Source organism: Ceratotherium simum, chromosome 7 (assembly GCF_057802395.1).
Source record: "Ceratotherium simum simum isolate JZ-2026a chromosome 7, ASM5780239v1, whole genome shotgun sequence".
Lineage (NCBI taxonomy): Eukaryota > Metazoa > Chordata > Mammalia > Perissodactyla > Rhinocerotidae > Ceratotherium > Ceratotherium simum.
The window spans coordinates 70,352,906-70,929,621 of record NC_141906.1 but is presented as its reverse complement, the minus strand read 5'-3'; the positions used below and the strand labels follow the sequence as shown (position 1 = coordinate 70,929,621).

At 46.2% G+C, this 576,716-nt stretch overlaps 6 protein-coding genes and 1 pseudogene across 11 annotated transcripts in view; 2 read left to right on the top strand and 5 right to left on the bottom strand.

The window, feature by feature from the left end:
• GRIK4 (glutamate ionotropic receptor kainate type subunit 4) overlaps window positions 1–6,227 on the bottom strand; it is a 292,256-nt gene extending 286,029 nt beyond the window's left edge. The window contains exon 1 of the mRNA XM_014785032.2: window positions 6,132–6,227. Within this exon, the coding sequence (XP_014640518.2) occupies window positions 6,132–6,213 (82 nt within the window). The 5' untranslated portion in view covers window positions 6,214–6,227. The remainder of the gene's footprint in view (window positions 1–6,131) is intronic.
• Window positions 6,228–135,934: 129,707 nt separating this feature from the next.
• LOC101406535 (ubiquitin-like FUBI-ribosomal protein eS30 fusion protein pseudogene) lies at window positions 135,935–136,333 on the top strand (annotated as a pseudogene).
• Window positions 136,334–150,337: 14,004 nt separating this feature from the next.
• Window positions 150,338–285,755, bottom strand: ARHGEF12 (Rho guanine nucleotide exchange factor 12). 5 transcript variants are annotated; one of them, XM_014785033.2, is made up of 41 exons: window positions 285,571–285,755; window positions 223,509–223,532; window positions 222,155–222,240; window positions 220,479–220,535; window positions 209,386–209,484; window positions 208,641–208,690; window positions 206,320–206,377; window positions 203,849–204,027; window positions 202,540–202,617; window positions 202,228–202,347; window positions 200,475–200,615; window positions 195,653–195,727; window positions 192,912–193,004; window positions 191,274–191,384; window positions 190,877–190,975; window positions 187,918–187,960; window positions 187,508–187,613; window positions 186,946–187,083; window positions 186,414–186,446; window positions 185,980–186,094; window positions 185,213–185,318; window positions 183,595–183,807; window positions 178,924–179,056; window positions 178,584–178,619; window positions 177,818–177,972; window positions 176,681–176,827; window positions 175,531–175,616; window positions 172,496–172,621; window positions 170,392–170,506; window positions 168,948–169,048; window positions 164,978–165,055; window positions 163,497–163,572; window positions 162,797–162,964; window positions 161,930–162,017; window positions 161,371–161,457; window positions 161,156–161,235; window positions 160,628–160,861; window positions 157,596–158,066; window positions 156,429–156,745; window positions 154,939–155,008; window positions 150,338–154,346 (listed from the first exon to the last, which is right to left on the bottom strand). In XM_014785033.2, the coding sequence occupies exons 1-41, from the start codon at window positions 285,600–285,602 to the stop codon at window positions 154,336–154,338; spliced, it is 4,635 nt and encodes a 1,544-aa protein (XP_014640519.1). In that variant the 5' UTR covers window positions 285,603–285,755; the 3' UTR covers window positions 150,338–154,335. The 5 variants fall into 5 exon arrangements, with proteins under 5 accessions (XP_014640519.1, XP_087289948.1, XP_087289947.1 ...); XM_087433822.1 differs by lacking the exon at window positions 186,946–187,083; XM_087433821.1 differs by lacking the exon at window positions 195,653–195,727.
• A 3,398-nt stretch (window positions 285,756–289,153) lies between these two features.
• On the bottom strand, window positions 289,154–296,450 carry TLCD5 (TLC domain containing 5). Of its 2 annotated transcripts, XM_014785038.2 has the most exons (3): window positions 296,291–296,450; window positions 294,063–294,262; window positions 289,154–292,435 (listed from the first exon to the last, which is right to left on the bottom strand). In XM_014785038.2, exons 2-3 carry the CDS (start codon window positions 294,259–294,261, stop codon window positions 291,897–291,899), a joined length of 738 nt encoding a protein of 245 aa, XP_014640524.1. In that variant the 5' UTR covers window position 294,262; window positions 296,291–296,450; the 3' UTR covers window positions 289,154–291,896. The 2 variants fall into 2 exon arrangements, with proteins under 2 accessions (XP_014640524.1, XP_014640523.1); XM_014785037.2 differs by lacking the exon at window positions 296,291–296,450 and having other exon boundaries at window positions 294,063–296,241.
• A 5,870-nt stretch (window positions 296,451–302,320) lies between these two features.
• On the bottom strand, window positions 302,321–379,656 carry POU2F3 (POU class 2 homeobox 3). Its single transcript, XM_004427207.3, has 13 exons — window positions 379,589–379,656; window positions 372,771–372,839; window positions 347,835–347,869; window positions 321,875–321,979; window positions 320,493–320,595; window positions 317,849–317,931; window positions 315,329–315,511; window positions 314,773–314,914; window positions 313,009–313,145; window positions 311,358–311,519; window positions 305,834–305,900; window positions 304,567–304,702; window positions 302,321–303,606 (listed from the first exon to the last, which is right to left on the bottom strand). Exons 1-13 carry the CDS (start codon window positions 379,614–379,616, stop codon window positions 303,567–303,569), a joined length of 1,290 nt encoding a protein of 429 aa, XP_004427264.1. The 5' UTR covers window positions 379,617–379,656; the 3' UTR covers window positions 302,321–303,566.
• An 8,893-nt stretch (window positions 379,657–388,549) lies between these two features.
• On the bottom strand, window positions 388,550–407,149 carry OAF (out at first homolog). The gene is made up of 4 exons (XM_004427471.3): window positions 406,479–407,149; window positions 391,874–392,008; window positions 390,744–390,924; window positions 388,550–389,551 (listed from the first exon to the last, which is right to left on the bottom strand). The coding sequence occupies exons 1-4, from the start codon at window positions 406,713–406,715 to the stop codon at window positions 389,286–389,288; spliced, it is 819 nt and encodes a 272-aa protein (XP_004427528.3). The 5' UTR covers window positions 406,716–407,149; the 3' UTR covers window positions 388,550–389,285.
• Window positions 407,150–481,961: 74,812 nt separating this feature from the next.
• TRIM29 (tripartite motif containing 29) lies at window positions 481,962–509,817 on the top strand. Its single transcript, XM_004427208.3, has 9 exons — window positions 481,962–482,847; window positions 491,772–491,867; window positions 492,676–492,909; window positions 494,362–494,560; window positions 497,186–497,287; window positions 499,929–500,021; window positions 502,588–502,683; window positions 505,690–505,766; window positions 508,666–509,817. Exons 1-9 carry the CDS (start codon window positions 482,044–482,046, stop codon window positions 508,726–508,728), a joined length of 1,764 nt encoding a protein of 587 aa, XP_004427265.1. The 5' UTR covers window positions 481,962–482,043; the 3' UTR covers window positions 508,729–509,817.
• Window positions 509,818–576,716: the final 66,899 nt, after the last annotated feature.

Here is a 576,716-nt window from a genome sequence, read left to right as displayed (position 1 = left end):
CTTCTGTAAACACAGAGCTGGAGACAGGTTTTTGAAATTCTGACAACATCTTTCCATGGCTGTTCTCCTGACACCACATGCATCTCTGCCAGGCAGGGCTTCATGGAGCAGGGCAGCAGACACTGCCAGTCCATCACATGTGAGGAGGGGCAAAACAAGAGCCCAGGGGAAACCAGGCCACTGTAGCACAAATGAACACTGGCAGCCACAGACCAAACTCATTTGGAAATCAGCTCTATTATCAAGGACTTTTAGTTAGGGAATAACAGCCCCATCCCTTCTCTAGGATACCCCAGTTTCCTCCCAGAGATCAATCATGGCACGTTTGGAGACATAAAGTTTGTTGCCATTACTTGCCTGTTCTCTAGCTCGGCCTGATTTCCTGAGGTGTTAGGCATTAGCACAATGGCCCCTGGTGGCTTTTAGTCCTCATGCATCAATAATGTACTATCAACAGGCTCTTCAGGACTCTGCCACCATGCTGTCTTCTGACTCTACTCGGTTCACCCCTTTGCCCCTGCCTGGAAGATGTCCTCTCCCCTCTTCCCTTTGAGGCTACCACTCCCTTCCATATGAGCTTGGGCAAGTCACAAACTGTGAACTTCAGGCTCCTCTTCCATAAGAGGAGCTTACTTCTACCTGCCTCACAGGTTGTTGGAAAATTGAATTAACACGTGCATAAGAACACGTGCAAACCACGCCACAAATGTCACCAGGCAGTTGGGAGTCAGGAGTCCTGGCACTACCAAAGAGACCTTTTACCAACTTGCTTTGCCTTACTGAGACCCCAGTTTTTCTCTTCTGTAAAATGGAGCATCTAGGTCTAATTCATCCCTCACTTCTTAGCAGAAGAGACTATGGCCTAAGACTTTAGTTCACAAATAGGTTCTGGAAAAGTTGAGACAGAAGTTAAATGTCTTGAAAGCATCCTGTGTGATGCTCCTGGAAGAAGACCAAGCCACAGGGGAAGACAGATGATGACATCGTGGATGAGTGACTCCACACAGCACACTGGCCTGGATGCCTGTCTATCTGCAGTTAAGCCTCCCTCACGCCCCCTGAAGATGTGCTGGTGGCAGGGGTGGGGCAGGGAGGAGAGGACAGACAGCTTTGAGCAGACACACACACAGACCTTTTTCTGGTAAAATATTTACTTTCCTAATTACATATTTTCTACACTTATTAAATAAAATTGGTTGGCATTTTTGAGCACTGATCAATATCCGGGGGAAGAGAAATTTGAAAACTGACCGATTAGCTCAAGATTCAAAACTTGCCATTAGATAATTCATCTAGCAAACACTTACTAAGCACGACTATAGGCCAGGCACTGTGCTAGACCCAGGAAGAAGAATAAGAAAGACAGACTCTCTAAGATGTTCACCAGGGGAGAGATCTGTGTCCCAGAAACCTTTCTATACTCCCTCTCTAGATGACAGATGAAGGAGAAAGTCATCAATTTCTATTTGTCACTAACGTGAGAGACCAATTGATTGCTTATATGGGTGTCTCAACCTGGAAAAGAGATGAAAACTTACGTGCTGATCAAAATTTCATAAATCACGTCACATGGTAGCATTATTAAGGGGAGCCCACCACTCAAAAACCCCCATGGTGAATCCTCTGCAGGCACAGAATTCAGGTGGTGTATTTGGATCAGCATGTCAGATATATTTAATACACAGCAGAACAGGATAAGAAACCAGTGTTTTTTATTCTTACCCCTTGCCTCCCCTAATTCTCTTATTATCTTCATCTTTATCACATTTGAATGTTCTGTATTTAAGAGTCTCTCTACAGGACTTGTAGCTCATTGGGGAAACCAACTAAGTAAAAAATGATAGTTGTAAAGCACTCGGGGGTCCTAGTAAGGCCGAATGTCAAATAAATCCAAGCTCTTGCTGCTTCACCACATGGGGAAACCTTAAACAAGAAAGAGATTCAATTGCTGCAACAACCTGTTGATGGGTCTAGTGCCACCCAGGCTGATGAGGACTTCTGCACCACCAGGGATAAGCCTCTCAGATCCCAGGCCTCAGTTTCCTCATCTGTCAGATGGGCTTTGTCTGCACCCTTAGGAAATTATTTGGAGGTAAAAGAATCAAAGAAAAGTAAGAGACTATAAAGAAATAATTATTCCATCTTTCAATTCCTTTACCAGACAGAACACAATCTATTTAATGTGACTGCCGTGATAACAGGATATCCCAGATGTCTCCAGGGGTGCGTGAGCTGAAAGCAGAAAGAGGCAGCTTTGGAGACAGACAGGTTCAAATTTCAGTATCTGTGACCTTAGACGAGTTAAACTCTCTCAGCCTCATAAACAGCACTCTATAAATACTTGTTGAGTGAATTAATGAATGAATAATGGAATCAGTGTATTTACCATCATAGCCAAAACTTGCATTAGAACCCATTCAGGATCTTCAGCCCGTTCCTGTTCTTTCCTTTAAGTAAGACAGGTAGATGGACACTTCTTCCTCCTTCTCTCTCTCTTCTATCTCCTCCAATAAGTCTACCTCTGTAAGCAGAGGTAAGACCAGAAGAAAGAACTTTAAAACAATGATACCAAACACATTCTTGGGGAACGAGGTCTTGCGAAGGCCATGGATTCATCCACCCATCATACTCATTGCGTTTGAGCGACATGCTTGCGCATGTAGGGCCCTGCGGGAGCGGGCTGCTCTCCCATGGAAATCCGAGCCTGGCAGGAAAATGCCATAATAATGAGAGCACAGCCTGGTAAGTGCTGGAACAGGCGTTAAGTACCAGGGCAATGGGAGAAAGGTAAGAAAAGGATGATTTCTCCCTGGGAGGACAGGGTGATGTTGGGGAAGGCCTTTGCAGAGGAAGAGCTGTTCAAGCCAATGATGCTTGTAGCGGAGGAGGAGGAGTTTTCCAGGCAGAGAAGATAGAATGAGAGAAAGAGCTCTACAGACACAGGATGGGATGAGTAAAGCCTGGAGTAAACCTCCTGGTATATTTGGGTAACAGTGAAGGGTTCAGTGGGGCTGAAATAAGGGGCCAGGGAAGGAGTAACAGGAGGCAGGCTGGAAAATACTTCACTGGGCTGACAAACACTTATTGAGTTTCGAACGTATTCCGGGCAAGGGTAATGTTTGCAAACGTCAGAGACAGGATGGCAGAAAACTACAAGAGATGACCACCTCCACATACTGTTGAAGGTGATTCTGCTTCCCCAGTGGCTAAGGGAGCCCATCGGTGGGCAGCGAGGAGAGCACTGCAAGAGGAGTCAAGGATCCAGGCTCTGGTGCTGACTGCCACCAGGCCGGCCACCTACTTGCTATGTGACATTGGCCAAATCACTGCCCCCTTTGGGCCTCCTTCCTCATCTGTGAAATGAGCAGGCTTGAAAATGGGATCCTTAGAATCCTTTATGGCTCTAAGATCTTATGATGATCCCTTTAAGTAATGGAGGGCTGTAGAGATGTAGAGATGGGGTGGGGGCTTCTCAGAGCATTTATTAACTTGTGGCTCCCACAGTCATCACTCAGAGGACCCAGAGAGACAGAAGCAAAATCAAAAGACATTTTCAGAAGACAGATGACTGAAGGGGGCTGACATATGTGTGAGAGTTTGGGGAATTTATGCGGGCAGCCTCACAGTCATAAATAAAATCCCTTTCTCTTACCCAAAACCTCATTCGGGGGTAAGCACCAGACACTGTAACAGAAAATTTGGCTGTATCTCCCGCCCCGCGCCTCACTTGAATGAAAAACAGCAGTCCCAAGGCAGGGTAATGGGTTCGGCCGCCTCTTTGCAAACATCCATATTGTCACCAACGAACAAGTAGAGTTGAGGATGCAGCTGGCGGGGCAATTTATCTCTGAGATTCCCGGTCCCTTCGTGCAGCCTCACTCTCACAGCCATCTATCCTGAGGCTGGGGGGTTGGGAGAAACCCCAGAAAAACACAAATTCAGGGAGAAATAACCCCCAGGAAGGGAGGAGGAGCAGCAGCCCCCGCTTCCCCGTGAGCCTCTGGAGGACTCGGGAGACCCCAGCACCATCAACGCTGGCCCAGCCCATCTGTGTGCAAGGTTGCCTGCTGCTCAGCACAGCTCCTTGTGTTTTCTCGACCTAATTCTCTTCCCACCCCTGCCCTACTCCACATCCCCTCTGGAGTCTATGTAATTAGCACCTTTCCATCCAGAAGGAGCAGGAGACTTTTGAAAAACTCCTGGCTCCCAGGATAACCAAGGAGACAGGAACACGGGTCCTGGCATTGCTGTTTTGGTTCTCCTTTTCTTTTCTTTCTCTTTATTGGCTTAACTGCTTCCGGCGCTCTGCAGGAGATCAGGCCCGGTTTGACCTTGCCAGCGAGCAGGGCGCCTGGCTGGAACCCCACTGGAAGCGACCTGGCCTGAACCAAAACTGAGGGCCAGCAGAATCTCGACAGAACTAGGCAAGCAATGCTCCAAGAGTGGGTGAGGGAGCATGAGGGGTCCCTTTGAAGCTCTATTGTCAGTGTAGCAGCCAAGAGAGGGATGTGTCAGCGCCACTTTCGGCTTCCTTCCCGGAGAACAAGTGTCAAGAGAGCCAGGCTGCAAGGCGCTGCTGATTCTGGCTCAATCCCTTTCCGCTTCCCATTAGCAACAAATGGGCAGTGATGGGTTACCGCTTTATCCACTTCTTTCGAGGGGGAGAAAACCTCGCGGCAAATGCTGAATAACTGTAGGCATCTTATAAATTAAGCATCTTAAGGATATGAACCGTTTTGCATTGCTGCTAAGCAGAATTAAATTAGGTTTTGAAGTTTCAGGAGAAATGAATGGGGAAGGGGAAGGGACGATTTTGTTTTTCATTCCATTTTTTAAAGCATGCAGAGTGGTAAGCCGAGGGCAGGGTGAGGGGGAGAACAGAGTCACCTGTCCCTGTTTCTGATTCCAATCAGCTGCCGCTGGATATACAGAGGGAAACGTGCCCCCCAAGGGAACACAATGCAGCTGGGAGACCTGCAGCCCGGCCTCTGGCCTGTGATGCCTGACCTAGCCAGGCGCTCAGCCCACTCTGGCCTCCTGACCACCACGAGCATGCCAATCTCTAGGACCTTAGGACCCGTCCTGATCGCAACTGGAGGGAATGAGGAGCTTTAAGCCAATTCCCTGGGACTCAGCATCATGACATCTTCGTTCTAAACCAGGCTCTAACCCTTTCAGGTGCAGGTTTAGGATCTAGGCTCCTGCCTTGTTCATAGTATCCACTCTCCCCCTCCCCACCCTAGTCTGGGAAGAAGAGCCTCAGGTGGGTACCTGTCTGAATAACCTGCTGGTGTTTGACCCTCTGGGGCTACTGCCTAGCCTTGCCCTGAGGGTCCTGCTGTTGGACAGGCCTTCTTGTGACCAACAACCCACTGCCTGGATTTCTCACTACTATGCCCCACCCATCTATCCACATTGACCCCCTTCCTCTATACACATGCAGACACCCCCGATCCCCAACACCCCATGTCTGTCCTGGGCCATCAGATGACCACACAGTGTCTGCTGGACTAGACCGTTTCCTTGTCCCTGCAGCTGGGGCTGTGTCCCCATGACTCAGATCAGCGGGGCCTCAGCCTGCAGTTAACGAGCCTCGCTCAGTCCTGGTGGGGAAGAGGTACTTGATTTCCCAGGCACCCCTGGACCCCAGGTGTAGACAAGCCTCCCTCCTGGCATGGGGGTGTCAATGGGACAGGTAGCCATGTTGCCTGCCCATGCCTAGAGTGGGCACCCCCACGGCAACAAGGACAAGGGACAGAGCAGTCAGAACACATGTCACTGAAGTTGCCCTGCCCTCCCTCTCCAGACCAGGCCAGGGCAAGCAGACCCCACATCAAGGGCCCTGCCAAGCAGCCAGGCCATGGTCACCAAGATCCATTCCCACCCTCCTTCACCTAACAGCTGGCCCTTAATGTGCTAGGCTGAGTCAGCCACAACTTCAATAGGGACTTATCAGCATCTTTATTCTCGTCACAAGGGGAGCTGGCAGATCGGAGCTCTGAGCCTGTCAGCTGCCCCACCACCACCACCCCTGGTCCAGCCAAACTCAGGGAAGGCATATGTCCCCTGTGGACACCTGGGGTATCCAGAGAGCTGGGCTGCCTCCTGGATGCCATATGAGCAGCACTTACCGATCCTCAGTGAGTGTGGGCTGCAGGCGACCATCACGAGCCACGCGGGAAGCAGCACCAAAGGCGCCGAGACGCGGGGCATCTTCTATAAATCCTCATGGAGCCCTCTGCTGGCCTGGGCATGACATAACTCTGCGAGAGAGTGGTGGGAGCACGTGAGTCCTATGCCCCTGCTAGGGAGCCACCCATCCAGCCCAGGGACCGAGCTACCACCCAGAGAGCCTCTACGGGGAGGGCCAGCAATCCCTCCACGGAGCTGCTGGCAGTGCCCGTGGGAGAGCTCCAGGCCGGCGCCAGGCCTCTGTCCTTCCTCCCTGTGCTCAGGCTCACAGAAGGCTCAGGTTCCAACTCCATCCCCCTCATCAAACGGGGGCAGGCTGGTGTAACTGTGATTGAATGATTCATGGGGCTCCACGTTTTAAAAGTCTCTAATTGGGAATGAAAACCTTCATCTGCCCTTAAGGAACAGGAGCCATGGGTGAGCAGAAGAGGAAGAGGGGGAAGTTATGCCATTGCCCCGGACACACAGCACGAACTGCTCCCTGGGGAGCAGTGTGGGGGAGGCACTGGGTTCGAGTCCAGCTCTGCCACATGCCAGCTTGGGTGGCCTTCGTGAAGGCTTCTCTCAGTCACTCAGCTCAGTTTCCTCACAGGTAAACCTGGCATAACAAGACCTGCCTGGTGGAGCTGAAGTGAGGACTAAGATGACATAGAAGACGCTGCCATGCTCGGAACCTGGCCTAAGGGAGGGGCTATTCAAACGTCAGTTACTCCCCGGCCCAGATGGAGAGGTCCTTTGCCAGCCAACACTGAGCGCAGAAGCACACATCCCAGGCCATCAGCTGTTTCCACATCTGCTCCTGCCCCCTCCTGAAAACTGACCCCTCCCCACTCTTCCTCCACCAATCCCTCTCCCTCCTGCGGTGGGCCGCTGATGTCAAAGCCAGACCTTGGAGGGGGCTGCCTCCCCCTAAGGCAGCATGGGCGTTGTCCCCTCCCTGAGACCTCTCCGACACTCTGAGACCAGAGTGCATAGGCTGCCAGCTCCACCCCGTCACTCGTCACGTCACTCGGTGGGCTGGTAAGCACCCGCATATGCTAATCCCAGGTCACCCTTAGTTAGAAGAGAAGTATTAAAATGATTCCTCCTCCCACCCCCTAGACAGACAAGCCGATAATAAGAACAGGCAAAAGATCAGAACAGAGACTTTACTAACTGTATCCCAAGGGCTATAAACATTTGAAAAGGTGCTCAGCTTCATTGGGCATCAGGAAAATGCAATTGTAAACCACAATAAGATACCACTATACTCAGAATGACAAAAAAAAAAGACAGTATCAAGTGTCGGCAAGGATGTGGAGCAACTAGAACTCTCGTACAGGGTTAGTGGGAGTGTAAATGGATATAACTGTTTTGAAAACTGGTCTACTAGAGCTTTACACATACGCTAACGACCCAGCAACTCCACAATGGGCATATATCCAATAGAAATGCGTGTACATGCTCACCAAAGATGTACTAGAATGTTCAAAGCAGCACTCTTTGGATTTCCCCAGACTAGAAACTACCCAGATGTCCAGCAGCAGGATGGAAAAATACCGTGCATATTCACACAATGGAATGAAAATAAAAATGAAAAATCAACAGCTACACACAACTGTATGGATGAATCTCATAAACTTGACGATGAGCGAAAGAAACCAGGCAAATAGAGTAGGGACAGTATGACTCTATCCATATAAAGTACAAAAACAGACAAAACTATTCTGTGCTGTTAGAAGTCCAGTTAGTGGTTACCCTTGGGAGTGGGTCGTGACTGGAAGGGGACATGTGGGGTCTTCTGGGGGTGCTGGTGATGACCTGTTTCTTACTCTGGGTGCTGGTTACACAAGTGTATTCCAGTTGTGAAAACTCCCTGAGCTGTCTACTTGTGATTAGGTTCACTTTTCTGTATGTGTGCTATGCTTCAGTAAAAGTTTCGTCTAATGACATCCCCCACCTCCCCTCACGCCCTCCACGTTCCAGCCATACCCAATGCCTTGCAGCTTCCTGTGTACACCGTGCTCCCTTTGCCTGAAGCATGCTCCTCTCCCCGACCCCTGCCACTTGCCAGAATCAGGCACCTCTCTAGGCGCCATCACAGCAACGGATAGCGGCTCTGACAGCAGCACTTTTTGCTCTGTTGCTGCTCATTTATGTGTCTACACCTGAGATCAGTGACTGATTCCAGTTTACTGTCGTGTCCCCAGTGTCGACTTACACACAAGAGGTGCACAGTACATATTCATTCAATGGATGGGAGGCCTCAAGCAATTGCCTGCTATAGGGGGTCAGAGGAAAATATAAGGTAAAGGATCGGGGTGAAGACAACTCTGCTGTTGGCCAATCAGGCCCAGAACCCTTGTCCTTGAATTCATGGGTGCTGGGCGGGGACAGATGACAGCAAACACAGTCCCCAGGGAAGCTTGACATTCTTACTCGTGGTGGAAAAAGTCGATTGTTCATTGATTGTCTGTCTCCCCACCGGAATGCAAGCTCAACAGAGGTGGGACAGGAGGCAGAAATCTTGTCTGTCTGTCTCCCCAGGGTCCAGAACAGTGCCTGGCATATATCATAGCCTCAATAAATATTTGTTGAGTGGATAAATGAATGAAATGTCAAAGCGGAAAGAACTGTAAAAATCTGGTTAGGTTATATAAAAGTAATACTAAATATAATCATTCATGTCAAATGCCTTCCATTTATGCCCGATCAGCACACTGCATGATAATTATTATGCAGACCACTAAATAGGTGTCAGATTAGCCTGCGTAAATTTTATTTGATGACAGAACTACGCTCAGTTCTTGCAGACTGATTTTTGTCGTTCATGGCCACGAAGCCTGGCTGACCACATGTAAGGACAAGGAAGGCTGAGGTACTGGGCTGCTCTTGGGCCTCAGCTGTGTGATCCTGGGGATAATGATGAGAAATAATCTCCTCCCACACCATACAGGAATAAAAAGAACCATCATGTTAAATGTTTGTAAGGCTCAATGGTTTGCAAGTTTCTTTCCATAGTCTTTATCTTATTTAATCCACAGAACAAGCTCAATTACCAATGAGCAAGCTGAGCTCAAGAAAGGTGAAGTGCATAGCTCAAGGTCACACAGCTGTTAGGAGGCAAAGCCAGGGCTAGCCAGGTCTCTGACTCCACTGGCTTTTCTTCTATAGTCTAACTGTTTGCATATGAGAGCAGAAAGATGAAGCTTTCAGATTCTTTATAAAAACACAAAAATTTGAGGTCACATCTTCATTTTAATGTTTAGATGAATCTGGTCTTAGATCCTTACAGTGAAGCTGTCATTAACTAAAAATATTTTAATAATTTAGGGATAAAAAAGAAATTATCCTGGAGTTACAGCACCAAGACCCTTTTCCCACTAACATGGTCCCTCTCTGGGGAGTTTCACTCCACGCACGGTTTACTACCATCTGCATGGTGTGGCTTCCAGATCAGCATCTCAAGCCCAGAACACTTGCTCTTACACAGCTGCCTCCTGAAATCTCCATCTACCTGGATGTCACACAGCACTTCAGACACACCTGAAGAGGAGGTATTCTCTTCATCCTAAAGAGAAGGTATTCTCTCCACGGCTCCCTCCATCTGCTTCTCCTCCTACATTCTCCTTCTTAGTAGGTGGCACCACAATCCACTAGTCACCCAAGCCAGAAAGCTGAGAGTCACCCTAGATTTCTCCTTCCCTACACCCTCACATCTAATCAGTCACCAAGTCCTGCCAGCTCTGCCTCCTAAACACCATAACCTCTCCATTGCCACTGACCCTCCTCAGCCCAGATGTCTGTCAGCAATTACCCAGACCTCTGCAATAGCAGCCTTCTCGGTCTCCCTGCCTCTGGTCTTTCCCTCTCCAGCTAGTTCTCCACTCAGCAGCCAGAGGCTCTTCCTAAAATGCAGACTGGATAATGACACACCCAGGCCCCAAAGTCTCCTGTAGCTCTCCATAGCATTGGGGATCGAGGACAAACTCTTCACGCCAACAGATAAGCCCTTCATGATGTGGCTCCTGCTCACCTGTCCGTCCCACCCACTCCACTGCACCTGACACCCAAGTAGAGCTCACCCCCCAACCTCCCTCAGTATGCCACCCTCTGCATGTGCATGGAATGTAGTCTCATTCCCTGATGGCCTGGAAACTGTTTTCTCCAGGTTCACTGCATCACCTCCCCTTGGAGGCTTTCTATGATCTCTTTCCATATGCCACCACCACACCCGGAACATTCTTCATTAGGGCACACATCCTGCTTACAACAATGCTGTCTGTCTCCCCACAGAACCATCAGCTGTGATGGCAGGTGCTGTGGCAAGCACCTAGCACACTCTCTGACACATAGTAGGTACTCTATGAATATTGGCTGAATGAATAAATGAACAGATGATGTCAAAAAGGCATTTTCTGAGTTTATACCAACGTGAAATAAATTCCCAGTTTGGCTTGTGAATTTTGTACATTCACTGTGGTGAAAACAAACTTAAGCAGACATAATGCTGTGGATCCAGCAAGGGGCGATCACAGCAATATATGCTGAGAAGGGAGGGAAGCAAACACTTACTGTCCTCTTCTGGGCTTGGGACTTGGACCGATGGTCACAGCTAAGAACACGGGTCTGAGTCCTGCACTGCTATTTACTAGCTGTACACCTTGGGCAAGTTAGTTAACTTCTCCAAACGTCAATTTCTTCCTTTGTAATATGGGGATGACAAAGTACCCTCATAGAATTGTTAAGATGAGTAATTAAAAGATGCTTGTCCTGTGCTGCTCAAAGTAAGCCCTCGATAAATATTAACTATTCATGCCCATTACACTAACTCTATAAGATAACACTGCATGCCCATTTCACAGATGTGGAAGCTGAGGCTCAGAGAGGCTCAGTAACCTAAGCAAGGTCATGCAACTAAAGCAGCAGTGCTGGGGTTCAAATTCAAGGGCGTCTAATCATATGCAACTGCAAATCTCATGCTCTTCTTTGACTAGAGTTGAAGGGAGGTGCTGACAGAATTTAAGTCCAAAGTGGGTATACAAGTATGGCTTCCAATTTCCAAGGGTCCCTGACAGACCCCACCAAAAGAGCTGGGCCTCAACCCCGTACCTTAGATACCTCAGAAGGTGGAGAGTATAAAAACAGAACTTTCCTGTGCAATTGAGGATGCTGTTCTTGACACCTAGCACAGCCATGCTGATCACAATGTGTGCAGAGTTCGGGCCCAACCTGGAAGCCAGGCTGGAGCTGGCTGTGGGCCTCATTAAGGGAATACTCTGGAGCAGCCACACCTCATTGGGAATATGGGAATATCAATGCCTACCTCACAAGGTGATGAGCACCAGGAGAGCAGGGAACACGTCGGAATTTTCCACCTGTGTCCCCAGTGCCTAGCACACGCTGGCACATAGTAGGCACTCAAAAAATATCTGTTGAAATAATGAAAGAATCCAATCAGATCACGCACGTGCAAAAGGTTCTGTCGGCATGAAGCATATACTCGTGAGTTACATTCAGAGTTCTTGCCGGTGAGGAACTTACAATCCAGGTCCAATTTCACCCCCTGTATGAGCTCTTCTCCTCTGAACCTCCCGCCCTCACTGTCTGCAGCGGCCGGCAGCATCTGACCACACAGCCCAGTGCGCGCCTCAAGGAGGCGCTGTGGATCACTGGCCTGGAAGTCGAGGCTTCGGAGGTTTCTCCTGGGCTTTACCATTTACCTGCCCAGGATGTTTTCCCACCTAAACATCAAAAATCAGACATCTCCACTTCTTCCAGAAGGGGAATTTAATTTCCATTTTTTCAGAATCTCAAGACTGGTCAGCTTCCTCAACTAGAAGATCCTGTAATGTCTCTAAATGTCTCTGACCCCCTCTTCCGTGCTTGTATTTTGAATGGAAGCTCCACCAGGGCAGGGCTTCTTCACTGCTACACCTCCTACACCCAGAACAGTGCCTGGTGCGATGCAGCTAGGAATAAACATGGACAAATGCATGAATGAATGAGTGCATGAATGAATGGTTAACTTTGCACTTATTATATGCCCTCTCTAACTAGACTATAAGCTCAGGAAGGCAGGGGAACATCTCTTTCGGGCACATAACCTCCTGACACACTTGCTGCGGTGCCTCTACAGAGTAGAAGCTCAGTCAAGTTTGCTGATTCCCGGGCCGGCCCTGTGGCTTGGTGGTTAAGTGCGCGCGCTGCGATGCTGGTGGCCTGGGTTCGGATCCCGGGTGCGCATCGAGGCACCACTTCTCCGTTCATCCTGAGGCCGAGTCCCACATACAGCAACTAGAAGGATGTGCAGCTGCGACATACAACTATCCACTGGGGCTTTGGGGGGAAAAATAAAATAAATAAAATCTTTAAAAAAAAAAAAAAAAAAAGTTTGCTGATTCCCGACCAGCACTGGTTAACACACACAGACGGGCACAGCCTGCCGACCGCTCACCGCATCAGGCGGTGAACACACCGCCTGGACTCCTGGGCCCAGTTGTGCTAAATGGCCTCTCCTCTCCTGACTTGTCAGCAGTCCCTCCACTGGTCTCTCTCCCATCCTCACAGGGCTATTACATCATTAATCATGATTTTCCAGGGTGGGTCAGAGAGGAGTCTGACAGCCACCAGACAACGTTTGGCGGCGAGGAGGACAGAGGAAATCAGAGGGGCTGCCAGATTAATTACAGGTTTTCTCTCGGCTGTGGGCAACAAGATCTTGATTACTCCTCATGACGCTCCAGGGTCCTCAAGACAAATGGACGGGGGGCTTCTCTGCTGTTCTGACGTCTCCAGCTGGGAGAAACTCCAGCAGCAGCCAGAAGCGTGGACGGAGTGTACAGGGTGGTGGGGTGGCCAGGGAAAGGGAGTGGTGCCACGCCAGGCCCTGTGGCCTCCTTGAAGAATCAACCTTTGTGACCTGATACAGTTGGGCAACATGAGTAAGCCTCCTGTCTCCCCAGTAACTAGTAGCGTGATGCCAAGACATAGGCCCTGTCCTGGGAGGCAGGGACCTGGGAGGTCACCAGCTCTGGGAGACATCTCTTTGAGCCTCACTTTCTCATTCTGTAAAATGAGAGAATTAGACTAGATGATCTCTCAGGTTCTTTTAAGCTCTGAAATTCTGGGAACTGTACTTTATGACAACAAATAGTATTTACTGAATATTTACTTACCACATGCAAAGTACTATTTCAGACTCATTGCTCCTCAGGAGAGTCCTGTGAGGCAGACTCTCATTCTCCCCACTTGGAGACATGTAACCCAAAGGTGGAGAGGTTGAGTTAGACTTGCCAAGGTCACTCAGCTGGTCAGTGGAGGAACCAGGCCATCAGCTCCAGGACCCTGTTCTTACCCACTGCTCTCTACACTTGCCCTATGTATCCCAGAAGCTGGCACACAGTCGGTACTTAAGGAATGTTAGAATGTGATTATAATGATTATCATGATGTTGAAGAAGACAAGCGAAATGCAAGTGGATCTAGGGCCCATCTGTACATTTTGGCAAATCAGCAGAGCAAGCAACAGAAGAAAGAGTCTGGGAGTGTCCTTTGGCAAAATGACCTGTCCAGGTGTGCTCAACTTTTAAGATTTACCATCAGGAGATGCTCCCAGGAGTTTGTGATAAGTTACAATATGGCAGGTTAGCCGGGGTGGCTTGGCATCGGCTTGGGAGCTGGACCAGGTCTGACTCATCAGGATGAACTGAAGAGCAGCGGCTGGCCCAGCCCTGGCCTGACTTCAGGGGAGGATATCCAGGGAGCACAGCAACTGCAAGGACCTGCTAGCACTCAGGACACATGATCAGGGAAGCTGGTCCCAATTCCTGGGCACTAAAGAGGAAAACGTGAGGAATCTCCAGTCTTTTTTCCCTTACCTCCCTGAAATCCTGTAGATTTCAGGCTGAAGCCCTCCATCCACCTCTAAACAATGTCCCCTCCCAGGGGCCAGAGCAAGACGTCCCTGGCTTCCAATTCCAGCTGCCACTATGCGTCCTCAAGCTGGTTACTTAACCTCTGAGAGCTTTATTTCCACAACTATAAACCGTGGGTGACGAGGCCTCCCTTGAAAAGCTGTTCCAAGAGATTTTAAGTGTAATGCAATTAGTTAATGTGAATGTCCTTTCTTTCCTCTCTCTACCCCCACTCAAGGCTTCCTTCCAGCCCTTGTCCACAGGCACCCTGGACAGCATCCACATCGTCTCCCAAGAAGACGGCCTCGCACAGCTCTTGCTAGTATTAATCCACAGTCCTTTCACCTCCAAAATGCTGCTCCAAGTCAACCCCATCCCAGAAGCTTTCCCTGAGGAATTCAGTCCTCCTTCTTCACTCAGACTCAGCCTGGCATAGGAGAAAAACCAGGGATTGAAGGTGGAGAGCTGTGTGACCTTGGACCCGTCTCTTACCCTCTCAGGGCTTCCATTTCCTCTTCGGTAAAATGGGGACATTACACTCCCACCGTCTACCTTACAGGGTCGCTAAGAGCATCCATGAGATAACGGGTGGATAATTACTTTGCAGATGGGCGAAGTGCTTTCTAAGCAAAATGGTGTTTGTTGTTCCTTTACCCTACGCTGGCCAAAGCACAGAAGTATACTTAATACGGCTACATGATTTGTACTTTATTCATTCAACAAATATTTCTATTGAGTGTCTACTGTGTGGCAGGCAGTGTCCAGGCCCTGGGATACAGTCCCTGTCCTTGTGGGGCTTACAGGCTAGGGAGGAGATATTAACCCCGTATCCAGGTAGTTGGAGGCCATAATTACAGATGGTGAAGGAAAAGTACAGGAGGCTATAGAGGGTACGGCATGGGGACCTCATGTGGCAGGTAGGGAAGGCTTCCCTGAGGACAAAATGGTTGAGTTGGCCAGGTCCTTTGAAGGGGGCAGGGGTGAGCCGGGAGAAGGAGATCCCAGACAGAAGAGACAACACGGACGAGATCCAGAGGCCTCTGGTGGGATGCAGTATGGTGAGTTTTGAAAATGGCATGGAGTCCATGAGACTGGGAAGCCAAGAGCGTCTTCTCTGTGTATCTGCTGTGTTTATGTCCAGACTCTGTCATTAGGAGTCCCCAGTCTCTCTCTGTCCCTAGGCCCAGGATAAGGCTCTGCACCTAAACTAATTACCCCCATGAACCTCGTACTGGACCCAGCATCCTCCACAGACAAGGTGAGGTGGCCACAGCATCCAAATCTGCTTTCCACAGCAAAGGAGGTGGTTAGAGGTGAGAAGATGGAGAGTTAATCACTGGTCGCAGCCAGCCGGCTGAGGCAGGGATGGGAAGAGGACCACAGAGTCAGATATGAAGGGCTACGGATGGTGAAAAATGTCCCTGGCATTTATCTGAGGCCACCAGTCTGGGCCCTGAGGGAGCCAAGCTCCTAGCAAAGACCACGTGAGCCGAGGCTTTGAAATAAAATAGCCCAGTGCTGGAGCTGTTTCTAACACATTCAGAGCAGAGAGACCTCGCAGGAGTGTCCACAGAGGAATAGAGAGTGAGCAGGGGGGAAAGTGCAGAGAGAAACTGCTTTTAAGGACAGCATTTTAACTACTTCCAGATAAACACAGCCCTCCCTCCCCTGCTCGGGCTCTGTCCATGAGTGTGGGAGGAGAGGGGCTGTCGTGGAGAAGCTTGTCTGTGCCTTGGAATGAGGCTGTGTACATGGCAACCTTCCGTGAAGAGATCTGGGGAGGGCTGGGCTACGCAGCCTGGAGAAGAGGAGGATGGTGGTGAGAGGTGTGTGATGGGGGAGGGAGACACATCAGAACGTAACCATCTGAAGCCAGGGATGGGTTATTATAGATTCACGGATGATGGTACGCAGACAATCTCCAGCTGCACTGAGGTCAAAGCCAGAGGAAAGTGCTCTCACTGATGTGAGCGATAGAGAAGCAAGTCCTGACCCAAGAGCTGCCAGGGCAGACATGGAGCTCCTGTCCCTTGGCCCAGCGTCACCACACCCAAGTGGAGACCTCACTGTGTCTGTCCTGTCCAGGGTCATTTCACGTACACATTGGCCTTTTCTGTGTCTCAGACACCACCGACAGAAAGTAAGACCCTGTCTTTTTTTTTAAGTCCTAGCCAGAGCAGGTGAGAAGGCAGCTATCCCTAGGTGCATGCAATCCTGGGGGAAGCCCAGGACCAGCCCCCTCAGCACTTCTGGCCCCCTCAGCACTCCTAGGAGGGCAGGGGTGGGGGGTGGTAAGGAGGATAGGAAAAACAGATATTGTAAAATAAAAGTCCACAACAAAATAAGCAGTGTCCCCTTCAAAATGCAAAGCAACGTACTTCTACTGGTGTCATCCAAGCTTGGCACAATCTCTGGGAATTGCCTGAGAGCACACGCAGGGTCCATTCCACCCCTTCCTGCCATGCAGCTCCATTCACTGAGGGAAGGCCTGGCACCGGGCTCTGTGAGGAGCAGAGAACAGACACTGCTGCTGGCCAACTGACCCTGGAGAGAGGGTTCTAGAACTGTAGTCAGGGGTAGGAAGGAGACTTGCTTTTCATTCTAAAGTGTTCTCTACTGTTTGCATTTTAAACTAAGAGGTTGGATTGCTTTTTCAATTAAAAAATCTAGTTAATAATTTAAAAAACAATAAAGAATCCCGGCTTTCTCAACAACTGGCTCCAAGATCTGGGCACGTTACTGAACCCCCTGAGCCTGGGTCCGCTCCTCAGTATAGTGAAGCTAATAACACCTCAGGTTCAAGTGCTCAGTGACTGCTGGGCCTGCCAAGGTCCCTCACAGCCTCTCTGGACACTCGTCCCTGGCCCAGGTCCTCTGGCTGCCAGGAGAGCCTGAGCCGAGCTGCTGCTCAAAGCTGACCCTGGAGTGTGCTCCAGGGCCACACAGTCTAACCCCACACCCACTCCTCTCTTGCTCCCTCCACAGCTACCGCCCCCCTGAGTACCTGTGGCCACAGTACTTACCTCTGAGCACCCCCTACCTCCCACCAGCCAGCTCTGGATCTCAGACCTTGGGCTAGAGGAAGGCCCTCCCTCGGAAGAAGGGACCCTGGAGGGGACCGCAATGTTCAGGTAGTCTCTGAGGGGGTCAGGGATGCAGAGGGCACCCTCTCCAGGAGCAGCCCTGGGTTTCTGCATTTGTCACAGGCCATGGAAGAGAGTGTAGCTCTCACCCAGCCTGTCAAAGCCCATCACTTTTCCCCTACTGCGGCCTGGAGACACCACAGAAACCACAGGCAGAGCCAGGCGAGTCTGCGGGTTGAAGTCCAGGGGCTGAAGGCTTTACACCTCCCCTTGCACAGTCTCAGGGCCACCTTGGGGAAATACTTGACTTCCTTAGTTCAGCAAGGGGTTGTCCCTGCACTCAACACCCTCCCCCCGCAACAGGGACCTTGGTGAAGGGGCACATAACCCACAGAGCCCAGCTTCAGCTGCCAGAAGGGGAGAGAAAGGCTATAGGTGCTGCACCTCCGCCAACGGGGCTGCCACTTGGGTGGAGCCGGGCACACCTCCCCGCTCCTGGCAACTCCACAGCACTGCGCCAGCGTCCCCATACACTCTGGGCCCGTCCAGCTCTGTGCTGGGCACTAATGGGCTGTCAGAGCTCTCAGACATGCTGTCTGCCCTCGAGGAGCTTCCTGGAAAAGTGTGATGTCCTTGTGTGAACAGTAAAAGGAAAGCAACACACCCGTGAACTCCTGACGCGTGACAGTGACGAGGCAGCACTCACAGGCAGGGCAGCCTTTGTCACCAGATGAGGAAGAAGAGCTGGGAAGACAGAGCCAGAAAGGCATCCCTGGGCCCGGGCAGCTGGAGCGAGATTCTTGGAAGACGTGGGCCACACGCTGAGCCCTGAGGTACGTGCTGCGTAGGAAGAGACCTCCCAGGTACGCGCTGGGAAAAGCTAGAGGTGTTGGAAGGACAGGGACTGAACCAACGTGGCAGGAGCACGTTGTGTCTGAGCGGCTGAGAGAGAGAGAAGTGTTGGGGTCAGATTCAAGAAGGCCTTGAGTGCTGAGGTTAAGGAGCCTGGACTTTATCCTCCAGGCAATAAAAAGCCATTGAAAGTTTCTGGGTAAGCGAGGGCCAGGACTGGAGCTGTGCTTTAAAGAACTTGACGTGACCAAGGTGTGCCAGATGGCCTGGAGAGCAGAAAGGCGGGTTAATGGGCACCTGGCCACGGGTGAGGGGACTGCAATTGAGGGGGAAGCCGTCCCTGAAGGGAACTGACCCCATACTGCCTGAACAGTAGATTTGCCCATAAGCTGGAAAGTTTCTGAGCCACCAAGCATTGGGCAGTTTTTACTTTGTGGATCTCCAAGGAAAGCAGAGCCCCAGGCAGCTCCAGAGCCAGCCTCAGCAGGACATGGACATCAAACGTGTGACCAAGCCTGGATGGGGCCCAGCCCACACACTGGGCTCTAATGGGAGTCACTCTGCAGAAGAGTCTTGACTTGGAGTCAGGAGGCCTGTGTTCATACCTGCCTTTGCCACCTGCTCCCTGCACGACTGTGGTCAGGTCCTCAAATCTCTCTGCCCCTTAGTTTCCCATAAAATGGAAGACAACGCTACTTGCCCTATCAACTCACAGGGTTGTTTCAAAGATCAAAGGGGATGTTATATGTCCAAAAATGTTTTAATAACACGCGATCAGAAAGTTAGGAAAGTTTTTTTCCTAAGTCAGATCTCTGTGGTTGGTTAGTTCTTACCTCCTCCACCCCCACCCCAACATTTCACTCCCTGTCTTTTGTTCTAGAATATATGTCTGACTCCCTATCTCTCACATTTATTGAACAGATGAATGATCTATCTTTGTTTTCTATAAAACACCTAGGACAATGTTTTCCACCTAATTGGAGCTCAATAAGTGTATGATTGATTAATTAATAAAAGTGAACTTATAGCGGATGTTTTAAATCTACTCATCATCCCCCCACTCAGTGACTCATCTTAATATCAATGCCAGCAAAAACATAATGAGGACAGCAAGTTGGAGATCTCTCCCCTGCCCCCACCTCCATTCACAAAACTTCACCTAATTCATCCCAGAGGAAGGCAGTGTAAGGCAGTGGTTAGCAGCACAAGTTTTGCATCTGCAATGGACAGAGCTCCCTGAGTCTCGGCTCTGCTACTTACTAGCTATGATCTTGGGCAAATGATTAACCTTACGAAACCTCAGTTTCCCCATCCACAAAATGGAGAAAGTGTTAGATATTCACAAGATTGCTTTCAAAGATTAGCTGCGATCTTAGCAGTATGGCTGCAAATAGAAAGTGCACAATGCTTGCACTGTTGTTGAGATTATTGAGAGCTGTTATTGTGATTACTGCTATTATTGTCCAGAGCCAAATCACCGTGATTTGGGGGGATTGGTATTTGGGTACAGATTTCTCATTAGTGAGGGGGATTGTGAGTGCTCTGTGACTGCCAATAAATTCAGCTTCTCATTGTTTTCAAGTAGAGACAACAGATCAAGATGAGCTTTGAAATACCTCGATCCCCAAAGCCAACCTAACATCCTGCTCTTGAGTGGCATCTGGGGCTGGGGGCACTGAGCAGATCGGTCACCCTTATAGTGCTAACCCAGCATTAATGGTGCAAGTGAATTGCAGACAAGGCCCACCTGCTGTGCTCAGCAACAAAACCCGGCAGGAGGGTAATTGCCTGGAACTTGAGCACAGGGGCACACAGCAGGCATGGAGCACATTAAACAAGGGAAGAGTAACTTCCCCACACTTTCCTTCCCCACATCAACCCAAGGAGAAGCCAGCAGGCAAGGGGACATGAACGCAGGCGCCAGATGGGGAACACTGCAGAACCACAGAAGAAAGGCTCTTCCAGACGACCACAGCGGGCCATCCACCCCAGCACCTCCACAGATCTGAGAGGAAGAGAGAACATCTGGGTGGGCTCCATGCAGCCTGTGTTAACACATGACCTTGGGTGCCAAGGATGCCCAGCGTCACCGTGGGCCCTGGCCAGGTGCTCTACCCCACAGGAAGGCAGCCTCCTTGATGTTAACCCCCAACATGAGTAATCAGGGAGAGATAATGGGCTCACCCAGGCTGATGTAGACAGTGGTGACATGAAGACCATTCATTTGTTCATCTATACACTCAGTAAGCATTTATTAGGCATCATGCAAGTGGAAAGAAAGCTGATATGACACAAGACATTCTTTCAAGGGGGAGACAGGCACAGACATCAGTCACCAGATGCAGGCTGGGAAGTGCAGTCACACAGCCAAGGCACAAGGCAGTGATGGCACTATGCAGAGCGCTCTCGGTGCTACTCAGGCATGGTTAGGTGAGCTTTACAGAAAGAGATATTGATGCTTGTCTTGGAGGATGGAGATGCGCGCGCACGCGCACACACACACACCACATACCATATACTACATACCACACGTGCATATACATACACATATATCCTCATGTTTTAGGCATCTAAAAGGGAGACATTAAGCCCAGGGCTCTCATCTCCACCATGTTCTTAACATGCTCTGAGACCAAAAGGAAAAGGACAAACTCAGGCACAGAGAAGAAAGCAATCACGCCTTCAGCTGTCTTTGTTGTCTACTGCAGGCAAGAAAAGGGAACGCCTTCACCTTCTCCTTTCTACTAGGAAGGTTTGCCGATGACCTGAGAAGTAACTTTACAGCCAGGACTTTCCTCCTGGCCTGGCTGCAAGAACGGCCTTCCTCTTCCTCGTCCTGAGAGATCAGACCATGAAAAGGGGCAGTGACATTTCAGGAAGCCATCAGAGTAGCAGGCAAGTGCATCAGCTAGGGAAGGCTGAGTTCCAATCCCAGCTCTGTCATTGACTCGCTGTGATCAAAACATTAACCTCTGCACCTCTGTCGCCTCATCTATAAAATAGTGATAGGTACTATTTTAGGGCTGATAGGGCTGTTGGCAGTTTTAAATGAGAAATGAGTAGAAAGTTCTTTGTTCAGTGCCTGGCACATAGTTAGGTCCTCAATAAATATATTCTCAATATAATTCACAATGGCACCACATTCCTCCTACCCGGAAGCAAACAGTTCTACTGATTTTGATCCACATATTTAATGCAGCAAAGAGCATTTTCATCAGCACTATTTCATTCATTCAACAAGGATTTACTAGCACCTAAGGTCTTGGAGGCATAAGGTCTCGCACAAAAACACAGTATCCTTGTCCTTGAAGCATTTATGAATAATAAAAAAACCGACCTGCGTCTTGCAGAACTGTACACACGTGTATATACACAAATGCACACACACGTTTGTGTGCACACATACACATGGAGCCTCTGCCCCCGGAAACTTGTGGTCTATATTTAAAGCACTATTATCTACATTGTTTGACTTGATAGTTATTAAAGTCTAGGCAGTAGGTGGCACAGGAATGACTATACTCTGTTTTCTGGAAGAGGAAACTGAGGCTCAGAGAAAATAAATGTCTTGTCCAAAGACCAGGGGAAACGTGTACTGGGAACTAACATTATTGGGACCCGCTGTGCACCAGGCGTGTGCAGATGGGTCAGCTGCTTCCATATGGTTTCTTTGTCAAGTCCCCCAACAACCCTACGAGGACGAGTCGGAGCCCTCCTGCAGAGTAATTTGCCAAGGATCACAAAGCTAATAAGCAACGGGCCAGGAGGCAAACAGTTTTGTCTGACTCAGATCTGCCAGCTTCTCCTGTGGGAAAAGCGTAGATTTAATAAATGGCACTGTTCTGATAAATTGCAGGCCATTTGGCAGCAGGCCCAGCATCCTGTGCTCCAACCTTTAACACATACCAGTGGCGGGCCTACTATGCACCAGGCATCGGGCTCTGACAGGTAACACCAGGTTCTCGTGCTTCCTCGAGCACCACCCTGGGGCCTGTGCATGGGTTCTGCCCTTTGCCTCAAATACTCTTCCCCCAGAAGAGCCGGCACACGCCCTCCCCGTCTTCCAGGCCTTGACTTAAGTTTCCAAGTCTCAGGAGGCCTTTACCCTCCTCACCCTGCTTTCCTTCCTTTCTTTCCATAGCACCTATCACCTCCTAGCTTATTATATCATTTACTTCTTTATATGCCCCTACACACTTGCTAAGTGTAAGCTCCCTGAGAAGAGAGATTTTGTCTATTTTGTTCTTTATGTGTCCAAAGCACCTGGAACAACACCTGCCATACAGTAGGTGCTCAATAAATGTGCTGAATATGAGAAACATGTGAACGCTAAATGCGTACCCAGATTAAACACTCACAGTGCTGACTCAGGCTATGGGCATTCTGTGGAGGGGAGTTTCCCATTTCTGCTGGGGAAGGGCAGCCTCAGGAGCATGTAGATCCAATACCTTCCTATTGATTACTGTGACAGTTCAGAGACAGAGGCAGCATTAGAAGCTTCCTATTTGCAATGTTCTGACAGCCAACAAGATGAGGTGAGAAGAAGGACATCAGAGAATTTCAAAGCATTCTTGTCCTGGAAACAAGGAGACCCCAAGGCCACTGCTGGCCGTGACAGAGGGCAGGGAGCCCAGCTCTGCATATCAGCACATCCTGAAGGGACTGGATCCTGAGACGGAGCTGGGCGCGAGTGGCTCCTCACAGCCTGGAAAGTCAAGACAGCCAGAAGAGCGAACCCTTGGTGCCAAAGACGGATCCCAGGATCTCAGAGCTGCAAGGCGCCTTGGAGACCACCTAGCACAGGCTCCTCACCTCACACACCTGAAAATGAGGCTCAGAGAGGGAAAATGACTTAACCGAGGTCAAGAGTTTGTGCCAGAGCAGAGCCTAAAACTCGAGTCTCCTGAGTGCTGGGTCAACACCCGTTTCATGGTAATACCCACTCATTAAAATTTTTTTTTTATTACTGTCTTCCACAAACCAGCTCTGTACTAAATAGCGGGGATACAAGACAACATGCAAGACGGATAAACACACTGGTGAGCCATCAAATTCAAATACAAAGTGCATGGTGTGATCATACAGGAAGTGTTTCCTGGTTGCCATGGGAACACTGGGAAGGAGCACCCAAGCCAGGCTTGGGGGGTCAGGGAGGACTCCTTAGTGAAAGAACATTTAAATTAAAACCAAAAGAATGAGTTGGAGTCAGGCAGCGGGAAGGGGGAGGAAACAGCACAAACATGGTCAGAAGGGAAGAGGAAACAGGGATCTCTGGAGATCTGACAGGACAGAGAGAGAGAGAGAGAGAGAGAGCACTAGACGATGCCAGGAGGGAGACAGGACCCGGTCATCAAGGCTTTGGCAGCCATGCAAGGAAGTCTGAATTTTATTCTAATGGTAATGTGAGCCATTGAGGGTTTTAAGTGAAGGGGTTATGTAATCAGAATTACTTACAGAAAGATCACCCTGTCTGCAATTCGAAAGTAGTCTTAGAGAGGTTAAGTCTAGAATCAGGGAGGTCAGTTGGCTAGGCACTGAAGAAGTCCTGGCAAGAGACAGGGTGACTTGAACTAAGGCAGAAGACGTGGAGGGAGAGGCGGGTTTGCATTTGAGACATCTTAGGAGGGAGAGTTGACAGGATCTGGTGATAGATGTGGATCATGAAGAAATGGGAAATAAGGGTGACTTTCAGGCTTCTAGACTGAGCAACCGTGTAGTCGTTGGTGACAGTCCTTACTGACACAGAGACCACCAGAGGAGAGACCGGGGTGGGGGTAACTTCCCTGCCAGGGAGAACAGAGAAAGGAAAAAGCAGGAGAAAAGAATGCTGAGCCCAGAGATGACAAGAGCACCTGTGGGGTGTGCATCTAGCAAGATGAAGAGAATAACCAGCAGGCCCTTGGAATGCTTCCATCCAGAGCTCAGAGGGTTCCAGGCCTGAGCTCCAAGTTCCCCTTTCCACCTCTGTCCATGGTGCTGTGGATTCAGCTGTGCCTTTGGGCAGGTGTGCTTCATAGACTGAGACTTCCTTCCCAGGGCTGACTCTTTGCTCTTCTAAGGTTAACAGGCCACCTTGGATAGGGATGATGTTAATAAAGGCACAGAAAGTTACTTCTAATTCCTGAAAAAGACAGGCTTCTGCTAATCACACCACTTTGGAAGACATAATTGAGAGGCAGCAGAGCATGGCAATGAAGAACATAGACTTTGGGGACAAATTCCAGCTCCACCAACTAGCTGTGTGATCTCATACAGGTTATTTAACTTCTCTGTGCCTTGTTTCCCTCATTTGGAAAATAGGGTTAAAAATAAGTGCCTCTTCATAGAGTTGTGAGGGTTAAATGAGTTAATATTTGTTAAAGAGCTTAGAAGAGCGTCTGGCACATAATCAGGACTACCTAATTGTTAAATTAATAAAAATGCATGCATAAGATGGGCCACCACTAGGAACAAGACAAGTTGGGGTAGGGGAAACACGGTTCTGTAGGCAAAGGGGCCCAGGAGAAAGAAGGAACATTCTGCAGTGTGGCTTTAAGCACTCTGGCACGCTTCACTAGGAAAAAACCTGGGCTGAGCCACATGAATAGATTAAACCAGCTTCAGCCTCAGATCACTCCAAGAAATAATTATTCTGAGTGTGGATCTTCTTTAAGAAGTAATGTTTACTTCAGAAACACAGCAATTGCACCCCAAATGGCTTTGATGTATGTGGCATTTGATCAGCCTCCGTTATAATAGGGGAGGTAGTCCTGTTTTATGTATCAGGCTCTCTCGAAAGCACTGAAATTTACAGCACATTTGTTATGAGGCTCAGCAAAAGGTGTACGAATAAAGAATAACCTGCTCAATCAACACTGTTCAGCTGGAGAGCCCGGGAAGCTACTCACTCTGCCTGTGAGAGGGATTTGCTGAGCGCCAGGGGAAAAAGAAAAACCATCCCGCCAGGGCACCCTGACATTGCATTCCAACAGGCTCATGTTCCTGCTTCCACTTTGTCACTTGCTAGTGAAAACAATACAGCCCAAACACGAGGACGCTCACTTCGCCCGAGAGCACGGTTCCCCGCCTGTCTGGCTCTCCCCCTTGCCTAGCTTCTGGAAAGGAGAGGAAAAAGATATATTCATGTGTCTCCCCTCGCTATTGCCTCCTCGCTTTCTCTTCCCTTCCTTCCTGCATCTGCTCTTTCTCTTCTATTCTTCATGAGTCCTCCCTCCCAGCTGGCTACCAAATGCCTATGTCCAGGGAGGCCTATGGCATCGAGGTCCTCAGAGACACAAAGGGGCAGAAGCTCATTTTGCATCCCCTTGGTCTCTGGGGGCACTCAGCGAAACCCCCAGACATCTGCCTGCCAGACACCTCTGACCACGGTCCTGGACTCCAGCCCCATTCTCAGGGACACCCAGGACCCAGGTGGAGCCCAGAACCCAGAGAGCAACACTCTCTCTAGGGAGGAATCCTAGTTATCCCCAAGGCTCCCCAAGACAGCCTCCCCAAGCTGCTTTTCTTAGGTATCAATATCAGCCCCAGATAAAACTATGATGTAGTTAAGATCTGTTCATTCATTCATTCAACCAATGCTTTTGAGCACCTACTTAGTGCCAGAAATAGGTGTAGGAGCTGAAAATATCACTGTTTGACATTCCTGCCCTCCTGGAGTGCTACAGAGTGTCTTGGGGAGCCAAGAAAGGGGCACCCACTCCTCTGGGGATGGAGGTCAGAGGCGGGTTTCCAGGAGAACCCCATCTTACCTGAGACATAAAAGAGAAATAAGAAAGATATGTCCAAGAATATTCAAGGCGTCACTATTCATGAGAGTCAAAAACCAGACATCCAAATGTCCATCAACCATAGAATCGATACATTGTGATATGAAATCTATTCATACAATGGAACACGGCAATGAAAACGAACTAACTATAACAAACTGGATGAATCCACAAACAGAATATTGAACAAAAGACACATACCGTACGATTCCATGTTCATACAGTTCAAAAAGAGGCAGAACTTATCTACGGCACTGGGGGTCGGGACAGTGGATACAGTGGGGGGGGGTCATAGTGATTGGCTGGGGGTGTAGAGGGACAGCTGGGTGCTGTTTCTCAACCGGTTGCTGGATATAAAGGTGTGTTCACTTTATAAAAATTCAAAGCTGTACACTGATGATTTGTGCACTTTTTGGTACGTTTGATAGACTTCCATGAAAAAGTTGACATTAAAATTTTTTTGAGACAAATAAGAGACAACTGGCCAGGCAGGGGTCCCACATGTCTTCGACGCCATTGGCTCCCCTCCTTCGCTCTCTCTCCATCAGCACCAGTGACCATATGCCCTTTCCAACCTTCATCATACCCCTCTCACTCTGTGCTCACACAGGAAAGCATCGAATTAATTAATTCACACTGAATTGTCCAGGACCAATAGCAGTTCAACAGTATTACTTCCTTTTTAATAAAGTGGAATTGCTTTAACTCCATATAGTAACTATTACCAGGCAGTGCGAGAGGTAAGTGGTGGGTGGCGGGCACCGCCCTAACACCCTTCAGTGCCCCCCATGCTACTGCATAACCCGGAGGCCCTGCCACATGCTGGGCTTCTTGCTTCTTCCTAGAGAATGAGCAATGGGCCCCCATAGTGGGGACCTTGGGGTCAGCCCCAAGGTAAGTGGGGAGTGAACGGCAGAATTGTACAAATGCTCTGGGCAGAGGAGAGTTGGTGAATAATGTGTGTGCGCCCAAGCAAGGCTTGCCAGGGAATCTGCAATCATACACCACCAAAGAACAAACAGACTTGACCAACGCTCTCAATTTACAATGCAGATTTAGTGGACTTTGAGCAGCTCTACCGTGTTTCCAAGAATTATTCAAATATTCTCCCCCCTTCTGAGGAGGTGGGGAATTGCTAGGTCTGTAACCCCACAGCCAGATGATCTCTGAGAAAAAATCAAGGCAGGCAGAGCAGGAACCAGACACCTCGTGGGGACCATGACATGAGACACCCGCAGGGATACCTGGCCACACTGGGCCGCCCTGGGCTGCCTTCCCATCTTCTCAGTCCTGAAAGGGGGTAAGAGGACAGGAAACAAACCCTTGGCTGCTCCAGAGCCCCTGGTCTTACTGGTCCATTTTCTCCCAGGCTTTGCTCCTCGGCTGTCAAGGCTGAGCTCAACTGAGCACGGGGGGACACTGCATCTCCCTTCCCCAGGCAGCAAGAGATGAACGGCCGCTCAGCCCAGCCAGCTGCTCCAGCAAGCGGGCTGGTCGTGCGCTTGGTGGCTCCGTGAGCTGGGCAGGGAGATTGGCAGGGAGGAGGGAGAGAGAAACCCCCAGCAGGGCGGAATCACCCTTCTGCCTGCAAGGGTCTCATGAGAGCTCGGAGATGAAACTCTCACTGTCACCTGACTCTGCTCCCTGTCTCTTTTCACTTCCCAAACACACTCTCTCTGGATCAGTGGGTTTTCCAGACATAGCAACAGGTCCCCCGTCTGACAGACTCAACCCTGAAGGGGTCCCCAGGGGAACAGAGACTCTCTCTGAAGTGCCTCTGGGAGAAGGCAGGCTGGCAGGCTGGGAGACTCCCGTGTCTGGGAGGGCTCTTTCCAGAAAGGCCAGGGCAGGGCCCTGCACACAGGCCCTGCAGCTGGCTAACCAGGGCAGGACCCTTGGGGGAGGAGGGGACTCTGCATTAGCGGTGGGGGCCTTTCCAGGCTGCTTCCGCTGCAACAGGGAAGCAGCAGCAAATGGTGGGGAGGAGGGGCTTTGGTCTGAATCCCAGCTCCACCTTCCACGAGCTGTGGGACCTCAGGCGTGGCCCTTACTTGTCATGTTCAATGACTAATAGTCTAGCAACCTTAGAGTGACAAAGAGAGAGTGCCATCAAACACAGGGCACCAGAGTCTACCTCTTGCCATTTATTAGGTGGCTAACAACACGTCAGGCACCAGGCCAAGGACTTTACATACATTATCACTCTTAATCGGCGCACACATGGAAAGGTAGGTCTAAAGAGCCCCATTTTAGAGACAGGGTTCAGAATGGTGCAACTGCTGTCCTAACGTTACACAGCTTGCAGGTGGAAGCACCAGGATTTGAACCTATGTTTGGGCGCCTCCACGGTCTGCACTGCTAACCACTATGCTATCCCTCCCCAACCTCCACATGCTCAGAGATATTCAGTTCATAAGCAAAGAGGTTTGCAGGGGTCTTTTTGCACATCTCATGGGTAGATGTTCTGCAAGTGGGGCCCTTCTGTCAAAAAATCTCCATGCCCAGCTATGCTTGCTTTCTGCCTCTGCTCGGTCCCCCCAGCAAACACCAAGGCAGCAGAGAGAAGAGAGAGGCTCACATATCCTCTCCCAGCACCCCCACCACTTAGGGGCTGTCTAAAAATGCTGACACAGCCCATCCCCTTTGACTTAGGGAATGTATCATTTTCATTTCCTTCTTCCTTGAAAAAGCCAAATCAGTACCGTTTTAACACTGAGAATTTATCTTTATTAATAAACAATAAAAATTCAAAGCTTCTCAGGTCCCTAATCGAACACCATCAACGGCAGGTGTAGCAGCCTAACTTCAGACGCAGCATAATGTGCTGGAAACTTCTAAGCCAAAGGATTTTAAGATAGATGCATGCACGCACACACATATGCTCACGTGTAGAGAAAGGAGCTGGGGCCATTCCAGACAGAGGGATCGCTGTCTGCAGGGAGCCCTTTTTATCACAGGAAACAGTCCTCTCTGCTCCTTATCGAGAAGGGCTAGGATTCCTATGAGGCCTGGCCCTTGGAGTAACTGTGTCTCTGATTTAGAGAGCTGTAAAAACTTGACATGGCTTCAAATATTTAAGCACTTTAAATACGCCGATAATGATAATTACCTTGCTCAAGACATTTCATCTTAAATGAAGCTCCAGGCCAAGAAGACTCTGAAAACATTGTCACCGAACAGACAATGCTCTTGGTTGACTCCAATCCTCCACATTGTGCTGGTGGCCCTGTGAGCAGCTGTCGCCCAAGGCAAAGGGCACTGAACTTAGAGCCAGATGACGGAGGCGCCACCATCTGATTGTGTCCTCAGGTGAGCCAGGTGACTTCTAAGTCATCTCATCTGTAAAATGAGGATGACGGTATGGCCAGCCTGCCTTACAGGTTATGTGTGAGGGTGAAGGAAACCATGTGTGAACTCCAAGTGGGTTACAGATGTGAGCAGTTCACAAGGCATGAGCACCACCTTCCCCGACCCAGGTGTCCCTCGGCAGCAATACTGGCAGATAATCAAGCGCACTCCAGGCCCCCTCTTCTAAGCACACAGAATGAACGTGCCCAGGTTCCTTGGAGAAAGGCTTGCTCACTGTGAACACACAGAGGCCTCTGGGGGCTGCCGGTGGTAGTGCAGGGGGCTGCAGGGGACTCTGGGAGTCTAGAACCATCAGTTCAGTTGGTGCTTCTCCACCCCACCCCCAGGGCCCACTGGGCAGTGTGACTTGAGCACCATTCCCGAAAGAGCAAAGTTTTCAGCAAAATAAACCGGGGGCAGGCAGAAGAGGGAGCAGTGGGCTGGGGAAAAGTGGGACAAGTTTTAGACCTTTATTTTTCCCAGCCTGGAGCTGACCTGGAGGTAGGAGTGGCCGGCATAGTGAAGCCCTAGGAGATGAGCTTGGAGTTCTAAGTGGTTTCAGGATCCAAGAGGGGGTGCTACAGCTTGAGGATATGGGTGAAGATAAAGAAAGGAGATGAGGAGAAGGGGAAGGGAGCAATGAGGCATTGAAGCCCCACTATGAGCTGGTCCTTTACATACTTTATCTCAATTAATCCTGATAAATCTCTGAGGTGGGTTCTGCCATTCCTGTTTTTCCAGATGAGGAAGTTTGGGGAGGTTAAGGAGCATGGCCCGCCTGCTGCACGACCTGATTGTGCTAGACTGCAACTGGGGGCCGCCTGATTTCAAAGCGCATGTCCTCATCCCCACACCCCTGCAACCTCCAAGGCCAGGACTCCGGGCAGATGTGTCCGCCTGCCTCCTACAAGCTCAGCTCTCTCCTAGGAGCTCGGGGATAAAGAGGAAGACAAGAGCTTTCAGCATAATTGGAGAGACAAGCCCAAGACTCGCAAGGCAATCATAACAATCGGCCCTAAATTATGAGAAAATTAGGAGTTCAAGGAAAGAATCATCTTCAAACTCTCCTTCATGACATCAGCCAGGAAGATCTCTCCTGACCTCATGGCCGCCAGAGGCCTCTGCCCTCTCTCTCTTCTCTGGCCATGAGGCTGCTGAACTTACCAGGCTCATCACATCTCCTCTTGCACCCTCAGAGGCTCCCATCAGACTCGGAGGCCTGGCCCTGGATGGCACATCCACGCACGCTGTGCATGGATGCCTGAGGGGTCGCATCCGCAGCCTGGCTACTCAGAGCATGGCCCGTGGACAGCGCAGCGGCATCACCAGGGAGCTTGTGAGAAATGCAGAACCTCTGCCCCGCCTCAGACTCCTACCTTCTGACAAGGTCTCCAAGTGATTCACACACAGATTCAAGTTTGAGGAGTGCTCTGGAACCCCCACCAGCCACATCACCAACATTGTCAGAACTGAAAGGACGATGACAATGACAATAAAAGCACACATGACAAGTGACATGTTCTGGGTGCTATCTATGAGCTGAACACTGTACTATGTGCTTTATGTGCATCTCTATTACTTCTCACAAAACCTCTGAGAGGCTGAGGCTGTGATTATTCCCATTCTGCATACAGGAGAACTGATGCTGAGAGAGATTACTAGCTCATAAACGACAAAGCTGGGACCCAGGCCCAGGACTGCCCAAAGCTATAGCCCATGCACGTTCTTATCTGCTCAACCAGAGTGCTTCTCCAAAAGCTCCGAGGTCAGCTGGGCACACTTTCTCATTTCACAGAGAAGAAATAGGTCCAGTGAGAGGAGGGCCCTTGCCCAAGATCCCACAGCCAGGACTCCAGAACCCTGGTCAGTATACCGTACTGCCCTTCCTCAGTAGCCAGTGGTGGGCACAAATGCAGCTGGAGTAATCTTAAAGGAGGCAAAGCTATTTAAATCATTAGCTCATTTTTGCTCAAAACAATATGAACACACGGACTGTATCAGAACCTCTCTCCCAAGAGAGTTTCTCCCTTACCTGAAGCTCCTGAGACAGGGTCCCAGCCACCCAGAGCCCAGCCCAATGCCCTTGGAAGAGGAGTCAGGAGCCAGCTTGTCAGGAGCCGGATGTCACATTTTCCTTGCAGCACAGGGAAGGCTGGAGACGCCTGCTAGCTCAGAACCACCAGCAGAAGTATCGCTTCAAAGCCTGGACTGCCGCCTCCTCCCAGCGGGCTGCCAGGAGCACGCGCAACCCAAAGAGATTCTGATTCACTGTTCTTCAAGCATGTTTCGATTTGTTTCAGAAACACGCTCAGGATGACACCACAAAGCGGTCAGGCGGTCTTTTGTCTGAGCTAAAGAGCAAGCCACTGGAGGCCTGACTTGTCGACTCCCGAGGGCTCAGCTCCTGCACCTGGGCTGGAGGGCCTTCTGCTCACCCCATGGGCTGACGGGGGAGAGGCCAAGAGGGATCACTCTGCAGGGAGAGAGAAAACCCTCCCAGCCACTTCAGCTGCAGAAAGGGCTCAGTGGGGCTCCTAGACCCGGGCTGGGAAGGTCCACTCCCTGCTCTGGGCCCACGGTGGCCCTGCCACGAGCACAGTCGCCAGGCGCCTTTCTTCCCCTGGCTCGGCACTCTGCACTGCAGCTTTGCCGGTCCAACTGCGGGCTCGGTGATATTGGATTAACACTAGGACAGCCAGGACAGGCTCAATTAGCACAGAGGCCTCTGGCCTGGTGCAGACAAAATGTCAGGCCCTGGAGGGGATGGGCGGGCGCTGCCTCTGAGGGCATGGCATCCTCCTCTCCCAGCAAAAGGCCAGCTCCCCAGCCGCCCAGCATGGAAGGACACTGGGAGGAAAAGGTGGCTGGAGCTGTCAATACAAACAGCAGAGGCCTGGCAGGGGAACCTGCCTCGGGGGACAGTTGGAGCAGAGCAGGAGGGAAGCAGGGTTTAGTTCACACCTGCTTGAGACAGGGGATTGGCCAGAGGCCTGACTACACAACCAGGTGCACCTGTGGCCTGGAGAGACGATTCAGGGAGGCCTGGAGGGCACGAGGGTGACAGAGGAGCAGCAGCTGGAAGGCAGAGGTCAGGGAGCAGCATGAGCAGTAGTGGACAAACAGGGGCTACCATTTTGTGAAGGCATCTGTGCTCTGCAGCAAGCTCGGCCCTATGTGGTTTTTATTTTATCTCATTTAATCCTCAGATACCTTATGAAGTAGCTACTGTTATTGTCCCCATTTTTCAAATAAAGCTCAGATAGGAAGGTGACTTGTCCAACCAAGGCTGCATGGATACTCAGTGGTATAGACAGGATTCAAACTCAGATCATCAACCACTGCCCTGCACCAGTTTTGTTCTCACCATGTGCTTCCCTTCACCTGCCCCATCTCTCCAAATCCTCCTTCTCCTCCCAGGCCCAGCTCTGGGCCACCTCCTCCATGTTGCCCTCCTGGACTCCACCAGCCTTTACCAAGCTCCACCAAGTCGGAATGGCTACGCCACTCCCATCAGTGCCTGCATGGTTGCTTTTACTGCCTTGTTCAGTGGTTATTCATCTTCCTGACTAGAGTGTGAGTTCCTAAGAGGGCAGGAGATACGTTCTTCACACTCAGTGTCCTAGCCCAGCATACAGCATACACGGCTTGCACAATAAATATTTAAGAAAGGAAAGAAGGGAGGGAGGGAAGAAGGATGGATCTTTCTCTGAAACCCTCTTTACTTCACATTTATTTTTCATGGTACAGAAAAAAACAGAGAGAACTGACCCTGGGTTTCTCACCCTCTCTGGAGAAGTCTTCAACTCCGAGAGCTGATGAGACTGCCAAGGCCTCAGGACCCCAGGTCCCAGGGAACAGCCTTCCTCAGGCCTCTTTGAAGCTGAGCTCCACTCTCCTCCTCCATTCCTCCGTGAAACGGATCAGAACCCCAGGGATACAGCTGACGGCTTTATATCAGCGTGGGCTTTCACCTCCACAAGCCCCTCTCTGCCCAGACCCGCGCTGTCAGGGGACCCTCGGAGCACAGTTCCTGGCTTCGGGGAACCTACAACCTCCAAGGGGTGCTCCTACTCAGAGGGCATGTGGTGGTCCGAGAGGCCCAGGGAACGCCGAACAAACAGATTGTCAAGAGTCAGACTCCTTACTTCCACCAAGGGAAAGGGCGGCTGAGAGGCAGTTAGTGGTGTCGGGGGTGGCTGGGGTCTCCCGGTGCCATGGGCTGAAGATATATTTCTGGGGCAAAATCAATGACTCCTCCAAGCAGGGAAGAAGACAGCACTCAAATCCATGGCCTGGGCCAGAGATGTCAGACGAAGGGCCGATGATGAGGACCGACTCAACCTGCCTCCACTTCCCAGCTTGCCAAGCCTCTGAGCATCTCATCACATTTGAGCCACCGCTCCATGGACCATGCCCTCCTCCTCAGCGTTCCGTCAGCACCCCTGTCACACACTGCCTCCTCTCCCCTGAGGCTGAATACTGATATAGCCCTTTGCACTTTTCAAAGCACTTTCACCACCTTGGCCTCTTACCATCTCCACCATGAGCATTCTCAGGCCCACTTTACAGATAAGGAGACTGAGGCTCAGGGCAATTAAGGGGCACAGCCAAGTGTTGGCAGGACCCTGACATGAGCTCAGGAGTTTTCTCTAGAGTGTGCCTCGACATTTATTCTTCAGGGAACATGTTATTACCTGAAGAATGATTTCATGCTGGATTTGGGGAGCATGCAGCCAAATGGTGGCGGCTCTTGAGGGCCCTTCTCTGCTTGTCTGGCTCAGCTGCTCCAGCCAAGACTGAGCCAGGCCCTCGTGCACAGCCCCAGCAGGTGCCCCAAAGCCACAAGCTCGTGCTACCTGTGGCTCCATGGCCAAGGCGACAGACTACAGCCATGCTGACAGCTTTGCTCCAGCAGTGCCTGCCCCTCAGGACAGGCGGCCTCTCTCCCCAGGAGGTGACTCAGTCTTCAGGAGCTGCCACATAGCTGTGTGCAGAGGATCACTAAAGGAGGGACAAGGCCTGTTACACAAAGCAAGCAGGAGGTGGGGACGGGGGGAGGAGGCTCGGTGCGGCTCATCCTGCAGGTCTCATTCCACATCCCGGCCTGGGGTGTTCCGGGAGGCACAGGGTTGAGTAGGGAAGGGGATGAGAGAAGGAGAGCTCCTCCAGAACTGGAAGGAACTAGCAGAGCCCTGCCCGTCCCACTACAGAAAGGCACATGGAAACAGGTGAAGTGCCCACGTTCATGGAGACAGCACCAGGCAGAGCCGGCACTAGAACCCAGGTTTATGACTCCCCGTCTGGTGCTCTCCCCGCCCCATGCTGTGCAGCTTCACCTTCAGGGAAGACCAGAGTGACGGCTCCCATCTAAAGTCAGTTTTGTGAGTAAATGGTAAGTGTTGTAGTTTCTTATGAATAAAGAAGTGGCTTAACTTGGGGTCCATAATGTTCATTCATCAACCAATTACCAGTGAACATTAGTGAAATACCTACTGGGTGCTATCCCTGGGAATTCAACACTAAATAAAGTGGACTACTGATAGAGACGGACACTGACCCATACAACCCCAGGGGCACCCCTAGTATCGGCCTGGGGGCTCCCAAGACAAGATCCACCAGGCCTTCTCCCAGGTGCCACTGACTGGCGTGCCCAAGGCCTCGGGCAGTGGGAGAGACCCTCGAGCCTCCAGGTGTCAGCTGGCACGTCAGGAACTGGTGTGCTGACCCTCAGTGTTTACCACTGCGAGGCTCGGCTCTCTGTCAGTCACATCAGGCAGACGCTTCTTCACAGGAGACCATAAGGCAAACGTTCTAGTCTGTTTTGCCCCACAAAGTTCTGGCTATGTTACTCTACCACCCTTCTGATGAGCCCTGAACAAGCAGGAATGGAAAAGCAAGAGGGTTTCTAGACGGTGTGGGTCCAGAGCAGTGAATGGACAGCAGCTTTGGAGTCCTTGAGACTTGATCCAAATGTGACTTCAGACAGAGGGATGGACTGAGTGAATTCTGGGGGTCTCTAGGGGCCTAGCGGTCCCTGGGAAAAGCCTGGATCAAGGTGGGCTTGAGAACTGAGCGCACCTAGAAGTAGTGTTGGTCTGGCAGGGGGAAGATGGCAAGGCTACAGGATAAAGGGTGTGAGAACCACCACCCTTTGCAGCCTGGAGATGGCACACCTCTTGAGCAGCTTGCCTCCCTGTGCACAGAAAAGACGCCTCTCTCTCTTCCAACGGCAGAGGAGACTCAGCTTCCTTCCAAGAAAGCGTCTGTGCCAAATCAATTGCAGCAGGTAAAATGTTTAAGTTCTTCCTGGTGTCTAACTGAGATAACTTAAACCCATTTTCCATTCCCGGGTCTTCATTCCCCTGGTGGCAGAGTCTTGCCTCATCTGTTACCAGCACACAGGGCAGGGGGCAGGGAATTGAAGCCCCCGTTTCGTGGGCTGCCAGCAGCCCTCTAGATCAATAGCAGCTGTAAAGACTCAAAGAAATACACATACATAATATTTTTATGTGATTCCCCAAATGAATTCTTTTTTAATGCATCTTTTTTTGGGGACACTTTGAGATAATTAAAGTCTTCATCAAATCATCCTGGAGATCTCTTTCCATGAAAAGCCTTTAATTTCATCCTCCTTAATGTAATTCTATCTCGGCAGACGAACTTGGCCTTTTATATTTCTCCAAATATTGTATCAGGGCCCTTAATCAGAGGTAGAAGCCAAGCGGAAGAGGGATTGGGCAGTCTCCATCCATCAGAGCTGAGGGTGGGGCGGGGGGTGGCCATCATCGACACCTCCGCACGCCCCCATATGCCACTATCTCCACCCACTGAGGACTCGTTCCTCCAACACATGGCTTCCACCTGGAAGTGCTGATTCACCCAACCATCCGCCCACCCTCCCAACAAACACAGTTTCTACCATTCCCTGGCACCCTGTCTGGAACTGGGGAAGAGAAGAACAGAATACACAAGCCAGACAGGACTTCTGTCCACTGGAACCCCGACCAACATGTTTCCTCTCCTGGACAGATGGAGCTGTCCCTATTAAAAGGGGAGACAGAAAGATCTAAAGAGAAAGAGGAGATGAAGAGCTGACAATCAGCATTCCCAATGTTAATAAGAGGCAGCACACTGAATTCCTACACTAAAAGGAAGCACCCAGTCTGTTAGTAATTTGCCCATTGCTTCTGCACCTCGGGGCCCTTTCTCCCTCAGCCTCCCTGGCTCTTCTTTCCCTCCCTCTGCTCTTTCCTCTGTCTCTCCTTCCCTAGCCAGCTGCTCCTTTGCCATTCCCTTCTTTGTTACCTTTCCTCTCCATGTCCCTCTTTCCCAACTGCCTGGGCTGACCACACTATGAAATTACAATCTATTTTTAAATATTGTTTAGCACGTAGTTGCATGATTGCTAGTCCTTCATTTTAATACTGGGTGCATTTCATCTTTTCTAGGTCTGTCTTCGATCCCCACCACTGCCCTCGCCGCCAGATAACCAGATACATAAAGTTGTCTTTATTTCGGTGTGGCTTTCCGAGTTTTCTTTCTGGGGCAGCAGGTGGGGAGAGAGGCTGGAGGGTAGGAGGTGAGGAGGGAGCTGTGTCATAGTTCTGGAAGGAAGAAATGAGGATCTGCACTAATGGATAAGAGGGAAGGACTGAGCTGAGAGGAATTCCCAAGGCACTCCAGAAGTGCCACACTCTGGGGAGGGTGAGAGAGCCAGTGTCTGGCAGTCTGGGATGATGTCCTGGGAAGGACTTCACCCAGTTTGCTGTCCTCTCTCTGTGTCAGCTGGTTCCAGGGAGGCTGACGAGAGAACAAGGATTCTGGAAGCCGAGGTGGCCAGCACAGAGAGGTGGACAGGCCAAGCCCTCCAGGAGCACCTGCAGAGCCTGGGTGTGGGACAAGGAGAAGACTGAGGGGGATGGGGCAGCCACCAGAGACAAAGTCTGATAGAGCCCGGCCTGGGGCCCAGCCTTCGCACCTGGTCACAGGTGAGGGGCTGCAATGGAGGCAACCACACTGCCCCAGGTTTCCTGTCCCATATTTCCGTCCCCACGTTGAAGGCCACAGACAGAACTGGGCAGCCAGCACTTGCCCTCTCTGTTGGTGTTGCATCCTAAGAACCTCCAAGGGGGCTCCAGGAGCCCTGATGCAAGGCTGAAGCAGCACACTGAGAAGATGTTTGGATTTCGGCACAATTATTGCGATAACAATTTAATCATTTAAAAACACTATCTTGTGTTGCTCTAATGAAGAGAGAGGCTCTTTTCCATATTGTTTGTGCCATCTGTGAGCAATTTTCACATTAGCCTCTTGGAATGGCAAAGCGGAGGCCCGACAGTGATGTAGAGGGGCAGAGCAGGGAGAGGCGAGGAGAGGAGGGGACCACAGGGGAGGAAAGGGACAGAAAGAAGGCAGGGCACCAGGGTGGGGTGGGGGCCGGGAAGTGCAGCCTTCTGCATGCAGACCCTGTCCTGGGACATGGGAGAGCCAGTGGATGGAGATGTGGCCCTGCCTTTGGGGTATTTCACATTCAGATAGGAAGGAAGTCCCCAAATTTGTGAGGAGGGTAAGGAAGGCAGAAGAGCCCAGCACAGTGGTTTTCAAACTGTGGGTTCCAATCCGTAAGTAGGTCCCTGAAACCAATTTGGCAGACGCAATCAGTACTTTGTTTAAAGAAATAGAATACAGTGGACAATATCAGAGTGAAATACCATTCACAACTGAAAGAAATCAGGGCAACTTGGAGAAATTCCAAGTCAGGGGCAAGGAATATACAAGGTGAGCCTGTGACACCTTGTGCCACAGAGCAAGGACTTGGTCCTAGACTAATGGGGTCATGTCTAATGAGCAAGGGGCTGACTTGAAGGGGCTCCCACCAGCCAACAATGGGACAATTTCAGCTTTAAAAAGAACAGTGAAGATAACTGATGGGAATACACTGAAAACGTAAAATTTCATGAGTCCATAATTGCAGTGGGTTAAAAGGTGGTCCCCCAAGATACAGGTCTTCAGAACCTGTGAATATTAGCTAATATGGCAAAAGACATGATTAAGTTAAAGGCTTTGAGAGGAGGAGCTTATCTTGGACTGTCAGGTGGGCCCTGGGTAATCACATGTGTCCCCACTAGATAGACACACAGAGTGGCCAGCCCCATGGCCTAGTAGTTAAGTTTGGCACGCTCTCCTTCAGTGGCCTGGGTTCAGTTCCCAGGCACGGACCTACACCACTCGTCAGCGGCCATGCTGTAGCATGGCCGCAACCCACACACAAAATAGAGGAAGATGACTAGCAACAGATGTCAGCTCAGGGTGAATCTTTCTGAGCAATAAATAAATAAATAAAAAGATAGACACACAGAGGAGAGAAGGGGGCAACGTGACCATGAGCCTGGAGTGATATGGCCACAGGCCAAGGATGGTCTGAAGCCAACAGAAACTGGAAAAGGCACAGAAGGATTCTTCCCTAGAGCCTCTGGAAGGAGCAAGGCTCTGTCAACACCCTGATTTCAGACTTACGGCCTCCAGAACTGTGATAGAATCAACTTCTGCTGTTTTAAGCTGCTCAGTTTATGGTCATCTGTTATGGCAGCCACAGGAAACTAATACAATCATCATACCCAGAAAGAGAAAGACAAAAGCAATGAAAATAGGAACGGTCAGAGCACATGGCACATAGTATTTCAGTTTGATATACATATATCTGTAGGTGATCTGGGTTGGGCTCTGAAATGTATTTCTTGCTGTGGGTCATGGTCAAGAAAGATTGAAAAACTCTGGCCCAGTGGTTGAGGGCATGGGCTTTAGAATCAAACAGCCCAGACAGGCAATTCACTTCTACCTCCTACAGGCTATGTGGCCTGGGGGAAGTCACTCACTCTCTCTAATCCTCTTGTTCTGTCTGCAAAATGGGAGTGTTGTGAGGATTCAATGAAATAATGCACTTGCCATGGAGTCTAACACATACTACATCCTCAAGGAATGCTAGTTTTTGCATATCTGTTGTTATAGTTAATAATAATAATAATAAAAGACACACATGAAGATGAACACAGCTATCCCCCATGCCCATGTTAACTGCTGCAAAGACTCTTTGTCCTGTCGCTCCAGCTGAGAAGCCTCTAGGGATGGCAGAACTGCAGTGTGTCAGAACTGACCAAAATCATGCAATCAAGCCCTTCGCTTCAGAGAGGGGGAAACTGAGGCCCAAAGAAAAACAATGACTTGGCCAAGGTTACATAGTTAGTACATGATCAAGATGGGAGTAGAACCCAGTCTTCAAAGTCCCAGTCGGAGGCAAAGGCATGCTAACCCCAACTCCTATAACCTCTCATTTGTCCCCAGGACACCATGGCCACCATTCCTGCTGGTCTCCTTCCAGCCCAGGCCTTCGTCCCACTACCAGGGTTCCAGGGATGCCTCCTTTGTGACCACCCTACAGGAAATCCCTTAGGTGCAACGCCCATTGATTATCCAGGAGCGGATTTTTGCACCAATGAGCTTTCCTTGCACTAAACAAGCTCACAACATCCTGTGATTACCTGTTCAAATGATTCCAATATTTCTCGTTGACAGCTCCAAGTGCCTGAGCCCCTGATCGTGTCTAGCAGGAGGGCCTGCCAGCCTCCAAGCAGCCAGCTGATCAGAGACAAGAAAATGGACTTCGAGAAAGGCCTAACTGGGGAGAGCATCCTCAGGATCACCCTCCAGGCTCACCACACCTGCCCCAACAACTTTCCCGACCTCATCTGGGACTCAGGGCCATCGTGTTCCTTTCCTAGCTGACACAGGCTTTGGGCTGGGCAGTCTGTGTACACTGCTCCATGGCATCTCTCAGCCAAAGAGAACTGAGCCAATCTGCGGAAACGGGGACAAGGTTAGATGAGTCAGGCAGACTTGGGTTGAAATTAGAGCTTTTTCCTTCACTAGCTGTGTGATCTTGGGTAAGTGACTTAACTGTTCTGGGAGCTTCATCAGTAAAGAAGGGTAGCGATGTCTACTTCACTGGACTGTTGGAAGGACTCAATGAGACCATGTTTGTGAAGGGCTTAGCACGGTGCCTGGCACAACACCTGCGCCCAATAAACGGGGCTGGTGGAGTGGAAGAAAGAGCAGGGGCAGGGGTGGCAGTGGCAGTAAGAGCACCACGACACCTGACGCGGTTGGAGCTAAAGAGATGTTTACGAAGTAAACTGAACCAGAAATTTTCCACAGGGCTGTGAATATCTGCATTCAAAGCTTTCCCCATCCATGAACCATTACTCTTTTTAATCATCTAATCATCCAACAACTATTTCTTACACACTGTCATAAACTGAATGTTCGTGTCCCACAAATTGATGTGTTGAAATCCTAACCCCCAATGTGACGGTATTAGGAGGTGGGGCCTTTGGAGGTGATCAGGTCATGAGGGTGGAGCCCTCGTGATGGGATTAGTGACCTTATCAAAGAGACCCCAGAGAGTTCCCTTGCTCCTTCTGCCATGTGAGGTTATAGTGAAAGGACGGTTATACCAAATCTGCTGGTGCCTTATCTTGGACTTCCAGCCTCCAGAACTGTGAGAAATAAATGTCTGCTGTTTATAAGCCACCCAGTCTGTGGTATTTGTTATAGCAGCCCAAATGGACTGAGACCAGCACCTCGTAGGTGTCAGGTGCTAAGCCAGGCCCTGGGAATGAGATGGAGACCAAGGCAGATGGGGCCTTGCTCTCACAGAGCTTATTGTTGTTCTAAACCTCAACCCTTTGCAGGGGTAAAAGACCATTTTGAGAATCTGATTGGAAGTTTCAGACTCTTCCCCGTAAAAACACACATCACATATGCATAACATTTTGCCAACATTCAAGAGGCTCTCTGTCCTACATGAAACTTCTGTTCCAGCCACACTTGCCCACTACCACTCCTGGAACCCTCCTGACTGGTCCAGCAGAGGCCGAGAGGAGCCTTTCAGGAACCCCAGACCAAAAGCCCAGTAAGCAGTGCTGGATGCAGAGGGGCTCCCAGAATCACCTGCACAGGGAATCACAGTGCATCCCAGGCTTGCTCAGGGCACGGGAAACTCACTGGCTCACAGCCTGATGCAGAGGGTTGTCTGGTAAAATCTCAGCAGTACGTGCCCACGGCTGAAATCTGTCTGCCCCCTCAAGGCCCTGACCTGGCTTCACACGCGGGCCTTTGGTTTCCAACCACCCTTGGGTGGGGTTTGGTGCCCCATACATACCCATCACCAGTCCTTCTACTGCCCACCCAGGGCTCTGCCTCCCTTCCTGCACATGGGCCAGAGCTGCCCACTGTTCCCAGGCACATGGTACAGATGGAGCCCCACACGACCCTGCCATCAGGCCTTTGCTCATACAGTTTCCCTAGAGAGAAACCCCACCCTCTTCCTCCCCCTCCCCCTGGTGAGTCCTCTGGGGAAGTTTCAACTATATCCCAGTCCCTGGCACTCTCTCCTCTTCTGTATTCATCTTCCATCAATGTCAGCAACATTTGCACACATCCTGTCTCTGCCCATGGGGTCTAAGCCCCTTGAGGGAGGGGTCTCTGTCTGAGTCACCTTGGAATCCCCTAGAGCTTTAAACAGTGCCTGGTACACAGTAGGTGCTCAGTAGACGTTGCTTTCTTCTCCGGGAAAACAGGCCAGGGAGGGCTGGGGTGAGGACAGGTGGAGAGGCTGGGGAAGAGGCTTGGCAGTCTAGCTGAGCCCAGCGCCCTCGGGCTAAGGCACTGGAGGGCCAACCTCCTCTTCCGTCCACCCTAGCTGAACAGCTTAGGGCCAAATCCTCTGGACCAAAGTAGCCAGCTTCCATCTGATGAGAGAGAGAGCTAATAATGGCTCCTGGAGGGACATGTCTGTCACAGGCTATTTGAAAGAATGATCTAACAGGCTCTTCCTCAGGACACCCCCATGAAAGCTCTGTTCTTCTGTTCTCCATTGCTGTTTTTATGACTGAGCTCTGGCTAAGCTGCACCCAGGGATCCCTTAGTGAAGGGATTATTGACCCAGAAGCCCATAGGGTATAATCCATCATGGCTAGTCCATTCCACCGGCCTCTCTGCTCCTGGGGCTGGCCCAGACTCCAGTGGCTCAAATCTGGCCGTGTCCACAGCCTTCTCCCCACCCCACCATGCCCAGATCTCCATATTCCTCCCTTTGCCCCCATGGAGATCGAAGGCCAGCAATTTTTGAAAGCTCCTAGGACAGGCAGGGTCCAAGATCTCTGGGACTGTTCTAAGGATGCCGGGTGTGGAACTGTCAACCGGCAGACAGCTAGCTGGGACCCAAGGGAGATCCAGTCTGAAATCAGCTGTTAACCCTCTGCCCTCTCTGTAACCCAATTACATCCTGCTTCTCCCGACTCCTGGGATTTGGAGACCAGAAGGGATACTAGAATCCATTACTTAGCACTAAGGCCCAGAGAAGAGAAGTACAAGGACACACAAGCAATTAGTGGGACTTAAATCAAGATCTCCCACTCCAGGGCTCTTCAGCTGCACAATTAAAATGAAAACTGAGCACCCAGTTAAAGAGGACGCTGGGGGTCCCCAGCCCATGAGCTACAGTCACGGAGCCTGGTGGCAAAGTCACCGTACCAGGCCCTGGGAGCAGGGAGAGTACCAGCCAGGCCCAATAGGTAGAATGTGTCACTGAGAGGTCTCCAAGGGCTTCCTGAGACAAAGAGTGACAAGCAGGAGCTGGCATGGCTGGGTTTCCTGGAATCGAGGAGAGACTGGGCCCAGGCAGTTGCCAGGCATGCCTGACAGAGATAAATTCATCAACAGGCCAGAGGCTGGGACAGTCTTCAGAGTCTGATTTATAGGCAGCTCCCATCCATCCAGGCCCAGGTACCGATCAATCCATAATCCAGGGGAGTAATTAACAGACTGTTAGATGGATTCAATCTCATTTGGGTGTCTTTATACACAGGAGGCCCACAGAAGCCCACCCAACCTGTTCAGCACTTTGCGAAATGCCAATTGGCATGAGCAAGCTTCCTAAAGAGCACATGAGGCCTGATTTGAGTCCCAAAGCTGCCTCTTACAAGCTGTGAACTGGGGCAAATCACTTAACCACGCTTCACCTCAGTTGCCTCAAATTAAGAATGGAAAATAAGAATAACAATACCTATTTCGTGGAATATCAAAAGAACTAAGATGAGATTTGCAGGAAAAGCACCTAGGATGGTGCCTGGCATGCAGGAAACCCTCAATAAATGATTATTTGTTTGTAGTTTTAATAAATCATATCATTGCCAGGCTCTTCAAGAAATAAAAATTGTAGAAATGCTCCTAAACCTAGGGGGTAGCTAGCATCTATGTGTAAGTGGGCTACGGTCACAGAAGCTGCCCTTAGCCCAGGTGTGGTCTGCAGGTCGGTTCAGAGCGGCCAGGAGAAGCCGTGGTGCCGTGCCCACCTCCCCTCACACTCGCCCATCTGAGGGCGTCCAGCCACAGGCACCTGCGGCTCCCCTGAGAACTGTCTGGTCTCTGGAGCCCACACAGCCCACGTACACAGGCAGGCTCCAAGTGCCACAATCTTGGGTCAGTGGCCAACAAGACACCTTGCCCTCAGATGCTCTGCACCCTCTCCCACAGTCCCTAGAGCGATTGGGTGCCAGTTGCCCACAACCTACTCTATTGCCAGCAACCTACTTGATTGTCTTCTTTCCCTTTGCTGTCTTGCTTCTTAGGCAAATGATTGCTTCCTCGTATCACCTCCCAAGTAATGACTTGCACTTACATCTTCATCCCAGGTCTGCTTCTGGGGGAGCAAGCCTAACACAGGGTGTCAGCCAGGCACCACAGCGAGGGCCTGTCCTCATCGCCACACAGAGGGAAGGAGAAAGGAAGGAAGAGGGAGGCTACCTGCATGTGGGTGGAGCCTACTTATGGAGAGGAAGGAACACAGGAGAGGGGTGAACCGATTGATAACTTAAGACCAAAACTAAACTCCCGGGAGGAACCCGATTGTCCGCCGCTGAGTCAAAGCAGAAGAGAGTGGCTCTGAGTTCACAGACTCCTCCATTCCAGGCTACAGCAGGGCTGGCAATCTTGCCAGAAGGATTTATCAGGCCAATTTTTAAATGCTCAGGCATCCTGAGCCAATGAGCAGGGCAGCATGCAGAAAGCTTTCTCTGTGTCACGCTCTTATTTAAATCCTTCCCTTGGACCACACACATGTGCATTCAGAATTTAGGAGCTTCCCTGCCCCAGAAACTGGGGTCATCTTCCAACCAAGGATAGAATCACAGAATTTCTGAGGTGGAAAGACACAGAGGTCATGTCCTCCAAGTCTTGTCTGATACATTAATCCCTACCCATAGTTTCTGCAGCACCCTCGAGGGAAGCATAAGCAATGTGTGCACACACATAGACACACACACACACAAACATGTGTGCACACACTTATGCACACACACGCACTCTCCCTCTCTCTCTGTGCTGCCCTGCACTCCTGGTCAATTTCCCCAATGCTGTTTGCCTTGTATATTCTATTCACACATCAGCCCTACACAGATTAAGAGGATTAGCTGTTATCGAGAGCTTTGTCTCTCCAAAGCTCTTACCAACATTAGCTAATTAAACAGACACAGTTCTCTTTCCCTCAGCTGTAGTGTGTAGAAAGCATAGGACATGAATTGACAAGACCCAGGTTCTAGTCCCAGGTGGGGAGACAAGTCTCCTTGTACAAAATGCAGAGAAATAGTTGTTATGATACCCCAAGCAAGAAATGAAGACACAGAGGGTGTAAGTAACTTACCCAAGGTCAGTCAGCTGGCTAGTAAGTGGCTGAGCTCGGCTATACACTAGGTCTCTCCAACTCCACAAGCCAAGCTCTCTTAATCACCACCATATACAGACAGTAGTTATTACCCCCATCATTTTCACACTCCAAGATGACATGGCAGAGACCAACCCTTCCGGCCTCGAATGCCTACTTATCCCAGCACCCCTATCACTCCCACCTGGAGCTCTGCAGTCACTTCTTTTCCCCCTGTGCTCCCTGCCCCCTGCCCACAGCCCCTGGCTCAGGACTCCGCACCCAGTGGATGCTCACAGCCACAGCGTGGCCTCTGCCTGGCCTAGAACAAGCAGAAAGACCCTCTCTTTCTCTCACAGATATCCCAGGGAAAGCCCCAAAGCCAGCTACCATCCACCACAAGCAGCTCAATTAACCAAGTCGTTAATGAGGGCTGCATTTACAACTTCTATCATCAAGTCTAATAATTCCCTTTAACTGAGATCTTTTGCCTTCTTTAAAGTAATCAGTGCCTGTCGGGAAATGATCAGAACAACTCTTAGGATTCCCCCCCATCATAGTGAATCCCACATGCCGTATGTCTCATCACGGGGACTTAGGCTCAGGCATCTCCTTCAAATGCTGTCACTCCTTAACAAAGCTAATAAGACTTCTTTTTTTTTGCTTCAAAAGTCGTAACAGGATAGAGAATTTGAGGAAATCAATCAGTAATTAATTATCCATTAAACATTATTTGCCCAGTACTGTAAGGACACAGAAGTAGTTAATAAGATCCTTGCTTTCTGGGGGCTTAGAACTCTGGATGAGTAGAAACGCTAGCATACCAAATAATAAGGCAACAGCTGAATAGGCTCCTGCACTAGGAATATAGTAAGAAATCATTCATTCACTCATTCATTCATGAAATAGAATGTAGACTCTACCAGTAGTAGTGCCTACTACAGGCAGACACCCTGATAGTTGACAGTGGCAAGAGGTGTCCAATAGGGATGGGTATGGGGTGTATCCCTGAAGATCCTGGAGGAAATGGGCTATCTAAGCAAGTGACTATAGGACAAGGAGAAATGACAAGAGTGTCAGGAGAAGAATGAACCTAGTGTTCTGGGAGGAGTTCAGAAAAGACGGGATGAGCAGGGAAGGCTTTGTGGAAGCAGCAGGACTCCAGTGGCAATTGGGCCTGTAAGGAGGAGCTGGGTCACGGGCTCCCATCACTCGGAGGGATGCTCTCTGTGCAGCACAAAGGAACTTATGATTCACCTTGGAAAATGAGAAGCTAGTATGTTCACGTCCACTCTCCTGTCCCTTCTGGGCATGCTGCTCCTGAGGGACAGCGTCCTCCACCATCTGGTCCCCTGCTGACCCCAAGTCCCTGCACTGCCGTGCTCCCCGCCCTCTGCTCCCAGCTCCCTGGGCCAGCCCTGAGACAGGTGAGAGAGTTCACTGGCAGGAACCATGATGCCAGAAAGCTGTCCTTCCACCCACCACTCACACAGCAACAACTTGTCATCTGAGGCTTCAGGGGCTGGGAACCAGGAGTGCTGCACACAAGAACAAACAATCTCATCTCTGAGTATATATTTTGTCTTCATTACGCCACTGTGAAGGTGTTAATATACAACTTACAACATATTAATCACCCCTCTAACTTCCAAATGCTAAATGCATCATTAACATTCATGTTTTCTTCAATTACTTGGCTGTTCTGGGGGAGGGGAGAGAGTCAGCTCCTCATTAAATCCATCTCCTGTGGACAGCTCAGGGATCGTAAAAGGCAGCCCGTGCCTCCACCTGTGCTGTGTAGAGCGGAACTTCCCGCTCCCAGCCTTCAGCGAGGCTGCCGGGCCCCAGTGCAGGCTGGCCATAAAAACGCAACTGAGGCCAAGAAATGAGAGTGAGAAAACAACAGGGAGAGGAGAAGGCAGGGGGGAGGGAAGGGGGAGGGACATAGGGAGGAATCATATTCACACCAAAGGATCCCAGAGACCAATTAGTCTACCAGCCTCATTTTATAAATGAGAACACTGTGGCTCAGAGAGGTAAGTGATGTGCCCAAGATCACAGAGCAGGTTAGTGGAGAGACCAGAGGAAAGAGTGGATAGAAAAACTGAGTGCAGAAGAAAATAAGGTGAAAAAAGGAAAAACTGGCAGAAAGCAGGTCAGTAAAGATACAAAGCGGGCGAGAAAGAAAAAGCAGAGAGGGAGGGACAAAGCATGTGTTAGAAAGTGGGGAAAATCTGAAACAGATGCAAGCCCAGAGTTGTCTTCAACTTCACCTCCAACCGCTCAGCACCCAGATCCCGGAGGCAGGAGAGGGTTGGGCAAGGGGGTGTAATATCTCTGATAAGGGACAAATAGACTGGACTGAAGCAGGAGGGAGGAGCTGGGGAGCCTCTGCCCCGGGCCTCCAAAATGTAGCCAGACTAAATATGACACATAATTAAAATGTCATTACCCCACAATGGTGCTATCCAAACTTCACTTGGAAATTGTTACAGGCGCTGGTGGCTACAAAATCAATTTGCTATTGTGTTTCAGCAAATCGGATTCAATAATCTCCCTGCCAGTGGGTCGCAGACCAGCCCTGAATTGAGGAGGAGAGAGAAAAGGCTGCTGCTGGCAGGTCACTTTTGTCCACGGGCTGCCATCCAGCCAGGCCTGTCCACCTTGAGGTGGAAGCATCCAAGGTCAACACACACTAGCGATTCCAGAAGGGTGAGCCTGGGGGGCTCCAAGCCCAGTGAGCAGAGAAGCAGGGCAGGAGGCAGCAGGGTCAGCTTCGGGGGGCACCATCTTGGGCCCTCCAAAGACACAGGCCCTGAAGGTTGTTCTGACCATCGTTAAAACCCACACAGGTCATCACAACCTAGGCAGGCTTTGAAATGATCAGCCGCCTGAGTCTCACAACTTAGGAGGTGGGCGAGGTGGGCATCATCGCTTCCTCTCTGCAATGAGCAAAAAGCCTCAGAGAGGTTAGGAGCATGGCCAAGGTCACCCTCTCAGGTAGGGGGAGGGTAAAGACTGTGTGTGTTAATGACGACAGCATTCAGCCCTGGAATGTGCACGCGCATGCATGTGCACACACGATACAGTAGTCTGTAAGATCCCAGCAGACTGTGACCAGAGGGGCTGGGCCTGGGAGCCACTGCAGTGGGCCCCCTTAGCCTAGCGACTAGGAGCCCTATCCAGTCTTCCCTGCAAGCTGCTGCCCATCTGTCTCTCCTTTTCTAAGCCCACTGCTACACTCCAGGCCAGGACCTGGGATGCCTGCAGCCTCCTTGCTGCCTCTCCTCTCTCCGATCTTGTACATCAGTTCCAGAAGAATCTTCTAAAATGCCACGCTGACCTTGACACTTCCTTGCTCATAAACTTCATACAGCTGCCTCTGCTCTCTAGCTTCTCCTCCCACCACTCAACAAAAATGCCCCCCCAACGGCCCCATGACCTCCTCACTGCCTGACAGGTACTCTTCCTTCCTCACTTTACTGGACCTCTCTCAGCAGCCTCTGTCATCTCCAACCACTTCCTTCCTGGAAACTGCCTCCCTGGGTGTCTGTGGTCTCATCTGCTGCGCTAGTCCTTCCACCTCTCTACTTGCTCCTTGGTTGACTTCCGAGCTTTCTTTGTTAGCTTGCTCCATACATCCTCATGTTCCCCAGCTCTTTCCTCCATCACCTGCTCATCGTACCCCTTATGTGACTATAAGTGACTTAATCTGAGCCCACAGCTTTGGCTGCATCTCTATCCAAATGAAGCCCAACTCTGTGTCTCAAGCCTACATCCATCACCTGAATTCCAGGTCCCATCAATCGGTTGCTTGCTGGATGTTTCCACATGACACCCCAAACTCAACATGTCCAAGCTGAATTAGTCATCCCCCTTTCTGCCCCCAAATGGCTACTCCTCCCAAATTCTCTCTTTCTGATGGCATCACCACCCAACCAGTTGTCCTGGGAATCATCCTCGACTTTCCCATCTCCCTTACCCACTGTATAGATTCCAACAGTGCCCTGCCCGTATCCCCTTGGCAAGTGCCATCCTTGTACTGCAAGCACCTGAGACCCTTCCTGAGGGCTTTCCCTTGCAGACACAGTGCTGGGGAGTCAAACACGGATGCAACCCTTAGCCAATGACATATAGGAACTGGAGGATGAGTACCCCAGCTTCCCAGCCCTCAGGTGGGACACCTTGGAGCCACGTTCCCCACTGTCTCTGCGAGACCCCGACAGGACTGAGCCCATGTGTCCAAGCTGTAACCTGCTCTTTAAGCTCCTTGCATTGGCTTCCTTCTCTTCCCTGTCTCACTTTGCCATTGGTGTTTCTTGAGGTCACCCCCCAAATAAACCTCTTACAACATAAATCTTATTCTCAGGGTCTCCTTTTGGGGGAACCTAAGTGCCCAACAATCCTGGATCAGTCACCACTATCCAGTTCACTTCCTAAATGTCTCCTGAAGTCACGTCCTCCTCCTCCCCCCGGTTCCAGCCCTCATCACTTCTCACCTGGACTACAGGAGCAGCCTCCTGACTGGCTTCCCTGCCCCTGGTTTTGTTCTGCTCCAAACCATCCCCAATTACATATTTGATCATGGCATCCCCTCACTTAAAACCCTTCAGTGGACCCCCACTGTCTACAGGATACAGCCTGAATTCCTTTATCCTCGTGGCTTCAAAGGTCATCTGTGATCTGCCCTCACCTCCTGTCCACACTCAAGTCCCATCAGGCTCCTCTCTGAACCCTATAACCCCAGCCATACTGAGTAGCTCCCAGCTCCAGAACAGGCTGCCTCCCTCCTCCATGGCACACCTCCTTCTGCCATCTTCACACTTACTCTTAGCCAAAAACTGAGCTCAAGGGTCACTCCTTCTAAGAAGTCCTTCCTGCTGCCCCCTCACTTCTACATGTCCCAATGGGAGAGCTGCCTACCTTCCTCTCCATGCTCACAGTTCCTATGACAGGCTTCTTTCCAGATCTCTGTGGTACTCTAGTGCTCTGAATGACATATATACCTTCCTCTTTGAAGGCAAGGAAATAGTTTATCATCTTCAAGTCCCCAGGACCTAGCTCAGTACCTGACACTTAGTAGGTGCTCGTTAAATGTCAGTTGAAAGCATGAGAGCTGGGACGGAGGGAAAGAACGAGCACACTCGCAGCCCCTCTCCCCCGGCTCTGCCACTGGCTTAGCCACTGTCTGACATGGGATCTGGAGATGTCTGGCAGAGACCTCACCCTTCCACAAATGTTTATAGTGCTATGTAAATAACTCTCCCTGGGATGATAGATGTGGCCTTTCTGCCCTGGGCCCGTGATGGTCCATGCCAAGTGGGCTGTCACTGCGGCTGCTCAAGTGAGACACTGAGGAATGTGGTCTGCGGTGGAGCGGTGGGGGAGGGGATATCATAAAACACTGTTCGAGGACAAATCTGGGCCCCGTGCCATGAAAAATGTGAGTGTGTCCTTGACTTTGGTGGCAAATGAGGCATGAAAACATATCAAAATGTGATATTCAATATATGGATGTATTTAATATTTTATGAGACTGGAAATCGGTTACCGAAGGTTTGAATGATAAATCAAGCATCCAGCAGATGAACTTTCTCAAGTGTCTGCACCTGGTATGTGCAATACCCCTGGAAGAAAGGAGAGAAGAAAGAGAGGAAAACAGGGCAAGAATGAAGGGCCTAGAGACTCTGGAAGGCGAGATCCAGAGACAACCCCCGCTCCCTGGACATACCTCTTTGAAGCCTCCTCACCTTCGTACATTCTGTCCTGGCTGCCTACAAGCCTTCTGTACCTTGCCTGCCTAAAAAAACTCAGTTCATCCTGCAAAATCCAGCAACTTCCTTTGGAATTCTCTTTAAGCAGCTCCCCTTGGCCCTTGTACCCTCTCGCCCCAAACCCACAGAAAGTTGGGCGCGTGCTGTCTGTGCACAGTGTAGCCTGGAGTTCGTTCTATATGCTGAAGCAGTGGGGGTTTACACACCTGCTTCCCTACCTCACGCTAAGCTCTCTGAGGATCAAGACCAGGTCTCCCTCACTTCAATCCCCTTCAGAGCCTGGAACGACCCTGACACAGAGTAGACTCTCAATACACACGGAACTTGAACTGAAAGAGAGCAAGCTCTTGTATCAAGAATCATGAAGAGCAGACAGCTCTGGAGAACCACTCTGGCCCAGATGCTAAGCTAGGAACTTATTAATGGTTTTCACTTTGCTCTTTTACATAAATATCACCAAGACCCTGTGCTCTAAGTAGTATTTGTCATATTTAACTGATGAGGAAAATGAGACTCAGAGAGATTTTGTCACCTGTGCCGAATACTATTCTGTGTGCTCCTGGAGAACAGGAGACCTGCCACCCTCCTGCTGTAAGCCCAGACCAGCGCCTGGCATGTGGTAGGGCTTCGAATATTCGTTGCATGAATGAGTGTTGATTCCCAGCCTCCCTCAAATACTCATTTTGATGTTTAACAGCCCTCACTGACAAATAACATGCTCATCTATCCCAGGGGTCCCCAAACTTGGTTGGTCATCAGTATCACTTGGGGAGTTTTTAAAAATTCAGAGTTCTGGACCCCATTCCTGGCTGTTCCAATTAAGTCTGAGGTGGGGACTGGCCATATGATTTTTTTTCTTATTAAAGCTCCCTGGTTGATTCTGACAATGAGGCAGATTTGGGAACCACCAATGTGGCCTCTAAACCCCTCATCTGCATCTTGACTATGTTTTCTCCAGCTCAGACTTTCAGGCTAACGGAGTCCAGCTGGCCCCTTCCTGGGATGGGAGCTCTTTCTGCGTATTATCACCTCCCCTCCAACTTCTTTTTCTTGTGAAATCCTCCCATATCCTCATTTGTCTTCAGGTCACAGCTAACACTGCTTGGTGATGACCATGAGCCTCTCCTGCCACATTCTGACTCCCTAGGTCTGGGCATAAACCAGTCAGGGCTGTACTCAGCCCCATTCTGAAACCTGCTCGGCAGAACAGTCACTCTTCCCCAATGATGCTCCCCTTCCTGACCAAGATGAAAGTGACCTCTATTTACTTCATCTCTTCCTGAGACAGGAAAAGAAGGGGCATATTCAAGCAGGCACCACCAGCTAAGCCAGGCTCCTCAACCTCGGCACTTCTGACATCAGAGCTGGATAACTGTTGTGGGGACCGTCCTGTGCACTGTAAGATGTATAGCAGCATCCCTGGCCTCTGCCCACTCGATGCCAGTAGCACCGCCTCCACTTGTGACAACCGAAAACGTTTCCAGACATTGCCAAATGTCCCCAGGGGGCAAGACCGCTCCCCAGTTGAGAACCAGGGAGCTAAGCCATCAAGGAGCATTGAACTTGAAAGACAAAGGATTTGTCTTTGAATCCCAGCTCTGGCCCTACCCTCCCTGCACGCATTCTTTATATTCAAACTGGGGTCAGTGACATCCCCCCATGCAGGGTTGTCGTGCCAAGTAAATGAGATTGAAACCGACATGGGTGAACATGCCTGGAACAAATTGGAGAGACTTTTCGAGCAAGGGTTGGAATCAGATGCCTATAGGCAGTGGTGTGCAGGTAAACCAGCTCTCATACAATAAACAACTAAGTAAATGAAATAAAAAGCTCTGATTTGTAGTGTTTACTGATTTCTACGGTGTGAGTACACTCAAAATGGCCCATTTCAAGCTACCAACCTGATGTTATTGAATGTGGAACTGGGGAGAGATGTGCGGAATCCTTCTCTGGAGCCAGCCAACCCAATAAAGTGTGACGTCATCAGGCATGTGGCAGGAGGGACAGGTGGGTCTGTGGCCCCAGCGGAAAATGCCTGCCCTGCCCAAAGGCATTCAAAGTCATCTCAAAGCAACAGCATTTCTGGACAAAGCATGTCTGCTAGCAGGACACAGCCCACCCACTTATCAGCTCAGCTAGGAGATTCCCCTATGAAAATCACTCCTCAGGCTTCTTCCTCCTTCTCCTCTGCCTTAGGCCTCTACTATTTGAGCTGGCATTGACCACCACGGACATCTTCTAGTATTAACAAGATACTAATGAAAACACAGTCAGGAGAGTAAGGAGAGGCAGATACCTCACTCTCAGCCAGGCCCTCGACCAGGACAATGGGCTCTGGGTTCAGATAGTTCTGTGCTCAAGCCTCTTTCTGCAGGACTGAAGCAGCCTCCTTCACTTCTCTAGGCTTTTATTTTCTCATCTGCAAAATGGGCTACCAATGCCCCCCCCCAGCCCCCTCCAAAGGGCTGTGATGAGGCTGGCCTGAGTGAATGGCTGTAAGATGCCAAGTCGGCTCCTTCCTTCCTCTTCAGGCAGGTCCCAACACAGCCATCCACCTATTCCCAGAAAGGGCCTTGTGGTCCCTTAACGGGGCTGCCAGGCCTGTGAGGAGCCAGCGGGGTAGTGATTAATTCCTAAAGAGTTCTATTTTATCCACTAAATGGAGACTAGCCCCAGGAAGCAAAAACTCCTATCAGTTGAGAATACCCAAAGGATATTTTCAGCACCCTCATCACTTCATAGAAACCACAAGTGGGGGATTCAGGGCTTGCCAAAGGTAACAAAGAAAGAGGAGGGACCCATCCCAGTGCAGTTGGCCCCCGTGGGCTTCCGATCAATCCAGAAGGTGGAACAAGTTGGAAATTTAAGGAGCGGGATGAAAGAGAAGGATGAGAGCGGAAGGAAGATGGCCCCAGGGTACCTGGCTGGTGATTGAGCAGGTTGGAGGGACCCAGGCAGAATCAAAGCCCAGGATCAAGGGCCCAGAGGGCGAGAGTTCCATTTCAGTCCTCCAGGCCTGCAGCAGTCGGGGTAACACGCTAAGCGCTAAGCTCGGGGCTCCTCATTTAAAGAGAACGGCAACCCTTAGCCCCCACTGTAGCATAAAACAAAATAGAGAATCTCGCTGGCTTTTGATCGTGGATGCTGCTCTTTTTCCATCTCATTAACTCTGGACAAGGAACGCACGGTACAGCTTCAGCTTTGCTCCCGTTCCCTTCTGAGTCAGTGTTGCCCCAAACTCACAGTCGCTTTGCTTTTTACTTTCCACTCTCCCACACGTTAAGCCTGTTTATTCCTTATTTATTTTGCTCATCTCAGCCCTTTACTTCTGGGAGTGAGTCCAACAACAACAACAACAAAGAACACCACACATACGATCCATTAAGAGACAAGCTGCTTGCAAATCGCCAGCAAATGAGAAAAAGCCCCCCCTCCTCACTATTGTCCCCCTCCCCTTAAACACGGGGATTTGATCTTTAAACAGAAAGCCACTAATGTGCTGTGTGGTTTGAATCCAGTCACTTGCCGTGTCCGGGCCCGAGGTTCTTCCTGTCGACAGCGAGGGAGCTAGACTAGTCCTCAAGAGTGCTTAATCTGTTTTAGGGTCGCAGACCTCTTTGAGAAGGTGAAGAAGGCTACAGATGTAGCCCCTCCAATTTCACTTTCTATACATATACAAAATGTTGCCTGTAGTGTCAGGGGCTCCTAGGGACCCTCATGGGAGGGGTCCCCGGACCCCCAAATGGGAGGAGGAGCAAAACGAAAACGGACATCCCTCCTCAGCCCTCTGGTTCCAGGAACAGACAAGAACCATGAGGGCGTTCCTGGGAGGCCCCGAGAATGGAAACCCCAGCGTCCCTGAGTTAACCCGAGGCACTGCTTCTGCAAGGCTGACATCCAGGCAGCCAAAGCTGATGTGACATTTGTTTAATGTGAAGACAAACACTTTACCTTTTTTTTAAGACAGAGGGGAAAAAACACCACCCTCATAAAACCTTTTCCTCTCTTGCTTTAATGGGCCCCATACAGGCTGACGGCGCGCAAGGAGTCAGCCGCGCTGAAGAACCAGCAGGCTGGGTTGGGCAGGGCTGGGTGCCCCCATGGTGAGAGGAGCAGCTTCAGGAAGTCCTTCTTCTGAGGGCAAATGTTGCAGCCTTTGGTGACACAGCCTTCAGGGCCCCCACACCGAGGGTCTCACCTCCTCCTTGCCCCCTCCCACCATGGCAACTGGAGCGACGTGCTGCATTTCCACCTGAACCCGAGCTGCCAGCACCACCCTCCCCGGAACCTTCTGCCACCTGCATGGTGGTCAAAGGGTGAGTTCCCTCCTAGAGCACAGCTGCTGTGCTCTAGGCTATGTTCTGATGCCAAGGCAGGAAAGAATAAAACCAAAACCAGCCACGAATTTTAAGCAGCTCCCAAAGCCTTTCACCTTCGGACCACGGGCCTTGGGGCCTGGCTGTGATTGACTTGCTCCCAGAGTGAGTCCCCAGAGACGGCTGAGCTGGGGAAAGGCCCAAGGTGTTTCTACTTCTCCCCATGAGAAGGGGAGTTTCAGAGAAACCCTGAACTGAGGCCCGAGGGCTCCACCCCATAGGACCCAAGGCAGGCTGCCCTGAAACTGGTTTCCACGACCCTCCGGTTACAGCAGTGTCTACTCAGAAAACAGGCCACCATGGCCTGGAAGCACAGGAGAGAGGCTGGAGGGACAGGAGTGTAGAATCTGAGATAAAGCTGGCCAGATATACAGACTCAACTACCCCACGGGTTCTTCTGAACCTCTCCCTCCTTCAAAGAGCCTACAACTCGCTGGTCTGCACTTCCCAAATCATGGGGAAAAAATATGTGAAGTTCATATGGAGAAACCAAAGCGTGCCGGGAGCCCTAGAGACGGGGTGAGGCATGGGGCACAGAGCTGCTCTCTCCTTCATCCCTGCAGTTACAAGTCGTGGAGCAGGGACAGGCCCCACCACCAGGTCCAAACATGTACTCCCAGGCTTCGGAAGCATCTGCTCCAGAGAAATAAAAATAATGAAAGATAATGGTTGGTTAGGAGAACGTGGATAAATTATCAAAAGGAGGTTTTGTTTTCTCATTCTCTGCATATTAAAAAACAGCAACAAGAAAAATACAAAAATGAAATATCTGTCTGCAATAGCCTCGGTGACATCCTTTCCAGATGTAGAGGATCAATTAGGCCCCCTCTCCAAGTCCTTAGTTAACAGGACTGGGAATCGTGAAATGGCCTTCTGAAGAACGCTACCCTTTGCGGTAGACTGCAAAATGACCATAAGGTCTTCCCCTCTCTGGATGCACGCCCTTGGTAATGGGACTACCTAGCCCCTCCCACCAAGAGAAGGAGTCTATTCTGCACCCCTTGAATCTGGACTTGGACATGTGCATCAGGGCTTCCCTCTTCTGCTACTAGGAACCTTCTACTAGCACGCAAATGAGTCAAGATAGACAGCGTTCACACCAGCAGAGTTATCTACAAAGAGGAAAGACGGATATTTACGTGGACATCTACGTCGACATCTACATATGAAACACAGGCCTGGACTAGCCTCCTGGAGGATGAGAGACCATCTGGTTCTTGCTCCAACTGACATTGAGTGAGGCCACCCAGACCTTCCAACCCCAGTCGAGCTAGTCCAAACCAAAAGAACCATTTTAGCTCACAGAGAGCCGTGAAAAACAATAAACTTTGTTGTTTTAAGCCACTAAGTCTGGGGGATGTTCATTATGCTGCAGAAGTTAACCACTACACTCTCTTTGCCATTCACTCTCAAGGAAAAGAACTGGTTGGCTCCTCAGGGGCTGGACAGACTGGACCAAGCAGGCTAGGAAAGTGTCCTGGGGCAAAAGGGGAAAGACCATGGCCACAGCACCAGAAGGCTGAATTCAAACCACTCTTCTGCTACCTGCTGGCTGTGTGTGACCTTGGCAAAATGCTGAATAACTCTCTGAGCCTCAGCTGCCTCATCTGCACAATGGGGACAGCAAGCCATTGCATAACATTGTCGTGAGAAGGAAACAAGAGAATGGATGGGAAAACCTGACAGGCAGCAAGTGTGCAATAATCCTTGTCTCTTTCTTTATTCAGCCAGATTAGATGGTCAAGGTGTCTTCCACTTTCATTGCAAAAGAGTAGAAAGTACAGGAAGGGTCCCAAGAGGGAGCCACTCTCCCTGACCCCAGACCAGCCCAAACTGCAGGGCCACACAAGGGCAGGAGGGAAAGTCTGTTGCTAACACAGCCACTCGGATCTGTCTCCGAGGCACTTGGTTTTTAATCTCTCTGAGGAAAGAGACGTTTCATCCAACATTCACCGCATCAGCAACTCTGTAAGTCAAATGTAGAAAACACAATGTCTTGATTCATTCCATCAAGTGGTAATTAGGGCCCGGAACAGGAATCTTTGTCGGCAGGCACTCTGGCTCCTAAAAGCCAAGCAGGTTTCTAATTGGGCTAGCGAACGACTTTGCGGGGATCTCACAGAGGCTGCTCAGGAAGGACTCATCCAGAGTCACAATTTCCCTTTTCCTTTCACACCCTTAGAGAAAAAATTAGAATGCTGCACTGTATTCGGAAATTAGACAAAGTGGGAGCCGCGCTAAATAGGCAAAACACACACAGCCCACAACCTGGAGGACCCCTGCAGATCCTTTAATGTAAAAATGTTGGCAAGGCACTCAGCTGAGGCAGCCAAGTAAGACGGAGAGGCAATTTTATTTTTGTTGTTTAAAAAGAAGCAGCTAAAGCAATTGTCTTTACGTTACACGGAGACGCTGCCTCCCACCGCTGGGCTCAGCTGAGGGAGCTGGGGCTCGGGCAGAGAGCAGGGGCAGGTCAACACCTGTTGGGTAGAGTCAGCCAAGAAGGGGAAGAGGAAGGAGAGGGAACTGGCAATTACCGGGCTCCCACGGTGCATGGGGTCCTGGGAAAGGTGCTTTGCATGCATTCATTATCCCACTGAGTCCTCCTGAGAACCCTACTGGGGAAGCATCATCACCCCATCACAGTGGGAAGGGACATGCCCCCATCACCCAGCAGGCAAAGAGCAGAACCAGATTGGAACCCTGGAGGAAAGATGTCAACCTGCCAAGGTGAGTGGAGACAACCAGGCAACCAGGGCCCCAGGGAACAAAGCTACCTGAGGCTGGCCTGGTGTGAGGCTAGCCTGGTCTGAGGCTAGCCTGGTGTGAGGCTGGTGTTTCCCAGCTCTCTGAGTAGCCGCTGACTAAGCCCGGGGTCCTAAGGCCCCTGTATTTACACATAAAGCAGCACCAGATGAGGTGAGAATTGGACGGAACACAAGTCTAGCTGCTGTAGCCCCTTCGCAGACCCTCCCCCTCGATAAACATACCCTCCCTTACCTCCCCAGCCTGGCCCCTTCTTCCGTATATTTTAGATACAGATACACCTATATAGTCAGCCCTCCATATCCATGGGTTCCATGTCAGTGGATTCGACCAACCGCAGATCAAAAGGCCTATGATGGTTGTGTCTGTACTGAACATGTAAAGACTTTTTTCTTGTCATTATTCCCTTAACAATATAGTGTAACAACTATTTTTATAGCATTTACGTTGTATTAGGTATTATGAGTAATCTAGAGATGATTTAAAGTATACAGGAGGATGTTCGTAGGTTATATGCAAATACTATGCCATTTTATATAAGGGACTTGAGCATCTGTGGATTTTGGTATCTGTAGGGGTCCTAGAACCAATCCCTTGTAGATACCAAGGGAGGACTGTATAGATATAGACACAGACTTAGGCTCATAGATATGGATATCCATCCTTCCTCTTTGGAAATAACTTTGCTGGCTTGACCCCTACTCTATCCTTCCTCCAACTTCCCCTTGGAAGCTCTCACTAACACCCCATATCCTACTTCCCAGGCAGAATTCATGCTTCCCTCACCTGTGTTCCCACAGCCTCCTTTCTCACACTCATCCCATTGTATGATATTTACTGGTTGATAGGCCTGTCTCCCTTTCTAGAATGTGAGAATGGAGACAATTTCTTATTCATCTTTGTATCCCCAACAGTCAGCACAATGTTTGACATATAGTGGGCACTCTAAAATATTAGTCAAGGAATTGATTCAACAAGTAATTTTTGAGTACTAGTATGAGCTGGGTGTTAGGGATACAGTGATAAAGAAGGCATTGCCTCAAGGAGCTCAGAGTCTAGGGAAGTCAGACAACTGGGGACCTAACACTTGGCATTTAGTCTGGGAAGTGCTTTGGTGGGTGAGAACAGGGCACATGATCTGGGGAGGGAGGCCCTAGGAAGGGATGGCATCTCAGCCGAGACCTATGGAAGATGGGAGGTGTCTGGATGAAGAAGGAAGAGCTGTTCCAGGCAAACTGAGCTGCATATGCAAAGGTCCAGAGGTGAAAGAGACTAAGGAATGTTCTAGAAACTATAATACCATAGGTCAGTATGACTACAGTATAAGTGTGAGATGTCACTGAGTAGCAGATCATAAAGGTGGGAAGATGAGCACAGATCAGATCGTTCCTCCATTCATGCAATCAGTCAGCAAATAGGAGGCGAGCACCTTCTCTCTGTGATGTACTGTGTAAGGTGACTGGGCTGAGATGGTGAACTCTGCCCTTATGGATCTTACACTCTAGAGGGGGAGGAACAAGTAAACAGAAGAAATCATTTCAAAATGTGCGAGGGGCCATGAATGAAACTAACAAGAAGTAGAGACAAAGAAATGATAGGGGCAGGGAAACCTTTATGTGGAGCAATCTGGGGCTTACGGATGGACAAGCACTGGCCAGGTTAAAAGCAGGTGGAGATGCTCCAAACAGAGGGAACAGTATGTGCAAACCTCCTGATGCAGGAAAGAGGGTGGTGTGTCCAAGGGCTGAAAGGTCAATGAGGGTGCAACACAGCGAGTGACAGGTAGGATATCCGTTAGGATGGGTTCAGCTGCAAGCAACAGAAAACCTTCCTAAGAGTGACTGGAAATGTAAAGACATTTATTACCCCATTTAAGAGGAGGTTGTTAAGTCAGGGTGCATTCTGCTGCTCAATCGTGTCTTTAAGGCCCTGCTTCTCCCATCTTCCATCCTCACTGTGTGGGCAGTTCTCCCCTCGTGGTGCCCAGGCACCACATCCTCACCCACCAACACCTGGAAAGCAGGAAGGAAGACGTGGAGGCATCTCCCCCTTTCACATAACTCTTTCATGAGGGCAGTGTCTCTCTCCCAGAAGTCACCAGTACACATTCTCTTAAGTCCCATGGCACAGAACCAGCACATGCCCAACCTTAAACCAATCACTGGCAATGGAGTCACGGCATTACCATGATTAGCTTAGATTAACCATGGTCACCTTCTGTGGATGGGAGAAGGACTCACCTTCCCTGAAAATGTCACCATCTCTTTCATTGAAAAAAACCCTACCTGAACAAAATTGGGGTTCTGCCACAATGGAAGATGGGAGGAAATGGCTGTAAGAGGAGGGCAACCAATCAATGAGAGGGTACAAGACGAGGATGGAGAATTAAATAGGTCAGATCATACAGAGCCTTACGAGGCACAGCAAGGAGTGAGGATTTTCTTCTAAGGATAAGGAATAACCACTGAAGGGTTTTAAGCAGAGACGTAACATGAAAAAATTTATGTTCTTAAAATGCTGAGCTGTGTGAAGAACAGGAAGCAAGAGTGGAAGGAAAGAGACCAATTAGGAGGCTACCGTCCTAGGTGAGGAAAGGGATGATGGCGGCCAGGACTGGAGGGTGGCTGAGCAGATAGAGAGACGGGTATAAACCTGAGACACGTGTTGGAAGCCAACTGGCAGGACTTAGTGGGATATGGAATGTGGAAGGTAAGAGAAAGGAGCAATCAGGGATGACTCTCATGATTTTGGCTTGCAAACTGGTGAACAAGGGTGCCATTTACTGAGATGGGGGAAGATTTAGGGAGATGCAGATTTGGGAAGAGAAATCAAGAGTTTGTTTGTTTGTTTGTTTTATGTCTGGGAAATCAGTAGGACATTCAAATGAAAAAGTCAAGCAGGCAGATGGAATTGTAAGACCAGAGCTCAAGAGAAAAATCTGCAAGTCATCACTCTATAGATTTAAAGCTCGGCAATGGGTGAGCTCACCTAATGAGAGTGTGTAGATAGAGAAGAAGGCCTGGCCTTCTTCCAATATTACTTAAGAGTAATACTTACATCCAATACTCACTCAAGAATAAAGGAGTAATAAACATGAGGGGAAGCAGGGAGCCAGTGTGTGAAGGAGGAGGGCAGTGTGTGAAGCCTAGAAAAAGGGTCTCCAAGGAGGAGAAGGTGAGGAATGCTGCTGAGAAGCCAAGATGAGGACAGCAAAGTGCTCACGGGACTCGGCAACACAGAAGCTACTGGTGACCTCCACAAGCTGTGAAGTGGCGTGGTGGGGACGGACGCCAGATTGAAGCGGGCAGGAGAGTGACTGGGAGGTGAAGAAGTGGAGGCAGTGTGTGCCGACAATTCTCCTGAGTTGTTTGGCCAGGAAAGGGAGCAGAGATGGAGCAGGAGCCAAAAGAGAAGGTACAACTTCAGGTAGCTTTTTCAATGATGATAGACAAGAGACCACGTCCACACACTGCTGGGGAGGATCCCAGGGTGGGCTCCTTGAGAAGGTGAGGGGCTGTGACCCAGGGCACACGCAGAAGGACTGGCCCTTGGAGTTTCAGGAGGGATGGATCTGAGCGCCACTACAGGCGGGCTTGCAGATCTGGGGGTGGCAAGACGAGGGAGCTCCAGTCTGATGCCTTCCATTTCCTCCGTGAAGCCTGAGGTGAGACGCTGAGCTTAGAACAAGGGTGTGGGAGGTGAGGTGGGAGATCTGAAGTGAGAGAAGGTGACAAATGGGAGCCTTGGGGAGTGGAAAGCGAGTCTACTAGAGAAACATCACAGGATGAAAAATCTTAAAAGGCTGTTGAATTGAACTCTGATTTTCAGTACGGCCATCTCGCCCAGCCCTAGGGAATGCAGTGCTGAGTGGAGCAGGGATCAGTCAGGAAACTGGCTCAGAAGGCTCAGCGCCTGTTCTCAGGGTTCATCAATAAACACAGGTACATTTCTGCAGGGGTCCTCGACCACCATCTCTAAAAGGGTGTGCGTGGCCATGTTTTGGTGGATCAGACTGCATTTCCCCACCAGATTACATACAATTTCTGTGATTCTTCATCTTCATTTCTGAAGGATCTATATATAATTGGCACTAGTTGGTAAGCTTGAACATAAAGTTTTCCTGTCCCTAAAGTTTCTCTGTCAAGTCCTTAACGACGTGTAAACCCCTTAAACAAACCAAAAGAGGAACCTAGCAGCAAATCCTTCTGTAAAGTGACATTTCTTTGGAATGCAAATGGTTCGACCTAGTGGTTTTCCTAAAGAGAGGCCCACCTGCGTTCTGGAGCTTTGTGGCCAGAGCAAGCACAGGTGGTTTGTACTGACATCTTTTATTTCCTAGGACATTGACACACATCTGCTCAAATTAATTACTCTTCCAAGATCTCTCCCGACTCATTTGATGGGAACAAGAGTTCCTGTGCTGATGCGAATACAGAGAGGAGGGGGGATGCTAGAAGAGGAGGCCTGGAGCAGGCAGTGTGCAACTTATCAAAATGGAAGCATCAGCACTTCACTTCCATCCAAAATGTTTGTCAATGAGCATGAATCCAGAGGCAAATGCACACCAGGGCTGCCTGGAACAAAGACAGAGAGAAGAAAGTTGTTGAGATGGTCCTGACCAGGGGCACCTCTGAGAAGAGGTGGTGGTGGAGGGAGGAGGGAGAGGCAAGGAGATGGAAGGAGGCAGAAAGTAGGTGGGGTGCACAGTGAGTATATCCACAGTTAACCCTTTCAACACGCTTTTAAGTTAAACTTCTGACATGAGTAGCGCTATGGCTACAATGAGAAGAAACCAAGAGGAAGACTATGAAACTGAGATCAAGCTATATAGAGAAGGTGGCCACAGGATGGTGCCTCATGAGGCACTAGCTCCCCTGCCAACCAGTACACAGCCATGCCGAGGCCCACCTATGGCTGGATCTCCCAGTAGGGTGACTTGCCTCAGTTTACCCCTTCAGTGGAGAAGGAAGTAGGTTAAGAAGCCAGATCTCCTGTGATTTAACCACTGAACACACCACCTCTTGGCAATAACCATCACAATTTGTGAGTGTCTCAGGCCTTAGGTCAGGGTCAGCCCACAGAAACCCAGGGAAGGGAGGGAGCTGAGGATTAGTTAAGTCAAATCCCTTAATTCCTCGACATCTTCATTTAACTCACTTGTAAAGTAGAGATAGTGATACCCATCTCAGGGGTTGCTGGGAGAATCAACAATGTGACTAAATCACATAGCATGGCGCCTGATGCTCCACAGAAGAAAGGTTAGCCAGGACCTGGAGGAAGGGACCCTGAGGCAGAGGCTGCCTCTGAGGGCCCATCAGACCACCAGGGCCTAAAATCCCCACTGACATGGGTCACTGAGTCATACATGAGTCACCATACGGTCAGCCTTGGGATTCCCAAAAAGAGGCCCGAGTCCAAATCAGGGGAATGAGCAAAGTATATTAATGCGTCCACTTATTCACTCTACAATTGAGTTGAGTGCCAGTTACACTTCAGGCACCGTGCGCAGCCTAGAAAAACAACAATGAAGGAGATGACAGGACAGGTGGCACCTGGATATTAAGGTACAGGGCCTCATCTCTAAGGATTTGTCTGGGGCCGCAGAACCAGGCCACCAGGCTGATACACACAGCCTAGTGCTCATTCTGGGTAAAGTGGCAGAGCCTGCATGATTTCCTTCTATTTCCCTGGGAAAGACAAAGTCTGAGGCTGTGACGAAATGTTCTGTCCAGGCAGGATGAACTCAAGATCCCGGGTGCAGGGAGGGGCCTCCTGGGGCCAGCTGAAAGGAAGCAGAGGCAAGGGTCATCGGCAGGCCCTGGGGTGGGGCTGAAACACTAAAGAGAAAGAAGAAAAAGCCAATAGGAATTGATCCTTCATGGAAGAAAAAGGCAATGAGACCTCCCAGACTCTGACCTTGACTTTCAGGATAGACATGCCCTTAATTGGCAGGATGCATTGGTTAGAAGACCAGAGTCCCAGAGCTGACTCTGCCCTCCTTGGCCACACGACCCTGCGACCCTTACCTCCCTCTCTGCCTCAGGAGTTTGGGTAGAATGACCTTTGAGGCCCCTTCCTGCTCTGGCCTTCTAGAGTGAAGGAGAGAGAAGCCTTTACATGTGAAATGCCAGCCACCCAAGCAGGGCTGTGTGTGTCCCTCTGGCCTTTTTGGCTATCAATACCTTTTAAATATACATTAAAAGAGACAAATGGGTTCTGCCCTGCTGAGGACGGTGGTTATTGTGGACAGAGGGGCAGGGCAGGCAGGGGGTAGTGAGAGGCCCGAGGGGATTCACCTCCACAGGAGGGTCATGTTTTGTTTTCTGAGGTCCCCCTGTGAGCAGGGAATACAAACAGAGAATGCTCCCAAAGCAAACCGCATTAGGCTCAATGCCTTTGTGCATTTTTCAAACATTCTGAGCCCTGTCCTTCTCCAGCCACTGCACCTAATTCAAGAGGCTCGACTGGCAGAATGACACGGGTACCCAGCACAGACGAGGTTCCAGGGCTGAGTCAATAGGAGTTCCTGAGACTCTCTTGGGCCAAAAGCAGGTGTCTCCAATCCATCAAGCCCTCCCTAGAAAGGTCTTGACCACTTAGATGGTGGTAGGATTTGACCTCTGCTAGGAAGAAGCCAGGCACTGCATACCTATAGCCTGCAAACTGTTTTGTTCAGACCAGGCAAGGAGTTAAAATTAGGTAGTGCAGTGGTTCTCAAAATGTGGCCCCCAGACCAGCAGCATCAGCATCACCTGAAAACTTGCTAGAAATGCAGATTCTTGGGCCTCTACTGAATCAGAAACTCTAGGGATGGGACGCAGCAATCTGTGTTTTTACAAGCCCTCCAGGTGATTTGGACACCTGGTAAAGTTTGAGAGCCACTGAGGTAGTGTAACTAGGTAGGCGCCATTCTTGGGACCAATACAAGCTGTTTAATAACTCCTGTCCTCAGCTTGACCTGCTTGGTGCTTTCATGTGACCAGCCAGCTGGGCCCCATGCTGCATCTGACGTTTGTGACCCTTGGCAGAGAAGGTAGTTGCATCCTGAGCATAAGCTCCTGATGACCAGATGTCCATCGACAGATGAATGGATAAACAAAATGTGGTGTATACATACAGTGGAATATTATTCAGCCTTAAAAAGGAAAGATCTTGAAGCATGATGCTAAGTGAAATAAGCCCAACACAAAAGAGCAAATATTATATGATTCCACTTATATGAGGTAGCTAGAGTAGTCAGATTCATAGAGGCAGAAAGCAGAATGGTGGCTACCAGGGGCTGAGGGGAGAGGGAAATGGGGAATTAGTGTTTAATGGGTAGAGCTTCAGTTTGGGAGGATGAAAAAGTTCTGGAGATGGACGGTGGTCATGGTCACACAGCCATGTGAATGTACTTAATGCTCCTGAACAGTACACTTAAAAATGGTTAAAAATGGGGGCTGGCCCCACGGCCTAGTGGTTAAGTACAGTGCGCTCCACTTCAGTGGTCTGGGTTTGGTTCCCAGGTGTGGACCTACACCACTTGTTAGTGGCCATGCTGTGGCAGCAACCCACATACAAAATAGAGGAAGATGGGCACAGATGTTAGCTCAGGGTGAATCTTCCTCAAGCAAAAAGAGGAAGCTTGGCAACAGGTGTTAGCTCAGGGCAAATCTTCCTCAGCAAAAAAAAAACAAGGTTACAATGGAAAATGACAAATTTTATGTTATGTACAGTTTACTACAATTTTAAAAAAAGAACAACAAAAAAACCTCCTTGTGAGAGTTTGCTGAGACCACAGCCTCTCTGAATCATCTACTTATAAAAGGCTCCCCATGACTTCCAGAAGAGTGTCCTAACTTTCTTTTTTTTAATTTTTTTGTTGTGGTAAAAAACACATATCATAAAACCTACCATCTTAACTATTTTAAGTGTACAGTTCAGTAGTGTTGGCGTATTTACACTGCTGAGAAATAGATCTCCAGACCTTTTTCATCTTGCAGAACTGAAACTCTATACTCATTAAACAACAACTGCCTTTTGCCTCCTATCCCCAGCCCCTGGTAACCACCATTCTATTTTCTATATCTCTGAACCTGACTACTTTATATACCTCACCTAAGTGGAGTCATATAATCTTTACCCGTTCGTGACTGGCTCGTTTCACTTAGCAGAACGTCCTCAAGGCTCATTCATGTTGTAGCTTGTGACAGGATTTCCTTCATCTTTAAGGTTGACTAATATTCCACTGTATGTATACAGCACATTTTGCTTAACCATTCATCCATTAATAGACATTTGGGTTGCCTCCACCTCTTGCCCATTGTGAATAGTGCTGCTATGAACACGGGTGTGCAAATATGCCTTCAGACCCCACTTTCAATTCTTTTTGGATATATACTCAGAAGTACGATTGCTGGATCACATGGTAGTTCTATTTTTAATTTTTTGAGAAGTTGCCATACTGTTTTCCATAGTGGTTACACCATTTTACAATCCCACCAACAGTGTCCAAGAGTTCCAGTTTCACGTCCCTGTCAAAATCTGTTATTTCTATTTTTTTGATAGTAGCCATCATAATGGGTGTGAGGTGATATCTCATTGTGGTTTTGATTTGCATTTCTCTGATGATTAGTGATATCAACCATCTTCTCATATGCTTATTGGCCATTTGTATAGCATTGGAGAAATGTCTATTCAAGTCATTTTCCCTTTTTTTTTTTTTTTCGGTGAGGAAGATCAGCCCTGAGCTAACATCTGCCAATCCTCCTCTTTTTTTGCTGAGGAAGACTGGCCCTGGGCTAACATCCGTGCCCATCTTCCTCCACTTTATATGGGACGCCGCCACAGCATGGCTTGACAAGCGGTGCGTTGGTGCATGCCCGGGATCCGAACCCTGGGCCACCGCAGCAGAGCACACGTATTTAACCACTATGCCACCGGGCTGGCCCCCTTTTTCCCATTTTTAAATTGACTTATTTGACTTTTTGTTGTTAAGTTGTAGTCCCAACTTTTTTAACTTGAAACCTAAGGCTCTTCCAGACTTGGCCCAGCCAACTTTTTCACTCTTATCTCTGACCATCCCCTACACCAGCAGTTCTCAACCGGGGGTGATTTTGCCACCAGGAGGTGTTTGGCAAGTCTAGAGACATGTTTGATTGTCACATCTTGGGGGCTGGAGAGGACTGCTACTGGCATCTAGCAGGTAGAGAACAGGGATGCTGCTACATACCCTACAATGCCAGGACAGCCCCCACAACAGAGAATTATCTGGTCCAAAATGTTAAGAACTCTGTCCTACACTATTCCCTAACACCAAACTCTTCCATTCATTATTCCAAACACTTTGCCCTTGGTTTACACCCTTGACCTTCTGGAATGCTTCCCTGGCCACCACGCATCACTGATGGGCAAATCCCACTCCTGCTATAAGGCTTTCCCAACCAATATGGCTCACGGTAACTCCCTGCCCTCTGAAAACTTACTCAAGAATTAGCCAGTAAGAACTCGTATTATGCCTGCTGCCTCCCCCTCCCAGTGAGACCCTTCAGGACCCAATTCCCTATCTCCCTCTGTGCTTGCACACAGTAGGACCAGATATGTGCTTGTTGACTGGCTGCCAAGCAGTAAGAAAGGGAGTTGACTGCAGGGTGGTCACCTCATGCTAACACTCCAACACCAGGAACACCGTGCTCCAAGAGGCTTCCGCCCCAAAAGACCCCGAATCCCGGCACTGAGAAACCTGAGGACCAGAAGCATGCTGAGAGCCCCACCTAAGCTATTTCACCTCCCTCTGGATTCTGAGTGTCGCCAAGTCCAGCCACACACCAGCAGAGACAGGTGCTCTGGACGTCTCTGTCTTGCTCACCTCCAGACGCCTGCCCTCCTGAGTCTGCGCAGCGTGGTCTGTGTGCCGCAGCTCACTATCTAGGGCGATAAATTGAATTCATGAATACCATTTGGCAAATCCCAGCAGCCAAATGACTGACAGCAGTTTTCATACCGAGCCCTGCAGGGCTGGAACAATTACGCCGTATCAGTTTGAAATGAGAAAGATCTCTCAATAATGCAGCCAGTTGCTCCAGCAGCCGCATCCTTGTCCAACAGGCCCTGCTCCTCCCACTCAACTTAAAAGGCAGCTCTCCAGCCTCCTGGTGCCTGCTGCCTGCCCGTGAAGACTCACCCAGCACCAGAGCCGACCAGCACCTGGCCAGGTGATCCAGCAGGCCCAAGATGCCACAACAGTAGGCAGACCTGCCCATCTGAGCCACAGCCAGGCCAGCCTTGCAAACAGGATCTAGGATGAATGGGCTGGGCTTGAAAATCAGTCTCGAAGAGTTCTTGACTTGCTCACTATACAAGTTACTGGCCCAAGCACCTTAACCACCCATTTCTACTTAGATACCCATCCTGGAGTGATCAAGGTAATAAGAACTACATATGTCTGATGCTGTGCTAGGCAATCCACATACACCATCCCATTAGATATCATTTTCCCTACTTTGGGTGTCAGAGACTTTAAGTAACTTCTCCCAGGTGACACAGGCAATAAATGGCAGAGCTAGGATTCATACCTTGGGCCATGTGATCCAAAGCCCATGCTCTTCTCCCCACATGACATTATAAGAATCCTTTTTCCATTTCAAAATGGCTCCACGGTCCCTCCAACCACTCATACCCGGCCTCCGCTGCCTCCCCCGGAGGCCTCTCACCCCTGATTGTCAGTGTCGTTACATTAGGTTTCTTTTCACTCCAATTCCCATTATATCATCTCAGCCAAGCATTATAAAGGAGCCCCATCATAAACATGAGATTGATTACAAGCAGAGACTGTTGCGTCTAATAAATAAGCATGCGTAATGTATACAGAAGGAGAAACAGACACCTCTATATTTTCAGTTTTGTAAAGACAAATTGCCTCGATTGTTTAATCAATAAAAATGCCTTTCTAACTCCTACTATTATTACCAAGCAATTTCAGACAGAGCGGAAAAGAAGCATCCCATCTGTATTCCTGTCAGGACAGACAGGGTCTGAATAGGCCGATGGATGAAGGACAGACCCAACGCCAGTCCACTGAAGGCCTGTGTCTGTACCCTCCTCGCTGCCATGCCTGGGCAGAGGAGGAAGTAGCAGGTGTCTTGATCTCAGTTGCATATCAGGTTGGGGGGGCCAAGGCACAGGGAGATTCATCTAAACTGTGAGGTTTGATCTAATCAGGGGATTCCTTGGGACAAACATACCCCACAGGTCAGAGGAAGGGCAGCCTTGCTGATGGGGCAGAGGGAGGGGAAATGAAGAGAGGAGGGTGCTCACCCTAAATGTCTTACTGTCACCTCCAACTTTCCATCCCTCCAACCACTGCCAAGTTCAGACGCTCGGCATGTCACAATGAACAAGCACCTCCTCGCTGGCCTTCTTGCCTCCTGCCTCATGCCTCTAACTCTCACGGTGGCCCTGGTCATCTACCTCAAACAAACATCTGAGGGAGGAAGGAATGGTCACTCCCTCACAGAAAGCTTGTCAGTGATTCCCCCAATGTCTACACGAGAAAGTCCACACTCCTCTCTCTAAATAAAGGCTCCTCCTGAACTGGCTTTGTCTTCTTTCGGACTCACCTTCTATCTTCCTACCCATGTACCTTTCCTCCGACTGCTCCAAACTCTGTAGTTTGCTGAACACCCTGCACCTCATGCTCCTAAGCCTGTGCACATTCTGATCCTTCCCCTGAAATGCCATTCCCCAGATCCTCTCTTGGCAAATTCCTACTCTCCCTTTAAGACCCACTCACATGACCTCCTGTAAGGCCCTTCCCTGCTCCCGCCCTATACTCCCGCCCTAGAGCTCTGCCACACCCGCCTCAGAGCTCTATTGCTGCATTCTAAGTGTCAGCTCACCTGCCTGTCTCTATGTGCTAAGGACTTATAAAGTATCTATCTCCAGCCCTTACCTCTGTCCTGAACCTCAGACTCAGATGTCCAGCTGTCTCCTTGCCAAATGCTCTTATGCCTCATAGGCATCTCCAAAACATACCTCTGAACTCCCAACTCCCAAACTTGTTCTCCCCAAGGGTCCTCAACTTAGAAAATGGCACCCTGATCCAGCCAGTTGCTTGACCAAAACTCACAGTCACCCTTATTTCCTCTTTTTCCCTCATGTTCCACATCCAAAAACGAGTCCTATCAATACTATGTCAAAAACATATCTAACACAAAAGTAATTCAGTAGAGGAAGGATATATTTTCAACAAATGGTGCTGCAACAATTGGATATCCATTTGCAAAAATAAAAAAAAAAAAACAAGAACCTTAACCCATACCTCTCACCATATAGAAAAATACCTCAAAATGGATCATAGACTGAACTATAAAATCTAAAATTGTAAAACTTCCAGAAGAAAACATAGGACAAACTATTTGTGACCTTGGATTAGGCAATGAGTACTTAGATACAATACCAAAAGCATGAAACATAAAAGAAAAAATTGATAAATTAGACTTTATCAAAATTAAGAACTGCTGCTTCTCAAAAATCACTGTCAAGAGAATGAAAAGAATCCAAAAGATTTGAAAGCAGGGTCTCAAAGAGGTATTTTTACACTCAGTTTTATAGAAGCATTATTCACAACAGCCAAATAGTGGAAGCAATCCACACATCCATGAGCAGATGAATGGATAAACAAAATGTGGTCTATCCATATAATGGAATATTATTCAGCCTTAAAAAGGAAGGAATTTCTGACCCATGCTGCAACATGAATGAACCTCAAGGACATCATGATAAGTGAAATACCAGTTACAAAACGATAAATACTATATGATTCCACTTAATAAGTAGTCAAAGTCATAGAGACAGAAAGTAGAATGGTGGTTGCCAGGGATTGGAAAGTTGTTATTTAATGGGTACAGAATTTTAGTTTTGAAAGATGAAAAGAGTTCTAGAGATTGGTTGCACAATAATGTGCATGTACTTAATGCTCCTGGATGGTACACTTAAAAATGGTTAACATGGTAAAAATTATGCTATGTGTATTTCACTACAATTAAAAAAAAAGAAACTACAAAATGTAGACCATTACAATATGATTCTCAAAGAGGACGTCTTCTGGAACCATTCTCTGAATGACAATAGAGGAGTGGTCTGTGATAAAAAATTATATATGCTTTAGTCTTTGTTCTATTTTCATAAATATACTTGGTCTTGTGATTTAAAAAAAAGAGAGAGTGAAAAAGAAAGAGAGAATGAAAGACATACCACAGACTGGGAGAAAATACTTGCAAATCACATATCTGATAAAGGACTTGTATCCAGCATATATTTTAAAAACTCTCAAAACTCAGTAATAAAAAAACTAACAAGAAATACAAAAATGTACAAAAGACTTAGATACTTCACCCAACAGACTGCAAACAAGCAGGTGAAAAGATACTTACATCATTATTCATTATGAAAATGCAAATTAAAACCACAATGAGATACCACTACATATCCACTAGAATGAAGAAAAAAAATTTTTTTAATTTTTTTGAAAAAGGACAATACCAAGTGCTGGTGAGGATTCAGAGCAACTGGAACTCTCCTATGTTGCTAGTGGGAATGCAGAATGGTACAGCCACTCTCGAACACAGGTTGGCAGTTTCTTACCAGATGACCCAGCAATCCCACTCCTAGGTATTTACCCAAGTGAAACGAAATATGTTCACAAGGTAAAAGCCTGTACTCAAATGTTTATAGCAGCTTTGTTTGCAATTGCCAAAAACTGAAAACAACCCAAATGCCCTTCAAGTGTTCAGTGAATATACAAACTGGTATTTCCATAGAATGACATACCACCCAGCAGTAAAGAGAAGTGAATTGCTGACTTATGCAGCAACATGGACTACTCTCAAATGCATGATGCTAAGGGAAAGAATGCATCGTGCTAAGACTCTAAAAGCTACATACTGTAGGATTCCATTTATATGACTTTTTAGAAAAGACAAACCTATAGGGACAAAAAACAGATCAGTGGTCTGCAGGGGTGGAACATAGGGGAGGGATTGACAGAGGGGCACAGGGGAATTTGGAGGTGACGGAATGTTCCATATCTTGACTGTGGCAGTGGTTACACACTGTATGTGTTTGTCAAAGCTCACAGAACTTTACACTAAACAGGGTGAATTTTACTGTATGTATAGTGTATCTTAACAAAAAAAATGCAAGTACACTTATCTGGACCTGCCCAGCAGGCATCTGTTGTTGCCAGGGCCTCTCTCTGTCCAACCCTCCATCAGCTCTCACCCAGCCTACTGCTACCCGTTGCTTCACTTTTCCTCCCCTATAATTTATTCTTAAAGAGCAGTCAGAATTACTTTTTCAAATATAAATCTGATTATGTCACTCCCCTGCTTAAAACTCCTCCAGTGTCTTCTCATCTCCTTTTAGAATAAAATCTTGGCGCTCTGGCCTCACCGCACACCCCTCCCCCTTGTCCGCCATGAGCCAGCCACTCTGGCCATCTTTCTGTCTCTCGAGGACACCAAGCATCCCCATCTGGGGGATTTTGCTCCTGCCTAGTTCCCCTCACCTGAAGGCTCTGCCCTGACCACCGTGTGGCTGGCTCCTCCTTATCCTTCAGGTCTGAGTGGACATGTCACCTCCTCAGAGAGGGGCCTCCTCAGTTGGCCCCACCTCATCATTCTGTAGGCCCACACCTCATCCGTCCCAGGGTTTTCATTTTGTCACAGCACTCATTACATCCTGATAATTCTAATTTACCACTGGTCCCCGCTCCACTAGAGCGCCATCATGCCAGACTTACTCACTTCTAAATCCTCAGTGCCAGGGCAGGTCATGGCATACAGTGGGTGCTCAATATATGCTGCTTGGACTGACATCTTTAGTGATGAGTCTGCCTCCAAGCCTTCCTGGGCATTCATGGTGGGGGGGGCGTCCCTCAGACATGGGGAAAGTACAGCACTGCCTGCAGGATCTCCCCCCTCGTCCCCACTCTGGGGGGAGTACTTAACCTGGAACCTCCAACAGCCAGTTAGTGGCAGAGCCAGGGCTCAAACCCAGCCACCTGTGGGGCTGGAGGCATTAGCAACCCTCTCCACCTCCCACTGTGGAGATAGAGTATCTGTGGAGATGGGTCAAGCTGGGGCCACGAAAGAAAGGAAGGAAGGAATATACAGCAAGACAGTACCAGGATCCGCCAGCCGGCTCAGCCCAGCCCTCAGCCCGGCCCACCTCCCCGCTTCCAGGGCTGAGGGGCAGCTACTGAGCGGTTCTCGGGATTCAGAATCGGATTACACCAAGTGGTACTGAGAGCCACTCATGTGTCTGGCGCTGCGCTAGGCACCCCTTTTACAGAAGGGAGGGAAGGTGGCTAACGTCGGCTTCCTGGGTGCCTGGTAAGTCCCAGAAGCTCTAGGTTTGTTGTCTCATTAACTCCAAGGACAACCCTGTGAGGTTGGCAATAGCATCTTCATTTTTATGTGACCTCAGAGAGGTCATGCCTGTTGTAAGTGGCAGGGCCTTTTGGAGTCCATGTCTAGAGCTGGTTCCATCTGTGCCTGCGGGCAGCTCTAAACCCCATGCTCTCTCCGGTTTCTTGGGAAGCATTAATCTAGCATGTTCTCAGCCCAAGAGCAGAGGAGCAGACCAGAAAGCCCAGAGGATCCTGCTGCTGTCGTAACGTCAGGCGTCCCCTTTGTTACCCCTGGGCTGTGCCCACCTCTATCCCCCCAAATTCTCATTTCCCATCTCCTGTGGGTGTAGACTCACAGCTGAGTTCAACTTCAACCAAAGTCCCAGCACAGGAGAAGACTGTTGGTGCCCTTCTATCTCCCTGCCCCCTGGCCCTGTTTCTCTCCTTTTCTCTGTCCCCATCTCCCTGTCTGCCCTGTCTCTCTCCCTTTGTCAGTCTCTCTGTCCCTGTTGCTTCATCTCATACATGCACGTGACACACACATGCACACACGCACTGCTGCCACCCCTTTTCCAATCACTTCCTTCAGCCGTTCAACTCACTCTGCCGAAAGGACAGGACTGACAGACCAAGGCTCTGGAAAACCGCTGCAGGGGATCAAGGAGATCAAAAGGATGTCTGGGCTGCGGTTGTGGTCCCCAGGGCTGGAGTCTGTGCACTGTACAGGGGCTGGCGGCAACCTGGAACCCGCTCCAGCATCACCACTCCTCGTGAAGCTCTCAGCCTTGCTAAATACCCACCTGGCGGCTGCAGCTGCACACCTGGCCGCCAGGAGGGAGCGACTCTGTCCAGCAGATACTCTGGGCCAGCTCAGCTGCAGCCCAGTGATGTGGTTGGGGAGGGCTGGACAGAGGAGGGCAGTGACTGGCATAATTTCATGTCTGGTCTTTCCTACCCGGCAGGCAAAATGACTCTGTGACTCCCTGGCTCTCTAAATTAGTTGCATTTTACAATCCCCCTGTCTGGCCGGAAATGTCTCATTAAATCTTAATGATCTGCCTTCCAAGAAACGCCCCAGGCCCTCTGTCCCCTGGATGACACCTAGCCCCAGAAAAGCAGGGTTGGATGCTGGTGGAGGGCAGAGAAAGATGAACTCCCAAGAGATGGTACCCGGAATGGGCTCCCATCCATTTTGCATTGGGCAACTGTCTTCAGAACCTGAAGCAAGAAAGTCCTTCTAAGTCAAGAGATCTCCATCATCCCATTCTGCACTTCCCACAGGACCCCGTCCCTTCCCACTCTCCTCTCAGGCCACAGCCTACTCAGCCACTCTGAATCCCACCTGGCTCTCCTCCAACCCAGGCATTTCCTTACGTCTCTAGGCTACAGAAACCACCAGGCTCCAAGTCCACAAGACGCAGAATTCAGGACAGACTGTACCTTGCCCCACTTCTCCACGCATACAGCCAAGGCTAGGACAGGAATCTCTCTTTGAAAGAAAGATGCCACACGACCTTCAGGACTATTCAAATATTAACTACCTGGATAAACAGTTTCTCCTACATTCTCATTATCACCTCCCTTGCTGATGCTAAAGTGCAATATTTCTCTTTTATATCCAGTGTAGAAGATGCTTCTGGTGACTCCTGGGGAGAGGGAAGAAATGACAAGAAAGAAGGGAGAGCAGACTTAGGGGAAGAGGGAGTGGAATCCTTTCAGCTCCCACCCCAACATGGGCAGTCTAGACACCTGGCAGGAGCTAAGATGAGACCTTGAGCAGAAGGCTGGAGGTCACCTAGAAGCAAACAATAGCCAGCCTTATCCCTGGCCCAGCACAGGCTGGTGGTCACAGAGGGACCTTGGGAACACAGCCTCATGATGACCTATCCAGTTCCAAGAGCTTCTTGTACAACCTGGGCCTTGTCACCACTTGGGCCTGCCTCTCCAGAGGCATTGCCACTTGCCCTGGCCAGACTGGCTGTCCATGTCCATCAGAGCTGTAAGCAAGGGGGGGCCAGCCCCGTGGCTTAGCGGTTAAGTGCGCGCACTCCGCTACTGGTGGCCCAGGTTCGGATCCCGGGCGTGCACCGACGCACCGCTTCTCCGGCCATGCTGAGGCGGCATCCCACATACAGCAACTAGAAGGATGTGCAGCTATGACATACAACTATCTACTGGGGCTTTGGGGAGAAAAAGGGAAAAAAAGGAGGAGGATTGGCAATAGATGTTAGCTCAGAGCTGGTCTTCCTCAGCAAAAAAGAGGAGGATTGGCATGGATGTTAGCTCAGGGCTGATCTTCCTCACAAAAAAAAAAAGAGCTGTAAGCAAGGTTCCTTTTCATGGACCTTGCATTAAACCCTGTACATTCTTGGCTGGACTCTTTCCTTCCCTTCTTCATTCTCTCTCATCTCATGTAACCTTTGGTCTCCACCTGCCCAGGTCATGAGAAAGCTAAGCACAGGTGTGTGATCCTTCCCTGCTTCCTATACCACCCCTGGCCAGTCAAAACTCTCACCAAGTCAAGAGCACCTGCCTCTCCACACTCCCACGCCTCCCCTGGGAGAGTAGCAGAAAGGAAGGCCCCAGTCCTCCTGAAGTCCAGCCTCGCCCAGCAGAGAACACAAGTCTATTACCAACCACCATTATTGCAACCCATTTTAAAGTTATTATCATGGATTCTTAAGATGTCAACAATGAGGAATCCTATTGTCCCACTACTTAATACAGCAATCTCCCAGAAATAATAGGAGTTGTAACTATAATTCCAAACTCACCCCTCGACCACTGGAATCAACTAATTAAACAACAATCAGCCAGCACTGGGCTTTCATGGGGAAGACGGACTATTCCTTTTTATAGCTGCAATTAGGCGACACATTCAATAATCAGAATGAAATGCAAATTTGCCCAGGAGCCCAGTAAATTATGGCCATTCATACTTTGTTTTCCTATGGTGGCCTCCTAGAAGATAAAAGGCTGCATATTCCAGCTGCAGCAGGATGCCCTCCGGACCGCCTATGAGCCGCTCTTCAGAGATCCCAACAGCTTTCTGCTGCTCGGTTCATAAGCGCCAGGTGAGGGTGGAGGATGCTGGATGCCCACATCTAGTTCTGCCAACATCTGTAGGGGTGCCCAGCAGGAGGTCTGAGTGGCTTGTGTTTCTGGAGGGAGAATGGTGGAGAACAAGGCAAGAGTAGGAATTGTGTATACAATTATGCCTGGGTCCGTGTAGGAGGCAGACGCCCCAAACACACGCTCACACTCTCAGGAGCACACGCCATTCAGAAAACCCTCTGCATTTCCTATCAAAATGTCCAGGGGTAGGGAGGGAAGGAGGGCTTGGAAGCTGGCGGGGAGACCCACATGCCAGAGGGAAGTGATGCAGACAAGTTTCATGAGGAGCCACTGAATAAGGTGTGAAAATTAAACAAGGTAAAAGGCAGTGGTTGGGAGAGGGGAGGAGAGGTGTGAGACAATAAAGGGAAAGATACCAGCACAAGGCGCCTGCCACGGGCTGAGTGGAAAACCTGCGTTCTTCAGAATTTGCAAAAATGATCATGTCCTCAAAGGGAGGGAGCAAAGGATCCCAGCACTAACATCCATATTCAAATCATCCCCTCTGGTCTGCCTGAGGGATGGCAGCACAGCAGGGCCCTCTGAAGTGGAAAAGGCTGAGCATGTGCCCCTGCACCCCTTCCTAGAACTCAGAGAGGGCAAAGCAGGAGTTATTTACCAAAAGCACAGAGAGCTTTAGGAGAAATTCAAGTGAAGAAGTTTCTTTGCAGAAGATGCTGGAAACTCCTCGAGGTCATAGACCCCTTCCCTATCACTCATTATAGACACACACACACAGTAGGTGCTCGTTAAACAGAGATGCCTGGTGCTGGGACACCTCTCTGCTCAGTATGCACTGGGGGGAGACCCAGAAAAAAAGGCTCCCCTGGGGCCGGCCCTGTGGCTTAGCAGTTAAGTGTGCGCGCTCCGCTGCTGGCGGCTCGGGTTCGGATCCCGGGCGTGCACCGACGCACCGCTTCTCCAGCCATGCTGAGGCCGCGTCCCACATACAGCAACTAGAAGGATGTGCAACTATGACATACGACTATCTACTGGGGCTTTGGGGGGGAAAAAAAGGAGGAGGATTGGCAATAGATGTTAGCTCAGAGCTGGTCTTCCTCAGCAAAAAGAAGAGGATTAGCACGGATGTTAGCTCAGGGCTGATCTTCCTCACAAAAAAAAAAAAAAAAGGCTCCCCTCCCTGCAGTTTGACAGATGGAGTGCTTCAGTGGAGAGCAAGTGATGCTCTCAGAACTCGCTCATTCATTCAAAACATTTATTGAGCATCTACTCCACACCACCTGCATGCCAGGCACCAGGGGTCAATACGAGCGAGACAGGCAGAGCCCCTGCCCTGACAGAGCTTACAGTCCTAGAAGAGGGATGAGGGAACAAACAGCCAGGAAGAGCGAGAAAGGCAGTGATGGGGAGGTGGAGGGTGTTATGGCCTTCCCAAAGGAAGAGACATTCCAACTGAGACCTAAGAACGCAGAGGAGTAAGCCAGGTGCCGCCATTTCCTCATCTGTAAAATGGGAGTAATAAGAATACCGGCCTCATAGGGTTGTTTGAGAATTAAATGAGATAATCTATGCAAGGTGTTCCAATAGGCCCTGGTGCATAGCACACTCTGTTTAAGTGCTTTCTATTGCTACTAATTATTATCATCCCTCCATCATTTCCTCTTTGGGAGAAACCTATAACCATGGAGGTCCATCCTGCCCAATGACTTAAGCTTGGCTGCCTACTCCCAGCACTGTTCCCTGCCCATTCAGGCATAATCTCACAGCACGGCCCACTGCTCAATTCAACCAGCATTTACAGAGCCCCTACCACACACCTGGCACGTGCAGGGAATGTTTGGAATAGGGAAGATGTGCGTGACTTGTTCTTAAGAAGCTTATCATAAGGCTGGAGAGAAGATACACAACAAAGCACTCAGTCTCACACTGCATAGTCTCCTGGAGGCACTGGTGTTGGTCTGGAGGTTAGAAGATTTGTCAGGAGATGTTCTCAGGGCTGTAAGGCCCTCCCAAGGTAGCAGCTCCCAAACTACGAGCCAGTGGATATGAGTCAGCAGGAGCCCCAAAGCCTTGCCACCAGCCGTGCTTCAGCCACCTTCTGTCTGGGCCTCTAAGGTGTGGAGGAGCCAGAGTGAGAGCATGGGCTTAGCTGTCACCTCCAGATATAAGGGACTAGGAGAGAGTCCTGAGCCCCAAGCCCTGGACCTGATTCAGGCCCATCCACATACTGTCCATGGTGGCCAGGACCAGGGCCTGCTGACTCCAAGTCCAGCCTCACCTGCTCCTCTGCCCACTCCTAGTTTGCTCTCTTGTATACCTGCTCATGACCATTCTGAATCCCAAATGCTCCAATTCCAACTTTCCATCCTCATATGCACCTCCACCTGCCACCCAAGGAGACAAGATTTGAGTTGACCTCAAAGAACTCACAGCTGGAGGTGAAGAAAGCTGAGCCCCAAGTCTTTAGCAGCTGTGGGGTGGCATGGGAGGGGGTGGCTGTGCAGCGTGGCCTGGACTAATTCAGTGACACCCTGTTTTCTGCTTAACTTCTCCCAGCAGCAAATTGCCAAGGCCTTTTACATCATGCCCCAGCCCTTGGAAACCGTGCAGAGTCTGATTGAGCACCCTTAGAAGCTGGTTCAAGGCGAAATTCTCACACACATGAGTACAGATTTATCCCCTGATGACAATGGCGGGATTAACTTTATTGATCAGGCATCGCCATCATCAACAACAAACATTTATGGGCTCTCACTCTGAGCATACTGCCTGTCCTTCAGCCCAAGCCACGGACACCAAGGACTCCATACGGAGTGGGCAAAACCAACTGGGTTCATGGCCTTGAGGTAATTACAACCTACAAGAGGTCACTTTGCTTTAAATACACTTTAAATACCTCAAACTAAAAGACGCTGAGATTTTATAATACCAGAGCCTAGAACTTTATTAGATCAATAAAAGTCTACTGAATGAATGAATGAATGAATGGGTAAATAGCATACAGTCACCTTCTATGGCTTTGAGCCTGATTATCTAATTTATGGATTATTGAGGCCTCTTGCTTTTCCATCTTCTTGCAGGATATTTAATGGCCTTACTTGGGTCATTTCACTGCTAATTTGTACCTCAATCAGAAGCAAAAGGAGGGAGCAGAGGAAATGAAAAGGGGAAAGACACAAATCAATCAGCGTTGTTCCTTCAGCAGCTCAGGGAAAGATTTTTGTGGATAAGAAAGACTGAAACTAATGGCTAAAGCAGGGCTTGGGAATTATCTGTGGGTTTTATTTATGCATGACTTCTGGCATGAATTGCCATCTTGCTTCCATTCTGCCTGGAAAACTTCCCAAGAAAGGCAATGCTTTAGCAGGGGACTAAAGGAGGGGCGGGGGAGAAGGAACCTGGTGAGGAGGAGGCAGCCTCCTCAAAGCAGGCTGGGCAGGTCCTCCCAGAGACAGCCTGTGAAGGAGACGGGCTGCCTGGCCTGTCTGCCATCTCAACATGCTTGCACCTACCGATTACAAGGGACGTCAGAGGAACCCCATGTTCTCCCCACTACTCCTACACCCACTTGATTCAGGCTGAATTTTTCCAGGCAAAGGCCATCAGGCGTATTGTAGAGGGGATCCCTCCACTGACCTCCTGCCACTTCAAAGGGGCATGAGCAGGGTTGTGCGACAGGCCAAGGGGGAAGGCAGTGATGGCCTCGATCCCTGTAAACCACGTTTCCCACCACCAAGTAGAGCGGCCACCCAGAAAAGTGTAAAACGCCCAGGTCACCTCACAGACCTGGGGGTTTCCTCCTGGGCCACCATGCCCTGGACGGGCCAGGCAAAGGTGCAGAGAGAGAGATATCAACAATGGGGCTACTAGGGAGGAAGGGGAGGAGACGTGAGGTATGTGTGTGAGGCCTGATGGGTAAGCGGTGGTAGGGGCCAGGGAGCACTGGTCCTGGTCATGGTAGGAGGAGTAAGGATCGTAGTTGAGATGGAAGAAGAGCATCAGACCTGAGCCAGCAGATCTGGGTTCAGGTCACAGCTCTGCCACTTACTAGTGTGACATGTACAAGGGCCCTGCCACCAACCAGCCTTCCTAAAAATCAAAATCCTTCAGCAAGATGAAGGAATAAGAAAAAGGACCACGTGGGCTACAGAAAACAGGAGATCCTACCCAGGGGAGAGGAGACTGCTGTGCAGAAAGTACCAGCCCAGAGTGTGCAGCACCACACCACAGACCGTCACCACCACACCCTCGGCCATTGCACATCTTTTGAACCTGAGAAAACTCCTGGAGAATGTGCTCCATCTGGGGCTGGGCCCATGGTGTAGTGGTTAAGTGTGCACGCTCCACTGCTGGCGGCCCGGGTTCAGATCCCAGGCACACACCGACGTACCGCTTGTCAGGCCATGCTGTGGCGGCGTCCCATATAAAGTGGAGGAAGATGGGCACGGATGTTAGCCCAGGGCCAGTCTTCGTCAGCAAAAAAAAAACGAGGAGGATTGGCATGGATGTTAGCTCAGGGCTGATCTTCCTCTCACACACAAAAAAAGAATGTGCTCCATCAAAACAATGGAGCAAACCAAAAAGGAGGAAGAAGAAAGATCCTAGAAATAGGGAATGTAAATCACAGAAAGGCAAAGGGAATTCCCGGGAGCAGAGCAGAGGCTATCCCAGGATAACAGCTAGCTGTGCCCTGAGCCTAAGAGCAAGCCATCCAGACAGAACAGAGGTGTCCAGGAGCAAAGTCTCCAAGAAACGTGTTGGAACCAGTTGATTGCCTGATGAGACTGACCTTGAAGAAAATTATTCCAAGAGGTAAGTACAAAGAAAATTAAAGCAAAAAAAATTAAGCAAAAAACAAGGCAGTTATTAACTTCAAGAGAAAACAAAAAGAAACATTACCATAATATAACAGTGAGTTGTGAATAATATTTAAATAGGCATAACAATGTAAATTCTGAATATTTATTTAACTAAAATTTAAATACACTATATAGGGGGTAAGAGTCAGAGGGATGGCAGTGTAAGAGAACTAAAACCTCATTAACATAAATGGAAAGTCAATAAATAATATAATCAATGCATTAAATTATAACCATACATACATACTATTTAGAACTATGGAGACATGTAAATGTCAGAAGAAACAGCTAAAAAGTTGAAAGCCATTGCGTGTAAGAAGAGAGGCTGGGGATGGTTAGGGAGGTGCAGGGCAGAGACATGCTGTCTATTGTTATAAGCCTTTTAATAGTATTTGACTTACCAACTATGAGCAATTATTACAATTAGTTATTTTTTGTTTCTTTACTGTGGTAAAATACACAAAACATAAAATTTACCATCTTAACCATTTTTAAGTGCACAGTTCAGTAGTGTTAAGTATAATCACATCGTTGTATACAAGGAGCTTTACAAATCCTCAAACCATGACCCTTCATGGTTGGCAGTGGACAGAGGCTTTCCAGGGAGGCAGAGCAGCAGGCTCTTTCTACCCTGACCCTGTCACCTAAGCTTCATCACTCATTATTGCTGACACCAACAGGGTGGTCTCAGGAGCAGAGGCCATCTCTTTCAAATAATGCTTTGCTATGGACACGAGTCCTTTGCCTTAATCCCAGGAAGCACAACTAATGAGACTAGGATGATTAAATAAGACTTTTCTGACAGCCTGGAAATACAAAGGGGAAGGAACAGGAACCTTGTATGGTTAGAGCCTTTCCAGGGCTCCCAGTTCACCCTTCCCAGATCCTGCCCGCCTGTGCGGAGAGAAGACCATGCCCTACGCCCAGCCTCCTCCAAGTCTGTACTCACAAGAGTGGGCCCAGAGTTTCTCCTCCACCACCTTGGGGTCCTCCTGGCCACTCCTGTTCCCTGGCTAACGAGGCTCCTCTTCTCCCAGTGACTGACACTGTGAGGCATGACCCTTTAGAGAAGCCCACACCTCCTCCTCACATCAGAATTCAACACAAAATCCCTGACATTCACAAGGGGACATTCACACAGAGAAACAGGAGGATGAGATGGGGGGAGCCTCTTGATCTTGGACAAAGCAGAAAACATCTCAAAGCCTCAGTTTTCTCATCTGTAAAATGGGGAGGATAATATCTTCCAATCCCAGGGTGGTTATCAGGATCAAGTCAGACAATGGATAGAAAGCAGCACTGTAAACTAGAAAGGCCCTTACAAGTGTGAATTATTATTGTTAATAATACTTGTTTTAAATTAGTGGATTAAAGAGATCTTTGAGTGGCAGGAGACCAGCGCACGGACATTAAAAACCTCCCCCATGGGTGGCCCTTTCCCATGCTAACCATAGGTGTAGCCTGATTGGTTTATTATCTAACTTGCAGCGGTGCCAACTGCCCCGCCTGGCGCTGCAGACTCCCCGGGCACAGACCTTGGTGCCTCAGGCAAATGGCTCCAAACACCTGTGCCACTTCACCTTCACAAAATAAAATCGCTCACTAATGCTCCTCGGCTCCTTTCATTTGAATGGCAACAGCCGTTGTTCTTATTGGATTGTAGATGAATCACTTGGAAAATATTTTTGGGCACATTATAGAGGCAATAACATAAAAGTACCCGGAAAATGGTTCTGTTTTGTTTTCCACTTTGCAAACCCAAACCAGAGCCTGAGGTTGTATTACATATTTTTGTCTTCTTTTTTTAACAGAAGAAGTTTGCTCATTTCCTCTCCAGGCTGGGAAAAGGGACACATTAATCACTCCTGAGTGGGGAGAGAAACCCCTCAGAGGGTGGGGCTCAGGCTTTGGCAGGAAGAATCTGAGCAAGAGGAGAGGTGAGACTTCAATGCCAGCCTTCAAATCTAGGAGGGACTGGGAAGAAGGTGGTGTACATCTCTGTCTCAACTGAGGACAGAACAGAAGAAAACGGCAGCAGTAAGAACTGAAGCTGGATAGCAGGAGGAACGGTCTTAGCGTAAGGAAGTGAGCGATATTTGATTGCGTGCCCTGAAGAGGTTGTAAAGTCTTTGTCAGAGATTTTATGTGGCTAGATAACTGTCTTTATGGGATGTTTTTGGCCCATACCTGCCTTGGGGCAAGTGTAGGGACAGACAGCTTTTGAAAAGCCCAACAGTGTGACATGCTAGTTGAAATGAGATAACCACTCACTACCTAGGGCCAGGGGCAAGTACCTTGGAAGGGAACGTGGGCTTCCCAGTCTGCCTTGGGACGTCCCTCCCTGTCATGGAGACCATCATTTCATCACTCAGGAAGCACTGACTACTCTCTGCAGCCTCTCTTACAGTCCTGACACTCAAGGTTTTCAAATATGTGTCCATTCTACATCCTTAGCTCCGCTAACTCTAACACAGAAATCCTCTCTCCAGCCCCTCTCCCACGGCCGGGAGCTTTTTGAGCCTTAATTTCCATATCCAGCGCATCAAAAACACTGAAGTGGTAAGAACAAAGACAAAGTCCTGTGACGTGTCCCTAGAAACTCCCTCCTAGTTGACATCAACCCAGTAATTGCTCAACCAGTTATGAATTCACTTAACTGTACTATCTCCCATTCAGAAAACTGAACCTAAAACGTCAAAACTACGGAGACAGTAAAAAGATCAGTGGTTGTCAGGGGTGTGGAGGGAGAAGAGATGAATAGGCAGAGCACTGAGAATCTTTAGGGCAGTGAAAAAACTATGATATTATAACGATGGATATATGTCATTATACGTTTGTCCAAACCCACTGAATGTACAACACCAACAGTGACCCCTTAGGTAAACCAAGGACTTCAGGTGGTTACAATGTGTCGACGGAGGTTCATCCTCGGTAACAAATATAGGACTCTGGTGAGTGATGTTGATAATGGAGGAGGCTAAGCATGTGTGGGAACAGGGGGTACATGGGAAATCTCTGTACCTTCCTCTCAATTTTATAATAAATCTAAAACTGCTTTTAAAAAAATAAAGTCTTTAAAAAAAACTGAACGTAAAGTCAAAAGAGGGTTTGCATAACGTGGAAAGAGTCTGTGATGTATATGCTAAGCACCTTCTTTATTCCAACTCTAGAGGGTCCAAACACCACCAGATGTTGGCCCAACTTAGTCCACAGATCAGCTCGCAATCATCTTACATAGACCCTATTTAAATACAGTGCACATTTATCTGACATCCAAGGCCTTACTCAGTAGGAAGGAATGTGAGGTCTGGTCTCCTTTCTCAGTCACTCCTGGCTGGATGATAACCCTGTATCAGTTGCTTAACATCTCTGGGCCCCAATCACTTCCTCTGAAAAGCAGAGTAAATAATATCTTACTTAGATCAGAAGATTTCTTGAAATCCCTTACAGCTGAAGAGCTACAATTCCTCACTAAATGGCTTCTACAAATGAAGACTGTTTTTCCTTTTCATTTGTCAAATAAAATCTGAGGCCTAAGGTAATAGGCAAAGCATGGGCTTTGGAGTTTGAAGCACCAAAGTCTGATTCCAGGCTGCCGTTTACCAGACCTTGGCTATATGACTTAACCTCTCCGGGCCTGGCTCAGATCTCTATCGTCAAAATCACCATGGCTATGGCACCAGAGCTAATGCATAGCAAACCCAGTGCCACCTCCCTTCCCGCTTAAGTACCGAGATCACCCCCCCAAGCCCAGAATGCCACGCCGCTCAGCTCTTTCTCCTGGATTTCCTCAACTGCCTTTTACTCCCTTTAGGAAAAGATGGCTTTGTCCATTCCCTAACAATTAATGTGCTATTAGTTAAATTTTCTCCCGTGGCCAGATATTACCTCTGAACTATAAGTGGAAAGACTGAGATGTAGGAAAGAACCAGGGAGGCAGGAGTAGATAATGAGACAAAGCCTTAAGCCAGACCCTGTGTTCTGCTCTGGTCTCATTAGCCAGTGAAGGCTGCCCTGGGTTGGAGGCCTTCTTTCCCTACCTGTCCCTCCCCACTCGGCTGTTCTCTGTTGTACCTCTTACAATATTGGATCTGTTAAATGCTTTATATTCCGTTTGCCAACTCAGGGATGATTCAGAACAAGATTGGGTTATTACAAATTCAGGAGGCACTACACACGCGGCTGTCATGTTTCAGTTACCCTTTCTCTCCATTTAATAAAATTTGCCACACTAATACAAAGCCATCTTTTATCGTTTTCCCTGCAGTTGTAACAACTTGTCCAGCTCCCTCCTGCTAATTAGAGGAGATGATGCAGCAGCTCATTGGAAAGCCAGTTTCCAGGGAGGCTGTCAACATCTTTGCAGCCACTTAGCCCTGGTTCTTTTGGTCCCTTAGCCGCCCGCTCCTCCACGATACGAGCCCTAATGAGGTCAGCAGCTGGGGGCGACATGGCAGGCAAAGCCCTGCTTGGCGGCGGCCGGGGCACCTCCGCCCGCTGGCAGGAGAACAGCACAGCACTCCCCCGGGCGGGGTGACGTGGGCTCCGCAGTCCGTCCTCCCACGGCTGCCCCAGGATCACTGCCTCGGCCCTGATCTGTGTGACAGCCTCCCCAGCAAAGGGTCCCCAAGAGAATCACCGGGATTGGGAGGTGGGCGGTCAGGCAGGACCTCTCGCCCCGCCCCCGCCCCCGCCCAGGGGTAGAGCAGATTCACCGGAAAAGGGGAGGAGGTGGGAGGAGAGAGAAAGAGGAGCTATAAACAGAGAGCTGCCCTTGTGCAAAGTCCTGAGATGGGTCCAGAGCAGCCCGCTTCCGGAAGGCCCACGCTTTGTTCGTCATCCCACTCGGGAGCCCTTAGGGAGCGAGGCAGGGAGAAGGACTTCCGCGCCCGTCCCCATCTGTCCAGCTAATTACCTGCTACAGCAGCCTGGTGCAGCAGCCCGGCCGCTGCCCTTTAAAAAGGAGGCGCGGGCGAGCGGGCGCATTATCATTCCGTGCGCAGGCTGCCTCTCCTCGCGGGGCGGGCAAGCGCGACAGACTGGCTGCGGGAAGCCCAGGGACTGGGGGCTGGGGCACCCCAGGGCAGGGAGTCGGCCCCGTCCGTGTGGGGGAGGGGGCCTCCCCCAGGAGACACCTGTCTCCTCTCTGCGTCCTAAGACCCTTGCCAACCGTGCGCTTCGACCCCACGCCTCGCGCAACGTCGAGGGATCCGAGCAGGCAGGGCCAAGGGCAACGCCGGGGCGGGGCGGCCCCTGCAGCCCCTGGGCTCGGCCCGCCCCCCTGATTAGCTTGCGGCGGCCGTCGCCCCCTCTGGTCTTCCCGCGTCGCGGCCCAGATTCCCGGGCCCTCCTCCGGCGCGAGCACGCTAATAAGTTTACAAATGGAAGCCGGTGGCGCCGGCTGCAATAAAAGGCAGAAGCTCCGCTCCGGCGCTTCAATGAGAGCATTTTCCCCGGTAACAAGGGGCTGGATTCAGCTGCCTGGTGCTGTCTGAGCAGGGCGAGTTGCCAGAGTAACGAAGGCCTAGCGCACACGTGGTGAGAGGGAGCGGGGCGGGGGCTCCGGGCTCGCTGCTGCCGCCGACGACGACATCCACGTCCAGGCCCTGGAGCCCTTCCTCAGGCCATCGATCCATTCCTCCCGAACGTCGCCTCCCCCCACCCCAACTTCCCACTGCGCAAGTTCTCTCACGATCCTGCCCTCACCAAACCCCAGCCTTTAAAAGGCTCTCTGGGAGCGTGTATTAAATGCATGAGACACACCGGGAGCGCCTACACCGTGAGGGACGGATAACATGCCAGGCCGTCCTGCACGGCGTGGCTGTGCTCGTGGCAGGCCTGGGAGGCATAGCCGACACTTGGCACAAACAGCGGGAAAGCGAGCGGATGGGGACTCACGAGGCCTCTGTGTGAACAAGAGGTGGGCTTTTCTGAAGCTCCCGGCTGGGTGGAGAGGAATTCAGAGCTGCATGAGCGGGATGCCACATCTAATTTCCTTGGATGGAGGAGGACCAAAGGACAGAGTTCCAGAAGTGCTGGAGCTGGTAAGCCGAGGGAGGAACCCAGCTGGGTGGTGAACAGAGCCCACTCAGCCCACCCATGACGGCAGGACAGCTGCTGTTGCTCTCTGCCGCCCTCCGCCTGGCTTGGCCCGAGACTGAACTTAGCTTTTGATCCTCAGTTTTCAAAAGTTCACATTTTACTCCAGAAAGTAAAGGTGGCCGTCCACCTGCTTTCCTCCCAGGGACCTAAAAATGTAGGGATTTTCTTATCTCCCTTTACAAGCTTCTTGGGCACTGGGTTCACCCAGGCCCCAGAAGTTGTTCCCTAGAGCCCAGAGAAGCTGGAGTGTGGGGGAACCTGGACTCACCCCCCAGGATCCCACAGCTCATCTCCTGAAGCTAGGCCGAGGGCCTCAGGGCAGCTGCCTTCCCAATGGCCATATGCTAGTAACCTAGGAGAACTAGGTCCAAAAGCAGCACTTACTGGCCAAGCAATCCCTAGGCCACACGGGAAAAAGGCCAATAATAGACACTGTCCATATGTCCAATTCAGAGAGAGTCTATCTTCTGTGTAACTGACAAAGAAGGGGAGGGGGGAAGATGGGGTGGGAGCTGGGAGGATTCTCCAGCCCAGTTACTGGGAGCTGGGCCAGCTGGGTCCCTGCCTGCATGACTGACATCTCAATAGTCACATCCCACAGCCCCGTGGTGATGATGCATCTACTTCATCCTCATAAGGCCAGAATGGGGCTGTGTCCATGGTGAGGATCCCCACCGCCACCAAGCAGGTGGGCCACACATATTTGGGGTCTAGCTGCCCATTCTGGTCCCCCAGACCTGGCTCCTCCCTTCTCCACAAATGACCCCACCCCCACCCCGTCCAATCAGCACGGAGTCCTGTCAATTCTACCCTCTAGGTAGTCTCTCAAATTTGTCCATTTCCAGACCTTAGTTGAAGCCACATACATTTCACACTAATATCTGCAGCAGCCCTGTGGTTTTACTGCCTATCCACCTGCCCAGAGGATCTCAACCTATTCGCTTTTGTATGAATCCCCGCAGTGCCTTTAGCCTGATGGACAAGGGCCTTCCTGATCTGATCTCGGCCACCTCTCTGGCTTCTCTCTCCCCTTGTGGCTTGGCTCCAGCCTGCTTGCCGTTAGCCAAACACAAGTCTTCCCCCTGTGCTGCCCCCTCTGTGTGGCGTAGGAGACCTTTCTATATGTGAGACCCTCTCACAGTTTTCTCCTTTGCTGGGGCAGGGGCTGCCTACAAGGACCTCTGGGCTGGCCCAGAATAGGCTCCTCCCTTCCCGTGTGGCTCTCCAGCAGCGCAAGGAACTAATGGGACTGCCCTGCTCAGCAGCACCCCTACTTCCTCTGAGGTGGGGGGGGGGCGGGGGGGGCTGAGCTGGTGGGCAGGCAGGAAGGCCCAAGTAGGAGGGAAAGGAGAGAGAGGAAGGCATGCAGCCCAGCCAGGGCAGCCCAGATGCAGATCTAGGGCACAAGCGGGAAACCTCCACCGAGACCTTCTGAACTTCAGTCTGCTGAGCTGGTGCCGACCGCCTGCAGCAACCACCCCTCTCCTGACCACACTTAGCCCAGGGCCCGCTCCTGTCCTGCTCCAAAGCTGCTGCTCCGGCTGGGAGCCCTTCGCTCCCCCCAGCCTCACCCTGAGACCACACACCAGGGGGCGGGATGGCTTGCTCCCTCCCCTCCGTAGCTGGTTTGCAATGTTAATTTCTCACCTTCCTAAGCAGACAAGATTTATGGCACACTTGACAGAAATATTTAATTTTCCAAATGTCTATTATTCAAAGGCTGTGGAAATCTCCAGCTCTAATATTTCTGCATTAATATCCATCTAGAGCTGAGGCCAAATAGAGATATTCCCAGAGGCATGGAAGGGGGAAGGAGGAGGATGAAATCCTGGGTGGAAAGGGGGGGCCCCTAGAAAAACCCCCACAAAGCTCATAGCATCCCCATCACTCTTCCCGCCCAATCAGACATCTGAACTTCTTTATTACTGTTATTAACACCACTGAGTGTTTATGATGTGCCAGGTATGGTGCAAAGCAATTTTAACAGCCAGGATCTCATTTAATCCTCACAACCCTACCAGGTAGCCCCTATAATTATCCCATTTTTTAAACTATGAAACTGAGGCACAGAGTAATCTAAGATCACCCAACTAGTAAATGGAGGAGCTGAAATTAGAACCCCGATTTTACTAACTCTGACCCACTATCAAACTGTCTCTTTTATATACATGACTCTTTCTTCCTAGTGGTATAACTACGCTATATTCAATTAATTCCCTGTCTCATTAAGTAGATTCATTGATAAATTCAATGTGTATATGTGTGTGGATCCTTGCTAGACGTGGAGCACTGCTGTGGGGACAGCATAACAAATGTGAGGGGAGGTCCCTTGTCTACCTCCATCTGAAAATCTGTTTGGAAAACTCGGCACATATGCAAACAATGCAGCACCAATACAGCACAACGTGCTGCCACCGGGCCTGGGCCTCAATTCCGCTGAGACAGAGAAGGAAACAAAAAGGACTCAGAACTAACAAGAGACCTCTGGGCCCCACTGTAAGCCTGATGCTGAGAGAGTGTATTCACACGCAGAGCAGAACAGAGAAGGGGGGAAAGGGGGCAGGCAGGCCGGCAAAGGGAAGAAGAGGCAACTGATAAAGCAGGAGAGAGGAGAGAATCATAACCTATGGATAAAGAACCCAAGAGGGTCAGCGGTCTTGGGCCACTTGATGTGGGGAAAACAGAATCTTCTACTAGCTTCTGGAGAGTCATTCCTTAGTACACTGGGTAGGAGCTAATGTTTATAATAATGACCCTGAGTAATGAAATAAATGATCAGGGGCTGGCCCTGTGGCGTAGTGGTTAAGTTTGACACGCTCTGCTTCAGCGGCCCGGGTTTGCAGGTTTGGGTCCTAGGTGCAGACCTACACTACTTGTCAGCCATGCTGTGGCAGCAACCCACATACAAAATAGAGGAAGATTGGCACAGATGTTAGCTCAGGGCGAGTCTTCCTCAAGCACAAAGAGGAAGATTGACAACAGATGTTAGCTTAGGGCCAATCTTCCTCAGCAAAAAAAAAAAAAATCAAATTGTGTTCTGCTATATGTACTGTTTAAGAAAGCATGCATATTAGTCATCCTTTTTGGATGCCCATTTGGATGGAAATTATTAAATTGGCTAAAATATTTTTTTAAAGTTTTGGTGCTTAAAGAAGTAAGTTCTCTTCTCTACCTAATTCTGTAATGAAGCACCACAGCCAGTCAGGACTGGGAGTTCCTGGTGGACAGGAGGATTTTGTCTGACCCTCTCTGCTCAGGGCCCAGCACAGGTAGGCACCCAACCAAAGATGACCATCACAGGGTGCTGGCGCCCACGTGCCTCGTTCCTGCACGTCCCAGAAGGTAGGGGAAGCTTTTGGAGGCTGGTCTCCTCCAAAGCCAGGGTCCTGGGAAGCCCAGGACCTGACCTCGCCAGCTCCCAGGAGGCCAAGCTTAGAGCAGAATTGCCAACACCCAGCCTAAGGGGGCCTTTGCTATCCCATGGGGGTCACCTCTCCCAGACTTCTCTAGAAGGAGTCCCAATCTAAGCTGTCAGCAGATAATAGAGGGGGTTTCTCCCTCTCCCTTTGCGTAGCATTTGGCTCTAGTCAGCTGCTGCCTGGAAAGGTGACAGAGGAGAAAACAAAGCAAAAAGGTGAGGGTCCATCCCCATCACCACAGTGAGGCCTTATCAAGGATCTCAGAAGTCTTTGTAAAACCAAACACTCACAGGTAATGAGCCAGAGAAAGAAAAAAAGTAAGACAAGAGAGAGACCAACCTATGAAACCCACACCATGTATGGATGGTGAAAACTTCTGCCCACTTTCTTCTATGTGAACCTAAAGTGTCCCCAGAACCCATCTCTTTCCCCTCTAGCAACTAAATACATTTAAGTGTCACTCGTATATAAGCTTGTTAATTTTTAATCATTTATGTGGTGTACAAATGCCACGACATCAGCATGGCTGAACCAAAAACACCCATGGGGTTTTTAACTGACTTCATATGGAGAAAAAAGAACTAACATTTATAGAGCACTGACTATAATACAGACACTTCACATAGCCTTATCTCATTTAACTGCATAACAGCCCTCTAAGACAGAGATCATTTCTATTTTACACATAAGAAAACTGAGGTTCAGAGAGGTTAAGTAACTTGCTCAGAGTTGCACAGCTAGTAAATGTCAAATTCTGTTTCAGGCCCATGTGACCCAGACTCCAAGTACCACCAATGACGCCTTCTAGATGTTATCACCAGCAAAAAAGAGCAGAGAGAGGCCTCTCAGGTGGCAACTCTGGGGACAAGGAAGATCCCTTCTGACTTCAGACAAGAATGCTCCTCCCTTTTGGCCTAAGCCTGGCTGGCATTTCAGGAGCTGACTTACATGATGAATGGGCTCGGGGCACACACGAGATGTAATATGTCTTGATTTAGCGAAGCGCTTGATAGGTCGCCTGATGAAATTTTACTTGCAAAATTAATTCAGATTGCCTTGGCTGGGTGCTCCTGTCACCCAGGCAGCAGAGAGGCTGGGAAACTGTAAACAACTGGTCAAGAGACGAGGCTGGTGATGGTAGGAGCACGGTGCCAGAGGCAGGGGACTCCAACAGCAAGAGGTACTGTCTTCTTTCCCCCAAGCTCCTGGCGAGAGACTGCAGGGAGATGGAGGGGACGTCGTGCGGCCCGGGACAGTCCCTGCACAGGGAAGAGGGCTCTTTCTCCGACAGTCGGAAGGTGCTGGCCAGGTAGAGGCTAGGGAGGGGAAAATGACCTCCTACCACTCCTTCCAATCCCCGAGTTCTCTGCGGTCATAACCGACAGCTCAGAAACGCACTGACAGAGCCACAGGAGAAAAACAGTCAGCCCCGAGTCCCTGAATGCTGTCATCCAGTGGCTCCAGGAAGAAGCCCACTGTCTGGGAGTCAGGGTGATCTAAGCCTCAGTCAGGCCAACTTTGCAGCGTCGGTTCCTTCTGTGGGCAGGAGGCAGCCTGGATGGGGTCAGCTCCAGTGGGATGTCAGCTCCCACAGGAAGGGGAGGTCCACTGGGAGGCTAGGGACCTAGGGAAGGGTGGTGGGACAGAGGGGAGGGAGAGTGACTAATGAAGAGGAATCAGAGGCCTGATGCACAGAGTTGAGCTAAACTGACACGGAGCCGGAACGTGACTGCCATTCACAATTAAGGAAGGAGCAGAAAGGAGATGAATTACTGTAATTATAACCTATGGAGCACAGTAAAAGAAAAAAAGAGTGTCCTCTTGTGTGTATATGCAGTAGATGAGAGGAGGGTGCAAGTTTTTGGTCCTCCTAAAGCACGGGGTCGGGGTGAAGCCTGTACCAAAGGCAGACGATCCCCGGATACTGAGGAAGTCAGCAGGAACCGAGGGACTTAGGGAGAGTGGGTGGGGTGAAAGAAAACCAGGCAGAGCCATAAGAAAGCAGGCACCCAAGAAATCTCGATCCTCGCCTCTCTGTGGATTTGGCAGGAGGTAAGTGCAATCAACCAGGGTGGGGGGTGGAGGGTGGGTGGGTGCAGCCTCCTGGATGCACCCGGTGTTATCCTTGCGAAATGACTCGATCTGCCTTGCATTTTAAAAGGTTTACTCTGGCTGTGATATGAAGAATAGACTGTGGGGAGTTGAAGAGAGGATGGTGGTTTGGACTAGGACGGTGGTAGTTAGCAGAAGGTGAAAAGTGGTTAGATTTGGGATATATTTTGAGGGTAGAACAAACAGGATTGTTGAGGAATTGAATATGGGGTGTGAGATAAAGAGAAGAGTCGTGAAAGAATGAATGAATAAATGAATGCCTCAGCCTGACTGCATTATTACGTCGACCCTGTGGCAATGACCCTTCCTTCTCCCAGGCTCACCCCCACTCCCCGCCTACCTTCTCTTCTTCAATTTAAATCTTGAACTAGACCTACCCCTTTATCCGACAATTTACTTTAATCCAAGTTAAACAGCCCTCTGTGTGCTGGCATAGAAACCTAACCACCACCTGAAAATGTATTTCTACCAGAAGAACTGGTTTCAAGTAGCCAGCGGCAAATTTATAAACAAACAGCTAGAAATACGACATGTACATAAGTGGGAAGTACCTGTATAAATGTCGTCATTGCCTAAACCATCAAATCCAAGGCAAAGCAATTTCTGTTGCCCCCGACTAACGGCCCCAGCCTGGCCCTGACGTTCGCGATGAGCAGGGGCATCGATGATGACAGTGGGAAGAAGCCCCAAGATCTCTCATGATGACAGAGCGTTTGGGGACGGAGGTAAACGGAACTTGCAGACATGAGGCCACTCACGGCTTTCCGAAGAGATTGAAAGGTCCGGATAGAGGACAGACCTTCTCTCTGCCCCTCCTCCCACCTCACCACCTAGGCCCTGGACACTTCTCAGTTCTATTTGCCAAGTAAGAAACTGCCTGGAAGTGGGTAGGTCGGGAAAGGCAGGTGGACCATGAGCAAGAAGGATGCCCGCTGTGTGCATCTGGCAGCAGCCTCAGCCCCAAGAGTTCTACTGAGGGAAGATGAGAGAGTCTGTGAGTGTGGCCTGGGCAAATCCGGTACTTAAGCAGATTCGAGTAGAAAGCGTTCTTAGCAACCTCGATGCAAATCAGACATCCAGAAACAAAAGCCAGACCTCTGACTGCTGTGTCAGCTGCAGAGATGCATTTCCACTTCTCGCCTGCCCCCTGCCTCACTGTGGCTTCTGGTTCACCACCCAGTAATGAGAGCTCCCAGACCTAATGAATAAACAGAAAGCCGATGGCTGGGCTTTGCATTTGGAATCCCAGCCAGTGAAAAAGACGAGAAACACGGGCTTTCTGGGGCTTAACGGCTCCATTTGCAGGAGTTAAGCATGAAGTCGTCGTAAAGATGGGTAGATAGCACAGGGCGTCTGCACTTTGACCCAAGGGTGCAAGGCCTGGAGGAGGTCTGGGCAGCAACTTGCGGTCTGGGGCTGCAGAGAGCCTTCTTAGGTCTCCCAGGAGCGGCAGCAACCGCCTCACGCTGTGGACTTCCATGTACCCCCCTTCCAGGATGCTTGCCTTGCAACGTGGTTGCAGTCTCCCCCTCCCCACCTCCTCCCGTGCCGTCCTCACCACACCCCCCAAGCAAAGCAGACATTCCTCATTTGAAAGGAGGAGAAAAGAGGCACAGGGGCATCCTGGGCTCAGTCACAGGAGACTGGAAAGGAAGAGGAAGCCAGACCACCCCCTTGACTTTATGCTGCACATCAGTTTGGGAGCGGGGAAAGAAACTTGGAGAAAAACAAATCCTAAGTGGAGGCAGGAGCCCATGCAGGGGCTGCAAGGCTGAGAGAGACTGTTGTCTAGCACAGACCCCTGAGCACCACCCTGACACTAAGAGAGATGGCAGAACGAGTGAGGCAGGCAAAGGCTTTCATGGCAAAGAATAAATAATTGCCACCGCTGACTATCCAGGGCTGTTTAGAGCATAGCCTGTCTCTGCCAGTGAGATCCTGGCTTAAAAACACACCATCTACAGATACTTTTGCTAGTCTCATTGGGCCCGACCCTAGTTTTTTAACATCAGATACTCATTCACCTTTCTTTCATTCGTGGAGCCTAACGGGTCGTATTGCATGGGGCTATTCCAGATAGTGGGCTGGGGGGCTGGGGGTGGAACCCGTGACATTCTTCTTAGTGTAAGTGTCCCACATCCAGCCCAATCATGTCTGCACCTCCCTCCAAAGTGGCTTCTCTGTTTTAAAGCCTGACCTTGACACTGTGGCCTGGACCTTCCTTAGTCCTCCCCCACCCCTCTGGCATTGGGGGTGCATAGTCTACCTTATTAGGGAGGGAGACATCTCGGGCACAAGTGACCTAAGGGCAGGCAATTTTCAGTTGCTCAGCTTGTTCAGATTCAACAGTCCCACAAGCCTCACTCCCAGCCAGTTCCCTGACCCCTTTTAACTTCTCCTTCCCTCTCTAGGCCCAGAGGGTTGTCTCACTCACAGCTCCGGGCTCTGAGGAAGCCAAGTGCTGTTTCCTGGTTCCAAATATAAGCCCTGAGTTCAGGTCATAACTTTTTTTCCCTACAGCCTCTTGGAAAATTAACTGATTTCTCCAGACCCGGGTCAAGTTCCCTCACTTTCAAACACTGTGAATCCCTCTGACCCCACTGTTTCCACTTCCTCCCTTCCCCCTCTCCCTCATCCCCCATGACCTCTCCTCACCAGTGGCCTCCAAATGAACAATTCCAGCCTCCCAGGACTTCTTGGAAACATGTGACACGGTTGGCTACCCCTACTCTTCCTTCTTCTTGGTTTCCATGGTACCGCTTCTCCTGCTGTTCCCCCCTAGTCTCCCCGGAAGGCTCCTCCCCTCACCCCTTAAATGTTGACTCAAAGGGTTTGGTCACTGGCCCTCTTCTTTCTCACTCCACACTCTCCCTGGACCATCTCCTCTAAACCCTTCACCTGCTGCCTGTTAGCTGATGATCCCAAATCTTTACTTCCAGCATCTTTTCTATCTAGGAAGTTCTTGAACATGCATAATCATAGCTCATTTTAATCTCTCCCTTGCAAATTACCTCCAGTACTTTGCCCATGCGTCCCTCCTTCTACTTACCTGGCTAAATCCCAAGTCCACCTGAACCCAACTATCCATCTTCTCCACGCCTGCCCCTCAGCAACTGAACATTTCTGGAGAAAACCACAGAGCCAGATTGACTACTTGCACTTTAATTTTATAACCACAGGCTTCAAACAGGCACTCAGCATTGCCCTGTAATCCTCCTACGGATCCTGGTAAAGTTGTCCCCCTGCTCTCCCAGACTGCTACCGTACGCCTTCCTCTTACCTCAGCCTCCCCGCACTCGTAGCCATTGCCTTATCCGGTAGTCCATGGAGAACACAAGTAAACAGGAGCCCCTTAGCTTCCCACCACCACCCGACCGACTGACCTCTACGTTCTCGTATTCTCTGTCGTCCCTCCATTTATGGGGAGAGGAGTGTCCCTGTTCCCATCAGAGGCCAACCATTTGCTATCCAACCCTTCACTTTCTCAAGGTCTTCATTCTGGAAGTTATTCCCCCCGCCATGACATTCTTCATAAATAATTGATAAATTATCAGCTTATCCCCCTCTATCACATCATTCCCATCATTGTGCACACATGCTCCGCCATCTCCCATCTTTGATAATAAAATGCCCTCACTGAGCCTGCATTCCCCGCACCACTGCTCCATTTATCTGATCCTGTTCACAGCACACCTCAGAGAAATTTCTGTGCTCATTCCTCTATTCCTCCCCTCCCATTCACTCTTCAGTCACCCCAGTGTGGGTGCCCACCATGCAGACGCTCTGTATTCTTCTCTTATGTGGCCCCCTCGGCACCCCTGGACACAGTGACCTCCCCCGCCTTTCTCCCTTCCTGACGCTCGCTCCTCCCTGCAATGCTGTGATGCCACGCTGGCCTCCTCTCTCTCTGCCACTCTGTCTGCATTTCCATTGCTGGCCTCTCACCTCTGACTCTAATAATGGCACACTCCAGGACTGTGTCCTCAGCCCTCGTCTCCTCAATATCTATATTTTCTCGCTATGTTACTTTTGCTTTCCTCTTCATCACTGATGACTCCCAAATGACATATATCTCTAACCCTGACCTTTCACCTGGGCGACAGGCTGATAGCCAACTGTGACTCGCTATCTCTACTTCGGTGTCTGATCAGCATCTCAAACTCAGCCTGCTCAAAAGAGAACTCCCACCACCACCCCCAATCCATCTACACCTCAAACCCTCACAACCTCAGCATCACTCAACAGCCCATCCTCCTCCCGGTCACTCCAGATCCCGCCAGTCCCTCCACAGCAGTCCTGTTGAATCTACACCAAAATACCCCATGACTGTGGGCATCTGCCCACTCCACTGCCACCACCGAGTTTAAGCCACTTCTTCTCCCACCTGAGCGACTGCGCCAGCCTCCTGAGTGGTCTCCCGCTTCCCTCCTGCCCCTCCACAGTCCACTCTCTCGCGGCAGCCAGAGTGATCTTTGTAAAATGTAAATCAGATCATGTCACTCCTCGGCTCCAAATCCTTTAATGGCTTTTCATTGCACTTAGAACCAAATCCACTGCAAGTGACAGAAAGCTCAACTCAAACTGGCTTAAATGATAAAAACTAATTTATTGAGAGCAAAATGGCTGACGCTGTTGCAGCCCTCATATCTTCACACCTCAGCATCCAGGGGAGCCTTTTCTAAATGCCACAGACGGGCCGTGTAGGCTCACAGAGCCCTGGCCATTCAGGAGGCAGCTCTCTCCGCTTAGAGATTTCCCTTGTCTTCCCTCGTGTCAGCAGCGGCCGCCTCTCCCAGCTCCTCCCCTGCACCCCAGCTCCACCAGCTGCTCACCAGCCACCCTCCTCAGCCTCTGCTCTTTCTGGTCCTGGCAGTGTTCTGTTGTACGTAACCCTTCCAGGCTCGGGTGGGGGTGCTCGCTGTGCCTCTCCTATCCTCTCCACCCCTTTTAGAGGAAAGGGGCCTTTAAGCACAGGCTCCTGCAGCTCCCCATGAAGGTACCACTCCTTGGTTGTTACACTTTGTGTCTGAGCACATCTACTGTCTAAAAGTACCCCGTGGAGGCATGTTTCTTCTGATAAGAAATAGACAAGAAACAGAGCATCCTTCAGGGCCCCGGGGCCCATGGCTGCCTGGGATGAAGAAGCAGGGAAGAGGGAAGACCTGGCCGTGTACCACGTACAGTGCCCAGGCCTGTCTCAGGCTGTGCCCCAACCCCTGCATGTCCGAGAGGCAGTGTATGGTCACAGGTTCTCGCGGGGAACAGGTGCCCCTGACCAGAGGTGCTCTCCCATGCAAGAGAGCCCTTTCACCCCTGCATTCTGCCACCTCTGCAGACTTCTGATGAATTACTCAGCCTCGCAGGGCTTCAGTGTCCTGTCTGTAAAGTGAAGGGGCTGGGAGAGTGATCTTAGGGTCTCTTCTGGCTCTAATATGCAATGCTTCCCTGGCCAGAATGTTAGTTTGGGGTTGTATTTGCCCACAAAGTGCCTGGCCCCCAAAAAAGTTTGCTGATGCATTACATAGGGGTCTTGGGGCTGGAGTGGGTGGCCCAAGGACGAGCCTCTGCTCTCGGGCATTTGCTCTGGAGCTCTCCTGCAGGTGGCCAGACTCTCCCCTCCCCACCTGTCTGTCCTCCACGTGACATCAGAGTGATCTTCCTGAGGCGTCAATAGGATCCCATCACTCTCTCTCTTAGAACCCACTGCTGAGAAAAGAAAGTCAAACCCCCCCAGCAAGGCACTCAGGAACCAGCTCGCCTCTGGCCTCATCTCCTCTCACTCCTGCGAGCCTGACGTCCAGCCAAGCGAGACGCCCAGCCCTTCTCTGCTCACCCCTCCTTTCCAGACACCATGCCTCCACTCGGTGTTCCCTCTGCTTGGAATCCCGTTGCCTTTGTGCCTCATGTCTCCACCTCGTCCAATTCTACTGAATAATAAAGGCTCTGCTCCCATGTGCTCTGTGCATCCTTGCCCACCCCCACCCCCTAATCAGAATTAAAGGCCCGTCCTCTGGACATCCGTGTAGTGGGTCCTCTTCTACACTCCTACCACAGCCAGCAGGTATAACACGACACGATCAGGAAGCCCCTGGGTGCCGGGCAGGGGAGGGGAGAGAGCGTGGGCCTTGGAGGCCTGCAGACCTGAGCTACCATCAGGCTTAGTCACCTACTGCCACCAGGTAGAGGGTGATGACTCATGCAGAGACTTTGAGCAGGATGCCTATGCATGCATAGCCCCAGTGTCCTTCCCCCCAAGTCAGCACCCTCGAAGCCCCACGTGTGCACACCCACAGGAACCCTCGGGAGTCACTCTGACGTAAGACCAAGCAGCCCTGCTCACCCTGGCAGGCGCCCAGCAGCAGGAGGCTGCAGAGCCCCTCGCACCCAGCACATTTATCCCGCTAATGAGAAGTTCCTTGAAGCTCTAACAAGGCTCTCTCCACCGAGCAGGTTCAGTAACAGATTCTTATAAAAAATAAATTTAGCACATTAAACCCAGATTTCAGCACATTAGTGGACCCATGGGGAGGGGCCTGAATTTACCAAATACCAGGCAGTTGCTGTCTTTTAATTAAAAAATAATAATGAGGAGCTCATGTAATTTCTGGTCTCTCCCTAAGAAAGATTTTCTGATTTCCCATGTAAGATGTGTCAGTGGAAAAACCCGGTGTTTATGTCAGGACAAAAACCATCTCTGTGTGGCTGGAAACAGGAGGAAATCTTCCCTGCTTGGTCTCACCAGCTCCAAACCCCCACCCCCGACACCTTCTGCCTCCACTTCTCTGATTACTGCCCTGAAAGCTTGTGCGACACTTGATGTCCGTGTGGCATCTGGTCACCGCTGACCAGAGTCTGACTGAGCCCCGCTCCACCTCACCACATTATTCATTCATCTGTCTGTCCCTCCAGCCGTCCAGCCACCTGTTGAGGTCACTGTGTGCTAGGAGCTAGACATGCAAAGATGCCTGAGGCGAGGTCTCTGACCTGTGGGAGCTCACAGTCTAGACACAAAGAGAGACGTCAAAACAAAGGAGCACATTTGCCAAGGGCCACAGTGGAGGCAGGCCCAGGTGTTCTGGGGCCAGAAGAGGGGACTGTTTCTAGGAAAGGCTTCCAGGCGAGGCTTCACGGAGGAGATGATCACTGAGCTGGCTCTTGCGGATGAGTGGGGGAGAGGGAGGGAAGGGATTCAAGTAGATGGGACTACCCATGCAAAGGAACTGGGGCATGCCAGACCCAAGCATGCAGAGGGAATGCTGCCAGAGGCCCAGGCGCAGGGTGCAGGGCAGGCACCCGGGGCTCTGCAGGCGAGAGGTTGAAGCGGGACAGCCAGGCAGTGCTCAGCCCCCTTGCCGTTCTGAAGCTGCGCTCCGTCCCAGAACCCGGTGGGATTAGATCTCTCTAATCAAGGTCGTATTTGCTTCCTCTAGCAAGATTCTGAATCGTCTTCTTGTATTTCTGTTTTTTGCCCAGTTCATGGAGGCCTGAAGCCCCCAACAAATTCCATCCTTACTTCTAGTAGCCACATAGTGGGGAGGGGACTGTGGGAGGTGGGGGATGGGGCTCTGTGACTCAGAAAGGGAGGTGAAACACTGACTCATGATTAACAGTGGCGCCGAGGCAGGAGCAGGTCCCAGGCCCCTCCACGTGCACCGTATGTGTATATGCCGTGGACTCCATCCCTCACCTTCTACATTCTGTGTGACACGGCTCCCAAGGGGACATGCTGTGCCAGCCCCTCTCAAGGTGCTGGACTTCACCGCAGTCCCCTTCCTCTGAGCGGATCTCTTGGGAGAAGGAACCAGGCTATTGGAATGGCAGGTACAGAAGCCATACACCCCCAGCCTGGCAGGAAACAGGCAGGCACTTCCCTCAGAAGCCCTTCGCCATTCCAGAGAGAATTATTCCAAACTGTCCAGTCTGCTCTCTCGTGGCTCACCCGCTCCCCATCCCCTCGCCCTCCTTGGAAAATGCCCTGATCACTTCTCTGGACCAGATCTAGTTTTAGCCCATTGTCCTTGAGGTGCTGTCCTGAGAAATGCATGAGCAAACCCACGTCACCTGGGGAAGAGCCAATTAAACAGGAATGGGCACGCTGATGCTGTAAGGGGCCGTTTCCAGGGACAGCTCCTGTCTCCTCTGCACACCGGCTCCCGGGGGGACCTGCAGCCCCAAGGGACCCCGTTAGAAACACACAACTGCTGTGCCTCAGGGTCAGCCCCTGGACCAACCCACGAAGACCCAGGACTCTTGGTCACCGGCCTCAGGGGCACCAAGGGGAGAAACTGCGGGTACCCAGGCCACGCTGGGAACACCAGACTGCAAAGCAGAGCCCACGGGAGACATGTGAGGCAATCCAGCTCAGAGCCAGTCTCCTTGCTGAGGAGGGAAGGATGTAGCTCATCTCTACAGGCACGAGTGTCAACTGAGTGAAGTTCTCATGACGCAGTGCGGTTCAGTGATTTTCGATAACTCTTCCTCCGTCTTCATAAAGCCTGAGTTAAAGAAGCTCTAGGTGTTTTTATCTAAAGATTCCTGAAACTGGTGGTCCCTACCTGACAATTATAATTGAGATTTCTGAAGTTCCAAGTAGGTAAAACCCAATAAGCAGTTTCAACTCTTTCCTTTCAAAATTCATTGCTATTGCTAGTTCACACAAGAAAGACGGAGTTAAGAGCCTGGGCCCTATAGTCAAACTGTGTATATTAAAATCTCATCATTTCCTGGCTGTGTGACCTTCACCAAGTTACTTAACCTTTCTGTTTTCCTCACACACAAGAAAGGGTTAATAAAATAGTGTCATAAAGCCCTTAGAATAGTGCTTACTACACAGCAATGTCAGTTATTTTTATTGTTAATAATATTACTATACATGACAGGATTATGGATGATTCTGCCCTCTTTCATTTGCCTTACTGTATTTTTAAACTCTCTTCAATGAGCATATATCATCATTTTTTATAAGAAAAAAATTATCTTAGGAAAATAACCTTCAATTAAATTAATTTAATATAGTTTCAGCCAAAAGAACATTGTAAAGACTAGAGATAAGGTGGTTTTGAGTGAGCAGAGCTCCATTTCTGGAGACTACATAACACAGAAGTGCTCGCGGTCCCTTTTAGCAACACTCCCATCTTTTTCCCCCAACTGTGACTGAGGAATCATAACCCCCCAGGGAGCAGAGGCAGCTGGCCGGCCACCCCGCCACGCCAGGCCCGGACCTTCTCTGGTTCGCTCACACCTCTGAGGCTCCTTGACGACTCCCCCAACACAGGAGACTGCGATGCCCTGGCCTCACAGCCGGACCACTGCAGCCGAGTTCTGACCCTGCCACTGACTAGCTGTGTGGCTCTGGGACAACTGTGCAACCTCTCTGCCTCAGTTTCCCCATTCACAAATCAGAGAAAACAGGAACCCTCCAGCATAGGATTGTTGAGACGCCTCAGGCGCCATGCCTGGCACCGTGCTGGGGGCCCCGGTTGTGCTTAACAAGCCTCAGGTCCTCTTCCCCCAGTTCCTCACAGTTTCCTCTTTAGGGCCCCTTGGTGAAATGGCCAGATATGGCTGCCACGATGACCTCTCTGTTGACAATTCCCACCCCTCTATTTCCGGCCCAGACCTCTCTCCCCTCCTTTAGGAGCAGAGCTCTGATGACCCACAGCACGTCTCCCTTCCTTGTCCCCCTGGTAACGCAAATTCACCTGTTCCAAACCCAAGGAAATACAACTGGGGGAAGGGGGGCAGGGAGGGACACAGCCTCCTGATAGCAGTGCTGCAATTTTTCCAACTTCCAAGTCTAAAACAAAGGGTATTTTTCTTGATACCTACCTGTTGTGGTGCTTTTGGTTAAAAGGGCTTATTCAGGTCAATTTAACAGATTTTATTGTATGTTTACCCAAAAGGCTTATTCACAAATGCTAGGACGGCCCCCGCCCCCAAGAAGTACCTAGCCTTCTGGGTGAAATAGACAGAAGATTAAATAATTTCAACACCGAGTGACAGGTGCTCCCATAAACCTGTTCAAGGTTTGATGGTGGCTCACAGGAGAGGGCACTCGGCTCTGCCCAGAGAGGAGGGGTCAGCGAAGGCTTGAGCTGGGTCTTGGAGGAAGAGTAGGAGTTCGGCAGGCAGACCAGCAGGCAAAGACAGAGAGAGCAGCGCTGGCCAAGGCCCTGAAATTTGACCTAGCACAGCGCGTTCAGGAAGCTGCACCTGAATCCCATGCCTGGACCCCAGGCCGTGGGGGAGGTGATAAAATATGCTGGAGAGGTGGACCCGGGCAGGTTGGGGAGGGCCTTATACAGCAGACCAGCAAGTGGTTCTTTGTAGTTTTGAGGCCACAGTTGTTTCTGAGAATCTGATGAGCGCTATTGACCTATTACCTCAAAATGCATAGATACACAATTTTGCATACAACTCCAGGGGCTTCCCACCCCTGAACCCTATCAATGCCCTTGCGTGTTTATGAACCCCATCTTATAAACCCCAGGTGAGCGTCCTCGGGAAGAAACCTGGTATGTGACCGCGCCCCTTTGCTCAGACCCTGCCCTCTGGTTTGGATTAATCCTCCCTAAAAGCATCATGGCACACTTGCTCCCATTCAAGTCGCCTGCCAAGGCCTGTGAGACTCTCGGTGATCTCTCCCCAGAGGCCTGGAAGAGCCTCTGACAAACGCGGGGTTACCAGGTGAGCACCCTTCTTGTCACGTACACAGGTGCTCACAAAGCCCAGGCCGGCCCATCCCAGGAAACACTCCATTCTTGTCCCCATCCATCCCACCCTTCGATTTCTGTCACTGGTTTCTCTACCTGTGACCAAGCCCAGCCTCAGCCCCAAGGTAACTCAATTATTTCACAATTGCCTTTGGTGGGCAACCTTGAGAAGGCCTTTGAAAGCCGAGCAGGTCAGAGCTGCTGGTCCCATCACCTGGCTGCCTCCTTAGCCCTCAGGGACCACCGCTAAACCATCCCAGCACACGCTCCCTTTGCAGAAACCCACTGTCTGGCCCCAGTGGAGGTGTTCTGCTTACGTGTTTGGTGACCCTGTTCAGCTGGGAGAAGCTGACATGGCTTTAAATATTTAACCACTTTAAATACGTTGGTAATGATAATAACTTGGCTGATGGCAGTTCAAATTAAGCTCCAGATCAAATAAGATTTGCTGAACCTCAAACACTTCCAATTAACTCCCTGGCCAGCTTCCCCCACAACAGATGGCCACAAGGGGCAGCTGTGTATCCTGGGCAGAGCACTGGACTTGGAGTCCATCTGCAAAGAGGGGCAAACAGTGCTTATTCCCATTGTGTTGTCATGAGAAGCAAATGAGATCGTGTTTGCAAAAGTGCTTCCTGGGGTGACCTATTATTAAGTGGATACAAACATAAGGGGATTATTATCACTGTTGGTTAAAGATGCTCCCAGCTCATCCGCAGGGGTCCCCCCTATGATTTGCCAGGCCTCTTACCCAGAATCTCTTTAGGACAGTGGGGATGTGGGGACACAGGCCCACGACTGCCCCACAGGCCCCCAGAAGCCACCCAACACCAGCAAGGGGGCTATACTCTCCTTTCACAGGAGATGGTCCCTCTGAGGGCACCTTCTCCTAAGCAGACGGTTCCCTGTGGTACCTCCTACCCCAGGGAGCCCCCCTCCAGCTACAGCCTGGACTGAGCGCTTCTCATCTGCTCTGGCAGTGGCTTTGGCCTTGGGGATACCTGAGGGCTTTCAGGGCAGGTAGTCAATGCCTCTCTCCTTCCCTTGCACAGAATTTCCCAGCCCAGAGAGTAAGGAGAGGAGAAACCTCTAACCTGGCCCCTGGCCCAGTGAGGACACTGGCCTTCTCTCTGACACCTCCCTTGGGAAGACCCCAGCCCACCCTGGGATACAGGCAGAGCCCTGAGCCCCCAGCCTGGCATCAACAGAGTCGTCCTGTGGACTGACTTGTCAATGGATTACATCGACTTGCCAATGGAGAAATCCAACCCTCTTCTTCCTCCTGACTTCCTCCCTCTCTGGGGTGAGCCAGGTGGTTGACCAGGAGGGCTGCCAGTTTAAACATCTCAGACAAGCAGCAAACCCCAGCACCTGACCCATCTCTGCCCTTCAGAAGGAGAAGGGACCTGAGGCAGTCTGCCCAACCGGCCCTAAGCACGGAAGCCAATGATAATGGCTAATGCAATACACACAATTTCATTACTCATGTGAAAATTGATTCTATCTCATAGAGAAAGGAAAGGAAAATCTGCTTGGAATGTTAAATCCCAAGGATGTGGAATGGTTAGAGGTACTTGCGCTGGGAGAGCGGGCCTTTTACAACACAGACCTCATGGAGAGGGAATCAGATAGACATCTGCTTGGTAAGACCAGGGTGGGGGTGGGGTCAGGGGTGGGCGGTGTCACCTGGAAATTTTCTACTTCCCTGAACAAGCACCTGCCTGTAACCAACTACTGTGCTCCATTCTTTCTTCCCAGGAGAAGACACCATCTCCAGAAACAGCCCCCCTGCCCCCAGCCGCTGCTGCTGCCCTGGTGCCAAACCTCTCTGGGAAACAGACCCATCCCAGAGGCGGGCACACCTCTGGAGGGATGTGTGGAGCTTCAGAGACTGGGAGCTGTGCTGGACACCAAGCTTCTTCACGTCTCTAAAGACTTCCATCCTCATTAGAGCTGTGTGATATATGAAAGTCTGGGGCTGTGACATCAAAACACATTTTTGTTTATTAAGGCTAAATAATTAAGATACAGTTTTTATTTAAACATTGGCCTTGGCAATAAATCACACACGTGCTCTGTAGTTTTCCTTGCTGTATGAAATATAGATATGTATCCCTGCCCTCCACTCTGGGTCCATCCCCTTAACAAGGAAACCCAAAAAAAGACAAAAGATTGTCTTTTTTTTTAAGAACAAGCGAGGATGTGTTCCAACCTGTACACAGAAGAGCATATGTTTGTTCTGCAACAGATTCACTCATTCATTATTGAGCATCTACTTTGTACATGGCGCGGAGCCAAGACGAGGCTATAAACAGGCAAAGGCGGCCCCACAGTGCGGTGGGAGAGCAGCTTGCTCCATCCATAATGCACCATGAGAAGTGCGCCGATAGAGGGATAGAGGCGGCGCGAAGTGTTTGGAGACCAGACAGAAGGAATGATTAATTCTGCCTCGGGGTTTGGGGAGCGCTTCCAGGAGGCATCTGCGCCTCCCTCACTGTGGTTTCCAGGTAGGACTCCCCCAGGCAGTACAGAAGCCGCTCTGCTGAGATCCCAGAGATCTCAATTGTACATACCCATCTGCCTTCTCTTCATGCACAATAAAAAGCAAGGCGACATCCCCATTAAGGACAGGCACTGTCTATTTTGAAGCCTGCTGTATGGCCCCGTGAAGCACTCAGACGTCTCCAGCTGGAGCCTCCCCTGGACCACAACCCAAATTTCCTCCTGCTTTCCATTCTCTCACCCTAAAGAATCTGCTCAGCAGGTAAGGAGGGGAGGACGGAACTGCAGAAGGGAAAAGGAGGGGTCCTGTGTGTCCACTGATGGGGCGAAGAGTAAGGGACAGTGACATGAATAAGTTAGGCTCTCTGTCCTTCAGCCACACCGCAGACCTTCCAATTCGGAAGCGGCCACCTTGTCTTCTGTCCCTCCTTCCCGCAGCCCCCTGGCCATCTTGCCAGCCCGCTCCTGGGTGCACTGTGGTTTTTATCAATGATTGTCAGAGTGAGGCACCGGCGTTGGGCACGGTGCATCCCCCGAGCATGCTCTAATCAGGGTGCACACGGGGAACCTGCCCTTCGGCTGAACACCTGGTCCCTTCCTCAGCTTGCTTCTGGGCCCCAGGATGCAGTCAGCCCCACCTCCAAGTCCTCTGCCCTGAAAGAGGCCAGGTCAGGCCTGTGTTTACATCATTGATTTTTTAAAGATCCTGATGCAAGACTTTTCATCTGCTCATGATTAATTCCATCTTGTTGGTTTGGGCCCATTGTTCTGCCCATCAGTCATTCTGCATGCTGATTATGTCATCCAGTGGAGTAGCTCCCATCCCTCCCAGCCTGCTATCATATGTGAACTGGATAATCTGCCTCCTCTCTCTTCATCCTAGCCATCAGTAAACGTCACCCAGGATGGGCCCAAGATGAGGTCCTTGGCACTAGAGACGTACAGGAAGGGCTCGGTTAATCCGTGTCACATGAATAAGTGAGTAACTGAATGAATAAACAGACAAATCTGACCTCTCTCTAGGTCCTTGATCCTGAGCCAGTGCTCTGGGTCTGACTGTGCACAGAGTTATGAATACACCTGTTTGCATTTAGGGCATTTACAGCTTTTCATCTTATCCCTAAAGACACCTTCAAGACTTGGCTTAAGATTCGCTGAAATGAAGACATCCATGTCTAAGGCACTGTAGATATGGTAAGCTTTTGAAAAAAAAGAAAAGGAGGTAAGTTGGACCCAGCTTCTTCTTCATGAACTGCTGCCAGCCCTGGTGAGCACCCCGGTTTTCCTGGAGCTCCGAAACCATCCGTTTCATGCACATTTTCAAAATGTTGCAGGAAAATGGCATAACGTTCATTGCTTTATAATATTTTTAACCTACCTTTTTCTTCTTTGTGAAAACATCTGCCTGTTTTCAGGCTGCTGGCGCTTCTCACCCTCTCCGCAATTCCTCAGCACAATGCTTCTAGAATCGCCTTCATCATCTTCCACTGCTCCTCTAAGAATGACTTCATGGTTACCTTTCTTTGTCCCGGTCGCAGATTTATCCCTAGCTGTGGTCCACCCAGGTGTCAATGCAGCCCTGTGGTCAGGATGAGCCAGTCGAGCTTGCTAACACTGTATTCATGGGTAGTCACGTCTACTACCGAAAAACAGAAATGGTGCCCACTGAGCGAAGGTGGGTTATAGCGTCACTGTCATATCTTAAGAACTGCTCATTGTGTGTAAGCAAGGTATGAATATGTGTGGCGGTGCAAATGTGAGCATATGTGCATGAATATGTGTATAAAAAAATTCAGCATTCCTTGAATTCCTGTTATAATAATAACACTTTATATCATTTACTGTGCTTAGGTAGCTACATATATTTTACTCATTTTTTTGTGTGTGTGTGAGGAAGATCAGCCCTGAGCTAACATCTGTTGCCAATCCTCCTCTTTTTGCTGAGGAAGGTGGGCCCTGGGCTAACATTCATGCCCATTTTCCTCTGCTTCATACGGGACGCTGCCACAGCGTGGCTTGACAAGCGGGGCATTGGTCCCCGACCCGGATCCGAACCTGTGAACTCCAGGCTGCCGAAGTGGAGTGTGCGAACTTAACCACTATGCCAACAGGCTAGCCCCCTACATTTTACTCATTTAATCCTCTCTACAATCCTGAGGCGAGGACTGTCATGATCTCCACTTTACAGCAAACAGAAGCACACAGCTGTAAGCAGCAGAGCCGAGACTGGAATCCAAGCAGCCTGGCCCCAGAGTGCGGGCTCTCAACCACTGCTGCCTCCTAGGCATGTTTACATACATCAGCAAGACCCCATCCCAAGCTTTGCACTTCACTTCCTCCAACCCACCCACATACATCACATTCTTTACATCTGGATATTCCTCAGTATTCCCCGAACATTCCATGTACTTTCACACCACTGTGCCTCTGTTCACGCTATGGCACTGCCTGGAATATCCTTTCTCCTCGTACCCACTCAGAAAACTCCTACTCATCCTTCAAAGCCCAGTTAAATGTCGCCTTTTCTGTGAATCATGCCCTAGTCCCACCCTAGTTAGAATGACTTGTTCCCTCCCTTCTGGTCCTACAGCAAGCTGTTTATACTACACTCTGTTAAAGCTGGCTAGATCAGGCTTTATATAAATAGTGAAAGATTCTGCAACAGAGAGGTAAGACCCAGGCAGCTGACAAAAAATAGCAAGAATAAAGTTTGCAGGTTATTTGGGGCCTTCAGTTATTCATTCATTCAATAAATATTTATTTAATGCCTACTGTATACCAGGCACTCTTGTGGATACTGGGGATGCACAGTGAACAAAATGCAGAAATCCCTGCCATCATGAGCTCACGTTCTAGTAAGGGGAGACAGACAGGAAACAGAAGAAATAAGTAAAACACACAGCACATTAGAAGGTAGTAAGTGCGTGCTGTGGGGAGGAATAAAGCAGGGGAAGGGGTGGGTGGGGGTGGGGGGGAGAGGTTTTGCCACTGGATTCTGAACTCAGAGACTTACTCTCATTTGGCACTAGAAGGTGCCACCCAGAACAGCATGGAAGGTGTTCCTTTAACTATCCACTGAACTTAGCCAGGCTCCCCAGCTGCCTCACTTCCACCTCTAGCGGTGGTGACAGGGAGCCAAGACCACCCCATTAATTTGAGGAGGTAGATGCAGATGAGAAATGCCCGAGGGCACAGCCGGAACTGACACACATCCATGGTGATCATATCTAACACCAGGTGAGCCACGTCTACGCACACAGGCAGGGCACCCAACACCTTACACGGATTATTTCATCTACTGCTCCCAAGTCTATAAGGTGAGTGCTGTTATTATCCCCCTTGTACAAATGAGAAAACTGAGGCTTGGAGAGCTTAGCATCCTGACAAGGACCCATGGAGTTTCAAGGATGGGGCTGGGACTCAAACCCCATCTGTCTGAGTCCGGGGCCACAATGCTGCCACCCCAAGCCCCAGAAGTTATTAGTCTAGAGCTGCATCAGCCAGGAGTCCTGTTCTTCAGGTCACCCCAAAACACGCCCGAGAGCAGACACAGTACAGCATGAGGCAGCAGAGGGGACTCGCAAAGCTGAGCCCTGTTCTCCAGGGGGAGCCTGGACGGTCCAGGGATGACCGCTCGGCTCCTGGGCCAGGCGTTCAGTTCTGCAGCCGGAAGGAGAGGCTTGGCTGAGGGGAAAGGCTCCAAAACCCACTGCCAGGCCTGACAGGGAGCTTCCCTCCAGGGGTCCCCCACACGGCTCTCCTGCAGCCCAGACCCGGCCGGCGCTGCCACCACCACACCCCAGACCCTCCCTGCACTGTAAGAGGGTCACTTCATCGTCCTTCTTCGTGCAGGCAAGTTACAGGACAGACATCTTGATCCAGACGCAGGTTTGGCTGCCCACCTGTGGCCTCTCTTTCACGTCCAACCGGGCTCGTCTGGGGCCACGTGGCTCCTGAGCGTGGTTTCCTCTTCCCCAGCACCAACCCCAGGACTTGCTCCGCCGCTCTCGTCAGCTGCCGACTGAGCCCTGTCATTCCCTCAATTTCTGGGCCTCTGAACACTTCTACTCCAGTGGGTCATGCTCCCTCGCCATCTCCCCACTTCACCCTCCAGGCCCCAGCGCCCGGCCCACTCCACGCCCTCCAGCCAGTCTTCACTGTCCTGACTGGTCTGAAATCCATGGCCAATTTCCCCACACCCGTGACCCTGAGCCCTCCTGCTCTCTTGTCCTTCGGCATCCCTGCCGCACAAAACCCCAACCAGCCAGCTTCTCCCCGCCCACAAGCCAGCCTCTAAAGGCTGTCAGAACAGCGTGGTCACCAGACACTGCCACCGCTCGCCCGGGCCTCCAGTGCTGCTCCATCGTCCCCGGGGTCCTGGTCTGTCCCTCCTCGTTCCTTCCACAGGCTATTCCAAACTCCTTCTCCAGCCCCTCCCCACTACTACCTACCTCTTCTCACTCCAAAAGTGACGGTCTCTTCCTTCCTTGAGATCATCAAGGCCACAGTGGCGATGCCCCTGATGTCCCCTCCCTGCAAAGATCAGCATTTGGCCCACCCTCCCCTCTTCCTCTGGTCCCCTTCGAGGGGAAGCCCCTCCTGCCCCCCAGGTCCTTCCCTCTGGCTCTCTCCCAGTGTGTGCAGGAGCTGGCCCAGGCCAGCTCGCAAGACTAGGCTGTGACATCTCTTCCCAACTCTGCATTCAGTGACACCATGTTGGTAGCGTAAAATGGACCATGGTGAGAGGATTCACACCATGGGGATCAGCAAACGCTACAAATCAGGGCTTCCCCACAAGAGCCCGCTGTCAAGCACTGACCAGCTCACTGCAGGAGGTAAACTCTCCCAGAGTGACCAACCGTCCCAGTTTGCCCAGGACCATCCCAGGTTTAGCCACAAATCCCAGAAAGCCTCTCAGTCCTGGGCAACAGGGACGGTTGGTCACCCTCACCTCTCCATCTCCGCAGGGGTACCCTCAGTCGGTAAACTGTGCTCAGGTCTCCCTCAGGTTGGAGAAGCCTCTCTAGAACCTCCACCCGCCCGGGGTTCTTCCTGCTCTCTCCTCTCCTCCCAGCCAAGCTGTGGAGGCCACCTATCACAAGTGCTCTCCCGTCCTGTCCCACACTCTTCCACCACTGCAATCACCTCCTTCCCCCTCAGTCCTCCCGCAGGAAGGTCACCAAGGACCCCCCCAAATCCCTAAGCACTGTTTGTCCTTGCCTTACCTCCTGTACCCTTCTACAGCATTCATGCTGAGGCCTCCTCCCCCACTTCTACCTGGGGTCTGCGACACCCTTCTCTCCTGGTTGTCCCTCTACCTCTGGCTACTTCTTCTGGTTCCTTTCGTGGACTCAGGCCCTCTATGTGGGCAATCTCCAGGGCTCTGTCCTCAGCCCTCCTCTCTTCTCACATCTAACCTTCTTTCAAGGGTTCCAAATCCATGCACCCCTATTCGCCCCAGTTCTAAAATCTGCATCCCCAGCCCCTGTCCCGCTCCTGGGGTCTGGGTGTGTACAGTCAACTGCTTGCTGGGCATCTCCACGTGCAGGCCCACAGTCACTGCAAGTTCAACTCGTCTATAAAGGAACTGAATCCTTCACCTACTGCAATCTAGTCCTCCCCTGGATGTCCCGTCTCGGTGAGTAACTCCCAGCTGCCGCAAATGAAGAATCTGGGATAACAAATGCTGAAGAGGATGTGGAGAAAAGGGAACCCTGTGCACTGTTGGTAGGAATGTAAATTGGGGCAGCCACTACGGAAAACAGTATGGAGGTTCCTCAAAAAATTAAAAATAGAACTACCATATGAGACAGCAATTCCACTTCTGGGAATATATCCAAAGGAAATGAAAACTCTATGTCAAAGAGATATCTGCCTCCCCATGTCATAGCGGCATTCTTTACAATAGCCAAGACATGGAAACAACCTAAGTGTCCATTGACAGAAGAATAGATAAAGAAAATGTGGTGTGTATATATATATATATAAAAAATATTTCTTATGTAATATTATAATATATTATTATATATAATATATAATATTCCTTATGTAATATAAGGAATATTATTCAGCCATAAAAAGGAAGGAAAGCCTACCATTTACAACCACACGGATAGACCTTGAGGGCGTTATGCTAAGTGAAATAAGTCAGAGAGAGAAAGACAAATATTGTATGATCTCACTTATATGTGGAATCTAAAAACAAACAAACTAAAACCAAACTCATAGAAAAAGAGATCAGACTTATGGTTACCAGAGGTGGGGGGGAGGGGGAGGGGGAGGGGGAGGGGGAATTGGAGGATGGTGGTCAAAAGGTACAAATTTCCAGTTATAAGATAAATAAGTACTAGGGATGTGACGTACAGCATGATGACTATAGTTAACTCTGCTGTATGATATATAGGAAAATTGTTAAGAGAGTGAATCCTAAGAGTTCTCATCACAAGGAGATTTTTTTTTTTTTTTTTTGCTTTTCATGATGTCTATATGAGATAATGGATGCTAACTAAGCTTATTGCGGTAATCATTTTACAATATATCTAAGTCAAACCATTATGATGTACACCTTAAACTTACACATTTAAGTTGTCAATGTATATCAATTGACAATGACATACATTGTTTGGATGCCAATATATACAATGTGTCGATTATATTTCAATAAAACTGGAAAAAAACACACAAAATAACAAAAAACTCTGTCCTAGATGGAGTGGCCACTATTAGGAATTCTGCAGCCAATGAGTCACGCAGTTACATTCGGAGGGTACCAAGTACTGGAATGATGCTTGTTTTAAAAAAGAAAAATCCTGATTCATTAGTTTTAATATGCATCTTTCCTGTGTTTTGGAAACCATGTTATCACACAACGCTAGCGAGTCAGGGGTGTGTCCATTGATAGCCTTCAGTGTAAGATTCGGGCCACGTCTGCATCTTCTCATCAGTGAGCAGAATCAGTGTTGCAACCGGAAAGGATTCCTTCTCATTTTAGGGAATGTGAGTGTGAGGGCTTTACATAATAAATAAAGATATTTGTATTGATTGAGGAACTGTAACAGGTAATAATTTGGCTTTTGACAAGACTTTATGCATGTACTTTACAAAAGTAAGTTTTCCTAACCTTTGGTTAAAATAAAAAGAATCCAAGAATCATCTAAACAGCTGCCTTTCACCCCCCACATCTAGTCAACCTCAGGTGTCCTGCAGATCCCACCTCCTCCCGCCTCTCGAGCCCCTGCGCCCCCCTGCGCACCGATGCCCCTGCCTCAGCCAGCCCCAGCCCTTGCACAGGATCACTGCCACGCTCAGCAGCTGCTCTCCGGGCCTCCAGTCTGGATCAAGTCCCATCCATCCTCCATCTGCAGCCAGAGTGATTATTTCTAAAACCAAATCTGATCAAGCTAGTCCTCTGTTTAAAATTTCTCAGTGGCTCTCTGTAGCTTTCAGGATAAAGTTAAAACATGATAGTGTACACACATAAGCCCCTCCATAATCCGGCTCTGCAGGGACACCCCAGGTCACTGATCCAACCCTTGGTGTAGCATCCTTGGGCCCGACAACAGCGGCGAGGCAGCAGGGGGCTGAAGGAGCCGGCAGCCCTGAATCAGACGCCTGGGTTCCTGTCTCTGGTTCTCCACCAAGGACAGGTGGGATCCGTGCTTCATTACCTCAGCGATTAAAGATGCTCACAGTACCTGCGTGAAGGGTTGTCATGAGGATTAAACTAGCTAATCCAAGGAAAGCCCGTAGACACTGCCCAATGCTTAGTGAGTGCTCAACATGTTGTCACTACTGTAATTACGAACAGTCCCCAGGCTTACGCTCGGCCACCTCTCCCTCCAGGTGCCCCCCAGCCCAGCCAGCACACAGGGCTCCCTCTGCCTGGGGCGCCCGCGCCCTTTTCTTTGCCAGGCTAACTCCTGCTGGTCCTTAGAAATACAACTCTGGCAGTATGCAGGTGTCCTTCCTCCTCCAGGAAGACTTTCCTGCTGCCCACGTCTCATTTCAACGTCGTCTCTGTGTCCCCATGGCCCCTTGCCTCGGCCTCCACCTTGGCACGTCATGCTGCATTGTATCATCTGTTCACTTCTCCGTCTTCACTACAAAATGCTGACCTCGGGAATTTGTCCCCTGAGAACTGAACAGGGGGCCTGGCATAGAGTTGGCGCCCAAAGAAATAATCACTGCATGAATGAATGAACGGATGGATGAAAGAATGAAGGAAGCAGCAAAACCAGGGATCATCCCCTCAGTCTCCAGGCTGCTGCCCTCCCCTCTCCCCTCCAAAGAACCTCTCAAAGCATTTAAAGCCCCAAAAGAAATGCACCAGGCGGACTCAGTCTTTGTCCTGGGTCTCCAGATCCTTTGGAAAACTCCAGTCGAGGGCCAAGTCACAGGAATCCACTTGGGAGGGACTAGTGGCTATTGAGAGGACAAGGCCGGTGCCAGAAAACAAAAGACACTCACTATGAAGCCAGTGAAATGACACCAAGGTTGGGGATGCAGGGAGGGGTCCACATTAGAGAAAGAAAAGCAAAGGCAGAGCAGGGAAACTATTTAAGCAGTCAACAGAGACTCAAAGGGAAGGACAGATTAAATCAAACCCTGACAGGCAATCAATGGACATTCAATTAACAGTTACAATATGACTAATTTACACAAAATGTCTAAACAATACCCTTCCCCCTCTGAGAAGACCTTGATTCAATGCCTCCCAGTGGTTCGGACATCCCCTGCTAAGTCCACAGCCCCTGGCCACTGTGCCCACGCCTAGGGCAGACCCCATGGCATTGGGACAGCCAGACCACAAGATGCTGGGGTGAAGGCTGGGCCTGGGCGGGAGCAGAGATCTCTGCCTGGGGCTGGAGAAAGGACCTTCAGAGCAGCCAGGCCAGGTCACTTCTGGAACCGCGGAGGAGCTAGCAAGCACTCAAGGAAGCCACCATCAAAATCACACAATCATCCTCGCATCAGCAGCCCAGGGGTCCGAGTGGCGACAGACGCCAGCTCAGCCTTTGGAAGTCCTGCTCCCTGCAGTCTCTGGTACTCTGAAGGTAAAATACCTGCCAGGTACATTGAGGTCCTTGTTCATGCTCGGAGCATCCAAAGATGGAGCAGGAGGAAGGTCTCCATTTGGGAGTAACGGGGAGAGAAAGGAATGGCACCCACTCTATCGGGACACCCCAAGGACACTGACCCATCCCTTGGTGTGACAGCCTTGGGCCAGAACCTTGAGGCAGCAGGGTGCTGAAGGAGCCAGGCAGAGCTCAGTTCTAACCACGACCTGGAGTGGGCCTCTCACTGCTCTGGGCCTCAGTTTCCTGCTCCAGTAAAATGGGACAATGCTGGTCAAGGTTGGGTGAGACTTGAAGAGCACGTGTGCGGAGCACCCGGTCCACGGCGCTGGTGACTCTTGGCATCGAAGAGCTAATGTGGGCGGCGCTACAGAGCAGGCGCCAGCGGTCCGGGAGGGAGGGTGACGGGAGGAGGAGGGGAGGGATGCATTCTGAAAGACGGTACAGGTGCAGCTACGATCTACCCACGAACCCCAGATCCCCTCCCGTCTGCCAAGCCCTCCAGTTTTAAGCCAAGCAGTTCCTTGAGGAAGGCACGAGTGCTGTCTCCAAACATCTGAAGGGCCGCCACAGACTTCTGCTGACACAGTCCTGCTTCCCCTCCCGACCCCAGGAAGCGGCCCAGGCAGATCTCATCATTGCCATTCTACAGATGAGGAAACTAAGTCACCAAGAGGTTAAATGACTTGCTCAAAGCCACACAGTAGCTGGTCTTATCTTTCTTAAACTATGTTTTTTCCAGCACATGATGCTGCCGAGACACAAGCGGGACCAATGAATTATAGGGCAGAGGTGCTGTCTATGGGAGGAGACAGGGGCCCAACAATCAGAGCTCTCCCCAGAATTCGATCCACCTCCGAGTCCCCTCAACACCCCGGGGCCCGCTCTCTCCCTTCCCACATTCCCAGACATCATGGAGCCTATGGCAGGCCCCTTGGTTTCTCCTAGAACCTTCTTAGGTCTCTGCCAGGCTTGGCAGAACCCAGCCCGCCCTGTAACTCAGGCGTCAGGGATGGAGGCCTCCAGGGACCACAGGCACAGGACCTCAACCAAATTACGGATCTGAAACACAGATGACTGAAATAAATATCTGGGAGCTATTCACCCAGCCAACAGCCACCTCCTCAGCCTGGAGATGCTCCCCTGTTGGTAAATGTGTCTTCTGATAAATTTTAACATGCAGATTAAGGACACCCCGCACTGGAGCGGGAGTGGCGAGCTGCCTCCAGTAAGAAGCCCTCCCATCCCCCACCCACTAAGGCACCTGCACTAGCTTAGCCCCCTGTCACTCCTCTCCATGAAATAGCCTTCCCTGCATCCTCTCCCCACAGGCCATCGACCAATTCATTTGCTCACCATTATTTTTAAAACTCAAATTTTATTAGCAGTGGAGCATGAGTAATAAATACTAATACACTGTTTGCACTTGAATCAGCCCTACACGTCCTGGGACCACAGGGCTATTCATCAAAGCCAGGCTTTCCTGCCTGGGACACAGGCCCTTCCAAGGTCACAGGCCCTCGGGCACCAAGCAAGAACAGGACTCACACTCGGGGCTCCCGGATTCCTAAGCAGGGCATGGAACTGTCTGGAAGGAAGAGCAGCTATGGTGGGGCTACAATGCTAGAAAAAGAGAACTAGATCCCAGTTCTACTGCTCACCAGCCATGTGACAGGGACCACTCTGAACTTCCGTTTCCTCATCTGTACAACGGGTCAATGACACCCACCTCCCAGGGTTGCTGGGGGGGATTAAATGACAAGCTGGATGTGAAAGCCCCTAAAAGCAAACTTGCACATAGTGGGGATGGTGGCCACAGGGAGGGTGAGGAGGTACCAGGAGTTGTAGTATACCTGCAGTCACCTCCGCCTGGTTCCACGGGGCGGTGAACGCTGGGCAGCAGCTTTCCTGGTTCCCCTCACTCCCCACAGGGGCTTACACACTGGGACGTGCAGGCTTATCTGTGGGACCCTCTGAAGCTGCCTCTGTGTGCAGAGGTCAGGAACCCAGTGCTGAGCAAACCAGGCTGGGCTCTAGACTCCCGCCTCTAGCAGCTGCTGGGGCTCAGATTCAGCTGGAGGGAGTCAGGGCCAAGGGCAACCTTTCCTTCGCAGGTGCGCACAGCAGCGGGGCTCCCAAAGGAGCCCGGAACCTTGCTCCTCTCTTGGGGCTCAATGGCCTCGCTTCCTTCAACAAACATTCAGCAAGATCTTCCTGTGTGCCAGCCTCTGTGTCAGTCACGGCACAGAAGTGGATGTCACAATCCAGTCCTGGCTTCCCAGAGCTCCGTGCCCAGTGGGGGAGACTGAGCAGTGAGCAAGCAGTTATGAGGCAGTGTGGGAGGTGCTCCAAAGGGAAGGAATGCAGGAGGCTTTGGGAGCACACAAGGAGGCCTCATTCAGGTTGGGTGAGGCAGCAGGAGAGGGCTTCCTGCAAGAGGAATGGATAAGCAGGAGTGAAGCAAGAGGAGAGGAGGTGGAGAAACCAGTTCCAAGCAGCGTGAACAGCATGTGTGAAGGTCCTGAGGCAGAGACAGTCAAAGATACACTGGGAAACTAGAGGCAGCACTGCAGATGGGCACCTGCTAAAGGGACAGAATCCCTAAGAGAGGCTCAGAGGAAGGGTCGTTATAGTCCCTGCCCTCAGCCAGCCTCCAGTCAAGTAGAGGTGATAGGACCAACACACTGGAGACAGACTTAAGACAGAAACAATCAAACAGCCAGAACTTGTTAACGTGTTCACAGTGTATATGTCTTTGCTGAGGGCTGGAACCATCAAGAGCTGAAGGGGTTAATCAGGGCAGGCCTCCCAGAGGAGGTGAGCCAGCTTAGCCGGTAAGGAAGCTGTCCACCAGGCCCTCTTTTTCCCCATCTGATTGGAAACCCTGGACAACAATAAGGCTTTATCTGCTTCGCCAGTGCATATAAACGCAGACACAATGCCATCGCTCTCCCACTAGACAAGGCCACCGTCAGGGTGGCTTAGTCGGAGTTAGGCTGACTTGCTTGGCCAAATAATAAAGGCAACAAAAGCTCTTGACTCCCCATCCTCCTCCCAGCTCCCAGCCCACCCCTGGAAGACGCAAGCTGTGCCCGGCTCCTCCTGGTGAGCAGTGAGGTCTATGAAGATGCAAGTCTCCGCCCAGGCTCTGGGGGACAGTGAGGGAACTCACAGCACGCAGAGCAGCACCCCCACCCTTCCACTGCCCGGAGGAATATTGGGGACCCGGCCGGGACCTGCCCTGGACGGTTCTCACTGAGCACAATAGCATATGCCCTGGAGCCTCCACCCAGCCCCCTCCTCACCAGGACCCTCGACCTTCGGAGACCCCAGCACCGGCACCCAGCACAGCGCACCTTGCTGCTCTCCAGACAAATGCATTTCTTCTGGCTCCCGCTTCTCACTTCCTTCCACTCTGGAGGCTTCTCCAGACTGGGACCAGCACGGGAACTGCGGCTGTTCTGCACATTCCACCACAAGCTGTGGGGCCCGGCGCGACCCTGGCTCAGTCAGAGTTGCATAGACCCAGAAGCCACCCCCCCGCCAGGTAGCTGAGGAAGGGGTTAGGGCAACACTTATGCCCATACTCCACTGAGAGTGCCAGCTCCAGAGTCAGGCCTGGCCAGCCTCCACCACAGGCTGGCTGTGTGACTTTGGGCAACTTATGCAACCTCTCTGAGCCTTAGTTTCCCCACTTGTAGAATGGACGTTGTTGAGAGGATTAAAAGAGACAATGCACGTGATGTGATTAGCACACTGCCTAAAATATTCAACAAATATCCGCTACTATTTCCATTAGCGTCATTCCAGGTGCCCTCTTGCATTCTGTCAAGAGACTAGATTCTAGCCATTATAACCTGGCCATTATAAACACTTTAAAGCAAAAAAGCCTTTTTAATTGAAGTATAATGTACCTACAGAAAAGTGCACGTAAGTGTGGAGCTCAATGAATTTCCCACGTGAGCAGCTCTCCGATGAAGACACAGAGCACTGCCAGGACTCCGGGGCCCACGCCCCTTCCAAGGGTGACTCCTGTCCTGGCTTCCAGCACCAGAGATTACACTGTCTGTTCCTGAACTTCATATAAACACAGTCGTACAGGACAGCACCTAGGATTTAAGAAGCCCTTTCGTAGATCTTATCTGATTTGCTCTTCCTCAAGACCTATGAGATTAGGTTTTTTATTGTCCCCATTTTATTGCTGAGCAAACAGAGGCTTCAGACATGGTAACTGACTTGTCCAAGGCTGCAGAGTAAGTAAAGAGGCAGAGACTCTAACCCCAGGCTGGCCCGGCCCCTCTCCTGTCCCCTTTCCACCATTCCAAGCTACTTTCCACTTATCACACCAGTCTTCCTGTGCTGCTGGGATGCCCCCTCCTCCAGGAAGCTTCCTTGGATTGCTCAGAGGAGAGCCATCAACCTGTCCTGCTCTGCCTATCTCAGCCTGAACATTGGGTCTTAACACACAGCTAACGTGGGCACGTAACTGACAGGTACGCATTTCCTGCCTGCCGTGGGTTTGCAGTGTCTCTGCCCGTCTCCTCCACATGCCTCTTGGAGTCACGACTCCCAGAGGGCAGGGCCTGCTTCCGGGGCTCCTTCCACACCCTGCGCAGGATGAATGGGGCTGGCTAGAGGCTGGGGAGGGTGGCGGCACCACCGAATCAGGCCCTGGCCGGGTGGGGAGCAGTGGAGCAGGCACTTGCTCCCCTGGTTTAATAAGAGGTTCCAAGCAAGTCAGTCTAAGTCATGCCAAGAGAGTCATGAGACAAGAATGAACCAGGGGCCAGGGGACCCCATTACCAATCCTCACTCTGCAAGTCATGTGACCTTGGGCAAGTTACTTCCCCCCTCTGAGCCTCAGTTTCCTCATTTGTAAAATGTAATGATTGGACTAAATCCGACTTGACAAATTCCTTGTGCCCTGTGCCCACGGCAGACCTCACAAGTCGACTCGGACCCCGTCCAGGGAGCCCACGCCCAGCCCCAGACTCCTCTCAGCCCAGTACTGCAGGCAGCTCTGCCGATCAGCAGAATGGGGCACAGGAGAAAACCCGGCCGACGCCGCCAACCACGGCCAGCACCACGTGAGAGTCACTGGGACTTGCTCCCACGTGCACCCCCTGACCAGGCCCCGGCACTCAGGGGTTGAAAGGTCACACAGGGTCTTGGCTCATCTCCCGTATCCTGTGTCCCTCTTCATCGTCCCCACACAAAGGCAGCCTTTTCCTAGGTCCTCTGCCCCTGTAGGCCCCACTCCCTGCCCTGCCCACTGCCCTCCCACATAACCAACTCTACTCAGGGGAAACGAATTCCAGGGTGTGCACAGTCCTCAGCTCGTGCCGGGTGTGTCTGCAGGACAGCCCTGGAGCTCAGACCTCTGCTCCCAGAGCCTCCTCCTGACTCAGGTGCAGCAGTGCCCACTGCCGATCTAGAAGTCAGGGCTCCCCACCTGCGTGTGCCACCTCTGCTCTCACTAGACACCCCATCCAGTCCCCCTCCACCCCTATGCCCAGCTCACCTGGGTTCAAGGAGGGGGTGAAGTGTAAGGGCCAAGGTCTAGGCAGACCCAGGGCTGCCCTCTGTGCTGGGTCGGCTCCATTATGGGGTACGCTAATGCCAGACCCTCCAGGGGAATGTGTTTTGAGATCTGCACAACTGACTTCAATCCCACCCTGTGTCTGTGGGTGAAGCAGCCCATCCAAGCTTTCCAGAGCCAAGGCTCATGGCTAGCCTAGGGCTCCAGGCTGTAGGGAAAAAGAAGCCATTCATTCAACAAGTGTTTACTGAGCACCTACTGTATGCCGGTGCTATCCTAGCTGTTGGGAATGGAATGCTGAGAAACAGACCCAGGCCCTGAGCCAGCGGAGCTCATGTCATGTGGGGGAGACAGAGGATGACCCCTGCTGCCCTCCCTGAAGCACCAAGGTGGCCCGACTTGCCTCACCGTCACCTACCCTGACCCTCCCCCAGGTGAACTGCTTAGGTTCGTCCCCTACCGGGGGCTGGAGGCTCGAGCAGAGACCTCCGCCGGCCCCTTGTGGAGGCACTGGCCACCGTGGAGAAGCTGTGCAGACAGAGAAAGGGCAATGCTAGGGCTCAGCTGCGTGACCTTGTGCAAGGTACTCAGCGCTCAGAGCATCCCTTCTCTCCTGGGTTACACGGAACAAACAATCTCCATAGCGGAGGGGTGCCGTGAGGATCTGTGATGACAAATGAGGATGGAAACTCGAGAAGCAACACGAGCAGCCGTGTTACTGGCCCAGGAACATGGGACCGAGGTCAGCGCCACCCCAGCTCCTGAGGTCCAAAGTCGAGCTCTGAGCATCCCCCTCGACTAACCCCTCCCCAAAAAGGAGCTGAGAGGAGGAGAGACAGCCCTCCCGTCGCCTGCCAGGCTGGCCTCTTGTGGATGGAAATGCACTTCCCCAGCTGACTCTCCACTACTCACAGGTCCAAGTGCCTTGTGTACTTCCAATTTGCACCCTACCTGGCAGATCTCATGTTCCAGCCTATTTACTCCGGGCTCTGGCAGGACTCGCACTTTTCAAAGGAGAGTGGGATGGTGCTATTTTAGCTCAAATAAACTAGTGAGCTCTCTCCACCTACTTGCCCACTCTGTACTCTTACATCTGGGTCATCTGGACTTTCTGGCCCTCTGGTGGGCTATCTGCAGCATCACCTAGCCTCATAGGAGCTCAAAGGAGCAGGCTGCCACCTCAGCCCTCAGCCCCCTGCCCCCAGGACCCGAGGCCCAATCTAGCATCTGACAGATTCAGAAGATACCTGTGCCCAGCCCTGGGGTGAGGCCACCTGTGCCCTATGTGGCCATCCCCAGCACACAGAGGCTCTCGGGAAGCATGTGCTATGGACGGATGTGGGATAAATCTCAGCACACCCTGTGGCCAAGGATCAGGCAACTACCTGCCCAGGAAGCAAGTTCCAGCCTTGGACATTTCTCTGAGGTCCCCGGCCAACATCTTCCTGGGGCTCTGTCTGGGGGACAGAGTCTTGGAGAGAAACCCAGGTAGGAGGAGACTGAACCTGGCTTTGCTGCTTGCTCGTGAGGCGTCTTCCCATCGTGCAGGCTGGAATGGGAAGAAGACAGAAGTGCCTTTAGGGGTTCCAAGGACGGGTGCAGAACAAGCACTCATGAGAAGTAGATTTGGCTCCGTAAAAGGTGAGCACCTTCTATACGCCAGGGGGTGTGCTGGGTCTCTGACACGCTCCCTCGTTTACAGCTGCCCGGGGAGGGACGGCCTGCCTCACGCGCGGCCGAGAGCACAGCCAGGCTGCTGAATTGATATCCCAGCTCTAGCACTTACTAATGTGTCACCTTGGGTGAGTTCTGTAACCTCGGTGGGCCTCAGTTTCCTCATATGTAAAATGAGACAACTATAGGCGCTACTTCGTAGGGTTGTTGGAAGATCAACTTAATCCATATAGGCATTTAGAACATAGTCCATGCTCAATTATGTTAGCTTTCAGAAGACGGGGAGGAGGGGGAGGAGGGTGACGATGGCTGCCGAGGCTGCAGAACTAGCCAGTGGAAATTGTGTCTGCAGATGACAGCATCAGGTAGGACGAATGGTAAATGAATAACCTCAAGCTCCTTCCAGGAATAAGATTTTCCGATTCATTTAACCTCCCTGGGTTTCATTTTCCCAGCAGTAAAATGGGCATTATCCTTCCTGGACAAATGCTGCTTTATTCTGTGTAATAGTCTCAATGTTGGGAAGAGCAGGTGTGCCAAGGACCACGGCCTCCACCATTTGCGCAGGCTGTAGGCGGCCTTCAGAAGGTGCTAGGTGTGTGGACAGAGCCCTGGGCCGGGTCAGGAGTCCTGGATCCTGATCCCACCGCTCAATCAAGTAACTGTGTGGTTTTCAGCTGGTTACTGAAATTCTGAGAGTCTTGGATGATAATGCCCACCTGCCCTACCTACTTCTCAGGTTTGTGGCCCTGTGAGATTGTTGAGGGAGAGGCAGAAATCACCGAGAACGTCACAAGCCTTTGGATATGTGACAAGTGGCATTGGCAGCTTCAGCATAAGGGCCGGTTGTGCTGATAGAGGCTTGGGGCGGGGCGGGGGGGGGACCTGGTGAGGAGCTCCATGACCTCCCCCACGAAATGACACCATAAGGGTCTTCTGGCCCTCCCTAAGTCCACTCTAGTTTTCTCTACTTCTGAAAAAGCCTCTGCTGCCTCCAGAAAGAGAGATGCCCAAATTCCCCTCCTGTAGCCAACATTGCTGGGGACTTCTGTCGTGATCTTATGAACTGAACTAGGCCAGGGGAGACGCTGTAAAGACCAATAATAACCACTACTGTCACAGCAGGCTCCAGCAGATTTCTTCCAGAGACGCCCTGTCACGCCTCTGAGAGTCCAAGACCCCAGGCAGAGCCCCCTCCTGACAACCCCAGGCAGCCATGGCAGCCAGCTAGGCCAGGGGCCTGGAGGGGACAGTAAGAAGACTGCCCCTGGCTGGTCTGGGCAGGGCAGGGCTGCCGTGACCTTGCAGTCTCACCCGAGCACCATTAATGCTCCAACTTTTCTGCTCATGATGGAGCCTCATCAACGCTTCATGTCACTGCCTTTCTCCTGCCTCCACCCCAGGCCCTCCCCTGGATGGCCCCCATGTTGGAAGACTGCACTCGATTCAGGGACCACTGCAGGAGCTCTGCTGGGGGCAGTCTTTAATCAATTCCCTAATATTTCCAGTGACCTCTCACTCAGGGGTCAAAGAAATCAGACCAAGGGAAGACAAGCACCAGAGTGCATCGAGGGTCCACCGCCCCCTCCATGCTGATGGCTGGATGACCTGGGCCTGGGCCTGGGCCCGGAGGCTGTCAGCTCCAGAAATGACCTTTGGCCTCCTTGCCTACGAGGGAGGAATAGGAGCAGTAGTGAGGTGGGGGGTGGGGGGGAGTCTAGGACACTAGGGGAGGATCAGTGCTTATTTCACACATACATGCATGTGTGCAGATATGTGCATGCACCCACCCACACACAGGAATTTTTACCACCAGAGTTTGAAATCAGACTGCCTGAGTACAAATTCCAACTCTGCTTCTTAGAGCTATGGGACTTTGGGCTAATCAGTCATCTACCCTGAGTCTCAGCTCCTCATCTGTAAAATGGGTATAATAATAAAACCTTAAAGTTACTAAGAGGATGAACTAAGGTAATGTCTGGAAAGCACTTTGCACCATGCTTGGTATGTAACAAGCATCCGATGAACATTAGCTGCTATTACTGTCACTGGTGGTGGTGGGAGCTAATTTGTCTATTTAACAAACATTCTCTGAGTACCTCCTAGGTGTCAGCCTAGCGCTGGAGACACAAGACAGGACGAATCCCTTCGCCCGGGAGTTCACAGTCTAGTGCCTTCAAGAAGCGAGATCATTCTCCTGCTTAGTTCCAGTCCCATTTTGTTTGGAAGCCAGGAGGGGACCAAACAATCTGTTGAAGTCTCTCTTCTCCAGCTCTCTCACTCCTGCGTGGAGGCCACAAGACCCAGGGACAAGGATGCAGCCCAGGGAGCCTGGGGCCTGGGGCTAACGCCCCAGCTCTGCCACTCCCGTCTTCTAACCTGGACAAGTGCCTTAACTCTCCTGGGGCTTGCACTCAACTCCCTCTAGACTTCTCTGATGAGGAAAACAAAAAAGGACCTGCTGCCTCCCGAAAGGGCCACACCCCATTCCCGTCCTCTCACCAATCTTGCTTGGGACGGGATTCTGCAATCTTATGAACGGGGCTGGGCTAGGAGAGACGCTGGAAAGATGAGAACATAATCGTACTTCCAACAATAACAACTGCGACCATTTACTGGGCTCTCAGCGCACCTGCTGAGATTGACAGAGGCAGGTGTTATGCTCCTGAAGCTCCGTGCCCAAAGCCACACCACTGGAACTAGAAGAGCTGGGATTTGATCTGTGCAATCTGATCCAGGAGTGGCCAACCACTGCACAACACAGCTTCTGGGGGAGGAACGGGGCCCCACCGCCACCTGGACAGAGAGAAGCAGAGAGCTGCCCCCAAAAGGTGACAGCAGCACTTCACTCCCTAAACCCAGTCTCCCTACTCAGAGCCTTGCTGGGCTGCAAAGCAGAAAATACCCCAGCTGCCCCGGGGCCCCGAAATGTGCCTCCATCCTCCATGGCTTCTTAAACCTTTCTTTTTCACTAAGTGTGCCTTGTAGCCAGCCTCTCACTTATACATCTTAACCTTCGCTGGGCTATTGATTTCTCATTCTATTAAATTCTCTCTTTAACTCTGGCCCTTAAACTCCAATTCTAAACAGGTGTGTACTCCCCAGCCACTCTCCCGGGCAACTGCCATGACCCCACTGTCCTGGGGAGGTTTACACATCCCCCCACTGCCTCCTCGGGGGGGTCTTCATGTGATTGTCTCACTGAATAGGGAACTCTGTGAGGTGGAGTTTATTGCACGCCCACGTTAACAGAGAGGAAACTGAGGCAGCAGTAAGTAGCCTGGATTTCCTGTTTCCAACTCAGCTCTCTTCCACTGGTCCACAGCATACCCCTCCCATCCAAAGATGCCCCCTGAGACTCTGTGGACACCCTAGCTTCTCTTTCAGCCTCTCCATGGCCAAAATATCCCACAGCACCCCGAAAAGCAATAACCACCACCACCTGGTTTTCACCGCTTCCTCTGAGCAAACTGTTCCCTGAGAAAAGCTGGAGGAGAGGGAAGGGCCAGGAGCATGGGGGCTGACTTCCAGGTGAGGGGCGGGGCTGACTTCCAGGTGAGTGGTGGGGCTCACAGCAGGTGGGTGGGTGCTGCCTAAGGCCTCCTATAGTGAGTGGAGGGGGGCAGCCTCAAACTCAGGATTGAGTGCCACAGTAAGACCTGTCAGCCTCCCTCCTCTGCCACTCTGGCCCCAGCAGCCTGGGGGAACCGTTGGCTACACAAGCTGCACCGAGTGGGTGGACATAAGGGAGAGGAGAGAGTCACAGAAGCCAGCAACCAGTGCGGTCTTAGGGAGGGGCACGGGGACACCCCGTTCTGGAAGTCGAAGGCCCACACAGCCTTCCTCTCCCCTCCTCACTTCCCACGTTCTAGGAATTTGTCTCTGTAACAACAATTGTGAAAATGAGTTGAGGCCACTGAAATAAGACAAATATTTATTCAAGCCCTGCTCTGTGCCCGGCACTAGGGATACAACCACGAGCAAAGTAGACCAGTCCCTATCCTCCTGGAGGGAAGGTCCATCCATTCACAGTCCCCTGAAGGTGGGACACAGACAAGTAACATCAAGTGCAGAGAGTGCCAGGCACAGGGGTCCCGGCGCCACGCGGGGAGGGCAGAGACGGCTCACAGAGGATGGAGAGGTGCACCTCAGGAGTCAGAAATGCCTAGAACCGGCCCCCTTGGCAGCACATGCCCCGAAGCGTGCGCCCTCGCACAAGACTGCTCAGCCGCTGTGCAGGAACTCCCCGGGCCACCCGTGTGTCCCATCGCCTCCTGCACAGCGTGTCTGGGAACAGACTCACCAGCTTTCCCTCAGACCTGCTCCCCTCTGGCTTCCCTGTATCTGAAAGCGGCATCACCATTCTCCCTCGTCTCCAGGCTAGAAACCTCCAAGTTCTCTCCGACACTTCCCGCTCCCTCATCTGCTGTTCACAATCTGTCCCCGCACTCTGCTGCTCCTTGGAAATGTCACTCAAATGCACCCCCCTTCTGCCATCACCCCCCAGGCCCGCGGCCCCTCTTTGGGCACTGCACTCCTCTGCCCAAGGATCCTCAATGGCCCCCCCAAGACCGGAGGCACCCACCTGGACCTCTTCTCTTTGGGTTTCAGGTCCTCTCGAACTGAGTCAGTTCTGCCTGACCCCTGCCCACCCTTACTGCTCGCAGACAGGACCCTTCCTTCACCCGCCCCATCCATTCTGCCCGTCACCCAATCCTCAGACATCCCGTCCCCACTCTGCCCGCCAGGCCCTCCTCCCCGTGAAGCCCTCCCTCCTCGTCTCTGAGCTCCAGCCTCTGTGAACGCCTGCTCCGAGGGTGGCCAGCGCACGTCCACGCGCCCCACGTTCCATCGTGCGCTGTGTCCTCCAAACCACAAACCCGCTGAAGGAAGGGCCCTGCTCGCCAGGTGCTCACCACCACCCACCCCCCGCTGGGTTCTACGTAAATGACTCAGGTGTTCAGTTGTTTCAAGAAAACCTCTGACGAATCTTTCTATACAGAGCCTCTTCCTCCCTTTATTAGGCCCAAGTACAGAGGAAGGAACTGGGGCTCTGGAGCGCCCCCTGATCTGTGCCGTGGCCCGGAGCGTCACACTGTAGGGCCCCCTGTAGACCCCCTTTCCTCGTCTGTACAAATGGAGATGCTCACATCTACTCCCCGGGTAGCAGGGTGACTGAGCAAGCAAGCAGAGTGCACAGTCAATACCACGTTACACTGATTCCCTCTTCCTTCCCATAATTTACCTTGGCTGGTACTGTGGCATAAGAAGTTCCTTCACACTGGATTTCCTAAATGTAAGCCATACCCTATTTCATGTGACCAAATGTGATAATCAAGTAACAACTATTTCTTGGGTTCCTACTATGAGCAGGGGCCGATTTAGAGGATGTGGAAGGACGGTGCTTGCTCGGTTAGGAGCCGAGGATGGGAAACGGCACCAGGCTCTTCAAGGTACCTGCCGTCTGGGTGAGAGAGAAACAGGAATAGATAATCATCAACAGCAGGCAGGAGCTGGGAGCTAAACCCACCCACAAGAAGGCAGCATGGGAGGAGCCGACCGGGGATGCTCCCTGGGCACCTATAGGCCGCCCCTCACACTGACAAATCACATTGCCATCCTACTCATGTTCACACCCACAGCAACCCTTTCAGGCACGTGAGATTATCCCCATTTTACAGGTGAGGCAAGTGAGGCTCAGAGAGGTTAAGCGATGTGTTCAAAGTCACTCAGGGAGTGACACCAGGATAGGAACCGGGGTCCACCCGACACAGCAGCTGAAGCTGCCACCGCTTCCTGCTGGGACGGAAGGGCTGGAGGAGGAGGGCTTCCCAGGCTTCCTTGTGTGGCTCCAGCTGCACCTTGAAGGCTGGGAAAGGTGTGGGTGGGCAGAAAAGAGGAGGAGAGGAAGGGGCTGGGTTGAGATGTAAGGTGCCTGGTGTGAAGGTGGGCAGACATGGGGCAGAGGATCACGTCCAGAGGCATAAAGCGGGGGCCAGCGTGTGGGGCCTTAAACTCCAGGGTATCGCACAGGAACTCTATCCAGGAGCCCAAGGGGCCACCGAGGCTCTGGAGACCAGGTCACATGGCACAGATACCATCCTTTGTAGGAAGGCAGCTGTGGCAGCAGGTAGCCGGAAGCAGAGCCTGTAGGCTGCCCAGGGAGGAGGCTGTTACTGGCACCCAGGGGTGAGCCCTTAAAGCCCCCAGTGGGACAGTGGCAGTGGAAAAGGGAAGGTCAGACTGGGCGCAAAAGTGCCAAAAGAACTGAGAGGGCTGAAGCGATAGAGCACAGGAGAGTGGGCCAGGGGCGGCAGAAGAAGAGCCAAAGGGTCCAAGGGGCCCAGGCCACATGCCTGGGAGAACCTAGAGCTCTCTCCACAGGAGGGAGTCAAGAGGAAGGGCCGGCCCGGGGTGGGGGTGGTGGCACATCCAGGGTGCTGGTGCAGCCAGTCTACAGGCTGAGAGAATGCAGAACCAAGAATTAGTCAGACCCTAGACCCGGGGCGGGGGTGGGGAGCCAACCCATTCGGCCCATAGGGAGGAGAAAGTGTCGAGCTGACACTGGAGAGCATGAAGATAAACTGAGGCATGGGATGGGGAGCGGAGGGCTGAACAGCTTAGGAGCAACAAGTAGTAGTGCAAGAGCACTGGGGTGGGAGTCCAGAGGCCTCGGGTGTGGCTGCAGAGCCTTGGACAAGTCATCACACCTCTCCGAGCCTCAGTTTCTGGGGATCGATAATCTCTCCCTACAGGGCGGTAGTGCAGATCAAACGCTGTAGGGCCCTAGGAGAGACCAAATGAAGTAAGTTTTCTAAAAAGCACTTGGAGAACTGCAGAACTCAGTCCACATGGAAGGGACTCATAGTATACAGAAGTAACAAGAGACACTTCCTTCCCACACACACTCACCGCCACTGCCACCCCCACCAGCCTCACAACCACCGGCTCCTCGTTTTCCGAGTTTTTTCTCCCTCACCGGAGATAAGTCTCTCTGCCCTGCTTCCTTCCATCTTGGTGGGACTGAGACACGAGGGGCAGCCGAGGCCCACTCTCCAGCAGCCCCCGCGTCCTGGCAGCTGGGAGCTTCTCCCTAGAGTCTCTACTTCTCTCCCACTACGCAGAAGTTCCCTCTCCACCCTCAGGGAAAACCCAACTGGAAAACCAGACCCAGGGGCAGACCGGGTCTCTGGGAAGAACTTTCGGTGTTGTGGGGGGGGTGGAATGTCAGCCAATTATCAAGATGCCTGGGGAGTGGAAGGGGACATAGAAAACCAGAACCTCCTCCCAACCCGTCTCCATAACCCTGCCTTTTCCCCACCTCCCCAGAGCTCCCCCGACCAGCCTTGCCTCTGGCCTCAGAGGCAGGTCCAGAGGAGGACTGGGAATGGAGCTGGTGAGGCAGGCGGAGGGCGGTGGGCAAGCCCGGGCCGCAGCTCCCCCAGAAGGCTTACTCCACAAGACATGGGCAAAATATGGAAAATTAAACAAACCCAAACACTGTAATGTGTGCATATTAGATTAACTCTCCAAAGGGTCGCGACCTTGAGGAACACATCCAGCCAGTGAAGAAAATAATAAACCTGATTAATGATGGGGCATGAGCTGCAGCTTCAGCAAATACAATCGGCCTAGTGATGCCCAATGGAGTTCCAGGGTCTTTCTTCCTGGGACACAGCTGACCTCTCCAGGCCCCTCGTGCCCCATCACTAGAGCACAGACACACAGGGAGTAAAGCGGGACCAGATTTCTCTCTCAGCTGCCCACTGCCCACCTATACAGCCTCCAACCCAGGGGATACCACACCAGCTGCTTGCAGGTGCTTCTGGAACCGTCACTGCCACCCAGGTGACCCACAGGGAAAGTACAGGCAGTTGTCTTCATTACTGGCAGGGCTCAGTGGTCTTGGCCAGTCCTAGGGCCTCTTGTTTTGGTCTTTACAGATGCCCAATGCCTGGCAAAGGGGCCCGGTGGAGCCCAGAGCTCCCTCTCCTCTTTCCAGACAACCCAGTCCCTTGGAAGACATGCCCAGGAGAGCCACTGGAGGGAGGCAGGGAGGTGGCACCGCGTGGCATCACCAGACAACAGCACCAGGAGGAAGATGGCAGCATGAACTAGAGATGCCAAGAGCTGTGCAGGCAAAGGTCCGGCGGGGGAGAAGCTTGGCCGCATTGCCCCGCCACTGCCAGGCAGGCCGGCCAGAGGCCCAGGCCCAGCCCCCCACTGCTGCCTCCCACACCCCAAAGGCCCTCTGCCAACTCTCCCAGGGCTCGAACTCCTTCTCTCTCACTTTCTTCAGCTCAGGGGAGCCAGAGAAAGAGACACAGGTGCTCTCAGCGCCTTGAAACCCCTGTCCCAGCTGTCGCAAGCTGGCCCTCCACCCTGGCCAGGTCTGAGCAGCTCACGGTTCTGCCAGTCCTCACCGGGGAGAATCTCAATCAGCTCCCCTCCCCCTCTCCTCCCCAGCCCCCTCCCCCATCATACGCCCAAATGCAGGTCTCCAGAGTTTCTCCCTCACTTCCCACTCGGGGGAACTAGAGTGGGATGGGTGGGAACCTCGTTGGTCCAGGGAAAGAGGGTCATTTCTGATAGGACTCTGATCCCCCCAAAGCGAGACGGTGTGTAGGGTGGGGGGTGTGGTGTTGGCCCGAGTCCAGTGCAGGGGCAGGGGGCAGTCGAGGCAGATGGCAGTGAGGAAAGGGGGAAGGGGCTTCGTGGGATCCAGAGCTGCGCTGGGACGGGGGACTGCAGCCGGGGAACCGGGAACGGGGCGAGCCGAGAAGCGGAGGGTGACGGACGCGGTGTGGGGGAGCAGGGCCAGTGTTCGGAAGGGGCCGTCATCCCTGCAGGGGGCAGAGGCAGGGCTGGGAGTTGCACAGGGAAGGAGGAGGACCAGAGCGGGAGGACCGCGAGCCCGGGGAAGAGATGCGGAGGGGGGAGATGGGGATGGAGACTGGAGGAACTACGGGAGCAGAGCGGTGGGGTTCAGAGCCCAGTCTGGAGACACGGGCATCGGAGTGCAGGGGACAGGCTGGCTGAAGGCGGGAGAGGGGTGGAAGGGCGCCGGGGAGGGGGCGGGGGAGGGGGCGGGGGGCAGGGGAAGGGTGCGGGCAGTGGCCCCGGAGGGGAGGACGGGCGGAGACGTCAGAAGTAGGCATGCGGGCGCAGCGAGGGGCGCGCGCAAGGGGCCCGCGCGGATGGGACGCGGGGGGCGCAGGGGGGAGCGCGAGGTGCGGGCTGGGGGCGCCGCGGGGCCCTGCTCTTACCTGGGCGGCTCCGCACTCCGGGGCTGAGCTGGGGCCGGGCGCTGCTCCGCCGGCCGCCGGGCCGTTGTTTTCCTTTTTTCCTTCTTCCGCAGCAGCCGCGGCGGCTCCAGCGCGATCCGCCGGCAGCTGAAGGCAGAGTCTGTGTCCGGCTGCTCGCGAGCGGGGAGCCGGCAGCGCGGGAGGAGCGCGGCCGAGGCGCGGGGCGCCGCCCGGCGGGCAGCGCGGGAACAGCGGCGGGGCTCGCCGGCCGAGGGGGCGCCCCTTTGGGGCCGGCACAGCCGCGCAACCCGCACGCCCTCGGCGCCCGCTCGGTCCTTGCCCCGCTCGCCCCGAGCTGAGACGCCAGAGGAGCAGGGCGGCGGCGGGGCCGAGCGGCCAGGGGCAAACTTGCCGCCGCCCCGGGGGCTGCGGCCGAGCGGGAGGCGCGGGGCTGGGGAGGCGGCGCCGGGCAGGGGCGCGAGGGGCCGCGGGACGAGGTGCGGGCGCTGCAGTGTATGGACCTCAGGGGGACCCGGCGCAGCCCTCACCCTGCACCGCCCTGCGCAAAGGGGCAGCCCAGCCCGGCCCGAGGAGGGACAGCCAGGCCGGCTTCGGCAGGCAAAGGGCGCCTCCCGGTGGGGTTTTGGGGAAGAGCGCGAGGGCCGAGCGTGCCCTGTTACTAGACTGCGGCCTCGGTGGTGGCGAAGACAGAAAGCCAAAGGTTTTACGCAGAGAGAAAAGACCAAACTGTTCCAGGAGGCTGAAGAGAAACGCCTGCATTTAGTAGTTCCAGGGCACTATTTTGTGACTATAAACGTCTTGGGAGGAGCTGTTATCCTCTTGTCTCAGATGAGGACCATGCGTCTAGGAGAGGCGAAGGGACCAGCCCAGGAGCCCAGGGCTCCCAAAGAACACGGTAGCGAGTGGCAGGACCAGGAGGGAAGCCACGCTTTCTGACACGCGGTCAGTGCCCATATTTACACCACAGCTGCCCTCAGGAGGAGGCTGGGGAACGGGGTTGCTGGGGAAGGAAGCCCAAGGACATGTGACCTCCTCAGACATTAGTTCCTGTTTTCCAACGCACACGGTCTCTGTCCTGGGCAGACGATGGACTGATCACGGAGCCCTCCCACCTTCAACACCCGACCATCCGCACGCCCACACCCTCACCAGATCCTCTGTGAAGGGTTTGTCCCCCGAAATACTCGGTGGGTCTTAGGCATGAGAGGAGGGTCTCTGGACTGTAGAATATTCGTGGACACTGCATTCCCCAGGAAGGGTAAGCCACCCGCTCTTCCCACTTCTCTGCAACCCAGGCCGCAGGTAGGCATGTGGGTCACTATCTTCCCATCCCCCCTCCACACACTGGGCCTGATAAATGCTCCTCAGGGAATACATTATTTAGCACCGACTGTGTGCCAAGACTATATCACTTACACAAGTGTGTCGTCCAATAACATTCGCATCAACTTTGAAAGGTAGGTGTTGAGGTGACACTAACCCCATGTTCCGGATGAGGAAGTCTGCTAAAGATTTAAGATCACCTGTAAGCCAGCCACACCCTGGAACGAACAGGCTACATGGAACTAATTCCTGATTCCAGCTCTGTCCCCCACGCTGGGCCTCATTTGCAAAATGGACAGAAGGGCAGCAGAGGCCAAGCAGAAAGTACACTGGAGGAGTGGGGGGCGTCCCTGGGACCCTGGGCAAGCGACTCGACGACCCTCCGCTTCAGTTTCCACAGCGCTAAACATGAGGGGAGCAGACTAAATAAGTTCTAAAGTTATTTCAAACTCTGAAGTGCCACGGGTGGACCCCAGGCTCTTTTTATTGGAAGGATGCAAGATCAGCGAGACCACAGAGGCTTAAGTGTTTGGGAGGAAAAATACTATCTAAGTGAAACGCTTCACCTTATTCTTGTGTCTGGTGAGCTCATCCTATTAACAGGGAGGTGGGAAGGAGCTTTGGGCAAAGGTCAGAGGGACTGCTGATGGGTCTGGAGGGAGCCTTGGCAGTGGCCTAATGCAGACCCATTTCTCCCCTTCCTGCAAGGATGATTCTGACTTTCTTTCCCCGACCAAGGCCTCTGGGCCTAGAAGCAAGGAGCCCTCTATGCGTCAGATTGTGGCAGCAATGCCCGAGAAGCCCGCCTTCAGCCCCAGCCTGGCTGTCCCCGCCCACTTTCCTCTCTCTTCCTTCTGCTACCAGCTGCTGAGTTCTTTGGAGTACTCACTGCTTGCTCTCCACTTTCTTTGCTCTTGAATGTCAGTGCCACTTGTCAATCAAAATTTAATTCCAGGCAAGCTCAACTCCCAGCCTCAGCTGAGTATGGGGATGGGGTGGGGAGGTCAGTCGGATCATATTTGGATTCCACAGCAGGGGTATGTCCGAGGGCATGAGGCTGGCCCAGCTGAACTATCTCTGAGGCTGCTGCCTTGAATGAAAAGGCAGAAGCGTGGGGAAATGGGGCTCCGTCCCCTAGAACCTTTCTGCTGAAGCCCCCCTCACAGCCGGCTACTGTGCTGTGCTGGACAGACAGAGTTCAGACAGGGTGCTTGGGCACTCTGGTTAGGCCTCGTGGGTCTGAGCTCTTTGGTGGCTGGAGCCCAGAAAAGGGACTTTATTCTCCTGGATTTATTTTTAGTTCTTCCTTCTTTGTATTGCCTCAGGTGCGTCCACAAAGAATACTTGATCTGAAATTTACCTACTATGTCTTTTCCAAAGGTCTTTTTGAAGGTTCATCACAAGTTCATAATGAACCCACTGCATAAATGGGGCCAACTGAGGCACACAGTGACTGGGTGACTTGTCCTCACTTCGCTTAGTGGCACATGCCATCATGTCACTGTCTCTTAGAAACTATTGCAACAGTCTTCTAACTGATCTCCCTGCCTGTAGGTTGGCTTCCTCCAACACATCCACAAACGGCTGCCAGAGTGATGGACCTAAAACAAGCTTTACAACTTCAAGCCCTCGCTTAAAACTCTTTCACAACCGCATGTGGCCTATAAGGTAAAATTGAGTCCAAAACTCCTTAGCACAGCATATAAGCTCCCTGGTTACTTCTCCTGCCTCACCGCCCTCTTCCCCTACTGCCCATCTCATACTCCATCAACACCAAACTGCCTACCATCAGTTCTCTGGTCCTCTGATTTTATGCTCTGTGCCTTTAACACACTGAATCCTGCCTGGAATCCCCCCTCCCACCCACATGCACCCACCCACAGGTACACAAGTTCATATTTACCTTTCAAAACTCAGTTTAGGAATCTCCTCCTACTAGAAGTCCCCCCCCCACCCATCTGGTCCTTTCCCAACAGAATTACTACTCCCGTCTCTAGAATTCCCTTGCACTTATTAGAGCTTATGGTCACTTGTTTCACGTCTGCTTTCACTAGCAGACTGCGAACTTGTTCTCCTGGGTTTATTTTTAGCTTCTCCCCTCTTTGTAGTTGCCTCAGGTGTATCCATGAAGCAGAATACTTGCTTTTTTTTGTGTGTGAGGAAGATCAGCCCTGAGCTAACATCCATGCTAATCCTCTTTTTGCTGAGGAAGACCGGCTCTGAGCTAACATCTGTTGCCAATCCTCCTTTTTTCACCGCCCCGCAAAGCCCCAGTAGATAGTTGTATGTCATAGTTGCACATCCTTCTAGTTGCTGTATGTGGGACGCGGCCTCAGCATGGCCGGAGAAGCGGTGCATCGGTGTGCGCCCGGGATCTGAACCCGGGCCGCCAGTAGCAGAGCGCACGCACCTAACCGCTAAGCCACGGGGCTGGCCCAGAATACTTGCTCTTAAATTTACCCAGCGTCTCTCTTCCAATGGTCCCTTTGAAGGTTCATCACAAGTTCATAATGAGAGTATGGACTTTAAAAAATGGTCTACACTAACAGCACCGTGCGTGGTCTAGTAGGTGCTCAGTAATGTGTTGAATGAATGAACCAGCGTGGAGTAGGGTTAGTGGGGTCTGTGTTCTGGCAAATCACATCTGCTCCTGTCGTTGGCCCACGTGAGTCAGGTGGAACTGCCCACCCGGCACCGTGAAACCCTTGGTCCCGCTGAGCTTGAAGCCTTACAGTCCTAAGCTGCAGCTGGGGTTCACATTCGAGGGACTGAGGTTGAAGGAAGCAAGAGCCTGACTGAATGTCCTTATCGCCCCACAGTGTTAACAAGCAGCCAGCCTGCCAGAGGACTACACTCAGATCCACGTTAAATGAAAATAATCCTCTCTGTCCTTCCTGCCACCTGTTTGGGGGATAAATGGTTCACTCCTAAAGGAGGACGTCTAGCAGAGCCAGTTTAGAAGCAGAATTGAACTTAGAAAGGGAACTGGCACGCAGCAGGCCACGAAGACGCGCGCCCTCACTCCCTCCTCTTTCTCGACTCCATCTTCGCGGTAGCAGCAGCGGTGGCCGCGGTTCAGTCGCCAACATGCAGCTCTTTGCGCCCAGAAGCTACACACCCTCGAGGTGACCGGCCAGGAGACGGTCGCCCAGATCAGGGCTCAGGTAGCCTCATGGGAGCCAGATCGCTCCAGAAGACCAAGTCGTGCTCCTGGCAGGCGCGCCCCTAGAGGGTGAGGCTACCCTGGGCCAGTACTGGGTGGAGGCTCCGACCACTCTGGAAGTAGCCAGCCCCATGCTTGGAGGTCAAGTCCGTGGTTCCCTGGCCCGTGCTGGGGAAGTAAGAGGTCAGACTCCGAAGGTGGCAGAACAGGAGAAAAAGAAGACAGGCCTGGCCAAGCGGCGGATGCAGTAGAACCGGCACTTTGTCAATGTTGTGCCCACCTTTGGCGAGAAGACGGGCCCCAATGCCAACTCTTAAGTTCTTTGTAATCCTGGCTTTCTGTAATACAGCCACTCACTCCAGTCAAAAAAAAAAAAAAAGGGAACTGTTGCCTGATTTTTACTCCTGCCTTAAAGGATGCAATAGGCAGTAGTTTTGCCTAATGCCATTGTGGCCAAGTTTTAGCAGAGAGCAAATACATACGCATGTGGGTTTAGATGTACACGGTCTCGACGCCTCTTAACAGCATATTGCTCAGCCTTGCTGGCTGCAAAGACTATATCTCATGTTAAGAAGCCCACCTCCACTGAACAACTCTGTTATAACACAACACAGCCCACTCCCCCCAACACCTATCTCCATTTTATTAGCCTAGGCATAAAGAATACCACTCACACTGAAATGAGAATGAAAACTGAGATCATCATTGTTTAAAAATACAACCTGCCTCTAATTCTGCAGCCCTGCTCTCATTCCTGACGTGAGAACCTAATTCATTCCCAACACTTGTCTGGTTTCCATTTACTACTTTGCAGAGGGGATAAGCCGCCATGGCAATTAGTTCTTCTTCAAGAAATCTTTGGTGCCTATTATGTGCCAGGCACTGGAGACAGAATAGAAAGCAAGACGGATCCTGGGCTTGGCCTCCTGGAGTCCACAGTCAAGTAAAAGATATCACAGAGATAGTGCATTCTCCTTCTAATAGTTTGGTTCCATCTAACATCGGGTATTTTCTGTATGATATTTCATATACAATTAACTCCCTTACATGGTCACAGTCTAGGCTGGCAGACTGGGTCAGGGTGGGTGGCAGACTTCAGGGGCATGTGGTTTATGCAATTCTAGAGTTGGGCCCGAGGGCCTTGAGCACTCACTGGCGTGGGTACACACCCAGAATTCTCAGTCTGGATCTTCTACAGGCCTACACGTAGTGGGAGGCCTGCCACTCTGGCTGCACCTGTGTGGGAACGGGGGGCAGTGGCATTCAGCCGCACAAGTAAAGGCTTGTAGCCGGTACCAAGATAGTAGGGGGACCATGCTCCCTTCTAAAGCAGCATTTTACTAGTGATGGGCTCTAGGCGTCCATTCCGCCAGTCCTCACCTGATCTCACAGTTAGTCTAGGCAGGTTCCATGGCACCATGTTATAGAAACAAGCCACTCAGGAAGGAAGTAGCAAAGCTGGGTTAAAACTCAGGGCTCCTGGCTCCAGGAGGGAAGCACGCTGCGTGAAGGATGCTGGTCAAAGATCACTGTGGGGAGGGGGTAAACTCGTTTAGGTCAAATTGGGTAAAATGTGAAGCAAGGAGTAAAGAAGTTGCATTTTTTCACCCTTTCACTGTTTCCTTCTCAGTCTCCAATAACAAGAACAACCAAAGAAGCAACACAATTGAACAGGAGGAAGAGGTAGGAAGATGAGGAATAGGGCTGCATATTCCACCTGGGAGCAAGCATAATCACTTTGGCAATGGAAGGGACGTAGAGAAGGGTCTGCCTCCTCCGCACAACCACCTCAGGAGATCAAAATAAGAGGATGCCGTTCATATTACCCAGGTGTTTGCAATTTGTAATTTATCAAAAGAACAGTTTTGTCTGAACAGTAGCATTAAGGCTTCCTATGAATCATTATGAAATGACTCCAGGATATTATAAAGGTATTTGAAGGTAAAAAAAAAAGTATGTGCATATGTACGTGTATGTACGTGTATATATGTGTGTGTGTCTCTCTATATATACATACACACGTGTGTTTGTGTGCACGCACACATTCACAAACATATATATTTCAACATAATGTTGGGGCAGTTCTCTTTTTCAGCTCAATAGAACAATAATTCATCGAGCAGCTTCCATCTGCCAGGTAGGATATTAGGCACTATAGAGGGCAGAAAGAAAAACTGGACATAACTTCTACTTTCAAAAAGTTTATATTCTGGTGCATTTAATTTTCCCTTCTAAAGGAAAACGTTTAAATTTTATCTCATAGCAACTTTTAGGAGCTTGTGCCCTCTCAAGGAATTCAGAATAGCAAAAGGAATAGGATAGCAGGATTTCTATTCACCCAGGACAGATTTCTTACTATTCCTAGCTAAATGAGGATGGGTTACACTCAAGAACTGTACTCCACAGGGGGCTATGTCCAAGTTTGAAAAACCAGAAGAGATGCTTACTTGCTAGCTTCAATGGTAACAAAAGTTTTGTATTGAGTATTGCATGGTTTAACACTCAGTCGTTTCCATTCTTGTTCTTCCAGGTTCCAGGGAAAAGTCTTAATTTAGAAGAATTAAGTTATCTTAATTTGGAAAAGACTAAAGAAAGATGTGGTAGCTGTCTTCAAATGCTTAAGATCTTTCCTATGTTGCTCCACAACCAGGATCAATGGATAGAAGTTACAGGCTGATTTTAGCTCAAATAAGAAAGAATTTATGAGTTGCCTCAGGAGATAATGAGCTCCCCAGCACTGGAAGTATGCAAGCAGATGGATGGCCATCTGCCAGGACTGTCATAGAAGGTGTTCCAGCATTGGATTAGGAGGTTGAATGAGGTACCTTCCATCTCTAAATTCTTGGATTCTCAGTCTGTCTCCTGGGCCTAGGGCTAAAAGGAAATTTCAATCTTTGGAGAAATGTAACACTTACTGTTGAAAGTAAAAACGTGCCTTATGTATTTGGGCCTTTCTCTTTAGATGCATGAACACTTTTCTTTAAGCAGTGAAGATATTTAATACTAGGAAATGCAATAGTTACTTAAGTGCTCTATTGACAAAGGTAATATTATTGACACACTCAAGTGTTACTAGGTAAATAGCATTAATGGCCTTGTCAAGAAAGGGAATCTATTTACATGAAAGGACAATAGTTCCAAAATAAGACCCGTCAGAATAGATGAGCATCGTGCTTGTTTTTTAAATGACTTCTTATAATACAAACACAGGAATATACATTCAGGAATGAAAACAGTGAGTGGAGTAAAAATGAAAAGTATCTCAATATATCTACTGCTTTTAGGCCTGGGAGTCACACTGTGCCTCCTGCTGAGGAAGCATGGTGTTCTTCCTGCATTTTCCAGAAGTATGCACTTGGGTGAGCTCAGCACAGACAATAACACCTTGTTCTTGGGAACACAAACTGACTCCAGTCACCCTCCCCCAGTCCGATGGATGAACTGCTCTTCAAATGCAGTTAATAAGGCCCACTGTAGAGGCGATGTGGTTGACTTAAAAAACTTGGCGGGGAAAGAGGAATAGAGAAACTAAATTGAGAAAAAAGCAACAGTAGACCCAAGCAAAAATACCTACACATAAATACTTAGACATTTAATAACCAAAATAGAAAGTAAGTTCTCTCTCTCCCAACCTCCAAAGACAAGTTTTTTATTTTTCAGTAGTGTCATAAGGATCTGCTTTATGTATAGTTGGATAAAGAAGTGGATGAAGGCAGGGAGGAGAAAGTTTATTAATAATAGAAGTTACTTCTGAGGCTGTGTTTTCCATCTTCAGCTGGGTTTAGTGAACAATCGCTCAGTGGCTCCCAGGTGCGGGGCCCTGTCCTGGATGCTGGGGGTGCACCTGTGAGCAGACGTGGCCCCTGCCCTCGGGAGCTCCCTCACCCCTACGAGGCATGGAGAGGCACTCCGGTAGGAGTCAACTCAGTAGCTTCAGTGCTCAGCTCAACCCTGCTGCCCTGCAGTTTACTCGTTAAAAACAGAATAAATCTGAACGCGTGGAGCCAATACAGTAGGATCCATATCTTACATATAAATATACACAAATGGCAGTAAGAGTTCTCAGGATAAACACTGCTCAGTTCTGTCATCGTGTAGCTGGTAGTCCGTCTCACCACCACTCTTCATAACAGCTAACATTTGTGCAGCACTCCACAGTTTACCAAGTGCTGTCACAGCCACGGCCATATTTGTTCCTCATCACAGCCCAGGGAGTTGTGTTAGCCTCATTTCAAAGATAGGAAAGTAACCCATTCAGTAGTAAATTACGAGCCTTCAAGTTGTATTTTCTGATTTTAAACCAGAAATTCCCCTTCCACTCCTGTTATATTTTACCCACCACCGGCCACCATGATGTAACACGTACAGATCCTGAGGTACAAAGAGCTGACCTAAACAAAGTTATGCCGCTTCTTGGTTAAGTGATCTACAACCCAAACTCGGGCTTCTTCAAGCTCCAGGCTTTTCCTCTTAGCTGAGCCAAGCCACCAATTCTGCCTTGAGCCAAATGAAAAGATCAAAACGTTCTTTGTGGAATGAAAAACGTAGATGAGACCAAACTAGCTGGAAAATTCAACCTATCACTTGAAATAAGAGCAAAAATTAAATCTTACTTTTAAATCAATCTTACCTTTAAAATAAGTTCCAGTGTATTTCATTTCTCTCTTTCTTATTTTGTGCCTTGTTTTCTATGTGTCTCCCCCAGGGGCAGGGCTAATGCTGATTAATAGAAAATATTTGGAAAACCTCCCCTAGGATGACATACACTGTCCCTTGTACATTTTTTTCAGTCACTAGGGCTGAAACCAAACTCCACAAGCATTCTAGATTCTGAATCAAGTCAGCACCACGCTATTCTCTGTAACAGAGCACACAGCTGACATTTAATAAATGTTAGATAATAAAAATAGAAGCAGTACTTCAAAGTCACAATATCTGAGGAATCCCGTTCGGCATAAAGTAACGTAAACAAGCTGCCATCACCCATCCGGATTTGCGCAGATAGGCACCCACCCCGTGGCTGTTACAGAAGACAGGTCCAGCTGGTTTCCCACCGGACACACTGGACAGCATCTTCCACCCAACACCAAGAGAGAGAAAAACAGGCTCTTCTGCTCAGCTCTCTTCCCTAATTATACTTTGGGTCTAAATGAAGAAAATACAGCACACATGTTCAGAAATAATTTAGATGTAAATGAAAAGCAACAGAGTGGAGGGTTTCATCACATTATCAGTGGCAGGGTCAGAAGAAATGGACAGATGGGAGCACCAAATTATCTACGATGGCATGAAACAGAGAAAGAGATTCAGAACCAGAGATGAGTCAAGAAATTAAGCTTGGTTTCCATGTTAATTCAAAACTGTTTGTTTGGGGGCTGAAGGAAGGAAGAGGCAATGATAACTCCAGCAGAGAAACTGCTCATTAATATCCCAGCAAAACAATAACCTCAGATAATAGGAAATATTATGATGTCTCCCGAGAACAGAGAGAAATTCAGATTTACTCTCCCATCCATGGAGTTCAGTTTAATAGAATATATTCAACAGAGCTGAATTAATATCAACAAGACTAAACCAATAATTAGGGGAAATGCTTCACACTACTGACATCTGAAAACCAACCAACCAGTTACAAAAGCAGGTGGAGAGATTTAGGTGGTCTTATTCCTCTGCAAGTTACACTGGTGGTTTGTGGTTCCACCTGCCCAGTGGGGGGAATGAGTTAGGAGGTGGGGACTAGGAAGCAGAGGGAATGCGAGGTGGGTGGGGATGCTCCCTTGGTGCAAAGCTATCGAAGGCTGCTGTTGGGTTTATTACAGTGTTTTATGAAGCAATACAAGAGATTACCCAGACCTCTTCAACTAACGCCAGGATTGCACTAGACATATAACAAATAGTTTGTAAAAGGTTACCAAATCTTCTAGATGACTGAACCTAAATAAATGGTCTCCTGTCTAGGATTTGGTGCCCTATCATTTCATAGTACTGGTCTAACCTGAGCCAACACATCGATAAAAAGCACGAGGTTAGGACTAGAATCTAGGAAACTCCTCGTTACTTTCACACACTTTACAAACTGTCTTTCTATCTTTTAGTTACCAAAGAGCATAGGGATATTATGAAGGTTTGGGTCAGCTACCTTGTGCTAAATAAGACTGCTCTCCACTCTCTTAATATTACTGGACCTTTGGCAGAGGGGGAGAAACATCGAAACTCAACACACAGCTCCCGGCATCTTGCTGGGCCCTCATGCAGCTGTGAGATGCTGAAGCACCTCAGGTCTTGGGCCTCACTGGGCACATGCCTCATGAAGGGAAAAACAATACTGCTGCCAAACTGACCTCACTGACAGTAAGAGCATCAGCAGATCCTATCAAGATTCTTAAAAAATGCAGCCACTAACAAACCCTATGTTTTCACAGCATGTTCCAACAATGTCATTGCCCAGTGTTCCTCAACTTGGTGCTGCAGACTTTCTGGGCTGTTGACAACCCAAACACCAAGTGTAGTAATGAGCTCTCACTAGGTGTTTGGTGCTGCCCCTAAGGGCAGGTGAGAAGTAACAAATGGCTAATTGTTATCATTTATCAGGTGTTGACTATGTGCCAGGCACTACACTCTCCAGGCATTGTGTCATTGTAGTCAGTACAACCCTATGAGGTGGTACTATTATTATCCCCACTTTGTAGATGATGAAACTGAGCCTTAGAGAAATTAACCAACCTGCCCAATGTCATATAAGTTAGTAAGTGGCAGAGCCAGGACTGTCTAATGTCCAAAGTCCGTGTTCTTGATCCACTCTACCACATATACCAATTAGAGATCCAAAAACATGGACTGGCTTACTGTATGCGAGTCCTTATGACAGGAGATGTGTGAGCATCTCCAGTGTAAGCAGAGGATGGACGAAGGCACTGAACCACTCGGATGGGGACAGGGTAGGTGATCTGAGGTAATTCACATGCCATGAAATTCACCATTTTAAAGTGTACAATTCAATGAGTTTTAGTATATTTGCAAGGTTGTATATCTATCACCACTACCCAATTCCAGAACATTTTCATCACCACCAAAAAATTCCAGAATATTTTATTCACTCCATACCCACTAGCATTCTCCCCTCTCCCCAGTCTCTGGCAACCAGTAATCTACTTTCGGTCTCTTTGGACTTACCTCTTCTAGACATTTCATATAAATGAATCATACAATATGTGATCTTTTGTAACTGGCTTCTTCACTTAACATCAAGTTTTCAAGGTCCACCATATTGTAGCAGGTATCAGTACTTCATTCCTTTTTATGGTCAAATAATATTCCACTGTATGGAAATGCCACATTTTGTTTATCCATTGATCAGTAGATGGACTCTAAAAGTACTTTCAACTCTGAGATTTTCGGAACACAAAGCTCCTGTCCTTAATCCAGCTGGGACAACTTACACGCATCTGCACTCCAGGACTGTATCTGCAACTTCTTGGTGGACATCCCTAAGTGGATATACTGCTGCCTAAAACAGCACAGCCAAATTAAGCTAATTTTTCCCTCAAAGCCTCTTTCTCCTGCATGCTTCCCTACTTCTGTTAATGGTAATACAATCTCTCTTAGGTTCTTTTTTTTTTTTTTTTACCACTCCCTCTCCTGTATGTTGCATATTAACTTACACGCCAACGTCTGCAAATTCCACCTTAACTATAGCATTTTCCCTGTTCTGTGACTTCACCAGTTAGAGCCTCTTGGTGGATGTCACAGCACCTTCCACTCATCTCTCCACCTCCTAACTCACCGTGGTCTACTCTACCCCTCCCAGTGCAGTTCAGTGGCTGAATTAATCTCTTCCATATTCAGCTATGTCCAAACCACTCCCAAGATCGAACCCCTTAGTCCAGCATAAGTTATCTGCAATTTAGTAAGTGAGAAAGGCAGAAAAGTGATGTTCATGTACTTGTCTTCACTGTTGGGATTGTGAACACTCTTCAGGGCAGAAGCTATTTCCACAGGGGGGTAATCAAGACGAGGCTTTGGTGGAAGACAGACCTTGTCTTGAATCTTGAACCCTGTCTTGACCTCGTTCCTGTTCCACTAGGAACATCCGAATCACCACTAGCTTCAGTCACCTCATCTGTGAAAAAGGAGAAAACCACTTATCTCTCGGGATGCTTGTGAAGACGAGAGGTAATGTAGTAAAGTGTACAGCACTTGACATGTACCCTGACATGTTCCTACTCAACAAACTGTAGCTACTACTTTTCATACTCATCGTTGAATCCTCTGCAAGATGGGGCACACTACTCTGCACAGAGTGGGCACTCGAAAACGCTTGTACTACTAAGTGGAAATGCGGGGGTCAGGTGGGCCACAAGGAAAACCACAACTGTAGGAAGAATCAGGCAAAGAGAACAGTGACCAGCGGCTGCAGGAAACGAGAAGGATGAGCTTAGAAAGATGAGCAGGACATGGATAGAGAGAGGAGGAGGTGCGTTTTAGACCGACATAAGAGCCCAGGTTGAGGCAGGACCTGGAACACCAGGTGAGGGAGACAGGGAGGAGGCTAAGTCTTACTAGGAGAGGGCTCATGATGGGTAGTAGTGGGAAACAAAATTGGCCGGATAAATTATGAACATCTCAGAAACTGAGCAGAATTTAATCTTGATACAGCAGTAACCATAAAGCCATCGTAGGTTCTTGGGCAGGCAAGTAACATGAGGAAAGTGATGTTTTTCAGAAAACTGGATGGGTAGCCACGTGCACGACAGACGGAAGAGCTGGAGGCGGCAGTTCCCAAGGGAGTTTTAGATGCCCACACGCGCGGCACAATGACCAGCTGACAGTGGGACTAGAGCAAGGGGCACATCAGAAAGGCACTGAAAGAAAAAACATCACAGGCCCTAGTCACAAATACTGTAAATGATCCCAACCTTCACCCTCCTTTCCCTAAGGCCTACATTTTAGTGTTTTCCTCAAACCAACTTCAAACACCCGGCTCCTCCAAGTCTTTGTTTTCTGAAACAAAGCTGGGAATCAGTTAACCAATTAATCAATCAACTCTTTAGTCACAGCTGCCACGCTGTTCTGGCCCAAGATAGAAAGATTCCTGCGTACTCTAATCTGCCCAGGTGTGCCCAGTCTTAACTGCAGTTCAGCTCAGAACTTCTCTGGAGAAAGAGAAGAGTTGAGAACATTAAGTTAATCAATTGCAACTCATGTTTAAAGATCCAAAACCTTCCCACACACTCCTATTAGAGTGCAAATACCTCCACGGGAAGCAAACATCAGGCTCCATATGTATTGCAGCTAAACGTCACTGACTGCCCAATCAGGTTAGAATTTATCCTGAAAAGGCCAATTTCTAAAAAAGAAAAAAGTCGAGAATATTTGGGTTTTTCTTTCGGTAGGTGGCAAGGCAAAGGAACTGTTTTGTCCCACCTCTCTTCCTTTCACTTGAGCTGTTAGTTATAAATATCTGATTGCACGAAAGCTTCCAAGATCTCCAGGACCTATTCCTGCTGGCTGGACCAGTTTTTCTGATGGTACATTTGCTTGCTAAATAATCGACCCAGCTAGCTCATGTTCTGAGCGCTCAACTTCTGTGAATTCTCTAAATTTCATAAACCTTTCAGAACAGGCCATCACTCAGGGCATGAGCAGGAACTGAGATAAGACCTGTCAGTCACCCCTCAGCCAATGCTCAAAAAGTCTCCTCTGAACCAAGAATGTCAGATCTTCTTCTACAAAAGCCCCCCAAGTTTCCTATAAACTGGCAGTGAGATCAGGACAAAAGAAAAAAATGAAAATGATGCTTCATCAGACTGTAGGTAATACTGAACCAGAGGAACCTATCCCAAGGGTAGATATTCCAAGGAATAGGAGATAAAGAGATTTCCAGAGATAGACTTCAGTGATATTAAAATTATACTATTATACTATTATTTGGAGCAACACGTGAGGTCAGGAAAGGATAGAGCTTACCTGAGACTACCCAGCAAGCCAGAGGTAAGCTGTCTCTACGTTCCTGTGTTATCAATTTTACAGACTGTCAGAGTTGGAGAGCCCTCAGAGAGAATCATCACCCAACCTCCTCAGTCTAAGATGAGAAAACAGAGGCCCAGATAAGGTAAACGACTTGTTCTAGCTTACACAACCAGCTAATATCAAAACAGAGAGTACAAGGAGCTCAACTTTGGTGTGGTCTTGCTTCCTTGGTCCTACGAATGGCCCTCTCCCTATGGACAGGAGGGGAAGGCAGAGAGAAATCCCAGAAACCCTGACATACACTGGACTTTGGGCCATGATGTCTCGGCTAAGGGTTCGAGTTCTCCTGAAAAGGTGTCAAAGTACTACTATGATTTGCATATGAAAATCGCTTATGCTCTTCAGTGCAGCAGACATGGCAATCAATGCATTTTTAGGAAGATAAAACACAAACTCTCAATAAATAACTACAATACAACTCAGTCTCCCATTAATTAAAAAGAATGTAAGCAACTCGTATATTTTAAGAGAATAAAGATGTTTCAGGGCCAGCCAGTTGGCATAGCGGTTAAGTTTGTGCACCCTGCTTCAGTGGCCGGGGTTCACAGGTTTGGATCCCAGACACAGACCTATGCACTGCTCATCAAGCCATGCTGTGGCAGCATCCCACATACAAAATGGAGGAAGATGGGCACAGATGTTAGCTCAGCAACAATTCTCCTCAAGCAAAAAGAAGACTGGCAACAGATGTTAGCTCAGGGCCAATCTTCCTCACCAAAAAAAAAAAAAAACTCCAAAAACCAAAAAAGAGAATAAAGATGTTTCAAAACTACCAAGATCTAGCTTTAACTGGAAGATAAACCCAAGTAATATTAGCACATTGCATACAGAAGGGGCAAGATGAAAACCACTGATTACACGTGATTACTGAAGTTTCTGGAACATCTACTACCACCACACTCCACCCCCTTATAACAGTAGCACCAAAACAGCTCAAGTCCAATAAAAACCGAGGTACTTACTAAATCACAAAGTTTTTTTTCTTTTTTTTTTTTACATTTAAGAGAACAGTTAGGTTAAACAAGTATATTATTATAGGAGTCAACAAATTTTTAAAAAATGAACACACACCACACACACACATAACTAAGGGCATAGGGTTTAGACACACAAAACCATTGTAAGACATGAAATATGGCTATATTAGTAACAGAGATTTACACATTCTACATTCATTAATCATTTTTCGCCTTTCCTGCTTTAAATACTCAGATCCTAGAATGAAAAAAAGAAAACAACTTTGGCGAGACAACAATCACACTTTGGGTAATTTCTCTTTACTCCTCACAATTCTGCTAGGTGAAGTATTATTTACCCCAACTTACAGATGAGAAAATGGAAACGGAGAGGGTAACCTGCTCAAGGCAACACAGCACGTGAAGAGCTGGAACTGAATCCAGACCGTCCAGGTTCAGGCTCTTTCCACTACACAACAGTTCTCCAGGTGTGGTCTCCAACACTCTTCCCGGGGACCTAGAGAGTCACAACTATTCTCGTAAAACTATTCAGACATCATTTGCCTTTTCCCCATGTTAACACCTGCACTGATGGCGCAAAAGCAATGGAGGTGGGGCTGCTGGCAGCCCGGCCTGAATGGAGGCAGGGACACCCAATCTCACCCAGTCACTGCGTTCTTCACTGCCACTCACTCGCAGTACAGACACTGCCAGCTTCACTTCACAATGCCCTTGGTGGAGCAGTAAAAATTAATAATTTTATTCAACCTCAACTCGTGAGTTCACATCTCTTTACTATCCTGTGAGGAAATGGGCAGTATGCACGCAGCAGCTCTGCCCCACCAGAGCTGCGGGGCCGTGTCTGCAGGACAAGCGCTCACGCAATGGTCTGGGCTGAGGGCTAAACCAGCCACTTTTTCTTTCAAACAGTAGACCATTTGATCTCGAAAGACTGGTAACCAATGGCTATTCATACTTGAGTATCTGGCAGATATTTTCTCAAAAATGAAAAAAGTGAGCCTATCATTTGAAGGGAAACAACTGTATCTGTTGCCAATAATAAAATTTGAGCTTTCAAGCAAAAATTAGAAGTTTTTGAAAGTTGTATCCCCCACCATGAGACTTTTCTGATGAGTTGTTGATATTAATGAATGTGATTTTTTATATTATATAAAGAAATGTGCCAATATTTGAAGATTTGCATAATTCAGTAAAGCAATATTTTCCAAATACAGGACATTACAAAATCATGCATGGGTAGAATATTTGATTTTTCACATATTTAAAGTATAAACTGGATTGATGGATTTTAGTGTAACAAAGTATAAAAATTTCATTGATATGGCTTCAGATTCCACATTGCTATCTTTTAGCAAACTACTACTTGTCAAGTTTCAGTGTAGTATCAGAGGAATATCCACAATCATCTGAAAAGGCTATTAAAATATTTTCCCCTTTTAAAAATATGTCTGTGTAAGGATGGATTTTCTTCATATACGTCAACCAAAACAACGTTATCACACCAGATTGCACACAGAAGTAGACACGAGAATCCAGTTTTCTTCTATTATGCCAGACATTAGAAAACCTATAAAACACTCTTTTCAATAGTTTTATTGTGTAAAATATAGTAACTTTTCATAAAAACGCGTAATGGATTTACCATTATTTTTAAATGAATTAATGTTTTTAATTTTCTCATTTTAATTATTTCTAATAAAGTAAATATCAGTAGATACAATCCATGTGAACATAAGCTCCTCCATAAGGTCCTTAATAATTTTTAAGAGTATAAAGCAGTACTGAGATCAAAGATTGAGAACTACTACACTGTATCACGCTACCTGCCTTTAATACTTAAAATAATAGACAGTAGAAAAAAAATTCTCTGTACAGATACTTCTCCAAAAACTTAAAAAAGATTACCAAGATGTACCCTAATTACTGTTATTGATCACAATGGGTTCAGGGCCCAACCCTGTGGTCACATGGACAAAGAAAGGGAGTCCCTGAAATAAAGTGCTATAAAGGAAGACTTCAATTATAGGTAGGCCCACAAAGCCCCTGAATCAAATGAGGGGAAAAGACTAGACTAGACTAGAAAGAGAGCACTACCCACCTTAAATGCGTTCAAACCAAGGCCTCGGCCAACGCTCAGGGAGTGACAATGTCTCACTAGTAATAACAGGTGGCAAAACAAACATATTCCCTGACAGCTAAACTCCAGGAAGTGTTTTCAATTAGTAACAAGAATTAGGCTTGACATTACAGAAAAAATGGGAAACACCTACATCCAGCTATTTATCTGCGATGTTTTATGACATTCATCATAGCAAGAAGATAACAAGTTCAAGTGAAAAGCAACTTTTTCATCAGAGTAGATTCTCTTATCTTTCAAGTCGGTATTAAACTTTTGGTATTAAATGGAACCAGTCATTTGGCTTGAAATAAAACAGCAAAAAGTGGAAGTAACTGCTCACATGCAGAGACAGAGTTTTACTTTCTCCATTCCTATTAGAAGATGGCCATCTAGGAGCAAGTGGGAATGGTATGGGTATTTATTTGTTCTACCAGTTTATAAACAGAGCTAAGAGTACAAACAGGTTAATTTCTGCAAAGTACATTTGATTATCCTTAATTTTTAAAAGGTTTAACAAAAAAATCCTACAAAATACTAAGCATTTTTTGTTATGCTTATTAGATCAGCCATATGTGCCTCCAAATAACTAAAAACTAAAATATCGTCCTAAGAATAAATCAAATTACACCTCTATGTCAAAACAAACATGCAAAAAAGCCCAAAACTCAGCGAGCCTTCTGAGTTGAAATGATGGTACTCGAGAAGTCCAGCATTGGGGATAAGAATGGTAATAAAGACACCATCTTTTCATTCAGGGAGCATTAAACCAAAGAAGTTACCTTCAAGTGAGCCCCAAAAGCTGCCCCATTAATCCCACTCAATTGTACACTTAAAAATGGTTATAATGACAAATTTTGTTATATATATTTTACAATTTAAAAAATAATATACCAAAAATCATTGAGTCATACACTTTAAATGAGTGAATTGTGTGATATGTGAATTACATCTCAATAAAGCTGTTAAAAAACCACCACAAAGCTGCCCCAGATGCTGGGGCAATCCAGCTGCTAGTGTCCTCATGGAAGTTTATACATTACAGAGATCAACTGGCTAGTCTCACTAGGAAAGATGCTCTCATAAGCAGGAAGATGTTTGACAGTCACTGCCAATAAGATTAAGGCCTCCCAGGCACCTAAACTTTTCTAATATAACTTGTATAAGACAAATAAACAAAATACAAATAAAAAGTCAGATACTTGGTTCCTTTAAGCATATTTAATATTTGAAGTCTCATTTTCTATTTTCCCAGACCCCAGAAAACAGAAAGTTTTTAGATGACCAATATTTTGTTCCAGAAACATACAGCCTTATCAGCTAATTCATAAAAGAGCTATTTTACAAAGGTACATCTGGATAATTAAAACAATAAAGTCTTTTAGGCTTTTCAAAATGTGATCAGTAAAAATACATGATTATTAATAAAGATTTTTTAGATAGTTCCAGATTTTTTTAAAAGAAATTTCTGTTAAAGAGTACATGATTGTATGGTGAACAAGGAAAATAAAATGTTCTAGTAGGAAGAGGTTTATTAAAAATAACCCCCAGTGTGCACTTTACAGTTATCATTTTTGCAGTACATCTGCTTAGCTGTCGGCACCTGGAAATGGCGGACAGGGCTTCCTTCTAGGAGGTACATTTTTTTCTACCAATTTATTATCAAAACCATCAGTACCAGTAGGGAAGGCATAAGGAATGAGGCAAAAGCGACTCTTTTTTTCAGGGAGGAAAGATCAATTTTGCAGATCACTTTGAAAAGGGGTAGAAAAGTCAGAAAAAGCATAATTTACAAAACAAAAGTTACAATTCTAGGGGGAAAACAATTTGCCAGCACAAAGATGACTAGAAGGTCCTGCTAATTTTCTACTTTGAGGTCCTCTGTACACAGTTCTCAAGGGTGCCCTCTGTGACATATAGGGGAGGAAATACTGACCAAAGCTCTAGTAGCTCAAAATAACAACCTACACCACCTTCAGAGAAGACAGCAGCCAGTTTGAAACAGGGTAGCTCCACGTAATACAACGAATTTACCAACATCAAAAAAAAGAAAAGTATTCAAGTAAAAGACAACTTACAGGAAGCATAATCATTTACTTCAGCCTCTAAAAATAAGAAAAAATGGACTTTTATCCTCTCCTATCACGTCAGCTCCCCCCCCCTCCAAAAACAAATAAACTTTTTTAAAGGGAGTCATACTTTCTAACAGTTATGTTAGAAGTTGTTTTAGGAAAAAGAAAGCCAAAAAGCTTAAGAAATAGACCTTCTGTGCAGTATAATACAATAAATAGTTACAGTTTAGCCAAGATAAACAGTCTAAGTTAGCTGGTTTTAATATATGCAAAATATATGGCTTCTAGGGCAGTAATTGTGATTTTAAATTATAGCACTTTGGGGGCCTGCTGATTTGCCTTGATTAACTTGGTTCTCCGAAAAGGAAAGAGACACTCCAAATGTAATTTGGCACTTAATAGCAAAGGAGCCATTAGGCCCACCAACAGGAGAGAGCACAGGGTCACGGCAGGTCACTTCAATAGATAAACCCCAGCTCTCCTGCTCTGGGAAGGTTGCTTTGTCCACCACCCTTGGATCCTTCCACATGGAAGTAGATTCCAACTTCTAGTCACATAACTTGGAGAAAACAGCTTTGATGATAACTAGTCTCACTCAAAGACAGGATCTAATTCCATCATCCTGAAAGGCAGATATAGTATCAAAGTAAAATGGATGTGATTACAATGGTCAAAATAAAACAGAAGGTGTTGGGAAGCCTGGCTGGGAGGGAGGGAAAAATTTAGGCTGGTAAGATAAAAAGAACAGTCAAAATGGTGGGATCTTTTCAGAATTAGACTTCGTTTGAAAACCTAGATATGAATTTATTTGGAAGTACTAGAGCTATGGTCAAAGTATTTTTCCAGTTAGCCTGCTTTTGTTCCAAGGAGAGGTTAAACTGCAGGAAAAGAAAAGCAAATAGTCGCTAAGGACAAGATATTGGCTGAGCTAAAAGAGAAACCAAAACATTTCTAACCTACAAAGCTTCTCAAATGAGTGCTAGAGAATTCTGTAATTACCCTGTACTGTCTGCAGTTAAGATGAAAGTTCTATTTATATTTACCTTTCTCCTAATTGCCCGCTGATGGTATTAGTGTCAAGTGGCCACAGGTGTAACCCTTCTACTTGGGAATGACTACATTATTTCCAGCAGCACAATGTAACCATTTGGTTTCTACTTGTTTCTCTTAACAGATACAGGAAGTTCAAGTTCTAAGCTTCACTTATATATTAACTTCTGCTTCTAAAATTTTTAATCCCATTCTGATTTAATTTACACTTGGTCTACAACTCAAAATATAATTCTAATTTATAGATGAGGTCCAATGATGTAAGTTGGTCTACTTAAAAATAGATCAGTTTTGAAAAGACAGAAACAGGAATCGGGACATAAATAAGCTTGTTAAGTTGTAGTGGTGTTTATAAAAGTAGTTGGGAATCCTTACCACTTGTGATGAGGGGGAAAGAAAAAATTATATAAATATATAATGGACTGCAGGGAAGAATAAAACTACATCCTGACTCCCCACAGAGTTCAGAGGGCACTACTAAAAGATCTGAGCAGTGGATGAACTCTCTGCATATTAACAGAATTTTAAGTTTGACAAATGATTTAGTTTTAGTTGGCAAAAATACTCCAAAACATATAGACCTGATGCACAAAGAAAACCACAGAAAGCCAATATAACTGAAGATGTTCTCAAGTTACAATTCCAAACCATTTATCCTCTGTTGGGTGCTGCCAATACTACTATTCATTCTAGAGCACGCAGTTACCAACAGCTTGCCTGCAGTGTCCAGTGTATGTTCTGGTCTGCAATTTTTCAGGTCAGTCACCACCAGTGTGGAGAAAGCTCCAGCAGTGAAGTCAGAGGAAGTGCTCTGGAGCTGGTTTGAGCAGCTCTGCCTTCCCCACCACTTCACTCCACTCTTGGCTCTCCGTTTAACTCAAAGAGCCCTTTGGCACCATCAGTGCAAAAATTAGAGTCAAACCTCCAGGTACTAAAATTTTACTGGCCTTATAATCAGCAGTACCCGTGGCTAATGACAGCCATTGTTCAACTCAGTAGTGATTCAGTTAGATAACCTTCCTGAACTCTTTCACCCACTCCCATCCCACCCTTCCTCAGCAACCCCCACCCCTACCACCATCTGAAGCATCTCCACTTGTTTGTTTTCACTTCCTGCTTAATCTGCAGGGATAATTTTACACAAGTGCCGAAGTCTAATGTATAATTATAAAAATGAAACAATACCAAGAATAACAAATTTATAGTCAAGAAAATAAAATTTGCTTTCCTCTCCCTCCCAAATCCCAACCCTCAATAGAAAAGAAGACAAGAAAACACGCCCATTTTCAAGTGCCTGCTATTTAGTACATTGAGGATTCCTGTTAATTGGGGGTGGATCCCAGCTACAGAGAAGAGGTGCTTGCCTCAGGCTGGAGGAAGCCCACCAACTCTCTGCCCACCTGGGTAGCACACAGCTCAGTCCTCTGCACATAGGAGCCACCGGCATACTCCGCCATTGAGATGACCCTCAGGGAAGCAGCCCACTGGACAGCAGAGGGCATGTAACACAGTTTAGTGAAGGCTAGATGCTCCTCCCTCCTCCTCCTTACTTCCTCCTCTTCTTCACCTCTCTATCCAACCTCCTCATACCCCATCCTGAACTCCTTGCTTCAGGAGCAATTGATCCTTGGGTGTACTAAATACAAAGGGCTAAAAATCTCACTACTCAATTAAAACAAAACATGGCAAAATAAAAATTAAAATGTGCTTTCAAATACGGAATGAAGTCAAATAAATACATCTGATTTTCTTTTTTCTTAAGTCTAAGTAAAATTTCATATCCTACACCCAAAGCTCTATACATTTGGTTTTTGTTCTGAATCAAAATGAATTTCTGATAGTGAGGAGAGCAGAGTGAGAGAATGGCTATTCCCTCACTGACAGACTAGTGCAGCTGCCAGACTGTGAAGAACTAGTCTTGCTCTGGGCACCCTGGGAATGGCGAACCCCAGGGGGTTCACAGGCAGATCCTCTGTCACACACACTCTCTGTGTCCACACTGGAGCCAAGACGTGGTGATACAAGGCCGATGCTCAAAATCCAACAACCTTCAGTCACCTCCAGGACACGCGGCTCTAACTTTTATCTGGGAAGAATAAGATATGTGGAGATCAAATTAAGAAAAAAGAACAAATTAACACTTAGAGAATACCTATGAAATCTGTGGGCATGGTTATATCTTTGTTCTGGATCAGAACAGCCTCATCCCAAAGCATGTAAGCAAATGAGTACAAATCGCTGCGCTGAACACAGATCCATTTGTAGTCGGAGGACACTGCTCTCACTGTCAGGAGAGATACAAAAGTACAGCAAGACCTGAGGAGGACCAAGCCTCCACCACTAGGGAGTCACATAGCACTGGCAAATGTCCTACAGAATCTAGGATTTAGCAGGCTGACCACTGCTCTGCCTTTCTGCTTTTGCAAAGGGGAAGAAAGACAGAGAAGGGGGCGGGCATGGGAACTGACAACAGCAGTTCCTCTTAGAAAAGGAAGAGCTGAGTCAGCAGACCACAGCCTCTGCTTGATATATGATGTTTGGAAACCAGCAGGGTTTTAAAGACAGAAAAGAAATGGAATCTCAGAAGGTTTCCACTTTAAAGAATAATAAATCATTTCATTCAACGTACTGTTCAGGCAGGATGATTCTAGAGTCTGGAATCCACAATTTTCACATACCTGAGTGCTTATCTGTGAGAGCTGATCCAGCCAGCCTTTGGCGAAGAACGGTATAACTTTCCTCCACCTTCTGTAAAATAAAACCCATAGGTTTTTCATTTGAACATCATAATTTTTTTTTTGAAAATAGGGAAGAAGGATTTTTTCTGTATTACAGGTACATGCTTCTAAATTTCAACATTAACATTGTTAAAAATTTTGTTAAAGGGGAAAAACTAAATCTCATTCCTTTTACCTGTTTCTCCCTTGAGTGAATAACTTAAAACATGCCCATGTAAAAAGAAAGTAGAGGGCCAGCCCAGTGGCTTAGCGGTTAGGTGCGCACGCTCTGCTACTGGCGGCCCAGGTTCGGATCCCGGGCACGCACCGACGCACCGCTTCTCCGGCCATGCTGAGGCTGCGACCCACATACAGCAACTAGAAAGATGTGCAGCTATGACATACAACTATCTACTGGGGCTTTGGGGAAAAAAAGGAGGATGATTGGCAATAGATGTTAGCTCAGAGCCAGTCTTTCTCAGCAAAAAGAGGAGGATTAGCATGGATGTTAGCTCAGGGCTGATCTTCCCGACAAAAAAAAAAAAAAAAAGAAAGTAGAGGAGAGGGCAACCAGTAAAGGTGATTCTCCTACCTCCTAGGAGTCACCCTGAAAATGACCCTGATGTGGCATGAACCACCAGAGCCACCCTGCCCCCAGTGGCCTTTGAGACCTCTCATCTCATCAGGCACAGGAGGACACCACATCTACGCATACCAAGAAGGGAAAACCCATCATATGAAGTGAAAAGAAACACTAAGGGAGATCAGTCTTTAGTTAAAAGGCTAAGAACACTGTTAACTCTGTCCCTAAAGCCTCTAACTAAACATGAAAAAACATTTGGGCTGTAGCAGCTGTGTCTACTGATGGCAAACTTTAAAGTCCTTTTCGTGGAAATGACCACACAAGTCAGTTATGAAACAGTGGCTAATACAGTGACATCTTCAATTACCAATTTACAAAAATCCCATTCATGCCCAGGTTTTTAGATTACGGGAGCCACTGGAGCCAATTTCTATCTGTCATAGCACCTGGGAAACTACTAACATCATCTAACAATTCATAGATAATTAATAGGTTACAGCAAATTAAAGCATTTCCCAGCCCAGATTCATAACTACACACACCCCACCTACCTCAGCTTATTGTTCCTGTTTTCTCATGGAGGCCAGCCAATCATCCCAAACGTATTTAGCTTCTTAAAGTCAGAAACCCATACAAACATGCAGTTTATAGAGCTACAATTTTTTCTGTTCTTGCGATTTGTAACCAGATAAACAATGCTGATCTCGGCTTTTTGTCTGGGTCTATTCATGGATAATGGTGAAAGAAAACATACAAATCTAGAACCTAAACAAGTTTATCAACATCAGCGTTTCAATCATTCTATACTTCCTCTCTGTTAAATGTGTTTCTAATAACCAAGTCCTAAGGATGTTGAAATCGGAGGTACCTTTAGGTGTTCAAGGTCAGCCTCTATCTTACGAATGTACTCCATGATCTGGCTTTGTGAATCTGCATAAGGTGGGGGACTCTGGATCTCAAAACAGGAATCCTCCATAGCTCCCCAGCGCTGCTGGACCAGGAATTCTGGGGTGAACGGTGAAACTGCCCCCTCAGAATTAGCATTCTGGGGAGAATGTTGCTGCTGGTGAGTAGAGTCCATAGAAGGGATGCCTGTTATGGGTTGCAAGGGAAGCGAGGAAGCAACCTCCTCATCTGTAGAGCTCTCCTGCACTGTTTCATAGCCATCAAGGATCAAATATTTTCCTGTTGACAGAGAGAACAGTTTGACGAGATTAGTACTGCCATCATCCCATCAGAAAACAGAGATGGGGGGATATGCTGACAACTTTCAAAGCTATTAAAGAGGGAAAAAAGTCATTAATTTCCAAATTCCCAAGTTGAGTTTTAAGTACATCAGAATTTTCTCGCTTCTGGTTAAAGTTACACTTAGCAAACTTTCATGGTAATTTACGAATAACTTCATATTAGTTAGCGTTTTCAAAGTTAAAAGTTGAAAACTACAAAGTCCCTATATGATCTTGCCACCACTTCCCCTGCTAAATGCCTCTCTTGCCTCATCTCCTACCATCTTCTCCCTCACCCTGCATTCCTTAACCACAAAAAACTTGCTCTTGCTTTGCAGCCTGTCCACTATTCTCTGCTGGAACACTCCGCTTCCAGGTCTCCACATAGCTTCTTCCCTCACTCCCCTTGGGTCTCTGCTCAAATGCTTCCTCATAAGAGGCCCTCTTCCCCGATCACCTTGTCTGCTCCATTACTCTCTGCCCCTTAGTCTGATTTATTTTTCTTTCTAATTCTTCCTACTACCTGACATCTATTTATCTGTTTACTTATTTACTGTTACTCTTTCCCCTGCTAGCACTTAAGTTGCACAAGAATAGTGGATTTTTCTGTGTTTTAGTCAATGCTGTATCTCCCAGCACCTAGGATGGGGTCCAGCATAGAGCAGATTCAGCAGTTACTTACTGCATGAAAGAATAAATACTACACACACACACACACACACAATGCTTGGATACCTGAACAACATCCATTCTAGCACAAAGGACATCAACACGATCAAAATCAAAGTTTAAATATGAAAGGAACTTGCCTGAGATGCGTGAATTAACATCCTTCTCTTCCTTTTTAACTGGTCCATCACCTTCTGATGGATTATCATCACTATGTGCTTCACGGGCATCAAAAAAGTGCTCTCCACTCTCATCAAGACCCCCTTCTGGCTCTGCAGGAGGCATCTCTGGGGTCATAATCATGTGGTCCATTACTAAAATGTCACTTGCCTGGCTATCTTGGAATGCCAGTACCACTGAATCTTGTGGAGCAGAAGATTCAGCTGAAGTCCGTGGACTGTAACAAGATGAAATGTCACCAGTTCCAGTTCTAAAGGGCATCTGTCCTTCACCAGGATGATAGGCCTTGAGAGTTTCAGAGTTCCGGGTTCCACTGTCTGCCTGCATCCCTGGAGAGGCTGTCCTGTATCTTGGGAAATGTGGCCAGTCGTCCTGAGTGCTCTTCTCAGTCAAACCCAGCTGTTGCACCAGCAACTGCTTCAAAAAACCCACTAAAAGATTCAGGAAGGGGAAAAAAAACACACACATTCACAACTATACCCGCAGACTGCCAGAATTAAGTCAGTCAGTGGAATTATCAATTATGTCTAAAAGTAAGTACCTATTTAGTAGCATAAAGTCAAAATATTAATTTCACATTACCATTTTTTCTTTTGTCTTAAAAAATGAAATAAAGCACCATCTAGAGATTTAATATTAAACTAGACCTGATACCATTTTTTCTTTTGTCTTAAAAAACGAAATAAAGCATCATCTAGAGATTTAATATTAAACTAGACCTGAAAAGATCTAAGCATTCTTAATGGGGAGGTACTCCTATTTAGATCTGGTAAATAACCAATAGCATGCCTGCCTATATTTTTTATTCCATATAACTGGAATAATACCCTAAAGGTACTTCTTAAAACGATGTTGAAAAGCTGTGTTAAGTTAGACAAAAAAATATGAAAGTTCTGCCTTTTCCAGAAGCAGACACTATAGACATAGGCATTATTTTTTCTAATTTTATTAGACACAGAAAATTTGTCATTTATAATAACCCAAAGTATCTCCTTAAATGGTGAAGAAGAAAATAAAACTGCCTTGTAATAAAGCTTAATTCCAATAACCTGGTAGCATGTACAATTTCAAAAGATAAGGAAACATTTATTAGTTTATAAAAAATGACCACACTAGTGGCACAGCTTCCTTAGGTTGTTGAAAATAGAACCAACTTAATTTTTATTTTTTTTGTGAGGAGATCAGCCCTGTGCTAAACATCTGCCAATCCTCCTCTTTTTTTTCTGCTGAGGACTGGCCCTGGGCTAACAACCGTGCCCATCTTCCTCCACTTTATATGGGACACCGCCACAGCATGGCTTGCCAAGCAGTGCGTCGGTGAGCACCTGGGATCCGAACCGGCGAACCCCGCCGGGCCGCCACAGTGGAGCGCGCGCACCCAACCTCTTGTGCCACCAGGCCCGCCCCAGAACCAACTTAATTTTAAATGGGCAAGCGTACTCTATAAGGTCATTCACACAATGATAGAGTTACTGGGACAACGTTAGTCAACTATCAGAAATCATCATGACTATTAATTCGGGAGAATCTAGAATAAACTGGATTTTAAAGAACTTGACCAATTCCTTACTTTCAACTCTGGCTGAACTTCTATGTTCTGTTTCTTTAAGCAAACAGTCTCCATGTAGGTCTGAGTCTCTGCCCTCTATCTTTCTGCTCTACATTGACTTCCTAAGAGATGCTATGAATTCTCATGGCTTTGACACTCAAATCCATCTCTCTCTCTAATCTCTCTCTAAAGGTCCAATCTTAAAACTCCAACTTCCTGCTCATCACTTCTCTTAAATGGCTTGCCATTCATGATCTTAATCTCAATATGTTTTAAAATTGAGCCCATAATCTCTTGCAAATAAAAAAAGGAAAAAATCAAGTGTGGTATGGATAGTGGTGGTCCTTTCTGACTTTTATTTCTTACAAGAATATTGAAATTATCTCTAAATATTGCTTTTCCTTTGCACTCATATCCAAACAGTCAATTGTTTTAAGTGTTTGTTGACTCCTCACTTTTTTATTCCTCTGACGCCATTCTAATCCAAACCCTTTCAGCCTCAAGCCCAGACAACAATAGCTTAATAGTAACTGCATCACTCCAAACCTCTTTCCATTTAAATCCTTTCACAATTCTCAGCCACGTTAATCTTTTTTCATTAGTCATACTCTAGCTTAAAAACTTCAAATGGTTCTCTACAGCTAGAACAATCGTTCTCAGCCTTTTCCCACCTCCAACACACCTGAGAGACGTGATACACTCCCATTTGTAAGAGTGATTCTCAGCCAGGCTGGAGAGGGAGGGGGCAGCTAACAGACTGACAAGGACCACCCATTCTCGTGTGTGTGTGTGCGTGTGTGTGTGTGCGCACGCGCACGCGTGCTCGTGCGTGCGTGCATGAAGCATGGGCCAGGGTGGAGCATGCTACAGTCTTCACAAAAAAAATCAAAAAAATATCTGTAATTTGAAAAAGACCTCAAAACACTGTGATGTGCCATCCTTAAATCTTGGCAGACTCAATCTGGTATTCAAGGTTCACAATAGCTGGGCTCAACAACATGTCTTCTAGCTTTTCAACCTTATCTGCCATGACTCCTTTAACTTATATGGCCTATCCCGGGCCAATTGGTCTTCTCACTGCTATCCGAACATCCTCAGAGTTTTCTGCCTCTGTACTTTGGTCCTACCATTATTCTTGTCTGAATGACTTCTATTCTTCTGCATGCCTATCTGAATCGTATCCATTCTTCAAGGCGCTAATCAAATCTCTCTTGTTTTCTGATACCTCCCTTCCCTGGTCCCCTCCACCAGATCAATTTTGACATACCTGTACTGTTTGTTTACTTTAAAAGGTGGGGGTAGGTTTTCCAACTATATTGTAAAATTCTTGAAGGGAAAAGTCATAGTTTATACTTCTTTGGATTCTCCCCAAAATGGCTACATAGTACATTTACAATTCTGATACTTAATAAGTATCTGTGTTAACTTATGAATAAAACTTACAATTCCTTAGTGCATCCACTGCCCACCGTTCTTCTGAGACAGGCAAGTGTGAATCTGGGATTGTGATTTGATAATTTACTCCAACTTCCTTTAGCACTCCATCTGCATGTTGCTCCTTTGCAAACTGTCTCTCTGCCACAAAGAGATCCTCTACCTCCGATTTCCCAGAGGTACCCAGTGAATGAGATTGAGGTTTTGACGATATTAAGGGAGACTCTAATTCCAAATCTCTGTCTGTTCAATGGAATGGAAAAAGCAGGATATATCTTAAACAAAACTTTTAACTTTATTGTGAAGCATTCAGGAAATACTTGGAAAAAATAACACATAAGCTACAGAGATCATCTGCTAAGCAAAACACCCAGCACTTAGAGTAGTGTTATATGGTACACAGAAGGCTCATAAGCAAAGTCTGTTAAAGGGAATAGCTGATGCCAGAACCTACATAAAGCAAGAGTTAAAGTTTCTTTGTATTTTACTAAGTAATATATAGACTACATTCTTCCAGGTAAACTTAGATCCGTTTACCTGGACTCTGCAGACCAGTGACAGAAATGCCATGATGCTCCACTTTTAATTTTGGAGGTTCTTCTTCATCATTGTCTCCTCTATAGAAGAGAGAAAACAAGCTTTCAGCTTCATGAGGTGCCTAAACATCATTGCAACAAAATGGAAGAATTATCCGTTCCCTTTCTGACCAAAAACACAAAGTCAGTCCCAATACAATGCAAAGGCACACTCACTCGCAAGGAGGGGACTCGGGCAGTGGAATTGGCCTTGTGGATTGCTCCTTCACTGATGCAGCCATCCGACAGATTAGGTCCTGCCAGCTGCAGGAATTTTGAAAAGAATCCAAAATACAAAAGAGAAAGGAAAGAGAAATGCCCTTTAAATACACTCAGAAAGTAAAAATAAAAGCAAAATGGAAACCAAACAAACAAACAAAAAACCCTACCAGATACAATCTTTACTTTGGCAACACACTAGTAAGTAGAGATTATAAAAATTCCATACCTTAAAGAAAAACCTAACAATATTACAGATATACCACCCATTAAAAAGCTTCACCTGACACTTCTGAGAATTTTTTCTCTAGAAAAAATACTTTCAATAGAACAGAATCAAAATCAGAGACATCAATCTAGAAAGGAACAAGTTCTTAGAAGAATATCTCTAAAACAATAAAGAAGAAGTGCTTGTTTCCAGAGTTTTTGGTTTTCAAAGCCTATTACAAAAACAAAGTTTGTGTAATATTACATTCAGAGTAATAAAAAATATTAGAGTAAGGTAGCTAATACATACACAGTCTTTTCAGAAACTGTCTGTGCCACCAGTTCATAAATTTGGGCTCCGTTATCTGACATGGAGATGACGAATAAAGCTTTGTTATCTGGAAAAAACAAGACAAAAATTACTCTAACAATATGACCTACAGAGGCCATGAAGGATGTTTCTAGGGTCCTGGTATTATTCTGCATCTTAATCTAAGTACAGGTCACATGTGTTCACTTTGTAAAAAGTTCATCAAGCTATACACTTAAAATCTGTGCAACTTATTGTATGTTATACTATATATATTATACTTCAATAAAACAAAGATTATAAAAACTAGTACTGATTCCTCAGTAATTTATTAGAAACAAGGTGTTGATGTATCTAAGTTACTGAATACTATGACTCTTGCATTTATTTTGAATTACTCTTTTGATAAATGGTTAGTTAATAATATTCAGTGGGAACTGGAGAAAAGAGGTCATAAATTTATCTTGCCATCATGGAATTAACAAGTTTTAAAAAGGATATATCAGTATAGTTAATATATAACTGTATTATATTACCATTCTAATCAAAGTCTTTTCATTTGGAATACCTCCCAATTCACTATCTTCATTGGTGTCTATCAATGATTTGAACGTGGAATGAAGATCAAAATAATATGCAGAAAATTTTCAAATGCAGAAAATTACTCAGAGAATCCAGGCATTCTAAATAATTTGGGGTTATAAACTCTCAATTTACTTTCTAAGCAGTAAATAAATTTCATTTAATTTGTATAAGAATATAAAAGGAACAAAACTCTACACCAGTTGTGCTACTTAAACAACACTGAATATCTTATGCAACTTATGATGAACCTGGAGGTTAGCGTCATTCAGTGGACATACTCGCCTGTTGCCACTTGTCGAACCAACACTGTATTCAACTTAATGACAGGGCTAAATGTGTGTTTGCTATCAGCTGTAGATGCCAGAATCTTACTATGACACCTTAACACCAGTCTATCATCCTGCTTTTGTAACAGTACAAGAATGTCGTCCAGCAGCAATGTGTACAGATCTAGAAATAAAAAAGTAGGAAAGGTGATTAGTACAGAAATTGAGATGTGTTTTATAAACTTCATACCAATTCGACAGAGAAAATTTATTTCTGTTAAATCTAGTAAATTTTAAAAATTGACTTGCTATTGTCTTTTTTAATTTCATTTTTTAATAATTCATTCTTATTGTATTACACTAAAGTGTCAGTCTGTGATGGACAAGAAATAAAAAACAATAGTTCCTCACCACAGACATTTTGAGTCGTAGTAGTTTAAAGAAAGCCTAGACTCACTAGAATACTAAATTGATGGAGATAGGACCAAATCATGACCAAGTTTCCTGCTTCATTCCTAAATGAATATTTAACACACTTCACAAATAACAAAATAACATAAGCAAATCTTCTGTAAATGCTTAAATAACATAAAATAGCACTGCTAACTACTGCAACTGAAAACTGTGAATGGTTCTCTCTTCTCTTTAGCATAAAGAAACTTTCCTATTCTTTTCCTTTCTCCACTCTCTCCAAAATTGACAAACATTAGACCTACCAATAGTTTTATCTCTATTCACCTTCCAAACCAATGGCCCTTCATGAATCATCTTCCTTTTTGTTAAATCCAAATTCTGCCAAAATAAAGAGAATTACACACAAATTATTTCTAAGCACTTAGTGAGATGATATTCCATACAGTTTCTTTTTAAGAAATTCTTAATATAAAAGATACCCTTTGCATTTACTGTCATTATTGATATCTGTCAACTACTGAAAATGGAATACAGACCAAGTTAAATTTAAAGCAAGCTGCATAAAACTTTCTAAAAGGGAAAAGGTATCTTGCAGAAAAACATTCAGGAGTATTGTCTTCTAAATCTCACTCTAAACAGACGATAGTAGCTTATGAAAATGAAGCTGCACACGTAGCCACTAGATTCTCAACCCATCCCTTAATTTTTTAATGAATAACTAGACACAGCTTATGATGTGCACAGCTTATCTATAAGAGGCCTCTGAGTTCTAGGCTCTAGCTCCACAGAAAGTTTTAAGGAAGAGCAGTCATGGAAAGTCCAAGAAGTGGGGGCCGGCCTGGTGGCGCAAGCAGTTAAGAGCGTGCGCTCTGCTTCGGCAGCCCGGGGTTCGCAGGTTCGGATCCCAGGCGCGCACCGACGCACCACTTGGTAAGCCATGCTGTGGCGGCGTCCCATATAAAAAGTAGAAGAAGATGGGCACGGATGTTAGCCCAGGGCCAATCTTCCCTTCCTCAAGTAAAAAGGGGAGGATTGGCATTGGATGTTAGCTCAGGGCTAGTCCTCCTCACAAAAACAAAAAAAAGTCCAGGTAGTACTCAGACTTGCTCTAAATAATAATAACAAGAGAATCATCTTTTAGTATAAGTAGTTCCAGAAAAATTTCATTCTCTGGAAGTTAAGGGGCTAAGCATATGATAGCATGCTTTTTCATAAGCTGCTCTATATGATGTAAAAGTCTATTTTAACAGCCACCAAATAAATCTGCCAAAACCACCACCTAGTGAAACAGTACAAGAAAAACTTAAAATCCTAATAAGTTACTTAATACAAAAGCTCCATGTGCTAGAAGTGGCAATTAATAAATATTTTACTATCATTCCTATAATGGTTTCTACTTTTATGCTTTTGAAGAGCTTCATGGAAAAATAAGTTATCTTGTTTTACTCAATAATCTGGAAAGTTCCCCATGGTAAACAGCCCTACTCTTATTCAAACTATAGAACGCAATAAAATCAAATTTAATAATAAGTAATGTTCTTTAGTATCTTGCAAATTCCTGTCACAAAAAGTTACAGTTTCTCACAAAATATTCTAATGAAAGACTAAAGTAACCTTCACACAGACCAGACATTTAAAAGAAAGAACAGAATCATAAATATAGACAATCTATGATAAAAGAACTCCTTCAGGTGATGTATGTTCCCACTGAGATGTTAATTACCTGCCAGGTCTTTAGTACATTTTATTTTATTTTTTTAATTATGATTAGACCATCTCTCACCCTGAGCTCTTCAACATTTGGGTACTCTGACAACTTCAGATTGGAGGTATCAAGGCGACGCTGATAATCTTCTAAGCGCTGAAAATTAGACAGGATAGAGCCAAGGTTACTGCTTTGCCTATCAAAGACCTCCCTGTTCCTAAATCTAATGGACATTTTTACCTGCATTTTACTGAGCTCTCTGCAACATCAGACATAACTGACAACTCCCTCTTTCTTAGAACACCCCCTTCCCTCGGCTTTGGTGATATTACCCTCTCCTAGTTTCCTCCAATCTGTTTGGCTGTTCTTTCTCAATCTTCTTTTCAAACTCACCAGCCTCTAACTAGCTTATATTTATTTTCTGAATATGTAAATTACGTACATGGTACAAAATTCAAAAGGTAACATAAGCCACACAAGAAAAAGTATGTATCTCTCTAACCCTGTCTTCTTGCCTCCTTACTCCTAATTTTCACTGAAGAAGCCATCACTAATACCCATTTCTTGGGTAGCCTATAAGAAAAAGTCTAATAGCAAATAGAATATATGTGTATATAAGTATGCTTGTCTCTGTGCATGTTGTGTGTATATATCGTTTTTTAAAAAAAGATATGGTAGCATAATATTCTCACATATGTATTACTCATTCAAATGATAACATAATATATTCATATACACATTTCTGTGTGTGTCTATCACCCACCAATACATCTTGGAGATTGCTCCACATTAGCACATATAGAGAGAGCTATCTCATCCTTTTAATGGCTGATGGTATTCAACTCTGTGAATGAACTATGGTTTATTTAACTATACCTTACTGATGGACAGGTAGGTTACTTCCAACCTTCTCCTATAACAAACGATACTATAGTAAAATGGCCTTACACATATGCTTTTGTACACATATGCAGATATATTTATAGGATAAATTTCTAGAGGAAGAACTTTTAGATCAAAAGGTATACACATTTTTTCCCAAGATTATAAAAATTTCCAAATACACACAAAAGTTTGAATGTGTACAGTGAACACCCATATACCCACTACCTACATTCCACAATTAACATCTGCTATATTTTTTTATCATATACCTATCCGTCTATTCATCCCTCTATTTATCCATTAATCCAACTTATATTTTGGATGCATTTAAAAATAAGTTACATATAGAAGCACACTAAATATTTTAGCATGCATATCATTGACAAGAGTTTAATATTTGTTTATAGTTCTTCTTTTGAAGTAAAATTTACCTACAGTGAAATGCACACATTTTACGTGTACCTTTCCAGGAATTTTTACAAATGCATACACCTGTGCAAACTCCTATCAAGACGGGAAATATCACCATCACCTCAGAAAGTTCCTTCATGCTTCTTCCTAGTTAATCTGTCTCCACATCCTCAGTGACAACCTCTTTTCTGATTTTTTTTTCCACCATAGATTAGATTTGCCTGTCCTAGAAGTTATATGAATAGAATTACATGTATGCACTCTTTTGTGTCTGGTTTCTTTCAGTCAGCATAATGCTTGTGTGGATCAGTTGTTCATTCCTTTTTATTGCTGGAATTATTCTAGTTTATGACTATACCACATTTGGTTTATGCTATAAACATTCTTGTACAAGTCTGTGGGCATATATCTTCACTTCTCCTGGGTAAATCACTAGTAATGGAATTGCTGGGTCAAATGGTAGATGTAAGAATATGTGCATTTTTAATTTAGGTAAAAATCACCAAACTGCCCTCTGAGGTTTTACCTTTTTACACTCCAAACAACACATTTGAAAGTTCCCGTTTTCCCACAGCCTTACCAACAGAGTTGTCATCATACTCAGTTCCTAAGAAATTACATCCAGGTCCACAGATTCAATCAGCCTCTATACGCTTACAATCTTATATTTTTATCTTCAGCACAGTCCTCTTAGAGGTGGATCCATATAGCCAATTGCTTACTGTATGTCTTCACCTGTATCCCAAACTAGACTCATCATCTTCCCCACAATCTGGGGCTTCTCCACTCATCCTGTCCATCCAAATGTGCAGGCTAGAGACCTGAGATTTATTCTTGCCATCACCTCTCTTCAAATACTTCTCTAATCAGTCACCAAGTCCCGTCAATTTTACCTGCTAAATACTTTCTCCATTCTTGCACTTCTCTAGGCCACCAGCACCTATCCTGGACTGCTGCAACAGACTACTAACCGAGCTCTTCCATCCACTCTCTCCCCTTCTAGGTACTTTTGCTGTCAGCATCTTTGCCGTAGACATCTTTGCTGCAGACATCCTTGCCACAAGCATTTTCGAGGCCAACGTTTTCAACGTATAACTAATTGGCCGTAAGGCAATTTTGCCATAAAAGATAAAATAACTAGTTGACAGTTTGTGCCACATTTCCCACAAAATTTTAGAATGTCTATCAACAGACATAGGACAATATGCCAAGAACAAACAACAGTGTGGAAGGCTTTTCACAACATGATACAAAGTTCAGTTTCAAATATGCATCCTAGTATTTGGAAACTGATACCTCTCTTAATGAAGGAAGAAATTTTAGTGAAAAAGAAAAAGTGTCATGGATGCCGAACGAACAGATGAATCAACAAGCGAAAAAAGCTGCATAATACTATGAAAAAAAGACTTCGAACAAAAGTGCTTAGGTACAACCAATCCACAAAATCAGTTTTTGCACAGTATTGTCATGAATCTATACACATTTTAAATGTATTCAAATATTTTGTATTTATTTCACAATAAAGCCTTTTTAATTTTGTTATTCATTTCTCATGTTTCATTGTGTCCTTTATTCAGCAGAAATAAAACCCACAAAATAAAATCAGTTATTTGCGCAGTATTGCTATGAATCTACACACATTTTAAATGTATTCAAATACTTTGTATTCATTTTGCAATAAAATCTTTTTAATTTTGTTATTCATTTTTCACATTCCATCATGTCCTTTTTAATGTCCCTCTTTTACCTTTCGTTATTTTATCTTTTACGGTAAAATTGCCTTACGGCCAATTTGTTATGCAGCAAAAACGCTTGCGGAAAGATGTCTAAGACAAAGCAGCTTATGCCGAAAATATGAGACAAGCTCTCACTCTCCACTCTCTTCCGTCTTCAACCCGTCCCCCATAGAGCAGGATGAGTAACATTCATAAAGCGAAAAATCTGAACATGCTACTCTCCCTCTTAAATGTCTATAATGAATTCCTACTGCTCTTAGAATAAAAAACAAAATCTTCAACAGTCTACAGGGCCCTATATGATTTGGCCCTGGCCTACTGTGCCTCACTTCAGACCACTCTAATTTTGCTTTTTAGGCACGATCCACACTATTCTAATCTTTCCGTTCCTCAAAGAGACCACGCTTTCTTTTTACCTCAGGACTTTCACACATGCTGTTCCCTCTACCTAAGGTTGCCCCCTCCCACATTCTTTTGGTACATTTCCACTTATCCTTCAGAGCCTTGGCCTAAATGTCAATTCCTCAAGGAAGCTTCCTCTGATGGCCGCTACCTAACATCCTCAAACTAGGCTAGCCCACCCCCAAGTTATATACTCCTAGCATCCTGAACATCTCCTACATAGCAACTATCACAACTGATATAAAATACTTGCACTAAAATCTGTTCAATGCCTCTGTGTCCTGCTAGAAAACAAGCTCAGTGTGGGCAATTATTGTACTCATTGTCTTAACCACTCTTTACCCTACACACAGCATACAGTAGATGCTCTATAAATGTTTGTTGAATGAACAGATGAATGAAAGAGCAAACAAGTGACTAGCAATGCTCAAAGAGGCCAAATACAACTCTGATGTTCTATCACAAATTGATCTGGACCCAGCTACTACACAAATAGTTAACAAATGTCCCACCCTTCAATTACGTAATTATAGTTTTAATTATTATTTCAGATTCCAGGTAACACTAATTTAATATTTTCACTATGTCATCCTGTAGCTTCTTTCCCGTCTTACCTGCTTGTTTTCTGCCTCCCTGACAGCCTGATTTACATAATTTAAGATCTGACGACAGTGATCTGCAGCTTTCTTCACCTTCTCCCTTTCCACTGGCCATTCTAAATATGGGAAAGAAATCCAAAATGTAAAATGGAGGAAATCAGAAAAGAATATAAATATATAAATAAATGAGACATCATTTTATTTCAACAGGTGTAAGAACTTACTAAGACTCTGAATTATTTTTATACTCAGATAAAATCTATGGCAGAATCTCAATTTAGGTAGTCTTTGCACAGGTGAGACTTCTTATGACAGTACCTTAAAACATAAATACTAATCTTTAAAAATAAACCATAGGATAGAACCCCAAATCCAAGAAGTGATACTTTACATCAACTATCAGGCCCACTATGTTAAACACTCTAGGGAGTGGGTCTCATTTATGTTGTAAGCTACATAAATAGGTCCCTTCTCCCGCTAGAATTTCACAGTGCACAGCCTACATGATTATGTCCAGAGGACCTGTTAAGCAATATTTTTTAACGATAACACAATTTAAAATAACTCCAAAATAAGTTTCTTTGAATTTGAGATTATATTTAAAGAAAGAAAATAGATTATAACATTTGCATCATTAAAAGATGAAATTCACCAAAATGTGTTGAGGTTACATTGAGATCTACAATGTAAAGAATACCGAAATCAGAATATTCAAAATTACAACCCTCCAAGCAATAGTCTAACTATACTGAACACATATAGTAAAGTATAAAAATTAATGTGTATGAGTATTTTCAAATTCTCAGGCATAAGAAACAGGAGTTTGATTGCATAAAATTATTAACAAGAACTAAGTATAAGAGCCTAAAGCTCAATTGAGAAACTCAGATTCACTTCATGTTTCAAAACAGGCGAGTTGGAATTACAACGCGTTGGTTGGGCTTAATGACAGTACATATATAGATACAAAACACCTCTTCAACCCAGTATAAGCCTTCTTCAAAGCAAATATGACATATGCTAGAGGAAGGATTGGAAAACTTTTTCTGTAAAGGGCCAGATGATAAATATTTTACACTTGACAGGCCAAATGGTCTTTGTCACAACTATTCAACTCTGCTGTTGCAGTGCAAAAGTAGTCAGAGACAATATGTCAACAAATGAGCATGACTATGTTCCAATAAAACTTTATTTATAAAAATAGGCGATGAGCCAGATTTGGCCCATGATCCAGAGTTTGCCAAACTTTGTGCTACAGCTACTAATGGAGTACATTAAACCAAATAGCCTGAAGAAGACTGGATTGAATCTTGTCAGAAACTTTTGCCATACTATTTGGAAATCCAACCTCCAGAAACCAGGATGCTGTGAGAGATTATTTAGCAGGACAAGTTTTTTTCTTTGGCTTGGGGGGTGGTTGGGGTTTCTAAGCTTTTTAATTTCAGTAAGAATGCTGTACCTGTGTATTTGGCAATATTATCCAATAGAAGAGGGTACTTAGTAAGCCTCTGCATTTGAGTGGGAATGATATCCTTCAGCTGTAGACGACGACATAGTGGATTACTCTCAGCATCCTAAAATTAAATAAGTGAATTGGTAATTCTTATTAGGACTATAATTACCTAACACATGCCATTGATTCATCATACAAACGTCTACAGCATCACAGTTTTGGTTATTAAATCAAGAACTAAAACATGCCAAGACACACCATTGCCACACTATACTTCTGCTTGCTCATTTACCCCCATAATGGAGGAGGGGAGCTTTATCACTAAGCCAATGGATTCTTTGTTATCTGTTTAAGCAAGGACTGAGAATATCCATAATCAACTCTGTTGCTTTCTTGTGGTAAAACACTTTTAACCTCACATATTCAGAAAATCCAGTTACATGTCCCTATGATTGGCATTCCTACCAAAAGTTAGTTGGCTAATTTGCTATCTACCATTCCAAGCAGGCACAATGGATCACCAGTCTGGATATACCGGGAGTCTAGAACATAGTCTACAAGCCTTTCAGTGAAGTGTTAGATAGTAAATATTTTAGGCTTTGTATGCCATACAGTCTCTGTCACAACTACTCAGCTCTGCTGTTTTAGCACAAAAGTTGTCACAGACAATAGGTAAATGAATGAACATGGCTATGTGTGGTAAAGAGTTCTAAGATGGCCTCCAAGATTCTCACTCCCACTCTCCGGCATACAGCCTGTATAATCCCCTCCCCTTGGGTGTGGACAGAACCTGTGAATATGATGCAATATCACTCCTATGATTAGCTACAGTTAACTCTGAGTTAATCAACAAGGATAGTGTCCTAGGTGCGTCTGACTTAATCAGAGGAGCCTTCAAAAGAAAGCTCTGTCAGAGAGACACATTCCTACTGGCCTGGAAGAAAGGCAACAGTCATCTTGTAAACTGCCTACAGGGGCCACAAGGCAAAGAGATATGGGCACTCTCTAGCTGAGAGCAGTTCCTAGCCAACAACAGCAAGAAGACAGGGATCTCAGTTACACATTTACAAGGAAATAAATTCTGCTAACAACCAGTGAGCTTAGAAGAGGAACCCAAGTCTCAGATGAGAACTGCAGCTCCAGCTGACACCTTGATTTCAGCCTGGAGAAAGCATGAAGAGAGGACTAGCTAAACTACACCTGTACTCCTAAACCACAAAAACTGACATAAATTTGCATTAAGTTGCTACATTTGTGGTAATTTGTTATACAGCAATAAAGACTAATACACTGTGTTCCAATAAAACTTTATTTACTAAAACAGGCAAAGAGCTGGATATGGTCTGTGGGATGTAGTTTACTGACCCTTGATCTATACCAATATATACCTCAATAAGTATGATCACTGCTATATTCTTCCTTGGGCTTGATGTAAGCCCAGTCTCATGTTTTGATGATATTATTTTAATAGTGTACATGGGCCATTTCCTGACAATATCTCCACGGCAATGTGGACTTCTATGTCATGTTTATACCCTCCAGTAATTTAACAGATAACGTATGGCTTTAAAAAATGTTAACATAGATAAAAACAACAACAAACAAACAGAGACAGAGATTGGATTGGTGGTTACCAGAGGGGAAGCGGGGAGGGAGCAGGGCGAAAGGGATAATTAGGCACATGTGTGTGGTGATGGGTTGTAATTAGTATATGGGTGGTGAACATGAGAACATGATGTAATCTATGCAGAAATAGAAGTATAATGATGTACACCTGAAATTCATACCATGTTATAAACCAATGTTACTGCAATAAAAAAAAAAATTTAAAGAAAAAAAGAACAGAGTTGGTATTATAAGGAAATTCAGGTGAGACTACGTCTGTATTATAATAACTTGTTATCATTCCCTATCATTGTCTATTCTATGATATGTAAGGATCCTTCATCACGTGTATAATTAAGTATAATAAAGTAATTCAGAGCCTAAAAAAAAAAGTTAACAGATATAATCCTTGTAAAAAACTTAGCCTTAGTCAGAATTCCCCCAGTTTATTCTACAACTGATAAAAAATTGCATTTTTTTCCCTTACATGACTCACTCAACTCACTTGCACAAAAGTCTGGAACTTAGAATCCTTTTTCTGACGAGACTTGATCATTTCCAGGGCAAAAGGTTGGTTACTGCAAAAGGTAGCAGCAGCATGTTTCAACTTTTCCTCCCCTGGTCCACTGAACTGTGCCAAGAATGCAAAGAACACAACAGAGAATGGGATACTGAACTTATATAAGGCCAGGCAAAATAAGAGATAAACACAATCCTTTCAATATTCCAATAAGTATTCTCAAGTGACAAGAAACAGAGAACTACATATCTATGTGGAATATCAATGTTTCTCCATTAAAAAGGTCTGACCCTGACACATCCAGATCTTTTCTGATCATATTCTAATGTTTTCCTGCTCGTAGCCTATCACAACTTATTACCTTTTCAGTCTATACCACTTCTAAATTAGATAGAAAGGTTGACACTTGGGGAATATGAGACACAAACACTTAAAGGCTGAGATTAAAATTGCATTTTCTTAGAACCTGATACCTTCACAAAACTTACATTCTTACCGCTCTAGGAAGAAAATCCTTGGAATTCTAGTTTTCTTTCTTACTGTGAAACCCAGGGCAGTCATAGCTTTTCCGGGTCACAATAAAATTAAATCATTGCTGTTTCACCTGTGCAGAGGCCAGAGCTCCATGCCTTGAATCTCTCTGAGGGAGATCCATGAGCCTTATGAACCTCTTCTGCTAAAAATTATACTTTTCACTGTTATTTTTTAATTTATAAATTTAAGTTTGAATATGCCATGATTTTAAAGTTTCTTCTAAAACATCTAACAAGTGCTTCACTCATGACAGGTACTCTTATAAGAAAAGGTCAAATAAATTATTTTTTAACCATCTTTATATTTTTAATAATTGCTGTTTGGTCTACAAAGAAGCTTTTCATACAATCTCCCACTTAAAGCCATATTTCCAAAAGTTCGTACATGAAGATATTTTGTGGGAAATCCTTTTGTAGTGCATTTGTACATAGATTCAGAGTATTTTTTCTTCAACTAGGACACATACAAAGTGATATTTTAATAGGATGCTCTAGTGTTATATTCTTATTCTATTATAAATATGACACTCAAAACACTTGAAGATGAAACTGGCAGCATTTTTAGTATGTTAGTCAATCAAAGTGCCATGCAAATACTAACAGTAGCTGGGTTTACAAAACATAATGCCTCCAACCTCAAGTAGTTTTACAGTAGTTTTATAAGTGGCTTAAATGTACGTAAGGTGATCTCAAGGGACCAATACTGAAAACGTACTCTCCAAAACTATTTTTAAAAATAGAGTAAATCTAAAAGTCTATTTATGATTTTTGCTTTCAGTATTTCTGGCCAATGCTTTGTCCTAAATTAACCTTTTGTACCTAATAATTACTAACCAAACTGATTAGTCCATTCTGCTTTTCCTCAACTTTTTATAGGTACATCACATTGGTCAAGAATACAATTCTTTTTATATGTTCTAAAATAAATTTTTTGTCTCACTCGGTTAATAGGTTTCTCCACTTTATTCTATCATGTAGTAGATTTATGTAGTCCAAAGGACTATGATAAGAGGACCAATTGTACTTCTGTACCTTATTAACGATGAATCTCACTTGGCACTTGGTGTTAAATATTTTTTATATGAGATGCAAATGAAACTGCTTCAGAATCAAGACTGGTATCTTAAGTCCATATGACTTGCAACATTTTAATCCAAATTTGACATGAAAATTGATGCTAAACTAAGTCCTGATACACATTTTGTTTCAAGTTGAGAAATGTGCTGCCAAGCCAACAGAACTCAGTTATAACTTTCACTGCTGCACTGCAATCAAGAAACAACAGGAGTCACATACCACAGAGCAGCCCTAGAGTAAGCTGAACTATTCAAGGAAGTTGAGTCTCCTTAATAACAATAATGCCAGACTGAGTCTAGGGAGAAAATCTCTAGGGAGAACTTTGGAAAGTTCAACAATGCAAGATGAGACTGGATTGTGATTTCCTGATCTTGTTCCATGAGTCAAGTGGCTAAAAAGGGATCTACTACTGGATTAACAGATTTCAAGCCATGATCTCACCATCAATGAAAGGAGTAAGAGGAACACTGTTTTAGTCAACTTTCTAGTATTTAACCTTTTAAAAAGTTATCATTGTGGAATTACCAAAATCTTGTGGCATTTCCTCAAGCAGACTACATACTGAAGTAAATTTCTGTGGGCATATCTAAACAGTTCCTGTTCAACCTATGTTAAGATTTTGAGAACTACATCATATACTTTACTAGTATTCACAGGCTTTACTACAGTACTTTCTTTAAAAGTTTGGATCAAACCCCCTTTCCCCTGGAAAGATGTTCTGTATGTTCTAGTTTAGGTCTTCCTGTTATATATTTCCATAAAAATCTGTACTCTCCCCTTTCTGTAACACTCATCACACTTGAAATAACTAATGACTATTTTCCCATGGATTAAAAGCTTTACTAGGGCAGGACTGTGTCTGCTTTGATTGCCACTGTATTCTCAGCACCTAGAACTGTGCTTGGCGCATAAGTATATATTGTGGCATATAACCTGACAACAAGTCAAACAGAAAGATAAACAGAATTTGACAAACAGCTACTATAGTCTCTGAACTCTTTCCTTATACTGTAAATAAGATTAATTTTCACTTTTATACTTTTATGATGGTAGTTCTGGATCTACAATTGTCTAATGTTTTACTGTACAATTCTGAGATTTGGACAACAGAAGACAGCTAAAATTTCACATCAGTTAAATTACTTTTATCAAGATTCATTTTACTCCATATTCTTTAAACACAAAGAACTAGTATCTTTAATTCGATGAAAAAAGCGCACTTAGTTTGACTGAGCACTTATTATCAGAAGACATTAAGCAAGAGAATACATACTTGGGCTCTTTCATCTTTACATGACTAGCTTTGCAGAATGGATGAGTTTGCATATTTGGAAAGGTTAGTTATTTAAGCTTCAATCTGATCATCAAGTGTCTATAAAAATAATAAAATGAAATAGCAAATTTCTTTACCCAGGTCAGCAAATCTTCCCCAATCTGATCAATAACAGAAGTCTCATTCCTCTTTCGAACAGCCTTCATTTGCTCGTTCAACCCAACTAAGGGGGGAAAAAAACAACAGAAAAAATTAAGTATACACTCATTTCAGGCTGAGTTACTGACAGTACCAAGAAACTAAGTGTTCAAAAAGAGGATTTTCAGAGTAGTATAACTGCTTCTAATATCTCCTTAAATATAAATCTGGACACAATTCTTATACATCTAGCTATTTGTGAGCTCTCTCTGAAAAACAGGTGCCAAAGCACAAAACAGTGTGAAAACTAGTACATTACATACAGTATAGGGCTACCAAATATGCATTTAATGTCAAGACTCCACTATAACCATGCTCATAAGGAACTTAAATTTAAATAGTACAGGTGATTCTGCCCACTGTTCCTCTGAAAATGTGTTCACAGGCAATGGATATCATCAAGCAAGAACGTGTCAATGCAAGCTGGTGAAATCTAAAACCACCTACAAAGAAGTAAAAGGCATCAATTTGGTGGGTAGGTGTTGATGATGGCACCCTTCATGCAAGAAAGGTTGAAAATTAAGAGTCACAGAGAAACAGTGACTTACAAAAAGAGGAACTGATACTACTGTCTATAAAAGTCCAAAATTCCTTCCTAGAAAGCCAGCAATGTAGTATTTTTACATATTACTCAAGTGTTTCAAGCAAAATAACAATAAAATAATCTAATTCCTGAAATCTATCCCACCATGGGATTACATACTATATATTACTATTTATATAATATATTTACACATTTATTATTATATGGGATATATATTTTTAAAAACATATATACTGTAATTGATAGGAAATTTCCAAGGGTAACTTTAACTATTCATGTTTTTCAACTTAGACATTGAATTCAGACCTTAAATCCTGTGTTAATACTCTGTATACAACAGGCTGATGGCAGGGACGGGGGAGAAGATATTCAGGATCCAACATGTCTTTATTTATGTTATGTGCTCACATATAATTATGTAATTTCAGGAATGCTAACATGGATACAGTTACAAGATTTTACTGTATGGTTCCTATACATACATACTCACAATCTTTTATCTATTAGAAATGTTAAGGACAAAGATCAGAGTCAATTTCTCTTACTGTGAAGCTGAAGAATATCTTCCAAGTTTGAAAAAATTTTCCGTAGTTCTGAAGGTGACAGAATTCCTTCTCTGGACACTCGCTGATAGAATACTTGATCAAGAACCTTCAGTGTTCGAACGTGAGCTCTTTCAGTGTAGAACAATTCTAAGCAGGAAAAAAGGAAACATGAAATGTTACCTTACTTAGAATAATTCCATGGGACCAAACATAGATGTCAGCTGGAATTAAGTAGCAAATGAGTTATATAGTAATTATTGATAGTTTTGAAAGGATGTAGTATCTCTGAAGTCACTTTCTTGATTCCATGAACCTCTCCTACAAACTGCCTCTAAGAGTTGAATACTGGCAAATGAAAAATACCATTCAAAACTATTTTGTACTTAAAAGTTAACAATGTACTCCAAAATCCATCTGTCTTTTTACAATAGTACCCATCAATCACAACTACAACATTAGAAAGCTGTAAGCCAAAACATCTTATAGCCTTTAAATTGAGCCCTCTTCAGAAAAAACAGTACTTTTGGTTATCTAATTTGCCAATAAACTCTTATTTCTGAGGCCAGACTTGAAATTTCACTATGTCTCAATGTTATCAGAGACAAGAAGGATAATTATTCAAATCACATTCTAAAGATGGTAAAGGGTATAGCATCCATGTCACATCTCTGTCACATATATGCTAGCATAAAATAAAGAACAGTGCACTAGAACAAAGGAAGACCTGGATCCTAGTTTTATCCCTACCACTCATCAGCTGTATGATCTTGATTAATTCAACAATCACCCTGAGCCTTAGCTTCCTCATTTATAATCTACACACAAAAATAACTTAGCCTGAAAATAAAGTGAGGGGACAAATGGTGCCTCAATGATTTTTCAAGTTTAAGACCTATAACACTATGAATCTTAAATATCCTGAAGGCTAACCACCTTTTCCTTTTAAATTATCAATAAGAATCACAGAACCACTTGCATTTTTTGAGTTGTAAGATTCAAGGATCATCTCTCTAGTTTAATTTCCTCTTTGTTTAAAACAAAAGGCTAGCAGAAGCTCTAAAGCAAACTCCAAGGCTCAGGGCTTTGTTTTACTCTCAATATATGTGAACAACAATAACAACAGCTAATTAAACTCACCATTAATTACTTCCTGTCTTTTGATCTCACAAGGCTTTAGTCCCAATAACACTTCTCGACTAACAAGCTGTTGCCAGTTGGGTGGATCTGTTTCTAAGTCATTTTCAAACTGTTCATCCTCACTTTGACTTTCTCCAAAAGCTATGCTGTCAAACCTAATGAAGAAAAAATGATGAATTCTATTTGAGGCCATCAGGTGAACAACGGGAAATAACACAAGTCTTTACATTAATCAGTCAGATTTCTGAAGTATTGCTTAGCACAGAGCCTGAAACATCACCCTTGCCTACAAAATGCCTTACATATGTTAAATACATACACCTCTACAAATACCTTTTGAATGATTTGTGTTTATCAAAAACTTTCTTTTATGCTATCTAACAGATTTGTGTACAGGGTTTCTTTTCCTTTAAAACTAGGACTTTAGGGGGCTGGCCTGGCGGCATAGTGGTTAAGTTCGCGGGCTCCGCTTCAGCAGGCCAGGGTTTGCGGGTTCGGATCCCCGGGTGCGGACTTACACACCACTCATCAAGCCATGCTGTGGCGGCATTCCGCGTATAAAACAGAAGAAGATTGGCACAGATGTTAGCTCGGGGCCAATCTCCCTCAAGCAAAAAGAGGAAGACTGGCACAGATGTTAGCTCAGGGCCAATCTTCCTCACCAAAAAAAACAAAACAAAACAAAACAAAAAACCTAGGACTTTAGGGAAAAAAGATATATTTCGTAAAATATGCCTCTATTGAAAGCTACTTTAGGATTACTTACTTTCGAAAGGGCTTTGGTGTCCCATGTTCAGTCATTCTAAAACAATAGAGAATAAAGAGTCAACATGAAAACAAAATGGTAATCAAGAAATTTATGCCAAAGATACTCAAAACTGGTTAAATTACAGTGGCTAATAAATAATTCTTCTGGATATTATAATAATTTCATATCAAAGAAACTGAAAAACATTTCCATACCTATCTAATATTTACCACCAATAAGTTCTAGTTCTTTCCCCAAAAAACGCATATGCAAAAAAATGCTACAAACTATAGCAATACTATACAACCAAAAACTTGAAGCCATGTCCTAACCCCACGCTAAGAAATGACTGAATTACCTTTCTACTTCCCATTCCTCCTCTTGTACTTGGTCTAATGGAGGAGGTGGGAAATCAAAGATGGTATTGGAAGTACGAGGTGTGCCATCTAAGGAGTCTCCGGATGCTGGTGTTTCTCCAACTTGCTTTGATCCTGAAAAGACAGAAGTCAGACATTCAGATGGTGTTAATACTTAATAAAGACAATTACAAAATAAATTAGTCCCCAAAAGAGCTTCAACCTAATCCATAGCCACATTCTTATTTAAACAATTGCATGTTAGCTAGAACCAGAATTCTAATATGTAAAAATTTTAAATGCACTAAAAATAAACAGGAAAATCACTTTTAAGCAGCTTTTTAAAAAATCAACATAACACATGGTGACCACTCAGAAGAGCATGTGATGAGGAGACACATTCTCTTACCTTCTCATTTTCTACTCCAGTGCCAACCTTTTTCATTCAAATTTTAGTTACTACAGCGGTCCACATCCAAATATTAACCTCATACTACTTTGTCTTGACTTATTATCTTTAGGTAATATCTATTTATTCCTCCTCTGAGGATTTTGCTCACTTATACTTCCCACCTTCACCTTCCCCCTCATTTCTTCCCAATGTTTAATAATTATATTATTATTACTGTTGGGTTACTGGTTATTACCTAAGTTTAAATGATAGCATTATATCTATATTTTTGTTCCAAAAAGGAGTTACTATCTTAACTCTCTTCTATGTCAAACTAGGTATTTAGTGTCCATATCCTTCACTTTAACTGTCTTTCTTTCCTTATACCTTTCATTTCTTTCAACTACATTTTTACTTGTATCATTAAGAGGATTTTTTATATTTCCATTTCTGATCTACAGCTACAACTAAATATTCTGTCCTTTGCCTGTTAGGTTGACTCTAGAAGTCTGAAAACCAAAAGAGGGCTTACATTACTATGACAATACACATATTGTCATATACAACATACATACACATATTATTCCCACCAGGTTAAGAGGTATGTTAGTTGGGATTATGTTTTCTTTTATATTGGTCCAATGATGCAACTCCTACGCCACTTAAAATAGAAGGTTTATTGCATTCAAGTCATATACTCCATCAATTACTTTATCAAGTCTCAAATTTTTTCATCTGCTGCTTAAAATCGCCCTTTTTCTTACCCGCTATGTTCCTGGTCTCCAATCTGGAGCAGCTGCTCCCTTGGCCTGTGACACAACTATCTTCCTAGAACTGCCCTTCACCACTTTCCTGGGTTGTTTCCACTGTTTCCTGGATCCCATGACATTTTCTTTTTTAATTTTTCCTCTCATTTTGCTGGAGTGTGTATTTTCAAATAATGTTCAAGGAAAAGGTACGTTTCAGTTAAATTTTGAATCCTGGCATATCTGAAAATATCTTCACATCTTTCTTCATGTTTGATGGATAGTTTGGCTGGATATAGAATTCTAAATTCAATACCATTTTCTTTCAGCAGTTAAAGGCATTGCTCCTTTGTCTTCTAGCACCTACTGTTATGATGAGAAATGGGATGCAGCATAAGCCCTGTTTTCTTTCTCTTAAAAGCTTTAAGGATTCTTTTTCTTTATCTCTGCTGCACTGAAATTTCCAAAGACATTTTAGGTATAGATCTTTTATTATTGTTATTATTATTATTATTCATCATGGTTGGTTCCCAGTGAGCCCTTTCTCTCTGAAGACACGTATTCTTTTTCAACTCTGGGAAGCTTTCTTCTGCTGTTTCTCTAACTGCCTCTCCTCCATTTCCTCTACAGATGTTTTGTGAAAGAGATAGATGTTGGACCTCTGTAGTGGTTCTCTACATGATTCTTGTCTCTCCAATTTCTAGCTCCTGATATTTCTGATATACGTTCTGAAATATTTCCTTGACTTTATTTTTAGGGACTACTTGTTTTTTTTGTTTTTTTTACTGGTAGCTGTGGTAGTTTGAAAATATGTCCACAAACCCTTTGATACTCCTCCCTTCAGGGGTGAGCCTAATTCTTCTCCCTTTGAGTGTGGGCGAGATTTAGTGACTTGCTTCTAACTGGCTGAAGTGACAGTGTGCACCCACAGTGACTAAGTCATAAAAGACACTGGGGCTTCTTTCTTGCTCTCTTTTGGATCACTGGGGAAAGTCAGCTACCATGTCATGGACACTCAAGCAGTTCTATGGAGAAGCCCATGTGGTGAGGAGCTGAGGCCTCCAGGAAGGAGCTGAGTCCTCCTGCCACCAGCCACTTACGTGAGCACAGAAGCCAGTCTCCTAGCCTCAGCTAAGCTTTCAGATGACTGGCTGACATCTTGACTGCAACTTATGAGAGACACCAAGCCAGAAATGCCCAGCTAAGCTGCTCTCAAGTTCCTCGCCCACCAAAAAATGTGAGATAATGTTTTTTGTGTTAAGCCATTAAGTTTTAGGGTAATTTATCACAAAGTAATTGATAACTAATACAACAGTCATTGTATTGTATGTAATAGTTATATTAAAACTTTTTTTGGTCTCTGAATGCCCCTTTTTCATAAGCATCCTATTCTTGTTTTATAATAACTGCTTTAATTTCCCCAAGTATGCTATCTAATTTAGAGGTATTTTTTAAGGTTCTTGTCTATTATTTAAATTACTGTTCTCTGCTAGGGGAAGTTTTTCTGTTTATTATATATTCTCTTTTTTATGCCACTAATATGTTTAGCCTTGTGCATTACCTTGGGTGTTGACTAACAAGTAAATTTTGCCAAGGGTGAGTAATGCTGTTCATATTTAAGAATGCAAGGCTGGGTAGCTGATTTGGCTTTCTTTTGTTGCCCTATGGAAGTAGGTCCATTTCAGTTGGGAGCTCTCTGAGCAGGGTGAGACCCTGGCATGCCTACTGTCAGGCTTTAGGCCCCCAAATGTTAGAACTCCAGGGCACTAATACTGTGGAGGACTTAACTCTCCCTACACAATTCATTCAACTTCTCTAAAAAAGGGCACACTCGTTTTCTTCTGGTACACAAATGACAGACTGCTTATATTCCACAATGCAAGGATCAGAAGATATTGACTAACTGTTTTGATTACAGACCTTCAATTCATAATTTCAGCTTTATTTCTTATCCGTGTACTCCATAACACAGGCCAATTCTGAGCCCAGTCTCTCCAGAGTTCTAATGCGCAGACTGTCTCCCACCTTGGACTTCTTAAACAAACTATGGGCTCCAGCTTCCTTTACTGTTTTAACCATCAAACCATTATTGTCCACTCTCAATCTTCCAAAAATTTGTTGAAATCTCTTATTTAAACATCTTCTCTTCTTCCACTTCCTTTCTCTTTATGGTTTTTGTTTATTTATAACCTACCACGTTTTTATTTCAATGAGACATGGGAGCCATGAATCAACGCATGTACCCAATCCAACATCTTGAGAATTCCATGTAAGACAAAATCTCCAGACTTTCCTACAAATGTCACCCCTACTTCTTTGTCCTAAATAAAAACCTGCCTATCCTTGGTTACCTCTTCTGCTACAGCCCTCTTAAACAGAAACTGATCTTTCTGTCATACACTTTGTACTTCAGGGTGGAGATGACATGCATATCCTTCTTGTTCTTCAAGACTACTTTTAGATCATTATCTTTTCTTCTTATAAAAATCCCTTGCTCCATTGAGGCTCTCACTCTCTGGGTACTATCGCATGTTCTCTCTCCTCACAACAATCATCTAGCAACACTGAGCCTTTCGCTGCTGGCTCAGTTTTCCTCTCCATGCTAATGTCACATGAGGTGACCTCAAAACCCACGTAAGTTAAAGTATTAAAACTCCTGGCCCCTTGGTTCCTCACTTTCTTCATCTCTAGTAACCTCCTCTATGCCACCTCAGTGACCACTCCCACAGCTTTATCCTTGACCTTTTCACGTCAGAAATTGAAGTGCTTCCAAAATCATCAATATAGATAGACATTCCCCGCTCCAAATAGAGCCTCCTATGCTCCCAGTTCAGTTGCTTAAGAAACCCATTATAACAAATATGAAGAAATATGGCAATAATCTCTTTTCCCAATTATCTACAATTACTTCATATCTTTCTTTACTCTTCAAATCTCCTTGCCCTTCTCATTAAACCCTCACTCTCAGCTAATAACCTTGCCCTTCACAGACACTCGGCATCTCATCTCCTCTCTCCTTCTCAAAACTTTGTTCTATTGGTTATACTGTCTAGCTCCTGCATCTTCAACCTCTTCCTCTCAACTGGCTTCTCCTTAGTATTTAAAAGAAATCTCAAGTGTCTCAGAGTTTTTAAAAAATGTCTTCTTTAGACCCCCCACATCTGCCTCTAACTACTGACCAGTCCCCTCAACACTCCTTTTACTCTTTCTCTATTGGACTCAGCACAATTTGAATTTTTCATTTGTGTGACTATCTCCCCATGAGACTGAGCTGCATGGAGCAAGAATCTATATATAATTATTGCATGTTAACATCTGGTACAAAGCTAATGCCTGACAGAGAGCTCAATACATATTTTCTGAATGGACGAGAACTCAAAATTATCATTCAGCATAGATTTGTCAGTGGTTGTAGAATAATAAAATGTTAAAACTAAATTAAACTGGGATTCAGTCTGGATTAAAATAATCTATCTCTATATTTCTAGTTAGTGTGATTATTTTAAAATCTTGATACTTAGTTAGCATTAGCTCACCCATATCATTTTCTTTCCCTCCTTCCTGGGAAAGAGTGGTCCCTGAAACCACAGGGGACATGGAATTGGCTGGCAGGTATCCAATGTCTGTTCCTTCACTTGCTAACCCACTCTGGCGCAACTTAGCAGAGTCCTGAGGTTCAGGACTCACAGATGAGGGTGTGGATAAGTGCTTAGGGTGGCGTTGTTTCTGTAGTTCCATGGCTCTGCCAACTGAACAGAGAGAAATGGTTAACAATTTGTGTTGCAAAACAGCTAAAAAAAAAAAAGATGATGTAAGCATCTGGAAAAATGTCTGAAATATGGTGGGCCCTAAAAAAATGTAAGATGAATTATTACACAAAGTGAGGGACAGAGAGAGAGAAAGAAAGGGGGGCGGGCAGAAGGAAGGAAGGGAGAAGAGGGAGAGAGGAAGAAAGAGAGAGAGAAAGGCAGAGGAAGATGGAGGAAGGACGAAGAGAAAAGGGAGGGAGATGGTGGAAAACGAGGGGAGAGAAGAGGTAGAGAAAGAAGGGTCATGAGAGACGATGAGGAGAGCAATGGTGGGCGGTGAAGAGGGAATGCTGAGAGACAGAGATAAGTACTTATGGAGCTGGATTCATTTGTAACAGTGAAGATGAAGCCTTTTAGCTCCATGAGCTCTTAACAAGTCCCTACCCCTCTTCTCCCCAACATTCACAACTTCATCATTACAATATGCCTCAGAGACTCTCCAGACTAATCCCTATCCTGCTCATTACCCCTGTTCACATTAGTCACCACGAGAAGCTCAAGACCCTCAGGTCATTCCCCATAGCATTGCACATCCTCACCCAGCTTTGTACATCCCTAATCCTAAAATTCTTCCTTCCTTAATTCCTAAAATTCTTCTTCTGGATCCTGTGGAACTCATGGTCAGCATCTGTGAAATGCTCTATTCTCCTCAACCCCTTCTCTAAAAATTTCCTTCATCTTCTCAGTGTTTCTCAACAAGCAGCACTACTGTTATTTGAGTAAGAATTCCTCATTGCGTGGGACATTCAGTATCACTGTATCACATCACCACTCCCCCTCCAACCATGTCAATATTTTCAAATGTGGTACTGCCCAAGCGGAGGACCACTACATCACCTAGTTTCCCTCCCCATAGTACCACTATCCTTATTTCTCCTGCAGCACTCTCTAGTAAGCTGATCTCTCCCCATTAGGCCTGAGGGTGGAGGGAGATCAGGAAATAAAGCACAATGGAGAGGTGGAGAAATTGTAGAAATATGGAGATAGTGAGTAACATATGTATAAAAAGATTAAACAAAGTATGGTGGAGAAATCCATGCATATTTTGTTTTTTTAATTTAACAATAAGAACCTGAATGCTAACAAAATCAGAATAGGTAAGGAAGCCATGTTATAGACAACTGATAGAATTCTCTACTGCCATTAAAGAAGATGTTTATGACAATTACGCAGCCACATGGGGGTATTTAGTTCAGAAATAATACTGAATGGAAACAAGGCACATTGGAAGTTCAGTGGAATCATTTCAAGAACATCTTTCTCCAGAAATTCATTCTAGCTAAATGAGACTCCGATGTATAAGACGGCATGGAATGGTGGGAACGCATTTCAAACCTCAACCTACTTGCACTGTTGTCATGACGGCTTGGTCTTCTTGGAGGCCCCAGGATGCTGGGGAAGCCTCTTCGCTTCCCTTTTTCTTCGCCTTCCCTATCTTTCTTCATACTTTGCTAGAGTTGAGGGACAATCAAAGAGATAAGAGATACATAACAGAGCAGATTTCTTTTGTTTCTTTCAAACATAGAAATGCAACTCTAATGGTCAGCTGTAGGACACTGGTTAAGTGTAAATGAAAGACACACACATACATGGTACTCATTTGAGGCTGGCGCATAGCACCATGTACACATCAAATTCAATGTCTTTTCAAACCCTTTAGAGCTGACAATTTTGGAAAATAAACAGGGAGTTTCATAACACATCTACTAGGAGCTTGTCCTAAGCAATTCATTCATCTGTTGAACAAATATTTACTAAGCTTATAATGAGTGAAGGCACTATGCTAAAAGCTGGGGATACAATGATGAAGGAGGTCCTCGCCCTCATAGAGCTTCACAATCTAACAAAAATTAAACAAAAACAAATAATTACCAACCATGACAGGTACCATAAAAAAAAGTACGAGGACATCACAGAGTCAGAGATGGAATCTGTGTAAAGCGCTATTTTCACTTCTTACATTGTCTAATAATTAGTTTACACATCTGGATTTCTCACTAGATTTTCAGTTTCTGGAGAACAGGGAAGCATATACTAAGAAGAAGGAAAGCACTGCAGCCAAATGTCAAGAAGCACAGATACCTGCACCCACCACTGTTATTCCAGTCCTACCTTGATTTTTGGAAGGAAACCAATCCGACCCCGTTTGTGCTCCAAATTTCGAGGTTCTTTCACTTTTACTCCCAAATGCTTCATGTACATGAGAATAACATACTGCATTGTCGAACTGAAGGAGAAAGGATTAAGTAAAATAAGACTTTTGAGAAGGGAGGGTGGGTGGAATTAAGATATCAAATGACTTCCAAAACTCCAATGCTGGAATTCTTAGAATTATAATTCATCAAGTAAAAAAGAAGGAACTATCTATTCACTGCAAACAGAAAAGGATTCTACTCAAGACACTAGAATATTAGTCAAACAAAATACAGGCCACCAGAGGGAGACAGTCTATATTTTTAAGTTAAAAGAAAGAAATCATAATTTAGGGCTGACAGGAGAAAATATAGTTTTTTTCTTAAAATTCTAGGAAAAAACATTTATTTTACCTCTTATCTTCTTCTACAGCCTGAGCAGTCATCCTACAAATAAAAACATTTAAAAACGAAATATTGAAGTTGAATAAAAGAGTTGCTATTAAACTTGGATACCTGAAACAACAGAACAGAACCAAATGCTTTGGACCCTATCCTAAATCACTGTCACATGGAATAAAATAGCAAAAAACCTCTAATCCCCAAAGGAACTACATGCTTTTCACACTCATGTCATCAACTGCAAATGTTTTATAGCAAGAAATATTTTCAAAGCCTGTGAACCGAAACTAAAGTATTCAACCTATTTTTGATCAATTAGAAATTTTATAGTCATTCATTTTACCACTATCCAGAAAAAGAAACACAAGAACTTTATCTAAAATATCAGCAAAAATAAAAAATTCCAGTTTCTCAAGTATTATGACAAAATAAACAGCTCCACATACACAATCTGACACCCCTTCTAAATTTGATCAAAGTGTACTTTAAGCATAACTAACATCTCAGTAGAGAAGGCATTTCTACATATACTTCTATTACTTACAACACTTCTTCAATTTTGGCAACAATCTGCTCTGCACATGCCCGTTCCTTCTCCCAAGTTACCCGATCCTTGTCTCGCTCTGCATCAAGTTTAGTCAGTTCACTTTCGGCCAAGGTCAGCCCCATGCTACGTTTCTGCCTAATGGGAATAGGAGAAATTTCCTGAGGTAGCCTAGAGAAAAACTATCTCCCTCTGGAGATGTTTCATCAGAGTTTCCATAGCTATGAGTTTCTAGCAACAGGCAAAATGTCACAGTTTTCTATTTTGGGACCCATGTCACCTAGGACACCAGAGGAAAAAAATTCTAGAGGCAATCACTCAACAGAACACATATCCTTAGCACAGACATAGTACTGAGCTCAAATCCTGAAAGTGTATGGAATGGGGACTATGGACTCTCTCAGAACCACTCCAGCGCTTTGACTGCAGATGTTCATGACGTTTTAATAAGAGTGATAAAGACTATATGCTAAGCCAAGGATTTAATGTGTAACCTTTTCCTACCCCAAAATAAAATTCATTCAGAATGACCATATCAATTTATATCTACCACCAAGCTTACCGAAAATCTTCCAAGTGCCTCTGAACTTCCGGGTGGACTCTTTCCTGCATAGTTTGGATATAGTGGCGATGTAGATCCTCAGGAATAAGCTCGGGTCTTCTTTTTTCTGCATAAAGAAAAGGAAAGGAATTACCTGATCTAACGGTATATTCTGTGCATTATAACTGGTAACGTATCAATGATATCTGGTGCAAACAACTTGAAGTAAAACAAAAAGAAGTTCTTTAATGCAGTTTATGTATTTCATCTCAGAATTCAGATTTCATTTATCCTTAATGCATTACAGACTCTCTTTCTGTTGTGATTCAGATGACCAACTGGTCACCACATGACAGATAAAACCTTTAGGGATGAGTTGAGCTACGAATCTAGAGATGTAATTCTCCAGGATATTGGTGCTTCAGACTTACCTAGATCTACCGATATCTCATCAGGAACAGAAACTTTCAGGTGCTAAAACAAAAATGCAAACAAAAAGTGAAACAGCACTAAGGATTTTTTAAGATGTATATAAGTACTGTATAAAGTAAAGAGACACAACGTGGATACCTATTTTTACAAGCATATTCATGTATAAATTCATTTATTGGGTTCCACCCATCCAAATTTCACAGCTCTGGAATGTTCTATTGTTTAAACTTGAAAATAAGGCCTTTTCCCAAGGATCATGCTATAAAGGAAATGGCTACAATCATTTTACTAGATGACTGAATGCTCTGTGCCTGACTTATTCCTGGCTTTGGCTTTCTAGAATGAATGAATATTGGCTTTGGCTTTGTAGAATTACTTGTTAATATAATCAGTTATACATCATTTAAATCAACATAGGTAAAACCTGAACTATGTGTGTATTATCAAATGAAAAATGTACTCAACTATAACCATGATTTTCATCTGCTATATTTGAGATACTCACACTATAGAACATGGTATTCCCAACCATGTTCCTATGTAAAGTGGAAGAACCCTCACAACAGTCACACTCCTGATGAGAAGGTATTCTATGTCAATGTGGAGGCTTTGGAGTCTTAAATCTCCAGTAACTATCTCTAGTTCTCACTATCGAACTAACTAAGGTGACTGTGTCATAATTTACTTCTTCTTAGCTAGGATTTTTCCCATAATAACTACAGTTTCTGGTCCCATTACCAAATAGTTGTGTTTTCCTTCCCGTCAATTTGGGAAATGTCTTGGAAAAAAAATATTATTTTGCATTTAGAGGAAACATCTTAACCTTTGCATGTTGACTTTGTATTGTACACCTACTTAAGTCATATACTTCCAGAATTCAAACAATTATTATAATATCTAAAGTTTTACATTTGAAAATAAGTCAATGCTAAAAATTATGAGACCTCTATTCATTTGAAAGAACAGTGAAATGGATCTTGAAGCTTTCTCTTTAACTGAAGTTGCCACACAAGAGCTCAAATCAACTTTCCTGAAAGTATTTCTAGCACAAATGCAAAAAAGTACACAAAGGTTCACTTCTATATGTAGGTATTTACATGAAATAAATATCACCTGTGGCATAAAAGAATAATTAGCAAATCTATCAGGGTTCTTACACTTTTATATTGATAAACTTATATAGATTATGAGCAGCAAAATATAAAGTTTTGACTGAGCATGGAGCTCTCTTAAGAATTGTGAAATTCAAACATACTTCAATATACTGTCATTTCTTCATGGAAGCAAATTATCTTAATATCTTTAAACAATGGCAGTATAATCAGAACCCTAACTAATTTATTCAATAAATATCCAACGGCCACTCTGTACCAGGATCTATTTGGTGTTGGAGACACAGGACTGAACAAACGGTACAAGAACATCTGCCCTAATGGAGCTTATGTTTAGAGCAGAAAAGTAGAAATAGGGACAAACAAATAAATAAAATATTAAGTTCTATGAACAAAAATAACACAGGAAAGGTGACAGAAAGTGACAAGGATGAAATTTTAAGTACGGTGGTCAGGGAAGGCCTCATTGAGTAAGTCACTGTATTCTGCGATGTGTAGGTGCGTAGGCAACTTTGTAAAGGAATACAGAGAAAACGGGGCAAGAGCTGGAGGGAGCAGTGAAGCCAGAATGTGTCTGTGTGTGTTTGCTGGTTTTAAAATAGGAGAACTAAGAATGTTTGCATGCTAATATGAATGAGTCTAGAAAACAAAAAGCTGATGCAGGAGAGAAGGGGGATAATTGCTAGAATAACATCTTTGAGGAGGGATAAAGAAATACAATCTGGGGAAACAGGGGAAGAGCTGGCTTCAGATAAAAGCCAGGACAATCTCTCCATAGCATCAAGAGAAAGGGTAGAGCATATGGGACGATGGAGGTAGGAGATATATCTGGTAGAAGTTCTCCTCTGTAAATGTTAAATTTCTTAAAGAAACAGCAAGGTCATCAGCTGAGAAAAGGATAGGAGAGGAGGTGACGGAGGTTTTAGAAGAGAGAAGGTGTGAAACAGTCATGTAAGAGAATTGCAAATGTGAACATGCTAGGGATATGCAGCCTGATTACTCAGGAAGCATTAAGGCTCACTGTTATTATCCTATTATAGCAACGCTAATAGCAAAACTTATTAGTTTAAATCCCTTATTAAGATTTCTATTTGTAAAATAAAACACTATTATCATTTAAGATCTTTTCCACCACTTTTTATTTATTTATTTATTTATTTATTTATTTATTTTCTGGTGAGGGAGTTAGCCCTGAGCTAACATCTGTGCTAATCCTCCTCTTTTTGCTGAGGAAGACCAGCTCTGAGCTAACATCTATTGCCAATCCTCCTCCTTTTTTTCCTGCCCAAAGCCCCAGTAGATAGTTGTATGTCATAGTTGCACATCCTTCTAGTTGCTGTATGTGGGACACGGCCTCAGCATGGCCGGAGAAGCGGTGCATCGCTGTGCCCCCAGGATCCGAACCCGGGCCGCCAGTAGCGGAGCTCGTGCACTTAACCGCTAAGCCACGGGGCCGGCCCTCCACCACTTTTTAGTTAAACTTGTGCCTCCAAACTTCAAAGAGGCCAACCAGACTTCAATTATGCAAAAGTATTATCCTTTGGATCCTGATTTATATATATATGTATCATTTGTGTTCTCTTTTTCACTCTCTCATCCTAATTATGCACATGCATAAACTCAAATATACACATATATCCCCTAAAACCTACTGTGAGAAGTCATATGCCCACAACTCATTTAAAAATGATAAAAAACAACAGTCAAGAGTAATCAATAATTGAGATATAATATAGATGTCAGAAAGCACGATAAAGTCCAAAAACCTGGGAGGGAAGATTGAAAGCACGAGGCCAATGATTCAATGTACTAAAGCAAAGATTATAATATTAACTTGGTAACTTACCGCAGATCGATCCAGGAAGAACTGATGAAACTCAAGGAAGACGCGACGAGTCTCCTTGGAATTGGTCTGTTTATACAAGTCTGAATAGAGATAACAGAGCTGCAGTAGAGAAGGAAATGGAAAAGATAAGTGAGAAGTCATAAAAAACATAATCTGCTAAATCCTCAGTGAGTAGGAATGTTTGGAACAAGTAGATCACCATAAACAATGTAGTAATTATCATTATATAACCAAGTCTTTAAAAAAATAAATAACATTTTAAATATATTTCATATCTATCCTTACATATTTAGAGAACTGAAAGAAGTCTGTCCATTCAGCTTGCAGAAGTGAAAAGTTTTACAGTATATGAATCAATGTAACAGCTCTGAATTGGCTAAATCGTAAAATACATTACCAGCGTTGCAGGGTCAAACTGTGAAACTACATGGTGTAAGAAAACAGCCAAGTGAGCAGGGCGAGATTTTAGCAGTTCAATGCTCTGGAAACAGCTGCACTGCCCATTGATCTAAAAAAGGAAATAATTATATATCAATAACTCCAATAGAAAAATGCAAAATGTAATGTGAGCTCAATTAAACGTAACTATCCAAATTCCACTTTGATTTTATCCTAAAAAAATTTAAGATTTAAAATATTTCACTAGAATTTATTAGCAACAGGCTATGGAACCTCTTCCTCTGAAAATTAATAATCTCTTGAGGATAGGTTGGAAGAACGACCATCTTGGGAGAATGCAAGTTTAGAAAATGATTATCAAGGAGCTCAGATGTCTAAGGAAGGCTTTTTGCCTCATAATGAAATAGCTGTCTTCCTTTTCTTTTGGGCTAAGTGCAGAAATAGTGGTAGGAAATGGAGTTGTATGATTTTAAGTAAAGCAACTCCTAGAATATTTGTATATTCCCTAACTACATTGAACACAGAAAACAGTAATAGTTAAACTAAGGTAACCTAGAATCACAATTTCCAAATAATCTTTTACACATTTAAATAAAAGTAGAGAAGAAAATTAATCTAAACAAATAACACCAATTCTACACAATCTCTTTCAGAAAATACAAGAGAACACTTCTCAACTCATCCTAAGAGGCCAGCATTATTACTCAACTATCAAAACTAGACAAAGACACTAGAAAAAAAGAAAACTAAAGACCAATATTCCCCATAAACACAGATGTAAAAGTCCTCAGCAAAATAATAGCAAACTGAATTCAAGCAATATATAAAATGGAAAATATATTATGACCAACTGGGGTTTATCCTAGGAATGCAAAGCTGGTTCAACATACTAATATCAATCAATGTAATTTATCATATTAATAAGAGACTAAATTAAAAAAACTATGTGATCATCTCAATTATTCAATAAGATTCACATCCATTCATGATAAAAATTCTCAGCACACTAGGACTATAAAGCAACTTCATTAACCTAATGAAAAGTATCTACAAAAAACCTATGGCTAACATTATATTTAATAACGAAAGACTGAATGCTTTCTCCCTAAGATCAGGAATAAGGCAAGGACGTCCTGTCTCACCAGTCCTTTCAATAACTTGTACTACAAGCCCTAACCAGTGCGATAAAGGTAAGAACAAGAAATAAAAACATGGCTGTCTGTTTAGAAAATCCTAAAAAGTCATTTCAAAAAGTTTCTAGAAGTAGTGAGCTTGTTAGCAAGATCATGGGAAACAGGACAAGAATCATGCCAATAATATTCCTATATACCATCAATAAACAACTGCAATTTGAAATTTAAAAAAAAGGATTAACAATAACACCCACTTCCCTCTCCAAAAATGAAATACTTAGGTATACATCAATGACTTTTTATCAGCTTTAAAAGCAAAGTCATTTGTATTGTTCAAAGCTAAAACAAGCAATTAATCTAAGCAATTAACCAATTAACCTTAGTTCTAAGATTTAGCTTCAAATCTTTACAAATATAATTTCAATCTCCAGAAAGTGTTCATTTTGTAACAAACCAAACATCTCAGAAAACTAAATTTTTTTTTTAGAAAAGAATGTCATCACCTGTTCATGTTCAGTACCAAAATCATCATCCTCTGCTCCAATAATATGAGGTGCTATACGGGTTGAGGGACTCCCGATAAGTGACTGAGTATCCTGGTAACATTCAGAGAAAAGGAACAGAAAAATTATGTGGTGGTCAAATTGGGAGAAAGAATAACGCCAAACCATCAAAAAAGACATAGTTCACTAAACTGACTGGATTTCTTTTTATTTACTTTCTTTTAAGCAGTACTTTATTTTCAAAGTGGTTCTCAAATTTTCAAGGCCATGTACCATTTTGGCAAAGAAAACGACAACAGTATTGATTGTTTCTTGGGAGGAAAAAAACATTTCCCCTGGAAAGAACAAACACCCTTTGCTCACTATACCCTTGGTTATCTGATTCTAATCATTCTCTGTGTACTTCATTTATTATTTCATGCATATCCAGATCTTGTTACAGAAAGAAATAAAGTTGGCTTACATAAACAGTTACAATTTTAAAAAGTTAGATATTAAAAAGTGAATGAAGGCAACAGGACAAAGGAAAAACAAGAATAGAAATGAAAAGACAAAGCAAAGAGGCTAATACAACGATTTCTATTAATATAACGTAACTGAAAGCTGTCACCAACCCCTATTTTTTCATTTTTAATTCATTTTCATAAGTGCATAACGCAGGGTTTTTCAACCCTGGCACTGTTGACATTTTGGGCCAGATAATTCTTTGTTGTGGGGGATGTCCTGTGAATTGTAAGATGTTTAGCAGCATCCTTAGCCTCCATCCACCCGCTAGATGCCAGTAGCAGCCTCCCTGTCACGACAATCAAAAATGTTTCCAGACATTGCCAAAGGTCCCCTGAGAGACAAAAGCACTCCTGGCTGAAAATCATTGGCACAATGCAATAAAACTTTCAAGTAATCACACAAACATTGCTAAAGAAACAAGGATAAAATTGAAAAATAAATTGTACAATGGCAGATCTCATTCCCATGTAATAGTTCATCCATTTGTCAACTCTCAAAGTTGGATTTAGTATGAAAAAGGCAGTGTAGAGGCATTAATGTATAATGTAAAATATATAGGATGCTTGAAGACCACAAATACTAGAATCAAAGATCATATAGAATTAAGAGAAATAAAACTTTGGGAAGAAATAGGAAAAGAATAAGTTGGGCTTAAATCTGACAGCAGTTGAAGACGCAGGGTCTGGAGTTAAGCAAAGAGAGTGGGGCTATAACAACGTGGGAGTCATCTGCGTAGTAGTTACAGTTGAAACCATGTACAAAGATCCACAAGTTATAAACTAAGTGAATAATATATAGCTGTAGTTTTTCCTCCTTAAGTGTATTGCAACGCGATGTATTTGCACCTCCTAAACTTGATTCTGCCTTTTTTACTACTTATTTTTAAACCTCAAGGTTTTAATAATTAAAAAAAAATCAGGTGAAACAACAGAAATTTGTTTAGAGTAGTAGACAACTTTTGATTTTACAGCTGATTCAATATCTCTGATTTTTCAATAGTCCTACTTGCTAATAATGGATGCATCACAATATGCTGTTAAATCTTTTACTATAAAACCTTATACAAGTCTAATTAAAAAATAAAATCAGGGGCTGGCGCCATGGCTTAGTGGTCGGGTGCGCGCACTCCTCCATTGGCGGCCCAGGTTCGGATCCCAGGCGCGCACTGACGCAACTGCTTTTCCGGCCACGCTGAGGCGGCGTCCCACATACAGCAACTAGAAGGATGTGCAACTGTGACATACCGCTATGTGCTGGGGCTTTGGGGAGAAAAAGGGAAAGAAAGGAGGAGGCTTGGCGACAGATGTTAGCTCAGGGCCGGTCTTCCTCAGCAAAAAGAGGAGGATTGGCATGGATGTTAGCTCAGGGCTGATCTTCCTCACAAAAAAATAAGTCAATACAGTGGAATCTATTAAAAATAAATAAATAAATAAAATAAAATCAGACTGCTAAAAGTATTCAAGTAAAAATACGCAAGATCCAGTAGTTCTACTTCTGAGTATATACCCAAAGAATTGAAAGGAACAACTTGAACAGATATTTGTACACTCATGTTCATAGCAGCATCATCCACAATACCTAAAAGGTGGAAACAACCCGAGTGTTCACTGACGGACGAATGGATAAACAAAATGTGGTATATACATACAATGGATTATTATTCAGTCTTAAAAGGGAAGGGAATTCTGACACAAGCTACAACATGGATCAACCTTTAAGACATTATGCTAAGTGACATAAGCTGGTCACAAAAGCACAAATATTGTATGATTCTACTTATATGAGGTTCTTTGAGTAGTCAAATTCATAGAGACAGAAAGTAGTATGGTGGTTGCCAGGGGCTTGGGGGAGAGGATAATGGGGAGTTAGTGTTTAATGGGTGCTGAGTTTCAGTTTGAGAAGATGAATTCTAGAGATGGATGTGGTGATGGTTGCACTACAATGTGAATGTAACTTAATGGCAATGAACTGTATACTTAAAAATGGTTAAAATGGTAAATTTTATGTTATGTATATTTTACTACAATAAAAAAATAACATTAAACCACCTAATAATAATAACTAAATATGGAGTAGCTCTCCATCAAATCTTTATTAAGTTTCTTTAATAAGTTTAAGCTTTTTCTCAAAAAAAAAAAAAAAAAAAAAGAATATATAAATATCAGAATATGCCTGTCACTTAAGAATAAGGAAAGCTAAAGAAAGCACTATCATTTCTTGGATTTCATACTCACAGTGTCCTGATTTACTTCACTTTTCTCTAGGTTTTCCTCTAGATAAATCCTCTCTTTCAGGCCACTCTTGGGACTCTAATGAAAAAAGACATCCAGTTCATTTCAATAAGTTCACCAAAAGGAGATCCATTCAGAATAATTTCTGAATTTCATACTTGTATTTGAAACTACTAAACACCTCTCATATAATACCTGGCTCTGCTACTTTTTTCCTGACTTTGACAAGTCACAGCTTTTTAGTTTTATGTTGCTAAAACAACATAGAACCAACAGAACAGTTTTACTTCATCTCTAGGCCTGAGGGCTAATTTCTACTAAATAACTCTAACTAGATATATTACATATCTCAAACTCATTACGTCAAAATTAAACTATATCTTTATCCATCTCCTCTAATCCCCTCTGTCCCAAACTATTCTTTCTATCCAAGTTAAAAGCATTTTGGCCTATTTATATGAATGAAATTAAGCTTCTATTTTTCTGTTACTACCTCATGTGAAACTAACATATGCATTTATATAAAATTTACATGGTATGTTTGGGATGACCTAGTAAAAATACAAACTATACGATATGCAGAAATTTGGAAGAATAAGGAACACTCCAAAGCAATGGGAGCCATTCTTCAGAGCAGCTGAAAATGAGGTACAAAATATTTTTATGTGAACGCCAATAGGAAAGATACATACTATCTATACATATACCAAGATACCACACGACAGAGAAAACAGCAGTTTCAAATACAAGGCCCACCTTGGAGAAATGGATGACTCTGGGTCTTGGACAAGAGAGAGAGAAGATAAAGCTAGAATAATCCTGTCACACCAAAGAGCAAGAAAGCTATCAAAGTTACTGGAGAGTCATGTCAAAAGAACACAGAAGACAACTTGAGGGGGCTCCCATTGGCCAAAAAAGGGACAATTTAAGCATTAAAAAGAATAACAACTGCAACAGACTCAAACATAATAAGCAAATATATTAAAATATATGAATTCAAAATATTACACACACATTCCCACATTGGTGACCCTTGGAGTTGGTTAGGGTATCAACTCTTCTGATTACAGAACTCTTCTGATACATGAAGGAAAAGAATCAAGTATTTATTCTGCATTTCCTATATATGCTATATTTTAGGGTAACCTAAAAGCTAGTAAGGGAAAAATTCTTCTTTATAAAATAATTCCATCTAATACAGAAGGACTGACAAAATTATAATATCATCCTTTGAAACTGCTCATTAAATAATGGATGCAAGCATTTTGATCATCAGTGGCAGGTAAAAACATTAGATAAATCCTTAATGGAGAACTTTATAATGAAGAAATCATACTGACATCATCTGAACACCTTAAACAAATTTACAGTCATAAAAAGACAACCAGACATTCACCTCCTAATGTGATGTAATAGGATATACACAGTGCCACCCATGAATTGTTCTTGCCAAAAAACAACTATCAAGCCTTAATCTGATCAAGACTCTAGATCTCACTATCAGTTTTCAGGAAATATACATAGAGGAATATGTTAAACAACATCATGAAAATATAATTAGAATATAGGTTGTTTTATTGGAAATATGACCCATTTTCTTTAACAAAAAAATGGGAAAACAAAAAAAGAGGAGAGAACTACTATATATTAAGAGATTTATTAACTAAAGGCTGAAGACCTTGACTGGATCCTGATTCAAATAAACCAAATGCAAAAATATCATTATAAGACAATTAGGGTGATCAAATTGCATATTAAGAAAATATTAGTTCTTAATATTTGATAATGGTATCATGGCTATATTTTTTTAAGTCTTCTTTTCTGTTATAGATGCATATTATTGAAATAATGTCTTGGATTTACTTTAAGATCATCCAGTATTCGGAGGGTGTGAGGAATGGGGGATATAGACAAAACAAGTTTGAGCACTTGTTGATGACTGCTGAGGCTGCGTGATAAGGTACATGGGGAGATGGGGGGATCATTATGCTAGTCTATTTTTCAATAGGTTTGAAAATTTTCCAAATAATTTTTTAAAAATATCAGCCACAAACTGAAAATCAGAGAGGCAGATGTTCTGAATTTTAGATGATGATTTGTGGTCAGGTTGCTTCTCTTGTGAGAACTGAGTATGTAGGTATTCTTTAAAGCCTTCTCTGAGGTGAGAAAAAGCAGGGAATTTTACAATGATAATGATACCAGAAACACCAAAAGGAGATTACTTTATAAAAATGAGCAGAAAATGGAAAAAAAATTAAAAGTATTGATTCAAAAGATTAAAAGACTGACTGGTTCCTACAAGCTTAATACAGTACAATTGAAACAAACATGGAAATCCATAAGCTAAAAGCAGCCCATCTTTAGCTTCAGACAGACACTTGTAGGAATTAAACTAGTTTGTTATGTGTTCAGTAAATATCCTAGTCTGCAATATATCATCTCTCACCTGGATTTCCACAATATCCATCTATTTACTTGGCCTTAGTTTCCTCATCTATAAAATGGTGACACTGTTTCTTCAAAATTATTACAAGAGTTAAAATGAGTATCTGTAAAGCATTAGGTACAACTGCTGACACAAAGTAGGTGTTCAATAAATGGTAACTATTTATTAGCCAATCAACACACATTTGTTAAGTTCCTATTAAGCCAGGCAGTCTTCCTTCCTCACAGATCTCCCTCTCTCTTTACTCCAATTCGTTTTCCACACTGACATGTTTCTGATTGTGCCTCTCTTCTGCATTTAAGATAAAGCCCAAACTCCTTAGTCATTCATCTTTTGCTTCTTCAAATACTTATTAAACACCAATTATGTGTCAAACAGTCTTAATTCATTGGAATGCCTGTTTCTACACTTGCCAATTCACTCTGTATTTTATAAAGTTATATTTCTAAACCATAGATTTTACTGTACCATTCTTCTAAATATAAGATAAAAAATTCAAATTTTTCATTCGAATTACTTGTTCTGAATTTGTACAATCTGCTAGGCTTTGGAGACATAAAGTCCGATAAGACGGTCCCTGTGCTCTCAAGAAACTTTCCATGTAATGGTAGAGACAAGCCATGAAAACAGAGAGGAGAAGCAGCACTAAATCAACAAGGAGAATATGAGAAGGATTCCCAAAGCAGTACTGCTAGAACGAGTTGAAGCCCTTTATAACCTGGATTCAAGACTTTGTTTCTAAGATACACTCTAGCCGTGTCATCCATAACCCTAACATACCAGTAAAATTTTCACCACTTTCCCCAAATGTTATGTATTTTCATACCTCAGTGCCTTTGTTTATATTTAGAGTACTGGTACTCTGGAGCTAGGTAGAGGCAGATCACTTATTATCCGGGTAAGTTTGGCAAGTTAGTTAACTCCTTTTGGCCTCAGTTTTTTCTTTTGTAAAGTTATGATAACAATAATAGTACTACTGTTTTCACAATTAATTAAGATAAGGAATGTAAAGCACTTACTACAGCATATAGTACGTATGCCCAATAAATATTAGCTATTATAATTTTTTTGAGTCAAAATTGAAATTTTTCATTAAAACCTTTAGCCTATCCAATCATAAGCCTCCTATTACCACCTTTCAAAGAAAAATAAAAAATCCTTATATTTTCCACATGAGGAACTGAGTCATTGGGCCTAAGCGTCAAAAGGTGGCCTGAATGATGGCTTAAACCAGTGGCTTTCAATTATTTTTTACCGCAACCTTCAATAAAAGAGACATTTTACATTGTTAACCAGCACACACACATATATACATGTGCATATACACACAGCAAAAGTCACATGAAGTAAACACCTCTTCTACATGCAAAGCACTCTTATTTTCTATTCTATTCTTTTTTTTAATGCTAGTCCCAACTCACTAAATTGACTTCATGACCCACAGTTTTAAAAACACTGGTTTAGGGCCAGCTCCGTGGCTTAGCGGTTAAGTGCATGCGCTCTGATGCTGGCGGCCCAGGTTCAGATCCCGGGCACGCCCCAAGGCACCACTTCTCCGTCCAACGCGAGGCCGGGTCCCACGTACAGCAACTAGAGGCATGTGAACCTACGACATACAACTATCTACTGGGGCTTTGGGGGGAAAAACATGAATAAATAAAATCTTTAAACTATATTTAAAAAAAAAACACTGGTTTAGACTACTTTCTTCATCACTTTTAAAGAGGGTAATCTATCTTTAAGTCATTATTCTTATCATTGCATACTACTTACAAAGTATTGCTGAGTAAATAACACTGAACTTAGTTTTTAAGTATTCATATGACTATGGTGCTACATCATATTCAACTTAAAATATTTTTTTATCATCTCCTTAAATAATATCCATGTTTATATGGCAATTTCTGAGTTAATCAAGAAAGTGTTACTCAAAATGGGCTATTAACTGAAGTCTATCTAACAGGACTAAGGCTTTTCCTCTTCGTAATGGCAAAGTGCCCCATGATTCAAGACTGAGTCACTCTGACCACAAATGGAATATTAACACGCTCTTAAAGATATCAACAGTTGGCCTCTCGGTTCAGTAAGAAAGCACTGGCATTATTAACTTCTCTATCCACAAACAAGATGCCTGCTGGGAAATTCCATCTCCTCAAAAGAAACATTTGGCAATGGGTGTCCAAAGGAAAAAGTGAACTCTGGAATTAAAAGCTCATATACAACAGTGCCCAGAATTTCCGTTCATCAAATTGCTATATTAAGGATGGTGGTGATAAAAAGTAAGTAATAAGAGAACACCTCTAATTCACATAACTTAAGATCGAATCTAGAAAGGGGCTGTAGAGAAGGACACAGAAGATAAAGATGTAGAACACTTACATCTGCATTGTCACTGCCGTGCCGAGAAACATCTCCACTGCTATAGTCAATTCTGCCTAGTCCATCACCAGGATCTGCTTCTAACTCACTGACTGTTAGCGTGTCACCTAAAGGCTTGGAGGATGTAACTATAGCTCCATCCTAAAACAGATTAAACACACACACACACAAACATATAAAGAGAGAACTCTCATTATTGACTGCATAAATAAATAGAGTCACACTGCAATCTAAATGGAGACTGTTAAAAGTTGGCCAGTTTGATGTGATCAAGAATGCTTACAGCTCTAAATGTTAAAAGCATAAATAACTACTAATTCTGTGGTTCTAAAATGGCATGACCTTAAAGACCAGGAAAATAATATTTTAGTAAAGACAATAAAAGTTCAAACTTCCAAAGAGAGCAAAAAGATAAAATAGTTTGTTAAATTATATAATTTGCATTCCCTGCCCATTAGTAAAGATTATTACACTATATATAACTTTGAGCAAACTGCCTTCCAACACTTTAGAATTTCAATAAACTGCCAATTCTGGGACACAATGCCATTAACATAAATTATTATAAGCCTTTAGATCAGGAACCACATTTTTAATGTTTAGAGTAAGAATGTTGTCTTCGCTCAGTAATAACAACAACATAAAACTGTCAACATTCCTGAAGCATAATACTCAAAACTTCATATACCTAATGAGATTGAAAGTAATGAAAAAATAAATAACCTGTAACAGAATGTATACTAAACCAAAAAGTCAGGAGGCTTTACAACTGTGTGACCTTGTGTAAGTCATTTAACCAGTTTAGGCCTTAATTTTCTCAACTATAGCGTGATTTTTTAACTTTAAACTGAGCATATTAGGCTAGATGATCTCAAAGAATCCTTTTAGTTCTATGAATCTGTGGCTTTCACTTACAGACCTAACTCAGGAAGAATAATAAATCAACAGCTTTCACTCATTTTAAATGGTACAGGTAATTTGCCCATTTTGCTTTAAGATGAAGTATTAAGAAGTTTTTCATCTCCCAAATCTGAATATTATAGAATATAAATTTAGTTGACATACAAATGCTGGGCTATTTTTTCTGAGACCATCATCTCTATAACTTATACCCACATAGCAAATTCCATTGAAATCTGTTTTTAAATTACAACAAAAATACAGTCATTAAGAATAAGAATGTGCTTTGAATTCATCAGACTAGGTTTAAGTTCTAGTCCCACTGCTTTTGAGTTACATGACCTCAGACAAGTTATTTAATCTCTCTGAGTTTCTCTAAGTGTATATGTAAAATGGCGAAAAAACAACAGTAATATCTAATCTCAGAGGGTTGTTGTGCAGATTAAATAAGAAAATGCTTGGCCATGTATTTAGCACAATGCCTATCATTTTGTAAAATTTTATGTCACTACTTAAAAACATAGCCATTCTGTTTCAAAATGGCAGAATGAACCTCAAAAACGTAAATATATCTAAACATGTTTTAGTAGTTTGTCACATCATAGCAAAAGCACTCAATTCTTTTTAAAATTATTATGGAATAAATAAATATGATATTATGAGCAAGCAAACAATCAAAAGCCTATATTTTTTCAGTTAATCATTATTTCTGTAACATCCTGCACAGGACATCCTGTTGGCCTATGCTAGAAAAAATAACTTTCAAAAAAGGCAACTGCAACATTCTCTGACACATTCCCAGAAGAAAATTCTCCTGCAAAGAGTTGGGTAGCACTTTTAATAGTGATGCTACCTGAGCAGAGCCTGTGGCTTTGGATAACTGCTCTTGCAGCTGAGGAATGTGTTTCTTGGCCTCTTGGATCTCTTTTAGCAATCTTTGGGTAGGTGTTCGGTTGTAATCTTCCTGCAATAACTGAAAAGTTATAAAAATATTTTGAGAATTAATTACTTATGTCAAGAAAATATAGAAAAAGTCCATTCTTAATAAAATAGCTGATGGCACTCATTACAACACTGCTTGATTGTGATTATGATAAATATCAACTCAACTATGCCCACTCACGTTTTTATTGGCCTGTAAACAGCCCAATTTCTAATTTAGTACCTGTAGCCGTTCCTGTTCTTTCTGTAACATTTTTCTCAGAATTTCTACTTTCTGGTTATGAACCACATTGTTTTCCTCCTAGAAAAAGATAAAAAACAAACAAACAAAAAAGAACGAATACAGAGAAAGTGAAGCTATAATAAATAGCAAAACGAGACACAATATTATGTCTCAGCTGCAATTTTCAATCCTTATTAGGATTTTCTTTATTTCCAGCAGTTATGAGGACAGGCTTTTAGACGTGACACTTATAGATAAAAGGCTACAGGGAAATTTCAGCCCTGCTATTTCACTTTTACTAAACCAGGTTCAAGAGAACGTTAAATATTGATAATAGTTGGAGAAATGAAGTTGCCTTAAGTATAAGAATAATATCTTATACTTTCCCTCCTTTGGATCTTTACTATCAACCCCCATGCATGACTCAAATTCCCAGTACTTCCTACCTGAAATATTAAAACAGTTCCCTAACTCATCTCCTGCTCTCTCTCCTTGTTTCACAATCCTGTAATATTTTATCAAATTAGTCTTCCTAAAATCCTGTTATAACCACATTACTCTCTTGCTCAGAAAAATTTTAATGGATTCTTACTGCCTATCCAGTTACATGTAAACTAGCCTGGTAGTTCTGATTTTTCAAAATAAATATCTTACTTTTTTCAAGATCATTTTCCATTACACTATCCTTAACAGGCACCAGCCAAACAAGAGGCCTGGCTACTTCCCCAAAACACTTGGCGCTTTCTCGGCTCTTTACCTATGTTTATTCTGCTTTCTCTACCTGGGTTGCCTTCTTCCCCATTGCCACCACTTAAAAGTTACCTGTTTCTCAAGGCTCAACGCAAATAATAGCTTTCCTTAAATTCCCTCTCTATCACAACTGGATGTGCTTTCTCCCTCCTTTGAATCCTCACAGAACTTAATATTTTCCCCTTCATAACGTCTACATTCTGCCTTTGTATAATTACTTGTATACTCTTGATTCAATCTCAAACAATAAAAGTTTATTAAGCACCTACTATATGCCAAGCAATATTTCAGGCCCTGGGAATACAACAATAAACACAATAAACAAAAAAACCCTGTCCTCTTAAAGTATATACTCTAAGATAACTAGGGACCTTGAACATAAGATATCTGAAGTATATTTTTGTGGGCAGCACATTCCAAATTATTACATAATTTTTATATTAGGAAGTTATTTTCTAGAATTTTGAACTTATTTATCAGCTCAATACTTCAACACTCTTAACATAAAGCAAAGGTATCATACAACTGAGCATTTATAAAGAAGTTTTCCCACTCTTACCCCCACGAGCACAGGACTAGTAATTCTCTCCATATTCCCAGATGCTCCAGGTGAATGAGGGGATGTCATGATGGGAGACATATGTCCAATGACTGATGGCTCTACTTCAGAATCAGTGAGTGGAATCTGGGGTGACCCGGGTGGGCGTCCCTGAACAGTGAGAGCTACATAGGAACCAGCTTGGGGCAGGGAGAAGAAAGAAAGGGGAAAGAAGGGAAAATAACACTGTTAAAAAAATTTTTATAGCATTTCACTACTTAATCTTTGACAACTCTAAAAGATTGAGTTAAGTAAGAAAGTTTCATCATCTGCTAACCATTTCCCCATAGAAAAAGAATCTAATTTGTCATTTCTCTTTTATGATTCCCTAAAAATCTAAAAGACCAATGCCATTTTCAGATAGCAAATTACTATTCACAAAGATCAGATGTTACTTAAAAGCAAATAAAATTAATCCCAAGAATTTTTTTTAATTTAGAGAAGAATAAATTAATACCAACCATCTACTAATGACTATGTTCAATTAATTTCTTAAATGTAAATTTAAAAAATCATTACATTTTAAGATGATACTAATTAGGCAGGATTTAACTAATTTTCTGGAATATAATGATGCAATTTTAAATTAACTGTAAAAAGTGAGTATGACAAAAAATATCCCACAAAAACTGGGGGAAAAAACCTACCATAAATAAGTAGTAAGATTTAATTTTTAAAATTTGGAGAAGACAGAAACTCACTTAAGCATATTACCAGAAAAAAACACTACAGAAAGCAAAATTAACCATAACCAGAAAGACTCAACAACAGACATTCATTATTTATCTAGTATCAAGAAGAAATGAGACTGTCCAAACAAATGACTTTCCCATATAACTGACCTTTTAAACGGCAAAGTCTTTCTCTTAGACTTTCCAACAGAACTTTTAAATGTATTTCACACTTTTCTCCCAATTTAATCCTTCCATGGAACTCACTGTCAATTATTTCACACTGTTTGGAGTTCTAAAAACTATTTTCTTTCATTTTATGGTCACAAATGTTATGATTCGGGGGGATTTTAGGTATACACACTTTTTAAGGTTTTTCAGTCTTATTTCTCTCTGTCAGAAATTCATCTATTATATCTATCTACTTATTCATGTGCTTGCCTCCTTGAGCTTCCTAGATCTTCCCTTCCCTTCTTTAGCAATTTTTAAACTGCTTTGATTTAAAATCACTTTTATTATGTCTAGAACATGCATTAAAGAGTAGGACATGAGGGAGCTCTACTACAAGTATAGTATATAGGTTTTAGGCATTTAAAATTTATATCTGTTTTGGATACTCAGAGTGTTTTATGCTTACTTTAAGTTTTTAGCTAGGTTCTCATTATTGGATAAGTAATCTATTGCTATAGGCGTAGGATTTAGTTTTTTAAGAAAAATTTATATTGGAATGAGTAAAATATATAACCTAAAAAGCTAAAGAAATAATCTTATTTTTAATACTCTGTAATAGTTATCAGGCACATATTTACTATAAACCATCATATATATGTAGCACATAAAAATTTATAAATCACCATCTCATTAAATAAGTACTCAAATTTATTCAAGTATAGGGATCTCATGGTGATCATCACATTTCTTTCTAAAATGCACTGAGGTTCAGAACTGTGAACAAAGTGACCATTAGAGCACTGGTACTCTGATGAAAAGGTAAAGGAATTCATGGGTTGCTTTACTTAAGTAATAAGAAGGCCAAGACAGAATTCAGTTTACTGAGTTTATTCTAAAGATGTCCACTCAATGAAAAGAAATAGGAATAAATAAAACAGTAGTATTTCTGCTTGGCCATAAATAACTATCTCGTATTTGTAGTCTACTTTATTGTGAAATAGTCTGATGAAAAAGATTATAAATTCTTAACCCTGGCGATTTCCAAAAGAAGATCACCACTCTGGGTTATTTAATCATTTACTTATCTGAGGGAAAGTGATTATGCTAGATGATTTTTAAAGTTCCATTTCAGCTTATCCAGGCCATTGTGTCTGATTTCTCAACCTCTTCCCTCTGAGGTGACTCATGCATTTCTTTCAAATACATGCTTTCAGCATTACCAAGGATGACAAGGATATTATAATCAACCACATATATGAAGTGGATGGGAGATATTTATTAGTAAGTTAAAAATTTTCACCTCAGATTTTCCTTTAATGCAGGGGTCAGCAAACTCCAGCCAAAGGGCTAAATCCAGCCCACAGATTGTTTTGGAAAATAAAGTTTTACTGAAACACAACCACACTCATTCATTTACACATCATCTATGACTGCTTTTGTGCTACAATGACATAGTCAAGTAGTAGACCATATGGTCCACAAAGCCTAAAATATTTACTATCTGGCCTATTACAGAAAATAGAAAATGTTTGTTTATCCTCACTTGAGAGTTTGAGAAAACAATTAACACTGAGAATAACATTCACCTACATTTGATTAGCTTCACCACTTCCAAATGGTTTGAATGAGTCACCAGAGTTCCATTCACCTGTAAGAAAATGAAAGTAGTGTATGTCAGATACATTCTACTGAGACCAAGGATAAATTTATTTCAGGAATTATTATACATAATACAACCAATTATGATATAATATAGCACACAGGGCTATATTAAAATATGAACATATTTAGTTCAATATTAACTTTTATCACTATTCTGTAAGGTATACTTAGCAACAAAATGAACTTGAACACAAAACAAGGCCTTGATTTAAATACCTTATTCACCATAAAAAATGACAAAACATACCATGCAACAGACTTACAAATCTTTCACAGCGAAGGGCTCTTGCAAATAGAAAAGATCTCTTTGCTTTTATATTTTTTATTTTTTGTGAGGAGGATTAGTCCTGGGCTAACATCCGTGCCCATCTTCCTCTACTTTATACGGGACACCGCCACAACATGGCTTGACAGGCGGTGCCGTGGGTCCGTGCCCAGGATCCGAACCTGGGAACCCCGGGCCACCGAATCAGAGCATGTGAACTTAACCGCTATGCCACCGGGCCGGCCCCAAGATCTCTTTGCTTTTAATTACAAATTCAATTATTTGTCAAAATCATAATAAATTTTTTAAAAGATGAAAAAATAAGCAATATTTCCACAATAATACTCAATTTACTTTCAGTTTTCCAATCATGACCTAATGTTTACAAAGAAAATTAATTTTCAGACAGGCTAAATGCAGGAAATGTTATCCAAAGTCTCCACTAAACCAAACAAATTAAAGTAAAAATATCAAACATGGATCTAACATTAATATTATTTTTTCTGATGCAAGTAATATTAATTTTTACAAGTTCAAATATATCAGTGTATAAAAGAGAAGTAAAAGTATACTCATTATGCCCATAAGAGATGATCACTGATAACCATGATGTTTAACCTTTGAGACACTATTCTAGCATACACACATACAGATACACAGACACATAAACATATATATATAATAACTGCATTTTTCCTGCAAATAAATAAATACTTTTTTATTGTATTGTGGATATTTTTCAATATAGGTACACATAGACCTAATCCATTGTTTTTAAAAGCTGCAGATGAAATGCAATTTATTTATTTAGCCCTCAGTTTACGAATATTTAGACTGTTTACAAGTTTTCAATATGATAAAGCTGAAATGAATTTCGCTGTACACATACCACCTAACATTTGTACATTTATTTCCTTAGATAAGTTCCTAAAAGCAAAGTTGCTGGTCAAAGGTTATATACATTCTTAAAGTATAAAACTTTTGATACATATTCACAAATTTCCATTAAAACAGATTTTACCTAATTTATACTCACAACAAGCTTATGAGAGCAGCCATTATACCATACCCAACTACACCAAATGTGTATTATCAATCTTTAAAATTTCTGACAACCAAATATATTGTCACCTATCATTTTAATTTCTACTTCTTTGTTATTAATGAGGTTGGACATATCCTCATTAATATATTATTTATTTCAATTGCTATGGGGACTTGCCTGATAAAATTCTTTGCTCATTTTTCTATTAGACTACTTTTTCTCTTCTTAGTAATTTAAAAGTGCTCTTTACAAATAAGGATATCATACTCTGTAATATGTTTCAAATTTTTTTTCCAGATAGTTCTTTGTTTGTAAATATGTTCATGGTGACTTCACCTGTATAGTAATTTGATTTTACCAAATCAGAATTAGTCAGTAGTCTCTAGAGTCATTACTGTCTAATCCATTCTTTCTCTACTGATCAGAATTCAAGGCCTGTTTCTAGATTCTCTATTGTGTTCCATTGATAGGTCTATATCTAGACTAGTCATTTGCTTTAAATTAATCCATACCATCTCACCTCACACATACCCATATACATAAAACATTTTTTTCTTTAGCTATTCTTATACCTTCGTAAAGTTCATTTGGAAGAATAATCCATTTGACAAGTAACGACACACTTCCCCAATTCTACTAGTATATTTTGATGAGAATTTCCTGCCCACAGATTAATCTGGAGAGAAATGATCTTTACAACGAGTTACTCTCCTATCCAAGAACATATATAACTCCATTTATTCCAGCCTTTTATTATGCCCGCCAGTAAAGCGCATAATATTAATTTTTAAATAAATGAAATAAGTTTTTATAGTCAACAAATCCATCATATATAATGCACTGCTTTTTATAAAAATCCAAGTGAAAAAAAATCAAAACATGGCTAATATAGGCTGTTTTTGAATTCTACCATAAATTCCATAATAATCTTTTCCTTACCTTGATGATTCGATCACCTGTCTGTACTCCAGCCCGCATGGCTGCTCCATCTGTAAGAGAAACTAATTACTTAAAATGTAATTCATTAGTATTCACTGATAATCTTCTTGAAAGAGAGGCAGTGTAACAAAGTGGTTAAAAACATGTGCTGTAAAGTCAGACAAACTGAAGTTCAAATCCTGCCTCTGCCACTCACCAGCTGTGTGATGATGGACTGATTTTATGTTTGTTTTTTTTTTTTTAACTCTAAGCTTCAATATCACCTATAAAATGAGGAATAAAAATACCTACCACAAATTATAGCACCCAACATAAAGGAAGTATTCAATATTTGGTAATAGCAGTAGAAGATATTATTATTGTCATTTTGGAAAAGAATGGATTATTTTTGAGCTTATAACCATTTCTTTGATCTGTCTCTACCAAGATATCTCTGGTGCCATGAAGAAATAAAATTCCACAAACTTCTATAAGTGATGATGTATAAAATATCATGACCAAGGAGTCATATGATTTCTAAAACTATACAAGAACTGTTTTTTTCCTACAAAGTACAAAGAAAATCAACTGGGGTAAATTAAACTCATGCCTATAACTATGACACTAAAGACAAATCTAGCACAATAGGCCATATGACCTGCAATGTGTGTGATTATTTTATTCTGGGCAATAGACATTATTTAAACTCTTCTATTCTTATTCTGTTTGCTCCCGAGTGACAAGACTGTTTTAAAAAGTGCCTTGCCTTCTTTGACAGACTGCACGAAGACTGGATTGTCTCCACTGACCGTCAGCCCAAATCCATTGTCATCCTTCTGGATGATCACACAACGTTGAACAAGACCTGCACAAGAACCACAGGGTAAAGAGAGAAGGAAGAGAAAACAGAGAGAAGAAAACAAGAATTACATATTAGTAATGAATTCTATCTGTATTCTATCTGGAGAAACACAAGGTAGCACATGAAATCCATATAAAAAATAAGAGGACTACCTCCAAAAACAAAACAAACACAGGAACATCACCAAGAGTCATACATATTGGTTTCTCGCTGGAGAGGTAGAGGAGAATTGCTCCAGGATTAAAAACAGCTATGGCGAACTGGGAAAGATGAGGTAGTAGAGAGGAGACAGAAGGAAAGCCCATTCACGTCTATGCTATTTATTTGTAACATAAAATCCTCCTCCGCTGCCCTGTATTTTTGGTGCTCTAATTGGTGTTTAAACCCAAGAAAATCAAACATTTTGGGAAATCGGGCTAGGAGCATCCCATGGTAAACTCTAGAAAATTCCAATCTCACTCTCAGGAAGATATACTCAGAAAAACAGACTATATAAATAAGGAGGTGTTTGCAGAGCACCTGAAGCTCCTCTCCCGAAAGGGAGAAAGGGAAAATATCAAAGGGAAGAAAGACCTTAGCTCACAGAAAAAATAAACAGAAAGGAGAAAAAAGTAGAAAAGATAAAGAACGAACCTATGAGCTCAACCAATTCTTTCATTTTTCATATACTTACCTGATTTCTACAGGAGAATTTGTTTTCCTTCTAGTTAAATGGTAAAAAAAAAAAAATTGTCAAGGCAAGGTGAAACAAGGAGACCACAACCAAAGGAACAGGGATGTCCCGTCATAGAACCCTGAGTAGTGCCCAGGGGTGGCTTATCAGAGACCAAGATCTGAAGATCCTGAACTCTGTGTTAGCCAAAGATGTAATATATTCTTTCAGTTTTGCAGAATTTAAGCATTTCACCAAAAATCAATATACAAAACATGTAAAACAACACAAGTATAATGATGATTAGAAAAATAAAAAGTTTTTAAAGATTTTTAGCCATTTAAAAGCCATGATCTTTTAAATAAGTCTGATGTACAAAAGATATGTCAAAGATTGCATATTTATGCATATATATATACATTATATTTATATATATCTATCTATATATATATATATACTTCTTGCTGTTAATGAAATGTCACAAGTGTGCGAGCCTACTACAGATGAAAGACTGGAATAACTGGATCCGAGTATGGAAAACATGAACCTCGAACATTAACTAATAACCCTACACAATTAACTTAAAGTAAATCATGGACCTAAACTTAAAAGCTAAAATTTTTCATAGGAAAATACAGGAGAAAATCTTCAAGACCTTAGGATAGGCAGAGATCTTTTAGAACGCACGAACCATAAAAGAAAAACTGATAAGTTGGACTCAAAATTTAAAATATCTGCTCTTCTAAAGACACTGATAAGAAAATGAAAAGGCCAGCCACAGACTGAGAGAAAATATTCAATACAAATATCTGATAAAGGACTTGTATCTAGATTATATTTTTTAAAAAAAATAACTCTATAATTCAATAATGGAAGACATTTTAAAAGAGACAAAAGATTTGAATAAACACATCACAAAGAAAGATACATCAATGGCCAATAAGCACATGCAAAAGTGGCTCAACAACTGCAGTCATCAGGAAAATGCAAATTAAAACCACAAAGAGATGCCACTATACACTAACTGGAATGGCTAAAAATAAAAAGACTGATAATACCAAGAGTTGACAAGGATGTGGAGCAATTGGAACTCTCATACATTGCTGGTGGGAGTGTAAAATGGTACAAACACTTTGGAAAACAGTTTGGAAATTTTTTATAAAGGTAAGCATACATTTACAAACGACCCAGCAATTTCAATCCCAAGAGAAATGAAAATTTGTGTCCACAAACATTCAGATCAGTTTTGTTCATAAGAGCCAAAAACTAGAAACAACTCAAATATCCATCAACAGATGAATGGATAAACAAATCCATGTATATCCATTACAAAAAAATACTACTTAGCAAGAAAAAAATGGCAACTACTCATACATGCAACAAACATGGACGAATCACAAAAACATCATGCTAAGTGAAAGAAGGCAGATACAAAATAGAGTATGTACTACATGTTTCCAATGTAGAACAGATAAAAATAAACTATAGTAACAAAAAGCAGATTACTGGTGGCCAAGGGGCAGGGTGGGGAGGAGGTGTGAGAAGAACTGCAAAGAAACATGAAGGAACTTTCTGGGGTGATGGAAATGTTCTATATCTTAATCAAGGTAATGATTACATGAGTATATTCATTTGTAAAAACCCATAGAACTGTACACTTAAAACAAGTGCATCTTATTTTATGCAAACTGTACTTTAAGAAAGTCGATTTTCAACATTAAAAAAATGTGTTACCCCTCAATTCTAGAGACTACTAAATACTAAGCAGTATTTGAATTCACAAATTCACCACTCCCACAAAACGGTAAATTGTAATGGGGGCAGAGGAAAGATAACCCATCAGAACTCAACCTTGTTCTTTTGCTTAATGTTGCTGCTTCCTTCAAGTAACTGGGAAAAACTATAAATAGAATGGGTACGAATACATAAAATCAAGGAAAAAGGCATTCTTTATAAATTTCTAGTACATAATACAATAAATATAAGAATCAGAGAACTTTAAAATATTTTAAGAGCAGTGTTTTACGGGAGTCTTTTAAAATCCATGCCCAGTTTTGGAAATATAAACATCTAATAACCTCCATTACAATTATTTGAAATTTCAAAATAAATTAGATATTGTGACTTTAAAATAAAAATCAAGACAACTGGAACATTGAATATTTTTTTTTTCCATAATATATCCATCCCTCCTAGTTCTCCCACTCCACCTCCCAAGAGCTGAAAATCAGTGAATTAAGGTTTCTAATACTGGTATTTGCTGTGCTAAGACACTGGGCTTCCTAAGTAGACTTTTTTTGGGTCCCTGTAGAGAACAGGGTGCTTGTGAAAAATGAGAGTGAGGAGTAGTGGGAGTGAAGAGTTTGCTATGTTTGTGTATTCCATTTGAATATAATGTACATAAAGTGTTTCGTTCACTGCCTGACAAATACTAAGGGTTCATAAGTGTTAAGTATTATTCTATTATGATTGGGGGTAAGTTGCCCTTGAATTTTCCTACTCAGAAATATATTACTCATCTACCCATGCCATCAATTAAAAACACTTTTGTGTTAACAAATTCCCATCATTAATGCAAATACTCCTTAAAAGGATCAATCCTCATTTATATCTCTATCCAAATTTTTTGTTTTGTTTTGTTTTAACAGACAAGTAAATCAGTTTTGGATGGGGAAGGAAGGGAGAAGGGAAATTTTACAGAGAAAAGCTTCTTGTGTTTGGTAACTTGAGAAGATGAGAGACCGCAGGAAGGCCTCAAAAAACAAATTCACCTCCTCTTGTAAGCTTTTCCTAAATATCCAGACTGGGTCAGGTGCCCCCTTATGGTCTCCCACTGAATCCTCTAATTACTCCCATAGTATCAGTATCACTCACAATTGGTTCATATTTGTTTTTATCCTCTCAGTAGATTATATGCTCCAAGAGTGCAGGGGCTCCATCTTGTCTACAATCTTATCTCAGTACTTGGCGTATGTTCTGGCACAGAAAGAAATGTTTAAAATTGCTAATGAATTAATGAAAATCGGAAAAGCAGAGGAGTCTAGAGATGGATAGAAGCTCAGAAAGTGAGGTGATCAGAGAGAAAAAATAAAACCACCACACACAGTCAATTTTAGCAAATATGCCTAGGGTTCTAACAGACTGCTAAGGATTGAATAAATATATTAGGATTATCTCAGAATACTGCAAACCTGTTTTCTCCAATTCAAAATTGTTCAGCATAACTTTCCCTTCTAATTCTACAACAAAAGAGATGAGGAATGAAGGATAAAGCAGAAAAGGAGAAAGAGCTATGTGCACATCCTGTTCATCTTTCTCCCTTCCCCAACCCCACTATATTGTCCATTTATTATTGTTCTAAATCTATCTGCTAATCTGAGAAGCTGATGTACTTTAACATAAGCATTACCAAATCAATACAAAAAGAAAACATACCTTACATATACAGCCAGTTCAGAAGCTATGGAATTCAAATTAATGATACTATTCTGTCCTATGAATCTATGCCATTTGCACAAACTTAGATTTGGGGTCATAATTAACTGCAAACTAAGCTGTCATACCATTCAAAATTCAGAAATCCAGTCTCTCAAATGCTTATATCTATTATGTTCCTTCCATTCAAAATCAAATGAAATGTTTTTCTTTTTTCTTGAGAGAGTTCTACTTATTGTAGACCTGAAGCTGTTTTAACCCATCACAGAGGATAAATTCCACCCTTAACACTGAACTCACCAATACTGACTAAATTATCATATCTTCGAAATGTCCTTTTTGACCAAAAAAAAAAAAATCCACTTCTTTGTTTTAGCAAATTTGTACTGAGCATCTGCCTACTAGGTATTTAACACTGCAGTCTGTAGGTGTGGTGAGGAATACAAAACTACCAGAAGTCTTTGCTCTCAACTTAAAATCTTGGCAGGGAAGAACAGAGAAACAAATAGGGAAACAGTGACAATGTTTAACTAAGAATCTGAGTGTGGTACAGATAACAGGCCCTATATGTCACAAAAGAAGGGAAAGATATAAGTGGACTCCTGACTCCAAAATAGCCATTTTCAAATTTCATAAATTAAAAAAAAAAAAACGCTTTTCATCATTTCACTTTTTCTGGTTTTTACAAACATATATAGTCCATGGTTTGTTTGTTGTTTGTAGGTTTGTTTTGCTAAATCTCTTAATGTCTGGTATAAAGATTATTAATTATAATGACCATACAAATGTGCTTCTCTCTGAATATGAGTTTTTATAAGGTCACAAAACCACTTTAATAGGAGCTGTACTCAAGCACTTTGTATCAAGACAGGCAAGGAGAGTGTTCAACAAGTAAGATAATGATAAGGCTTAAACTTTCTTAAAACTTAGTTTTGGTAATGCATCTTCATTCTCGTTGTTCTTAGTACCATACGAAGATTTTTTTCCACAACTATCTATTTTTCAAGTGCATATGGAGTATTGGTAAACAAGTGCATATCTCTATTATTGTACTTACCAAAATGTATTACAATTCTTTCTTTTCTACTAGAGTGTGAAATTCTAGAAAGGATGCACAGTCTCCTATTATCTTTGTATCCCTATCTCCTATCATAGTACCTGGCATATAATAGGTGCTCAATGAATACTGATTAAGTAAATTTGAATTTATTTTACATAAAGAGAATTTTAAATAAATCATACTCAATCACTTTTTAAGAAAAAGTAAAATCATAGCCCTGAAAACTATGTAAAGTAGAGAAATATTTCTATAAGAACACTAACCTTCTGCCCTGGCTAAATCTAACTAAAATAATTTAATTCCCCATCTATTCTAAAATAATTCCTCTAGTTACAAATGAATTTTTATTTCCTGTCTTTTAAGGATTATGATATTTCATAATATATGGAATTGATATAGCAGATATCACGCTTCATATCATCAGTGAAGTAAAGATGTTCTATCAAATTTATGTAAATATTATCTTTTCCTAAATTTTCCCTTTATAACAAAGGACTTTTTTTAATGTTACAACAATGTGGTATTTGAAACCAACATAAAAAGACTGTTTCTTGCTCAAAGATAATTACCAAGGATTGTATTTTGAAAGTGAAAAAAACTAAATCTTTGTAATGCTTTGGAGTGAAGAGGGGAACAAGTCATAAAAAGGTATTCTTAAAGGTGAGGAAAGACTCCCAAGTTTCACTGTAATATATTCCCGGAAAAAAGCAACAACTCTAGTGCCAAAGAGCAAATTAAAGAAAATGGAGTGTTCAATATGTAAGGCAACATGCTAAACCTTCCATACTGCATTTACTTTAGTGAAAGCTCATTAGTCTTTCTTCACCTTTGATTTTATTACATGACCAAACTTCTCTAAGTCTCACCTCTTAAGAATTAGCTTCAGGGAAGGGTGTGGAGAAAGACCACGTGCAACCTCATAAAAACAGCTCATTTTTAAACTGCTGCCAGACATACATGTTTTATGAGTAAGACCTCAGATAATCCTTTGATTAAGAAGCTTCTTGATTCTAAATGCACAATGCTGCCAGCAAGAGAAGCCTTAAGTTCCAAGCATGCTGATTTCATTCTTTTAGACTATTACCAGTAATGTCTCTTTTCTAAGTTACATATTCTTTCACCTTAAAATTTTTCAGAAGAGAAGAAAAATCCAATTAAGATGAGTCAACATTATATTCCATCAATTCTCTTTGCTAAAATACTTCATCCCAATCTCAACAATCACTCATTCAAAACTCAATGAGTGGCTTCCGTGTGTCAGGCATTATGGGAGATGCAAAGATGAATATAAATACAAATAACTGATGCAAGGCAGGATGTCAAAGTTCAGACCAAAAAGTAGCTGGGCAAAATTAGGAAAGCCCTGTGAAGGAGGCAGTTTTTGAATTGGGCTGTGAAGGATGGGGAGAATCCATCCTAACAGGAACTTATAGGAGGTAAACCATTCAAGACAATGGGAATGGTACGAGCAAAGAAGGAATACCAAGTCATATTTGGGAAATGAAAATCTAGAGGACAGTCTGGTACCTTTAGGTGAATAGCAGTAAATTAATGTAGAATGATAAATTGGAAACACATTATGGCATATCTTAATAACTATCTGTACCTTCCTAGCAAGTGAATGACCAAATCCTTACTTTAGTAATACTAATCTAACAGAACACAGTAGAATGGAGAAAAGAAGTGAATAATGTGAGATCAACAAGAAAGAAAGTCATAAGTCTATTAAAATAGTCTAATGACATGATGAAAAAGTGAAAAAAGCAGTGGGGATGGAACCAAAAAGTGAAAGATAAAAAATAACGTGATGATAGAATTAACAGAATCTGGCAAAGAGTTGACTGCAGAGGACAAGGGAGAGAGAGAAGTCAAAGATAATTTTAAGAAAATAAGACTAGGTGAATGGAAGAATGACAGTGCCATTAAAAGAATCAGGGAAATCAAGAGGAAGGCTGATTTCTAGCCATAAGGAACAATGATGAATTCCAGATTGATCATTCTGAATTTGAAGGATAGTTAGAGTGATAGTATTCAGCAAATACTTAAAAATATAAGACTGGAGATGGCAAGAAATATCAGGGACAGAAACTTGGGTCATGCCTACATTCATAAGAGGGAAAAAGCAAACAAGTCAAGAAAAGACATTAAATAACAAAAAGAAAAGAAGCACGTAGACGTAATATTATAGAAACTAAAGAAAGGGCATCAGCATTGACAAATGGTTCAGAGGGAAAGTGAGAACTGAAAAAAGTTCATAGATTTTCAAGTAGGATATTTTGGTTCACCTTCCAGATAGTATGTGTTCAGAAGTCAGATTTGAAGAGGTTAAGAAGTGAATGATTTATGAGAACACAGAAGGTTCATACTGTAGAATGTTCTTTGCCAGGCTGAAGAAGAAAACAGAGAGAATAATAACTTGGTGGGAGTTAGAATGAAATCACGGGGCCAGCCTGGTGGTGTAGTGGTTAAGTTCTCGCACTTTGCTTCCACAGCCTGGGGTCTGAGCGTTTGGATCCCGGGCACAGACCTACACACCACTCATCAAGCCACGCTGTGGCAGTGTCCCACATACAAAATAGAGGAAGATTGGCACAGATGTTAACTTAGGGCCAATCTTCCTCACAAAAAAAAGAAAAAAAGAATCAAATCAATAACTTCTCATAAATATGAGAAGCCTGAATAAGAAAAAGACATAAATTTTTTTAAAAATACAGTCTGAGTATCCAAACCAGGATATTTCAAGTACTAACAGTTCACTTCTGCTATGGACTGAATGTTTGTGTCCCCCACAAATTCACATGTTGAACACTAACCCACAATGTGATGGTATTTGGAGACGGGGCCTTTTGGAAGTAATCAGGGTTAGGTGAGGAGGGGGGGCCCTCCTGATGCGATTAGTGTCCTTATAAGAGAAGAGAAACCAGAGACCTTTTCTCTCTCTCTACATGTGCTTGCACCAAGGAAACACCATGTGAGGTGAGCACAAAGCAAGAAGGTGGCAGTCTGCAAGCCAGGAGAAGAGCTCTCACCAGAACACAACCATGCTGGAACCCTGATCTCACACTTCTAGCCTCCAAAACTGCGGGAAAATAAATTTCTGTTGTTTAAGCTGAGTCTCTGGTATTTTGTTATAGCAGCCCCAGTAGACTAAGACAGCTTCAACAAGACATGGCTTATTTTCTTGTACATAATATTATCAGCTGGAATCTCTTCATGAAACAAGTTAGGAAGGAAGCTGTAGTCTAACTCAAAATTCCCTTGCTAAATCTCTCATATCCCATAAAACCCTACAAAATTTCTCCATTACAATACAGCATGCACTGTACAACGACGTTTCAGTCAACAATGAACCACATATACGACAGTGGTTCCATGAGATTAGTACCACACAGCCTGGGTGTGTAGCAGGCTATACCATCTAGGTTTGTGTAAGTACACTCTATGATGTTCATACAACAACGAAATGCCCTAATGATGCATTTCTTAGAATGTCACTCTATCGCTGACACATAGCTGCATTAGTGAGAAAAATGGAAAATTAAGTATCATTAAAATTGCAGACCAGAAAATATATTCGTACATGATCAATAGACTCCAAAAGGTACAGAGGGAAAAATAAGGGGAAGTGGAATAAATATTGACCTAGTGCACCAGGCAGAACTTAACAAAAGAAGTCAGTACAAAACAAACACTTGGTTTCCTTTTAAAATGAGCAAAGTAAATCTATCTCACAAAACAGCTCTAAAAATGCCTAAGAAAGTTTAAAATAATTTGTAAGTGAATAACTAGCATTTGTGTTAAGTACCCAGCTAACGAATTATACCTCCAGAGAAGATATATATAATCTCATAAGCTAGAAGTAGGCTTGTTAAGAGACCCTACATTAAAGCAATTGTCACCAGTTGCTATGACTCTACTTAATCATAACCCAGTATTTCTAAGCTTTCCTTGACCCCCTAGAGATTCTTTTTCACTGATGCACACAGTCTGAAGAAGTCTATTCACACAGGTGACAAAATATTTGTAATGTCAAAGAGATTTACATTAGCATGCTAACTCTGTTCTGATCAACTCATCCCTCTGATAAGTGCTTTTTGAGGACTCATGGCTCAGTTCCTTCCAAAAAAGGTATTTCAAGGGTTCTCAAGAAACAAACACACAGAGAAGCCACACCTTACTTCCCATTACCACTTAAAATGTTTCTGTTACTACCAAGCCAATGGCATGTCTGAACTAGTGTTAATATTCCTAACACTGGTAAGAAAAATATTAGTATAATATTTCTAGCCATGGATTCCTAAGTTGTTAGTCCTCATCCAAAGCAAACGGCAAGCTTTTGCATACACAACACAGATCTAGGAAAATGGTAGGGGAGATGAAATACAACATTGCAAAGGCTACTGGAAAAGAATGGAGCTATAAAGATAGCGTCCACATTCCTAAGGAGAAAATAAACCATAGGAAGCTCTTTACATAGAACAGAAAGACAGTCTCGAAATTCAGCAGCTATTTCTTACTTAAGAGGAGCCAAATACTTTGGAAGGAAGAAAAAGCATAAACTTGACATTCCATGTGGCATGGTATATATTTCCTGTTGAATTACTGTAAAAGGTTTAACTACACAGAAAAAGCACTGGTCACAAAAACCCAAGCAAAAAACTATGTGTATGTATCTAACACAGAAGCATTAACTGGTTTAAAACCAAACACTGAGGTCTCATAATATTAAAAAGTATCTGACATTATGGGCTCAAGTGTCAGGAGATACAAATTATAAAATGTCTTAAAAGAAGAAGCGGCATTTTCATATTTTTTTTCTTTTCATGTATGTCAAGCTAGGAAACAGCTGCACCTGTGGAAACTTCAACTCGATAGACTTTTGGCTCTATCAGAGAAGATCTGATTTTCCTTTGAGGCCAAATTTGGAATCTTCTTAAAAGGAAATAAGTTATGAGTCTTCTAGAGATTATTTTAAAAGTCTTGGTTCCAGGCAGTGCTTTTCCTATTCACTTGTCTCAAAAAACTAATTAGATGCCAAAACAAGGGAAGAGGACAAGTAAAACCATGCAAAGGAAAAGGCAAAATATGTTTGAACTTCACTAACTTGGTTTATATTATCTTTGGAAGACAGCACATAGTCTGAAAATATTAGTGTTTCAATCATCTGTTGCAAAAGTTGATCATTCAGGTTAAACCTGCTCTTTGTGAAGATTATTTTTAAAAGGTGCCATTTTGAAATTTTCCCATTCAGAATAAGCTTCAGGGAAACGTGAAAGGCATAGACAAATTCTTCAAGCTACAAAAATAAAATACTTAAGGTAATTTTTGCTGTTGTGGATAAATTACAAAAGAACAGCATTTCCAGATGATGAGGCAATTAAAAATAAAGAAACAAATTAAAAAAAAAATCCCAAAGAACCGCTAGCACATCTAAATTACACAGAATTATACTTAGAGGAAAAGACTGGTAGCATTGATGAAATTCTACACGATGCAAACTCCACAAATGGGACATGGGAAGAAGATGCCAAGAATTCAAAGCCCATTCATGTTATTTGGAGGAACCTGACCCAAACATTAGAGATAATCACTTTCCTAACAAAAGCAAGATGAAAGAGAAGATGGGTGATGTGGCCTAGTCTTATTCTACAATGTTAGTTTCTAGCAACCTTAAGCTTCCACATCACAGCCACATTAAAACCCCAGTCTCCCTTTCCCTGCAGTAGATCATGCCATGCAGAGCAGACACAAGGAAGGCTGCAGTTACTTAATAAAAAAAAAAAAACAAAAAACGAAACAGCATGAAGCAAGCTCCAAAGGTGCAAGGCTGAATTGGCTACATTAGCTTACCATATATCTCGGATCTACTCTCCTCTGAACTAGACTTTGTCTTCTTGGAGGAGCTATCTGCACAAGAGCGGGAGAAAAGGAGAGAGATATAGAAAATATGGAGACCAATGTAAGGGGAAAAATTCATGGGGGAAAAAAGAATGAATCATGATCAAGTTAAATCGTGCAAACACAAAGTATGAACATCACAGGTGATAGCACTTAGAATAGTCACGAACAGCACAGGTAATGACATTTTAAAGATTTATCGAAGAAAAGACAGTGCAATAAAAATATGTTCAAACAAAACAACATATAAATAGTCTACAAAATACATTATCTGACAATTGTAGAAATGACAAAAGCACTAAAAGCTGTAACGATCTCACTATGAAGCATCGCATACCACTTTGCTAAATCTGTCTTTGGAGATGGGCACATCACAGATGAACAATACAGAATAAGTCAATCTAACAACACTATAATACTTTTATGAACATAGGGCAGAAACTTGTGACTCTTACTAGCAAGACAATAACTAATCATATAAGTGAAAGCCTCTGAGCCCCAGGATGTCAAAATTAGGTAAGAATCTCTTAATGGAGATCCAGAAGCTACATATTACATACTCCCACCACCAAAACCTCCTAAATTGATGATTGGGATTTCATTTTTACCCAGTACCCAAGATATAGGTAAATTATTAGCTATTCACTTCCTATTCTTCCCTTCCTAGATAATGCTTATAATATTTTTTCAAAAAAAAAGAGTAGTTTTATTAAAAGTACGAAATATCTTACTTAGATACAAAAAAATATACTTACTATTAAAAACTTAAAATTTCATTTCTAAATGAAAATATCTAAAAACAGATACATTATATTTATGTAGGTGAGACCTTAGCATTACTTACTTTATCTTTTGTCACAGGAACATACAACCAAATAAAACAGTATGTGCACAAAGAACACGTATCAGTTTCAAATGACAAAAGCAAAAGTATCAAGCAATTTTTATAAATTAAATACTGAGTGAGTTTACAAGGAGAAAGCAAAGGCCTATATTTTATAAGAGGAGTTCAATCTATATGTACAAAATTAAAAATATAAATGGTCAAAAGTCTACTAACATGAAAACTCTAGGAAAGATCAACAGTACTGAGGTTGAAACACGGCTCTCTGAGTTCAGAATACTTTTTGACTGAAGAAAGAGGGACCTCTATTCATTTGCTTACTCTAAAATGAGATGATCATTAATTTTTGAAGTACTTTATCTAGTATTCCAATTTACCACGATCACACATGAATTTTTAAACGACCACAGAAATTTGTAGTTGGTATAGCCTTGATTTCATGACATATTACTGTTCATACCTATGACTTATCTTAACACTAAGTCCTTGGTCTGACTAAAATTTCCAATTATGATATAATAAGTTTCTATTATCATCATTATTTTTAAGTATAATACACTTTTACAATGATGCTTCCATAGTGGAATCCACAGTGTTGAAAGTTATAACTGCTTGCACTGCTCCTGAAGGCAAAGGTTTTATATTACATAAATTGAAGAGGAAGGAGAGTCCTAAACAGATCAAACAGCTACTCCTGGGTGTTACAGCAGTTATGTAGCTGAAGCTATATTATTGTGAACTTCACTACTCTCAATATTCTCTGGAAGAACAAACAATGTTTTACCTGTGGGGTCAAAATCATGTGATGCACTGCGCTCAACTTTCTGCTTCTTATCTGTTGGTGACTCTCGGTTCAAAATACTTCCATGCCTAAATCAAATCAAAGCAATCAAATATTTACTACAAGAAAATCATTAGAATGCACACTTAATTTAAAAATCCCAAGTGTTTCTTACAAAGAGAAACCAAGAAATCAGTTTACCTTACACAGTCTCATAAACCTCTTTATATTTTTCAAGAAGTTTTAAAATTCAGTCTGTTCTATGTGTAATAAATACAGAGGCTGTTTACTTGGTTATAAAAAGTGCTTGAAAATAATAAAAGTAGTATTTACTATCAAAGTCTATTTTATTCTTAGAAATAACTGCTTAAATTCTTTTAGTGGTTTTCACAGGTTAATCACTATTATTTCTATTTAACAGACAAGAAAACAGTGCCTAAAAGTAAGTAAACACATTCCCCAATCCTACATACAGCACAGTCAGGTTCAAAATCACTGTGTAAATATAATGAATGAGAACAGTTTCAGAAAAAAATCAATCTTGCTGCCTACAGTTCTAGCCACAGAAGTCTAAGCCAGACCCAGATGACACTCGAATTATTATTTTTACTATGACCTACGCAATTACATTGAGCAGATAATGGCTGGGCAGCAAATAAAACCATAACTATAACACATATAAAACTAATTAATTGAAATGCCAAGATCAGCATTGGTATCCTGGACTACGCTGTCACTAAAAATGATAAAAGTACTATAACAATTAGCAATGATATACTACCTACACTTTAAATAATATTTATGACAACTAAGATGAGAAAGAAAAGAGCTGTTGAAGAACAAGTACGAAGGAGGAGGGATTTAATCCCAGGAAAAAATAAATATGTAGATATGGATATAGGCACAGACATATTTGAACACTTTGGATTCTCTCCTTTACTGTCTTAAAGTAATTAAGACTGATCTAGTTTGCCAAAGTTCATTAACAAAGGCAGTTACAGTTACCCAAGTAATAAAATACATCAAAAACTGGCAATCCACTTAACACTCCCCAAGCTACTCACAACTGAAAACAGTCACAATAGATTTTAAAATGAAATCTCTTCATAGGGAGTGACCTTAAGCATCAATTTGAACAAACTTTTAAAATGCTTATGTTAAAAATACTGAAAATGTTATCAAAACGATGCTGTCTTCCAGAAAAAATATGCAACACCTGTTATATTTTAAATTTCTAAAACATTTTGAAAATTTAAACTATTTAAATCCACATTTTCAAAAACCACAAAAATCCACCATAATTTCAAAGGAATGCTTCTGATTAAAATTTAACCTAAAGTGCAACTGAACAACTTACCTTATAGGTTTTTTGAGGGGAAACCTGAAACAAAGGGAAAAAAAGGATAGATGTAGTTATTTCACTTGTAAGATTATTATTAAATTTATTCATTCTACTAAACCAGAATAAGGGATTTAAATATTTTTTTTAATAATTTTATTTATTTATTTTTTTCCCCAAAGCCCCAGTAGATAGTTGTATGTCATAGCTGCACATCCTTCTAGTTGCTGTATGTGGGACGCCACCTCAGCATGGCCGGACAAGAGGTGCGTCAGTGCGCGCCCAGGATCCGAACCCGGGCCGCCAGTAGCGGAGTGTGTGCCCTTAACCGCTAAGCCACGGGGCAGCCCCAGGGGATTTAAATCTTACGCTGACTTTCCCAAAGCAAGATTCAGCAAATAAGTGGAGTAAGAAGGTGGATATCACTTTTTAATAACTACTTTGTTAAATCTTAAATTGCAGGTGCATTTGCCATCAGCTGTCCTTCAGTATGGGTCCTCTTTTTAAAAATCCAACTAATAATAGCAATAGCTAAATTTATTGAGGGCTTACTAGATGCTAAGCACTATTCTAAAGTGTTCACGTGTATTATCTCATTTATCCTAAAAAATAACTATGAAGATATTATTTCCATTTTACAGATTAAAAAAACTGAGGCAAATATTTTGCCATTAAAATATTATAGTTTTCCTAGCAAGGAAAGTTCCTTCTTGCCCATCACTTCTCCCCAACCCCCAAAATACCTGGGTGCTGCTTATTGCTCTATTGATCTGTCCACTCTTTGATCATGATCAAATCATGATCCTCAATTATTTATGTTTAGCTTTAATAACAAATCTAGAAAAAATTACTACTGGAGTACTGTCAGTTTTTAAAAATATGCTTCAAAAGTAGAAAACAAAGAGTAATTCTTTTCTTTTTTCAGTTCTGTAAGGTAAAAGAACTACAGCATTTCCTCCTGGTTGTCTTTTTAATATGAAATATTACTGCAGGCTTCTTGATAAGAGTTTGATGCCATACATAAACACTAAGTCTAAAAGAGTGTTCTCAAATTTCCTCCCATTCCTCTTTTCATTTCTGTCTTTTTTAGAAATTATCTCAACCTATGGCATTTTATGTAAAGATTATTTAGCCTAGGTAATAAGAACAGGGCTTAATAAGAATATAGGTAAAATTGGGTTTTTAAAAAAAGGCTATTAGTAAAGATAGTAAGAAATAAACATAAAACAATGAAACCTGAATGACTATTTTATTTGGCATGGACGTAGTTTAGTTGAAAAAAAACCTCTCAAGTACAAGTTTAATTACAATTCCCTTTAACTCCCATATAAATCAAAACTGATCCAAAGAAAAAGACAAGGAACCTAAAAACTTGCCTAATAAGTGGTAGCATGTCAGCTCACAAGAAAGTTAGGGATAACAAGGAAAGGGGGTTCTGAGATAGGACAGCACCGCTCTAGAGAATATGCTGATTAAAAAAGACTAACAAATCTTCAGAAATAAGAGTTCCTAAGTTGTCCATCCTTACTTGTTGGGGTGAGGGGGTAGGAATATGTTTTTTAATTTACAGATGAATACAAAAGTTGGCAGAAAATAATTCCCAGCTGAGTTTCTGCAAAGGATAATACCTGCAGTTAGCAACTTTGGCCACTCTGCCTGATAGCCACTATAAAAACTCCTACCCCAAACAATGCTGCTTGCGTCAGGGACTGCAACAGCCAGGGAGATTCTGGTAAAGAATCCCGGAAGTTCCCAGACTAGTGATTGTACAGCAGTTTCCTGAGCTATTTTTTCTAACAAAGGAATGGAAACGGAGGGGAAAGAAGAGGACAAAAATGGAATGAGGAGATGAGGAACAAGGACCACCCTATACTATAACTTGCTTATCATAATCTACTTACTACATTCATCAAGTACGGATAAAGAACTTTTATCAAACAAAAGTTTTTAAATCACAATACTTTTTCTCTAATCATGAAATTCCACTTTAAAGTATGTGGTAAAACAAATAATGTAGGTACAGATGTATGTGTAGTTCCATATATATCTAAGTAAGAATATCAAGGGCTTTTCTGGCTATTTCATTTGTTCCCTCCGCTCCAGCTAAGAAAATCATCAAGAGAATCCCAGTTTTGTAAAAATCCTACTGTCTGCTGGATATTGAGATGGAGAGGTAATCAGAGAGTTGGAAATAGGAAGCTAGAACCCCAAAGAAAAGCCTGGGACTAGAGTTATAAATTTGAGTAATCAACCTATTGATGGACACTGAAATTTAAAACAGCCTGTAGAGAGAAAACACCAAGGATCAAATCTGAATGACTGAGAATGGATGTGGGAGCCAATGAAGGAAATAAAGAAAATAAGTCAGAAAAGAGAAAGGGCTGTCCTAGGGGCCAAGGAAGAGATCATCAATACTATCAAATGCTGCAGAAAGGCAGTCTGAAGGCTAACAAGTGGCCATATTCTAAGCAACAAATTAGCCCAACGCTAGGCTGATGAGACAATTCTGGTGTACAAAATCCTGTATTTTCAAGCCCCTGTCCATGGTGTAGTCCAACCACAAAATCACGACAATCTCCTTTGGTTAGATATTTATGTAGAACAGCGTGCCTGAATGCTGACATAATGCTAGATGTACCCAATCAAACCATGTCTGGCTTTTGAAAATATTATACTGAACACTTGGACATAACGAACATGTTTATGCATATTTATATATGTATGTATTTTTCTAGATATAAGACAAAGTCAAAGCACCAATATAAAGAACCATAATAAATAAAGGAAAAGGTTATCAGGAATTTGAGCCACTGGGATAAAGTGACTAGATGCCTTACTTTTGATTACTATACTAAGCACACTTGTATGCCAGAATTCCTAACCAAGGGCCTTATATGCCAGAATTCCTAACCAAGAGCCTTACATGCCAGAATACATTTACTCACTGGACTCAGGATGCCTTTTCCTTGTTAGTTCTGAGCTCTAATATTAAAGCCCTGGGTAGCAATATATAGAGGGATCCCTCATTTTTTTATTTTCACACTCCTCCCAATAGGTTATTACAATGTAGAGGGAAATGTGATTTGGTAATTAAAGAATCCTAACCCAATAAATAATATACATGGGAGTAAAACTTCCATTTTTAGCCAGGTTTAACTAGTCTACAATATATATACACAGACATGATTTTATAATTGAGATATCCCTTTAAGATTGTTAAAAAGAATTTCTTCTGGCTTAAAAATAATTGCAAAGGACTGTCAAAGTTTTGTGTTATCACATAGTTGCTTATAATAAATAGCCTACTAGAAACCCTATTTTCCTTTTATTGATTTTGGTGAGAAAAGAGCTAGCCTTTTGACATCACTCCAGTGAGAAGTTTTCTGAAGGAAGAACAGGAATATCACACTCAAACCTTAATACCGACCCTCTCTCCTCCAAGGTATTAGATATTTTTTTCCTTGGGTTTAGTTATAATGAGGAATTTGGGAGTCTAGATGGTTCTTAGTAAGGGATGACTGAAATGAAGGGGAGGAAGTTAAGGAAATTTCACCTACATTGGATAGTGGTCAAGCTTTCATTAGCAGTCAAACAATGTTAGCTACTAAATTTAGAATTCTCAAAAATTCCATTGGCGGATACATCCTCATTTTAGCAATGTTAAAATGCAGGGGAAAGAACACATGCACCTTGCAATCAACAAAATACAGCATTATTTTACTGGAATCCACTCCAGTGAGGAGAGTTACTAGACAAAGAACTCTGAAAATAGATAACAATTAAGATAATTCTAAGGCTCAACCCTCATAAAATGATAAACATCAGTGCAAAAAATATACTATTCCAATATTGTTATAGTCAATGAAAATTACACATGATTTCAAGGCCTTAAGGGCAGGGACTCCTTAGAAAAAATATAACTAGGTTCATATTCTAGTTTCACAATTTAAAAAGTGCTTGAACTTGGGCAAGTTGTGCAACCTCTCTAAGCATCAGCTGTAAAGTAGTGATAATACTAGCACCTACTTCACAAATCTGCTTTGAGGATTAAACTAGAAAATGAGAAACATTAAATGAGAAGCATTGTCTAGCACATAGTAACCACTTCATTATTATTAGCTGTAAGAAAGAAAAGAATAAAATCTGAACTTTAGCGGCACAACTTCAAATTAAATAGGCAAAAGTAAACTTTAACAATATTCAAATAGGTTTTCAGCTCAGTAAAATCCACAGAAATGCATAATTCAAAGCCAGTGATAAAACCACGGATTTAACTCACCAAGTAATATTATATAAAATTAACGTCAATACTCGAGTTAACAAACTTCCCAGATGCTACAGGGTAAGAAAAAAGATCAGGTTACAACAAAAACTTTTAATTTTCCTGGCAAGTAGGGCCAGTGATTTTTTTTCAGAACCTAGTGAAACTGTGTTGACCATCCCTGCCACTTGGCAAAAAAGTCCCTATTTCCTCATCTCCTTTAAAATATCAAGAATGATTAAGGCATTCTGTGTCCCAGATGTAAATCAACTTTTTCATTTATCTATTTCTACAAAATAATTTAAATAGCCTGAAGCATAACACTTAAATCTGAAATTATTCTAATATGAATGTGAACCAGCTAGCTTTAGTATTATACCATTTTTCATTAAATAATAAACAAAACAGCTAAAAGGGCATTTGCCTGCAATACATAAGCGCTCTTAAGTATAGGGATTTAGAACATAGTGCTGACTTCAGACGAAGTGTTAATTCAATCTTTAGATCTCTGGAGAGTAAGATTCACAGAACCAAAAGGAGTAAAGGACCACTAACACTCCCCTTTCCCCAAAAAAACACTAGTCATAAATCCTTTCACCATCTACAACTGACAACTGGTCCAGCTTAGAGTCACCAAAAGAACTAAAAATTATGGAACTAATAAAAGAAAGTCTATACATTATCTACCACTGCACTTTTTTATTAGCATATAGATCCAAAGCATAAAAAGTTGTTAGCAGAGCTGGCAATAAAACATTAGTTATATCAGAAAGGCTCTAAAGCAGAAGCTACAGCTGACAGGATGACTCATGGAGAATTTTTCATGGTGTTATTAGTTTTAAACCTCAGGACCTTGCAGTACAAACCACAGAATGACAAGAACCAAGGAGCTCGGTTCTGGTATAAAATCCAAAAATGATTCACTAGAACGTAATGTATGATCTCAAATTAACTTCTTAAATATAGCTTAGTATACTGCCACTTTTACTGAAGAACTTAAACACATGACAGACCCTTAGTAAACGTCTCTTATTTCCTGGACATACTCTGACAAATCAAATGTAAATTCTAAATTATTTTAATTCCCTCTGCCAGAACTATTATTAATTGGATATTGGTTGTTTCTGAATTGGGAAAAGTAGTTCACAATAAAAATAACAGTTTATTAAAGGCTTTCATTTCCTTATTGATAATCTGGAACATCACCATTTTTGTGAATATTTCCTGTAAGCTTTCTAAATAACTTTCCTTTGAGGATGATGAATATCATTAACTTACATAACGTCTTTTTAGACTTCAAACTATTCACTTCAAAAAATCAAGTAAAGAGAACTGCCAGAAAACAGTATGAGACCCTCAAATACTAAGTATCCTCATCCCATTTAACACCTTTCACACCATCAAATCTATGCTTATTGAAGAGATATTAACATCATTAAACAAATATAAGCAACAAACTGGACTCTGTAGAATAACATCATGATTTATAAAATAGGGACAACGTGTGATTTTCATCTGATAGGAATTAAAATCTTAATCTTGTTTCACAAATCTCTATTTCAAGATGTTTGTAAAAATAATAAAAATAAGAGGAAAAAAAAGAAGTCCTCAGGGCCAGCTTGGTGGCATAGTGGTTAACCCTTACGCGCTCTGCTTCGGCCGCCTGGGGTTTGCAGGTTCGGATGCTGGGGGCGGACCCACGCACCGTGCATCAAGCCATGGTGTGGCAGCGTCCTACATATAAAGTAAAGGAAGATGGGCACAGATGTTAGCTCAGGGCCAATCTTCCTCAGCAAAAAGAGGAGGATTGGCAACAGATGTTAGCTCAGGGCTAATCTGCCTCACCAAAAAAAAAAAAAAAAAAAGTGAAGTTTCCTATTAAGCAATGGGTTTTTTTTTTTCCCCCGTAAGGAAGATTGGCCCTGAGCTAACATCTGTGCCCATCTTCCTCTATTTTGTATGTGGAATGCCACCACTGCATGGCTTGATGAGCGGTGTGTAGGTCCACGCCCAGGATCCAAAACTGCGAACCCCAGGCCGCTGAAGCCAAGCACACGAACTTAATCACTATACCACCAGCCGGCCCCAGTTTTCTACTTTTTAGTATGAAGGAATGTCTTTCTTTATTCTCAAAGAAATATGTGTACAAAATTTAAAAAATCAAAAAGACAAAATAGAACACAAAAATCACCCATAATATACCAATACCCAGCATTTTTATGAATATTTCCATCTTTTCTCAAGATACAGATTTTTGTATTTGTATATAGCATAAATACACTGTATAAAATTTCTTTTTATAAAAATTAAAGCATACCGCACATATTATTTGGTAACTTTTTTTAACTTAATAAAACATCAACATAAGTTGGTTATCACTAAATATTTCACTACAGCACTGGTTTTAAACTGTGCTCCATAAAATCCTAGGGGTTCAAAAGAGGTCCCTCAGAGAGCAAAAGTCGGTAGACGGGGGCTCTAGGTTCCCCATACATCAGAGCTACTTATTAGCTTTTACTTATTTTATATATTGAACTTCCAAGTAGGATAAAGATTTGAAAATCAGAGCTCTAAATAATTCTTGATAGCTGCAAAATGCTTTGTGATATGGCTACTTAATTAATTTAACCAATTCTCTTTTGTAAATATTTAGCCTACCTCTAGTTTTTCATTATAATAAACAACGTTGTAACAAAATATCCTTGTAACTCAAGTTATGCACTCCCTCTTCATTTTTTCCTTAGGATGAATTTATCTACAGTAAGGAATCCACATGGAGTTTGGACTAGAAGTAAAGAGGAGTTTGTGTGTATACCAGGTAAACAGAAAAAAGAGGACACACCAGTCCCCTAGCTCAATCCCATGCACTCACCCTAGCTCAATCCCATGCACTCACAGCTAACCCTTAGAGAAAGACACAGAAGCAAGAAGCTGAGGAAGCTGTTTTGCGAATAGACCGTGTAAGACAAAGGGCCAGGGTAACATTACTTTGGTGCCCAAGTGACAAAGTGTGGCACAAAATAGGTGAGAGAGACTATTTCTGTTCATAGTAAAAACAGACAAAACAGAAATCCACATAATAGCAGAAATCCACATAATATTACCCACAAATTGAATAAATGCCAAAAAGCTACAATGAATTCATAATATTTTCAAATGAATATGTATTTTATTAATTACAACACCATCATTACATTTGGAAAAAAGTGAACACGGATGTGGAAGATGCGTTACTTACGAAGTATGGGAACTGCACTAAGTGCATACAGAGATTCTCAGTTCCTCTGCATTAAACATGAAAGCAATCCCTAAATTCGGAACCACTACATTTGTTATGGGTTGAACTGTGTCCCTCAAAAACGTATGTTGAAGTCCGAACCCCCGGTACCTGTGAACGTAACCTCATTTGGAAATAGCGTCTTTGCACACACTTTTGGTGTCATATCTCAGAAACCTTTGCCTAACCCAAAGTCACAAAGATTTTCTCCTACATCTTCTAGAAGTTTAATGATTTTCGATTTTACTTTTAAGGTCTATGATATATTTTGCAATAATTTTTGTATAGGGTGTGAGGTATGGATAGGAGTTTTTTTTGCTTTTTGGGTTTTTTTTTTTTTAACATATGGATATACAATTATTCCAGCAGCATCTGTTGAAAAGACCATCCTTTCTCTACTGAATTTCCTTTGCACTTTTGTTGCAAATCAGTTGTCCATATGTATATGGGTCTGTTTCTGGAATACCACAGAGGTGAAGTGCCCTTCTCATCACATATGGGGGGTATACAATATCAACATTACTTATCACTAGTAACATTAACCTTGGTCATTTGTTTAAAGCAGTGTTTGCCAGACTTCTGATGATGTAAAGTTACTTTTTGTTTCCTTTCTATACCCTATTCTTAAGAAGCAAGTCACTAAATCCAACTCACACCAGGGGTTGGGAAGACTAAGCTCAATCTCCTGGAGGAGGGAGAATTTACATACACTATTTGGAATTCTTCCATAAGAAAGATTTGTGTCTTCTCCTCCACTTTTGTATGCAATCATTTATATCTGTATGAACTCATGTTTTTATTTATAAAATAAAATTTATGGTATTTATTTTATACTTTGAGTTCTAATCCAATACTACATTATTTATTTTTTCCTCAAATCATTCCACCTTAAGCCATTGAGAGTTCTTTCAGGTTGGCACCTGTGTCCCCTTGACATGCCCCTACCCTTTTGTTTTTTGAGCACTTCCTTTTTTCTGGCACTACAAGGTGCTCTAGGTTCATCTTGTATTTTCCCTACTCCAGCCCTAGAATCAACCATTTCTCCAAGGAGCCATTTTATTGGAAAACGGTACTTAGAAACCAAGATCTGGGCACTGGGTGTGCTTGCTGCTAGTGAAATGTCATTGCTTCTAAGCCCTCTCAGTACACAGTTAGGACATTTATGTGTTTATACTAACTCATGTATCTGCACACAGCTATAATTGTTTCTGCATCTATCCATCTGTATATATTAAGCTAAACATGAGTTCATACTGATGTCTCTGATTCTAATCCATACCACAGGGTTCATTCATCTTCCCTCCTTACTTAACTCCCCTGAGAGTGAGAAATCTAGATCCCATCAACTTTGTACTCCTAGGATAAACTCCACTTGATCATGATGTCTTGTTCTTTTAATGTCTCTCTCTCTATATATATACATATTTACACATACCCACACATACATACACACACATGTATCAATATATACGTATTTTATAAGTTCCTATTTATATATATGATATATATAGTTATATATAATTTAATACATTATATACTTATATATTGTTGGGATTTATAAAATTGCAAACTATATTTCATCTAAATTGTAAAGTTTATTGGCATAAAGATATTCATAATATTCCCTTATTATCCTTTTTTTGGTGAGGAACACTGGCCCTGAGCTAACATCTGTGCCCATCTTCCTCTATTTTGTATGTCGGATGCCACCACAGCAAGGCTTGATGAGCTTGATTCGAACTTGTGAACCCCAGGCCGCTGAAGCAGAGCACGCAAACTTAACCATTACACCACCAGGCTGGCCCCCTTTATTATCCTTTTAATATCTGCAGAATCTGTACTGATGTCACCTCTTTCATTACTGAGATTGGTAATGTTTGTCTCCTCTCTTTTATTTCTGATCAGCTAGAGATTTAACAATTTTATTGATATTCTCAAAGGAACCAGCTTTTGCTTTTCTCTGTTGTTTTTCTGTTTCTACTTTATTGACTCCTACTCTGACCTTTATTCTTTCTTTTCTTCTGCTTACTTTGGTTTTAATTTACTTTTCTTCTTCAAGTTTCTTAAAATGGAAGTTGATGTCATGGACTTCAGACTTTTCCTTTTTTCTAATAGGTATTTAACACTATAACTTTCTAAGTAATGCTTTAGCGGCATCTCACAAATTCTGATATACTACTGTGTTTTCATTTTCACTCAGCCCAAAATAATTTCCCATTTCCCTTTTGATTTCTTCTTTGACTCATCGTTTATTTAGAATTGTTATTTAATTTCCAAATATTTAGGGATTTTCCAGAGATCTTTCTTTTATTGATTTCTAATTTAATTCCATTGTGGTCAGAACATACTTTATAAGACTTGAATCCTTTTAATTTATTGAAACCTAATTTATGGCCCAGAATATGGTCTATTTTAGTAAATGTTCCATGCACACTTCCAAAAAAAAAAAAGCGTACTAAGTTGTTGGCTAGAATGTTCCATAAATGCAATTAGATCAAATTGGTCAACAGTATTACATATTCCATGCTGATTTCTGTCTACTTCTTTCAATTATTGAGGGATATTAAAATCACTGATAATAATTATGGATCTATTTGTCCTTGCAGTTATGTCAGTTTTTGTTTCATGAATTCTGAAGCTCTGTTATTAGGTGCACAAAAGTTTAGAACTGCTATGTCTTCTTTTTTAATTGACCTCTTTATCATTATGAAATGACTTTCTTTATACCTAATAATATTTTTGCTTTGAAATCTACTTTATGTGATATTAATGTAGTTACTCTAGCTTTCCTTTGATCAGTGTTAGCATGGCATATCTTTTTCCATCCTTCTACTTTTAAATGATGTGTGTCTTTATTTTTAAGGTGTGTTTCTTGTAAGCAGCATATAGTTGGGCTTTGCTGTTTTACCTAATCTGATAGCCTCTGCCTTTTAATTGGGATGTTTAGACTCTTTGCCTTTAATGTGATTATTGATATGGATAAGTTTAAGTCTATCATCTTGCTATTTGCTTTTTATTTGTCTTATCTATTCTTTGTTTCTCCTTTTTGCTTTTTTCTGCTTTCCTTAGGATTAAATTATTTTAATCAATTAACTGAGTTTTAAAACAATTTTAATATTCTATTAATTTGCCTGACTCTCTTACTAGACCTTAAATTATCTGAAAGACATGTTCTATCTGATTTTGTATTCTAACTAACTAGTATAGTGCTGAGCATATAATTGACAATTCCAATACATGTTTACTAATTGCATTCATTAAAAAAAATTTTATTTAGAATTATAGAGGATTTAAGTGATTCCCAAACCAGAAACCACAGCCTTCTTTCTAAGAAAACACCAATATTGTTCAGTTGTCTATTACTTTCCTCAGAGCTCAGCTGACTCAGGGGAAGCTGACCTCATTTGCAGCAACAGTGATGGGCCTTTTTGGCCTAATGGTAATTCCATTCTTGGGTAATTGACTGGTTCAGAAAGAGACAATGAGAATAGAAACAAAGTTTACTGGAAGCATCTCTGAAAGTATTTTCTTACTCTTAAGAGAGAACCACATGCAACTTCTTTTCCTCTCTCCCATTGGACGTGAATGAGGAAGCAAGTGGCCCTGACTGCTACTTAGCATACATCCTCAAGGACTAGTTTAAGATGAAGCTGACACTGAGGGCATGAGTGGAAAAATGGAAAGAACCTGGGCATTTGACACAATTAAGCCACCAAATCAAAAATCCCTCAACCCTACCTCTAGACTTCTATGTGAGCCAGCAAATGTCCTTGCTGCTTAAGTCAGTTTGACTGAGGTTTCCTGTCACAGGCAGCCAAAGGCATACTAAGTTACATAAATAGCAATCTGTGCCAAGCACTGTTCTAGACACTGGAGGTTACATCAGTGAACAGATAAGGCCTCTGCTCTCAAGAAGCTTACATTCTACAAGAAGAAGATAGACTAAACAAACACATAATTGTACTAAATAATTTCAGATACTGGTAAGTGCTACGAGAAAACTAAGAGATGTGACTGTGACTAAATGGGTTAATTTAGTTTATTCAAAGAAGACCTCTAAGGCATTTGAGCTGAGACCTAAGTGAGGTGAAGGAGCCAGCCACGAGAAGATCTGGGGCCAGAGAGTTACAGGCTAAGGAATAGCTAGTACAAGGGTCACAAGGGAGAAGCTTAGTGTATTTGAGAAATACAAAGTCCACTGTGGCTTGAACATAGAGAAGGACCAAGAGAGTAGTACTGAGATGAGATCAACAGATGTAGACAGAGGCCAGATAATGTAAGAATGTGAGCCATGTTGATGAGTTTAGATTTTATTCAAAGTACAATGGAAAACCACTGGAGGGTTTTAAGTTATGACCTGATTTATGTTTTAAAGGAGCACTCTGATGAATTAATAAACCTTCATATTCCATAGACTTGAACACTAAAAAAGTCAAATTCAGCCTATTTTTACAGTAACAATGTATTTCACCAAAAACATTAAATACTTATGAAGCACCTAGAATGCGGAGAACACTACGCAAAGTTTATAATGTTGATATATTCTGTCTCCATCAAGCATGAATTTCACATTATCTTGAAGTTAGATTTTACTTAGGAAAAAGAATAAAATAGGTAAACTGGCAAAGAATGTGGAAGGGGGCTGTTAAATTGTCCTTTCTATCCTAATTTCTCTAGATAATGTCTGAAACTTGTAGATTAAAACTTTTTTTTCTTTAAAGCATAGCATGACTGAGAGGTATCTGGTAAACTTAGAACTATAGTTCAGCCATTTAGTCTCTGCCCAGGCAAGTGTTTCAGCCCTGTTTTAACACAAGTATTTGGATTTTTCCAAGAGCTAATGTCAGGGCTTTTCAAAGAGACAGAACAGCATTTACAGGCCAGAGAAGGAAAAAGGGTTTCCCCAGCAGCTATGCTCAATGTGGCCTTTGTACTGTTTCACTGCTAACGGGAGGAAGACCCTGCTAGATAAAGCCATTGAGTTCCTGACAAAAATTCTACCCTCGGAGGGTGAAGGAGGGTGAATGGCCAGATTCCCCATCAAGGAAACCCAGCTCAGTTTCCTATCAGTGCCCACACTCAAAATATAAATGGACTCATCATCAGAACAAAGGTTTCTGAATTCTTATGACAAGAACTATTCTGCTGAACTTGTATTTAAAGAGCAGATGAACTGGCTGGAAATCAACATAAATTAGAGAGGTAAAGAATAACACAGTAAGCTGTTCCATATTTCCTGGGGTTGAATTCCCTTAAAAATACTCATTTGGGAAGAATGGTTAGTTGAGGAACACTCAATACATTTAAGTTAAAAATTACGCTTGGGAGATTGCTCCAAATATATGTCCTCCATTATCCATGATAAGAATAATGATTAACAATTAAAATCATAATGATAATAGCTAAAACTCACTTGGGTAGTTTTACTCAAGTACTTACCATATGCCAGTCTCTGCACTGTCTTTCATATATATTAGTTAATTTAATTCTAACAATAATTCTGAGAGAAATATTATTTTTAGCCTCATTTTATAGCAGAAAAACGTGAGGTTCAAAGAGGTTAAGTAACTTTTACAAGTTACATAACTAGCAGATGGAGGACCTTCGATTCAAACCCTCACAGTCTAATTAGAGCCTCTGTTCTCAACCTCCAGACTACTGCCTTACAACAAAACATTACCTTCCCTTAGTCTAGTTTTTACAGTTACCAAAAGTTTTCACATGAGTGAGAATCAGAAAACTAGATCTGGTATAACTATAAAATATTTAGCTAGAAAGGTATTTATACCCTTTATATAGTTTCAGGCAAAGATAAGCCAATATAAACTGGTTACAAAAGAACTCCCAATCCTACAGAATCTGTGTCTCCAAATCCCAAAGCTCAGTGGAGAATTCAGTTAGTATCTACTTGCTATAGGGGCAACTGGCCAGCTACGCATCTAGAGAGAAACCTGTTTCCACCTGAATGTGTTTCTTCATGGCAACGTTCTCACAAAGCACTTGTTCCTTCAATAAATGTGCATTAAATTCCAGGTGAAAATGGAAGAGAACAAAAGCAATTTTACTCCACAAGCCTTCCTCAACACTAAAAGCAAAACAGGGGAAAAAGTCCATCTTCCATGAAAGAAGGACATGATTATAATAACCTTAAACCACTAACTACAAAACATACTTGCCAAATGTAATAAATTCTGGATTCATACCAAAGAAATTCTAGTAGACTTGAAGAACAGGAAACAGATTTCCCTAAACATAAGGTTCACAGATCTGAAACGTAAATTTAACTTTCCTTTGATTAGGAAGGCAATATAGCCGTGTGGATAGAACAAGGGAATAGGGGAACTCTGTAGAGACCCAAGAACAGCAGGAGGAAGTAAAATTGAAGGAAAAGAATATGCTGACATATTCCTAGGTTTGGGATACTGCTAGAGGCAAAGTGGAAATAATGATGAAAAGACAGAGCAATTGCCACCAGAACACAATACAGAGAACCATGTGACCTCAAGAACTTTGCTGTTAGTTACACAGGCCTTTTGAACACTGACAGAAAAGAACAGTAAATAACAGAAAAATGGAAGAGTTCATAATAATAACTAACACTTACTGCGCATGTAACCTATGCCGGTAACTGCTGTAACTGCATTACATATATTAACTCACTTAATCCTCAGTAAATACTATTATCATCCCTGTTTTACAGATGAAGAAACTAAGGCACAGAAAGATTAAAGAACTTGCCCAAGGTCAGATAGTAAGCAGAGAAACTGATATGTGAACTCAGACCTCACAGGTTCGAGTCTTGTTCTTAATCATTATGCTTTACAGGAATAAAAAGAATATTCAAAAATGTACTAGAAAAAAATTCTAAAAAATACAGAATAATTTGATTCTGAAGATAGCGCACATTGTTTTTATAACAGACAAAATAATCAACATTAACACATACACTACTAAAATTATGAAAATTCAAGATTTTTAAATAAAGAGCTACATAAGCACCTAGATTAAAAATATTTAAGTCATGTGCAAGTGGGAAAGATTGTTAGCCTCAAGATTTCCCCAAAGTAAGACTCCATATGCCAGAAGATATGACTTCAATGGGAGAAGATAATGGTACAATGTCTTAAATTTCTTCAAAAGTTTTTATACACACTGGAAAGAAAGATATAAGAGAAATAAGAATTTAGAGAAATAAGGAAATAAAGCACCTACGAGGTCTTCTTGGAGAGGAAAAAAAACTACTTAAAGACAAATCCATTCAATAAAAATATAATCAAAATAAAGAACTCAGGAATGTAGAAGCTAAGGTAAAAAGGATTGAGGGTAAGCACTGGATCAATTAACACACAGAAACTAATAAATACCTATAACAAAAGCCACCCTCACTGCCATCCAGTAAAACACTAGTGTTTCCTCAATGGAGAACTTGCTTAACTTTGTACCATATGTACACTATACCCCATATGGTACTTCTGCCCAGAGTAGTCAACAAATAATGCTTTTTAAAAAATGATAATCTTGATTTATGACCCACCCCACCCCCAACCCGCAGGGTATAAGTTCAATGAAAGCAGGATCTCTGGGGTTCACTGCTGTATCCCAGGACAGTGCTAGGCACAGAGCAAGTGCTCAATAAATATTTGTCTAATGAAAGAATGCATATTGGACACAGGCAGATGAATCTGCTCTATCTTCTGGGCTCTAACCAACTGCCATCTGGGCATACCCATTTAGATATGCCACTGGCATCTCAAATTCAATAAATCTCAAACTAAATTCTTACTCTGCCTCTCAAAACCTCCTTCTCCATCTCAATAAACAGACCTTCATCCACCTAGCTGATCTAGTCAGAAATCTAGAAGTCATTAATGACACCTTCTTCTCCCTGAGGCCCCACATCCAATACATCCAACTCTCCATCCATCCAACAATATTTATTGCACATTTATTGTATACCAGGCACTGCTCTAGAGATTGAAGACACAAAATAAATAAAAGCCCCTATTTTCACGGAGTTAACATCCATTATCGCATTCTACTGATTTTACCTTAATACACATCTCCAATTTGTCTATTTCTGACCTTTGCCATTGCTAGCTTAGAGCTAGCCACCTATTGGAATAGCTAGCCACTATTGGAATAGTCTGGGCTAGTCTCAAGCCCAGACTATTCCAATAGTTTAACAGGTCTTGCCACTTCTACTCTTGCACACATCCTCCAATTCATTTTCCCATACAGCAGCCATATAACTTTAAAACACAAATTTTATCCTGTTTAAATTCTTTCAATAGCTTCCCTCCCCTGCTTAAATTCTTTCAATAGCTTCCCATTGCATTTAGGAAAAAAATCCAAACATAACATGCAAGGCCCAAACATGAAATACAGCTACCTTTCTAATCTCAACTTCTACCACTCTCCTGCTCAACCACTAAGCTCCAGCCACAGTGGCCTTCCTTCAGTGCTTCACATGCATGCTTCCCCCCATAAAGGATATCTTGCATGCTGCTCTTGGTGGGGGCAGACACTCTCCCCACCAACCCAACTCCTGAGCATACTTTAGGTCTTTGCTTAAAGGTTGCTACCTCAGAAAGGCCTTTCCTGACCTCTGTTCCCCAATTTAAATTAGGTCCCTCCTGTTATTGTCTCCCATAATTACTCTGTTCTCTCCTTTTTTTAATACCATTTACCACATTTTATAATTAATTATTTTGTGTTTAATGTTGGCCTATATCATTAGACGGCTCCATAAGTAAATGATAAATCCAGCACCTGGCACAGTTCCTCAAAGTGTTCGATAAATATTTGTTGAATTAATTAATAATTCAGCCAAGGAAAAGAGACAACTGGAGAAATTCTAATCAAGGGAAGAAGCATATGCTGAAGTGTCTGGAGAAAATGCAAGTAGATGCAAGTAGCTCAGTATGGCTAGAGCATAGGGGGAGGGTAATGATGTCTGGAGAAATAAGCAGTAGCCGGATCAATGAGGGTCTATATACCATAAAGAGGAATTTAAATTTTGGTCTGTAGAAAGGTTTTTAACTCAGGTTTCAGCTTCTATAGGTATCAAATATTTTGGGGTGAGAGAATCTCTAGAGAGACTCTCAAAAGAGGCCCATAACATTCCTCCTCCAAAGAACCACTGCTAGAGACAAGACAGGAACACTGAAAGGTTTTAAGCCAGGCGGTAATATGATTCAATATGCATTTTAGAAGTATTGCCTTGCAAACAGCATGGAGTATGGGCAGGAAAGGTATGAAACTGAAGGCTGGGAAACCAATTAGAAAATAATAATAGTACAGATTTTTAAAAATGATGAAGATCTAAATAAGTGCAATATCAAAGGAAATAAAGAACAGTGGATAAATACCAAAAATAATATTACCAAAATAAGCCCTGAACCTCCAGCAGACTTAGAAAAGAAGGGAAAGGAACTCCCAGGATTTTGGCTTAGATGACAAAACATTTGATTTTGCCACTCACCATGGAAAGAAATGAAAGAGCAGGTTTGGGAAAGAAGCAGTTTTAGGTTTGTCAAGGTACCTGCAGGACACCAGAGTAGAGATGTCCACCAAGGACTCAAGTTCAGAGAAGAGAATGATCTGCAAATTCAGATATGGATGACATCAACACAATAGCAGAAATCATAAAACTAGATGAGATTCCCCAGAGATTCACTTAACATCATCTATAAAATGTAAGCGTTAGACTAAATCTGAAATACACTCCTAAAGTAATATGATTTTACTCATTATTACTGATTTTTATGGAATCAAAAAATCTATAAACTTACAGAAAAAAGTTTATTTTAAAGTTCATATTGTTTGTCTATAGTTTCTACTTCCTCATCATGTTTTTATAATATATTTGAATTCAAATTTAGGTCACAACTATTACATAGCAGAGAAAGTACCAAAAATGTTTAGTTATGACTTCTTTTGCAACGCCAGAATATTGGCAGTGGTAGAATTCACCTGTTAAAAAAACTATTAGCATACTGAAAAACATTCTGAAAGCTTTTCTTCTTAAATAATGTAAATGTGATCTTTTCTACTTTTTAAACATTTTTACTTAATTTGAACAATAGTATTATCAATTACATTTCTAGTTCTTACAGCAATAAACACTCATAAAAAGCCTAACCGGAAAAATGGCACCTACAAAAAACCTACAGCTAACATCATAGTTAATGGAGAAAAATGGAATGCTTTCCCTCTAGGATCAGGAACAGGACAGATGTGTCCCCTCTCACCACTTTTACTCAACATTGTACTACTCTAGCCAATGCAGCAATACAAGAAAAATAAATAAAAGGCATCCAGATTGGAAAGGAAGAAGTAAAACTGTCTTTATTCACAGACCACGTGATGATCTATGTAAAAAACTCTATGAAATCAACAAAAAGCTACCAGAACTAATTAATACGTTTAGCAAGGTTGCAGGATTCAAAATCAATCATCAATAATCAATTGTTATTTCTATATATTGTACTAGCAATGAAAAATTAGAACTGAAATTGAAAAGACAACACCATTTACGACAGCATTAAAACATTAAGTACTTAGGGTAAATCTGACAAAAGATGTGCAAGACCTGTAAACTGAAAACTAGAAAACATGGCTGAGAGAAATTAAGACCTAAATAAATGGAGCGATATGCCATGTTCATGAATTGAAAAACTCAATATTGTTAAGATGTCATTTATCCACAAATTGATCTTCAGATTCAATGCAGTTCCAATTAAAATCCCATCAGGCTTTTTTTCAGAAATTGACAAACTGATTCTGAAGTTCATATGGAAATGCAAAGGGCCTAGAAGAGCCAACAACTTTGAAAAAGAAGAACATAGTTGGAGGACTAACTCCTTAATTTCAAGACTTATTATAAAGCTACAATAGTCAAGACAGGGTGGTACTGGGGTCAAGATAGATAAACAGATCAATAGAACCGAATAGAGACTCCCATGTCTAGGGACAACTGACTTTCGACAAAGGTGCAAAGGCAATTCAGTGGAGAAAAGAGTCTATTTAACAAGTGGGTCTGGAATATTCCACTAACCACATGCAAAAAAATGTACTTCAATCTACACTCACACCATATAAAAAAATTACCTCAAAATGTATCACAAACCTGAAAGTAAATTTAAAACTTTAAATTTCTAAAAGCAAATGTAGGAAAAATATTGGTTATGCAAATATTTCTTAGATATACCAAATGCATAATCCATAAAAGAAAAAACTGACAGATTAGAATTCACAGTTAAAAACTTCTGATCTTCAAAATGTGAACTATATTTCAATGAAGCTGTGTAAAAAGAGAGAGAATACTACGAGAATGAAAACACAAGATGCAGACTGGGACGAAATATTTCCAAATCAGATATCTAATAATGGACTCATATCAGAATGTATAATGAACTCTTACAACTCAATAATAAAGAGACAGTGTAATTAAAAACAAGATTTGAACAGACAATTCACAAAAGACATATGGACGGCAAATAAACACCTGAAAAGATGCTCAACATCATCGGTCATTAGATAAATGCAAATTAAAAGTACAATATTGACACCATTACACACCCACTAAAATGACTGAAATTAAAAAGACTGAAAATACCAAGTACTAGTGAGGTTGTGGAGCAATTGGAACATTGCTGGTAGGAAGGTAATATGATACAGCCACTTCAGAAAACAGTTTGGCAATTTTGTAAAAAGTTAAACACACTACTGTCACATGACCCCAGCCATTGCACTCCTAGGTGAGATGAAAACATATGTCCATACAAAGACCTGTATGTCCAAAGCAAATTTATGCTTAATAGTCCAAAACCTGAAATAACCCAAATATCCACCAATGAATAAATGGATAAACAAACTGTGGTATATCTATACATTGGAATATTACTCAGCAATAAAATGTATGAACTATTGATACACACAACATGGACAAATCTTAAAATAATTATGCAGAATGACAGAAGTCAGACAAAAAAAAAGCACATACTGTAAGATTCCAATAATATAAAACTCAAGAAAATGCAAACCCATCTATAATGACATCAGTGGGTACCTAGGGATGGGTGGGGAGGACTAGGAGGGAAGAATTACAAAAGGCATAAGAAAACTTTTGGGGTGATGGATATATTTATTATCTTAATTGTGGTGGATGGTTTCCCAGTTGTATATATACATCCAAACCTATCAAATTGTATACTTTAAACATATGCAGTTTATTATACACCAATTATACTTCAATAAAGCTGTTCAAGTCTCAAAAAGCCTAATGTTCAATGAACCAAAACTACCAGTAAACATTACATCAATTTCATGAAATATCTTTTAAGTAAAAGACTTGTTGGTCTGAATACTTTCTACCCGTTGTAAATTAATAACATTTGAGAGTATAGATAAAGCAACAGATAAACCAAAAAGGAACTTGCTACTGTGTTTTTCTTTGCATATGTGGAAGCATCTAGTAATACTTTGGTAAAGTATTTTTAAATAGAATACTGAGTAAACCTATGGTTATCAAGTTCTATACTATCAATAATTTTGTATGGAGAAATCCTAGCAAACAAGTTTACTTGCCTAAACTTGATTGCTTTGTATGTTTTCTTCTTTTCAAGAATGTCACACTAATTAGTTTTAGTTTCTTAAAGGATCACTGTAATAGTAAAATGATTAATTTTAGCCCAAGAGAATTTGTTGGTATTAAAAAGTATGAAGTTACTTACATATTTTACCAATATACTGTACAAGTCTATTATTCATGCATTCATTCGTTTATTCAATAAATATATTTATAACTGCATACTATGTAGTCAGGCATTAGTCTAGGTCCTTGCAATATATTTGGCGGAAAGGGAAGAGGGAAACAACAGACAATAATGATCTTAATAAATAAAAGTATACTGTAATACGTTAGACGATGATAAGCATTACAGCCCTCCCCCTCCAAAAAAATAGAAAGGAGGTTATGAAGGATCAGGAATGGAAACTAAACATGTTTATAATAAAAACTTTGAAGTAATGAGACTTGTTTCCATAAGCCACACATGAAAATCTCTTACAATGAACAGAATCCTAACATTAGAACTGAACTTCAGGTGACCTAGTTTAACCCTCACACTTTACAGATAATGTTAAATGATTTACCCAATCATTCAGTTCTCGGCCGAGATCAGGATCCCTATCTTCCTGCTCACTCTATTGACGTCACTCTTTGTGATGTCAAATAATTGTGACAAAATGTTTTAATCTGCTCATATGGAAACTGGAAATAGTTAGACTGGCCCGGGCTTCATCACTTCATGGTTTTGTTACTTAGGGTAATTACTTGACCTCTGGAAATATAAATTTCCTCATCTCTAAAAGAGGAATGGTGATAATTTTGTGACTGGGTTGTTATAAGAACTAAATGTAGTACTTTATGTAAAACACCTACATGTCAGTATGCAAGTATATAACCAATACTTGTATCCTAACAACAAAAATAGTACATCATATGCATGAGTTTTTTTATATCCTCTATTAGACTATAAACCTTGTGCATATTTAAAGTACCAACCATAATGTAAATGCTCAATTAGCATTTGTTAATATTCTAAGGGTTCAACCAGATTTCAAAACATGGCAAACAGTATGATAACTCATATCACTATGATGGATATAATCAAATTAACTGAAAGCTTCAGAGTATGCTTAAAAATGTTTTTGGTCTATCTTTTATAAATAGAGAAGTCTGTAGCACTAACCACTTTTCAGTGTCATAAACTATGGTCCTGAGTCTTTCTGTCCACAAGAAAATAACTTCCACCATGAAAAACACCTTCAGGAGAAAACAAAAAAGCCTGCAGCATTTTATACCACTTCTACTTTTCACATTCATGCCTCTGCTCCTGTAGTCACAGATACGAATGCAAAAAAAAAAAAAAAAAAAAAAGGCAGAATGCAATTTAATACCATTACATAGTAATCCAGCAGCTTCTTCATATTTATAAGCAACATTTTAGCTGACAAGAGCAAAAATACCACAAACTGAACAAAGGATAAGATAATTAAATTGATGAGTGTCTGGTACCATGGATATCACCTTTTCCAAATGGTTGTATATTTCAATTTAGTTTCAAATGAAAAAACAATCATAAAGATCACTCTGAAAAAACATTCCCTCCTTGCACTCTAGGATTAATCCCTGCCCCCTCCACGCCCCATTCAAGGTCCCTTGGGTATCAAAGGGAAACAACCATCTTGAAGCTTCAGATAATTAAATCATAATTTACAGAATAATAAATCAAAGTCCTTAGCTAAGATTCAAGAGAAGTTATGTCAATTCAGTTCTAAAAATGTAAAAGAAGGATGCTGCCTCCTATCCTACTGAATAAAAATATCCCTGTGATGCTGCATGTTAAAACCTTTGTTCTCAAGCTAAGCAATTAAAGCACAGGTTTTCAAAACTAGGAATTTCTTCCTTTAGGTCAAATTAGGCTTTTTAAAACACACAAAAAAACCTTAAAAGCTATTGTAAGAATAATGAATGATGTAAAACATCCTTTTCTTTTTTTATTTTATTCCTCTGTTATACGTATATGCCTTTCACTGAAGCTATTTTTCTACCATTTTGCTACATTCCATACACTACCGAGAAAACAAAGACTGCTACAGATTACCTGGATCACCGGACAAATCAGCAGACAAGTAAAAGCTCAAAAGGCTGTTTCCATGGAGTAGAGGAGAATGAAATCCTCACCAAAACACCACTCCCTTACCAATCTTAGGCTTTTTCTTTATATATACACTCGACATCCTTGGAACAGCATTTGTCAGATGATTTTACTGACCACAAGAGGGATGATATGAAGAAACCCCACCTCTTCTCCCACCCCCAATCATCTACCATCATCAACTGAAGCCCAACACTGCACTGCTAAGGGAAAGGCAAAGAACAGCATCCATGTACACTGCTCTAGAAGATTACACCATAAAAATAAATAAAAGACAAAGAAAGGAAAGATTTACCTGACAATTTTTTAAGGGAGCAGGCCAAGCAGCTCCCTCAAATTTTAAATACTTGTAAGAGATTCAATTACAGAGCCACAAAAAAATTAATTTTCTTCAGAATTTCCTGAAGAAAGTATAATTTTTAGAAAAACATATAGTGTCTCTACCAAAAACGGAGTTCCTCAAATATCTTAAAATTTTGTTGTTGCTACTACTCCTTTCCCTAAAGCCAAATAAATTAGGATTTACAAAAACAGTCTCCTTTTGGTGGTAGTATGACCCCTTCAAAGATAATCTGGGACAGGAGGTGGGGGTGGAAGAGAAACAGATAAAAAAGGGGAGGAGGAAAAATATCTTCTGTCCCAATAAGCCTAATGAAGCTTGTAAGCAAGGCTGAGAGAACTGAAATTTCTTCATGCCACTCTGTCTGTTTGTGTTTGATTATTGTGAATCTTCCCTTCCCTTCCCTAACTGTGCCCCAGGCTCTATGATGTCTGGCACTCTGTTAACTAGCATCTCTGCCACTTACAGTAGAAGGAGGGAGGAACAAGAACACACTCACTCAGTCTAATCCCTAGAAGCTATGTTATTTTGCTAAAACAGTAATTTGTCTCAAACACTGCTCTCTAACAAATGCATTATTACACTACGAAGACTCATTAGCCTCTACTTTCCTTTTCTGAAGCATCAACCCAATTTGACAATTTGTACACACACAATTTCTGGGATCAACATATTAGCAATGAATGAAAATCAGATTCTTTGTTTTATAAAAGATATTCCCTAAAACATTTGACTATATCTAATTTTAAGATAAAACCCAGTAATCATTTCACTCACATATATTATAGCCCAGGGTTCTGTGAATTTATAAATGAATTCACAGAACCTGAGAACCACAGTTAGTGATCTATGAAGAATCAGCTTCCAAGAAACCAATACCTTGGCAAATGTAGTTTGTAAAAAATAAACAAATAAAAGAAGAAGAACCAAAAGATAGATAGATGAGTAGATTTTACAGATTTTCTAAACCAGAGAGTAATGATTTTAATGCTCTCCTTGGGTAATACTAACGAACAAATTTGCTGAATTTATGGTTTATAAGTACTTCATAGAGAAGCAGTGATACAACATACCATACAACCATATGACCTGGAAATCTCACTCTTAGGTATTTACCCAAGTGATGTGAAAATTTACGTTCACAAAAAAACTTGTCCATGGATGTTTATAACAGCTTTACTCATAACTGCTAAAAACTAGAAGTAACCATGATGTCCTTCAATGGAGAAATGGACAAACAATGATTCATCCATACAATGGACTAATACTATTTAACAATTTAAAAAGAATGAACTATTAATTCACACAACATGGATAAATCTTAAATGCATTTTACTATGTTAAAGAAGTCAGATGCAAAATCCAAACATTTTCATATCATTCCATTTATATGTCACTGGAAAATGCAAAGTTAAAAACAGATTAGCAGTTACTAGGGATTAGGGGTGGGAAGAGTGGTTGACTACAAAGGGGACACACAGGGGAACATTTAGAGTGCAGGATCTGTTCTGTTAGATAGTAGGGTGGTGGATACATGACTCTACTCTTTTGTGAGAACCCACAGAATTGAACATTATGAAGAGTGAACTTCAATGAATGCTGATCAAACAACAAACAAAAAAACCATCAACCAGAAGATTCCAAGATGAAATGCAGACTGTGACAAATGAATCTAACTGCATTATAACTTATAAAATAACTGCACTGAAGGAGTGGAGGAAAAAAGCTGACCTAACTAACTTTGGAATACAATGTTTTCACTGGAAATTGTAAGGCTAATGACAAAAATAAACACTGCACTCTAACCGGAAAATTTGTTTCTCATGGGTATATGGGTTAACAGTCCTGAAATAGCTTTTCATGTATACTAGAACTGAACAAATAAGTAAATGGATAATGGATCACTGGAACTAGGTTTCTCACTATCAGATAGGGAAGTCACACATAAACAAGAAAGGAAGACTAGAGCGAATCCTATGGTACTGGATTAAAATCAGAGCCATCAGCGTGAACTCATGTTCAACTTAATATATATACAAATGAATACAGAAACAATTATCGATACAAGCATACACATGGGTTAGTATACATACATATATTACCTAGCTCTGTCCCTTGAGAGGGCCTAAAAGCAATGGCACCCCAACAGCAATGAGCACACTGAGCACCCACATTTTGGTTTCTAAATACCATTCTCCAATAAAAGGAATGACAGCTCCTTGAAAAAATGGCTAATTCTACAACTAGGGCAAAGAAAATACAAGATGAGCCTGGAGCATCTTGCAGTACCAAAAAGAAAGTGCTCAAAAAAAAAACGGGCAAGTGCCAACCTGAAAGCCTTTTCTAATAGTCTAAGTTGGAAGGATATGAGCAGCAAAATAAAAACATAGTTGTGGATTCAAACTTAAAGTATAAAATAAATATACATTAGTCCACACTGATATAAGAAATTGAATAAATAAATAAATGGAGGAAGACACAAATCTTCCTTACAGAAGAATTCCAAATCATATATGTAGGTACTTCCTCCTCCCCCAAGCATGGATTGGACTTAAGTGACCTGCTTCTAAAGAAGAGAGTATGGAAAGAGAAAAAGAGTAACTTTAGAGTGGAGAAACCTGGCAAACACTACCTTAGTCAAGTGGTCAAGGTTAATACCACCAGTAATGTCATGTAGACATCATATTCCCCTGATATGATGAAATGAAAGGAGCACTTTGTCTCTGTAGTATTCTTTCCAAAAATGCATAACCCTAATAATGAGAAACAGAAGCAAACCCAGACTGGGGGATATTCTAAAAAAATACCTGGCCAGTACTTCTCAAGGCTGTTAAAGTCATGAAAAACAAGGTAAGCCTGAGGAACTGTCATAAACCAGAAGAGACTGGGGAAACACAAAAATTAAATGCAATGTGGTATCCTAGATTGGATCCTGGAAAAGAAAGAGACCATTAATGGAAGAGGCGGTGAGATCTAAATAAAGTCTGCAGTTTAGTTAATACCAATGTCAGTTTCTTAGTTTTGACAGATGAACCATAATAATATAAGTGTTAACAATGAGGAAAATTAGGTGTGAGGTATATGGGAACTCTCTATACTATCCTTGCAACTTTTCTGTAAATCTAAAATTATTCCAAAATAAAAAGGATACTGAATAAATAGTCTATGATGCTAGAAGTCAGAACAGTACATGCTCTTAGGTAGTGACTTCAATTGTTGGTTAAAAACATTCCCACAAATGGGGCCGGCCCTGTGGCCTGGTGGTTAGGTTCGGTGCATTCTGCTTCAGCAGCCGAGGTTCAGTTCCCAGGCGTGGACCTGCACCACTTGTTGGTGGCCATGCTGTGGCAGCGAACCACATACAAAATAGGGGAAGACTGGCACAGATGTTAGCTCAGGGTGAATCTTCCTCCAGTAAAAAGCAGAAGATAGACAATGTATGTTAGCTTAGGGTGAATCTTCCTCAGCAAAAAAAAAAAAAAAAAAAAAAAAAAATCCCACAGAGAAAACTCCAAGCTCAGATAACTTCATGGGTGAATTTGCACAAACATTTAAAGGAAGAAATAATAACTACATAAAACAAACATTTAAAGGAAGAGATAATAAATAATCCTACACACACTCTTTCTGAAAACAGATGACACTTCCCAACTCATTTCCTGAGGCCAACATTACCCTGATATCAAAACAAGGCAACGACATTACAAGAAAATGCAAAACCAATATCCCTCATGAACACAGATATAAAAATCTTCATCAAAATATTAGAAAACCAAATCTATCAATATATACAAAGAATAATACATAATGACCAAAGGGGGTGTATTCCAGGAATGCGAGGTTGGCTCAACATTCAAAATTCAATGTAATTCACCACATTACCAGTCTATAAAAGAAAAAAACATATGATCATCTCAATAGATGCAGAAACAGCATTTTATAAAATTCAATACCCATTAATGATAAAATTTCTCAGAAACTAAGATAGAAAGTAACTTCTCCAAACTGATAAACGGCATCTATAAAAAACAAACATATAACATCATACAATCAATATTTGATTACCCCCAAGATCAAGAACAAGGCAAGGATGTCTACATGTCTACTCTCACAACGTCTATTTAACATGTTAGCTAGAAGAGTAATACAATAAAAATAAATATATAAAAGGTTTACAGACTGAAAAGAAAGAAGTACAATTGTCTTGAACCACAGATGATATAATCATCTATGTAAAAAATCCAAAAAAATCTATTAAAAAAACACTAGTGGAACTCATAAGTTTAGCAAAATAACAGTATACAACATCAATAAACAAAAACGATTATATACCAGCAACAAATTAAAAATTAATTTTTAAATACCGTTTACAATAACCTCAAAATAGATAAAATACATAGAGATGAAGTTAAACTATGTGCAAGACCTGTACACTGAAAACTACATAATCTTTTAAGAGAAATTAAAGACTTCAATAAATGGAAAGTGACATAAATAGAAGATAAAGACAATAACAACAACAAACACAGAGATACAGAGATTAGATTGGTGGTTACCAGAGGGGATGGGGGAGGGAGGAAGGCAAAAGGGGTAACTAGGCACATGTGTATGGGGATGGATGGTAATTAGTCTTTGGGTGGTGAACATGATGTAATCTACACAAAAATCAAAATATAATGATGTACACCTGGAATTTATATAATGTTATAAACCAGTGTTACCTCAATTTAAAAAAAATGAAAATAAATAACAATAATTAACCCATTAAAATTAACATAAATACTTTTATGAAAAATAACTGTATTTTTCAAAAAATCAAAAAAATTAGTGAGAAAAAAATACAATAAAATAAATAGTGAGATTATGTTCATGGATCAGAAGACTCACACCGTTAAGATACTGATTATCCCCAAGCTGATCTAGATTCAACACAATCATATTCAAAATCACATGTTTTTTTAAATAGTAACTGACATGCTGATTCTAAAATTCATATGGAAATACAACGGATCTAGAAGAGCTGAAACAATTTTTAGGAAAACAACAAAGTTGGAAGACTTATACTATCTTTTTTCACAATTTAAGATAAAGTTAAGGTAATCAAGACATAAGGATAGGCATATTAATCAAAGGAACAAAACAGAGAAAGTATAAACAGACCCACGCATAGATGGTTGATTGAGTTTTTAACACAGATGCCAAAATAATTCAACAGAGAAAGAATTGTCTTTTCTACAAATAGCATTGGAACATATGCAAAAACAAACACACACACAAACAAACCTCAATTCTTACTTCACACCATATATAAAAATGTTAACTTGATATATATCATAGTCCTAAACATAAGAGCTAAAACTTCTAGAAAAAGTTACAAGAAAATTCTTGTGACCTTGGGTTACCTCAAGATTTTTCAGATAGGACCCACAAAATAAAAACATAAAAGAGAAAGTTGATAAATTGAACTTCATCAAAATTTAAAACTTCTGTTCTTTGAAAGACACTGTTAAGGAAATAAAAGGACAAGCCACAAACTGGGAGAAAAATTTTCAAAACACTTACCTGATAAAGAACTTGCATCTTACCTCTCAATAATAAGAGAAGCCAATATTTTAAAAGATTTGAACAGACACTTCACAAAAGAAAACAAGTGGCAAAAAACCCATGAAAAGTCCTCAACATCATTAATCATAACAGAAATACAAATACAAAATACGAGATGGCCATTGACATCCACTAAAATTAAAATGATTGATAATGCCAAGTGTTGATGAGGATCTGGAGCAACTGAAACTCTCCTACCTTGCTGGTGAGAATGTAAAATGATAGAGTCACTCTGGAAAACAGTTTGGCAGTTTCTTATAAAGTTAAACATATACTTATCACACAACTTAGCAATCCTACTTCAAGGTTTTTACCAAAGAGAAGTGAAAATGTATATCACATAAAAATCATACGCAATGTTCAGATTTATTCAAAATAGCCCAAACTGGAAACAATCTAAATGTCCATCAATAGGTAAATGCATAAAGAAACTGGTATAGTCACACAATGGAATACGATATGACAAGAAAAAGGAGCAAACTACTACAATATGCAACAACTTGGATGGAAAAGCATTAGAGAAGACAGACATAAAAAGATTACACACTGTATGATTTCATTTACATGAAGTTCTAGAAAAGGCAAAACTCTTGTGACAGCAGATCAGTGGTTGTAGGAAACTAAACGAAAAAAATGCATGAGAGGGTTGGCCCCGTGGCTTGGCAGTTAAGTGCGCACGCTCGGCTGCTGGCGGCCCGGGTTCGGATCCCGGGCGCGCACCGACGCAGCGTTTCTCCCGCCATGCTGAGGCCGGGTCCCACATACAGCAACTAGAAGGATGTGCAACCATGATGTACAACTATCTACTGGGGCTTTGGGGGAAAAAAATCAATAAATAAAATTAAAAAACAAAAAAAAATGCAAGAGAGAACTTTTTGGGGTGAAGGAAACATTCTACAGTAGTCCCCCATATACAGGTTATAAGTTCCAAGACCCCCAGTGGATGCCTAAAACAGCAAATAGTATCGAACCCTATACATACTATGTTTTTCCTGTGATAAATGCTTAGTATAGGAAAAACATAGCTTATAAAAGTTATAGCCACAGTGTGAAAGTTATAAAACTTTTATAAGTAGGTTATAAAGTTATAACTTTTTAATGTATACCTATATATGACATATAAAACTTTTATATGTATAAAGACATACATTTTAAATGTAACTTCTACAAAATTATAAAAGTTACAGCCACAGTGTAACTTTTGCAATTTGAAGTGTGAGAGCAAAACTAGGAGAATTTCTTTTTCCTTCTTCACAATTCCATGGATAGAAGATTCCTTCTTACTGTAGATCTTAGCAACCTCAGCATATGATTTTTTTCCTTTCCTATTAAGTTGAGAACTTGCACCTTTTCACTTAAAGGAAGCACTTTACAGCTTCTCTTTGGCATATTTGTATCGCCAGTATCACTACTCTTGCGCTTTGGGGCCATTATTAAGTAAATATGGGTTACTTAAACACAAGCACTGCAATACCGGGACAGTTGATCTGATAACCAAGACTGCTACTAAGTGACTAATATACAGGGTGGATACATTGGACAAAGGATCACGACATCAGGGGCAGGACAGATTGGGATGGTGCGAGATTTCATCATGCTGCTCAGAATGGCTGGCAATTTAAAACATAAATAGTTTATTTCTGAAATTTTCCATTTAATATTTTCAGACTGTGGTTGACCATGGGTAACTGAAACCTCAGAAAGTGAAACCACGGATAAGGGGGGACTACTGTATATCCAATTATAGTAGTGTTAGTTAAAAACTGTATACACTTGTCAAAGCTCATCAAAATACACAAGTGTGGGACCAGCCCCATGGCATAGTGGTTACGTTTGGCGGGCTCCACTTCAGCAGCCCAGGTTCACAGGTTTGGATGCTGGGCCCAGACCTATACCACTTGTCAGCCATGCTGTGGTGGCGAGCCACATACAAAATAAAGGAAGAACGGCACAGATCTTAGCCCAGGGCCAATCTTTCTCAAGCAAAAAAAGAGGACTGGCAATAGATGTTAGCTCAGGGTGAATCTTCCTCAGCAAAAAAAAAAAAGTACTGATGAGTGAACTTCAATAATATGTAAATTCTATCTCAAAATAGTTTATTTTTTAAAAGATAAAATGAAAAGAAGTCCAGAATTTACATAGCTGATAAACTGACTAACTTCTCTAACTTCCTACCTAAAATATTAAAACCTAAGTTGTTTTAGATCAACACAAAATCTTTAGAATTTCACAGGAAAATAAACCCTTATTTCAAAAATAAAACTTGAAAGGTTGAACATTTTAAAAATATAATTCTTAGCTGACATATTATTTGTAAAAATATTTAACATTTCAATGAACACTATATCAATATGATGACTTACTTCAATACCTTAAAGCCCAAGCAATGACCCAACTAGGATATTCTTACCAGAACATTCCAACACTTTACAGTGGAGAAAGCTGACAAACACTACTTTGGCCAGGTGATCAAGATCATCATCCACAGTCATAAATTGTGTTGACAGTATGTACCCTTGATATGAAGTGACAGAAACCACACTATATTTCTGTGATCTTCCTTCCAACAACCCATAACTCCAGTCTAATCATGAGAAAAACACCAAACAAATTCCTATGTAGGGGCATATTATAAAGTAGCTGACCAGTACTCCTCAAAACTGTCAAGATCATCAAAAACAAGGTTAAGTCTAAGAAACTGTTAGGATCTGAGAAACTATCGCAGCCAAGAGGAGCCTAAGGAGACATAACAAATAAATGTAATGTGGTATCCTGAGTGACATCCCGGAAAAGAAAAAGGAGAATAGGTTAAAAACTAAGGAAATCCGAATAAACCTGGGCTTTAGAATAACGTATTAAAAACCGTTCATTAATTGTAACGAATGTATTATACTGATGTATTATGTTAATGGAGGAATCTGAGTGCAAATATAGGGTACATGTTCCTCTCTGTACTTGCTTTTCAATTTTTCTATAAATCTAACCCTTTTCTTAAAAATAAACACTTAAAAATAAACCCTCACTCCCTCCTACCCCATCACTACCAAATAAAAAAGTCCATCTCATCAGAAGAACTTAGAACACTACAGGAAAAGAAAAGGAAAGATACAAGAAGAAGGGAATCAAGAAAAGGACTGCATGACTGCTAATTTAAAGAACAGCATTATAACTCTGGTAGAGAATTATAAAGCTGCGGCTTCTTTTCGTTTTTTTTTTTTAACTATTTAGTATAAGAAGAGAAAGCATAAAAAAAAGGGTCAAAAGATGATCTAAGAGGGATGTTAAAAATACTCTTCCCACTGCTTACACAGCTGTACTGGCGTTTTGACGTCAATCTCAAGACTCCCATGGATTATAGCAACAATTCACTCTTTGGTGGTTGCTGCATAAATTTCAAAGTAAAACCAGTTGTTAATGAATGTTCACAGTTTCCATGATGAGAGGACTAACTTTGCTTAAAATCTGAGAAATACAGTGGCTAACTATGGGGGGGAAGAGGGACAGGAATGGAGAGGGTCATTCTGAGCATGTTTATTCAAGTTTGAGTCTTCCCTCTTAGCTCTTTAAGTCATTTATCTTCTCATTCTTAATCTTCATTGGGAAATGAAAGTGAAATACCAATCTTTTTCATTTCTTTTACAAGTGTGAAAAAGATTTGGTTGGGTAAAAGGGCACTGTTAGTGTGCCCTTCAAAACTGAGGGTTGATATCCAAAAATTTTTGAAATTTCAAAGTCTGGAATATTTTATACAGTGTATTTAACATAATAGAGCGATGTTAGTGATTTGAATCACTATTTTGCATGAGTCAATGTAATCATTCATAAAAGCATATTCTTTGCTAAAACCATCATATAAATTCTTCACTATTCAAAGAGAAATATGTTTTAAGAAATATTTTTTTTCTAAGTTTGCAACTACATGAGGACTGAGATTGTTACACCAAAATTCACAAGGTTAATTTTGCATATTGGAAGGTAATTTCTGCTGTGTTGTATATGTTGTATTCTTGAATTAAGAAACCTCAAGAGGATACTGATTCTTAGCTTTGTAAACCTTTGGAGCTGAGCAGAAAAATCAGCTAGAGATGTTCAGTAGCTGAATGAAGCTGTTTTTATCAAGTATCATAACATTTAGCTATACAAAATAATCCAACTTTATCTCCAGAAGTACCTCTTACTCTTTATAGGTGATTAAATCAAAAGGAGTGAATGTTTCTTCTCTACCTAAGGATAAAATATTCCAGCAATGTCAAAACTGAACTGTTACAAACAATAAAAAAGTTCTAGCTATGCAATTCATTTTTATGATAAAAAGCATATCCAAAAGTCATAGGATCTTTCCTACGCTGACAATGGTTATACTCTGAAATGATCGTAGGAGGACACAGGAGGCTGTCCAGAAGTTGGTTAATGAGAGCCACTAGATTATATTTAAAAGAAGCACGATAAAGGGAAGACACTTAACTATTAACTATAAAAATACATTTTTCATATTTTAATTTTGTTCTCGAAATAAGTTGTTTATTTCTACCATTATCAAAAAAATAGTTGCTCATTGAAAAAAATACAGAAAAGAAACACAGAAGGGAAAAAAATCACCTAAAGTCCTACCACCCATCATTATTCTATTAAAGTATTATACAGCTATACAATACAATACGGTACAACCACAGAACACTGGACTCACAACCACCTACAATAATTAAAAACAAGACAACTACTGTTCAAAATCCCTTGAAGTAGATATTATATTAGATACTACAGATAAAGAGACAAAAGCTAAGTTAGAGAGGCTAAGTAACTTTCTCAAGGTCACTTAGCTAACAAATGGTGAGACAGGATTTGAAACCAGACCTATCTGATTGCAAATCCTGTTTCTACAAAAAGTTGGAAAATTTTGTGAGGGAAAACGCCCTAAAAATTGAGCACCTATCTTACCTCTAAAAAACAAACTTCAGTTTTCCATAAATAAACCTTTCAAATGCAAGGAGTTGACCAAGAAAGGATTCCTATATTCTATTGCTCACTTGCCTAGGGAAGATCAAGATATGTAAGTGCAAACTGGTGCAGCCACTATGGAAAACAGTACGGAGATTCTTCAAAAATTAAGGATAGAACTACCATACGATCCAGCTATTCCACTGCTGGGTATTTATTCAAAGAACACAAAAACACCAATGCATAAAGATATATGCACCCCTGTGTTCACTGCAGCATTATTCACAATAGCCAAGACTAGGAAGCAACCTAAGTGTCCATCAGGGTGTTTGGATGAAGAAGATGTGGTATACATACACAATGGAATACTACTCAGCCATAAGAAATGATGAAATCCAGCCATTCGTGACAACATGGATGGACACTGAGGATATTATGCTAAGTGAAATAAGTCAGAGGGAGAAGGTCAAATACCACATGATCTCACTCATAAGTAGAAGATAAAAACAACAACAAACACATACAGACAGAGATTGGATTGGTGGTTACCAGAAAGGAAAGAGGGAGGAGGGATGGTGAAAGGGATGATTAGGTACAAATGTGTGGTGATGGACTGTAATTAGTTTTTGAGTGGTGAACATGATGTAATCTATGCAGAAATAGAAGTCTAATGATGTACATCTGAAATTTATACAATGTTATAAACCAATGTTACCACAATAAAAAAAATAAAAAGATATGTCTGAAAGCAGACTGAACCCTGCAAAGCAAATTGATTAATAATACAGTGGGAGAAAGGTCTGTTAGATGGAACTTTGTACTGGGACAGCATATGACACAGTGTGTGGTGAAGTACAAATAACTATAACTGACAGGCATCAAATAATATCAAGCCAATGTTAAAGATGGTGTGTCTATCAGAACATACAAGAACTTTGCTGCCTGAATACTAAAGAAAACATTATCAGAGCAGTAAACAATTCTACTGAAACCCAGATGGTGGGGCTAGTGGTGACTGATTAAATAATGAGATAGCTGTAGATTCTATTGTAATTTATAAGGCATTTTTACTGTAGTAGAGATTACCTTGTAGTTACTACTAGTCATCTAGTGTTCTCTTGAAAGTTTTAGTAGCTTTAAAGGTGCCACCAAAAATTCCAATATTCAAAAGTATGAATGTGACACAAAAATGTTTAGAGTGCCACTTCTCTAGATTATAATCCAAGTTAGTGCCTTATAAATTAGATTATAAAATATCTAAATAACAGTAGTTTATCCACCCAAAGAGTCAGTTTTGGTGAGTTATGCTTTATGTTATCCCTTCAGTTTTTTACTAAAGGTCATTAGAAAAGACATTAAAAAAATGTTCATAAATTGTTATGAAACTGTTGTAGGAGATACTGTCCCCAGTATTGTTTTGAAACTCACGTGAATAATATTTTTTTATGAATTTAATGGCAAATAATAAAAATTGGGCTTCTTTGTTACAATGTGGGAAATACATCCACCAAGAGCCAAATCATATTTATCATTTTCCCACAGCATTCTGAAAGCAGAGAAGCTTAATCACAATTGTTGTATTAATCCTCACAGGGGTTATGTTGTGTGTGGGATATGTATGTGTGTTCTTTATTATAAACCACTTCACATCCTTTTTCGGAAAATGGGGCATACACATCAAATAATTTTGTAAGTCAAAATAAGTTTATATATTCAAGGTATTTTTCTTTAATAGTATTGATTTTAATAAATATCTATAGTCTGATTTTGGGGACATGGACTCCCCCCCACCCCCACCCCCCAAGAAATAACTCCTTTTTGCACCGAGTTTTTAATTAGGAAAAAAAAATCAAATCTCATTTGATCCTGAGAGGTACACAGTATAAAAGTAAATATTATTCTCCCTATAGAGATTAGGAGAGTTAGGCTCAAAAAAACAGAACAAAAAAGGACTTAATTATCATATCATCCTTGAGGGACAAAGCTGGGATTCCCAGCAATTCTGACTCCCATATGCTTTCCTCTATACCATACTACCTTAAATAGAACTTTCAGCCAAGAGAGCATAAAATTAAAATATTAGATGATAAAGAAGGGCAGGAAGGACAGAGGGAAGGAGATGGGAATGGCAGAGGGGAAGGAGGGAAGAGAGGGAGGTAGGGAGAAAGGAAGGGAAGAAAAAAGGAAAGGCGGAGGAGGGAGAGACCAACCAACCATTCATAACAGAAGTGAAACTCATAAAGTATCTAGGAATAAACTTAACAAAAAATGTTTTAAGATCTCTATGGATAAAATTACAAATTATCATTGAAGAACATAAGAGAAGACCTGAAATTTCTAAAGAAATACTATGTTGATGTATAGGAAGACAATATAAGGATATCCATTTTCCCCAAACTAAACTAAATACTCAATGTAATCAAAATAAAAAAACCCAATGGGCTTTTCATGTAACCTGATAAGCTGATCTCAAAATTCATATGGAAAAAGAAAAAGTCAAGAATAGCAATTAAAATTTTGAAAAAGAAAAACGGGGTAAGGAGACTTACTCTGCTTAAAGAGCTTAAGTAATTTGGACAGTTTGGTATTGGTATAGAAACAGCCAAACAAACCAATGGAACACAATAGAAAGTTCAGAAACAAATCCACAAAATAGAGAAACACGATACATGACAAACAAGGCACTGCAAATCAATGAGGAAAAGACAGAATATACAAGAAATCGGGCATGTTCTCTATAAGGAGAAATAAAACTCAATCTCTACCTCATGCCACATTCATTATATTTTACTAATTTAAAAACTCCAGCTGTAGAATATATACAACATGAATTTAATTTTTATAAAGTTTAAAAAATCTGCCCCCCAAAAAACTATAATGTTTAAAGATGTATAACTATGTAGCAAAAGTATAAAAACACATATGAGAGCAATAAACACCAAATTTACTATAGTGCTTACTTCTGGAGAGGAAAAGAAGATCAGGGAAAAGTAAGCAGGAGAGCCTCAACTTTATCTGTAATTTTTATCTTTTTTAATCCCCCCCCTAAAAGATGCTGCTAGGTAGTAAGTGCATGGATGTTCATTATATTATTTTCTTCTTTTGTCTTATGCTTGCAATATTTCACAATGAAGCAAAATGAGGGGGAAAAGGAAATTTAAAAATTAGATGTTGCAGCTAATTGAGATTTCTATTATTTAGTAACACTAAGAAAGCATAGGTTTTTTCCTTTTTTAAATTTAGAATTCATTTAAAGAATAAAACATTCTTTATACCTCCAGAATACCTCTTCCGTTAAAACTGCATCACTCCAATTAATCTCTATAAAATGATAAACGTAATGCTTTGATGGCTTATACCACCAGTTTATTGACTTAAAATGCTCTAAAACTTATCAGTAAGCACCAGTTCTAGGGCCAGCCCTGTGGCTTGGTGGTTAAGTGCGCGCGCTGCGATGCTGGCGGCCCGGGTTTGGATCCCGGGTGCGCATCGAGGCACCACTTCTCCGTTCATCCTGAGGCCGAGTCCCACATGCAGCAACTAGAAGGATGTGCAGCTACGACACACAACTATCCACTGAGGCTTTGGGGGGAAAAAATAAAAAATAAATAAAAAAAATTAAAAAAAAAAAAAAGCACCAGTTCTGAAATAGCTCTCCCTTATCTCTGAAATTTATTATAAACTTAAAATTAAAAACAAAAGATCTGAGTGTACACTACTGTAGTCACTAGTCACTATATAAGATCATGCTGCTATCAGGGAGACTGCTGGACACCACAGACAACACCAATCTACTTTTTCAGCAGCTAAAGAATGACCCCCTATATTATAAATGCTGGCAAAGGAAAAATAATTTAAGGGCCAGATGATATTTACTTATAAAACTTTCCTAAAAGGAAAATGCACAGAAAAAACATGGGTTTTGGTATTGGTCAGACTGAGGTCAAAATCTGGCACAGCCACTGAAGGCTTTGTGTGACCCTAAGAAGCCTACCGAACTTCACTGAACCTCAATTTCCTCACAAACAATTTAACTAAGTACTTGCTTTACAGGAATGCTGTGAGGATTAAATTAGATAAATGTATAGGCCAGTACTTAGGACATACCAGGTAATAAACAAATGCTGATTCCCTTTAAAAATGATACTCAAGGGCCGGCCCTGTGGCCTAGTGGTTAAGTTAGGCACACTCCACTTCAGCAGCCCAGGTTCGGTTCCAGGCACACACCTACACCACTCCTTGGCGACCCACATACAAAATAGAGGAAGATTGGCAACAGATGTCAGCTCAGGGCGAATCTTCCTCTGCAGAAAAAAAAAAAAAGCTACTCAAATATAAGAATACTGTCTTAAATTCCACATTAAGTTTTCTTCTCTATTTCACAATGGAATCTTTGGGTCTTATTTTATCACTAAAAAAAGTATTCCAACAGATTTTTAATTATTAAAAGCATGTAAGGGGCCAGCCCAGTGGCGCAAGCGGTTAAGTGCCCACACTCCGCTGCAGCGGCCCGGGGTCTGCTGATTCGGATCCCAGCGCGCACCAACGCACCGCTTGGCAAGCCATGCTGTGGCAGCATCCCATATAAAGCAGAAGAAGATGGGCATGGATGTTAGCCCAGGGCCAGTCTTCCTCAGCAAAAAGAGGAGGAGTGGCAGATGTTAGCTCAGGGCCCATCTTCCTCACAAAAAAAAAAAAAAGAAAGAAAGATCCCTTTGGTATTGTTTTCTGTTTCTAACTGACTCTTTCTCCAGAGTCTTGCAATGGAGGAATAATTGGCAGAATTTTATTTTCCTGCCTCTTTTTTTTGTTGTTGCTGATGTGCTACCAGCAGTACCTGTAATTTCTACAATTTGACCTAAAAATTATTCTTCCCTACTTGGGAGGTGCCCTTTTTCACTAAGATATAATTTCAGAAGTGGTGAACATAAATTGGTGAGCAAGTCAACTAATACTTATCAAGATAACCAGGTTCACTGACTGGCAATCCACAGGGTGACAGATGTCAGAAAGATATTATCTTCAGTCATACCACCTATTTGTTCTTCTCAATCTTAACAAATTAGAAATAGGATCTTCAACAACACATAGGATTTAAAGAACTGACATATAAGGAAAAAGGCAACTGAAGTCGTTAATTATCTGATTAAATTTAAATATTCTCCAAATAAGAATATCTTTCTTTTTTTTTTGGTGAGGAAGATTGGCCCTGAGCTAACATCTGTCACCAATCTTCCTATTTTTGCTTGAGGAAAATTGTCACTCAGCTAACATCCATGCCAGTCCTCCTCTATTTTTTATGTGGGACACCTGCCACAGCATGGCTTGATGAGCAGTGCATAGGTCCGTGCCCAGGATCCAAACCTGCAAACCCTGGGCCGCCAAAACAGAGCATGCGAACTTAACCACTATGCCACCAGGCCAGCCCCAAGAATATCTTTTTTTAAGAGCCAAACTTGCATCTCAAATTCTTTTTTAAACTTTTTTTTTTTTTTTTTTTTTGTGAGGAGATCAGCCCTGTGCTAACATCTGCCAATCCTCCTCTTTTTTTTTTTGCTGAGGAAGACTGGCCCTGGGCTAACATCCGTGCCCATCTTCCTCCACTTTATATGGGACGCCACCACAGCATGGCCTGACAAGCGGTGTGTTGGTGCGTGCCCGGGATCTGAACCGGCGAAGCCCAGGCCACCGCAGTGGAGCGCGCACACTTAACCGCTTGCGCCACCGGGCCGGCCCCGCATCTCAAATTCTTTAAACATCCAGAAACTTGGGAGTCATCCTAGATCCCTCATTTTCCTTTATCCTTATATCTCATTGGTCACCACAGTCCTCTCCAATCCTATCACCACTGCCCTAACGCAGGAATTTCTCAAATCTCCCATTATCATCTCCTATCTGCATTCTTTTTTTTTTTTTTTTTGGTTTGTTTTTGTTTATTGCAGTAACATTGGTTTATAACATTGTAAAAATTTCAGGTGTACATCATTGTACTTCTATTTCTGCATGGACTACATCATGTTCACCACCAAAATACTAATTACAACCCATCACCACACACATGTACCGAATTATCCCTTTCACCCTCCTCCCTCCCCCCTTCCCCTCTGGTAACCACCAATCCAGTCTCTGTCCCTATGTTTGTTTATTGTTGTTATTATCTACTACTTAATGAAGGAAATCATACGGTATTTGACCTTCTCCCTCTGACTTATTTCACTTTGCATTATACCCTCAATTTCCATCCATGTTGATACAAATGGCTGGATTTAAATCGTTTCTTATGGCTGAGTAGTATTCCATTGTGTATATATACCACAGCTTCTTTATCCATTCGTCCCTTGATGGGCACTTAGGTTGCTTCCAAGTCTTGGCTATCGTGAATAAGGCTGCAATGAACACAGGGGTGCATGTACCTTTGCAAATTGGTGTTTTCAAGTTCTTTGGATAAACACCCAACAGTGGAATAGCTGGATCATATGGTAGTTCTATCGTTGATTTTTTGAGGAATCTCCATACTGTTTTCCATAGCGGCTGCACCAGTTTGCACTCCCACCAGCAGTGTATGAGAGTTCCCTTCTCTCCACATCCTCTCCAACACATGTTGTTTCCTGTCTTGTTAATTATAGCCATTCTGACGGGCGTGAGGTGATATCTCATTGTAGTTTTGATTTGCATTTCCCTGATAGTTAGTGATTTTGAACATCTTTTCATGTGTCTGTTGGCCATCTGTATATCTTCTTTGGAGAAATGTCTGTTCAGGTCTTTTGCCCATTTTTTAATTGGGTTGGTAGTTTCCTATCTGCATTCTGAATCTCAAGAATTACTTCCCTCTGATCATCTAGAAGATTACTACCATAGTTTTTCATCAAAATAAAAATCAAATAAATAAATAAATACTATATAGAGTTTTGAGTTAAAAACAAGTCTAATTACAAAAGCAATATATATTCACTGTTGAAAGCTTAGAAAATACAGATAAATATACAGGAGACAAAAATCATCCATAATCTTACAACCCAGAAACACTTTAAAAATTAGTATACCTAGAAGTCTTTTTGTTTAAGCATTAGATATGTATTTTTTTTAAACATAATTGGCATTATATTTGAAGTTTTATTTCCTACTTTCACATACCACGGACACTTTCCCATTAAGTTTTACTTGAGAATGTCTTTAGTGCTTATATAATATTCTATCAAATATTGTACAGTAATTTATTAACACTGGTCTCCTGGGAGCTCCTTGCCACTACAATTTCTAGGTCTACCTCTTCAGAGGCACCAGACTTAGATTAGTTCCTCTTTGCCCCTACAACAAATAACGGTGTGGTTGACATCTTTGTATAAAAATTGACAACTAAATCTTTATTTCCTCTGTCTTGAGATACACACCAAAATTGACATTACTGGATCAAAAGGTTTAAATATTTCTTAGGCTTTTGAGCTATATCGTCAAATTATTTTCTATACAGTTTAAACCAATTTATATGCTCTACTGCAGAGTATAAGAAACATTGCTTTACTACAGTCCTCCCTAGTATTAAGTATTCATTTAAACTGCAATTATAAAAAGAAAAAAAAAAAGATGAAGTTCCCAACACACCAAGGCATGGCTTCAGAGATTCTTCTGAAATTTTTTGCTTGGTACCCAAAATTATGCTATGACACTACAACTCTTACTTGGGTTTATTTGTTCATTCATTCATCTATTGAAATATTTACTGCCTATTGTCTTCCAGGTATTGAGAACACAAACGTGAATAAGACAGACAAGCTCAGTAACGCTGGAAAAATTAGTCCCAGGATTCCTCCATCCAAAGCACTGCCCTCAGAACAATCAAATTTCCTCTCTACTAACTACCTCCTGGATCCAGTCTGGGCTCAGTGCTTGAGGAGAGGCGGTCCCTACATTGATCAAGGTGACATCTATGATAATGGAAAGTGGTGAGACAAGAGGCTGGAAAAGTTAGACAAAGGCCAAGTAGTAAATGGTCTTAAATGCATGTTAAGGAAATTGCCTTTAACCTGTAGGCTGTTGTTTCCCATACTTAAGCACTACCTTAGTGATTTGCCACAGTCACATGACTCCTGAACTATTAGTTACTTAATGTTTTTCTGTCAGTAACATTACTTTCATTTCAAAAGGAACTTTTATTTCACTGTTATAAATAAAAAACCAATATTACTTGTCACAAATGAAAGGCAACAGTAGACAAAAAATACAAACTATTATTAAATTTTAAAAATTAAAAATGAAATGCAAGTAAAGCATTCTTGGAAATAGGAACACTAACAGATAGCACACCTGTAACATGGTCATTACAGCAGCCACGAAAAAGAGGCATTTCATGTTTCCTTCTTTTCACATCCAAAGTCATGACATGCCTTTACCCATACAAAAAACTGCCTCATTCAATTCATTGGTACCAGTGATTGGTCATTTAATGGAAAACAGCAGTTCAAGTAAGGAACTGGTTAAAAAAAAAAAAAAAACAAAAAAACCCTACTCATACATACTTTAAATTTCATTTCAACTTAAAATATATGTGTACATTTATTTGCCAATTTTTAAATGCAGGATCAAGGCCTTCTCTTTAAGTAAAGATGTGTTGATTGGCGTGCCCTATTATTTTTTTTGTATAAACTATACTAACATACATCAGCTACGATTTATTTACTGTTTCAGTTTCCTTACAATGCAGCAAGAAACTAAACATACTCACTAGACTCTACTTTTCTGCAAAATAGCTAATAGTTGTTTTTCATCCATATCTAATTTGATAGCAATTTCTTTAGTGACAAGTCTCTACTCATATTTCCAAAGTACACACAACTCAGTTTTCATAGAAACAATTTTCTTTTTATGCTCATATTTCATTGTTTTTCATAATATTTAACTAAACTATCTAATTCTATACAAGCACAACAGGTTGGGATTATACTGGAAGGAATGGAAATATTCACACATACTACAAAGTAGCCTCCTAGACACAAGCATTTAACCCACTGTGGGTAAAAGTCATGCTCTACAGAGGAAATGGAGTGAGCCTATTAAATTGAGGCTAACAGATTTCAACTACTGCTTCTCCTCTCTCTTCTTCCTAAATATATTGGTCACATCTTTCAAGACTTGTTTAGCTTCAAACACATAATGTTTAGCTTCCATTGATGTTATAGGACTTCGTGAACTCCTAAATGACTGTCCATTTTTACCATGTTTCCTCCAACAGTTCTTAACGTTAACTGGTCACCTTGAGAAACTCCAAAACTTTTATCTTAACATCAAAAATGATACACTTTCTCGGCACTTTTGCAGCAACTCTAACACTATTATTTGCACTCTTTTTGCCAGCCATTACAGGTCAAAACATTCATTAAAAATCTTATAAAAGTATTCCCTATCTTAACTTCAAAACTGGAACTACATATAGAGTCTGGTAGAAATAGTGGAAAAGTCTTCACACATCCATTTGAGTTGCAAGAAGAATTTTAAATATTTCTGGAAGAAATCTTCAATTTTTGAGATCATATGCATGACTGAGACAAGCTTTGCAAATAAGCACATCTTGACAAATATATCTGCTCATGTGAACAACTTAAATTTATCCTGACAAATTTAAGTATTCCATGTACAAAACAAAGTGAACAAGATAACTGCAAAACTAGAACTACAAGATATCTGAGTGAGTTGTATTCTTTTTCCTCTCTGAAAAGACTACTTAAAGACTCCTCTGAAAGTATTTTGAATATTATAAAAAATGCTTGAAAGATATGATAAGTTTTCACAAGAATTTTCCCAAACTAGATGATAGCAAAGAGGAGATGAGGAACCCCTTTTCCACTTCATGAACATCAACTAATAAATAACTTGACACATCCAGAAGAGATTCTAAAGATTACTTTAGATGGTTTCTTGGAACAAAAGGCCTTATTTTTATTAGTATTTAACTGTAGACCAAAGCTTACTATTAACCATCTTCTGATCTTTCCAACTACAAATACTTCAGAGTTGGGATTCTTGGTGCTTGTTAACATCAAAATTTAAAAATGGAATTGTCCTAATAACCTTAAATCTCTCTCAGTTATACACCAAACAATGTCCAAACAAATATCCCTTTACTGCTGACTAAAAACATTCTTCTTACAACTGATTTTAAGGCAGACATTTTTATAAATCAAAGGATGCATTACTGTATTTCATTTTTAATTTTTTAAAATTTAATAATAGTTTATGATTTTTTCTACTGTTGCCTTCTGTACGTGGCAAAAATACTGGTTTTCTGTTTATAATAATGAAATAAAGTTTCCTTTGGGAACGGATTTTCAATTTAAAAGTAATGTTAAAGAAAACATTAAGTAACAGATAGTTCAGGGACTATAAGACTATAGCAAATCATTAAAGCAGTATCCAAATAAGTTAAGTATGGGAAACAACAGCCTACAAGATAAAAACGTGCATTCAACATCAGTCTAATTACCCTTCCGGTCTCTTTTCTCACCACTTTCCCTCATCACAAACTTCACGTTGTAACAATATCCCACACATAACCAACCATCCTTTCTGCCTAAAATGCCATTCTATTATCCATATAACCACCACCACCACCTCCACACCCTACACCACACACACACCACATCTAAACAGCCAACTCAACTCCTTACCTCTTAGAGACTCTACACTATGGTATTATCTTCCTCCAAGAAATCTTCCCTAACCATGTCTCCTCAGACTGTATTATATGTCACTAGAGCCTGTCTTATTCATCTATATAGCTTTCTCTGGTTCCCAGCACAGTTATTCAATAAATAATTTTTGGAAGAATCAGTCTCAAGTTTTACTCTTACCTGACAACTCTGGATCATTTAGCAATGTTAATTATGTTTTACTTTCAACTTTTATCCCTTCGTGAAGTTTCCTCTACAATGTACTCTCCTGGAAACTCCTCTATACCACTCCTTTGATTCTCTGTAACTGTTTCTCAACTGCCTTTGAGATCACTTCTGTCCTCCCCTAAATATGTGATGCAAGATACTATATTGGCCATCCTTCTGGTGCAATCTCATTCTTGTTGAACTCACCTATTCATATTACTTCAACTACCATCACAAACACAATAGCAATAGCCAAGATCTCACTCCTATACAAATATTAGATATTTGCACCTGTATATTCCATAGGTACCTGTGGTGGCAGCCTCTAAAATAACCCCCAGTGAATCTTACCTCCTGGAATTCATGTCCTGTATAGTTCCCTCCCACACTGAATAGAGCTGCACCTGTTGAACTGATAGAATGTTACAAAAATGAAAAGTGTGTAACTTCTGAGGTCAGCTCATAAGTTATTACGGCTTCCACCTTGCTCTCTATAATCACCTGGTCTGGGTAAAGCCAGCTGCCTCAAACATGCCTATGGAGAGGTCCACCTGTGAGGAACTGAGGCCTCCTACCAACAACCAGCACCCACTTGCCCAGCATTTGAGTGTGTCACCTTGGTCAATCCGCCAGCTCCACTCAAGCCCTCAGATGATGGAAGCCCTTGTTTCAGAAGCAGTCATCTTGACTGCAACCTCATTAGAGACCTTGAACCAGAACCACCTAACAAGGCTGCTCCCAGATTCCTGATCATAGTAAACGGTATGAGATAATAAATGTTTAGTAGCATTATCCAGCAGAACTTTCTGCAGTGATTAAAATGTTCTATGTCCAAAGTTCAATACAGTAGCCAGTGGCTACATGTGGCTACTGCACACTTAAATGTGGTTAGTGTGACTGAAGAACTAAATTTTCAATTTTATTTAAACTACTTTAAATTTAAATAGCCACATTTAAATTTAAATGTGTCTTATGGCTACCATGCTGAATAGTGCAAGTTTATTGTTTTGGGATAATCTATTATGCAGCAATAGATAACTAATATAGTATCTTAAACCAAATCCACCCCTTACTACATATGTTCTCTTCTCCATCTTTCACCTAATCAGTTAACCAAATAAAAATAACAAACTAAAATAAAACTGTGCCTCCTCCCTTTTATATTTCCCATCTTGGGGGGTACCAATGCCCATCCAAACACCCAAGCCAGAAAGACCCTCACTTTCACCACCTACCCTTTTCATACTACTGGTATTCTTAATATCTTCTTAATAGCTCTATTTGTCTCTTCTCTTTTAAATGTATTGTTACAACTTCAGCTTAGAACTTCATTATTTTTCACCTGGATTATTGAAAAATGTCTCCTTATTGGTTTCTCTGCCCCCTAAAACTGCTTCTCAAGACTAATCTATTCTTCACACTGCCACCCAAATGATTTTTCTATAACATAACACTGATCTATTACCCCTCTGATTAAAGGCCTTCAGTGGCTTCCCACAATCCAGAGGACAAAACCCACAGTCCTCAGAACGACATAAAAATAACCGGGTGCCTCCTATCACTATAACTTTACCAAACGCTGTGCCTGCCATGAACCTCCAAGCTCCAATCACCCCGAACTATATGTGTTCCTAGAAAACGTGAGCTATTTCACCTATGTGCCTTGTTCACATTGCTACTTTTACCTGAAATGCTCTTCTATTCCTTACCTGTCTGGTAACTACATCATATCTTTCGGGATTCAATGGAAGTGTTCATCTCCTCTATAAAGCTGTTCCTGATTTATCCAGAAAGTACTGTTTCTTCTTGAGTCCCCACTGTACCTTGTGCACTTAGCTGCCTACATGTCTCTCTCCCTCTACTAGACTAGAAGCTCCTAAAAGGCAGAAACAGTAGCTAACTCAATGCTGATTATATCTGGCAATACAGTATAGCGTTTAAGAGTACAGGTTGGGCAGTCAGACACACTCAGACTAAAATCCCAGTGTTACCACTCACTAGGCATGGTACTTAAACTTTCTGAGCTTTCTTCACCTGTAAAATGGAGATCATATAATAAAACCCATTTCTGCACAGGGTCATTGTGAGGAATAAGCATAATAATACGTTTGTATAAAATATTACAGTGCCTACTATGGAACTTTTACTCAATAAATGTATTTTGGATGGAGAGATTAATGGTTGGGTTACTACTTCCTAGGCAGGTAAAGAAAGGGTGAGAAAGGTCAAAATAGAAGGTATCGTGTTTGAAATAACTTTTGCTAGGCTACTCTAAAGAATAATAATAAGTAATCCAGGAACCCTACTGGGTATCTACTATGTGGTCAGAAAATCGCAGGGAATGTCAAAAGGACTCAACTAGAGAGGCTGGCCCAACGGCGCAGCAGTTAAGTCTGCACATTCCGCTTCAGCAGCCTGGGGTTCACTGGTTCAGATCCTGGCGTGGACATACTCACCACTCATCAAGCCATGCTGAGGCAGCGTCCCATACAGAAGAGCTACAACTCTACAACTATGATACACAACTATGTACTGTGGCTTTGGGGAGAAAAAATAAAAAAAAAAAAGAGGAAGACTGGCAACAGATGTTAGTGCACTCTTCCTCAAAAAACAAAAAAAGGACTCAATTAGAAATAAATAAAAAGTTGAAGAAGAGCAGAGGTTCTAGATAGGATCAGATAAGAGAGATTAGAAGCCTGGTGATGATGATAAAGGCAAAGAGTACATGCAAAATGGTATAGGGAAGAAGGAAAAGTAGAAGGTAAGAGATAGAAAAACACAAAAATTTGGAAGTAGAATTCTTCTAAGCAATGGCAAGATCTAAGATGTAGTCATACTGATAGATAGGTCCTAGGATAAATCATATGAAACTGCAAATATTGGACTGTTTTTGACTAATAACATGGATTGGACCATCTTTTAAATAATAAATTAGATCTTTTAAAAATAATAAAAGTTTGGGGATTACATAATGATTCCCTTTTACATTCTACTTTTTGCCTTGAGTGCCTGAGACAATGTGAGCTCATAAGACAGTGAAGCAAAACAAAAAATTACATTCCTATTAAAGTGTCCTGGATGTTCCCTGAAAGACAATTTAGAAATTTCTGCTGTAACTTACATTAAAAGACAAGAGACTAAATAAATAACCTTCTTTGGCTGAACCTTTTCATTTGAATTCTACACTTTCTATTTGTGTTTGGATTCTAACTTCACAGAAATGATAGCTACCGAAAATTATGTGCAGTAGTAAATACAATGAACCCCAAGAGTTCAAAGACCTGGATTTTTAAACCTGGTTCCAAAAATGTACTAGCTGAGGGGCTGGCCCTGTGGCATAGTAGTTAAGTTCAGTGTGCTCTGCTTCAGCAGCCTGGGTTTGTGGGTTCAGATCCTGGGCGCAGACCTACACCACTCATCAGCCATGCTGTGGCAGTGACTCACATACAAAACAGAGGAAGACTGGCACAGATGTTAGCTCAGGGCTAATCTTCCTCAAGCAAAAAGAGGAAGATTGGCAACAGATGTTATCTCAGGGAGACCCTTCCTCAGCCAAAGAAAAAAAAAAAGTACTAGCTGGGAAATACTGGACTAGTCAAAGAATGTTTTTGAATCTAAGTTTTTCCTCACCTGTAAAATGACAATAACATCTGCCTTGTAGTGTTTGTTACATGTATTAAATGTAATGCCTACAAAGCACCTAGAATGATGCTTCATAAATGAACGCCGTTTGTTATCATTACTAAATAAGGAAACAGTTGTAAAAGTATAGTAAATGCGAATGGAAATTACTACTAGTTTCATACAAATATGAATGACATATAATTTGGCTTAGATATGACAAGACTTAAGTGAATTATATTGTTTGTGTGGTAATAACCTTCTCATTTTTGAATATGGCAAAATAAGCAGGGGCAAATATTTCTATAATAACCAGATTATTTATGGACTGTGAATTGGTTGTCTACCTCCTCATTATTTTTCCCAATCTGACTTTTTAACTTCATCAACCCTCAAAGATAACAGAACATTCTCCAGACTAGTCATATCGATAACAGTAAACTTTTCAAGCTGGATAAGCAAAGGTTTCCTTATTCCTAACAGTGTGAGGAAGCAATGGTAGCTAAAATGAGATATGGTAAATATTTATGCAAAATTAACAGACCTTTACCCCACAGGGAGGCTGCAAGCATGGGAAAAAGCAGCTTCCCAGAACTCGGCATAGCGGATGTCTGTACATCTCCCTAAGGGCTATAAAGTCTCTGCATCCATCAGAACGCTTCAAAGCGCACTGCCTTTCTGCAGGCTGTCTCTCTGTACATCTTAAACCTAGTAAAATTCTCAAATTATAATTCTCCAGTTTTTCTCTACCTAGAAACAGTACTTATTCAATAAAAGCTTTACTTTGCAGGCTCCTTTTTCAACCAACTATCTGCCTACTTTTGTTCTAGATTCTCTGGGGTTACTAAGAAAATGCAAGAAAACAATTTATAGTTAAAAAGGGTTATTAGGGGCCAGCCTGGTGGCATAGTGGTTAAGTTCATGCGCTCCGCTTAGGCGGCCCAGGGCTCACAAGTTCAGATCCCAGGCGCCGACCTACATACTGCTCATCAAACCATGCTGTGGTGGCATCCCATATGCAAAATAGAAGAAGATGGGCACAGATGTTAGCTCAGAGCTAATCTTCCTCTCTAAAAAAAAAACGGGGGGGGGGGGGTAGGTTAAAAAATAACACACTTAAATATCTCTTAAGCAAATTTTCTTTCCAATGTTATGGTATAAAAAGTGGCTAGACCAAAATGATTCATGCCACAGAATTTCATTAACAGAAAAAAAAATCGTTACAAAGAAGAAATAAAGATAAAAAGTAACAATATTTTATTGCTCAGCAGATGAATCTAGAGCTAGAATAAAAGGAATGATTACTTATTTCTTTAAGTGGTAGAAAATAAAAACAATGATAAAGAAGGGAAGGTCACTACTATAACAAGAAATCTTTAAGAAAATATTATCTCCATTGCCACTTAACCAAACATAGACTCTTGCTAAGAAAAAACTTAAACCCAATTTGCTTAAATCATTTATGCTTCACAAAGGCCTGATCACCTACTATTAAAATCATTCATTTGCTGTCTTTTCCTTTTCCTTTTTCTCCTCTTACAGACTCAGTATATCAATTTTTTGAGTCATTTCTTAACTGTTTTGTGTGCCTATAATACAAAAAAAAAAAAAAACCCACAAAACTTGTATTAGATGAGCCTTAAACTTCTTAAAAGAACTTTGGAATAGTTACAATGGAAAATGATTTATAAGCAACATATATCAGGCTTCAAAAAATTCCAATGTTGGTGGCAAGCACGAGGCAGACTATATAGAAACTGATATATAATAACATACAAATGAAATTACACAGTTATAAGCCAATATGACCTCAATAAAATAAATTTTTAAAGAAGTCCAATGTTTACAAACATGTGTATATATAAAGCAATGAATAAGAAACCAAAACACAGTGTAGTCATTCTTTAGAGGAATGCAGACAAAATCCCTCATGTCAAAATTCTAGAAAAGGGAATAGGTAAACAGGTGATTAAGAGTAGAAAGAATAAAACATAGTTATGAAATTATAATGTGAAGACAACCCTTTAATGGTGTTGTTGAAGACAAAATCCACTTTCCGGGTTTCATCCAACCAATTCAAAAGATCAACTGACTGATCCAAATGAGCCAATCTTAGTATAAGCAGGCCTGAGACCAATAGGCCAAAAGAAAATGGGCACTGGAGTCATAATCCCAACTCTTCTGTTTAGAAACTGTGACCCTGAGCAAATTGGTGAATGTCTTAAAACCTCTTTTTCTCTGTTTTAAAATAGGGGCAATAATATTTAACTTACACAGCTGAGAAGATTAAAAAGGACGATGCACAGAAAGTACCTAGGACAGTGCCCAGCACTTAGTATGTACTCAATAAATATAAAATCCTTTACCACATCCCAATTTCTTCATAAGACTAAATTTCATCTATTTTAAAATGCTCATTTTCACCTACATTCATCTTGCCACCTTGCTAAAGTGTAAAACAGTAGAGCAACAAGTCATCATGAGTTAAGCACTGTCTTGCTAATCAAACTACTGTAGTTTCCAGAATCCTTCATTGATCAAATTATCACTATATTCATCACCAGATGCACAAAGCATAGGCTTAAGGGATTGCTCCTACCTCCAAAGAGGTAGCTAAGGAATACAGATTCTCCTTCAAGTAGTGACTAAAGCAATGCCTAATCAATAAAATGTGATTTCTTCCATTCAAAAGCAACGAACACCTAGCCACTCTAGCCCGGTGGCGTAATGGTTAAGTTCATGTGCTCCGCTTTGGCGGCCCAGGGTTTGCAGGTTCGGATCCTGGGCACGGACCTACGCACTCCTTCTCAAGCCATGCCGTGGCAGGTGTCCCACATACAAAGTAGAGGAAGATGGGCAAGGATGTTAGCCCAGGGCCAATCTTCCTCAGCAAAAAGAGGAGGATTGGCAACGGATGTTAGCTCAGGTCTAATCTTCCTCACAAAAAACAAAAAAACAAAAAACAAAAAACCTCAAAAGCAATGACCATTTAAAGCTTCTTAAATTTCAACTTATACCATGTCCTTTTCATTTCAGTTTAGGTAACTCACCAAAATGTAATTAAACTGAAAAATAAAAAGGAAACATAAAAGAACAGTTATGTTACAGGAAGTAACATTAATTTTTTTAATTTGGAAAATAAGACAAATTTAATCATTAATCATGACTTCATACAACCACTTCTCAAAATACACATGACTTCTCACCCTAATCTTCAGCACTAATCAATGAATATCATTCTTACCGGTAAATTTCTTAATTCTTAAATATAAATGAGCAAAAGTAGGCAAGAGCTCAAAATAACACAATCACCTACACAGAGCAGGCATTCAATATTTACTGAATAAATGAATAAACAAATGAACTAATGTGGAACAGATAGAAATGGACAAATTCTGAGTGATCAAAGGCAGATTTAAAAGTTGATTGCCAATCCTAAAAATCTTATCAATTCTGCAACTAGATGTTACTGTTTCACCGTCTGAATTGAAATAACTGTCACTCTTTAGTCTACTCCTCACTTCCAAATGTATCTTAATTCTAAAAACTGCCTATAATTTGAAATATATAGGATAAAGAATATTATCACAGCAGGAAAAAACACTGTCACAGCAGCAGCAAATACATAAAATTCAAAATCATTTTATATGCACAGATCAAAGTTTTAGAAAAACCTAATTTCTGAGGTTTAAACAATACTATAACTTACTACCTCTTATATGCTAGGTAATTAAATACATTCTCACTTAATCTTCATGACAACTCTGCAAAGTACTATTATTCCCATTTTTACAGATGAGAAAACTAAACCACTGCTCAGAGAGGTAAATTTGCCTAAGGTCTCCCAGCTAGTAAGCAGCAGAACAAAACCAAAACCCACACTCTTTTCTCTACCAATTCCTCATTCAGTTCCCTTCTACTGCTCCTCTTACAAAGGCTAAAAAATAAAAATAAAAAATATATATATATAATTAAGAACTGAAATTATCCTTTCTTTTAAAAGCTACTTTTTATCTCTGACAAAGAGGATAGTCTCAAAAAGAATTCTGCCAGGGGAGTCATAATTAATATAATTACTAATATTCATCCATATAATATTTTACTTAATTCTTGCTTTTAGAAACAGAATTGCAGCCATACCCTATTAAGCAATAACTGCGTGGTGAGAAGCTTCTCTTCTTTTACTATTCACATCCAAGCAACACATCCAATTTACCTTTAAACACTGTCTCAAGAATTCTGATCATGTAGAGCTTCTGGGTAAATACAGTAACTAGAAACCACAAACCTTTCCCCAAATTGTGTAACTAACAATTGCAACTAAAATGCAACCAAAGTACAAGTATATTAGTCTGACGAAGGTACTATTATCTCTGAAAACAAATGTTTTTCAATCACGATACAACAGAAAAATAACATGAACAGTCACAAGTCAAAGAGTTATTCTCCATGGGAAAAAAACTGTTTATTTATTTATATTTTAAATAGATTATATTGTCCCAAGCAACCAAAACCAGAATCAATTCAATGCCAAGAAAAACTCAAATTTAAATAAAAATTTTATTTGCAAGCCAATGATAGCCCTTTTTCTACTGCAGTTACTACACAGATTCTGAAATGAGATTAACAATATGTATAACTTAATTAAAGAAAACTGAAACTATTTGGATACCTAGAAAGACCACGTTAGATAATCTAAGTGTCTCTACGCACAGTGCAAGAAGTCAGTTAAGAAAATAAAATTAAATGTAGTACTATACTAAAATAAACTATTTTCATCATGCTATATACGATAATTTATTTATTCACTAGCCTGTATAAATCCTCTTTGATCACTGCACTGTCATCTGCCAATCTACAAAATGGAGAAGGGATTATATCTGTTTAATTTGCTTCCCACTGTTGATTACATAACACTCTCTCCCCAAAGAATATCCTGTGAAACTGATGATCCTAGATCCATAATGTAATGCCCATTACTCCCCACAGCCACAGAATGACAAATAAACTTACTATATTACACTGTATGCTAATAAAATCTGTGAAGTCTTGAGTCAAAATGGAGGCTTTAAAGCTCTCAGATGAACTAACCTGAGCAGTTGAAAGTGGCTTTAATTATTTCTAAACTAAAATTAGATAGACTCACTTCCTTACTTTTATATCATCTTAAGGATCCCCTTAAAGACTTGATAGAGCCTTTCTTTGCATTGCAAATAGCATAGGTAAAGAGAGGATTTTTATAAATGATTCTGATGTTCTTCTCCAGAGTAAATAACATCACTGACTGGGATCTCCCAGAAGACTTAGAGCCATTAAAGGGCTGGGATTCCTTTCAACTGGCGTCATTCCAACAGAGGCTCAGTGAGAAATGAAACCTCCTACAAATCAAATCTGTTGCAATGTTATTTTTTCCAGAGGTTAATTACCTGCTTCTGCTACACACACACACACACACACACACTCAAGTGGAGAAAAGGAGGTGCTGGAAAAATAGATGCCATTCTGCTGTAAGCCTCCTCCAGATATACTCAAAATGAAATCAAAACAAGTTTCTGGCTGTCAAATTCTAGATACACTCCATGAACATCCTCCCCTACTTGACACCTGTCAGTCCACAGTACCATTACCTAAAACTATTAGACAGTAAGAATTTACCAAAAGAAGTCACACTTTCAGACCTTATCTTTCAGAGCTACTTAGTGAAATATTTATGGGTGAAATTATATTTAGAAACTGCTTCAAAATAATCCAGTGGAGAAGCAGGACGACGAAACAGATGAACCAAGACTGTCCATGCACTGCTAATTATTGAAGCTAATGATGGGAACATGGAGGTTCATCATACTATTCTCTGTACCTCTGTATACGTTTGAAATATTTCAATAAAAAATTTTTTTTCACAGGTCCAAAACAATCCATTTAACAAGCGTTTATTGAGCGCTTCCTGTGGTGCACTATATTATTGTCCCTAATTATTCACACTCTCCTTTTCTTCCTTAAGAGGATTATACAGCCTTACCCATTATTCATTATCATGTGACTTGCAATGCCACCTGTGGGAGGAGTCTATATCCCTGGCCCACCGACAATGAGCTTGACCAGCTGACTTGCTTTGCATGTGAGTGATGTGAGGTACGCCATGACTGAGTAGAAGCTTGAAGAGTCATCGCATGTTTGCATCAGTTTTCCTGCTCTTTCTCTCTGCCACAATAATTCACATCCCAGGTAGGGGCTGCTCCTTCAGCTAGGGTTCCAAAAACGCTGCAGCCAATCTACAGCTGACAAAATGTAACGTAAACAAGAAATAAACAGTGTTGTAACCCACTGAAATTTGAAGGTGTTGCTATAGTACCATAACCTAGCAAAAGCTGATAGATATACCTACTCTGGCCTAGGTACAAAGAACAGTAAAATGATAGGCTGGTATATTTATAAGAATGTTGTGAAAGGTAGACAAAAAAATTTAACTATGGCTACCTCTGAGGAGAGAGAGTCTGAGAACCAGTGGGTGTGCAGGGATGGGGGTAAGATCAGAGGGAGTTATTACCATTACATATCATTTGAATTTTCTTGTGTATTTTTTTTTAACCTGAACATCATCTGAGTAGTTGGATAACTGGGGCTTTTTTTTTTTCTTCCTTATGCTTTTTAGTATTAAAAAAGAATAAAACTATAATAAAGCAAATAGTGATTACTTAAAAATGAATAAGAACTATCCTCCTACCCTTGAGAAACCCAAAAATTAGATGACAGTTTAGCTTTAAAGAAAGTCTCTTCCTAAAAAACACTCATTGTTAACTTTTTAAAGTGGCAAGGGCTAAATACAAAAACAAAAACAAAACTAGGAGTACGACATAAGCAATTCTATTAGTGTGCTCACCTTAAGGTTTCAGCAAAGCAAATATAGGGTTTTGTATATGGATGGTGCAGCTACTGATCTCAAAGGAAATTCTCTCAATTACATTATTTTAGTATGCCAGTTAAACCGGTGAAGAAGCTTGATCTAGGTGTTAAGTTTTGTGAAGACACCTTAACCAGTACTGTAGACAAGGTATCTACCCCACTAAGTTAACGCATGTAGGGCAAAATTATAAAGAAGAGTTAGAAGAAGGAAAAAAAAAGAAAAAAATTCTAACCATCATTCTTGCAGTGATTATACAACACCTGAAAGGTTACAGAAGTCAAGGTCCACAGAGTAACACTTTACTACATGAACATGTTTTTACTTAAATCTGAGCAATTTCTGAACATAGCAGTAATCTGCAAATATGATTAGGAACATGTCTGCACTCTTCATCTTAGGATCTCAAAGCACTTTACCAACATTAATTTAACCCTCATATCTCCTGAGAGGTAGATATTATACAACATTATAACCATCTGTCCTGCCACTACAAAATATTTAAGTACCCCTTCAGCAGTACTTGCCCTGAGAAGGTCTTGCCCAAACAGCCAATAAAACAGGAAATAAGCTGACAGTGCATGTGCCACCAACAATCTCTGAAAAGATCAGACCTAAACCCACAAGAACCACTTCCTCTGAGTAAACCACAGAGACTGTACAGGGCAAACCACAACATATCAGCTTGTGCCTGGAACACAGTCAGATAACCCATCTAGAATCTATGGAAGGATATGTCTAAGCATCTTCACAAGATTTCCTATATGCATTTAAGTGTATTTTGGGGACTTGTGACTCTTCAGTCACCTTCTGCATTACATGATCGATTTCACAATTAATTTCTTCAGATGCTGATGAAGTCTCCAGTTTTTCAACAATAGAATAATCTACATTTTCTGAATCCACAGAAGACCTACAAAATCCTCTTTGGTCTCTCTTGAGTGTATGAACCTAAAATTAGCATTTAAATGTAATATTTGACCAAAACTGTAGTCTCAGAGCAGTATCTTTAAATGACTACAAAAGACTTTATAACATCAAAAGAAAAAGCAGTGTGACAAACGGCTAATTGTAAGCATTAACTAAACCAAGGTTTTCTTATGTATTTCCAACTTCTTCGAGAACTGTTACTCACAGTCCCAAGACAGGAAATCTAATTTTTCATTGGCTATTAGATTTGCTTGTCTCTCAACACTGGGAAGCTACCCAGGCCTGTCATGTGACTATGATCTCAAAAACCAGGATTCAGCATTTGAATTAGTAAAAGATTCTGTTTTGGTATGAATCTAAACTGTCAGCAGCATTGGTGCATGCTAATTCAATAAGGTAAACTTAGTGTATTTCTCCTTCTACTGAAAGTCAATAATGTACACTTATGCAATTTAGACAAAGCCTCTGACCTTGAGCACCTTCACGTATTACCTCTGCAGAATTAAAAAGCTGAAAATATTTCTAGGCTCTAACTTCAAAGGCTTCTCTTGGAGTTAGAAGCTGTCTTACAAACTTCTTTCAGATGTGGCTATCTAGGTACCCTAGATATTCTAAGGTGAGAAAGTAAAATGCCCTAAATTTGGCATATTTCCAAAATTCTAAACTTTGAGGAAACAAAATCACTAGGAAAATACAAAAGACATCTATTTAAATAATTTCAGACTAAGTTAGTATCAATGAAAAAGGTCCACTAATAAAATTTAAGAGCTCTATAATCTTATGTATTTTATAATAATTTAAATATGCACTTTTCCCTTCTGTTATTATCTATCTCTCATCTGTAGTAACAGTTCTTGTAAATACAGTGGCAAGACAATAAAATGTTATTTCAATTTTAAAAATAGTGTTACTGAAAAAATACTGCTAAGCACTGCAGGTTTATTTCTTTTCACTAATATGTGGAAATAGAAAAAAAATAAGGTAAAAGAAACAAAAAAGTGGAAAAAATGACATACAATATAAGGTAAGACTGAAAAAACCACTGCAAAAAAGACAAAAAACAAAAAAAGAGTAACAACTTCCAAATGTATCTCACCACACTGCAACATAAAAGCTACAATCACATTTCTTCATTTACTTGTAAGTTCAGAGATGTTTTACCTTCACTTCTGATTGATTTTCAACCAAGGATGGCTCCTAACACTCATTATTTCTGTTTGCTACCTTTTTGTCACATAATTGATAGTACCTGTTACATTAGAAGCGCTCATATTTGAAAGAATCACTTTGTAAAGAAGTCTTTTATAACACGAGTAATTGCTTAATTAGTCGATTTGGTAATTATGCTGTTTGTATAAATTTGTTTATTGTTTTTATTTGATTGTGACATCTCCCACATCCATTCTAAAAGCTGAAATAAAAGCGATTTAAAATGATCTTGAGAATCTCTTTACCCACAATTTTGGACTGTGCCTGGAGAAAACTGAAGACACCTTGAATTACAATAAAACTAAAGTTGGAACTTGCTGCTCTACAACATCGGTAAAGATAAAACACAGAATATCACATTTTGTACTAGGGGAGCATCTAAGGAAAAAAATCATTTTGTACTAGGAGAGCAACTGTGGGAAAGTTAACAAAATATTAAGAGGGACAGTTCGGTTTTTAGACAACAATCAACAGCACATACAACTTGGCTATGCAAAGAATAAGGGTGGGGGGAGGGAAAGAGCGGTAGGTAACTTTCTGAACCCTTTACCGTCATATAAACATAAATGGAAGGAGAGCATTATTTAGCCTGGTACAGCAAGTATATACAAGTAACAGGACAACTAAAAAGAAAAGTTTGAGCTAAAGATCAGGAAAAACTTCCTGACTAAAAGATCTATCAGATTGTTGTTCAGTCTCCTGAGGAAGTGACGAGAGCTTTATCCTCTAGAGATACTTAAAATTAGAATGGATGAGGTACTAGAAAGCATCCTGTAACAGAAAAATCCAACTCGGACTTGGTCAGGTTGGAAAGTTACTAAAGGAAAGTAGCACAGAAAAAATAATATACATAGAAAAACAATAATTTAAAGTGAAAGTGAGGGACTTGAGAGTCAGAAAATCTAGGTTAAAATCGTGGGTCTCTCCTTTCCAGTTTTAGAATCCTAACTTAAACTTTATGAGTTACCTAAAGTGTAAATGACGACCTGCCCTATGCAAAGTCAAAAACATAGTAACTGTTAAAAAATTACACTGCCGTAGGATATCATTACATATACGAGGGTATTTTACTGAAAGGAAACAAAATATTTATAATTTTGCTGATTTTAAAATTTCAGTTTAAATACCACTATTTTGAAGACTGTTAATTACTAAAAGGGAAAGGAGCATGTCTTCAAATGAAGCTTTAAAACATCATTAAAACCAAGTTTTAACGAATGAGACCAAGTGAAATAAAACTCCCTGTTCTTGAAAATGTGGCATGGTCAATTTCTAGGAGATAAGCAATTATACGATAAGAAACATTTCAAGTAACTTTGTCAGACAACCATGATGTCTAAAAGAGTCTATCCAATTACCTCTGGAAAACCATTAAAATATCCTGCTGTTTCTGTGACCCTATCAGTTTGGTAGGCAATTCATACCCACTACCAGATGGCTTTCAGAAGAGGCAACCACATATGTTTACTCAACGATTTTCCAACTGTTTTCCCTGGAATCACAACGCTCCACAGAAAAATATGTAAAACCCACCATTTATGGGTTTCATCAATGTCTGCCTCAAATTTCATTTAAACTGAAAATTCAAACTTAGTTAAAAAAAAAATCCTACACGTTAACTCAATGTCATTTACTACATTTTAACAATTGGAAACCACCAAGGTCTTAAGTGGTATTACCAGGTTAACATATTTTTGTAATGATTTGAATAAAGCTTCTCTTGCCATCTCACTGAATAAATACGCACATCTTATAAATCTGCCATTAATCAGGAAGACTATAGCTCCGTGCTTTCTGAAAAATTTCCTTCAGACTGTACATGTTGACTCATGTAAACTGTACAATTAAGGCCTACTGCATACCTGGATGAATCAGAATTTCGTACTGAACAACTAGCAGAAAAGAGAACATGAAATTGAATACAAAGCTAGCCCTGTGATCCTAATCCTCAATTTCAATTTTGTATTTATAGAACGACTGACTTTACAAGTAAATGTTACAAACAATTTCACCTTGCAGACGACTCAAGCGACCTTGAAAATAGCACACATACAGGAGTTTTTTGGTTTTTAATCAAAAGCATTATGTGGCAATGTTGGCAGAAAAAGTATCATGAATGAAAATGCTAATTTCCAGGTATACGCATATAAAGTCACAGGTTTCCACACTTACTTTAAAAGTCTGCTTAAGTTAAGCTTAAAGTTGAACTCAATGCTAAGAAAATGCCAATATATCAAAAACCTTTATCTATAAACCAAAAACAACAAAATCCTTATGTCCTTGACAAGACAAACGTCCATTTATTTCAAGGTAGACCCTTATAACAAAATCCTACCTGTATGGTCCCTGAAAATTCATTGTTCTAGAATCTATAGCCTGAAATCATTTATTGAGTCTGCTGAAAGAGCATTCTTTTTTGTCTCTCTCTCAGAATAAATTCCAATTGCCATAGGATCCCTAAACTCTCAGGGACAGAAGACAGGCCCCTAGGAAGATTGGAAACAATTAGGATATATTTCAGAACTGAAAGCAGCAATCAATGCAAACTGAAGAGCAATCAGATACTTCTGCTGCTTCTCGAGTTGAAAACTATAGTCTCCAGGTTTCTCAGAAGTTACAAAGCAAGACACTGGATGGTATTCATAAGCTGCTTAGATCTTTTTTTTTTTTTAATCTGTTCAGATACACTACATAAAAACAGTAGCTACCATGAACATAGTTTGGGTTTTAAATTGATGACTATGCCTTTAAAAAAAGGAGTGGGGGATCTGGGGAGTAAAAGATGAAGAGAAGGGAGTAAATGAATGTGTTAATTTAATCGTAAAATAATAACAGGATATAAGAGAGTTCTGAGTATCCAGAGTGACCAATCAGAGCCTAAACATAGCTGAATTCCATCCCAGCCCCAGCACGTCCCTAACACAAGAATAAAACCCTTCTTATCTTGTTCAGCCATGTGTCGCCTGCCACAAACTGCAAAACAGAACAACGCCCAAAACCAGCTAGTCTGATTTCAACTGAGGACAGACAGACTCTGTAGTCAGAAGCACCACAATGAAAGAACTCTAAATCACACAGCTGGCCTGGTGGGTCTGCATACTCTACAAAACAAAGCCATACCACATTCAGTACTTCAAACTTGAAAGGATCTTTAAAAAGCTACACTGGCTCTGTTAATTTGCCAACAGCTCCAGAATCAGCAAAATATACCTACAGTGCACTGGAGTTAGACAGTGAGAAGACAGGATGAGGTAGGCAGGGCTGAGAAGAAGTTAGGAACTATTCTCTACTCATAACTTTGTTGAGGCATCCTGGCACAGAAATGATACTAAACCAGTACTTCTGGATTTCACCCCAACATATATTCAAATCAGAGACAACCACTCTCCTAAAAAGCAAATGGATGCTTGATATTTATGGAATAATTTATGTTTAATGAAAAAGTAATGGTTACATAAGAATAATTCTTGTAAAAAACCAAACTAGTAGCACATTCCTACGAAATAGACATCCATACTGTCTCAGTAGTGCATTTTAAATTAAGTGGCTTTTAAAGTTCTTTTTTCTTCTAAAAAATATATAAAATCAGGCAGCACCTGAACTAATTCAAGCATATTAATACTCAAACCAATCTGCAGATTCATCTTATTCTTAGAATACTCATCTTTCAATCCTTTGTGCCTAGCAAAGAACAGGCGTTCAATAATTGCATGCTTCTTGTATATTTATATCTTATCTAAGTCATAAAAAGGACACATCTCAAGACTTTATTTCCAAGATAATGGAAAGAGGAAGAAAATCTCTGAGAAGCAAAGGGGAAGAACAGTCATTACTTGGGGGCTTTTAGGTGATTTTCATGTGGAATGAGCTGATGACCCAACATTCTGCTTCCACAACATTTAACATCCCTCGCGTCACAATAAAAACTACCAACACTACTTTAATAAGACTTCTTGTCCAAGGCTCAACAGAGAGGGTAAGAATTGAATGAGCCACGGAAACAATTACCCACACACCCATGAAAGTGATTTCTCAGAAGCAAAACACCCGGAAAGAAAAAGGAATGGGAATAACTAGAAAAAATCAAGATGAGCATTGTTGCTAATCATGTTAAGTGTACTCTCAGAAAAGTTGAAAATTAAAAAGTATTTTTAAAAAAATACACGAACAAAGAATAAATATAAATAGTTTAAATATTTAATGGAATCTTTTAGGTGAACATCCACGTGACACTAGAAAGCATCAACAGGAAGAGGAAGTTCTGTTTCTGGAGTCGCTGTTATGGTATGATAATGGAATTTGGCCCTTTTAAAATCAACAAATGAGTCTTACAATTGGGTAAAACTCTTATTAGGAAATTCAACTGCTTTCTGCAGGAGCACTATTGCTGCACTTTTCATCAAAGTACCTTCTTTGGCCCCCTTATTCAGTTATTGGATCTTTTTTTTAATGATGTAACAGTTTGAAACATGACAAAAAAAAAGGTGACTGAAATTTGGGACCAGGATACAATGTCATAATTAAATTGAGAAATAAAACGTAGTAAAGGACTTAATATGCTTCTATTGCTTAACCTAATATTCCAAAGAATAACTCTTAAGAGTAAGGGAACTCCACTTAAACCACAAATGGCCTACCTCAATTAACCAAACAACACCAGGCAACATAGAATAAGTACTACTATAAAAGGCTCACAGAACTCAACAAATCCACCTGTCACACTTGTACTACATAATTCGCTTAGGGTTTGTATCCCTTAAATGCAAATGTCTCTGGAAGACGAAATACTAAAAATGCAATAATTAAAATTAAGCCCCATTATTTTTCTTCGCCTTTTTTTAGCTCCTTGATATTGCCCCCAGCAAAAGCCTGCGGTTTACTAGTAATTTCAATATTCTGGAAAATTATTAGATAATAAACACTGTGCAAGTCAATTACTTAAAGGAAATCAAGTTCATAAATCATTATGCAACAGTCTCAGAATGAAATTCATAAACAGAAATTCCTAAAAAGTAACAGTGTCCAGAAACAACAGGACAGGAATCAAAACCGAGGATGCACCAACACCCCAGCTGACTTCAAGCAGTGACCTTCACCCCAAATGACCTTCCTCTGGTTCCAAAATAAGGACAGAATCCTAACGCACACTACAGGCAGAAAACCACAATCATGGTTTTACCTATCCCTGCTCTGAGAATCTGGAGGAAAGTTTCTCTCCAGAAAAAACTACATTTCCAAATTCAATCAACTGGGTAACTTGGCAGCAACCCTAGACTAATTGCAGAGCTCGGAAACAACCTTCTCTCCTGTGCCTGTCAACGCCGCTGGTCAAAGGCAATCACTGACTCTCCTGCTGGGTCGGCCGAATCCAGGGAGGCTGAGCGCAGGGGGAGCTTCATACCAACCTGTCGGTGATAGTAGACTGTGTGCCACTCATTGGGGCCCTTGGCGAGAGGTCCTCCTTTTATCCAACTTGCATTTTACAGGAACACCTCCACCCCACCCCCAGTGCTCTGGGATCAGGCCCGACTCCGTAAGGGACACAAAAGTCCAACTCAAAACTCCATGCAGTCATCTAGAACGTCCGATTGGAAGGAGTCAAGGAAAGGGGATATGGGGTGGAGCAAAACAAGTTATCTCCCCAAACAACCCGAGGAAGTCTGCCAGAAGGCGAGTTCTAGAGATCAATCCTCGAAAAGGCACAGGGAGAAAACTTCGTCACCGAGGGAAGTCGGAGAACCGCAGGGAAGGGGGCCCGGAATCCCTCCGGGGCTGGGGCGAGACCAGCTCAGGGCTGGCGTCGGCTCCTCCTCCGGAGTCTCGGGGCCTGCACGTCCCGCCCTCTCGTCTCCGCTCTATCTGGGACCGCCGGCCGCTCGTGGCCGCAGCCTCGGCCGCGTCTCGGACCGTCCCGCGCCAGGCTCGCGCGGCTCCATGTCCCCGGGCCGGGGAAGCCCTCTCGTCTTCCTCGCCGCCCCCACCAGGCGCGGGGCGGGTGCGGGTGCCGGCGGAGCGGGTCCCGCAGCCAGAGGTGACAGGAACCTGGTCTCAGCGCCGCGGGCTGCTCCCCATCCTGCGGAGGCCCGGACTCTTCCGCAGTCGGGAGAGGCGGCGGCAGCTCCTCCCCGACGCGCCGAGGGCGGCGGTTCCCGCGAGGGGCGGGAGGTTCCGGTCCGGCCCGGCGTGGAAGTGCCGGCCCCGGAGGCCGGCGGCAGCGGGGGCGACTCGGAGCGCAGGGCTGGCTCGCCGAGTCCTGAGGCCCTCGCGGGAGTGCGCGCGGCGGGCGAGGGAGGCCGGCGGCGGTGGGGGCCGCGCGACACTCGCAGGCGTGCGCCCGGGTTCCGGTTCCGGTTCTGTCTTCCAGACCCCGGCCGTGTCCAGCGCGAGCTCGCTCGTCCCCTCCCCCGCCGACTTTTTCGGCCTCCTCCCCTCTGACTTCGGGAAGCCGCCTCACCCGGGATCCCTCCGCGGCGCGCAGGGCCGCCGCGCCGCCCTCCCGCCTGGGGCCCGCCGCCCCCGCTCGCCTCGCGCGAGTTCCCGCCGCCCCCGCGCCGACGCCTCCGCCGGAGTCTTGTGTGGGGGAGCGAGAAAGTAGTTCTGCGGGACGAGGTGGGAACGGTCGGTACCCGGGAGTCCCACTCACCAACTCAGCAACCCACCGTCGCCCCTGGGGCCCCGGGAATGCCGGGTATCTGTACTTCGGAGTCTAGCCTGCGCTAACTCAGCTTTAACCGGAGACCGCCAAAGAACGCTCCCCCAACCCCGAGGTGTTCAGGCTGAGAGGCTCTTTGGCCATCACCCGCGCCCTTGTCCTAGAAACTTTTACTCCTTGAGGGAATGTACTTGTTCTTCCGATTTTCTGCTAACACGTTTAGACTCCTTCTGACTGATGGAAGCGAGCTCAGGTCCAGGTGCCTGGACACTGTCCCTCTCTTATGAAGCAAACCCCAGCAAATGGAGGTTTTGGCCTTGGCCGCTCACCTGGGGCACCTGCTGGCCTCGTCTCAGGACAGGGGCCGCCACGCACGCGCCCTGCCTGCCGAGGGAGGGTTGGAGGACGGGGGTGTGCAGGGCTGGGGAGAAAGAGAGTTTGGGAATTGGAGCCAAGATTTCTTGGGATAATATTGCTTTTAAGCTGCTTCTGCCTTGGCAAAATGAAAGGTATTATTTGCCAAATTAAGAAAACATGGTGCTTTCCACAGCGACCTAACAAGCTTGCTGTGGAAAGCAATAAAGGCAGAAAATAAAGTATACTGTATTTATCCAGTAAACAGCATTACAGTTCTCTTTGAAGAGTTCCCAAATATTTTTTCGTTGTTTTTTCCCTACTATGTAGCTAGATTTAGATATCTATCTAGTTTTATGATTGCATAATTCGGTATTGTAGCAATTTAAGTACAACACGCAATTTAGTTCTTCCATTCCTCCCTTAAAGGTCTAAAGTGGCTGTCCCTTTATCCAGCTATTTTCAGACTTTTGAGTTTAAACCCGTATTGGTGGTCTTCAGCCTTTTTGTGGAAATCAAGTGGCAAAGCAAATCTAGTCGTCAGTGGATGTGGCGAGCGGGCGGAAACAGTTACAATTACCTCTTAACAATGCTGTTTCTAAAAGTCGACCTACAACAGTTCATGAAAGGATCATTATCCCTGAATAGATGCATGAGCTAAGGCTGACGTTAGAACGGGGTAAAAAAAGGAAAAGATAAACAGAGGCCAAAGATGACTCTTTATTGCTTGAATTTTTTAAGTTCAGGGCACAGCCAGCTAATTTTGTAATGTTTATTTTGGGAAAAAATAGAAGCAGATTAGGGTTCCAAGCCACTTTCCTAATGATCAGACCAGGACACATTGCCACCTGCTGGTGTACCCTAACGTGATAATTCTATCCTGAAAACTCTTTTAATGAAATTATGTATTTTCTACATATAACTGGAAAGAGCTCCATCCATCTATATACACTGACCAAAATGCAAACCTTATCTCCAAACGTATATCTTTCTTAAACATACTAAATATCTTTTTTGCCCTATTCTAATAATTTTACAGTGTAGGTATCAAATTAATTGGACCCAATGACTCATCAAATTATGCATTTTAAAAACGAGTTCCCCACTTCCCTTCAAGAATGCCTCACTACTTGAGCTTCAGAAATAAAACAAACTGGGCAAGTTTCCTAATTCACCTTCTCTTCCTTGCATACAAAACCTCTTGGCAGACTGCTTTCAAGATCTTTCCAAACTTAAACAGACCCAAAGTTCTAGCTGTGAGCAAAGAAGGCATTTGCTGTGGGAAAGCTTCAGAAGATGGTAAGCAAAGGATTTAATTAAGCCCAGAACTATTTTTTCTTAATGATGAAAATCTCTATATTCACCCACAAAGCGCTAATGGTAAAATGTCTGTGAAAGCCTCTTTACAGCTGTTGGTAGCTCTAGACTGTTCTAAAGGGCTCTATCTACAGAACGCCTTCAGAAGAGTCACGCCAATCTAGGTAGTACACACTGCCCAGGGTCGTTAGTCTTTTGCCTAGAAAAATGACACAATCCATTGTGCATGCTGTTTGAGCAGGTTTTCCATTGGAGGGTTATTCTAAACCACATTCTCCTCCCCTCATCCATTCTTTCAACATGCTTATTGAGCACCTACTCTGCATCTAACACTGTTCTAGGTGTTGGAAGTACAGTTCTGAAGAGAGCCAAAGGCTCTGTCCTCATGGAGCCCACTCAACATCATCATTTTCAAGGCAACTGCCCACACAGGTGGCAAAATAAGAAAGAAGTTAGGTTCTTCCTCTCTCTTTTGGCAAAGTGTTTTCTGTATGTAGATTGTTGCTCCAAAAAGTAAAGAATGGTAGGAATGGTTGATGATAAGCAGCAGATAAGAGGTAATTCACCAATAAGTATAAATATGGGTCAACATTTCTACAGGTCAAAAGACTTTTTTCCCCACTTCTTGGCAAAACCACAACAAAGATATAAACGCAGACTCTGGGTTGAGAAAAAGTTGTTTATTTTTATAAAATTTAGTACAAATCTTATTGAAATATAAATCCTTCTTGAGCAGTGTTAGTAATTATTACATAGTAATCCAAATGCAAATGAGTCCTGCATTTTGTCCAACCACACCACATGTGAATTAGCCCTTCATTTACCTGTGATGTAAAAACTCAGCATCTTAACTGCTGAGGCATATTCATTTCACATTTTTCTCTCAGAGAGTTTCCTTCATAGTTATTAGCTATGACATCAAGAATAGTTGAAATGAGGAATTCTCTTTCCCTTATCATTGTTTAGGTTTCTCAAAATTCAAAGAAACTCCCATGAGAGTACCCCAAAACAGCAAGATCTGCAATCCCTTCATTTCTGAAGAGTAAGGAGAAAAGAATTGGTACCAGATTAAGCCTATTCATTTGTCTGGTATGGAACAGGTTACACTTTGCCAAAATTCAAGAGCCAGCTTTTTCTTTTTTTTTTTTTTTGAGCTCATGCACCAAGCCACTTTTTTAGTAGGCTTTTGCTAAAATCAGCATTCCCCAGCATCCTACTTTGACCACAGATTTGTTAGGAGGAAGCTAACTAGCATTTTAGGGATACTGATCATAGACAAATAGAGATGGAGATGCTACTGTCAGATTATTTCCATGTCCAGCAAAACTCTTTGACCAAATGACAGTCATTTTAGAAGACCCACTGTTAACATGCCTTTAAAGTTGCTTTTCCCAGAGCAACAATGACTTGATGCAGTTCCAGTCACTCCGTCATGCCTGGCCAATGACATCCATTTTCAAGACCACTCATTAGGTTAAGATTACCAGTCACCACAGGATGGGCTCACACTTCCTGCTTTCAGCCTTGACTTCAAGAGCCCCATACACTTGCTCACCAACTGAGCTAATCAGTCACCACAGGTCTAAATAACATAAATAAATAAATAAACAACAAATATACAAATAAATAAATACTTCACTTTTTCATAAAAGCCCTACATTAAACACCTCCATGAATAAAATGCCACATAATGTCTCTATGAAATACCCAGCAGGGTATTTCATTCATTCACAAGAGGGTTCAAATTGAGGCAAAGAGTAAACAAGTGACCTGCCCAAATGATCCAGCAAGTGAGTAGCAAAATTAGTTAAAAGAGCCCAGGAATTCTTGATTCCCATCCCCTTGTTCTGTGCTTACACTCTTGCTTTTCCTAGGTGAGATCAGAGACTATCGCACTAAAAAATATTTTTTCCTTCCAAGTCTGGCCTTGTTATAATATTTTGTCCATCAACACTGGCACCTTTTTCCGAGAAAAAGTAGTAAAAGGACTGAAAGGGAATGTATCTGAAATGCAAAAATTAGCCTTATCCCACTGAGGCCAGGACATGCTTTAGTCTTTGGTTCTAGCCTGCAGCGTGCACAGCAGAGCTGAAACCTGAACTGTCATCTCAAGCATAGTGGAATCCACAGGGTAAATCCCTGTGGAATTTAGTCACAGCCTCTCATGCCTACGAGATTAATGCACAAAGCCCTGAGAACTGGCATAGTTTTCCCGGTTGGGCAAAACCCGTACAACAGGACTCGGTAAATCTGCCCACACCTCATTCATCTCTCATCCAAAGCCCTGGCTCTATGGTTTTTGTGCAGAAAAGAGAACATAGCAGGACTGAACTGCTATCCTTGGAAAGGGCTGCTTGTAAGGCTGGCCCTCAGCCAGCATCTGGGAACTTCGATTTCAGGAGAGCTCCCACCATTAACTGATAAGACTGGCTCACTGTGCCTAAAACTGTTTGTGCAAACAATATGGGTTATGCTGAATACCTGCTTTCCTTCTGGGAGTCAGGAATTTTGCTATATCCCAGTAAAAACCCTGGGCACTGAGTCTCTAATGAGCTTCCTTGGTGGACATTTCACACATATTGCCACAAATCGTTGATAGTGGAATTAAGCACATCCTGTGTGATCCCACTGGGAGAGGGCTCTGGAAGCTTGGGCCTGGTTTCCCCTATACTTTGCCCCCGGTGCTTTTTCCCTTTGCTGATCTTTCTTGGTATCCTTTCGCTGTAATATATCAAAGCAATGAGTATGACTACGTGCTGAGTCCTGTGAGTCGTCCTAGCGAACCTGAGGGTGGGTGTGGGGACCCCCACACAGTTGGTACAGGGAGGCTCAGTAAGTACTCACCACCACTACCACAGTCTCACCCCCATCCTTCTCTCATCCTCTATCCCCCTTTGTTTAAGCAGATTCAATCCCCTGATCCAATAGTCAGAATGCCAAAGGCACGCATCTTCCTGAAAGTTCCTCCCTTTATAGTAAATGGGATGAATTTATATAAATTGCTACGTGGAAAGTGTTTGTTGAAGGAGTCACTTCTCAAAGGAATAAGGAAGAAACAGCATTAATCTTTTTCGAGTTCCCTTTTAAGCTGTCTGACCATCAAGCCTCCCAGGGGCAAGGGCACCCAGGGTCACCACAGACTAAAAGGAATGCAGTAGTGCTCACCTCACAGTTCTGACTTATGCACAACTACCACTGAGGAGTCTCACTTTCTACAACTATGCGACTGTAGACATTAGTGTTTTAATACTGGTATGTGCTCCACTCAAAGACCCACCAAACTGATCGATAAATTTAGCCCTTTTTAGAAACCTAAGTTTGTTATAAGCGTGATTCCATAACAGCCATATTTCCAACCTGGTTCCCATGGCTGACTTAACCCACTCCATTTTCTGGAGCAAGCCTTGGCTAGCGCGTCTTGAGATGTCCATTATGTTTTAGCTGCCACTCCTCACTCCGCCTGCTTCTCCAGGCATGGTACTTCTTGATGCTTTTCCTCCATGCAAAGCGCCAGATGCTAAACATGAAACACCAAGACACAGCATACATAGCTACTCCCCCAACCTTTACAAACCACTTGGGCTTGGGTGAGACCATTTCACAGAAAAGGAGGCGAGCTCCTACGCCAATCCTCACTCCAGTGAACAGAGCCACAAAGAAGAAGTCCACCACATCTCCAGTGAAACTATGGTAGTGCCCTGTTTCACGGAGAAACCAGCGCATCTGGAGCAAGGGGTTGGTAATCTCACTTCCAAAGAGGACTGCATTGACCTCTGTGCCTGACTCTCCAAGCACCAGGGCCATGATGATGCCCAAGATACTCAGTGTGTGGTGAGCCAGCATCAGGGCTCCCTCAGACTGGAAGTAGATGCACCAGCCCAAGTCGAAGATGAAGTAGCCCAAGGTGAGACACAGAACGTGCACTTGGAGAGGTGTATTGGGTGAGCCTGAAATAAACCAAGATAGAAGCAAATTGAGTGACTGGGAATTGTGCTACCTTGCACAGGGATCCTATGTTGAGTGTTGTCTCTCAAACCTTTTTGAATCACTGAAAGCAAAAACAATGAAAGGAACAGGCTTTTTAATGACAACCAAAGAAAGACTAAAATCTAAAAACTTGATCTTTATCAAACCAAACAATGTTACAGGCCCCAGGAAATGCTGTTCTGATGAATCAGATCTCAATGAATGATTCAAGCACCAGCAATTATCTCAGTGTCCTCCCTTTGTAGCAACATAAAATAGTTATTTTGTTCTTTCAGTTAAAATCCTATACAGCTTCTTTCTTTTTACCAGCTAAAGGTCTGTTTCCGGATTCTTTTAGTTTTTCTGTCCTGGATGTCAGATTAATTTCTTAGCTTAATGGATTGGATTATTGGACACTGGTGGTCCTAACGGATCTTGAAAGTGGACTCTGGAAAGAACTCCAGAAGTTAATGTGTTCTCATGTCCAAGAAAATAGGATGCAAGGACCTGACATGTTTGAATCCATTAAGAACCTTCATATAAAACTTAAAGCTTAAGAGTTGCTTTCATATCAGTTTGACAGTTTGGGGGAAAACTCAGAAGTTCAATATGCAAATCTCTAAGGAAATTAAAAAAAGGAATCTAAGGAATGAAAAAAATCATCTTCTAGGGACTTACGGACTCAATTATGTCTCCCCAAAATTAAAGCCCTAACCCTGGTACCTCAGAATATAACTATATTTGGAGATAGGGCCTTTAAAGAGGTAATTAGGTTAACACGGAGTCGTTAGGGTGGGATCTAATCCAATATGGCTGGTGTCCTTATAAAACAAGATTAGGACATAGACACACACAAAGGGAAGACCATGTGAGGACACAGCAAGAAGGTAGCCATCTGCAAGCAAAGGAGCAAAGCCTCAGAAGAAACCAAATCGGCCAACACCTTGATCTTGAACTTCCAGCCTCCAGAATTGTAAGAAAATAAATTTCTGTTGTTTAAGCTATCCACTCAGTAGTATTTTGTTATGGCAGCCCCAACAAACTAATACAGGGGATACAATTTTTGTATTCTAAGGAAGTAACACCTGTACATCTAGCAGCTTAAAAATTAATATAACTGCCCCAAATAATGAGGCATTGGTTAAATAAATGATGGTAAACACATACAATACAATATCATGTAACCATTAAAAAGGATAACTATAGACATAGACATGGAAAGATGATGTGCTTTGAATATATAATCAAGTAAAAATTACAAGTTACCAAAAAGTATGTATAATATAGTCTATTTGTGTCTGTTTGGGGGTGGTGGTGGAAGATGTTGATATTGGCTTTATTTGTACATTCCGATCAATTAAATTGTAACAAGCACTTAAAATTTGTTTTAAAAGTAGAGAGTTCTGAAAAGCAGAAACAATAGGTGACATATACAATATCAGAGTTAACACTGAAGATGAATGAAGACTCCCAATACAAATTATAATGGTAATCATTCTTCAGTAGTCTTCAATATTGTACAAATTCTGTGAAAAAGTCCCATCTTTCTAAGACTACCCCCCAAATCATGAATCCCTAAGGGAAAATTCTCTATTGTCTCCCACCTACCTGGGTGGGTAAAAGGCCAAGGGCCATCAATGAAGCCAATATAAGCTGAGAGGCCTATAGAGAGGACTCCATGGGTGAACGTAACCAGGCGGCAACTCCACTCATAGCTTCGGTGCTTATTCAGGCGGCAGAGAGAAATGTAGAGCGAGAGCCAGCCCCCCAGGCTGCACAGCACCTGCAGACACAGAGCTAATGCCATCCTATGATGAAAAGACCGAAACCAGAAAAACAAAGGATGCACCCTAAGAAAACAGCATTGGGTCAGTTTGTGTATAATCTTCATTTCTACTCTAGAATAGTACAAAAATATTGCCTTCACTGAAACACTTCTTCCTTATCTGCATAGCCAAGAATCTTCTATTTAAGTATGGCTGTATTTCTGGCTCCATGTTCATTAGAGATAACATGTTGGCAGCTGGTAAAAGCTGTAAACTGAAAACCAGGACCTGCATTCTGAGTTAATAGACTATCTAATATAACATGTGGTTATGGTGAGTAAATGTCAGTCATAACCTCCCAGTGATGACTGACCTTGGACAATGATACACAAGTAACATAATACATGTATTAGATAATGCGTCCACATTTCAAAAGTCCCAATAAGAAGCTGTCATGAAAAAACACCACCACCACTTGTGGTCTCAGCTAGAGAAGTCATATGACACATGACAGTTTCATGTGGTTTTAAGCTGACACTAAACTCAACTGAAGTTTGGATTTGGGTCACAGGTTTATCAGCAAAATCGAAACTTGAGGTAAACCTAAATATAGCGCTAAACAAAGACTCCAGACATCTTGGAAGGAAAAGAATAAAATAAAATCCTAGTCCTATTCAGTTCTGAAATCCAAAAAGACTTACCAAGAGGGAAGCAGAAGGATTTTGAGGTAGAAGAGGGGAGTTTTTGTTGAGATATAAAAATATCTTTAAAGCAATTTTTTAGTTAAAAATGAAACAAAGTCACAAAGCTACACTTTGAAATTTTTACTGACAAATGTATCAGGACGAGAACTATTGTAACTGAGTCAACTTAGTCATACAGGACTAAAAAATAACGAAGATGCTATTATTAATATTCATTAGCCCCTCTATTGAAAGTACAAATAAAAAAGTCAAAAACATTTCAGATATCTGTCTCATCTCAGCAGGAATTTTCTGCATGGCTACACTTACTGCTTAACCCTATTCTGAAAAGTGAAATAGTATCTGTGAACCAACACACTTCAATACACAAGCCACTCCCAAGAATGCTATCCAGAGAGGGCTTGATGAAGGTCCAGTTCTGTACAGCTTTCACCTGAAATCAGATTTCTAGTCAAGAAAACAGTAGGTGTCAATCATAGACTTGAGTTCCAACTCTGTCTCTGCCCCTAACTAGCGGTAAGAGTGTGGGCAAATCGCCTCAATTTAAAATAAAAAAGAAAAGAAGAAAGAAAGAGAGAAAAGAAAAAGGATTGAAAAACTCTATAATCCAGTCCAGTTCTGAGAAGCAGTTCTGAGATAAATTTTGTAAAGCATCTAGGCCAATTTTCAGAGCAAGGGCCAGAAATACAAAGTACCCCGAGTGAAAAGAACCATCCTCCCTCATTTCCTTTTAAAGGCCAGAGTCACCGGCCAGTAATGCGGATCAGCTCATTTGGATATGCCGATTAGTATTTTTAGAGTTCTCTTCCCTGAATCCTAATTCCCTGGCAGGACAGAGGAAACAGTAGCCTATTTACAAACATTTAAATAAAAGAAGAGATATTTGTAAATGGCAGATACGACTCTGTGATCTTGGGAAAGTCACTTCATCTCTGGGTTTCGGCTTTTTACTCTTGGGTAAAGGAATGGCAGGGTATTTAGATGGCCGTTCCAGCTCAGAATTCCAAGACTCCGGTCCTCGCTCCCCCCGTTCCAGGGCCAGATTCGGGAGGAGGAGCGCTGGGCGGGCCCACCTGGCTCTTGGCCTCGGAGCAGGAGTGGCTGGGGCGAGCAGCAACCTCCGGCGCCTCGCAGGCACCGCGAGTGCATCTCCCCTGGACCTGCCTGCGGACTGCGGCCACGCCCGGGCGGGCACGGGGCCGGGCGCCGAGCCTGGCGCAGACAGGCCTCCTGCTCCCAACACAAGAGGAGGCCCCCTCCCCTCGGAGGCCAGGCCATCCGCCCGCCTCCTTCCCCACCAGCGGGCCGGCAGGTCCGGAGCCCAGCCCGGCCGCGAGAGCCTGGGCGGCTCGCGCCGCGTGGTTACCTGGCCGAGCGCCCCGGGAAGCTTCGGGCGCCTTGGCCCCTGAGCTCGGGGCCCGGATCCCGGGAGCAGGAAGCAGCGGAAAGAGAGAGAGAGGACGAGGATCTGACGGCGGCGGCGGAGGAGTCAGGGGTCTGGGGGCACCTGGTGGCTGGGAGGACGGAGCGCAGAGCCGGAGCTGGACGAAGGACGTTCCTAAGGAAGCCGGAGGGTCCTCGTTCTTCGCGCAGGGCTGATTATGTGCGTGTGTGTGTGTGTGCGTGTGTGTGTGTGTGTGTGTGAGAGAGACCTACGGGTGACGTGAGACCTGCAGGCTGTTGTCCTTGTTTGTTTGTTGTTGTCTGTTTGAATAATTAGCCATCCCGCCCCAGGGGGCAGCCCATCCAATAACCAGTTGTTGAGCACCTACTAAGAGCTTGCACTCCTACTAGGCACTGTGGGAGATGTAAGACATAGTCCCTGCCCTCATGCTTGAGCCTAAATTGTGAAACAAGCACACAAATAACTAATTCCCAGGAAAGTGCTCTGGCCTGGGGATTAGAAGTTATTCCTCTTCATTTCAGCCCTGTCACCAACTTGATGGTAGAGCAGTATAAGGCTTAAGAATAAACCCGGCTTGGTTACTGACTGTGTGTCTTTGGGCAAGTTACTTAACTTTTCTGTGCCTCGGTTCTCTCATCTGTAGAATGGGGATAGTAATAAGAGCTATCTCATAAGGTTATTGTGAGAATTTTACACGTGTAAAGTGTTGAGAACAATGGCTGGCACATGGAAGTGACTATATAAATGTTAATTATTGTTGTCATTATGTCACTTTGGGTAAATCCTCTCTCCGCTCTGGATCTATTTTAGTACCAAGGAAAGTACGTTTGAAGAGATGATCAAACATATATGGAGGCTCCAATGGGGTAAAGAGGGCATCTGGCTTGGTGGACTGGAACCCACAATCATGGGGTGCTGAGGGGCCAAGACAATCTTAAAAGAGAAGACTTTGAGCAGAGATGTGAGAATTTAAGCCATGTCTAGGGAATAGTAAATAATCTAGTTTTGGACATTTGTCTTGCCAACCCTTCAAGAGTAAGGATCACACTGTTTTCATCTTTGTTTTTCTAGTACTTGGTAAGAGGCAGGTACAATAATATTTTCTGGTTGAATGAATGGGAAATGAGCCCCAAAAAGTACATCGGAAGCATTTTGTGGCTCCTAAACCTCATTGATCATCTATACCACTTGGGAAGTGTTTTCAAATACCCTTGTGCAGGCTGCACCTTGAAGATTATGATTTAGCAGGTCTGGTGTGGGACCCAGGAATCTGTATCTTTTAAAACCTGCCCAGGAGTCTCGCAGATGATCAGTCACATTTGAGAATCACTGCTGTTAGAGGACCTTAAAGGACTAATACCAGCCTAAGATGCCAGGCTGAAGCATCTTATTATGTGGATGACAGGAAATATATAATGTTATTGAGCCAGGGAATAATTTTATCATGTTCTCCAAGCCTTTGCTACTCAAAGTGTAGTCCACTGGCCAGCAAAATCTGCATCACCTGAGAGTTTGTTAGGAACACAGAATCTCAGACCCTAACCCCAGTCCTACTGCATTGGAATCTGCATTTTAACAAGGCCCCCAGTGGTTTGTATGCACATTTGGGCAGTGGTTCTCAACCTGGATAGCACAATACGATCACTTGAGGAGCTTTTAAAACTCCCAATGCCCAGGCCACACCCCAGACAAAGTAAATCAGAATCTGTGTGGGTATTAATCTTTTTAAAGCTCCCCAGGCGACTCCACTGTGCAACCAGAGCTGAGAATCCTTGCTGTACACTCAACTAAAATTGGTATAAGATGAATTGGAGAAGACAGCCTGTTACAGTGGGTTGGAATGGACCAGATAAGAGGTAATGATAGCATGAAGAAAGAAAACCTGGAAAGTCCGTTTCACTAAAGGGATAGTTTGCAAATTTCAACCCTATCCCCACTGGTTTTTGTTGTAGTATTTTTTTTTTCTTCTAGTATCTGAACCTGGAACTTTCTTTTTGCTGTCACCATTTACCAGGAAAGAACAGAGTATTAGAGGCTTCAGGAGTCTAAGGGCTGAGGGGGTAAAGGAAGGTGCCAATTCTTCCAGTGGAGCCCTTATTGGGCCTTTATCCTAGGGTGAGTAGGATTCCAGGTTCAAGCTTCATCACCTGGGATTAAGTTTTATTAATTTATATATCTTTGGCCACAATCCTTGCTCCATCATATCAGATCCTTGTCAACAGTGGCATCCCCCAGAAAAGTTCGGGGCTGTTAGGGAGAGCAGCGGATAGGAAGCTCTCCACCAATTTACTTTAATAACAATGACAATAATAATCATAATCACAATAATAACAGATAACACTTATTAATATGCCAGGCATTGTTCTAAGCACTTATATTAACTTGTTTAATTCTTACAACAACTCTACGAGATGGATACTATTGTTATGCCCATTTTATAGGTGACAAACTGAGGCACAGAGCAGTCAAGGAACTCGCCCAAGGTGGCAGGATTTGTAGGAGGCAGATTTGGTTTTGAACACAGGCAATATGGCTCTGGAGGCCATGCTCTTAACCACCGAGACATGCTGCCTCCACTCGACTAGAATGTGCTACAGATGTGTACTGTATTTGTCTGTATCCACAGCTCCTAACCTCAGTGAAGGGCATTAGAAGTTGTTTAGAGGAAATAAAGGAATTAAATTGTTAAAAATCTTAGTTGCCTATGATGTACTAGTCACAATGCTAGTCATGGGGTTATGGAGAAAAAGAGACAGCCTCAACTACAAGGAGCTCACCATAGTCAAGTAGGAGAAGCAGAAGAGTCAGCAAATGCAGTACATGAGATATAATATGAGCATGCAAAGTGCACAGCGGGGAGAGGCACTGAAGCTCGAAACCTGGGGGCTCAGGGCAGGATTCCTAATTTGAGTCATGGGACCAAGTTTATTCTTAGGGTTGGACCAAAAGTCCTTAGCATTAGGAGCCCACAGCTAGGCCCACCGGTCTTGAGTCAACTAAAGATTGAAGTATGAAATAAAGTTTGAAAAGCAGCAGCAACAAGCCTTTTCTCCTTTCTGTCCCCTGAGACAATGACTGGTTGTTGCTCTTAGATTCTCTTGTGCCTGATTAGATGCTGAAGAAGCTAATCAAGTTTCACTTAAACTTCACTGGAACTATGAGTTTTATGGAATCATGCAGACATGAAAGGTAAGTCAATACTCACTTTCAAATTTGACTCTATTCAGCAACTGTCCAAGTCAATGGACAATGGAAGCTACTGGAGGCTGTGCAGTTAGGCTACAATTCTGTTTATTTCTTTCATAAGAACAATGGTCAAATAGAGAGCTCAGAAATAGACCCCCATAAATATAGTCAACTGATCTTTGACAAAGGAGCTAAGACAACATGATGGAGAAAAGATAGTCTCTTCAATAAATGGTGCTGGAACAAGTGGACATCCACATGCAAAAAAATGAATCTAAACACAGACTTTATACCCTTCACAAAAAGGAACTCAAAATGAATCATAGACCTAAAGGTAAAACACAACACTATAAAACTCCTAGAAGATAACACAGGAGAAAATACAGATGATTCTGGGTTTGATGATGCCTTTTTAGATACAACACCAAAGACACGATCCATGAAAGAAATAATTGATAAGCTGGACTTCATTAAAATGGAAAACTTTTGCTCTGCAAAAGACAATATCAAGAGAACTAGAAGACAAGTCAGACTGGGAGAAAATATTTGCAAGACAGGTCTGATAAAGGGTAGTTATCCAAAATATGCAAAGAACTCGTAAAACTCAAAAGTAAATAAAACAAACAACCCAATTAAAAAATGGGCCAAAGACCTTAACGGACACCTCACCAAAGAAGATATACAGATGGTAAGTATGTGAAAAGATGCCCCACATCATATGTCATCAGGGAAATGTAAATTAAAATAACAATGAGATACCACTACATACCTCTTAGAATGGCCAAAATCCAGAACACTGACAACAACAAACGCCAGCGAGGGTGTGGAGCAACAGGAACTCTCATACCTTGTTAGTGGGAATGCACAATGGCACAGTCACTTGGGAAGACAGTCTGGCACTTTCTTACAAAAGGAAATATACTCTCACCATATGATCCCATTCCTTGTTATTTACCCAAAGGAACTAAAAATTTATATCCACACAACAACCTGTACATAGATATTTATAGTAGCTTTATTCATAATTGCCAAAACTTGGAAGCAATCAAGATGTCCTTCAGTAGGTGACTGGATAAATATACTGTGGTACATCCAGACAATAGAATATTATTCCATGCTGAAAAGAAATGAGCTACCAAGCCACAAAAAGACATAGAGGAAGCTTAAATGCTTATTACTAAGTGAAAGAAGCCAATCTAGAAAGGCTATACAGTCATGCGCCACTTAACAATGGGTATATGTTCTGAGAAATGGGTCATTAGGCAATTTTGTTGTTGTGCAAACCTCACAGAGTGTACTTACCCAGACCTAGATGGTATAGGTTACTACACATCTAGGCTATGTGGTAATAATCTTATGGGAACACCATCATATATGTGGTCCGGTGTTGACCAAAATGTTGTTAGGTGGCGCATGACTGTATACTATACAATTCCAGTGATGACATTCTGGAAAAGGCAAACTATGGACACAGTAAAAAGATCAGTGGTTGCCAAGGGTGTAGTGGGGAGAGAGATGAATAGGCAGAGCACAGAAGATTTTTAGGGCAATGAAAATGCTCTGTATGATATTCTAATGATGGATATGTGATTATACTTTTGTCCAAACCTGTAGAATGTACAACACCAAAAACGAACTCTAAGGCAAACAGTGGGCTTTGAGTGATTATGATGTGTCAGTGTAGATTCATCAGTTGTAACAAATGTACCACTTTAGTGGGGGATGTCGATAATAGGCGAGGCTATGGACGTGTGGGAAATCTCTGTACCTTCCTCTCAATTTTTTTATAGACCTAAAACTGCTCTAAAAGTATCGTTAAAAAAAATGGATGAAAACTGGAGTCCTGGACAGTGCAGGAGAACAACTTTCAGCACTCACCTGAGCAAGATGTCAAGGTAGCCAGGATTTCTGCAGGAAAGGGTCAGCTCTGGCAGCCATGAGTATACAAGGAGGAGTGCACACGTGCATGTGTGTGTGTGCAGAGATATGCACAGATGGGTTCATGGGGGCGGAGTAGTCCCTTCATATACTTAAATTACTGCTGAGGGCTCCTCTTGCTATCTCTTTGCTACATACCTAGCCCCTTTCAACTAGCCCTTTTCTTGAGAAAGTAACCACTACCAAGAGGCCTTCTCCTACTTCATAAATGAAATATTAGTTACTATAAGGCCCATTCAAACATCAGGGACAGTTAACTCTTATTCATGTATAGGTTTGCCATTTGGATATTATTATTTGCAAACAATGTTTGATCCCAATTTTAGTTTTTCCCCTTTAGCCATCACATTTTTGAAGGGTCTCCCTTTCCCACAGGTTAGTGTTTATCTCAGGAATGGTAACTATTTAAATTTTTATTAACCTAAGAAAAACCACAAGGATAGCTTCCTTGCCCATCAACCCCCTTACCAAAAGTCACAGTGCATTCCAAAGCCAAATAGATTTGATTATTGAATTAAATATCTCTTGCTTTCCATTGTGAATAATGAATAATTGACCTTTGGGATATCCGGGATATGAGCTGTTAGCCTCAGACTCCACTTCTTAAGTGTCCGAATGACGTGACCTTCAACATTTACCATTCTCCCACTTACAAAATGAGCCCATCTCTTGCCTATTCTGCCCTCAAAGTAGTTTTATCAAAAAGAGTAAGAACTCTGAACTCTTCAGAGCCCTGTATTAATGTTTGTCATCTTTAGCATCCGTCTGGAGAGTAATAGACTTAATGCACCAATATGAAATATTTTCCCCATCCCATTTCATTATATGCACTCACATCACCCCCACAACAAAAGACACAGAACAACAATCTAAACCTCTTCTTATCAATAGAGGAATAGTTTATATCATCACTATACAAATTTATTTAGAAACAGAGAGATTCCTTTGAATCTCAACATTTCCTTGGATATGCAGTCTTTTTTTTAAAAAAAGTCACCATTTCTGGAATGGCTTCATGTTACATCTCTACACACTGGCCCACAAAGAAGGAGACTAGAGAAAATGTTCCCAAGAAGTCAACAAGGATCCCCAGCCCATGTGGGAACTCTTGTGGGAGCTAGCACAGTATTTCACACTTTGGTATTTTTTCCTTTCTTTTTTTTGAAAGAAGATAAAATATTACAGAGACATCCTCAAAATTCACACCTGAGTTAAACATTTTGCTGGAAAACTCCACAAGAAGGAGAGAAGAATATAATGTAAAAACAGGAAAGGGCTATATACAAGTATTTTGCCAGCATAATTGTTGCATGTTGGCTTTTGTGTTCTTCTTTCTGCAGCCAGGAGAAGGGAGAGAGGACGAGATGAGGAGAAACAGAGGGAAGGAGAGGAGGAACGAGCACTGCTGAACTCCAGGCAGGTGTAGCAGACAGAAGAGCAGCTGTGGGCAGAGAGATGCACCTGGGGACTGAAGGTGGCTCAGCCGTCTGTCAAGAGAAGGGAACTTGGAGAACTTAATCATCGATGGATTTGGTTCTAGAAAGGGGGGCAGGGCTAAAAGGAAAATGGGGTGAAATCATGATTCAGTCAGACAACTTTGCTGAACAGAGAAACCATCAAGGCTTTGGCGGAGACATCAGATTCAAATCTTTCCACAGATTTTAGAATCAGTTCAGAGATTGTGGCTAAGTTCAGAGTCAAAATCGTTGTCTCCCCTTCTGGTTGTTTGGCACACCGAGCCAATGGCTGTCCCCAGAAGCCCACAGATGAGTTGGAGAATCATGGTAAGAAGTCCTCTCTAAAGATAACTGCCACAGTGAAGCCGTCTAAAATATTTAGAACTAGAGGATAAGGGCACAGACAAGGAAGGGGAAAGTGGCAAACTCCTAGGAGGGGTACATATTTCAAGAGCACTAGGAGTCAGCACATGGGTCAGTCACAGTTTGGATCTCCAGAGGCCCTCGCTCCTGAAGAAGGCAAGAATTTGGGTTCATTGATAGTGGGGATTCTCTGCCACTCTTCTGAAAGTAATCTGTCCATACAGAGAAGGTGTGATTCCCTCCCTTCCAGTGGGGAATACAGGGCCAGGTGGAACAGGAGAAACTTTTTGGTCTCAGTGGAGGTAGGTGGGATGATTCCATCGGTACCAAGATCTGGAAGGAAGAAAGAAACAGGTCAATCGTGAAGCTGCTGATGTGATGAGGGAAGATGGGAACGGGCAGTGACTGCTCACAGGTTTCCTTCTAGAGTGGTGAAAATGTTCTGGAATTAGCTAATGGTGATGGTGGCACAACCTTGTGAATATACTAAAAACCACTGAAGTGTACACTTTGGATTGGTAAATTTTATGGTATGTGAATTACATCTCAAAACAAGTTTTTAAAATGTACATTGTACGGTTTTTCTCTCTTTTTTTGGTGGAGATGGTTGAGGAGCTCCAACTTTTTGCGCTGTGCAATGATTGGCCAATAAGAGCTGGCTGCCTTGCTGAATGGCCTGGGTTTGGACAAGTGGATTCATCTCTTCCGACAAGGTCAAATCTTTAATCTATCGCTCAACTTTCAAATCTCTGTTTTGCTTTGAATCAAGGAAGAATCTCTTAAGGCATCTGCTTTGAGAATACTTTTTAGAGTAGATTCTTTGGCCCAAGAGGCTGCTTTTCCCACTGCATCCCAGGTGGGAGCGTGGGATAGGGAGCAGCCCCACTACCCTCTCTCACTGTGTCAGCCACACTCACAGCTCAGGCTCACATCAGAACACTCAAGAACAGAGTTCCTGGCATGAAGTGGAGCACTCCTAAGCCCAGTGAAGGACCTGGCCCTTTCTGACAGGAGTGTTTGGAAATTTCCACCCTCAAAGTGAGGATGGAAATTTTGGCTTTGTTGACATCAGCTCCTTGCCAGGACTGCTCACTGGCTGAAGCTTCTCTTTTAAAGCCCACTCCCTAGGGACAAAGTTCAGTCTGGCTCTCCATCTCTCCCCTCCCTGTCACCTCATTCCTCTTTTCCAACCCCGTGACGAGTTTTCTTTCCCAAGGTATTGACCCAGACCCAGCTTCTCCCATAGTCCCTTAGCCCTACTGGGATGTCGCTGTATTCTGCCCTCCCTCTTACCCCGAAGAGTTAAAGCTGGAGGAGGAGTTCACTGCTGCTTTGGAGTTATTTTGAGATGCAGTGGGGCTGCTGGCGTGGAGTCCTGAGCCAGGAGACGAAGGACTGCTGTTGTTCCCAGGGGAACAGGATGACGTTACTGAGGACGAGGAGAGGCAAAAAAAAAAGGGGGAAATAATGCGGCTGGGTCCTGGGACCTTGTGACATGGCCCTTCAGACTTGTATCCCCCAAGGGATTCACTCTCTCCCTACCCCGCACCCATCGCCCACTTCCTACCACGTTAGCATCAACGCCCGGCCCCAGAGGGGCTCTCATCATAACTGCTCTCCTCAGCCCAGGCCTTGGAGAGTGGCATGGCTGGTTCTGCAAGTCCAGCACTTGCCAAACGCAAAAAGGACAGATGCCAAAATCATCCTACTCCAGGACACACCCTGGGCTGGGCATATGCAGCCAGACCAAGAGGAGGGGCAGGAAAAAGAACAAGAAGCTTTGGAAAGGAAGAGAGGAGGAAAGAAAGAAAAGTGCTCAGGGGAGGAAAAGAGAATCGGAGAGCACAGTTAAAGATTGCTGGCCTCTCTAGCGCTCCCATCTCTACAAAGAAAAGGTACACGGTCTTCTAGAAAGAGCACAATCAGGAGTGAGGAAACTTGAGTCTCAGTCCTCAGCCATTCACCACTTAGCTTTGTGGCCTGTGGTGACTTGCTTCACTTCCCTGAAACTCATTTTTGTCCTCTGAAAAATGGCACATTTGGATTAAACTGAATTCTTGTGTTTGGGTTTCCCAAACAGTGTTCCTTGGATAAGGTGACATATATTTTCCCATCGAAGCTAAGATACTTTGAAGAGTGGAAGGCAGTGCTATTGATAATTATATCCAGACAAGAAGCAGACACTGGGATTGTCTGGGCATATCCAGACAGATGGCCACCCTAGCTAGTTCTTTGAAATGCTATAGGTACTTTTTGAAAAATTGAGTTCTCTAGAAAATTAGTTTGGAAAATCCTGCTTTCCATACAATTCATTTAGGAATGTATAATGCACTTCAGAGCTGACAAGTGCTACAAAATAAAAAACAAACACTTGTTTAAACTTTGCTTCTTCAGCATTTCCCAAACACTGGATCACGGAGGCCTTTTTCTCCTGGCACTGATTTTAATATCCTTTGAAATACAGTTAGGGAATGCTGACTTAGGTAGGTATATTCAGTTCTAATATTCCATTATTTAAAGGAACTGTGATGTTATTCAGAGACCTCACTTTAAAGCTCACCTGTTCCAGGCATGGTGCTGTGGACAGGAGGGACAGAGAGGGGGCCCAGAGCCCCAGAGGGAGAGACCTGAAAGGCAACAGAAGCTTGTCAATGTCCATTTCCACTCCCTCCTCCAGCCTCGGGCGCTTCTCCCAGGATGCTGGGCCCCAGACTCTGCAGAGACCAGAGCTCAGCTTCCTTGAGGATTTCCTAATTCCAAACCTACACTCTGTCCCCCATTTCATAGGAAGGCCCCTGGACCACATACAGCATCCAGCTGTAGCTCTGCGCTGCTGCTGACAGGCCCTGCCTTCCCTGTTGTGTGTCCCCTGGCAAGCTTCCTTCAGCACGGCCAGGTTGAAGGTGCCGTGCTTGAGTGCTCCGGCTATGAGAGGAGCGCTCCTCTTGGACCCTGCTGTGGCAGACCTGCCAGTTGGCTGCCTATTTTCCAGTCCCCATTTGTTCATTCCTAAAAGGCTCTTGCATTTGCTCAGGGCAGCAGAGTGCCTGGCCCTACCAACCCTGTTTCAGGCTTCCCACCCTGATGCACGAGTGGACCATCGACTCTCCGGAGATAACCAGAGAAGATGAACTTTGGTCTCTGAAGCTTTTCATTTTGCCCTGGAGACCGTAGAGCATCATGAACTCTGAGATTTGGAAAGGACCTGAGATAATTTGGTTTAACCTCCCACACAGTTCAGGAATCTCCCCTCAGTATCACTATCCTAGAACAATCCAGAACAAGATGAAATAGAAAGAATGGACTTTGTAGCCTGACACATCTGGGGGTGAGACCTGGCTCCACCACTAACTGTCTGTGGGACTTCGGGCAAGTTACCTAACCCCACTGAAATTTGGTTTTCTCATCCGTAAAATAGCAGTAATACCTCCCTTATATTTTCTTTTAATTAAGATTTAATGAGATAATGTCCATAATGCTTCCAACTCAATGCCTGGCAAAGAATGCTGGCTTGTTAAATGTTAGTTCCCTTCTTGCCCAAAGGACGCTGTCAATTGCTGTGTGTCTAGACGCTGTTCACTTCATCATCTGAGCTGAAATCTGCATACTTTCCCTCTCTCTTATTCTTCTCATGCTGACAGGGGCAGCTCTGATCAATGTTTTCAAAGGACATGGAAAGAAGTTCTGCTCAGGGAGCCATGATATGCTATTCCTCCCCTCCCGAGTTTGGAACATCCCATCCGAACAGGATGCGGCATGTCCTCATCTCCTAATTAATCAGCAGTGCTTCTGCTGGGTTCATGCACCTGTCCTTTTACAATGAGCCTCCTCAGTAGGCTGGGAGCCCACGAAGGGTGCAGCCAGGTGTGGGGCAGCGTGGTAAGAGATGTTATCACTAATCTCCCTCTCTCTGCTCCTCCTCCCTCCCTGCTGCCACACCCAAGAAATTTGTTGTTTTAAATAAATAATGTATTTAGTCACTGTGACCAGCTTCTACTGTTTCCTTCTGGAGACAGGCTATGCATATGCAAGCAGACATATACATTCCCCCTTTTTAATTTTTTCTATAAATAGTAGCATTCTGCCCACACTGGTCTGCACCATCTTGCCTGTTTTTTTTTCTTCCCTTAACTGCATATCTTGGAGGTCATTTCATATCAGAAGAAGAAACTATGTCCTGGTCCCAAAGAGACTGTGCCAATGAGACCTGAGGAGAAGGTAGGATCAGAACGTTTTTCTCTAGCCTCTTCCTTCATGACACTACAAGTATTCACGTAATTATTTATTTAATGTCTTCCTCCCCCACTAAGCTGTAAACTTCATGAGGGTAGGATGATGCCTGTGTGGTTCACTGCTCTATCCTCAGTGTCTGCTACAGTGCCTGGAACTTTGCAGGTGCTTAGCAAATATGTGTTGAATGAATGATGAGAATGAATGAGGCTCCTTCCAGGCTCCTCCATGCCTCCCACCACTTTTCTCCATGTTGATGTCCCGGGTTCGGATTGAACCAAAGCGAGAACCTACTTCCCATGTGCTCTAAACAAAGCAGCATCTTTAAAGATTCCAAAGCTCTTATGACATGGTTCAATTTCCTTAACATGGCCTACAACGCCCTACATAATCTAGCCTCCACCTACCACTCCAGCCTCCTCATTCACACTCTCTCTCACTCCCTGGGTTCCAACCCATTACAGCCTTCTATGCTTCCTCTCCCCACCCACCCCAGCCTGAGGGCCTTTGTGCACACTGTTTCCTCTGCCTAGAATGTTCTTCCCTACATTCTCTCCTCCCTGCATTACCCAACTCAGACTATTCCCCATTAATGTCTTCTGCTGTCATTTCAAGCATCTTTCCTCAGAGAAGCCCCTGACACCCTGGACTAGGTTAAGTCCCTCAAATACCCATACATCTTCTCTGGAGCCTTCATCACAAATAGCATTTGTTTATGTCTGTTTTCCCTCCTGGACTGTAGGCAAGGATCACATATGTCCTGTACACCACTGTATCCCGCTGCCAAACATATGGTGGGTGCTCAATAAATATTTAAGAAAGGAATGATGAAGGAATATCATGTTGCCTCCAACTTAAAATTGTCAATCGTTCCTCATAGCTTTTAGGATAATTTAGCATCCATGGCCCATCATGATCTGGCCCTCATCAACCTCTCTTTCTTAGTCCCAAACCCTTGGCTCCAACCAGCCTGAAATGCTTGTGATTCCCCAAATGCATCACACGTTGTGTTATAATTCCATGCCTTCTCACAGACTGTTCCTTCTGTCTGCTGTGCTGTTCTTCTCGCTAACTCTTAATCTGTTCTTCAGACAAATTAGGGGGTCAGCCCTCCCAGACCCCATTCTGATTTGGGTGACTTTCATCTGTGTATCCATAGCATTCCTACAAGACTCCTCACCTCTACTTCACCCCTCACATCTACTTCATTGCAATTTCTTGCCTTTTCTGGCTCCTCCTTCTCAGTTTCTTCCCTTGATCCTCTTCCTTTGCCTATCCTTCAAATGCTGGAGTTCCCCAGGGTTGAGACTTGCACTTTCCTCTTTGCTTCCTCTGCACAAACTCCATAGGTGAGCTCCTCCTCACCCAGGATTGCAACTCCCACCTGTATACTTATGACTCCCCAGTCCGAAGTCTACATCCCAGCCTTACCTCCTGACCTCCAGGCCCATCATTCCAAGTGCCCAGTGACATTCCCACTTGGGTGTCCCAGAGGCCTCACTGTTTATCATAATGATGTAAAGAACTGAAACCACTTTTTCCTACTCCCAAACCAGCTCCTCCACCTGTGTTTGCTTTTCTATCAACGGCACCACATCTACCCAATCAGCTGAGCCTGAATACTGAGAGTCATCCCAGAGTATTCTCTCTCCTTCATCGCTCTCCCTGCCCACACCTGATTTTCAGTGTATTAACCAAGACCTAATAATTCTACCTTCTAATTATCTCCTGAATCTCTCCCATCACCCTCATTCTTACCACACAGCTTTGCCTCAGCCCTCATTATTTCTCTACTGGATAACCACAGCCACGTCTAACTGGTCTTCCTGCAACAAATCTTTTGCATCTCAAGACGCACTTTATACTGCAGTCAGAGCGATCATTCTGACAAGCAAATCCGATCATGCCAATGCCCTGCTTAACGTCCTTCAATGACTCCTCCAAGCCTTCAAGCTCCTTAGCATTGCACACAGTCTCCTAGTCTTGTCTTTGCTGATCTATCCAACCTCATCTTCCAATATTCCTCCATGTGGAACCACCTGTGGTTTCATGAATGTGCCACATATTCTCCCTGCTCCATACCACTGTTTTCATCCTTTCCCCTGGTGAGAACACCACCTCCCACTTACTCACCTCGTCACTCCTTCTTGTCCTCTTAGACTCAGGTATTAATTATCTCCTTGGAGAAGCATTCCCTAACCACCACCTCCCAAGGCATTGTTAGCTGCTGCTTCTAAGTTCTCCTAGAGAAATTGTCACATTGTTTATCACTTGTTTATTTGTTTATCTCCTCTGCTAGGCAGAGGTCCTCTCAGACAGGGGACAAATACTTATTTGCATATTCCCAGCACTCCACACAAAGACCAATATAGAGTAGATGGTCAATAAATGTTTGGTGAAAGAATGAACGATGGTGTAGTTTTCATGAAACAGCTATGTCCCACCCTGGACAAGGCTGAATTTCATCCACCCTTGAGTGCTGAAAGACTTGAGGACAACACCATTATCCCCAACTACCTTCACCTTCCAACCATCGTTGTCCCCAGGGACAGAGAACCCTCCCACCCCCACCTACCAGGCACCATTTCTCTCCTGGATGTAGAAGATATTTCCTACTCTCCAAACTTCCAAGTCTGCCTAAACTGAAAATTATTCCCAGCCCTGGCTTCTCCCCTGAACACCAGAATCATAGATATAACTGTCTACTTGATACTTCCTCTCAGATGCCAAGGAGGCATGTCCAACATAATATGAGAAGCTCCAAACTTTTAGTTTTCCCCCTCAAACCTGTTCCTCCTGCAGTCTTCATCAACTCAAAAAACTGCAGCACCTTCTAACCAGTTGATCAGGCCAAAACCCTTGAAGTCGTCTTCACCTCACTTCTCACTCTCTGTATCTTTTTTTTTTTTTAATTTAAAAAAAAATTTTATTTATTGATTTTTTCCCCCAAAGCCCCAATAGATAGTTGTATGTCATAGCTGCACATCCTTCTAGCCGCTGCATGTGGGACGTGGCCTCAGCATGGCCGGAGAAGCAGTGCGTCAGTGCGCTCCCGGGATCTGAACCCGGGCCGCCAGCAGCGGAGCGCGCACCCTTAACCACTAAGCCACAGGGCCGGCCCTCACTCTCTGTATCTGAACTATCAGCACATCTTGTTGGCTCCATGGTTGAAGTATTCAGAATCCAACCACTTCTCACCACCATGGCTACCACCCTAGCCCAGGCCTCCACTACTCTCAGCCTGATTATTGCGATGCTCCTGGCTGGTCTCCTGCTTCCACACAGATCATTCTCCACACAGCAGCCATGTCAGCCAGCTCAGGCTTCTCTGCTCAGAGCTCTCCAGCAGCTTCTTATTTCACTCAAACTAAAATCCAGGGTCCTTCCAATGGCCCCCAAGACCTTGGGTGGTCTGCTCCCTGCTACTTCTCTAACTTCATCTCCTACCTCTTGCCTCCTTCCTCGCTCTGCCCTGGCTACACTGGCTTCCTTGCTGTTCCACAAATGTGCCAGGTCTTTCCACTTGCTGGTCCCTCTGCTTGGAACACTCTTTCTCCCAGATATTTCATTCCCTTTCAACACTTAGGTATCTGCTCAAATGTCACCTTATCAGAGAGGTCCTCTCTGACCTCTTTATTAAAAAAGCATCTCCCCACTACCACTTTCTAGCCCCTTACGCTTCTTTATTCTTCTTTATATTATACATTTAATATAAGCATCTATTTGCTTATTTATTTACTGCATGCCCCCCCCAATCCCCAGCCTCCATCCTCCCCAGAATGGAGAAGACATCTTGCCCTCCAGGCATCATCTCCCCCAGTGCTTGGCAGGCAGCTTGGGTCCTGGCCACTCACCAGTCGGGAGTTGTAAATGGGTGATTTGATGGGTGTGGCCATAGGGCAGTTGATTCGCTTCTCCTTTTGGCGTCGGTTGCAGAACCAGACCCTCACCACCTCCTTCTCCATGGACAACTGCTCTGCAATCATGGAGATCTCCTCTGAGCTGGGTTTGGGGTTCTACAGAGACAGAAGGGACAGAGGGTGGTCAGGAGGCGAAAAGAATAGGGTCAAGAATTGGGGGTGCGGGACAGATCTTCCAACGAAGCAAGATAGAACAGGATAAAACAATAGATGGATCAAAAGCTTTAGAATCAGACCTAGCATGGAATACTGGCTTTATCACTTACTGTGTGTCTTAGGAAACTTTCTTAACCTCTCTGAGCCTCAGTCTTATCATCTATGAAATGAGAATAATAGTACCTACCATATAGGATTATTGTGAGGATTAAATGAGAAAATGTGTGTAAACTGCCAAGCACAGGGCCTGACACAGAGTACAGGCTCTATAAATGTAGCTTCTTTTCTGTCCTTCAGGAGAAGTTCTGGAAAGAGGGATCCATTGATGAGGTATATGGGGCAGGAAGAATCCCCAGAACCCATGCTCCCCTCTGTGTTCTTTCCTTATAACCTGATGATGTCCTTCTCTTTTGTCATTGCTTCCTGTCCTACCTCAAAATAGGAAAGGATAAAGCTAAAACATGTGGATCCATCAAGACTGTGGAGATTATATATATTTATATCAATCACTGTCTTGTTCTGACCCCTCCCCTACCTGATCTGTGATGGCAGCCCCTTTCCCTCCCTCCTTACTCTCGTGCTCTGAGAAACCTAATCACAAGGAAAAGCCAGCTCTTGTCATCCTGCCAGCAGGATGCAGCCACGAATCCTTCAGCCAGATGCACTGGAGAATCTGCTGGAGGGGCAGCAGTCCTGGAGGCCTGGGGCTGCCAGCTCAGACCAGGCCACACGCACGTCCTTAGGGACCTGTGTGGTATGGATGGAGGCTCTGCAGCCTGGTACCTAAGGGATCCTGATTAGAAGCTGTTTAGACTACATCTGTTTTACCCTCTTCTCTCTCCCAGCTCCCACGGGGCACAGAGCTGGTATTATTAGCTTCCACATACTGGCTCAAGAATATGCTTTTGCTACAGGTTCCAAAAAAATGTATGTGTGTAGTATGATCACAGTATTTAAATGTGCGTGGAATAAAGAAATAGAAGGAAATACATGTAGATGGCATTTGGTGGTGGATTTTTTTCTTTCTACATCATGTATTTTCCTAATTGTTTACAATGAGCATTTATTACATTTATAGTTTGAAAAATACAAAACAATTTATAGAAAATAAAGAATTTATATGCAATGCCCTGGTTTTGCTCCCTTTACCTCAACTGGATACCTAGATACACCCTCTTCTGTATCCCATTCTTTAAATCTCCCAGTGAGAGAGACAATGGGCCCCAAAAAGAAGGCAGGGCAAGAAGGGTCAGTGGGGGAAGAAGTTGCTGGAACCCGAGACGAAGGGCAGCCTCAAACACCTGGAGAGGGAGTGTGTCTTTGCTATCTAACCCTTTCCCAGGGCAGGTGAATGGTGGCGAGGGGTTGGTGTCCAGGGGTCTGTGTGTGGAAGTGGGCCCACCCGCTCCCACCCAGAAGGGCCGCTCACATCTTGAAATCTCTTCTCCAGAGTCAGACGGATGTTGGTCTCGATGCTGGTCCGTTTCTTCCTCTTCCTACCAAACACTTCGCTGAGGGTGGGGTAAGAGCTGGGGGTGCTCACAGAGGGGTCTGATGGAGAGGATTCTGTTGGGAGGTGAAATCGCAAAGGAGGCTCAGAGAAGGGACTGCACGGCAGGTTCAGGCCCTGTTGTAATGGACTTGAGGTCCAACAACCCTTCCTGGTGGGTTCTGCAGTGGCATTTTCAGGACCAGCCCCCTCCCGCCAGCAGGGGAACTGGAACAGACAACAATCTTGCTTCTCTTCATTGCTCTGGGCAAAGGTCCTCCATGACTCCCACAGCAGTGTCTCCAGTGTTTGCGGTCATGGTTCAGGGACACCCAGACACCAGCGGCGTGTGTGGGTGTGAGTGGGTGCAGGCAGAGCTCCTACAAGTCACACTCGTGAGTCTGTCTTTTACAAGTATGCCTGGATGTGAATACCGAGTAAAATGTGAGCTGGCGTTTTGAGCTACAAGCAATGCCACTTGGTGGAGGGATTTTGGTGTTGAAGCCATTTTCCTTTCAGTGTAAGTGTTAGAGCTGAGGCTGTATGATCGATAGGCAGGGATATCCCTTAGGAAGGATTCAGGTGTCAGCTGTGGAATCACACTAGAAACAATCTATAAGGTCCTTTCCCAAAGACCCTAAGACTCTCTGATCATATCTCTCACTTCAGTGTTCCAATAAAAGCAGCCCAAGGGACAGCCTATAAGGGGACTTCCAAGAGGGTAACACCCCTGGCTGCACACCCCACCCTTTCCTCCTTCTCCACAGTAACCACTAATCCATACGTATCTATTGAATAGAGCCTAGCCCTGGCTCTGCTCCTTCCCTTTCCACCTAGACCAGTTGTTCTCAACCAGGGGCGATTTTGCACCACCATCACTCCCCCAGGGGACATTTGGCAATATCTGGAGACATTTTTGCATGTCTCAGTGGGGGGGTGGGTGCTACTGGCATCTAGTGGGAGGAGACCAAGGATGCTGCTAAATCTAAACACCCTACAATTCACAGGACAGCCTCCCACAACAGAGAATTATCTGGCCCAAGATATTGATAGTGCCGTGGTTGAGAAACTCTGTCGCATGCTATTCCCTGACACCAATTCTTCTATTTGTTATTCCAAACACTTTGCCCTTGGTTTACACCTTTGACCTCCTGAAATGCCTCCCTGGCCACCACGCCTGACTGAATCCTCCTGCAAACCCCACTCCTGCTGTACGGCTTTCCTGACCAGTCTAGCTCACAGTAACTCCCTTCCCTCTGAGAACCTACTCAAGAATTAGCCAGGTAAAGATCTTGTATGGTGCCTATCATCTCCCCATCCCAGCCATGAGAACCCACTTCCCTGTCCCCCTGACCTAGACCTAGTCCACACAGCAGTCTGGGTAAGTGTGTTATCTCTGCAGACCAAACTTTGTCTCTGGTGAGCTGTCCTAAGGCCTAGGCTGGGTGGGTCTGGGGCAGGGAATGGGATGGAGACAAGTCTTCATGGCCACAGACCTCCAAAGGGCTTTATCAGTGACAAAGCTGATATTTTCATTTCCACTTACCCGTCTCCTGGGTCTTATTTCTCAGTTGGTTCCAGACTCAGGAGGAGAAGAAAGGGATGTTATGTATCGACTGCCTAAAGGCCCAACACAGACAGTCACCAGCCCCTTCCCTGCAGAATCCTCTAGGGTATCAGCCATGCTCTGTCCCTGAGGTCTACCTGCATCATTCAGCCACTTCTCCAGCAGCGGTTTCAGTTTGCACATGTTCTTGAAGCTCAGATTGAGGGCCTCAAATCGTGAGATGGTGGTCTGGCTGAAGTCATTGCCGTAAAGCTTTCCCATCGCTAGCCCCACGTCTCCCTGCACATGGGAATTGAGAGGGAAGAATTTGAGAGAGAGGCTCCTTCTCTTATTTGTCTACAACCCCCACCATCCTAGCACCTACATGCACCCAGAGAACTTTCAAGCACCCACTCATCACCTCACTCCTTTCCAGGTTTTTTCCCTCTAAGATGGAGAATTGGTTTACTTTTCTCCCTAGACTCCATGTGCCTAGCCCCTAGCCTGGCCCTCGTTCCTCTCCCCTCCGCCAGCAGTGTCCCCACTTTCCCTACCAATGGCAACTGTGCCCTATTCTCAGGGAACACAGGGACATAATGGGCTTGCCCCAAACACATTGAGCCCCAAACACATTGCTCTTGAAACCTGCACTCGGGAAGGCCAGTCTCCACTCACTTAACCCAATTTCTTCCATCTCCTCCCCCTAAACCAAACCTGTGTGAAGCCCAGCTTAATGCGTCTCTGCTTGAAGGTCTTGGCAAACTTCTCCAGCTCTTCCAGGTCACTGGGCTCGTCGGCCCCTCCCGAGCTGGGTAGATGCTTGGGCACTGGGAGATGCTGGGACGCTTCCAGGTGGGGTTCTAAAGAGGATCCTGGCAGCCCGGGGCGCCCAACTGCCTAAGAGGGAACACATGCCAAGCAGATCCATGAATAGTCAACAGGTCAAATGGCATTTTCTGATATTTCATACTAATAGGCCCACTCAGAGGATGACAGATCCCTGGGGACATTTGATTCCCATTTTTTCAATGGTGTGAAAGCGGGAATTGGAGTTTCAATGAAGGGGCAGTAAATAGCTAGAATAGCTGGGGTAGAAACAGTAGGAGTGTGGAACAGGGAGGTGGCCTTTCTGGGTTTGAGCCTATGACTCACTGTTTGACTCTGAGCAGGTGACTTCCTTCTTACAGTTTTCCACCATAAAAGGAGCTAGACGGGTTGTTCACAGAGATTCCGAAAACAAATCTCAGAATGGGATGAGGAAAAGGTTGTTTGCCTTGCCTGTTCTTTTCCACAAAGCAAAGTAACTGAGGTATTTGGCAGGCATTAACTGAAGATAACAGAGGGCATCTGAGACTCTCTGCATTGATAGAATTTCCATAAAATTTCAAACTCGTGTGACTGCCACTTTACTTTCCAAATCATCATTTTCTTTCATGAGAGTGTTTTTTGCTTTTTTTTTTTTTTAAGTCAAAGGTATTCCAGTGCTATCTGAATGCACCTTGATCTCATTCCTGGTTGTCAGCAGATATTCTTTCTTTAACTTATTTTCATAGGAAAATGGACCCTTAAACCTAGAACCCATATCGTGCCCATTTGGGATCAGGAGTGAAGACATCTATCACTCCACAAAGAAGGAGGGGACCCCACTGTGTCCAGTGCAGGGGCCACTGCACATGTGGATAACTTGACCTAAGTCCACTCTCTTCTCCCTCCTTTCCAGTTTACTCTTTTCCTAGACTGAGGTCAACTTTACTCCTTCTTTCTTCCAAAATATTCAGGTTTACCATTCAGATAGGCCTCCTTATGAAGAGGAAGGTAAAAGGACTAGAGAGAAGTTAAAGTCTCTTTTCCCCAGTGAAGGGTCTTTTAGAACAGAATGATTTGAAATGATTATGGATTTGATCCCGTTTGCAGAGAGGGGGTGGCATAGACCAAACCGTCAGGACAAAGCCTCAGTTCTCTTTGAGGCTTCTTTTTCGTTAATTCATTTGTTCTTTCATCTGACAAACACTGACTGAGTTCTTTGCTAGACCTTCTCCCCCTTCATATCCAATCTGATGCCAGACTGCACTGATTCAACTTCCCTAAACGTCTCCTCACTCATCCCCTCCTCTCTATTCTTATTGCCACAATCCTAAGCCAGTCATTTCTTACCACTGCCCAGGATGTTCTTAGTCATCTTCTCAACTGTCTCTCTGCTTCTGGTCTCTCCCGGCTCTCATACTATAAGATGCGAGAGTTGATTTTAAGGACTCCCTAAGATCTCTTCCAGACCTAAGTTTATGGTGATTATGAGGAGAGCAGTCAGGAGGAAGTAGGAGAGCTTTTGATTCCAGTGTCCCCATTTCTGTTAGCCACTAGATGGCACCCTCCTCCCTTCCAGATGTCTTCAGTGGACTAGCCCTCTAAAGCCCTGGCTCTTCATGACCCATGGGAATCTTAGCACAGAGAAGGGACTTTAGGATCTCTGCAGTCATTCCCAACTCTTCTGCAAACCCATCTCTGCAGAGCCATCTCATGCAGCTGTGAAGATTGTTAACTGCACAGGGCACCCAGATGAGGGGAACAGTGGCAGCTACGACATAGTTGCTGCTACTCTCACCAAGTCATATACACTGGGGTGAGGCTGTGTCTGGCTGTGCCAGAGGAAGAGGTGTCTTTTTTCTAATCAGCAGACAGGTGCTCCGTGGAACCATGCAGCTCTGCAATCGGCCTCTCTCGCGGACCTCAGTCCTCCTGACCTGCCACGTGCCCACTGCAGGAGGCAGTCTAGAATAGCAGATCTTAAGAGAGGCCTAGAAGTGAGAGCCACTGGCTTTGTGGTCTTGGGACTTCAGGCCTATGGGACTCTGGTCTCCCCCTTAGGGCTTGGGAGCACCCAGGCAGGGCTGGCAGTCACCTTGGCTTCCCTGGAGAGTTAGCTGACCCCTGGTTCTAAGAGGAGTGATGCTAGGGCCTGATTGGGGCTGGAGCAGCGTGGCTGCATTACAGAGCATGCTGGCCAAGGAGCTGAAATCTCTGGGTTCTCATTCTGGCTCCACCAGTAACATTGGGTCAATCATTTCTCCTGGCTGAGGCTTAAATTTCCTCATGTGCCAGCAGGGATAATCCCTGGATTTTCCCTCTTCCCAGAGGGGTAAGTGTACTGTCAATGGAGTGGGAGAAAACCAATGAGCTTACTCTGTCAAGAGCTGAGACATTCCTAGAGGAAACAGGAGGAATGCAGTTGTTTACCTGGGACGCCAGGCCAGGCCCAGTCTGCGGGAGGAGGAGAGAGCCTTGTTGCTGTGGAAAGGGGAGAAGATTTGGCTGCAGACCTGGGTGAAAGGGGAGGGACAAAGGAACAATGGAATAAAATCCAGGCCATCTGAAAGACATGCTCTACAACTTTGGAACCACGATAACTGTCCCCACCCCCTGCTACCTAATGAGGTCCCTCAACCCACCTCAAGCCCCGTGGAGAGGCCCCCACGGGCACTGCCAGGCATTGCCACACACAGGTGGAGGCAAATCAGACACAGGGATAAACAGATGTAAACTGCAGTCCCCAAACCAGTCCTTCTGCTTGCCCGCCTGCCTGGAGTGGTGCAAAGGCTGAAGAGGATCAAGACAATCTGCTCTGGGATCTGATAACCAGGGCTGAAGAAATCCAAGAGGAAAGGAAATGCAGGGGGTGACTACTATGAATTCAAGCTGGAGCCGAGGATTTCCTTTTTGCCTGCAGAAGTAGCTGGGATGGCTACAAAGCCCCAGTCAAAGCCGCAAGGATGTCAGACCAAGTGGATGGGGCCATACAGCTCCAAAGGGCAGTAGACCATTGGCCAGAGGCTCTTGGCAGAACCAGGACATTTTATACTTGGGAGGAAGGGCTAAGAGAGAAGAGAAGACCAGAGGTCAAGCTTCTGGAAATTCAATCTGGTGGTGTGAACTCTACCTGCTCGCTGCACTGCCTGAGGACCACTTTTCTCTCTCCCTCTGCAGGGAAACTGTCCATGAAGGGCTCTGCCTGGTTGGTGGTCATGACAATGGCCTCCCTCTAGGAAGGGCCATAGCCAGGAACTCTCACTGTCACTGCGGGAATGGGGCCATCAAACTACCAAAGCAGACAATGGGGCAGGTCACCCCAATCACTCAGCACAGAGCAGAACCTGGGGTCTCTGTCGTCCCTAAGCTGTTCTGGGGTCACCGAGGTACAGCATGTGCTGACCTTTATGCTCCTCAGCATTAAAAAGTCAGAGCTTAATTTTTCCTTATTAAAATAAATAGGCAAAAAAGCTCTTATAAGGAACCCTGGACTGGGAGTCCAGAGGCTTGACTACTAATAGTAGCCTAACATTTAGATTGCATTTTGAAATATACAAAGCCTTTTCACATGCATTATTTCAAATAACCCTCAATAACCTTGTGAGGTGGAGTTTTACTATTATTCCATTTTTATGGAGGAGGAAATGGAACCTCAGAGAGGTTAGGTAAGTTTCCCAAGGACACACAGCTAGTAAGTGATTTTTTTTTTTTTTTTTTTTTTTTTACCAATGAGTTTTTCTGACTCCAAATTTTAAACTGGGGTTTTTTTTTTTTTCTTTTTTTCCCTGCTTCATACACTGACCTCATTGGTTATACACCTGGGCCATTTTCACATCGCTATCTTCCAAAAAGAAATTGAACTAACTGTTATCTTCCTTTTCCTATTCCAAGAGTATGATACATATTGTTTAGCTAAAATAAATACTTAAAGGTTCAAATACGTTCTCATTCATCATCATAATAACAGTCTGAGATGACTTGGAAACTAAGGATGGGGACTGTAGTTTGGGCAGAGTTGCATCTGGTTTGGATTCTGGGTTTCCAAAGCTTCTACTGGGGATTCATGCAAGTGAGGGGAGCTTATACTTCCTCCACCACTTTTTTTTTTTTAATTTGTATTTATTTATTTATTTATTTATTTATTTATTTATTTATTTATTTATTTTTCCCCCAAAGCCCCCGTAGATAGGTGTATGTCATAGCTGCACGTCCTTCTAGTTGCTGTATGTGGGATGCGGCCTCAGCATGGCCGGAGAGGCGGTGAGGCTGTGCGCGCCTGGGATCCGAACCCAGGCCGCCAGCAGCGGAGCGGGCGCACTTAACTGCTAAGCCACCGGGCTGGCCCCCTCCTCCGCCACTTTTGGCCCTAGTTGATGGAGCTGGGAGAGGGAGAGGCAGGACAGTACAATGGCCAAGAACACAGACAGATTGTTCTGCAACCTTCTAGTAGGTCACCAGAGACATAATAATATGACTACCTACTGCCCAAGGTTATTTTGAAAAATGTCAGGAAAATCACTCAGCAGAGCTCCTGGCACATCATGGTCGAGAAATGTTAGCTAATATTATGAATATTCTAATCTGTTTGCTCTCGACCAAGGAGAAGTTCTTTGGTAGTAACTTCCCCGCCAGAGAAAACCTGAAAACAGCCTGTGGGTGGCACTGCCGCTCTATCCAAATAGAATCACAGTCAAGCTTCCCGGGAGTTGAAAGTCTGAATCCGTGTCCCGGAGAGATTTCCAAGGAATTGGCACTTGTCTGTACTGCATCTCCCAAGGAGCTCCTCCTTCCTTGTACTGCCCCAGCTTCCTGCCACCCTTGCACCTTCAGTCTCGACTCTGTGAAATTGAAGTGGTGGGCCAGACCAAGCAGGAAGCTGGGAAGGGGAAGCAGAGAAGGAGACTCAGCCTGGAGGGGCAATACCAGGGTCCTCTCCTCAAGTCCTGAGGTGGACAAGCTGGTCTGAATACCAGAGGGGTGCGCCACTCCCCCACGCCCCACACCTGGGCTCCCTCACCCAGCAAGCAGCAGCAGCACAGGATTCAGTCTATGTGGGGACCCCCAGTGTTCTTACCTTGCTGTCCAGACTGGGTCTGAGATAGCAGGAACTGGGAGACAGACTGTAGGTGGCCGGGAACCAGCACGAGCTGCTGGAGCGGATGGAGGGAGGTCATGTCCTGCACGTGGGAGATACATACATCACAGAATTTACAAGTTGGTGGTGCTGGCTCCATCTGCCTGCTACCCATCTGTCACAAGGGTCTCCAGACCCTCAGAATTTGTGGCAGTGACCTTGCCTTATGCCTCTATGTATCTCCAGTGTCCGGCACATAGTAGCTACTCCATTAACGCTGGTGTCGTTACAGCTCCTGCACTGGGCCAAGCAGTGCCTTGCAACCTATTGTTACTTAAACCTGGCCTTGTTATTTAACTTTTGTGTGTGTCAGGCCTGTCTCCCAACTAGACGGTAAATGCCCTGAGAGCACAGACTAGGTATTACACATCTCAGAGGTTTGCCCTAGAAATGACATGCAATCCCAACTGTCTAATTTTTTTTTCTTTTTTTTTAAGTCTCATGCCACTTGATTATGCTAAAAGCCACGTCTTGACCATTTCCTGGGCCTGAACCTTTCCTGAAGGAAGGGGCAAGTTATTAGTTCTTAATAAAACCAATTTGACTAAACAGAAAGTCCATTTCTCCTGGTTTCTTCCCATCAGCCCCCAAAAAGGGAAATACCAGTCCCAGTACTGGGGGATCTGGGAATCCCCTGAGATCTAGTCCCCCAGGGTTCTGTGCCCCCAGGGCTGAGCTTAGGTCTGTGCAGAAGAAAAGACTTGGTAACCGCTTGCTGAAGGAAGAGGTGAAGGAATGGATGCACATTCTAGTCTTAAATATTTCCAGAGGAGGGATGGCTCTTCTTTCCCCGTCACCTAGACCAAGAAAGGGGACACCACATGGACGCCTGTCCTCTCAGACATTTGCCCTCACTGTTTGAGGATGCCACTTTCCGCCCCGCACAGCACTCTCTTCTAGTTTGGCTTTGATGTAAAATCTTGGGGGAGGAGAGTGGGCCCACTGGGGACAGAGTCGCTCTGTATCTGTAGCAGTAGCTGTCCCCATAGGGCTTCTCTGACTATGGCTGGAAGACACCAGCCCTGTAGTTGCTAGGTCCACCGTTTTGGCAGGATTGGCTCCTTTTACTCCCAGAGAGGTAGAGACCTCCCTCTTTGCATATCCAGCCAGGCTTCATCTTTAAGACGACTGTTTTGTAAGCCCACCCCCACCCCAGGCCTCCCCTTCTTTCTTTTTTTCTCCCCTTCCCCGCAAGGGGTTCTTTAGACCAATATGGATTCACTGAGAGCCAGGTCCAGAGGTCAAGCAGTTTGCAGAAGGCTTGAAATAAGCTCATCAGCCTGCTGAGAAGATCAGGCTCCCTGACAGGGGCTGGCGTTTACCCCAGACATCTGGTTTCCGGACATCATGGCAGGTCCTTGAGTCAGGTGGCATGGCCGATGTGAGAGGGTCTGCTGCAGGGAGTCACTGAGGTCCTCAGTTTTAATCTGTAAGTGGGGGCACGAAGAGGGTGTCAGTTCTAGGCCTCCCCAGGCAGACAGAAATGGAAACTTAGAGAAGACCAAGGCAGGAGCTGAGTGACAAGCCTGGAGAGTGAAGAGCTAGCTCAGGGCCTACGGGGCTGCAGCTCAATTTTCCTGCGTGTGTGTCCTTCAGGCCAGGGCAGCTAGTGAGAGACAGAGATGAGGGGCCCCCCGGAGTAATAATCTGCAAGATGGGGAATCCACTTAGCTTGATGGTTCCCAAACACCATTCCAGGGGCTGTGCCTGTACATGCGGCAGTTTATGCTCTTCTTCGTTGAAATGAGAACAAGTAAGGATATCGTAGTGACTTAAAAAATTTCCTGTAAACTCTGAGATGATGTTCCTTTTTTTCTCGGGGGGATATGTTAGAATTTCTTTTATGAGATGATGGTGATCCTAAATGGTATTTTAAAAACTTCCCACCTCACAAAGTAAAAAATATTGGCAATCCTTTATCAACCTCCCCCATATTCTGTTTTTTATTTTCCTGGTACACAAAATCCCGAAGTCTGGGAACCAGCTTTCCCTCCATCCCCCCTTGTTTTCCACACTTCTCCATCCTCTGCGTGCTAAGCTGCCTCTGTAGCCAGCCCTCTTTGCCGGTGTGGCTTTGGTGACAGTCCTTGCCTGTCTCCCTACAGGCAAGGACATGTCTCCCTCACAGTCACTGCTGCAGTTGCAGCCTAAGGGGCCTGTGGTGGTTTCCAGACTCTGCCCAGCCTCCAGCGCCCTTCAATGACAGCACACCCACCCACTCATGGGTTTCCCAGGTGTCCAAGGGCAGGGCAGGAAGCACAACTCGTGTCCACCCATCCTCCCACCCCGAGAACAACTTCACTCTTGCAGCTTTTCAGGAAGTTCATTTGGTGGTGGGCGAGCCAAGTGACTTCGAATTCATATAATATGGCAAGGAGCACCGGATCTAGACCACACCTTATAAAAGACATTGGGGTGACCCTGTGATGGAAACTCTTGGCCATAGAGATCCGGCTAAAACCATTTTGTTGGTCTGCACTGGGAATGTCACCGACATCCTGGAATCTCTCCTGTCTATACTAGTTTAACCCAAGTTAAAGGTTCAGACTAACAGCTATACTTGTGCTTAATCTCTGTGGGAAAATGGTGCTTTGGATCACTTAAAGAAAGAATTCCTGGGGCTGGCCTGGTGGCGTAGTGGTTAAGTTTGCGCACTCCGCTTCGGCGGCCTGGGGTTTGTGGGTTGGGAAACCTGGGTGCAGACATATGCACCGCTTATCGAGCCATGCTGTGGCTGGCGTCCCACACGTAAAGTGGAGGAAGATGGGCACGGATGTTAGCCCAGGGTGAATCTTCCTCAGTAAAAGAAGAAAGAATTCCCTTTGGTTGGAGAGTTAGATCCTATTGAGTGACATTAGAGACTGAGGAGGGAGCTAATGTCTTAAATGTGGTACCTTGCACAGAGCGGGAACCCAATGCATGTTAATTGAACAAAATACATAAACACAACCCATTTCTCCATAGTCTCCAGTGGGGAAAACATTTAACGGGGAGCTAGACCTTGTTTCCCATCCTAACTCCGACTCGAACTTACTGTGTAACCTTAAGCAATAGTTTAGCGTCTATGGGACTTGGTTTCTCCATCTGTTATACGATTCTATATGATTTTTCTCTCTTTCAGTCCTAAAATGGAATTATAAATTCTAATTTCCTAGTGCATTTGGCAGACTTGGCCAATCCAGGTTGCTGCAGTGTTCTTAGATAAAGCAGATCTAAACAGCATCAAGAAGCCCTTGTTGCACCAAAACTGATAAGAGGATGCATCTTTTAGGGACAGTCTTTACAAATAATTCCTCTCTTCTCCTCTCACCTAAAGAGACTCTCCTGGAGCCTTGGGAGCAAAGAGGAGGAAGGGAGAGAGATAGGAAGGAGCACGGTGAGGGCAGAGTTAGACTTTCTGAAAACTAAAAATGTACGGCTACCTGGGCGTGCTCTCCCGGACAGCCCCAATCCCTACCCCCAGTGCCCCTCAGCTCTTCCCACCCCACTTGGCATCTCTGTCTAAGGAGCTGTAGTGTCCTAGTTCTTCCCTCAGAAATTAGAGTTTTCACATCCTAGATTCCAGGAAAACATTTGTTAGCAGGTTCTAGAAAGCTAGGAATAGATGATAAACTACTTATTTAAAATTACCACCACCACCAACCTTAAGATTTGCTCTGAGAGATTTTACTTAAGCAGAGCCTTTTTGGCTGGCCTCCCCTCCCCACATCTACCCTCTCTATCCCCCTCCTGCCCCAGGGCATCCTTCATCCTAGAGTGGGGACAGGTGAGGCAGAATGGAGGAAGGGGGACAGGGGAGAACAGGGAAAATTGGAGCTGAAACCACACTGGTGGAACCACCCCAGGCAGCTTGGCACGGCTTCAGCTCCGAGGCAAGTGTCAGGGTTCCTTTATAGACTCATTATGAGCAATGGGGAGATAAGGCGGTGCAGCTATGACAGACCTTGAAAACATGTGCTTTGCCTCCAACCCAGGTGCTATCTGTTAGAATCAGTGCCAGGTCTTCCTGCAACACTTAATTTCAGAAACCAGCACCATCATAAAAGAAAACTCACCCTTTCATCTGCTTCCTGGATCAACTGCCCTCCAAATTCTTTTAGGGGCACTGTTGACCTCCCAGGTCTGAAAATGAAAGGTCTCATAGCATAAAGTTCCTTTAGGTGTTAGTCTGGGGTGTTCTGACAACCCAGCGTGCTATTCTTCTGAGTTTTTGCTTTGTCGACCTTTTACTCTTTCATTTTTCATAATTTGTTACCCCTTGGGTGTGAGCTGCTGACAGTAACCCCCAAAGAAGACAATCCTTAACAAACCCCATTGAGAGACAATAAAGAAGGCTTCTTTTTCTATGACAAGTTCTAAAATCTCTGCTCAGGTTGGTGGGTCTCAGAACGAGCAGAGCGGAACAGGAGGGGAAGCAGATACATCAGCTACCCTTACTGCCGCCAGCACACTCTGCCAACAATTCTCTGACAGTTCAGGGGCTAAGAAACTAAGAAATTAAGTCCTGCACAAATCAAAAAATCCCTTTCACAGCTGTCGAATGGAAAAGATTGGAGCCTTTCCAGATAACTGGGTGTTGTCTGCAGAACTGGAAGATGAGATAGAGAGACTTCTGTTGGATCCCATTGACTTCTAATGTGAGAACCGGAGGCAAATTGGATGAAAACCTAATTCCCCTGTATTTGTGAAAACCTAACCAAACCCACAGCCTGCCCGGAATCACGAAGATCATCACCAGGGTCCCTTTGGTAGTTCTCACGCAAGTGGAATATTTCTCCAGGCTCTGCTTGAGATGGACTAATCCCTGGGGACATGGGCCACCACAGAGGGCTGTGTCCTGTGACAGCCATTGATCATCCCGTCCAGCTAGTAGACAAGGTTTGTTAGTTTAGGATCTTCTCCACCCACTGCACTGTGCAAAGGTATTACACTGAGTCTTGGGCAGTGACCAGGGAGGTAAAAAGGTATCCTGAGTGATTATCTTTTCTAATCTGAGTGAACTCGCTGACATCATCTGCTTTAGAAAGCAGTAGCCTCGTTCTGGGAGGAGAGAGCCCCTTCTGAGAAGCTGGAAGGCCTTCATACTTTCCTTACGTGGCTTCACCATGGGGACAAAAGTTTACCTTCCCATCTCATGGAGGCCCAGAGAGCTTCAGAGATGGGTATAAAGTGATATAACAAGACACTGGCAAAACTCCAACAAGGGAATGGTCCTCTGACCCTCCCCTCGTGCTCTTTCCACAAAACAGTACTACAAATGTCCCAGGGATAGGACCATAGGTGATGGAAAAGGTGGAGTGCTGGCCCAGACATACGCTTGGACCTCCTTAGTAACCATCTGTTTTGGGGTCTTGTGATGGGGCATGGAGGCACTGGGGTACTCATCCTTAGCCTCCTCCCCATGACATTTTCACATGGCCCTCTCCAGGGGGAAAAGAGCCCAACACTAATGAATATATCACTGGCGATGAAAATGATCAAAGCTGTTGTCCCAGTTGCATAACTCGTTTGTGGAAAGTGTTTCATAAACATTTCACAAGAAGGAGAATTTCAAAGCGTGAACGTCTCCCAACCTGCCTTCAATTACAAACAAGATTTTTTTTTCTTTCTCCCCACTTCTGCGCTTCTCCTGAGCACTGAGGAAGAGTTTCTGTTTTGTAACTGATCTATAAAGTGTTGGCAAACATGCCGCTGACGAAAATATCCTAAAAATATATCCCAAGCAACGGAATGGAGCAGACAGGTAACTCATCTAAGGTGAGCAAGGCTGCAAGTCCCCCAAGAGATGTTAGCTATATTTTTGCTTGGGGACTCTCCTCTCTCTGTGGCTCTTGGCTGCTCCCCATGTGTCCAAGGCTCCTGCCTGTTTGGATGCCTCTGGGAAGTGCCTGGGGAGATGGCCTCACCCAGTCCCTGGTCTCTGGTCACACCTATGACAGACCAGCCTAGGAGCACCTTTGTCCATGCACACTGGGATCTTCTCCCTGACAGCATTCAACTTCCAGACAAACGGGTGATGAAGGAGAGGAGATATGGGCACTTTAATAAACGAATGGCTCCTTAGGAGGCTGGGGCCACTTGGAGCTGCTACCTCCTGAAAAGAAACTTTCCACAGAGGCATCCTTGTCTTTCCCGCTTGCGTTTACTCTGGAAATGCAACAAGCTTATCAATCCTGTTATTTAATGCTTTGGCTTCAGTTCTTAAGACATAGCATTGCTAGTGCTGACACATGCATGAAAAAAACTCCATCATTTTAAGCCTATAAGAGTTTTCTTCTCCCTCTGGCATTTAAGTCTGTGAATTCAGGTTTAAAAACTCTGGGAAGGGGCTGTGCCCTCATTGAGGACACATTCTCACAAACATTTCATGGTGCCCAGGACTTGAACAACTTTAACCATTGATTGCTTCACAACCCTCCTGAGACACCAGCAGTGTCCCCCTGCAGGGGGGAGCTGGATTGATGAGCCTTCTCTTTTTTGACCCTGATCCCCTTTGAATCAGTCTTCTGGTTCTCCTGGTAGCCTACCTGGTAGACAAGACCACAGAAATCCTACTCTCTAGGGAGGAGTACCACATTGAACTGTGGATATGCCTGCATAGAGGGCTGTTCTGCCCCCAAATAAGTGAAATGGTAGGAGGCAGGAGGTGTGGGGGGTGGGTAGGGGTGCAGGGGGGTGGGAAGAAATGCTGAGCATGGTCTTTGAATCAAACTCTGAAAGCTTTCTGAGCCCAGTGGCTATTCTTGGGAAATGTCTGGTGTATGAATGCAGTTTGTCACCACACTGGGTTCTTCTGCAAACATCTGGGCTGCCCATCATGGGAAGACTTTGCTGTCCTTTTCAGAGCAGGGGATGATTAAAAAAAGACATCCAGGAAAGAAGCACAAGGCTCAGAATCAACCAGGAGACCTGACTTCGGGTTCCATCTCTGCTTCTAACTAGTTGCATGGTCTAATGTTGTTACTTCACTCATTTCTCTAGGCCTAGATTATTCCTCCAGAAAAAGAGGGAAATAGACTAGGTGGAATCTCCTTGAGAAATTTATAATGTATGAAAGACAGAGTGAGATGAGACTCGTGAGCATATACGTATGTTTATTGTGTCACTAGACCCATTTTACAGATGAAAAGACTGAGGCTTGGAGATGTTAAGAAACTTGCTTAAAGTCACACTACTGGTAAATAATACTGGTAATAGAGCTGAGATTTCAATCCAAGTCTGACGCCATAGATCTTCTACATAATCCTAACTCTCACTTATTATGTGTGATGGAATCATAGAAGCATAGCTTCTTCAAGGTAGCTTAGGGCAGATCATGCCAGGTGCATGGCAGACATTCAACAAGTATTGATTTCCTTCTTTCCCCATTAGAACTGGAAGGAAACGTAGATATCACCTGGTCCAAATGGTTCATTTTACAGCTATGACTCCTGAAGCCCAGAGAGGGGAAATAAGTTCCTCAGGGTAACACAGCTAGAGTTGCAGCCAAGCCAGTCCTGGAGACTAAGCCAGGGCTGATTAGGATGGGTGTCCTAACTCCCCACCCAGGATTCAGTTGCATTCCACTGCACTGTGGCATGGCTCTGTCCTCTATTTCTATCACTCCCATGCTGTTGCCTACTCTGGATCCTGTAATAACTCAGTAGTAACCCTAATCCCATTGCTCTGAGATTTAACCTCAGTCAAAAGGAAAGTCCCCACTCAGAATTCTCAATTACTACATGGGGTAAGGTTTAGATACAGATAAAATACCCATCTACTTGAAATGATAACATAATGTACTTGGCTTGGGAACCAGCATCTGTATTTCCTTGACTCTCACATGTACGAATTAACTGCAGGGCTCTGATATTTGCTCTTTCCCTCCCTGGGTATGAGGAAGATAGGCGGGGAGGGGAAAGAGCAGGCTCAGCCATGCCACGAAATCCCCATGCCAGCGTGTGTTTACCACGGGGTTCCAAAGGAAACTAATGAAAGGAAGGGCAGATGCCCTGCTCATCCTGGACACACACACACACGCAGCACCAACCTGTGGTCGTGAAGCACTATGCACATTAGTTCCAGGAGCATCAGCTCAAGAAAGAGAGAAAGTAATATTTGGGGGGGGGGGGCACTTTAGAGATTAAAAAGCACTTTCAAATGTATCTTCAGGGCTGGCCCCGTGGCTTGGTGGTTAAGTGCGTGCGCTCCGCTGCCGGCAGCCCGGGTTCGGATCCCGGGTGCGCACCGAGGCACCACTCCTCCAGCCATGCTGAGGCCGCGTCCCACATACAGCAACTAGAAGGATGTGCAGCTATGACAGACAACTATGTACTGGGGCTTTGGGGAAAAATAAATAAATAAAATCTTAAAAAAAAAAAAAGTATCTTCATTTATTCTTCATGATAATTCAATGAGGGAAATAACATACCAAACCTTTTCTACAGATATAGGAATCAAGACTAGAAGAATTTAAGTAACATGCCCACCGTCACACAGCCAGGAAGAGCAGAGCCTGACTTTCTACTTAGGTCTTTGTTCTCCAGACACCCCTCTTTTGCCTATACCACTTGGTGAGGCAGCCTCATTTCAGCTCCCACCCAGAAACGTGCCTGTTGACTGCGCCACCTCTGTGTGCCACGTTGTTTTCATGTGTGGTGCACAACTGGTATAAATGTTTCCCCAAGTGTAGACTGGGACTTTTACACGTATGTAGGCCTACATAGTTATTGAAAGTAAAGTTTGCAACAAGTCTAAATGGGATTCTCTTTCACATTTCCTGGGTAACTGCCTGTGACCTGGAAGTCTGCCTTTGAAAGTCTAAGCACTGGCTATAAATGCAAGTAAACGGTTTTCTCTGGTAATGTTCATCTTTGAGAATAGTCTTCCAGCAAGGCTGAGGTCCTTGTCTCTTATAAAGTGGGGCACGTCTCGTGGCCCTCTGACACCAGGTCTGCTCCAACAGCACTGGAGTAGATGGTCTTCCAAGTGGCACGCTTTAAACACAGAGGTTTCCTGCCCTATAAAGGTCCCCTTTCCACTTCAGTTTAGTTCAACCAACATTTGGCATGTACCTATTGTATACCAAGAGGAACTGGGACACAAAGATGAACAGGGACCTCCCAGACTAACTAGAAGATAGCAAGTAAAAAAGTAACCACCTGCAGTGCAGTCCTTAGGGCAATCAGAAGTACGTACAGCGGTGGCATGGAAAGGCTGTGATTTGCTGTGTCAGGGCAGAGGATAGTCAGAGGAAGGGGAGGGAGTTAAGGAAGGCTCCACAGAAGAAAAGTCCTCTGAGCAGCCCCGAAGGATGAAGAGGGGCTTACCAGGAGAAGGCAAAGAAGGGCACGCCAGGAAGTGGGAACAACGTGTCCAAAGTCACAGAGGGCAAAACGGTGCTTCACCTACAGGAGTGACAAGCAAGTGGGGTGGGAGAGGCCTGGGTAAGAGCCAGGGCCGACCACGACCACAGATGCCTTGTGTGTCACGCAGAGGAGATTAGACTGGACTCTGGGGGCAAAGTGTAACTAGAGTAAAGTGGAGGGATGTGGTGAGATTTTCCTTTAGTTCAGTTACGCCAACAGCTGTGTGGAACACGAATTTGAAGAGAGTACAACTGTACGCAGGGAAACTAGTTAAAAAGGTGTTTATTGCACTAGTCTAGGTAACAACTGATGAGGACGTGCCTAAGGCCAAAGCAGCCAGACCAGAGAGGAGGAGACAGAGTGGAGTTTTAAGGATAGAAAATGTATTTCCACCCCCAGAGGTTTATCCTTTATAACAAAGGACTGTTTATTTCAGGAATTCTCTTCTGAATGCCTACAGCACTAAAAGCACTAACAGAAAAAAATCTGAAAGACCACAGCCAGCTAAACTGCTAATAATAGATGGAGTAGAGGGCATTTGGGGTTCTAGAAGGTATTCACTTTCTAAATGACATACTTCTTCAATGTTCAATTTTTAAAGGCTAATTATTAATTTTAAACTAGAAAAACATTGGGGCTGGCCCCGTGGCATAGCGGTTAAGTGCACGCGCTCTGCTGCTGGCGGCCTGGGTTCGGATCCCGGGTGCGCACCGACGCACCGCTTGTCAGGCCATGCTGAGGTGGCGTCCCACATAAAGTGGAGGAAGATCGGCACGGATGTTAGCTCAGGGCCAGTCTTCCTCAGCAAAAAGAGGAGGATTGGCATGGATGTTAGCTCAGGGCTGATCTTCCTCACAAAAACAAAAACAAAAGATTAAAAACAGTAAGCACTCAAAATTGCATATATCTATATAGAACTTTTTAACTTACAAGGAGTTAAAGTTGGTTGTAGAGTTTCTTCTTTTGCCTGGTGAAAGGGAAGTCTTGAGGGGTTTAGGGGCACATAATCTAAACAAACACATAGACACCTATGCAGATCTGTGTGTCTGTATATATGTATATCTATTTGTATGTGTATATATACGTGTATGTGTGTGTGTGTGTATATATATATATAATTTTTTTTTTCTTAAAGCAGTAACTGGGAATCCATCTCCTTTTCTCACTGCATCTTGAGTCACTGTCTTCCAGCAGGCAACATCTGAGATGTGGCCTGTAGACCTCACTTATACATTTCGATGATATTCTACAATTTACAAAGCACTGTCAAACACATCATTTTGGTTGATTTTCAGAATATTCTCATGGGATCGAAAAGGCATGTGATACTATTTTCATTTTACAGTTGAGGAAAACAAGGCTCATGAAAGGTAAGAGATTTATCCGAGGTACACGGCTGGCTAGCAGGAGAGTTATGGTTTGAACCCGTTATCTGATTTAAAATTCTACACATCTTTCAAATTCCTAGGATTTTCTGAGGAAGCCTAATGAGTGGATTTTCAAAGTCACTAAAATCCATCCCTTGCAGCTCCAAAGCCTTTTATTTCAATTTTGGATAGATATTCATTGGTGTCATTCGGAATAGAGGTCTTGCTAAAAGGTATTATATACATCTACTTTCCCTTAAGGAGTACCTGAAAGTCAATTTAGTCAATGACTCAAGTCATAATTGTGAACTCCCTTTAAAAGCAATCAAGTCCTTGGGGACACTACAGTGTTTGGCCTCTGTTGGCCATGGCACTAAATGGCCCCAAATTGCTTTTTTTTGCAGCTCTACTTTTTTTTAGGTTTTTTGCCTCCTTTCTCACAACCAGGTTTTTATCTGCTACTGTTGGTGTACTTGCTTCCAGCAGCCCCCTATTCCAGCTCAAATTTGCAGCTTTTATCTGCTAAGGGCTGGAAAAAAAATATAATTAACCTTGTCACAACTGTTTCTAAAATAAAAGTTTAAGGTTCTGAGAAAGGGCCTGGCTTGAGGTCTCATTCTGGTTCTAAATAGGGAGGCTGCTGGCTCTCCGGAGAAGTGAGGCACTGCAGTAGCTCTATGTAGCTCTCTTTAACATTGGGCTCACCTTTTGGTTCAATTCTTATTGAGTACATATCTATCCTGTTACCCGGATTAGCCCAGGACAGGGCTCCAGTACAACGGCTGGTTGAACTCACACAATTGACAGTGTAAACTAAATTCTCAAAGGCCGGGGAGCAGTTACCAAATTTTTTACCAACAGGCTGAGTGAACTTGAGCCGAGGAACTCTCTAACAGTATATCTGTTTCCCTACTTATAAATGGGAAATAATCTCTGATTCTTACCCAGGTCTCAAGGGCTAGGGCTAAATGTCCGTAAAACTTATTCCAGGGAGTGCTTTCCTTGTTTTTGTCACCAAAACAATTTGAAGACAACGATTCTGCACACTTATTACCTGGGAGACCTCTCTGGCTTGCTATGGCCTGCCCAGCACACAGCATAATGCCTGTTACTTAGTAAGTGCTTATTAAACATATGGGGAATTAGTGCATAAATACTTTCAACAATCCTAGAATATGGGAAACTGGGTTTCAGAGAAGTCCAGTGATTTCCCAAAGGCCATCAGCTAGGAAGTGGCAGGGCTGGAATTGGAGCTGAGTTCTGGCTGGATCCAGAATCAACCCTCTTTCCACTGTATCACACAGACTTAAAAAGTCACGCCAAACTGGGCTCATTTCCTTTTATATAGGGTTCCTAGAAACGAGGACCAGGTGAATGCTACAATTATTGTATGTATACTTGTATATACGTGTGCATATATTGTCCCTGGAGGTCAGGATGGGGTCATGTGGGCTGAGATAGGGTTGATTAACAAGTGACTGTTATCCAGAGGGAACGTCTCCAATGGCATGCCACGGGACTCTGCTTGTGGTCCAGTCTTGCTGACAATGTTATCAGTAACTTGGATAAAGCTGTAGCATGCACACGTAACAAATCACTGTATGATGAGTAGCGCTAGCTAGTACCTTACACAAAGACATCAGAATTAAAAAAAAGAGAGAGAAAATTTAGGAGAAAATGTAAAAATCCTTTACTTAGAATATGAAAATTAACTGCACAAGTTGAGGCAACAGTTTATATTTAAAAAGACTTGAGAGGTGTTAACTGATTCTAGGAGCATGTAAGTTGACAGTGTGATATAATTATCTTTTAAAAAATCTGTAGGACAGGCTGTTCCAACAGCAGTAGAATATCAAGGGAGGTTCCCTGACTTGGCTATGTAAGGTCCATGAGGATAGGCCCACTATGTCTTATCTGTGCTTGGGAGGACTGGAATCAGAACACGATAAAGACATAGTACCTGCTCAATAAAAATTTGTTGAATGAGTAAATGGATGAATGAATGAACACATGGTCCCCCTGTGCTCCGGCCCACCAGATGTCATCTGAGTGTTGTACACTTGTGGACATTATACCTAAAGAGGGTGATTGGCAGGTGATGGCATATAAAGGCATCAAGACACAGACAAGTTCAAGCAGTTCATCACAGCATTGTAAAAAAAATATTTGAAGCAACGTAATGTCCATCGATAGGACAATGGAGAAGTAAAATTACATTGAAACCATAGAATATTATGTGATCATCCATTAACAAAAATTGTATAACTCTGTGTACTGCTATGAAACAATCTATAAATCTTATTTTTAAATTTAAAAGGAAAGTTGCAGAAGAAGACATACAGTATAATTTATACACACATATATATGTATATATATATGCATTTTAAAAACTACACATTTATACATTTCCATTTGTATTCATATCCATGAAAGTGCAAAGAGAAGAGTCTTCTAGACATACACACACCTTTCTGATGACAGGAGTTACTTCTGGGAAGAGGACTGAGGCTGAATAGGGATCAAAAACTTTTTTTTAAAATCTCTATTACATATTTTTACAATAAGAAAGTATTCATGTAGTATGTGTATAATTGCTTGAAGCAAGGTAATCAGAAACATGATATGTGGAATCGTCCAGAGAATTCTGGATATTTACATGGAAAGGGGAAGATTTCAAGGTGAGAGTTCTTCTCCGTACTGAAAGGCTGTCACGTGAAGGGGATGAACTCAGGCCCTGGAGCTGAGGCAGGCAGAGTGACGACCAGAGGGGTGACAATCACAGGGAGGTCGATCGGGGTCTAACAGGAGAAAGAATGGCCTAACTTGGCAACCTACTCAACTCTGGAGGATGCTGCATTCTGGGTAGTGAGTCTGAAATCCCTGGGCGAGCTTCGGCAGAGACGTGGGGCCAGGAGCCATCTGACAGGATGTCAGCAGTGGAATTTGTGTACCAGGGGATGGGTTAGGCTGGAATCACCGGTTCCTAAGCTCTTGAGGTTCGTGACACGTAAATCTCTTTTTTTTGTGAGAGTTCAGATAGTTGTTTATTTTGCCAAATAAGAATATTAAAGTAACTAATATCTACTCAGACCATCATTTCATTACATACAATTAACACTGTAACACCAAAAAATGAAAATCTCAGATTGTAAAAATTGAATATATTTAGCTTTATAAAAATTCGCTACATCGTCTTCTTTTAAAATGTCACTGCAGACAGCGAAAACTTAGTCGTAAGATGTTATAATGAGTATAAGTGTATCGAGCTACAGGGTAGAAGGGAGGAAGAAGAAAGCCTTTGTGTCACACAGCGGAGGTCTGTGCAGCACTCCTGGGAACAGAGGACAGATGACCCAAGGAACCGTTTGGCTCTAAGAGTCTATGTGTCTCTGACTCACTACAGAGTTAGAGGCTCAACCCAAATTTGTTTCCACAGTTGATGAAAAACACAGTCACAGTGATATCACAAGTCACTGGCGACCCACAACCACACTGCTTTCATTAGAGGGCCAGGAGAGGGCGGTCCCAGGAGATCCACATCACTCCCTAAGGGGCATTTGTAAGGTGCCTGTTCTGGCTTGGGGGAGACAGCTTGGTGCTGAACTCCCAACCTCAAAGAGTTTAGAAAACTGAGTTGATCAGAGTCCTATGCAGACTCAGGATCCCCAGAGGGTAGGCCCTAGCACCCAGCAACCACTGAGTAACAGCTGAGATGCCTCGGCCAACAGCTTCCAGGTCGCAGCCAGCCAGTGATGGAGTTGGGAAATATTTACCAGAGCTGACTAGATGGAGCCCACTGCACACTCTATTTGCATGAACCCACCAAGCCCCCGTTTCCCAGGAAAAGGGGTGAGTTTCTGTAGATCCCTCGCTGAGAGCAAGACGACAGGGAGCAGAGCAGCATGAAGAACAGAAGGCCCTGAAAAGCAGAGAGATGAGAGTTCATGGCACCCAGGATGGAAGGATGGGTGGGTAGGTGGATAGGTTCATTCCAACCATCCATCAATCCATTGATTTAGGAAACACTTATTGAATGTCTACTCTGTGCCAGGCACTGTTCTACTGTAATAAATGAAATATGAACCCTTCCCTCAAATATTTCACAGTCTGGTGGGGGAGGCAGACCCACACGCAATAGAAACCTGTCAAGGTACAGAAGGTGGAGGGCATGGTCCTGGAGGGCTACTTGGAGAACAAGACGTTTGAGCTGGGTTTGGAAAGATGAATGAGAGCCTGACAGGGAGATGGGGAGTGAGGGCCAAGGCTCAATCAAAACAGTCAAGATGCCTGTCTATTCCTCTGTTCCTCCCTACCTTCAGGACACTTCCATCACCTCAAAGAGGATTCTCACTGTTTCTTATGAGCATCCAGGTGGTACTTGGAAGTCCTTAGGACCCGGGAAAGAGGGGACTGGAGGCCTCTTGTGAAGTTGAACTCCCCAGATCCTGTTCCCTCAGAGGCTGCCTGAGCAGGACGGGGCAGCCCACCCACAGTCAGAAGGCTGGGCCCATGCTGAGTTGCCAGATCCTGGACAAAGTCCCGAACCCGAGGTCTATCTGCTCTCCACCTTGCTTTATGCCAGAAAAGTGTCTGGCCCTCCCAGGCCCCTGGGCAAGGCCAGGCTCTGGGGAGGACCCCACCAGCCAGGAAGCTGCCCTCTGTGCCACCAGGCTAAAGGGGAAGCACCACGTCCTCAGAAAGGAAGTTGGTTCTGGCTCAGTCAGAGAGGAGGAGACTGCTTGCCTTCAGGCAGCTGCACTGCTTCCCCTCCAGACAGTGTGGTGGTAACGCTTTCCTGCCTGGGGGCTCTTGCTCTAGCAGCTTGATTGCTCCTCTCAGCCCCATTTCTGAGGGTCTCAGCCCAGAGCTGGGGACACAGAAGCACTCCACTACTGGCCCCTGCAGGAATCAACATCTACCCACAGTAACTGGGTGTCCAAATCTTTCCAGGCCTCAGTTTACCAGCTACACAAGTAGCCTATAAAACCCACTTCCCAGCCCTCAGAGGAGCCCATCCACTGTGATGGGCTCTAAAGTTTAAAAATTTCCTTGTTAGGATCACACACTTTCTTTGAGAAGATGTCATCAGGGGGAAAAGCAAGATTAATATCTACTTCACTTTAAACAAACCCTATAGATGATGTTTGGCTCTAACTGACCATAAAAGGGCATTCTTTGTTCTCTGAAAAAGATTCAGGCTAATACCCTTTAAATAGCAAGCTCTCTTGGTGGAGAAAAATAAGTTAGTGTACAGAACTTCGACTTATGTGCGACCTTTTGGGAACCACCCTTCTAGGTATAGTGAGGCATGCCTGTGTTTACCTGGCACAGACTGAGTCTGGCTAATTTTTCTTATTATTGCTCTAGTAACGGGCTGAGTCATGTACTAGAGCACAGGTAAGAACACTCAGAGGAAGGCTAGCAGTTGGAGAAATCTGAGCTGAACTGCCATCTGGAAAAAGGAGAACTTCAGGCCTCCAGGGCCTCACGAGGGCAGAGCTAAGAAGAAGAGGCAAACTGGAGCTGGGCTGATGTGCAACGGGGCTGCTAGAACAATAGTGCTGCCAGAGCAACAATAACTCGTGTTTATTGAGCGCATACTATATCCCGGGCACTTTACATTCAAGGTCTCATTTAATCCTCGATGCTATTGTTTCCTCCCATTTTACAGAGGCAGAAACTGAGGCTTGGAGAGGGTGAGTGACCAGGTTACACTGCTCCTGTTGGTAGAGCCGGGATTCAAATCCATGTCTGTGTGACGCCAGAGCTGGACCTCTGTCATTTGCAATGCAGCCTACAACTGCAGCAGTGCATGACAACAAAGAAAGTATTAGAAGATGCCAGCGCAGGGGAGGGACTGCCAAGAAAGAAAAGCAAAACAGGATGTGAACCAAGGATCCTCGGGGGTTGGGAGCCACAGGGATTTCAGTGGCCACACAGTGGGGAGGGAGGGGCGTCTTGACACTTGATCTGAACACAAGCAGCAGAGGTCCAGGGGGCGATGGGGGTGAGGAGGGCAGCTGCAATTAGTAGAATAATCTGGATTTGGAGACAATAGACCAGCACCGAACACACTGCCTGTTATCAAGTAGGCACTGAATAAGGGTAAACTGAATAAGTCCCAGCTCTGCCACTTAATTGCAAGTCACTTTACCATTCTAAGCCTCAGATCCCTTATTTGTCAAATGAGAATAACAACACTCACTTTACATAGTTATGGTGAGAGGAAAACCTATTGGCTCAATGAAGTCCTCTGTAAATTAAGCAGAGAGGGACATGAAATGGGATGTGACCTGGTATCAGGTAGGGAACTGAACATAGAAACAGCGCCTGAGCCCTAAGGGTGGCCTCCAAAGCCACTCTAGACTGGGCTAGACTCGGGGAAGGAAGTTTGAGGCGGAAAAAGGTTACTTTCAGCCATAGTTGTGATTCTGGGAGAAGCAGAATCTGCAGGTTACTAGAGCTGCCTCGACAGCCCTCTGACTTGGGGGCAAAGAGAAAGCCAGGTCCCACCCCCTGCCCCGCAGGCATACACACATGCAAACACTCTTCCCCTCCCTGCACCCTTCTCACGCACAGGCCCAGGGAGGTGCTTCTCATGGGGCCAAGGGAACCCTCTGGGTGGGAGCACTTCTTCACCCCGCCCTTTACCTGGCAGCCTTCCCTGAGCCTGCAGATACTATCTCTGCCATCCTTGTTGGCAAGCCCCAGTCGGGGAGGCAGTGTGAGTGAGAGGGCTCTGGAAATGTGGAAAATTACCGTACAAATGTCATATGAGGGGCTCTGGGTAACATTAGGTCATGTTTCATTTGCAGAAGTTCTCTCTCTCTCTCTTTCTCAAAAGCAGCCTGGTACGGTGTAGAGGCAGACAGGCCTATGGAATATCTGAGCTCCACCTTGGTAAGTTACTTAACCTCTCTGAGCTATAGTTTCCCCAGCTATATAATGGGAATAATAATACTTACCTCACCGGGCTGTCGTAAGGATTAAGTAATATCAAATAAGATAGAACTTTATGTAAAGTGCCTGGCACATCCCATCACCCTCGGTTTGAATCCTGGCTCTAGGCAAGTCCCTTGACCTTTCCGATTACATAAGCTACTGCTCTGGGTTGCTCTAAGGTTTAAATGAGACACTGCTTGGGAAGGGCTCAGCCCAGTGCCTGTGAAACTATGCACTCAATAAATGGTATTAGTTTCTTCTGTGATTGTCTGGGGCCGAATCCAGCTTCCCTTTCAAGACCCCTGCCCCAAAGACACTCCTGTGTGAGAGGGGAAGGGCTGGCCCTGCTTTCAGTCTCACCAGAGTCCGCATCCACCAAAGGCAACTCACTGAAATCTCCAGATAAAACCCGCTTTTGGATCCCTGGAGAACCAGGAAGAGGCTGCAGAGGCTGTCCTCTTCCACTTGCGTCCTCACTCCTCTCCACTCCACACCTGAGCAGAGAGGAGCATTCCGTCTCCACTCCCTGTCTAGATGCATCCATGGGCTTGTGCCAGTGGTGGAGCCTGAGTGAGCTGGGCCCCACACCCAGTGCCTCAGAGGGGCTTCATAGTTGTGTTTGGGACAGTCTGGTAAACCAGGGTGTACCAGGGACAGGTCTCCGGAGAACCCACAGCCGCTCCCATTCCTACCTGCTTCTCACTGTCCTGCTCTCCAAAGGATCAGTCCATCCAATACTGGGGCTGCTGCCCAGGCCACAAACAGGATACCATTGACATCTGAGCCTCAGGCCAAAGAGCCAAGCATGGCTGGCAAAGGAGGACAAATTCCCACCTCTCCAAAGGCAAAGACACTTATCAGCTGCTTTCAACCCAAGCTTAGGGGGTGGGGGCCTTAGGTTGAGAGATCATGGATCTCAGAAAAAAATAACCTTTCTGGTATCATCCTCAGCCCATCTAAACTGGTATAAGCCCAGCTTAGCAGCCACACGGGGAGAAGAGAGGAAGAGAAAATTATGGGTTCTCATTCATCAGAAAATAATAGGAGCTAATGTTTATTGGTTGACTAGTGTATGTCAGAGACTATTCTAAGTTATGTATTGTAACTATAATTAATCCTTACAACACGCCTAGGAAGTAGATACTATTCCTGTTCTCATTTCTGGATGAGGAATATGAGGCACAGAGAAGCTGACCAAACCACAACGTCGGCCGCCTCCTCCAAGACCAGCAGGGCTGTGAAGTGGGAGAACCATGCAGTCTGGAGCCTGGCCGGCCTGGCTTTAAATTCAGACTTCTCCGCTATAGATGGTGTGGTTGTGGGAAAAACCCTTAACCTCTCAGTGCCTCCATTTCCTCATCTACAGAATCAGAATGATCTCAACTACCTCACAGGGTTGCTATAAGTACTAAATGGAATAATGGATATAAAGCATTTTGCACTCAGCGCCTGGCACACAGGCAGGATCCAATAAACACCATTATTGTTATATTATCTTGACTACAATGGGGCAATCACTTTGGAGAAAGGAGCCATTTAACCTCACCAATGATCTCCTGGCCTGAAAATTCTGCTCTGCATCTATCTAATCACTCAACAAGCCCAGCTCACTCCCTGTGGAGCCACATGATTTACGCACTCCTTGTTCTGACATTTTTATTCTGACCTGTCTCCTTTGTTGGACAGCAAGTAAGTTCTCTGAGGGCAGAGGCTGTGTGTGTTATTTCTGGGGTGCTCTGCCCAGTGCCTAGGGAGCCTCCACTTTACACTGCCTTGTATTTCTATGTGGCAGAACTGCAGCGAGAGGAACATCTTGCTCTCCGCCTCCTGGGAGAAGTGACCTATTTCCACAGGGGGTCTAGGACAGCTGTCCTTGCTGGCGGGGAGAGCTGACCTGGAAGTCATTTTCTGAAATCTGTGGGGTGGTTTTTCTGGCTGGCTTCATAATTAGGAGGCTTGATTTGCATTTACGGGGCAGAGGGCAGGCATTCTAGATACCCTGCAATGCAGAAGACAGTACAAATGAGAAACCCATGTTCACATCCCACACAACTTTCAAATGCCTCACTGGACATTGTGTCAGTAAATAGCCTGTGTATAATCATATAAGCCTAGAACCCAATTCCATTTTTGATGCGAGCACAAAGTATCTGTTGCACGCTTTTAATATGCACTGATTTTTTCCAGGGATGCCATTTTCTGTGTAAATTAAGGAAAGATTAGATTTTATTCTGTTTGGAGGTTTACCAAGAGTTGTTTAACATTTTAGAAAATCATGGCTTTTGAGCTGTCAATACAGCATACCCATATCAGTCTGTATTTGTGTCTGGCATATTCATAAAGGTGCAAGCATCCTACTATCTCATTAAACCTTCTAGGGGAGTGTGCCCAAGGATCTACTTGCTGCTATACATATTATTTTATTTTAAATTATTTTTTGTTCTCCTTTTATTCAAATTAGAGTATCTCCCTGATTTTTATTTATGCTTTCTATAAATTTCATTCCAGGATATTAAAGAGGCTTTACAGAATCCTTGTTACAAGAGACATTGGGTCTGATAAGGTTGAGAACTGCAGGATTAGAAGGAATTGAGTGTGTGTAGCTTGGCCCCTTCTGGAACCTGCCTGTCGGCTAGGAGGGTACTTTAAGGTCTGTTCTCCATGAGCTCTCTCTGTGTCTGGTGGATGTATTTAATTCAGGAGCGAGGTCTTTGAAAGCCCACTGTGGCTCTACATCAAAACCATGTCCCTAGTGCAGCGCTATCTGTCAAGCTCCTGTATCTATTTTTCAATTGCTTTGGTACTTTGGAGGGGGACAAAAAAGAGGGATGTTATGTATCAACACTCTAAAACCCAATGCTACTGCTCGTGGTTGAGCAAAATGTGGGCCCACCACTCCTGGCTCTATTCGCCTGCCTCGCTTTCCCAAACTCACTGAACCAGCCCCATGGGCAATATTATAGTGCAGGGCCCTTCCTCTCCTCTGCAGCCTCTGCTGCATTTTCCTCCCCACCTGCTGGGAGCTCCTGTGGGCAAGGGACTATGTTCTATTCCCCTCTGACACCTCACTATCCAGCTAAGTACAGGTTTTTGGAACTAACAGGTCAAATGCAGTCAATTAATTCCCTCCCTTGCCCTCTTGCACTTTCTCTTGGCCTAGTGCTGGCTCTCCCGAGGCTGCTCCCAGGGTGCCTAGGGGACGGGGCTTACTATGTTATCGCTGCAGACCCTCATTTGTCAGCTTGAGATTCTGGTCCTGCCTCCCTTGTGCCTCCCTCATGGGCCTCCCTGGAGAAGCCTCTCCATCATTCTGAATCCTCAGAGACCTTTCCTTAGGCTGAATTTTGTTGATTTTAGAGAAGATGCGCCATTGAGCCAATTAAACTCTACAAATCAACACATACCAGGAGCAGCCAGAGAACCACAGTAGTTCACATTCAAGAAAACAATGAAGGAAAATCCCATTTGATTTAAAACTAAATGCTATGTGGGCAGCACACCAGGGCAACTGCTCTGGACTAGCTGGCATGGAGGTCCCAAGAGAGGCACAGGACAGCTGTATGTTGGTGCAGGGGAGATGAGAATGCTGCCAAGCCCAGGACTGAGAGAAAATCCCAGGCCACTGATTCTCAGCTTTGGGGGCAGGAAGCTTAGGGACAAGGACACCTGCCATCTTGCTTCTGGCCTCAGAGAACTTTTGGGAAGTCTTCTACCAAGACAGCATTCAACAGCATAGGTGGAAACACTGCTCTGATCTGTCTGGTGGAAACCCACGGTCCTGGATGATGAGGGGTCCACAAGTCACCAGGACAGAGCAGCATGAGGCTCTCGAGGTGTGTACCTGCCCTTGTGGACTCTCGAAGCCCCGTTAAGCCAATTCTACCTCCCAATGTCCTTCTGAAGTTAGCTGTTGGTCCAAAGAGCAGGAAACGGAAGTGGAGAAACTCCATGACAGGGAGAGCCGTCCCTTGGACTCTTGAACTCACCCACAGGGCACTCAGCCCTCCCTTCCTTTCAGAAGAGCCTGTTTGGTCTTCTAGGCTAAGCCCTCCACTGGGTTCACCCTCCATCCACGTTCTCTCTTTTCTGTCTCCTATACTGCATCTCCCCTCTCTCCCCAGGCCCACACCTGCCAAAGTCTCCCTCATCCCCAAAAGTCTTCTCCACACTGTCTCCATTTTAGGCCAACACCTCCATCCCTTTATCATCCCATTCCTTGAAAGGGAATTCTGCAGTCCTTGTCTCCATCATTTCCTTAGCCCCTACTTACCCCTCAGCTGCAGCAATCCGGCATCTGCTCTCACCACGGACACTACAAGATACTAATGATAAGGCCATCACTGTTCACCTCACTGCCAAACCAGAGCCCACTTTCAGGCTTCGGGTCTACAGTATCTCGGCCTGCTCTGATGCTGTTAGCTATTCCCACCTTTTGAAAAGCTCTCCTTTGTGGGTGTGGTTTTCTTCCCATCCCTTTGATCATTCCTTCTACAGTCTCATCTATAAGCACTCACTCCTCAGCCTGTCCCTTACACGTTCCTTCTCCTCCAGGTCTGCCATGGGTCCCCATCCCATTCTGCACACCCTCCCTAGGAGACCTCACTCTCTCCCATCACTTCAGTTGACATGATTCAATGGCGACTCCTCAATATGCATCTTTAGTCCTGACCTGTCTCCTGGGCTCCACGTCCAAATTTCTCACCATCTATTGGGCATCTCTAGCCCACTATCTGCCCTTCTGTCTCCTGCCATCGTCTGGACAAGTTTGCTCCACCTCCTGTCCTCTTTATCTCGGGTGGCAGTCCCACTAATGCTCAGCACCCCAAGCTAGAAATCTAAGAATCATGCTGGACTCTTTCCTTTCCTTTGCTGTCCAGGTCCAACTTGTTGCCAAAATCCTCTTGATCTTATATCAGAAATATCTCTCAAATCAGAGTCTCTCCATGCCCACTGACATAATAATAATAATAATAGCAAATACGTAGACAGTATGTATGTTCTAGACACTTGTCTAAGCGGTACACACACACACTCTCATTTGATCCTCACAACAACCCTGTGAGATAGGTGCCATTATTCATCCCATTTCACAGATGAGGAGGTCGAGGAACACAGAAGCTGAAGAACTTGCCCAAGGTAACACAGTGAGCAAACCCAGGTAGTGCCAAACCCAGGATTCAAACCCAGGCAGTCTATGTGTGTTTACCTTCTTTGCTACAATCGCTCTCCTTAGCATTGCCCACCTCTTCCTTCCACAGTCCTTCATTCACCTTTCCTTCCCTCCTCACCCACACCCCCCTCTAATGCTCTTCCACTAAATGAAACCAGTCACGCTTGAAAAGTGCCGAGTGGCTCTCTACTGCCCACAGGGTAAAATCCAAACTTCTTTGCTGGGCATCCAAAGCTCTTCATAATTTGGCCCAACCCATGGCTCCAGCCTCATCTTCCACCACCCCAGCCCATGCTGATCTTCTTATAGTTCCCCAGTGCCACGCCCTTTACAACAGTGAGCCTTCACACTCACTGCCGCCTATGCCCGGAATATTCTTGCTGTGCCCACTCTGCCAGGCAGACCCCCTACTCTTCCCTTGTCACCCACTGCAGACACCATCTCTTTGGTGCTATCCTCAGCAGTATCCCAGAGCTCAGCACTCTATGTTTCTTACGGAATTCACTGTGCAGTACTGCAATTGATCTTCTTACAAATGACACCCTCTATCTAACTCTTGGAATGATTAAATACTCAAAGAGTGAATGGAATACCCTAGATCCAACCTGTTAGGTTCTTCTGTCTCTACCCCCAAATTTCAAATGATTTTCTTCACTGGATCACACACGATAATAAAAGGCTGGGAAGATGGCCTGTGACATATCTCTCCTCACTCTCTACAGCTCAGGGTGGAGAAATGGACTCTCTCTTCTCCATTTCTCTTCAAAGAAAAACATGCAAGGAGAATGGAAGTCAAACTAACCAGTCAGAATACAGCATGAGAAAAATGACGGGACCATTACACACAGACTGCAGGGGCCTGAGAGATCACCTCATCCAAACCTCTTCATTTTATTCATGAGGAAACTGAGGCCCAGAAAGGAGAAGAGGATTGTATAAGGGCAGAAACAGCACTGGCACCCAGTACCTCCAACTCCCCGTCCAGGGAACTGGCCTTATCCTGTTGCTCTCAATTTTGTCTTATCTTTCCCGGGGACTGAGGGTGAACCTGCATCTTGGTCCCCGGGTCTTCCCACCATTATCTCTCAAACAGGCGCAGGCTGCTTTCCTAGGACCAGGAAGTTAACAGGCTTAGCATAAAACTTCTCGAAAAGCCAATGTCCTTTGTTCATGCAACTTCAGGACCGCAGCTGACCCGGCACCTTTCTGCAACTCCCAATTGCACCAACTGGCTTGGGGCCTTCCAGCTGGAGCTTCACCAAGGGCAATGGCTCATCCTTTGCTCTCTTGTGTCTGCCAACCTCTCTCCTGTCTCAGATTCAGAGGCTGCTCCTACACAACCACTCTTTCTTCCCATTCCCACCCCGTCTGCCTCCCATTTCCTCCCGGTTAGTCACGGTGAGGTCATGCTCAGCCGCTGGCTCCCGGGCCTCTCCCTAAGGACAGTGTGTATGGACAGGGAGAGGGGAGTTGAGAGACTTAAGAGGAAGATACAGCAAGGCATCACGGGAAGAATGGGCTCTGGAGCCAAAGACAGGTGGGTTCAAATCCCGGCTCTGCCAGTTGACGAATCGTGTGACTTTTGGCAAATTACTTAATCTCTCAAATCCTCTGCCATATAAGAGGGGGCTGCCTGGGCGGCAGTTTCCTCACTTGTCTAATGGGATAGCAACACTTGCCTTATGGGTTTATAGTGATAACTAAACGAGATAAAGTGCCCAAAGCACCTTGCACAGGGCCTGGCATCAGCGGATGTTGATTTACTTCCCTTGTTGTGAAGTGTGAGGCCATGACTGTCAATGCAGTGGCCCGAGAAATCCTGGGTGTGCCCCCCACCGTAGGCCTGCAGGTGAGCTGGTGTGGATATGAGCATGTGGGCGTTGGGATCTGATGACATCCCTGGGACAGAGTGAGAGGGAGCGAGGAGGAGCCTTAGGGAGGGTGTGGAGGTGTGTGCCTGTGAGCAGAGAAGAGCTCCAGTCTAAGTGTGTAAATGACTGTGATTCGGCTGAGCCTCCTTTCCTCCTAAATTCTCCCCTCTTTAAAGGAAAGATCTGTCGTGTCTGTTCTTGTCAGTAATGAGAAATCTAAAAACCCTTCCAGGGGAGGGAGGGAACGACCCACACCATGAGGCTCATCCAAGGGAAGCAAACCCAAGTGGGGCCCACTCCTGGCAGAAGCCAGGAAACTTTCTCCTGACTGGTGTGGAAACCATACCCCAAAAGATGTTCAAAGGGTCATGGTGTCTCTCTGTAGGCTGCCTAGGGCCAGCAGGTCTGCCCTCACACTTGTCCCAAGCACTAGAGTTTCTCAAGCTTCAGAAAGATCACCTGGCAGCCAAACCCACTGGGCCTGTGGAGCAGGCCACCTCCAGGCTGGGCTGGTGTGGCCATATCTTGGTGTGAGATGAGCTCCTCCCCGTGCATCTCGTCCAAGGTCTTGGGGCAGTGAGCGGTGGGCCCTAGGCTGGGATCCTGAGTCCTCAGGGTGGAAAGGATAGGGCACAGGCCACATCCCAGCCTGCTTAGGACTCCCCTTCAGGATCACAGAATCCTTGGGAATCTCCTCCATCCTCTTGCCCTTGAAGCAAACCTGGCCGAACTATCCCTTAGACAAGAATCTGTCTCATACTTAAAAACCTTGAGTGAGAAGCTGATTCACAGTCTCTCTCACTTGGTAGCTGTCCCAGTGTTTAATAAACTACATTGGCTGCAAGTCGTCCCTTATAGGTAACCTAGATGTCTCTTTAACTGAAGCCTATTTTGTTTTAGGTCTCGAGTGCAGAGGGAGAGTAGTTGGCCTCTACTTATTAGCAAACTTCCCCAATGAACAAAATTGCAGAAGTTGCCTGCCTAAGAAGGTTTGGCTTAGGACTCAAAATTACTCCTCCCTCTGACTGTGAAGGATATACCGACAGTTAACGGCCTTTTAGGAAATGTTAGTAGTGCCTTCAAATCACTGTACGGATAAAGCAGGAGAAGAATATATGTCTGAGCATATATTTTACCTCCAGCCCCACCCTAGCCTTCCATCTAAAACTGGACTCAGAACATCAGAGTGGGAAGGAACCCTAGTGATTACCCAATGCCTCAACACACTAGGATTCTCTTCCCTTCCCCCTGTCTGTCTCCCTCTCCAGCCCACTTTGCTCTGCCTGACAAACTCCTACTCATCCTTCAGAGCTAGACTCAGAGATCACCTCCTCCATAAAGCCTGCCTTGGGCTCCCAGGAAGAATTAACTGCTCCCATCTCTGTTTGACATCATGCTTTTTACACACCTCTAGTAAAGCAGGAATGAGATTGTACTATAATTATTCGCTTACAAGTCTCTCTCTCCCTCTACTTCTCTGTCGTCCTCTTTCTCTGTCTCCCCACACCTCATACTAGACTGTGAGCTCCTCCAGGACAGAGACCCTGTCTTAATTTCCTTTGTATTCCCATACCTGGCATAGAACACGTTCCCCCTTCACCCCAAATTTATGGAATAAATTAATTTTTCAGCTGAGAAAACTCAGACCAAAAATATTAAGCAACTGGACCAAGGTTATATAGCTAGTTAGTGGCAGAAACAGGACAAAAATCCAGGCTTTCTGACTTTGTATCTAATTGTCACCTCTCTGCCTCGCTCTAGGGCCCCCATTATTGCTTCCTGCTTGTCTCCAACTTAGACTTCCTCCTCCCAGCAACCCCTCCCACCATCTGCTTCCGACATCACACCCTGTCCTGGCCCTCACCTCCCAGTCTTCCCATTAGCCTCCAACGTTAAGGGGAAAGTCCTCTCCCTCCACCTCACCCTGGTCTTTACACATCTACACATCCATCCATCCATCCATCCATCCATCCATCCATCCACCCACCCATCCATCCATCCTGCAATCTGTCCAAGACCACTTTCTCCCTCTCGGAGCCCTCTCTGACTAACTCGAACCCCACTCCACTTGGTTTCCTTCAAAGGCACCAAGCTTGTGTCTATGCTGTCCCTCTGACCTGGGTTACGCACTCCTTCCTGAGCTCTTTTTGTTGTTTCTCTTGTTTTGTCCCCATCTTCTTCCTTTAAATCAGGAGTTCCCTAAGGAACCCAGGCACTCCATCCTTTGCACCTCCATAAATTCCTCCACACAGTCAGTCCACACAGACAGACTCGCCCAAGAGGCAACTCAGACTGAGCTCTGACAGGAAAAGAGCTGTTGCCGTAGATTCTGGACCATATCTAGCGTGCAGGTAACCCTAAATGTATGCTGCATTTGTCAGCACTCTTCTGAGGGGACAGTGAAGAGAGGACCCCAACATTGGATTGTGGGTTGGGGGAGGGGTTGTGTGCAAAGGCCCTTGAAAGCTATGAGTCTATGAATAAACGCCCTCAAACTTTAATCTTCTTTGTGTCCCCCACACCTGACATAGAGTAAGTGACTCCCAGAATTTATAGAATAAAGGTTTTCTTCTGAAAGTCCTTACCTGCCTGCTGAAATCTAGGCCATTTCGATCATTTCCTGGAAGAGATAAAAAAGAAAATATTAGTTGCTAGCAGGATTGGAGGAGACTGAAGGTTAGAGGAAAAGTAGGATGTTGGCAGGAGCCTACCTTTATTTTGAAAAAGAACATCTGCCCCCCCTGTGACTAGGATCTTCCTGCTTACCCTGTTTCCTGGAAAGGTCTTTGGAAAATGTCCTCCAGGGCGGTGGATGACCAGGGAAAGGGGAGACTGACTCGTCCAAGGTCACATAGAGTCAGTTGGGATTAGAACTTGCCAGACCAGAGTGCTGGTTCTGCTGCTCTCCCTCAGACAGAAACTGTTACACACGCTTTCATGGATAAGCAAGGAAGGACCAGCCACGCATCCTAAAGAAATCGCCCAAAGGCAAGAAGTCCTCCCTCTACCCCAGCCCTCCAGGGGTGAAGACACCCCAATCATGTCAGGTAGACACATGTCAGTGCTGTTCCCCGCTCCCCCAACTTCTGTTTCTTGTTTAGGTCATCTTTTTCCTTTTACAATAAATGTTAGGTTGAAAAAGTAAATATGTGCTTAATAGAGAAAACTTTTTGGTACAGAAAAAGTATAAAGTAGCAGAAAAATCACTCTGCTGAGAGGCAGCTGTAAGTAATATTTTTGTGTATTTTATGGTCTTTTTTATGCCTGCTGTTCATCATTGATATATACCACTCTGTATAGATTTTTACCCTACTTTTTCCAGTGAGCATCATAAATATTTCTCCTATACCATAAAGGAGCATCGTAAGTCTTTCTCCTATGCTTGCAAACATCATTTTTAAAGGCTACCTAATATTCCATTCTATTGATATACCATAATTTGCTTAAACATATACCTATTGTTAGGGAAATTGTTTCCATTCTTTGTTATAATAAAATTTCCTATTCACGTAGATCTCTAGGGCAGGAGCTGCCAAACAATCTTCCTTTGGGCCCCATGGATTGTTGGCTCTATAAGGACAAGGAAAATGACTATCTATTAAATACTATACACTCAGAGCCTAGTACTGGGCTTAGTATAATAGGAGCTCAAAATATATTGATTGATTGAGTGAATAAATGAACAAATGAATGAATTCAGAACTTTCAATCAGAAGATTCTTCTGCTTTTCATTGGCTCTTCAATAGCTTTGGAATAAAGCCCGAATTTCTTAGCACAACATATAATTCCCCATATGACCTGGTTTCTGCCTACCTTCCCAGCTTTGTCTTCTGCCACTCATCATCCCACCTCACTTCTTCCCAAGTACCCTGCGCTCCAGCCACACAGAATGCTCGCTCATGTCCAAACACATCAGGCCTCTCACGTCTCCACGCCTCCATGCACTGTTCCCGTTCACAGAGTTAGTGCCGCCCCACCTCTGGAATCCAGGAGCCCTTTCTACCAGCCACATGCCACTTATTGTGTAACTCCTATTTGTCTGCAAATTCTATGGTCTCCCCAGACCACTAGTTTATGGTCTCTCCCACTAGTTGATGATTTCCCACTAGTTTATGAATTCCTTGAAAGTGGGACACTGACATCCATTTTTGCATCTTCAGTGGCCACCACAGTTCCTAACACAAGTCAGAGGCTCAAGAAATGCCCATAGATGAACAAATGGAATCTGAGAGAATCCTCTGGAGTTTTAACTTAAGCCCGTTTCCCTCTGCTCTGTGCTAAACAACAACGGGGATTTTTCTGCTGTTTGAACAACAGCATGGCCTTTTCCTATATGGTTGTGAGGCATCTCTGAGAGCAACTGGGCCAGCAAGAGGAGAGCAGAAGATGAAGGGTGATGGGACCCCGAGAAAGAGGAAAATGGTGAGACACCAAGATCTCTGAATAGCAGCCTGATTCTGAGATTAACTAAGACGATATATAAAATCTGTGAGGGGACCTAAAGACAGGAAGGGCCCACAGACTGAAAATAGTTGTGTAGTGGGGTAGACTTAAAGGTAAAATTGGTTTTATCTTAAAAAAAAAAAAAAGAATCCTTTCATGCCATTTTAAAGTTGGCCTAATAAGAAGTAATTTTAAAACCTGACAAAAGAGCAAATCCATTCATTCCACAAATATTTTCTAAGCACACTCTACATGTCAGGCACTGTTCTAGGCACTGGGAATAGAAGATTGGAGAAGACAGACAGAAGCCCCTGACTCATGGAGCCTGTTTTCTAGTTGAGGACACATAAAAAGAATAAGCAAACAAATATATAATTTCATTTAAAGATAATTACTGTGGAGAACAAGAATACATGGTCAGGGGAAGAGAGTATCAGAGGCTGTTCATAACCAGGGTCGTGTGGGGAGGCCACTTAGGGGAGGTGACATTTTCATCAAATGAAGTGAGTACCCACCCTTTTGAAGGTCTGGAGAAGATCATTCCAGACAGAGAGATCAGGAACTGAGGCAAGAACAGGCTTGCATGCTGAGGAACAGTAATGCAGCTGGAATGGTTGGAAGGAAGTGGATGGGGTAACCAGGGGCGAGATGATGTGGATCTGGAAGACAGGCCATGGTGGAGACTTCAGCTGTTACACTAAGGATAATGCGAAGTGATGAAGGGTTTTGAACAAAAGAGTAACATAGTCTGACTTAAGTGTTTAAACCTGCAGTGATGAGCTGTACAGGGTAAGAGCGTAGAAAGGGAGACCCACTGGGATGCTGTTGCAATGGCTCAGGTGAGAGAGGGCAGCGGACTGGACGGAAGGGTAGCAGTGGAGGTGGTAAGAGGGGACTGGATTTAGGATACATTTTGAATTGATAGCCGACGGGACCAGCTGATGAATGGCAGGTAGGGTACAAGGGAAGGAGAAGAATCAAGGACGATTCCTAGAGTTTGGGCTTTCTCGATGGAGTGAGTGGTGGTGAAATTCCCTGAGATGAGGGTGACTTGGGGGAGGAGCAGGCTGGTGGTAGAAATCAAAAGCTACATTTTTGGACATGTTAAGTTTGAGATGCCCATTAGATATCCCACGAAAGGCGGGGAAATGAGTTTGGACTCAGGAGACGTGTCAAGTCAGAAGTCTAAATTGGGTAGTTATCAGCTTATAGGTGATATTTAAAGCCATAGGACTCAGGGAGGTTAAAAAGGAACTGAGTTCAGATGAAGAAGAAAAAAGGGTCAAGGTTGGGATGAGGAGGAAGAGCCAGTAAAGGAGACTGAGAAAGAGAGGGCACTCAAGTAGTAGGAAGACCAGGCAGGTATGGAGTCTGGAAGGCAAGAAGAGGAGGTGTCTCCGGAAGCAGGTAATTATGTATATTATTATGTGTATAGACATATGTGAATGAGATGTAGAAAGCAAGAGAAACACTGGGAGCCAAAACAGTTTGACCTGAGGGAGTCATCAGGTTTGTGGACAATTTAAAAAGGTCTTTGCTTTTGATTTCTGTGAATGCCATTATCATGTTTATGAGATTCATAAAATGAAAAAGATGAGCAAGCAGAATTCAGAGACTAATTTTAAAACCCACCAGCCAACAAAATTAACAATTTCTCTTGCCCAGAATTTTTCCCATGGCCCTTCTCAAGAGGCCTCTCATGGTGAGGACGCACCTGCTGCTCTTGGAGCCTGGTGATGGAGTTTCCCCTTCTCATCAAATTCATTCTTACCTGCATCAGTATCTCTGCCTAATTTTCCTTGAATCCTGGGCTAACTGAATAGCTGGATTGGAGGTGCCTGGGTCAGCCGAGGCCTCCCAGGAGACTGACCCCATGCCACTCCAGGAGAGTGGAGGGTGGCACATAGCTCAGCGCTCAGTACTGAGTAAGGGCTCAGGTCCCCAAAGCTATTCCTATTCTGATTCTGATTCCACTGCTAAGCAAGTAAGAGTGGCTTCTCTCGTCACCCCCAGCCTGTGAGAAGGAGCTCAGAGCATCTGGGGGTCTAGATCAAGACATGGTGACAGAGTTGAATAGAGGCATTAGTTAATTTCTGATGACACTTGATTCTCTCTCCAGATCTGGCTGACAGGGAGCTGCCTCAGCCCTCCTTTTACTGCCACTCTTGTTCCTGCTTCTCTTCCCATGGTCCACTGGACTTGTTCCACCTGGCACCTCTCCCCACCCAGCCTACAGGCCTGGGAGATGGTGCCCAGGAACTCTGGGCCAAGGTCTAGCTCACTGGGGTTCTGCTGCTGCCCTAATGCTCTAGATTGAGAGGTGACTGGCGAGCCAGTCCCAGGACTCAATTTATTCATCTTTGAAACAGTGCAGAGGGTGCTCCTCTTTTCCAAAGAAAGAAAGAGTTGCAGAGCCTGGCCTGACAGCCTTAGTGGTTAAAGTTCGGCTTATTCCACTACGGTGGCTTGGGTTCGGTTCCCTGGCATGGAACCACAGCACTCATCTGTCAGTAGCCATGCTGTGGCGGTGGCTCACATAGAAGAACTAGAAGGACCTACAACTAGAATATACAACTACGCACTGGGGCTTTGGGGAGGGAGGGAAAAGAAAAAGGAAGATTGGCCGCAGATATTAGCTCGGGTGAACCTTTCCCAGCAAAAAAAAAAAGGAAGGAGGGGATGCAATTATCATATTGTATGAAAGACTGGTCCACAATCACCAGCCACTTCTTTTTCTACCCCTTTAAGATGCAGTGTGGAGCCAGCCCTGGTGCTCTAATGGTCAAGATTAGGAGCTCTCACTGCCACGGCCTGGGTTCGTTTCCCAGTTGTGGAACCACATCACCTGTCTGTCTGTTGTCTTACTGTGGCGGTAGCTCACATAGAGAACCAAACTAACAACTAGGACACCCAACCATGTACTGAAGCTTTAAAAAAAAAAGATGCCGGGGCCGGCCCCGTGGCTTAGCAGTTAAGTGTGCACGCTCCGCTGCTGGCGGCCCGGGTTAGGATCCCGGGCGCGCACCAACACACAGCTCGTCAGGCCTTGCAGTGGCGGCGTCCCACATAAAGTGGAGGAAGATGGGCACGGATGTTAGCCCAGGGCCAGTCTTCCTCAGCAAAAAGAGGAGGATTGGCATGGATGTTAGCTCAGGGCTGATCTTCCTCACAAAAAGAAGAAAAAAAAGATGCTGTGTGGAGGAGCAGTGGGGCATAGCTGGAGAGAGTTCTGGACTTGAAGTCAGAGCGCTGGGGCTCCAGCCTTGGCTCCACCACTCTCAAGCTGTGTGACTCTGGTCAAGGCAGGAAGTTCCAGAGCCTCAGGCTTCTCGATGGCAAAATAAAGTTATAATTCCCATTCCACCTGCTTCCCAGGAATGCAGTAAAGCTCGAGCGAGACAAAGCTGGTGACCATGCTTTGTAGGCTGGGAAGTACTACCCAACTGTGGAGCTGGGCTCCAGACATTCTGGGCTATTCCTCAAACAGGCTGGGCCTGGTCATAGGTAGGGACCTTGTGCACTCTGTTCCCTCTGACTGGAATGCCCTTCCCTCCCTAGAAAATACAAATTCGTTCTCCAAGACCCAACTCGAATGTCACATCCTCCGTGAAGCTTATCCAAAGGGATTTCCTCCTCCGTGTTTCTGTGTTTCCACATCTCTTATTTATATCCCTTATAGCACATTTTTTAGAGTTGGTGGTTGTGTGTCTGTTTCCCTTGGGAAATTGTGAGCTCCTAGAGGCCAGGGCCATTATACCTTGTTCACCTTCGTAACTCGAGCGCCTCACAGTGTCCAACACACAATAGGCGCTGAATGACTATGTGTTTGACCCAAATTACTAAGAAACTGCTACAAAAGTGAATCTTCTATTCAGACCTAAGAAATCGCAGGCGTCACCCTCTGTAGAAACCTGAACACGTTCTATTTCCAAGCCCTGGCTCCCTCTTTGGAAGGTGGCGGCTGTTGCAGAAAAAGCAAGCAGGACAGACACACATAGGTTCTTAGAGTTGGAAGAACACTGCAGTCCCACCTCAGAGGAGACGCACCTTGCTGAGGTCACACAGCCTCAGAGAACCTGAATCAGGACCAGAGCTTGGATTTCTCAACTGCTGTACTCACGCAACTTCCCCGATAAACACACTGTGTCCAGTGTCTGACACAGAGAAAATCGAGCATTAGACTTTAATCAACAGCTTAGGCAAATAAACAGGATAGATGTTGATGGAGTTTGAAAGTGATTCAAAGCAAAGAGGGAGATTAATACAGAAAACTGGATGATGGAATCAAGGTTAGACAATATTTTGGAAGGTTCTAATAGGAGGCCCAAACCAACAAGATAAAATGTAACAGGAATAAATGTAAAACCCTGCATTTACGTTAAAAACATCAGCTGTATCGGGGCCGGCCAGGTGGCGTAATGGTTAAGTTCACGCGTTTCACTTTGGTGGCCTGGGGTTCGCTGGTTCGGATCCTGGGCGCGGGCCTACTCACTGCTCCTCAAGCCATGCTGAGGCAGTGTCCCACATAGAAGAGCTACAACTCTACAACTGTGATACACAACTACGTACTGGGGCTTTGGGGAGAAAAAAGGAAAAAGAAAAAGAGGAAGAGGGGCCGGCCCCGTGGCATAGCGGTTAAGTGCGTGTGCTCCACTGCTAGTGGCCCAGGTTCGGATCCCGGGCGCGCACTGACGCACTACTTGTCAGGCCATGCTGTGGCGGTGTCCCATATAAAGTAGAGGAAGATGAGCACAGATGTTAGCCCAGGGCCAGTCTTCCTCAGCAAAAAGAGGAGGATTGGCATGGATGTTAGCTCAGAGCTGATCTTCCTCACAAAAAAAAAAAAGAAAAAAGAAGAGGAGGAAAATTGTCAACAGATATTAGCGCAGGGCCAATCTTCCTCAAAAAAAAAAAATCAGCTGTATAAATAAAAGATAGGGGAGGGTGAACTGGACACTTAGAAATCATTAAGATGGTAAATTTTATGTTTTATGTTTAATTTTATTTTATATGTTTTTTTACCACGATAAAAACTAAAAAGAAAAAAAATAAGCTGATGATTTTTTTTAATTAGGCAATTCTGTTTTGACAAACACTCTAACCTGGAAATCGACTTTTCTACTTCATATTAGGTGGTCAACTAAAGTAGTCGAATTGCACAAAGGTATGCTCTACCATTAAGACTGTCTGCTCCATGACCCAGCAATCCCACTTCTGGGTATACATCCAAAGGAAATGAACACAGAATCTTTAAGAGATATCTGCACCCCCATGTTCACTGCAGCGTTATTCACAATAGCCAAGATATGGGAACAACCTAAGTGTCTGTCAGTGAATGAATGGATAAAGAAGATATGGTGTATATAAACATGTACATATATACCATATATATATGTATATATATATATACACATGTATAGCCACAATGGAATATTATTCAGCCACGAGAAAGAAGGAAATGCTGCCATTTGTGACAGCATGGATGGACCTTGAGGGCATTGTGCTAAGTGAAATAAGCCTGACAGAGAAAGACAAATACTCATGGTATCACTTATATGTGGAATCTAAAAAAAAGTCAAATTCGTAGAAACAGAGAACAGAAAAGTAGTTGCCGGGGGCTGAGGGGTGGGGGAAATAGGGAGATGTTGGTAAAAGGGTACAAACTTTCAGCTATACGATGAATAAGGTTTGAAGATCCGATGTAAAACATGGTGACTATAGTTGATAACACTGTATTGTATAATTGAAATTTGCTAAGAAAGAATTTATACGTTCTCACCAAAAAAAGATAAATATGTGAGGTAATTGAGTTGTTAATATACTAGACGGTGGGAATTTTTTCACAATGCATACATACATCAAATCATTACGATATACACTGTAAATATCTCACAATTTTATTTGTCAATTAGACCTCGATAAAGCTAAAAAGACTATCTGCCTCAGTGTGAAGCCTAATAAAGAGTTTCTTCACCAATACTAATAACCTACCTCAAACTGGAACTAACAACAGAAAAAAAAAATCACAGTTGATACATATAGTGATTATAAATTCAAGTGTGCATAGTTTAAGATACTTGACCATCAATACATCTATACTCTGTACTTCACATTTTTTTTTTTTTTGAGGAAGATTAGCCCTGAGTTAACATCTGATGCCAATCTTCCTCTTTTCGCTGAGGAAGATTGGCCCTGGGCTAACATCCATGCCCGTTTTCCTCTACTTTATATGGGATGCCACCACAGCAGAGCTTAGAAAGCGATACATAGGGCCGGCCCCGTGGCTTAGCGGTTAAGTGCGCGAGCTCTGCTGCTGGCGGCTTGGGTTCGGATCCCGGGCGCGCACTGACACACCGCTTCTCCGGCCATGCTGAGGCAGCGTCCCACATACAGCAACTAGAAGGGTGTGCAACTACGACATACAACTATCTACTGGGGCTTTGGGGGAAAATAAATAAATAAATAAATAAATAAAATTATTTAAAAAAAAAAAAAAAGCGATACATAGATCTGAGCCCAGGATCCGAAGCTGCGAACCCCAGGCTGCTGAAGCGGAGCGTGCAAATTTAACCACTACGCCACCGGGCTAGCCCCTGTACTTCACGTTTTTAGAGAGGGTAGATCTCCTAAAGAAATCTAGTACAGTCGTGAGCTGAATAAGACATTTCAATCAATGATAGACTGCATATACTATGATGGTCCCATAAGATTAGTACCATATAGCCTAGGTGTGTAGTAGGCTATACCATCTAGGTTTGTGTAAGTACACTCTATGATGTTCGCACAAAGATGAAATTGCCTAATGACGCATTTCTCAGAATGTATCCCCCTGGTTAAACATACATGACTGTATACAACCCACTCAACAAAACAAAACAAAACAAAAAAAATGATTCTCATTTCTGTTTATTGACAGACGTTATTTGGAAATAAACCTACTGCAGTTCCTTGGGGGGATGGGAAGACATGGGAAGCTGGTGTCGAGTATCTCACGTGAAAAAGAAACAACAGAGTTTTCATTGACTGAAACTCAGTATTGGCCCCAAATGTGCCACACATGAGTGCTGAAAAAGCTGATGCTCTCCTGTGCACTAACAACATGCAGATCATTGCAGATCTCTGACTGGGAGCATAATGCTCGGTTCAGGGCGCCATTTTTTTACAAGGGACCCTGAGGAACTGGGCTATAGAGCACGAGGACCAAGATCGTAAGGAGCCCAGGTATCACACCAGATAAGGAAAGGATATTCAGCCTAGAGAAGAGAACACCTGCCTTTAGATAAAACCTTCTTCAAAAGATTGCCATGACAATTAAATGAGAGATTCATTTTGTTAAGTGTGATAACAGTATTGTAGTTCAGAAGGAAAATGTCCTTATGTCTTAGAGGTCATCCTGCCATATTTAGGATTGAAATATTATGCCTATAATTTACAAGAAAATATCCCAGCAATAAGAATGGCAGAAATCTGTGCAACTATAACACACAACTATCTACTGGGGCTTTGGGGAGAAGAAGGGAAAACGAAAAAAGAGGAGGATTGGCAATAGATGTTAGCTCAGGGCCAGTCTTCCTCAGCAAAAAGAGGAAGATTGGCGTGGATGTTAGCTCAGGGCTGATATTCCTCACAAAGAAAAAAAAAAAAAAGAATGGCAGAAATCTGATGGTTGTTAAGAGTAGGCAACGAGTACACGGGGGCTCACTGTATTAGTCTCTACCTTTGCGTGTGTTTGAAAATGTCCACAATAAAAAGTTAAAATATTTCAGGAAAAAATGGATGAAGTAGATACGGCAAAATGTTAACAATTACTAAATCCAGGTGATGAGTATGTGGCGTTCATTGAATTGTTTTCTCTCTTTTCGGTATGTCTGAAGTTTTCCAAAATAAAACAGTGCAAGAAGGGAACGTTAGAAAGCACGTGGCACACTGCCAGGTGCATAGTAAGTGCTTAAATAAATGTCAGTGGACTGTTTCTTCCTTCCCAAATGTTGGCATGGACGTGAAGCAGGCTTAGCCTGCAGCCCCAAAGAACAGAACAAGGGCCAATGGTGGACGCTTCTGGGAAGCAGGCTTCATCTCAGTCTAAGGAAGAATTCTGTAAGAGGTGGAATTGTCCAGCTGTGAAACCTGCAGTTTCACATCGACAGAGCTCTCCAACGCTGGGAATATTCAAGCAGAGGCTGCTTATTTCAGGGACGTTACAGAAGTGGGTTTTGAGTTGAGGGGCAATTTGATGGCATCAGGAGGGGGATCTCAGGTGACCTCTAACATTCCTTCCATCTCTAGAGTCTTAGGATGCAGCTGATTGAAAGGTACCAGGGCTTTTTCTTCCCCTCCCAGAAGCTGCTCACTGTCTGCAGTATCTGCAGAGAGGCACAGGAAAGACCAAAGAACCCTCACCATTTCTCTCTGTCCTGTTTGTTCTGCACACAAATAAAAGAGAAGGACACAGCGGGGAGGAGAGGGGCAGAAAGGGCTCACAAAGGAAGCTTCAGAATCCCCTCTGGATATCTTGGGGGCAAATGGGTGAGATCTGTGCAAAGCTGGAAGGGTCACCAGCTGGGGTCTCTCCAGGCCTCTTGTGGTTCTCACGGTCCCCTGGGAATCCCTGGGCCATGAGGCTTTCAGCAAGGAAACAGGAGGAGAGGAAACACCTTGCAACCCTGGCTCACGGGGCTGGGAGGGACCACAGGAGATCATCAGGGCAAGTTCCCTGCCCTTGGGAAGATGAAGGATTAGTATTCACTCCATTTTCAAGGTGAAGATTCTGAGTCCTAACAAGGTTAAGTGATATGTACAAAGAGACAGAGTTTTTAAAGTATGGGCGTGTATCGGGAATGATTCTCAGGGAGACAGAAACCCCTGTCTCCAGCCCCAGTGTGGTGTACCCTTCCCACTCTAGATAACTCCATTGTTAGCATCACTTAAACTCGGAGAACATCTGAGGACTCCATCCAAGCCCCAACTCAGCTCCCCAACTCCAGCATCTCCCTGGGCCCACATGGTACCCAGAACTGTTCATTGACCCCAAAGAGCTCCCAACAAAGTTAAGAGGCTGGGGCTGCAGTTAGAGGGGAGCTGGGTTAAATTAGAAGACCACACCCTAGTCTATAGAAAATGGGATTCAGTGATCCAAAGAGGGTACAAGGCACATTGAATTAGTGAGGAGCCCAAGTGTTCTGAAAAGAACCACCTTAGGCCAGGAAGGCCAGAATACACAATGGAGTCCTGATGAGAAAGGCCAAGGATCAGCCTGTAGGAGGTGCCCGGGTGTGAAGAGCAATGCCCACGCCTGCCTCTCCTCCCCTGACATCTGGTGGGCACCAGGTCAGCAGTGCTGAGCTGCCTGGCCAGGACCCCTGCCTGACAGCAGGAGCGGGCGCCAGCCCTCTGCTTTCCTACCTCTGAGCCTGCAGCCTCACAGGCCCCGCTGATTTGCATAGCTTTGGCAGCCCTGGGATGTGAGTTTGCCTGGGGAGCAATTCTCTGGTGAGGGAGGTGGAAGTACAAGAATGGAGAACCGTTCGAGCAGGATTTTTCACTTCTGCCTGGTAAACAATGCAGAGAGCATTCGGCAATGGGGCGGAGCCTCTCCCATTTCTGGACTCCTTCTCTTCTCACCAGCTCCACTCCCAGTAGAAACCAGTAAGACTTCCAGTGCCACTCTGTGACCACTTGGCAACTTGCTGGCACTTCCTGGGACAGCAATTATTAAAGTCACCAAGACCCTGGAAACGCTCCTGGGCAGCCAGCCACCAGAGCAAATCAAGAGACTTCCTAATGAGGTCATTTAAACCAGTCAAACAGTTTGTAGGACCCCACAGACACCATGTCTACCTTTTGTGTTGCTTGAGGTTCCTCCAAGGAACTGGGAAGTGTTGCCTAATGGTCAGAGTGCTGTACAGTGAACACACAGTAAACTGAGCTGGAAGGTTACTTCAAAGGCTGTTTTACTCTGGACTTTGGGTGAGTGGCTTAATCTCCATAGTTTTCAATTTCCTTTAAATATTAAAACAAAAAGTTTCTGTCTGCATTCCTGCCACCTCTTTCATAGGAGGAAGGAAATGCCCAGGAGGAACCTGGGGATGGCCCATGAAGCCACCTGAAGCACAGGACACAGGAGGCCCTGTGATGGACTGTGGGAAGGGCACTGGCTTAGGGGTTGGGAGATGAGTTTCAGTTCTCCACCAGCTGAGTGTCCTTGGTCAGGTCACCTAACCTCTGAGGGTGTGGATAGCAAACGCAAAGATGCAGTGTGTGTGCAAGCCATGCCCAGGCAGACATCACTAACGGATCGCTGCACCCTTTTCCTTTTCCTCAACTCACTGCTCAGAGACCACCACCAATGATCAGAATTAGCTGTCCTGAGAAAACCCACTTGCTACTCCAGGACGGGATGATCTCTCAGGTTCCCTCACCTCTGACAGTCTGTGGATTTGGGGATTTTCATGATTTAAAGCTTCTTCGTCTCTACCCCAAGGGAGAGAACGGCAGAGTAAACACGATTGATCTCAGGGCTTCTTGCAACATGGCCTATGTGAGCGGCCTGATGACTTTTCTCCACTTGCGTGGTCAGGAGATGGAATCCTGAAGCCTTGCTCTCCAGACCCTTCCCACAGGTGTCAGGAGCCCGGGGACATTCCCCTGTGGACAGAAGGCACACCACTGCATCCCTTTACTAAAAGAGAAGACCAGCGTCTTCCCAGCTTCCCTCTGCGATCTGTCATGTCATTCTTTGATGAACGAAAGGCCCCTCACCAAGGTCTCCTAATTTTTTAGGAAATACAATCCCCATTTCTTCTCAGTCTGAGCTAGAGACGGGGCTCTCTGGGGCTCTCCTGCATTGCCCCCTCATCTCCTGCTGGCCACACACTGATGCTGCAGTCATCACCACGGGGGCCAAAGTGGGAAGCATGGTCAGGAGCTAAGCTGAAGGAGCATCCTGGGCAGTCAGTCGTGCCAGGTTCCAGAAAGAGCCCAGGGACTCAGGCTACTGTGGCAAGGCATGGGGCCAGAAGAGTCAGGTTTCCACCAAAGTCTTGACTTATAGTCACTTGACCCCGGCAAAACAATAAAAATCCAGCTTCAAAGGAAGAACTCTGTTAAATAAACCCGGGCTGGGGCCGGCCCCGTGGCTTAGCGGTTAAGTGAGCGCGCTCGGCTACTGGCGGCCCAGGTTCGGATCCCGGGTGCGCACCGACGCACCACTTCTCCGGCCATGCTGAGGCTGCGTCCCACATACAGTAACGAGAAGGATGTGCAGCTATGATATACAACTATCTACTGGGGCTTTGGGGAGAAAGAGGGAAAAAAAGGAGGAGGATTGTCAATAGATGTTAGCTCAGAGCCAGTCTTCCTCAGCAAAAATAGGAGGATTGGCACGGATGTTAGCTCAGGGCTGATCTTCCTCACAATAAATAAATAAACCCGGGGTTCTGGGTGCACCCAACAAGCACATCTCAGAGAAGCACCTCAGCTGCTATTTTTCTATCGGAACTTTACTGGCCCGGCTCCATGGCCAAGTGGTTAAATCTCTGCACGCTCCGCTTTGGTGGCCCACATTCGCCGGTTCGGATCCTGGGACCTACTCCATTCACCAGCCATGCTATGATGGTGTCTCACGCACAAAATAGAGGAAGATTGGCATGAATGTTAGCTCAGAGTTAATCTTCCTCACGCAAAAAAAAAAACAAACAAAAAACAAAAAACAAAAAGAGGAGGATTGGCAATGGATGTTAGCTTAGGGTGAATCATCCTTGGCAAAAAAAAAAAACAAAAAACCACAACTCTTTTATACTAGAGGGGACCACAGAGACTCCTGGTACTGCACCCATCATTTACAGATGAGGAAACTGAGTCCCAGAGAGGACAAGTGATGAGCTAAAGGTCACACAGGCAATAAACGGCAAAGCAGGAATAAACTCCCAGAGCTCTAATGCCCGGACTTGACTCTCTTCAGCTCCTGGGGTTCTTTCAAGGTCAACTCCAGACCAGCACCAGCTCCACTCCTGGCCCAGCCTTGGGAGGGGAAGACATTCAAAGAGGTTTCAGGTCAGTAAGAGACCTCTATCCTAGCCCTCTTTCCAGGGCCCAGTGAAGGGGGGTGAGAAGGGGTGGGAGAGAGGGTGGGAGGAGCTAGCAGAGAGGGGGCGTGCATGTGGTCGGGCTCCAGTTCTCATGTGGGTGCCCGATGTCCTAGTGCAGCTCAGAGGGGCATGTGTGGAGAGAGAAAGCTCAGAAGGGAGATACTATCTCACATTTGTAGAACTCACACTTCCGAAAGCTGCTATGGGTGTACTCTCGTTTCCTTCATTCTCCGACTCGTTTACAGATAAGGAAGCGGAGGCTGGGTCACCTGAGCTCCAGGGAAGAAACCTGGATGGATCTCAAAGCTCTGGCTCCAGGGCCAGTGCGCTCGCCATCAATGCAAGGGTCAGGGTGCCGTGCGCTGGGTTTGTTCCTTGGCTTTGCAGTGCACTTTCACATCTGGTTATTTGATCCTTACCCCACCTGTGAGCTCTACAGGGCAGCAATTACAGAACTCCTGTTTCACCAGTGAGTAAACTGAGGCCCAGAGAGGGTGGGGCTTGTTAGACCCCACACAGCCGTCTTCCGAGTCCAGACACCACGTCCTTTCCCTCATGCGGTGTCACGTCCCCAGGGTCACGTCTTCCTCTCCTGTCTGGACCCTGTGTCCTGGGGCTGGAGGGGCCACTTCTGAGGGAAGGGTGGTGGGGAGAGGTTTCTTGTTCAGCGAAATGACAAAACAAAAGCAAAGGACAGAGGACATGCCTCTGGAGTGGGAAAGTCTCCTAAAAAACATCCTCTCAAACCCCTCCTTGTGGCCTTGGGAAAGTCATTCCTCTTTTCTGACCCCAGTCTCTCTCTCTCTAAAATAGGAGACCAGGATGAGATCAGAGAACTTGCAAGCATTCTGGCAGCAGAACACTGTTTTCCACTAATAAGGGTTAATTAATAGCTGACATTTATGGAGCATTCATCAAGATCTGTAGTAAACATTTTATACACACGGCAGCATTTAATCCTCACAACACCTGAGCAGGTGCTGTTAGTATCCCCATTTTACAGATGAGGACACTTGAGGCTCAGCAAGGTTAATCACCTTGCCCAAGGTTACTGATTAGTATGTCACTGAGCAGAAACTCAAACCCACGTCTGTCCACCAGTCCAAGCTGTCCACACTACACCATGCTCTCTCCAAATGAAACTGCATCTGGGGTTGCTGCCGAAACTCGAGACAAAGAAAGGACTTTTAGATTTTCCAGAACTGTAAATATCATCTCGTCTCATTGAATCTGTCCCATCTCAACACTGGGTCCTGGGAGGAGGGGGTTCCTTCCACCAACTCTCTCCCCTTCTTCTGCCACTTTCCTAGTTCCAGAGAAGTGAGGACGAACTTGAGTCAGGATCCACACTCGGAGCCCACACTGGGTGCAGGGGAGGGGCTCTCCATGGAGCCCATCACTTAGCTTTGAGAGCTGCTCTAGGGGCCCTTCGCTGAAGCACACTTCCCAATCCTGAGTGTAAGTGGGTAATACAGTGAGCTCACAGGCAGGTCCATCCAGGGGGCCGTCCATATTCCTAATCGAGGTTCCCTGGATTGGCCATTGGGTCACTGCCAACTGTGTGGATTCTTTGTGCCCCCGATACTAATACTAGCAAATAACATTATTCTATGGCAGGCACTGTTCTAAGTGCTTTACAAATGTTGGCTCAGTTCATCCTCACAGTAACCCTGTGAGATCCGTACTGTTATTACTCCCATTTTACAGCCGAGGAACTGAACAGAGATCCGTGAAGTAATGAGTCCAAGGTCGTATAACTCATAGGTAGAGAAGCTAGCTTCAAATACAGACTCTGGCTCCAAAGTCTGTTCTTTTTTTATGTGTGTGTGAGGAAGATCAGCCCTGAGCTAACACCTGCCAATCCTCCTCTTTTTTTTTTTTTTTTTTTGCTGAGGAAGACTGGCCCTGGGCTAACATCCGTGCCCATCTTCCTCCACTTTATATGGGATGCTGCCACAGAATGGCTTGACAAGCGGTGCATCGGTGCGCGCCCGGGATTGGAACTGGCGAACCCTGGGCCGCCGCAGTGGAGTGCGTGCACTTAACCACTTGCACCACCAGGCCGGCCCCCAAAGTCTATGTTCTTATGACTGCACCTCTGTAAGCTGGGGGGCAGGGGTGACCTTCCTAACGCATTAGAGGAACTGAGGGCTGCAGCAATTCACACCATTCAAAGAGTCTTGCAAATAATAACTGGTGTGCACCAAGGATCAGAGTGTGCTCAGATCATAACATCTTAGAGCTAGAAGTGATCATAGAGACCCTCAAGTTCAGACCCTTCATTCAATGCACAAACTTAGCCCCAAAGAGGGGAAGTGACTTGTCTAAGGGCACAGGTTGGTGGGAGAGGTGAGTTCAGAACCCATCTGTCCTCACACCTCCTCAGCCAAACAAGAAAGTACAGATTGTTCTCCAATTTCACTGACAGAAAAACTGAGATGACTAGTCTGTGGTCACCAGAGGGAGGGAGGCCTAAGCCCAGAACTAGAACTTACTTGCTCAATGGTCCTTATGAGCTCAAGCATCCTCAGGACCCTGGGGGGTAAACTGAGCCCAGAGGCAAGAGAGGATAGAGACCCAGGTGGTTCTCCTGGGCAGAGGCCACTAACACCCAGCCCAGCCCAACCACCAGCAGGTCTCCAGGGGCCTGCAGAGATGGGTGGGAGGGGAACCTGCAGAGTGCTTTCAATAACTTTGAGCCTGGGGCAGACATTTGCTAGCCGGCTTAACCCCTTTTGTCCGTGCTTCCCTCCTCAAGAAAACCTTAATCATACTCATTTGAATTTCAAATGACCTCTCCCCCTCCCACTCCCCGCCCCAACAGGCTTTGAGGCAGGGATATGGAAATTCACCCTGCAATATGGAAATCATCGCCCTATGCAAATTGGGTGCTGAGACCCCATCGTCATAGCAACCACTGGGTTTCCTCTCCTTTCCGCACCTCTCTGGGCTCTCTGGCTTCGATTTTTTGTTCCTCTTCCCAGCCCGAGCAGGTGGGGGTGGGCAAGCCCCTGCTGGGGGCCTCATTGCAGTGGACAGCAGGCAGGTAGGGCGCCCCTAACCCAGGTGACCAGCAGGGCCCAGACCTGCCAGGCTGCCTGCCTGCTCCCTTCATGCAAACCTGGACCAGTCACACCCAAGCGAGGCCAACCGCTGGTTTTTTTCTGGGCTGGGCTTAATCAAGGATGGGCTGGGTGGTGGTGGGGAAGTTCTGGAGTCTGGAGGACACAGCGATGCCCCAAGAGGAGGTGACAGGAGAGGGGAGACCTGGGGGGCTTTGGAGGTGCCTGTGGTAGGAGATGAAAAAGCACTGCATGGAACCTGTACGTAAAATGCCACGCAAATTAACACCTATTATTTTTCAAGTCAACAGCACTGGTCCTTTTGGGGAGATGCCTGCAGCTCTGTTTCCCATGCTCCCGGCTTGGCACAGAGGCCTGCCTTCCCTGAACCACCTGGGCCCTGCTGTGACCACAGGAGCTCCCCACAGCGAGCACTAGCCTGCAGAGGAGCCAAGAGAGGACTTTGAACTGTTAGTGGCTGAAGTCCCTAGAGATGAAATTCAGCCACCTTGAGGGCTCGGTCATTCTCTGACCCCGCCCTGCCTGACCCTCAGGCTCCACTGAGGGGGAATGTCCCCCAGCTGGGACGACCTCATGTAGCTTCCCTTTTAAGGACACAGCTGATTCTCTCTCCCTCCTCCCAAACCAAAGGCTGTGGGGAGCAGAGTGACAGGATGAGAGAGAAGCTGGTCCAGCTTCTCTCTTCAGCCACTCTTCCTAAGGGTGGGTCATCCTAGCAAAGCCCTTCCGGGGGGAGTGGTTTAAACACAGGAGACCCACAGCAAACGCTGGCTGACTCCAACTTCCCGTTGCCCCGGCCCTCCTGTGGTTTCACAAACCCCCGCCACGACCAGAGCCGGCCTTCGAAAGAGCAGCCCGGACCAGAGAGGAAGACTGCAGTGGGTGCACCTCTCGTCCCGCCACGAGGGTTTTGAGGTGGGGATTTTGTGAGTGTGAGTTTGTATTTGTGTCTGTCTGTCTGTCTGTCTGTGTGCTTGGGGGATGGGGCAGGACGGAGCGTAACTGCATTTTACTTGCCTGGATTTGGGCTGCTCCTCAAGACCCTAAGATTTATCCTTATTTAAGGTTGCTTGTTTCTCCTTAAATTCTTTTTCCCCTGTTCAGCACTTTTGCACACCAGGTGTTCACTGCCCTAATTGTTTCTTGAGGAAGAGGGTGGATCCAAGCGCATTTACTCACAGCGGGGGGGCGGGAGGCTGAGATTTTGGGTGCCTTGGTGGAGGGCTGAGGCCCGGAAAGCTGCAGCGGCCCGATTCTCTGGACGCTGCTCAGTGTCCAGTCTCCGAGTCTGTGTGTGTGGGTGTCATTCCACCCCTGCCAGCAAAGGATGGCCTGGTACCTACCTCTCCTGCGGGATCTCCCCATCATCCCCCACGATACCCGCAGTGGGAGGAGGAGGATTGTTAAGAAGGTCATAAGATGTACCCAGGGTCAGATGTATCCACTGCTCATGAAATGCCAAAGGAAAGAGACATTCTTATACACGATTCAAACTCCTCAAAGCAGAGCACCTAAAAGTGTGGCCCAACAGCCAGGGCTAGTCAAAGGTCCAAGACCAGATATGTACAGACACGGAGAGTAAGAATTTAGAAATGTTAATAGCACCCCAAGCCTGTGATCAGTGGGATCTCCCTGCTGACGTGAGTGTAGACCTGTTTGGGCCCTGCTAAATGCGTGTAGTGGGTACGAGCTGAGTATCAGTCCTGCGTGGTAGGACTGCGTACTGGTCTGTGACAGACTGGAGGTAAAACAACTGGTCCTGCACCCCAGACTGTTTGAGAAGCAGAGCTCTGAGGAGTGGCCACTGATGAAACCAAGCAGAGCTCCGGACGGAAAAAGACAGCACAAGGATGCCACCACCCGGCTCCCTCACTTTGTCCCCTCAGGCTGGAGAGAAAGGAGGTCCATGTTGTTCTAGGGGCGGCAGACATGGCCGCTGGGGTGGCAGGGGGCCACTTCCTTAAAGAGACCTCCAAAAGGACAAGGGACTGGGGCCAGGCAGGACCCATCTGAGCAGCATGGTCCTGCCTTGTCCACCCTGTGGGGTTGGGTTTGGTAACAGATGGATGAGAAAATGTCTGTGAGTTGTAAGGTATGGTACAGGTGTGAGCTGCTGTTGTAGCTGCTTTATCTGCTAAGGTTCCTGAGTGCTAGAGGCAGATAGGCAGATCTTGACACCACTGGCTGCCGCCTCGGATCTCCAGCAATAGAGCCACAGTATGAAGCCTGGGTAGTGAATCAGTACCTTCTAATCTGCCCGTCACAGAAACTGCAAACAGGTGGGATGGAAGCCACTCTGGTTTGAGAAGGCCAGAACAAGAGGCAATGGGCTTATGCTGCAGCATGAGAGACTTAGGCGAGAGATAAGAAAGGACTTTCAGGTACTGAAGAGGGCATCCTACATGTATAGGTGGCCAAGTAAAATTGGGGGATTAGCTTTTCTTAAGGATGGAGGATGGATGAGGCAAAAAAATATGTCTAAGAACAGTAGATTCTTTCATTCTCCAGAGACAGTTTTGAAATGTCTCCAAAGGAAGAGAGAGGCATGGACAAGACACTCTCAGAATCCTTACACCCTCAGGAATTCCTATCAGTCCCCCCGGGACATCTGGAGGAGCTGTGGCTTAATTTTTCTTTTCCAGAGAGGTGAGGGACGCAGCGGGGACCGATGGGGGCACAGGAGCAGAGTCACCAGGCTTGAATCCTAGAGACCACCGGGTCCACCCCCCTTCATTTGACCCCTGTAACAGGCTCCTCCCCACATCACGCCAAGGAAACTCGAGTCTAGGGCACAAGTGGACTTTTCCCACATCACTCAGTGACAGAGCTTTGTCTTGTCCCTTGAATGTTTCTGATAATTATCAACCTAATGATGGATTGTATTTGTATGGTGGCATATCCTTCGCAAAGTGCGTTCACACCCACTGTCATTTAATCATAAAAGGAAGGGTGTGTGCGTGTGTGTGCGCTCGCGCACGCGCACATGTGCCTCATTTAGAAAGGGCTGTCAGTAGGAGACTCTTCTGCACCATCCCCCAAGGCTTGCCTTCCTTCAAGTACTTCCTGGATTTCTCTTGTCCTCTCTGTCATTGAAAGAATAGTTTTATTCAATAAATATTTGGATTGAAAACCACACACATCTCTAAAAGTCTTCTGCCTGTTTCTGCCTGGAACCTCACCTCTTGGTCGTGACGAGACACAGTTTCTTTATCCTCAGCTCGTTTTCTCGGGACTGAGTAGGGTGGAGACGGTGAGGTCCCGGGAATGAACTGAGGGAGGGAGAGTTGCTAGTCTTGGGTCAGTTACTCATTCTTTCTCTGGGACCTTAGGAAAATCACTAACCTCTCTGGGCTCCCTGTGTAATCATGTCAATTCCTTCTTAAAACCATGCCAAAAGTTCCCTGAGTTAAGCGAGGAGACTTTCTGCAAAGGGTCCCCAAACAGCTAACTTGCCTTGGCGGTCCTTCTGGGGGGTGGGACAGATGTTAATCATTTCACCTCACAGACAGGACAATTGAAGCGGGAGAAGATGGGCAGCAGGAAGAGATGACTGACAGATTCCAGTCCCCCTCATCCCTAGCTCCCCGTTTCTCCCCCTGGGCTCCCCTCATGGAGTCCTTCCTTCCCAGATCTCTGAGCAGGACGAAGGTGCCAAGGCATTTGCTCCACGGTCTCTGGGTTTGCAACCCCACCCCCTCCCCCTGTCAAATGACAACTGAGCCTGAAGCGTTGCAAGGGGTGGGGGTGCTGGTGCATTGGCGAGGCTGGTTCAGGACCAGAGAAGGGAAGGAGCAAGTTCTTTCCGAGGCTAGATCCTTGCCCTCCACAGTTCACCAGAAGGGAGAGGGTTGGCCCAGCTCTTTCCCTCTCTTCCCCAACAAGCACATTTTGGCTCCAGGCATGGTTTCTGCCTCTTGGACTAGACGACCCACCAGCAGGAGCTTGGCTCCCCCGTAGCCCCTTTGCAGGGGTCATCCTCCACAATCATGGCACCTCCCTGATGCTGCCACTCTCTTGTATCCTCGTCCCTGGTCCCCGTTTGGTCCTCAGTCTTCCCATCACCATCTTTGGGTAGAAAATCACTAGAAAGACCCAGGTTTAATGCTGTCATTTGCTTGGTATGGGATTTTGGGAAAATCAGCTAATATTCTTTCCTATCACCAGCCTCAATGTCCTCACCTGCAAAGTGGGATGGTGCCATCTACCCTCACAAAACTGTTGTAAAGGCCAAATGCATTAAGTGTTTGAGCGTGCTCTTCCAGTCACAAGTTGGCACTGTCACCCACTCCGCCATGAACTCCTGCACTAGGAGGAAAGCTCCTGGAGGACAGGGGCTTCATCTTCCTGAGCCTGGGCTCTGACACAAGTGTGCTCCAGAGATGTTGGTTATGGCACCACCAGCTAGGTTAGAGGAGAGGATCGGAGCCTGAACACAGCAAGGCAGCTGGAGACGCCAGAGGAGAGAGATCAGAAAAAGGGGACCGTGAGGGGCTGAGGGAGATGGGGAGGAGAGGGAGAGCGCGGCGCTGAGGAAGGCTACGCACAGATGCAGGATATGGAAATTGATGGGAGAGAATCTGGAAAAGCAGAACCGTGTACTTATCTTTTTAAAATTCAGCCCTTAGAGAGTATCCAGCCCAAGGCTCTCCTTTATGAGGAGGAATATAAAGGTCCGGTGGGGAACACTTGCCCAATAATCTGCAGGGAATTCATGGCAGAGCCTGGAGTCAGACAGGGCTGAGTTTGATTCCCAGTTAGAAGCGGTGTGATCCTGGGCAGGTGAGTTTCTCATTCTGAGGCATAATTTCCTCATTGATAAAAACGGGGATTGCAGGAATGAAATGAGATGATGTTATGTAAAGTTCTGGGTACAGGTTCATGTGGCCGGGTATGGTGAGCAGCCTCCGTGAATGTGACTCGCCTTTCCCTCCTTCCTCCCGAGCCCACCGTGTGTGTCCTCCCCTGGGTTTGAGGCTACGCTGTGACCACTGTGGTCAAAATGTCTAGGATGAACTGCATAGGTGCTTGGTGGTTGTCAGTTACGGACCTGGGGGCTTTTGAAATGTGGGTAAGGCTATATATTCTTACCAACCACTCAACTGAGAACAGAAAATAATGTTGTCAGCCCCTAGAATGAAGGAAAAGTAGCAACAGGTAGGGAGGTAAAAGGAAGGATAGAGAAGGTGATAGTTCAGAAATCTGGAAACAGCTTGGCTCCAGTCCTCAGGGGGTGTGGAAACAGCACTGGACGGGGGGCCTCAGAGCCTTCTCTGGTCCCTAGTGCTGTCACACTCTGAGGCCTTGGGCAGTTTATCCTCCGTCTCTGCCTCGGCTTCCTCACAGGCAGAAGGAAAGGGAAGGATGAGCTGCCCTGCCAGGTCTCTACCAACCAGGAAGTCTGCGTCTGGACCTGAGAATGCTCTCCTTTGCAGTCCTAGCCAGTGCAGACGGGGAAATTCGCTTCCCCTTCCGAGCTCCCATCCCCAGTGCCCCTTGGGGATTTCACACAACACAGAGGGTGCTCACAGGGAGCTGGGGCTTTCTAGGTCACCTTTGTTTATAGTTCCTTTAAAATCCAGAGACAAACCACCTCTTAATTCATATACTGCTGGGAAGGGGAATCTGCCTTTTAAAAATCCAAAGGAAGCCATTAAACCAAGTTGGTAACCATTGTGACTCATAATAAGCTTTACTCTGTAAAAAATGAGTCAGAACGACTTTCCAGGAAGTTTGGTTACTTTAATTAGCTACTTCTTTTTTCTTGCCCTGAAAAACATGCAGTAATTTGATGATCACCTAAGTATGGATGCTACCAGCCACAGAGGTGAGCCCCGGGAAGTGAAGGATCTAGGAGTGGAGAAGTTCCAGACAGCACGGTCTCCTTGGAGTTGAGGAGGACCCATACAGAATCCTTTCCTGAATGGTGAAAGAGCAAAACCAACCTCCAGGGCTGACCCACTCTGCCTGAACGAAGGGGAGAGGACCACCCCAGTTATCTGCAGCCCCAAAGTGCTTAGCAGCCATGCTCATTCTGTATATTACAGAATCACAGAATCTGAATGATGCCATTAGAGGTAATGATCGCAGCTGCCATGTGCCAAGCACTGTGCTAAGAGCTTTAAACATCATCTCAGCTAACTCTCAACCCACTCTGTGAGACGGGCATTAACTGTCCCCCTTTGCAGAAGAGATGAGGCTCAATTAACTTATCAGATCACACAACCAGTAAGCAGCAGAGCCGTGGTTTTTATCCCAGGTCTGTTTGATCCTAAATCCATACTCTTCAAAGGTCATTTGTTCCTACCTCCTAGGGAGGCAAAGTGGCTGGTCTAAGGTCATATATTGAATTGGCAGTAACTCTGGGATGACAGATTCTGAAAGTCCCAGCTTATGTCCAGATTCTTTCTCATTCAATCTAGTCTGGACATAGCTCCCACGGTCCCAGATAGGAGGCCAGAACTTACTCAGATTGTCCATAATACCTTAACCTTCCTAACCCCCAGCCAGCATCTGAACTCCCTCTGTCTCCTGGCTCACTTTTCAGGGTCTATATAGCTCCTCCTCACTCCCAACATGGTTACCCTGGCTTGGTCATAAAACTGATAACAGAGCACCAGTGCCAGCCTAAATGTGGTCTTCTTCCCACATGGACACTCTCTAGCTGTGCCCCCACGCAGCTGGGGCAATATACCTGGCCCAGGAGAACAGAGTTGGTTCTAGTCAGCCTGCTACCAGGAAAGGGTGACTCAACTTCTCTGGAATCATGGCTTCTGGACTCTGATGTTTCTCTAGGGAAGAGTGTCAGAGCAGAGACCACGCCCATCACTCTCCAGCTGAACTGATATCAAAGCCTTGCTTGAGTTCTTGAGGCTGGAGGGCATTTTCTTGTCAAGTGGGGAGAACAGGTGCCCCCTCCACAGACCCTTAGTAAAACATAGCCAACTAATAAATCAATTAAAATGGGTGCAACTGGCCCACATTCTCCTAGTCCAGGTGTTCCTATACACAAAGCAAAATATAAAACCTGTAGCTCTAACTATGCAAATAGACACTGTTTCAATATTAAACGGGGGGGGGGGCAGAAAAGTTTATGGTCAATGCGTCCTGTAGATGCAAAGATTTTAGCTCTGGGGGTCATCGATTCTCTTCCACTTCAAATTTCTGTCTCTAGTGATCCAGAGGAAAGACTAATTGAGGTCTTGTTGGGATGCTATTAAAGTTATTTGGTGGTGTTACAATTTATACTCATCTTTCTTTAAGTTCTTCTTTATTATATGGTGCTTTCACAGCAAGGCGGGGACTATGGAGTTAAAAGTAGAAAGCTACAAAACTTTCTTCTTAATTCTTCCCTGTCCTCTTTCTCTTCTTCACAAAGTAAAGTCATCTCCAGGCACCAAGCCTTCCTCTCTGAGTCCACTTACCACCCACATGCACGTAATTTGGAAGAGGAACAATTGCACACGGGCCTCTTTGGTTAGTTCTCTGAGTAGGACTATTGAGAAATCTAGGGTTAACAGACCCTAGTCCCCATCTACTGAAGGCAGGTTCTGCCTTCCATCAGTCAGTAGCAGCTGGGAACACAGCCTGCTGCTTCTAGGGGCATTGGAATGGCACATCAAGAAGTGAATCTCCTCCCTAACTTTTTTGTTTTGTTTTTAAGGATCTGGCCCTTTCCTAGCCTAGTCTCAGAGATTTTGTCCCACTGTAGACTAATATCTGCTGTTCCAGAGCTCCAGGGTCATATCCCATGTCTCTAGGGAATTCCTTCACTTCCTAAGACCCAGCATCTGGGTCTGATTGGCTGAATGACCAAGTGAGAAGAGAAACCACATTGTTTGACAATTTGCAACAACTCTCTCCCGCCCACCCAGTGCTTTCCTGTTCGTTCCCCAGAAGAGAGACCCTTACCTGTCTCCACCTGGCTGAGAGTGCTGCGAGCGTCTGTGGAATCCGCTACATCCCCACTCATCTTGATATCTGTAGGGAAAACACAACTGATTTTAATAGCAGGTCACAACTTTTCTTGCTAGGACGTATGTGGCTTTAACGAAACAGCAAAGATGAATGTGTAATTACAACAACCATCAGACTTTCAAATTCCGGATTCCCACACATACGACAATTAGAATATTCATAAGCTCGGGGGCACACACCCCTCCTCCCATGCTGGCCTCCTTTCCCTCGCCTTTCTCTCTCCCATGCTCAAGCGCTACTGCAGGGTCTCTCACCTTTTGCATCATTCATCACCACTTCCTTCTACGACTGGGCTCAGTTGGTAAAAATTTAACAAGGGGAGGGGTACAGTGGAGATGGGGGGTGGGGGAGAATGCTTCTCATTCTCAATCCTCATTTCCTCTGGGATTTAAGGAATTTATTTTATTTTTCAAAGTAACATAAGAAATATCCATCTCCCCTTCTCCCCCTATAATAACCCTACCCAGGAAGGTGAGAGTACCCTTGAACCAAGGCTTGCCCTTCTCACCTTTCTTCCTCAATTCCTGCCTCTGTTCTCTGTCTGGTTCTCAGAGGTCAGCCCAGTGTCTGGGGATCAAGCCCTAGCTCCTGTGTGACCCTCCTTGGAGATCCTGCCCTTTGGGGATCCTTACCTTCTCTCCTACTCCTTTAACTTGCTCAGTGAGAAAGGGGTGGCGGGCAGGTCAGTGCTCCGCACAGGGAGAAGAGCTACACCAGGCCCCGGTCTCAGCCCCCAAGTGCTGCTGGTCCGGCCTCTCTGTCCTGCTTCATTTCAATAAATTAAACATTTACCCACAAGAGACAGCTGCCACCACCTAAGAGGCCCCTAAGTGTCCTCCAGGGTCAACAGACAGAAGGAAAGAGGCAACTTTGAACTAACTCACTCTCTCTGCTCCTCTCCTTATTAAACCACCCAAATACTGAAGCCGTTAAAGACAGAAGAATATTTTATTCAAATCATGTTAGCCCCCCCTTCACCCCCACCCTCTGCTCTGGGGCGGCACTTTAACTCTTTCAAACCAGATAAAGTCTTGGTGAGCCAATTTGCATACCCGGCTCCCCAGCCAATCCCAGTTAAGCAGGCAGTCTTAATTTGCATCAGGTAATCAGGCAGTTGGCAGTCTGGATGCCTGAGGTCTGGAGATGATCAGGATGAGGGAAAAGGGTGGACCTCTGCCCCAGGAAAAGCAAGGAGAAAACCTACTTCTTCTTTTTTTTTTTTTTTAGGGTAATGATGTGTGTGGCTCTGGCAGAGATTTAAACTGTGGCCCCTGGGAGTGTAGTGACTGCAGTGCAGGAGGGGTGATTGCCATGCCAAACAAGACAGAGATGGGGAGTCCAAAGACTCTCCAGCTCTTAGAACACCCCAGAAGCAGGGGAAGGAGTAAGCAATCTCAGGAGCCACCGTGGTTTGAGGAATATTTTTGAGATCTGCCAAATTGACGACTCTCAGGTAAATACTTGGAGCTCTGTACAGCCCTCCCCAGATAGCCATGCTGTCCAGCATGGTCACAAACCTCTAGGGGAGGCCCTGCAGCCACATCCCACCACCCCTCACAGTGTACTACATTTAGGAAGGCATTTCTTGAGCCTAACCTAAGTCCTTTTTACTGCAGTTTGAAACTTTCTGTATAGTCTGTCATGCATGAATATTCAGAAGAACAGTGTGGGCCACCTGGACACATCTGCAAAGGGCTTCTGCTGCTGCTCACCTCCTGCTCCAATGGAGAAATGGCCTTTGCTTCGTCTCACCCACAAAGTTCTACTCCTGGAGCTGGGCATTGTCTAACACAGATCTGCTCAGCTCACACTTCCCCACAGGGATTCTTCAACTGGGCCGAGAAAAAGTCAGAGACTGCTGGGAAGGTGCCAGAGGGGGCGAGTCCTTCCCCTCGGTGGTTTTCAACCCACTTCAGAAGTTAAACCCAGAAATCAGAGCATGAGTTTTGGCGGCAGACAGACCTGGAATTAATCCCAGGACCATCGCTAACTAGCTGGGAGACCCTGGCCATATGTGAACCTCAGTTGTCTCCACTAAAAAATGGGAATAATAATACTTACTTCCCAGAGTTATGGTGAGGAGTAAAGGAAATATGGAATGAAACTGCCTGGCACAGTTCCTGGCACAAAGTAAGCACACAATAAACAAACTAACTAAACAGATAGTTAGGCTGCAATGTCACAATGGATAGCTCTGGCTCTCTGTCTCAGCACTGCTGTAATTTGTCCTTTAGCTGGGAAGCCATCAGCATTCTCCAGATTCTGAATTCATAGGAAAAATGCTCATGGGATCAGGAAGAGTTTAAGAGGCAGTAAGGCTGGGATGATGAGCGGATTCTCTGAATTAACTTATTTCAAACTCCTGATGTTTAAGAAGGGTAACTCTTTAGCTAAACCATAATTTTATGCCTGTAACCCAGACTCTCCTCCAAAACCCATTCACTGTATTGCCTTTAAATATACCCAAAGCCCATCTCACTCACCCTTTAAATTAGCTTAAAAGGTAGTTCTAATCATGTCTAAAGATAACTTTTTCTCTTTTTTTTTGGTGAGGAAGATTAGCCTTGAGCTAACAACCATTGCCAATCCTCCTCTTTTTGCTGAGAAAGATTGGACTTGGGCTAACATCCATGCCCATCTTCCTCTACTTTATATGTGGGACACCTGCCACAGCATGGCTTGATAAGCAGTGCATAGGTCCCGCCTGGGATCCAAACCCGTGAACCCTGGGCTGCCGAAGCAGAGCGCGTGAACTTAACCACTACGCCACCGGGCCAACCCCTAAGGATAACTCTTGAAGGAATCAAAGGCCCCACACTCTGCCAGGAGTGAGGAGTAAATGAAATACTGAATTTACTCCTCTACTCATTTGATGTATCCATTATGGGAGCAACATTGTGACACTTTGAGATCAGATGGGGATTTGAGCATGAATGGAGGGGCAGGCTGAGATGATCTGGGGGTCTTGTTAAGTTCCATAGGATGCTGATACTGAGAACCTGTTCCTGTTGGGTAGGAGGCTGAGGCTGATGGGTGGGACGAGCTCTTGGGTCTCAGCCTAAAAATGGGCCAACACTGAAACTCCCCGAGACGCCGTAACCCTTCGCCTGTTGGACAGCACTCCAGGGGTGAGTGAGAGAGTCATGGGGTGGGGCCAGCCTTCTTGGTTGTTCTTATCTCAGGCTGCGACTGAGTAGGCTCCTTGACATTACTTTCTTCCCTGGGGAGGCTCAGATGCTCTGTGTAAGAGCCCAGATACCAGACACAGACCATCTCCTGCCTCACCAGCACCATCACACTCTCAAGTTGGGGCAAGATGTTGGCTGCCAACCTTGCCCTCTCTGTGCCTTGGCAGGACCTGGGAGCAGTCCCTCATTATATATCTGTGAACCAGGATGCGTGTGTGTGAGTCCACAGGAGCAAAGTGCAAGGGGTGGCATTTCCCCCAGGCTGCAGGCTGAGTGTCCACAGTGTCCTGGACCTCCTGGTCCAGGCTATGCCAGGAAAGCAGAGGGCCCACTTCTGTCTCTCCTACTGTTCATCTTCACTTTTTTGGAAGGGACTGGCGCTCCCTCCTGACTTCTCCCTCACGCATCCACTGATGGGGGGCACTTCTAGCAGAGGGAATTCAAGGGACCCACCAGTCCTACTTCTGAGCTAGCCATGGCCCCAACTCTCCCCTGGAGGAGACTTCTCCCGCCTCTTCTTCAAGAGAAATCCACTTCCTCGCACAAAGAGGCCTTCCAACCCAAGTGTTATTCCTGAGCTTAATTGGTATCAGTCTGTGAGACTTGATCCCTCTTTCCCAACCCTGATGGGGAACAGCTCACAGGGAGAATGGCAGAAAAAGAGATGTCCTGGGGCTGACCAGGTATCCTCCTCTGGCTGGCTTCCCACTGTTTTCCGCCCTCTCTTCTCTCCTTCCCTAGCTGTCTGACTCTTGCCTACCCCTCTGCCTGTTTTTTGCCTAGGAGTGGGGAGCCCCTCCTTGACTGGGGTGCCCCTGTGCCTGGTGACCTCATGCCTGCTCAGATTGCTTGCACAAGAGATGCCCTATAAGGTACAAAGCACTGAGGCCCCAGGCTGACCTGAATCATGGCTTGCTCCCAGGTTATCAGAGGGAAAAGACAGGCTGACCCGGGGGCTGCAGTGCTCTTGGAGCTGAGGGGGGGTCCTGGGTTCAAGCCTTCACCCTAGGTTGTGTGCTCCTGTTCCCCCTTCTTCCCCCACCCAAACTGTTCCAGTAAATCAATGAGGAGGAGTCCCCAAGGGCCCAGGACTGGGAATTCACAAGGGAAGTACTGTTTATAAAGAATCAGCAGGATACAGGATTACTGTGAGGGGGAAAATAAGACTCCCAAGAGACCAAATTTCTACAAAGAGGGTCCTGGACTGAGAGACCCTAGACAGGGCCCAATAATGAGACACTCCATAGAGGGACCCTCCCTCACACACCCCACAGCAAAGCCTACACTGAAAGACCCTACAAAGATGACCCTGAAAAACCCATCGAGAAGACCCAGCAAAGAGAACCCTCAAATGGAGACCCAGTCACAGGAACTCCACAGAAAGTCCCAAACTGAGAGATCTCTTTGAGGTGCCACTGAAGGGGAACCAGACACCACAGAGGGGCCAAGACAGAAACCTCATAGGGAGGCTCAGACAGCTCTGAGGCCCAGACTACAGAAGTGGGCTGGGGAGGGGCAGCAAGTAAACACAGAGAGATGAATCAGGGAACCCACCTAAGAGAGATGGAGACCCATCCTGAAGGGTCACCCCACCTTGGGTTAGCACAATCTCCCCCTTTGTGTCTGGAACCCCTTTGTGTCCGCTTACGGGGCACAGGCGTGACAGTAGTATCTGGGCTTCTGAAAAGCATCAGCCTGGAGCTTTCTCCAAGGCCAAGGCATGGGGGGCTTGGCCCTCTCACTTTAATCTCACTCGCTGTCCTCCTCTCTGCTGAATCTTCTTAGCCCCTAGGCTGGGTCCCAGCTGTCCCATCTCCTCCCACTTCCCCCAGAGCAGCAGCCTCCAGGAGACAATGAGGTGGAAAACCCCCAGGAAGCCTTTGATCTTGGTCCTAAAGAACTTCCCGCTGGGGGCCACCTCTCTGAAGGCTTGCTCTCATTCAAACCCAGGCCTTCTTGGTAGGAGGTGAAGAAAGGAGACCAGGGGGTCTGCGCCCAGGTCTGCCCAGCTCCGTGTTGGTGCCACAGGGTCTGGAAACGGACTTTCCCCAAACTTTGGATGACACTCAGTTAGATGGTTCCTTCCGCCTCACCTAGCCCTTCCTGGCATGTCCTGGCACCTGGAGATCCACTCAGAGTCAACACCTCTCTGTCAGCCTGCCTTTCGTTCAGCCCTGCTGGGACTGCTCTGGGCAACTGTGGACTAGGCATCTGTCCCAGGCATCCCCTGCCAGTTGTTTTCAGGACTGGTGGGCTCCAGGAAGGGCCAGAGCCCCCAGCCTGCTCCGTGCCTTGGGGTGGGTCAGGAGAATGCCTCCGCCCACTCTTCCTCCCTACCCCTTAGAAAGGAAGCAGGTAACAAAATTCCCATCAATAGCTCTGAAATGCTAAATAAAGTTCCCTGGGTGCTGCGCCCTTTGAGAGGCAAGTTGCTGGTCTCAAATGGCCAAATCAGGTTCAGCTTTCTTCACCTCAAGCCTGTTCTCTGCTCAGGCTCTCTGACCTCCAGGAGGCCCACCCTAACCCCAAGCCCAAGCCTTCAGCATTAGCTCCGGTCCTAGCCCTGCTGTGAAAGGAGGGATCAGCAGGGCGAATGGAGGGGCCTTGGCCCACTCCATGCACGTAAACCATTCACACAGGGGAAACAACTCCCAGAAAAGCATTTCCATCTCCTGGGGTCCCTCCCCTTAGGAAAAGAGGGCTTGGTATCCGAACCTGTGAAACATGGAACACAGAGGAAGTATCTCCACCACCCCCTCTCAGACACAGAGATGGAAGCACCTATCCCACAGGCCCCTGTGCAGGCTGCTCCTCCTGCAGGGTCCCACAGAGCTCCCGAGCAGCACCGGCACACGGACTCCCCAGCCCCCCACGCACTGAGCCTAGAGCACTGCCAAGACCCACAGAGCATGTGAGTGGGCACCCCTTCACACACGGTCCGCTCCACCTCCTCTCCCTACACACACGGGGACAGGTGGACTCACCTCTGATACACATGGACACATACTTCCACAAGCCCTAATCAATTCATGTATGGCGTGGCACCCACCCCAGGTGTGCCTCTGTAATTGTCCGGCCCCACTCACCCCTCCTAGGCCCCCCAGCCCACCCCCAGCCCTTACAAATGTCACTTTGCCTCCACTTCACATAAATGCTCGGGACACCAAACACATAACATGTGGATACATGCATTTTCCTCACTTATGCACTCCCAGGTCCACACCCCTGGCTGAGTGAGTGAGCCGCCCTTCTGCAGTCAGTGATCAGGGCAACCTCATCCAGACTACAGCACTTCAGGGCACCCAAGTCGCACACATCTGCTGCTCTCCAGCTGTGAGAGCGAGGGGGGTGGGCTTCGAAGGTCTCCCACCCCGACTGCAGCCCTGAACCTCATTCTTTGCCAAGGTCCCCCAGCCATCCGCCTACCTACGCCCGCCCCGGGTGACCCGCTATCCACACTGCCCTCTCCTGGCCGCTGGGGCGTAAGACCCCCGAGAACGGCGCCCCTCGGCCCCTTCCCGCGCGCAGGGACACCTGTCAGAGCTCACTCCCTCTGCGCCTCACCTGTGTGCATGGGTTCCAGATTCACCATCCTGCCCCAGGCGGGGCCAAAGCCAGCGCCCCCCCAGGCCCCTCGCGTCTGCCCCAGCCGGGCCCCCTGGGAAGCCAGGGTCTCCTCCCTCCCGCCCCCGGCCGCCGCCGCCGCGGGAGCCGCTGCCGGAGCCGTCGCCGCCGCCGTCGCGCGCTCCGCAGCTCCCGCCCGGGCAGCCCTCGGCGCGGCCAGGATTGCCACACGCCCCAGGTGAGCACGCGGCGCGGCGCGGGGCGGGGGCCGCCGGCCACGCCCCCTGGCAGGGCCCCCGCGCCTGGCCCCGGGCCCATGCAAAGCGGCGATTTGCATACGCGGAGCTGGGGGCCGGGGAAGAGGGCAGGGGGTGCTGCCGGGGCGGGTCCCGACCCTGCGGAACACCTGTCTGCCCCAGCCGGGTCTGGCAGCCTCTCCCCACCGCGCCCGCAGAGACCCGGCCTCCGGGTCCAGCTCTCCCTTTTTTGGAGCCCGTGGCGGATTATCCAGCCGGGGTCTGAGCTTCCGTCTGGACGGACTCCCGAAGTGTAAGCGCTGCAAGGAGCCTGGAGTGTTTGGAGAAGCCATAGGGTGTGCTGGAAAGAATCTGATTTTGGAATCCTACCTCTTAACCGCTTACCAGCTGTGTGACACGGGATAAGGCACTCCACCTCTCTGAACGCATTTTACTCATCTGTAAAAGGGGGCAGGTACTAATCATAACCGGCATGTATCTGTATGGAGTTAGCAGGTGGCCAGGCCTACCTAGCCCCGGTGCACCCTCACAACATCCTGGGACCTGGCTGGGGCCCTGGTGATTATCGCATTTTCCGGGTGAAGACACTGCCCCTTGCTTGGCTAGTCCCAGTTTGCATGAGGCTCTGTGACAGGATGCTGTGAAAGTTACTTACCAGTGTCTGGGGTTGTGGGAACAGCCATGTCCTTCATCTACAGAGCTGGGAAGTGACTTGTCCAAAGGCACACAACTCCCTAGTGACAGACAGAGCCTGGCTGGAATCAGGTGTCTGGACTCTCATTCCAGTGCTCTTTGCAGCACCCATCATAGACTCACCATCTGAACTCCCTTCTCCTCCACTCTTCAGGTCCCAGGAAGTGGTGCCAAGACCAGGGACACCTGCCCTGTGAGCCCAGAAAGCCATGTGCCAACAGGGGGCAGGGCCTCGCCTTCCTTTCCAGATGGGCCTCCTGTGGACCTACCTTCCCCTTAGTCTCACGGACTATTTCCTGCTCTCTGAACAGGTCCTGGACCTTTTTGCTGCTGCCTTGTTTACAGTGTTCTTTTCACCTGGCGTGTCTACCCACCCTCCACCCCAATAATCCCTATTATAGAATCCAGCACCTACCGAGATTTCACTGTGTGCCAGGAACTGTGCTCACCACACTAGAGGCATCCAATCTTGTTTAGTCCTTGTAATAACTCATAAACCGGACTGTTATGATTTCCATTTTACAGATGGGGATAGTGAGGCTTAGAGAGTTTACCGTGCCCCGTGATACACAGCTGTATCAGGGCTCCTGTTCTAAAGCATTGCCCTCCACTCCCTCGACGCACCATTCAAATGCTACCTCCTTTCTGGAGTTGGAAGTGATCTGATCTGTCTGTTTCTAAATCACCGTAACACTCCAGTGCTCTTAACAGCCCCTGTGGCGGGGTCTGTGGGACTTTTCTATCCTACCTCCTGGTTGTTAACTGATCGGCTGCCCACAGCACCAAGCCCAGGGCTGGGTACACAACAGGTGTCGGAACGGGCCCCATGGATGCCACAGTGGCCCCAAAGGAATAGGACGTGTTTAATAACGTGCTTCTTTAATAAGTGCTTCTTTGGGTCCATACAAACCACTCTCCCCGTCACATCGTCCTCTCTTTCTCCCACTCTCGGCAAGACAGGTGGGGACCTTCTTCCTGGTTCTTCTGGCTGGCGGAGGAGGTCAGGAAAGGCTTCTTGGAGGCCAAGTGAACCCAGGGACCCCCCTCAGGACACTTCCAGACCGTCACTTCCCTCCTTCCTCTTCTCCCTCCTTTCTCTCCCATCCTCCACTGCAGCTTGGTCCCTTCCCTGAGGTCCATTTCTTATCTACAACTGCATGTCACCTGTCATCATCCTAGAAAAATGCCGCACATAGTTTATATACCCCTTTGTGCGTATGATTTCCATATCTCTATTTGCATAGCATTTGCATGGCTGTATGCACCGAGGGTCTGATTCTCTGACCACCTTATCCGGGGCCTGTTTCCCTCTTCCATGCGCAAAGTTACATTTCTTCTCCAGGCTTTAGTTTTCCGGACGCCAGAGGAGCATGTACCTAATGCTTTCCAAGGGTCTTCCAGCTCCAGCATCCCAGGATTCTGGGGTCCCAGGGATGGGGATGGAGGTGGAGCTCTTGCGGTTGGGGCCCATTGAGGCAGAGATGGGACCTTGGAGGTTCACAGAAGCACAGCTTTGGGTTACAGACATGGGGTGGGAGGATGAGAGGGTGGGAGGGGTGGGGGTGGAGAGAGGGTGGCAGACATTACCTCCCTTTCAGTCAATTACTCATTCCTTTACTCATTCATTCAATAAATATGGACTGAGTGCTTCCTATGTGACAAGAAAGGTGCTACATGCTGGTCATGAACCTTCGTATTTAATTGGCACAATTTTAGGAGGAAGGGACAATTTTTATACTCCATTTATAGAGGAGGAAACTGAGGTGCAGGGAGGTTAATGCAGCTAGCGGATGACGGAGTTGGGATTTAGACCAGGTCTGCCTGACTTCAAAGCTGTTCTTTTCCTCTCGCCCTCCAGTGTCTGAGCCTGAGTCTCCCCTTCTCTTCTCCTTCCATGATTATGTAACTCAAGGTGGAAGGAACCTAGATATGGTTCATATGAAGAATCGGAGGTTCGAGGGGGGAGGGACTTGCCCAAGGTCACAGGGCAAGTCACAGCAGAGCAGAGACCCTCCTGCTCTCTCTGCTCCTCCTCATATGCTCTTCCTGGGTCTTGGAGGGTTGGGTACGTTTGTGACATGTGTGCACGGGGCAAGGGGCAGGGTGGGACAATTTTTATTCCTTCCCTCTCTGACTTGCTTGATGATCATTTCAACTAGATGAACTGGAAGCGGGGCACAAAAGAACCCTTTATCCCTCCCTCCTTCCCAGCACTCAGTCTCCAGGAAATCAGCTTTTTGAGTTCTGGGCAGATGGGAGGTGGTGGAGAAGGTACCAATCCTCTGGGCCTCATACTCTCCCTCTGTTTAGCCTGGGAGAGGAAAAGCTGTGGGGAAGAGGAGAGAGATGGAGGGTTGCCTGGAGGCTAGAAAAGAACAGAGGCAAGAAAGGGAAAAAGCAAGGACAGGAAATTTCAGTGCCTTTGGACATCAAAGGGCCAAATGCAAATTAAATGCAAATTAAACGTAAATGAACCCTCTCGGCCTCCTTTACCCCCGCCCTCTCTCAACAGCTGGAGGACTTTTTCAGAGTAGCCAAAGCCTTCCTCCAGGATGTTGTGGTTCCAAAACTGTGCTCAACTCCGACCTCTCTCCAGGTCTTCCTGGTCCTCCTGGGGTGACATCTGATTCCCTTGGCTGCCCCTCTAGGAAGTCACCAGCTCCCCAGGCTCCATTTCTACTTGAGCATGCTGTGAGCTTCTTTTGCTCAAGGACAGAAAGCTCTAGGAATCAAGCCTCCCCTTCCAGACACATTGCTGGAAATGGGCTGTAGCCCTGGAGAAGGTGGGCCCCCGGCCCTGTTCCCCACCTCAGCAAAGAAAATGGTCTTCTTGGCCGTAGGCTCTGCTGCTTGCTCTCATTTCCTGTCATGTCAGCTGGATTGAGTTGTCAGGGCTGGGAGCAGGGTGGAGAGCAAGGCGTCCTGGAAGGACACCAAGCAACAAGTCCCTTCTAGCTCATTCTGTCTGCCAGATGGGCTGCAGGACCCAGAGCATGGGGGTGTGGGGTGGGGGTCATCCCCCTGCCTTGGGGCGACCACAGGGAATGGATCCAAGCTCAGGCTTCCCAAAAGAGCAGATGGAAGGAAGGGAGAGGCCAGGAAGAACTTCCAGGCCTCTTTTAAGTGCACGCCTCAGAGTAAATCCAATGGTGCCATGAGGAATATTGCAGGGGGGCGTGGAGGGGGTAGTGTCAGGGGATAAAGTGAGAGGTGCTCTGGGAACTGGGATAAAGCAACTGTTTCTGGGGAATGGGCCAGAGAGGACATGGGAGTCAGGACACAGAGCTGTCTCCTGCTGCTGATATCCCTAATGCTGAGCCCGCAATCCTGGACATCCCTCCCAACCCGGGTCGCAACCCTCACTCACGTCTAGTGGGAGGAGTACACACAAACTCATTGCCCATTTTGTACTTGAAGGTTCCCAGAAATAGATAATAATATGTATTTAATTTTAAAACAGCGTAACAACTCTGTCTTCCAATGAAATTTTTTTACTTTGGGGTCACTATGGGGTCTGGGTCCGGCCACCCTAACTGCACCTTCAGCAGAGCCCTGCCTCAGCCCTTTCCTGCACCCCCCACCTTCAGACCAGGTAAGCTTCCTGGTTCACCCACATGCTCAGGGCAAGTCTAAGCCCAGGGCGCCCTCTTGTGGTCATGGGGGTGTGTGACCCTGACATGAGCACCCTACCTGCAAGACTGGAGAGGTCTCACCACTGTCCTGCGTTGGGTGAACCACAGGTGAGGGCCCTAGTTCCAGGCAAGTTGGAGATATTGAATTTTAGTTTCAGAGTGCTGTTGGGTCTTCTAGTCCATGATCCCCATCAAAGGCCAGACTTTACCATGCAACCCCAGTTGGAATCAGCCAACTGCAGCCCAGTCAATGCAGAGACAGGAACCCTGGGCCTTGTTGCGCTGCCCGTCCTGTTGCTGGACTGCTCTGCTGGTTAAAATGTCCTACCTCCCACACTGCCCTCCTGGGCTTCTGAGCTACATGCCAATCCTGCACCTCCACACGTAGGAGATCAGCCGTTCCTCCGTTCATCTGTTCAGAGCATGTGTTGATTACCCACTGGAGCTATGCTTTGGGCCAGGAGCTGAGATCGGAACGGAGACCAGACACCGTCCCCGTCCTCAGGCCTGGTGAACACACAAGTCCCTCAGACTGTGGCACGTGCTCTAACGGGGAAATAGAAAGTGATGTGGGGGCCTACTGCGGGGCACGCCTCACCTGAATCTGGGGATGGGCACCAGGACAGTCTTCTTAGAGGAAGGGACGTCTAAGCTGAGATCCCCAGCAAAGAGGAGGGAGGTGGGAGTGGGTGTAAAGAGTACAAGCAAAGGGATGCGTGTGCCAGGAGGGTGTGCGGGACGTTGGGGCCCCCAACCAGTACAGGCTGGCTAGATCAGAGCACAAGAGGTGGAGAATCACAGGTGGGTGAGGGTGATGAGATTCGTACAGGGAGGACCTTGAGTCAGCCCTGACTCAGGTGGAAATAATCCACCAGTTTCAGTAACACATGACTTGTGAGTGATTGCAGCAGAGTTGAGTCCAACACCACGGCTGGGAATTGCTGGGGACAAGCGGGACTCAGGTAAGAAGATTAACGGTGAAGACACAGAGAGAAATAGGGCTGAGGTGGAGAAGGCCTTGGGTTTAGTGTGTTTTTTATTTTGTTTTTTAGGTGGGAAAGATTGAAATACTCTCAGGGCTGATGAGACGGAGGCAGGAGAGAGGGAGGTGGAAGTGAGAGAGAGGGGACAATTTCTGCAGAGAGGCAGGGGGTGGGGCTGGGAGTCAGAGCCCTGGGGTGCGGGGAGAAGGGACACTACCCCCATATGACATGAGGGAATCCCGAAAGGCGGGTGTGGGTGCAGGGTGGGTAGAGATGTGGCGTCCCATCTCAAGGCTTCTGCTTCCTGTGATGGGGGGGAGGGAGCCGTGTGCGCAGTGTCACAGCATCCCCCCTCCCTGCTTAGGAGTCAGGACACTCTCCCAGAGTGACACACAGTGCTTTCCAGCCTGCCCTACAGATTCCAGACATCAACTTTTGCCTAAGCTGCCAGTCCGCCAGGATTTTGGACTTGCCAGACCCCACAATTGCATGAGCTAATTCCTTAAAATAAATCTCTCGTGCTCTCTCTGTATCCTATTGGTTCTCTTTCTCTGGAGAAGCCCTACTGACACAGCAGGAATGTGGGGCAACAGGGCCTCTCATACACTGCTAGTGACAGTGCACCCTGGGGCAGTCCCATCTGGAGGGCAAGCTGACATTATCTACCAAACACTGGCCACGGCAGTTCTCCATTTTTAACATTTCTCTACAGTGTGGCTTGAAAGAGCAAGTCACAGTGAACGGTTCAGTTGTCCACCAGTAGCTGAATGGTTAAGCACCTGCAGTAGAACACCGGGCAGCCATTCCCCGTTGACTGCAGCGTCGGGGAAGACCTCAGAGATGGTCTAGCGAGTGCCTCTCTCTCAGCAGATGAGGGAACTGGGGCCTGTAAGGGGGTGACCCACCCAGTCACACAAGGCTGGGACGAGGCCGGCACTCACATTCCTCACATGCACTGTTAGCTTCAAGCTTTGCTTCTTGGGGGTGGTCCTTGCTCCACTTTTGGCCAGACTCCTTGGCAGCTCCACCCACCACATCCAGCTTCACATCCAGGGTGAGGCGCCCCAACTGCGGGGCCCCACAGTTCCCCCACCTCAGACTTTCCTTGGCTAACAAAACTGCAGGGACAGGAACCTGAAGGAAACCCACAAAGTACAGCGAGGCCCAGCCCAGGCCGGGTGATCTGGGACCACTTGCATCTTCTCTGGCTTGAAGAGGCTTCGGTGAGGTCCCGGCTCCTGGTCTCCCGCCCAGGGGCCTGGCTTACCTCGGCAAAGGGGACCGATCAGGAGCCTGTTCCTGCCAACACAGTTCCAGGGGAGCATTGGGCAACCCCTGCCCCATGTACACAGCGATTGCTCCTGCAGGACTGGCCCCAATAGGTGCCCCATACCTCGTACTTCTCCTCATCCACCCGTGAGTGAGCTGCGCTCTCTGAAGTTCCGGCTGGCCAATCTGATGAACCATTTGGGTCAGTAGGTGTGCATGGAGTAAGAAGGCCAGGGGTTGGATCCCAGCTCTAACTAGCTGTCTGACCTTTGGAAAGTCACATAATTTTATAGGTCAGCCACATCCATAAAATGTCACCGAATTGCTAAAGGAGCCAATGAGCTAATTTATATGAAGGTACTTTGTGAACCCTAAACGGCCAGAGAAATGAGTACTCACTGTAAGTAATTACCTCTCCCAGGTGTTTCCACATGGCCACAAAGGCCTCCGGCGGAAAGCAGAGCCTTGTCTCCAGGTGTTTCTCAAATAGCTGACCGTCTACATCTATTTAACCAGTGACTGATGCACACGGAGACTTGAGACTTGGGCAGGAAGTGACCGTGATGGTGGAACTGGAGGCACCATGACAGAGCCGGGGTGGGTGGTGGGGGGGAGGGCCGTTTGGGATGGTGGGAGGCTTTGCCTTCGCCTAAGTATAGGGTCAGCCCACGGTCTCAGGGAATCTTAATTCTCATCCCTATGCCCTAAGACCAGGGAGGGGCCCCAGGCAGGGTGGTCTCTAGTGATGGCGGAAGCCTCCTCACCGAAGGGGACAGGCAGGCTTGGAGGTGACTGATAGTCGCTCTCCAGGAAGATCAGAAAAACACTCCAAGTCTTGACAACATTACTTTTAAAAAATTATGACTTTTGGCTATTTGGCAATGAGTACGATGGTATATGGTTCAGGGACCCCATCCCCAGCAGTAAAGGCACACACATAGGGTGGAAGGGGTGGGAGGTGCTTCTCCAGGTAATCCCCCCCCCATCCAGAGCAGGGGTTGGGCCTTGGGACTGAGGCCCCGGATGGGGCAGGAGGAAAAGGCCTGGGGAGGTACGCCCCCCCTTTCCGCCCCCAGCACTGCCGAAGCTGGTCTTTGAAAACAAGAAGGGACGTCCACCTGAAAAGGATGTCTCCCCACCAACCCCTAACTTGACCATGGCCAAGCAAGCCTGGCTCCCACCACAAGCCTCTGGCCTGTAGGTTCAGGGGCAGCGGCAGCCTCTTCTGGGGGTGCTGGGGAGCAGAGTAAGGGAGACTGCCCTGCAAGCCCTTTTCCCTCTCCAAGGCCTGTGAGGGAGGATCTGACCTTCCCTGACTCCTCCCTCCTAAGCAGTTGGGTCCCCTGGAACTTTCCCAACCCCTGCAACATTCCATCTCCGCCCTGTGCTCACACAGTCCCCTCTACCTTGCCAAATTCTTACCATCCTTCAGCCTCAATCCATGTCCCATCCCGTCCAGGAAACCTTCCCCCATAAAGTCAGCCTGCACATCCCTCCTTCTCAGAATTCCTCCGGAGCCCGGCCCAGCACCTCATATCACAGCCTCTTCATACTGGAAGATACTTCTGAAGTGAAGGAGCCTTCATGATGTCTGGGTCGGTTGTCTCAGGTTCATAGATGCAGACATGTCTGCTCTTTTCACTAACAGCAACAATATTTATAATAATAGCTAACACAGTGAGCACTCACTATGTGCGAGGCACGTGAAATGTATGAATTCACTCAAATCTCACAACTAAGCTCATTTTATAGCTGAGAGAGCTGAGGCACAGAGAGGTAAAGTAACTTCACCCAAGACTGCACAGCAAACAAGGAGCAAGGTCAAGATTTGAACCCTGGAAGTCTGGTTCTGGAGTTCCCACCTTAATTTATCTCACGCTGTCTCTTACTGTCTGGCTTGCTCATCTATGTCCTGTCTTGTGCAGAAGTTCGTCTTATCTTCCCTAGTAGCCCCTCCTAGCCCCACCCCCACCCTCTCCCACCACACAATGGGTGCGCATACAGCAGGAGCCTTAGAAGTTCTTGTCCCCAGACTGGTCCTCGACAGGGTACAGGAGCACTTCTCCTGACACCAGGTGGCAGCATTGGCTAAAAGTTCTCTCAGAACTCCAAGTCTTGAGCCTTCAGTCAAGTAAAAATTTAAACTTTTATTTCTGGTACAAATGATAAATACTTTGCATTAAAAATCTGGAATTCAAGTTTTCCTCATACTTCATGCTCCCTCCCTACCCCAAAACCTTACAAAAATATTTCTGTTTAGAGAGGGAGAGCTGGCGCCCACTCTGGCGGCCAAGTCCAGGTCTGGGGAAAGGCACATGTGGTCTGCCCTCGGGGCAGCAGTGAGAAGAAGGCATCATGGTCCGGTGAAGGGGCTGTGGCATCGTCCCCCACAGCCCCCTCTCTGGGCAGTGGTCCCCTCCTTGTTGGGCAGGGGGACAGTGCAGAGGGGCCAGCTCCTTCCAGATGGGGGGTGTGTGGGGGGAGATGGGTGTACAGACATAGACACCTTTCAGGGTCTAAACCTTCAAAGAATTAAAGAGGAGATTTACAGGCCATCACATTTTGGTTGCTGGAAAGAGAACACTTCAGGGTAGAGGGAGGAGGGGAGGGGTGTAAATTTGAAGAACCCCCTTCTCCTCTCTGTCCCAAGGAAGGCGCAGAGTGGGATGGGGGCTGCCTTCATGAGCGAACCCCTGCCCGGCCACACCCCTTTTCACAGTCATGAGTGACGGGGCCAGAGGCTCCCGGATTAGGGAAGGGACGGGAAATAAGGCCTCAGGTGGGGGTTGCCACCCGCTCTGGTGGCTGGGGGAGGAGCCATGGCCCAGAGCGGCTACCTCAGGGACCACCCCCCCCAGCCCGGCTAGGGGTCCTCGTCCCAGAGACACAGCTGCGTCTGGGGCACGTAGAAGTCGAAGCTGTAGCTCTTCTGGCAGCTGCGGATGCCGCACTTGTAGGGTGTCAGCCTGTCGCGGCTGTGGCAGTACTTAAGCATGCAGGGGTACCAGGCCAGGCTCAGGCCATAGCGGCAGATGCAGGGCTTCCCGCGGTCCCCCACCTGCCCACAGCGAGGCAGGCGCATCTGCTCTGAGGCCTTGGGCAGAGCCTCGAACACAGAGCTGTCCACACCTGGGGGAGAGGCAGAGGTCAGGGAGGGGGCAAGGGAGGGCCTCCTCAGGCATCCCATCACCCCTCTGAGCTAAGTATTAGCACCCCTGTCTTACAGATGAGAAAACTGGCCCAGAGAGGTTTAACATTCTGGCTGAGGTCACACAGGAAGTAGGGGAGTCAGGACTGGAACCCCAGTCTGTCTGACTTCAAGGCCTCCACTCTACCCTATGCTTAAAAACGTCACAATACTAGAGTGTGATGGAATAGAAGCCTGGGGAGAGTGAGAAGGAAATCCAGGAAGGCTTCTTAAAGGAGGTGGTACCTGGGGAGGCCAGGCAGGGAAGGGCCAGCACACATATGCTAGGGAAGTCTGGGTGCTGGGGGCACAGGGTAGATGGGAGTGTGCATGTGAGGGGTGCTGGGGAGACAGCAGTGACCTGGCCAGTGGCCACGGGAGGGACCAGCCCCTGGAGGACAGTATCAGGCTCACACCTCAGTCTGGGGTGCAGCCCACTGGGGTGGGGTGTGTGTGTGGAGGGCATGACCACAGCTCTATTGGGCATTTCTAAATCCAGTGCCGCCCTTGGGGGGGCAGGCATTTCTCCAGTGCTCGGTGGCTGGAAGGACCAGGGACCTGGAGCTGTAATGGTGACATCTCCCTGTCCCCTCTACACAGAGGACCTGAGGACAGTCCTGGAAAGGTAACCAGACAGGCCAGCAGTGAAGTCACACAGGCCAGAAAGGCAGGGACTACACCAACATGGGAGGAGTCCTCGAGGATCTTGGGGAGAGATGCTGGCACCAGGGTTAGGTGTGAAGGAGAGGAGAGCAGCTGGCTTCTGATAGGTGGCAGCAGAGGTGGGCAGGCAGGAATGGGTGTCTTCAGGCCCCGCCCGGACCTTGGTGCCTGTGTGCCCCTCCCATGACAGAGGTCCATCTGTGTTCTCACCAAGGGCAGGGATGAGGTGGGAGTTGCCTGGGAATCTCCCTCCACACGGCCTAGCAGTAACAGTTCTGTGTGTCCCTGCCTGGAATGGGACCCTTTCATCTGGCTGACTCATCACATTGAAGAGCCACAGGTGTCACTTCCTCCAGGAAGACTTCCTTGACCAATCCCCGCCTGGTTTAGAGGTCCCTCCCCTGAACTCCCATATCTCATCACTGTACTCTATCATACTTGATGTGATACAGTGGGCAGCACCCAGCTGACCTTGCTCCAGCCAGAACTGGACGTCCTCCTGGCGGGTGTAGATGGCGTCCACGGCCTCGGCACACACGTTGCGGAGGTGGGGGCTCAGCAGGCCCCCCTGGCTGAAGTTGACGGCGATGTCCATGTGCAGGTGCTCCAGGCCCCGTACCTCCTCGGCCTGCCGCACTGCCCGTGGATTTTTCTGTGTGCAGGAGAAGAGCCACTCCCACCCGGTCTCAGATTGCTCCCTGCCCATTCTTTCCCTGCTGGCTGAGAGTCAGACAGGCCCAGGCTGCCCGTCCTTAGAACCCTGGGGCCATCTGCGGAGTGGCAGTCAAGGGGCATCCAGCCCCCCTCAACTGGTGGAGAAACTGATGCCCAGAGCACAGCCAAGCTTTTTCAGCTGCCCCAGGGCTGACGTCTTGAGCCTGATGGTGAATTCTAACATGTGGCTGGGGGTGCTGTTGGAAGTGGGGAGGCTAGGCAGGCTGTCTCAGGGTAAATGGCTTCCGGGTCCCCTACTTTCCAATATCCAGGGGACTGAATCTCTCTGGGAAGGGCAGGCAAAAGGTGAGAGGCCTAGGGCAGGCCCTGCTGGATAGTTTAGGGAACTCTGATGAGGCTGGGGAGAGGCCCAGCCTCCAGGAAGGGATGGGGAGCAGGTCAACAGGCTGAAGAGTTTTGAACACTGCACTGAATACTTTACATGCATCATCTCATTTAATTCTCACTATAACCCATTTCTCAGTAAGAAAATAGAGGCTCTGAAGGTGAGGTAACTTGTCCAACGTGGCCTGGATAATGAGTGATGGCGCTGGGTCTGAAGGCAGATCCGACTTCAGAGTCCAAGCCCCTAGCCTCCATCATAAATGGGGGGCAGCTGGGATTAGGGGACTGGAGGAATCTGGGACTTGGGGGTTCAGCACAGATTAGAGATCTGCAGTATGGGATCAGGTTTGGCCTGGGGTGAAATCAGGGGGTTCAGGACTATAAGGTGAGAGTGGGGTGCCAGGGATGAGGGCTAAGGAAGGCCAGGTGCTGGATGGGAGACCGAGGTTAGGGTGGAGTCCAGGCTTGGGGCCCGGTCGGCTGCAGGGGTAAGGGCTCTGGGGCAGGAGCCTGGCTGGGGCAGGCCCGGGGCGGGCACTCACCTGTCGAAGCTTGGCCATGGCCTCACTGGGGATGATCTCATTGTGGTGCAGCCGGGTGACAAAGCAGAGGGCCTGGAACTGACTCTGCCCCTTCTCCAGCTCCCCCAGGATCAGGGCCCGGAAGATCTTCACATCCTGATGGGGAAGGGCAGAGGGATGAGAACCAGCTGGAGGGGGCGGGCCTCCCAACAGCCCACCCAGTGCTCAGCTCAGGCCCTGGAGACGACACATGCCTGGACACTGCCCTGTGATAGACACCTCCCTCCTGCTGGCCTAGGAATTTTGGTCTTTCCAATTTAAACTCGTGATTTAAAAGAAAGAACACACCCCAGATGTTCCAAAGCTGTCTGGAAAATTCACATAGTGAACGGCAAGAAAGCTTTTCAAAACAGAACTGTTTAAAAGTACAGAACTTCACCTTGAAGGAAACTGCCCCTTTTGGGCATCTGGTTCATTCATAGCTGACACTTCCCCTCGGTGGCACCCTCGTGTCACCCTGATCAGGGGGGTCAGAGCCACTCCAACCACCTGACCAGGGCATCATGGGGGAGGGGCTGCACTTTCTCCGAGTAGATTCCCGAGTTTCTCTCGCTGACATTCTTATTCAGTAGTTTGGGGAGAGGCCTAGAAACTGGTGCTCCTCAAAATGCCCCCACTGCTTCTGATCAGCCAGGCTCCTGGCCGCCTCCATCTCAGCTGGAGGTAGTGGGGGCAGGACAGGGTTAAGGCCAGATGCAGCTGTGACCTTCTGGCCTGAGGGAGCTGGGATGGCTCACCTTTCCCCTTCCCCCTCCACTTCCCCTTTCCCCACGGGGTTACTAATGGGCATTACCAGCAGGCCAAAGGCTCCTTCCTGTCACTGACTCACTGAACGAATGGGGGAGGCTGGAGGGGAGCATAGAGAAGGGAGATGGGCCAACGGGTGTGATGGGGTCCCCTTCCCAATCCGGCTGCTGGAACCCTGTGCTCTGACCCACCTGCACCGAGGTGCCTCCAGCTCTCACCCATCTCTGTGCCTTGGCTAACTATTCCCAGTGAGAAGTTAGCAGGTCCCAGTCACAAGCGGTCTAAATCTATCAAGACCCTCCTGCCAAGTGGTACCCTGGCCACAATGACCATTCTCCAGGAACGCCAATGGCCCTGCCCTGTCACTCAGTATACAGCCCTGTGTAGCTACTCATTTTTCAATGTATGTGTCCTGGCCTCACCCACTCACAGGGCCCCCCTTCACTGAGGGCTTGCTGTATGCCTGCTTGAGTAAGTGCTCTGAGAACAGGGTCTGGGGGTCCCCTTGGAGTTCCTGGTACAGGCAGTGAGGGGCCCATGGCTCCACCCCAACTCCACAGAGTATCAGCTGGCTCTCAGCTGGTATCCCCCAGCTTCCTGAAGCCTCATCTGTAAAATGGGGATGATGACACATGTACCTGGCAGGGTTGTGTTGAGGACTAAATGAGTTGGTGTGGAGGGCAGGGAAGAAGGCCTGCCCAGAGGAAGTGCTCTGTGAGTGCTAGGTGTGGTGACTGTCATCATCGCAGGTGACAGGGATTTGAAACAAGTGGGTGCTGGCATCCTCCAAATCCCCAGGCACTTCTGAAGTCCTTTGGCTCCATAAGGACGTTTCTCTCATTTCCTTTTACTGTTAACGATCCCTGGAACAATGAGGTGGGGGAGTGTATGGGGAGATTTCCCACTAATACTGCAGAAAGGGAAACTGAGGCCCAGCTGGTGAAACAGTTCCATTAGGCTGCTTATGATCCTGGACTTGCAGGGAAGGTGAATCAGAGCTCGGGTAACCCCAGCTTCCTCTCAACAGGAAATCCGTTCTTGGGCCACGAGGCTGGAATCTCCTTGCCCAGCCAGCCTGGGCCATCCGATCTTCCATCTCTCAGGTCAGCTGAGGGGAGACTGAAGGCGCGTACACTTGTGCATTTTCCACTCTGGGCCCAATTCTTGCCAGGTGAGACTTGACATCTGACTTCCCCTCCTCCGGCCTGAGTCAGGCGGATGTCCCTGGCAGGATCCCCAGGCAGGATCCAAAATCCACCTCCTGGGTATTTTCAGCAATGACCCTTTAAAAGAACCCTATCTGCTGTTCATTGCAGCATTATTTACAATAGCCAAGATATGAAAGCAACCTAAGTGTCCACTGATGGATGAAAAAAATGTGTATACACACACACACACACACACACACACACACACACACACAGAGACAGGAATAATATCCAGCCACAAAAAAATGAAACCTTGCTTTTTACAACAACATGGATAGACTTTGAGGGCATCATGCTAAGCGAAATAAGTCAGACAGAGCAAGACAAATACTGCATGATCTCACTTATATGTGGAATCTAAAGAAAACAAATAACTAAAAAAATCCCAAGTTCATAGATAAAAAAAAAAGCACCCTATCTGGAATATTCACAGCATCTTCTCCAATACCACAGGCACGGGCAACACCATGTGGTCTGAGGGCTGCTGAGACGTCTCACTGTTCGGGGATGTCACGTGCCCACCACTAGCAAGAGAAAGTATTTGAACTCTCACACCAAACCAGAGGGTGAAAGAAATCTGTTTTGAATTTTTTCTCTGCATCTATATTAAATGATGTCAATGACAACAAGAAAATGCTACCAAAATGGGAACCTGACTGGGGGTGAAGAGAGGGAATGAGAATTTCTCCTTGAGATCAAAGATTTCCTCTGTATCTCCTATTTATTTGTGTAGAACAAAGATTTACTGAAGTTTATAACTGGAAGGGACAAGTCATTGTTACTATGAGTCAAAAAGGATGTATTGTCCTGTTCAAAATCTTTACAACAACAGGAGGTAGGAGCTATCATTATCACTGAGTTTAGAATGGGTAACTTGCTCAAGGTCATGAGACTAAGAGGAAACGTAGCCAGAGTTCTAACCCAGGCGGTCTGACTCCGAAGTCTGAGCTCTCTTCACCACAACGCACAACTGCCTTCTAGATCAGCTAGTCCCATTTCCTGGATGCCCTAAAGAAACTGAAGCTCAGGCCCAGAGAGGTGGTGTGGTCTGCCCTTGGCCACACAGCTGGTGAGTGGCAGAGCCAGGATTAGAACTCAGTCCCCTCTTCCAGCTGTGTCTGTCCATCTGGTGGTGGTCTGTAAGTCCTCTGCAGACCTGCTTGGGGAGTGCGGCAGCTCCCACTCGCGGTTCCGTGTGACTAACAAATAGCAGCATCTGACACAGACACCAAGGTAAGACGAGGCAGGACCGCCCTTCTGACCTGCCTGCCTGGCCGGCCCAGGGCCTCTTTAAACCCTGACTTCTCCAGTCTTCTTAGTGCTGTTTCTCCAGAAAACCACATTCCACCTGCTGACCCCTGGGAGGGAGTGGGCAGCCCTAATTTCTGGATCTATTTGGCTCCATTATCCTGAACCGGTACCCCTCTGACCTTCTACTCCCTACACCTCAGACTCACTACTAAGGACCCAGGGGCCCCTTTCCCTCCAGCACAGAGGGAAGCGTGGGGAGAGGTCCCTGTGCTTCAGGGAACATCTGGCTAGATGCTAAGCCCAGGCCAGAGGAAAGCCTGGCTCCCAGGCTTCCTCCTTGCCTGAGTCCCCTGGAATGATTCACTTGGATGTGGCCTAACGCCCAAGGCAGATGGCATAGCTGGGGAAGAGCCCTTGGCAGGGGGCTGGAGGCAGGATCCTCAGACCCAGGACTCAGGCTAGGACTCCCAAGATGAGAGGTTTCTATAAGGTTCCTTCTCTCAGGAGCTCCCAGGAACCGCTAGCCCATCAGGAGCAGGCCGCCAGGGAGAAGTGGAACATACAGTACCAGAGCTGAAATCCGGGCCACACAGAGGTTGTGGCAAGGGGGCCACGGAGAGAGTGAGCATTCATGAAGTCCTTTGTCTGCGGTTTTAAGTAAGGAGCAGGAGCAGGTAGGTTCTAGGATAGCACAGCAGTTATGAACAAAGGCTCTGGGGCCAGTACTACCTGAGTTCAAATCCTGGCTTTGCTGATACTAGCCATGTAACCTTGGGGGAATTAATCTCTCTGTACCTTAGTTTCCACATCTGTAAAAGGAGTAAAACTAACAGTACTGACCTCAAAGGATTATTGTGAGGAAAAAAATGAGTGAAATGTTCCAGAACACAGTGGACTGAACTCTAAGTTTCTCTAGTATTATTACAATCCTTGGCCTTGCTCCAACTGAGATCTACTCCAGACCTGCAGAGGCAGGAGTAAAGACTTTTCTCCTAGAGGTGGACCTGGTGCCCAGAGAGGTCAGGCAACTACTCTGGGGCTTGCAGTAATCAGCAGTCAGTGGGAGAGCATTGCTTAGCATTACCTGGGGCAGGGCCTTCACAGCTACCAGGCTGGACAGGGGAGTGGGCAGGACCAAGGCAAGGCCCCTGTCTTCAGGGGGCTTGTGGGGAAGCTGACCTCCTACAACCAGGGTCAGCGCACCATGATAAGGCCGAGGGTTGAGTGTCCCTAAGTGCTCTGGGACAAAGGATGGATGAAAGAGCGCTTAAGGATGGGGCTGGGGTGGAGGAAACTTCCCAGAGTGAGCGACATTTCAGGGGTCCCTGACAGTCAAAGGATGGGGGCTTTCTAGCAAAGAGAGGGGCATTTACAGAAGACAGGGAGGTGTGAGGGTCTCTTAACGCCCCCACCCAATCCATCCCTCCAAGCTACTGTCATCAGATCTGCCTCATGCCCTTCAAAGGCTCCTTCTGCCCTTACCATAAAGTGTACCCCCAGGGGCTGGCACTGGGTCTCTGCCGACAGCTCCTCCTGTACTCCCTGTGCACTGAACCAAAGAGCTGGTGGTTCCCAGAATGAGCGATGCCACGTGCCCTTCCATCCTCTGCTGGGGATGCACTGTCCCCATCTGCCAACCATCCTTCAGGACTCAGCTCAAATGCATCACGTCCTCTGGCCTCGCCTCCCAATGCTGCCCTCACAACCCTCCAGCGGAGTCGGCCAGGCCCAACCCCTAAGCTCTAAAACACGAATCCCACCGTGTTTGCAATGATCTCTTTACATGTCTTTCCTTCCAGACTCAGCTCCTCGAGGCTGAGACAGCATCTTCTTTGCAGTGTATCCCACCCCCTAGAGCATAGCAAGTACTCTGTAAGTATCTGATAACGAATAAATGAAGGGAGAAACAGGAGCATGGGAGGGTTCTGAGAAAGGTGATGGGAGGTACCAGGGATGGGGTGGGGTGGGGTGGGGAGGGGCATGGGGGAGGGCAGGGAGTGGCTGGAGGAAGAGGCTGGCAAGAGGGGCAGGGCACAGGGTCTGAGAGCCCAGCCAAGGAGTCTGAGCTGAATCTAGCAGATCCCTGGAAGTCCTCGGTGGGTTCTGCGCCTGAATGTGACATGAACATACCTATGGTTTAGAGCTGAACAGAAACCTGAGTTGTGCTGACCCAGTGTGCATCTGATCTAAATGCCTCGGCAGAGGGCCCCTGTCCTCATGTGCCATCTTTTGCCTGGACAAGTCATCCGGGCCTCCACAATCTGCCCCTGGCCCAAGGGCAGAGACTAGACCTTATCTATGCGGCATCCTCAGGGTCTGGCACAGATCGGGAGCTCAACACTTATTAGCTGAGTGAATGAATTAATGCTCTGGGACCTCCATCAACACGCTCCCCTCCCCCTGCCTCCAACAAGACGGCTCCTTCTTCCTGGGCTTGCTTATAGCTGGGCTCCTGCAGGCTGGTAGTCCTACAGCTGCTATTTTGGCTTCTAGAAGGTTTATGGGATCACTGAGTTCATGATCTAGTGAGGTTCCAGCAGGGAAGGTGACCTTCACGGGTCACACAGCTGCAGAGCCAGGACCAGAAGCCCAGATTTCCTGACTCGCGGTCTGGTGTTCTTCATGCTCTTCCAAGCTCCCTCCCCAACCCCCCACCTTAGCCCTTGTCCAGATATTCTCTTCTTCTCTGTGTCCACTCCCAGCCACGCTGTTTTTCTGAGATCCACTGTATCTCATAGAGAGAAGGCTGCTCTGGCTCAGCTGTGCTGGGCTCCAGGTAAACACCTAAGAGACAGAAGAGGGCTGCTCTGGGAAAGGCAGGCGGCCCAGCCCTCTGCACTCTGACAGCAGACATCCTGTGCCAGGCCTGGATGCTGCCCTCCTGGGGGGAGCCCCCAGGTAATGCCTCACGCTGAGCAGCATTGCAGCACTGCAGACAGAGCCCACTGGAGCTCTGATGATTGTGGAGCTCTCACCAGCCCTGGACGGCCGACTTCCAGCCTCAGATAAGAGCAGAGAGGGAAGCAAGCTTCTCTCTTGCCTCTGCTGCTGTTGGGGTTTTATGTTACTCGCAGCCCAGTTGAACCCTAACTGATACAGATAGACTTACACCTGCTTTCCTCCATTCACAGGCCCCAAGTCCATAATCTTTCACACATACTTGCTGTTTCTAAACATCTCTTCCATACACAGTTGTTCCCAGTCTCTCACCCAGTGGCACCCAGGCTCCCCCAACGCCCCCTCCCAGCCCCCGCTCACACTGGGGCTCAGCTGCACATTCTCATTCTCCCTCACACATGCTTACTCATATGAGCACATCTCCTCCTTCACAGTCTCTCCCGTGGAGCCTCCACCTACCCCCCTTCTCTGAGTCACATGTGCATCTCTCACAGTCTCACAAACCTATCTTCTCCCCAACAGTCTCTCACACACCGTCTCTCCTCATGTCACACACACTCACTCAGTCTCCCACACCCTCTCTCCCTCACAGAATTCCCCCAAAGTCTCATACGGGGCGTCTCACGCTCCATCTCACACACGCCCTTTCTCACCAACAGTCTAACAACCTCCTCACATGATGTCACACATGCCTTCCTTCAGTCACACACCCCCTCGTAGGTAGCATCTCTCCTGACACTGCTTCACACACCTCCTCTCACACGCTCGCTCGTCACCTCAGCTCCAGCCTGGTGACTCTCCTCTCCGCCCCTTCGTGCCCTCCCACTCCCTGCTGCCTTCCCCACCACCAGCTCCCAGCTTCCTTCCCACCCTCTAAGGCCTTTCTCCAGCTCAGGCTTCCACCACAGGGGAACCAAAAACTGAGGGGTCCAGGATGGTGGTGCTGCGCCTTCCCTCGATGCCCTCCCCCAGCCCACCACACTACAACAGTGGCTGTACAGCCCAGGCTGGAGGCCACCTCTCCAGGGTTCTCATGGAGCGGCTTGCCTCCCCCCGTAACACCCCCATTCCCCCTCGCCCTTGACAGCTGGCGCTCTCTCCTGGGAGTTTCCTCTGCCATCCTGGTCTCCTTCCCATCACACCAGAGTGCGTGATTCTGAGGCCGGGGCTGAGCCAATCTAAATATTTATTCCTTAGCTCCTGGCTGGGGCTGCTTTATGACTAGAGGAGGAGCCAGCTTCATTAGGCTGGGGAGGCAAGGGGTCACCCTGGAGAGCCAGCCAGGAATCAATGCCTTCCTAACCCCACGCTGGCTGCCCTGTGGCAGACGCAGGAGCACTGTGGCTGCTCTGCGCAGTCTCCTTGAGCATGAACAGGGGTGGATGGAGTCAACCCAAAGCCAGCCAAGCACATCCCCAGGCTGGTGCCCAGGGACGCAGGCTGCCCCCATTACAGGATGCCTGTATAACCTCAGGGCTAGGCCCGGGACAGAGGCTTTCTGTTATGGGGCAGTAGTGCACCACCAGCCTAGAGCAGTGCCCCCTGCCCCGACCCCCTCTCCCAGAGCCCCTAGTGCTCTGTCAGCCAAATCCCAAAGGTCACCACTGTCCTGACGGCCCCGGGGAACAATGTGAGGCTTTATGTGGATCAACTGTGCCCTGCTGTCCCGCTGACTGAGGGCTCCTAAGATGGGGCTCCATACTTCTCTCCCACCCGATGCCTCCTGTGCCCCCTGCCCTTTATCAGAATCCCCAGTGGCAGCCACTTAGGCACTTGCCAACTTAAATGACAGAAGCTCCTAATGATGCTTTGGTCCCTAGAGCAGGAAAAAAGGAGCTGAAACAATCTGCTTAACAGCGCGAAGAAGGAGAGGCCCTGGCTGGCAAGGCTGTTTCACTACTCACATGTCTTCGCCTGCCTCTGCTTCGCAAAGGTCTCTTATTCACTTCTCACAACACGCCTGGGAGCATCATACTGTTGTCCCTGTTGTGTTTATGTCATGTCTGAGCCTGGGGCTCAGAGAGGTTAAGTGACTTGTCAAGTCACACAGCTTGTAAAGGGCAGAAAACATAAATAGGGAGTGCTCCACAGGGAGTGCTCCGTGGTATCTGTGAGATCTTTAAAAATGGTCCCCTCGGGGCCAGCCCAGTGGCATAGTGGTTAAGTTCCCACGTTCTGATTCAGTGGCCTGGGGTTCAGAAGTTTGGACCCTGGGTGCAGACCCACGCACCGCTTATCAAGCCATGCTGTGGCAGTGTCCCATATAAAGTAGAGGAAGATGGGCACGGATGTTAGCCCAGGGCTGATCTTCCTCAGCAAAAAAGAGGAGGATTGGCGTCGGATATTAGCTCAGGGCTAATCTTCCTCACACACACACACACACACACACACACACACACACACAAAATGGTCCCCTCACCCCCACCCCCATCTCTCCAGAGGCTGGCGGCAGGGGAGAGGACGACGGGGTACAGTCTCGGGTTCAAAGCTGCCAATGGGTCAATACTTAAAATTCATGGAGTTATGAGCTTGGGGGAAAGGGGCCCAGCCCCAATCTGGACAGAGGAGGGTTTCTCTGTAGATCTGTTCCTCTGCACCCAGACTCTTTTCAGCATCCTTCTTTCCTTTCCTCTCCCCTATTCGGGTTTCTTCAGCCTTCTGGAAGGAACCCATTTATATGCCACAGCAGCGCAGGCAGTCAGAATACAGTGGAAGGATGCCTGGGTCCTAATCCTGGCTCCTTAGCTGCTTGATCTTGTCAAAGTCACTTCACAGCTCTGAGCCTGTTTGCACATCTGCAAAATGGAGGCAACATCCGCCTCATGACGTGGTCGTGCAGATCAAATGATGCCAGGCGTGTGGCAGCAACTACCAGTGCGTGATCTCTCAGTGCAGGAGATCCAGATATGTGCAACTCTTGTCTCAAGGCTGACCCTCTGTCTTCCTGTGGAACGGGAGTCTGCCCTGAGTTTTCCCACCTCCACCACCTCTCTGTGCCTTGGGAGCCTATTTGGGAAGAACCCCACTTCTACCTCCCCCCATCTTCTTTCCAGCAGGCCACTCACTTGTCCCCGGCGGGCAGTCTTCACTGCCCTTTGGGATCTTTGGCTAGGACTCCACCTGGACATAGGCATTCAAGGTGGGAGACGCCGGCCAAGCTCCAGAGAGCACGTCTGCACCTTGGGACAGGGCCGCTGACCCCTGATCCAGGGAGGAATTCCTCAGACACAGCAGGGGGACTGCCGTTAGACCCAAGGGCCCCACGGACACGGGCAGGGTCATTCCTTCTGGTGACTTCTCATCTACTCCTGTGAGGAAATGCTCTGGGCCTCCCTGAAAGCACCTCTACTGCCCTCTGTTCCCCAAGCCATCCCATCCATCACATGCCTCTATGCCAAATGGCCAAATTGCAGGGACCTAAGGTAGACAGGGCAGGGGGAGGCTGGGTCCTAACAGCTCCTCCTGTCTGACATGCTGTGATATGATACCCGTTAGAATAAACAGCCTCAGGCAGCGACGTGGTCATTTGCACATTCCACATATTCACTGACTACATTTCAACCACACAGCTTCCCATGTTGCCCCACCCCCAGGCCTGGAGCCCCCAAGACAGGGACTCTGGCCTCTCTGGACTGTTCCTTCCTCTGGCCCCCAACTCAGTGCTAGGGCAGGGCTCAAGTTCCCATCTCCCTGGGTCTTTCGGAGTGACCTTGAGCTGACCCACACTGCCATATGGCTCCCCTTATTCTGGCTCCAGCCTGCGGCCCCTCACCATCCCCTCCCTCCACACTGCTGGAGTCTGTAGCTCCCCCTCCCTCCTCCCACAGCACCCACCTCCCCCAAGCAGTTGCACATGACTTTCTGGTATCTTTCAGCCCCACCCTGCCCATCCGGTCAGCACCAAGCGACACTGCCTGGAACGTGACTCATCCCCTCCCCCAGTTTCTGGACAGACAGGGGGATGGAAAAAAAACTGGGGACACGGACACCAGCCTGGGGGAGGGGGACTAAGAGGGCTGTCAGACAAAGAGCCAGGTTAGAGAGGGGATGGTGATGTGCCTGCTGTTAGATATGCTCAGTGAGTCAGGACGCATAGAGGATTTGGGTTCTAAAGAAGAGCATTGCCTACTGGGTGTGTAGTATGAATTAGACTTCTTGTATGACAGCGTGCAGAATTAGAACTAGTCTATACGCTGCTTAAAACACATCAGGGTTATTGTAGGTAGAATGACAGGTTTCAAATACGGGACTAAGTTTGGGCTCTCCCTTCATTTAACAGTCCAACCTGGTCCCTCCTCCAAGTCCCCTCCCCTTCCCTGGAGCAGCCATGCCTGTGGTCCCCAAACTTTGCTGCCCACTGGAATCACCAGGAGCTCTTTAAAAATACTGCTGCCTGGCTTCCAGCCTCAGACATCCTGACTTAACTGGTATGGAGTGCACCCCAGGCACTGGGATTTTCTAAAGCTCCCCCGGTGATTCTAATGGGCAGCAAAGTTTGGGAGGCACTGAGCTATGGCACTTCTTTCAGAGCTGCAGCTGGATCTGCCTGATGGGTAGCAGCCTTTGGGTGGGGCTTGCGGTAACATATGGTGACCACTGGCTAGCTGCAAGCTACCTGGGGAGTTTGTAATCCTCACCTGGGCTCCAGGTTAGGTGTCCTACAGTGGGCTCATTACTGTTACTGCTTCACGGGCTTCAGGTCCAGCGTGGCAGCATGGGGAGAGCCAGACCATGTTAGAACCCTGCCTGGTGGCAGAAGCAAACAGAGAGGATGGGAGGACCCGGGGGGGGGGGCTGTTGGTGGGGGTGGGTGGTGAGACTGGCCAGACAGAGGGCTGGGATGCATCCAGCACAAGAGGACTCACTGCTGCCCCAGGAGGCTGGCAGCACAAGGATGACTGCTCCCTGCTCTGAGGGGCTGGCCAGCAATCATGGAGTGTGATGGTTCATTTTATGTGTCAATTTGACTGAGAGAAGGGATGCCCAGATAGCTGGTAAAATATTATTTCTGGTTGTCTGTGAGGGTGCTTCCAGAAGAGACTAGCATTTGAATCGGTAAACTGAGTAAAGACTGCCCCCCCCAATGTGAGTGGGCAACATCCAACCTGTTGAGGGTGTGAAAAGAACAAAAAGGTGGAGGAAGTGTGATAGTGCTCTCTGCTGGAGGTGGGACATCCATCTCCTCCTTCTCAGACACTGGCGCTCCTGGTTCTCAGGCCTTTGGACGCAGACCGGAACTACACCACCGGCTTTCCTGGGCCTCTAGCTTGCAGATGACAGATCGTGGGACTTATCAGCCTCCATCATCATGTGAGCCCATCCCTCATAATAAAATCTCTAGATATCTATATCTACAGTCATGTGCCACACAATGTTTCGTTCAAGGACGGACCACATATATGACCGTGGTCCCATGAGATTAGTACCATAGAGCCTAGGTGTGTAGTAGGCTATACCATCTAGGTTTGTGTAAGTACACTCTCTGATGTTTGCACAATGACAAAATCACCTCAGGATGCATTTCTCAGGAGGTGTCCCCGTCGTGAAGCGACGCACGACTGTATATCTACCCTATTGTTTCTGTTTCGCTGGAGAACTCGAACACATGGAGCTTCAAAGAGAAGGTTACGACAAGGGACTCGAGGCTCCTCCAGGCTCAGCAGTGACAGTTCTGCGTGACTTTGGATCCATTATTCAACCTCTTTGAGTCCAAGCTCAGTGGGAAGGGTCCATGCTGAAATGTGACCTCAGCCACGATTATGAAAGTTCATGGCTTCTATTTCTCAAGCACTTAGCACAGCAGCCGACACACAGTGAGCAGTTCACGTGCATTACCCCGTTTAGTTCTCACAGTACCATGGGACTGGTACCCTTACTATCCCCACTTTACAGATGAAGAAATGAAGGCCTGCAAAGATCCAGTAGTTTGCCCAGGGTTAAACCAGGTCTGTCTCATTTCAGTCTGGACTGTCTCCCAAAGGTGATAAAATGGCAAACGTCACTATTCCCAAGCAGACTAGGGACTTTTCCCAAACCACTCCAAATGGATTTGGTACATGAAACAAAAGAAACACAACGTCTAGGCCTTTTTCCTACAGGAAAAAATTATTACTCTAGAGAGAAGCTTCTTGTGGAAATCCTCCCAAGACTATAAGGCGTGAGGTCTTGAGCACTGAGTGGGCAATGCGAGAGGTGATCCACCCCAGAAGGATGTGCGAATAAGAGCAGCTTTGGCCAATGTAAACAGTGGACTGGGGTGGGGGTGAAGGCTGTTCCACTCCACCCACAGCATTCCCTAACTCTACCCCGCTCCAGGCTACCAGAGAAACCCAGAGTCGGAGGGGACCTTGGAGCGCTGGTTCCCTTTCTGTGCCTTCCACTCCCAATTCCCTCCCTTGCTGATGAAACTGGAGATGCCAGGGCCGGGTGTGAAACGCCAGCTTCTGGGTCAGAGGCTTACTTGAAACTTTGGAAATCTGGGTGGAGGTTTGAACCGCTTCGGGGATTAAAATGGGGCTCTTGCAATCAGCTGCAAATGGAGTCTCTAACTGGGCAGTCAGGGCCCACTATACCCTCAGTTTCAATCTTCAGTCCTCTGCCCCACTGCCACCTGGGCTCTCCCCTCTCCTTGCCCTCAGGGTAGAGCAATAAAATAGTTCATGCTGCAGCTAGAGGCTATAAAAGCTTAGCCCTACCCGCTGCCTCTTTCACTCACGTCCCAGTCATAGCCTTGGCTGCAGGAGAGGTCCCGGAGACAGGCCATCTCTCTCTGGGCTTCCAGCACAGCCACAGAACAATGGGCTGTGGGCAGGAGAGTGGGAGACCTGTAGGCTGGCCCGAGGCTCACTCTCAAGGACAAAGGGCAGGTTAGAGGGGAAGATTACATCCTGGCCTCCTAATTTGGGTCCAGCCACTAATTTGGCTTTTCTAGGAAAAAAACACACTTGGCAAAATTCCCCTGGAGTTTAGGTGGGGAGGCAGGAGGTGTTCTGGTCCTGTCAGCTTCCCTCTCTCCACACACAAACTCACCTGCCGCTGCCTGAATCAGAAAACCCAGCTTGGGCCTGCTGAGTAAGAAAGGGCCACAAAGTCTTCCCAACTGAGACCACTCACCCACCCGCAACCAGTTCTCCCATGTCCATGACAACTCAGTAGTCCTGGGACAGATCAGCAGTAAAGCCTACCTCCACTGTCCATTTGATCCCCACCATGCTATCTATGGCAATTTGGCTGGGCCCCTAGCTGACTCCCCAAACGCTATCCCTCTCCTCTCAGCTGCCAGTCTCTAAGAGGGAGGGGAGGGAGGTGGCTCCGGCAACGGTCCCACAGCCCTGGGCTTCCTCAGCTGCCCAGCTATCTAATCGGCCTCACCTCTTCACCCCTGCAGAGACAGAGCCTCACAGGAGGCTCTTTTTATCAGGAGAGCAGAGACAGAGGCTCACAGGAGGCTCTTTTTATCAGGGGAGGGGCTTGTGTGTGTGTGTCTGTGTAGGGTGTCGGGGCGCTGTGTGTAGGAGATTAGGAGACTCTTTTAATACCTACACCTCACCGGCCCTCTTTCTCTCCAGGATTCCTGCTGCTGGGTGACTGTTAGTCACGCACTGCCCTTCCAGACCCATTTCCTGATAAACTCCCAGCACCTCCACTTCTCCCCCGCAACCCCCATCTTGGGCCAGGCTTCTGGTTCCCTCCACAACACACACACACACACACACACACACACACACACACACAAGAGGCTGGTCGCTGCCCCCTCCCTGCAATCCGGGCAACATGTGGGGGTTGGCCAGCTCTCCTGCCAAGCAGGGTAAAGGGTGGCACCTCTCCCAGAGCACGGGGACCTCATCTGGGACCTCTCCCCAGGACCTCCCGCTTCAAGCTTCCCAGACTTCCAGACCAAAGAGGATTTGCCCAGGAATCCCCCCTTCCACAGCCCAGGAAAGCGAAAGAAGGAGAGGTGGTTCCCGACTCCACGATGTCAGGGCCAGGAGGCCTGCCCCCATCACTGTCCTGTACAGAGGGGAGGAAGGAGGCCCAGAGAAGGAAAAGTCCTGCCCTAGATCACACAGCCAGAACCCATGACTTTCCCCACTAGAGCACGCAGAAATTACTCCAAGAAGGGAGTCCAGGGGTTATTAACACTGACTCTTTTGAAGGAGGGTCAGCACCTGGAGGGCTCAGAGAGCTGGTCAGGGCGTGAGAGGGGGCCCGGACACTCAGAGCAAGAGGTGCAAGTCTGGAGAGGGGAGTCGGCGGAGCAGCAGGGCAGTTCCTTGGGGAGAATGAAGGGGCCGGGTCCCGGCGCTGGGGAGCTGGGCAAAAAGGTGCAGAGAAGTTCGGCGTGACCTTGGCTGTGTCGCGTCCCTCTCCGGCCCCAGTCTGCCGTCTGCAGGCCTCAGTGCAGCCGGGACCCCAGGGCGCTCAGGCTCGCGGGTGCCCCCAGGGCGAGCGGGGTGCCTCACCTTCTTGAAGTCGGCGGTGAAGGACACGAGGGTGCCGTCGGGCTTGCGCAGCTCGAGGCTGATGCTGTCGGCGTCGCTGTCCGCCTGCAGGCTCTCCTCGGTCACCTGGCCGTCGGGCAGCCGCACGCGGACCCGCAGCTCGGCCGGCGCGCCCGCCCCCAGCAGCGGCACGAGCAGCGGCAGCAGCAGCAGCGCGCGGGACGCCGTGGGGACCCCGCGGCCGCCGGGTGGGCGCATCCCCGGGGGCCGCCGCCGCCCTCTGCGGCCCCGGTGAGCCGCGTGCGGGCGGGGAGAGGCGCTGCCAAACTTCGCCCGAAGTTGGCGGCTAGTTCGGGGCGCCCCGGAGCGGCTCCCCGGGGGCTCAGCCGCGGGTCGCCAGGGACGTGGCGCGGACGCACGTGGGCTGTGCTCCGCCGCGCGCCCCCCGGCGGCTGCGAGGCGGACGCGGCGCTCCCGGGGCCCCCCCGCCCACTGGTCCAGCGCCGCGGCTCCCGCGGCCCCCGACTCCGGCGCTCCGAGACTGTTTTGCACTTTTCATTCAATCCCACCCCCCGTCACTTCCTTCAGAAAACAGAAACCACCAGGACCTGCCTTAAAGAGACCGCACACCTCTCGGCCCTTAAAGGGCCCGCGGCGGCTCCCTGCACTCCGGCGGCAGCCCAGGGAGGGGGCGGGCCGGGCGGGGGCGGGGAGAGGGGACCGCCGATCAACGGCTTTGTGGGAAAAGGGCTTTCTCAATCTCCCTCCCTCCCTGCCGCGCCCCGTCAGCCACCGGGCTGTGTCAGGAGTTGGCTCTCGGGCAAATCCCTTCCTCCCAGCAGGGGCGGGACGGGTGACTTTTCCCCCACCCCCGTTTTTTTTGGCTTGTTCTTGTGCCACGTGGATGAAATAATAGGGCTTGGTGTTTTAGGGGTTTTGTTTGGTCTTTTAGTTTCTCTGACACAGCGAATTTCTATAAAGCTTCTGCAAAATCAGATCTCGCCTCGCACCCAGCCTTTCGACCGCCCTAGGTGGGGAGAGAGGAGGTGGGGTTCTTGCCCTGCTTTGACATCCGTCAGGTGTGAGATTTTGATAAGTCAGGCCACCTCTCTGGACACGGCCCCTGCAGCTTTTCTTTTCAGTCCGACCTCCCTCTCTTCCCCATTCACCGCCTTTCCTCAGTCCTGCCCGCCTCCACAGATCCCCATTCTCTCTCCCAGTAATAGGCTGAGCAAATCCAGGGAATGTTAGATTCCAGGCCATTCTGGAGAATGTCCAGGGACTCAGGACACTGGCTTGACCATCAGGGCCTCTCCCACAAGCCCCGAGAAAATATGACTCTGCTGCCATGCGCCTCAACAATGAACAATGAAGGCAGGAGGATCTGGATTCCTACTTCCTTTGTTTAGTTGCGTGCTTTGGGCACGTTTTTAAAATTCTTTGGGTCTAAGTGTCCCCCTGTGTATAGTGGGAGTTGCTGAGACCTAAAAGTCCTGCCAATCCCAGGGAAGAGAAAGCCCCAGGGGGATGATGCTGGGAATGTATTGTTCCCAATGTCCATTTCACTTCTATTTATTCTAGGTCTACCTATTCTTTCCAAGAGCTTGGTTGCAGATGGTTGAATATTCTCCTCTGCTCTGCAATTTCCTTGTCTTCTAGGTTTTCCCCAGCACAGGGTTCTTATCAGCACCAAAGATGCTCACCACAGGTACCCAGGCACCCAGATATTGTGAGGGCACCAGGAGCAGAGCCACATGCCCTTGAACTGCCATGTCAGGCCTAGAACCCCTCTACTTAGTGCCAACCCAGGGCTCTTCCTACCACATTTGCTTTGTAAATTTAGGACTGAAAGGGATTCAAGAGATTATCTAACTCAGTGTTTTCCAAATTTGCCTTACCAAAAGAATCACCTGGGTGCTAGTGAAAACCACAGATACCTGGGTCCCTAAATCTATTTAATCAGACTCCCCAGGGAAAAGGACTGAGCGTTTGCATTTTTAACGAGGGATCAGGTGATGCTTGATATAAGGGGTGGAGAGCTGGTACTTGACAGAGAGTTAACCATAGAGGATCTAAAACAAACAGCATCTTTCCTGGGGAACCATCTAGCCCCTAAGGAGTTTATCTTCACATCAGGGAGATAAGGCAGGCTGTCAGAGAAGGATGGATTAGCACAAAGACTGCTTCCCTAGGGCCTCCCACCCTGAGCTGGCAGAACTGAAGAAGAGAGATGCCCAGGGTCTCAAAACTGGCCTCCTGCCTGACAGGATACTCACCTCAGTCCAGCCTTAAAGCTAGGTCTTCCCGTGAGTCAGCCCACACAGTCATTAGGGCCTCACCCACATTTCCTAACTAACTTCCCCTGTTTCAGGTCCTGTCCCCCATCCATCATCAGCTCTGCCCCCAGCCATCTTCCCAGGCCCCTTCCCCTTCACCCCAGTGAGATCTCAGAAGAAATAAGCAAAGAAGCCCTGTGTGTCTGGTTTCTTTGTTGGGGTCTCTGAGGCTGTCTTTGTTTCTATTTAAAATCTGGGTTTGGAAACAAGGATGGAAGATCTCATCTCTTTCCACCACCTCTTCCCCATAATCAACTTCCTTTTTTTGTTCAACCACAGATCAAACTGGATGTTTCTTCTAAGACAGAGAATTTTAAGTCTCACTCCAGTATGTGAGCCCTACCTCTGTCCCTGTTCTTTCCTTTTGACTTTGCCTGACCAGCTCTTCAGGACAAAACTCGAGTTTCCCGGGAAGATTTTCTCCGCTACTGACCTACGGCTCCGCTCCGTGCTGGTCTCTCCTGCCTCTGGACTCTAACAATAACCTTTATTACAGCAGCCACCATCCACTGTATCCTGATTACGTCCAAGTACTGTGCCAAGCACTTTGTATGTATCATCTTATTTAATTTTCATGGCAACCCTCCAAAGTAGGTTCTATTCTTAGCCTCTTTTTACTGACTAGGAAACCGAGGCTTAGAGAGGTTAAGTAATGTACCAAGGTCATACAAGTAGGAGAGCCAGCAGGGACTCAAACACACCTCTGCCTGACCACAAAGCCCTTGCCTTTAACCCCAGTAGCATCCACCTGCCAGTAGTCCTTGCTTTCTTTCAGCCCCATTCAGGCACACATCCTGTGCTATCTTCTCCCGTCATCTAACGGTTTCATGTGTGGCAATCTTGTACCCCAGTGAGTTCAAACAGGCTAGCCCTGTGCTGGGAACACAAAGTGCTTCCCTTCAACCAGCCCGGCTTAGAAGCATCCATTCATCTCACTTGTAAAGAGCCTCGGAGGAAGAGCCGTAACAAGCCTAATTACCCTGACGACAGCCAAACAGCCCTCATTGTCAGAATGGTCTTGGTGTCTGATTGCAAGCCCTCTGCACACCATAAACCAATTTCCTTTCCTTTCCTTTCTGATCTCTAGCTCTAGGAGAGCCGTTGAGAGTAGTGGTTCAGAGCAAGAGCACCAGGATCTCGATCTTGGAGCTTGGCCACTGGAGAGCTGTGTAATTCAGTGAGCCGATTCCTTCATCTGTGAAATGGGCGCAAAAATGCTTCCCTCACTGGGTTGTTTTGAAAACTAAATGAAATATTGTGTACAAAACACTACACAACATGTTTGGCACAAAGTAAAGTCCCCATAAATGGTGGCTATTATTGTTTAATACTGTTGATTCTCTCCCGTTATATCAAATATTAAATCCCTGTGTGGCCTACACATGCCCCCTCCTCCCCTGGCCCACCCTCCAGACACACAGACACACATACTCATTCAGGGACACTTTTCCTCTTCATTCTCTTTAGGTCTTCCAGTTTTATGCTGCTTGAGGCCTCTGAAACTGGGAAGCGGGCGGCCAAACCTTAGGAGGCACCTCCCCTCTGCTTTTCCATCTTAGCGTGCCTCCATTTGGCAGGAAGAGAAATGCCACGCCATCTCCCAATTTGTGACCAAGAAAACAAGTGCTGACAGAGTCCTGCAGAAAGCCCAAAGGGAAACTAAACCAATATCCCCTATCTGGGGATGGGGAGGATGCGATAGGGAGCTTGTCTTTGCAAGAGTGGAAAGATTTTTCTTTCCATTTCTTTCCGTGGCTCGTGTTTGGTTTCAGTTATGTTACAGACCCCCATTACTGGACGCTTGCAGATGGGGCTACTTGTGCTTTGAGTCTGAGGGGGAACTGGGAACGGGATGGGGTGCTCTCCTCTGCCTCTCGAGGCCAACTGCAAAGCTCCAGTCACTTCCCTGCCCAAGCAGAGTGCAAATTAGTTTTACAGTATCACACAATTACTCAGTTACATAAATCCAAGGGCGTGGTGGGAAAGTGAACTGGAGAGGCAGCGGGCTGGGAGAGAGAGTGGAAAAGGAAGAGAGGCCGGGACAGCTGGATGAGCAGCCATTCTCCCCAGGCAGAAGTCCCGGCAGAGGGCAAGCTTAGGTAGAATTGGGCTGGATCGATCAATCAATGACTTTTAGGCAGGAAAAGGAAATTTGAATTATCAGAACTGCGAGAATAGGTACATCCTAGCTCATTGATTCCAGGCCCGTGACTCTTGAAGGTCCCAAACAACGATCTTCTCCATGCTAGTCCTTCCAGGGAGCCTTTCCTGTTCCCCTACCTGGACACATTCATTCATTCATTCATTCACTCCTCCAGTCGGTCAGTCAGCCTGTCAGTCATCTAGAGTCAGACACTGTGCTAGATGCTGTAGTTACAGCAGTGGAACAAGGCAGATGCAGCAATTCCTTATTCTGCTGCAACGGGAGCAGCATTAATAAAATAAGTGCAAAAACAAATATTTAAATGACAATTGTCATAACTGGTACCGTGGAGAATTAGAGGAACTCTAGCCTAGACCAGAAGGCCTGGAAAGGCAGGAACGCCTAGGGCGACTAAAAAGATGAATCAGGCTCGACCAGCAAAGATAATGTTCCAGGCAAAGGGAACAGCTTGTGGAAGGGGCCTGCGTCTGGTGGGTGCCCCAGAAACTTCTCCAGGTACCTGAGGCGTGAGAAGGGAGGAGAACATCTAGAAACAACGCAGGAGAGTTTGGCAGGGGTGAAGTAATGCAGGGCCTTGTAGGCAATGTTAGGATGTGGGTTTGGGTTTACTTTCCTGGGAGCAAAGGGTGGTCACTGAAAGGTGTTATGTGAGGGAGTGACATGATCAGACTCATATTCTAGAAAGATCACTCCGGAAGTGGATCGCAGCAGTCCCAATGAGAGAGAAGGGTGGCCTGGACCGTGGTGGTGGCAACAGGAGTGTAGAGAGGTGTTGGACTTCAGCTGCATTTTGGAAGTAGGATTTGGAACTAGGATTTGCTATTTCTCTGGACTTGGGGGTGAGTGAGAGGGAGGGGCTGAGAACAACTCCCTGGTTTTGGCTTGGGCAGCTGGGTGGCACCATGACTTGAGATTGGGAAGCCGGGGGAGAAGCCCTTAGATGACTTTTTTGGTAGCTCTTCAGGTACTTTTCACTCTCTGCCTTCTGTTATAATGATCTCATGACATTTGTGTTTGAACCAGAAGGTGCAAAAGAACTAAGGCCTGCTCTTGGTGGCACTGCTCAGATTTGAAGCCTAGCATTCTGAAGCCAGGCCTAGCCTCCCTCCGCCACACCGTACAGGGTTTCCATTTCATCACTGGGGGCAAGGTGCACTGGATCTGGCTCATCTTTGTATCCACCTTGAGCCCCTGAGCCTTGTACACGGAGGGTGCTCAATATTAAGGTTTTCTGTAGCCCTCTGTGCCTGGCACTGTGCTGTGGGGAAGAGAATCTGAGACAGTCTCTGCCGTCAAGAATCTTATTGGTTGTGTGGTCCATGGAGAACAGGGCCCTCCGGGGAGCAGGCTGGGCCACCTCATCAAAACAGAAGACCTCATGCCATTTTCAGATGCCAGTGGTGCTCCCTACCCCTGGAAAACCACAAAAGGTACAGAGTATACTACAGACCCTGGCAGGCACAGATATGTGTCCCTGAGAGCATCCTGCCTCCTCATGCCCTGGCAATTCCGTCAGCAGGGCACTCACTCAGAGACCTTACCCCGGCTCTGTGGAGTGACCTCAGCAAGAGGAGGGGAACTGGTGGGGTTGTGTGCCTTGTGTTTATTATTTCCTTTATGCGAAGCCCTGAGAAAATTTATTACTAAAAAAAAAAAAAATCAGTTGGATTTTTAGCTTAGCTTTTTAATGCTCTTACAAAATGAATGTATGTGTTATGACTTGGGATGAGAAGTCCTGCCTTCTCATCTGGGAGCTGAGTATGAGCAAGTTGGGCCTGGACAAGGGCCATTTCTGACCAGAGCCATCAGCTTTTCCTGTCACAGCTGCTGTGGGTCTGTTGCTATCTGGCTGATGGTATCATTGAGGCGCAGACAGAGAGTTGAGGAGGAGCCTAGCATTACCCGGAAAGGGAGGCTCAGGTCCCAGTTGAGGTCGGAACTGGGGGTCATATCTCCCTTCTCCAACAGAGAAGGGAGCACCCCCTCTCCCAAACTGGGGATCTCAGAACCACCATCACTGTCGTGACTTTTGTTTTTAAGATTTATTTTATTTTTCTGAACAAATGGAGAGAGAGATTGTGGGAAAACGGTGGAAAAACAATATGATAACAATATATACACTTGGTGCATTTTCGATTAACATCCCAATAGAGTTTTAACAAAATTTTTAATAGACTATTTTTCAGAGCAATTTTATGTTCATAGCAAAATTGAGTAGGAAGTATGGAGTTCCCATATACTCCTGCCCCCACACATGCACAGCCTTCCCTACTATCATCGTCCCCCATCAGAGTGGCACCCTTGCTACAATCCATGAACCTGCATTGCCACGTCATTATCACCCCAAGTCCATAGTTTACATTAGGGTACACACTTTCTGTTGTACGTTCTGTGGGTTTTGACAAATGCATAATGACGTGTATCCACCCTTACAGTATTATACAAAGTATTTCCACTGCCCTAAAAATCCCCTGTGCTTTACCTATTCATCCCATTATATATATATATAAATGCATGTAATTTAGTCTTAGGCTATTTGAGAGAAAATAAAACCTTATGAATATTTATTCCAAATTATCTTCTGAGCATTGTGGCTTTTATGAAGTTATCACTGCACGTTCTATGTTTCCTGTTCTGCTCTTCTCCATATTATTTCATATATGTATTTCCATACATTGACACAGTTCACATGTTATTCTTAATAGTTACAGAGCACGCCACGGTGTAAACAGTTGATAGTTCACGCTAATCATTCATTTATTATTAATTTTCTCCTATATGATCTTGTACAAAAGATTTAAAAGGAGATAAGAATATGACTCTAATATGAATCAATATAATATAAATAATAACAATGGTTTTTAGAAAGGTTGATCCCCTGGACATAGCTTTAATTCATGCCTCTAGCCAGGAACATATCTAGCATCCGCAGAGACAGAATGTTCCATCTCTCTTTTATGTCTGTGAAGGGAAAGGACCCCATAATGTCCTTAGGGGACTTACTGACTATTGTGCAAGTACAGGCTCTTAGCTGGCTTTCCACTAGAAAGTTCTTTATAATGTACAACACAAATGTCCTTGGCTTGAGTTTAATCTTTCCACCTTTTTCTCAGTGTGGACAGTTTCTCGCACCTGCTTATAGTGTCCCTGTGCAAATCAGAAGAGTATGATCAATAAAAGGCAACATTTATCATATATCATATAATATTCTGCTGGAGAATTTTGTGAACTCTCATCAAAGCCCGAACAACCCTTTGAGGTAGGTATTATTATGATTTCCATTTTATAGATGAGAAAAGAATATGATTCAATCAATTCCCTGGTTTTAAAAATTATTCTCATTTTATATATCCTCTCTTGGGAATTTCAAATTACTTCCCCCAAATATCTCACTTATTAAAAACAAAGTGGTGAGAGGCTGTGTGACCATTTGGCAATTGCTTACTGGGAGCCTGGGAATTTTGGATTCATTTTCTCATTTAACTCTTATAATATTTCTGGGAGGAAGGTGTTGTTACTCAGTTAGTAGGTGAGGAAATTGAGCTCAGAGAAGTGAATGTTGGGGCCGGCCCAGTGGCATAGTGATTAAGTTCGGTGTGCTCTGCTTTGGCGTCCCAGCTTCCCAGGTTCGGATCCGGGCATGGACCTACACCACTCATCGGTGACCATGCTGTGGAGACATCCCACATACAGAATAGAGGAAGATGGGCATAGGTGTTAGCTCAGGGCCACTCTTCCTCAAGCAAAAAAGAGGAAGATTGGCAACAGGTGTTAGCTCAGGGCCAATCTTCCTCACACACACACACAAAAAGAACTGAATGTAGTTGCCCAAGGTCACACCAGCAAGGAGTGAGGCTAGACCTAGAACCCAAGTCTAACTCCAGGGTCTTGGGCTTCAGGCTCTGCCTACTGTCTGTCCCTACTAAATGTCCCAGTATCTGTCTCATCTACACAGAGACTAGTTCTTAGTGGGGTTTTTTTTTTTAGCTTTTTGCTTCCTCCTGGAAGTTGGGGACCTGAAGATTCATCTCTGTGCTTGTGGTTGCCCCCACGCCCTTGAAGAAGTCAGAGGAGACTAGAGCTGCTTTCAAACCCAAGTCCTTGAGTGGGAGGGGATGAGGGTCCTGGTGAAGGCCATCGGGGGAGGGCAGAGGGGCAGGAATGTGCTTCTCACCACCCATTCGGACCCAAACTTCCCCCTCACTTCTTGCAAATAACAGAATCTGTGAAAGGGCTGTCAGGTGGCATCAGAGGAGGACAGACAACAGAAACTGTCCCTTGGGAGGGAGTGGATTTACAGACTCTGAGACTTTCCCAGCCCCATAGACTAGGCAGGATACTGGCTTTGGTGTTTGTTCGGCCTAGTTTTGAAATCTTGGCTCTGCCATTTACGGGCTGTGTGAAATTGGGCCCATGATACCCATTTCCCCCCGAGTGAGTCTCTGCTCCCTCACATGTAAAAAGGGCATATTAATTCCTACTGCCATGGGTTATAATAGGACTGAATGTGATACAATACACAATTAGCACCAAATGGAGTTTAGTAAAACCGTTCCTCTCCTTCCTGTGCTGCCTTCCCTGTCCTCTGGGCCCTAGAGTGAGTGTGACACTCTTGTGTCACCTCAGCTGCTTCCTGCCCCATATCCCTCAGAGCCCCCAACTCTGACCCCACTGGCCTAGCTGCCCCTCAGCTCTCCCGAAGAAACCCAAGCCAAACCTTGGCTTCCTCCCCAGGGCAGAGCCTTGGCCCCCCCTCCCTTCCGCCCAGACCCTCCTCTGGGTCCTCCCCTCATCTTTGTCCAGCTCCCTGCTGTTAACAATGACTCACAGATCAAAGGATGCCCCAGCAGGGATCCTTAACCATGGATAGCTTCAGGGTCCAGATCTCTGGAAACGATAGGCAAACCTTTGTGGTTATCTGCATTTTTCTAGAAATAGAATCCTCAGGGAACCCTGACCTCTCTGGGTAGATTTGAGGTGGGAGAGGGACTTCTGCATGGACTAGAACTTCCCTTAGAACTTAGACAGCAACTTGCAATTTCAGTAGGGGAGGTCTGGTCCCAACCACAAAAGGGAGTGAACGAGAGATGAAGGGCTCTTCCCTGACAGAGGGAATTCCTAGAGGAAAGCAGATCTTTTGCTCAGACCCTACAGAACCATTCATAGTCTCTTTCTATTCTGCTCACTCACTCGCTCATTTATTAATTCCATCAGTCAGCATTATTGTATGGCTACCATGTGCCTGGCTTTGCACTAATACGGGACATGCAAACATGAGATCAGTGATTCTTTAAAGTATGGTCCTGTTGACCACCCTCATTAGAATCCCCTGGGTGCTTGTTAAAAATACAAGTCCCTGGACTTCAACCACTGAGAGAATTGCCTGGGACTATGCATTTTAACAGGCTCCCTGAGCCCATTAAATAAATTAAGAGCCATTGCTAGAAACTGGCATTTTTCACAGCCCTTGGCATTGTATGCAGTGAAGTGCCCACATCATGGTTGCACTCAAAGAGTGTTGGTTGGCCTAAGAACACGGTCCCAACCCTTTTGTAGGGGATAGTAGCCCCATCCCTCCCTCTCCCCTGACTCGCCCCTGGTCTTTTCACATGCTGGGCCCTGTGAGGGTGAGAGAGGGGAGGAGCTGCCACTCTGAGGGTGCAGTCTTGGGCAGATTGTGAGCCCCAAGGGCAGAGATGCTGTCACAGCCTGCACTGCTCCATCCTGACTAGGCAAAGATCTGATAGTACCAATTAATATCAACAAGGCTCCTTCAACGCCTGGGCCTGTCCTGAGGCTTTGCTAATTAATACCTCTATGGTCCCTTGGGTCCCTGGAATGAGAGGTTTGGGGAGACCTGGGGAAACTGAATGGTTTCATCCAAAAGGATCTTTCTACCCATGGGAAGCACAAGGAGGCTGAGGCCAGAATCGGCAGTGGCATGGGAAGTGGAATCGAGGAAAATAAGAGCTAACACTTCTTCAGCACTCGCTACACAGCAGGCACTGTTCTAAAGGCTTTAAATATGGCACCCCCCTCAACACCCGCTTGCACTCCAGGATGTAGGAACTATGGCTTCCCCCACTTTACAGAGGCCCACAGTAAGGCACAGCGTTCTGTCCAAGGTCACAGCCAATGCAGTAGAACTAGGGCCACAGCCAGGCCGCCTGACTTCAAAGTCTGAGCTCCTACTCCCTCTCCAGGGCCTTCTGCATCCACAGCCCTGGGTCCCCACCCCTGCCATGGCCTCTTGCCTAGGGCCAGGTAGTCACTCTACGTTGGGTCCCACAGAGGGGCTGGCAGAAGGAGATGGCCACACTGCTGCAGCCCTTGCCTTCCTCTCCCCACTGTGCCTTTGAACCTGATCGTGGACTTCCTGTTCCTGGGGAGGATGAGGCAACAGGGAGGTGGGATAGGGCAAGGACAGGCCCTTCACCTCTCCAGGGTCAACAGCCTCTAGGGGAATCTACATCCTGTGCCCTCCTGGACAGCGCTGGCCTCCCTCTCCACAGCTACTGAAGAGACTCCCACCTCCCAGGAGGGCATGGGGGAGGGAGAATCTGGCCAGGGCATTACAGACACACTGCCAAAGTCTTTCCCCCAGGAATCTGTCTCCAGCATGACTGGGGGCAACTTTGAGCCGACCTCAGATTTCTACAAACTGGTGGGTCTCTGGATATTTGACGGTATCAGTCAGCCTCCCCCAGATTTCTGGCTTGCTTAAAGATGGGGGCAAATGTCGTAGCTCCAAAATGGGTAGTATAGCACGGGCAGTGGAATCAGAAAGCCCCAAGAATGAACTGTGGCTCTGCTGCTTTCTAGCCTGTGTGGCCTTGGACAAGTGACTAAACCTCTAAGACTTAGAGCCTCAGTTCTTCGTCGGTAAAATGAATGTAATAATTCCTATCTCGTCGGGTTGATGTGATAATTAAATGAAGTTCTGTGTTCAATGCCCTGGGGCCCAACCCAACACTCCTGTCTGTTGGTCAGGGCCAGGCATTCGCCTCCACAGTTGGGCCTGGAGCAGAGGTGCTGGGCAGAGGGAAAAGTCCACATAGCTGGTGGCCTTGGCTGCAGAGTAAGAGGTACTTGGTAAGTGCTCTACAAATGGTGGCAGTTTTTCCGTAGGTGCCTGAGCTATTGGCAACATCGCCTCATATTTGTTAACTAGAGACAATGGAGGCAAATTTGGGGTGACACTTTTAGACTCCAATCAGAGGGCACTGAAATCCAGAAATGGTCCCAGGGCATCTCTGGCATTCATCCTGCTGGGAGTTCTGCTTTCCTAGTTTCCCTCCTCCTCTCCTCTCCTCTTCCAGGCGTCTCCAGAGCCCTCCCTCCCGCTCCCACCCGCAGTCCACATCTGGATTCAACTAGGGAACAACAGGCTTTCTGTGAATGCCTCCACCTTCCTCTGCCCTGGGTCCTTCAGTTCAGAGCTTTGGTTCTCACGGGGGTGGATGGGGGAAAAGGGGTCGGGAAAGCTGAGCAATGTCTTTTCCCAAACCTATAGTGTTGGAGTATAACCTGCCCAGGCCCCCTCCCTGGTGGTCCCCATTCCTCCTGTTCCTTGTTGCTCAGAATCCACCAAGGAGCCTGGCACCCTAGTTCAGAGCTGGGGCCGGCTGTCTGCAGGCAAGAGCAGGAGACCGCAGTTCCCCACCTCCACCCCAACCCCAGGCAGGGAGCTCGGCCACCCCTCCCTGTCAGAGAGCAGTCTTGCTGGACTGCTGGAGGCCAGGCAGTAAATTGGAATGCAGCAGTCACAGTTGAAGGCAGCTGTAACTCTCATTAAAGTGACATCAACCCCACCGCAGGAGGATGCTGTAAATCCTGGGAAAGGGGGCATTCACCCAGAGAGAACCGCAGAAGCAAAGAAAAAAACCCATAAATAGAGGAGACGTGGTGTCTGGAACTAATGGTGGGGCCCTGCCAAGGGCCGAGCTGAACTAGGGGTGGCGAGGAGGGAGAGGGGGTCCTGAGACAGGCCCTCAGCCCAGTGAAGTGTATGGCCACAGCCAAGGCCCCTCCCGATAGCTGATTCTCCTCTGCCCTTTCTGCACATTCTCAGCTGGTGCTGGGAGCAGAGCTGGCTGGTGTCCCTGGGGGAACTGTTGGGGACCTGTCTCTGGTCATGGGCTTTCCCGGTGACAAGAGGAGCTGTGAGCAGTGGCCATTAGGATTTTTTCATGGGAGAAATTGGCTGTGGGTCATACTCTGGGATTCTAGCTGGCTGCCTAGATTCAAATCCTGCCTCTGCTACTTGCTGCCAAGCTACAGACCTTGGGGGAGTGATTTTGATTTTATCATTGGAAGCCTCAATTTCGCTCCATCACAAAAATGCAAACAATCGCCCCTACCTCACAGGCTTGGTTATACGAACAGGTGAGAGTGCCTGGCAGTCTAGAGGTGCTGTTTGCCGAATGACTAAATGAATCAACAAATCCCTGTAACCCCAGAAGCTGAGACTTTCTTTCAGATCAATTCCCTTCTGCCTGAGTCTGGGTTCAGCCACTAATTTTCTGAAGGACCTTAGGCAAGTGACTTAATTTTCCAGGGCTTTGGGTTTTTCCCCTGAAAAAGGAAGCAGTTGTAGGAGGCTGACTTTGGGGTGCATGGTGCTGCATACATTAGAAGCACCAACCGTGTGCCTTGGGGTCTGTGGAGCGGCCCAGGTCTCTAGGTCCCTATGAATGATGGGCTGCATTCCAGAACCTTCCCCTGGGGTCCTTCTGGACTCCCTCCTCACCACCTACACCAGGAACCTGGGCCCCTCTGTTGGGAGGCCACACCCACCTTTGCTCTTTAGACCTGATGGCAGTGGTGCTAGTAGCTGGCCTGTTCTGGCGAAGGGTCAAGGCCAACCATGCTCTCCTAAAGGTTGAATGAAGGAGAATGCTGGCATGCTCTTCGTTGGTATGCATCAGAATCACCTGGAGGGCCTGTTAAATTACAGGTTGCAGGGTCCCCGCCACCAGAGTTCTGTTTCAGCAGGTCTGAGGCAGGGCTTGAGACTTTGTATTTCTAACAAGTTCTCAGGTGCTGCTGCTGCTGCTGGCTAGAGTGGTCTTGCGAGGGCTCAGCCTTCCTTTCCTCTATTATCGCTGCAGCTGAAGCAAATGGGTGGCTCAGGCAGACTCCAAGAGGCTGGTGTGCTGACTTCCAAGTCACCTGGGACCCTCAGAGGCCAACATTTACCATTGCGCAAAGAGTTGGTATGGGAGCCTCCGTGGAACCCCGATTCTGTCCCTTTAACCAGCTCCTCAGCCATAAAGGGCACTGGTATTAGAGATTCAGTCTCCTCTGAGGGCCCCCCGACTCCTCCCCACCAAAAAGATGTAGAGAAAAAGGGGGTGAGGAGAGAAAAGAGCAGGAATTAAATTGCGTGAAATGGTCTAGGTGGAGGAGTCCGGCACAGCCAGTTGAAAGGAAAAGCAATGTGACCACGCTTTGGAAACACCCAGAAATGATGCCCGAAGCTGGGCTCAGGGGAGAAAATATGATCCACTGCTGTGGAGGGCCGGACGGACAGTGGGGGTAGAGGCAGCCCTGCTGATTTAAAGGATGCTTCTGGGTCACATCTCACTCCCAGGGAGGGAGGCTGATGATGGATGAATGTGGCAGCTGAGACTTCCTAAGGGTCAGGAGCAGGGATGGGGGTGGGGAGCAGGCCAGGAGGGCCACCTGCTTTACCACTAGGACATGGTGGTAAATGCAAATAATCCATAATCAATCTATAAATCAAAATTGTGGTGAGTTTATTATAAGCCAAATTTGAGGACCATATAGCCCGGGACCTTTCTTCCCCAAGGAAGGAAGGGCACCAAAGAAGTGGGGTGTAGAGAGTGGTTATATACCGTCAAAGAGCATGTATCACATATGATTGCAATGTGCCTTTTACAATAGTCATGAGATTGCCCTGTCAGATTTCCCTGTTGGCACAGCGATTGATGGACATAGCAGGTAGCAGATCTTCTGTCTGGAGTTGGGTGGTCACAAGATTAGCACAGCAATCAAATCCTAGCCTAGGGAGAAATGCTTATCCTTAATGAAAAGCCAATGTGGGGGAAGTTGCATCCCTATCTTAAGGGCATTTGTTCTTGTCTTTGGGACATGTTAATTGCTTAAAGCAGATATACAATGCATGTTCAAAGGCCACAGGCCCTTTTGGAAAAAGATGCTCAGGCTGAATTAGTTTTACACCAAATGGCTTCCTCATATGCTCCAATATATCCTACTGCTTGCCATTTATTTATCATTTTCCCCTTTTGATCTATAATCTTTTGATAAAAAGCATTGATGATCAAAATATTGTCCCTTGGCACCAGGGTGATTGCTGCCTGCCCCGGGCCCATCATGTCCCTCGGTGCCAGGCTTTCATCTCATTTATTTGCCCAGTTGTCCATGTTGTGGGGAAATAATCAGATATAGTGTACAAGCATAGGGGTATATTTTTATATATTAACAGAGGAAGCATTTCATAGGTTTTAGATTAATTTTAAGTTGTTGCACAAACATTGTATATGTGCTTTTCTATGACTCCTTATGTTTACTTTGTTTGCAATTATAGAACAAGTACAGTGACGATGATAATAACTCAACATTTTTGACAAGATTAGTTTAAGATGAGTTCTTAGGCATAGTCCTTATCAGAAAATGAAATTTGTCCAGGGTTATAAGATCAATCGACCATCTCAAGTTTCATTACTCAAGCTTACATGCCAGTCTTACAACAGTGAGTAAAGAAAACAGCAATTAGTTTGAATATTATGACTAGTACAAGAATTCCAAGAAGTAATAGAAATAGAATTGCAATCTGGATCGAAAAAGGGAACTGATACCAGGAGGGAGCCAACCGAACAAATCAAGACCAGGTGCAGGATCGCTTAAGGCATTTACCTGCTTTTTCACGTGCTTCAGCAGAGATGGCAAATTGGAAGACTCCTCAGGTATAAAAACACAGCATTCAGTTTGAATGATATATATATGTACTACCTTGGGATGCAGTTAAAATATCTAAGGCCATTCTATTTTGAAGGACAGTCTTTTTCATTAAACACATTTTAGTATTTAATAAGGCTATTCCTGCTTGACTGTCACTAAGGGCTTCTGTATGTGATATGACATCCTTTAGCCCCAAAGAGGAACAAATATAGCTAGCTGCTCTGTGGTCATACCAGTGGAACATTGAATGACCCCACCTGGCCTTAAAGAGAGGAAGGTTGGCAGCAGGTGTTAGTTCAGTGTGAATCCTTCCCTGCATCCAAGGGAAACTCAGGGTGCAGTGTTTAGCCATCTGGCCAGTAGCCAAGGCCAGAGATTTGTTCCACATAACCATTAAGTTCCATTAGGAGCCACCCGATAAATGCCTGGCCTTTGAGACCAGTCCAAGTTAATCACTTTCCTTAAGTATGATAGTATTCTGAAAATCTTAAATGGAACAATTATAAAATAGGTATACAGTTTAAGCATAACAATGGGTTAAATGAGGAGATTTAAGGTTGGGAATACAGGCCTGGTCCGGAGTCTTGGGACAGCTGTCTACAACAGATGTCATCTTCTTCTCATCCTGGTTTGGAGATATTTGCATTGGTCAGTTGAAGTCGGGTATCAGAAATGGGAAGTGAAACCCACTCAGGTGGAGAAGCCTCTTTTTATAACGAGAAATGTGAATCCGTGAGTCTATGCCTTTTGATTCTGCAGTGCATGAATTGGTTAAAAGTACCTGGTATGGTCCTTTCCAATAGGGCTGCAAAGAGTCTTTTATTTGATGCCTCTTTTGATAAATAAGTTCTCCAGGTTATAGTCCTTAAAGTCTGGGAGCTCTCTGTGAAAAGAATCAGGTACCAACTTCTTCTTCTTCTTTTTTTTCCTTAAGTGTCTCAATGAGACTTTGACAATAATTAAGATATTTTCTTTAAGCAAAGTTGGTTCATACATTTTTTGTCTAATTGCATAGGCTGTCCAATTATTATCTCGAAAAGAGACAGCTGATGTTTACCAAAGGATGTAGATCTAAGATTGAGGAGCACTAGCGGAAGAGCTTTTGGCCATGAGAGATTAAACACTTCTGAAAGCTTTGCAAATTGAGTTTTGCTTGTGCCATTAGTTCTTTCCACCAATCCTGAGGATTGAGGATGGTAAGCGCAATGGAAATGCTGCATCACTGGCCAAATATTACAATTAGATTTAATTATTTGTCGGTGAAATGAGTTCCCCAGTCACTATGTAACTCAGTAGGAATTCCCCAAACAGGAATTATTCTAATAGCAATTTACCTATTGTTAAGGCCGTTGCTCTTCTGCAAGGAAAGGCCTCAATCCAATGTGAGAACACACAGATCATTACAAGATATATTTATATCCTTGAGATGGTGGCATTTGGATGATGTCCAATTGCCATACCTCAAAGGGTCCCTTAGGAAAGAGAAAGTGGCCTTGTGATTCATGAAGTAGTTTCCCTAGATTATATTTTGGGCATATAACACAACGAGAGTATTAGGCTTTATGAGCCACTGTGGGAGAAAGTTTTCAAAAGTATTACTTTCCCCACAAAATTATCTTTTCAGGTGCCCAATGGGTTAATTGGTGTATATCCTGGAGCAGTGGCAATTGTGCTCCAATAGGTACTATGGGTTTTTTATTGGACCCAAAGCATGTCTGTGAGGGGGTGTCAAAAATTCTCCCTTTTGACTGCCTCATCTGTTTCTCTTCTTCCTTGGTGATTTCTTGAGCCTGTAGAAGGAAATCTTTTACTGGGTTAGCAGAGTTAATAGGAAGTAGCAGGCATTCTTGAGGCTGGACAAGATATCCACCTTGATAATGTCTTGCTTATCATTTAAGTAAGACCCATCTGTAAACCAAACTAAATAGAATGCAGTCGTGGTCTTTTCCTCTTGTGATGTTGGAAGCAAGGTAGCAGGGTTAAAATAGTGAATAATATTCACCTATGCAGTATAACCTAAGAAGGTTTGTCATTTACTTGACAATGCTTCCTATGCAATTTAGCATGCCAAACAAGCCTAATTAGTGTAGTATCTCCCTCTTTAGAGAAAATAAATTTCTTTGAGAAGTTCCAGGACCCTTTGAAAATTCTCAAAGAAAAAAGTCAAAAGAAAGAGTTTATTTAAGATATGAATTTTGGGGAGCTTGTCAAAAATATCAAAACGTTTTAAAACAAAACTCTTTCCTCAGGGTTTCTCTTCAACAAACCTTCTATAACTTTTTTTACATTCAGAATTTGTCCCACACCTTTCTTTTTTTCCTCTTAGTACTTTAGGACAAATTTATCTTTCCTAACCAAACAACAAAAATATTTCCATTCTTCATACCTTCTTTATACCTTCATACCTTATACCTTCATACCATCTTACTTTCCTTGAATACAAACATATTTTTCTTAATTTTTAGTAGCTTTAATCACATATTAGAATTTTTAACACTTAGAAACCTTAATTTCTAAGTAAAAACTAAATAAGAAATTATAAATTTTCTTTTACATTAGCATTCTGTGGCTTGGAAAATTTATAAGTAACTTCTTCATAATTTCTGGAAACACGTTACTTCATAATACAATCTTTTAATAAAACACAAGACATGTTTACCAATAGACCCAAAACACCTTTTAGCTTCTCAGTAGTAAGCCAAAAGTAGATAAACCTATGTTTAGCAATCAATGTCTAATATCTTGTCTTATTTGGAAATGATATAGATACTCAATGAATTTTTATCACTTAATTTAACCTAGCAAAACTTCAAGGTTTCATGTTACCAAAGAGATTTTGGAAGCTATTTTAAGTACATACAGCATAACACATAATTATTGTTAAAAGTTCACCCAACACTCATCTTTTTTCACATCTATTTAGTTACTTGTTCTCAATAATTATTTAGATTGCCTACAAGACTTCATGAGACATTAGATAAAATTAGCCATCATTTAAGTTATTATTTTTGTTAACCAGTTTTGTAATAGAAATAACATCAGCTTGTTTGACCAATAAATGTAGAATAAAGGCTGTGTGTCTGCATCATCCAATGCTGAAAACCAATAAGCTTAAATACGCTTTTATTTGCCAGAGATTATTTCATATCACATTAACTTGAAAGGCATTTGGGTTAGTTGCATTTAGAAATCATTTTTGTAAACGTTTAGTTTAGCCAATTAAACAGAGCTCTTAAGTTTAGCCATACCATCTGGAGGTAAAATATCACACCCATATACCTATAGACACACACATAAACAACAGACAGATGCAACAAAGATTTTATAGCCGCTGTTTTAAAAAATTTTAGCAGCTTGCATCTGCAAAAGCTTCTTTTACCATTTTTTTTTCTTTCTTTCAGTCTTAGGCTCCCTGTTGTTTTAAGCACTTGCGCAAGTCTCTGGAGTTCAGAAGGGAGGCTGGCCATTTGGGAACTGGTAGGGCTTTTAGAAGCTCGATTTCCCACTTTTCTTTTAGTTTTTTCTTTCTATAAAGTCTGAACAACACCTAAGGACAGTGTAGTGGGTCAGAATGTGCTGCTTGTGAGTGTTACTCCCTAAAGAAAGGTCGTAATCACTCACTTATGTGTCTGGGTTTTTTCCCACCAGCAGCCTAATACCTCCGTGGGGGCTTGGAGCACGGGTGACCAGCCTCAGTGCTTCCCCGGAAGAGCCATTAATTAATTAATGTGAATGATAACAGAGTTCCCTATAGGACAACTGCATGTCATGAGGATTGCCTCTGACACTCCCGCTGAGATTCTCAGTCACCTGAGAATGCCCGAAAGGCTGGGAGGAGCAATGTCCCTTTTCTTAGGAGCTGAACAAATTCAGTCTCTCATTTCTCTGTCAAGCAGTTTGTTCAGACATTATAAACACAATTCTTCCCAATTTAAAGCCAAATTAAAAAAGGTCAGCTTGCCCCATTCACTCCAAAATTCCCCCTAGTCTCCCCCTGGCCTAGGAAACTCCCCCTAGGTTTCTCTTTCCTAGAAATTCCTCCCCCAGGTTCCTCTGACCTAGGGAAGGTACCGGTACCCCCTTAAGACACCTAGTCTTAAGCCTTGAAACAGCTCATACAAACTCTGGACCATCGACTTAAAATAAGGAGGTCCAGTGAGTTTCAGGAGAACTCACTGGGGTCACCTGAAGAATGCGGTGATCTTGGGGGGCTCAATGGGCCCCTATTGGTACTGAATGCCAGTTCAGTGTAGATTCCAGGTGGTCTCCGGTGGGTTTCTCTGAAATCCTGCCATGACTATGCCAAGAAATGTTGATGCAAATAATCCATAATGAATCTATAAATCAAAATTGGGGTGAGTTTATTATGAGCCAAATTTGAGGACCATATAGCCTGGGGCCTTCCTTCCCCAAGGAAGGAAGGGCACCAAAGAAGTGGGGTGTAGAGAGTGGTTATATACCATCAAAGAGCATGTGTCACATATGATTGCAACATCCCTTTTACAATAGTCACGAAATTGCCCTGTAAGATTGCCCTGTCAGCACAACGATTGATGGACATAGCAGGTAGCAGGTCTGCTGTCTGGAGTTGGGTGGTCACAGGATGAGCACAGCAATCAAATCCTAGCCTAGGGAGAAATGTTTATCCTTAAGGAAATACCAATGTGGGGGAAGTTGCACCCTTATCTTAAGGGCATTTGTTCTTGTCTTTGGGACATGTTAATTGCTTAAAGCAGATATACAATGCATGTTCAAAGGCCACAGGCCCTTCGGAAAAAGAAGCTCAGGCTGAATTAGTTTTACAGCAAATGGCTTCTTCATATGCTCCAATATATCCTATCACTTGCCATTTATTCATCAATGGTTAACCAACAAATGGGTCACTCAAAGGAAGCACTGCACCCAGTGCACTGCATCTGCTGTCTCCTGTCTGGGCACCACAGCACTGTTCTCCAACCTCTGGGAAAACCAGGCCTGGGTTCAAACCCCCCTCAAAGGGCAGTGTCCAGGGGCTCAGGCCCCTGCTTCCTGCACACGCAACTCACTTCCAATCCTGTACGCAGCAGCTCTCTCACCAGGCCATGGAGCAGAGCATTCCAGTGCCCCCTGGGTGGGCCATGGCTGTGGTGATCCATTTTCCTCGCTTCACAAAAGGACACACAGCCTGACAGGAAGGAGTAAACTTATGGGGGCACAAGCAAGAATAACTGGTGTTAGGATTGAATTTGAATTTATGATGTATGGTTACCATGTTACAATAATGCCACAGGTTTCAGAGCACTTCACAGTTTGCATTATGGCATTTTATCCTCTCCACAAACCCATAAGGAAGGCAGAGAAGTTATTACATCCTACTTAAAAATGAGAAAACTGAAGGTAGAAGAAATGAAAGAACTTGTCCAAAGCCACACATCTAAGTAAGATTTTGGGCCCAAACTGGAATGACAGGTTTCTCATTCCCAGTCGGACTCTCTACTAGGGTAAATTTAACTCACTTCTCGGAAACTGGTATTAGGTGTGGAAATTAATAAAAGAAACCTCAAGTAAATTGATGTCAGGACAGACTGTAGTGGGAGCTCTCACGCCCTATCACAGTAATTGACATTGTCAATTACTCCAACTAGGTAGCGAAGGACGCTTGCATCTCCAACCGGAAGGAAAACTACTTTACTACTGAAGGAAGATTTCTCTTGCCACCGGCAAGAGCCCAGCCAATGAGAAATGCTGCAGCTCAGCCAATGAGAAGCCATTGTCATCCTGAACTGTTGCTCTCCTCCAATGGACTTTCATTTAAAATAGCCCCTCCCTACTCCCCCTTTTCCTCTATAAAAGCAGCCCCCCTCCTTTGTTTTTTGGATTTGCCTATGATTTGCCACGGCATGCATATTCCAAAATGCAATTCTTTGGGCTATTCCCAAATAAACTAGTTTTGAGGGTAAAAAAATGGTGAATTTCTCTTTTAAGTTGACATAGGTTTGGGGTAGGAGAAGAGAGAGAGGTTTCAGTAGTGGGTTCTGGGGTGCACGACCAGGGCCCCTTCAGGATGGAGGCACTCATCGCCCCAGCTGCCTGAGTGCTGGCTGGGAACGCTCACAGCTCTGTCCCTGCAGAACTGCCCTCAGCTGGAGGGAGATGCATTGCCCAAGGTTATGCCCCCTCCTGAGGTGGGGGTGGGTGGGATGGCTTGCATCCAATGACAGGTTAATGTGGGGTACAAGGCCCAGCCCACTTGCCTCAGTGTGGGACATCTCTGCAGGGCCACCCCAGCTCCAGAGCTCCCCATGGGGTTGGCCGAGGCCTTGGTTGTAACTGCATTAAAGTTCAACTTCTCCCTCTACCCAATCCTGCTTCCTTCACTTCCCTCACAGGGGTTCATCCCGGGAGTGCCCCAATAAGGGCATACAAATCTCTTAGAGTCTGTTTCCTAGGAACTTAAGACAGAAGGAGAAGGGAGCTCACATCAACAGGATGCTGTCTCATTAATTCAACAAATCTGTGAAATATTTTTGCTATTTTATTGTTGAGGAAGAGTTAAAGAATTTATCAAGACCAAATAGTATCTGGGAAAGCTGGGACTAATCCAGATCCACATTGACTTTGAGAGCAGGCTCTGTGCACTGTATGAAATTTGGAAGCGTCCCAGACCCTGACCTGTGGGATCTACAGTGGGAAAGATCTGGCTGGCCAGAGACCTGCCTATCGTGTTCAAGTAGGGATGTAAACACCCATGAGAGGGGCCTTCACACCTCGGATGCAAATGGAGGGGGAAGCAAGGAGAGAAGAATGGCTGCACGTGGCAGTATTTGATGGCCAAGGGCGCAGCAGGCAGCTCTGGTGGAGGAGGACCTCAGGCTGACCACAGGTCCCAGAGCCAGAGCCACAAACACTGCCAGCCCTGCCAGTGGCAGCCACATTGCAAACCCCAAACTCTCTCCCTACAGGACCTGCATGGGGGGGGGAGGGACTGCTGGCTCTGCATCTCCCCGGGGGCACACAAAGAGGGATCTGCCATGCCCAAGATGCTTGGCAAGACCCAGGCCCAATCCTGTCCTAGTGAAGGGTGAGGGAGCCTGGACTCCTTTGGCTATGTGATGCTCCCCACACAACTGAGGACTCTCCCCTGCCTGGACTCTGGGGCCAATCTGGTTGTCGGGTTAAAAAGGAGGAGTTCAACGTCAGCAGGTTGGTGCTGCAGCAACAGGCCTGTCTTATAGATTTTCCCTCAGGGCCCAGCCCCCGAGCATTCTGGAGACGACAATGGGAAGAAGACCCTTCCTGAACTTCTGTGTCTTGAGGCCCGGACCCCATTCTAGAGGGGAGCCTGATGCTAAAGCCGTCCCCCAGAGGGGCAATGCCCCCGGAATCACACCTGTGGGAGAGAAGCACCACCTTTGTTCAGGTGGATTTTCTTAGCACTAATTGGCAGTTCCTGTCAAACTTTGGCATCACTTGGGAAAGTGGCTCACCTGGGCCCATCCTGTCGCCTGGCGATTCTGAGTACATATTTACAGTTCACGTAAGTAGAAACAAAAGTAACTCTTTTATCTCCTCCCATTAACCAGATCCTTCCCCTGTGAACAAGAGCTGATGCAATCTCCCCTCAAAGATGGGACTCTCTGGGTTAGGAGGCAGAGGTCTGGAAGTAATACCTGCTGAATGCACCCTAAGGAATTAGAAATCTCTTGTTGTTAAAATGCTCAGGCGGTGTGTGCAGAAAGTCCCCGGCCTCAGTAACTGGGCTGAGTGCCTTGACATGAAGTGGCGGCGGGTCAAGGACTGGGGTGCGGGGTTTGTGTGCAGGGTCGGCCTTTGTCCGAGAAGGAGTGGCAGCTGGGCCCTTCCCAGGGCTGGGCCTTGGTTTCCTCACCTGGCAGGGAACATTCTTTCAGCCACTGGAGGAGGTATGCCTGTGACTGCTGCCTCTTTCTTTTCTTTTAATCTTTGTGAGAAAAATCCCGCAGTTCCATTTGTTTTCTCCGAGCCGTTTTGTTAGCTGAGGTGTTTGCATGCTGAGCAACACACACTAATATTTTCCTCCTTAGCAAAACATTAATTATCCCACCCCGTAACCTCTCTCTCGGGCATTTTTTTTCTTTACCACCCTCTAAGCTGTTGGGCACCAAGCAATTTCTGTATTTTCCCACCGTCTCAGCGAGCTGATGGCAATGTCTGAGGAAGGAGCTGTCCCACGTGGCTGAGGGCAGGCCCTCCTCCTGCCCCGCGGCACCCAGCGCCAGCTGTTCTCCCAGCACCTCTCATGCTGGGTGGGAACCATCTGTTTACATCTCTTGTTGTCCCCCACGAGGCTGTGAACTTACTTCTGTATTCCCGACACCCAGGACGGTGCCTGACCTGCTGTAGTGGCTCTATCAGTGCTTACTGCAGGCACAGGTGAATGAACGAAAATGGAAGATGGAATAAAAGAAAGGACGGACTGCACAAGGAAGGACGGACAGCACATGGACAGAACAAATGGGCCTCCCCTTTGCCACCTGCAAGCCCCCATCTCTTGCCCATCTGTATAAGAAGCGGTTGTAGGCTCAATGTGGGTCCTTTGCTGTCCCCAGTGCTTGGTGAGTCCCATCCTCTGTCCCCATCTGCAGCCATTCTCAGCTGCCTGCCAGCTGGTGCTTTCACTGGGAGCCCAGTCTCCTCTTCCCCAGTCTCCCTTTGGCTAAGAGTAAGATGGATAGAACGGAGTATTCAGACTCTGGAATCCAGAAATGGAGGGACCAGGGAACAAATGCAGAGCTTGGCAATCATTTAGTACCAGCTCCTCCTCTCCCAGTTTAAAGATTAGGCAACGGAGACCCACAGAGCTGAGACTTCTGGTTAAAGGATACCTAGCTGGTGAGTGGGGGAGCTGGGACTCAGACCCCGGGTACTTGTCGAGAAACAAGAGCCTCCTAATTAATTCCAACTGCAAAGCCTTTCTAGTCCCTCCTGCTACCACATCCTGGGCCGCAGGGAAGAGGGAGTGGCCTCGTCTTCCTTATGTGTGCAGCACAAACTCCTGGCTTCTCCCCTCTCACTGATGCCCGTGGCACCGCTCTGAAGCAGGCAGAGTGGTGGTGATTGTCTCCATTTTACAGATGAGGAAATTGCGGTGCAGAGAGCAGAACTGACCTGCCCAAGGCAGCGGAACTGGTCAGTGTCAGAGTCAGGGCTGAAAGTCCATTTCTCTGAGTCCAGAGCTTGTACCGCAACTCATCCCCCCGACACCGTCTCTCTGGGTAGGGTCCCTTCTGCTGCTCTGCCCCTTCCCCCAGGAGCCTGAGGCATCTGACTAGATCTGGCTCCAACAGAAATGTGAGATCCCCTGCTCCACAGGGGTCCCTGGGAGTCAAGACCAGAAGCCAAGATCCCTCCTCCCGGCCTAGGGCCCAGGCTCTGCAGACAGTGCAGCCTCTCGGTGCAGTCCTGGAGCTTTCAACCCTGGGGCTGGGAGCTGGAGGGCTGTGAGTCTTCAGATGTCTCCAGCTGGGAAGGCAGGGCCTTATCCGGAGCTCAGCACACACAGTACAGCAGGCTAACCTGCTAAAGATGCCGTGGAGCCCCTCCCTGCACCTCCAGGCCTTCCTGGGTGGTGTTTGCTGAGACAAAACCTCCCTCCAACAGGAGAAAGTTTAAAGTGAAACCTCCCAGTGGCATTCGTCCTGCCCAGCTCGGGAAAAGGGCAGGTAGCCCTCAAAAGGGTTTTCTCTCAGCCCCTACCTACCTCTTTGGCCCTAAAATCGAGTGAGCAGTTCTCTAGGAAGAGTGTGACACTGAGCGCTGTCTTGGTCACCCTCCGAAGGGTAGAAGGGGGATCCCAGGAAAGGATGAGTGATTAAGGCACTTTCCTCTCAGGCCTATTGTGCCCACACTCCTCCAGTGTGCTCTAGATAAAGGCCAGGACATGGCTGCTCCATATAAATGTGTTTTCTCAAGGACGAGACTTTTGCATCCTCACCTGTCTCCACCTGTTGGCTGATCTGAGGGTGAAGCTGGGGAGAGAAGACTTACCTGAGTTTATCTTGTTTATTTGACTGTTTTTGTCTGTCCTGCCCCTATAATGTAAGCTATCATGCTGTAATAGGTTCATATACAAACCTATAATGCTAAAGGTCATGCACTTGAATCCTGTTACTACATAGAGTTTACCTATCAATTGGCTACCTCTGAGATGCAGACGCCCCACAGTCAAAAGTATTTCGTACTCTCAGTGGCTGGCCCAGGGGCCCTTTGGTCTGTACACAGCAGTGCCCTCTTGCAAACCTAATGGTTCCCCACTGGGGGAATGTTTAGGTTCCAGTCTTCCTCAGCCTGGCCTTCAAGGCCCACCGCTATCTTCCTCCTGCCAGACTGACCTCCAAGTCCCCAAGCCCTGGCACATGAAGCTGTCTCCCTCTCTTTCTCCCTTCCTTCCTTCCTTCCACAATTTAAGAGCACCAGACCCTGTTCTGAGTGCAGTGGACTTGTTTTCACTTAGCTTACATTACAGGAGTAGAGACAAATAAAAACAGATATTCAAATAAGCAAGGTGAATTCAGGTAAGAGTTATAAATACAGTAAAACAGGATGATGTGCTAGAGAGTTCTGTGGGGTGAGAGCGAGACTGAATTCTTTTCTTCACCCCTACAACATACACAGGTAAATGCTGCCGTGAGTCATGGCCAGTCCATGTGCCACTCCTCCAGGAAGCCATTTGGGGCTGGCAGTGTTCTCCCCCACCTCTGGACTTTATCCCCCTTCCTGGCAGGACATAGAGTGGCTCTGGTACAGCCCACATCGCGTGCTGATGCTGAGCTGTAAGCTCCCTCGGGGTAGAAAAAGCATCTCTCAGCCCCATGCCCCCCACCTGCCTGGCACATGCCAGGCACAGAGCAACTGCTCCATAAGAGTTTGCTGGGTAGACGTGCAAGGATCTCTCCTCCCTCTGAGGGCAGAGAGCACATGGGCCCAGCCCCAGGGTCACTGGCCAAGAAGAGAGCCACTTCTATGCCCTAGAGAGGGACCGGGAGGGGTGTAGCTGAGGGGGAGATTTCTCCCCGGGGCAGGGGGCCTTTAAACCAACCCAGGTAATCATGGGACAGGAACAAGTCAAATTCTTTTAAACCTTTAGTTTGCTTTGATGAGGAGCCTAAGAACAGTATCAGGCTTGTTCCTTGGCTTGGAAAGGTCTGGAACTGTGTATGGGGGTGGGGGAAATTTTTCCTGGTATATGTACTTTCATGAAGAGTGGGGGTGGGTGTGCGGGATCGCTGTGTTGGTGGTGGTGGGCGTGTGGTTTACAGTCTGTGTGCGGTGGGGGTATGTGTGTGGTATCTGTGATTGCGGTTCTGAAATGCTAGCATAGGAAGTGTGAGAGAGCGTGTGTGTGTGCGTGTGTGTGTGTGTGTGTGTGGGAATGCAGTGGTGACGACGTACGTGTGGTCGAGTGTGTGGGTGACCGTCCTGTGGTGGCCAGAGTGCATGTGTATGTGTGGTGGGTCCCCTGGAGTGCTGCCATGGGGTGAGGGTGTGGAGGTGTGCTGATGTGTTCTCCCAGAAGGCCGTGGGGCACCTGTCCTTCTGAGAGACCCTGTACCCTCAGGAGAGGGGGCTGGGGAGAGGCGGAACAGCAGTGGCGTGGGCTCTGGGGGCCAGTTGCATCCCTGGCAACTGGGACTTCACTCTCCCAGGTGGTAGCTGGGGCCTGTTGAGGACCCCACAGCTGGAAGCCATCAGAACCCCCCCCAGGCTTTTGGGGGGTGCTCTTGCCTCTTCAGCTTCCCTTTGACTTGCGGTCCCTCCGTTTTGAAGCCCTATCCTCAAGCCCCATCCCCACTCTATCCTGCTGCCCAGAGCAGACACCAAAATATTTCTGCGTTTCCTCTGGAAAAATCCTGGGAGGTCTGTTTATGGCTGCAGCAGAGCAGCACACATCTGTGCACAGTTTAGCTGGGACAGCTGGAAACTCAGGAGCTGGAGTTTGCTGGAATTCGGAGCACGTCAGTGCTTCTCCATCTCTGCACAACTGTCACACCAGAGTGAGTTCATGTTCCTGTAGATAGCCCGTCACTGGTCCCTGTCTGCACACACCCACATATGCAGGTACACTCTTGCACACACTCGATTTCAGTAAGACATATAGAGCCAGGACAAAGACACACGAGCACATTCTGAGAAAAATCTTAAGCATGGTTCCTCAAGATATAGAGGCCCACTTACACACACAGGGCCAGCACCCTGGGCCTGTCACACACGTGTAATGCCTACCTCCCCAGACATGCAGGACAACACAGGCTGACTCAGCACACCCACACATGGACATGCAACACACACAAAAGATGTGACTCACTTCCAGCCACCTACAGAAACCCACCCTGGACCAGTTGGGGCTCCACACCTAACCCCAAGCAACACCTACCCTTTCAGGTAATAGGACTGGCCTGCCCTCCCCTGGGAGAGCTGGGTACTCCCGAGCCTGGGAATGGCCCTGTCCTTCCCCATCTTTTGCCCCTTCCCTGACACAGGCTGCCCCTCACCTCCTCTGCGGCCCTGAGCACCCTGGATCTCCTCCTCATCAGGTGATCCGGAGCTGCCCTGAGCACTTGTGGGGCCCTGGGCCTCCGTTGGCTCCTTGTAGAGGAGGAGGTGAAGTGGAGGATGGCTAAGGCCTGTCTGTCCTAACACTCTGGACATTCTATGTCTGTTTCTCTAGGGCTGACTAGTGCTCAGGCCATCTGGAGAGGTAGGACTGCCAGGCTCTCTGGGAGTACTGGAGGCAGGGCCTGCTGTGTGGGGAAACTGGGGACAGGAGAGGGGTCAGTGCTCCAGGAGCTGGCTGGGCAGGCAGAGGAAGGCCACTACGTGCTGGGATACTAGGAACTGCAGCTGGATGTGCAAGAGGGGGGTTGAAACAGGAGGAACTGCCCAGCGGTGCGAGGGTTAAGCTGGGCTGGCGGTGGAAGGTGGCCAGGCAGCCCTGCTGCTGGGCTTCAGCTTGTTCTCGGACACAGGCCTGGAGAGGGCGCGGGCCCTGAGTGAGCACCCTGAGTTAGAGGGGCTGCCGCGCCTGGGGAGGCCCAGTCTGCCTGTCTGCTGCTGACTTTTCAGTCTCCCCCTGGCTCCTCCCCTCTTCTCTGCTTTTGCTTCCCATTGAGGCTTAAACCCGACGCCCAGGTGGGCTGAGCTGAGACTGTGGGCTGGTGGAGGTAGAGGTGCCTCCCCAACCGCCCCCCGACCATGCGCCCCCTCGTGGGGCAGGGCAGGGACCTGAGTACCCCCTATCCTGACCTGCCTCTTCTGTTCCTGCACCCCACATCTCTCCAGAAGCCTCGTGGGTTCTGGGGCCAGTCATCTCACCAGCCCTCCCCCTCCCCTGCCAGGAACTCATCTTTCCCTGTCGCTGACCCCTCCTTCTGCCTCCTTCATTCCTTCAGGCCTGTTCTTGGATCTGCAGTTGCTGCCTCTTCTCCCTTCGCCAAACCAGGCCTCCCAGATTCCAGCAAAGCTTCCCGGCCAGAAGAGAAATCTGCTGTTTAGGGCCAATGAGGAGTTGGGGGTGGGGAGCAGGCAGGGGAAGAGGGAGAGGGCAAGTGGGAAATAGAAAGTGGAAGGAAGCAAAAAGAACTATTTCTGGGGCCCAGGAAGGAGGCGGGGCCGGTTCAGCACAGCGACAGGATGGCCAGGGGAGCAGGTGTGGAGCGGGCAGGGGCAGAGCTGTGCTCCCCAAGCCCCCCTTGCTTTGCTGGGCACCCATTTTAAGGCCACACCTGGCCCACATGGGGACAAGACCTATGAACTTGGCCTCTCCAGCAAAGTGTCCCAACTCCTGATCTTCTTAGGCCAGACCAGGATTCTCCACCACTTTTGGAAAGGGAGTCCTGGTCCTGGGGTGCTCTTTAAGCCCCTTCATCTGTACACAGGGCCATCTTGGTGGCCTGCGGGGCCAAAGGAATGTTCAACCTTGTGGGCCTTGCCAGTTCCCCCTGGGGCCCTGCATACGAGTCCAGGCTGTACACAGACCCTCACTCTTCTCTCTGAGCTAGAACATCACAGCTAACCTTAGCTATCTATCCATACTCTAATCATGGAACAATCATGGAACTTTCTAATCTAATCATGGGTTAGAAACCCCATAAAACTCCACTGGAAGCCTTGATGCATTCTCCATCCTTCATTTCATATATATGAGATCTGAGGCAAGCTTCTTTAAGGCTTTGCATCTCAGTTTCTTGAATGAAAAATGGAGACACTCCCACCCTTAGTAGGACAGCCGTGAGGTGTCTGCTGAGGACCCAGGAGGTTCTTGATAAACATTAATTTCCCCCCCCCCCACCTTGCCCCCCCCATCCCTTTACTCTTCTAACACTATTTAAGCCAGAGAAGAGCAAGCTGACCCCATTGCCCTGGGACAAAGGAACATGGCCTCGATTCAAGGGCAAAGTACAGAAGTTTTTGATTAACTCAGGAACACCACTGACTTCCAGCCGCCCAGCTGCTGCTGGGTGGAGTGGGAAAGGAGGGGAGGTTGTTGAGGGAAAATGCAGGGAGGAGAGTGGGGAATTCAGAAATCCAGGGAGTACGCGAGGGCAGGGAATGCTGAGGCCTGGGCAATGCCACAGCCCAGGGGCAGATCCCTCAGAGGCTGTGCACCAGCTCCGCCCAGTGCCTGTCCTGAGCCTCTGGGAGAAAGCTGGATTCTTCTGTGACTGAAAGGCCTTGGATGCCCCCCTTCTCTGCCCCATCTCCCTTCCCCCAGCCCTGGATGCATCAGACATGTTTCTTTCTGGACTCAGCTGGAGCAAGGTCATCCTGGCTTTGGAGGGGTGGAGCCATTCACCTCTAGGTCAATGTTCCCGTGGACCAGGGACTTGGCCAGAGAGCAGTGGGTGGGGGTGGAGGGCAGGGCCCCCAGCACTGGAAGCACAGCCCTCCCTGAAGAATCCCAGAGTGATCTCATGCAGAGGGTCCTCCAGGGATCACGGAGCTCCTCATCTGCCTCCCAACCCAACCCAGAAAGAAGGCCAACTCTGCCTGTCCTCCAGACTGAATATTCCACATGGTGGCCATCCTGGTCTGCACAGTCTTCCTGATTTCTAACCTGAATCTTTTCTGCAAATCTGATAGAATTCTTCAGGATTCAAGGAGTTATTCATGGTATCAAGCAGGCAGTTATGTTCCCCCATGAGGATAAACCAAACTTTGGGAAGATTCTAAACTGCTTGTCTCTACACTCCTTCATCCAACTCAGGGCCTCCCAGCCTCCTCCCCACCCAGCCACATGGGAAAATCCCCAGTTAGCCCTTCCAGTCATGTGAACGAGGCCACGATTCAAAGGCAGTGGGCAAGAAAGAGGCCACAGGGAGCCGCCAGAAAGAACCAGCCCTTTGTGCTAGACTGGGGTCCTTGGGGGATGAGTGCATTTTTGGCGTATTTAGAAAGATTTCTTTTTTATAATGAGCAGCAGAGGAGGAAAGGGGAGGGAGGGAGAGACAGAGAGGCGAAAGGCAGGACTTGGGAAAAGAGAAGGAGGAGGAGTGGTGAGGGCTGGAGAGAGGGTTATAAGAACAAGAGGAGAAATGTAAAGGAAGCCAAAAAGCCAGAAAATGGGGAGAGAGGGAAAGGAAAGGGGAATTCCTGGGACAGATGGAAGGAGTGACGTCACCCCGATAGAGCTTGCTCATTTGTTTGCAGGCAGAGGGGTGGGTGGATGAAATGTAGGTGCCGAGAAAGGATTTTACTTCCATTTTACATGTGGGAAAACAAGACTTAAAAGAATGCCAGGTGATCTAGCCAATGCCCACTGAGCTCTCGTACACACTGGGCACCGTGCTGAGCGCTTCACAAGCAGTGCCTTGTTTAACTCTCAAGACAACCAGATAAGGCTGGGTCCATCATCATCTCCACTTCACAGGCGAGGGCCTGGAGATCTTGAGAAGTTAGGCAACTTGCCAATACCTAACTTGACATTAGCCAGCTAAGAAGTCGTGGACAGGTGCTGAACTCACACAGCTCATGGCGCTCGTTGCTGCCAGGTGGGGCAGGGAATGGTGCAACCCAGGGGAGACAGAGATAAAGCAGGGACAGGTGAGCAACTCCTGGTGCTAAGACATGTATTCTAGCTGTAGATACCAAGCCTGGGTCCTTCCTTCAGGGGCCGTTCACAAGGTCCCACATCGCCTTTGATAGAACACACCTGTCCTTCCTGCCTGTGAGCATTTCCCCCACCATCTGACTCCCTTTGAGAGGTCAGAGAGGCTGTTTTTCTCTTTCTTCAAATACTCTGTGCCCTCAAGGGCCTAGGAAGCACCTCTCCTTCTCAGCTCTTTGTAGAGCAGACGTGAACAAAGGTGGAAACCACCCCCCCACCATGACCCCAGCCTCTGTTTTTCATTTGGCATGCTGCATTGCCAGTCCTGTTTACACATTTGTTTCTCCAGGGGCTGCCTTTACTGGCCTCTGAAAGCCTGACACCTGGCCCTGCGTCGGACACAGCTGAGCGGTGGTCCAGGCATTCCATACTCAGCTTCATGCATTCACAAACATTTTTAGAGCATCGACTTGGAGCTCATGCAAGGAGCCGGGGAACAAGACATAGTCCTGTTCTCATGGAGCTGACCTTGCTGGGGAGAAGGAGGAGTGAATCCTTGATTACACTGTCTAGTGACAGAGATGATGGCAGGAGCCCCAGGAGGTGAGGAGCCTGGAGAGGTGGAGGGAGGAGTGGCAAGTCTCCAACGGCCTCCTGGAAGAGAAGTGGACAGACGAGTCTTGGAGAAAGAGTGATCCTCAACTCCATCAAATTCTGGAGGATTCTGGTTTGCTATTCTCCTTTTCCCATTCTTACCACTCATTAAAAAAAAAAATCAATAGGGTCCAGCCTGGTGGTGCAGTGGTTAAAGTTCCCGCGTTCCCCTTCAGCAGCCCTGGGTTCACCGGTTTGGATCATCGGCGCAGACCAACGCACCGCTCATCGAGCCATGCTGAGGTGGCATCCCACATAGAAGAACTAGAAGGACCTACAACTAGGATATACAACTATGTACTGGGGGCTTTGGGGAGAAAAAAAGAAAAAAAAAGGAGGAACATTGGCAACAGATGTTAGCTCAGGGCCAATCTTCCTCAAAAGAAAAAAAAAATACCTCCTCTCCTTAAAAAAAAAAATATCAATAGTTCATTCATTTGTTAATGCACTTGAAAAATACTTATGGCCTGCCTGATGTGTGTCAGGCCCTGTGCTAGTCTGGGAACTCAACGATAAGAAAGACCTAGTCCCTGCTGTCCTGAAGCCCCCAGACAAGTGAGAGAGCCGACAAGCAGTGACCCCACAAGAGACCACCGTGGAGTCCATGCCAGGGCAGCCCTCTCACTCCATCCTCCCTCCCACTGCCATTTTACAGAAGCTGGTGGCTTGCCCAAGGTCATGGGGCAAGTAAGTAGGGGATGTGTGACCCCTCCAGTTCTCCGACCCGTCCTTGGTCTCAGCTCTTCCTGGTCCCTGCAGGAGGAAGGGGCTGAAGGCAGGCTTGTGGCCTGGGGACGACCGCTTCGTGGGGTTTGGGCTGCTGGGTCTCCCCTGAGAGAGGGCGAACAGTGGACCTTTCCTCCAGGCTACCTGTGGAAGGCCTGCTGCTCCTTCTCTAGTTTCCCTCCCTTCCCCCTGGGGGGGGCCACGGAGGGGGGGACTCTGTCCCCTGAGTGCCTAGGCTAAGCCAGCAGGTCAGAATGCCCCTCCTTCACTTCCTCTTGTCCCTCCTCCCTCCACTTCTTCCCGCCTCCTCCCTTTCCGTCTCCCCCTCCTCATCTTTCACCCATCCCCTCCTCCCCCTCTCCCGTTCTCTTCCTCCCTGCTTCCTCCCCCTGCTGCCACCCTTTTATCTTCCCTCCTCTTCTTCCTCCTCCTCTTTCTGCTTTACTCCTCCAAACTAATTGCTTGAGGGGTGAAGACCAGGTCGACTTGTGAAAACTCTGATCCATCGCCATGGTGATGCTAATTCAAGCTGAGTTCAAAGGAAATTGTTCCAGTTACAACTAACAAGCTGGAGCGGGGCCCCAGGAAGGACCAGTGCCAGGAGGAGCGGGCCGGCGCCCAGAAAAATAGGAAAAACCACCCCTTCATGGGCTCCTCACACTCCTCCTCAGCTCTGCAGCCTCCCTGCAGCCTCCAGGTCTGCCCAAGCTGAGAGGAAACCGGAGAGGTCATGGCAGGGAGCCCCCTTGCCTCTGGCCAGGCTCTACCCAAGCCACCTCAAACAACTGAGCGCAGTAAAGCCTCCATGAAGGCCTTCCACGGCCACCCCACCTGCGGCTCTGGGCTTTAACCACCTGTGCTTCAGGAAAGTTCTTCACGGTTCACAGACGCTTCTCATTGCTTTCTAATAAGCGTGGATTTGAAAGTTCCAGAAGTGAAGTAATGAGTGCTCTTTCCTGAGTGCATGCTCTGGGCCAGGGCTGTTCTGAGACTTCACATCCGGGAACTCACACCCCACTGGTTACTCGTGCTGTTACCCACGTTTCGGGTTTCCAGGGATGAGAAAGCTCCCGGGGGCAGAACCCGCTTAAAGCTTGATTCTGGCTCAGCTAGGTCTGGCTAGTTTAAGGAATGGCATGTAGGCCTTGAATTGGGGCAGATACAGAAAAAGTGGAAAGGGGAAGGTCTCACTTCCAAAGTACAAGTGAGTAGCCTTCTGGGCCTTCAACTGATGGGTCCTTCCTCCCACGGCCCCCACAGCACGTGGCCTGGACCTCCTTCTGTCTCAGCTCACGTCCCTTTCAGTCTGGGTGGCTTTACTCTGAGGGCAGGAACCATGTCTTATCCGGGCATAGGATTGGCTCAGAGTGGGTAACTGCTATCTACTGGTTGGAATGCTGAAGGGGAACCCTAGTCCCTTATGAGGGAGAAACATTGATGTCCACCAGGGGAAGGGAACCCCAGAAGCCTGGTTTAGGGAGCTTGGCCTCGAGGGCAACTGAAGACCAGCAGGAGGAGCCTTTCTTGGAGGACTTGGTGGTTCTAGTCCATTGGCAGAGACCAACATGGGAACCCTTTCCTTGGCAGCTCTCACCTCTCCACTCTGACCTTCCAGAAGATGTCACTGCCTTGTTCAACTTCTAGTTTTTTTCTTAACCCTGAAATATATAGTGATCCTTCCAGGTACTAAAGAGATACTGGTTGAGCAGGAGAAGCAATTCCTTGAAGGCAAAGCCGGTATTTGTGCTTCCCTCATACTGCTGGTAATACAAAGCACAGTGCTATGAAGCTCTTTGGAGAGCCTCATATTTAAAGAAATGAGTAACCGGGGGTCTGGCTGCCCCTTGGGGGAAGGACGTGCGGAGCCAGAGGCTTCAGATCTACTCTCTCCTCAGATGGGCTGTGAGACCCTGGGAAACCTCCCCACCTCTTTGTTCCTCAGTTTCTTCAAGTGTAACAAAAGGATGCTCATCACTGAGCCGTCACTCTCCCGACCATGTTAAGAGGAGAGTCATGAAGCTATAAACGCACAGTAGCATCCCTACCACCATCAAGGCCAGCACACCTCCTCCCCTCCCAGGTTGGGACCCTTTGGTGGTGAATCGAGGTTGATGCCTGGCCTGCGTCCTGCACACACTCTCTGGGAACTCCTCCCCAGCTGTCCTGAAAGGAGAGTTGGGTGTCTCTGGATTACAGAGGCAAAATCCAGCCAGGATGGAGGAAGTGACTCAGCACAGGGGCTGGGGAAGGCCCAGGGCCTGGCCTCCCACTCCTAGGACAGCTTGCCCTGTGCTTTGTACTCAACCCAGTGCCTTTCATCCCAGCATCTCAAAGCTCCTTTCAAGCTGAAGCAGCCTTGGGAGTTGGGTCATTATCTCAATTAACAGGAGAAAGCTGGGGCCCAAGCCTGGTGGAGGCAACTTTCCCCTGAATGAGGCCTGGACTCCGGTGCCCAGGAAACCCAGGTTCTCCCAGCCCCAGGCTCTGGGCTGCAGGGCCTGTTGTAGAGGGAAGCTAGAGCTGAGCTGATTTGCCCTTGCCTGTCCCTCCTCGGAGGCAGGATCAAGGACCTGCGTGAGGACTTGGAGGCTGTGTGCAGGGCTGGAATTTCCCAGAGGGCAGTGCAGTAGGTGCCCCCTCCCATCATTATTGCTGGTGGGAACCTACATGGCTTGTGTTTTTCCAAGGGGGAGAAGGGGGAACGGGGTGAGTGCATAGCAGTCATCAGAGATTCTGCGAATAGGCTCAGCCGGCTCTCAGATCTTCCATCCTGGGAGAAACATTCCTAAGGCCCCAGGCCTTGGGGACCTAGAGCTGGTTCAGCCACCTGACCCCATTGAGTTTCTCCAGCCCTTCACTGCTAGAATATTCATCTGCAGCAAATCAACCAATGATGGTTGAGGCTTTTATGTATCCAGCTGGGTCAGATCAGAGTTCTAAATCCAGCTGTGCAATCTTGGGTAATCTCTTTAACCTCTCTGAACTTCAATTGCCTCATAGGCTCCTTGGCTCAGGGTCTAGAATGCAGGAGATCCCAGCCCTGCTAATATTGCAAGGAAGAGAAGACTTGCAGAGCATAGGGGCTGGCAGGAACCGTCTTCACTTCCCTCCATGAATAAAGCACAGAGAGAAGACATGGATGCTCCAGGTCACACAGCCAGGAGGAGAGCCCAAGCTGTGAAGGAGAAGCCTTCAAACAACATCCCTGCCCTTCTAGGCTTGGATGAGGCTGCTTGCCCCCTGCTGACTCAGGGTGGAGAAAAGCTGAGCCCTTGATCTCAGCAGGCTGGAATAAGAGAGGGGGTGTGAGGGTAGGGTGTTGTGGGGAAGTCAGGGGCAGAGGAAAATCCAGGATGTTGCACAAGGAAGAGTAGTGGGGAGGGAGGGTCCATTTTAATGAGGCGGCAGAAGAAGAGAGGGGCTGGCTTCCTGGACCGCCCCTGTGATGATGCCCCACGCTGCAGGGATCAAAGCTGCCCTGGGCATCACTCCCTGGGAACGGTGTGACGTTGCTGGCCCACTACCGCCTGAGCTTCTCATGGGGCCGCTTGACGTGGCTGCCTTGGTTTCCCTCATACCCAGCCCATCGCCCCTACTTGTTTCTGAAGAAGCCTGTTCCAGCCCAATGGCCCTCTCCACGCCTCCAGCTCGGGTTGCTGACTCAGTCCACTGGGTTGATGTCCAGGGATACCTGTGGCTGCAGATCATCCATCTCATCGATGCCAAGCTTCCCTCTCTGGCCCTTGGTGCCTTCCAGGCCTCAGCCACCACCTCCATCTCCCTTTGCCCTTGAGTATGGTTCTGGACACAGCCAAGCTTATCTGCCCAATAACCTCAGTATCTGACTCAGTTTTGCCCTTGGACTTTGCATTGGCCAGCAAAGTGAGTTCAATGGGCCTGGCCGTCTCTCCACCCTGGGCCTTTTCAAGTCTTTGTTCCAGGTTGACCCCTCCAAGTCCTGCCATTAGCCTCCCGACATGTGAGCCTTCTTTCTCTTCAGCTGCTGTCTCTGCAGCACGCTGTACGTAGAGTGGTCCAGCTGGGGCCAGGAAGCCCAGATCCGTCTCAGGTTGGCCCATCCATGGTGGGTGGGCTTTGGTTCTGGCACAGGAGCTGGGGGTGGGGGGAGGAGGAGGCACGGCTGAAGAAAAGCAGCTGGGAGAGTCCTCTCGCCAAGTCTGGAGGACACATTAGGGTGGTGATGGATGGAAAGGATTCTTAAGAGGGAGGGCAGCTGGGCTCGGTATCAAAATCGTAAGGAGAAAAGAATTTGAACTTCTGGGGTTTGCGAATTCTAGAGAATGGTTTCTTCAATATGATTTCTTAGATCCTTATCTGAGGTTCTCAAACACTTTCCCATTAGAGCCTCCCCATCTCCCTCTGCTCAGATTCCCCATTTCCCCTCTCTTCCAGCCTCTGGCTCAACGTTTTTCTTGAGCTTTTTGCAGTCTTTGGATAGGCATACATTTCCACAATTTACAGACGAAAAAACAGAGACTTAGAAGGATCTGGTGATTTCCTTACAGACTCACAGCCAGTAATGTTAGATCTGGGAAACCGACCAGGTTCACCGGGCTCCGAAGCCCATGCTCCTTCCATTACACTCGCCTACAGATGTGCGGTGCATGTGTGGGCGCACGTGTGTGGCTTGTGTGTTCAAGTGTGTGTGATTTTCCCAGAAATCTTTAAAGGATTGTTTACTGGCCTCTCTTCCCTCCCCTCTCTTCCTTTCCCTCCCTTCCTCTTTCCTTCCTTCCTTTCTTTTCTCCTCTTCCCCTTCCTCTTCCCTCTCTCTCCCCTTTAGATGATGTAATGGGCTGTCTTTGTTCACAGCATGCTTTCTTTCCAGGCCTTAGAGGACCAGAAATGCTGGCATTTGTCTCCCTGCAGCTTCAGGACACCCAGCATGTAGCCCTGTCTCAGGACGAGGGAAGTGGTTTTGTAACTCTCCCGTGCTATAGGAGCAGTCTTGGCACCAATGGTACCTTCTAGGTGGAAATATAAAATTTTTAAAAAGGGTAAAGTGGAGAAGTAGGAGGGTCAGGGGGCCTGTATTCTAGGCTTGACTCAGCCTTTTATTATATGACTTTGGGCAAGTCTCTGAACTTGAGTTTCCTTAACTGTACGATGGGGATAACAACACTCTCAGCCTCCCAGGAGCTGGATGCGAAGACATAACATGCATTAACATGCTTGGTAAACTGTAAAAGGTCAAGTCATTCATAAATGTCAACCAGGGGAATAAGAAATGTTTGGACGCACCCCCACCCCCAGCATTCCGATAGACATAGCATGAGAACAGCACGCTCTCCACACCCCTGTCAGAGACAGGATCTATTGGATGGACATTCTTGATGATAATTCTTATTATGGCAGAACAAACCACCTGGTGGCCTCCCCACCTTTCATCAAGGGGATATTAGGAATTAGAACAAATCTAGTTAGAGTCATTACAGATGCTTAGAGCACTTAACAACTGATGTGGTGACGCTCCAACTGTAAGCCAGGCTCAGGAACAAATGATGCTTTCTTAGATGAATTAATGCTGGGGTTATTGTTTTATAAGGGGCAGGGTCAAAGACAAGCTAGAAGGAGGAACAGCCCTTCCTTGTATGAGACCAGACTGTGCTGAATCTGGGAAAAAAATGAGTACTCTCTCTGATTGCAGACATGCTTGCTTCTTGGCTGATGAGGACATCAGCCACAGCTGTCTAGGGGAGACCAAGTGGAGTCAGGGAGCCTACCACTGCTCTCCTGCGCTACCAACTGCTGCCCAGAGTCTCCATGAGCATCTCGCTAAATTTGGGGCCATAAATAAGGGGGCTTTCTGTGGGGAGGGAAGGAGTAGGGACACTGGTCCAGGGAACTTGACGGAAAGGGCTTTAGGGAAAGGATGGGAGATTCAAGAGAGAGACACAGAGGTTTGGAGGGGAAGGGGACAGAACTCTGTCTCAAAGCCAGCATCTGCTGGGCCTCCTTTCTTTGTTGGTACTTGGAAGGGAACAAGCTAACTTTCCCTCACTGTTGCATTGCTGTTAAGAGCTACCTGATCCTTGAATAAGATGAATAAATAAACTTTGCATATCTCCATTTTAGTTCCTATGTTTGACCTGGGACACACTCTCTGGGAAGAAGGCATTCAGAAAAGGACAGAACTCTTTCCCTATTTTCTTGTAGGGGATTTTGCTGACATGGGACTGGAGAAGCAGTGGCTCCTGATGGGTTACCAAGTGGAGTCACCATGGTCACTGGCAGCTGAAGAGGGATCCGGGGGCCAGTAGTGGTGAAGATGACCCCCCCCGCCCCCATTCAGTGAAGAGGCTGAATTCCCTGATGACTGTTCATAGGCTAGCAAGGAATAACTTTTGGGAAACCCGAGTAACGACGTATGCTCAGGGTCTAGATATAAATATTTCTGAACGCTCACTGGCTGTAGATACTTGGATTGGAAACAGTCCCAGTAGGTCATCTTGTCTCTTCTCCTGCCTTAGGCAGAACTGAGTACTCCCGATATATGGTTGTCTTACTCTTCCTATCTCTCCAGGGATCATGATACTACATATCCCTCCACTCATTTAGTCATCCATCCACCCATCCCATCCATCCATCATTTATTGAAAGATGAGTAAGACAGGGGTCCTTTCTTTTAAGAACTCACGGCATAGTCTTTTCAGGAGTTCCAATGCCTAACCAACAGGAGTAATTTCTAATGTCTGATCGAACTGTCTAATGTCTATGTCTAATTTCTAATGTCTAATCTAATGTCTTCATGTTGTAAATAAAGATTAAGGTAAAACAGGTCATTAACTCATGCGTACATGAGTGCATACATTCATTCCCCAAATATTTTTGAGTGTGTTCTCTGTTCTGGGTGTATTAGAAGATGCCTCTCTATTTTGGACATGTTGCTTACCTTTCAAACTCACTAGGTATATTCCAAGGCCAGGAAATTAACTAGCATTAAAGAGGTAGTCAAGAAAGGCTCATTTGTAACTACATATTTGGACAAAATGGAGCTCGCATAACTCCTTCTGTTTAAGAATCTCAAAATATCTAAGAGCATGATCATTTCCCAGAAGAGGAATTGTGTGTTGAGGGTTTCGTCCCAACTGGCATAGGGCAGGCCCCAGAATTCCTGATCAATGGCCATGAAACCTTTTCCAAAGGAGCAGGTAAGCAAGGCTGGCCTTTTTTGCCTTTGTCTGAACCTGCTCCCCAGCCCTTCCCTTGGGTTTCCATTCCCCTTGGATCCTCTCAGCTTCTATACCTTCTTCTAGAAGCGAGGTGGGGAGAAGGTGGGCTGAGGACTGAGACACAAATACCGCTTGAACTTTGAGCCTCTCTTGATTCATCAAAGTGGGGCTAGCTGTTTGTTGGAACTAGTGGGGGCGGAGAAGAGAGGGAGAAAGTGCTCTTCAGGCTGGGAAAGACCCAGAACTCTCATTAATGTCTGACACCTCCAATAAAAGCTGCATATTCCCCAAAAGCGATTTTTGAAAATCCTAAACTCTTTGAAGCTTGGTGTTTAACTGCCACTCCTTCCACACACTTAATAGGAAACCAAGCCTCTTGGCTTGCTCACAGGACTCCCACGTGGGGCAATTTCCCTCCTCCAAGCATTTGAGGTCCTTGTATGCTTCCTGCAGCTGGGCATGAAGGAGGCCTTGGTCCTCACGGAATGATGGGCAGCTGCCCCCAGGGGCTGTGGCTGTGGTGGAATCAGGATTATAGACCAGAGCAGAGCAGGTCAGAGCTGGCTGGGGAGGAAGCAGGGGTAAGACTTTGGAAGTTGAAAGGTGATGGAGTTGAGAAATGCCCCTGAGCCCAAGCAGTTTTTTTCTAGACTGGCTTCTTTTTTTTTTATTCATTTAACTGAAAAAGTAGCACATATGCAAATGCTAAAATAAGAATATAATGAAAAGTAAGTCCCCCTTTACTTCAGACCACCTGTCTCCCAACCTGGAGGCAACTACCATTAACAGGTTTTTGTGTATCATTCAGAAATTTTCTATGCTTTATGTGCATCTTTTTTTTTTTTTTGGCTATCAACAGGAACATAGTATAGACACTCTTCCATATACAACTGTTCTTAACAATATACCTTAGAGATCTTCAGATAAATCTAACTCTTTTATATGCACATATATTCATTTACATACACATATATATCTACTTCATTCTTTGCCTGGTGTTATATAGTATGGATGTACCATAATTTATTTACCCCATCCCCTGATGATAGAGATTTAGGTTGTTTTCAGTCTTTAGTTATTGCAAAGCTGCAACGGACAGCCTTATATACACACATCTGTGCAAATATAACTGAGGGGTAAATTTCTAGAAGAGGAATTGCTGTGTCAGAGATATGTACCTTGAGTTGATAGACATTGCTCAGGTTGTTTTCTGGCTAGCCAAGATTGCAGCCGAAGTAGGGGGAGAATTGGTTGTCAACTCTCCAGCCCTCCTCCTACCCCATCTGGGAATTTGATGCCAGAGTGGGATAATTCCCTCAAGGTGTGATCGAGAACTCGCTGGCTTTGTGATGCAGGAACTGAGGGTTTTTTTTTTTCCCTCAGAATGGTCCATCATCCAAAGGATGTTTGCTCAGCCTGAGCACTACTTGCTTCCCCTGAGCAAAGCCACACTGAAGAGGGACTGAGAGGACTAGAGGGTGTCAGCTGGGTTCCCCCACAAAGTGGAGCTGCTAGCTTGTCTGCTCCCCTGAACTCCATGGCTTCCCAGCTTTGTTCACCAAACTGCGATAATGCTGCGATCATCGGTGTGGTCGATTTAACTTTTCAAAGCCTTTTGCAGCCAACGTTTCATTCCACTTCAGCTGTGAGGGAGCCAAACAGGTACTGTTGGTTAGGTGAGGAGACTGAGACCCAGCGAGGCTGTGTGATGGAGTGTGGTCATGAAAAGATGATGGTTCAAGAGTTGGGAGTCTAGGGTTCAAGTCTGGCACCGAGTTGTTAGCTGTGTGGCCTTGGGCGTCTCTTGAAGCATTTGGACAGTATGGTCTCCAAGCCCCTTACCATCAAGGATGTGGTTTGATGAGTGTCCAAGGTCCCGCAGTTAGCTTGGGGGCAAGCTGGCTGTTCATGATTCTCTGGGCCACATGGTGGTTCACCCATCATACGGTGGCTCCAGGCTGGTACCACATCCTCATGTGGCTTCTGTAGAGAGAACACAGGGTCTCTCTCTCCTTTGGGTGATGGCTCATCCTCCCAGACTCCTCAGGGAGTGGTTTTAGTGGGGCACATGGAGAGGGGGTCCTGTACGTGGCAGGAAGGCCCAGCCAGGGGCTGGAGTGGATGTGATTGGTCCCGGCTGCTAGGGAAGAGGTCCCCACCCCAAGCCATTTTAAAGGCACTGTGGGGAGAGTCCTGCTGCCCCACTAAAGCCCCTATAATTCATGCCATCTGCCCCCTATAAAACCAACCAATCCCCAGAGCCCGATTCTCCAGATGGCCTTGGGACCTAATCAAAGCCAGACCCCTCCCTGGCCTCCTCTTCTCCTACTGGTCTGTTAATAGCCTTCAGCCATCCTGACTCCAGACCCCCTTACCCCCTCATTCTTGGCTTTCTCTCTCTCCCCAGGATCTCTGTTCTGCTGCCCTTTCAACCCCCCAGACTAGGGTTACACAGAAGAGGCCATTCCAAAGCTGAGTGGGATTTCTTGGGAAAATCACGAGGTTGGGATCAGGAGACCTGGGATCTTCCCCTGGGGCCACCACTGACTTGCTGTGTGGATTTGGGACAGTCATTTAACCTTGTGGGGCCTCAGTTTCCCTGTCTTTGGCAACCAACATTTATATTACAATAAAGAGCTTACAAAATGTTTTTCACCTACATAGTCTCATTTAATCTTTCAAAAGGAGATGATTATGCCTCTTCTAATTACCCTCACCGGCAGAAGTTCGTGAGAACGTAGGTTGTGGAGACTAGGAAGCAACACTCAGGTCACCAGTTACTCTGCCAGACTGGGGAGGGGTCCCCAGAGCAGGTGGCGTAAGTCTCTCTCCAGGCTGGTCAAGGCCCACCATGGGAGGGTGCAGGACTTCCTCCTAAACCTCCAGGGCTCCCCACAGGATGCTGGTCCACGTGGAAAGGGACTCCTGCTGCAGGCAGGACTCCACTCAGCCCAACCCAACAGGTGGGGGTGTCTGGGGTGGGACAGGCCTTGTGCTCGCCAACAGTCAGGGCCTCTGTCCCCCAAAGACAGAACAGGAGGAAACCCGCTAGATAGTAGTGGGAAGGATTTAGCCAGACCCAGGAAGGGCTGTGTCAAAGGTCGCCAGGGTCCTGGGGTGGCTGGTTGAGCAGGGGTGTGGAGACACCCTGTGGTGAGAACAAGGAACCACAGTCTGGTTCCCTCAGAAAGGTGATGGGGCACAACGGAAATGAGACTTATCCGAGTTCACACCTGTGCTGGGCAGGGCGAGACCTCATTTACTCCTGACATGGCTCTGAGAGGTAGCTATGCCAATGCCTCCTTCCGTGAGGAATAGTGGCCCTGTCCACCTTCTGGCACTCCCACTCACCAGCTGTGTGACCTGGGCAACTCACACGACCTCTTGGAACCTCAGCGTTCTCACCTGTGAAATGGGATACTTCTTAGGGTTGTTGCAGGGGTGGGGGCAAAGTGCCTTCCCCAAGTCTGGCACATAATAAGAGCCAGATCCTGGCTGGCCACTGGTAGAGGGCTCACCTCCTGCCCAAAGTCATACAGCCAGTAAGGACCGACACAGCAGGGACTGAGTCCAGGGATCTGCCACTCTTCCCCACAAAAAGCAGCAGAGTTGGGACTGTTTCCACCTCCGGACCACATTTATTTCTGAGATGGAGAAGGTGTGAGCTAGATCTCACCTCAGGTGGGGCAGGAGAGAGCTGACTGGCCACACCTGGTGTTCTGGCTGCCCAGCTGCCGCCAATGAGGCAGAACCGGAGGCGGGAAGAGGTGCCTGCCCTCCTGCTTCCCTTCTCTGCCTCTTCCCCTACATCCCTCAGGACCAGGCACCTGGAACAGATGTGGGTGTCTCCCTTCCATTTTAAAGAGGAGATCATAGGCTCGGTGAATCCAAGTGACCTGGGCAAGACGGCACTGGCAGAGGCAGAGCTGAGACGGGGCTGTGGGACTCCTTCCTCCGTCTCTGAGCTCATGCACTCTCACACTGTCCCGTCTCGGGGCTAGGGCCTGAGTGTGGGGGCTGATTTCACTCCAAGTCCTCTCAGATGGGCCCCTCCTGCTCTGGCCTTCCTCCAGGACCTCACCATCCTACCTGGACCGCCACAGTGGGCTCCTAAGGGGGCTGACTGCCCACCCGCTTCTCTTCCACACTGTTCTTTGTTCCGCAAGGAAGGTCCCGAGGGGACAGTGAGGGAGAAGAGGGCGAGCATAGCCTTTGCATCTGTGAGCCACCTTGGTGCCCCAGCTGTGTTCCGGAGAGCTGCCCTGCCACCGTTCCTGTCTTCCCCCTTTGCCCCTGAGAGGGACAGTAGGGCTGTCCCCTCCTCCTCTGGAGCCAGTAGGGAAGAATAGGCAGGGCTGTCTCTGCTTTGGTTCAAGCCCCTGGGCTTGGGTGTGGCCAGGCTGGGCTGGGATCCTGTCCCTAAGAACTAGGGTGGGACCTCAACTCAGAACATGCTAAAGCCAGCCCCAGGAGGCCAGGCCTCCAGGCCAGCATCCTGGAGTGCAGGCCCCAGCTGCTTGCCTGGCTCCCCACTGCTGGGACCCTTCACAGTCTGACATTGGCAGGGCCGGTCATGCAGAGAGTAGTCATCTACGTTTGCCGACGTCTGTTACGGATAAGGGATTCCAGGACGTGGCTACGGTATGCCAGGTGCCCACCCTGACGGGTCACACCTGGAGCTGGCCAGGCTGAGCTGCAGGACATCTGTCTGGGTGTCTTGTTCCGTTGCCAGGCTCCTGACCCCAGAGGAAGGGCCAGCTGGCTCCCAACTGCCCTCTCCTCTTGTGTTCCCTGTGATGTTCAAGAAGACCTCCTCTCTCCTCAGCTTTACAACAGTCTTCCCTGGGCCAGGGCAGGGAGGGGAGTGAGGAGCCAGTCTTCACCATCTCTCAGGCCAGAGCCCCATGGCTGAGCTGACAACGGCAGGATGGAGTGTAGTCGGGTACCAGAAGAGACTTACTGGGTGGAAGATGGTTCCATGGTGGCACAGAAATCCCTCTGCCTAGGCCAAGTTCAGTGGTAGCAGGTAAAGGAAGGGGATAGACTGTTTCCTGGGGTGCTCAGATGACCACTGCAGAGGTTGGTCCCATCGGCCAGTGCCTAACACTGCTGTCCTGATGGACGTTATGAACACAGTAGGCAATGTAGGCATTGCTTAGTCTTCGGCTCTTAAATGTCCAGGCCAACAAATCCCAGCCATCCTCGGTGCCAACTTGGTGTAGCCAGTGGGCCTCCCCAAAGGTCTCGTCTGCTCTGCCCATGTTCCTACACTGCGGGCTTGCTGGGGATACTGATTTGGGATGAGAGCTGACTGTGTTATGTTGGGTGAGGGTGAGGTCACTGAGCTATGTGGTTGTGGGGGGAGGTGGGTCACAGTAACAGGAGCTAACACTCATTATGCATTTTCCTCAGGCCAATAGCAGTGTGCGCACATCCCTCACAACAACCCTACGAGGGACAGCTGTCATTTCTTCCATTTTACAGATGAGGAAACTGAGGCACAGAGACATTAAGGAACTGGCCCGAGGTCACAGAGTTGGAAGATGGTGGAGCCAGGATTTGAACTCGGGCAATCTGACTCCACAGGCCATACTTGTCACCATTACACCTGCATAAGGGATAAGATGGCTGGGCTGGACAGAAAGCAGGGTTGTGAGGTCAGTAGAGGGAGGGTTGGGGCAGGGAATGGGGGCTCCAGATCCTGGTGGGCAGTGGGGGCTTAGGGAGATGGGGGCAGGCTGTGAGGAGGGGCAACTAGGCTGCATCATTGGGGCTCCCTGTGAGAGGCTGAGCACTCTTGCTCAGAGGGGCTAGAGGTTGTACAGTCCCACCTTCTGGAGAGCAGACTTCCCACCTGTTGGCATGGCACACTGGTGTGCCAAGAATGGGTTACAGGTGTGTTAAGATAGAGATCTCCCCCATCCGATCCTCTAAAAGGTCTTGGGGTCCCTGGAGCATCTGCTGCCCCTCTTCTAGCCTTACCCTGTGGCTGAAAGCAGCCCCTTGCTTTCCTTCAGTGTGCCATGCCACACTATCCTTTCTCACGTGCGGTGCTGTGGAAAAGGTCGGGAAGCTCTCGGAAAAGGTCTCAGAGCAACGGGACAGGAGCTCACACAGTCTCTGAATCCTTCCAGGAGCTCAGAACAGCAGATGCTGCTTCAACAGCTGCCATGACTGCTCCTCCGGTACCAGGCACAGCCAGCCAATCCTGCACCGGAGCACCTGGGGATTCTGCGGGGTGGTCCTGTCTGCCAGGGTGGGCTCTCTGCCCTGGAGCTGGCTAGTTAAAGCCCGGGAAGCTCAGGGACTCTTCTGTGAGCAGCTCATTTTATCCATCCAGCTCCCCTGTGCCTGCTCACTTCCAGCTGCACGATCCTGGGTAGGTGACCTCCTCCGGCCCCAGATTCCTGATCAGGAAAATGAAAATAATAAACGTGCATCGCAGAGGGTACTTGTGCGCATTAAATGAGCACGTTTGCTTGTTCAGCAAGCCTTTGCAATCCTGCTCTGTGCCAGGCGGTGGGTGGGATTAGGGATGGGAAATGAATTAATACAACACAGTGCCTGCCTGCAAAGAGGGGAGGGGACCTAGGGGCAGGGAAACAGACCCAGAAACAGCAACCGAAATGCTTCATGAATGGGGCGGGCACAGAGCCCACACAAAGCATACAACCAGCAAATACTAGCTGGACCTCCGTTTAGAAGGAGAACAATCTTGAACCTTGCGGTGACCTGGCTGGAGGGTGGATTTCAGAACAGTCCTCTGCCTCCTTGCTCAGGCTGGTCCTTCCTCCTGTCCCCCCAACCCTTGGGTGCCAGACAGAACCTTCTGGAACTCAGGCCTCTGCCACCCCCAGATGCTCACTAGGCACCAACTCAGGTCCCCCATTCGCCAGCTGCGGGCAGCCTGAGGGCAGATATAAAGCCAATTCCAGGGCTGGGGACGAAACAGGGTTTTGTAGGGGGCGGGAGCAGCCATCAAAGCCGAGCGAGCCAGGGCAGGCCCCGCAGCGCTGAGAGCCTGGGCGCCTTCGGCTTCCCACTGTTCCCACGCGCGCCGCCGCCTCCGCCGCCGCGCCGGCCCTTCCTCGCCACACGGGGGCGCCCGTCCCTCCGCGCCGGTCCGTGCAACCCTGCCTGCTCTTCGGCTTCCATCCTTCCCACATTGCACTTCAGCGACGAGGAACTTCAGCGCTTTACAGCTTTAGGGAGCACTTTCGCTTGAGTTACTCGTTTGATTTGCGCCACAAGCTGAGGAGGTATTAAGAGGGCACTCAGAGCTGTTGGGTGGCCCAAGGACGGCATCCATTCAGTAAGCACCTGCTGTGTGCTAAGCTCTGAGGATACAATGGCCCGGCCAGACTTTGCAGGGCTTTGGACCATCGTAAGGACTGCGTGTTTATCCTGAGAGCAATGGGAAGCCATTGAAGGGATTTAGGCTGGGTAGGCATGTGAAGGAGGGAGGCAATGGCAAGGTCAAATTCATGTTTCAGGAAGATCCGTCTGGCTACTGCATGGAGAATGAACTGGAGCAAGGGAGAGTCATTGGGGGAGAGCAGCAGGAGGCTCCTGGGAAGTCCAGGGTGGTGATGGGGACAGGGTCACACAAATGCAAAAGCCAATGAATTACATATGTTGTGGAGGCAGCCCTTAGCCAGCCCCTCCTCACTCCTGTAGTCACTTCGAGTCATCATTTGGTGGCATGCAGATCCCTCCCTTGGCACAGGCCCCCTCTTCCCTCCCCCCAGGGTGTGCATGTCCTGAGGCTCAGTTCAGATTTGCCAACACTTTGGTGGCTGTGACCTTAACCACCATCACTGTGCCCATGGCCAAGGTAGAGATGTCCAGTCAAGTGCCTGGCTGGACCCCACGTCAGACCCTCAAAAGGGAGCAGGACCTGCTGTGTGTATGTGTGTGTGGGGGATCACTGCAATTTGTAGTCTATCCATTGCTGTCAGATCCTGAAGCTTGATTCTCTCAGTACACCCTGAGGCAGTCTATCTCCGGGGAACTGGTTCATGACGAACAAATTTACAGGAGATTGAAAAAGAAAGCACAATGTCAATGCAGTATATAAGGTTCTCACTGGGTTGTTGTGAGACAGCCTCACGTCATATTTGGCAGACCTAGATCTTGAGGATACACGCACACACACACAAGACTTAGAACAGCGCCTGTGCCAAGAATGTTAGCTATGACTGTAATGAATGTAAAAGTGCAATATTTGGGTCTGCCAAATATGATGCTTCTCAGGAGTGCTGATTAAGTCTTCAGGTTTCTCAGTGAGCTTGTTTTCAGAACACACGATGGTTCATCCATCATTGTGAAGTGTCACCAGGAAGTCCTTAGTGGGCTCAGTGAACTCCCCTTTTCTTCCAACAGAACATACCTCCCTGGTGTCTGAAATGACCCCGTTCTCCCCCAAGAGATATATGATAGGTGTCCCCCAGGAACTGCTGGATCTCATGGAAACACTCTGTCTCTTCTTTTTCTGCCTTCCTGCCACTCCATCACTTTCTGATTACTAGTCTTCAAACAGCCTACCCCTCAGACAATTAGCCTTTTTATTTCTAGTTATGATCACAGTCCAGTCCTACTTCTCTGTGGACACCTGATCACTGAGACTGAACTTGGAAGTTCCCAAATTTCTTCAGCTTCGTCTAGACAATCTCTTGGGTCAGCTCTAAGCCCTCCCTGTGTGGGGTTTACTACGCAGTTTCACTCTCACAGGGTTGACCCTAGAGGCTTCCCTTTGCCCCACTTGCTGGCCACAACCACCCTATCCACGTGGCTCACCATCTGCCATCCTCACCATGCACTGATGACACCAGGAGAACTCCCATTTGTGAACTTTACAATTTACAAAGTCTATACACTCTTCTCTCTGGTCTTCAGAATAGTAACATAACACTGTGAATTATCATTCAGCTACACACAGAGGAGATGGAAGTTCAGAGAGATGGCTAGACTTGTATCAGATCTCACAACTAGTACGCGGCAGATTCAGCACTAAACTCAGCAAGCCTGTCTGCAGGACCCCTCTCTGCCTCCCCAGCACTCAGTGGTAAACAACAAGTGCCTGCTATGTCCAGGGTGCTGCTGGCGGCATCCCCGGCACTACACTGATGTCATCCAGCATCTCTGTGGCCAACAGCCACCATCAAGCCCGGGTTGTACTGACAGCTGAAGAAAGGACATGTGCGACATGAATGGACAGTCAGTGAAGCGGCCACACCTCACACAACATCCTGGGTAAAGCTGTTTGTAGGGTGAGAGGGAGGGAGGGAGGGAGGGAGATGGAGGCATTTCAAAATAGAAATAATCAGGGGAAGCCGCCATCAATCAACTGTGGCAAGACTTGGATATTGAACTTGATTATTAGCCACATGACTTTGGGCCGGTCACATAATTTCTCTGGGCCTCAGTTTCCTACTGTGTAAAAAGGGATACCAAAGTTCTAGCTTCCAGTAATGGAAGAATAGCTTTGTAGGACTAAACCACAGCCCCCCCGCCCCCCCGCAGTCACTATCAGCAGATAACAATTACAAAATCTGGACAAAGTATTTTTAAAAAACAAATTATTTGATGACATTGGAGAATGATTAAAACCAGGCAGAAACTGAAAGGGTGTCTACCCTTGAAAAACTGAACTGCAAGGAGTAAGATTTGTGAGTTTGCAGCCTTTTTCTGAGGGCATACCCATGTGGATCCAGTGATAGAATCTGCAGCCTTACGAGTTTGAGGTGTCATGGCAGAGCAACCAGAAAATTGAAGGGGGCCTGAAAGGGAGGGAACTGCAGAAAGGGTGAACCCCAAATCTCTCTATAAAACCTGCTCAAATCCTAGCTAGAAGCTGAAAAAATGGAGCAAAGATTTCAGATGTTGCTCACCATCTGGGAGACAGAATTTGGATTTTGAGTCCAGCCAAGTTAACTGACAGCTAGAATAAAAATTATCTTTCAAAGAAATATAACAGAATCCAAAGTCTCTATAACGTATTATTCCTAATGTTCAGTATTTAGTCAGAACTCAGTAGACAGCAAAGAAACAGAAAAACATGATCCATACTCAATTTTTAAAAGCAGTCAGCTCACCCCAACCCTGAGATGATCCAGATGTTACACTTAGCAGACAATGATTTTAAAGCAGCTGTTATAAATATGTTTGAGAACTTAAAGGAAAATATATAGATTATGAATGAACAAATAGGAAATCTTAGCATAAAAATAAATACTGTAATAAAAGAACTAAATGGAAATTCTAGAGCTGAAAGTTACAAAAACTGAAATAAAACAGTTACTGAATGGGCTTGCAGCAGAGTAGAGATGGCAGAAAACAGAGTTAGTGAACTTGTAGATAGACAAATAGAAATTATTCTATCTGAAAGACAAAGAGAAAAATATTAAAGAAAAATAAAGAGCACCTCAGAGGCCTGTGGGGCAACATCAAGCAATCTAATATGAATGCAACTGCTATCCAGGAAGGAAAGGAGAGAGAGAATGGGTCAGAAAAGCATTTAAGAAATAATGGCTCAAAGCTTGATAAATTTAGTGAAAGATATCAACTTAGAGATCCAAGAAGCTCAGTGAACCACAAGCAAGATAATAATACATAGAAATAATAGAAAACCACACCTAGGCACATGATAACCAAACTGCTAAAATTAAAGGTAAAGAGAGTGTACTGAAAGCATCCAGAGAGGAACAATGATGGCCAACTTCTCATAAATGATGGAGGCCAGGGCACAATTGAGCAGCATTTTCAAAATGCTGAAAGAAAAAAAAATTCCCAGACCCTGCCAACTCAGGATTCTATATTCAGCAAAACTGTCTTCAATAATGGAAACAACAAAAAAAATAAATTTTAAGATAAAAATCAAGAGAATTCGTTATCATCATGCCTAGACTACAAGAAATGTGAAAGGAAGTTTTTCAGACTGAAGGGAAATGACATCAGATGGTAACTCAGATTTACGAGAAAACTAAAGATCGTCAGACATAAAAATGTGGGCAAATATAAAAGACTATACATATTTTTTCTTTTCTTCTCTTAAATTCTTTAAAAGACATATGATTATTTAAAGCAAAAATTATATTGTATTGAGGGGTTTATTACATATGTAGACTAATATATATGATAAAAGCAGCGCAAAGTATGGACGTAAGTGTAAATGGAACTATCTTGTTGCTATATTTTAATTGAAGCTTAAAATATTCCTATATTTTAATTGAAGCAGTACAATATTAACTCTAATTATACTGTAGTAAGTTAAAGGTACATATTGTAATACTTGGAACAGCCCCCCAAAATGCAAAGAAATATAGTCAAAAACTAATAGAAGAATCAAAATAAAATATTAAAAAATGTTTGATTAATTTCAAAGAAGTCAGGGAAGGAAGAACAAATGAACAAGAAGACAGATGAAATAAATAGAAAATAAATAGGAAATGCCAGATCTAAACTCAAAGTTATCAATAATTGCATCAAATGTAGTTTGATGAATTGTTGATAAAATTGATGAATTAAACACTTAAATTAAAATTAAGATGTAGATTGTCCAACTGGATAAAGAAGTAGGACCCAGGTATGTGCTGATTACAAGAGATGTACTTGAAATATAAAGACAAAAACAATTTGAAAGTAAAAGCGTGGAAAAAGGTATACTATTTGTGATGGTTAGTTTTGTGTATCATTTTCACTAGGCTATACTGCCCAGTTATTCAATTCAACACTAATCCAGGTATTTCTGTGAGGGTATTTTGTAGATGTGGTTAACATCTATAGTCAGATGACTTTAAGTAGATTATCCTCCATAATCTGAGTGGGCTTCATCCAATCAGCTGAAAGGTCTTAAGAGCAAAATTGATGTTTCCCAGAGCAAGAAGAAATTCTGCCTGTGGACTATAGCTTCAGCTCCTGCCTGAGAGTTTCCAGAGTACCAGGCTTCCCTACCCAACAGATTTCAGACTCTCCAGCCCCCACAATAACATAAACCAATTGCTTGAAACAAATCTCTCTCTCTCTTTCGATCTCTCTTTATATAGATAAATAGATAGATAAATATAGGTATTGACATAGATATAGATCTCCAGTAGGTTCTATTTCTGTTAGAACACTTACTGGTACACCATTCAGACACAACTCATAAGAAAGCTGGAGTGACTATTATTAATATCAGACAAAATACACTTCAAGACAAGGAGTATTACCAGAAATAAAAGGGATATTTTGTAATGATAAAAAGGTCAATACATTAAGAAAATGTAATAATTATAATCTATACTAAACTCTAAGAGTAATTAAAAATTATTATAATCTGTACTAAATCTAACAACAGAGCTTCAAAATACATGAAGCAAAAACTGACAGAACAAAAGAGAAAAATAGACAAATTCACAATCACAACTTGCAGATTTTATCACCCCTTTGCCAGTAATTGATAGAGTAACTGGACAAAACCCCAGTTGAAATATAGAAAATCTTAATGACGCTATTGACTCCCTGGATTGAATTGACATTTATAGAATACTACACACAACAATAGCTGGATACACATTTTATCCCCAAGTGCACATGGAACATTCACCAAGATAGATCATATGCTAGACAAAATAACAAGTCAGTCTCAATTAAATGTCAGAAGATTGAAATATTATAGAATATGTTTTCTGACCAAAATGGAATTAATATAGAAATCAATAAGATATTTGGAAAATTTCCAAGTATTTGGAAATTAAATTATACAGCTTTAAATAACTCATGGGTAAAGGAAAAAACTAAAAGGGAAATTAAAAAGTATTTTGAACTAAGTAATAATGAAAACACAACATACAAAAATTTGTGAGGTGGAGCCAATGCAGTACTTAGGAGAACGTTTACGGTTTTAAATGCCTCTATTAGCTAAGAAGAATGGCTTAAAATCACTCATCTAAGTTTTTACCTTCAAAAGCAATAAAGAGGGGAGGAAATTAAATGAAAATAAGTAGAAGGAAGGAATAAAGGGCAGAATCAATAAAATAGAAAACAAATGATAAAGAAAAACAACGAAACCAAAATTTGTTTGTTTTGGAAAATATTAATAAATTTGATAAACTTCTAGCAAGACAGATCAAGAAAAAGAAAAAATACCAATTACCAGGATCTGGAATAATAGAGGGAATATTACCACAGAGTCTACAGAATATCAAAAGGATAATAAGGGAATATTATGAACAACTTTATGCCAATAAATTTGACCACCTAGATGAAATGGACAAATTCTTTGTAAAACACAACCTAAAAAAACAGAGATAAAATGAAATAGAAAATAAAAATAGTCCTATGCCTATTTATTACACTGAATTTGTTATATAAAACCTCTCTACAAAGGAAATTCCAGGCTCAGATGGTTTCACTGGTGAGTTTATCAAACATTTAAGGAAGAAATAATACCAATAGTACACAAAGTCTTTCACAAAATGTAGTAAGAAGGAACGCTTCTCCACGCTTTTCATGGGTCCAACATAACCTGAGACCAAAATTTGACAAAGACAAGAAAAGAAAATTATAGTCCAATATCTCTCATAAGTATATATACAAAAATCTTTGACAAAATATTCACGAATTGGATCCAATAGTATATAAAAGGGATCATATATCTGACTATATAAGGTTCATCTGTTTCATATTTGTAAATCAATTATTACAATCTACTGCATTTACAGAATAAAGAAGAAAATTCATACGATTGTCTCAATAAGTGCACAAAAAGCATTTGACAAAATTTCACCCATTTATGATAAGAACTCTCAGAAAACTAGGAAAACAAGAGACTTTCTCAACCTGATAAAGAGCATGATATGAAACCTGTAGCTAAACTCATCCTTACTGGCAAAAGACTGAATATTTTCCTCATAAGATCAGGAAAAAGGCAAGGATGTCTACTTTCACCACTATTCAACTTTGTACTGGAGATCATAGTTATTGCAACAGAGCAAGAAAAAGAAATAAAAGACATAAATATTGGAAAGGAAGAAGTAAAACAGTATGTTTTCACAGATGAAATGATAGTTTATGTGGATTAAAAACATCACTAGAACTAATAAGTGAATTTGACAAGGTTGCAGGATACAAGGTCAATGTATATACACATATTTTATTTCTGCATACTAGCAGCAAATAATTAGAAAATTAAAAATTTCAATTACAACAGTATTATAAATAACAAAATACTTAGAAAAGTTTTAAACAAAAGATATGCAAGAACTGTACACTGAAAATTAAAAAACATTGCTGAGTGAAATAAATGGAGGGATATACAATATTTATGAATTGGAAGACTCAACATTGATAAGATGTAATCATTGCCAAATTAATCTGTAGATGTAATGTAATTCCAATCATAATCCTAGAATGCTTTGTTGGTAGCATTGTATAGGCTTATTCTGAAATTTATTTGGAAGTTCAAAGGACCAAAGTAATCCTGAAAAAGAAAAAAAACCTGAAGAATTTATACCAGATTACTTTAAGACTTAACTATAAAGCTACAGCAATCAAGACAGTGTTGCATTGACATAAGGATAGACAAATAGATCAATGAAACACAGTAGAGATTCTAACAATAGACTTGCACTCACATAGTTAATTGATTTTGGACAGAGGTATCAAAGCAATTCTATGGAAAAAAGAAAATCTTTCAACAAATGGCACTGAAACAACTGGACATCTTTATCAAGAAAAAAAATAAGACTTCACTCCTTAACTTTATACTGTATTTCAAAAAATTAGGGTTGGATCATAGACTTAAATATAGAAGATAAAACCCTAAGGTTTTTTTAAATCAAGCATAGGAGAGAATATTTTTGAGACCCAGAGGTAGACAAAGAAGTCTTAAACAGGACTCCAAGGTCAATAACCATAAAAGAAAAAAAATGATAAATTAGGCTTCATTAAAATAAAAAAAAATATGCTCATCAACAAACACTTCTGCTTTTAGCATGATGGAATAACAGGGACCAGATCTGCTCTGTCACCCTAAACAACTAGAAAACTGGACAAAATATATGAAACACTGTTTTTCAGACATTAGACAACAGTCAGCACAGTTCTTGTGATCTTTGAGAAATGGGAAACAAATGAAGTGAGCCTTACAAATACCTCAGCTTATTGCCTGGAGGAAGTTTCCAGGTCATAGAATGGGGAGAGAGGCCCAATAGAGCCTGGTGGTCTCATTGAATTGAGGAGAAAGTGATTGGAGTTCAGGGAAGCCAAGGTGCTGAACTTGCAGGCAGATACCAAAGAGGAGGAAGTGACACAGAAAGAGACAGAGCTCTGGAGATCTGCAGAGGTGTTCCCCAAGTCTTTGACTGGCTATTGATCTACAATATGTGAGACGAAATGACCCAAAGCTAAGGAAAGGATCACCAGAAAGGAGTGGGCAAAACAATTTCTGAAACCCACACTGAACTTGGAACTTGTATTCCCACTACCAGAATTGAGAGACCTTATAATACATGGGATATTGGGTAGAATGCTCTGAAGGGTGTTGCCTTAGGAGTTTAGCTATCTAGTCCAAAGGCTGCTGTGGACTCACTTTAAAGAAGCTTAAACACATGGCTTAAGAGGCTCCAACTGAATATAAGTCACTTAACTGTGCACCAGAATGAAGTCCAACACTCCGTGAAGGAATACAACAAAATCCAGTACCCAGCACAAAAAATTTACAATGCGCAGCATTTAATAAAAATTTCCAAGCATATAAAGAATTAGAACACTATGACACATATCAGGAGCTAAATCAACCAATAGAAAAACAGATACAATAAAATTAGCAAACAGGAATATCAAAAGAGCTGTTATATATATGCTTCATAGGTTCAAGAAGGTAGAGGAAAACATGAACACAATGTGAGAGGAATTGATAATATAAAAAGACCCAAATGGAACTTCTAGAGTTGGAAATATAATATTTGAAGTAAAAAAATACACTGGAAGGGACTAATAGTAGATTAGACATTGCAGAAAAAAGGATCAATGAACTTGAAGATCCAGCAATAAAAATTATCCAAAATAAAACACAGAGAGAAAAATACCGGGGAAAAAATGGACAGAGCATCAATGATGTGTGGAACAATGTCAAGCAGTCTAATATATATGTAATTGGAGTCTCATAGGGAGAGAAAGTGGGGGAGAGACAGAAAAAAAGTGTTTGAAAAATTCATGGCTAAAATGTTCCCAAATTTGCTGAAAAGTCTAATGCCACAGATCCAAAAAGCTCAATGAACCCAATTAGAATAAAAATAAAGAAAACTACATCAAGGTGCATTATAATCAAATTTCTGAAAACCTGTGATAAAGAGAAAATCTCAAAAGCAGGCTGAGAAAAAAGACATATTATGTACAGAGAACAAAGATAAGAATGGCAGCAGACTTCTCATCAAAAATATATCAGCCAGGAGACAAGGAAGTGACATCTTTAAAGTATTGCAAGAAAAAACAAACAAATAAAAACAAAAATGCCTGCATCCTAGAATTCTATAGCAAGTGAAATATCTTTAAAAAATGAAGATGAAATAAAGGCCTTTCAGACAAACAGAATATGAGAGAATTCATTGTCAGTGGAACTGCGTTACAAGGAAATTTAAAGGAAGGTCTTGGGCAGAACGAAAATCATCCTAGATGGAAATGTGAATCTACAAAAAGGAATGAAGAACACTGAAAATGATAGATATGTAGGTAAATATAAATTTTTTTCCTCATTTAAAAATCTTTTGAAAAGATAATTGAATATTTGAGGCAATAATAATAGCAGTGTACTTTGGGTTTATAGCACATGCAGAAGTAAAATATGTGACAACAATATCGCAAAGGATGAGGGGGAGGTAATAAATGTATGTTGTTGTAAAGTTTTTGCATCAGGGGTTGGCAAACTGTGGTCCATGTGCTAATCCAGCAATCTACCTGTTCTGTTATTCTATGGCTCATGAGTTAAGAGTGGTTTTTACATTTTTAAATGATTGAGGAAAAAAATGTGGATAATATTTTGTGATGTGAAAATTATATAAAATGCAAATTTCAGTGTCCATAATAAAGATTTTGGAACACAGCCATGCTCATTCGTTTATGTGTAGGCTGTGGCTGCTTTCACACTACAACAGTGTTGATTAGTTGTGGCAGAGTCTGCTTGGCCCTCAAAGCTTACTCTTTGACCCTTTATAAAAAAAAAGTTTACTGACCCCTGTTTTAAACTATATGTGAAGTGGTAAATGTTATTTGAAGATAGCTGTGAAAAACTAAAGATGTATATTGTAAAGTCTAGAACAACAATTAAAAATAAAATAAAGAGAAATAGCTAATGTGCCACTAGCAGAGATTAAAAAAGAATCATCACAAGTCTTCAATTAATCCCCAAGAAGGCAGAAAAAAGGGACAAAATGAACATAGAACAAATGAGACTAATAAAAAGCAAATAGCAAGAGGGCAGGTGTATACCCAGCAATAGTGATAGTTACATTAAATCTAAATGGTCTAAACACTCTAATTAAATGGCAGAGACATTGTCAAGTTGGATAAAAAAACAAGACTCAACCATGTGCTATTTACAGGACATCCCCTAAATATAAATACAGAGATAGATTAAAAGTAAAAGAATGGGGAAATATTTGCCATGCAAACACTAATCAAAAGAAATCTGGGCTGGCTATATGAATATTGGTCAAAGTAGACTTCACGAGAAGGAATATTACAAGGGACAAAAAGAAATGTTTCATAATGAAAAAGGGATCAAATAATCAATAGGACGTAACAGTCCTAAATGTTTATACATTTAATAACAACCTTTCAAAATATAAAGCAAAAACTGATAGATCTGAAAGAAGAAATAGATAAATTCATGATTATAGTTGTAGATTTCAAGTCTTCTCTCTTAGCAAATGATAGAACAAGTAGACAGGATATCAGTAAGATAGAAAACTTGTACAACAATATCAATCAACTTGATCTAATTGATATTTGTAGAGTGTCGCACCCAACAACAGCAGAATACACATTCTTTTCAAGAATACAGGGAAGATTTACCAAGTTAGACCATATTCTGGGCCATAAAACAAGTCTCAATACATTTAAGAAGTTTGAAATCATACAAAGTATGTTCTCTGACTGAAATGAAATAAAAGTAGAAATCACTAACCAAAATGTATCTAGAAAATCCCCGAAATATTTGAAAATTAGGCAATAGACTTCTACATAAACCAAATCAAAATGATAATTAGAAAATGTTTGAACTGAATAAAAAATGCACACACACAACATATCAAATATTGTGGGATGCAGCTAAAACAATGTTTAGATATAAATATATAGCATTAAATGCTTAGGCTAGAAAAAATGTCCTTAAATCAATCATCTGAGCTTCTACCAAATGAAACTAGAAGAAGAAAAAATTAAATCCAATTAAACTCATTGAAGGAAATAGGAAAGATGAGAGCAGAAATCAATGAAATAAAAAGAAAAAGAGAGAAAAATCCAAGAAATCCAAAGCTTATTCTTTGGAAAGTGTTTGATTGCCTCCTATTCACTGAGTTGGTGAGGGAGGGATTCTGGCCTTGAGTTAGGGGGATGGTGGAACACACAACACCTGATACCAGACAGATGTAAATGATAAGAGTTTATTAGTCACATATACTCACAGCCAGGGAAGGAGGACACTGCATGCCATGTGGGGGCCACATGGGGGCTGCACTTGTGAACAGAGTGAATAACCAGGGGCTGTTGGGATGCAGGATTTGTGGTATCAAGAAGATGGGGTGCCCCACAGTTCCTAGGGTGTGATTCGCATGTCTGAATAATTCCGTGGGCTGGCAGGGAACCTGGAACCTGCTATTCAGAAATAAGCAAGAACTGTACTTGGTCCTCATGATAAAGTGGGTTGGTTGGATAGAGGACCTTATCCACAGGAGCAGAGTGGGAAAGGGAGCTTGAGGTTAGGCCAGAAGAGGCCCTCCTGATTTCACTAGATGTCGAGGCAGCACAGAATATTGGATCTTAATTTTAGGACTTACGTCACAGAAAGATCAATATGATTAATAAAACTCTAGCTTAACTGATCAGAAAATAGAGGGAAAATGGAAATGACCAATATCAGGAATGAAAGAGAGGATGTCCCTACAGATCCTACAGCTATAAAAAACCTAAGGGACTATTATGAACAACTATATGCCAATAAATTCAGCAACTTAGATGAAATGGACATATTCCTTGAAACACAAACTACAAAGGTCACACAACAAGAAAGAAATAACATGAATATCCCTATATCTATTAAACAGATTAAATTCATAGTTAAAAAAAACTCCTTCCTATAAAGAAAACTCCAGGATCAGATGGCTTCACTAGTGAATTCTACCCATTGGTGTGCTGGTAAATGTTTTACACCTACCTCTTCAGAGGTAAAAAAATGTCCCTGGTTTGTATTTGCCAGTTTCCATGGTGTAAACATTCCCACCATGGCCAATTTCAGGTTACCAATGTGATGTCACTGATCATGGAGTTTGGAAGAGATGTGCAGTAGAAAACTACACAGATAAAATAGTAAATATCCTCAAGAGCACTGATATTATTATTATTATTTTTTTTGGTGAAGGAGATTGGCCATGAGCTAACAACTGTGCCCATTTTCCTCTATTTGGTATATGGGACACTGCCACAGCATGGCTTGATGAACGGCGTGTATGTCTGCGCCTGGGATCCGAACCCGTGAACCCCAGGCCACCAAAGCGGAGTGTGCGAACTTAACCACTACACCACTGGGCCGGCCCCAAGAGCACTGATATTAATAAAATGTAGCAAAAACGTTTAAGAAGTGATGAGTGTTTATTCAGTATTTATTACTTTTGTTTCAAATGTAATTTATTTAATTTTTAATGATGGCTATGTTTAACCACTGGCAAAATTCCTGAAACTTTAACAATAGACTCTCATGAGCCAGTCCATGCCAGTTCTGGTATACCAATGATACCACTGAACATTTAAGGGAAAAACCAATACCAATTCTACACAAACCATTGCAGAAAATAGAAGATGAGGAAACATTTCCAAACTTATTTTAGGAGGTCAGCATTACCTAGATGCCAAAACCAGGCAAAGATGTTATAGGGGGAGAAAAAAGGTGCCAAAAGTATAAACCACCATCCCACAAGAATATAGATACAGAAATACTTAATGAAATTTTAGCAAAGAAAATTCAGCAATACATAAAGAGGATAATAAATCATGACGAAATGGCCTTTATCCCAGGAATTCAAGGTTGTTTTAATATGCAAAAGCCAATCTATACTTTATCATATGTGTAGGCAAAATATCCATATTCTAACCCCAGAACCTGAGAATATGCTGCTTTACATAGCAAAAGAGATTTTGCATATGTGATTAAGTTAAGGATTTTGAGATGGGGAGATTCTGAGTTATGTGCCTGGATCTAATGTAATCACAAGGGTTCTTATACATGAAAGAGAGAAATGGGAAAGTCAGTGACGATGGAAGCAGAGATCTGAGAGAAGCAGTTGCTGGCTTTGAAGATGGAAAATGGCCATGAGCCAAGGAGTGTGGGTAGCCACTAGAAGCTGGAAAAGGTGAGAAAATGGATTCTCTCCTGGAGCCTCCAGAAGAAATGCAGTCCTGTTGACGTCTTGACTTTAGCCCAGTGAGACCCGTTTTGGACTCAGACCTCCAGAACGGTAAGATAATAAATTTGTGTTGTTTTTAAGCCACTTTGTTACAGCAGCAATAGGAAACTAAGTAGGAAGCCAGGACTTATTATGCAGTCTTTAAAGAAAAAACATGTGATTGTGTCAATTGATGCAGAGGATGTTTTTGACAAAATTCAACACAGATTCATGATAAAATCTTAGCAAACTACGAATAGAAGAGATCTTATACAACATGAATAAACGACATCTACAAAAATAACACTACAGTTAGTGTCATACTTAGTGGTGAGAGGCTGAATGTTGCCCTCTCAGATCAGGAACAAGCCAAGGAAGTCTGTTATAACTATTTCCCCCCCAGTTTTCTTTCTTTTTTTTTTTTTTTTTGTGAGGAAGATTAGCCCTGAGCTAACATCCGATGCCAATCCTCCTCTTTTTGCTGAGGAGGACTGGCCCTGGACTAACATCTGTGCCCATCTTCCTCTACTTTATATGGGACGCCGCCACAGCATGCACTACATTGGTCTGCGATCAGAACCTGCAAACCCCGGCCCCAAAGCAGAGCACGTGAACTTAATCGCTTTGCCACTGGGCCAGCCCCTTCCCACCAGTTTTATTGAGATATATTTGACATATGACATTGTTTTAGTTTAAGGTGTACAACATAATGATTTGATAAATGTATATATTTCAAAATGATCACCACAATAAGTTTAGTTGACATCCATCACCTCACATAGTTAAAATTTTCTTGTGATGAGAACTTTTAAGATTACTCTCTTAGCAATTTTCAAATGTAAAATACAGTACTGTTAACTGTAGTCACCAAGCTTTACATTACATCCCCAGAACTTATTTGTACTATAACTGGAAGTTTGTACCTTTTGACTACCTTCACCCATTTCTCCCATCTCCAACACCCTGTTATAACTGTCTCTATTCAACAGTGTACTGCAGGTCCTAGCCAATGCAATAATTCAAAGAAAAAAAAAGAGAAATAAAAGATGTTGTTTTGAAGGGAAGATTCAAAATTGCCTTTATTTATAGCCAACATGATTGTCTATCTAGAAAATATTAAGGAATCCACAAAAAACCTAAGGTACCAGAACTAATAAGTGAGTTTAGTAAGGTTGCAGGATGCAAGTTCAATATACAAAAATCAATTGTATTTTTATATACTAGAAACTAACAACTGGAAATTTAAATTAAAAATAACATTTATAATAGCATAAAAACATGAAATACTTAGGGACAAATTAGCAAAATTTATACAATACACTGAAAACTACAAAATGCTGCTGGGAGAAATTAAAGAAGATCTAAATAAATAGAGAGATATACCATGTTCATGGACCGGAAGACATGATATTGTTAAGACATCAGTTCTTCCAAACTGATCTATAGATTTAATGTACTTCCAGTCAAAATTCCAGCAGGTTTTTTGAGAAATTGACAAGCTGATGCTAAAATTCCTATGGAAATGCTAAGGACCATAATACCCAAAAAAGTTATGAAAAACAAGGAACAATTTTGGAGGAATTACTACCTGATTTCAAGACTTACAATAAAATGACAGTAATTAAGACAGCATATTATGGTATAGAATAGACATTTAGATCAGTGGAACAGAATAGAGAGTTCAGGAATAGACTTACACACATATGATTAATTGATTTTTCACAAAAGTGCCAAGGTAATTCAATGGGGGAAATGAAAGTCTTTTCAACAAATGGTGCTGGAACAATTGGATGTCTAAATAATAATAATAAAAAGACCCTCGCCTCACACCATAAACAAACAATTAACTTGAAATGATGGGTCAAAGACCTAAAATTTTTGTGACCTTGGGTTAGCCAAGATTTTTTTAGATAAGACACAGAAAGTACAACCCCTACAAGAAAAAAAATCACTATGTTGGACTTCATGAAAATGAAAATCTTTTGCTTTTTAAAAGAAATAGTTAAAAAAATTAAAAAGCAAGCCACAATGGGATAGAAAATATTTGCAAAACAAATATCTAATAATGGACTTGGATCCAGAATATTAAAAGAATAACTCTTCCAACTCAATAAGAAGACAAACAGCCTGATTAAAAACTGGGCAAAAGATGTGGGGAGACATTGCACTAATAAATGTAAACAAATGGCAAATAAGCACATGAAAGGAAGCTCAACATCATTAGCCACTAGATAAACACAAATTAAAATCATACTGAGATACCTCTACACAATCACTAGAATGGCTAAGATTTAAAAAGACTGATTATACATTGTATTGGCAGGATGAGGAGCAAATGGAAGTCGTATGAGTTGGTGGGAATGCAAAATGGCATAGCCACTTTGGAAAACAGTTTGATAGTTACTTATAAAGTTAAACATGTTATTATATGAACCGACAAACACACTCCCAGCTATTTACCCAGGGGAAATAAAAATAAAGACACAAAGACATTTACATAAAAATTCATAACAGCTTTATCTATATTAGCTGCAAATGGAAATACCCAAGTGCTCATCAAGTGGTGAATGGATAAATAAATTGTGGAATATTCATACAATGGAATACTATTCACCAATAAAAGGGAACTTCTTATACAGGCAACAACATGGATGAATCTCAAAGACATTATGCTAAGTGAAAGGAGCCAGACATAAAAGATTACATACTGCAAGATTCTATTTATATGAAATTCTAGAAAAGGCAAAACTATAGTGCCAGAAAGCAGATCAGTGATTTCCAGGAGCTAGGGGTGTGGAATTCACTGTAAAGGAGCACAAGGGAACTCTCTGGAGTGATAGAAATGTTCTATATCATGCTTCCTAGGGTGGTTACATGACTGTACACATTTGTCAAAAACTCATTGAATTGTACACTTAAAATTGGTGAATCTGATATAAATTATGCCTTAATAAACCTGATAAAAGGATACTATTAAGAAAATTAATGGTAGGCCACAGGTTTGGAGAAAATATTCAGAAAACATATATCTGACAAAGGACTTGTTAACAGAATATATAAAGAATTCCTATGACTCAATAACAAAAAGAGAAGCAATTGCATTAAAAATGGGCAAAAGACTTGAACAGACACTTCAGAAAAGAAGACCTGTGCATGCCAATAAGCACATGAAACATCATTGACATCATTAGTCAATAGAGTAATGCAAATTACAGACACTACACACAGACTAGAATGGCTAGATTTTAAAAGCCTGACAACACTAAAGGTTGACGAGACTGAAGAGCGACTGGAATACACACACATGAACGGTGGGAATGCAAAACAGTGCAACCACTCAGGAAAAAGTTTTTGACAGTTTATTATAAAGTTAAATGTACACCTACTCTTTGACTAGGTAATTCTGCTCCTAGGTATTTATCCAAGAGAAATGAAAACATATGTCCACAAAAATAAATGTTCATAGAAGCTTTACTCACAATAGTCATATACTGTAAACAGCCCAAATGCTCATCAACAGGAGAATCACCAGATAAATTCTGACACATTCATACACTGGAATACTTGTCAGCGATTTAAAAGAAACTAACTACTTACATATACATCAAGATAGAGGAATCTCAAAAACAACTTGCTGAGAGAAAGAAGCAAGACTCTCAAGAGTACGTATTGTATGATTCCACATATGTGAAGTTCTAGATAAGGCAAAACTCGTCCACAGTTAGAAATTAGATTAGTTTGGGGTGGAGGTGGGCAGTGGGATTGACTGCAAAGGAACATGAGAGAATTTTCCGGTGAGATAGTAATGTACCATATCACGATAGGAATGTGGGTGTCTTGGATATAAATATTTATCAACATCATACAGCTAATATTTGTACATTTTAAAGTAAGTAAATTTTCCTAAAAAGTAGTACTGTCACAAAATAAAAATTGAGTGGGTGAAAATATAGTGAAAGGAGAATGGCGCAGAGCAATTACGGTTGAAGCAGGGTGATGGATACACCAGGATTTCAATTATACTATTATGATTACTTTGTGTACTTTTGAAGTTTTCTGTAATAAAAAGTGAAATAAAATAAAAGGAAAGAAAAGGGTAATTATACCTGATGGAGCTGCTGTGCTTTCGTACGGGCAATGCTGGGGGAAGGGTTTTGCGGGCTGGGAAGTACATTTTGACGTGAGCTTTCTCTGTGCGATCTGCCTCCCTCTCCCTCCTCACTCACTCTGCTTCCTGCTCTCTGTTGCTTTCTCGCTCTGCTTCGTCCTTCCTGCAGCCCTTTTCATTTCTCTTTCCCACCTGCCTGGCTACCCGCCTTCCCTCCCTGCTCCGTTGCCCTTTCTGCACCGATGCCTCCTGATTTGCTGCGGGAGGGCTCTGGTGGCAGCAGTCTGAGTCAGGGCCTTACCTTTTTTTTTCTTACTGTTTCTTTCTTTCTTTTTTTTTTTTTCTTTAAATAGAGGTTACACTGGTTTATAACATTATATAAATTTTAGGTGTATATCATTGTATTTCGACTTTCATATAGGCTGCATTGTGTTCACCATTAAAAGTCCAGTTGCCATCCGTCACTGTACACTCGTGCCCCGTTGCCCTCTCTGCACCCCCTCCCCCTCTGGTAACCACCAAACTTTCGACAAAGGAGCCAAGAATGTACAATGGAGAAAGGAAAATTTCTTCAATAAATGGTGTTGGGAAAACTGAACAGCCACACGCAAAAGAAAGAAAGTAGACCATTATGTTACACTATACACAAAGATTAACTCAAAATGGATTAAAGACTTGAATGTAAGACCTGAAACCATAAAACTCCTAGAAGAAAACAAGTGTTACATTCTTTGACATAGGTCTTAGCAGCATCTTTTTGAATATCATATCTCCTCAGGAAAGGGAAACAAAAGAAAAAATAAACAAATGGGACTACATCAAACTAACAAGCTTCTGCATGGCAAAGGAAACCATCAACAAAATCAAAAGACAACCTAACAATTGGGAGAAAATGTTTGCAAATCAAATATCTGATAAGGGGTTAATTTCCAAAATACATAAAGAACTCATACAACTCAACCACAAAAAAACCAATAATCTGATCAAAAAATGGGTAGAGGATATGAACAGACTTATTTTTAAAGAAGATTTACAAATGGCCAAGAGGCACATGAAAACATGTTCAACATCATTAATTATTAGGGAAGTGCAAATCAACACGAGGGTGTTGTCTTGAAGCTGTGGCTACACAGCAAGCACCCTGCTTTGGGGAGATTATGGAAGGCACCGCTTCATATCTTTCTCCTTCTCTCTTTCTCCCCCCAGCTCTGCTACCTTATGTTCCCTGTGGGAGGAGGCGGGCTGCCCCTCTGCGTTGCCATCTGAGTGTCAGCACTCTGTAACAGGACGGACCAGCTGCCTTTGCTCTGACATGTCTCCTCTACCTGGCTTGCCTGAAAACTGTCAGATGAGAGAGAAATTTGAGCTGAGTTTCAAGCCCTGCACCCTGGATCTCCTCCGTTCTGGAGCCGCCCTGCCCCACCCCGCCTTCCACCAGGTTAACTGCCTCACAGTCGCTGTCAGCATCTCAGCCCTTGTACCCCGTACCCTTGTACCCTGATTTGTTCTTGCCAAGAACCAGCTGAGCTCCTGGCGCTCACCGCTCTGGAAATCTTGGGCCTTGGGGCAGGACCCACAAGAAGCCTACAGTCCGCTCCCTCTTTTGTTCTGTTTCAAACTTCCATTAACTCAACAGGTGTTTATCCAGCACCCACTGTGTGCTGGGCACTGTGTGAGACACTGTGGCCGGAGAGATGACCTGGACTCACGGCCTGGTGCTGGAAGTGGAGTGACATGGTTAAGATGCAGTATGACCAGGGCAGCTGCTGGGGAACTAGGAGGAGCTGGGAGGGCACAGGGAGGGGTAACTCATCCTGGATTGGGTTAAGAGGGGTCAAGAAGTGATGCTTGGAGAAAATGCCAAGTAAGCTAAGATCCAAAGTGGGTGGAATGGCAAAGGAGCAGCATGTGAAACAGCCCGGGGTGAGTGCTCATTGGCAGGGCCTCTGGGAACTGTAGAAAGTTCAGTCTGGTTAGACTCTGGGTGTGAGGGGTGGGTCTGCCCAGCAGACGAGGCCTGGAGAGCCCCACAGCTCCCCTGCCAGACGCTGCGGTACCCAGCCTCCCTGCACACCCCTTGCCCAGGGCTGATAGGAGGACTGCAAGGTAGGGGGGCTGGCCTCCCCTGGGCAGCACAGGGCTTGGGTAGGATGGTGCCGAGCTGGTGCCTGAGTGCCCCTCTCAGTTTGTTCCTTCTTCCCCCACCAGCCCTCCCTCCCCAGAGCCCTCAGGCTGGGCAGTGACTCAGGCAGAGCTGGCCTCATCTCCTTTGTGTGACTCACTCTTCTGCCTCTGTGGGGTCAGGCAGCCTCCCCTGCCCCTATTGCCTTTCAGGGAGAGCTCTGGGTCTGGCCCTGGTGCTGGTTCCGGTTCTGACTCTAGCTCTGGTTCTGGCTCTGGCTCTGGCTCTGGGGCTGGGTCTAGTTCTGGTTGTGGCTCTAGTAATGGCTCTGCTTGTGGATCTGGGTCTGGGTCTGGGTCTGGCTCTGGCTCTGGGGCTGGGTCTAGTTCTGGTTGTGGCTCTGGTAATGGCTCCGCTTGTGGATCTGGGTGTGGGTCTGGCTCTGGTTCAGGTTCTGGGCTCAGCTGTGCCCACAAGTGAGGCCATACACAGGGAGTCAGGCCTTGTCAGGGCCAGGAGAGCACTCTGACCTCACGGCCTCCCCCTGGGGAGGGGCCTCCTCCATCTCTGAGCCAGGGTGGCCACGGGGTGGTGAGACAGGCAGTGGAGGAACATTCCAGGAGTCGAGACTGGAAAAACATGGAAGACATGGAAAGAAATTTTAGAGACATCACAAAGGTAGCTGTTAGACTCTGCAATCAGTCAGCATGCTCGACTCCGAAGGAAAAATTTAACAGCATAGTTTAAGGGATTGGAAGGAGAGTTCTGGAGTCAGATTATGTGGAGTTCAAAACCCAGTTCTGCTACTTATTAACCTTGTAACCTTGGGCAAGTTGCTTAACCTCTCTGTGTCTGAGTTTCCTCCCCTATAACGTGGGGAGAATGAAAGTACCCCCCTCATAAGCTTATGGGAGGACTGAGCGAGATAATCCATGTTAAGGGCTTAGCATAGTGCCTGGTACACAGTAAATGCTTCATAAATAATGATAATAATGCTATTTATTGTTATTATTCTGTCTGATGGACAGGTGAGTGACCCTTGCCTGCCACCTGCTGGGAGGCTTCGTAGGGATTTACTCCTTCCATCCCTGGGGATGAGACAGTTGTAGAATTGGGGGTGCCCTCTATCACCCTCGTTTAGTGGGAGAAATGTTCAGGTTTGCCAGCTGGGATATCTGGCTTCATTGATTAACACTTGAGTGACTGATGGCAAGTTGCTCAACTTTTCAGTCTTAATTTCCCTATCAGTAAGATGGGGATACTGTTTGTTATCTCACTGGTTAGTAGTGAAGTTCGGATGTCATAGATGGATGGCACAGGGCTGAGTTCCAGCTCTGCTGTGTGACCTCTGGCAAGTTGCTTCACCTCTCTGGGCCTCTGTTTCCTGTTTCCTTATCTGTACCATGTACTATGTACCAGGGAAAGTTGTGGAATTAGGGATAATCTATGTAATGTGCTTGGCAGAGAGTATGCCTTCAATAAAAAATGGTAGCTGGTATTGTTATTCTGCTGATGAAGATGGGGAAGGAGCTCAGGGGTCTGAGAGGGAATTGGGCGTCTGCATGTTCCTTGGGAGAGAGAGCTACCTACTGCAGCCTTGGGATAAGAAGCACATCTTATTGTCCTTAATGTCTCCCTGAGACGTTAGCACTGCCTGAACCTGGGCAGGCTCACGTTCCATCTGTGTGGAAGGGATGGGCGAGGAAGGTGCCTTCTGAGGTCTTAGGAGCAAGCCCAGAGCACAGGTTTCTCCGGGTGATGGGCCCCCTCTCCGTTCCATGGGGCTCGAGCTGCTTGTTCCCTCATACCCTCCGGGCCTCCCTGGCTGACACTCCACTGCTGCCCACGGGCAGGGCGGGGGCGGGCTGCTGGGCCAGCCCCACCACACCTGTTCAGCCTGCTCTCAGTGTTTTTTCTTTCCTCCTCTCTTTCACGATTCTGGCGAAATTAGTTTCTAGAATTCAGACAGCAGGGAGGAAACCTAGAGGTCATCCAATCCATTTCCCATCACAAGACAGGTCCGCAAATCACGACACCTCCCAAAGTCTTCTAAAGGAGTAGGTGTTATCTCAGGCAAGGCAGACACCCTGCTGTCTCACTTCAATCCCTCTAGCTGTGCTGTTAGCCCGTTTCCTCTTGTCTTGCCCTCTAGAGAGGTGGAGAGAAGCTGGCCAAGTAACCCTCTTAAGCCACCCCTTCTCCAGGCTAGACAATCCCATTTTCTTTAACCCTTTCCTCTCAGGTTCCAAGTCTTTAATGATTTTCACTGCCCTTCTCTGTATTTTAGGATGCAACTCTATAATCATAGAATTTCAGGGCTGGAAGGGCCTGGGAGATACATGGAAGAGAGCCAAGCGCAGAGGGTTGAAGGCCTCACTCCCCCCAGCCACAGGAACGGGAAGGGAGCCCAGCCAGTTCCCCTTCCCCATGCCCCGTTCCTCCTCCAGCTGAGCAAAGCCCTGCTCATTTTCCCTTACAGTGATAAATTAAACAAAAACTTATCGGGCAGTTCTTGTGAGCCGTGCACTGTCCAGGTATTTTCGCAATCATTAATCCCTCAATAGTCTGCCAGGGAGCTATGATTAGCCTCGTTTTGTAGGCAAGGAAACTGGCTCAGAGAGATTAAGTAACCTGCCCAAATTCACACACCAAGAAAGTCCCAGGGCTCCTCCACCCAACTCTCCCCCCACCCGCCCCGCCTGCTACTCTCACCCCAATCCTAGTGGCACCCACAGAGTCAATCCCACAGGCCCTTGTGGAAGCCCTCTCTCACTGAGAAAGTCTGTCACAGCTCCAGGGAGGCCAGAGCTGGGCTGCAGCAGGAATTGGTCAGGATTCCGTAGAGAAATAGAACCAATAGGATGTAGTTTATACCCAGAGATTTATTTCAAGGAATTGGCTCATGCAATTGTAGGGGCTGGTAAGTCAAAATCTGGAGGGCAGGCTGGCAGGAACTCAAGCTGGAGTGGATGGTATAGTTTCGAGGCAGAATTTTTTCTCCTCTGGGAAACCTTAGTTTTTACTCTTAAGGCCTTTTAACTCATTTGATGAGGCCCAACCACATTATAGAGGGTAATCTCCTTTACTTAAAGTCAACTGACTTTAATGTTAACCACATCTACAAAATACCTTCGCAGCAACACCTGGATTAGTGTTTGATTAAATAACCGGGTATTATAACTTAGCCAAGTTGACACATAAAGCTAACCATCATACCCTCCTTTATGGGTGTTGATGGGGAGCCTCAGGGAAAAGTCAGCGTGATCCAGTGGCCTTTTCCCTGGAGTCCTAGGCGAGTGTTGGGAAGGTGCCAAGCCAGGGACTTGGGGATGGCAGAGCCCTCTGGGGACCTCCCCATTACGAAGGTGTCATAGGTCACGGTTATCCCACCAGTTACAGACCTGACCACTTTCCCCTGGGGAGGCCCTGCCTTGCTTCTGCTTACTTGAGAGCTACAGGTAAGACCCAGTGTCTTTTTGGGGGCAGAAGTCTTGGAAGGAACAAAGGGCAGTGCTTGGAGTAGAAGTAAGAGGACTGTTGCTTGAATCTGGAGGGACCCAGTATGCCAAGAGCCCTTGAGGGTGGGGACTGCGTTTTATTTTCTTTGTGCCTCAGGGCTGGGACCATGGCCCACTGGAGATGTGCTGCAAATATTTGTTCCTTTCTCTTCCATCACCTTCCCAGCTAGGATCCTGAAACATTCTAGGCAGATAGAAATCAGTCCTATTTTTAAAGTTCTTCCAAGAAGAGAATCTGTGACAGCAGAAACAGTACTTCTCAATCTAGAGAGTTCTTCTTAATATGTAATCAAAACCCCTCCAATTTCAGGATAAACTCTGTAGTATTAGGATAGCAGAAATGAGAAAAGTAGACTCCAGAAATCTCATTATTGCTATAAAGTTTTGAACCAGCACAGCCTTCTTGCTGCTGTCTACTACTAGAGGCACACCCAAAGGAGAGAGATACCAAGGAGTGAGCCGAACCGTGTAAGCACTAACATTGGACCAGAGCCCTCCCCTCCTGGATGGGATTACTCCTTATCAAGTCCTTTGCAGGGCTAGAGGCTCAGTCCCTCAACTCCAACTCCATCATTTAGAGTGTTTAAGTTAGACTCAAAGAAGAACATCCTGCAGCGAATAGTCCTAAAGCTTGAAATTGAACGGCTGAGGGAGGTTGTGAAATCTTTTCCTTGCGGATCTTTTAAAAGGTGTTCTAGATACAGTCCTTCTCAGAGGCAGGGCACGGACCAGCTGGCTGGTCCCTCCCAACTCTGGGATTCCAAGAAAGCCAGAGGACTTTTCTCCTTTTAAGGGTTTTCCTCTTTCATCTGAAGGTGATTGGTGGGGGAATCAGGTGTCACCAGGCCACAGCAGCGGTGGGTGAGGCTGCTCCACCCACTGAATCAAGGGAGGCTTCCAGGAGGGGAACGGCTTTGAGATGCCTCATGAAAGAAGCCTGGGAGGAGGCTTGGGGTTGGCTGATAGGTGGGTGTGGGAGGAAGGCACTCTGTGGGGGCTGGCTGGCAGGGTATGCTTAGTCTGAAGAGGCAGAATTCACCCCAGCTTCATAAGAGTCCTTTTCTGGAGGCCATGCCTGCCAGCTCTTCTTACCTGCTACAAGGGATGGGGTAGTTGCTGGCAGCCAGTCAAATCCCACCTTCACCAGGAATAGGGAGAAATACTGCAGCAGGAAGGCTTTAAGCTAGACCAGAGAACTGGATAAGATGTGAGATGAGTGACTGAGGGGGTTCATGGGATCCCTTTCTTTTAAGGCCCTTTAAAAATGAAGCGGTTCTTCTGCTTCTAGGGCCCCCTCAGCCACAGTGGTGGATATGACAGCTTTTGGGGGCTTTGTGTCAGTTTGTACATGACACATAGGCTCTGCGGGCCATCAGGAAATGCTCTTTTGTGGAACCCGTGCAACTGGATTTGGGGTTGGAGAGAGGCTGGACCCCAGCACTTGGGGTTGAGGGTAGCTAGCCCCTTTGATGGGCACAATTGGCAGAGCTGGAGTGAGGAGTTTGGGTGAGCTCTGGGGCCAATCACTTTCCCATGGATGGTTCTCAGGGCTACCCCAGACCTCAGTGCTCCAGAGGGTAGAAATCCTCACCTCTGTAGTTCAGCCCTGGGGCTGGTGGGCACAGGGTAGAGGTGCGAGGGCTGGAGCCAGCCCTGGAAGGACAGTTGTTTCTTTGGCTTCTTCCCCTGAGGTCTTTTCAGCCCTTGGATTCTAGGGATGCCCAGGAGACTCTACAGTCCACCGGGAATTTGGAAGGAGCAGCCCCCCCATGAGAGGGATGGGTCTGAGCCCCCTGCCCAGAAGGGTCAAAAGACCAGTCAACCAGCATCGACTGAGACTTCAACCAAATAAATATCCGCCGAGTCAAATCAAATGTTACCTCTGTCTGGCTGGGGAGGATGCTTCTTCGTGTGGGAAGTGAGCTGCGCTCAGCCTGGCTGGAGGGACAGGTCTCTCTCAGCAGCTCCTGGACTCTCCCTCCTCTGGGCAGCCCAAGCCCCTCATACATATTTGTCTCATTTACTGTTCATACTCAATTTAAATGATTGACTCACTGGTCTGTTTTCCCACTGGACCTTGAGCTCCCAACAGCAAGATGTGGGACTCATTCATGTCTATGGAATCTGCCCCTTGTTTAGAGCCTGGCACTTGGTAGGATGCTTGAGAAATCTGTGTGAATGAGTGAATAATCAACAACATTGAGGGTCAGAGCTAAATGCCTGAGTAGGACAGACAGGGATGTTACAGGGGTTCAGAGGAGGGAGCGATCGCTGTGTGCTGGGTCAGACAGAAAGCCTCGTGGAAGAGGTAAATTTGCCTTGTCTTCCATTGCCTTGAAATCCCTTGACTTGCTCTCCTCCCTCAGGACAACTGAGAGTGGCACTCTCCAGCATCCATCTTTCTATTCTCCCTCCTACAATCTATTCATCTACCTCAACTGCCCACCAGTCCTCCACAGTGTGCCGGAGCTGGCTCACACAGGCTCGGGAGAGCCGATCGTGTGCATCTCTTTCCAGCACACCTCACATTGGTAGCTTGAAACTAGCCAGGGTGGGAGAAATTGGCAAACACTACAAACCAGTGCTTTTTCACCCTGAAAGAGCCAGTTGCTAAACTTTTATCAGCACACTCACCTACCTACTACCTGTCTGTCTCCTTCCTTCCTTTCTCTTCCCTTCTCTTCCCTCTCTCCTTCCCACTTATCTTCCTTCCTCCCATTTCCCCTTCCTTTTAAAAGTTATTTTATCCAATTCACCAGCTACCTACCCATCCATCCATCCCTCCATCCTTCCATCCATCCATCACACCTCCACTCCCTCATCCATCATCCATACATCTACTATCCATCCATTCATCCATTTTCCCATTTGGATCCACCTAACTTTTATTTCTTCCACACATCTACTCACCCATCCATCCCTCCGTCCATCCACAAAGGTTTTCTGAGCATCTGCTCTGTGTCGGCCTATTCCCAAGGCTCAGAATCTTTCCCTAGACTTCTGGAAGACAGGTGCACGTACTCCAAGGACTAGCAGAGGCCTCCCAGTGCAGCTGGCTCAGCCAACATTGATGTTGGGTCCATAACACGTGCCCTTTAGTTTTCCTCTTCTGCTTTTTCTTGCCCTCCCTGCTCTTTTCTCCTCATCGCCTGTTCTCGCGAGTTGGGGGAGACACTGTCAGGGGAAGAGGGAGGGGGACGTCCCCATCCTGCAGACCAGGACAGTACTTCTCTTTCTCTTCCTCTTTCTCTACGCTTCAGGCAAGAACCCAGAGGAATTGAGCCTGACTTTTTGAGAAAATGTTCCCCACCTCAGAAGGCCCCATGAGCTCTTAGCCAACTTACCAGTGAGTTCCAACAGGAGGGGCCTCCTGTGGGGCCTGAGAACAGAGACATCAGGTAAGAGGCAGTCCCCATCAGAAAGCCAGCACTCTCCACCCCACACCTCCTCTTAAAACTCTGGCTGCTTTGTGAACCAAGCTCATCTCTGCTCTTGTTCCCAGGGGCTGTTATTGCAAAGGATTAGCTATTCAGGCTGGTGAGCCAAAGGGGCGGGGGATCCCGGATCCTGACCTGGATTTGAGTGGAAAGAAGGGAGACCCACTCCCCTACGTGCAGCCCAGAACCTGCCACCCGAGCCATACCCACCTTCTGCTCTGCCCCGTCCAGCACAGCCTGGAGAGGCACAGCCCTTTACTCGATGGGAGTGTTGGCTTCCTAGGACGATGGCAGTGAGTTGCAGCCCAGAAGTGACCAGGTGGCATGTCCTGGCAAGAGCTGAAGGTCCCCAGTGTTCCCACAGGTGGTCAGAGAGAGGAAGTTTCTCTCACTTTTCTCCCTGAGGTCTCTATTTACATGATAGTCGTACTCAGACGGCTCACTTCTGAGATTTTCTGAGTTCCATACCTCACTGGCCTCTTTTTGGAGGGTATGGCCTGTGGCTGGGCCCAGAGAGGGTGAGCAGATTTTTTCCTGAGTCACACAGCAAACCTACTGTGGAGACAGATGAAAGTCAAGTGTTTGGGCCCCGAGGACCCGGCCACCTGGCCTGGCATTGCTTGCATTCCCTCATTCCTGTTTCTCTGTCCTTCGGATCCAAGCAGGTTCTGACCTGCTCTGACAGTGATCATGTAAGGTCTGTGTGCATCTGTGAGAGCCGCTGGGGCAGGCACGGTGTTCACAAGCTGTCTTTCCATGAGATATTCAGGTGGATCCATGGCACCCTAGCTGAAGAAGGAACTTGAGCACCCCAAGGCCTTGGGTTCAAATCTCAGCTCTGCCACTTGACTTAGGCCTGTGAGTTATCTTCTTAGAGCATCAGTTTCTCATCTGTTAAATAGGGGTACTTGAATAGGCTGTCATGAAGAGTAAATGAGCTCATATAGGTAATGTACCTAGGACAGTGCCTGGAAGATGGCTAGTAGGGTTCAGTAATAATAATCAGTAATAGGGTTCAGTAATAATAATCAGTAGCCACTTCACTCCAAATCCTAAAATCCAAATCAGACCAAACCCATCCTTCCCCTTAAGGTGAGAAGCAACTCCACTGTCCCAGGGCGAGGGATCTCTCCTCAGAAACCGAGGCCCACAAACTACAAGGCTATTTGGCTTGTGTGACCCAATTAATGGCCCTCTGTCCCATGGGCCTCTGCGGACACCTCACCTTCGGTGCCCCAGGGGCCACTGGGCTCAGCGAAGCCTGCCCACCTGCGAGGACAGAGGCTTCCCACTGATGAGAGGAAAGTGCGTCAGAGGGAAGCAGCCCAACTGGTTGCTGAGCTGTGGAAAATAATTAAACTGGAGGAGAGAAAAAACACTTCTTTAAAAAATCAGGTTAGGTCTGAATGTTCAGGGCGTGGCCCCCCTGTATAATTAGCCGCTCTGCTGGCTCTGGAGCCGCCTGCTTCTCCCTGGGCCCGTTGTGTCAGGCTGGCGCTGGCTGCCCCTCCTCTCCACTCCTCCTCCACCTCCTCCTCCTCCTCCTCCTCCTCCTCCCTGCTCCCTATAGGTGTGTCTCAGGGCTCTGTGGCTGCCTGTCCCACTCCCTGCTGAGACGCCCGCCTGAGAGGTCACCCACCCCGCAGTCCCAGGGAGCCCGAAACAGAACAGCCAAGTGAGCCGCGATGGAAGCCGCAGATGCCTCCAGGAGCAATGCGGCCACCTCAGAAGCCAGGGATGCCCGAAGCCCACAGGGCCCCACCGGCGGCCTGGAGAATGGAGCCAAGGCTGACGGCAAAGATGCCAAGACCATCAATGGGCACGGTGGGGAGATGGCCGAGGGCAAGAGCCCGGGCAGTGGCCTGAAGCCAGGTGAGGGGAAGAGCTCCCTGTTCTTGGGGAGTGAGTGGCGGCGGCCCATCATCCACTTTGTCGAGTCCGTGGATGACAAGGGCTCCAACTACTTCAGCATGGACTCTGGGGAAGGCAGGCGGTCACCCTATGCTGGGCTCCAGCTGGGGGCGGCCAAGAAGTCGCCCGTCACCTTTGCAGAGAAGGGGGAGCTGCGCAAGTCCATCTTCTCAGAGCCGCGGAAGCCTGCGGTGTCTATCATGGAGCCCGGGGAGGTCCGGAGGAACAGCTACCCCCGGGCTGACCCGGGCAGCCTCCTGCGCTCCAAGTCGGGCTCTGAGGAGGTCCTGTGTGACTCGTGCATCGGCAACAAGCAGAAGGCAGTCAAGTCCTGCCTGGTGTGCCAAGCCTCCTTCTGCGAGCTGCACCTCAAGCCCCACCTGGAGGGCGCCGCCTTCCGCGACCACCAGCTGCTCGAGCCCATCCGTGACTTCGAGGCGCGCAAATGCCCCCTGCATGGCAAGACCATGGAGCTCTTCTGCCAGACGGACCAGACCTGCATCTGCTACCTCTGCATGTTCCAGGAGCACAAGAATCACAGCACCGTGACGGTGGAAGAGGCCAAGGCAGAGAAGGAGGTAACTTGCTGGGCCACCTTGCTGCCCCTCCAGGCCTCTCCTCCCTCCGCCCTTATCCTCTCCACTGAGGCTTCCTAGGGTTTGGGGCTTAAGTGTCTGCCAACCCTGGCTCTTTTAGAAAACATTTCTTTTCCCTCCACACCCCCAGGCTAGGGGTCAGAGGCAGTTTCCCCACTCTCTAAGAACTCAGGAGACGGGGCATTTCCTAGATGAGCAAATAGAGGATCAGAAGAGATGGAGGCTTGACAAAGGCCATAGGATAAATCCAAGTCAGATCAGAAAATCAGAACTCAGTCCTGAGCCCTGTGCCTGGCTGGAGTGTTTCTTCTTTTTTCTATTTAAAGGAGAAAGGATTCTTCCCACCTGAGCAGGACTGGCCCCTGGGGAATGGGTCACAGGCGAGGAGGAGGGCATTTTGGGGACTACTTCAATGTCTTTTTTTTTCTGGCTTCAGAGTTTGCATTTGCAGTTCAGTGGCTTCTTGTTGTCCTGTCTTATCTCCCAGCCAGCCTCTTGACACCCCCAGTGGCCTCCTCTGTCCTTCTCTCAGCTGGGCTTTGAGTGTGTGATTGCATGTGGACGTGCCTGTGCCTGGACACTACTGGTGAGAGTTAGGGTTTGTGTGTGAGTGGGGTGTACATATATATGTGTTTGTGTATTTTATATACACATGGGTGTTTATGTGCGTATGTGAATGGTTGCATATATTTGTGTATGGGGTACGTAAGTGACTTGGCATGAGTTGTGTATATGTGATCATGTCTGTACCTTTATGGGAGGAGCAGAGGTGTGTGGAGGCTTGTGAGTGTGGCGTTCTGGGCTAAAGGCTTGGCTGTGGCTGCCGCCCCTTGCCCCACAGATGCTGGGTCCACTGTCACCCACAGCAACACGGCTCCCTGCCATGGGCGGCCTCCCGCTGGGGTGAGCCTTCCTGGTGGTCAGTACAGGGATTCGACCTTCCTCAAGAGCTTCTGCAGCCTTGGAATGGGGCAGCCAGGGCTCCCTCCCTGTCCCACCTTCCTGACCAGGAGTTTATGGATTACTCTCTCCATTCACCCCTCACCCACACCCCTGGTCAAAGAGGGCCAAGTTAGAGATGGGAATAGACTCAAAGCTCCTTTTATTTTATTTATTTATTTATTTTTTTGTGAGGATATCCGCCCTGGGCTAACATCTGCCAATCCTCCTCTTTTTGCTGAGGAAGACTGGCCCTGGGCTGACAGCCGTGCCCATCTTCCTCCACTTTATATGGGACGCTGCCACAGCATGGCTTGACAAGCTGTGTGTCAGTGCGTGCCCGGATCTGAACCGGCGAACCCCGGGCCGCCGCAGCGGAGCGTGTGAGCTTAACCACTTGCGCCACCGGGCAGGCCCCTCAAAGCTCCGTTTAGAAGCCTCACTTTGGTCCAGGAAGGAGGCGTTCCCCATTCCCTCACTCTCCGATCCCAGCCTGGCTTCAAGCTTCAGACTGGGAGATGGAGATGGGGCAGGGGCCATGGAAGCATCCTCCAGGAGCTTACTTGGGAAATCAAAATGGAACAAGGGGCAATCACCTCCCTCCACAGCAACCAAGACCCGCAGAGCCTTGGCCTGGGTTCCAGGAGACCTGGCCGAGTTCCAGTCTGGGTCTTTACCTCTAACTAGCTGTAAGACTGTGGACAAGTCCCTCCATCCTCTCAGTCTCGGTTTCCCTCTATGTGAAACCAAGGGGTTGGACTAGTTTGGTGGTTTTAAACTACCCCATGGAGTCCTAGAATGCTTGGAAATGTCTTTGAGGCCTCAGGGATGAGGAGGGGGGAAAATTGGTACCAAGAAAGCAGGGGATCCAGGTTCCCACCCCTACTACAAGCAGCACACACTCTATTTTACTTGTAGGGTTTGGCCCCAAATTTCGTCTGAAAGGTATCACCACTTAAGAAAAGCCTGAGTGCCCCTGGGGGTCAGGAGGGTCTCAGGCAGCCCTCTCTGGAGGCACTGGACCTTGGAGTTCACGCTCTGGTCCTGGGGGCCACTGTTGCATTCAAAGACACAGTCCTCGCCCTTGAGGGCTCGCAATGTAGGTCAGGAGGCAGAGCTCAGACACACGAACAAGCCTGGGGAGCAGCCGCCCGGTTACACAGCAGCAGCTGTGAGGAAAAGTCAAATCGTAGAGGACAGAACGCCAGGCTGGAGGGAGTGTGAGCAATCTCATCAGTCCCCTCATTCACCTTGCAGATGGGGACACAGGCCCAGAGAAAGGAAGGGGCCTGTTCAAGATCGGAGAGCTTGAGGAAGAGACCCCTAAATTCTCTTCCAGTTTGAGAGCAACTTAGGGGATGGGGTTCAGGATAGGTGTGCTTTATAGGGGCTTTCAGGGAAAATATCTGATCCACTGCAGAGACTTTAATGGGGGGGTGCTTCATGCAGTGTGTGTGCATGTGCGTGTATGTGTGTGCGTGTGTGTGCGCCAGTGGCATAGGATAGGCAGGGAGAAGTGGTGCCAAGCAGCCAGGGGACTGAGCTGGAGCACAGCCTGTCTAGGCCCAGCTCTGCTGGAATGTCGGACATGGGGACATTGGCACAGAGCAGGGTTTATGGGTTGGTGGATCAAGGTGAACAAGACCGTCAATCTGGCACCCTCTGGAGTCATCCCCTGCAGACCCAAACATCAGCCCACACGCGGCTTTTTGCAAGGAGCCCTGTCTAGAACCTGTTCTGCGGGCGGGTTGGTGAAGACCCAGGTGAGGTCACCGCAGACGTCTCTTGGTTGGCTGCATGAGGCTGTAGATGACACGCAGGGCTGTGGGTGCTCATCTCCTGGGCCTCAGCTCTACCTATAGACTCTGAGCAGTGGCGGTGTTGGAGAAAGGTCACTTGGTGTGGCGGCATGACAGTCCTTCCTCTGGACCCGAGGTCAGAGTGTTTCCAATTCCACTCCAAATGTCACAAGTGGTCCCCTAGATGTCCTCTGGTCCACCCCTCTGTCTCTGGACATTTCCCAGGCAGGTTTAGGCTGATGAGATTACAATGTATATATCCATCCTTTTCTGTGTCTCATGGCCCTTCCCTCTGTCTGTCCCGATTCCTGCCTACTGTATCGGGTCAGGATGGAGGACTCCTCCTGGCTGTTGGCTGCTTGCTCCAGGGCGGCCTGCCTGGCCTCTGCACCCACCTGCGGCCCTGCCCTGTCTCGGGTCCAGACTGGGCTCTGGCTTGGCAGCACGACGAGGCGTGTGCGGGAGCACTCAGCCGGAGCATCGCTCTGGAGATGTGAGCTCCTGGCTGGTCAGCGCGGCTCAGACTCGGTGCCTCGGCCAGTCTCCCGACTCCATCATTTGGCTCAGTTCATTTCTTTCACATGCCCTGTGGTTTTGCTTCTTGTCTCATTGCTCAATTCCTCCATGAAGGCTGAGCTGCCAAGCTGCTGGGCATGGGCGGTCACTGGTCCTTGGGCTTTGGGAGCTGTGCTGGTCTGGGCAGGAAACCTCTTTGGCCACACAACGGTGACTGGGTTTTGGGAAGAGGAGCCAGGCTAAAGGCCTGGGGTGTGATGGAGGGGGCTGGGACCACTCTCCCTGGAGATCCTGGGAGAGAACTCCTGCTCTGGACAGGGTGGGTGAGAAAAGAGGTGGGCTGACCTCTGTGGGTGCTGAGGGGGAAACAACAATAAAACAGATTTAGGGACAGGAGGCAGGGAAGGAAAGTAACTGGCAGGTGGGCAGGAGACACAGCAGTCTTCCTGGAGCACATCTGTGGTTTACGTGGTGACTCCTGACAGTAGTCCCGTGGGTGGGGGTTACTGCACCTGTTTTATAGATGAAGAAATCGGCTCAAAGATGCTGAGACACTTACCCCAAGTGACAGCGCCAGGGAGTGGCAGAGCTGGGATTCAGACTTGTACTATGGCTGCAGCCCAGGCTGTTTCCTCTCCACCATTTCAAACTTTGTTTTCATAGGATTGGCAGGCTCTCCTTGGGGTCACTAAGTCCAGTGGCTTCTAAAATCATCCTCTGACCTTAATTGCCTGGTGACTTGTTAAGACACAGATTCCCAGGCCTTACTCCCAGACGCTGTGATTCAGGGGCTCAGGGCCTGGCATCTGTCTTTTTTTTGGTGAGGAAGATTGTCACTGAGCTAACATCTGTGCCCATCTTCCTCTATTTTGTATGTGGGATGCCACCACAGCATGGCTTAACAAGTGGTGTGTAGGTCCGTGCCTGGGATCTGAACCCACAAACCCTGGGCTGCCAAAGTAGAGCTCACAAACTTAACCTCTACACCACTGGGCCGGCCCCTGGCATCTGTGTTTTTAAGTTACCTTTGGGGATTCTAATATGTAGCCAGGCTGGGAATCAGAGATTTAATCCAACTTCACCAGGGGAAAACTGAGGCCCAGGGAGGTGGGGTGACTTCCTCGATGGCCCACTGCTGGTCTGGAGACAGCCTGGGTGATGCTCTTCCCGCCCCACCTTGCGCCTTCCCTGCCCTGACACCCGAGGGAGCAGAAGAACGGTAAGCCCCAGTCAAGCCAACTAATACCAGGCTGCTTGACATCTGGGTGGAAATGGGGAAATCTATCCAGCTTTTCAGATTCTTATCCGGATAATTACCATTTGTCTCAGAGTACAAATTTGGCAATTAACTGGCTCATTTGGAAAATGTCACAGCCAGCGGCCCATGTGGGTAATTCAGGCCAGGGTAAGATCACAGCCCGATCTCCCCTTCCCTGGGGGCAGGTACACATGTCCAGGTGAGTGCTCAGATGCATCTGCACCTGAAGGCCCTGTCCAGGCCGAGACACAGCTGCTGTGTTACCCCTCTGCTCTCAGAGAAACCTCTGTTCCCCCAAGGCTAGAAGCATTTCAAGGCTGGGTGGCCTACTCAAGGCCCGTCCCAGGCATCAGAGCTAGAGGCACCCAGACCAGTGGGGGAGAAGGGAACAAAGGAGGCATTTAGAGACAGGCCTGGGCAGGGTGGAGGGAAAGAGACAGGGAGGAGGAGGAAGTCAGGAGGGAGGTGAGACAGGGGTGGAGGTGTGGGGATCCAAGGCCCTGATCAGACCTTAGGGGCTTTCATCACATTCCAAGGGAGGTGGGAGAGAGGGAGAGAGAAAGCTGGGGCCTCAGGGGCGGAGGGGAGTATGGGGCAATATAGGGGAGGCAGAATCACGAACTTGCACCATCTGTGAGGTGGAGGGAGCCCGCTGGGCTTAGGTTAGCAGGAGCGAAGGGGCCAGACAATGTCCAGGAAGACACAGAGAATAGCCTAGAGGTTAAGAGGCCACATCATAGGATCTGAGTCCTGTTGTCGTGTCCTGGCCTTACCGCTTTCTAGCTGTGGGAACTCAGGCGAGCTACGTAGTCTTTCTAGGCCGTGGTTTCCGCATCTGTAAAATGGAGGTAACACCACTCCCTCCACAGGGGGCTTTTGCAGGTTAAAGGAGAAAAGCCTGGCGCATGGTAGATGCTCAACAACACAAGTTGGTGTCCTTCCTTCTCCTAGTGTTCCAGGAGAACCTGGTATCTTTGGAGCTTTCCTATGTCATATTATTTCCTATATCCTGCCTTTTCCAGCAGGGAAAAATTGCCAAGAGCTAAACAGATGCTGGATACATCCCCAGAGGTCTCACCCCAAACCCTCCTCATCGCAGAGGTGGGACAGGACTGCTCCAGCAGCACAGAATTCCCAGTCTGAGGTCCCTTGTAAGATCCCGCTGTGTCTTGCAAGTCTGGTCCTGCAAGGCGTGCTGTGGGAGCAAGGTCCCCTCCCAGCCTGTGTCCGACTTCCCTAGTGCCCCACAGAAATAAGGAGACCAGTCTCCCCCCGACTCTGACTGCGTCTTCTGCCCACTGTGCAGACAGCACTTCACCACTGCTGACCCTGCCCTCACACGTTTCCAGATCAGCCGCCTTTCCCTCCTCCCCTCCCAGGGCACTGGCCGAGGCCTCTGGCTCTCCCCTCCATGCCTTGGCTAGCTCCCACCCTGCTCCCTCTCTATCTTACACGGGAGGGACTCCCAGGGGCTGACTCCCTCTGCCCTTGGCCTAGGCTCCTCATTGTTCTACCCCATCGGATTCTCCTTCCTCTGCACTCAGTGCCTTCTTCCTCCTCTTGACCGGTGAATCCATGCTCATCCTGGTAAGACATTTCCTCACCTACAGGCGCCCAGCAGGTCCTACTGAGCACCTCTCCTCAATCCCCTCAACTCCTCTGGTCTTCACCTTCTCTGGTCACCTTCTCCCACTCCCAGGTGAATAGCCCCTTTTTTCCTACCTCCATTCTGTTTTCCCCAGTATCCTCCAAGCTTCCACTGTCTACCATCTAAGCCTCTATTTTGCATCTTCAGTCTAATGTCTTGACCTCCTGGCTTGTCTATGCATGCTTCACTCAGGATCCTGATGGTGTACACAATACGCCTGCACCCCAACACAATGGCACACACTGAACACCACCAAGAGCTCACTTGGTCGTACCTGCTGCTCCCCTCACTCACCTGTGCCCTGCTGGTCTGCCCACCACACTGCACTCACTCTCTGAGCCAAGAGTGAATGAGAGCACCCAGCACAGCTCCTGGTCCACGGAAGGTGCCCCTCACAATGGTGATGCTGGGACCACGGGCCAGCGCTTTCTCTGTGCCAGACGCTTTCTGAGAGCTTCACTTCCCTGATCCCAGTTCTCCCACAGCCTCCCTGGGAGGTGGTCCTCCTACCACCTTCCTGAAAGATGGAGCAACTGAGGCATGGAGCAGTTAAGTAACTTCTGAAGGCCACCTGCCTGGAGGTGGAGGAACTGGATTCAAACCTCTGGAGTCCCGGTCCTGTGCTCTGGGTGGGCTCCCTCCTGAATGCCCCATGCTTATTTCATGGAAGGACTGCCTTCCCCCACTCCCACCAGGCCTGGGGTGGGAGGGAATGCACTTTTGTTCTCTACTTCGTGTCCATCAGACCTTGTTCTGGGGATGGGGTGGTGGAGTGAGAAACCCAAGTGCCAATTCCTCCATCCCCTAGCTGGGTTAGGAAGTCTCTGCTACAGTGGGAGCGAGGACTCTGGCTGACCCCTCGAACTCAGGCCTAGCGCAGGAGCTCTCCAGGGATGGAAGATTGCCCGGCTCAGACCCATTGTCCAGCTTCTTGGTCCCTTCCTCATGGCTCAGATCCGCCTACCAGGCCAACGTCTCAGGGGCCTTCCAGGCCAACGGCTCTGCCAGCCTCTGTGTTCTGGGCCCTTGGGCCCATCCTTGGAGAGTGTGAGGGTCGAGTCACTGCCATCTACAGTGGGGTCTTCTCCCTTTGCCCTGCACTCTCCCACCACTGTGTCTATTGACAGCTGGCTCCTCCCCAGCCTTTTTCCAGAGACCAGGCCACATCCCCATCCTCATCTCCTTTCATTCGTCTCTTCTTGACAACTATTTTCCATCTCTGCTGACAACATTTTCCATGCTGTGGGAGTTCCACCCCATTGCTGGCAGGACAGATGCTTCCCGAGAACTTAGAGTCTGCTTGCTGGAGTGCGCAGGAGTGTGGGCAGAGGGGCAGGAGTGGAAATTGGGGCTTCCTATCAGGGACCTGGGCCTGCCTCAGGCCTTCCCCATCTTCTCCACCAGCTCCCTGGCCCTCTGGGCACGTTTTCCAATAAAGTCAGAAAAGCTGTCTCTACCACCAATCCACTCTGCTAGGTGTCTGCAGCAGAGACCCCACACCACCCCTCGGCCTGGTGGAGTGTTCAGGAGGTGTGACGTGTGGTAAAGTCTGTGCCCAGCTGCTCAGGACTCCTTGCTGATGGAGCTCACATTCCCAGTGGTTTGCACCTTCCGCATCTTGACTCTTCTTGTGGGTTCCTCAAAGAACGGCTGGAGAAAGGGGTGGGACTCTGTGTTCAAAATCCAGTGTAACGGGGAGACCTTGAGCACTCCAAGGCATTCTGGGATGCCTTGGTCTTCCTGCCTGGCAGGTGGAAATCACCCCCTTGTCTTCCAAGCCAGAAGGTGCTTTGAGAGCTCCAGTGGGGTGCCTAGCAGAGCAAAAGGGGTGCCTCTCGGCTTGGCTAACTTGAATTGGCCTTAGCTTTGTGCCTCCTCCTTTGTCTCTGTGGTAGCTGCTTTTCAAAGAAGGAAATGTATGGATTTAGGATCCTTCCTAAATGGAAGGAAAGTATGGATACGAGAGCTCATGTCCCTGCGCACTCCTGATAGATCCTCTTCCCAACCCACCCTAGACCCCAACAGCCCATGTTCTCCTCCTGAACGGGGATCCCTAGCATCTCTGCTTCTCGTCTCTCCTCCACCCTTCACTGCTCCCTCGCTAGCCTCTCTCCTGCCGCAGGGGCCCTAGATAAACGTCCCCATCTTGTCCAAACTGCAGACTGCGTTCCCTTTCCCATAAACAGGTTTATAGCTCTGCCTGCCCAGACAGAGTCTCCGCTGGCAGCAACCCGGGCTCCTGTTGCAACACAGGCTGCACGTCATGCCACAGAAACGCTGCACACTGTTACTGCCACGGGACACTCCCTGGGCTGGGCTGGGCTGAGCTGGGCTGGGTCCCCTTTCTCCCCTAAGTCTGAAAGAGGCAGGAGCTTCCCTCCCTCTCCCCCATGGCCCCAGGCCCATTGAAAGGAGTGGGAACCCCATAAATGAGCTTTTTTCCTGCTCACATTGGGTGGAGGGGCCTACAAAGGATTAGCCCTTACAGAGACATGGCTGGAACATCCAGCCCCAGAAACCTGAGTTTACCGCGAGATGGTGTTTACCTGTTGCTGGATCCTCAGTGACTGGCACGGTGCCTGGCATTTCCGAGGTCCCGATGAGTGTTTGCTGAGTGAAGGGCTGAAGGGATGAGTGGGGAGCCCTGCCCAAGTTTGCCCCCTAGGTGGGCCCACTCCCTGATTCTCTGGTCCTCTTCCACCTCCCCCTCCTGACTTCTCCTCCAACCCTGGCTCCTTCTTTGTAGACGGAGCTGTCACTGCAAAAGGAGCAGCTGCAGCTCAAGATCATTGAGATTGAGGATGAAGCTGAGAAGTGGCAGAAGGAGAAGGACCGCATCACGGTGAGCAGCCTCCGGGCCTCTCCCCTGCTGTGCTCTGAACCCACCTGTCCTGCCTGAGAGGAGGCGGGTCTTGGCTCTTGGTCGAGGTCTCAGGCCCATATTTACATCCCATACTTGTTTCTTCTGGGTTTCCCTACTCGCTCTGCCATTCCCACCAATTTGCCTTCTAAGTCTGGGCCAGGCATCCAGGTGGGATCTTTCCCATCACCTAATGTTCATTTTATATCATCCCAGCAAATATAGACCCTAGACTGACCTGTTCTCTAGCGTGTCTTCCAATGTCTTCCAATGTCTGCTCTGCCCACCACACTACCTAGCCACCAAACACATGGCATTTCTCCTTTACTTGTGCCAGTGTGGATAGATGTATGTCTGCCATGGTTTGAGTAATTGCAAATCACAATCTTAAATCATTGACTCTTGACCCTGGCTACATAAATAGCCCATCAATTCGCTTTCTGAATGATGTATGGTTCTGGTTGAGGTATCAGTGAACACAACCTGACTCATGGGGGAACTTCTGGGCTCTTGGAGTTGCCCGAGGCTGGAATGATGGCTCAAGTCAACCCACCAAGAGGGAGGAGCCACAGATGGATATGGATGGGTGGGCTGTAAAACAACCTGGCCATCTCTATCAATAGATGGCATCCCTCAATGCCTTTGAATGAGATTCTTGACCAAATAGGCTGGCTGGGTTGGGGCAGTAGAAATGCCCTGATCTGTGTTGGGAACCTAAAGCTGCACCCCACTGGGGAGGTTTGTCAATTAGTGAAACCCTCCTCCCTCTCTCCCCTCACTCTGGACCCAGAGCTTCACCAGCAGTGAGAAGGATATCCTGGAGCAGAACTTCCGGGACCTGGTGCGGGACCTGGAGAAGCAAAAGGACGAAGTCAAGGCTGCACTGGAGCAGCGGGAGCAGGATGCTGTGGACCAGGTGCAGGTGATTGTGGATGCTCTGGACGAGAGGGCCAAGCTGCTGGGTGAGGACAAGCAGACCAGGGAACAGCTGCACAGCATCAGCGACTCAGTACTGTTTCTGCAGGTAACAAGCAACAACTTCACCATTCACTCCCTCAATCCTTCTATCCACTTTCCCAGACCCTCATTCATTTCTCCATCCATTCATCCATCCACCATCAGCCATCCATGCATGCATCCATCCATCCATCCAAGCTCCATTCCATCTGCCCATTTAATTTTTCCATCCAAGCCATTTTCCTACCTAAAGATGGCACACAAATATCACCTTGTACCACCTTCAGTTGATATGTACTAGCAGTGCTCCAGACTCAGTAAGAAAGAGTTCTGTATTGGGGCCAGCCTGGGGGTTAAGTTCAAGCATTTCCCTTCAGCGGCCCGGGGTTCGCTGGTTCAGATCCTGGGTGTGGACCTACTCACTGCTCATCAAGCCATGCTGAGGTGGCGTCCCACATAGCAGAGCTACAACTCCACAATATGATACACAACTCTATACTGGGGCTTTGGGGAGAAAAAAGAAAAAAGAGGAAGATTGGCAATAGATGTTAGCATAGGGCAATCTTCCTCAAAAAAAAATTCCCTGCTTGTATATTTAAAAAAAAAAAGAAAGAGTTCTGTGACCAATTAGTGGTGCCTGCTTCGGGTATGAGGAAGTGATGTATAAGTGCTGCATATTTATTATTCTTGATCTTGTCTGTCTTTCTATTCATCCACCCATCTTCCATCCGCTAGAGTGTTTTGGGTACTACTACATGCCCAGTGCTCTATTAGGCGCTGTGGAGAATAGAGAATTATAAGACATGGTTTTTGCCCCCAAGGAACTGCAATCCAACTGGGAAGATAAGACATGTACAATTAGAGAACAATATAGAAGAGAGTGTAATTAAATGATAAAGCATATGGTTCAGGAGATAAGTGCCTGTGGAAGCTCCGAGAAGGGCAGCAGGCTGGAGTAATGGGAGACAGCTTTATGGAGGAGGTGGGATTTGAAGTGGGTCTTGAAGGTCCGTAAGAATTTGAGGAGGAGGAGGGATTCTCCAGTGAGGTGGAAGGGAAGTGAGAAGTAGAAAAGTGTAGGATTGAGTGTGGTATGTACAGGTGGAGATGCCTGACCCATGACTGACCCAGAACACTCCAGTAATTCCTTGCATTTCTTTAGTGCTTTCCCTCCCAAAGACTTCACAGCTTGTGTCACTCTCATAAACCCCTCTGAGGGAGGCATGATGTGTCCAGTTTTAGAGATGGGAACCATGGAGTCACATATCTGACTCCTAGTGCCTTCAGGGATGTTAGCATCTAGTGGATTTTAGTCAAACCCTTTCATTTTACAGAAGAAGAAACTAGTGCCCAGTGAGGAAAAGTGGGGCTAGTTAATAGCAGAGCTGCATCTAGATCCTAGCTTCTCTGGCTCCCAGTGGTGAGTCTTCCAGCCGGATTGTGAGAGCCCCCCGCAGAGAAGGGTCCCCATAGCTCCTAAAGACCCAGGAAGTTAATGGCTTCTTTCCTTTCTTGGTAGGAATTTGGTGCATTGATGAGTAATTACTCCCTCCCCCCACCCCTGCCCACCTACCGTGTTCTGCTGGAGGGGGAGGGCCTGGGGCAGTCGCTCGGCAACTTCAAGGACGACCTGCTCAATGTGTGCATGCGCCATGTTGAGAAGATGTGCAAGGCAGACCTGAGCCGTAACTTCATCGAGAGGAACCACATGGAGAACGGTAGGTCTCTTGTGGGCGGGGCCCAAGGCCCTGGACATTTTTCTCCCAGGTCAATTCCTGCTGCCTGGTGCTGGTTGGATTGGTTGGCATCCAACCAGCTGGCGTCTCATTGTTTCCAGTCACTTGTTCCACCTAAGGTGTTTGGAGTAGGATCCAGGGACTGTAGCCCTCCGTTGAACTTGCTGCCAAAGTTATGCAGCTATTACAAGGGGCCGCCAGGGCAAGGAGCATCCGGGCACTGGCTGCACAAATGCCTCCTCTCTGTGGCTTGTCCACAAAACTCAGGGATTGGCTTCATTCAGATCTGTATCTGTTGTCAGGTCCAATCCACAGCTGTGTGAATACTGCCACTTGTAAGGGCCAGACTCCAAACTGGTGGCTTTGCAGGCGTCAGTAGATGTGACCTAGAACTGCATCTGTGCTTGGAGGGAGAACTTGCTTGTCACCATGGTGTGCTGAGCCCAGAGGCTGGACTTGGCCTGGTGGGCTGGGCTGGGGATGGTGGGGCACAGCGTGTCTCGATGACTCACCAGCTCCCCCAAAGTCAGCTTCTCTCCTGAGTCACGCTGTCCCTTGCAAAGGCCAACTGAATCATCTCACAGAAAGCCTCCTAACCTGAGAAACTACCTGGTTAAATCCTTTTCCACCAGTCCCAGCAAAGTCCCTGTAAAGCCTGAAGCCTGGACACTTTCTCTAAGGCCCCACCCACTGGCCCAGGCCCAAGACGGGGCTTTGAGGACACATTCTGATTAATAACTTCTAGCCCCAACAACCCAAAGGAAGTGAGCCTTGTTTTTGGTCTCCAGATGGAGCATGTGATTCTTTGGGGGCAAGAAGAGGGTAATATGTGCAGAAGTACTGGGGTTCAGGAGGGCATCTGTATATCTTGGTGCTGGTGACACTGCACAGTGTCCCTGTGAAACTGGGGGACACTCCATCACACCTGAGGACTGATGAACCATTGCAGCGAGACAGACATTTGGCTTCAGGCGGCACTCGGACCCTGAGCTCCTTGTGATGATGATGGCGATGATACTGACGGTGACGGCTGACGGCGATTGAGTGCTCCTGGGAGGCTGGCTTTGTGCGAGCTCTTCACTGACAGTCTCGTCTTCTCCCTGTGGGATGTATTGCATTTCACAGATGAGAAGGCTGAGGCTCGGAGAAGTAACTTTTCAAAGGGCACGCCACTAAACAGGGAGTGCAGCTAGGTTAAACACTCTGCTAGTCAGCCTCCCACATCTTCTCATCCGAGGAGCTGCTGCTGCTGGCCATGCAGAGGGACCGGGAGCGTGAATACCATGGTCCCTGGGGTACAAACCCACTGGGGAAGCCCCTCAGTTGAGGTCTGGCCAGACCTATGAGGGCGGCGCTGACTGGGCTCGAGAGGCCTGTGAGCCTCACAGGGACCCCCTACCTGCTGCCCACCCACTGTGCCATTTCTAGGTCACGACTGTGTTGGCCATGTCTTCTGTGCAGGTCTGGCCCTGCACCCTGTACAAGCAGTGCAGGGAGGCGGCCGCCAGGAGCAGAGGTGGGTGCTGCTGATGTCAGCGGCCCTGCACCTGTGCCTGGGGCCTTGGGCCTCCGCGTTGGTTTTTTGTCACTGGTGTGTTGTTGTTGGGAGTGTGTCTGGCTGTAGGAGGTGGGGGAAGGGCAGCGGGTGAGTCAGACCTTGGAGTGACCATCCTCTCCTCCCTGATGCCAGCCTGCCCACCAGACCAGGGGCTCATTCCTACCCTCAAAGGCCCGGGGGCTGAGGGCCCCAGACCACTTTCATCCTAAGGGAGGGGGTTGGCCAACACCTAGGAGGACATTTGCTTGTCATGCCATGCCCACTGTGGGCCAGGGCCCTGCTAGGCATAGGTGATGTAGATGAAAGATGAGAGTCTGAGCCACTCATTCCTCCTCTTGCCCAGGAGAAAGAGAGAGGGAAGGGCAAAGGGAAAGTAGGAGATGGGGAAGTAGCAAGAGAAAGGAATGGTATGGAGGGCGGTGGAGGAAGGCAGCATGGAGTGGCAGATTTGTTTGGGTTGGGGGTCTGCTGGTGGGTACAGGGGAGGGCAGAGTCAGTGCCCCACCTGAGCTCCCTCCTCGCTGCACACCTCTGCTCAGTGGAGGCCAAGGCTGGGACCTCATTTCATCCCCTTGGGCTGCCAGCAGTGTTTGGGTCAGAGCTGGGAAGTGGGGACCAGGGCTCAAACCCCAACTATGCCCTTATTGGCCATGTGCCATTAGGCAAGTGGCTCCACTCATCTCCTGAGCCTCAATTCCCTTACGTGCCACACAGGGCTCTTCACACCAGCCCAAGTGTTCACGTACACATCAAACAAGAAACTGATATCAGTGGCCCTTGTAAATTGCCAAGTGCCATGCACACGGTCTAACTCACAAGGGTCAGTCCAAGGGAGGGTGGATGGCTCACTGCAGACCCTCTCTTGCCCCCCAGGAGCTCAGGAGCAGAAAGAATGCTGAGCAGGATGTTACCTTCTCTGAGGGTGGGGGACTTTGTCTCTTCCTGAGACAGAGGGCTGTGGGCTGACTCAGCCGAGCCCAGGGATGCCCCAGTGGGCCGGCTCCTCTTCCCCATCTGCCCCTCTGCTGACCAACCTCTCTCCTTCCCAGGGAGTGACCATCGCTACATGAACAACTACACTAACAGCTACACGAGCGAGTGGAGTGCTCCAGACACCATGAAGAGATACTCCATGTACCTCACGCCCAAGGGTAAGGGAGAGCATCCTGCGCTGGGGCGCATGGTGCGTGCGAGACTCAGCTGGGTTCCCTGGGTGACTGACCTTCCTCTGTTTGCCTGGAGAAGTCCCGGCATATACCTGTTGTCCCGGTGTAATCGTTACAGCACCTCCTTTTGCTCTCAGAAGTGTCCTGGTTTAGATGACAAATTATCAAGCACCCTGCTCCTCAGAGGCTCCCTCCCCTGTGACACAGGCAGTGCCCGCTGGCCCCCTCACCTCCTCTTTCCTTCCAGAGGCTCCCCTGACTGCTGGTCTCCCGGGCTCCCTCCGCCAGGCCCCAGCTGTGTTTTGCTTCTGCTTAGGATTCTGTGGTCCTGTGGGAGGGCTGGCTCCTCCAGAACCAGTCTGCTCCTCAAGGGCAGGGAGACTGATAACCGGTCTTCTGAATTTCCTCACCACTTCCTTCCTGTGTGTGTGTGCGGGGCTGTGCCATGCAGCCTGGCCCCTCTGCCCTCCCTCTCCACCCCTGCAGAGTCCCAGCATGGGGGTGACAGCCCAGGTGGGGTAGAGACCAGTGCCTGCCTGTCTTGCCCTGCGGTAGCCTGTCACATTCTTGGGCACCAGCAACAAACCACAACAATACCCGTTACATAAGGGTGGGTATGCCAGGCGCACCAGACCCCCGGATGGAGGGTGTGGCGGGGGGGAGAGGAGGAGGGTGACGAGTAGGGGTGGGGGAAGGGGAGAAAGGAGACATGGGAAGGCAGGGGGACTGGCGAGGGGGAGCCTCGAGGCCCACAGCACTGATGCGCATGCCTCGGACACATCCACAGTGGGAGAGGCTTAGAGGATTTGGAGAGATGAGCTCAGCGGAAAGGCACCTCCGCCACCCCACCCAGTCTGAAAACAACACCTGGGCTTCTGGTGGAGGCGTGGTGAGGCAGCTGGGCCCGAGGCCCCCCGCCCCACATTCCTGGTGTGGGCCAGGACCCAGCCTGCCACTCCTGCCCCCTCCCTCCCCAGAGTGCTGCCCTTTGGGCCTAGTTCTGTGAGAGGATGAGCTGCATTAACCAGTCCCCCCAGCACCCCTCACCTTGGCCCCATCTCTTATGGCTCTCCGTGTCCGCTGAGGGCCGGGCCCTGATGTAGCGCTGAGACACAACTGGCATCTGCTTGGCTCCCCTGCTCTGTAGTAGATCGAGGGCAGTGCGGGCTCCTGCAGTAGACTGCAGGCTGTGAGGAGGGGGACTGAGCAGCAACAGGGGTGGAGGAAAGAGCACAGACCTGCCAAGATGTCACCCCCAGAACCAGGGCCTGGTGACCTTGGGCTGGTCCCTGCCCCCTCAGTGTCCCCATCTGAGAAGAGAGGAGGTTGGACTCAAATGCTAGGAGAGCTTCCAGCTCTGTCACTGTGAGTCAGTCTGTGACATTTGTAGGTGAGAGAAACAGGTTTCTCCGGTGTCCCTGCCCCTGCCCTGGGGATGGGAGGGAGGAGGCAGTCTGCCCTCTGGGAGCTCCCAGGCTCAGGATAGAGGCCAGGGAAGGGCCAAGGAAAGTCACTGAGAAGACCAGGGAACAAGGCCACCAAAGGGCCATGGGCCTGAGTCTGGGAGCTTTGAGGTCAGTGGGACTGGGCAGTGGGACTTCCCAGGAAAGGTTAGTTTCCAGGATCCCTGAAGGAGGGGCAGTGTGCTCGGTAGAGAGGGCATGGCTGTGATGGACACCAAAGTGAGAGGGACCACAGATGCAAAGGCTTAGAGGAAGGACTAACAGGTGCTGGGCCAGGTAGGCCAGAATGCGAGGGGGCTGGTAAGGAATGGAGGGAAAGAGCTGATAGGAGGAGGCTGACACACATGGGGAGTGCATTTTCTTCATCTGTAGAGGGGGAGTATTGATCCCACTCTGCCTTCCTCCCAATGTTATGAGAGCCTGAATGGGGAGAGGGAAGCACCTGTGCAGTGGAAGGCCCCCATCCCTGGGGGGAAGCACCTGTGCAGTGGAAGGCCCCCCATCCCTGGGGGGAAGCACCTGTGCAGTGGAAGGCCCCTATCCCTGGGGGGAAGCACCTGTGCAGTGGAAGGCTCCCATCCCTGGGGGGAAGCACCTGTGCAGTGGAAGGCCCCCATCCCTGGGGGGAAGCACCTGTGTAGTGGAAGGCCCCCATCCCTGGAGGGGAGCACCTGTGCAGTGGAAGGCTCCCATCCCTGGAGGGAAGCACCCGTGCAGTGGAAAGCCCCCATCCCTGGGAGAGGGAGCACCGGTGCAGTGGAAGGCTCCCATCCCTCGGGGGAAGCATCTGGGTGATGTTCATGGGGACCGGCTCAGGGGAGAAGCATTGGCTCTTCCAGCCTCTGGTGATCCTCAAAGACCCCTGAGTGGGGTGACTGTATGTCTTAGTCCATCTAGGCACCTCCAAGTTTACACCTGGTGTTCTCAGAATCATTACTAATAGCATTCCTTTCTCTCTAGAAGTGTCCCAGTGTGGAGGATGGCCTTGTTCTAGACCCAAAGGAGCTGTGTTAGTGGAGGGATCCAGGTCCTGTGACAGGCAGTGGGAGCTGTTTGGGGGCAAGGAGTCCTGTGTAGCACCCCTCAAGTCAGAGGCCACAGGCCCCCGAGTGGAGCCAGACCCACCTTTCTGTGATGACGGTTCCTCCTGGTCTGCTTCACAGGTGGGGCCAGGACATCGTACCAGCCAGGATCCCCCAGCCGCCTCTCCAAGGAGACCAACCAGAAGAACTTCAACAATCTGTATGGCACCAAAGGTAGGAGGGTGGCTCAGCTTGAGGGTGGGCAGGGCCCGTGTGGGGGCCATGCAGGCAGGAGGTGGGGTTTGAGGTGGGAACCAGGGCTGGGCCGTGGGCGGAGGAGGGCTGGATTCCCTAATGTGTGGTGAATCTGGGGTGATGAGATGGGATAGGGGACCCAGAGATGGGTGGGAAGTGTCCTACTGAGCTTAAAGTGTGTGTGTGAGGTTTGGTGTGTATGCATATGTATGGTGTATGTGTGCACCTGCGTAGTGTGTTCATGTGTGTATGTATGTGTGTTGTGTGTGCATACCTGTGTGGTACGTGTGTGAGCGTGTGTTGTGTGCCTGTGTGTGATGTTGTTAGTTAGGCTGGGTAGAGGCAGCCGGAGACGTCAGCATCTCTGGAAATCCCTGAGTCCCTAAGATCTTCTCCCTGAAGGATGAGTCGGGGAAACTAGAACTGGGGTTAGGTGTGGAGACTTCCCTCTGCAGGTATCGGGTGCGAAGACCCACAGGGGATCCTTACTGATCTGTGTGCTTCTGCACTGAAAAGTCACACAGTGGTTAAAACAACTAGTTTAGCTGTAAATGGAAAGAATGGCGGTATAAAATGGGGCTTTGCTGGAAATCCAGGAGGTGTTGTGGTGAGCGAGACCCAGAAGAGGTGACGTGAGGGTGGAGACGTGGCTTCCCCAGGGAGAGCTGCTGAGTGCAGGGTCCCCTCCACCCCCCTCCACTGGTGCGCTGAGGGGACCACTGTGTCGAGGGCAGGGCCATGTGCTTGAAGAGCCCAGGTTCTGGGAGGCTCCTGGGTGGTGTAGACATGTGCAGGTATGACGGGGACTGGGCCAGCTCCACCAGAGCCCCCAGCTTGGACACGGCACTGGGAGGTCTGAGGAGGTGAGGAAGGGTGTGGGGGGCTCTTCAGTGAGGACAAGGCCCCTGGCGATCTGGAGAGTTGGGGCACACATGGACAGGGCAATGCTCAGGCCCCTACGTCCAGGATTGGATCACATGCGCAGTAGACTGTGAGCTCCAGGAGGGTGGAAGCTGGGTCTGTCTTGTGCGCTGCAGCAACTCCAGGGCCCAGAAGGAAGGGGGCTGAGGAAACATTTGTTGGAAGAAAGAACGAGTGGACGAATGAGGGAATGAAAGGGCCGGGTGTATGGCCCCTTGGAACCTTAGTGGATGTGACCATTGAGGGCCTTGCTGCAGAACATTCCTGGTCCCTATGTGAGGGGTTCATACTGGGGCAGGCGGCCAGCCCCAGGCATCTCTGACCGCTGACCCAAATGTCAGCCCCCAGCCCTCCCTGCAGGCAGTGGTGGGAGAGGACAGCCAGGCCTGGTGGGCTCCGCTGTGGAGTGAGCCTGACTCAGGAGAGCCCCCAACGCTCCGAGCCTACTGAGAGGGAGGGGGCTGGAGAAGGTGCCTCATCCATGGAGCCTCCGAAGCCCCTCACTGGAATGCCCTCGTGGTGCCCCTGCTGTTCTGTGCACACCCTCCCCACTGCCTCTTTTCCTCTAGACTGCAGGGATATACTCGCCAATGGACATTTGTCAGCCTGTTCAACTTGGCAAACAGAATTTCAGGAGTTGTATCAGCTGCCTCTGTCCTCAAGTTTTAGGACATGTTTGCGTTTATTGTTTGTTTGCTCATTCATTCATCCATCAACCATATAATGATGACCTTCCAGGAACCAGGCATGGTGCCAGGTGCTGGGTGTGATGCTGGGTCAGACGGGCGTATCCCCTGTCCCCTTGGAGCCCAGTGGGGCAGACCGACTATTTTTTTTTAAAATTTTATTTATTTATTTTTTCCCCCAAAGCCCCAGTAGATAGTTGTATGTCATAGCTGCACATCCTTCTAGTTGCTGTATGTGGGACGCGGCTTCAGCATGGCCAGAGAAGCGGTGCGTCGGTGCGCGCCCGGGATTCGAACCCGGGCTGCCAGCAGCGGAGCGCGCGCGCTTAACCGCTAAGCCATGGGGCCGGCCCTAGGCAGACTATTAAACAAGCAGTTACAACCCATGGAGACGGGTGCAGGGTGACGTGGGGCATGGGGCTGAGGGACACACAGACTCGGAGGAGATGAAATGGAAGCTGATACCTGACGATTCAACACATGCATTTGCTAAGGATAGGGGACAGGTGGAGCACCCTAGGCAGAGGACCCGGTCTGTGCAAAAATCCTGGGGCGAGAGAAAGCCTGGTGCTTAGAGTGCAGCCTGGTTGGGATGTTGAGCGATGGAGAGGAGGTGAGAGAGGTGAAGCCGAGAAGTGGAGCCGGTGGAGAGGGTGGGGCAGCAGCTCATGGAGGAGCTGTGGGCCCTGTTAAGGACTTCGTACCTTAATCTGAGGACAGTGGGCCTCCAGGTAGGGCAGGGACATGATGAGACTTTATGGTTTAGAAAGACAACTTCGATGGCAGGAAGGATTGGCAGGAGGCATGACTGGGGCATAGTGGCATCCTGGCTTGAGACGTGGCCGGGGCTGGTGAGACTCACAGAAGTGGTCGAGTCCTGCCCTCTGTGCCCCACGCTAGGTTGCTGAGATCTGACGCCCCTTCCTCTGCCCTGCCAGGTAACTACACCTCCCGGGTCTGGGAATACTCCTCCTCCCTTCAGAGCACCGATGAGCTGCCCACGGTCCAAGGCAGCTCCTCCTTCTCCCTGAAAGGTGAGCTCTCCCCACCCTGCCCCGCCTCTCCTGTCACTCGCCAAGCCCTGCGTTGGTCTCCGCTCCCTCGCTCGCCTGTTCCTCGCCTTGTAGGGGAGAGACCCCTGGCCTGAGAGCCGGTGGGAGCTGCCTTCATCTGTCTTGACTGTAAATGAGGCTGGGCCACATCAACGTTTCTCAGGGCCTCACACACTGATCCCTAAGGATGCGCTGCGATAACAGGCCTCAGTGTCAGGGAGGTGGGGACGCGCCACACCCTCTACACACCCACCCCGGACATCCCCGGGGCGCTTCTATCAGCTTGACTTCCAGGTCTTCCTACTGCAGAGAGCTTATTTAAGTGTTTTCCCAGTGACTCCCAGCCTGGGTTGACTCTAGAACCTTGTGGCCATGTAGCACCCGTCAACATCCCGCAGAGCCAGAGTCCTGCAGAGCCCGCTTTGGGAAAGGCGGGACTAGATGATCTCTAAGGCCACCTAAGACTGAGTCTGCTCCCCAAACTCTTTGCCAAGGCTGAGAGGTCAATGCCTCCTGTCCCCTGGGGGTGGGGTCATCCTGAGGGGCAGGCTGGAGCCAGACTCCGGCTTACAGTGGGGTCCCGGGGCCCTCACGTCTCTTCTGAAAGGTGCTGGGGACAGCTCCGGTGGGCTACAGTGGGAGTAAACCCATCTGTCTTGTGACACCCAAGACATCCAGCCTGGAAGAGAGGATAAGCAGATTGGGTGGGGTCAGGGAGAGGGGGTGGGAATGGGGCTGTGCAGGGCAGGCAGACCCCAAGCCGTGGCCTCGGAGGGCGGCTTTATCAGCCAGTTCTCCTTTCCAGGCTGGGATCCCAGCCTGTACCTGGGGCAGGGATTCTTGGAAGGACCAGCAAGGTGAAGGAGTCCCAGCCTGCAGGACCCCCAGGGTCGTCCTCTCCCCGAGCCAGGCCTGGGAAGCTCTGGGACTTGCCTTGGCCTCCCTGGCTTCCAGCAGATCCTTCCCTGCTGTCTGGTCAAGCCTGGATCAAAGGCCACCGGCAGGGAAGACGGCCACCCTCAGGCGTGATTGGGAGCTTTCATGCTCCCCAGTCTCCCCCCATCAGCCTGCAGGGCCTCCCAGTGGAAGGCTTTGCCCTAGGAGAGCCACTCCTCAAATACACGGTGTGGTGACATAGCCCAGGGACACCCATCATCACCTTCACACAGATCAGCTCACCAGATCTGCTGGGGATGGCCTTGGATGGGGGTTTCTGGGCAGGGGCTGCCTGTGTGTGAGGAGAAGCCCCGCCTGTGAGGACCAGTCCACCCGGCCCTCCTCCAGCAGTCCTGGAGGGAGGCGGAGGATGCTCAGGGTCGTGGAGGGCTGAGCAAGGGCTGTGGAGAGCCACAGCATCCTGGGTGAGATGTGACTCCCTTTGGCCCCTCCTGGGACCAGCACCAGCTGTTAATGCCTCTCTCTCTCCCAGCAGGCCCTGGGAAAGTCCCTTATCAGTTCACCACCTTGGGACAGGCCACCACAGAGTTTTCCAAACCGCTGGATGGCAGTGGGCTGTTTAAAAATAATCCTGGTACCTGCCCGTTTCCATGCGTCCCCTTTTCTCTCCCACAGCAGGGCAGGTGGGACAACCCGTGGGGCTCTCTGCCACTTCCAGGGTGTCCTGGTCCCTCCTCCCCAGAGCCCCCTGGAAGAGGGAAGCATGTCGCCCCATCCCTAGCTCCCCCTCCCCTGGACTTCCGCCTGCTGCACAAGGCTGCTCTCCTGGACCACACCCCTGCCCCATCCCCATCTTCTCCTCTCTCACAGCTGGCATGGGATCTTCTTTCTGGGAACTGAGAAGTCAGACCTGAATCCCCTCTTTCTCAGTCTCCCACTCAGGACCTTCAGAACCCTCTCTTTGCAAGGCTGCCCCACCCCCAGATGTGGGGAGAGACTGGGTTCTCTGCTCTGTCTCCGCCCCCTTGATAAGGGCCAGCCTGGCTGGCAGCCTGGCAGAGCTGCAGGTGGTCTCTGGTCTCCTGCTCCTCCTCCCTTAGAGAGGCCAGGACAGGGCTCCAGGCTGCCCAGCTGAGGACAGACCCTGCTTACTTCTTGGGCTCCTCAACATCCAGGTCACAGCCTGTTCCTTCCCAGGCACCACTGCCTGTCCCTGCAGGCTGATGGCTGACACCGAGAGTGCTTGTCACAGTTCTGTGGACCAGAGCTTCTTACAGACCCCACTGGGCTGAGGGGGGAGTTGAGGGAGAGGGGCCGGGCAGCCCCGCCCTCGACCAGCGCCTTCAGGACCAGGCCCGGACAGCGCCTACTTGCCCTGGGCCCCTTGGGCTTGCTGTCTTAACCCTGGACTGCAGCCACACAGCAAATTACTGCCTGTCTCTGGGCCCCAGCCTCCTACTCATGAAGCAGGGGAGAGGCAGCAGAACTGGGCGGGAGGCACATGAGGGTGGGTTTTGGCGTCCAGCAAAACCTGTGTTTAAATCCTGCCTGCTGCTTATTAGCTGTGCAGCTCGGGGCAAACTGCTGAGCTCATAGAAACGGCTGAGGGCTCAGTGAGGAGACGGGCACAGTGCTTGGCGCACGTGGGGCCAGTAAGTGGGGAGCATAGTCCATGTGGCTCGGGGGAGTTGGAGTGAGTGCCTCCTGGTGGAAATCCTGGCCAGCTGTGATTATGAAGTGGCCATCTTGGGCTGCGGGGAGGGGAGGGGGGAGCAGAGGGAAATCCCAGTGGAGTGTGTGATCCTAACCTGGATTTGGGGGTGACACGCCCCCCCCCCGCCTGGCCCAGCTCACCTGACCGCTTCCTCCTCTTTCTGTCTGCCTTGGTGCCCCCTCCCTTCGGCCAGCCTCCCCAGGATTCTCCACTGCGGCCCCCCGGCTGCTGCACGCCTCTTCAGGGGTGGCTGCACTTGGTAGTGGGCTGGATGGAGCTTGGTGGGCACTTTGGGGATGGCATCTGTGCTGCCCTGGCTCTGGGGCCCCTGATGGCCAGCCCACACTGCCTCTCACGGGAGCCTCTTGTTTCCGCAGGCTATCCCTCCCTCATGCGGAGCCAGAGCCCCAAGGCCCAGCCCCAGACTTGGAAGTCTGGCAAGCAGACTTTGCTGGTGAGTAAGGGGCTGCCAGGAGAGCCTGCCATGGGCATGGGCATGTCCAGAATGGGCACTGCACGGGGCTCCCTAGAGGCAACAGGTCATCACTTGCCCAGGGCCTGTGGGAGGCTGGTGACACGTCTGGGCCATGGGGTGGAGCAGGAGGTAGCAGTGGCCTGAATACCTGCTTTCAGCAAAGGGTAGTAGAGCCTCAGGCTAATAGGCAAAGGGCCTGGGTGAGCACACACTTTCTGGGCCTCAGCTTTCCAATCCGTAAAGTGGGCAGCCCTGTTTTTTTCTTTGGCAAATGGTCCTTAGGCGCCTGTGCTTGTTGAACGATGGCTTGGTCCCCACATCTCCGGGAGTGTAAAATGCTCCGTCCAGGGGACGGGCATCCTCGAGATGGCTCCCACTCTCCTGGGGCAGTTCTCCCGCTCTGACAGCAGAGAGGCCCTTGGGATGAGATGTGGGTGAGGCAGAGGCTGCAAAACTAGGAACAGATGTATTTAGGGTTCGATATCTAATGACCCTGAGCCAGCGTCCCTGAAGAGCAACATAAGAGGGAAGCATGGCCTTGGGGTCCAGGCCACCTGCTGGCTGGGGGATCCTGGGCAGGGCAGATCCCTCTCTGGAACTCTGTTTCTTCATTTCTCTAATGCGGTGCTGGGATGAGTTGATCCCTAATACCCTGTAGCCCTAACATGCCTGACCCCTGCCCTAGACCTCAGTCATCAGGGGTGATCCTTCACACACTGTGCCTCCACCTCCCAGAGTGCTTCTCTCCTGAAGCTTCATGGCAGGCCCTGCTGAGGGGGTCAGCCAGCTTCCCTGGGATGTGGGTGGCATCTGCTGGGGATGGTGGCTAGAGGCCCCAGCTCCCTGCTGTCTTTGCATTTGGAGGTCAGAGCGTGGAGAGGTGATTTGCTCTGGGCTACAAAGAGTGACTGGGGCTGGTTTAATTGGAGAGCATCTTTAATTTGCCGGCGATGGGAGCTAAGTGACTGTGTGTGTAATTTGGAGCTGAGCCCAGGGGCATTGCAACAGCAGGACTGCAGAAAGCAGATATGGGGAGAAAAAGAAGGTTTCTGTTCCTGGACTCGGTCCTTCCTCTCCCTGCCACATACTTTCCCACCCTCCCAGCCTGGGTCCCAGCAGAGAAGGCTCATTGCCAGCTTGAGACGCCTGGCAGGGCAGGGTTCTGGTGTCCCGTTAGCACCCAGCGCTGGGAGGATGGACACAGGTGCTAGTGTGCATGGAGGGCTGGCCTGGGGGTCAGGACACCTGGGGTCTGGCCCAACCCTCTCACCAACTTGTTGTGTGACCTCGTGTGAGTCATTCCTCCTCGGTGCCTCAGTTTCCCCATCTGTAACATGAGTTGGATGGCCCAGATGATTTCATAGCCCATACAACTCTCACCTGCTGTGACCTGAACCAGGGAGGAGACAGACGAGGGGGCAGGGGAGCACCCCGCCTGGATGCCCTGGGGCTCTGTACCTGCCCACCCACCACTCTGGGCTCCTACAAGACAGCACCATTCACTGACCTGCGATCCATCTAATTGACCCAGCCTTCCTGAAAGAAAGGCCATTTCCAGGTCTATTCACTTTGCCTTACTGACTACTTTGGGGTCCAGACTGGCACCTGGGGGTCAGGAGACCGGTCCAGGGCCTGCTCTGCCACTGAGCAGCTGTGTGACTCTGGCTATGTCTTTGCCCACCCTGGGTCCCATCTCTCCCTTTGTTTAATGGATGATTTAACCGAGGTCTGAGCTAAGGACCCTCAGCCCCAGTGTTCCACAGGCCCCCTGAGTCCTGCTCTGGACCAGATGTAGGCAAGGAGCTACTAGTAGGTACAAGTTTCCAGACAGGCAAGGTCAAGGGCTGGGGCTGGGAACACCCTGTCTCCTGTCCTGGAAGCAGTGGGGTGTGAGGTGATTCAGTCTCTGACCCAGCTCAGGGACAAAGCCTCTTCCGGGGACCCTCTAGGGGCTGCGGGTGCTCACACAGACAAGCAGCGGCTAAGATGTGCTCCTCTGTCAGCCTGGAGGGCGATTTCCAGGGCGCTGATGAAGTGACTGGGAGGAGAGGGGAGTGCTGATTTCGTGAAACTGCTGCAAGATGTAATATACAGAGCCAATGGGAAAGTTGTCATCGCCTCTGTCCTGAGAGATGCTCCCTGAATCCTGATGAGGGGCCAGGATGAGAGAGGCAGAGGGGCTGGGGTTGGGGACCCCACGGGCTGTGTTGGGCTGGGGCGGCTGGTTGCTCTGTCTGTGCCTCCTCTGCCAGGGAGAGTTATGAGGCAAGAGCAGAAGCAAACACTTAAAGCCCTTGAGACTCAAGACGAGGTGCAGAGACATGGGGGTAGGGTGGGGAGCATACTCAGGAGCCAGACTGCTGGGGCTCAAGTCCCAGCTCCTCTGCTTACCAGCTGGGTGACCTTGAGCAAGTTGCTTAAGCTCTCTGTGCCTTGGTTTGTTCATCTGTAAAATGGGTATGATAACAGTAACCCACCTAATTGAGTGGTTGTAAAATTATATGACCCCATCTGTATGAAGCACTTGTACCAGTGCTGTGTGGTGTGTAGGGGAGAAAGCACTGTGTAAACGGTGCTGTGGTGGCGCTGGAGGGTCTTCCTGGGCCGTGGAGAGAAAGTTTGATGAGGTGCTGAAGTTCAAGCTCTCCAACCGACTGATGGAATGAACTCTAATGAGGATTTGAACCCGGAGACTCTGATAACGCTGGGGCCCAACCCTGATCACAGGGTAGCTAGAGCTTGCAAGTGAGGCTGCAGGCCCCCAGGATTGTTGGGGTTCAGACCACTGCTGCTTCCTGGGGTAGGTTAGGGTCGGGTGGGTCTGGCTAGGAGGCTCAGCCGCCATCTGCTCTCCCTAACTCCTGTCATTTCCCCGCAGTCTCACCACCGGCCGTTCTACGTCAACAAGGGCAGCGGGATCGGGTCCAGTGAGGCCCCCTGAGCTCACGCGGGCGGAACGAGGCACCGCCAGCCCTGCCCCCCAGCTGATCCTGCTGCTCTTGCTACTGTTCCCATCTGGTGGGAGGGAGCCCGGCCCTGCGCTGCCACCCCCAGCCCTCTGCGGCCCTCTCGGGCTGGCCTGGCCTCCCCCTCCTCCCCAACTAGCCACGCTCCATCCAGGGCCCTCTCCTGCTGTGTGACTTCTGACGGTCACCATCTTTCCTGTGCTCAGAGGCCAACCACAGCAGGGTGGGAGATAGGTGGGCTCCTATCCCCTAACCCAATACCCCCCTCCTCTTGGGTGGGATCATTGGGGCTCGCAGTGGGAGCCCACGTGGTACCAGCCTGTCTCTCCTGCCCACGCCCCTGCTGTCTTCAGGCCTGTTGGCCAATTCTCTCGAAGGCCCCTTGCCCCATGATGCGGCCAGGAGGTGCCTGGCTAAGACAGCTGCCCATCTGCCGTCTGCGTGGGCCCCCTTCTCCTTCCCAGCAGCCTGGCCCCGTCAGGAGAAGACTATCCTATGTGCCCTCCTCTGGTCCTACCTACCAATGCCCGGCCTGGCAGAGCCTGCAGCCCTGGGCCACCACACAGGGAAACCTCTCTGCATCTTGGCATCATCCCTCCCAGACTTGGTCTCCCCGCATCCACTTCGAGTCTGCGGTCCCTGAGGATGCGCTCTCATGGCTGGCAGGGTGATCTTAGCCAGAAATTCTTCTCTTCTGCCTGCTGAGATAAGCAATTCCTTGACATAACATGATGCACCCATGAAAATAGCTACTGGCCCAGTCCCTTTAGGGGAATACTATTACCTGTAGAATTTCATCAGTTTTGTCATTCTGTGTCCTCCCTGGCAATGGGAAGTGAGCAGGCCGGTGAAAGTGGCTGGGCTGGTAACTGCTGGTACTATTTACAAGAGTGCCTTAAACACTGCCCCCCACCCTCATCCACTTTCCCCATCAGAGCCTTCCTCTTCGCTCTGACTACTCCCCATGTCACATGTTGCCACGGGGCCCGGGGCCTGGAGAGGAGACCAGACTAGGAGCAGCGAGGTGGGCTCATACTTCCTCTCACTACCCCTTGAGGGCCTATGGGGGCTCTGGGGAGGGGGGGCTAGCTTGCAGGGGTGGGGAGGGAGGAAGGGAGGGAGACATTCAGCTTGAGCTTTCCCCTCCTGAATAAACCATTGATCACCCACTTCTTGTGTATTGAACAAGCATTTCCTTGAGGGTCATCAGAGGGACTGGCTGCAGTTCTTCTGAACACACTTTTTCTACTTTTGATGAGTGTGTGGTCATTGCCCCTCTTTCCTCCAGAAGTCGTGGCTCCTCTGGGTCTCCTTCTCACCCCTTGCACCCCCATCTGAGTCCCTCAGGTGCAATGCAGGAGACTGGACCTTCTGAGCAGCACTCGGCTAACAATGAGCAGAAGGGAGGATGGTGGGGTGGGGTCCTGGGGATGTGTCGAATACCCCGAGGGCTGTGAGTACTCAGGCCCCCTTGCCAGCCTACCCTGGAGTCCCCAGAGGGGAGGAGGACCCAGGAGTGACTACGCACAAGCTGCAGTGGGGGCTGACCAGAGGCTTCAGACTTCAGTAGTGGGAGGGCTTCCTGGATAGGGGAACATACAGCAGAGGCCTGGAAGGAGATCCCGGCTCCTGAGGGCAGTGCCATCCTGAGCTTGGGGCATGGAGGACAGAGATGAGGCCTTCCAGTCCCTGGGGGCCCAGAGAGGCCTGGAGGAGCAGTCAGAGAAGGCTTCCTGGAAGAGGCAAGCAAGACAGGAGGAAGCGTGACTTGGTAGGGAGGGAAAGAGGATGCAAGAAAACCATCTGCTTTCCCCTGGTGTGGCCAGGGACCCCAGGCCCCTCCATTCTCATTGTCCTTCCTTGCTCTGCTCCCCACCGGGGGCCAAATGGCACCAGGGGAACAGCCCTCTCCCCCACCTAGTAAAAGTACCTAAATAAGCTGACTGCTGGTCATGGATGGGCAATACCCTCCTCTCCTCCCTCTCCCCGCCCTGCTGGGCCAGGGGAGCGTTAGGATGGCAGCCAGCAGCCTGGCTTCCCAGAAGGGGGCTCCTTAGAATCAGAGAAGGGAAGGGAGAAATGGCAAGAAGAGGCTGATGCGGGAAAGGAGATGAGAAAGGAGAGGCAGGCGAAGGGCCCCAGTGCGTGGGTGGAGGACCTCCATGTGCTGTCAGGAAGGAGAGACGACCACAAGGGGGACTGCCCTGTGCTGCCACCTCGGTGCCCTCCCTCGGGAGCTGGGAGTACAGTGTCCCTGGGCTTGGCTGCTCCCCACAGCCCCCTGCCCCTGGTGCTTGTTCCCCGAGCAATGCCCTCTGAGGAGTGCTCCCCCAGCAGGCCTAACCCGATGGGCACCCTGCACCCTGCAGCCTCCCTGACCTTCCTTAGGACCAGCAGTCCCTGTGGCCGTGATGGTGAGGAGGCCCCAGGGATGCCCAAATTCTCTGAGAAAGGCCCTGTCTCCCCACATCTGGAGCCCTTCCACAAGCCCGCCAGCTCCAAAGGAAGGATAAAGGATGGGGACCCAGGTCCAGCTGAATTCCTATGGCTGAAAGCCACGGGGGCAGCCGGGGCCCTGCCTGTCCCAGGCCAGGGCCTCACCGGAAGCTGCCACCTGCAGCGTGGAGGCTGGCGCGGTGGGGAGGCAGGGGGACAGCAGTGTCCGGAGGCCCTGGGCCCCTGCTGGGACCTGGGTGGGGACGCCCCCCAAGCATCACGCTCCCCCATCGTTTCCCACCAGTTCCATTACCATCAGAGCCGCGATTATAAAGCAATCAGGGGAAGCCTTTCTTCCCACTTCTTAGAATGCCTCCCTCCGCAGCGTGGTGAAAACATCAGGACTGTTGCAGCCCCAAGAGGCTCAGGGAAGAGGAGGTGCACGGGGAGAAATTATCTCTCTCCAGAACGGGAGAGAAAGGAGAGAAGCAAGACTCTGTTTCCATTCTTATTCCTCTCGAGCCCAGCAAAGGCCTGTCCATGCCCCCACCGCCCGTCCTCACCCAGCTCTGGGCTTAGGCTATTCTGGGTGCATGGGTAGCCCGCTGATAGATGCGGGAGGACCCCTTGGGGTCTGGGCTGGAGGAGGAGGGAGGCAGAGCTGGGGCTCAGCAGGAGGTCCTGGCGAGGTAGTTGGGAGTTCTTTTCCTGGCTATGTCACTTTGGGCTGTGTGATCTCGGCTAGCCGCTTGCCCTCTCTGGTCTTGACCTTCCTGTCTATATAATGAGATGTTTTCACTGGATCATTCCTGAGGTCCTTTCCCAGCTCTAATAATCTGTGTGATAGAGACCACAGAGAGGGTGATCGGAAGGGACTGGAAAATTGAGCCTGGTCCCAGGTCAGGGCTCTGTGATTAGGAGTGGATTGAGAGCCAGGAGGACTGGACTCCCAGATCCCCGAGGCTCCCCTTACCCAGCCCAGCTGCCGCACCCCGCCTTTAGATGCCAACTGTCAGGGCTCGGGCCCTTCCCAAGGAGACACCACCCCTATTCAGAGCGGGGAGGCTGGGGGCTCAGCAGCCTTCGAGCTCAGCTCCCAGCCTGGATCTTCAGGACCCACTGAAGTATGGACTCTGTGATATCAGGGGTGATTCCGTTTTGTTTTCTTAGATCAGAGCGGCGTGCAGACAGGCCTTGGAGGCTAAGAACCAGTTATCTGGGGGAGAGGTGGTGGAGTGGAGGGTGAACGAAGCAGAAGGAGAGTCGGGGAGATGTCCGGGGAGGGGGCATCTGGGACATTTCATGGTGTGGGAACCGAGACGGGGCTTCTGAGTTTGGAGTACACGGTTTGCAGCCAGGCTGCCCGAGTCAGGACCCCGACTGCATCACTCACCAGCTGTGTGACCTTGGGCGAGCTACCCAGCCTGCAAGAGGGTCACAGCACCTTGAAGGATTGTAGGGAACATCAGAAACTCCGCGAAGCACCTGGCATAGCGAGTGCTCAATAACTGAGACGTGATATTACTCTTGCTGTCGAATCAATAACAGCAACAACATCCCAACTCGGGACCAAGCTTGATTTTCCATCTTTTTAACCTTTCACACTTGGACTGGAGGAACCTGGGTGGTGGGGGTGGGGGTGGGGGTGGGGGTGCCCATCTCTTTTCCAGCCCCAGGGCTTCCTGCAGTTCTGAGATATGGCCAGCAGGTGGCAGCATTTCACCATGGTTAATGGGCACTGACCCTCCCTCCTTCCCCTCCCCTGGCCCAACGGTCAGGACTCAGCCTTGCAGCCCTGGCACAAGGTGAGCCCCTTTCTCCCCTCCTTCTGCACTGGCTAAATAGACCTTGTAGTCCTGGGCTGTGGCATGTCTGACTACCAGATGGCTATCCCCCAGCTGAGCAGGATGGGGGGCTTGCTGTTCACACCACCAACCCCAGCCCAACCTGGCACAGAGGCTGCAGGGTGGGGCGCGGGACGGTTCCCTCCATTTGGGCACTGCTGCCTTGGGCTCTCTCTGGATGTGGGTGGGCATGAGGGAGGGGCTGGTGGGATGTCAGGTTCAGTTCAGCAGCCCCTGAAGGTGGGGTGACTCTGTACAAGGCAGACCACCATGTGAAGTGTGAGATGGAAAGCCCGAGTCCCCGAATCCAAGGTGAGGGGAAACTGAGGGGCTGCAAACTCAGAGCCCCCTGACTTCCGTCATCCTCAGATTTCCCACCTACAGAATGGGGAACTCTTGTACCTTCCTCCTGATGGACTATGCAGGGAGCTCAGAAGGGTAAAAAGTGGGTCCTGGGAATGACTGTCCAGAGAGGTCTGCATTTGGAGGTGGAGGTGTGGGCCCAGCGTCTGCCCCACCCTCGTTTGCCCACCAAACCCTCAACTCACCTCCCAAGAGTGACCCGGTTTTATCTTTCTGAGTATTGACAATTGAGTTTGAAAATGAACTGTTGTTCAGCCACATAAACAAGGGAGATAAACGCTAATTGCTGGGTGGATGTGCCAACTCCTGTTCCTAATTCATCACCTTGCCAAGGCTGAGGCTAAGAAGAGGCAAAGGGAAGGAGGAGGGAGTGGGGCCACGACCCTGGGAACCACTAGACCCTCTTGTGAGAGGACGTGGCAGTGGGGGAGGAGAGCCAGGAACCCTTCCCCAGGGGATGGGAACGATGCCCTGGGTCCCCGAGGCTCTCCGGAGAGGACAGAAGCCAGGTGAGGGAGGAAGGGGAGTTCTTTGGCTGGCTCATGGTCATTAAACTAATCCCAAGCAGACTGACAATTTGTTTCCCCTGGCCTTGTGGTTGGCTGGGGAGCAAACTGCACTTCTCTCAGGTTGGTCCCGTCCTCACGTTAAACCCCTCAGTGGACTGCTAACCCTGTTACTGACTGGCAGCTGGCGGAAGGTGGATCTGGCCGTGGAAGGTGTAGCCTTCGAGAGTCTGTCACTGACAAGGACTCACGATTACTCCTCGAGGGGTGAGGCTGTGGGTCTTTGGTGGCTTCAGTGGGGACCTGCCTGGAGTGAGGAACTGGACTAGCTGACCTGAAGCCCACGATTGAGTCCATTGTGCAGGCCCAGGTGAGAGAGGAGCACAGACGTCCGGCAGGAGGGAGGGAGGGGGCGAGGATTCATGTGGCAGCAGGACTGGAGGAGGCTCCTTCATTCAATCCCAGACAGTCATGGCATGCCAAGATCTAGGCACGGGGGGTACAGGAGGCACAAGTCGCTGCTCTTCATGGAACTTACTGCTAGTTGGGGAGGCAGAGGATAAAGTCACCGATGAGCCCGTGTTGTGTGGTAAGTGCCACACAACACACGGTGAAGGAGGATGGACTCAGGGAGGGGGCCCTCCTCTGAGGAGGGCAGGGCTGTGTTGAGACTCATGACAAGAAGATCTGGGGGTGATGATATCCACGCAGAGGGACCTGCCCTGGAGAGTAAGTTCTGCCTGTATGAGGACGGCAGAGGCCAGCCTGGCTGAGGGTGGTGGGGAAGGGACGACAGACTGCAGAGAGGCGGGCAGGTCTCATCACACAGCGCCGCATGAGGAGTCCAGGTTTTACTGTAAATGCAGTGGCTGCCTCCGCAGGAGGCTGAGTGATCAGATTAGAGCTCTAAGAAGAGGGCTCTGGAACGGATTGGGGCGAAGCAAGAGTGCAGGTCCAGGAGGGATGACGGTGGCTGGAGACATGGACCACGGGGCTGATTGTGGCAAGTGCAGATGCTGGCGGCATTCTAGGTGCAGGAACAAGCAAAGACACGGAGGCAAGAAGTCCAGGAGGATGTGGCAGTCTGGGAAAGGGCTAGGAGCAGAGGACCCGTGGGCAGGGAGGTGGGTGGGAGAGCAGGTCCCAGCCTCACGGGAGCTAATGGGGTAGAGAGTCAGTCTCGGCTGGACGGGCTGCGAGGAGGGACTTCTGCCATGGGGCATGGAAGCTGGGAAGGCTCCTTTGGGTGACACGATCCCAGAGATTGCTCCTTGCCTGTCTGTCCCTGTGGGAGGCAGTGTGCTACCCTGGACCTGAAGCAGTAGAACAAGTCACTTATTCTTCCTGGTCCTCAGTTTTCTCATCTGTGAAATAGGGCTAATAGTAGAGACCACTCGGTTTTTTGTTGAGATTAAATGAAAGGAGGCGAGTAGACGGTGCCTATTGTGTCACCGATAGATAAAGGGGTGCTCAGGGAAGGGACGTGGAGACCAGGCAGAGGGCGGGCCCGTCCCCTCCCTCTGCCGCATCTCTTCTTTTTTGTGTTTGTGTGGGTTTTTTGTTTGTTTGTTTTTCGGTGAGGAAGATTAGCCCTGAGCTAACATCTGTTGCCAATCCTCCTCTTTTTGCTGAGGAAGATTGGCCCTGGGTTAACATCTGTGCCCATCTTCCTCTGGTTTATATGTGGGACGCCCCCACAGCATGGCTTGACAAGTGGTGCACAGGTCTGCACCAGGTATTGGAACCTGCGGACCTCGGGCCGTGAAGCAGAGCGCACGAACCCAACCCTATGCCACCGGGCCGGCCCCTGCCCCATCTCTTCTGACTCCTGCTTTTGCTGCTGGTGGTGGCAGAATCCAACCTCGCCATTCCAGAGAAGGGCCTGCTCATCGCTCAAGACCACCCAGCACTGGTTCCTGGGGACGAGCCTGGGACCCTCCATCTCCACATGGGCATGCAGCTGCAGGTCCTCGGGGTTGCATCTGGCAGCGGAGCCGAACCGCGAGAAGGATGGAGGCTAATGCTCCTTCTCCCAGGGTGCGGGCTGGCCGCTACATGCATGGGCGGCCGGGGTAATTAATTTACACATTTCATCCTGCTTACACTAATAAGCCTCTATATCCTCTTTCTCCACTGAGCCCGAGCCTTCATGCTGGGCCTGCCAGAGACATCATCCTGGCTCCAGGGAAGGTGGTGATGGTCCCTGTCCCATGGGCTCAGCTCCAGGCTGCGTGGCCCTGGGTCCACGCTCCTGAGCCTGCCGGTCCAGGTCAGCCACAGAGGCCGACTCAAGGCGCCCAATCAACCTCACACCCATCTCGGGGTAAAGGGGGATCTGGGAGTCCATCCTGGCAGTCCCCAACCCCACAGGCTTCCCATCCTGAAGCCACAGGATCTGGTTCAAAGATGACTGGGAACGTGAAGACATCCTCTGTGCAGTGATAAGAATTGGTCTCCAAGGAAGGTTGTGATGTGAAGCTAGTGAAGGAGGGAGAACGTGGAGCACGTTCTGCTGTTCTGTTAAGAAAGGGGGAAACGCACGTACACATCTGTTTGGAGGACACAGGAGACTGGCTGCCTCGAGGAGGAGCCAGCGGGTGCCACAGGCCGGGCAGAGGGAGACTCGCCCTAATCCATTTTCACCTCTGGAGTGTCCAACGCCATGAACGTATCACATACTCAAAATGCTTCCGCTGTTCAAAAAGCAGAACAAATTTAGTGTCAAACGCTGGCTGTGCAGCACGTGTTTGCTGGATTCCCCGTGTGCCCGGGAGCGGGGGTGCAGGAGAGAAAGTCGTGTCACTCCCTTCAAAGAGTGTGGAGGGGGGGAAGCGAGGTAACTCCGTGATGACAGTACTGCTGGTGAATGCAGCGCCCGAAGCCCAAGGTCCTCGGGCTCATGAGGAATCCAAGCGGGTAGTTTGGGAGCTTCCTGGAGGAGGGGATGCTTGAGCTATTTTGAAGGTAGTGTGGGAGTTGACCAGATGGAGAGGAGAGGGAAGGGCCTGATGAGGCAGAAGTATGAGTTCCTATTGTGACTGCAAAGCTGGGGTGCATCTGGGCCCTAGTCTTCCCATCTGTAACATGGGAAGAATTAGCTCAGGGAGCCAGTAAGGGAAGCAATCCCAGCCCCTGGGACTTCAGGGATCACCAGCTCCTTGCCTTCCTGGAGCCGTTGTTGTCAGTGGCAGCTTTAGGATCCAGGTCTGTGCTGGCTTTCTTGTTAGCTGAGGACAGTGGGCCAGCTCCTTCTGGCTGCTTCCCCCTATTTATGGATTCCACTTGTACGCTCCCATTCCAAATCCTGCAGGATTTAATATCCACCCTGTAATCTACTGGCACCAATAGGCATTGTCTAACTAAACCTTAAATTGAAAATGCTAGGCTTCCATTTTCCCACACTGTCAGGGAAGTTGGGTTCTCCACATCCGAGTAATTTACTCTTGCACTAATTAAAGTGCCTCACAGTGCTGTCCTCGCGGGCACACAACCTGCCCCCTCCTCCCTGACACACCCCGCAATGCAGCCCGGGGGGACAAGGCGAGCCAGGGACCTGGACTGGCCAATCTAGGGGCTGCAAGACTGGTCCTGTGTGTGTCTCAAGTATCTCTTGCTTTAAGCCCATTTCATTTCCTGAGAGGTCAATAGTTAACTTGGCTGTAATTCATTCATTCATTCACTCACTCACTCAGGTCATTCATTCATTCACTCACTCAGTCAGTCTGTCACCCGTGCATTTATGAAGCACTCACGGCAGGCACGGAAATCAAAGATGCTGAACACAGAGTCAGGCTCTTCTTAGCCATCCCTCCCCTCATTTGCCATGAGAGCTGTATATGATGCCGTCTCCCAGGCCACAGCAGCTCACAGAGGAACTTGGGGGATGTGGAGCAAGAACAGCTAATGTTGTAGAGCTTACTCTCCACCAGACATAAAATAACTCTCTTTTTAAAAAAATTAAACTTTATTTTGAGACAATTGTAGATTCACATGCAATTGTAAGAAATAATACAGAGAGATCCCACGTCTCCTTGGCCCTCCCCCAGTGCGGCCATCTTGCAAACCTTCGTACCTCACAAGGTGCAGAGCATTTCCATCACCATGAGCATCATCTCTGCTGCTCTTTACAGGAGCCCTCATCTCCTTTTCCTCCCTCTTCCCTGACCCCTGGCAGCCACTGCTCTGTTCTCCATTTCTATCATTTTATTTCAAGAATGTCAAATATATGGAATCATAGAGTACGTACCCTTTGAGATTGGCTTGAACGACTCATTTAATCCTTACAACAACTAAGCAAAGTAAGCATCATTTTACAATGCACCCCCATTTTACAGAAATGCAAGTTGAGGCCAGGGCAGCAAAGTCACTTGCAGAGGCAGCATTCAAGCTCCAGTCACCCTGACTCCCAAACCAGGCTCTCAATGCAACACTGACTTGCAGGTATTGTTGGAACTGACGGACCTCGATTCTCCGATGTCAGGGGGAGCTCCCTCTGCATCCAGATCACAGCTGGAGGTCCGGGCCCTGGATTGTTGGGGGTCTCAGTCCCAGAGGCAGGAGGGAGCAGTCTCAGCCTGTCCCACCCAGCCTGAATTCTCAAGGGCAGGAAGAGGGCCCCCCGCCCCCGGGACCCTCTGCGGTGAAGGGGGCTGGGCATGCTGCTCCCTGGAGACCGAGGCAGTGCTCACACCTTGTCTGGAGGGGCTGGCAGTGGGCTCAGGTGCTCTTTCCTGCCCGACTGCATGACAGGCAGATCGCGCTCCTTAGGTGGGGGGGTGGGGAGGCTCAGGCACTGAAGCACCCTGGCTGCCCCCAAGTGCTATCTAGGCCTCACAGCCTGAGACTGGGTCTCACGGCCCTCTAGTCAGGTCAGCCCTGGGGCCACAACGGGTCAGCTCCGAAGCAGTGTCACTCACGGAGCTAACCAAGCATGGGATTGCTTGACTGAGCGTCTCCCTGTGTGCACCCCTCCCGGCGACCAGCCACAGGCCCCTCCAGCTCTCACCTGGGTCCTGCTCTGCGATAACCTGACCTGGCGGTTGATGGGGGTCACAAAGCCGGTATCCACGGCTTGCTCATCACTGCTGTCAAGCGCCTCATGTCCCCATGGAGGCTTCAGCCCCTGATCCCTGGGGAGGGGATCTGGCTCTCTCTGCATCCAGTGGGAGAGCTGGATAGACCAGTGGGGGGTGGTCACTCCCCAGACTCAGCCCTGGGGGCTGGTGGGCAGGGCTGGGGCTCATGCATGAGTGTATGAGTGTGGGGAGGGGACCTCCCACGGTTGGAGACAGCAGTGGTATCAGGAGTCCACTGGAGGGCAGAACCAGGGCCAACGGGAGGAGGTTATGATGAGGGAAGGGCAATTTTTCTCAATGAAAGAAGGAATTTTGCAGTAACTAGAAGTATCCAACAGTAGTGCAGATTGACTTTAGTGAGGTCCCTATTGGTGAAGACATTCATTCCTTCATTCAACACACATTGATCGTCTACCTTGGCAAGGCTATACACCATTGTGGCTCTCAACTCTAGGATCCCAGAGATGTGTGGTCAACTCCCAGCTCTGCCACTTACTACTCCATCGTCTTTAGCAAGTTCTCTGTGCCTCCACTGCCTCACCTGCAAGACAGGAATGATAACAGTTCCCTACCTATCTGGGTGGGAAAATGGTAGACCCTCAGCTCCATGCCCAGCACCAGCTAAACACAAGGCACACGCATGTGTAATTTCACAGGTGCTATTACCTCTCTTCTATAGATGAGTTCAATGAATTCCCCACTGCTCAGTGTCTGAGTGTGGATTTGAACCCAAGTCTCAGTCTCATTCCAAAGCCCATGGTCCACCCCCTGGACCATAAGGCTAGGTCCAGGTAGGTGTGCAAATCTGAGGCTGAGGGACTTGTGTCTAGAATATATAAAGAACACTGACAAATCAGTAATAAAAAGACAAACAATTAAAAAACGGGCAAAGTATCTGAATATATATTTCTCCAATGAAGATATACACATGGGCAATAAACAGATGAAAAGATGCTCAATATCTTTAGTCATCAGAGCAATGCAAATCAAAACCACAATGAGATACCACTTCACACCCAATAGGCTGGTGATTATCAAAGAGACAGACAATAACAAGTGTTGTCAAGGATGTGGAGAAATCGAGACCCTCATACACTGCTGATGAGAACGTAAAATGGAGCAGCCACTTTGGAAAACAGTCCGGCAGTTCCTCAAATAGTTAAACATAGAGTTACCAAACAACCCACCAATTTCATTCCTACTTATTTACCCAAGAGAATTGAAAACATATGCCCACAGAAAAACTTACACACTAATGTTTAAAGCAGCATGATTCATAACAGCCAAAAGGTAGAAACAACCCAATTGTTCATCAGTTGATGGATAAACAAATGTGGTCTATCCATACATTATTATTCAGCCGTAGAAAGGAAGGCAGTACTGACACAGGGTACAACATGGATGAACCTCGGAAACTTTAGGCTGAGTGAAAGAAGCCAGTCACAAAAGTCCACATATGATATAATTCCATTCCTACAAATGTCCAGAATAAGCAAAGCCGTAGAGACAGAAAGTAGATTAGTGGCTGCTTAGGGACAGGGTAGGGCTGGAGGAATAGAGGGGTGATGGTTAAAGGGTATGGGGTTTCTTCTTGAGATGATGAAAATATTCTAAAATATACTGTGGTGATGCTTGCACATGTTTGTGAATATACTAAAAACCATTGAATTGTACACTTAAAATGGGTAAATTATACAGTACATGAGTTCTATCTCAATAAAGCTGTTAAAAAAGAGAAATAAACCCACAGGAAAAATCTGAGGCTGAAGGCAGAGGGATAGGTGGAGACAGAGACTGGGGAGTCACTAGTGGAGACTACGAGGGTGACCTTGCTCAGGGAGAATTTCCCACTGGGTGGATGGGTGGATGGAACCCGGAGGAATACCAGAGGAGGAGGGGCTGCTCAGGCAGGCGCACCCCTGGGAGGTGTCAGGCCCGGGGGAGGGGGTGGGCTGACCCGGTGACCTCCGACAGTCCTCAGATCCTCCGGCGGGACTGGACTGGTCAGTGTTGGGGTGGGGGAGTTGGGGTTCTGATATGGTGCCTGTAGCTCCGAGGAGCAGTGGCCTGCCCTCCTGTCTACCTCCAGGTGGAGGCCATCACACCACCGATATAACCTGGCACAGAACTTGACCCACTCAGTGTCCCCACGGATGGAGCACGGGTGATGGGAGCGCAAGTTTGGAGGCAGCAGACCTCTCTGACCTCGGGCTCCTTATTGGTGGTCTGGGGGTGGCAATTTCTCCGTCACTGGGTTGCCCAGCATGAAATTAGATGCTGTGTTGAAAGCACCTGGTAAGAGTTCAAACGATGGGGGAAAACAGATCTCAGGCAGTCTTTGCATCAACCTGTGAGCAGATGGGATAGAGTTCTGTGCCCACATTACAGATGAAGAAACACCGAGGCCATGCGTCTTGGTGACTCGCCCAATGACACATTACTGACAGGGGCAGAAGTGGACCCTCCCTCCAGTGATGGCCACCACACTCCCCTCCTGCCTCGCACCTGACAGCACAGCAGGGCTGACACCTGGCAAAGCGCTGTCCACAGGTATTCCCATGTCACCTTTGGGACAAGCTTCTGCATAAGGACAGGTATCATTAGCCCCATCTTATAGGTGAGAAAACCGAGTCAGGGACGGGTCTCTGAAAGCTCTTCAGAGCACCTGGCCTCCTGCTGGCTGTAGAGCAGCCTCACCCATGATCCTGGAGCCTTCTGGACTCCAAGACGCCACAGATGACGGGCCTTGTGAGGAGAGTGGCGCCCTGGGTAGGCGCTGAGGGCGGGAGAGGCGGTGCAGGCTGGCGGGTGCATCTGTGCAAGGCCCAGGGTGGGTGGCTCCGGCAGCCCCTCCCGTGGACACCCCCGCCTCTCCCCGCTCCCGTGGGAGGAAGGAGGCTGGAGGCTTCTCCGCCCAGGGAAGGTGGCTGCGTATCAAATGGGAATCGCACAAGCACTCTTGATAAACAGCAGGTCACCATGTGCCCGCTGGCTAACAGGATTAATCTAAATGCACACAGACGCAGCTGGGCAAAATCAAAACACAGAGCCCGGGCTAAATGAACCACTTAACGCTGGAGCCTTGGTGCCTTGGAACACGCCACCTGACTGGCTGGCCTGCCACAGGGGTGAGAATGGCAGGAGGAGGCCCGTGTGATGCCCCGTATGCATGGGGGCCAAGAGGACCCTGGAGGAGGGCCAGGGCAGTCTCTGAGGGTCCGCAGTGGCAGATGGGTGGGTACATCCTAGAAGGCTGAGGCAGCTCCTGTGCTCTGAAGAAGTAGGAGAGGCCCCTGAATGCTCCCGTGACCAGCACCCCCACCCAGCGGTCCTGCTGATGAGACGGTCTCATCCCAGGGAACCCGAGCCCAGGACGTTCACACAAGGAGAGGAAGCCAGGTCTTCAGGCTGCTCTGCCTTGTGGTCTGGCACCCTGGGCCTTATTCTGGCCTTGACCATGAGGGAAGGGAGGGAAGCACTTTACCCAGATGATCACATTCAATCCCTGCTATGGCTATTATAACCCCACTTTACAGTGGAGGAAACTGAGGCAGAGTTGGGTATCAGATCAGTTGGGATCCACAGCCTGTGCTCCTGGCTTCCTCCCAAATCATGGCTTTGGGGAGAAGCAAATCTTCTTTCTTGGGATTGCCTTGGGCTCAGGTCAGCTCCAAACTCAAGGTCAGAGCAGTAGCCTCTCAGCTCCCCAGCATCTAGGTCCCTGCTTCCCTCTTCCTCATCTCAGGACACCCATCACCTTAGTGATGTCCTCTGGTGATGCCAGCCATTGTGGGCTTGGAAGCCCACGGGGAGGCAACTCCAGGGGAAAATGAGAAAGGCCGTGGAAATGACTTCCTGGGCCCCTCAAACTGGGAGAGAACTGGGGGGACACCATGTCTATCTCTTGGCCTCTAGAGTGGCAGGCAAACCAGGGGCAAATCCCCCTTTCCTGAAGTCTTAGGAATGATAAAGCCAATTGCTGATGCTAATTGAGCACTTACTCTGTGCTAGGAGCTTGGCTAAGCCCTTTGAATCCAGGACCTCTCCTCACGTCCCATCCACGCTAGGGGATGGGGGCTGTTTAATCACCTCCATTACACCAAGGAAGTAGCTGAGGCCATCCCACTGGAGGTGGCACATTTGGGAGCCAAACCTGGACCCCCAAGTCCTGTGATAACCCGCCTTCCCAGGATTGGGTCTGTTTCCTGGTTCTTTGGTGGGAGGCAGTGGGTCTAGAATCACGAGCCTTGGGTTCTAGTGCCTGTTCCCCCGACTACCTGGTTCTGTGGCCTGGCACAGCCCCTTTGCCTCTCTGAACTGGAAATTCCTGGTTCATGTGAGAAGGGGAAAGATCCCTGCATTACTGTGTTGTTGTAGGAATCGATGAGAAAACTATATATGACTAGTTTTCATGCTGTGAGGCACTGCATAAACATTAGTTATTATTCCACACCCCAGAGCAGGCACCTTGCCGAGCTCCGTGCGGTTTTTTTTTACTAGTATTGTTAGGAATGATAATTACTAATAATGATCCCATTGCTGATCCAGCACCTCTGCACGGGCCACAATCAGTCTCCGCCCAGGGCCTAAGAGGAGGGGGTAGTGCTCCCCATTGTGCAGTGGGGTAAACTGAGGCCCCCAGCAAGGACAAAGAGCTGCCCAAGGTCCCCAGCCCTCCAGGGGAATGTTTTGGACTTAGGATGTGGGATTTCTGAGTCTCCTCCCTCCGCTGTGAGGGCTCCCAGCCGCTCAGGAGAGTGATTTATGGCAGAAATTTGCAGCGTGAGTGCTGTGTCAGCGCTTCCCTCCCCTCCCACCTTCTCAATCTGGTCTCCGCCTCCCTTGTCTGCCTTCTCACCCCTGTTTCCTCCAAGGCTGCCACCCTCCTCCCACTGGCTCTCCCCTTCCCGAGTTGCCCAAGGCTCAGCTGGGCCTAATTTCAGCTCCTGTCAGGGGCTGAGGAGCTCACGCTGAGCTGTCACGAGCGGCTGGGAAATTTGAGGGTGGGCAGGCAGGTAGGGGAAAGCAGGATGGAGGAGCTCCCCTGTCCTGAGCAGGCACAACCTCTGTTGTCCCCGGTGATCTTCCCTGAGGCACTCTGTGGAAAAGGCGGAAAGGGGACCTGGAGGCAGAAAGACCAAGTCACTTGTGTTCAGTGGTGGAATCAGCTCTGAGCCTCGGTTTGTGAAATACCCAGGCCCACGTGCTCCCCTGTCCCCAGGGTTGTTAAAGCCTGGACACCAGGACAGTGGGCAAAGCTGCCCCACTCAGGGCCACCAGACCCCCGTGCAGAGGTCCTGGTGTTTTGCCACCAACGCAAGTCATCAGCTACAGTAACCCCGATTCCCAGTCCTGCTGAGAAGGAAGATTCAGGGGTAGCGAGCTTCTGGACTGAGGATTTGGGGGACAGGAGGCTAGAAGCAGACACTGGATCCTTCGTCCCGAGCTCTCAGCGGGGCTGGCAAAGCAGGAGAGACCAAGGGCTTCTGGGACAGCTAACAGGGTCTGCAAGTGAGTGCTGCCCAGGCAAACTGGCAGGTCATTAACTAGTTAAAAATAACAACAAACAAACGGCCAAATAGTAAATTTATGAAAGCCAAGAATTTGTTGTATTATTAACACACTTTTTAACACGGAGAAAATGGAAACAGAGAGCTTCTTGAACTTGCCCAAGGACACACAGCTAATGGATTCAGAGAAGACAGCTCTGGGCCAGGCGGGTTCTCCCTCCTGGGCACAGAAGCTAGGGTGTGAGCCACTCTGGGGCCAGTCCCTGGCTACACTCTCCCTGCTGCCCTGGCCTTTTACAGCACGCAGAACCTCAGGAGGCCTGCTCTGCCCTCTTCTGAGCTGGGCCAGATTCAGAGTGACCACACTCAAGGCCACGGCTCAGCCTCCCTGGTTGTTCAGGAAGACACACTGCTCCTCCCTCCATGTCCAGGACATGGGTGGGCTTGGGGAGGCTGGGCGGGCCTGGCTTTGCTACCATAACGCTCATTTCTGGGACCCAGACGGTCAAGTGGGCGTTTTGGAGGCACTGGTGAGTAGAGAAGGAACTTGGGGAACTGAAGCAGGACCCTGAGGACTTAAGGGGACAAGGGGCTGTCCTGGGGGGAGAGCAGGTACTAAATGGCAGGTGCGCTGTGATCTCAGGGTTGCCAGCCCCTGCCTCTCAACCCCTCTCTTGGTCCTTTCCTAAGTTCCGGGACAATGAACACTAGTGCACGGGGCCAATGGGGCCAGACACTTCACCTGACTCCCTGTGGCCTGATCCTCGCACAGTGACTCTGAGACAAGCCCAGCTGCGGAGGCTGGCACTGGCAGATCTCCCATCCTGTGGACAAACTTGTTATTTACATTGATTGGCGTGTGATTTGCAGCTAATTTGTTAATCAACCACAGCTATGTGACTTGGGTGCGGTTGCCTCTCCATGAAGATCCACCAAGATCCCGTTCTGAGAGGCTGGCCTGGGCAGGTGGGGGGAGCCAGTGGTGGCGATGTGGGCATGGGCTTAAATGTCCCTCACACCACAACCTCTATCGACCCTCACTGCTTTTGTATGAAGCGTCCTCTGGCTCTCTTGGATTTCTACCACCCTCCCCTTACCCTACAGCAGCACGCTTCCCTGAAGCCACCCTCACTCTAGGACATCTGCTGCCAGGTGCCGTGGGCAACTCACTTCACCCCCATTTTTTGGTACAGATAGCTACTGGATCTCAGTTGGGAAAAGGGGTGATTTCTGTGAAAGCACCATGCAGTCAGTGGGGGGGCTGGAGCTGGCTTGTCTTGGCTCCTGTGAGTTGATTATTAAACTTGCAGTGATTTTGTGAGCTGGTTGATAAGGAAAGCCATTATTAAAAATTAAATTATATAAACTTACAATTAGGTAAGTTATATTAAACACAAAGGTAATAAGTACTCAAAACTCTTTACTTCCTAATTATTTTACTATATTTTACTATTATCTATACTCTTGAGGTTATTTATATGGATTGCATCTGTGTGTTGGAAATTCTATGTAATGGCTCACCGCTAAGCAGCTCTTCCCAAATCCACTTTCAATAATGTCACCTTGGCAGCTTGAAATCAACCAGAGTGGGAATATTCACAACACGGAAATTGGCAAATGCTGTAAGTCAGGACTTCATTTATTGTCTTGTTATTTGTTTAGACTTAAAACAGTGATGGAGAAAATCTTAATAATGCAGATTAAACTTAAAAGTGTGTTGTATATATAGCTATTCCATTGTAAATAGCACAAAAAATCCAGGAAATTTTCTTGCAGTAATTGAAAACTATTATCTGATGCAGCAAAGAAGTTGCTCCCATCACTGATGAATGGAAGAAGTTCCAACAAATGTCTTTGTTGTCTCACTTTCTTTTTGCCCATTAATGTAAATGCAAATATCAACCAACATGCAAGTGGGAACTACACTCATTTGTCAATTGCAAGCATAGGTTGGCTACAGAGCTAAGAGTTCTGCAAAAATCAACAGAAGCATTCTGGGAGAACCAATTGGCTATATGGAATTTGCAGTAAAGGGTATTGTATATTTTATTATTATTTTTAAAATATATGCAACACATCCTTTATATCAGTAAAGTCACACATACACACACACACACAATTTTTTCCTGGAGAGCCAGTTGTTAAACATTTACCAGCATACCACTGGCTGTACTCGTGGAGGAGAACGTTACCCCTTCCTTTTTGCCCCCACCCCAGCTCTAGGACTTGTGTGGTGTCATCAGCTCTTAATTGCTGCTCCAGATGTTGGGGAAGAGGGTAGAACTGGGCCTTCTCATCATCCTCCCTAGCCCCTCCACAGAAAGACTATTCCTAGCTTGACTAGACTCTATCCCTAGAGCCCTAGGAGAGAGAAGGGGTCCTTAGGGCATGTCCCTGGGCAGAGAGCAGAAGGACCCAAGACCCTGGAACTTGCCTGCTCTGCTCTGGGGGGCATGTCCACCCGTTGCCTGACTCCATCTGGAATCTGACCACTGACACCACTTTGAGCGGGGCCACCGTCGTCTCTGGCCTGGGTGTTGACAGGAGCCTCCTAGCTGGTCTCCCCGCTTCTATCCTTGCCCCCTCTGCAGACTGTTCTCAATTGACAGCCAGAGGGATCCTTTTAAAACCTAAGTCAGATCCTGTCCTCTGCCGGAAGCCCTGCCATAGCCCCCCTTCAAGTCTCTACAACGGCCCTGCGTGATCCAGCCTCCTGCTCCCTCCTCCGCATCTCCTGCCACTCTGCCCTTCCTCACTCTTGCTGTGCAAGCTACACAGGCCTCTTTGCAGTTCCTTGTGCCCACCAGGCATCTCTCCTCTTAGGGCTTTTGCACTAGCTGTTCCCTCTCTGGAATGCTCTTCCTCCAAATATCTGCTTAGCTCGCTCCTTCACCTCCTTCAAGTCCACTCAACTCTCACCTCCCCATTGAGGCCCTCCTTGATTACCTGTTCAGCACCATCACTTGCCTCCCACCCTGATACACCCGAACTCCCTTACCCTGACCAATTTTTAATTTTTTTCATACCATTTCTCACCCTATAATATACTATTTAATTTCCTTATTATGTTTGCAATGGAAACTGAGTGTCATGAGGGCGGGCATCTCTGTCTCATTCACTGCTATACCCAGACTCCAAAAATAGTGCTGCCCCAAGGAAGGGTCAATAAATATTTTTGAAGAAATGCTTTGTGGGAAAAAGGGCAACTTCGGAAGAGGAGTCTGTGCAAGAGAGCAGAAAACACTTCTTTCTAGATTGGTGCTGGGACGGACGCCTGCCTCAGCTCAGCCCACTTTTCCAGCTCATCTCCCAAGTCAGAGCCCATCTGGGGCCCTGTGTGAGTCAGGATTCTCCAGAGAAACAGAACCAATAGATAGAGAAACAGAAATATAGATACAGAAAGCGAATTATTGTAAGGAATTGGCCTACGTGATTATGGAGGCTGACGAGTCCCCAGACCTCCTGTCAGAAAGCTGGAGACCCAGGAGAGCAGGCGGTGTATTTTCAGTCTGAAAGCCAGTGGGCCAAAGACCCAGGAAGAGCTGATGTGTCAGTTCAAGTCCAAAGGCAGGAAAGAACCTGTCCCAGCTCACGTGGTCAGGCAGCAGGAGTTCCCTCTTACTCAGCCTTTTTGTTCTATTTGGGTCTTCAACTGATTGGATGAGGCCCACTCTCACTAGAGAGAACCATCTGAGTTACTTAGTCTACTGACTCACATGTTAATCTCATCCAGAAATACCCTCACAGACACATCTAGAATAATATTCAATCAAATGTCTGGGCCCCCTGTGGCCCAGTCAAGTTGACACATAAAATTAACCATCATAGGCCCTTTACCTGTTTCAGCCCTCATAGAGCAGAAGGAGGGCAGAACATTGCAGCCTGAGTGACACACGACCTTCCACCAAATGGGCAATGCTGCTATCAACATGGCCTCTTAGCACCACCATTTCTGTCCCCCGCTCTCCAGGGACTAGAATCTGGGTAACAAGGAGAGAGAAGGTGGCTTAGAACAACGTTTGCAGTCTTGGCTTGGCCTCTGTTTTCTCATCTGTAATGTGGACTTGATGCAGGATTACTCATCTCACAGCTGTAAGGCTCAGATGAGAAAATGCTTTATCAGATATAAAGCATTTTGCAAGCCCAGGTATTTGTCTTGCAAGCCATCTCATCCCTACTCATCTCCTGCAAGTGCCTCTCCTTGCCCAGGGAAGGGCTAACCTAGCCTCCTTCTTCGTTCGGTTTCTCATGTCCTCAGAGGAGGAGCAAGGAACAGGACATAAACAGGGCCAGGGTCTTGGAAACAATAGCAGCAGTAACACGTATGTTTGAGAGGCTGGGTTGAGAATTGGTGCTTGCTCCATCTTGAGCCTTGGAGAGAATCATCAGACTGTCAGATTTCTCCACTCTCGTGGCATTGCCCATGGGAGGAACTGCAGTTCTAAATGTGGCAGATCAGATGTGATATCAGAGGAACTTCCTGTCTGGGGGCAGTGGAAGAACGGGTCTGTCCCAGGCGAGTTGTGCAGAGGTACGCCTGGAAGCAAGGGGATGAACGGGAGACCTGAGCTCCTATCTTTCCCAAAGACTGTATATTCTCGTTGGTGTTTCCCCACCACCATTAGCATATCCCTGTCTCCTGGCCCTGTGTGGTGGGGAGTCAGATATGAGAAGGCACTTTCCTTTGCCCAGATCTCCTTTCTGGCTCCTCATCTGGTCACCGGTAGAGACAAAGTTCAGGCAGAAACTTGCCCGGCTGGATTGCCAAGATTGCCAAGGCCGTCCACTGCCTGGCTCCAATAGCTGTTTAGCAAGATGGAGCACAGATGTCTATGCCATGGTGATGGGTGCCGAGAGGCACAGGGCGTTCCCAGCACAGGGGCCTATCCGGAGACATATGACTGACGGGAAACGTGCACTGGGGTGGGGAAAAGTAAATATCCAGGAGACGGGAAGGCAGGCAGTCTCTGACCCCCAGCAGAGCACGTGGGCACACCTCACCCTTGCCCTCTGGGAGTGCCACACCCTGATGCCCATCCTTGGCTACTCTGTGCTGGGGGCTTCAGGTCAGAGAGTGGATATGGAGCTCTTTGGTTTCATGACACCATTGTGGTGGGGCTGATTCATTCAATCATTTGCTTATTCAATAGATGTTTATTGAGAGCCTATTCTGTGCCTGTATGCTGGCACTGTTTTAGATGTGGGAATCCAGGTCCCTTCTGTCACGGAGCTTACCATCTAGTTGGGGGGACAGCTGCATACATGTAAGCAAGTGTAAAGAGGAAAACTGGATAGATCTGCCTCTGGACCTTGGATATGTCGTTTACTAGCTTGTGACCTTGGGCAAGTTACTTAACTGCTCTGAATCTCAGTTTTCTCATCTTTCAAGTCAGGGTGATAATAATACTGACTGCATAGGGTTGTGAGGATTACTTGAAAGTACATGAAGCACACAATAGAATACCGCCTTACAGTAGATGTACCCGTGCACGCATTGTTATTATTAATATTACATATTCAGAAATAGGAGCAGGAGAGACTTTCCTTTTAGCAAAGTGACAACCTTCAGTTGGTAAAACATCAATTCAGCCAGCTCCTGGGGTGTTTGGTCAATAAAGGCTCTAACAACTGACACTTTTTTTTTCCATTAGTGGGATCAGGTGGTTGTTTGAATTGGATGAACCAATTGGTTGTTCTAAGAGGATGAATCAATTCATTGTTGCGGCTTCCTGGTGACCCAATGTAAAATTTTATCCAGGCCTTTTGGCCTAGTATAGTCTTAATTTTATAGTTGTTAAAAATATGTGATTAAGCATGAGGACACACACCCACCCGCCCGCCCGCACGCACGCGCGCGCGCACACACACGCACGCAGAAGCCAAGCCAGCTCATGATTATCCCTGCTGAGCTGGGACCAAGAGAACCCAAACTTTATATTTTGCCAACAGCTTTTACCTCTTCTCAGCCAGTTCTTTTCCACAGCAGAAGCCCAAGAGCCAGAGAGCATAGTCTGAATTTGGTCACTTTCCTGCCAGCCACTGGGCAAGGCTCTGGCTGTTGGCACACTGCTCTGCTGCCCATTGCGAGACAGCATCCGCTCCGCCTGGCACGGAAAGGGAGAGCTGGCATTGCCTCGCCTGTAGGTGCTTGCGGGAGGAGGTAGAGGATGCTGGTTACTGGCAGGCAAACCTGTTGCCACTAGAACTTGGCACGTCTGGGCAGCATTAGCAGTCCAGACAGAGAATTAGCACGGAAGAAGAGTCTGCGTGGCAGCCCCAGTCTGGCTCCCTGTGTTGCCCATGAAAAGATACTTCTTCCTTGGCAGAGAGCTTGGTACATTTCAGAGGCAAATTTATGTGAAGTGGGGTAAAGAGCATCCCAGCATGACTATGACCCCAGCATCGGGAGAAGTTCCTTATGGGACTTTTTGCCCTATATGTGGGGAACCTACATTTTCTGAGTTTTTCCTGCAGGAGTAATAACTGCCACTTCTGAGCTCTTGGAAATTGGCAAGCTGGAAATATCTTGAGGATTTCTTCTGCCTGTTCTGAGAGCATTGTCTCCCATTGTCATCCCAAGCCCTTGATGGAATCCATAAGGACTCTGCTTTCCTGGGCCAGGAGACGAACAGCTTAGCCAGGCACCTTTCTTTCTACCTGCCGACAGATGGAAAGCACTGCACGTGGAGCCAGGAGACCAGGAATACAGGGTCAGCACTGCCGTTTACAAGCCATGGGACGTGGACAGGTTGCCTAGCTTCTCCGGGCCTCAGTCTCCACCGGCCCCGTTACCCTTGTGAGGATTGAATGCAGTACTGTAGGCGAAAGCAAACTGTGAACTGATAAACCTCAGACACATGCAAGGTGTTAGATAATGCCCTCCCTACAGAGCCCTTCCACCAAACTAGCTGCTGTGATAATTTTTCTCATTCTGTCTTATTAGAAAGCTGCTTACTTGGATAAAACCCTCAGGAGAAGCAAGCTGTCCATCCCAGGGGAACCCCACTCCCTCCTGGCCCGTCTGTCTTGATCTTTAGATTTCTCTGCACCTCATGCTCTCAGCCTGCTCCAAAGCCAGTCCCTGGGCAGGCACAGATGTGACAAGGGGCAGGGAGAGCAGGAACAACTGCAGAAACGAAAGATTAGGGATTCTCTGTTTCTTTCTTGGTTTCCTGTTCTGAGATGGGCGAAGCAGCCTGATTTATTTTTTGACAAACGTATCTGCATTGTGAATTATATTGGGGATGGAATTGTTACATTAAATCAAAGTTAATTTTCGACTTCTGTTCAGGGCGCCATAAATAATCAACTCCAGGGTAAGGTTACGGACTGAAGTTGCCCAAATTATGCTAATGAGGATGATTAAACTTTTGAATTCTAAGTTTCTGTAAGAATAACAATCAGTTAGCATTTACATTTCTGCTGTGCCCTAGGATTTGCAGCTTTTTCTAAAGCTGCTATTAAATATAAATAACAATACCATATTTAAAAGCCAAGTTGAGCCCTTTGGGGCATATTCTATTCTCTTTCCTGGTGCTCAGCTCCTGCAGATGTGGATGGAGGCTTAGCCTACGTGGCTGAGGCAAGCAGAGATGGAAGGGAGGGGGGCCAGAGAGCCACAGGAGCTGTCTTTGCATCCGTCTTGGAACTGCAGAGGATTTTCAAGTTCTAGCAGAGACAGTAATTCAATTTTGCCTCGGTCCATTTGGTGAGGAAAGCCAGGAAGCCCTGTTGAGCTTTAGAAGTGCCACCCCCAGTGAGCAATGACTTCTGAGGGATTTGAACTTGGAATGGGGTACCAGTTCTTAGCCTTTTCTGCTGGCGCGCTGTGGGTCTTTGGGTCTATTACATTAACTTTCTGTGCTTTGTTGTCCCTCCACAGGCTCTGGGGACCTCTCATAGGATGCCGCTCGATTCCCTAGTTTAGCTCAAGAAGGGGCAAAAAGACTCGGTTGATTTCCAGCCTCATGTTTAGCCACCTGTTACGAAAGCCTGGCCCAGAGATGCTCATCTCCTGATGTCTGTGCGGGGCCCAGGCGGCGGGGATGGTAATGACAGGTCAGCTCGGAGGTTAGGCTGCCAGCTGAGTGGCTATTGTTTATCCCAGTTTCAATTTCATTGTCATGACAACCCACACAAGTCATTGTCCAAGCTGCTGCCTCTGTGCGAAGGTGTGTGAGGAATGAGCCTTGTCCTGGCTCACCTCGCCTGAGGCACTGACAAGGACCCATCTCTGTACTCGCGGGCTGCTCCTTTCTTTCCTCCATTATGTTCAGGGGGATCTTATTTTCTCCGCCACTTACCCAGAAATTGTTTTTGAAAACTGTTTCACTTCAACTGAATTTGGCCTGGAGTGAATGGGAACATTGCTTGGCTGGGATTTGTTCCCCTTGCCAGCATTCTTGCAGGCCTCCTCACCCTGTGGTTTCTAGAACTGCTGTGACCACTGGTGGCTGAGGGGGCAGAGTGGTGGGTGGGAAATCTATACGCTTCACACTCACAGCATCAGAAGGAAGGCATCTCGAAAGTTCTGCTCCCACAACTTGGCGTGGCGTGTGTTAGACGTGAAACCTGCCTCAACGTGTCTTTCCAGCTATGGGCGCCCCTCCTTGAAAATGTCAAGAGACAGATGGCTGGCGTTTCTGTTTTGCTCGATTGCTCTGAGAAATCCTCGTGTCTGTGTGGGGCTGTTTAGACACCAGCTCTGGGTGTTAACGTCAGTGAGCCTTGAAAGAATTGCCTTGGCAGAATGGGACTTGTGTCTATCGGATTTCTCTTTTGAGTCTTCACATGCTTTATGACTCTGAAAGCGTACGTCCCTTTGACTTGGGGAGCAGGCTCAGAAAGGGGCTCTTCGTGCTGGCTCAGTGATGGGTCTTGGGGAGGAGGCCTGGGCCAGGCTTGCCCATTGCTGAGGGTTCTGAGGTAGGCCCAGTACTGAGAAGAAATCCTGCCTGCCCCAACAAGCCTTCTGTTGGAGGTGGCCTCCCTTGTGGCTATAGGATCACTTGTTTGGGCCAAATCGATGGCTTCTTTGCCTGAACATAATAATACAGGGTTTTCTTTCTTTCTTTTTATTTTAAGATATTGGGATTGCTTTGCTTGAAAGAGAGGCTGTGAGGGACTGGAGAGCTAATTAAGAGTCTCCAAATCAAGGAAGGTTGTTATGGAGAGAGGAGGATCTATTGTCATGGGAAATGCTGAATTTAGGCCCCAAGTCTTGGCCCCTCTGTTGTCAGAGGCCTGGGACACAGTTGCGCCTGGTGACAAGAGAGGGCAGGAGGCAGGTAGGGAAGTCAGGAGCCAGCAGCTGAGACAAGCAGACCTGGAGGAGGAGCCCTGTTAGAAGGTGCTCGGATTTGGGGCCCCGGCAGACAGAGTGGTCAAGCTGGGGGTCAGAGTCTTCACCTTCTTCACCTTCATTCATCCCTAACATCTGTCTGGAGTCTTTACTATGTGCCAGGCACTATTCTAGGTCCTCATGAGTGAGTGGTGAGTGAAACAGACAAAATACCAACCCTAATAGAGCTTTACTTTCTACGGAGGGAGCCAGGTAATAAGCAGATCATTTAAACACTTAGTGTGTCAGATGGTAATAAGGTCTACATTAGAGGAGGGGCATAGCGAGGGTGGGTGTTGCAATTTAAAATAGGGTGGTCAGGAAGACCTTTCTGAGAAGGGATCCTTCAGAGAAGAACTGAACGGGCGAGGGCTAGAACTGTGGGGATATCTGTGAGAAGATCCAGGCAGAGGGAATGGCGAGCACGGGTGGGTGGGGGACCTGCATAGCTGGAGAGGGGGGTGAAGGGGAGAACCACAGGGGACGAGGTCCAGGAAGGAACAGGGAGCCAGACCACACTGGGCTTTGCAGCCCCCATAAGTGTTTTCTAGGTGCGCTGGGAGCTGTGGGGTGGTTTGACAGAGGCAGGATATACTCTTTGGGCACTTACAGTATCCTACTGGCTGCTGTGTTGAGAATACATTGAGTTTTAGACATTGTCTACTTAGATTAGATGCTCACTCTTTCCTCATCACTGGACTGGAGAAGGTCTATGTGATTACCAGATTAACTCTACTCGAATAGGATCATTTCTAGGAAAACAGTGAATTGAATGTGTCAGAAATTTGTACCAATGAGTGAAGGTACAGAGAGGCTGACTTGGCCCAATCTAGGTATGACCCTTCCCTTATCTCCCCACCCTGGCATTAGGGCGCCAACCATGGCCAGCTCTGACCTCCAGGCTCTCGCTCTCGTCATATTCTCCCAAGCCCTGCAGCTTCTCTCTGTGCTCTGGTGCCCCACAGCCACCTCCTATCTCTGCTGCTGTGTCTCCACACCACCATGTGGGGCCTCATGCAGGGCTGCTCGGCCACGCAGGTCTAGATGACAGCTCTCTCTTCTGAACTTGAGAAATCTGAGCAGAACCACCCTCTGTGTAACTCAGATCTGTTCAAGGTCCAGGGACTCCAGCTCTCTGATCTTAGGCTGTCCTCTGTGCCCACTGGAGCATCCCAACTCCAGAGGTTAGCAGCACCTAGCATCTCCCTGGTTTCCTTGGGAGTTTTAATCCAAGAGTCCTGGGACCTACCCGTTAGACCTGAATACTCCTCATTGCTTCTTCCTTGATCCAGAAAACCAAGAATGTTGGTGATATGCCCTAGGGCCATAGCCTTCTGCTCTATAAGAAGAAGGACAAGTCAGCCACGTGAGGTGGAACATTTCAGTCTCCATGTGTGGTCCAGCAAATTGGCCATGTGGATCTCAATGCCATGAGAGTGGCTAGGCCCATATGACCCAGAGTCCATCCCCCTCTAACATTTAACACACCTGTGTAATGTTACTTGTTGGTGTCCAGTGGATGGGAACGCATTCTCCTGCTTTATGGGCATGGGTCTGGAGATGTATTTAGGGACGCTCCTAACTGAATTTCTTCCATACCACTGACAACAAGGCTTTGTGAGTTACTGACTGAGGAGAGATCTGAGCTGGCAGAATCAAAGGAAGTGGGTTTAGTAAAGGATCCAAAGTACATTGAGGAAGATCCCACTGCTGTTCTAAGCAGTCAAATACCCTCTTTTGATTGAATAGGCTTGTTATTAAAAATGCGTTTAAAAAAATGAAATAGAAAGCAAATCCCTTCAAATAAGATTTTAGGCTTGTCTCAAATCCAGGGGTTTATTTGGAAGTTCTGTCTTCTCTCACTCTGTGCAGAGCCGTGCTGGAAAGATCATAGCCCCCAGTCACCTGAGCATGGTGAATCAGGAAGGTGGATATGCACCAAGTTTCCTGAAATGGGTGGACAATACCCCTTCCTTAGTTATATTCGGGGCTACTTACATGGGGGAGGGGGTCGCCTATGCTGTGTTAAATGTCACTCCACAAAAATTCTCATTTCCCTGAGGGTTGAGTCTTGAACTGATGTGGAATCTGTGACTCAGTGGAGTTTCCTGCTGGCCCCCTCAGACTTCCACTCCTCTGTCCACTTTGTCCCCTAAACTTGGGCCGCGTTGTTGCTCCTATGGGTCAGCTGGATTGCTGCCCTCCGCTCTAAACCACTTTCAATAGGAAGCTCTTCCCTAATGTACTAGGAAAAAACACCACACTGCTTCTCCACGCCCTGTACTCCCCCTTAATCTGTTTCCCCTTGGAGAAAGAGAGGGAGCCAGAGATGTATGCCGTATGCCGGCCAAGACAGTGTTAACTTTAATCCTACTTAATTCCAATTCCACAATGAAAGGCTCACTTTGAGAATGATTGAGGTGAGTTTAGGTCAAATAAGAGGAGATTTCATTCAGCCCCACAGTCATTTATTCATCAAACATTCAGAGCCAGGCACAGAGCTTGAGGCTGGGGGTCAGGGGAACAATAGTTGGTCCCTGCTCTTTAGGGCAATAAACAGAAACAAATAGGAAATAACGACAATCTATGCAATCAGTTCTGAAGTAGATGTGTGTACTGAATGCTGGGAGAACAAATGAGGGACCCCCTGACTCGGGGGAGGGACGCAGGAGCAAGGGGAGCAGTGAGACGACTGACTCTGGAGTGCGGTTTCAGTGGCTGAGTACTGAACCAGCAGGAACTGTAGAAGGAGATTCTGATAGGATTTGCGGAATGTGGGTGGATGTCTTGGGAGGAAGCCTAGACGACATAGGGAGGTGACATCTCACCGGGATGTGAGACTTGACAAGTTACTCAACGTCTTCGTGCCTCAACTTCCTCATCCATAAAATGGGAAATAAAATAACAACGCCTGTCCTGCCCGCCTCATGGGGCTGCTGGGATGAGCAAAAGCAGTGATGCATAGGAACATGCCTGAGAACGGTCAAGTGCAAGGCAGACATAAAGGCATTTTTAAGTATTTTATTTAGAAAGAATTTCGAATTTACAAAAAGTTGCAAAACTAACAATAGTACAAAGAACATCCATATACATTTCATCCAGATTTACCTGTTGTTTAGTTTACCCCATGGATTTTTACCCCTAAATACTTCAGTGTGTCTTTCCTAAGAGCAGGGATATTCTCTTACATACCACAGTAGAGTTACCAACTTGATAGATTTACATTATGTAATCTATCACCCATTTTACAGTTTGTTCACTTGATCTAATAGTAGCATTTTCCCCTCCAGTGTAGAATCCAGTCCAGGGTCAGGTTTTGCATTTGGTTTTAATGTCCTGTTAGCCTCCTTTAATCTGAAACATTCCCAGAGCCTTTCTTTGTCTAGTAAGGTGTTGATACTTTTGAAGAATACAGTGCCCCCATTTTTTTAGTAGGATGTTTCTCATTTTGTGTTTGTGTGATGTTTCTCTGATTAGACGGGGGTTATGCATTCTTGGTAAGAATACAATGTAGGCAACGCTGTGCAATTCTCAGGGGATCATCTGGAGACACATGATGTCCATCTCCTCATAGGTCATCCTAATTTTGATCATCCAGTCAACATGTTGCCTGATTTCTCCACTGTTAATTGCCATTTCCTCCTCTTCCCTTGTAACTAGTAAGCAGTCTGTGGGGAGACAGCTTAAGATCACTTCTTATCAAAACTTTCTCCTAGATTGAATGTCCATTGATGATTCTTAACTGACTCAATCTTTACCATGATGGTTGTAAAATATTAACCTCCCAACTCCAGCATTCTCTACATTTACCAGTTAGCCCCAAGTCCTCTGCTGTGAGGAAGAGCCCTCTCTTCTTATCTATCTATCCAAATATATATCTATTATGGATATGGACTCATGAATTCTATTTTTTCAGTGGTTTATAATTCATAATTCTAGTTATTATTTTGGTGTCCAAAATGTCCCAGATTGGGCCAGTGGGAGCCCCTTCAAGGTGCCTCCTCTATTCTGTGACATGCCCCACATGTCACATTTTTTGAGCAATTTCTCACTGTATGGTATAATAAGATATTCCAGGCTTGTCTTGTACCTACCTTCTCTGCCCTAGTCCTAGAATCAGCTACTTTTTTGAGGAATCCTGGTTTCTTTTAGCAGGAAATGGTATTAGAGACCAAGATTTGGGGGCTAGGTGTGCTCATTGCTACTGGGGTGTCTTTACCTCTTGGCCCTTTTGGTGATTAGAGCTAGAAAATACATGTGTGCTTATACAAATATACATACATATAAATATGCATATACTTATATAGCCCCCAAATACATATATGTTTGTATGAATAGAAGAGCACGTAGACTCTACATGTGCGTGTAGACATTCACACACACACACATATTTTAGAAATCATGAGTTCAAACCAACACTTTCAATTCAAGTGCACTCCCACAGGGTTTTCCTTGCCTTCCCCCTTCCAGATTTGGATGTCCCTTTTTCTTCAGTGAGAATCCTGTAGTTCATTCCACTACAGTAAGAATTTTACTTTAAAGTATTTTACTTTAAAGATCTTTAAAGAATTCAGGGTTTGTCTGCACTTTTCCTCCCTCCTCCCCTTCCCACTCCATGCTCACACACATACCATCTCTTGCCCACTCTGAGGGGATGTGGTCAAATGCTATTTTCATGAGTTTCTTGGATTAGTTCTCTCTTTTTCCCCTTCAGTGTGATTATAATCCTCACTTGAAATATAATTAGGTTCATTTGTTTCAGTTTACTTTCTGTCTTTTCTTTCTCCCTATTCTTATTAACTTAATTTATTTTTGGAATTTGTAGACTATTGACATGCTTACAAAAGTCAAAACTATTAAAAAAAAGATGTACTCAGAGAAGTACTCCTTCCTCTCATAGGCCATCTACCCCATTTGTCTCAGTCCATTCAGGCTGCTATAACAGAAAACCACAGACTCGTGGCTTATAAACAGCAGAAATGTATTTCCCACAGTTCTGGAGGCTGGGAAGTCCAAGATCAAGGTGCTGACAGACTCGGTGTCTGATGATGGCCTGCTTACTGGTGCACAGACAGCCTTCTTTTTGCTGTAACCTCACGTGGCAGAAGGGGAAAAGAGATCTCTCTGGAGTCTCTTTTATTAGGGCACTAATCTCAATCACGAGGGCTCCACCCTCATGACCTAATCACCCCCACAGGCCCCACCTCCTAATACCATCACATTGGAGATTAGATTTCAACATAAGAATGTTGGGGGACACAAATATTCAGTGTATAGCCTTCTACCCCTGACACCCCCAAATTCATATCTTTCTCAAGTGCAAAATACACTCATTCCATCCCAACAGCTCCAAAAGTATTAACTCTTTCCAGAATCAACTGAAAATCTGAGTCCAAAGTCTCATCTAAATATCCTCTAAGTCAGGTATGGGTGAGACTCGAGGTACGACTCATCCTGAGGCAAATTGCTCTCCAGCTGTGAACCTGTGAACCCAAACAAGTTATCCACTTCCTAAATACAATGGGACAGGCACACGACAGACATTCCTATTCTGAGACGGAGACATAGGAAAGAAGGAAGGGGTGACCAGTCCTGAGCAAGTCAAAAATGCAGCGGGGCAAACAACATTAAACCTTAAAGCACAGAACATTCTTCTTTGACTCAGTGCTCTGCCCTCCAGGCCCACTGGGCTGGAGGTCCCACCTACTGTGCACACTGGGGCAGGGGTCCTGCCCCTGCAGCTTTGTAGGTGCCATGTTCTGGTGGCCCTGCCCCACTGCCCCACTGGGCATTGCCCTTGTGGGGGCTCTCTGCAGTGACCCCACCCCGGCTGTGGTTCTCTGCCTGGGCCCTGCTCCCGCAGAATGGGGTCCCTAGTGGTGGTTCTCCTGGGGTGAGGTTCTGAACCTGTGGCTCTGCCAGGTGTCCTTAGAAATCTTAGTGAAGAAAGCCACACCCCCACACCTCATGTACTCAGTGTGCAGATGGTCAGGGAAGCTGCCAGTTTGCAGGCAGGGTCCTCTGGAGGTACGGCCACCAAGGCTGAGCTGCACCAGGGCCTAAATCGCCTTAGGGGTTAGGGTTCGTTCTTCCATTGTCTTGAGCTGATTAATCTCCTTATCAAATGGTCATTTAACCACACCCTTAGTGTTGTCTCTCTAACAGACTTTCTCATTCTTTTCGATATGGATAGGCTGAGAATATTCCAAATTCTTAAATTCTGTTTACCTTTTGATTAACAATTTTGTCTTTTTTTATTGTAATATAATTTGATATATAACAGCATATTTGTTCTAGGTGTACAGCATAATGATTTGATATATGTATATATTGTGAATTGATTACCAGAATAAGTTTAGTTAACATCCATCACCATATACAGTCACAAATTTTTTTTCTTATGATGAGAACTTTTAAGATCTATTCTCTTAGCAACTTTCCAATATGCAACACAGTATTATTAACTATAGTCACCATGCTGTACATTACATCCTCAGGACTTATCTTACAACTGGAAGTTTGTACCTCTGATGATCACCAATCTGTTCTCAATATCTACGAGTTTGTTTTTAGATTCCACATATAAGTGAGATCATACAGTATTTGTCTTTCTCTGTCTGACTTATTTCACTTAGCATAATGCCCTCAAGGTCGATCCATGTTGTTGTAAATGGTAGGATTTCCTTCTTTTTTATAGCCAAATAATATTCCATTGGGAGTGTGTATGAGCGTGTGTCTGTATACATAACAATTATGCGTTGCTTAATGACGGGGCTAGGTTCTGAGAAATGCGTAGTTAGGCGCCTTCATCATTGTTTGAACACCGTAAAGTGTACTCACACAAACCTAGATAGTATAGCCTACTACACACCTGGGCTATATAGTACTAATCTTATGGGACCACTGTTGTAATAGGCAGTCCATTGTTGACCAAAACATCATTTTGGGATGATGACTGTCGTGTGTGTGTGTGTGTGTACACATATATATATGTGTGTGTGTGTGTGTGTCATATATCACATTTTCTTTATGCATTCATCTGTTGACGGACGCGTAGGTTGTTTCCATGTCTTGGACATTGTAAATAATGCTGCACTGCACATGGGGGTGCAGGTATCGTTTTGAGTTAGTTTTGTTTCCTTCAGATAAATACCCAGAAGTGGAATTGCTAGATCATATGGTAGTTCTATTTTTAATTTTTTGAGGAAGCTCCATACTGTTTTCCATAATGGCTACACCAACAATTCTGTCTTTAAATCATTTCTCTCCTCTTGTATTTCTCTATAAACATTCAAGAGGAACCGGGTTATTCCTTCAACACTTGGCTTAGATATTTCCTTAGCCAAATGTCCAGTTTCATTGCTCACAAGTTCTACCTTCCACAAAACACTAGGACGTGCACACAATTCATCCAAGTCCTTTGCTACTTCAGAACAAGGATCTCCCTTTCTTTATTGTTCAAGAACATGTTCCTCATTTCCATCTGAGACCTCATCAGAATGGCCTTTACCATCCTTATTTCTATCAACATTCTGTTCAGGATTACTTTAGGTGTTCTCTAAGAAGACTGAGGCTTTCTCTACAGCTCTCCTCTTTTCTTACTGAACTCTCACCAGAATCGCCTTTAATGGTCCGTTCACGGCAACATAGGCTTTTCCTAGCATGCTCCTCAAACTCTTACGGCCTCGACCCATTACCCAGCTCCAAAGCCACTTCCACATTTTTAGGTATTTGTTACAGCAGCACCCCATTTATTGGTACCAATTTCTGTCTCAGTCCTGTTTGGACCACTATAACAAAATACCATAGGCTGAGTGGCTTATAAACAACAGAAATTTATTTCTCACGGTTCTGGAGGCTGAGAAGTCCAAGATCAAGGCACCAGCAGATTTGGTGTCTGGTGAGAGCCTACTTCCTGGTTCACAGACTATAGTCTTTTTGCTGTGCCCTCACATGGCAGAAGGGGCAAGGGAGCTCTCTGGGGCCGCTTTTATAAGGGCACTAATCCCATTATGGGGGCTCCACCCTCATGACCTAATCACCTCCCAAAGGCCCTACTTCCTAACACCATCACGTTGGGGATTGGGTTTCAATGTATGAATTCTGGGGAGACACAAACATTCAGTCTATAGCACCATTCCTTCCCACTCCTTCTAGCTAACCAACTTCATTATTTTCTTGTTTATCCTTCCTGAGTTTCTTTTGGTAATCATAAGCTGATATATGTACATTTTCTTATTTTCCCTCATTTCTTACACAAAAGATAGCCTACAATATACGCTCTTTTGCCCTTTGCCTTTTTCACTCAATAACATCTGGAAATCACTCCATATCAGTTCACAGTGATTTCTTCTTCTTTTTTTTTTAAATTTACAGCTGCATAGTACTGCATGCATGTATCAGAGTATATTCAACCAATTGCCTATAAAGGTATTTTATTTTTCAAGATGATAACACTCACTGTAGACACCTTCACCTTTGCTAGCTAGAAGCACATATGTGCAGCAGGGCATTCTGAGCCTCTTGGCATAACCTGGGACTCAGTCCCACCGCCCCCGTATTGGGGTTGGGTGTTTCTGACAGTTGGAGCTGTCGGGAAGTCCCTCTGCCCCATGGGTGCACTGATTTACATGAGGACGAGGGAGCTTCCTGGGATTGAAAGACAAACCTTGTCTACTGTCAGGGCACAGACACAAACATGCCTGATGAATGTGAGCTGGAGGGAACAGTGGGCAGGATGAGACCTAAAAGAAAGCAGATAACATGGGAGAATGACAGAGGCACTCAAAAAGAACCCACCAGAATGAGAAAGGTATCTGGAACAGTAAGCCAGACCCAGGCACTGACCCCATCCTTCATAGGGGATTATTGGTGCATTGCGTCTTTCTGACCCAGCCCCTTGGTGACATGTGTGTGGTTTGAGATAAAGGGGCTATGCCTGGCCATGAACTGAACTCTCTGTAACATGTGGCTGCTCAGAAATCTCTGCTGTGTGACACCCCTTGACTGAGTGAGAGGAAGCATGAGCCTTGTTTGCAAAATCAGAGTTGCCATTGGGGGTAACTCAATGGAGCAGCGCCTGTCCTGGACTGTGACAGCTCTGGCATGGCCACCAAGGATGGGGGACCTGATGGAGGCTCCCCCCAACCTGACCAGGGGAGCAGAAGAGCTGCTTGATTAACTGTATACCATTCGAGGTACCATCCTTTGTATCTGTACTGTGAGCGTTTTCCCTTCCACTTTGCAAGGGTGACAATATCGAGTTTCTCCTTTCCCAGTGGTGGCAAAATCATGGGCAGCATTCCCAGTCACTGACTGTGGGCTTCACTACGGTGATGATGGGCTGGGCAGTGGCAAGATCCTGGCAATAGAATGGAGTCCTAGAAGTGATACCTCAGGGATGCTGCTGGCCTGGGACTTGGGTGGTGGGAGTAGAGAACAAGGGCAGAGTGGCTCTGTGCCCACGTGGGACTTCCCTGAAGAGTCTCAGGAATATATGGGGGCACTGACACCCTAAAAGACTGGACTTCCCGACACCACACAGCTAGGGCCTTGGAGCATCGAGATGTAGACATTAAAGTTAGAGGGACCACCTTGTTACTTCCCGGCTGGCGGATCCTGTGACATTCAGGTGGCACTTGTATATAGAATCACCGTAGAGACCACTGATGCTCCCCTCGCCCCATGCAGACTGCCCGACAGATGGTCAGTTGGCATCATATTAATTGGCATTTGTTCCTCTGCTTCTGTGTGCACACCTTATGCCCTTTCTCGTGTGCTCATTCCATCCCGCTGAAGGCAGTGGCTGTCTCTTCACTTCTCTTCTCCCCACAACGTGCCTCTGAACTCAGAGACAGTTGAGCCCCGGGGTTCACAGATGTCTCCTTTTGCTCATCACTCCTAGTAACAGGTGCTCAGATCAGGGCCAGTGGTCATGGACTCTGGGGGCCCTGACACCCTGAGCTAGGGAGGTAGGAAATGGAGTCCCCGGATCCTGTGTCCCCTCCTGGCAGAGACCGTCCCTGATCTCCCTATCAAAATAGCGCCCCCCCGTTGCCATCCACCTTCTTGCCCTGGCTTAGGTGTCTTCATAGCACTTTCCACTCCCATCTTTTGCTGTGAATTTGTTTGATTATTCTCTCTTTCTGCCGTTAGAACCGAGCACTATGAAGGCAGGGATTTCTCTGTTTTGTTCTCTGCTGATTATCCGAGCCTAGGATCGTGCTGGGCACATAGCAGGCCCTCCACAGATATTTGTTGAATGAATGAAATGCTACTGCTGCTGATAATGATGCCAATGGTGAAGAATCCCCGAATCCTTTCAGGCACTCTTTGCCAGAAACAAAGAAATTCTAGGCGTTTGGCCTTCTGAGTCTTCAAAAAATCTATTCATTAGCTGACTCTATTGTGATAATCATTTCACTATATATGTAAGCCAACCATCATGCTCTGCCCCCGAAACTTATACAACGATGGATGTCAATTATACTCAATAAAACTGGAAACAAAATCTCTTCTAAGGTGTTCCACGATTTGAAATTCAACTAGAAGGAGTCCCTCCTCTTGTCCTCACCCAGTTCCAACTCCCTGGAGGGGGGCCTTCTTAACAGGACACAGGGTTGTCGCACCTGGGGCCTGACTCCACTCTGCGTGGTTCCAGAGGTCACACCAGTGTTCTGAGAGGAGAGAGTCAGCGTGACCGTCAGACAGCCTGGTCCCAGGCCTCAACATCCCTCCACTCCCTCCACTGCCCTCTCTCAGTGTTTGGGGGTGCTCTGCTCTCTCTCTCAGACTAATCCTACCCCAGGCAGACGGAATTAATATTCCTATCTTGGTGCTCAGTGACTCTGCTTCAAGTTGTGCTTGCTGGCAGTGAAGCCCTGACTTGCCCCCCATTTCTGAGAATGGGGCACTTGCTGTGGCATGTGCCCAAATCTCATGCTTGGCATGGCACATGTAGTGAGCTGGTCATGCCAGCTTTACTCTTTCCACGGCCTTGTCCAGGTGCCCAGGGCCTGAAGACCACCTCTGATCCCAGCTCCTGGAGGCCACCTCTGATCCCAGCCCCTGGAGGCCACCTCTGATCCCAGCCCCTGGAGGCCACCTCTGATCCCAGCCCCTGGAGACCATCTCTTGGTCTCAGTGGCCAAGCTGGACCACAAGACAGTGTAAGAGCCAGTGTTGGAGCCAGTATGGTGAAGGGGCAAGGCTGTGGGTTCAAATCCTACCCTCCTAGCCAAGAGAACTTAGACAAACATTAAATAACTCCCTGAGCTCATTTTGCAGAGCTGTTGGGGTGATAAAAAGAGAAACATTAAAAAAGAAAAAGGCTGAACAGTAGCTCTTATTATTAATAATGACTGGCTTCCTTGGCGCTGGACTTCTTGCTTTTCCCCTGTTGTCTCCAGGGCTCCAGGTCCCAGGACCACGCCCCCTCCCCTCAGCTTCCTGCCCTCCTGTGCCCCTCCCCCCACCACCATGGGCTCCTCAGCAGGAGTCAAGGCTCTTGCCCTCCCAAGGCTCTTTTTGTTTCTAACAAAAACTCTCTCACGCTTATGCCAGAGACAGAGCGTGTGCCGTCACTTCTAAGGCATGTTGCTGTGGTTATTCACCTCAGTTAATGAAGAAGGGCAGTTAACCATCAGCCCATTCATAAACTGCAAGTACAACAATTTAAAATAAAGCATAAATAACAAATTTGGTTGGCAAGACCTGAAAATTAGAGTGTTTTTGATTTTCATGTGCCCAAACTTTGTCTTCCTGAGGAAGGTAAAGTAGTTGAGCCAAAACTTATTAGGCCTGCATGTAATGAGGGAACTTAAGGGTGAAAAGCTGTGGCGTGGTGGGGTGGGGCAGTGGTGGTGGCAGCCTGGACGCAGGCAATGTGTTGTATGCTGTCTGCAGAGAATTTAGCAATACTAATACCTACTAAAAGTCAGTTGGCTATCTATTATCACCAGGCATTGGAAATTGTAAACATTAGTGATAAAATACTCCTAAAAGTCTTTTGTTGGTCTAAGTTCTAAATAATTGAGACAGAGACTGTTGAGTGCTAATAGTGTGTGTGTGTGTGTATATATATATATATATATATATATATACACATACACACACAAGCTTCAGAATAGCCAAAGCAATCTTGAGAAAAAAAGCACAAAACTGGAGGTATCACACTCCCTGATTTCAAACTATATTACAAAGCTATAGTAATCAAAATAGTATGGTACTGGCACAAAAACAGACACACAGATCAATGGAACAGAATAGAGAGCCCAGAAATAAACCCACACATATGTGGTCAATTAATTTATGACAAAGTAGCCAAGGATATACAATGCGGAAAGGATAATTGCCTCAGTAAATGGTGTTGGGAAAACTGGACAGTCACATGGGAAAGAATGGAACTGGACTCCTATGTTACACCATACACAAAAATCCACTCAAAATGGATCAAAGACTTGAATGCAAGACCTGAAACCATAAAACTCCTAGAAAAACATAGGAGGTAACCTCCTTGACATTGGTCTTGGCGATGATTTTTTGGGTTTGACACCAAAAGCAAAAGCAACACAAGCAAAAATAAACAAGCAGGACTACATCAAACTAAACTAAAAGCTAAACTAAACTACGTCAAACTAAACAGCTTCTGCACAGCAAAGGAAAACACCAACAAAATGAAAAGGCAACCTACTGAATGAGAGAAAATATTTGTAAGTCATATATCTGATAAGGGGTTAATATCCAAAATATGTAAAGAACTCATGCAACTCAATAGCCAAAAAACAACCCAATTAAAAAATGGGCAGAGGATCTGAATGTATATTTTTCCAAAGAAGACATACAGATGGCCAACAGGTACCTGAAAATGTGCTCAACATCACTAATCATCAGGGAAATGCAAATCAAAACCACAATGAGATATCACTTCACACCTGTTAGAATGGCTATTATCAAAAAGACAAGAAGTAACGTGTTGGTGAGGATGTAGAGAAAAGGGAACCCTTTTCACTGTTGGTGGGAATGTAAATTGGTGCAGCCTGTATAGAAAACAGTATGGAAGTTCCTCAAAATATTAAAAATAGAACTACCATATGATCTAGCAATCTCACTTCTGGGTATTTTTGCAAAGGAAACGATATCGCTATCTTGAAATATCTGCACCCCCATGTGCATTGTAGTATTATTTACAATAACCAAGATATGGAAACAACCTAAGCGTCCATCAACAGATGAATGGATAAAGAATGTGATATATACATGTATCATATATATATATATATATATATATATATAAATGAATATTATTCAGCCATTAAAAATAGAAGGACAGGCCGGCCCGGTAGCATAGTGGTTAAGTTCCTGTGTTCCACTTCGGCAGCCTGGGGTGTGCAGGTTCAAATCTCGGGCGTGGACTGATACACCGCTCATCAAGCCATGCTGTGGCAGTGTCCCACATACAAGAAATAGAGGAAGATGGGCACAGATGTTAGCTCAGGGCCAATCTGCCTCACCAAAAAAAAAAGAAGGAAATTCTGCCATTTGTGACAACGTGGATAGACTTTGAGGACATTATGCTAAGTGAAATAAGTCAAACAGGAAGGACAAATACTGTATGATCTCACTTATGTAAGAAATCTAAAAATCTGAACTCATAGAAACAGAGAACAGATTGGTGGTTACCAGAGACTTGGAGTGGGGGTGGGCAAAATAGGTGGTGGTGGTCAAAAAGTATAAACTTCCAGGTGTAAGATAAATAAGTCCTGGGAATGTAATGAACAACATGATGTCTATAGTTAACAATACTCTATTGTATATTTGAAAGTTGCTAAGAGAGCAGATCTTAAAAGTTCCCATCACAAGAAAAAAATACTTGTAACTACATATGGTGATGGATGTTAACTAAACTTATTCTTCTAATAATTTTTCAATGTATACATATAACAAATCTTTATGTTGCACACCTAAAATGGATACAATGTTATATGCCAATTATATCTCAATAAAAATATATATGTAAGCTCCAAATTAGCACAATTTTATTAGTTATTCTTTAATAAATATTGTATACACGTGGAAGTTAATCTGGAGGACTTCCAGTTGTTCAGTTGCCCCAGCACATGTGGACTCAGTTTTATGAGTCAGTTCATAATTGTTTGGAATCGAGTTTGCTTCAGGTGCAGTTTGTCCCCAGCCCCCGGGGGCTCTACATATTCCTGCATTTAAACAGCAGACTCTCCATCAACGGTGACAGCACAGTGATTTTAAAGCAGCAGCAGATTTCCCGTCACTCCAATTCTGTCGTTCCGTGTGACCGCTTGGAATTTTTATTTGTGCTTAAAATTTAAAACAATGAAACAAAGTACAAGCCATGAAGTGCAATGTTTTTGTCCGGTAAGTGCCAATTTTAGTTCATATGTGAAATATTTTGCTTAATTTAAGTAACATCTTTTAAATTAAATTTTATTAATCTTTTAAAAGTACTAATTGTTAATTGTTTTAAAGCTAAAGAATGATTCCAAAAGATATAATATAACATCATTGGTGCAATTTAGTGTTGCCTAAATTGTGCCATTTGCAAATGTTTGGGTTTTATTAGAATTCACTTATTAATTACTAGAAGATTATTTACCTAAAATATTATTTTTTATTTTTTTATTGGAATGATCATACATATGAGTTTCAATAAAAGAACATTTTCACTGTTTGTGTTTCTTTTCTGGCCATTGTTATTATTTGTTCCATTTCATGATTATTACTGAAACTAGCTTTGTTGAATAGAGGAAAAGATTAAAAAAAAAAGTCTACTCTGAGTGTGGAATATGCTAGGAAGCCACTGAATACGCCAGTGGGAGGCAACTCCTTCTTCTGATGTCCCACCTCTCGGAACAAGGACTTGTGAAGTGCAGGGCCTGCTCCGATGGATGGGAGGGATGGGGGGAACATTCTAGAGGGGGTCAAGCCTTGCTGTAAAGTGGGACAGCTGTGTTGAACATACATCCTGCGAGAAAATTGCACTAAGACCTTGTAGTTAGGATACAGGTTCAGCGGCAGTTATGCTATAACAAAATCCAAAATGATAATAGCTCATAGGAAATAGTTGATTTCTCTTTCCTACAATGGTGGTATGGCAGCTCCATGATATAGAAACCCAGGCCCTTCTACCTTGTTGCTGCAGCATCCTGGAGTTGTCCTTCATGAGGGTTAATTTTGTGTGTCAACTTGACTGGGCCATAGGGTGCCCAGACATTTGATCAAATGTTATTCTGGCTGTTTCTGTGAGAGTACTTTTGGATGAGTTTAGCATTTAAATCAATAGACTAAGTAAAGCAAATTGTCCTCCTTCATGTGGGGGGGCCTCATCCAACCAGTTGAAGGCCTGACTAGAACAAGAAGGCTGCCTCTGTCTCGAATAAGAGGGAATTCCTCCTGCCTGACTGTTTTTAGGCTGGGACATTGATCTTTTCCTACCTTCAGACTTGAAGTGAAACATCAGCTCTTTCTGGGCTTCATACTTGCTGGCCTCTGGACTGGATTTACATCATCGGCTCTCCTTCTCCTGGTTCTCAGACTGGAACTATGCCATCAGCTCTCCCCGGTCTCCAATTTGCTGACTGCAGATCTTGAGACTGTCAACCTCCATAATTGCATGAGTCAATTCCTTACAATAAATCTCTTTATATATGTGTGTGTGTTTATAAATATATATAAGTAAATATATAATATATACATATGTAACATATTATATATGTATGAATACACATTATATATGTATGCAAATGTGATGCACATACATTATATATGTGTGTGTATATGTACGTGTGTGTATATATGTACATATATGTATACATCTATATATACACACACACATCCTATGGGTTCTGTAGGAGAACCCTGACTGATACACCCTTGTTCACGTGGTCCTAGATGCCTCATCATCAGATTTGCATTTCAACCAGTGGGAAGGGAAAAAGGGGAGAGGAAGGGCATGCACCTTTTCCATAAGTCCTGATCCATAAGTTGCATATATTACTTTTGCTCACATCCCATTGGCCACAACCTAGTGACATGGCTACATCTAGCTGCAAGGGAGGCTGGAAAATGTATTCTTTATTTTGGGCTGCTATATGTCCAGCTAAAAATTCTATTACAACAGAAGAAGAGGAAAATGAATATTTGGGGACAACTGGGGTTAATGCAGAAGTGTGACTTTCCCCTTTTCTACCCCTGAAGATGGTAGCCTAGTGGCAGTTAATTAGTTTTCCTGGAAGAGTCACTGGTATCATATCCATCCTGCAGGAAGCTGCTCCAACTGTTAGAATGTCCTGCTTTGGGGCTCGGGCAGAATGGAGGGGATAAGAAATTTGTGCAACTTCCTTTCTTTGTCTGGCTGTAACCCCAAATGGGCATTTTTCATCTTTTTTAAGTGACGTGGTGTTGCAAATTCAATTCAACTGACTCACACGGATGAATTAAGGAGGATGAGAGAAACCAGTGTTTCCCAAACTTGCCCTAAGGCCCACCCTGGGTGTTTGTAAAAAGCGTATCCTGTTCCATCCTAGAGACTGATTCAGTGGTCTGGGAAGTAACTCATGAGTCTGTGGGTTTAACAAACTGTCCACGTGAGTTCCAATCAGGTGACTTTAGGGAACCCTGTGCTGTTTCCCTAGCTTATCCAGAGACTGTCCAGAACATGGAGATTTACTGCGAGGATATTCATGACAACATCCCAGGACAGGAGCCGTGGCACAGGGAGACTCGGGGGTCTTAGACAAGAAGACAGGTGAGGTGGGGGGTCCAGGGTAGCTCTCAGGATGTTGTTCTCTGAGGCCCCATAGCCAGCTTTGTGGCTCTTCCCTTCAGACTCTAGCATCAACAGGACTCATCTGCCATCTCTTCTGTGGCCTCTCCCTTCTCTTGCCAGCGGCTTTATTCTTTCCTCTTCCATTGAGACAGAGAGAACCTGACTGGTTGAGCTAATTACTTTCTGCACCTGGCCAGTTCACAGACCTCTGGTCAGCCTACAAACTGGCTGCTCTTATCAGGTGCCCACCCCCATGTCCAACCAGGTCATGTGGTTCTAAACAGGAGACAGCCTGGGCCCAGCCCCAGTCGGTTCTGCTCTGGGTTCCAGTCCGCCAGCCTATGATCCTGCCTCAGTTAATAAGACCCTGTCTAGTCCCACTCTCAGAGATGGCCCAAGGAAACGTGGCAAGAAGAAATCTCCAGCTCAGGACATTGCAGATGTGGGGAGAGAGGGAGAATCCCCCTCTGCCCTTTCCCTTAAGGTTCTTATGGCTGGCCAAATAATCAACAAGACAGGTTAGCAGGAGAAAATAATACCAGGTTTAATAACATGTATACATGGGAGAAACTCAGAAATGAGCAACTCGTCCCTCTGTCTAAGCTGCTTGCTTAAGTATTGCAGCTAAAGGCAAGGAAGGTGTTGGGGGTGGGTAGTGGTCTGGGACTTCAGAGGGCAAGAAGACAATTCTTTTCAGGGTCATCTATAGATAATGTGGTCAGGGAGAGATAGGGTTTTTTGATAAAAGGGGCTTGGTGCCCCTCCCATTGTAACATCTATTTTACATTATCATTACAGCCATCATGATAGAAGATCTGTTCCAGGAAGGAGCCACCATGTCAAATTCTTTAGGCAGTTCATGGGGGAGGTGAAATGTCCCTCAGAGAAAACAATCAAGGTAAAGAGATATATTTCAGGGTGGCCAAATCTTGATCTCCCACACAGACAAGGTACAGCCATGAAGCATCAGTGGGGTTGGGTCTCAGCACCGCTTAGGCCTGTGAGGTCCGACCTTGCCAAGTTGCTTCTCCCTCTGCTTCAGCGAAGCCTCACCATGCAGCTTCCTCTTCCTCGAAAGCATATGAGTGAATTATGAGCTCCAACAGCAGAAGTGGGAGAGTTAATAAAATAAAAGGGATTCTTAGTCACAGACCCTTTTACTGAACTTAGGAAGTTCACATGATTGAGTGTAGGTTGAGTAGGGTTGGGTGGTGGGAGCTCCTTCATTTTTCCTGCAGTCAGGCAGCAGGGGGAGCCAGGCCACAAGCCAGGGCCTGCCTGGGTCCTGAGCTCTGCCCTCCCAGCATCCGTGCCAATGCCGAGGTTGGCAACAAGTGGCAGTCCCCTCTTCTTGGCAGGCAAGAGAAGAGATCTGTCTTTCCCAGCCCATTAACACAGAGCATGCAGAGCGAGGTTCATGGAACTGAGATGGTGCTGGTAGGAGCAGGAGAGCCCCATGGGGACCATTCAGACCACCCTCTGTTTCTCAGGCTTTTCTGTGTTCTTCCCAGGCTCTGGGCACCCCCAAGGAATGTGTCCATCTGGGCACCTCTGCTTCAAAGAGATGGAGAAGAGGAGGGGCAGAGAGGCACAGAGGTGAGGGGTCATCTTTCTCCAGTACTCTTACCACAGGGCCCTGAGGGAGGGCAGCCATCAGCTCAGTTAAGGGAGTCATTAGAGAGAAAATCCGTTTTTATGCGTGATTGAATTGTGGGCACAGGCAGAGTCAGGCTGCAAAGTCGTGCTCGAGCCTCTGTGTTTGCTAAGGGAGGTCCTGAAAGGGCAAGAGAGGCATGCTGCCCACCAGGGTGAGTGCTGTTCCCAGCAGCCCGGCTCCCTGGAACCATCATTTACTCCTAAGTGGAAGGAAATGGCTCTAAGAGATGCAGATGGGTCTGAGGGCCGCCAGCATATCAGATGCAGATTAAATTGGAGGGAGGAGGTGAGAAAGTCCTACATCTTCTGGGAGGATATGAGGTCAGTGGGTGGAAATTCCACAGATGAAAATGATACATTTCATAACCCAAGTTCTGGGTGGATTTTTACACCTATTGAGTTAAAAAACAGTCAAAGCTGCTCAGATTACATTCCTTCTGATGAGAAAAGTGGAGAGACTATTCCGGCCGTCTGACTGCACTCTGTGACTTTTGGGCAATGGAAGTGCTGTGCTGCCCCAAGCTCTGCAAGGCCCAGGCCTCAAAGGGCAGAACCTCCCCGAATCCTGCCTTCCTCCCCGTCGCCCAGCCCATCTTCCTTCAGTGGGATATGCACGGAGTGCGTGCACACGGTACAGTAAGAACTGGATCGTCAGAGGGAAACATGCTCAGGTCCTCTCATGACATAAAACGTAAGTTGTTTCAGAGGCTATTCGGGTGGGTGCTAGGAAGGACTTCCCAAACAGTCATAAGAGTGGCAGGTGTTCCTGGGGGAAGTGGCAGTATCCTTTGTCCTGAAAACCTTTGCAAATAAGACTGTTACTGACACTATCCAAGATAGAGTCCCTAACATCTCACCTTTCCATAGGACTTGGCAGGTTAAAAAGCATTTTCACATCCATTCTCATTTGTTCCTATAAGTATCAGATTTCATTACTCTCATCGTACAGGCAAGGAAATGAGGCTCATTGGTTAAGGAACTTGACCAAGGTCATACAGCCGATAACTGAGAAGCTGGGGCCACAACTCAGCTCTCTGGACTCCATTTCTTCTCCATCTGCCTCATGCTATGTCTGGCATTGTGCCTAAAGGGCTGCTCTCTGGAAGGTCCTGCCCAGCAGAGAAGATGGGAAACCAATGACCTGCCTCAGGGCTCCCCCACCCCCTTTTGGGTCTTTATTCTTAACCCAGGGGTCTCCAACCAAAACCAAAATTAAGCCCAGACTCAAGAGGTGGGCCTGGAGACATGGCTGTCCTTCTGAAATAGGATGCTGAAGGGGTGCTGGCTCACTCGGGCAGGAGGGACACTTGACCTGCTTCCTCTTGGTTCTGGCAAGTTCTTCCTAGACACTTTTCTTGGGTTATTTCCAGCAGTTGCTATGTGGGGAAGATGGGAAAGTGTTCCCTAACTCTTGGTTCATGGGATATTCCAGTCTGAAGGGCTTGGAGAGGTATAGAAACTAGTGGGATGGATGTGTGCGTGCCTGTGGGTATTTGTGTGGTTTGGGAACAGCAACTTTTGCTTCCTAACGAAAAAATACAAGCTTGAAAGGGATTCATTAAATCAACTAAAAGGGGCCTCTGGGATCTCCATCTCTTTTATGCACAAACCCTTTCCCAATGTGCAAATGAATCAGGACCACATGGATCCGATTTTACACAGAAACTGCACTGGCTTATAAAATCCAGAGAGGAAGATCACCAACGGCCAAGTTTGTTTTCATCTCTCTGTCCACCTGCTCCAAGAAGCTTGCTCTGGCCTCTCCACCCTCTGGGAGATGGGATGCTTACATGTTTGGGTGGAGGATGAGGAAGAGAAGTCCTCATCATGAATCTATTAGGCCCAGACCAGGGTCCTGGAAACACCGCAACTGGGCAACCCAAAGAGGGTGTGGGTCCTGCTTCCCAGACACAAAGATTCAGCCTGGGAAACAGAGGGGGACAGATGCCTGGCTCCTCAATGAGGGGCTCAGAGAAGGTGAGAGAGTATCTTTGTCCTCCTTTCTGTCTCTTCCAGGTCTTTCTCTTCCCGCCTGATTACCAAGGTGACGTGCATGATGGGGATGCTCTAGAAAGCATCCCACATGGAGGAACCCCGGGTCTGCAGGGTGGCCCACAGACGTGCATTGGGAGGATATTTGAGAAACCCAAACTCAGCTCACACTTAGTCCTCCTTCTAAGAACTACAGGGTGACACTGCAAGTTGCCTGTGGTATAATAAAAAGTGCATATCTGGTCTTTGTCCCTGGTTCCTGGCAAAGGGCGGCTAAAACACTTGGAATCTTCTGAGTGATAAGAGTGTCTTTTACATGCTAATTGGATGGCTCTAGTTGGGTTGGGGGGGACCAACTGCAGCGGGAAGGGGGGTAGGGGGGACGACACACAACACAGATGGGGGGACAGGGGACAGGAGTTGGGAGGGGGCTATGACAGGGATGGACGTGATGACTAGATAGCTTCAGAATGGGGACTGGTTGCCAGAAAGACCAAGCCAAGATGAGCAGGTTAGAACTTTCAGTCCCATCCTGATGAACTCTGGGAAGGGGAAGGGAGCTGGAGACTGAATTCAATCACCAATGGCCAATGACTTAATCAATCGCGTCTACGTAATGAAACCTCCATAAAAATCCCTCACTCACAGGGTTTGGAGAGCTTCTGGGTTGGTGAACATATTGATGTGCGGGGAAGGTGGCGTACCTGGAGAGGGCAGGGGAGCTCTGCGCCACCCCACCCCTCCCCACATACCTTGCCCTGGGCATCTCTTCCATTTGGCTGTTCCTGAGTTGTGTCCCTTATAATAAATCTGGAATAGTGCATAACCTGTTTTCCTGAGTTCTGTGAGTCATTCTACGGAATTGTTGCATCTGAGAGGAGGTTGTGAGAACCCCTGATTTATAGTCAGTCAGTCAGAAGTACGGGTGGCCCCCAGGACTTGTGACCGGCATCTGAAGAGGGGAGCAGTCTTGTGGGACTGAACCCTTAAACCTGTGGGGTCTGACGCTAACTCGGGGTCATTAGTGTCAGAACAGGATTGAATTGTGGGACACCCTGCGGGTGTCAGAGAATTGCAGAATTGGTTGTGGTGTGGAAAAACCACACACATTTGGTGTCAGAAGGAAGACAGTGCATTGCCAGAGCCCAGCCTTCCCAGGCCCTCTGTGCCCAAACTGACGTGAAACAGGACAATACTTCTAGAAAACGACTGGACAGGGTCACAAGAAAGGGTGTTCAGGGAAGGCCCCTCTGATGTGGTGCCAGTTGAACTAAACTTGAATGAAGAGAAGAAACCAGCCACATGTGGAGCTAGGATATGAGGGTTGCAGGCAATGGAACAGCAAGAGCAAAGGCTCTGAGGAGGGAACGATGTTAGTTCGAGGAACACACACATTTAGGCCAGTGTGCCTGGGATTCTGTGAGTGAGGAGGAGAGGGCAGGAGACTGTGTTTGAGAAGTGGCCTTATCAGTCACAGAAGGGGTTAAGGAGGGCTGGAGCAGATGCTGGGAGACGGGTTGGCAGGTCACTGCAGGTGGCCAGCCATGCAGCTATTGAGGGGTGATCTGGGACTCATTAGCAGTATGCAGAGAAAGATCTGGGAGCCATTTGAGAGGTAAAATGGACAGGACTTGCTGAAGGACTGGAGGTGAAGGCTGAGGAAGATGGACATATCATGAGTGACATTGATATTTCAGACTTGTTGGAACATTTGGAAAAATGGAATTATCCCTAATTTAGGGGGAAAGACCAAGGGTCCGAGAAGTTAATTTGCCACAGTCATAACCCTCTTGTGGTAAGCAGAATAATACCCACCCACCCCCACCCCACCAAAGATGTCCATGTCCTAAATGCCAGAACCCATGTGTAAGTTATATTACATGGCAAGGGGAATTACAGTTGCAGATGGAATTAAGGTTGCTAGTCAGCTGACTGTGAGATGGGGACATTATCCCAGATTATCCAGGTGGGCCCAATGTAATCACAAGAGTCCTTATAAGTGAAAGGGTGAGTCAGGAGAGTTAGGGTCAGGGTCAGAGAGAGATTTGAAGATGGAGGAAGGGGCCACAAGCCAAGGAAATGTAGGCAGCTTCTACGAGGTGGAAAAGGGAAGGAGACTCTCCCCTAGAGCCTCCAGAAGAAACGTGGCCCTGCAGACACCTTGATTTTAGCTTAGTGAGACCCAATTGGACTTCTGACCTCCAGAACTGTAAGATGATAAAATCGTGTTGTTTTAAACCACTTGATTTGTAATAATCTGTTACAGCAGGAGTAGGAAACTAATACATACATTTGTTCCAATAAAACATTCAAGAACTATTTATTGAGGGTACAATGCCGGCATTGGAGATGGGGTCGTGATCAGGCAGATAGGTCCCTGCCTCGTGGAATTTAGAGGCTGGTTATCGTACTTTCCCAATTAGACTCCTTGAAAGGCAGGATCAATATCTTCTCTCCTTTCTTATCTCCCACAGTACCCAGCACGTGGTGGGTACGTCATGGCCGCTCCATTCACGTTTACACATTGCTTAAATCGTCAGCTCCTTGAAAGCAGAAACGGAGCTGTTTTATAGCTGCGTGACCCTGAACAAGTTACTTCTCATCTTGTGCCTCAGTTTCTTCATCTGTACAACAGGGACAATAATAGCACCTATGTCTGAGGGTTACTGCTAGAATTAAACATATTAATTAATAGACATAAAATGCTTAGAGCAGTGCCTGGTTCACAGTGAGCTCTGAATAAGTGTTGTCTTTTGTTATTCCCTCCTCTTTCTCGCCCCAAAGTGCTCAGGATAAGCCATTGTGAAGCAAGGACTCACTCCTTGGAGATGTTTTTACTCACCTACGGGGGAGGGTTGGGAGCTGGTGTAATAGGGCTTCTTGGTCTCCAGGGACTACAGGGGAGCAGGGCTAGCTCACTCCACGGGGCAAAGGGTCTCTGTCTCCCTCAGCTCGTCTCCCAGGGGTCCAGACCTGAGCCCCCTGAGCATGTCTCAGTCACATCTTCTGATGTGGGGAAGAGAAGGCTTGATGACCATCCTCTACCTGCAGCCTCCATCCCTGTTTCTCAAGCCATATTCCAAGGGCTTCCAAGCTCGAGCCCAGAAAAGTCACACAGCTTGCCCAAGATGACACAGCACGTAGTCACTGTTTCTGGGCACAGACAGATGTCTTCTACTTCCTGGGAAAGTCCTAAAGCCACAGGACAAGCTGCTTCTCCCCTCTCTAGGAGAAAATGATGGCACCGTGACTGCCCCTCCTTTCCCCAGCTGCTTGGGTGCCTGGGTCCTCTGAACTTTGCAAGGACCTCCAGAAGTGTTTGAGACCTGAAAAAAGAGTCGATTGACCCCACGATGCCAAATGAAAACTGCAAAATCAAAATTAATAAATGTTTGATTACATGTCTGCAAAACATGTCAGCTAGTCAACTGCCACTTAACTTGCAGTTATTAATTAATGTGGAATGTGTATGTAGCTCAAGATGATTGATACATTGTGAGGCCTCTGAATATCAGACTGAAGAGCATATGAAGGTCATAAAGTGACCCTGTCCCTCATCTCTGCTTCTGAATCAGAAAGCTGAAGAGGGGCAGGAGACAGGGAGCTCCCCGGGGAGGAGGAGCCCAGCTCTGCTCCTGACACAGGGGCTCCTGGACCAAGGACGGGGAATCGATTTCATGGGCCACCCCTCTCCATCAAACTTTAAATAACTCCCCATTCTCTGTATTCCAGGAAGGCAGAGCTATGGCTAATTCAAAATGATGTCCAATCCAAACGTCATTTGGAGTTAGCTTTAGGGCAGTGTCACAACTGAATACGCCTAGACTGGACCCCCAACTTTCTTGGGCTCAGTCAACCTATGAAGGCCTCGGGTACCACTGGGGTAGTGAATAGTCCATATTTATTCAACAGCATGCAGCAAACACTTGTGCTAGGTGTTATGTTAAATGCAGGGGGTGCAAAAGTGACCCAAACAGACCCCCTTCCCTCACAGAGGTTAGTGTCTAATGGACAACAATCACCAGGGTTTGTGCTGTCACCTTTTCTCATTTGATTTTTGGAAAAACCCTGGGAGCAGTTGAGCTGGCGTCAGTTTGGTTTTATCTCCTTTCTCAGCTGAGAACACTGGCACTCAGGCCATTGAAGGTGTCTAAGGTGGCAGCGACAGGACCTGGACTGAGTCCTTCCTGCACTGTTTCCACACGCCCTGTTCTCTCCCTAATGCAGCCAGGCGGCTCAGAGATGGCCCTGAGGGCTGTCCACTCACCAGGGCCGGCTGCTGTCCTGAGACGCTGGCTTTGCGCCTCCCTGTCTGGCTGAGCCTGGCGGCCCCCTGCGCCCGTGTCCAGTAGCGAGGGAGGTGGCCGCCGGCCCACCGCCCTGCTCAGCGTGCTCTCTGAACATCCGATGCTCTCTGGAACTAATTATCTATTTATTTCAGCCAATTCCTTATGTTCTCTTTGAACCCCGCTTCCTTTTCCCGAGAAAAGCTGCCCTGGAATTTGTTTGAATGTTGCGGGCGAATGTGCTTGCGGGCTGTCTCCGGAGCCAGCTCTGCGCTTCTCCGCGCGCCGCCGCCCTCCCTCCGCGGTCCCTGCGCTTCAGCGGGGGATGGATGGGCTCAGCCCGCGGCTGCGTCCCCAAGCACGGTCCTGCCTGTCCTGCCTTCCCAGGTGCTAAATCACCCCTCCGCCCCCACCCCGGTGCCGCGCGGCTATCTCCTGCATCAGAGCTCCCCGGAGCTCCGTCAGGGCTGTGGGCTCTGCAGCAAATCCTTTGTCTCCCACTTCAATCCCTCCCGAGCCGCGGTTCAATCACCCCGCAGCGCCCGGCTTAGCTCTGCTCTAGCCCGTCCTGTGGGCTCTGTCACCCTCATCACCCAGCCCTGATCCTATCATCTGCTCCACCAGCCCCCGTTCCCTGCCGCAGCCACCCCAGATGAAAATCTACTTCCAGCTGTCACTCTCACTGGTCTCTTTCCCCAGCGCCCTCCCTCACATCAGATTTTACCCTGCAGCGCACTTGGTTGGGCCCATCCTAGCCGCTTTCTGACTCCGGGAGAGGACGGGAGGTAAGGGTAATGGGAAGATGGGAGGGATGGGAGAGGGAGCTCTCCTTTCAGCCTCCAGACTCTCCTCAGGTGCCATCCAAAGTGGGATGACCTCACTAAAGCAAGCTGGGAAAACCCCGGTAACTTCAAGCTCCATGGTCTATCACTCTTCTCAACTTCTCCCCAGCCTCAAACAGTCAAGACCCCAAAGAATGTGCTTTCACTATAGGATACTCCTTCCCTCTAACTTCTGTAGTCCCAACTTGGGGCTGTGCCATCTGTCCTGGGGAGAAACAGAGCAATCTTAAGTACATATGCCACCAGGAGCTCCCCAAGATGGCGGCTGGGACCCACAGGCGCCTTCATGGGAATCCAGTTGCTGAGGCAGCAAGAAGGCATCCCCCACAGATTCAGGGGGAACACTGGAGAGTGCAGAGGGACATGAAATTTGGTCACTGTGGCACTCTGTGTTGTGCCCTCCCTCCTTCATCTCGAGGTAGGTGGCCGTTCTGGAGCACAGGTGGGCAGGTGTCCTGTGGCCAGGAGGGAGGCTGAACGATACTGCTTTTTGGCAGAAATGGCAAGGGAGCAGTAGAGAAGGTACTATTGCAAATTCAGCCTGTCATTCTGGGGGATTTGGGGGGGGGCGTGAGATGTGGAGCACAGAAATAGAAGAACTATCCCATAAATCCAAACCATGATACATCTATCTGGCCAGAGCCTGCCTATGACAGTGTTACCAAGACCACTTCATGGGAAACGCATTACCCTAGAAGCTGTCGACCTCAGAGTTAGGGTCATGCCTCCACACCTGCCGCTTCCGTGATAGCCTGTTCAGAGCTAGCATTCATGAGTGTCCTAAACCCTTCCCAAGCCTATTTCTATTTTCAGGCTGTGACACCTCGTAGGGAAATGAGCTCCCTGAATTTGTTCCCAGCTGCTCAGAGGAGTGTTCCCCTCTGATCTGCCCCATAACCATCTGACATAGGTGTTAAACAAATCCCCCAGATTTAATGTTTTTTTTTTTTTTTTTAATGCTTCAGTGCATGGTTGTGTATCCTAGTTGTTAGTTTTTAGTTTCTTACGTGAGCCGCTGCCACCGTATGACAACTGACAGATGGGTGGTCTGGTTCCACAACCGGGGAATGAACCTTGGGCCCTGGTGGTGAGAGCGCCAAATCTTAACCACTAGACCACCAGGGCTGGCTCCAGATTTAGTGTTTTGGGACTTGGTGAACTCCTCTTCATCTTATCCTTCCAACCCACACAATATTATACACTTTAATTTCAAAGATGAGTATTTCAGAGTGCCCACTGGGTTCCAGGTGACTTCAAAATATTGCCTCATTTATTCCCCACGACCTTATGAGGTAGCAATTATAATCCTCATCTGAAAGATGAGGAAACCAACTCAGAGAGGAGAGTTGACTTGTCCACCTGGCTAGCACAGGCAGGGGTGGCATTTGAACAGGTCTGATGATGTGGTCAGTGCTTTTCCCATGAGGACCCAGCCACTTTTAAGCCTATTGGTCCTGGAAGGGTGACTATAAATTAAAATAAGAGGCTTAATTCTCTCTGTTGAAAATAAAGAAGGAGATTTCTTCCCCCTCTCCCTTTTCTTTTAAAATTTCTTTCTCTGTCCTTTTTAAAAGTACATAAATCTCTGTAATGGCTAAATAAGTTTCTTCCCAGTCTCACAACTCAGGTGTTTCTCCAGGGACCTGACAGCCATCTTTCTGAAATGCAAACCTCAAGGGAGATCGTGCCCTCTCTCCCAGTTCCTGTGTGAGGGTAGCAGCCAAACTTTGGTGAGTGCCTTGCTCCCATTTGCAAAACTACCTCCTGTCGTAAGTTATGGAGAGTTTGTTTTTCCTCTGGATGAAGCCAATAAGCTAACGCAGACGGCCACGCCAGTTACCGGGTAAAGGCAGGATGAACTATGTGTGACAAATGTTGCTGTCCAGATCTCTTACTTGAGGACTAGTTCTTTGATGTACAAAACAATGGGTATGTCAGTAAGGGGTTGTATCTGGTTGACTGTTGAAGGCGACCAGAATATGCCGTTTTGGAATACATATTATTTTGAGCTGAAGGCCATTGAGGAACTGCAGATGCAGGAAAAGCTCTAAAAACAGAGCATAAGTTTCCCTTTTGTCAAGGAAATTTACATCGATAAAGGAAATTTCCATTTGTAAAAGTGTCTCCCACTCCTGTAGCAGGAAGATGAGACTCTTAATAGCTCTTATCAAAGGAGAAGGCACAGACTGAAATCTGCATAACAAACCTGACCGAACAGCCCTTGTTTATCATGCTTTTCCTGGTCACCTGCCTATAACTTACCTGCCTCCCCCACAAGCCCCAAACCCCTTTCCCTTTGTCTAGCCTAAGACAGGATATAAGCCCTTAAATTCTGGCTGCCTCTTTGAGTCACATTTTTCTTTTGAACTCCCATGTGCGTATGTAATTAAAACTTTTTTCTCTTGTTAATCTGTCTTTTATCATTTTGATTCTCAGGCCCCAGCTCTTGAACCTAGGAGGGCAGAGGGAAAAAGCTTTCCTCCCCTTCACTATATAAGGGAGACAGATTCTCTTCATCTTTGTAGTCTCTTAGTGGGTTGCCTGTGATGCGCATCACACTTTAGGGCTTATTCAATAAGAAAACGGTTTTCTGTCTCTACTACCTCTGTGGAGAGGTTTTCTCCTCAGAGAGGAGAGGTTGGGAGAAGTTTTTCCTACTTCTGTTTTCCCAACAATCTCCTTGCCTTGACTTTCTGACCGTAGATTCCCTGTCTTTTGAATCTATCCTTTTCAACCCTAACTCCTCCAAGTCTCCAGACTCCCACTGACTTCTGGTGTCCCATTCTTTGGGGTGTGGTCTCAGTTCTGAATTAAGCTTTGCTGGTGTGTTACTGGATGTCAGACCATGGCTACTGGTGATCCCTCTCTGCCTTCTTGGGTAACCATTTGGCCATCCCACATTTTACTGGAGGTTTCAGCAACTATAGCTTTAGCCCACAGATCTGCCCCCACTGATGTCACTCTTGTCTTCACAAACCTTTGAGGTCCAGGAGATGAAGCCACACTCAGTCATGTGGGGACCCTACAGGCCATCTCAAGCCTGCCCTTCCTGCCATACCCTCTGCTGCTCTGACAATTTATCTCCCTGCCCCCAGCCCCCAGATGGCCCACTCAATGAGGCATTCATTTATCATGGCTTTGCTCACCTCATTCCCTCTGGCCTGGAATCTTTCCTCCTCTGCTCTCCACCCAGGCAAGGTCTATCTCTTCCTCAAGGACCAGCCCAAATGCCCCTCCTCCAGAAGCCTTCTCAGGTGGAAGGACTCACTCCAGCACCTCCAGTCTGTACCCCTGCTTTGCACAGCCTTCATCTCACTGTTTTGTCCTGTCAGTGCTTCCCCCAGGGACATGTCCCTGCAATACACAGTTCCTTGAGGACATGACCCGTGTCCCTTTACTTCACATCCTCCAGCTGCACGAAACCCAGGGCCATACTTGGCTGCTTGAATGAATGTTCCGGCAGGACCAGCCTTGGTGACAATGGTGGGTCCTACAGTCTCAGGTCTGCATGTCTAGGGTTTCCCAAAGGAAGATTACTGGAGGCTGTACATGTGTTCCTCCTCTGCAGTGTGAGGGTCACTGACTCTTTCTCAGCTAATCAGTGGGTGGAAATGTAGCCGTCCCGGCTGGGCCACCCAGTGCACAAGGCCTTCTTGCTCCCTTTCTCTCTCCAGAGTAATAAACAGAGTCGTTACCAGGTGCCTCTTGCAGCCTCCTGTACTGGCAGGTTATTTATATGCAAATTTGCCTGTCTGTGGTTGTGGAGGCTCATAAACATGATAACAGAAGCTTCTGTAGGGGCTGGGATATGATGGAGGGTGGGGAGAGGCCCTCTAGCTTCTGCAGGGAGAGTTAATATGGGATTAGCCACAACCAATTAGATGGTATCAAACCCAAAAGGATCCAGCCGCTTAGCTAAACTGACGATCCGACTGAGGGAGGGGGGCTGCAGCTGTCAGGAGGGCCTGGGGCACTGGCGGAGCCATCCCTCAGGAAGCCAGGCTTTGGGGCAGAGTCTCCAGGCCCAGGCCCCTTGGAAAGGGGCCCGGGGAGGAAGGACATGACCCTGACCTTCACACTGGTCCTGGCATCCATGGATGCTGGCGGGACGCATCCCTGCTCAGGAGGTCCAGAGGCATTCTGCCCACTTAGGCCATGGCGCTGCACACTTTCACGCGCAGGTCGCTTAACACATACTCTCCTCTTCTCTGCCTGGTAGACTGCCACTCATCCTGTGGGACCCCCTGTATGTCACCTCCCCTGGAAAGCCTTGCTTAGCCTGCCCTGCTCTGAGGTCCCTCAGGACTTTGTACACACCTCCGTGTACCACTCATCTCACTCTTTTTTTGTGTGTCTGTCTCTTGTCTAGACCATAAGTGCTGAAAGGCTACATATTGTTTCATTCTTCTTTGACTCCCCAGTGCATGGTACAGTGTTTGGTACAAAGTTGATGGTCAATAAACACTTTTTGAGAGACTGGAAGGGAAATACAAAGAAAGCCAAGGATAGTTGGGCTTAAATTCTGACTCGTACTTGAATACGACCCCCCCAAAATATGCCTCTTTGGCATATAGATTATTTAAAGTTAAAGGTCATTGAGAACCAGCAGACACTGGAAAAGCTCTAAAAACAGGGAACAACTTTTCCTTTTGTCAAGGAAATTTACATCAATAAAGGAAATTTCCATTTGTATAAGTGTCTCTCTCCCCTGTAGCAGGAAGAGAAGACTCTTAACAGCTCTCATCAAAGGAGAAGGGACTGACTTAAATCTGCATAACAAACCTTACTAAACAACCCTTGTTGACCATACTTTTTCCTGTCACCTTCCCATAGCCTGCCTCCCCTGCTCAGAACCCCCTTTCCTTTGTTCAGCCTAAGATGGTATATAAGCCCAACTTCTAACCTCCCTTTGGGGTTACCTGTCATTAGGTGCTCCCATGTATACATGCATGGTGTACACATTAATAAATTTCTGTTGGTTTTTCTCTTGTTAGTCTGTCTCCAGTGAATGTAATTACAGGGCCCCAGCTGGAAAATCTAAGATGGGTAGAGGAAAATATTTTTTACCTCCGCTATATACTGCTTTTGTGATCTTGGACAAGTTATTTCACTCTTTGAGGCTCAGTTTCCTCATCTGTAAAGTGGGGATAACAATCTTTCATAAGACTGTCCTATGTGTGTAGATAGTAAAGCCTGGCCCTCAGTGGTTTACTCAATAAAGTTAGTTACATTTCTCTTGCCCTTAACTGCTTCCCTTCCCATCCCTCCAAGGCATCAGGCCACTGGTCAAATAGTCTTTTCTCTGAAAGGAGTCCAGTCCCTGGGTAAGGTAATCAAGAAAGATGAATTCAGCAATCAGGAAAGCAATGACTTGTGGGTAACAGAGAGTAGGGAGGGAGAGGAGAATTGGCTGGAGAAAGGGAATGGAGAATGAGCCTCAGCCTCTGAAAGTGCCTTTTTCTTGGAAGGACGTCCCTGAGAGGCGCAGGGAAGCAGCAGTGCAGCTGAAGAGAAAGGCCGTGAGCATACAGTCCGGGTGGTAGCACTGGTCCTCTTTCTGGGCCAGTCAGCAAGGAGGGACCGGTGCCTGCTGTGCCCTGCCCCTTGCCAGGCAGTGGTCCTACCCCTAGCTGAGGAAGTGATGGTGAGGCAGTGGAGAGAATGGCTGCTGCTCTCAGTTTACTTACCACCCAGGGGCCCACTGCCAGGCTCCGAGCCCCGTCTCCAGGAATCCTTCCCAGGCTGCTCCAGGCTCCTGTCCCTGTGCTGTGACAATGCATTCTGCTCTGTCTGGCACTCGAGGGTGTCCCCATAGCCTTACAGAATGTGCAGGCCAGAAGGAGCCATATGGAACATCAGGTCCAAAGCACTTGTTTTACCAACAAGGAAAATGAGGCCTGAGAGCCCATGGGATGTGCTCCATCTCACACCTCGCTTTGCGGCCGGGCCAGGCCTCCTGAGCCCCAGGTTGGCACTCACTCTGGGTGTTTCCCATCAGTGCAAAGAGTGGTCCTCTCCCTTCAGCCCCAGCCCTGGAGATCCTCCCACTGGTCAATGCCTGGGCAGGAGAGAGCGACAGGCCATTGGTAGCAGGGTAGCTATCAGATTGCCTCCCTCCCCAGGGTTGTCAGTTCCCAGTGGAAGTGGGAATCCAAGCTCTGTGCTCACAGCTATTTGCTGCCCAGATCTATAGGGATCTGCTCTCCTTAAGAGCTAAATGCATCCTTTCCTCCACTCAGTGTCTAGTCCTAGCAGCCATCTTCCCATTAGTCCTGCTGGAATCCTGGGAGGCAGACTTGATTTCGTCCTCTTTTTACCCTCATAACCAACAAGTCACCAAGTCCTAGGGACCTCAGCCTCTCTGGAAGCCCCCACATATCCCATAACCTCCCTGAGTCCAGTTCCCCTCCTCAATTCTCAGTACAACCCTGACACTCCCTGGCTGGACCCAGGCCTTCTAAAACAAAGAAACAGACTGGCCTGGCAACTTCTCCTTTTTTTTGCTTTAAAACACTCAAAAACATTGTCAGTTCCTTACCTCTGGGTAAGGAAAGCCCCAGCCTCAAGGGTACAATGGCTTGGCTCCCCTCCTTGGGTGAGAGTGAGGAGGAAGAGGGTGGAAATACCTTTCATTCTTTACCAAGGAGCCTACGATGGAGAAAGCAAGATACAGCTAGCATCTCAATAGGCTATTCAATAGGCCACATTACATTCTTAACAAATCACCCCACTACATTTCTAAAACAAATCTCATCGTGTCTGTCTCTGCTTAAAATCTTTGAATGGCTCCCCACTGTCCTCTGGATAAAACCCAAGCTGTCCACCACAAAAGAATGTCATGATCTGGCTAAAGCTTACGCCTCCAGCAGTGGGATTACCACTGTCCTCCCTCCCTCTGCTGTGGCCAGACGGATCTAGAATTTGACCGTGTATTTAACCCTGCTGACGTAGAATGTTTTCTCTCTCTTGATTCCTTGGACATGCTATTCCTTCTGCCTGGAACACCTTCCACGCATTCCTTTCCTCTTCTTCATCCTTCAAGATTCAGAAGGTGGGCTTGGTGCACAGTGGATGCTCACTAGGTGTTAAGTGAATTCCACCCTCTGAGATGCCCAAGAAATCCGGGATCGGCCCCACAAATTCATCCAGGGCCCCATACACATAGCTATTTTATCCTTGAAGTTTTTTCTATTATTTAGCCCAAATATCAGGACTCACTCAGCCCCTTTTATGAGATTTGTAGTTTCCTATTTTATTTTTAAAATAATTTGATGGAGGAAGTGTCAGTTCAGAGGCAGCCAGGTCAGTGGCCTTTGTTTCTAGAAAGGAGGTGGGTGGAGCTCCCCAATTAGTGTCTCTACTGAGAATGACCATCCAAGCCCAGGGGCCTCTCTTGACCCCTAAGAGAGGCCTCTCCCAGCTCCTAAGATCACACTGAAGTTCCTGGCCCCGGAGCATCAGGTCTGGCCTGAGACATGGCCCAGGAGAGCTGCAAGAACAATGTTCCTGCCTCGTGGTGCCTAGATTCACGTAGGTCCAAGTAAGTAGTTCCCAATTCCTTTCACCATTCTTTTTTTTTTTTTTTTGTGAGGAAGATCAGCCCTGAGCTAACATCCATGGCAATCCTCCCCTTTTTGCTGAGGAAGACTGGCCCTGGGCTAACATCTGTGCCCATCTTCCTCCACTTTATATGGGATGCCGCCACAGCGTGGCCTGACAAGCGGTGCGTTGTGCATGCCCAGGATCCAAACCCAGGCCACCAGCAGCGGAGCGTGTGCACCTAACTGCTATGCCACGGGGCTGGCCCCCTTTTCATCATTCTTGTCCTGCAATCCAACCTCCATCCAACCCATGAGGGGCCTGAGAAAGAAGCAGCCATAGAGCGACTCCAGGGAGGGCTCTGAGGAGCAGTCCTGCTTCGCTGTAGCCAATAAACCAAATACACCAGCGTCCCACAGGGAGGATCCTGGGGGGTAGAGCGCAGTGGAGGGTCATTCCTAGGGACAGACACTGTTGCTGTTTCCTGAAGTGCTTACAGAGATGCACTATATTCTCTTTCCCTTGACCCATTTCTTGATGGTGGGAGCTGGGCAAGAGATGAAGGCCATGCCCATGGCTGAGGATGCTTCTGGAAAGTGCTGACCTCTCCCCCAACTCCTAGAGCTGTGTGTGTGGTTGCCTCAGAGATGAGCTGCACCATGGCCCTGATATGTCCTGCTCAGTCCCAGCTGACAGGGCCCTTGCTGCTGGCCACCTCAGGAAGCCTCACCCTGCATGGGAAGGAGCAGCTCCCTTTGCCCTCAGTGACAACCTCATAGACCCTGGGCACCACATTAAAGTCGACTTAGCTGGTCCGACATCTCCAGGACACCATCCAGTTGTGAACACATCCTTGGCACTGCGGGGAAGGGGATGAAGAGTTCCGAACTTGACAGTTTGTCTGCCTAGGTGTGTGAGAGGAACCCAAGATGGAAGACTAGGCACTTTGGGGTTGGCATTCACAGAGCACCTTCTCCAGGAAGCATTCCTGGACTGTGCCACCAGACATACATTTACCCATCTGAATCTCACCAGATGATGGTCTCAATGGCACTTCCATCCTCTCAGCTTCCAGGGCCAAAACCTCGGGGCCAATTTTCTCTTCCTTCTCCATAAGTCTCATGTCAAGTTGGTCACCAGGCCATTTCCATTTCTCTTAAGCAATGTATTTCATTTGAGGCAATTTCTATTCTGGTCAACCTGGTCTGGTTGACCTCCTGGGCCGCCAGACTTCAGGCTCTGACCCCTTGAATCCACGTTTCATACAAATGCCCAAGCCAGTCTTCCTCTTGCATCCTGTGACTCTCCTCCTCAATAAGATCCCTCTTTTCTAGTACATAGAACCCAATGTACTATTTAATCCTTTGTCACCTCTCTTCATCCTAATTTTCTCTTTTCTCACCCTGGCTACCCATGACCTTCACGTGGGCAAATCCATGGCCCCTTTTCAGTACTCGTCGTATGTGACTTTTCCTGAAACTGTCTTCTCCCAGGTTTCCTAGGACCATTATATCCCATTGCTCCTCCCATCTCTCGATGACTCCTGCTGTTTCTCGGGTCATTCCTGCTTCTTTTCTCTCTGCCCAGCTCTGAAACGTTGATGGTTCCCAATTTTCCATCCTCGGTGCTTTCTTTCCCCTCCATGTGCTCTCCTTGTGTGTCTTGTCCACCCCCAGAGCTTCAGCCGCTGCTATTTGCTACTGATTTACAAACTGACATCCTCAGTCTAGACCCGTGGTCTCCTATGGGGTGTGTGCCAGATGATCGCTTGAGGTATAAGAAGAAAATATTGCTTTTATTTTTATCTAAAAAGTAAGGTAGAAAATAAGCTTTACAAGTGTTTAATATACATATTGTCATACATATTAATTATGAACAAATTCATATACATTGAGGGTATGTGCTCAAAAATATTTTAATGACAGCGTGTGTGGCAGAGATTCCTAGCAGTCCCAGAATATCCTCTTTCCCCTTCTCTCATAGTAATAGAAATTAACTGTGCACACGGCTGCCTGGAATAATAACTGCATTGCTTAGCTTTCCTTTCAGCCTGATGTAGCCTTGTGACCAGTTCCTGGGATCTGAGCAGAAGTGATGTGTGTGTCTCTCAGGGTTATGCCCCTAAAGGGAGGGGGCTCGCCCTCCCCTGCCCAGTGCCCCCTTTCTGCTGGCTAGAATGCAGATGGTAGTGAGTCATCTTGGACTACGCACAGGCAACAAGACAGGAGGAGCTCGGGCCCTGACCTCTTCAAGTTCCGCATCAGCCCTGGATTGCTTATGCTTACGAGAGAGAATGAAACCTTGTCTTATTCAAGCCATGGTTATTTTGGGTTTTGTAACAGCAGCTGAATCTGTAGCCTATTCCAGATAAGATGTATGGAGTACCCTGGTCTAGATTTCTCTTCTGAGCACCAAATCCATTTATACTCCTGGCACCTGGAGGTCTCCACCTATGACACTGTGAGCACAAGATGTTTGAGCCAAAACCTTTAGATCCCCCTCCCGCCGAAATCTGTGCCTCTCTTACCCTGTTTGCATCCATTGCACCACTATCACTGGAGCAGGGCTCCCAGGCCACCCCTGGCTGAGCTGCAGAGCTCATGCTTGCGTGCTTGGAGGGCTGGGGCCCCTCAGGGTGCTAATCTTCATGAAGTGATATCCCCAGGCTTTTTGTTTTTATGCTAATAGAGGAGGAAAGAAGTTCTTTTTTTGTGAGTCTTCAAGGGAGGCTGAGGGGGACGAGTAGAAGGAGGTGACGGGGGCATGGGACAGTGGGAGCGGGAGATTGGACGGGGAGAGAATTGAGGTCTGAAGCTGGAGGAGCTGTTTCCATGGGCACGTTGGAGAATCTGGATACAGGCTGAGCTGCCTCAGGCCTGGGTGAGAGAGTGCAGGACACAGGTGCAGTGTGGGCCCCTCTCCCTGCTTTTTGAAGGAGCCAGCCTTGCTCTGGCATCTCCAAGGTGGGTAGTGGGGAGTGTCAGGAGATAGCATCTTTGGTGTGGACATCGATACTTTCATGATGGGGACCGTTTGTAAGGCCAGCTAGCAAGGGTCCTTATGACAGAAATGATGCTATAAAGGCACACGAGAAGACTTCATTTCCCAGCCCCCTGGTAGGTGATACTGTATTTCTAAGTTAAGGCCAAAAGAAAGTGGACAGAAGTGATGTGCTCCACTTCTAGGCCTCACCCCCTCTCATTCCATTCAGTTTCTCCACTCTCTTTCCTCTGCTGCCAGGATAATGCTGGGGTGACCTTGAAGCCACAGGATGGTGGCAGCATAGGTCCATAGCACCACTAAGAGGAGAACCTCCCAGGAGAGCTGTCCAATCAGGAACCTCCTGAATATATATTGTGAGCAGAAATTAATTTTCATCACATAAAGATACTGTGATTTGGGGGTTGTTTGCTCTAGCAGCTACCATGAATTATGCTAACTAATAGAATTCTCATGGATTTGTGAGTGAAGGACAATGACAAAGAGGAGGTGAAGCAGAAAGGAGGGAACGGGAACATTGTGTGTGGACTGGAGGTGGCAGACAGATGCCCAATGTGCATATGACACCCTCTTCAGGGATATCAGGGAGATGAGATCTTACTAACCACTAAATCCAGACAGTCTTCCCCATAATGGTTTTCTACTTTCTCTCCTTTGGGCTCACTAAATGGCCTCGAACAAACATTTATAAGAGCCTGTGCATACTTCTTTCTCTCTGTGTATGTGTATGTATATATTTATACACACATATAATATGGATATATATACATATAATCTACACTTTTTTAAAAGCCCATTTTATCTTCTGGAGCTTGCATTATGAAATTATAAACAGCATGGGTTTTTTAAAAGATTAATCTTTTTATTTTGAGATAATTGTAGATTCACATACAGTTGTAAGAAATAGTACAGAGAGATCCTGTGTACCCTTGTGTCCTTTACCCAGGTTCCCCCACTGGTAACATCTTAGAAAACTACAGTACAATATCACACCCAGGGAGAGAGAACACTTTCATCACCACAAATATCCCTCATGTTGCCTTTGTATGGACATACCCACTTCCCTCCCATCCCAACCCCCTCTTCAACCCCTGGCAACCACTGCTCTGTTCTCCATTTCTATAATTTTGTCATTTCAAGAATGTCATATAAATGTGATCAAACAGTATATAAACTTTGGGGATTGGATTTTGTCATTCAGCATAATTCTCCAGGTTGTTGCTCCTAGAGTTTCTTGGTTTTTCCTGTTGAGTAGTGTTTCTTGGTATGGATATACCCCAGTTTATTTAACCTTTCCCAGGTTGAAGGACATTTGGGTTGTTTCCAGTTTGGGGCTATTATGAATAAAGCAGCCATAACACATGTACAAGTTTTTGTGTGGACATAAGTCTTTGCTTCTCTGAGATAAATGCCCAGGAGTGCAGCTGCTGGGTCAAGTGGTAGTTGCATGTTTAATTTTTTTACAAATTTGCCAAACTGTTTTCCAGAGTGGCCATATCATTTCACAATCCCACCAGGAATGTATGAGTGATCCAGTTTCCCCATATTCTTGTAAACATTTGGTATTATAACTATTTTTTATTTTAGCCATTCTGATATGTGTGTATTGGTGCGAATTTGCAATTCCCTAATGGCTAATGAGGTTGGTTGTCTTTTCACGTGCTCACCTGCCGTCTGTATGTCTTCTTTGGTGAAATGTCTCTTCATATCTTTGCCCACGTTCTAATGGGATTGTTGGTTTGTTTGCTGTTGAGTTTTGAGAATTCTTTACAAGTCTAGATGCCAGTCCTCTGTCAAATATGTGGTATATCTGACAGTATATATTTGTAAATATTTTCTCTCACTCTGTAGCTTGTCTTTTAATCCTCTTAACAGCATCTTTCATGGAACAAAAATTCTTAATTTTGATGAAGATCATTTTATCAATTTTTCTTTTTATGAGTTGTGCTTTTTGTGTTAAGTCTAAGATCTCTGCTTAGCCATAGATCCTAAAGATTTCTTTCTATGATATTTTCTAAAAGTTTACATTCTTACATTTTACGTTAAAGTCCAGGATATATTTTGAGTTGATTTTTGTATAAGGTGTGAGACTTATGCCAAAGTTCAGCTTTTTGCCTATGGATGACATTTGCTCTAGTATCACTTGTTGAAAGGTTATTTTTCCTCCATTTAATTGCTTTCACATTTTTGTCAAAATCAGTTGGGGATATATGTGTAATTCTGGGTTTTCTATTCTGTCCCATTGATCTATATGTCTGTCCCTCTGCTGATATCACACAGTCTTGGTTACTGTAGCTATTTGGTAAATTGGGTAGACTGATTTTTCCCACTTCATTCTTTTTCAAAATTGTTTTTGGGGAGAATTGACATCTTTCCTATGTTGAGTATTCCAGTACATGAATGTGGTCTGTCTTTCCATTTATTTAGACCTTTGATTTCTTTCATCAGTGTTGTCTAGTTTTTGTCATACAAGTCCTGTGCATGTTTTGTTAGATTCACAGGTAAGTAATTAATTTTTTTTGAGTGATTGTAAATAGTATTTTAGTATTGCAATCTCAATACTATTAGGATTGTATTTAGTATTGTAATTTTTTTGAGTGATTGTAAATAGTATTGTATTATAGTATTGTAATCCACATGTGCATTGCTAGTATACAGAAATACAATTGATTTTTGGTGTGTTTATCTTGTATCCTGTGACATTGCTAACCTCATTTGTTAGTTCTAGGAGTTTTTTTTTTTTTTTTTTTTAATAGATTCCTTGGGAATTTCTACATGGGTAATCATGTCACCTGCTAATAGGGACAATTTTATTTCTTCCTTTCAGATCTTATTCTTTTATTTCCTTTTCTTGCCTCATCACACTGGCTAGCTCTTCCAGCACTGTGTTGAATCTCTACTCATAAAAGTAGAGATTCTTGCCTAGTTCCCAATTTTAGGGAGAAAGCATTCAGTATTCTGTGATTAAGTATAATGTCAGCTGTAAGTGTTTTATAGCTATTCTTTATCAAGTTGAGGAAGTTCCCCTCTATTCCTACTTTTCTGAGGGTGTTTTTTTTTTTATCATTAATGAATATTGAATTTTATCAAATTCTTTTTCTGCATTGATTGATATGATCATTTGATTTTTATTCTTTAGCCTGTTAATATGGTGGATTACACTGATCAATTTTCAAACATAGAACCAGCTTTGCTTCTCTAGAATATACCCCATTTGTAGAATAGTGTATAATTCCTTTTATATATTACTGAATTCCATTTGCTAATATTTTGTTAAGGATTTTTACATCTATATTCATGAGGAATATTGGTCTACAGTTTTCTATTTTTTGTCTGGTTTTAGTATCAGGGTAATATCAGCTTCAAAAAATAAATTGGAAAGTATTCCCCCCAATCTATTTTCTGGAAGAGATTGTATGTTATTGGAAATACATATAATATATATAATAAAAATATATAATATATATAATTCTTCTTTAAACATTTGGTAGAATTCTCCAGTGAAGCCATCTGGGCCTAGAGATTTCTTTTTTAGGAGTTTTAAAATTATGGATTCGATTTTCTTAGTAGTTGAGGGCCATTCAAATGAAATTCTACTTCATATTGGGTGAACAGTGGTAATTTGTGTTTTTCAAGGAATTGGTACATTCTGTCTAAGTTGTCAAATTTATGTGTGCAGAGTTGTTCACAGCACTCCCTTATTATCCTTTAGATGCAGAATCTGCAGTGATATCTCCTGTTTCATTCCTGGTATTGGTAATTTGTGATTGGTAAATTGTGATCTTTGACTGTCTTGCTAGAGGTTTATCAATTTTATTGATTTTTTCAAAGTATTGGCTCATTGTTTCATTGATCTTGTCTATTATTTTTCTCTTTTCGATGTTATTAATTTTTGCTGTTACCTGTATTATTTCCTTCCTTCTTGTTTTGGATTTATATTGCTTTCCCTTTTCTAGATTCTTGAGATGTAAGCTCAGATTATTGATTTTAGATTTTTCCTCTTTTCTAATGTATGTATTTTAGTGTTATAAATTTCCCTCTCAATACTGCTTTAGGTGCATCTCACAAATTTTTATATATTGTATTTTCATTTTCATTCAGTTCAATGTACTTTTAAAATTTGCCTTGAGACTTTTTCTATTATTTAGAAGTGTGTTGTTTAGTTTCCAAGTGTTTGGCGATTTTCGCATTATCTTTCTTTTGTTGGTTTCCATTTTGATTCCATTGTTGTTGGAAAACATACCCTGAATGATTTCAATTTTCTTAAATTATGTTCTGTTTGATTCTGTTAATTTTGTCTTATGGCCTAGGATATAGTCTATCTTGGTATATGTTCTATGGGCTTTTGAAAAAAATGCGTTTTCTGCAGTTGCTAGGTGGAATGTTCTACAGACGTGTATTTACATCACTTTACTCTCTACTATTTGTAATATAATTGTCTTAAATATTTTCTTTGCATACATCTAGAACCATATCAGATAGTTTTATAATTTTTGCTTCAACCATTAAAACATAATTTAGAAAACTCAAGAGAAAAATGAAAGCCTACCCATGTCTACCCACATTTTTGCTTATCGTGATCTTTCTTTCTTTCTGATATTCCAAGATTCCTTCTTTTATCATCTCCTTTCTGTTTAGAGAACTTCTTTTAGCCATTCTTTTAGGATAGGTCTGCTGGTGACAAATTCTCTTAGTTTTCCCTCATCTGAGAATGTCTCGATTTTCCCTTCATTCCTGAAGGATGGCTTTGCTGCCTACAGGATTCTGGGCTGCAGAATCAACCCAGATTCTTTCTTTCAGCACTTGAAATATATCATGCCACTTCCTTCTGGCCACCATGGTTTCTGATGAGAAATCTGCTGTAATTTAAATGGTTTTACGCTGTAGGTAAAGTGTCATTCTTTTTTTCTGACTGCTTTCAAGAATTTTTCTTTGTCCTTAGTTTTCAGAAATTTAATTATGATGTGTCTGCATGTGTCTCTGATGTGTCTCAACTTCTAGTTTATCCTGTTTGGGAATCACTCAGCTTCTTAAATCTGTAGGTTGATATCTCTTGCTAAATTTGGGAAGTTTCTAGCCATTATTTCTTCCAGTACTTTTCAGCCTTGTCTTCTTTCTCCTTCCCTTCTGGGACTCCAATGACATGAATGTTAGGTCTTTTGTTGTAGTTCCGTAGGTCTCTGAAGCTCTGTTCATTTTTTGTTTTAATCTATTTTCTCCATTATCCATAAAGGGTAATTTCTATTTTCTATCTTCCAGTTCACTGATTCTTTCCTTTGTCCCCTCCATTTTACTATTGAGCCTATCCACTCAGCTTTTTATTTTGGTTATTGTATTTTTCTGTTCAAAAATTTGCATTTGGTTATTCTTTATGTCTTCTATTTCTTTATCGAGTCTTTTTATTTTTCATCTGTTTCAAATATGTTTGTCATTGCTCACTGAAGCATTTTTATCATGGCTACTTTAAAATATTTGTCATATAATTCTAACGTCTCTTTCATCTCGGTGTTGGCACTTATTGATTATATTTTTTCATTTAGTTTGAGATCACCTTGGTTCTTGATATAACAAGTGATTTTCAATTGAAATCTGGCTATTTTCACATTATAAGATTCTGGATCTTATTTAAATCTCTGTTTCTCTGTTTGTTACCGCCATGTGGAGGTGGAAGTCCAGGTTCTCCACTCAGCCTTTGTTGGCATCTGATTTAGGCAGGGGGGAGGGGCACCTTGTTACTGTTGAGGGGGGGTGGGATTTCCAGATCCCCACATGGTCTTCATCAGCACCACAGTGGGTATGGCCTTGTCACTGGTGGACAGTGGTGAAAGTCTTGAATCTCCAGTAGACCTCCTCTAGCAGGGAAGGGGAGGGGCACTTCACTACTGCTGGGTGGAGTGAAAGTCCAGGCTCCACATGTCACCTCCACTGACACTGCGTGATGGTGGTGGTGACATGCTTGGTGGGGTGAAAGTCCCAGCTTCCTACTCAACCTTCTCTGGTACAACCCCAGCAGTGGTGTTGGGGCACCTTGTTACAGTCTTGCAAGGGTGAAAGTCTAGGTTTCCCACTTGGCTTTTGCTGGCATGAGTGGGTGTGGGACTACGGTTTTTATTGTGGTATTTGGAGTAGAGCAGTTACTGTCTAAAAGTCTTCTGTCTTACTGGAGGGAGCAGGCTTTTGTTGTTGTTGTGTTTTGTCTGTACCCATTGGTGTTTCTAGATTCCCAGTTTCTTCATTTCCAAGTCTGGAATATATAAAGCAGAAAGAAAACCCAGAGAACTCACCACTGTGTCACTCCTCGGGTCCTGAGGTCTCTAGCAAGTCTGTCTTCTTCTTTCCATCTTTCAGAGTCTTCTTATGTTTGTTTTATGTATAATGTCCAGGATTTTCAGTTGTACTTAGTGAGAAGAATAGAGAGAAATACATCTACATCCACTCTATCTTCCCAGAATCAAATGTCCCCCTAGTATATTTTTTAGCAGCTTGAAATATAATTCACATGCCATACAATTCACCCATTTAAAGTATATAATTCAGTGTTTTTTAGTATATTCACACAGTTGTGCAATCATCACTTCAACTGATTTTAGAACATTTTCGTTACCTCCAAAAGAAACTCTGAACTCTTAGCTCCCCGTCTCCACCCCCCCTTACTCTTCCAGCTCTAGGGAACCACTAATCTACTTTCTATCTCTATAGATTTGCCTATTCTATCTCATTTAAATAAAATCATAAAATATATAGTCCTTTGTGACTGGCTTCTTTCACTTAGC

Bases quoted from the DNA above. Each gene is read 5' to 3' on its own strand.
- ARHGEF12 (XM_014785033.2), bottom strand. From the start codon at position 285,602: ATGAGTGGCACACAGTCTACTATCACCGACAG. The intron at 208,691-209,385 runs GCAAGGCACTTT...TTTCTCTTACAG, and splicing joins CGTGCAGTCTGTCAAAGAAG to ATGGAGCAGCCATGCGGGCT. The intron at 155,009-156,428 runs GTACCTCCGATT...TTTATTTTACAG, and splicing joins CTGACCTTGAACACCTAAAG to AAGGTGGAGGAAAGTTATAC.
- TLCD5 (XM_014785037.2), bottom strand. From the start codon at position 294,345: ATGAAGATTATACACAAACTGACCCAATGCTGTTTTCTTAGGGTGCAT. The intron at 292,436-294,062 runs GTAGGTGGGAGA...GGTTTATTTCAG, and splicing joins TTGGCCTTTTACCCACCCAG to GCTCACCCAATACACCTCTC.
- POU2F3 (XM_004427207.3), bottom strand. From the start codon at position 379,616: ATGGTGAATCTGGAACCCATGCACACAG. The intron at 320,596-321,874 runs GTAAACGCCAGC...TCCCACGTGCAG, and splicing joins CCGGAAACCAGATGTCTGGG to GACATGACCTCCCTCCATCC. The intron at 303,607-304,566 runs GTAAGAGGGAGG...TCTTCCTTCCAG, and splicing joins TCCAGCTTTAACTCTTCGGG to ATCTTGGTACCGATGGAATC.
- OAF (XM_004427471.3), bottom strand. From the start codon at position 406,715: ATGCGCCCACCCGGCGGCCGCGGGGTCCCCACGGCGTCCCGCGCGCTG. The intron at 392,009-406,478 runs GTGAGGCACCCC...CTTCCCCATCAG, and splicing joins TCACCGCCGACTTCAAGAAG to GATGTGAAGATCTTCCGGGC. The intron at 390,925-391,873 runs GTGAGTGCCCGC...TCCTGCACACAG, and splicing joins CCATGGCCAAGCTTCGACAG to AAAAATCCACGGGCAGTGCG.
- TRIM29 (XM_004427208.3), top strand. From the start codon at position 482,044: ATGGAAGCCGCAGATGCCTCCAGGAGCAATGCGGCCACCTCAGAAGCC. The intron at 482,848-491,771 runs GTAACTTGCTGG...CCTTCTTTGTAG, and splicing joins AGGCCAAGGCAGAGAAGGAG to ACGGAGCTGTCACTGCAAAA. The intron at 492,910-494,361 runs GTAACAAGCAAC...CTTTCTTGGTAG, and splicing joins ACTCAGTACTGTTTCTGCAG to GAATTTGGTGCATTGATGAG.